General features: G+C 44.3%; 6 protein-coding genes and 1 pseudogene across 14 annotated transcripts; 2 read left to right on the plus strand and 5 right to left on the minus strand.

The window, feature by feature from the left end:
- Positions 1–843: 843 nt before the first annotated feature.
- Positions 844–72,834, minus strand: xylb (xylulokinase homolog (H. influenzae)). Of its 2 annotated transcripts, XM_029755535.1 has the most exons (19): positions 72,707–72,834; positions 72,194–72,276; positions 71,928–71,997; positions 70,934–71,014; positions 70,742–70,828; positions 69,740–69,868; positions 69,468–69,533; positions 69,099–69,171; positions 67,446–67,564; positions 65,129–65,210; positions 62,713–62,753; positions 59,466–59,581; positions 55,177–55,292; positions 54,920–54,993; positions 54,288–54,384; positions 42,423–42,481; positions 41,265–41,352; positions 30,169–30,263; positions 844–1,442 (listed from the first exon to the last, which is right to left on the minus strand). In XM_029755535.1, exons 1-19 carry the CDS (start codon positions 72,758–72,760, stop codon positions 1,374–1,376), a joined length of 1,599 nt encoding a protein of 532 aa, XP_029611395.1. In that variant the 5' UTR covers positions 72,761–72,834; the 3' UTR covers positions 844–1,373. The 2 variants fall into 2 exon arrangements, with proteins under 2 accessions (XP_029611395.1, XP_029611396.1); XM_029755536.1 differs by lacking the exon at positions 72,707–72,834 and having other exon boundaries at positions 71,938–71,997; positions 72,194–72,209.
- A 1,992-nt stretch (positions 72,835–74,826) lies between these two features.
- Positions 74,827–77,331, plus strand: LOC115195562 (uncharacterized). The gene is made up of 2 exons (XM_029755537.1): positions 74,827–75,335; positions 75,868–77,331. The coding sequence occupies exons 1-2, from the start codon at positions 75,110–75,112 to the stop codon at positions 76,371–76,373; spliced, it is 732 nt and encodes a 243-aa protein (XP_029611397.1). The 5' UTR covers positions 74,827–75,109; the 3' UTR covers positions 76,374–77,331.
- A 6,376-nt stretch (positions 77,332–83,707) lies between these two features.
- On the plus strand, positions 83,708–90,769 carry nub1 (negative regulator of ubiquitin-like proteins 1). 5 transcript variants are annotated; one of them, XM_029755539.1, is made up of 15 exons: positions 83,708–83,839; positions 84,759–84,886; positions 85,046–85,204; positions 85,286–85,350; positions 85,498–85,562; positions 85,648–85,815; positions 86,019–86,107; positions 86,306–86,412; positions 87,828–88,014; positions 88,146–88,214; positions 88,670–88,822; positions 89,088–89,234; positions 89,441–89,509; positions 89,616–89,769; positions 90,000–90,769. In XM_029755539.1, exons 1-15 carry the CDS (start codon positions 83,734–83,736, stop codon positions 90,167–90,169), a joined length of 1,836 nt encoding a protein of 611 aa, XP_029611399.1. In that variant the 5' UTR covers positions 83,708–83,733; the 3' UTR covers positions 90,170–90,769. The 5 variants fall into 5 exon arrangements, with proteins under 5 accessions (XP_029611399.1, XP_029611398.1, XP_029611400.1 ...); XM_029755538.1 differs by having other exon boundaries at positions 83,710–83,839; positions 88,146–88,253; XM_029755540.1 differs by lacking the exon at positions 83,708–83,839 and adding an exon at positions 84,093–84,176 and having other exon boundaries at positions 88,146–88,253.
- A 4,271-nt stretch (positions 90,770–95,040) lies between these two features.
- On the minus strand, positions 95,041–97,968 carry crygn2 (crystallin, gamma N2). The gene is made up of 4 exons (XM_029754991.1): positions 97,885–97,968; positions 96,219–96,467; positions 95,770–95,915; positions 95,041–95,282 (listed from the first exon to the last, which is right to left on the minus strand). Exons 1-4 carry the CDS (start codon positions 97,903–97,905, stop codon positions 95,147–95,149), a joined length of 552 nt encoding a protein of 183 aa, XP_029610851.1. The 5' UTR covers positions 97,906–97,968; the 3' UTR covers positions 95,041–95,146.
- Positions 97,969–106,448: 8,480 nt separating this feature from the next.
- rheb (Ras homolog, mTORC1 binding) lies at positions 106,449–144,844 on the minus strand. Of its 2 annotated transcripts, XM_029755544.1 has the most exons (8): positions 144,622–144,844; positions 132,242–132,313; positions 118,320–118,387; positions 117,886–117,968; positions 114,104–114,160; positions 113,954–114,001; positions 107,543–107,624; positions 106,449–107,044 (listed from the first exon to the last, which is right to left on the minus strand). In XM_029755544.1, exons 1-8 carry the CDS (start codon positions 144,671–144,673, stop codon positions 106,952–106,954), a joined length of 555 nt encoding a protein of 184 aa, XP_029611404.1. In that variant the 5' UTR covers positions 144,674–144,844; the 3' UTR covers positions 106,449–106,951. The 2 variants fall into 2 exon arrangements, with proteins under 2 accessions (XP_029611404.1, XP_029611405.1); XM_029755545.1 differs by lacking the exon at positions 132,242–132,313.
- Positions 144,845–146,503: 1,659 nt separating this feature from the next.
- On the minus strand, positions 146,504–456,564 carry LOC115195565 (receptor-type tyrosine-protein phosphatase mu). Of its 3 annotated transcripts, XM_029755546.1 has the most exons (35): positions 456,096–456,564; positions 399,429–399,551; positions 365,683–365,960; positions 361,041–361,119; positions 359,076–359,191; positions 350,218–350,392; positions 340,511–340,804; positions 290,229–290,537; positions 288,827–288,936; positions 281,991–282,192; positions 281,410–281,512; positions 260,359–260,632; positions 253,709–253,745; positions 251,627–251,701; positions 247,665–247,800; positions 245,004–245,033; positions 225,104–225,261; positions 221,716–221,790; positions 221,124–221,150; positions 218,315–218,326; positions 217,299–217,498; positions 207,852–207,939; positions 206,649–206,725; positions 199,609–199,645; positions 168,313–168,410; positions 163,882–163,998; positions 161,374–161,528; positions 160,802–160,937; positions 155,677–155,826; positions 155,299–155,472; positions 154,031–154,162; positions 153,309–153,434; positions 150,468–150,631; positions 148,014–148,149; positions 146,504–147,617 (listed from the first exon to the last, which is right to left on the minus strand). In XM_029755546.1, the coding sequence occupies exons 1-35, from the start codon at positions 456,166–456,168 to the stop codon at positions 147,564–147,566; spliced, it is 4,530 nt and encodes a 1,509-aa protein (XP_029611406.1). In that variant the 5' UTR covers positions 456,169–456,564; the 3' UTR covers positions 146,504–147,563. The 3 variants fall into 3 exon arrangements, with proteins under 3 accessions (XP_029611406.1, XP_029611407.1, XP_029611408.1); XM_029755547.1 differs by lacking the exons at positions 218,315–218,326; positions 245,004–245,033 and having other exon boundaries at positions 456,096–456,563; XM_029755548.1 differs by lacking the exons at positions 218,315–218,326; positions 221,124–221,150; positions 245,004–245,033; positions 251,627–251,701 and having other exon boundaries at positions 456,096–456,561.
- Positions 456,565–470,169: 13,605 nt separating this feature from the next.
- LOC115195275 (leucine-rich repeat-containing protein 30-like) lies at positions 470,170–471,014 on the minus strand (annotated as a pseudogene).
- Positions 471,015–479,953: the final 8,939 nt, after the last annotated feature.

The following is a 479,953-nucleotide window of genomic DNA, read 5'->3' on the forward strand; positions in this document are numbered from 1 at the left end:
ATTAAATGTATTCTTTCTTTTGTGGATGATCGCAGGCCCACAGACCACTAGCAAGGTTTTCCTTTGCGTTTGTGCCTCCCAACAATAAAGGAGAAATCTCTCGTCACTTGTCAACCCCCCCCCCCCGGTTACACCCAGCACAGTGTCACGTTCACCCTCAAATTCAGATCCTCTGGAGGTTGATCAAAAATGGAATGTTGTCACATGTTGACAGTGTAATGTGCCAAAAAGAAAGTGACAAGAGAACCATTCGCCTCAACATCCTATATGTTTGCCATCTAGAATAGGGGTGTCAAAGTCATTTTGCCCTGGGGGCCACATATCCATAGTTTTGGGAATTTTCGATGCTCTAGACTGTCTAGCTTTCATTTCTGTGATTATTATCCAGTTGGACACAGTAAAGAGATGGTATGAACGTAAGTCCATTCTCATTTCTACACAGTTTCCAGTTGGTTTTAGTCATTTTAAGGTATATTGAGTTCGTTCCCTCCCAAACACAATAAAAAATGTAATGTTTGACACCCCTGATCTAAAAGTATGTTTGTCAAAATACCGATGGTATTATAGCTTGTTGCCTAATAAACACAACTATGGAGATCACTTAAGCACACTGGAGGAGAATAATGAACAATTGATTGGGAGTGGCAATCGTGGGGCCTGTGTGTGTGTGTGTGTGTGTGTGTGTGTGTATGAGCCGCTAGGAATGCTGGGTATTAATAGACCAGTAGGACACAGCCCCAGTCAGAACATCAGCAAAGGAGAAACAGATACAAATATCTCATTGTAAGAAAAGACTGTCTCAGTCACCTTCACCAATGTGATTAATCACAGCAATGACATGGGTTGTCATGAAAAGTTCAATAGATTTTATTGTTTGAAGTAATTTGAGGCCATCAGCACAGTAGATCACTGAAGATTCAGAATACTCATAATACTGTAGGTCTTTCAGAATTCCCATGAGAACAAAATTATTCAGTTCATTTCTGAGTGAGAAGACAATTCCCTTATGGAACTTTCATACTTCCCAAAATACTTGTTTGACTATCTAAATGCCCATTGAAATGATCATGGCATGACAACAGAGATTGGTTGCTGAATACACCATTAGACAGAAGAAGCGAAGAATGCAAAGAAAATGAGGTATTCTTAGAGTAATCCCCACGAGTCATCACAACTAAAGAAATTGAAGAGGGTCGTGTCACTTGCAGATGCATTCATGAAAAATTACCTTAAATATCTTTTTTTTTAAGGTGTTTTACAAAGTCAAAATCAAGAGGTTGGAATCACGTGTAAGGCACAGGTTTGCAAGTCCTTCATATTTGCTCATCAGACCATGGAGAAATGTGCTGATTGAAATAATTGCCCGTGTTCAGTCACTGCTTTGATTCCTGGAGCACTCTCTCCTCCAGCTCAGCGTAACGCCTCAACAGGGGAGCGAACACCTGAAACAAAAAAGACAAAGAAATCCCAGTGAGAACCTAAATGTGCTATATAAACAAAAAACAATTGAAGAATATCCATTTTATTAGTGCTATGTGGTAAAGAGATCAGCGGACAATGCTGAATAACACTCCTCTACAGATACCCTTTTTGAACTACTGTTCTGAACCCGACCCAAACCGCCCCGTACGGTACGGTACTGGCTCAGATATTTGTTATTCACATTGTCATTTCCTTTTTGTGAAAAGAGTATATGGTGGATGTGTAACCAGATCAGATCAGTACGGCTCGTCTCAACTCAGTAGTGTGAAAAGTGGTATATGGTTGAATGTATAACCAGCCATCCAAGTATAAGTTAGCTCGGCTCAGAGGTATGAAAAGGCTACCAGACCTTAGAGTTTTTTTTAGGTCTGAAAAGTAGTCCAAATAAAGTGGTTTGCCAGCCCAGAGGCCAGAAAATTGGGTTATTTTCTCCCCTTGTGGTGGATGGACACGCATGGTTGAGTGGTTAAGAGCAGGGCATAGCAGCAGACACCGAGCCAGGATGGTCTTTCTTCTGAAAATACACTGTGGACAGCATCAGTCAATTTGCTTTGAAAAGTCACAGTCAGCCAGGACACTGTTTGTCAGCCCTTAGAACCCTGTGTGTGTGTGGGGGGGGGGGGGGGGTTGGTTTTACTATCCTTATGGGGACCAGAAGTCCTCACAAGGATAGTAAAACAAGGACAATACTGACATGTGGGGACAAAAAGGCTTTTTAAGGCTTAGAGGTTAGGTTTAGTGTTAGGGTTACAATTAGGGTTAGGGTTAGAATTAGGATTAGGGTTAGAATTACTGTTAGGATTAGGGGTTAGGTTTAGTGTTAGGGTTAGAATTAGGGTTAGGGTTAGAATTAGGATTAGGGTTAGAATTACTGTTAGGATTAGGGGTTAGGTTTAGTGTTAGGGTTACAATTAGGGTTAGGGTTAGAATTAGGATTAGGGTTAGAATTACTGTTAGGATTAGGGGTTAGGTTTAGTGTTAGGGTTACAATTAGGGTTAGGGCTAGAATTACTGTTAGGATTAGGGGTTAGGTTTAGTGTTAGGGTTACAATTAGGGTTAGGGCTAGAATTACTGTTAGGATTAGGGGTTAGGTTTAGTGTTAGGGTTACAATTAGGGTTAGGGCTAGAATTACTGTTAGGATTAGGGGTTAGGTTTAGTGTTAGGGTTACAATTAGGGTTAGGGCTAGAATTACTGTTAGGATTAGGGGTTAGGTTTAGTGTTAGGGTTACAATTAGGGTTAGGGTTAGAATTAGGATTAGGGTTAGAATTACTGTTAGGATTAGGGGTTAGGTTTAGTGTTAGGGTTAGAATTAGGGTTAGAATTAGGATTAGGGTTAGAATTACTGTTAGGATTAGGGGTTAGGTTTAGTGTTAGGGTTACAATTAGGGTTAGGGTTAGAATTAGGATTAGGGTTAGAATTACTGTTAGGATTAGGGGTTAGGTTTAGTGTTAGGGTTACAATTAGGGTTAGGGCTAGAATTACTGTTAGGATTAGGGGTTAGGTTTAGTGTTAGGGTTACAATTAGGGTTAGGGCTAGAATTACTGTTAGGATTAGGGGTTAGGTTTAGTGTTAGGGTTACAATTAGGGTTAGGGCTAGAATTACTGTTAGGATTAGGGGTTAGGTTTAGTGTTAGGGTTACAATTAGGGTTAGGGTTAGAATTAGGATTAGGGTTAGAATTACTGTTAGGATTAGGGGTTAGGTTTAGTGTTAGGGTTAGAATTAGGATTAGGGTTAGAATTACTGTTAGGATTAGGGGTTAGGTTTAGTGTTAGGGTTACAATTAGGGTTAGGGTTAGAATTAGGATTAGGGTTAGAATTACTGTTAGGATTAGGGGTTAGGTTTAGTGTTAGGGTTACAATTAGGGTTAGGGCTAGAATTACTGTTAGGATTAGGGGTTAGGTTTAGTGTTAGGGTTACAATTAGGGTTAGGGCTAGAATTACTGTTAGGATTAGGGGTTAGGTTTAGTGTTAGGGTTACAATTAGGGTTAGGGCTAGAATTACTGTTAGGATTAGGGGTTAGGTTTAGTGTTAGGGTTACAATTAGGGTTAGGGCTAGAATTACTGTTAGGATTAGGGGTTAGGTTTAGTGTTAGGGTTACAATTAGGGTTAGGGCTAGAATTACTGTTAGGATTAGGGGTTAGGTTTAGGGTTAGGAGAAGTTTATTTTTAGGGGTTAGGGTTTTGGGGTTAAGGTTAGGGTTGGGGTTAGAGAAAATAGGAATTTTAATGGGAATCAATTGTTTGGTCCCCACAAAGATAGTTAAACAAATGTGTGTGTGTGTGCGTGCGTGCGTGCGTACAGTGAGAAGAATATTGATTGAGTCTTCAACTCCAGTCTGAAACCTTTTTATTTCACATCCATTAGACTTGGTCATTGTATTAGGGCCATACAAAAATACTTGAGAATAACGTCAATCTTTGAATTTAGCTCAACTTTCACATGGTCCTAGCTTTAGACTGAGGTGACCTTGTTTACAAATGTTTGATTAGCATGTCAAACACAAAGAGAGGAAAGCAACATTGATTGCATCATTGTACAGAAAACATATCATAGTCTAGTCTAGTCTTGCACATCCTAGGAAATAACATGACAATCACCACATGAGTACTTATGGTGCAAAGCATGCTGGATTGATGGATAGATGGATGGATCACTGCCTGTCCATGGCTCTCTGTTCTCCTTCTGTTCTGCCTTTCACTCATTCTGCTTTTCACTCTGCCCTTCTTTCCGGTCTCTCTCCCCCATCCATCTATCCCCCTGACTCCATTCCCCTGGTCCTCTCTATCCCCCTGACGCCATTCTCCTGGTCCTCTCTATCCCCCTGACTCCATTCCCCTGGTCCTCTCTATCCCCCTGACTCCATTCCCCTGGTCCTCTCTATCCACCTGACTCCATTCCCCTGGTCCTCTCTATCCCCCTGACTCCATTCTCCTGGTCCTCTCTATCCACCTGACTCCATTCCCCTGGTCCTCTCTATCCCCCTGACTCCATTCCCCTGGTCCTCTCTATCCCCCTGACTCCATTCTCCTGGTCCTCTCTATCCCCCTGACTCTATTCCCCTGGTCCTCTGTATCCCCCTGACTCCATTTCTCTGGTCCTCTCTATCCACCTAACTCCATTCCCCTGGTCCTCTATATTCCCCTGACTCCATTCCCCTGGTCCTCTCTATCCCCCTGACTCCATTCCCCTGGTCCTCTCTATCCACCTGACTCCATTCCCCTGGTCCTCTCTATCCCCCTGACTCCATTCTCCTGGTCCTCTCTATCCACCTGACTCCATTCCCCTGGTCCTCTCTATCCCCCTGACTCCATTCCCCTGGTCCTCTCTATCCCCCTGACTCCATTCTCCTGGTCCTCTCTATCCCCCTGACTCTATTCCCCTGGTCCTCTGTATCCCCCTGACTCCATTTCTCTGGTCCTCTCTATCTACCTAACTCCATTCCCCTGGTCCTCTCTATCCCCCTGACTCCATTCTCCTGGTCCTCTCTATCCCCCTGACTCTATTCCCCTGGTCCTCTCTATCCCCCTGACTCCATTCCCCTGGTCCTCTCTATCCACCTGACTCCATTCCCCTGGTCCTCTCTATCCCCCTGACTCCATTCCCCTGGTCCTCTCTATCCCCCTGACTCCATTCTCCTGGTCCTCTCTATCCACCTGACTCCATTCCCCTGGTCCTCTCTATCCCCCTGACTCCATTCCCCTGGTCCTCTCTATCCACCTGACTCCATTCCCCTGTTCCTCTGTATCCCCCTGACTCCATTCCCCTGGTCCTCTGTATCCCCCTGACTCAATTTCTCTGGTCCTCTCTAGCCCCCTGACTCCATTCCCCTGGTCCTCTCTATCCCCCTGACTCCATTCCCCTGGTCCTCTCTATCCCCCTGACTCCATTCTCCTGGTCCTCTCTATCCACCTGACTCCATTCCCCTGGTCCTCTCTATCCCCCTGACTCCATTCTCCTGGTCCTCTCTATCCACCTGACTCCATTCCCCTGGTCCTCTCTATCCCCCTGACTCCATTCCCCTGGTCCTCTCTATCCACCTGACTCCATTCCCCTGTTCCTCTGTATCCCCCTGACTCCATTCCCCTGGTCCTCTGTATCCCCCTGACTCAATTTCTCTGGTCCTCTCTAGCCCCCTGACTCCATTCCCCTGGTCCTCTCTATCCACCTGACTCCATTCCCCTGGTCCTCTCTATCCACCTGACTCCATTTCTCTGGTCCTCTCTATCTGAACCCTGACTCCATTTCTCTGGTCCTCTGTATCCCCCTGACTCCATTTCTCTGGTCCTCTCTATCCCCCTGACTCAATTTCCCTGGTCCTCTCTATCCCCCTGACTCCATTCCCCTGGTCCTCTCTTTCTGAACCCTGACTCCATTTCTCTGGTCCTCTGTATCCACCTGACTCCATTTCTCTGGTCCTCTCTATCCCCCTGACTCCATTCCCCTGGTCCTCTCTTTCTGAACCCTGACTCCATTCCCCTGGTCCTCTGTATCCCCCTGACTCCATTTCCCTGGTCCTCTCTATCCACCTGACTCCATTTCCCTGGTCCTCTCTTTCTGAGCCCTGACTCCATTCCCCTGGTCCTCTCTATCTTCATCTGTTTCTGTTACTGTCTCCTTTCTCTTGCTTGCTGTCTGCCATACCCCTGCCCCCTTTCTCACTGCTCCAGCCCTCTACCTCCAATGCCCCTCCCCATCTCTACCCACCCCTCTCCCTTCCTCTGTGGAGTGTTGGCTCTAGGCCAGAGCTCCATGGTGCCACAGCGTATCATGCCAGAGCAGGGTGGCTAATCACACCAGTGTCAGCAGTTGGCCGGGGCCACCATGCACCAACGCTGTGCAATGCTCAGGAAATTAGATTGACATAACACTGCTGGAGGGAGTGTGTGGTCGCACACAAAATCTTCTCTCCGCCCCATGGTGAAATGTGTAGAATTGCAGCAAACTTGCTTTAAAACTGCAACATTTTCTCCACGCTTCATGGCGAAAGTTGTAGAATTGCAGGAAATAAACCTCTGACTGCATGTGTGTGTATGGATGTGGGTACACAGATTTGAGGCCCCCACCCCCATCAAAGTTGCCCATCCATGGACTAGGCTTTTAAACAAAAAAATGTAGGGGGTAGATCAGCTTTAATATTGCGGATAGATTGTAGCTTTCATCATTTCCAATACCCCACACATTTTGGGGTAAATATACAGTACCAGTCAAAAGTTTGGACACACCTGCTCATTAAAGGGTTTTTCTTTATCTTTACTATTTTCTACATTGCAGAATAATAGTGAAGACATCAAAACTATGGAATTGTCACAGGCATCGTACAGAACAGACCAAGGCGCAGCGTGTAGAGTGCTCATTCTTCATTTATTATAGGAGAACACTTAAACAGAAAAAATACAACGATCAACAGTTCCGTAAGGTACAAAGACTATAATGGAAAACAACCACCCACAAAACCCAAAGGAAAACAGGCTGCCTAAGTATGGCTTCCAATCAGAGACAACAAAAGACACCTGCCTCTGATTGGAAACCATACTCGGCCAAACCTGGAAAACGAAACATAGAAAATGAAAACTAGAACACATTCCCCTAGAAACCAACAAACCCCAAAACACACAAAACAACCCCCCTGCCACGTCCTGACCATTCTACTATGGCAAATGACCCTTTTACCTGGTCAGGACGTGACAGAAATAACACACATGGAATCATGTAGCAACCAAAAAAGTATTAAACAAATTAAAATATATTTTACATTTGAGATTCTACAAAGTAGCCACCCTTTGCCTTGATGACAGCTTTGCACACGCTTGGCACCAGCTTCATGAGGTAGTCACCTGGAATGCATTTCAATTAACAGGTGTGCCTTGTTAAAAGTTAATTTGTGCCATTTCTTTCCTTCTTAATGCGTGTGAGCCAATCAGTTGTGTTGTGACAAAGTAGGGGTGGTATACAAACCACCAAGACTCTTCCTAGAGCTGGCCGCCCCGCCAATCTGAGCAATGGTCACTCACTCTGACAGAGCTCTAGAGTTCCTCTGTGAAGATGGGAGAACCTTCCAGAAGGACAATTATCTCTGCAGCACTCCACCAATCAGGCCTTTATGGTAGAGTGGCCAGACGGAAGCCACTCTTACGGTTAAAAAAAAAGAAAAGATGGTGGCAGCATCATGCTGTGGGGATGTTTTTCAGCTGCAGGGACTGGGAGACTAGTCGGGACTTTCACTTTCCAACAGGACAACGACCCTAAGCACACAGCCAAGACAATGCAGGAGTGGCTTTGGGACAAGTTTCTGAATGTCCTTGAGTGGCCCAGCCAGAGCCCGGACTTGAACCATATTTAACATCTCTGGAGAGACCTGAAAATAGCTGTGCAGCGACACTCCCCATCCAACCTGACAGAGCTTGAGAGGATCTGCAGAGAAGAATGGGAGAAACTCCCCAAATACAGGTGTGCCAAGCTTGTAGCGTCATACCCAAGAAGACTCAAGACTGTCATCGCTGTCAAAGGTGCTTCAACAAAGTGCTGTGTAAAGGGTCTGAATACTTAGGTAATACTCCTATCTCGGAGCTCTACGAACAATTCCTTCGACCTCATGGCTTGGTTTTTGATCTGACACTATCAACTGTGGGACCTTATATAAACAGGTGTTTGCCTTTCCAAATCATGTCCAATCAATTGAATATACCACAGGTTCCCTTTGACATTATGGGGTATTGTGTGTAGATTTATGAAAAAAAAGTAATAATTTAATCAGTTTTCGAATAAGGCTGTAATGTAACAAAATGTGGAAAATGTAAAGGGGTCCGAATATGGATGGACGACCCAATAAGCAGCTTAGGTGAAAAATCAGATACATCTCACTCCACATTTCCTTCAGTGAATCTAATCCTCTTGCAATTTAAATCAAATCAAATTGTATTAGTCACATACGCCGAATACAACAGGTGTAGACCTTACTTACAATGCAGTTAAAAAATATATATTTTTGAAATACGGATAAGATTAAGAAATAAAAGTAACAAGTAATTAAAGAACAGCAGTAAAATAAAAATAGCGAGACTATATACAGGGGGTTACCGGTACAGAGTCAATGTGCGGGGGCACCGGTTAGTTGAGGTAATATGTACATGAGGTAGAGTTATTAAAGTTACTATGCATAGATGATAACAACAGAGTAGCAGTGGTGTAAAAGAGGGGGAGAGGGGCAATGCAAATAATCTGGGTAGCCATTTAATTAGATGTTCAGGAGTCTTATGGCTTGGGGGTAGAAGCTGTTTAGAAGCCTCTTGGACCTAGACTTGGCGCTCCGGTACCGCTTGCCGTGCAGTAGCAGAGAGAACAGTCTATGACTAGGGTGGCTGGTGTCTTTGACCATTTTTGAGGCCTTCCTTTGACACCGCCTGGTATAAAGGTACTGGATGGCAGGAAGCTTGGCCCCATTGATGTACTGGGCCGTTCGCACTACCCTCTGTAGTGATCTCGATGGTGCAGCTGTAGAATCTTTTCAGTCTCCTGAGGGGGAATAGGTTTTGTCATGGCCTCTTCACAACTGTCTTGGTGTGCTTGGACCATGTTAGTTTGTTGGTGATGTGGACACCAAGGAACTTGAGGCTATCATCCTGCTCCACTGCAGCCCCGTCGATGAGAATGGGGGCGTGCTCAGTCCTCTGTTTCCTGTAGTCCACAATCATCTCCTTTGTCTTGATCACGTTGAGGGAGAGGTTGTTGTCCTGGCACCACACAGCCAGGTCTCTGACCTCCTCCCTATAGGCTGTCTCATCATTGTCGTTGATCAGGCCTACCACTGTGTTGTCATCGGCAAACTTAATGGAGTCGTGCCTGGCCGTGCAGTCATGAGTGAACAGGGAGTACAGGAAGGGACTGAGCACGCACCCTGAGGGGCCCCTGCGGCCTTGTGGCTCCCGTGTGGCTCAGTTGGTAGATCATGGTGTTTGCAACGCCAGGGTTGTGGGTTCGATTCCCACAGGGGACCAGTACGGAGAAAAAAATGTATGAAATGTATGCATTCACTACTGTAAGTCGCTCTGGATAAGAGTGTCTGCTAAAATGACTAAAATTTAAAAATGTCTTACATTGGCTGCGGAGAGCGTGATCACACAGTCTTCCGGAACAGCTGGTGCTCTCATGCATGTTTCAGTGTTTTTGCCTCGAAGTGAGCATAGAAGTAGTTTAGCTCGTCTGGTAGGCTCATGTTACTGGGCAGCTCTTGGCTGTGCTTCCCTTTGTAGTCTGTAATGGTTTGCAAGCCCTGCCACATCCGACGAGCGTCGGTGTAGTACGATTCGATCTTAGTCCTGTATTGACACTTTGCCTGTTTGATGGTTCATCAGAGGGCATAGCGGGATCTCTTATAAGCTTCCAGGTTAGAGTCCTGCTCCTTGAAAGTGACAGCTCTAGCCTTTAGGACAGTGCGGATGTTGCCTGTAATCCATGGCTTCTGGTTGGGGTATGTACTTCACTGTGGGGACTATGTCATCAATGAACTTATTGATGAAGCCAATGAATGATGTGGTGTACTCCTCAATGCCATCGGAGAAATCCCAGAACATATTCCAGTCTGTGCTAGCAAAACAGTCCTGTAGCTTAGCATCTGCCTCATCTGACCACCTAATCGATCCTGTCACTGTTGTTTCCTGCTTGAATTTTTGCTTGTAAGCAGGAATCAAGAAGATAGAATTATGGTCAGAGTTGCCAAATGGAGGGCGAGGGAGAGCTTTGTATGCATCTCTGTGTGTGGAGTAAAGGTGGTCCAGAGTTTTTCCCCTTCTGGTTGCACATTTAACATGCTGAAATAAATTTGGTAAAATGGATTTAAGTTTCCCTGCATTAAAGTCCCCGGCTACTAGGAGTGTCGCCTCTGGGTGAGTGTTTTCTTGTTTGCTTATGACGGAATACAGCTCATTCAATGCTGTCTTTGTGCCAGACTCTGTGGTGAGAGTCTGTGGTGGTATGTAAACAGCTACGAAAAATACAGATGAAAACTCTAGGTAGACAGTGTGGTCTACAGCTTATCATGAGATACTCTACCTCAGGCGAGCAACATTTAAAAGTGTTAACCCTCGCAAGGCTGCCGGCCCAGACGGACCAGCTGGCTGGTGTGTTTACGGACATATTCAATTAATCCCCATCTCAATCTGCTATTCCCACATGCTTCAAGAGGGCCATCATTGTTCCTGTTCCCAAGAAAGCTAAGGTAACTGAGCTAAATGACTATCGCCCCATAGCACTGAGAGACTAGTCAAGGACCTTATCACCTCCACCCCACCTGACACCCTAGACCCACTCCAATAGCAATCACACTGCCCTAACCCATCTGGACAAGAGGAATACCTATGTAAGTAAGAATGCTGTTCATAGACTACAGCTCAGCATTTAACAGCATTGTACCCTCCAAACGCGACATTAAGCTCGAGACCCTGGGTCTCGACCCCGCCCTGTGCAACTGGGTCCTGGACTTCCTGACGGGCCGCCCCCAGGTGGTGAGGGTAGGAAACATCTCCACCCCGCTGAGGCCCCACAAGGGTGCGTACTCAGCCCTCTCCTGTACTCCCTGTTCACCCATGACTGCGTGGCCATGCACGCCTCCAACTCAATCATCAAGTTTGCAGACGACACTACAGTGGTAGGCTTGATTACCAACAACGACGAGACGGCCTACAGGGAGGAGGTGAGGGCCCTCGAAGTGTGGTGTCAGGAAAATAACTTCACAATCAATGTCAACAAAACAAAGGAGATGATCGTGGACTTCAGGAAACAAGTAGAGGGTGCAGCCCCCATCCACATCGACGGGACAGTAGTGGAGAAGGTGGAAAGTTTTAAGTTCCTCGGCGTACACATCACGGACAAACTGAAATGGTCCACCCACATAGACAGTGTGGTGAAGAAGGCGCAGCAGCGCCTCTTCAACCTCAGGAGGCTGAAGAAATTTGGCTTATCATCAAAAACACAAACTTTTACAGATGTTCCGCCCACAACCGTATGGCTCTCCAGAGGGTAGTGAGGTCTGCACAACGCATCACTGGGGGCAAACTACCTGCCCTCCAGGACACCTACACCACCCGATGTCACAGGAAGGCCAAAAAGATCATCAAGGACAACAACTACCCGAGCCACTGTCTGTTCACCCCGCTATCATCCAGAAGGCGAGGTCAGTACAGGTGCATCAAAGCTGGGACCGAGAGACTGAAAAACAGCTTCTATCTCAAGGCCATCAGACTGTTAAACAGCCATCACTAACATTGAGTGGCTGCTGCCAACATACTGACTCAAATCTCTAGCCACTTTAATAATTAAAAATTGGATGTAATAAATGTATCACTAGCCACTTTAAACAATGCCACTTTATATAATGTTTACATACCCTACATTACTCATCTCATATGTATATACTGTACTCTATACCATCTACTGCATCTTGCCTATGCCGTTTGGACATCGCTCATCCATATATTTTTATGTACATATTCTTATTCATTCATTCCTTTACACTTGTGTGTGTATAAGGTAGTTGTTGTGAAATTTTTAGATTACTTGTTAGATATTACTGCATGGTCGGAACTAGAAGCACAAGCATTTCGCTACACTCGCATTAACATCTGCTAACCATGTGTATGTGACAAATAAAATTTGATTAAGATATCGTGCACCAGCTGTTATTTACAAAAATACATAGTCTGCCACCAATGTTCTATCCTGCCGGTACAGCGTGTCGTCGTGATGGTGTCGTCGTTCAGCCACGACTCCGTGAAACATAAGATATTACAGTTTTGAATGTCCTGTTGGTAGTTTAATCTTCCGCGTAGATCATCAATTTTATTCTCCAAAGATTGCATGTTTGCTAGCAGAAGTGGGGGTTTATTCGATCGCCTACAAATTCTCAGAAGGCAGCCGCCCTCTGGCCCCTTTTTCTCTGCCCCCTCTTCACGCAAATCATAGGTATCTGGGCCTGTTCCCGAGAAAGCAGTATATTATTCGGGTCGGGCTCGTCACTCGTTAAAGGAAAAAAATAATTCTGACAGTCGTGGTGAGTAATTGCAGTCCTGATGTCCAAAAGTTATTTTCGGTCATAAGAGACGATAGCGGCAACATTATGTACAAAATAAGTTAGAAACGCAAATAAATGAACAAAAAAACAATCGGTTGGGGACACGTAAAACGCCAGCCTTCTCCGGCACCATAGTTACTTCTCCCGAGTCTATAGAGATTGCATTGCGGGAGAGTATATTTGGGGAAAAAAGGAGGGGTGAAAGATATTTTCCTCTGCCAGCCTGTGCCCCATCCCTAAGAAAATAGCTTTCTGCCCCCTTGACACCATCCATTAATGTTGTGCTCTGGCAATAGCAGTCTATCCCTGGGGGGCATACTAACAGAATTGTGTTGTATTGTACATGTCAACAGCACACTCAATTTGGAAAGTGTAATAGACATTTAGTACAACTAGTGTGTGCGTGGTGTGTGTGTTGGTTGGTTTTTCTATCCTTGTGGGGACCTAAAATCCACAAACGTCCCCACAAGGACAGTTAAACAAGGAAAATTCTCCCCCGTGGTGACATTTCCAATGACCCCATGAGCTTAGGGGTTAGGTTTAGGGTTATGGTTAGGGTAAGGGTAAGGGGTTAGTGGTTAGGTTTAGGGTAAGGGGTTAGGTTTAGGGTTATGGGTTAGGCTTAGGTTAAATAGGATTTTGAATGGAAATCAATTTTAGGTCCCCCGAGGATAGAAGAACAAAACGTGCGTGTAAGGTAAACACCAATTAAAGAACTCTCTGAATAGTGTGGTCCCTGCTGACCTCTGACAATCTCTATGAAGGGAGATAAAGACCCAGCGTTTCCACAGCAACAACACCCCGATGCCCCAGAGGACAGTGGGTAGTGTGGTACACTAACACTCCTCTCCTTTTGGCCGGGTAGTCCCTTCTATGGGCCACATCAATCAGGTCTCAGAGAGAAATCTCAGAGAGGCCTATGCACATCCATGATTTCTTATGTCGATAAAAAGGACCAACAGTATTAGGCTAAAAAAGGGATATTCACACACTGATTTATGCTCTCAATAAACTGTGAAGGTTTATTTCAAAAGCTGTGTTAGCTATCTGTTAGCCTACAAATCCCTGACCAGAACTGACATTGTACAACATCAGCATGCTAGCAGTTAACATTAAGAAGTACAAGGCTTTGCGATTCACTCAATTCTTTTTTATAGTTTAGTAAAACTGTCCAGGGTGGTGTATACTTAGTCTAAAACTTCTGCTTTTCCCAGCAACACCATGTAGCTAAGTAGCTGTCGTTAATATGGAGGGCGGATGTTCGACGGGTTTGCATAAAAGTGCAACAAACGGTAATCCGGCATGTCTGATTGCTGCCAGCTCCTTAATAGTTTGCCGCCGCCGCCCTGACAGCTAAACGTATTCCCGCCCAACAGGGGCTGACACGTGATCTGCAATGAATTCCCACTGGGGCCTAGCAAATATAGAGCATTCTAATATCACACAAACACACAGCGCTCCTCGGTCCCTCAGACCACATTCAAAGATACGCTGCCGAGAAGCTAGAACAAAAGGCACACTTCAGAGAAGCAGCGCCGTAGTTAATGTATTGTGAAACCGACTGAGACAACATCACCTTAAAGCTCAATAGGTAGGCTAAAGTGACGTGAAAGTGATTGAAAGGTCTATTAACAACACAAAGATAAGCTACTGTACATAAAGTACATCATGTACTCTCCATACAGTACATGAAGTTCCCTGGTTCTTTCAACAGCTGTAAGATGTAGGATCTTAATTTGATCCCCTGTTACAGGAGAGCTTTCCTGAAATGCAGAAAATGTAAAACTTGTAGTGTATTTGAGGTTTTAAAAGGCTTCTGAAGTTTGTCATTTCCACTTAAATATGTCTGATTTGATTTTCCCTTACGAAAAACTCCTACAAAAATGTCCAAATAGTAATTCACATTTCCTGTTGCTTCAGTATTATTTTTCCAGCTGAAGCAAAATGGCTCAAATTAAGACCCTACACCTGTACAGGTCCAGAGCTGATCTTCTGCAGACAATGAAAGAGATGACGGCAAAACAACTGTGTCTTTCATAACATTTCAAAGCAGTCATTTTCTATCTTTAGGAATACAAACAATACAGTGTGTGTGTCATGTTCCGTAGCCTCGGCCCATTGAGGGACGGAGAGGAGAAACAACATGTATGACTTTCAGCACATTCAGAACATATACTAGACTACTGTGTATAGGAATATAACAGACCAGGCAACAACACACTTTATATTTTGATTGGTAGCCAATTAATGGAAAAATAAAACACACATGATTTACATTGCTGTCTCATTACGAAGAACATCGTCATTCACTGGGTGTGAAATGGGTCCCACACGCTGTCTCGCAAAACAGTATAATAATCAAAGGCTTCTAAATTTATAGCGCTGCAGGAGGAAACCCTGTTCGATGTGCTACATCATGCATGTAATAAGCAGTTGTGAAATTTCTCATTGTTATTTATGAAGAATACTGAATTATTTAAAGGTACATCATGAGAAAAACCTGCAAAACATCTCCTCACTAATACTGGAATCATCTTAAGAAACCCAGACAGTTTGGTAGCTACATGTATCTTTTACGTTCCTCTTGTAAAATATTTAAAATACATGCATTTTTCATGTGATATAAATGCATTATAAAAAGTGTATTTACATCTCATATGGTATTGTCAGTTTGTAATGACAGAAAGGTACAAGTTTGATATCAATTTAGCCAATATTTCCCCATTCCCAAAAAATACCCTTCCAAATCAATGGCAGTCTAATTTCACTTACCACTGTTTGCCCCCCATACACACAAAAAATTAGGACTGATATCTATATGCATATACAGTGAGGGGAAAAAGTATTTGATCCCCTGGTGATTTTGTACGTTTGCCCACTGACAAAGAAATTATCAGTCTATAATTTTAATGGTAGGTTTATTTGAACAGTGAGAGACAGAATAACAACAAAAATAATCCAGAAAAACGCATGTCAAAAATGTTATAAATTGATTTGCATTTTAATGAGGGAAATAAGTATTTGACCCACTCTCAATCAGAAAGATTTCTGTCTCCCAGTGTCACTATCGTCTAAAGGATTGGACCAAGGCACAGCGTGTTGAGTGCTCATCTTCCTTTATTATGAGTGAACACTTAAACAAAATAAACAAATGACAGTTGCGTAAGGTACTACGACTATACTAAAAACAACCACCCACAACCCACAGGAAAAAACAGGCTGCCTAAGTATGGCTTCCAATCAGAGACAACGAAAGACACCTGCCTCTGATTGGAAACCATACTCGGCCACACATAGAAAATGAACATAGAAAATGAAAACTAGAACAAATCCCCATGAAACAAACCAACCAACCCCAAAACACACAAAAACAACACCCCCTGCCACGCCCTGACCATACTACAATGACAAATGACCCCTTTTACTGGTCAGGACGTGACACCCAGGTGTCTTTTATACAGGTAACGAGCTGAGATTAGGAGCACACTCTTAAAGGGAGTGCTCCTAATCTCAGTTTGTTACCTGTATAAAAAGACACCTGTCCACAGAAGCAATCAATCAATCAGATTCCAAACTCTCCACCATGGCCAAGACCAAAGAGCTCTCCAAGGATGTCAGGGACAAGATTGTAGACCTACACAAGGCTGGAATGGGCTACAAGACCATCACCAAGCAGCTTGGTGAGAAGGTGACAACAGTTGTTGCGATTATTTGCAAATGGAAGAAACACAAAAGAACTGTCAATCTCCCTCGGCCTGGGGCTCCATGCAAGATCTCACCTCGTGGAGTTGCAATGATCATGAGAACGGTGAGGAATCAGCCCAGAACTACACGGGAGGATCTTGTCAATGATCTCAAGGCAGCTGGAAACATAGTCACCAAGAAAACAATTGGTAACACACTACGCCGTGAAGGACTGAAATCCTGAGGCGCCCGCAAGGTCCCCCTGCTCAAGAAAGCACATATACATGCCTGTCTGAAGTTTGCCAATGAACATCTGAATGATTCAGAGGACAACTGGGTGAAAGTGTTGTGGTCAGATGAGACCAAAATGGAGCTCTTTGGCATCAACTCAACTCGCCGTGTTTGGAGGAGGAGGAATGCTGCCTATGACCCCAAGAACATCATCCCCACCGTCAAACATGGAGGTGGAAACATTATATGCTTTGGGGGTGTTTTTCTGCTAAGGGGAGAGGACAACTTCACCGCATCAAAGGGACGATTGACGGGGCCATGTACCGTCAAATCTTGGGTGAGAACCTCCTTCCTTCAGCCAGGGCATTGAAAATGGGTCGTGGATGGGTATTCCAGCATGACAATGACCCAAAACACACGGCCAAGGCAACAAAGGAGTGGCTCAAGAAGAAGCACATTAAGGTCCTGGAGTGGCCTAGCTTAATCCCATAGAAAATCTGTGGAGGGAGCTGAAGGTTCGAGTTGCCAAACGTCAGCCTCAAAACCTTAATGTCTTGGAGAAGATCTGCAAAGAGGAGTGGGACAAAATCCCTCCTGAGATGTGTGCAAACCTGGTGGCCAACTACAAGAAACGTCTGACCTCTGATTGCCAACAAGGGTTTCGCCACCAAGTACTAAGTCATGTTTTGCAGAGGGGTCAAATACTTATTTCCCTCATTAACATGCAAATCAATTTCTAACATTTTTGACATGCGTTTTTCTGGATTTTTGTTGTTGTTATTCTGTCTCTCACTGTTCAAATAAACCTACCATTAAAATTATAGACATCATTTCTTTGTCAGTGGGCAAACGTACAAAATCAGCAGGGGATCAAATACTTTTTTCCCTCACTGTATGTTGTTATTCATACCTTCGCTATTAGAATGACGAGCATCTCTTCTTGACTGGGTGATAACAGAGATATGCGACATGTCAGTGATTACAGAGAAATTCAACATGCCAAAGATATGAGAGATATTCGACATGTCAAACCGTCTCCCTTTTCCCGGGACCCCAAATCATACCAGTCGCCTTTGTTAATGTGCCTTTGTTGGGGTGGGTAATGTCTGATTTTAGGAGGGAGGTAGGCACTAAGCTTTTTCCTCCCAGAATCCTTCATAATGAGACAATTGTTGAACTGTGATGTTTCTGTCAAACTCCAAATTAAGAAACAGCAAGCGGCCCACTTCGTTACTGTCTCTCTTTCACACAGCCTACATAGATGACCTTGAGGGAAGGGAAGGGGGGAGAAGTGAGGGATTGCGGGAATAAAGACAAAAGCTAAAAAAATATCAAGATGTTTGCCATTAAGCTGTCATAGTCCTAGCTCATGAATATTTATCAAGGTTGAAGTTGAAGCCCACATTTGGAACATCTCTCTTTTAAAAGTGTTTTTTTCCCTTCTCCTCACCACTTGTTTCATTGTTGACATAATAGTACTGTCAATCTGTTGATGTGCTCTGAAGGACACACCTGCTAGGAGAGGGCTTTTATGCCAAAATATTTTTGAAGAACCACCAAATACGCTGCAAAAAACATAACTGAGAAGGAGCGTGACTCTTGACTAGGGTTGCAAAGGGTCGAAACTTTCTGACAAATTTCCAGAATTTTTCCGTCAATTTTCCATTGGAAGTTAAGCCCTGGAATTTGGGGAATTTTGCTTAAATTCATCAAAAAAGTTAGCTTTTAACAGTGAACCTTTTATGGGATACACTAGGCAATTCTAGGTATTGTGGTATATTTTGGTTAAACTATCCCCAATTCAATGGAATTGCAACCCTCTGTATGCACAGTGCATTCTTCCATCACATGTACAGCTGATTCTCAAGATCTTGCACACTAATGAGATTAGAGGTCGACCGATTATTCGGAATGGCCGATTAATTAGGGCCGATTTCAAGTTTTCATAACAATCGCAAATCGGTATTTTTGGACGCCGATTTGGCCGTTTTTTTGTTGTTGTTGTTTTTTTACCTTTATTTAACTAGGCAAGTCAGTTAAGAACACATTCTTATTTTCAATGATGGCCTAGGAACGGTGGGTTAACTGCCTTGTACCTTGTCAGCTCAGGGATTCAATCTTGCAACCTTACGGTTAACTAGTCCAACGCTCTAACCACCTGCTTTACATTGCACTCCACGAGGTTACGCGAATGCAGTAAGAAGCTAAGGTAAGTTGCTAGCTAGCATTAAACTTATCTTATAAAAAACAATCAATCAATCATAATCACTAGTTAACTACACATTGTTGATGATATTACTAGTTTATCTAGCCTGTCCTGCTTTGCATATAATCGCTTAGGTACACGTTGCTCCAACCATAAACATCAATGCCTTTCTTAAAATCAATACACAAGTATATATTTTTAAACCTGCATATTTAGTTAATATTGCCTGCTAACATGAATTTCTTTTAACTAGGGAAAATGTGTCACTTCTCTTGCAAACAGAGTCAGGGTATATGCAGCAGTTTGGGCCGCCTGGCTTGTTGCGAACTGTGAAGACTATTTCGTCCTAACAAATACAGCCGACTTCGCCAAACGGGGATGATTTAACAAAAGCGCATTTGCGAAAAAAGCACAATCGTTGCACGACTGTACCTAACCATAAACATCAATGCCTTTCTTAAAATCATTACACAGAAGCATATATTTTTAAACCTGCATATTTAGCTAAATGAAATCCAGGTTAGCAGGCAATATTAACCAGGTGAAATTGTGTCAGTTTGCGTTCATTGCTCGCAGTCAGGGTATATGCAACACTTTGGGTAATTTGTCAGAATTTTACGTAATTATGACATAAGGTTGTGCAATGTAACAGGAATAACGTTTTATTTTCGAGATGATAGTTTCCGGAATCAACCATATTAATGACCTAAGGCTCGTGTTTCTGTGTGTTATTATGTTATAATTAAGTCTATGATTTGATAGAGCAGTCTGACTGAGCGCTGGTAGGCAGCAGCAAGCTCGTAAGCATTCATTCAAAGTAGCACTTTCGTGCGTTTTGCCAGCAGCCCTTCGCAATGCATTGCGCTGTTTATGACTTCAAGCCTATCAACTCCCAAGATGAGGCTGGTGTAACCGATGTGAAATGGCTAGCTAGTTAGCGGGTGCACGCTAATAGCGTTTCAAACGTCACTCGCTCTGAGACTTACCTGGGAAAATTGAAGACTCATGTTAAAAGGAACCACCAGCTTTCATATGTTCTCATGTTCTGAGCAAGGAACTTAAACGTTAGCTTTCTTACATGGCACATATTGCACTTTTATGTTCTTCTCCAACACTTTGTTTATGCATTATTTAAATCAAATTGAACATGTTTCATTATTTATTTGAGGCTAAATTGATTTTATTGATGTATTATATTAAGTTAAAATAAGTGTTCATTCAGTATTGTTGTAATTGTCATTATTACAAATAAATACATTGGGGAAAAAATAATAATAATAAAAAAAAAGTAAAAAAAAAAAAAAGAAATCGGCAGATTAATCGGTATCGGCTTTTTTGGTCCTCCAACAAATCGGTATCGGCGTTGAAAAATCATAATCGGTCGACCTCTAAATGAGATGCTATTGATCCCACACTACTACACTGTCTGAGCCAAGGACTACATGCTTTCTGGTAAGTTTTGATTACAATACTGGGTGGGGGGAATATATTTTATATGACATACATTATTTTTTGTTAACTAGTAAATAGTAGCCTACAGCAAAGTGTGTTTATATCATTTCTAACAATTTCTGCTAGATAGTTATTGCTACCATGTGGATTTTAGCTTGCTTGAGCCTGATAACTGAGTGTTAATTCACCTGTTTCCATACGTTTCATTTTGAAACTTTTATCTTACCAAGGAGTTATTTAATCTAACTGCTTAACTATTTATCTGTACATGGAATTGTATTTGGGTTTTTTTGACAATTTTTTCCCTAATCTTTACAGGAAAATGCCACGGGCACTATCTGATGTGTGGAGACATTTCACTGCAGCTAATGTAGAAGGAAAAGCTGTGTACATTTGCAAATACTGTGCCAAACCATATGTGAAGAATGCAACAAAGATGCAGAATCATCTGGCCATGTGCATAAAGTTCCCTCAGCGCTCACAACAACCAACCTCTGACAAAAGTCCCTCTACTTCTATTTGAGGTGAAAATGATGAATCAGACACCTTATCAATAGCAACAGCTATTGGTCCTCCTGGAATCAGAAGTTTTTTTGACTCAATGGAGGAACGTAGTCAGAGAAATGCTGATGAATGTCTTGCTCGAGCTGTGTATGCAACTGGCAATGTGTATTGGAAGAGATTTCTGAATGTTCTTTGCCCAGCATACATCCCTCCAACAAGACATGCTTTATCTACTCATTTGCTGGATGCAGAGTTCAGAGTTCAAGTGAAGGTCAAGCAAATAATAGAGAAAGCAGACTGTATTGCAATCGTCGCTGATGGGTGGTCAAATGTTTGTGGGCAAGGAATAATTAACTACATCATCTCCACCCCTCAACCAGTATTCCACAAGAGCACAGATACAAGGGACAACAGGCACACCGGTCTCTACATTACAGATGAGCTGAAGGCAGTCATCAATGACCTTGGACCACAAAAGGTATTTGCACTGGTGACAGACAATGCTGCGAACATGAAGGCTGCTTGATCTAAAGTGGAGGAGTCCTACCCTCACATCACACCCATTGGCTGTGCTGCTCATGTATTGAATCAGCTCCTCAAGGTCATCATGTCACTGAAAACAATGGATACACTCTATAAGTGAGCTTAGGAAATGGTTAGGTATGTGAAGGGTCATCAAGTTATAGCAGCAATCTACGTCACCAAGCAAAGTGAGAAGAATAAGAGCTCCACATTGAAGCTGCCCAGCAACACCCGTTGGGGTAGTGTTGTCATCATGTTTGACAGTCTCCAGGAGGGGAAGGAGTCTCTCCAAGAAATAGCCATATCGATATGGACAGCCCCATCAAGAGGATCCTCCTGGATTATGTAATTTGTGAGAGAGTGGTAAGCAGCCTGAAACTCCTGAAACCTATAGCAGTAGACATTGCACGAATTGAGGGAGACAATGCCATCCTGTCTGATGTTCAGACTCTGCTTGCAGATGTAAGAGAAGAAGTCCGTACTGCCCTGCACACTTCCCTGTTGCTCAAAGCAGAGGAAACTGCAGTTCTGAAATACATCAAAAAGCATGAAGACTTCTGCCTGGAGCCCATACACGCTGCAGCGTACATGTTGGACCCCAAGTATGCTGGCAAGAGAATCCTGTCTGGTGCAGAGATCAACAAGTCCCTATGGAAGGGACTTTGTGGATCTGAGGCTCTTTCCCCTGTTGCCTCCATCATCCTCCAAATTCCACCAACATCAGCCGCCTCAGAGCTCAACACACACCAGAGCACGCAACAGGCTGACCAATACAAGGGTTGAAAAATGTACCCATCCGGGCAAATTTGAGGCTTTTTGAGCCTGACAATGAGCCATCCTCAACAAGGTTTGAAAGTGACAGTGAAGATGAGGCCTCAGAGTCTGATGTTCAAGAGGTGGACATTGAGGAGGTCCAGGGAGAAGACATGGAAGCCTGAGAGGAAGACAACCAAAGCTGTAGTTTGTAGACTAACATTTTACATGTTGAAAACGTTTTTGGGAGATGCGATGGATCATTGGGGATCATTCGATATTCCCTTTCTTTTGTTGTTCAGTGAAATCATCCCATGTGAAGAGTCAACTCATTTAATTAAAGTTAAATTCGTAACTAAATAGTTTTTTAAATTTCTATTGGTAGGACTTAATAATTTATAATTATGTCTACTTATGATAAGGTAAAAGGTTTATGTTTCTGTCTCCATATGATATAGTAAATATATCCAATGCAAAAAACATCTACATTTAAAAGGTATTTATATTAATTTGCATATATTTGCATTAATTACCATATATTCTGGTTAATTCCCATATATTCCCGTTAACTCCCACGGAAAGTTTCCATCTCTGAATATTCCCCAAAATGTGCAACCCTACTCTTGACACCAACTCCTTGTGACTCTGAAGAAGTCCAAATATGGACACCTACAACCCTGACTGTTGATGTTGCTTCTTAAAACCTGTTGAGGCCTCCGGTTAGCAATGAACCCTGAGACGGGATTGCTAGCAAGGCTGGAAATTCAAAACATCAAAAATTTAATAATTTCAATTTCTCAAACAATCAACTATTTTACACCATTTAAAAGATAAACATCTCCTTAATCTAACCACATTGTTCGATTTTCAAAGAGGCTTTACGGCAAAAGCATAAAGTTAGATTATGTTAGGACAGTACATAGCCACAAAAGTACAAACATCCATTTTCAATTCAAGGTCAGGCGTCACCAAAAGCAGAAACCAGCTAAAATTATGCACCAACCTTTGACAATCTCCATCAGATGACACTCCTAGGACATTATGTTATACAATACATGCATTTTTTGTTCCATCAAGTTCATATTTATATCCAAAAACCGCATTTTACAGTAGCGGTGAAATTCTGATTTTTTTCTTCTCTGAAATGCTTCCGGTGAACAACGTTACAATTTTCAAAATTACTATTCGAAAACATTGGTAAATTATAATATTGTCATTCAAATAATTATAGTTTAACATTTCGTAAATGATACTGTCTTGCCAGATTTCAAAATAACTTTACTGGGAAATCACAAGTTGCAATAAACCGGGTGCTGTGCTAAGAACAATAAGCTAGCCTAATTAGCTTAGCATCATCTTGTAACCATGTAATATCAATAATACTATTGTCAATAATCCATTACCTTTGATTATCTTCATCCATTGGCAGTTCCAGGAATTCCAGGTCCACAACAAATGTGGTTTCTTTTGACAAAGTTCATAATTGATGTCCAAATAACTCCAAGTTGTTCCATGTTGTTAGCGCTTCGGTGGCTACTAAAAAGTAGCGCGGGGGGGTGTGAAGTCACGGCGAAAAGTTAAAAAAGTTACAAAAATAATCTATTTACGTTTGTTCAAACATGTCAAACGTTGTTTAGCATCAATCTTTAGAGCCATTTTTAACGTGAAACATCAGTAATGTTTCAACCCGTGTGTCTAGAAAAACGATTTTTTAAAATGTCTCGTGTCTCATGATTGCGCAGGTGCAGGCCATAATGGAAGTGACGACATCCCAGGGACGTCAACTTCAATGCATTCTAATTTGCTCCCTGTTAATCATAGAAGCTTCAAACAACTTTATAAAGATCGCTGACATCTAGTGGAAGCCGTAGGAGTTGCGAACTGAATCCTTTCTCACTATGGTATCTAATAAACAATGACACTAAATAGTACAGCCACAAAATTCTCATTTTTTTAAAATCTATTTTTCTCAGGTTTTTGCCTGCAATATGAGTTTTGTTATACTTACAGACACCATTCAAACTGTTTTAGAAAATTCAGAGTGTTTTCTATCCGAATGTGTTAATAATATGCATATCCTAGCTTCTGAGTTGGTGTAGGAGGCAGTTAAAAATGGGCACATATTTTTTTCAAAATTCTCAATACTGCCCCCGTGGCCCGTAGAGGTTATTAACTTCTGGACTAAGGAGTACAAAACCAGTAAATTTCACAACATTGTGACAACTGTCAATCATCCCAGGATCCTCTTCTTTTAAGCTTAGACAATGTTAATTAACTAGACCTACAGTGCATGTCCCACATCCCTTATCCCATAATTAAGCCCTTACAGAGGCTAAAAGAGCACAACTTAACTTACTTCCACGTCAGAGGAACCTGTTCCCCTCGGCACATTGTGCTGTTGTGTAATGCTTTGTGAACTGTACACACACACACACACACACACACACACACACACACACACACACACACACACACACACACACACACACACACACACACACACACACACACACACACACACACACACACACACACACACACACACACACACGTCATCTATAGGTATGTGCGGTGTGTTTTCTAATGGGTACTGCCTGCTATATACCTTCACCTCATAGGAAGAACTTGTTCACCTCGGCACACTCCTGCTGTTAAGCGCTTCATGAATTGTAAGCACAGGCACTCAGGCACACACAGATACACACACAAGCACACACACACTAACTCTCTACAGTATGTGCGCATGTGTTCTCTCTTGGGCCTTATGGTTTTGTCCTAGACATATATAGGTTTCCATGCATATATGTTCATATGTCAAATAAACATGATGAACTCTTGTGCAATGTGAATAGTGAGTGAGCTGCTCTCAAAATGTAAAGCAGGATGATTTGTGAGTACATTTTCCTCGTATAGAAACTATGGTCTCAATAAGAGCATGAAAACACCATTGTGTCAATAATGGCCATTCCTACACGGGGAGATCAACCTATATACACCTCAGTTAACCCTCTTGAGTCAATTTCAGTGGCCCCATGGAACTCTAATTAGCATAATAAAAATATTCCCATCAAAATGTGTCAGTTTAAGATAGAGATCAGTTTTTTGCATGGGCTGCGCCTCAATCCACCGCATCTGCCAATTGCGACCTTATGCATCTGCATTGAAAGGTGGCCGAGATTCAGCGGTATTTGTCAGACCATGAGACATCCAGAAAATAGTTTTCTCACAAAAACGTCTGTAGTGTCTGGACTGTTTGGCCTACACACTAATATGACCCCTATATGGAAAGGTTTTGCTCTAGGATGCCCACAAGCCTCACATGACTCGCTGGTACAAGTAAAAAAAAAAAAAGGAATGGAAGTATATATGTAAGTAGTTTAGTACCTAAAAAAAGGGGGTAAAATATGTGTGAAAAAAATACAAATAGTTTCCTGATCTTTCTTATATCTCTAAAACTTACAGTTGAAGTCAGAAGTTTACATACACCTTAGCCAAATACATTTAAACTCAGTTTTTCACAACTCCTGACATTTAATCCTAGTAAAAATTCCCTGTCTTAGGTCAGTTAGGATCACTAATCTATTTAAGAATGTGAAATGTCAGAATAATTGCAGAAAATTATTTCAGCTTTTGTTTGACATTCCCATTGGGTCAGAAGTTTACATACACTCAATTAGTATTTGGTAGACTTGCCTTTAAATTGTTTAACTTGGGTCAAACGTGTCAGGTAGCCTTCCACAAGCATCCCACAATAAGTTGAGTGAAATTTGGCCCATTCCTCCTGACAGAGCTGGTGTAACTGAGTCATGAGTCAGGTTTGTAGGCCTCCTTGCTCGCACACGCTTTTTCAGTTCTGCCCACACATTTTCTATAGGATTGAGGTCAGGGCTTTGTGATGGCCACTCCAATACCTTGACTTTGTTGTACTTAAGCCATTTTGCCACAACTTTGGAAGTATGCTTGGGGTCATTGTCCATTTGGAAGACCCATTTGTGACCAAGCTTTAACTTCCTGACTGATGTCTTGAGATTTTGCTTCAATATATCCACATAATGTTATTTCCTCATGGTGCCATCTATTTTGTGAAGTGCACTAGTCCCTCCTGCAGCAAAGCACCCCACAACATGATGCCGCCACCCCTGTCCTTCACGGTTGGGATGGTGATCTTCGGCTTGCAAGCCTCCCTCTTTTTCCTCCAAACATAACAATGGTCATTATGGCCAAACAGTTCTATTTTTGTTTCATCAGACCAGAGGAAAAAGTACAATCTTTGTCCCTATGTTCAGTTGAAAACCGTAGTCTGGCTTTTATATGGTGGTTTTGGAGCAGTGGCTTCTTCCTTGCTGAGCGGCCTTTCAGGTTATGTCGATATAGGACTCGTTTTACTGTGGATATAGATACTTTTGTACCTGTTTCCTCCTGCATCGTCACAAGGTCCTTTGCTGTTGTTCTGGGATTGATTTGCACTTTTCGCACCAAAGTACGTTCATCTCTAGGAGACAGAATGCGTCTCCTTCCTGAGCAGTATGACGGCTGCGTGGTCCCATGGTGTTTATACTAGCGTAATCTTGTTTGTACAGATGGTCGTGGTACCTTCAGCCGTTTGAAAATTGCTCCCAAAGATGAACCAGACTTGAGGAGGTCAACAATTTTTTTCCTGAGGTCTTAGCTGATTTCTTTTGATTTTTCCATGATGTCAAGCAAAGAGGCACTGAGTTTGAAGGTAGGCCTTGAAATACATCCACAGGTACACCTCCAATTGACTCAAATGATGTCAATTAGCCTATCAGAAGCTTCTAAAGCCATGATACCATTTTCTGGAATTTGCTAAGCTTTTTAAAGGCACAGTCAACTTCTGACCAACTAGAATTTTGATACAGTGAATTATAAGTGAAATAATCTGTCTGTAAACAATTGTTGGAAAAATTACTTGTGTCATGCAAAGTAGATGTCCTAACTGACTTGCCAAAACTATAGTTTGTTAACAAGAAATTTGCGGAGTGGTTGAAAAACGAGTTTTAATGACTCCAACCAAAGTGTATGTAAACTTCCGACTTCAACTGTAACTATCTGTTTTTCTATGAATTAATCTGCTGTTCATTATTTTTCGGGGGATACCTAAAGGGGTCCTAAAAATCTAAATCAAATAGCTGAATGATCCTTGGTATGACCGTCATAAAACAAGTCCCCCCAGCTTAGACTGAAGAGGGTTAACTACATCGCTCAAGCCTCCATTTGCACATACTAGCAGCCCAGCAGTGGCCGTTCACAATGACGCAGAGTCGCCGACCCCGTACGCCAAACTCCAATTACCTCGCTGTGTTTTATCAAAGATGCCGCTTGATCAGTCCACTGTCGGCGGCCGCATTGGCTGCATCTCTTACAAATGCTCACAATGGCTGCCTCGCCCACTAATTCCCAGAAATGTCACTTCAATTTCACACAGCTCCTTATTGGCCTATTTGTGCTAAATAACATGTATTTTAACTAGAACTGAGCTTTTCCCTCATCCATTAATCTCCTTCTGTAAAAGTCTTTCTTTCTCTCTCTCACACACACACACACACACACACACACACACACACACACACACACACACACACACACACACACACACACACACACACACACACACACACACACACACACACACACACAAAGTCTCTGGCTCCATTTAGATAGCAAACCACCGTCTGTCCCTGCGTGACCCCCATGTATTTCTACCACCGGTCAGAGGGGATGGCATGTAATTCACTTTTACAATCACTTCACCAAAGGGGGATGAAGCATTTAATGAAGAAGCAGTGACTCATAAAAGTAGGCTATTCGGCAGCCGATAAGTCTGGAGACTGAGGAGAATCTGAGGGGAGAGTTCAGTGGCTAAAAAAGCGTCTTGTAGTCATAGCCGTCACTCACACAATCCCCATGTTCCCCCTGTGACGCTGCCACTGTTAAACATTAGAGCTCTGTGACATTTGAGGTAGGCCGGGATATGGCGAAGACACTGTGATTTCATTGGTCAGGTCATTACAACACAGTGATTTCCTTGGTCACTTCATTGGGACACTGTGATTTCATTGGTCACATTGCTAAGCACTTTGCCAATCCTGTCGGTGCTACTTAACAGTAATGTTTAGGCGGCATGTTACATCCAAGCTGTCTGCCCTGAGCCAACAGCGGAACATTAAAACCATTCAGAAAGATCAAAGAGGCGATCAAAGAAGTGTTGTACAGAAAATGTAGACCTGGAGCCATTGCCTTTGAGGCACAGACAGCTAGTTCCTTAGCATATGTATCCCTCATTCCCATGCCTTACCTTAAAATAGTATGTGATCCATTTGGAAAACTTATTGAAATTCCTTCACAAAGTATTACTCATACAGTGGCAAGAAAAAGTATGTGAACCCTTCGGAATTATCTGGATTTCTGCATGAATTGGTCATAAAACTAGATCTGATCTTCATCTAACAGACAAACACATTTACGTTATTTAGCAGACGCTCTTATCCAGAGCGACTTACAGTAGTGAAGGCATACATTTCTTAATTTTTTTTCTGTGCTGGCCCCCTGTGGGAATCGAACCCACAACCCTGATGTTGCAAACACCATGCTCTACCAACTGAGCTACAGGGAAGGCACAGTGTGCCTAAACTAATAAAGCACCAATTATTGTATTTTGTCTATATTGAATACATAATTTAAACATTCACAGTAAAGGTTGGAAAAAGTATGTGAACCCCTAGGCTAATGACTTCTCCAAAAGCTAATTGGAGTCAGAAGTCAGGTAACCTGGAGTACAATCATTGAGACAAGATTGGAGATGTTGGTTAGAGCTGCCCTGCCCTATAAAAAACACTCACAAAATTTTAGTTTGCTATTCACAAGAAGCATTGCCTGATGTGAACCATGCCTCAAACAAAAGAGATCTCAGAAGACCCAAGATTAAGAATTGTTGACTTGCATAAAGCTGGGAAGGGTTACAAAAGTAACTCTAAAAGCACTGATGTTCATCAGTCCACTAAGGCAAATTGTCGATAAATGGAGAAAGTTCAGCACTGTTGCTACTCTCCCTAGGAGTGGCCGTCCTGCAAAGATGACTGCAAGAGCACAGCGCAGAATGCTCAATGAGGTTAAGAAGAATCTTAGTGTCAGCTAAAGACTTAAAGAAATCTCTGGAACATGCTAACATCTCTGTTGACGAGTCTACGATACATAAAACACAAAACAAGAATGGTGTTCATGGGAGGACACCACGGAAGAAGCCACTGCTGTCTAAAAAAACATTGCTGCACATCTGAAGTTCGCAAAAGAGCATCTGGATGTTCCATAGCACTACTGGCAAAATATTCTGTGGACAAATTAAACTAAAGTTGAGTTGTTTGGAAGGAACACACAACAACATCAAAACCTCATCCCAACTGTAACGTATGGTGAAAGGAGCATCATGGTTTGGAGCTGCTTTGCTGCCTCAGGGCCTGGACAGCTTGCTATCATCGACGAAAAAATGAATTCCCAAGTTTATCAAGACATTTTGCAGGAGAATATAAGGCTATCTGTCCTCCACTTGAAGCTCAACAGAAGTTGGGTGATGCAACAGGACAACGACCCAAAACAGAGAAGTAAATCAACAACAGAATGGCTTCAACAGAAGAAAATATGCCTTCTGGAGTGGCCCAGTCAGAGTCCTGACCTCAACCCAATTGAGATGCTGTGGCATGGCGTCAAGAGAGTGGTTCACACCAGACATACCAAGAATATTGCTGAACTGAAATAGTTTTGTAAAGAGGAATGGTCCAAAATTTATCCTGACCATTGTGCAAGTCTGATCCGCAACTACAGAAAACGTTTAGTTGAGGTTATTGCTGCCAAAGTAGTTATTAAAACCAAGGGTTCACAAACCTTTCCCATCCTGCACTATGAATGTTTACACAGTGTGTTCAATAAAGACATGAAAAAGTACAATTGTTTGTGTGTTATTAGTTTAAGCAGACTGTGTTTGTCTATTGTTGTGACTTAGATCAGATCAAATTTTATGACTAATTATGCAGAAGTCCAGGTAATTCCAAAGGGTTCACATACTTTTTCTTGCCACTGTATATGCAAGAGGCCATATTTAGACACAGATTCACAATATGAATAAATGCTGATCACAACCAAGACGCGGTGTTGACCTAGCGAGAGGGAGGGGGAGCGGTAGAGAGAAAGAGAAGGAAAGAGAGAGAGAGCTGCTGAGCTGTATTGGGTTGTGCTACTGTACCTTGTCAGCTCCAGGAGTTGGGGTCACTGCTAGCTGGGGTTCTGGGGCTTTTCTCACTGTCTCAGCGAAGGACACTCCTGATTCAGCAACAAGTCCTGGCAAACAAAAAGTGGATTCCGTTTACCGAAAAACATCAAATACGACCGTGTAAAAAGTTAGTCAAATGGCAACCAATCCTTGAAAAGGGGTACGTCACAATATAATGTGTATCACCTAGGTAAAAAAAACCTATGGCAAAGAATTGCTGAAAATGGGTACATCATAGATACTGTATTTTTCCATTGGGTATTAAACATTTAATACTAATGTGGCAAAGAAGGGGGTCGAGGGATAAATGGCAGATATGAGAGCAGAACTAATAAACAGGCTCTGGCCTCTCACTAAAATGGCCACCCCGATCAGAACTACAGATCAAAATGGCCGACTGCCAAAACTACAATTCCCAGAAGCAAGGGGAACACTCAGAAGTTGGGGCCGACCCACAGATAAGGGGTCAAGACAAACCAGGAAGAGAGAGAGGAGGGGCTGGAAGGATCTGTGAACCATAGAGAAAGAGACGCAATATATCATCTGGATTTACCGTGTATGAGCTAGACTGTTTGGACTTACCTGTTGGCGTTTGGACCTGGACCTACCGAGAACCCGATTTGTGTACCGAACCCTGCTATCCTTGACCTCGCCTGCGGCCTGGGTGGACCAGGACGGAGAAACAAACACACAGGTACTGTCCTGTTCGAAAGTACTCTCATTCTTCTGTGGTCCCGTGTGGCTCAGTTGGTAGAGCATGGTGTTTGCAACGCCAGGGTTGTGGGTTTGATTGCAACGGGGGACCAGTATGGATAAAAAAAAATATGAAATGTATGCATTCACTACTGTAAGTCGCTCTGGATAAGAGCGTCTGCTAAATTACTAAAATGTAAATGTAATGTGATTTTGGTGACGTTTTCAGCTTAATTTGTGACAAATTCTCCTAATATTGAAGAGGTTTGTCACACATGGTGGAGAATGAGGGCATATGGACTAACCATACCGCTGGTTAGGTAGAGGGGAAAACATTTTCAGTTAGCACTCCAAAGCGGAGTCAGGTTTTTTTTGTGGCTTTGTTTGGTTAGGACAGATTGCTCGGGGTAAATTAGTATGGAGGGAGCCATACAGGCCCTGTTACAAGTGGTGGCCACCCAAAAAGAGGCAACTAGAGCTCAACAAATAGCTCATCAGGATGCACTGCGAATGTATCATCAGGACACATTACAGGTCCAGCACCACACCAACCAGCTGCTCAGAGAGGAGCAAGAGAGAAACACCCGGGAGTTAAGAAAAGGCCTAAAGGGAATAGCGGACCAAATTGGGGCTCAGTTACCAGCTGCAAATACCCAAAGGCGGGACGGCCTAAAACCAGGATCCAACCTTGCAGCAAGCCAGAGCAGATGTGCAGGTCATAGATGGTACTCCCATAAATGATGGGACGATGCCTAATAGTTTCCCCCACTTCATCATGAAAAAGGGTTTGGCGTACAGAGTGTCAAAAATAGGGGTTGATGTGGTGGAACAGTTGTTGGTCCCAACCCGGTACCAGAGGACAGTACAGGATCTAGCTCTGGATGGACAACTTGGTATCGATAAAATCCGAGACCGGATTGTAAGGAGGTTTTACTGGCCAGGAATTCAGGCTGAAGTGGCTCGGCATTGTGGAGAGTGCCCGGAGTGCCAGTTAACAGCTCCCCAACCAGCTGTTAGAAGCCCGCTAGTGCCATTCCCAATTATTGAAACGCCAATTGAGAGGATAGCGATGGATATAGTGGGCCCACTAGCCAAATCCGCCAGAAGGCACCAATACATTCTGGACATTCTAGATTATGCCACTCGCTACCCAAAAGCCATTCCCCTTCGGAATATGGCTTCCAAAAATATTACCATGGAATTAGTGCTCCTGTTCACCAGGGTAGGGGTTTCAAAGGAGATCCTTACTGACCAGGGAACCCCCTTTATGTCCCGCCTTATGGCGGACCTTTGTAAATTGTGGCAGGTGAAACAGTTGAGGACATCGGTTTACCATCCTCAGATGGACAGGCTAGTTGAGAGATTCAACTGCACCCTGAAGTCAATGCTCAGGAAGGTAATCGATAACGATGGGAAAAACTGGGATTGCATGTTGCCGTATCTGATGTTTGCCATTAGAGAGGTTCCCCAAGCCTCGCTGGGGTTTTCCCCCTTTGAGCTAGTATATGGGAGGCACCCCCGGGGAATCTTAGACATCGCCCGGGAAACCTGGGAGCACCAATCCACCCCGTATACTAGTGTTATAGAGCATGGCACGGCAATGCAAGACAGGATAGCAACAGTCATGCCAATCGTCAGAGAGCACATGAGACAAGCACAAGAGCACCAGCGGCACACTTATAACCGGCAGGCTACCCTGAGGGAATTTCAACCGGTAGAAAAGTTGTTAGTGCTGGTCCCCACGACAGAGTGAAAACTACTAGCCACACGGAAAGGACCATATGAAGTACTGGAGAGAATAGGAGAAGTTAATTATCGGATCTGACAGCCAGGTCGACGGCCCCCGGAACAGATCTATCACATAAACCTGTTAAAAGCATGGAAAGAGAGAGGAACACACACTCAAGAGACAGCAGAAGTAAATATTTCACCTACGTTCACTTAGGTTGGAGTCAATAAAACTCGTTTTTCAACCACTCCACAAATTTCTTGTTAACTATAGTTTTGGCAAGTTGGTTAGAACATCAACTTTGTGCATGACACAAGTAATTTTTCCAACAATTGTTTACAGACAGATTATTTCACTTATAATTCACTGTATCACAATTCCAGTGGGTCAGAAGTTTACATACAGTAAATTGACTGTGCCTTTAAACAGCTTCGAAAATTCCAGAAAATTATGTCATGGCTTTAGAAGCTTCTGATAGGCTAATTGACACCATTTGAGTCAAATGGAGGTGTACCTGTGGATGTACTTCAAGGGCTACCTTCAAACTCAGTGCCTCTTTGCGTGACATCATAGGAAAATCAAATGAAATCAGCCAAGACCTCAGAAAAATAATTGTAGACCTCCACAAGTCTGGTTCATCTTTGGGAGCAATTTCCAAATGCCTGAAGGTACCAGGCATTTGTTTGAGTACAAACAATAGTACTCAAGTATAAACACCATGGGACCACGCAGCCGCCATACCGCTCAGGAAGGAGACGCATTCTGTCTCCTAGAGATGAACGTACTTTGGTGCGAAAAGTGCAAATCAATCCCAGAACAACAGCAAAGGACCTTGTGAAGATGCTGGAGGAAACAAGTACAAAAGTATCTATATCCACAGTAAAACGAGTCCTATATCGACATAACCTGGAATGCCGCTCAGCAAGGAAGAAGCCACTGCTCCAAAACCGCCATATAAAAGCCAAACTACGGTTTGCAACTGCACATGGGGACAAAGATTGTACTTTTTGGAGAAATGTCCTCTGGTCTGATGAAACAAAAATATAACTGTTTGGCCATAATAACCATTGTTATGTTTAGAGGAAAAAGGGGGAGGCTTGCAAGCCGGTGCACTTCACAAAATAGATGGCATCATGAGGAAAGAAAGTTGTGGATATATTGAAGCAACATCTCAAGACATCAGTCAGGAAGTTAAAGCTTGGTTGCAAATGGGTCTTCCAATGGACAATGACCCCAAGTATACTTCCAAAGTTGTGGAAAAATGACTTGTGTCATGCAAAAAGTAGATGTCCTAACCGACTTGCCAAAACTATAGTTTGTTAACAAGAAATTTGTGGAGTGGTTGAAAAACTAGTTTTAATGACTCCAACCTAAGTATGCAAACTTCCGACTTCAACTGTATGTACAGTACCAGTCAAAAGTTTGGACACACCTACTCATTCAAGGGTTTTTCTTTATTTCTAAATATTCTACATTGTAGAATAATAGTGAAGAAATCAAAACTATGACATAACACATATGGAATCATGTAGTAACCAAAAAAGTGTAAACAAATCAAAATATATTTTATATTTGAGATTCTTAAAAGTAGCCACCCTTTGCCTTGACAACTTTGCACACTCTTGGCATTCTCTCAACCAGCTTCATGAGGTAGTCATCTGGAATGCATTTCAATTAACAGGTGTGCCTTGTTAATTTGTGGAATGTCTTTAATTAATGCGTTTGAGCCAACCAGTTGTGTTGTGACAAGGTAGGGGTGGTAAACAGAAGATAGCCCTATTTGGTAAAAGACCATATTATGGCAAGAACAGCTCAAAAAAGCAAAGAGAAATGACAGTCCATCATTACTTTAAGACATGAAGGTCAGTCAATCTGGAAAATGTCAAGAACTTTGAAAGTGCAGTCGCAAAAACCCTCATGCGCTATGATGAGCCTGGCTCTCATGAGGACCGCCACAGGAAAGGAAGACCCAGAGTTACCTCTGTTGCAGAGGATAAGTTCATTAGAGTTACCAGCCTCAGAAATTGCAGCCCAAATAAATGTTCCACAGAGTTCAAGTAACAGACACATCTCAACATCAACTGTTCTTGTAGCCCATTCCAGCCTTGTGTAGGTCTACAATCTTGTCCCTGACATCCTTGGAGAGCTCTTTGGTCTTGGCCATGGTGGAGAGTTTGGAATCTGATTGATTGATTGCTTCTGTGGACAGGTGTCTTTTATACAGGTAACAAACTGAGATTAGGAGCACTCCCTTTAAGAGTGTGCTCCTAATCTCAGCTCGTTACCTGTATAAAATATACCTGGGAGCCAGAAATCTTTCTGTTTGAGAGGGGGTCAAATACTTATTTCCCTCATTAAAATGCAAATCATTTTTGACATGCGTTTTTCTGGATTTTTTTGTTGTTATTCTGTCTCTCACTGTTCAAATAAACCTACCATTAAAATTATAGACTGATCATTTCTTTGTCAGTGGGCAAACGTACAAAATCAGCAGGGGATGAAATACTTTTTTCCCTCACTGTATGTATATTGTGTGTGCGTGTGTGTAATCGTATGTATGGAAACATTTATTCTAGGAGGTGGGATATATTGCTTCCCCATCCGAAAAATGAGAATTGCATTTCAAGTGCCAAAGAAAAAACAGTGTCACACCCTGATCAATTTCACCTGTCATCGTTATTGTCTCCACCCCCTCCAGGTGTCGCTTGTTTTCCCCATTGTATTTATCCCTGTGTTTCCTTTCTCTTTGTGCCAGTTCGTCTTGTATGTTAGTCAAGTCATCCAGCGTGTTTTTCCCATACTCCTTTTTCTATTCTCTTTTTGATAGTCCTCCTGGTTTTGACCCCTGCCTGACTCTGGACTACTTTCCCACCTGCCTGATCATCCTGCCTGGCCTGACCTTGATATTGCCAGCCCTTCGGTACCTATTGAACTCTGAACTGGTTTTGACCCTTTTGCCTGTCCACAACAAGTCTCTTGCCTTCCCCTATTGGACTCCAACCATCTGCATCTGGTTCTTGCCTTGTGTCATGATAGATAGCTTCGTATAAATGCTAAAACATCAATAGGGAATCATCAAGGAAAAGGTTAGGTCGCTTCAACCACATGTCATTTTATTAATATTTGTTACCTATATTTAAACGAGGCAAGTCAATTAAGAACAAATTATTATTTACAATGACGGCCTACCAAGAGGCAAAAGGCCTCCTGCGGGGACAGGGGCTTTTTATAAAAAATAAATTGAAAAAAGATCACGACACGAGAGACACTACATAAAGAGAGACCTAAGACGACAACACAGCATGGTAGAAACACAACAACACGGCAGTGACACTACATGACAGCAGCACAATATGGTAGCAGCACAAACATTGTTAAGCACAGACAACAGCACAAAGGGCAAGAAGGTAGAGACAACAATACTACATCAGGCGAAGCAGCCACAATTGTCATTAAGTGTCCATGATTGAGTCTTTGAATGTAGAGATGGAGATAAAACTGTCCAGTTTTAGTGCTTTGTGCAGCTCGTTCTAGTCGCTAGCAGCCGCGAACTGAAAAGAGGAGCGACCCAGGGATGTGTGTGCTTTGGGGACCTTTAACAGAATGTGACTGGCAGAACAGGTGTTGTATGTAGAGGATGAGGGCTGCAGTAGGGATCTCAGATAGGGGGGAGTGAGGCCTAAGAGGGTTTTATAAATAAGCATCAACCAGTGGGTCTTGCGCCGAGTATACAGCGATGACCAGTTTACAGAGGAGTATAGAGTGCAGTGATGTGTCCTATAAGGAGCATTGGTGGCAAATCTGATGGCCGAATGGTAAAGAACATCTAGCTCTTCGAGAGCACCCTTACCTACCGATCTATGAATTACGTCTCCTTAATCTAGCATGGGTAGGATGGTCATCTGAATCAGGGTTAGTTTGGCAGCTAGGGTGAAAGAGGAGAGATTGTTGGAGGAAACCAAGTCTAGATTTAACTTTAGTCTGCAGCTTGGATATGTGCTGAGAGAAGTACAGTGTACCATCTAGTCATACTCCCAGGTACTTGTATAAGGTGACTGACTACCTCAAGCTCTAAACCCTCAGAGGTAGTAATCACAACGGTGGGGAGAGGGGGGCATTCTTCTTACCGAACCACATTACCTTTATTTTGTAGGGCAGAGAAAGATTGTTGGACACTAAGAAAGCTTTGTTGTAGAGAGTTTAACACAAAATCCAGGGAGGGGCCAGCTGAGTATAAGACTATCATCTGCATATAAATGGATGAGAAAGCTTGTAATATGATTGCAAGCTCAGTGTTTCTGAACGACACTGTGTGAAGAGAAGCTGTAAAGTGTTTAAGCTCAGTGTTTCTGAAGGACACTGTGAAGAGAAGCTGTATAGTGTTTAAGCTCAGTGTTTCTGAACGACACTGTGTGAAGAGAAGCTGTATAGTGTTTAAGCTCAGTGTTTCTGAACGACACTGTGTGAAGAGAAGCTGTATAGTATTTAAGCTCAGTGTTTCTAAAGGACACTGTGTGAAGAGAAGCTGTAAAGTGTTTAAGCTCAGTGTTTCTGAAGGACACTGTGAAGAGAAGCTGTAAAGTATTTAAGCTCAGTGTTTCTGAAGGACACTGTGAAGAGAAGCTGTAAAGTGTTTAAGCTCAGTGTTTCTAAAGGACGCTGTGTGAAGAGAAGCTGTATAGTGTTTAAGCTCAGTGTTTCTGAAGGACACTGTGAAGAGAAGCTGTAAAGTGTTTAAGCTCAGTGTTTCTAAAGGACACTGTGAAGAGAAGCTGTAAAGTATTTAAGCTCAGTGTTTCTAAAGGACGCTGTGTGAAGAGAAGCTACATGGTGTTTATTTTTTTTAACCTTTATTTATCTAGGCAAGTCAGTTAAGAACAAATTCTTATTTACAATGACGGCCAACCCCGGCCAAACATTAACCCGGACGACGCTGGGCCAATTGTGCGCCGCCCTTTGGGATTCCCAATCACGGCCGGTTGTGATACAGCCTGGAATCGAACCAGGGTCTGTAGTGACGCCTCTAGCACTAAGATGCAGTGCCTTAGACCGCTGCGCTACTCGGGAGCCCAAGCTCAGTGTTTAAGCTCAGTGTTTCTGAAGGATACTGTGTGACGCGAAGGTGTATAGTGTTTAAGTTCAGTGTTTCTGAAGGACACTGTATGAAGAGAAGAAGCTCTATAGTTAGTGTTTAAGTTCAGTGAAGGTGTAAGGAAGAAAGGCTTCGGGTCTAAATTGGTCACGATGTCAGCGGTCGCTTGCGTAAGACATTACGGCACCGCTGACCTTTTCTGCAGGAGTCGAATAGCTTGTCTCTACGATATCTGTTGACTCTGAATGCTCTTGACATTTGACGCCAGGTTATTGGGTGCAGGGATATTATTTTAACGTATCATGGTCAGAGCTGTGTAGAACAATGCCACAATCACTGTGGCTTTCCAGACTCAATTTATTTTCGCTTCCATCATTGAAACTGACATTTTCAGCTCAGATCTGACAACGCAATCTCCAAATAATATGTCACTTATGAAAGTAAAAACATCAAATACGTACGTCAAATATGTTGACGTTTGTAGTTAAGGAAGGAAGGCAAAATGGAAGTATTGCTGTGGTGTATTTTATGGGCCATTATATGCATCATACATATATAGCATTATTCTACATCAGTTTACATGATTCAACATGGATGGCTAAGTGGGTCAATGAAAATTGGGGCGAATGCTTCGTTAAGTCAATATTTATGTTGCAAGTCACATGACATTTATGCAAGAATTATGAAGGCCTGCTGTGCTTAAGTGCTACTTATCCAAGCCCCAGACCCAGTTCACTCATAGGCTGGTAATCAAAAATCCATGTATTTACTTAGCTGTACCTAGTGAGCCATGGCTGAGAAACTGTGGCACGACATCCAACATTTGACTCAAGCAAAAACACGGCATAGAACAATTCCTTTCCCCGCTCGATCGGCTTAATTTGTGTGTGTGTGTGTGTGTGTGTGTGCGTGCACGCATGCACTCGCATGTGTTTCTGCCAAAAAAAGACAGAGTGCTTAATTTCAACCGTCCCGAAGACGAGGAGGCAATTGGTCTTGGCAGACTTATTGAATGAAGTCAGGTTCCATCCGGGCTACATTTTAGAGACGTATTTATTGGTTTGTTTCTAAGCCTCGGTCCCTGGCGAGGAATCTAAAATGAGGCCAAGAAGCCCGGCCTGTCAACAACATACAGGAACTGTTTCCCCCGTCACCCTAAAACATGGCAGAAATACTAATATTAATGAGATCACTCAGCATAGAAATTACACTGGAGAAGCACATTACCCCCCCCACCTGCTCGACCCAACCCCTCTCCCCCAGATTCAGCCCCCCCACCCCGCTTCCCGCCTCTGGAATATAATAAAGAATGACAAGCGATTCAAACTGAGCACTGCATTTAATGAAAATGGACTTTGGTTGTCGTCGGAGGACCTAGAACAGGGGCTCTGTCTCTGTTCCCCCCCAGACCATGTATTGCGTCGCGCAGGGACTGGTGTTTGCGAAGTGGGGGAGGGGAGGAAGCAGAGACACTTCATTCTTTATTGTTTAATTAACAGTGTAAAGGGATGAGCTCTCGTCAACATCATCTCCGCAGGCATTTTTCTTTATTAGCAACTTATGACAAGATCTAATGATTAGACTGGTGGTGAAGCAAAAGGCCTGATTAATCAAACACATGCCGTACATCTCTCTGGCTTTGTTATACTGTTTTGTCTCTCTGCCTCTAAGCTACTCATAAGTCATATATCTTCCTCCCTCATTCATAATCTTTATATAGATTATCGCTAATGAGGAGATTCAGGCCTTCAGTGTTGAATTGTTTCGTGTTTTGGTCATTGTAACACGAGCTAGATCTTTGAGCAGTGTTGTAATTGCCTCACACTGTGGATTGGTACATTTAAACCACACCTGGGTTCAGCTGGTATTCACTTTCTTTCGTACTTTAGCTGCGCTCGATTAAGCTTGCCTGGCATGACCGAACCAATGGAATCGTCTTAAAAATGCAAACCCTGCCCATCCGGCACTCTAGGCAGACAATCAATCAAAGACTCAAAGTATTGGGAAAAAAACATAATAATACAACCCATCCAAGTCTGGTTGAAACATTATTAGGTTTTCATTAAGTATAATTGATGATCTATGTGAATGCATGATTATACATGAACGTTCTGAGAAAAACACACTCGCACAATGGAAGAGAAAACAACCAAGCGGATGCATTCCACTTGCGAGTTTTGACTTCCATTAAAAGGTATTCGAGGCGCATAAGCAGTGTTTATGGAAACCGGGAAAACATTGGTGAAAGGTGAGACCGCAAAACAAGTATGCATAATAAAATAATAATTATAGCCTAATTTAAGAGTGCTAATCTCTAAAAAGCCATCGATTCAATACCATTTATTAAATGCTAAGACATGAAATTCCTCTCGCTGACATTTAAATGCTGTGACCAACTGATAAAGGATTACTAAGTGCTGACTGTCCTTTCTGCTGTACGTCAGATGATTCAGACATGGATTCAAATAGTACTTGTCTTTAATCTACGTTAAGTATTTGATTGAGCCTGCCTGTAGTGCCAGATGGTTCGGGGTTTGAACTTTTGGGAATATGCCATTGGGTCCATTTCCTCAGGCGAGCGCAATCAAGCGCAGCTAGTGTATTTGAAACAACAAATATTTTTTGAACCCAGGTCTGCTACTGTACATAGATTCAATTTGAGGGAGGAAATACCATTTCATCTTTATGATAATGGGTCTTTGAGAGCCAATCGATCCCATTGATCAAACTTCCAGATGACAAAATTCATGCCCAAAAATCCCCATGAATCAGACCAATCAATGGATTATTATGACAAAACATGTCAGCTGCACAAACAGAATATCAATCCAAATGTTCAATTAAATGCACACATTTGTCTTACTGTTTGAATGCAGCTTCTATGATATAGCTCTGCCTAGTGTTTGAAATGTCAAAAATCTTTATTTTACACTTAGAAGCAAAGACTTCTTCAGATTATTTGATGCTGCAAAAAAATCTGCTCTTAGAATTATCAACTGCTTGATCTTTTCTGTCTGCCGGTTCCATGCTGGCTTAAGCCTTTGAAGTGTCAAAGTTCAAGAGAATTCACTGAGGAAAATGTTTTAATTTGTCTTAATTTAGTACACTTCCAGATGAACATGTGAGTGAATTACTGGACATCCTTTTAATGGCGAAACCAGCATAAACAAATCCAACATGGGTGTCCTCTAAACTCCAGATGGAGGAATCGTCTGAACACAAAAGAACGCTAATACACCACAGGAACAAAGTAGGCAGGAAATGATATTGAATAACAGTATGAGTCACTCTGTATATGTATCTCCACAAGGGTTCCTATAACAGGGTTCTTCAACTCCGGTCCTGGAGAGATACTGCAAGCGCAGTCTTTTGTTCTAGCCCTGCAGTAACACCAGCTGAATCCGCTATTATGGTTCAGACCCAAGACCAAGATTAGTTGATGATTTAAAGCAGGGGTATTGGTGCTGGGCTGGAACAAAAATCTGCACACCCAGTATTGCAGCTCTCCGGGGCCAGCGTTGGAGAAACTCTGTTGTATACGTCAGTCTTACTCACCCTGCAGGGCCCTGTAGCCACAGCCTAGACAGGCAGAGTTGGCCACGTCAATGGTGTACACGGGAGCGTCGAACACGTCAGATAGCACCTGAGTATGGAGAGAAGAGGAATGGGACTGCATGTTATTGGAAATGTTACTGTCTGCAAATGTTACATTGTATGAGTCACTGTCCGTAATATAGAAAGCAATGTCTAATGACACATACCTGAACTGAATTCTATGAAGTCTATACTGTGGATTGTATCTGTATTTACACAGGTTAGTGGTGGCTTAAATAAGATCTCTAAACACTGCATAGAGGATAGAAGGCTAACATTTTCATCCATTTCACTCGAACAAGAAACGAAACAAAGGAACAAAAGAGCATACAGTTTCCTCATGGTTATTGATTCCATTGATTGATTCCATTTCCACTCACTTAGAGTGTAAAACATACACAATTTTGCAGCGCTCTAATTTCATTACCTTGCCACTCATCAGGGAATAACCTTGTTAAGGCGTGAAGCGATACAACATTATGTTTTGTAATAAAAAAAATAATTAGACGGCAAACAAAACATCTGTAGCGTCAAAATATTTCTAACATGTAACAACATCATCACAGAGAGAATATGAATACATAACAAATGTCTGTTCCGCAGGGGCTTGGCATGGCAACGCATTCTAATGGCTCCATTTCCAATACTGCATCATGTCAATATCATTGAAACTGAGCATGCCGCCCACAACACCCACACAAAAATAGTGAAGGGACTGCAGCCAAGTGTCTTGCTTGAGGGGGAGCACATTGTAAATGCATGGGGCGTGCTGGGCTGAGCACAACAAAGGGGCCATGAGAGCACACACAGGGCCTAATGTATGGAGAGAGGTCAGCCGGGGTCGGCGTACATTTATAGCGAATCACAAGGCCTCAAACACAGCTGTGTGGCCCTGCAGGAGACATGGCAGTCAGATGGTATTAGCTTCACGCCGCGACCTGAGGACAACACACATACTGTAATCAACTACTGTGTGTGTGTGTGTGTTTGCGCGTTTTGATCCAAACCACACAGTAGCGCCTTTGAAAAACAGGGGTTATAAATAAACCATTTGTAGGGGATAGAAAAAGCCAAAAAGAGAGTTTATAAAAACATGAGATGGTTATCAACACCACCAACCTGCAGAATGTCCTTGTTAGAAGAAGCCCCTCCGGTGGCCAGCACTCGGGTTCCTGGAACTGATGAGAGAATTCTGACATCAGTGACACCGCTGATGATACATTAATGACAGAAGTTTTGCTACTGCAGCAGTGAGTAATCATTGATGGTTGACTGCATGTTGAGTTTAGAGTCATTGAGAGAGGGAATGCGAGAGAAAGAGAGTTTATTGAACATAAGCACTTGAAATACTACTGCATGCATTTTGGTACTTTCTTATGTGACTTGAAATTGGCCTCTCAAAAGAGCTCTTCACAAGTGTCAAGAGAGAACTGAGAATACTGAAAAATATGAAACAATGTCCGCAACTGATATGCTCCCAACAGTGATTTATTTGTGAGATCAGAACATGGACAACATGGAGCGTATAATGGGCCAATGGACCCTTCGCTTAGCCCCGTCCCAGAATTTTGGCCAACCAATCGTAGAGCTCCAATGGATAGCATCTGTTGTCAAGTCCGACACCTCAGACAAGCTGAAGCTCATGTTTGAAACACATGAAAGCAGTGAGGGCAGTGGGAAAAACTGATCGTTTTCTTAATTATAATTATTTATTTTTTATGGCTAAATAATTGAACAGTGCATCAGGAGTACTTGCTACTGTGATTCCTAAAATGCAGAGCCTGTTGGGAGTATTTTTCGAATCTGAAATTATACATTTGTTACATAGTTTGCTAGCTCAGCCATTATCATTGACCACCAAACGTTGCTAAAGCTAGCTAGCTAGCCACTTAATATACGTTAGCTAGCTAAGTTAGCCATGATATTAATACAACTCCCATCTGCTGTCGTCATCAGAAAAGGATTTGAGAGCACTAGTTTACTCCAAAAGTGGTTGTAGCTAGCTTTGACTACATGCTGACACTGGCTAACACACTACAAACATCATTTTAGCAGGTTCCGTGAAGCAATTCCAATGACAGTCCACCACAACATATCCGAGAGTTTCCTGATTAGCTAGGGGTAGTCTGTGTTTGTGTATTAAAAACAGTTTGAGATCATTGTGAGTGGATTTTGCCAGTGGTTAGAAGGGGGACTTGTTCTCCGAGGTTGCAACAGTAACCAAAGGGGGCTTAGCGAAGGCTCAATTGGAAGATGAGGATGATACTTTTGAGGAGATGGGAAACTACGTTGCCCCTATATCATCAATGGGCTGCGCGGTGCATTCTGGGTACACTCCGACAAGGAGATCTCTCCAAGGAGTTAATTGGGCGCTAGCACAAAAACACAACATGAGAACGAATTACGTGAACAAGAAGCTCAACCTTACATTAAGTAAAATAGCAGGTTTACTTGTACTCCTAGCCTGCTACAAAAAATGTACTTCAGTATTGCACCGTGAAAAGAGTAATTTCCTTGTCTCATAACCTGAATTTTATAAAGTATTGCGTGACGATTAGCTTAGCACCCGTGCGACGCAGCATGACAACGTGATTTGTGGAAACTCTGCTGGGCAGAGCATTATACGTTTCTCCATACATTTCCCGCTGAGATTCTTATCTCCTCCGTTTCTAATATCTTTGCAGGAAGGTTCCATAGACGGGTTGGTTGTTTAGTGGCAAAACAGAAGGGGTTGGCTTAGATTGTTGACAACATGTAAAGTATATTTAGTCTCAATGTTTATTGAAAACATAACTGTGCACAATGAGCAATTGTTGTCTCTCAAATACATTGTTATGTTGCTGGTATCAAGCACTGGCTGAAACGAGCCACCTAAGATTCCCCACATGGCAGCTTTTTGTCATTGTTGTTAGTTATCTGACCGTTCAGAATCATAACATCACACGGCTTTCAGCCCCAACAATTCACGTTGTCAGCCAACCCATCGATGGGATCTGTATAGTTGACATTTCATCAATTGTTCCAGTCTATTGTTCCATAGTCTACAGTATTTCACTCGCGCATTGTGATCTTCTAATCTATACTAGATGAAAGAGAGAGTGCTAACTCAATACCAGTTCCAGCAAGATTCATCACAACAGGGTAGAAGGGTAGGTTCATTGCAATTGGAGTGACAGTCTACAGACCTCCAGAAACTGAGTAAGAGATCCTTACTGGAGCATACTCCTCTGTCCAACAACATATAAATACTTACTGGAGCATACTCCACTGTCCAACAACATATAAATACTTACTGGAGCATACTCCTCTGTCCAACAACATATAAATACTTACTGGAGTATACTCCACTGTCCAACAACATATAAATACTTACTGGCGCATACTCCACTGTCCAGCAACATATAAATACTTACTGGACCATACTCCTCTGTCCAGCAACATATAAATACTTACTGGAGCATACTCCTCTGTCCAACAACATATAAATACTTACTGGAGCATACTCCTCTGTCCAACAACATATAAATACTTACTGGAGCATACTCCTCTGTCCAGCAACATATAAATACTTACTGGAGCATACTCCTCTGTCCAACAACATATAAATACTTACTGGAGCATACTCCTCTGTCCAACAACATATAAATACTTACTGGAGCATACTCCTCTGTCCAACAACATATAAATACTTACTGGAGCATACTCCTCTGTCCAACAACATATAAATACTTACTGGAGCATACTCCTCTGTCCAACAACATATAAATACTTACTGGAGCATACTCCTCTGTCCAACAACATATAAATACTTACTGGAGCATACTCCTCTGTCCAACAACATATAAATACTTACTGGAGCATACTCCTCTGTCCAACAACATATAAATACTTACTGGAGCATACTCCACTGTCCAGCAACATATAAATACTTACTGGAGCATACTCCTCTGTCCAACAACATATAAATACTTACTGGAGTATACTCCACTGTCCAACAACATAAATACTTACTGGCGCATACTCCACTGTCCAGCAACATATAAATACTTACTGGAGCATACTCCACTGTCCAACAACATATAAATACTTACTGGAGCATACTCCTCTGTCCAACAACATATAAATACTTACTGGAGCATACTCCACTGTCCAGCAACATATAAATACTTACTGGAGCATACTCCACTGTCCAACAACATATAAAGGCTTAATAGAGCATACTCCACTGTCCAACAACATATAAAGGCTTAATAGAGCATACTCCACTGTCCAACAACATATATAAAGGCTTAATAGAGCATTCATAAAATCTTCATAAGCACTATAGATTATACTACACAAAGGGTGTTATTGTAACCGATGTGAAATGGCTAGTTAGTTAGCGGTGGTGCGCGCTAATAGCATTTCAATCAGTGACGTCACTCGCTCTGAGACTTGAAGTAGGGTTTCCCCTTGCGTTGCAAGGGCCGCGGCTTTTGTGGCGCGATGGGTAACGATGCTTCGTGGGGTGTCAGTTGTTGACGTGTGCAAGGGTCCCTGGTTCGAGCCCAGGTTGGGGCGAAGAGAGGGACGGAACCTACACTGTTACATTATGAAATATGTTCCTTGGTCAAATGTGGCACAAGTGTTTGCAACCCTTTGTATAGCATGACATTTACTTATGCATCATTTCTAAAACATCTAGAGGCCTTAGAAAGGCTTCATCATCTCGTATGTTCTGTTTATGATGGGACCATTTATACAGTAGCCTGTACTGCATGCCATCTTTCCCATCGTGGGTGTCGAAACTCATGCAAATACGCAATACATGACTACTATATATATATATATATATATATATATATATATATATATATATCCATAAGGCTCCACATGAAACGTGTTAACAGCGTGAAATTGAAATTTGTTCAGCAATCTTTGTTTCAGGTGGTTTTACTGGAGCATTATTATAATATATACTGTGGTGAGACGGAATTGGCTCTCCCGTGTACACTATTAAAAACAGTCACGCCGGCCGATGTTAGCCTTGGGGTGTCAATCTGAATGAAATGGATCCCCAGTATGCCTTCCCCAATTGATTTGTTGCTTTGTTTTGCCTCCCTCAATGACGAGACGTACTGAAGGTCGGATCTGTAGAAAATAAAGAAACTCAAAGTATGGAGAGAGGGGGAGAAGGAAAATAGGCTAAGCGCCAAAAAGCATCTAAAATGACAGTAGCAGCAGGGGTTTTGATGTAGTGATTTTCCCCCACTACATAAGAGAGAAAGCCTGGTTAAACCATACGGAATCCTGGGCAAAATCTGTTTTGATGTCAGGCTATAACGAAGATACATTTGCGTTTTTCTTCATGCGCATTTCTAATCTATGACAAGGGGTTGCTAGAAGCACCGTAACACTATGAGGAAAAGTGTAGTCTAAAATCTATAATGACATTTTCTACAATCATTCCTCACCAATGTCTTGGAACACCTGGGGCGTCATTGGGTAGAACATGTTGAATAGTGCATCTCTCAGTCAGGTAAAGTACAGCATAAACCAGAAAACACCCATGTCCTGTCAGTGAGGTATTGGCACATCCATTTCCTTACCATGTTACACTCTGCATCACTGCACCGGTCTTCTCACAGATCAATACACTGTTGCATAAACACAGACACACACAAACAGTCTCTCTCTCCCTCTCTCACACACACACACACACACACACACACACACACACACACACACACACACACACGACCTTGGCCCTTGTCATAGAGTGGGCGTTACTAAGTCTGGCATTTGCAGGGCACTGGGTTCCCCCACCTATATGCCTACTGCTCTCCTGCCTGTACGGTGACTGTATGTAAATAACACCCGCTCCACTCCTCTCTGCTCGCCACATAGGGATCTGATTAAGATCTACCTGTATAGATCTGCATACATCAAATATTCATGAAGGCCGCTTGCATTCCTTGTGCATGGACACTATATATACAAACGTATGTGGACACCCCTTCAAATGAGTGGATTTGGCTACTTCAGCCACACCCATTGCTGAAAGGTGTATAAACTCAAGCACACAGCCATGCAATCTCCATAGACAAATATTGGCAGTAGAATGGCCTTATTGACGAGCTCAGTGACTTTCAACGTGGCACCGTCATAGGATGCCACCTTTCCAACAAGTCAGTTCGTCAAATTTCTGCCCTGCTAGAGCTGCCCCGGTCAACTGTAAGTGCTGTTATTGTGAAGTGGAAATGTCTAGGAGCAACAACGGCTCAGCTGCGAAGTGGTAGGCCACACAAGCTCACAGAACGGGACCGCCGGGTGCTGAAGCGCATAAAGATTGTCTGTCCTCGGTTCCAACACTCACTACCGAGTTCCAAACTGACTCTGTAAGCAACTTCAGCACAAGAACTGTTCGCCGGGAGCTTCATGAAATGGGTTTTGATGGCCAAGCAGCCGCACGCAAGCCTAAGATCACCATGCACAATGCCAAGCGTCGGCTGGCGTGGTGTAAAGCTTGCCACCATTGGACTATGGAGCAGTGTAAACGTGTGATGAATTACGCTTCACTATCTGGCAGTCTGATGGACGAATCTGGGTTTGGCGGATGCCAGGAGAACGCTACCTGCCCGAATGCATAGTGCCAACTGTCAGGTTTGATGGTGGAGGAATAATGGTCTGGGGCTGTTTTTCATGGATCGGGCTAGGCCCCTTAGCTCCAGTGAAGTGAAATCTTAACGCTACAGCATGCAATGGCATTCTAAATGATTCTGTGCTTCCAACTTTGTGGCAACAGTTTGAGGAAGGCCCTTTCCTGTTCCAGCATGACAATGCCCCCATGCACAAATCGAGGTCCAGAAATGGTTTGTCGAGATCGGTGTGGAAGATCTTGACTGGCCTGCACAGAGCCCTGACCTCAACCCCATCGAACACCTTTGGGATGAATTGGAATGCCCGACTGCGAGCCAGGCCTAATCGCCCAACATCAGTGCCCGACCGCACTAATGTTCTTATGGCTGAATGGAAACAAGTCCACGCAGCAATGTTCCAACATCTAGTGGAAAGCCTTAACAGAAGAGTGGAGGCTGTTATAGCAGAAAAGGGGGGAGCAACTCCATATTAATGCCCATGATTTTGGAATGAGATGTTCAACTAGCAGGTTTTTTAATTGTTTTATTCAACTTTTATATAACTAGGCAAGTCAGTTAAGAACATTCTTATTTACAATGACGGCCTACCAAAAGGCAAAAGGCCTCCTGCGGGGATGGGAATAAAAATAAATATAGGACAACACACACCATGACAAGAGAGACAACACAACACTACATAAACAGAATGTGACTGGCAGAACGGGTGTTGTATGTGGAGGATGAGGGCTGCAGTAGATAGATATCTCAGGTAGGGGGAGTGAGGCCTAAGAGGGTTTTATAAATAATCAACAACCAGTGGGTCTTGTGAGGGGTATACAGAGATGACCAGTTTACAGAGTGCAGTGATGTGTCCTATAAGGAGCATTGGTGACAAATCTGATGGCTGAATGGTAAAGAAAATCTAGCCGCTCGAGAGCACCCTTACCTGCCGATCTATAAATTATGTCTCCGTAATCTAGCATGGGTAGGATGGTCATCTGAATCAGGGTTAGTTTGGCAGCTGGGGTGAAAGAGGAGTGATTACGATAGAGGAAACCAAGTCTAGATTTAACTTTAGCCTACAGCTTTGATATGTGCGGAGAGAAGGACAGTGTACCGTCTAGCCATACTCCAAAGTACTTGTATGAGGTGACTACCTCAAGCTCTAAACCCTCAGATGTAGTAATCACACCTGTGGGGAGAGGGGCATTCTTCTTACCAAACCACATGACCTTTGTTTTGGAGGTGTTCAGAACAAGGTTAAGGGTAGAGAAAGCTTGTTGGACACTAAGAAAGCTTTGTTGTAGAGCATTTAACACAAAATCTGAGTATAAGACTGTATCATCTGCATATAAATGGATGCGAGAGCTTCCTAATGCCTGAGCTATGTTGTTGATGTAAATTGAGAAGAGCGTGGGGCCTAGGATTGAGCATTGGGGTACTCCCTTGGTGACAGGCACTGGCTGAGCAGATTTTCTGACTTTATACACTGCACTTTTTGAGAGAGGTAGTAAACCAGGCAAAAGACCCCTCAGAGACACCAATACTCCACAAGAATGGAATGGTCTACCGTATCAAAAGCTTTGGCCAAGTCAATAAAAATAGCAGCACAACATTGCTTAGAATCAAGGGCAATGGTGACATCATTGAGGACCTTTAAGGTTGCAGTGACACATCCATAACCTGAGCGGAAACCAAATTGCATACCCGACAGAATACTATAGACATCAAGAAAGCCAGTCAGTTGATTATTGACACGTTTTCCAACACTTTGAGAAACAGGGCAAAATAGAAATAGACCTTTAACAGTTAGGATCAGCTTGATCTCCTCCTTTAAATAAAGGACGAACCGTGGCTGCCTTTCAAGAAATGGGAACCTCCCCAGAAAGGAGAGACAGGCTTGGTGATGATAGGGGCAGCAACCTTAAAGAAGAAAGGGTCTAAACCATCTGACCCAGATGTTTTTTTGGGGTCAAATTTAAGGAGCCCCTTATCACCTCGGACTCAGTGACTGCCTGCAGGGAGAAACTTTGTTGCGGGGCAGGGGAAAAAGAGGGAGAAGCATCAGGGATAGTCGCATTAGAAGGGGTGGGAGATGAGTAAATGTTGGACGGGCAAGGAGGCATGGCTGAGTCAAATAGGAATCCTGACTTCATGAAGTGGTGATTAAAGAGCTCAGCCATGTGCTTCTTGTCAGTAACAACCACATCATTAACGTTAAGGGACTTGTCAAGCTGTGAGGAGGGTTTATTCTCCAGGTCTTTAACCGTTTTCCAGAACTTCTTGGGGTTAGACGCACAGAGAGAGAACTGCTCTTTAAAGTAACTAACTTTTGGCCTTCCGGATAGCCTGAGTGCACTTATTTCTCATTTGCCTGAACAAGAGCCAGTCGGCCTGAGTATGCGTGTGCCGAGCCTTTCACCAAATGCAATTCTTGAGGTGTCCACATACTTTTGGTCATGTAATATATATATATATGACATAAAGGCACATACATCCTCAATTGCATACGTATGCGCGCGTGTGCCCACGCACTGACGCACACACACACACAAACGCATGCACTCAAAGACTAAAGACCCAACCCAGAGTAAAACGTTCTGTGGGGAAAAAAACAGCATATATAATTTCCAAATAGAGGTGCTAGATCGAACAATCACTTGAGTTACATGAGAATGGTACATTTGTCAGTAAGTACAGTGCAGAGCTGTAACACTACAACAGTAGCCTACATGGCGTTACAGATGATGACAGAATCCGTGTTTGTCTTGAAAGAAATGCTCCGGTGTATAAAAATAATAGCCACTATTCTTCATAAAATGAAGCTATGCTGTCAAAGCACTACACATCGTAACTTGTATAGCTATTCCTGATGGAGGACATCATCTTAAAGGAATGTGCCACAACAAAACATGAAGGCCATAATTGAATACCTTAAAAACACATCGTTCCTTCCTCCTTTCCTTGAAGTTATCACTGACTTACTGTAACACAAATAGATAGGTGTAAACAACAGTGCTCGGCTATGAAAAGCCAACTGACATTTACTCCTGATGTACTGACCTGCTGCACCATCTACAACCACTGTGATTATTATTTGACCCTGCTGGTCATCTATGAATGTTTGAACATGTTGAAGAACGATCTGGCCTTAACTGGTCATGTACTCTTATAATCTCCACCCGGCACAGCCAGAAGAGGACTGGCCACCCCTCAGAGCATGGTTCCACTCTAGGTTTCTTCCTAGGTTTGTGCCTTTCTAGGGAGTTTTTCCTAGCCATTGTGCTTCTACATCTGCATTGCTTGCTGTTTGGGGTTTAAGGCTGGTTCTGTATAAGCACTTTGTGACATCTGCTGATGTAAAATTTCATTGATTGATTGAGTTTTATCACATAGCTTTCACCAATCCAGCAATGCTAGATCGGGGATTTCTTCAGAAGGAAGGATGCATGTTGATAGTATCCATCCACTCTATCGATGTTTCCTCAGTGGCTTGTCTTCTTAAGTAGCCAATGCCTTCCTCCCCCTGGCGGGAACGTATCAAAGACAAGAAGCAGGGGGAGAAGAAAAGAGGGGGATACATGGTAGGAACAGGATGGCTGGATCGAAGGAGGAAGTAAATAATTCAAGGAGAACACCAGGTCTGGCTGGATAATCAATGTTCCTTAGTGGTCAGGGGGAATCATTTATAAAAGGCCCTTAAAGAGGCTGTATGAAGAAGATATGCCCTTGGCATAATTGATTAGATTTGATTGACATCATCATCACCATTCTATTCTAATATTATCATTACCACAATTATTATCATTACCACTGTCATCAAAAGCAGCAGCACCACCGCCACCATTATCATCGCTGCCACCATTATCATCACTGCCACCATTATCATCACTACCACCACTACCATTATAATCACTACCCCTGTCATCATCTTCACAATCATTTGCTTTATTTGAGGTCAGAAGTGACATTTAAGTCAGTCCTCTCCTCTCAATTTTCTGTGATTAATCCATATCGTTTAGAGAGAGAACTGGTCAGTGCTGAGCAGGACATAAATCTACAAGCTCACAAGATGACTAGTGGTCGGAGTGAAGTAGTCACTAGATTTAAAGAATAGATTCAAGAAGGAGAGGAGATAGAGAGAGAAGAGAGGAAGGGACATGAGAGGAGGAGAGAGAGAGAAAAGAGAGAGAGAAGAGAGGAAGGGACATGAGAGGGAGGATAGAGAGAAGAGAGGAAGGGACATGAGAGGGAGGATAGAGAGAAGAGAGGAAGGGACATGAGAGGGAGGATAGAGAGAAGAGAGGAAGGGACATGAGAGGGAGGATAGAGAGAGAAGAGAGGAAGTGACATGAGAGGAGGGGAGAGAGAGAGAGAGAAGAGAGGAAGGGACATGACAGGAGGAGAGAGAGAGAAGAGAGGAAGGGACATGACAGGAGGAGAGAGAGAGAAGAGAGGAAGGGACATGACAGGAGGAGAGAGAGAGAAGAGAGGAAGTGACATGAGAGGAGGGGAGAGAGAGAGAGAGAAGAGAGGAAGGGACATGACAGGAGGAGAGAGAGAGAAGAGAGGAAGGGATATGTCAGGAGTAGAGAGAGAAGAGAGGAAGGGACATGAGAGGGAGGATAGAGAGAAGAGAGGAAGGGACATGAGGGAGGATAGAGAGAAGAGAGGAAGGGACATGAGAGGGAGGATAGAGAGAAGAGAGGAAGGGACATGAGGGAGGATAGAGAGAAGAGAGGAAGGGACATGAGAGGGAGGATAGAGAGAAGAGAGGAAGGGACATGAGGGAGGATAGAGAGAAGAGAGGAAGGGACACGAGAGGGAGGATAGAGAGAAAGAAAGAGAGTGAAAGAGTACAGAGAGGGAAAGGGAGACATAAAGAGAGAAGAGGGGGGGACCAGAGAGAAAGAGAGAGAGCAGAACACAGTGCTCTTTAATAAACTTTAACCTGGGCGTCCCAGTCAACAGCAAATCACTTCTCCAGGATGCAAAGCAACAACATGCTCGTTCATAATATTCCATTTGAGGTGGATATAACATAACCTCTCTCTCTGTCACGCCTGCTCCCGGTCCTCCTCCCTGGAGCTCGAGGGCGCCAGGCTACCCGTCATTATACACTCCTGTTACCAACAATACACGCAGCTGCGCTCATTGGACTCACCTGGACTCCTTCACTTTGTTGATTACCCCCTGTATATAGACCTAGAGTGTCAATAAGAGGGTTTCCTTTTAATAAAGAGTGATCTGTCAGTATGTGAATACATTATTCATTACTATTGATGGCCAGTGAGGGTCTTATTTGAAGTTAAATTCTCTGGCAGAATGTTGACCTTCGGGTGACGAGTGAGTGAGATTTCAGCTTAGCCTTGGCAGTTCGGGCCAGACTACACACGCGCACACGCTCGCACGTACACGCTCGCACGTACACACACATAGGACCAGCCCCAAACGTCATAAGAGAAATCAGCATCAATCGGTGCACAAACCTGCCTGTCTACAGTATCGATCTAACCTGGTAGGATCCGGCTCCTGAAACTCTCTGGGAAAACGCTACATTTTGAGCATTTCATTTTGCAATGGTTTTGAATTGAAAGGATGCATTGAGAAATGGCAATGTGGCCCAGAGTGATTCCAATGATGACAGATGGACCAAACTTCTTGCTTTGTATGAAGGCAACAGACAAACAGATCCCTCATGGACTAATTTAAAATAGTCCGCCTTGGCAGTAGTCAATGTGCTTTAATTGAACTAGCATCATCTGCCAAGATCCATACAGTAGCAGTTAGTAGAAATATCCTAACGGATCACAATATTACTCTGTTCTTTTTCTCCTTCAGCAAATTTGACTGCAATAATGGACTTCTATTGCGGGGGAATAAAAAAAAACAATCTGCCGCTCGATACCAGGTCCTCAAGGCAAAATCACAGCCTTTGATTAATCACTAATATTCTGGACCAATATAGAGCCAAAATTGAGTCTGCCAAATAGCTGTGATAAGTGAGTGCACGGGGTAGCCTATTCAGTCCTCATGCTTCAATATCTTTGAGGCATTCTGTTCCCTTCCGGGGGTTTTTGAGTGAAACTGCATCCAGCCACTATGCTAAAAGACTACTGATACTGACCACAGTTGAGAGAGAGGGACAGAGATTGTGTGTGTGTGTGTGTGTGTGTGTGTGTGTGTGTGTGTGTGTGTGAGAGAGATGAAGAGAAGATAGATGAAGGAAATGCCAGGGGGAAAAAAAGAAAGAGCGAGTAGAAGATAAGAAAAGAGAGAGAGAAAGTCAATGTACAATAATGAGTTAGGAGGGAAGCAAAAAATTACTAGGAGAAAGAGAGAGGAGAAAGAAACGGCATCCACTCACTGATCTTATAACCCAGTTTTTCGGCGTGGACCCTCTTTGCCAGGAACTGTCCCTCAACCAGGGCTCGGATTTCCCCCTGGGCGGAGAAGCCGGCTACCTGAGCAGGACGAAAGGGAAGGGGAACACAAAGAGAGGCTTTGGGAACGCAGGCAAAGGAGCAAGGGAGTAGATGGGAGATTCCTGCCCTTACAGAACTTTCTTTGACTGGGGGAATGGAGAGCCTCATTCCCACCGGGCTAAGTCCCCACCCCTTCTGACCTCTCTCCTCACATCACCCTGTATGACGTCTCCTAATCCTCCGGCTTCACCGCCCCGTTGAAGGAGTTCACAAGGATAAGGAAAAGCGGGTGACAGCGATACTGTAGCCTCGCGTGACTTATCTTTGTGTGTCTCTGACAAGGGCTCCGGTTGCTGTTTTGAAACCATTCATTGGTCAATAAAACATTATAAAACATTGATCAATAAAAAAACTACATGCATTAATCTCTTACTTATGAATTACTTATGTGCTTGTACATCTTTTCATTTAGATGGAAACAGAGAACTACCGTTTCCAGTTTTTCATTTGAATTGCAAATAGAATCCCATCCATAATTTGACTTCCTTCAGTATACAGCAGTCTTTGCACTGACCTTCGTATTGTCTTTGTCAAATCTGTGAACTCCGACTGCAGACGGCGTGATTTCCATGGCATCAAAATAAATCCCTGGGAGAGAACGTTACATGCCAGCCCATTCAGAATCAGTCAGCATCACATCAAAAAAATCAAGCCGTTATCTGAAAACCATGTCATTATCTGAATAAATCTGGGGCCTACAGTCTCTAAATCAATCCAACTTGATGACTAAAACAAATCTACTGATAGATACAGCATGTTTGACATCATCACCTATGTTCCCGTCGTTCCCTATTGGTGTAGTCCTCAGGACCGAGGAGAAGACCTCCCATGACCCTCCAGCACACTTGTTTCTGATCCTCTCTCTGGTCAGGGAGCCATTCTTATAGCTGGCAGGAGGCACACGTACACACACACACACACACACACACACACACACACACACACACATAGAGATTTACCTGGGCTGACATACCATAATTTAGTATAATTTAATTCAAAGCAAGCCATCTACAGTAAATGCCTGAGCATCCTTCCCGATTTTAATCTCCTTTGTGTATCAGCTATTATGAGTAAAACCACTTAATTTATAATACTCTATTTTACCGTAGATTAAAACATTATGGAACAGGAGTCATACAGACAGATGATAATGATTAGTAAAAGATGTCAATGTCACTTGGTGTGTGTGTGTGTGTTTGTGCGTGTGTGTGTGTTTGTGCAAGGTTACCAGTGGCACAATGACAAGTGGCAAATTTGTGTAGGACTGTATGTGACAGAATTATAGTTCAACAAAGTCTCAAGGAATTCAATTAAATGTCAATGCCACATAACGATCGTAAGCATTAGGTACCAAGGTTATTGCAGTTGTGTTTTTATATTCGTTAGTTTTTATTTAGTTTAAGTTTTATAAAAACAGATATTTCATTTTTATATTATTTAGTTTCAGTTTTAATTTAATGTTAGGGACATAAAGGGCCTCCTGAGTGGCGCAGCGGTCTAAGGCACTGCATCGCAGTGTTGCGGTCTAAGGCACTGCATCGCAGTGTTGCGGTCTAAGGCACTGCATCGCAGTGTTGCGGTCTAAGGCACTGCATCGCAGTGTTACGGCGTCACTCCAGCCTGGGGTTGGATCCCAGGCTGTGTCACAACCGGCCCGACCAGGAGTCCCATATGGCGGTGCACAATTGGCCCAGTGTCGTCCGGGTTAGGGGAGGGTTTGGCCCAATGTCGTCCGGGTTAGGGGAGGGTTTGGCCAAGTGTCGTCCGGGTTAGGGGAGGGTTTGGCCGGGGGTGCTTTACTTGGCTCATCGTGCTCTAGTGCAGGCCGGGCGCCTGCAGGCTGACTTCTGGGTTAAGCGAGTGGGGGTTAAGTAAGGCATGGCGGGTCAAGTTTCGGAGGACGCATGACTCGACCTTCGCCTCTCCCCAGCCCGTTGGGGAGTTGCAGCGATGAGACAAGATCATAATCACAAAAAAGGGGGGTAAAAATTACAACAAAAATGTTTAAATGTAAATAAAGTAGCGTGGAAGGCTAGGAGACATGTATGTGTTTTTGGGATGTCACTTCTTGCCACTGTGGGTCAGTAAAGGTGATTGGTCAGATCATAGGTTAAGGTTAGTTTTAAAGACAGACTCAAAGAGATGACGTAGACGCACCAAGTAAACAGTAATAGTGGGTACATTTCCGCAACAACTAGGAGCGTTGAAGCGCGAAGCTAAATGTCTCTGCTGTTTTGTTCCCGTAGCTACAACTTTGTAGCAGAGTGAAGCGCACCCATGCACATGCGCAGACACTTTGTGTGACTGTGTGAGACCAAAGTCTTGCTTTCAAAGTGCGCCTACATGTTGACTGCATGAACTTTACAAAAATAATTTGATCAGAGATCATGAAATTTTGACTGTAGTCGACTGCAAGTTTCTGCAGACCACCTTCATCCATCACCTGCATTGTGAGGCTCGATTGTCAACCAATCATTAGGGTGTTTTCAGTTTGACCCACGTGAAAGTGGGTATGGAACCAATTTGCCGTGATTTATGTGTACAGTGGAAATATACAAATACATTTGATATTTGAGGATCTTTCTTACTAATTGATTGTACAATGTACACACATAATATTATAATTTCAGTTTGTGATGTGCCATGTTGATCTGAACCACATTAGTGTCCAACTTTCAGCTGTCGCAGACGCACCTCCCCCAACTTCACTCCTCGCCTTTTGTCTACAGTCGGTTGCTTTAGCCTTACCAGTCAAACATGTCGTCTCACTGAGTCTACCTTTAAATGATAAAGTCAATCTCAATCTGACCCACCAGATTCAGAAGCTTGAAAACCCCATGAGAACAAAAAACCCATTCGATTATGGCACGACAAAAACGTTAAACTGAACATAATTCATGACGGTTTTTGGTTTATTTTCGATAATAGTTTCAGTATAGTTTTAGTTTTTCAAATGGGTTTGTTAATTATTTCATTTCACATTTCACTACTAAACTGTTGTTTCATGATCCGTTTTCAATTTCATTTACGTTTTAGTTTACTATAATAACGTTGTTCACTACATTCAGTACATCTATGCCATTTACAACATGCTTTTATCACCAGGTCAGTTGTAGTACAGTGGAAATAATCTTTGTCATGTATCATGTACAGTGCATTCGGAAAGTATTCAGACCCCTTGACTTTTCCCCACATTTTGTTACGTTACAGCCTTATTCTAAAATTGATTAAATTATTATTTTTCCTCGTCAATCTACACACAATACCCCATAAACAAAGCAAAAAACGTATTAAAAATAAAAAACAAAAATACCTTATTTACATAAGTATTCAGACCCTTTGCTATGAGACTCGAAAATGAGCTCAGGTGCATCCTGTTTCCATTGATCATCCTTGAGATGTTTCTACAACTTGATTGAAGTCTACCTGTGGTAATTGATTGGACATGATTTGGAAAGGCACACACCTGTCTATATAAGGTCCCACAGTTGACAGTGCATGTCAGAGCAAAAATCAAGCTCTGAGGTCAAAGGAATTGTCTGTAGAGCCCCCGGGACAGGATTGTGTCGAGGCACAGATCTGGGGAAGGGTACCAGCACTGAAGGTCCCCAAGAACACAGTGGCCTCCATCATTCTTAAATGGAGACTCTTCCTAGCGCTGGCCTCCCAGCCAAACTGAGCAATCAGGGGAGAAGGGCTTTGGTCAGGGAGGTGACCAAGAACCTGATGGTCACTCTGACAGAGCTCCAGAGTTCCTCTGTGGAGATGGGAGAACCTTCCAGAAGGGCAACCATCTCTGCAGCACTCCACCAATCAGGACTTTATGGTAGAGTGGACAGATGGAAGCCACTCCTCAGTAAAAGGGTCAGCAGCCCACTTAGAGTTTGCCAAAATGCACCTAAAGTACTCTCAGACCATGAGAAACAAGATTATCTGGTCTGAATTCCAAGCGTCACGTCTGGAAGAACCCTGGCACCATCCCTATGGTGAAGCATGGTGGTGGCATTATCATGCTGTTGGGGTGTCTTTCAGCGGCAGGGACTGGGAGACTAGTCAGGATCGAGGAAAAGATGAACGGAGCAAAGTACAGAGAGATCTTTAATGAAAACCTGCCCCATAGCACTCAGGACCTCAGACTGGGGCGAAGGTTCACCTTCCAACAGGACAATGACCTTAAGCACACAGCCAAGACAACGCAGGAGTGGCTTCTGAATGTCCTTGAGTGGCCCAGCCAGAGCCTGGACTTGAACCCGATCGAACATCTCTGGAGAGACCTGAAAATAGCTGTGCAGCGACACTCCCCATCCAACCTGACAGAGCTTGAGGATCTGCAGAGAAGAATGTGAGAAACTCCCCAAATACAGGTGTGCAAAGCTTGTAGCATCATACCCAAGGAGACTCGAGGCTGTAATCACTGCCAAAGGTGCTTCAACAAACTACTGAGTAAAGGGTCTGAATACTTATGTGAATGTGATAGTTCAGTTTTTATTTGACATGCAAAAATGTCTAAAAACCTGTTTTTGCTTTGTCATGATGGGGTATTGTGTGTAGATTGATGAGGAAAAAAACGATTTAATACATTTTAGAATAAGGCTGTAACGTAACAAAATGTGAAAAAAGTCAAGGGGTCTGAATACTTTCCGAACGCACTGTACCTGAATGCCTCAGAGAAAGAGCTAAGTTGTTCAATAAATGATACTTCACTAAGAGAACTGAGTCTATAGGCTTAGTCTACATTTTTATTTTAGTCATTTGGCAGACGCTCTTATCCAGAGCGACTTACAGTAGTGAATGCATACATTTCATTTCGTGCATTTAAAAAAAAAAAAGTTGTACTGTGGCTAAACCCTACTCTATAGACCTACTGCACCTCCATGGTCTGTTTCTGCAAAGCCACACTGTTTCTGCTTATGTAAGTTCTCAGAGCGTATTGGCTCTAGATCTATTGTGACGGGATGTGGCGCTTCTTCACCATTTGTTAAATGTATACCATTCTAATGTGAACTGCGGGGGAACTACTTTGTTTCTGAAGACGTGGGGGTAGTGTGGGAGGTGTTTACCATATCAAAGCCATATAGGAAGGGCGGTCCACTGGGTTGCAGAAGATGTGTCCTTCCACTGTGGGCCTCGGCTCTTTGATCCACAGGAAGACTGTGTCGCTAGTACCAAGACTCACCTGGGAGTGAGGAAGATAGGAAGACGGAAGGAGAAACAACTTATATAACCACTTATATAACATATACCTGAGTGTACAAAACATTAGGAACACATGCTCTTTCCATGACAGACTGACCAGGTGAAACCAGGTGAAAGCTATGATCGATTTTTGATGTGACTTGTTAAATCCACTTCAATCGGTGTAGGTGAAGGAGGAGGAGACAGGTTAAAGAAGTATTTTTAACAGACACTACATCAAAGGGAAAATTCAAAATGTTGACACTCTCCCTGTACAATATTCGTTTTATGATTTGCTACATCGCCCTCCCAACTCAACACACCTCCTCTCACAGTTTGTCAAATACATAAAGGCCTCTACTAGTCATCTCATGGAGACCTGGGGTAAAGAGTAAAATAGAGATCTCAGATGATCTATGGGGAGAAGCACTGTCTAGAATTCACTCCTGTTCTGTCAATGCCAGATATCAATTGATACAATACATAGTCAGGCATAGACTTCGCTACTCCAAAACCAAAGACCCCACGTCTCCCCACTGTGTGACACTGTGTGAAAAATGTAAAGCCTCAGAGGGTTCATTAACTCATCTTTTTTGGCTCTGCCCCCTAACTTAATCATTTTTGGAGGAGCATCTTTGATTGGTATTCAAAAGGTATATGAGAGGGCCATTGACCCTGACGCAGAACTCACTCTCTTTGGCTGCTCAGAGTCTCTTCTAAGATTGTCCAATTAGGAACAACAGGCTCTGATGTTTGGAATGGTGGCGGCAAAAAAAAATGATCCTCACAGAATGGAAGTCACCCACCCAACCTCGCTTCCATAGATGGTTAGCAGAAATGATTAAGACCATTAACTTGTAAAATATGAGTTTTTTCAGGACTAACTCCTCCAACAGATTTCTCAAGGTTTGGGGTCTGTTTCTGGACCGTCTGGACAGAGACTGATTGTGAACATTGACTAGGAATGCTTACTGTTGTTGTAACTGTCAATGTTGCTCTATTCTTGTCCCATGTCTTGCTTAAGCAATACTTCATTTCATGTCTTGCAGCTGTGTTTTTTGGTTATTTTTTTGTGTGCTTTTGTTTTGTGCTAAATTGCAAAAGAAAATCCTTTCATTTTTAAGCCTTGAGACAATTGGGACATGTAGTGTTTATGTGTGCTATTCAGTGAATGTGTCAAGAACTGCAATTCTGCTGGGTTTTCACACTCAAGTTTCTCATGTGTATCAAGAATTGCACACCACACAAAGGACATCCAGCCAACTTGACACAACTGTGGGAAGAATTGGAATCAACCTTGTAGAGTCCAGGGCAAAAGGGATAGGGGGGATTTATGTTAAAAGTTGGGTAAACAAAATATGAAATTCCCTTATGCTGTTTATGACCACGAGAATATGTTTTTTTGGGGGGGGGGGGACATTTCTCCCTGCTCTCTTCATCCACTCATACAGGAGTATTAATGCTGCAATATGTAACTTTTTGGCAAACAAACCAAGTTCACATATTTTACTAGGCAGGTCAGTTAAGAACAAATTCTTATTTTCAGGGGCAGAACGACAGATTTGTACCTTGTCAGCTCGGGGATTTCAACTTGCAACCTTTCGGTTACTAGTCCAATGCTCTAACCACTAGGCTACTCTGCCACCCCAAATAATATGTGGGTTATAGATCTGTCATTCTCAATGAAAGCAAGTCTAAGAAGTCTAATCTGTTCTATGTGCACTATTTCTATGATTCCAGTGCTTAAGTTTTGTTTTTGCATCTTTTACTTTCGGTTTTGAACACTAAAATACAATATTTTGGGAAATAATTTTTCACAGAGGTTTAGATGGTACAATGATTCTCTACACTATACTTGCTTGTTTTGTCACATAAACTGAAATTAGGCGAACTATAAAACAATTTGCAACCAGCAAATGGCAGAGCGATTTCTGCATAAAGCATCTTTAAATGGCAAGTGCAATAATTTGGTAAAAAATAAATTACAATAATATTTCTTTTTTTTCCCATTGTGATTTATCAGGGGGTGCTGCAGCAACCTCAGCACCCCTACTTCCCGCGGCTATGACGTTGATTACTTTTTTCAAATCCAATCAGTTTTCCACATGGATTCAACGTCATCACATTACATTTTTTGGTTTAAATGATGTGGAAACAACGTTGATTCAACCAGTTTTTGCCCAGTGGGTTGCTTCTTAGCAAAGAGCTATTTCTCAAGCAAGAATTTTGCTAGGACTGTCTGGGAGTGATCTGAGTGGGGAGAGAAATGGAAAACTAGCTGTTATTGGCAGAGGATTGGAACTTTGGTTGAACTTTTCTTATTATCTATTAACTAATTTACCACCTGGTGATGTCACCTGACAGGCCAAAACTCCATCGCACTAAAAATGGCAGAAATTTCAGTTGGTCTTTTCAAACTGCTTTTACACTAAAATGGCATTATCATAATTTTCACAATTCTACAGTATTATTACAACCTCAGTGTGGAAATATATATAAAACACAGGAAATCACATTTTTGACTGCAATGAGCCTTTAAGTGAAGACATGCAAAACAAAATCTGATTAGAGTAAGTGAATTATATTTGGTTGTAGGTTTCTGAAGTGATTTCAAAGCCGGTAGTCAAAGCGCATCTCGAAAAATGTGTGATTCCCTCATTTAGGTGAAGTTCAAAGCGAGCGCTGTAATGCGTTTAATGCGTTCATTCTACCAAGTGTTCCGTTTGATGATGAAAACAGCTTGATATTGCTCCTCGTCGGACAATGGCGGACCTCTTGGCATGAATGATTTAATGCCATGAAACCTCCATGTGGTCCTTAACATGGCTTCCTTGCACCATACTACTCTACTGCTGCAGCTAAAGAGGCTGTATGGAAGTTTAGTTGTAAATTGTTCACCTCAATAATATTAATCAATTTCTTATCTCCTAAAACGACAACATCCTTGCTCATGGGTCTGGGGAGGTATGCCCTTGTGTCCAATGAGGTAATTTCTGAGTAGCCTCAGAAGCAAGAGTTCTGTACCTCTTTAAGCACTGAAATGCAACTTGATAGCATTTGAGCCCTATACCCTTTAATTGGATATGATATGATGTATTGTGCTTGAGCAGAAAGAAAGATGAAAGGTCTTACGGCTATGTCTCCTTCCTGTAACCTCATCCCAGCCAGGGACCCTGGAATAAGAAATGAAAACAGCATTCAGACTTGAAACACATTAATTGAAGATTGAAAGCCAGTAAGAAAGTCTAGTTCCCTTTAGCCCACGTTCCATTCATCTCTCTTGACTTTGTCCTTTAAAATGGGATGCGTCTGCACAACATAGACACAACATAGACACTCTCAGATCTACTTGAGTCACTGAACATGCAGTACCGTATTGAGACGTTTAATTTCAATTCCATCCGCAGACTGTGACCTAAGGTACACTCTTAGAAAAAAAAGGTGCAATCTGAAACCAAAAAGGGTTTATTGGCTGTCCCCATGGGAAAACCCTTAAGAACCCCTTTTGGTTCCATGTAAAACCCTTTTGGTTGCAGGTAGAACCTCTTTTGGGTTCCATGTAGAACCCTTTCGACAGAGGGTTCTACATGGAACCCAAAACAGTTCTACCTTGAACCAAAAAGGGTTATCCTATGGGGTGTATATACCGTATATTGTCATTGTTCTGTATGGACAACAAGGTTTACAGGTATGGCCCATAACGAGGTATACAGGTACGGCCTATAACGAGGTATACAGGTACGGCCCATAACGAGGTATACAGGTACGGCCCATAACGAGGTATACAGGTATGGCCCATAACGAGGTATACAGGTACGGCCCATAACGAGGTATACAGGTACGGCCCATAACGAGGTATACAGGTATGGCCCATAACGAGGTATACAGGTATGGCCCACAACGAGGTATACAGGTATGGCCCATAACAAGTCCCAAATTCTGCTGTTGAGTTGGGAGTTGCTGGGCAGATCTTTTACATGTTTTAATTTTGGGGGCTTCAGAGGGCGGACCTGGTGGAAAGATTTATTAATTCCAGTCTATTGGATTTCTTGGTGACCTTGCATAGAGTGTTAAATCAATCTTTCCCATGCTGTGACGCATACACACGCAGGCCCCTGAAAGGACGACAGTCCCAAGAAAAATGGCCCTCGGACTGGATTCTCATTTCAATTCTTCACCGGCGTTCAAGTCTGAAGCTTAGGAATAATTTTGAGAATTTCATATCTGTCATTGACCTTAAAAAATGGTTTGCTGCGATGATTTATTGGAATGTAGTAGTATAAATATATTGATAAGTCGACATCTTTATGTATTAGTGTGTAGAATAAATACAATCCATATACCTTCCTGAGCTACTAAATCATTCTCAAATCTGGATGAAAATATGAGGGCTTGTTTAGGCAAGACACAGCGGTCATGGACATGTAGTTTACCTCAATATTTCTGTCCCTTCATATCTCAGAAAATTCATTCAAGTGAGTTTTTTGCATACATGATAACTATTAATGATACTCTTATCTACATATCAATCAACAAACAATTTGAATTAAATTACTGAATGCACCATGGCTCTTCAAATCTTAGCATAAGCCCCTGCACTGATCAACTAGCCTAATCAATTATTACAATGATCAACTAGTATAAATACGATGACAGCCATCTCACTGTCTAGTCTAGGCATTCATAACAAACTCCTTATGTATCCTGCCTCCCCTTCATCTACTATATCACACCATTAATAATATTTCATTATATCCAGGCAATTTCAAAACGGTATCAATTAGCCCATTGGCTATTGTTTGGCTGCTCAAACCGAGCTGTGCTGAAAGAGCTAAATCTCAACCGACTGTGCCAGACTCCCTCACACGACCACCGTCTGGGCGTCGCCCGCCTTTTAATTGGTCGTAAAGCCCCTTTTATGCAGATGACTGCTGAGCGGACTAGCAGAGAGGAGAGTGGCCTAGGCTTGTTTCAGTGTTTACGCGGCATTTCATTGAAAAAGCAGAGTCACCACCTCTAGTCTACAGACACGGGCAGCACACGGCACAAGTCGCATGGCGATAGTCTTAAATGCATAGTTTGGGTTTTTGGCAATGAGCTGTACCCAAAAATGTTCAGTCATTGTGTTAAACTAGTTAGCATTGGCTCGCAAAACTCAAATTTCCTTCATACTGGACGCAGAGACATAAAAAAATTGTATCCACGAGTTCATCTGACTCTGGGGAAATATATAAAGAGCTTCATTGCCAAAATCCCAAACTATCCCTTTAAACCAGTGCCGCTTGCTTGGCGAGGGACCAGCTCTTCTCTCCGTTCATCAGGTTTATATCAAGCTGCCTGGGAGGAGGGCGAACATGTGACCACCGCCGCCAAACACTCATTAGAATCTGCACAACATCCATGTGTAGGATAGGAGGAGTGGAGGAGGATCACTGGAGCAGATCAATGCAGTCAGTACAGTGCTACTGCCACCCGGTGGCCAGATGACGGAAAATAGAAAACAGAGGCCCCTGACAAAGACAGCATCAGAGCATGATAAAGCTCTTACCTGGGTTATCCCCAGTGAATGCCACCACTTTGCAGTCCTCTGGGAAGCCATAACGAGTGACATGGTAAGGAGAGAGGAGGCCCTGTGGAGGGGAACCAGGTGAGGTTAGGGTTTATAGAAGAGGATGAGGAATAAAGAGATGTGAACAGTCCAATGTTAGCTTTAGCAGTTCAACAGTCATCAGCGTTTCCTATGGATATTGTGCAATGGAATCAGTCCTTGACTTTTCCTAAATAACTAGAATAGACATGAACCATGTAAGCTGGGCTAAAGGTCACACATTTATCTGCACGGTATAGATGCGGTAAGACAAGATTGGCACACATTCAAGAAGTCTGATCTAACAAAGTAGATATTCGTCAACTCCGTCATGATTTATGTATTGTAACAGGCCCAGAATGTGATTACTTAAGTCCGATTTTGATATATTTGGCTGTTTTCGCTGCATAACAACATGTAGAAGTTGTCCCTTTTCAAGTTTTGAAGAAGTGACTGCTAAATACTAACTCCCGCTCGCATAAACTGGTTAGCATAACTAGCATAAAGAAATCGCTGGTGGTAGTCACATTTGTTTTTAACTGTAATGCAGTTGATTGGCAACGATGACATGAACATGTGTTGGGGTTGACATCCATACAAGCATTATACTCCGATTTTTACCTCAACATGAAATACACATATAAACAATAGAGTTTTGATGGATGGCAATGAGGAGACTCGGGATCTTACCCCCACGGCCCTTTCCCCCACGCGTTTCCATGGCAACTCCATTGTTTTGGTCGAGTTCGATTTGATCACATCTATGTTTGTTAGCTAGCCAGCCACCAGTTTTAGAGCAATTATTCTGTTAATTTTTCAACTTAAATGCCAAAATGCCAACATTCCATTCAAACAATGCACTCAATCCACAGCCACACATTGGCTAAAATCAGTTGATGATAGGACTTACTGTAGACAAGTTGTAAAACGACTGATATTGTATCATATAATAGCACTAACTTTCCCAAACATTTATGGTCTGTTTACATATATTTTAAGGCTATATATACAGAAAGTGTATAAAACCATAAACTGTATTTATAATTATATGACAATATTTTAGGTTGACAATTATATTACACAATTTCTGATACATCACATGCCTTACTTGTATTTAACTGCATAAATAAAATCAGGATTATGTCTCTACTATGTCAGTACATCACTGGGGCCAAGCTTCCTGCCATCCAGGACCTATATACTAAAAAATTGTCAGACTCCAGTCACCCAAGTCATAGACTGTTTTCTCTGCTACCGCACGGCAAGCGATACCGGAGCGCCAAGTCTAGTACCAAAAGTCTCCTTAACAGCTTCTGCCCCCAAGCCATTAGACTGCTGAACAATTAATCAAATGGCCACCGGACTATTTACAGTGACAACCCCCCCCCCCCATTTGTTTTGTACACTGCTGCTACTCACTGTTTATTATCTATGCATAGTCACTTCACCCCTACCTCCATGTACAAATGATCTAGACTAACCTGTACCCCTTCTATATAGCCTTTGTTATTGTATTACTTTTTATTTGATTTTTTACTTTAGTTTGTAAGTAAGCATTTCACGGTAAGGCCGTTTCAGATAGATTGAGGTTTCCAAAACACGTAGCTTTGCCAAATAACTCTCAAAATTGGAGATTAGCTCTTGTTTTAAAAAAATATATATTTGTCTAAGAACAACCTCTGTTTCTGTGCCCTCCACACGTGAGCATGCAGTAGCAGATCGCCTACAGTAACATAAACTAAGGAAAATACTTTTGTTCATAGAATTTAAAAAAAATTGTATTCTAATGTTACCCAAGACCTTTATAAACACAACCAAAGGATACGTTTTCCGATAGTATATATGAAATTAATTTATTAGACTGTTAGAATGTTGCAGACAAAATGGCTGTTCATTGGCGTAGTACGGGGCTAGTGAGGCCCGGCAGTTCCAAAGACAAACAGGTGGAGCTGGGACGAAAGCCTTGATGGCCCCAGTTCTTTATCCAATTATTGCCGGAGCCCTCAGGCTGACCTACAACTATTTAAATACAAACATTTGAATATGAGGTGATACGATGGATATTATGTAGCCTACATGACCTGACCCAAGGACTTGCAACTGAAGAATTCACCAAAAACGTACTTATTTTACAATGAAAATGTAAAACAACCTTCCACAGCCCATTCAAAAGTCAAAAGTTGATTTGCATTCCTTATCAGTTGCCCAGCCAGGAGAATAGACAAAAAATATCAACACATGGTCAAGAACCATGATACTGCATATAGGGGTATCTCACCAAGACAGCTGAAGAATGCACAAGGGCTCCCAGCCTCTCCTCCAGGTGAGGAGCAGTAGCCTCAAGACAGGAGTCTGCCCACTGTTTGCTGAATATGTCCATCAAATTCATCCCTGAACCTTAATAAAGGAGAAGAATGAACATGTCACGAATCAGAACGACTGATCAAGCCTTTCCAAAGAACATAGAATATACAGTGCACCTCAATGGAAGTCAGTTTTATTAGAATGCGGATCACGGAACCGAGTGTAACAAATGTTTGGGTAACCCTTAATAATGACTTTCATTAAAAATCATGAATAAACTATTAATACACTTTCTATGCATAAGTATTTCATTATTTCTATACATTTATAAACATTGAAATTGTCTTATTATAAATGTTTTTATTAACTAAATCCAATCTCACTAATCTGAATTTATGTTATTCATAAACTGTAATGTATGTTATCACAGCACTGTGGTATACTTCTACGTATATGCCAGATATCGTTGTGCTGATAGACTAGAATGTCATGTGCAAATTGTCACAACTACTGTAATCTTCCTGTATGATAAACAAGACATTTCCCTCATATTGCCCTGTTGTATATTGTAACGAAATTCAGGTGAAAAACAGGCTACATGACTTGATTACAATGTCAACCTGGTTTCAGTGCTGCTGATAACAGATGGAGAAAAATCCCTTGGCGACCTTATTGCACAAACACAATGATGAATGTTATCCAGCAGACCTTAAAAGAATGGTTCTGCCAGGTAAAAACATTGTAATGAAGTAAGTGTCAGAGATAAGTTCGAGCCAACTTGGAGAGTTAACCCACTGTGTTCCCATAGTAGGTGATGTTTCAAGCATGCTGGGGTAAAGTAATATGGTCTGAAACAGCTAACTCTTTAAGGATTTGTTTATTTTTGTATTTAACCTTTATTTAACTAGGCAAGTCAGTTAAGAACAAATTGTTATTTACAATAACAGCCTACCAAAAGGCAAAAGGCCTCGTGCGGGGACAGGGGCTGGGATTTAAATAAAGAAGAAAATATATTTAAAAAATAGGACAAAGCACACATCACGACGAGAGACAACAGAATACTACATAAAGAGAGACCTAAGACAACAGCATAGCAAGGCAGCAACACATGACAACACAGCATGGCAGCAACACAACATGACAGCAGCACAACATGGTACAAACATTATTGGGCACAGACAACAGCACAAAGTGCAAGAAGGTAGTGACAGCAATACATCACGCAAAGCAGCCACAACTGTCAATAAGAGTGTCCATGATTGAGTCTTTGAAGGAAGAGATTGACATAAAACTGTTTAAGGATCTTCACTCCCAAGGTATTTGTTCCATAGTAGTTGTACTTAAATGTTATATTATAACATGTTATAATGCAGGATAACTTTATTTTAGGGTAATGTTTGCACTAGTATTTACAATGAAATGATGTGCTACCAATAGGTACATTCTTGTGCTAAGTGGTAACTAAACTGATAACAAATTGTACATGCAGTACTCATTTGTTTTAATAAATCCCAAAGAGAAACAAAAAAGTGAAACATAGCTTACTATTGTGTAGTAATTTCTGTACCATACAATAAAGTGCTACCGATAACAAAATCATCATTAACCATTATCATCAGTACCTTACCGTCACTGTAATCAATAGCTGCATAGCTGCCCAGGAAGAGAGAGGCAGCAAAGCTGCTGACCAATGAGATTCTCTAAAGTGAAGAGCAAAAAAAGAAGGGGGGAAATATTTCAGACAATTACAGAACTAGTGAAATTCTATCTAAAATTCTATTGATCTTTCCTACTAAATCAACACAGAATATGTTCCACAAAGAGAGCAGAATTATCTGGCATTTTTAGAGCCCTATTTACCTTAATTTATTGAATTCACACAGATATGCGACCTAGAGTAGTTTACCAATGGAGCATATAAATCATTGGATTTAACATAAGACAATGGGGAATGGTGATAGCAGGCAAGTAAAATGAGCACGGCATGTCACCTCACCTCTGTGTCCTCGTACTTCTCTGGTTGGGCCTTGTAAATCTTGGCGATCTGATTTCCAGTGAAACGCTGAAAGGTAATGTTATAGAATTGATAAAAAAGGTCAGCGCCTTTAGTAAATATTGGATCCCCCACATACGTGTACAGGTGTTACCTGTGTCCATATCACTTGGAGACATGTATGATTGAAGTTACTTGTAAACAATGAGTAAAGTAAGTGTCAATTAAGTCAATCCATCAAATCCATCCAGTCAAGGAAACTGAGTCTTCCTCACCTCATAGGCCCGGGAGCCTGTGATGTCTGCAACTCTCTGAGCGCCACCTACTGCTGTCTCCAGGTACTGACACTGCTCTGTAGTGCTGGAGTCCATCCACACTGGACTATCTGACACTGCAAAACCACCCTGTTGGCACAAGTACAGGCATAATGTATCAATATACAAACTGAGAAATCAGATGACAAGAAACTAGCTTATTTATTGCAATCCATGGAATCACTTAATAGAAGTGGAACATGCACAACTAAAATGTATTCAATAAACAAAGTGTTTGAATGAATCAAAACAACTACTAATCAACTAACTACTGTAATACTCTCAAAATATATATCAAGGCATTCAAAGACAAGAACAAATTTGGAAGAGAACCAGGTTTGAGACAAAATGTTCATAGAAACGCCTTCTCATGGTCCTTTTAGACTTGCAAACTCACTGATGTAAAAAGGAGGCCCTTCAGCTTAGTATTAACTGAATAATCCTCAGGGTTTGATTGTACTGTTGGATTAATGAACAAACATTGGGCTATAGGGTTGGCTGTGCCTGCAATGTATCAAAGGATGTGGCAAATGTGTTTTTTTCCTCCCCCACACAAGGAAGGTAATGTATTAACTTTTAACCAGGCGGACACCGCCTATTTGACATTTGCCAAAAACAGGGCACTGTATTTCAAATCAAGTGGTGCATGTAATTTGTGCTTGTTGCTGATACTGAACTGTATGTGAAAAATGAAATGCTTCTACACCTGCATTGCTTGCTGTTTGGGGTTTTTAGGCTGGGTTTCTGTACAGCACTTTGAGATATCAGCTGATGTAAGAAGGGCTTTATAAATAAATTTGATTTGATGGGACGATGAAGTTGACTATCAAAAATGGGAGATAATTGTTTTATCTGGCATGTCACTAGCAAACATGCACTCTACTCTGCTGTAGTAATAAACATAAAGGACAACCAGAGAGTATAGAATCTCTCCCTGCTACTGCCATGTATGGGACCACCTACCTTCAGAAGTTCATGCAAACTTTTTCCTGGATGGAGATCCCTGAGAACTTGGTTGGTCCCTTTCCTCCAATACACACTGCCATGTTGCTGTAAAAACCAAGGCAATGATGAAATACAATACATGTAATGCCTGACTGTATTCAAAATACACAATGGAGCACTATAATAGAGTACTAGTAATAGTCCACACACCTGGCCACTCCCAGATAGAGCTTTCACACGCGAGAAGTCAAATCCTGCATTCTTCATCTTGCCAAGGATCAGGTCAAGTGCCTGGGAAATCACCATGGAATTGCTCAGTTAAAAATCACAGGACTAAAACATGCTCAGCTCTGCCAATGGCATCCTTATTACGCATAGATTGCTCTTGAATCTGATCTTGGTGACTATTGATTCAAAGTGTTGTGTATTTCTGCTGAAGACCACCCTGCATCCTACTGCTGGCTTGCTTCTGAAGCTAAGCAGGGTTGGTCCTGGTCAGTCCTTGGATGGGAGACCAGATGCTGCTGAAAGTGGTGTTGGAGGGCCAGTAGGAGGCACTCTTTCCTCTGGTCTAAAAAAATATCCCAATGCCCCAGGGCAGTGATTGGGGACATTGCCCTGTGTAGGGTGCTGTCTTTCAGATGGGACATTAAACGGGTGTCCTGACTCTATGAGGTCATTAAAGATCCCATTGCACTTATTGTAAGAGTAGGGGTGTTAACCCTGGTGTCCTGGCCAAATTCCCAATCTGGCACTCATACCATCACAGCCACCTAATCATCCCCAGCTTACAATTGGCTCATTCATCCCCCTCTGAAACTATTCCCCAGGTTGTTGCTGTAAATGAGAATGTGTTCTCAGTCAACTTACCTGGTCAAATAATTTAAAAAAGATAACAGTGAGTAGTTACTTACAAAGAGAGATATCTTCCCAAAATTAGAATTAACTGCAGTTTAATAATATTAGTTTAATCAACCATGCAGTGTAATGCATTTGTTACAACACTTTGGGGAATTTTATTGCTGTAGGCCCTACCTTTGAACTCAACGGAATAACAGCTTAGATGGAAGTTAATTCAGTACTTCAGCTATGCAATGGTTTGAGAGTGAGCAGACCACTGAGCTACTAGTACTTTTACTGAGTACTAGTGAAGTATTCACTGTGCAGTGCACTAATAAGTAGTAAAGTATTCATGGTGGACTACCTTTACCCACATGAGCACAGGAGATGTGACAGTCAGACTGTCTGCATGGATATGGACCCCTCCCTGAGTCCTGGGGAGATATGAAAAGATAGAAGTCAGTTTCATGGACTAATTCCAAACTGTGTTGACTAGCCTACTATCAAGGGTGTAGGATTTGCCCGCCTTGGAATTGTGCTGCTATTGTCGGGAGGACATAGCTATTTATCAGTTGGCAGCACACATATCATCCTACACATTATGAAATGTATTTTTTTATTTTGTGTTACCCGAATTCTGGCAGTTCACTGTCAAACTGCACACTGTCCTGGTGGACAACACTGAGGTTCCCATCAACAGCAACCACCTTCAGCTGAACACATTGGGGAAATGGGTTGAGTAAGTTTAGGAGCTACAGTAGGATACAGGAACAGAAGTGCCTGCTTTGCAGCCAATGTAGTAGGAAGAATGGCAAAATGTTATGAAATAAGCAATTCAATGTTTGGCTAGGCTAAGTCCGAAGTCCAGTGGAATGAAAGGAGAAAACATGTCACGCGCATTTAATTTATTAATGAATGCCAGAACCACTAAATATTGCTTATGTAGCATGGTACACATGGGTTATTTGAAAGGCTATCTTCCCGTAGGCCTATGCTATGTCAAATGTTCCAGATGAGCCTTCATTTGTAGCCGCTGATTCATCGTTTTCTCTCTTCTTCCGTGTTACACAAAGTCTACGCGTCTGCGTATAGGCAATATTGCAAACAGAACGACGTAAAGCATGCATTATAATCTGAACCTACTTGTTGAGTGCTGAAATCAAACCCCAGGTAAAATGAGTCGGTGGACGTAGCCATTGTAGTCAACACATAGTTCTGCGTCCTAAAACTGGAAGTGCAACACTGTATCGCTGTTTCTGAACAGTGCACACAGGGTTCATGTTTAAAGGTGCAGCGCACTCCAAAAATGCAATATAGGCTGCAGTTAAAGACTCAAACTCTTCTAGCTATATCTTGCCTACGTTGCATTTTATTTAATCAGATACGCTCTGGTGAGTGGCTTTTTGAATACTTCATGACAAACGTCATAAACATTTACGACAAGCAAAAAATACTGTCTCTTTATATACTGAACAAAAATATAAACGAACATGTAAAGTGTTGGTCCCATGTTTCATGAGCTGAAATAAAAGAACACAGAATTTTTCTACATGCACAAAAAGTTTATTTCTCTCAAAGTATGTGCACAGATGTATTTAAATCCCTGTTACTGAACATTTCTCCTTTGCCAAGATAATCCATCCACTTGACAGGTGTGGCATATCAAGAAGCAGATTAAATAGCATGATCATTACACAGGTGCACCTTCTGCTGGGGACAATAAAAGGCCACTCTAAAATGTACAGTTTTGGTACACAACACAATGCCACAGATGTCTCAAGTTGAGGGAGCGTGCAATTGGCATGCTGACTGCAGAAATGTCCACCGAAGCTGTTGCCAGATTATTTAATGTTAATTTCTCTACCATAAGCAACCTCGTTTTAGAGAATTTGGCAGTATGTCCAACCGGCCTCACAACTGCAGAGCACGTGTAACCACGCCAGCCCAGGACCTCCACATCTGGCTTCTTTACCTGCAGGGTCGTCTGAGACCAGCCACACAGACAGCTGGTGAAACTGAGGAGTATTTCTGTCTGTAATAAAGCCCTTTTGTGGGGAAATACTCATTCTGATTGGCTGGGCCTGGCTCCCTGTGGGTGGGCCTGGCTCCCAAGTAGGTGGGCCTATGCCCTCCCAGGCCCACCAATGGCTGTGCCCCTGCCCAGTCAGATTAGGACCTAATGAATGAATTTATTTCAATTGACTGATTTCCTTATATGAACTGTAACTCAGTAAAATCTTTGAAATTTTTGCATGTTGCTTTTATATATATTTTGTTCAGTATATATATATATATATTCCTTATTGTCTATTAGGTCTGTTGCAAAAAGTAGGATAAATGCACCATAAACTTACTATTAAACTAACCACAAGCATTTCGCTACACCTGCTAAATATGTATGTGTGACCAATACAATTTGATTGCATTCAGTTAGCTTCAGATGCTCCACCCATAGCTTTTAGTATTTGGACATTTACAGACAGACCGACAGGAAGAGACAAGAGATCAATTTTATTTTATTTGCTGCATGAGTTATCAGCAGCTCATTGCTTACTTTTCAGAAACAGGAAATCCACAGGTCTCCACAAACAATTCATGGAAGTGGGACTGTTTTGCATAGAAAATCACTGTGGTAATGATATCTTTGAAACACAGGCCACCCTGCTTTAGTAAGGAGAACGTGTCAGGCAAAGGAGTGATGTGTGAGTATTTAACCTGTAACTTAAGTAACTTAAGAACAAATTCTTATTTACAATAATGGCCAACCCCGGCCAAACCCTGACGACGCTGGACCAATTGTGCGCCGCCCTATGGGACACCCAGTTACGTCCGGTTGTGATACAGCCTGGAATCAAACCAGGGTCTGTAGTGATGCCTCTAGCACTGAGATGCAGTGCCTTAGACCGCTGTGCCACTCAGGAGCCCTAAGCATTGGGCTCCCGAGTAGACTAAGCATTGAACTAAGGGCTAATTTTCAGAGTTTTTTTGCAGCGCAGGTACACCTGCTAGATGTGTCCCTACCACCACGTCATCCATTTAAGTCACCCCTCCAAAGCAGGACTCACCCACAACTTCAACAACACTGTGTCAATATACTATGTCAGTGCCAGCCCAAGTAACTGGGTCATTCAACACATTTTTCCAGAACATAATATATGAACATGAAAATCAATGTTGATTGATAGGCCTACAGATAAAAGACTACTGGATTTTATAGTATGAAGATGTAAGTAACTTGATGTTTGTGTAGCCTAGTTTACTTTAGCCTATCATAACCATAAGCAGTTTTCACCTTTCACCAAAACTACACATAAACCTACATTGTCTACTGTAAAAAAAAATAGGGCAACCTTCAATTGTCCTCAATTGTTTGCACATCACTCAAACTTTTGAACCACTTTAGACTAGCCTACACCTACTGAGATGTAGACAGTGCCGTATAGGCTATACTGCCGGCAGCAGGTGGATAACTACTTATCATTCTATCAGCTGTGCCTTCTTTGATTGGGGAAATAAAAATACAAATTGGTTATCAATGCAAACAGGATGTTGTCGTGCTGCTGTTCCAATTCGACGTGTTCCTGGGAACAGATAAGATCCCGGAGTCGTAGTGAAACAGACAACGGCGACGTGAATCATTTGGTCGAGGAAGCAGACCAAAGCGAAATTGTCGCGGACCTAACCAGGATGGATATTGCACTTTTGACGGAACAGTACAACTTGACTAAAGAGAAACAAAAGCGCCAGACGCTGGTGGTTTTATTCAGACAAGGTAGACATCGCTTTCGAAGAGTGCTGCGAGAGCTTGGCACGCACCCAACCGGGGGCGCGTTCAGCAGGACGCTTACATGCCTATCTGACCTGTAGAATAAAGAATCACATCGGCTTTATTCATGGAATTTCTATTTGCAACGTTCGAGAACGTTTGGTAACTTAACATGGCCCAGTTGTCTGAACATTTTGGTACTAGCAACAAGTTGTCAAATTGCAGACAATATTGTGCATCCTCAAGGTCATGTTGCAACAAAGTAGCAGTAATTGATTTATATGACATAAATTTGAGTCCTTGTGGACACATGTGGCAGCATTAGTCTTTGGTACTTTTGTTTCTTCATACAAAAGCTTTTCCCGCTAGCCTGCTTTGAGCAACAAAATACAGTTATACTGCAGTTAGGCTATACTGGAAATGTGGTCATTTGAACAAAAGTAATATTTTTGTTACAGTACTTTTCCATTGAGCTGGAAGGTTGATTGCAGATGACTGTGTAAACCTGTCTGTACATTTCCATTCTATTTCCTAACAGTATCAACTGATGCAGCAGAAATCAGTGGGCAAGCCCTGGTCAATGTAGTTCCAGTCAACCAGGAGATGAAGAGCAAACACGAGAGGAAGATGTCGGTCTCAGAGTCTGAGAATGACTTTGTTGGGGACTTGGAGAGAGCCTCATGGCGCAAACCCTTGGCTATCCACCGACAGAACAACATCATTATACCACCACATACAAACCCCACAATCACGGGCAGTAATTCAAGTTTTACTTCGCTGTCTGAAGACTTTCCTGAGACGTCCAGTGAGAAGGTCTTGGGGGATTCTATTTCTATCCATTCTGTAGAGTTGAGTACCAGTAACAGCAGTTCAGGCTCCCGGAAGTTCTCAGCCCCAGCCGTTTTGTCAAGACAACTGAGTTTTGGGGGGCAGCGGCCGCCTCTTCTCTCCTCTAGCCCCCATCACCATTACCCCTTCCCCCAAAGAAAAGGGCCCAAGAAGTCGGAAGCTGCTAGGAGACTTGGGATGTATGCATCATTCTGATCAGATTATAGGAGAGGGAAAGAGTCCGTTAGTCTATAGTGCAATAGAGAATGTTTTCTATGTTTCTGCAGCATTAAACTAATCTTGTTGTTGCTATAAAGGACATTTGGTATGCAGCCATGCAAATAATATCATGTAAGATGCTGTGCCTTGCCCTATATAGGATCACATGTTAACATTTGAGTTTCATCACAGCTGAGAAGGGTATCCATCTCCAACCATTGAGTGAAATACTCCTCAATGTCTTTAAACTTTATTTTCCCCAGAGAGCACACACAATTAGGCCTACAGACAATGGTGCGATGTTTTGTTTTTAATTACAGCATTTATCCCAGGAAAATATTCAAGAGACAATTTACAGACCATTGTTAGGGTAATAACAGGTGGAATAAAATATAACTAAACATTTAAATGTTTTAGTTACATTAACCCAATGAGTCCCACCATAACACAGGCATTTTTTGGACTTCTAACCCCTTTTAAAACAGTGTGTGTTTGAGCTACATGGGTTGTGCCATTGGATTTGTCTATTCTGTATCCGTACGTACCAACCCTTAGTCTGTGCGATTAACAGGGGTCTGAGCTAGAGTGGTGTTTGTGAGACAAAGGCGGATCCTGAAGGGGCCCGGGTCGTTTTACAAAAACATCTAGAGTCCGTATGGTTTGAGCTACACACTTAAAAGCCATCTATGAAAAACAGACACACAAACATGCACATGTTTTGCTCAAGAGTTGTTAGAAGGTAAGGGGTTCTTCTACAAATCCCATGACAGTGTCTATAATAAGCTCACAGTTTCTGTCCCAAACTCCACAGTTGTCACTGACTAGTTGGATATTAATTTCCCAGTGAGGAAACAATTTCTGTAGTTAAAACATTTACAGAAATTCATTTATTCAGGTTTTTGCTTTGGCTGACTTTTTGTTGTTGGACATTTGTCAATAAAACTCATGAATACAACTGTTTATGTCAAATTGACTTGTGTTCTACTTGTAGCCCTGGTTGTCCTGAAAGGAAAATCGTAAAACACTTAATTGTGAGGCTAAATAAGGGCTGGACATGCAGATAAATAAAAGTTAGATAAATGAAAAGCCAATTTTTACTGGTGTCTCGGGACTGATAGGGTTAAATTAAAAACACAGGAGGTTGGTGGCACCTTAATTGGGGAGAACGGGCTTGTAAAGGCTGGAGCGGAATATGTGGAATGGTAACAAATACAACACACATGTTCATGTGTTTGATGCCATTCCATTTGATTCTTTTCAGCCATTATTATGAGCCATCGTCCCCTCAGCAGCCTCCACTGGAAATAATAACAAGGACAGGCTGTTGCCACTGAACAAATGTGACTTGAAAATTACTGATTATTCTCTGGTGTGCATATTATTGTCATACAATAAGATGAATCCCAGCAATACAGATGGAATGTGAAGACATGATGCATTAATTAAATATGGTAGCCCATGTACAGTACTAAATGCATAATGAACATTTTAAAGTCATATCAAAACTGTTTGTATGAGTAATTTTAAAAAGGTAGGCCATGCTTTTGAAACGTCTGTAGAGTCCATATGGTTTGAGCTACACATTGTTAAAAGCCATCTATGAAAAACAGACTCTCATGAACAAGCACGTTTGGCTCAAGAGTCGTTCGAAGGTAAGGGGTTCTACATAGATCATAGGAAATCCCAGGACGTAATTTCTGTAATAAGCTCACAGTTTGTCACAAAACACAACGGTTGTCACTGACTAGTTGGATATTAATTTCCCAGTGAGCAAACGATTTCTGTACTTACACTACCGTTCAAAAGTTTGGGGTCACTTAGAAATGTCCTTTTTGAAATGTCCTTTTTGAAAGAAAGAGTTTTTTTGTCCATTAAAATAACATTAAATTGATCAGAAATACCAGTGTAGACATTGTTAATGTTGTAAATGACTATTGTAGCTGGAAACGGCTGAGTTTTAATGGAATATCTACATAGGCGTACAGAGGCGCATTATCAGCAACCATCACTCCTGTGTTCCAATGGCACGTTGTGTTAGCTAATCCAAGTTTATCATTTTAAAAAGGCCAATTGATCATTAGAAAACCCTTTTGCAATTATGTTAGCACAGCTGAAAACTGTTGTCCTCTAGTTTGATAAACAGACTCCTCACAGGTCCTCAACTAGCAGCTTCATTAAATAGTACACGCAAAACACCTGTCTCAACGTCCACAGTGACGGTATAGACTACAGTGATTTCTAGAGTAGTCAGTCACTAATTACCACGTCTAATATCCCACCTATTTCTACAATGTTTCTTAAAATCTGATTTTCTACCTAACACTAACCTTAAATTAAGAACAAAATGCAAAAAAAAAAAAAATTAAGAATTTGTACAATACCACAGCCACAAAGTCAAAATGTCTGTAACTAATGACAAGGACTTTCCAGAAATCTGAGAAAATGTATCGAGTGCAGCTGACCTTTTTTGGAGGACTCAGGAATGTTACAGCAGAGGCATTGCAAGGAATCCTGTTGATGAATGTTGCATCCACACAGGCAGATGAGCGGGGGGGGGGGGGGGGGGGGGGGGGGGGTTGTTAAGACAGGATATGACAGAACTTTCGGGAGGATTCAAATGTTGGGGTGGAGAGATAGTCAACCCCCCGGGGCCCATCCGGTTGCACTCAACTTATCGAAAGAGCATGGAGCTCACCCACCCTCTTCATGGAAGTAATAGCTACCAAGAAAAGCATCTTCATAGAGAGGTGTTTCAGGGAGGCAGACTCCAATGGTTTGAAAGGCGGCTTTGCCAAATCTGCCAAGACCACATCCCAGCTGGCCATTGAGCAGGTCCTAGCTGGACGCAGGCAACGAACCACCTTTATAAACCTGGAGACCAAGAAATGGCGACCCATTGGCCTTGTCCATCCACCCCACATGGCAGGCAGATAGTGCCCAAATACCCTCAGTGTAGAGGCTGCTAAGCCCTCATCCAAGCGAGACTGCAGGTATTGGAGGACATACTGCACCCCGCATGACTCGGGCACCACCTCAATACCAGTGCACCAAGAGCAGAACCGCCAGCACAACTGGTATGCCGCGGTTGTAGTCGGTGCCCTTGTGCTCTGCATGGTGTTCATTACACCCTCCTGTAGTCCTAACATGGACCAATGGTGCCATTCAGTGGCCAAACCCACAGACTGAGGTGGTGCAGCCTCAGATGCCAGAGTTCCCCTGGCCTGAAACAGCAGGTCCGGTTTCAGGGGAAGTTGCCAAGGTGTCCCAGACAACAGGGACAGGAGAAGGCTGAACCAGGGTCGTCTGGGCCAGTATGGGGCCACCAGAAGCAGACGATGCTCGACCATTGATAAGGGAATTATATAATAAAAGGTAAATGAATAAAGAATCCATCCCTGAAACATAACTGATTAGTAATTAATAGTTATGTAGCATGTGTAATGAATAATTAAAGTACTGAACCTAAGTCCCTTAAGGTCTAGTAGAAGACCCGGGAGGAAGGGAAATGTGTGTGTGTGTGTGTTAGACTAAGGGAACTGTAGACATGTGTTTGACCCGACCTGGAGAGACAGGAGAAAATAGGGAGTAACCTTCAAGGTCCCCCTAATCTCAGGGGAAAGGAACAGACAGCACTGGATAGTGATTAACAGTGATGAGAACTCCAGGGAGGGATACCTCCACACAAACAGTAGGTGAGTTGTATGTGCGTAAGTGGAGAGTTAGCATAAAATGAATGTCTTTGTGTAATGGACCTCAGAACGTTCTCTGAATAAACTGTACGAGCCTTTTGCAGAAAGCTGAGTCCTTGCCTAATTATTCTTAACCCAGTCTCTTACAAACCTTGGGGATTAGCCAAGGCTTATTGATTGTTAATTATTATCATTGGGATAGAAAAAAAATCCAGTGACGGCCATCCTGGTCCTGTCCAGCACAGCCTGGATCAGGGGAAAAGAGCCAATCGTGAGCCAGAACATCCAAGCCCAGAGTGGCTCTAACATGGAGTACCACAGGGGGCAGTGCGCATTGTCCAGGCAAGCAAACATGTACACCTGAACCCTTCCAAACTTGTCCCACAGGTGCTGCACCACCTGGGGATGTAGGCTCCAGTCAAGGTGGCAGGCCCTCGAGAGCATATCCACCGACACATTCAGGATGCCAGGTACGTGCACTGCGCGTAGAGATGCTAGACATCCCTGAGCCCAGAGAAGGAGCTCCCGTGCCATAAGATGGAGGCAGTGGTACCTTAGTCCACCCTGATGGTTGATGTAAGCCACCACTGTGGTGTTGTCCGTTCTCACCAGGACATGTCTTCCCTTCAGATGTGGAAGGAAAGACGGCAGGGCCAGCAGTACAGCTCAGAGCTCTAGTGTATTGATGTTCCTGCCGCGCCAAGGGGGGGTAGCCAACAGCCGTGTCTTTTTGGGACCACAAAATAAGTGGAGTAGAACCCACCTAGCCATTCTGGTGTCTCGATCCTGCGGATGGCACCCTTGTCCAGGAACGAGCTGATCTCCAAGGGGGGGGGGGGGAGCACCTATGGAGACTCCACACACTCCTCCCAATTTGCCCTTTGAGACCAGGAGAAGAGGCCGAGGTCGGGGAGCGGTGTGTCAGGGGTCCTGCCGGGGCCCGCCTCTCCTCTGGAGCCCCAAGCATGTCCCTACGGCAGTGACGGTAGACAGGTTGTTGCGCCACCGCACGCTGTGCCCCTCCCCGCTGTCGTTCGTAAGGAGATGGGGCAGGAGAGGGACCCCACCGTCGTTCAGGTGCAGGTGGGTGGCGACGGTCCATCTGCCTTGGACCCAGGGCCTGAGGAGGCGGCATGAACCGTCTTAGGGTCTCCCGGTCCCTACGAACCTTATCGGTCTGCTCCAGAATGTCATTAACATGGGGAGAGTGGCAAATGTGTTCTGGAGAGCAGCTGGCAGACAGGGTTGGGCCAGCCAGAGAGGGCGCCGGGAGGTAACCACCTGCGCCACATCCCTCTGGAGCAGGGAAAGCAGGCAAGACACCTCTCCATCGCTTCCCGGAGGAGCTCCTCTGTGTCCCCCTGCAGCCGGGGCAACAGAGGCTGCTGGTAGGCCTGCAGCAGCATGGCCACATTGGTAAGGCGGCCAAGAGCGCAGAGGGACCCTTATGTGGCTTTTAAGTCCGCGTCAAAGACTGTGGGGGGTCCCAGCTTCAGTCGTGGGTTCCGCCCTATAATCTCCCGGTCCGGGAGGACCATGGCAGCTATCATGGTGTCCATGGCCGGGTACTCCCGGAGGCCGAGTGACTCTGCGCCCACAACATAACTCCATGGTCCAGTCTCTGCTGTGAGTCAGCACAGCTCTCCTGCAAGGCCTTGCAGAACTCAGCAGAGATGAGGACAGATGGAGTCATCAATGTCCACCAGTTTGATGTCCAGTGCAGTGGCTACCCGGGTGAGTAGGCCCCTCATAGCCTCTGGAGCCGCTGGGGGCGATGAAGCCCCACTGCCGGCTTCTGATGGCCTGTCAGCCTGGTAGCCCTGCTCACGGCAGTGAACAACACCAGCATCGTCCCCAAGGAACAGCCCATCACTGGCCAACAGGGAACAGCTGTTGTTGCCATCGAAGCTACCAACCTTCTGACGCAGGACATGCGCCCTCCGGTCAAGGTGGTCCCAGCGGTCCGACTCCTACCCCCGTCCAGGACTGGCAGCAGATGGGCTCTGCCTGCGGTGGCTCCGGCCCAAGCAATGCATACACAAGGTATGTGGGTCTCCAGTAGAGGTCGACCGATTAATCGGAATGGCCGATTACAAGTTTTCATAACAATCAGTAATCATCATTTTTGGATGCCGATTATGACCGATTACATTGCACTCCACGAGAAGACTGCGTGTCAGGCTGACTACCTGTTACGTGAGTGCAGCAAGGAGCCAAGGTAAGTTGCTAGCTAGCGTCAACCTTATCTTATATATAAAAAAAAATCTTAACAATCACTAGTTAACTACACATGGTTGATGATATTACTCGTTTATCTAGCTTGTCCTGCGTTGCATATAATTGATGTGGTGACTTAATTTATCATCGAATCACAGCCTATTTCGCCAAACGGGTGATGATTTAGCAAATGGGTGATTTAACAAGCGCATCCGCAAAAAAACCCCACTGTCGTTTCACCAGTGTACCTAACCATAAACGTCAATGCCTTTAAAATCAATACACAAGTATATATTTTTAAACCTACATATTTAGTATTGTTGTGTTGTCTGCTAACATGAATTTCTTTTAACTATGGAAATTGTGTCACTTCTCTTGCGTTCTGTGCAAGCAGAGTATATGCAGCAGTTTGGGCCGCCTGGCTCGTTGAACTGTGTGAAGTCTATTTCTTCCTAACAAAGACCGTAATTAATTTGCCAGAATTTTACATAATTATGACATAACATTGAAGGCTGTGCAATGTAACAGCAATATTTAGACTTAAGGATGCCACCCGTTAGATAAAATACGGAACGGTTCTGTATTCCACTGAAAGAAATAACGTTTTGGAAATGATAGCTTCCAGATTTGACCATATTAATGACCTAAGGCTTGTATTTCTGTGTGTTTATAATTAAGTCTATGATTTGATTGAGCAGTCTGACTGAGCAGTGGTAGGCAGCAGCAGGCTCGTAAGCATTCATTCAAACAGCACTTTCCTGCATTTGCCAGCAGCTCTTCGCTGTGCTTCAAGCATTGCGCCGTTTATGACTTCAAGCCTATCAATTCCCGAGATTAGGCTGGCAATACTAAAGTGCCTATAAGAACATCCAATAGTCAAAGGTATATGAAATACAAATGGTATAGAGAGAAATAGTCCTATAATTCCAATAACTAACACCTAAAACTTCTTACATTTACATTTTAGTCATTTAGCAGACGCTCTTATCCAGAGCGACTTACAGTAGTGAATGCATACATTTCATACTTTTTTTTTGTACTTACCCGGGAATATTGAAGACTCATGTTGAAAGGAACCACCAGCTTTCATATATTCTCATGTTCTGAGCAAGGAACTTAAACATTTGCTTTTTTACATGGCACATATTGTACTTTTACTTTCTCTAACACTGTTTTTGCATTTAAAGAAAATGGAACACATTTCATTATGTATTTGAGACAGTTGATTTTATTTATGCATTATATTAAGTTAAAAAAAGTGTTCAATTCAGTATTGTTGTAACTGTCATCATACATACATACATACATACATACATACACACACACACACACACAAAAATTGGCATCGGCTTTTTCGGTCATAAAATCGGTTTACCTCTAGTCTCCAGGGGGATGCCACCATCACACCTGTCATAAAGGGAAGCCATAAGCTCAGCCAAGCCAGCAAGACAATGGAGCAGGGGTCCGACGCCCTGGGAGAGCTTACCCAGTACCTCTGCAAAAAACGGGGAAGACATACGTGGGGAAAAACAGGCAGACAACAAAAAACGCAACCAGGTAATGGTTTTGATTTGTGTATTATTTTTTTTATTTTTGTACACCAACCTAGCCGGTTTAATATCCAAGCAGAAAACAAAACAGCACCATATGATGGAGTAACTCCAAAAGTTAAAATGTCTCAAAGTAGTGGAAGCCCACCACAATACTCCTACATTCTGCAGGGGAAAGAACAAGAAAAATATCATGTAGGGCAATTAACAGAACGGCACGTTAAAGCAATTCACAACACACACAGAACAAGCCAGTCGGCAAGTTGTGTACGGAAGATACAGATCAACAGCGCGCAGCGTGTGGAGTTCTCAAGAGGGGCTATGTGGCCAGCTGCAAACAGCCTGTGAATATACTTCCACGCAAGATATTACACTTACCAGTGATTTACCAAGTGAACTTCAGAAAGTTTGTACCTCAATCCATACGGACGTCCGCCGAAAAAATTCAAGAGAAGTTTGTGTTGCGGTCATGGGGTCTATATATAGGGGCGGACAACAGCCGTGTACTGACACAGGTGTACACCGGAGTAAATCTGTCAATTCTCACCTCGAATGTATTTCTCCGCCGAGGAGTGATAGCAATATATTGGAGCGACCCAATATAGTGAAACGTAACCACTTTCCAGAAGTTCTCTGTGTTTTTAGAGCGAAGACAAATTGACCCACGTGACTTATCCTAGTGTGGAAGTGAAATGTTTCTATCAGAACAATACGGCGACAATGATAACAACACTTCAAACGTGAATCATTAATTTGTTATATCTTGAAAGAAACCGAAAACAACAATGACTGTAGCTAGCTAGTCGTTGGTGTAGTCTTCTGCGACTGCGTAACTAGCGCAACGAAATTTTGGCTCTACTCATTCTGTGGAATTCCCCTTTTGTTTGCTTGCTGTTCACTTTCACTTTTCCTTACATCTTTTTCAGCCGTTTCGAGAATGGCGGAGCTACATATTCAGGCAAAGCTGGTAAATCTTTTAAATCAAGATCATATTCAGCTCAGGAATCCACCTTACACAACAGAGGACAGTGAGGCAGGACAACAATCACTTCAGGTAAAGTTAGCTAGCTAGGTGACCAACAGTTATAGCCATTCAAAATGTATTGATGTTCATTGAGCTCGTTGGTCTGTAACCTGACTATGAGTCACCATTGTGAGAGAGGGATAATTTGTTACTCTGTCTGTTGTCTGTGTGTCACTGTTGTCATTGCAGGAGCTTGCAGTGAACTATGCCCCCATTGTGTGCATCTCTGTGTCTGAAGTGGCCAGTGCCTTGGAGAGCCTACGATCCCAGGCAGTAAAGAGTGGAATGGGGAACAAGACCTACAGAGAGACATGTGTGGAACTCTTTCTGCCTAAAGACTTGAAAAAGGTTTGTGGGTGGGTGGGTGTGTTTGTCCTGACACAGCCTACAGAAAATAAAGTAATTCCACATTTTTACCCATTACTTTAGTATACCAAGAAGAATTACTATTTGGAGACACAACTGGATGTCCTTGCTCAAGATATCATGGATAGGTAAGTGAAAACGGCCAATGCAATGTCAGTCTTTTATAATGTGATCTGTGAGTGAAGTGAAGATGCACTGTCACTTCAATCTCAGATTATTATGTCTACCAAAGTCACAAATTGATAAGGTGCTACTTTCTTTCTACTTTTGTATAGGATTACTGAACAATATGGACTTAAATACATCCAGTTAATTTTTAAAGGGAAGACACTGACTCCTGGTACGTTTCCATTTAGTTGTCACAACGCTCATCTAATCAATGTTTGGTCATTTCAACTTTGCATTGAAATGGTTTCTCTTTACAGAGAAGCGTCTGGATGAACAGAATGTGAAGAACAAAAGTAAGATGATGGTTCTGCGGGTGAGCGAGCCAGAGAGGAAGAAACAGATGTTGGAGGTGGAGGAGGAGAAGAAAACGCAGGACCAGAGTGTCCAGAGAACCCAGAAGGGCTTCCAGATCCTATCAGAGAGAGGTTAGTTAGACCCTCACTGCTTTTAAACACAATAACAATGTTATCACAATGCTACAGGAATATTATTTTATGGACGTTCTGTGACTTGGTTGTCATTTAAGGCTTCCAGATCCTTTCAGTTAGACCCTCGTACTGCGTTTAACCCCAATCACAACTCTAGAGGAGTGTTATTTTATGGTTCTGTGGTTTGGCTGTCATTTTAGATGGCACCGATGACCCAGCCACGACTCCATTCCTAGAGATTGCTGATCAGAAGGGGAACCCTCTGAAAATACCTGACAGTAAGAAAAAGGTAGTCTAGACAAAGGACTAATGAACATATTACCAATATTATATTCATAACTGTCATGGTAAGCAGTATGAGTGGGTGGCAAGCTCACACAACTTATGGCTTGAATGGTATCTATGGTTTTAGCCATGCCATGTGTCCTGTGTGAATTTAAACTCCACTGACTGACTATTTCTAATGCTGTGTGATTGTTGTCCTAAGGCTCTGATTTTAGCCATGGGGTTCCATGAGAAAGGCCGTGCTCTGATGAAGAGGAAACAGTATGAAACTGCTCTGGGCCACCTGTTGCAAGCTGACGACCAGTTTGCGTAAAAACAATTTTTCCTCTTAATCACATAAATAATTTGTTGAAACAGATCAAAACACCCAGTCCATTTCTGATTCAAAGATGATTGTATGATTGGCATGTTAAATCATTGTATTGTTGTATGATTATTGGATTGCATTTTGAATGTACAGTACTCTATGTTAAGAATTAGGCAATATGGGGAAAAAAATATTTTGGGGGGATTTTATTTATTTATTATCCAAGCATTTCGCTACACCTGCAATAACATCTGCTAAATATGTGTATGCGACCAATAAGATTTGATCTGCAATACTACTACTAGTGTGATGGTTGTAGCTATTAATTGTCCCATTAACAATCACCTATATTAGCAAACTTATTTCATTTCTGTAGTATAGGCTACTTATCATAATGAACAATATCATAAAAATGCCTGTGATAAGTGGTCTGTGTCGATCATTTTCCATTTATTGTCCCAGCTCTACTCAACGTTCCACCACGAAATCACCTTGCATCTCAAATAACAACTCACTTATGTGATCAAGATTAGTGATTCTGTGCCTCACATTGCTCAGTCTGAGCTCGTGTAATCATGGAAATCAAGAACTAAAGTCTTGCGTAATAGCTCCATAGAGTTCTGGGGGGAGATGTGTTAGAAAATATACTAGAATGAGGACCGGTACCACTATGGTACCATGTACACTCTCCTCTGTATGTATTTGGACAGCGAAGCAAAAATACAAACATTTGTTTCTAAACTCCAGCGTTTTGGATTTGAAATCAAATGTTTCATCTGTGGCGACAGTACAGAATGTCATCTTTTTATTTGAGGGTATTTTCAAACATATCCGTTTTACCTTTGAGAAAAGAAAGCAAGTAAAGTTGTAAAAAGTTGAGTATTTGGTCCCGTATTCCTAGCACGCAATGACCACATCAAGCTTGTGACACTACAGACTCATTGGATGCATTTGCAGCTTCAAAATACACTTCTTATTGGGCAAAACATAATCCGAAACACAACCAAAACAAGCTGTAAATGCATCCAACAAGTTTGTAAAGTCATAAGCTTGAAGCAGTCATTGCGTGCAAGGAATATGGGACCAAATACTAATATTTTGACTACTTTAATAGACTATTAGTGATTTTGTCCAAATACCTATGACATCTTCAAATGGTGGAACTAGATATAGAAAGTGCTTTAATTTTTAAACGGTAAAACAGATATGTATGAAAATACCCTCAAATAAAAGGTGACATTCTGTTCTGTCGCCTCAGATGAAACATTTGATCTCGAATCCAAAATGCTGGAGTATAGGGCCAACATTTTTAGCTTCGCTGTCCAAACACTCCCCTCTGTATGTATATGTTACGTGCTCCTGTCCACGAGGAATTAGATCCCGTCAAACACATTGATTATCTTTTGTGTCTCTACAGTAAGTGTGACTCCAAGCTCTTGAACACAGTGGACAACTATGCAGTACTGCAGCTGGACATTGTGTGGTGCTACCGAGCCTTGGAGGCCCTGTCCTACCTGGATGACGGCAAGCGAAGGCTGCAGATGGCCGAGGACTGCTTCCACAATTGCTACGGAGACCAGCAGCAGAGGCTCATGAAGATCAAGGTGGTCTATGGCACTGGTCTATGGCTCCGTTCACAAACAACCCTTAGCTCCGACGCACTAGGCACTAATGTAGATCTGAATTTCACAATCGTTTGAATATACTTAATTGAATGAATTGATTTTGTTTTTAGGGAAACACCAGAGGAGAGGAGGTGCTGTTCCTCAGGCTGTACCTCCTGCAGAGCATACTGGCGCACATGGTTGGTAAAGAGCGCCAGGCCACACAGAAGCTTAAGCAGGTGTAGTACATCATTATAGCCCTGTTTCCAGATCCTCTTGTCTCCAGACATCAATAACATTTCTGTAAGCAGGGAGGCACCTCACTGTAATAGATTGCTGATTCTACCTTTAACCCCTGCTGTGTTCTAGGTGGAGGATCTGTATGGACTTCTGTGTAAAGATGTAATATTAGTGATTCTACCTTTAACCCCTGCTGTGTTCTAGGTGGAGGATCTGTATGGACGTCTGTATAATGATGTAATATTACTGATTCTACCTTTAACCCCTGCTGTGTTCTAGGTGGATGATCTGTATTGACGCCTGTGTAATATTACTGATTCTACCTTTTAACCCCTGCTGTGTTCTAGGTGGAGGATCTGTATAGACGCCTGTGTAATATTACTGATTCTACCTTTTAACCCCTGCTGTGTTCTAGGCTGAGGATCTCTATGGGCGTCTGTGTCTGGACCCAGGGGATATAAAAGAACTGAAGGATCTGGGGTTCTCTGAGCAGGAAGCCCGTCTGGGTCTGAGGGCCTGCCATGGCAACGTAGCCGAGGCCGCGCTGCACATCACCCATAGGAGACAGGTGTGTCCCCATAGCAATAGAACGACACAAAGTTTACTTGAATGGGGATGTCCTATATTTCTATGAGTAAGTCCCATAATGGAAAAAAGGTGTCAAGTCACTTGATATAGGTGCTATTAGGACATGTTGCTTAAGTTATCAGAGCTGTTTTAGTCATAGAAATATAATTACTAAAACAAACATTCCCATTCAAGTCAGTGTCCCAAGATGGTTGGACCGGTGGCCACATTGAGTGTAATTCTATGGTTTTGTCTGTCCCTGTCAGGAGAGGGAGGAGATGAAACAGAAGGAGCGTGAGAAGAGGAGGATGTGTGTGGAGGGCCTGGCTACCCTCAGAGAGCTGGGTTACTCCAAGAAAGACGCTGCCTGGGCCCTCCTTCAGACAGACGGAGACATGGACGGAGCCTACAGGGTGAGAGACTGTCGTCGCCACTGCAAAAACAAAACATTGTTTCCCAACACACCATGAAGGAAGAAATGTCAACCATCAAAACATGTTACCAGAACCATGAAGCAACGTTACATTAGCTAGCAGAAGAGTGTAGGAGCTAGCTAGCATACTTTGCTAATATGTGTTTTTTTCCCTCCTCTTTATCCTTGTTTGCTTGTTTCCTCTAGATGCTTCTAGATTCTGCTGCTAGAACCAACAACACAGAGCTCCCCATAAATCAGTCAAAGGTTGAGCAGGTAACAAGCCTCTACCTCTTTCTCTCTCTAGTCCCTATGTCTATGTAAAATGTCTGCTTATCACAGTGGTGTATGTAGATAGTGCCTAATCCCTTCCTCGCCATAGCTGACATACCCGGGTTTTGAGCCGGAGGTGGCCCTGAGGCTGACGGGGGAAAACATTCAGGTGGCCAACCAGGTGGTCCTGCCCCCAGAACTGCTGTCCCCCTCTCCCGCCTCCTCACTGTCCGAGGAGCCCAGCACCACCTCCGAGTCCGCAGGTAGGACTCGTATGCACGCACGTATGTACACAGAGAAGCATATAGGCAAGCAGATGGACAGACGGATGCACACGCATATTACTCTGTTAATACAATTTAAGATGTGTATGTGAGAAAGAGGTATTCGGTGTCTATATGCTGCTGATACTTAAGGCTCCAGGATGCCTTTTCTACCCAAATCCAAGGAGAGCCCTAATTGAACATGACACTGTTGTCAATGGTGTTTCCAGGCTCTGGGAGCCAAGGGGAGGCCCCTATGGACGTCGACCTGGTGAATGAGGTGCTGGAGGACATCCCTCTACACGAAGAGGACTACCTGGACCTGACCCTGGAGGAGGAGAGCGAGGTCATAGACAAGATGAAGTCCTACCTCTACAAGAACTCTGCCTCCTCCAGCTAAAGTACTGTCCAGCCATTTTGAAAGCACTTCCACCACCTATTCCACGGGTGTTTGATTTTAGTCTTTTTAGGCCCCAAATTAGGTTAGTTTTTCTCTCCTCCACAAGCAATATGTTGAAAATTATATCTTCTGTTTTTGTACTAAAGTGTTATTAATTGAGTTTACATTTGAAGCTGGTTGACTAATTTGTGAAGAAGTAAACTGACATGGATTAAAGACAAGAAATTTAAGCAAATTAAGATTTTGTAGATAAACATTGTTATTGCTCTATGCTTAATAGCTACAGAGGACACAAGTTTGATTATTTGGAAGGTTCATGTTTGAGATTTCAACACAGAATTTAGAATGTGAGGCTCTGAGGCTTATAATTGTATGGTAAAGGGATTTTTGGTTGCTTGTGTAAAAGATGGTTCTATTTTTCTTCATGGCAAATACTTTTGTATATGCTCTGGTTTATGTTTGAGATCCCTTTTTGACGGAATTTGATTAAGTTACAATTATGTTTTTGATGTAATGTTTTTTATGGAGTTTGATTGCCAATATGACAATACATGACTGCACTTAGCCTATTAAAAACTAAATTACACATCTGTTAACATATATAAATCCAGTGAGCTTTTCTTGCAATTTATAGTCTGACATTTGAGATTTAGATATGATAATTTATCACTAAGTAGTGTGGAGGTAGTGAACTATTTTTTTCAAAGTAACTTTAGTTAAGTAAACTACGCTGAACAAAAATATAAAACTCAACATGTCAATTGTTGTTCCCATGTTTCATGAGCTGAAATAAAACATCCCAGAAATGTTCCATAAGCTTAAAAAGCTTATTTCTCTCTCTCAAAAGATACATTTGTTTACGTCCCTGTTAGTGAGCATTTCTCCTTTGCCAAGATAATCCATCCACCTGACAGGTGTGGCATATTGTGCTGGGGACAATAAATGGCCACTCTAAAATATACAGTTTTGTCACAAAACACAATGCCACAGATGTCTCAAAGTGTGCAATTGGCATGCTGACTGCAGGAATGTCTACCAGTTGTAGACAGATAAATGAATGTTAATTTCTCTACCATAAGCCACTTCCAACATTGTTTTAGAGAATTTGTCAGTACATCCACGCATAACCGTGCCAACCCAGGACCTCTACATCCGGCTGCTTCATCTGGGGGATCATCTGAGACCAACCGCCCGGACAGCTGCTGAAACTTTTTGCACAACCGAAGACTTTCTGCACAAACTGTCAGAAATCAGAAAGCTCATCATCCTCACCAGGGTCTTGACCTGCCTGCCACTGGCACTCTGGAGAAGTGTGCTCTTCAAGGATTAATCGCGGTTTCAACTTTACCGGGCAGATGGCAGACAGCATGGTGATGGGGGGGGTTATGGTATGGCCAGGCATAAGCTATGAACAACGAACACATTTGCATTTTACCATGATGCGATCCTGAGGCCCATTGTTGTGCCATTCATCCGGCACCATCACCTCATGTTTCAGCATGATAATGCACAGCACCATGTCACAAGGATCTGTACACAATTTCTGGAAGCTAAAAATGTCCCAGTTCTTCCATGGCCTGCACCAGACATGTCACCCATTGAGCCTGTTTGGGATGCTCTGGATAGACATGCACAACGCACTTAGATAATACATTTGATGATACAGTGGTAACAATACATGGTTATAACATCTACAGAAAAGATAGAAATGCCAAAGGGGTAGGTGTTTCCATTTTAAATTCAGAACCACATTCCTGTAAAGCTTAGAGAAGATCTTGTGTTGAATACTGTTGAAGTAATATAGCTACATGTTCATCTGCCTCACCTAAAGCCCATTCTGGTGGGATCCTGCTGTAGATCACCAAGTGCTAACAGTCAGTATCTGGATAACGTGTGAAATGCTTGATAATGTATGTGATATCAACAGAGGTATATTTTCATTGTGATTTAAATATTGACTGGCTTTCATCAAGCTGCCCATTCAAGAAAAAGCGTAACTGTTACCAGTGCCTGCAACCGGGTTCAGGTTATCAGTCAACCTACCAGGGTAGTTACAAACATCACAGGAATGAAATCCTCAACACGTATTGATCACATCTTTACTAATGCTTTAAAGCAGTATCAAAATCCATCGGATGTAGTGATCACAATATAGTAGCCATGTCTAGGAAAACCAAAGATACAAAGGCTGGGCCTAATATAGTGTATAAGAGTTTTGTGATTCCTATGTTGTTGATGTGTAAAGAATATTTGTTGGTCTGTGGTTGTGTCTAATGAGGAGCGACCAGACGCTGCACTACACATTTATGAAATTGCTTATTCCAATTACTAATAAGCATGCACCCATTAAAAAATTACTGTAAAAGCTGTTACATCCCTGTAGATTGATGAGGAATTGAAAAATGGTGTGTTTGAGAGGAATGAGGCAAATAAGTCTGGCTGCACAACCGATTGGCAAGCGTCCTGCAAATTGAGAAATCATGTGACTAAACTGAATAAAAAGAAGAAACTACACTATGAAACAAAGATATATGACAGGGTCTGACAACTTGGATGCACAATTACTGAGGATAATAGTGGACAATATTGCCACTCCTATTTGCCATATCTTCATATCTTCAATCTAAGGCTACTGGAAAGTGTGTGTACTCAGGCCTGGAGGGAAGCAAAAGTAATTCTGCTTCCCAAGAATAGTAAAGCCCCCGTTACTGGCTCAAATAACCGACCAATCAGCCTGTTACCAACCCTTAGTAAACTTTTGGAAAAAATGGTGTTTGACCAGAGACAATGCTATTTTACTGTCAACAAGTTGACAACAGACTCAGCATGCTTATAGGGAAGGACATTCAAGAAGCACAGCACATACACAAATTACTGATGATTGGCTGTGAGAAATTGATGATAAAAAGATTGTGGGTGCTGTTTTTTTAGACTTCCGTGCGGCTTTTGACATTATCGATCATAGTCTGCTGATGGAAAAACGTATGTGTTATGGCTTTACACCGCCTGCTATATTGTGGATGAAGAGTTACATGTCTATAAGAACACAGAGGGTGTTCTTTAATGGAAGCCTCCAACATAATCCAGGTAGAATCAGGAATTCCCCAGGGCAGCTGTCTAGGCCCCTTACTTTTTACTAGTGACATGTCACTGGCCTTGAGTAAGCCAGTGTGTCTATGTATGCGGATGACTCAACACGATACACGTCAGCTACTGCAGCTAGTGACATCAGTGCAACACGTAACAAAGAGCTACAGTTAGTTTCAGAATGGGTGGTAAGGAATAATATTTCAAAAACTAAAAGCCTTGTATTTGGGAGAAATCATTCACTAAACCCTAAACCTCAACTAAATCTTGTAATAAATCATGTGGAAATTGAGCAAGTTGAGGTGACTTAACTGTTTGGAGTAACACTGGATTGTAAACTGTCATGGTCAAAACATGTTAATGCAACAGTAGCTAAGATGGGGAGAAGTCTAGAAGAACACTATCAACAAGGCAGGTCCTATAGGCTCTAGATTTTCTTGCATCTGGACTACTGTTTAGTCGTGTGGTCAGGTGCCACAAAGAGAGACCTCAGAAAATTACAATTGGCTCAGAACAGGGCTGCACGGCTGGCCCTTAAATGTACATGGGGAGCTAACAATAATAGTATGCATGTAAATCTCTCATGGCTCAAAGTAGAGGAAAGTGACTTCATCACTACTTGTTTTTGTAAGAAGTGTTGACACACTGAATGCACCGAGGTGTCTGTTTAAACTACTAGCACACAGCTTGGACACCCATGCATACCCCACAAGACATGCCACCAGAGGTCTCTTCACAGTCCCCAAGTCAAGAACAGACTAAGTGATACAAGCAGTAGAATCAGATTTAAAAAATGGATACAAATACACCTTATGGAATAGCGGGGACTGTGAAGACACACACACACAGGCACAGACACACATACACATGATAAGACACACTACACATGTACACATGAAGTTGATAGTGGAGTAGTGGCCTGAGGGAACACTACATTTATTGGGTAAAATGTTAGGAAATGTAATGTCATGTAATATTTTAAATTGTATATAACTGCCTTAATGCTGCTGGACCCCAGGAAGAGTAGCCGCTGCCTTGGCAGAAAGTAATGGGGATCCTAATAAATACAAATACAAACAGGACAGTGTGTTCCAGTTCCCGCCAAAATCCCGCAAAGCCATTGAAGAGGAGTGGGACAACATTCCACAAGCCACAATCAACAGTCTGATCCACTCCTTGCGAAGGAGATGTGTTTTGCGCTGCATGAGGCAAATGGTGGTCACACCAGATACTGACTGGTTTTCTGATCCATGCTCCTACCTTTTTTTAAAGGTATGTGTGACCAACAGCTGCATATCTGTATTTCCAGTCATGTGAAATCATTAGGGCCTAATGAATTTATTTCAATTGACTGATTTCCTTATATAAACTGTAACTCAGTAAAAATTTTGAAATTGTTTCACGTTGGGTTTTTGTTCAGTGTATATTTGTCTTAAGAGCAACTTTAGTGTAGCTTAACTTCTTCCAGTGTGAAGTAATTGGTTGCTTGATAAACTATATTTTCAGAATTGCTTCCCCAACATTGGTTCACTGGTTCTATATATATAACCTTTTTTGGTCACTTTACCCCAGTCACGTTTTACTCTTACCCCCTCATGTGCAATCAATCATTAGGTCTATGTTCTTAACGAATCTTGACAAGCACCCCCCTGTGGATAGGTGGGGTACCCCCAGGGGTACTAGTACCCCAGGTTGAAAACCACTGCTCTGTATAGACCCTCATACACTTCATAGTAACTCACAGAAGCAGAACACGCCAAGTCTTTGATAAAAATAAATGTGTGTGATTTTTTTGGGGTGTCTTTTTTTATTGAACATTTCTAGAGCGGTAGTGGTAAAAGTCACAGTCCATGCCAGGGTCGAGGTCTGGGTTAAGATAGGAGAAGAGGTTTAGAAGTAGTTGACCACCCTACGGATGGACTGGATGTTGGGGTTCTGGGCCTGCCACTCGTTGTGACTGCAGTAGTCTCCTCTCTCCACGATGTACATGCGGCCGCGGAAGTTAGGCTCCTCATACATCACCCAGCTACAGAAGGAAACACACACGGGTTAGAAATGGTCACACACCTGCTCACTTCACACATTTAGAGCAGATGGAATAACAGTAATAAAGAAACATCTAACATCAAGTTGTAAAATCCTGAACTTCCCCTTTAATATTTAACTCCCTCCTGGAAAACAACTGTTGGGACCACAGGTGTGAATAGTGGTGTTAAAGTTATTTAGAAATTCAGCAGTGTCTATGATTTACAAGCTAGATCATTAGCATGTGTTCCAATTATGCGCCAACTTAATTAACACCATAACATATGCTAAAAGGTTGGATGTCTTGGCTCAACAAAAATAGATCCAAAAGTTGAATCACTATGAATTTATCTCTGCGTTTTGCCAATTGCTGTGTGTGTCTGTTTTTGTGCGCCCCTGCATGTGTGTGTTTGTCAGTGGCTGTGTGTTTGTCAGTGCGTGTGTGTGTGATTGCAGTCTGAAACTTAGGCTAGAGGTGTACTACTTACGCTCCGTCTCCATAGACCTTGATGGAGTTGATGCAGCTCTTGCTGAGGCCACGGCTCTGCAGGAAGGGGCAGTCGTCACAGATCTCCACACACTGGCCGGAGAAGTTACAGGCCTCGAACAGCTCCATTCTGTAGTGCTCACCGTGCTGCAGGACACAGGAGAGGATTGGAGTTAACACAAGTTTTTCAAGTCAAATATAGGAATACTGTTATAATGGAGAAGATGAGAGACAAGAAGAGAGGAGATTACATTTGAGGTACGTTTACAAATTGACAACACTACACCCAAACTGTGCTATGGTCATTCACCCAACTTATTGATCTAAAGTATCTTTGAGTTAAAGCAGAAAATGTCTCTATAACTTCAACCTCTCCTCATCCTCACTAGCTATCCTCTTAACCCCTAACCCCTATCCTTTCGATTCTTAACCCTTAGCCCCATCTCTCACCATCTTGATGGGCTTACAGGAGCCCATGTGGTCGTTGTGGCTGTTCCAACGCTGGAACTCTGGGTATTCGCCGTGCTCCAGGATGTACTGCTGTCCCTTGAAGTCGGGGTGGTCGAAGCAGCAGAAGGCACCGCTCTCCACACGGATGGAGTTGACGCGGTTCATAAAGCCACGGTCCTGGAAGTTATCGCAGTCGCCCCTGACCTCCAGCTGTCTGCCAGTGAAGCATTTTCCCTCGTAGAAGGTGATCTGTGATGGGTGGGTGGGTGGGTGGGTGGAGAGGAGGAGGTTATTAACACCATAATTCATTAGTTAGGGTGGGGAGTTGGAGGTAGGACAGTGTGGTATCCAACAGACCTGGGTTCAGATACTATTTGTCATCATTATAGATTCAGTGGGTTTGATTGAGCTTGCCTGTTGCAATGTAACCAATATAAATGTTGCAAAAGTGCAAACCCCACCCACCTGGCACTCCAGGCAGGTTAAAGCAAATGCTTAAAGTGTTTGAAAGATTTTAAATAATATTTGAACCTAAGTCCTGGTGGGATACAAACTCAATTACTCAATATAACTTTATTGCATCCAGTTCATGACTCAAAATGTAGTGAAATGGTCCAGAGCAAAGAGTTTTGGATCCCAGGCTAGAGGCTGGACGGACGGGTGGATACTTTGTCACTGGAGTGTAGGTGTGGATTTGTATGTGTTGGCATGGTGTAGTCAGTTCAGTATATAAATACATTTTGTCATGCAGCCTTGTGTCCATAGCACAGGAGTCTGGTGACACCTTAATTGGGGAGGATGGGTTCATGGTAATGACTGCAGCGGAATTAGTGGAATGGTATCAAATACATCAAACACATGGTTTCCATTTCATTTGCTCCGTTCCAGTCATTATTATGAGCCGTCCTCCCGTTAGCAGCCTCCACTGATCTGTATAGTATATATGCTGAAGCCAACTATGGATGAATAGAAGACTAGAATAGAAGATTAGAGTTGGCTTGCAGTTGGCTAGAAGTATGGATACAAGACTATGTTATGTCTACTCCTACTGGCCAGCCACCAACTAATTATCCCTACCTGCCATTGATAGTTTATTCAAAATAAAATAAATGAATACAATTTTCCTAGACCTTGCTTGCTCTTTTAGATATATCTATAACACAAGATTGACGGTAGAACTAGAAGCAGAATCAGAATGCACTCAAAACTTTCTCCAAATATTCACGATACAATATGACATTCATTCACTTTCAACTCCCGTAACAGATTTAACTGTATTTCTCCCAGCAAGACAAACTGAGTAATTGCTCTGATTAGAATAATCTCTAAATCTAAAAATGTTCACCAGGGATTGCCTCCATATTTTATTGACAGTGTTGAATTGAAAAACAAAAAAAACATCTATTTGTTGAATACCTAACCTCATGATGGTATGAGAAAAAGCACATTTTCCACTTCCAAACAAATGTTATCACACCTACACTAAATACCTGTAAAGGCATACACTCCCAAACATATGTGTTTATTGACTGGAGTTCTCTCTAACCAGGCAGTCCCATTGAGGTCGGAATAACTCTTTTTCAAGGGAGACCTGTCCAGTCAGTTATGTCCCAGTGTTAGCCTACCTGATGCTGTGTGAATGCAGGTTGACCCAGATGCTGCTTACCTTTCCAGAATACTGCGACATTTTCCACTGGATACTGTCCAACCTGGCCCACAAGTAAGAAAGTGTAACAGTAAAAAAGTTGGACACCCCAATATATACGGCGGGGCGCGTGCCCGGCAGTATCGCGAGGCTTGCCGCACAAAGGACACACAATGGGGGACTTAGGGCTTTCGCTGGGTGAGCACTTTCCCCTTCAACTCTTGGCACTGCTGATTCTGGGCTTTGGCTGCAGGGGGACTGAACAGGAGACAAACAAAGGAATTTGCTTGGCCGGGGCTTTGTGCACGCCGTTTTGCACATACTATGCTTCTCTTATGCTCAAGTTGAATGGGGCCTGGCATGCCCACACAGTGAGCGAGACAGAGAGAAGTGTATGTGTGCATGTAAGAGAGAGTGTATCAGAGTATGTGTGTGTGGTGGGAGGGTGGTTACCATGGCAACCAGGTGATGGAGAAGAGCGCGTGCAGAGCTACAACAAAGGCTTGGTATTCTCTTTCCCTCTTCACACACTACTACTAGAGTGTCACAGCCATATTTAGATGACCTCCGACCTCTGAAGTACTAGAACTGGCAGTGTCATTGTATGTGAAGTGTGGGGGACATTTGAATAGATTATCAGGAAATAGAATGCCGTTTCAAATCTTTTATGCCTTTTATGATTTTTATGACTTATATGGCTGTCATGCCAATAATGCATTGGGCATATAAATCTTGTTATCAAAAAGGTGCTAAAACTGTATGTTCGTGTCAAAACTATCTCTGCACATTCAAGTTAGAAATATAGAATTATACTGACTTTTTAATGTCATAAAATAATGCTTTTCACCTTTAAAAACACCCATTGGGATCTTGCAATATCCTGAAGAGCTTAAAGCCCTGTAAGATAGCAGAGAGAATGTAAAGAGATCTCCTGACATAAAATACACAGTGCATTATGGTATTGGATTACTACCCTTGAATCCTGAGGACTTCTATCGATCGACTACACATCCATTAGAGGATGTTAAGCCCTTTTTAGTCTCTCTCTTTCTCTCTCTCTCTCTCCCTCTCTCGCTCAGCGCCCCATTAATTACATGGGGAATATAATGTCTGGAATGAACATTATGATGCATTACCATGACTCTACTTTAGACTGTTGACATGTAGCTCAGGGAGAATTGGATAGGTATAACCAATAAGGTAGAATCTCCTCCTTGCCCTCTAATAAGCTAGGTTTTAAAAAGGTTGAAAGGTTATGCGTGATGACGTAGAACACATGAAAATAACTTTTGCGGATATATTCCCATGTACCGAATAAAAAATACAAGTTAAATGGGTTTCCATCGCATTTTCAACTCTACTGATGGTTTGGTCACAAAAAATGTTGCATTATATAGCGAATGTGCCCACTTTGTTCATGGCACATGCTCTCTAGCCAACAGCTCAGTGTGGGTATAGCCTACATGATGAGATCATATTTTTATTTGTCAAACTGCAGCCAAGCATCGATCGTCATGTCACCAGAATACGACTCTCGATATTTATTGGAAAGAAGCATTAAGCTCATCATCGTGTCGTGTATTGATGTGACTGATATGACGTCACCACCACCCATTGTCGTGCCATTCATCTGCCGCCATCACCTCATGTTTCAGCATGATAATGCACGATGTTGCAAGGATCTGTACACAATTCCTGGAAGCTGAAAATGTCCCAGTTCTCCCATGGCCTGCATACTCACCAGATATGTTACCCATTGAGCATGTTCGGGTTGCTCTGGATCGACATGTACGACAGCGTGTTCCAGTTCCCGCCAATTTCCAGCAACTTCGCAAAGGCATTGAAGAGGAGTCGGACAACATTCCACAGGCCACAATCAACAGCCTGGTCAACTCTATACAAAGGAGATGTGTCGCGCTGCACGAGGCAAATGGTGGTCACACCAGATACTGACTGGTTTTCTGATTCATGACCCTACTTTTTTTAAGGTATCTGTGACCAATCCATAGATGAATTTAATTAATATATTTTAAATGGTTGCATGTCACATTTATATTTTTGTTCAGTGTAGATGAGACCGCATGGGAAATGCTGAAAGCCAAGGAAATCAGGTGCCGTTCATCACAGACTGATAAAAAGCTATATCCATACTCATCATTCGAGCCAATACCAGTGAAAAGGGTTTTCACATGCCAAATAAAGATAGGCAAGCGCAGCACATACACTGAGTTCACTGTGATACAGTTGAAGTCGGAAGTTTACATACACTTAGGTTGGAGTAATTAAAACTCGTTTTTCAACCACTCCACAAACGTCCAACAATTGTTTAGACAGTTTATTTCACTTATTCCACTTACTTATCACAATTCCAGTGGGTCAGAAGTTTACATACACTAAGTTGACTGTGCCTTTAAACAGCTTGGAAAATTCCAGAAAATGATGCCATGACTTTAGAAGCTTCTGATAGGCTAATCGACATCATTTGAGTCAGTTGGAGGTATACCTGTGGATGTATTTCAAGGCCTACCTTTAAACTCAGTGCCTCTTTGCTTGACATCATGGGAAAATAAAAATAAATCAGCCAAGACCTCAGAAAAACAATTGTAGACCTCCACAAGTCTGGTTCATCCTTGGGAGCAATTTCCAAACGCCTGAAGGTACCACGTTCATCTGTACAAACAATAGTACGCATGTATAAACACCATGGGACCATCATACCATTCAGGAAGGAGACGCATTCTGTCTCCTAGAGATTAACATACTTTGGTGCGAAAAGTGCAAATCAATCCCAGAACAACAGCAAAGGACCTTGTGAAGATGCTGGAGAAAACAGGTACAAAATTATCTATATCCACAGTAAAACGAGTCCTATATCGACATAACCTGAAAGACCGCTCAGCAAGGAAGAAGCCACTGCTCCAAAACAGCCATAAAAAAGCCAGACTACGGTGTGCAACTGCACATGGGGACAAAGATCGTACTTTTTGGAAAATTTCGTCTGGTCTGATGAAACAAAAATAGAACTGTTTTGCCTTAATTGTCACGGGTGTCGTAGGGTGTAGACCAAAACGCAGCGGGAAAATGTATACACATCTTTTTATTGAGGACAAAGAAGGAAAACCAAAACAAACACGTATACAAAAACACAACGATGATTAACAGTCCTGTAAGGCATGAAGCTATACACGGAAACAATTCCCACAATTCCCAAAACAAACACACTCCTAAATATAGGCAACGATAGACAGCTGCCTCCAATTGAAGGCCCCAATCCCCATTACCAAAACATAGAAATACAAACGCCTAGACAGAACATAGAAATAAACTAACATAGAACAATAACCAAAACCCTGGACTAATAAATCAAATACCCCTCTACATACACAACCACCACGAACCATATAAACTAAATACCCCCTCTACATGAACACATACACAAACACACCCTAAACCACATAAAACAAATACCCCCTGCTACGTCCTGACCAAACTATAAGAACAAATAACCCCTTTACTGGTCAGGATGTGACAATAATGACCATTGTTATGTTTGGAGGAAAAAGGGGGAGGCTTGCAAGCCGAAGATCACCATCCCAACCGTGAAGCACGGGGTGGCAGCATCATGTTGTGGGGGTGCTTTGCTGCAGGAGGGACTGATGCACTTCACAAAATAGATGGCATCACGAGGAAGGGAAATTATGTGAATATATTGAAGCAACGTCTCAAGACATCAGTCAGGAAGTTAAAGCTTGGTCGCAAATGGGTCTTTCAAATGGACAATGACCCCAAGCATACTTCCAAAGTTGGGAAGATGGTATAAGGACAACAAAGTCAAGGTATTGGTGTGTTAATCACAAAGCCCTGACCTCAATCCTGTAGAAAATTTGTGGGCAGAACTGAAAAAGTGTGTGCGAGCAAGGAGGCCTACAAACCTGACTCAGTTACACCAGCTCTGTCAGGAGGAATGGGCCAAAATTCACCCAACTTATTGTGGGAAGCTTGTGGAAGGCTACCCGAAACGTTCACCCACGTTAAACAATTTAAAGGCAATGCTACCAAATACTAATTGAGTGTATGTAAACTTCTGACCCACTGGGAATGTCATGAAAGAAATAAAAGCTGAAATAAATCATTATCTCTACTATTATTCTGACATTTCACAATCTTAAAATAGAGGGGTGATCCTAACTGACCTAAGACAGGGAATGTTTACTAGGATTAAATGTCAGGAATTGTGAAAAACTGAGTTTAAATGTATTTGGCTAAGGTGTATGTAAACTTACGACTTCAGCTGTATGTGGACCTGGAGAGCCGTTGCTAGGGAAAGAGACTGCCATTAAATTGGGTGTGCTAAAAGTGGGTGTGGACATAGCAGCAGTGACAGATGTAAAAGTGCAGATAAAACAGCAGTAGCCCAAGTTGTTTGAAGGGGTGGGAAAGCTAAACACAAACCAGATCAACTTACATGTAGATGGAAACATGACAACAGTAGCACAGGCTCTTAGGCGTGTACCATTCCACCTGAGAGGAGCTGTGGAGAAAATGATAGAGGAACTACAAAACATGGACTTAACGGAGAGAGTAGATGTTGCCACACCGTGGATGAATCCGGTAGCGGTGGTGCCAAAACCGGACGGAGACATAAGACTGTGTCTGGACATGAGACAAGCAAACACAGCAATCATACGTGGCATGTACCTAATCGCCAGAGTAGATTCACTTTTGCAAGGAATGAATGGGTCTGTCATGTTCAGTAAACTGGATCTTAATGGGGCTAACACCAGAGTCAAGCGGCATAACAACGTTTGCAGTGCATAGTGAGATATACAGGTATAAAAGACTCATATTCAGTATCAACATGAAATAACAACACTGGCTGGCACAGATGGGGTGAAGAACATATTGGATGACATCATTGTCCACGCCACGGATCAGGAGACCCATGACCAGTGGCTACATGCTGTCCTCAACAGGCTGAAGAGCTGTGGACTGACTCTCAACTCAGGTGAACATGGACAAGTTGGTGTTTATAGGCATGCTACTCTCACAGAAGGGCATCGGTCCTACAGCTGAGGGTGAGAGCAGCGGTCGAGTCCAGGGAGCCATCGGTCCCACAGCTGAGGGTGAGAGCAGCGGTCGAGTCCAGGGAGCCATCGGTCCCACAGCTGAGGGTGAGAGCAGCGGTCGAATCCAGGGAGCCTACGGTCCCACAGCTGAGGGTGAGAGCAGCGGTCGAGTCCAGGGAGCCATCGGTCCCACAGCTGAGGGTGAGAGCAGCGGTCGAGTCCAGGGAACCATCGGTCCCACAGCTGAGGGTGAGAGCAGCGGTCGAGTCCAGGGAGCCTACGGTCCCACAGCTGAGGGTGAGAGCAGCGGTCGAGTCCAGGGAGCCATCGGTCCCACAGCTGAGGGTGAGAGCAGCGGTTGAGTCCAGGGAGGGTGAGGCTGCATGAAAGGTTCGTCCCTTTCTAGTCTTCGGTAGGTTCATTCCCGGCTCTCTACACTCTCAGAGCCTCTGCAGAAGTTGACCAAGAAGGACACAACATTCCACTTCGGACAGGAACAGAAGACGACGTTTCAGACATTAAAAGAGAAACCTGGGAGCTGTGCTTGTGCAAGAACAACACAGAGCAATGGTTCCAGTCTGTTATGTGAGCAGGAGTCTGACAGAGTGTGAACGCAGATATTCACAGATTGAGCGTGATTGCATTGGTTTGGACTTGTGAAATGCACCAGCCGTATGTATACGGCAGGGAATTTGATTTAGTGACTGATCACAAGGCGTTAGAAGCTATTTACAGTCTTCACTCAAAGCCATGCACTCGCATCGAACAGTGGGCGCTGAGGCTCCAACCTTATGACTTTTGTGTTGTCCACATACCAGGGAAAAGCAACATCGCTGACCCTCTGTCTTGTCTACTCTGAGTGACTGCAGTGAAAGACTCACACACACATGGAGCAGAGGAGTATGTGAGATTTGTGGCTGTGAACGCAACTCTAAGTGCAATGACCACAAGGGAAGTGGAAGTGGAGGAAGCATTGGCTACAGATGATGCGCTAAGAGGGGTGAGAAATGCTATTCAGACTGGGTGTTAGGAGACATGCCACGCATATGCACCTATAGCAAATTAACTGTGTGTAATTGGACAGTTAGTCCTAAGGGGAAAAAACATTGTTTTGCCCCATGTAGCCTTAACTCACGAGGGACATTAGGGCATTGTAGGTACAAAACTTCTCAGGAGTAAAGTAGGGAGGCTGGGCAGGGACAAGGCCGCAGAGAGACATGTCAAGTCATGTCATGGTTGCCAGATTGTAGCATGACCAGACGTGCCAGAACCCGTGAGACCCACAGCGTTACCTGACGGGCCGTGGCAGGACGTCGCCACTGACCTATTGGGTCCACTACCAACAGGACACAGGTTTCTGTACAGGTAAAGAATACGTTTTGTGTATGTCAGGTTGACTGAAGTTTTTATCAAATTACAATGGGTGGGTCTAATCCTGGACGCTGATTGGTTAAAACCAACAATATATCATCCAAACACCGGCTTCTCAGCATTATCACTGAAGTAAAGGGGGGTGTGTGTCGTGTATTGATGTGACGTACTGATATGACGTCACCACATCAGTAAACAATGCGGAGGTCTTGTTACACCGACAGTCTTGGAGTAAAGACATGTTGAAGTTTACCTCTGAGTCCGGTTGATCCAATTCAGAGTAATAACCTAATTTAGCACAAGTTGCAAGTGTAGGATTGGACACAGTGCACTTTCACCACCCTGTGCCGTTCATTAGGAAAAACGAGAATGTATGCAGCAACCTTAGAATAACTGCTCAAACTCCCAGTTTTACTTCTGTATGCGTTTGTTTAATGTCGAACGAACAAATGATCTGTAAGGCATTTATAAAACTGTACTGAATGTTTGTGTTTCCATCGCAGCTGTTGTGATTTGTTTTTATATATAGTATAACTTTAGAAAAAAAACAGTGGGCAGGATTTTTTGGCCATGTTAGATCCATTCCTTTTTGATCTCCCCAAGTACCTAGAGCAGGAATGGGAAACAACCTTTTGTAGGCCCGCGGACCAATAAAAAAAATATATACACTACTGTTCAAAAGTTTGGGGTCACTTAGAAATGTCCTTGTTTTTAAAAGAAAATCACATTTTTTGTCCATTGAATAACATCAAATTGATCAGAAATACAGTGTAGACATGGTTAATGTTGTAAATGACTATTGTAGCTGGAAACGGCTGATTCTTTAATGGAATATCCTGCCTACTGTCTGTAAGCTGTTAGTGTCTTAACGACCGTTCCACAGGTGCATGTCCATTGTTTATGGTTCATTGAACAAGCATGGGAAACAGTGTTTAAACCCTTTACAATGAAGATATGTGAAGTTATTTGTAATTTTTATGAATTATCTTTGAAAGACAGGGACCTGAAAAAGCAGCGTTTCTTTTTTTGCTGAGTTTATTTAATGAAGCTGCCAGTTGAGGACTTGTGAGGCATCCGTTTCTCAAACTAGACACTAATGTACTTGTCCTCTTGCTCAGTTGTGCACCGGGGCCTCCCAATCCTCTTTCTATTCCGGTTAGAGCCAGTTTGCGCTGTTCTGTGAAGGGAGTAGTACACAGCGTTGTACAAGATCTTCAGTTTCTTGGCAATTTCTCACATGGAATAGCCGTCATTTCTCAGAGCAAGAATAGACTGACGAGTTCAGAAGAAAGTTCTTTGTTTCTGGCCATTTTGAGCCTGTAATCGAATCCACAAATGCTGATGCTACAGATACACAACTAGTCTAAATAAGGCCAGTTTTATTGCTTCTTTAATCAGGACAACAGTTTTCAGCTGTGCTAACATAATTGCGAAAGGGTTTTCTAATGATCAATTAGCCTTTTAAAATGATAAACATGGATTCGCTAACACAACGTGCCATTGGAACACAGGAATGATGGTTGCTGATAATGTAGATGTTCCATTAAAAATCAGCCGTTTCCAGCTACAATAGTAATTTACAACATTAACAATGTCTACACTGTATTTCTGATCAATTTGATGTTATTCAATGGACAAAAAATGTGATTTTCTTTTAAAAACAAGGACATTTCTAAGTGACCCTGAACTTTTGAACGGTAGTGTATATATTTATTTTTTTGCGGGTGTTTGGGGTTGTTTCTAGACAAGCCTCTGTCTCCCACAATGAAAAACCATCTCCAACTGGCTAATAGAGTGGAATATAATGAGTAGTAGATCTCTCGTGGACACATTATTCCAACCCACCAGGTTTCCATTTCTCCTTGGTAACGTTAATTATCACCCCCCCTCTGAGAGCTGGCGTGAGTGAATGTGTGGAGCAGTGTGATGGCACATACTGTTTCCCTGACTGAGTGGCAATATCAGCCTTTTGACAGGTTCTGAGGTAGAGGAGCCAACTGGAAGTAGAATACTGACTCCCTTATCTCTGGTAAGGGAAAAGATACATTATATAATTCATATAGTATATGATATATCAAAACACTCATGTGTATTCTGATAATTTGTATAAAACAAAAAAGCACATTTTGAGAAATCAGAAAATCAAACTCTAGTGAAACAATATGCTGATTTAATGATTACAATCAAAAAACAGAATCAACATTCACTAGACTAGCAAATGAATGCTGGCCAACTGTAGTGGCCATAATAATAACATTTTAAGAAATACAATATACAAACTTTTCAAGGGGAAGGGAGGGGCAGGGAGATCAGGTAGAAAAGAGATTACAGGCTTTAAATGAGGAGTAGTAAGGCTAGATATTTCACCACGTTTGGTTTCTCAGAAAAAGGGGAAGTCGGGGAGAGCAAGACGGGTGTACCCTAAGCTGGGATCGATTGTTACTCTTAAATGTCGAAGTCTTCGTCTGTCCTTCTGGAATTGAAAAAATTAATTTAGAAAAGAAAAAGAAAAAAGACAAGATGTTTCTCGAGGGAGGAAAACAGGCAGTTAGCCACTTCAAGTAGAGGGATTTCCCAGTGTCCAGTGCTGTAGTTGGGGATGGGGTGGGGGGGACGGTGTTCGAGGGCCTGGGGGGGCCGGGGAAGGAGGGTTACATCAGGGAGCAGGATGTCCTGCCCTGGGGGGCTCCCCCCTCCATCTTCTCCGCCTCCAGGATGGTCCTCTTGAACACCTCCACCGCTGTCTGACTCACACAGGAAAAAGGAAGTCAGAGGGAGGAAATGTCATATCACAACAACAGGGCTGTGCAGATGGGTGTTTTGTCTGCTCTGTGCTTGCAAATGCTACAATCTAGTGTAAACCAAAGTGACAGATTAATTATTATTGCTAGGGTAGAAAGTAGGAAATCCAAACATTCTAGATGACGAGAGGAATATTTGATACAAACACTATTTTGATATCATCAACACAGTAGCATTGACCAATGGATCCAACATGCCTCGTGGTACAATAGGGAAATAGCAACAATTCTGTTGAATGATGCATTGATGCGTCCAGGCCATGTTGGCACCAAATGTTCCTTTAGATTACTCTTCCAATTTAAATTCAAACTAGACTGTAATTGCCTTGGAACATTCTGTGCCAAGATGGCACCCATTGCAATACTAGATGTCAAAACAGAGTTGGCCAAACTATATATCTATCTGGGAGTGGTTGGTGTCATCATCATCATCATCATCACCTGGTTCTCTTTAGCGGAGGACTCCATGAATGCTGCGTTCCATGAGTCAGCCAGCGCTTTGCCTTCTTCACAACTGATTACACTGAGGAGAGGAAAAAACATATCACATTGACTACAATTAGCTTGTAACAGCAGCACAGCCTATACCCACAGTTCCTGGTTGTACTGAGAGGAACCGAATATTACAGTGAACACCATTTATTGTAACACAACAGCCTATAACCACATGTGGGAGCATTAGCTATAGGAGGGTAAGGCGCTAATGGAGAAACTGATCTGTGGTCACTCTCCCTATACTGTCCCAGGCATTCACTACACCATCTCTCCCCCATGTTTTTTTACACTAGCCTGATCCAAGATCGGTTTGTCCTGTATAGTCAACTCCTATGGTTGCAGCCCAAACAGACCTGGGACCAGGTTAGATAGTATTGCGATGCTAAGATACCACCCCCCCCCCCCAACTGCATCGCATGAGTCTTTTTCAGCCGAGCCAAAATCTATAGGCTTTATAGCCTAGTGGTGTATCTGCTGACTGGTGTAACTGTACTACAGCACTCTGCATCCCTAACACTCACTCCTGGGATTTAATAGCCTGGAGTTATTGATTCATCCTAAGGTTCAGCCGGTTCCTCACTTCGCCCCGGCGCAAGCCTTTCCCAGCCCTTGTTTAATGAGATCTGTCGACACACATCTGTCTACACACACACACACACACACACACACACACAAATAAGATAATGCAGTTAGAAGAATAAGGGTGATATACTGTACTGTTTAGCCGTAAACAATACAATGTAAACAATACAATGTATATTACATTGTATATAGCTAGTCTCTAGTCTATTTCAGGGTGGGATGATAGTTTGGGAGGTATGCTTTACTATGGAGAAGTCATTAGGAGAGAGAGAAAGAGATACATTGAAAAAAAATTGAGAAAGAGAGCAAGAGAGAGAAAGAGAGAGAAAGAGAGAGAAAGAAAGGGGAAGTGATCAGTAATGCCTTGATTACTTTAGTTGGCTAATAGAATTCCAGCTGGCCCCAGGGCTACTATGCTCCTGTGTGTCTGTGTTTGTACTCACTCCACACTGAGAAGCATATGAATCCCTTCAACACTCCTTACAGCGTGCACATCATCATAATGGGGCCAGAGTGTGTGCATGCGTGGGTTGATGTGTGCATGTGTAAGTGTGTGTGTGGAAGGGATGTCAGAGTAGCTGTCACTACTTCCCACTATGAGCTGGCTGTGCTACATTTCCTGTTTATTCTGGGAATGATAGAGGAGGCAGGAGGAACGATGGATGAAAAAGAAGGAGGGAGGAGGAACGAGGGAGAGCTATGAGTGAGTGACCCATTTTCAGAAGTGTGTTGAGCAAGCAGAGTGCACTGTACAGGCCTGGTAAGAAATGACACACAGGGGAAGTGGATCATGTCAGTTAGCAAGCTAACAATGTGCATTATATATAACAAGCTGAAAAAAAACAACAATCGGGATTATTTTTTTTAACCTAAAAACTGACTTTCTCAAATCATCCTACAGAGGTTCATCCAGTTCAGAAATTTGATTTCTATACAAGGTCGGAAAGAGCAGATTGTAAGGTTTCTAAAGCAAACAAACTCAAAAAAATAAGGACATGGTCTCTGTTTAAAAATACCACTTTTTGAAGAATAACTGCGGTTCCACACATTCCTCGGACACTCAAATTGTTTGGGAAAAATATTTATATTTTATTCTGTTATATTCCATTCCATTCTTAGTATAACATATTTACATTTGTATTTTTTTTTATTTAACGAGGCAAGTCAATTAAGAACAAATTCTTATTTACAATGACGGCCTACCCCGGACAATGCTGGGCCAATTGTGCACTGCCCTATGGGACTCCCAATCACAGCCGGTTGTGATACAGCCTGGAATCGAACCAGAGTCTGTAGTGATATATTTGTGTTGAATGTGATCAGGGCAGGGGAATGTAAGTTTGTCTTGTCTGTTTAACCCCCTAGAGTCTATGTCCACACCCGCGCGGATCTCTAATTAACATAATCATAAAAAATAAAAAAAAATAAAAAAATTGCCAACAAAATCTGTCTGTTTACGCTATATATACTGCTCAAAACAATAAAGGGAACACTTAAACAACACAATGTAACTCCAAGTCAATCACACTTCAGTGAAATCAAACTGTCCACTTAGGAAGCAACACTGATTGACAATAAATTTCACATGCTGTTGTGCAAATGGAATAGACAACAGGTGGAAATTATAGGCAATAAGCAAGACACCCCCAATAAAGGAGTGGTTCTGCAGGTGGAGACCACAGACCACTTCTCAGTTCCTATGCTTCCTGGCTGAAGTTTTGGTCAATTTTGAATGCTGGCGGTGCTTTCACTCTAGTGGTAGCATGAGACGGAGTCTACAACCCACACAAGTGGCTCAGGTAGTTCAGCTCATCCAGGATGGCACATCAATGCGAGCTGTGGCAAGAAGGTTTGCTGTGTCTGTCAGCGTAGTGTCCAGAGCATGGAGGCGCTACCAGGAGACAGGCCAGCACATCAGGAGACGTGGAGGAGGCCGTAGGAGGGCAACAACCCAGCAGCAGGACCGCTACCTCCGCCTTTGTGCAAGGAGGAGCACTGCCAGAGCCCTGCAAAATGACCTCCAGCAGGCCACAAATGTGCATGTGTCTGCTCAAACGGTCAGAAACAGACTCCATGAGGGTGGTATGAGGGCCCGACGTCCACAGGTGGGGGTTGTGCTTACAGCCCAACACCGTGCAGGACGTTTGGCATTTGCCAGAGAACACCAAGATTGGCAAATTCGCCACTGGCGCCCTGTGCTCTTCACACATGAAAGCAGGTTCACACTGAGCACGTGACAGACATGACAGTCTGGAGACGCCGTGGAGAACGTTCTGCTGCCTGCAACATCCTCCAGCATGACCGGTTTGGCGGTGGGTCAGTCATGGTGTGGGGTGGCATTTCTTAGGGGGGCCGCACAGCCCTCCATGTGCTCGCCAGAGGTAGCCTGACTGCCATTAGGTACCGAGATGAGATCCTCAGACCCCTTGTGAGACCATATGCTGGTGCGGTTGGCCCTGGGTTCCTCCTAATGCAAGACAATGCTAGACCTCATGTGGCTGGAGTGTGTCAGCAGTTCCTGCAAGAGGAAGGCATTGATGCTATGGACTGGCCCGCCCGTTCCCCAGACCTGAATCCAATTGAGCACATCTGGGACATCATGTCTCGCTCCATCCACCAATGCCACATTGCACCACAGACTGTCCAGGAGTTGGCGGATGCTTTAGTCCAGGTCTGGGAGGAGATCCCTCAGGAGAACATCCGCCACCTCATCAGGAGCATGCCCAGGCGTTGTAGGGAGGTCATACAGGCACGTGGAGGCCACACACACTACTGAGCCTCATTTTGACTTGTTTTAAGGACATTACATCAAAGTTGGATCAGCCTGTAGTGTGGTTTTCCACTTTAATTTTGAGTGTGACTCCAAATCCAGACCTCCATGGGTTGATAAATTGGATTTCCATTGATTATTTTTGTGTGATTTTGTTGTCAGCACATTCAACTATGTAAAGAAAAAAGTATTTAATAAATTATTTCTTTCATTCAGATCTAGGATGTGTTGTTTAAGTGTTCCCTTTATTTTTTAAGCAGTATATATATATATATTTTTTTCTTTTCTTTTTTGCATGGGCTGTGTCTGCATCTGCGCTGGAAGGTGGCTGAGCTACAGCGGTGTTCGCCAGACTATGAGACGTCCTGAAAACCGGTCTTCTCACAAAAACATCTGTAGCGTCCGAACGGTTTGGCCTAGAAACTATGACCAATCTATGGAAAGATGAGACTCTAACGAACACGTACAGTACATGTCGGCTGTTGCTCTAGGACACCCACAAGCCTCACAAGACTGGTCTGAAGATAGTGGAAGTACATATGGATGTAGTTTAGTGCCCAACATGATTTTGTTTATATGGATAAAAAAAAAAAATAATAATTTCCTGATCTTTTTTATATCTCTCAGATTATATCTCTCAAACAAACTTCCTTTTGATTTCTTTTTAACCATCTGTTTTTCCATGTATAAATCTATTATTCAATGTGTTTCTATCGGCTAATAGCAGTAAGGCCAAATTCAATGTTTCATCAAATATTTGTTTACATTTTTGGGGGGTAACACTTTACTTGACGCCCAGTGTAATAACAAATAATGACACGGCCATTACCATGTCATAATGGCATAACAGCTTATATAACTTGTCATAGCCTGCCATAATATGGTCATAACACTCATGACCCATATTATTTACTACATATATTGACAGGAACGAACTGCAAGAATCACTGAAGCTGGAGACTCATATCTCCCTCACTAACTTTAAGCACCAGCTGTCAGAGCAGCTCACAGATCACTGCACCTGTACATAGCCCATCTGTAAATAGCCCATCCAACTACCTCATCCCCATACTGTTATTTATTTATTTTGTTCCTTTGCACCCCAGTATCTCTACTTGCACATTCATCTTCTGCACATCTATCACTCCAGTGATTAATTGCTAAATTGTAATTATTTCACCACTATGGCCTATTTATTGCCTTACCTCCCTTATCTTACCTCATTTGCACACACTGTATATAGACTTTTTTCTATTGTTATTATATGTTTGTTTATTCCATGTGTAACTCTGTGTTGTTGTTTGTGTCGCACTGCTTTGCTTTATCTTGGCCAGGTCGCAGTTGTAAATGAGAACTTGTTCTCAACTGGCCTACCTGGTTAAATAAAGGTGAAATTAAAAAAAAAAAAAAAAAATATTGCGTTATTTTATGTCTGGTTATGACACCTACATAACAGTGTCAAAACCCACATTTATTCAAATTCCTTTTTTCCCTGCCAAGTTTCCTTTCATTTGAAAGTTTGTTTCTTAAATCCGTTGTTGTTGTAATGAATTATTTACAGTCATGTTTTTTTCATCATATTTTAAATAACTCATGAAGCATTATGACCATCCTGTGTCACTTTATTTGGACAAGGAAAATACACTATGTCACTGTCAAGAAGTATTATGACCATCATAATCATATAAGCCACTTAGGCCTGTCACATACATGCCCTTATGTCAGTTATCAGTCACAAAGAGGGTGTCTTGTCCTGCTCCTGAAATCTGCTCCTGCATTCACCCCAGTCATCAGCAACAGAGCATTGAGGTATGTAGGTGCATGTCTGACATCGATCATTTACAATTATAATTTAATATGGTCAATAACATTTAAAAATATATAACATAAACATACTGTTGAGACGTAGGCTATGATGTAATGGAATGTTCTGCCTTGTGTGGTAGGTTATGACACCCTTATGTAGGTGTCATAACCAGCCATAAAATAACTACTGTGGTAGGTTTTGTGGATTTTTACACTCCTATGTAGGTGTCATAACCAGCTATACAATAACACAATATATGTCACAACAGGGTAAAATATAAGTGTCATGACAGTGTTGTGATCATATTATAACAGGTTCTGACAAGTTACGTCTGCTGTTATGACATGGTTATGACGCTAGGTGTCAAGTAAAGTGATACCTTTTATTTTAGATACCTAAAACGGTCCTAAAATTCCAAATCAAATAGTTAAATGATCCTTGGTATGACCATCTTAAAACAATTCCATATAGCTTAGTAGAACCCCCCCCCCCTATTGATTTAATTTGCATGGCGTATATTCAAAGGATAGAAATTTATAAAAAGACACCCAACCAAATCTGCACACCCCCACTCCCACCCGTCAGCAGTGCTGACTGCACAACTGGATGCAAGGCATACAGTATGCCGGTAAAAATGGGGTCATATAAACATTGCCCGATTAATTGTTTATTTTTTACAGATAACATACCGTAAATTCTGTCTGAAATAGGTATAACTAACGTCACTCTGACCCAAACACACAGCAGACCGACCTGACCCTGCATTCTTTAAAACAGAGCCAGAGCCAAAGACAGCTGAGAGCAGACTGGACCAGTTTCCCAGCCTCGCGTCAAGGTCTAAACAGGCCAGGAGTCTAAAAAAGAGACAGGACTACCAGGGAAATGGCATATACATTTTCCCTCCACGCCAAAGATGGCAAGATGTGGGGATTTTATGACAAGACCTATAAAACTCCAGCAGATCAAGTCCTAAAGGTTTATTCCAGCCCCCCACCCTCTGTTGGAGCAATATACTTTCTCTCTATTTGGTCCTGTCTGTGAACTAAATGTCTTTGAACAGGTCTCCACGGACTCATACAAACATAACGACAGACCGTAAGAACATTAAATCCCAGTTAAATCTAATTTAAAGCTGAAAATGGAATAAACTATCTGGTTCCTCTGAGAAGACCATCGGTGTGTGTGTGGCATACAGTACCGTTCCATGTGTAGATCTTTCTTGTTTCCGACCAACATGATGGGTACTCTGCAGAAGACAAAAGGAAGTCCTGTTAGTCAAATTAATCAGGAAGTGAAACACTAGATATTCAGATTGAAATGTTTACAGACAAGAGAAAAAGGTACTTACTGTACTTTACCAACCATATCCAATAATTTTTCGTGGATAACTTTTATTACTTCAAAACTGCAGGAAAAAAAAGGTAATTCAAACCTCTATTAACAGCCAAAGTAACAAGAAAGTGAAAACATTCAACAAAGTGCTAGTGTACTGTAGACAAGATAAGTATCAACACAACAATCAATTCTCAAAAAAAATCTTCCAAAGGTAAATACGTAGAAGACTTGAAGACTCTCACTTGTACTTAAATGCATCCTTTATGGGAGAAAAGCTTGACATTGTCTACGTCGAACCATGTTAAAAACCATGTCAATAATCCATGTCAAATGGCTGCATTCTCCTATCCCGGCCGCTCCGTGTGTGATGAATACATTAACGAACGTTGCCTAACAAAGACGGTTGCGGTCGACCCATTGCTTGAATCTGTATGAGATGGGCTACTAAGCATATCAAATCTTTCCCGAGAAAAACCATCAATGCTGCTGTACTTAATGTGCATTTTCCATTGCTTGTTAGTTGCCTTGCCGACATCCAGTTGAGAAAGGTCGTTTCATCTGTGCCATAGGTTGTAATATAGAGGCCTACTGTATATAATACAGACAGGCCTGATGCATGGTTTGAGACGCAATTTAAATAACGAATGTTGAGCCCCGGGCTGGTCAGTAGAAATGAATAAATCAATGGAGACATTAAGTCAACTTGACAGCATTAACTGGCCAGTGGAAAGTAAAGAGATGTAATGGGATGTGGTTAGGAACAGCTTTCTCCAGGGAAAGTCTCCCGAGGCCCGCTCCCATGGCAACTACCATAGGACCCAGGGGGATTTAGGATTAAACACACTCTCTAGCCTAGACTACAGTATGATGGTCTTACACAGGACAAAGAGTTTGACACAGTATGAATCCTGTTGTCATTTAAGATGTCTGAAGTGTGGAGGCATTACAGGAGAGAAAGTGCAGCTTTGATGCACTTCTATATTTAAAGGGGAATAACGGACATTTCGAAAGTGTCTATGTTCCTAAACAACTCTGATTCGTTCAGGGATAGCGAGGTCAAGCAAGAGCGAGAGCTGCGTCACAGGGTTATACAGCCCCCCCCCCCCCACTCACTGCACCGCGAGATAGAACTTTGTGGAATAACGTAAATCTACAAAAAAATATAAACATTCTGTCACAACTAAAATACAACAATCGGGAAGTCCAATCGATTGTGAGATATAGCATATACATTTTATGTGATAAATGTGGGTCGCGGGTTCACAACTGTACCTTTTCTGAGATCTCTGCCAAGCAAAGAATTTTGTAATATATTGTGCAATAAGCTATAAGGCTTTTGCAAGTTGGGAGTTCATCCTGGTTCAAGTCCCGTGCACGAAACGCATAACGAGCTGGAGAAATGTACAGTGCATTCGGAAAGTATTCAGCCCCCTTCCCTTTTTCCACATTCTGTTGCCTTACAGCCTTATTCTAAAATATATTTATATATATTTTCCAACAGGAGAACGACCCTAAGCACACAGCCAAGGCAACGCAGGAGTGGCTTCGGGACAAGTCTCTGAATGTCCTTAAGTGGCCCAGCCAGAGCCCGGACTTGAACCCGATCGAACATTTCTGGAGAGACTTGAAAATAGCTGTGCAGCGACGACCCCCATCCAACCTGACAGAGCTTGAGAGGATCTGCAGAGAAGAATGGAAGAAACTCCCCAAATACAGGTGTGCCAAGCTTGTAGTGTCATACCCAAGAAGACTCAAGGCTGTAATCGCTGCCAAAGGGGCTTCAACAAAGTACTGAGTAAAGGGTCTGAATACTTATGTAAATGTGGTATTTCCGTTTGTATTTTTAATACATTTGCAAAAATGTCTAGAAGCCTGATTTGCTTTGTCATTATGGGGTATTGTGTGTAAATTGATGAGGGGAAAAAAACAATGTAATCAATTTTAGAATGTCTGTAACGTAACAAAATGTGGAAAAGGTAAAGGGGTCTGAATACTTTCTGAATGTACTGTATACTGAAGCAAAGTTTCACCCACATTTCAGATAAGAAAATATCCGCCTACCTTTATCATGTCAACCATCCATCCAATTTAAATAATTCCATGTGTCCGCCTTTTGTCTTTATAAACTTTCACATAGTCTGTTCCATGGTATGGGGTAATCCAATGAGCAACACTGCAGCTGTTGATTGCAGCGATCATAATTCATCACGTATGCTATATATAATCAATACATGACTTTTTCAAGGAGTAGGGTATTTGATGCAAGAGTATTTGATGCAAACATAGGCTATAAGAATACTTTTCCATTTGATCAAATCTGCCTACATTATAACATTCTCTTGCATGCTCGAGGAAGGCAATTTGGCCCTGGCTTGAAAATGAAGTCCCCTGTATAATTTAGTAAATGATTGTCATTCTTCTACGGATTTGAACATGTAAATGTAGGTTAATAATACTTTGACAGTGAGCATATATCACATTTCAATAGACGCACGCATCAGTGTCTATTATATCTGCAACAGAAATTATTTCACAAGGATATGTTTGCTGTCAGCTGGCTATTGTAGGAAAGTTACAATCCAATTCTACATTTGCATAAATTTGCCTTATAACCCATATGTGTCATCCTATGAATTTCACATTATGTTGCACACTCACAAGTCTTTCCCTCTCATTTTAGTAGATACTGTATATTTTCCTGTAATGATCTGATCACACATGCAACGAGGGATGTAGCCTACAGTCAGAGAGGGAAGATGGACAATGTTGATTGGCAGGTGAAATTATGTCCAATGGGGTTGCAATGTAAAAGTGGGAGGCGGGATTAGGTTGGCTCCTTTCCTCCTTGCTTGGTTGAGATCTCAGAAACTGTCATATTGTGAACCCGCGACCCAAATTGATCACATATAATGTGTATGCCACATCTCACAATCGATTGGACTTCCCAAATGTAGTATTTTTGCTGTGACAGAACGTTGAGATTATTTGTAGATTTGAGTTATTCCACAAAGTTCTATTTAAAACTACAGTGAGTGGGGGTGGGGGGGCTGTATAACCCTGTGAAGTAGCTCTCGCTCTACCTCGCCCTCCCTAAGTGAGAAAGGTGCACACTTTGACAAGACAGCCCAGGGGTTAGGAACATAGACACATTTTCAAAATTTGCCGTTATTCCCCTTTAAATCTGACCAAATTTCTACTGCTGCGCCCAGGAGAACTTTTCCACTTTTTCATTCTCATATTAATATAGCGAGAGGGAACGAGTGAGAGAGGGAGAGAAAAGGAACAAGGGAATAATTGAGTGATGGATGGAGTGAGGCGAGAGAGTTGGATGGAGAGAAATGCCGGTGCGAGGAAGAGAGAATAAATGGTGTGGTTAAGAGAGAGGAGAGAGGAGGAGAGGAGAGAGGAGGAGAGAGAGAGAGGAGAGCGAGATAGATGGAGTCATTTTATTTAAATCTCCAGCTGATATGGAGGCAAGTTAGCACACACACGCCTGCATGCGCAAACACACACACTACATTTATTTTAGCTACGCATGAATACCTGTTCTGTACTACAACATACAGGAGCCCTGTTCTATAGAATAGCATAGACAGACAGACAGACATATAATGCACAGATCAATAATAGCATCAATGAAATTCATGCCTTTTACTAGAGAGAGAAATACTACATAGATTCAGAGAAACCTTGAGCGGCTAGATCTCTCAGGGATGAATCCACATGGGTTAATTTTGCAGTAACAATGCCTTAGCAGCAGTGTGAAGGAAGGAGAGGGCGAGCGGAGCTACCCACCTTTTATTCGAAGTGACAGAATACACCAAAATGTAGCCGTTGATGTCTATGGAGTACGTCTGTGGGAAAATGGAGTATTCATCCTGCCGAGAGTGGAACATCACAAAGATAAAGTAGATGTTCTATGAGAGTAAAAATCGAGGTAAAAAAAACAAGACAGTGTAATAATTCCATGTGGAAGCGTTCGAAAATAAACAAATTCATGGGACCAGCGCCGTTGATAACTACTAGCGCCGTTGCTAACTAGCAACCTCGTTGTCTTAACCTTGTAATCTTCAACCTAGGTAAAAATTAGGAAATTTAATCTACACCTGGTGTTAAAAATAGCTTTTCTGCCAATTACATTAGAGCTCACATAATGTAGTGGCCCACTGGCAGTCTGACCACAACATTCTGATATGCGAGTGATCTCTCTACTGGTACGAAGGACTCACCTGTCCGGCTGTGTCCACCAACTGCAGGAGGTACTCTTGACCATTCACTGTGATCATCTTTGTAAATGCTGAGGAAAGAGAAAGGTAGATAACTAAAATACTGCACTTGGGAGTTCCTAAGTCATTCTACCCATCTACAGTCCTGTCAAGAGATTGTGGAAAACATAGCCTAGAGCACAGTAGCTCATTCATTACCCTGATCTTACACACATTTACATTACAACTCGGTTGGGATATAGAATGACTCTTTGGTACTCATGCCAGACAACTATATATTAGGACGTCACTCATTTTTGAGACTGAGCTAGAATTAGCAGACAATTAGCAACAAAGAACACCTCCTTCATCACAATTAAAGAGGCCATTTCTCTACGTCGCTTTGAGTGAGCTCACCACAAGTCAGTTAGTGAAGCAGAGAGAGGGACAAGTGGGGCAACATTTCATGTGGCGCTGAGATGTCAGAACACAGGAAAGTGATGTATGTAATGGACTAGAATAGGCAGGACTGGGACTGAGACAGATTCTGATTGGGCTGTTACTCTGGGTGACAGTGGAGCTGTGTGTGTGTGGCAGGTGGGCTGGGACATCAAATGAACCGAGGGGGTTTGCTGCAGTTGCTTATTTAAGCACGACACACACACACACACACACACACACACACACACACACACACACACACACACACACACACACACACACACACACACACGCACACGCACACACGCACAGCAGGAAAGCCAGCCAAATCCACATCGCTATTGTAGTATAGTAGAATCATGTTTGTAGCACAATTTATTATGGTAATCGTTCTACGTTCCTGGGCTTAGAGAAGCAGCAGAGGCGGAACAAGCTTTTCATTCAGAAAAAAATAAGCCCTGGCCGGCTAAAAATAACTGAACGTTCCCTTCACCGGGGGCTGCATGGATGGAAGCTTCCCGTGCTTAGGCACTGTAGATACAGTATTCAGTTACACACACACACACACACACAAATGTAACCTAGGACTTTGTGAAGCTACTGTACCATACAATCAATTGTGTTCTCCATGCTAACAAAGGGAGCAATGCCATACCAAAAATGTGTATCATGATTAGGGCTGTGGCGGTCATAAAATGTTGTCAGCCGGTGATTGTCAAGCAAATAACTGTCGGTCTCACGGTAATTGACTGTTAATTAACATAAACACATTTAGCATCTTCTGGCTTCCACACAGACTTTTTTAAAATGGCTTATAGGCTAAGAAATTCTACACCTTCACAATAAATCCATTATTTATTTTAGACAGGTCTAAAGAAGGATGATATGAAGAAAATGTAGTCTATTTCAGAAGAACAGAATACTAAGTTATCCTTATGTTAGTGTCACGACTTCCGAAGTCGGTCCCTCTCCTTGTTCGGGCGGCGTTCGACGTCACCGGCCTTCTAGCCATCGCCGATCCACTTTTAATTTTCCATTTGTTTTGTCTTTGTCTTACACACCTGGTTACAATTCCCCAATTACGTGTTCATTATTTAACCCTCTGTTCCCCCATGTTTGTTTGTGAGTGATTGTTTGTTGTAATTACGGTCCGTATTGTGGGCTAGGTTTATTCGTCTTGTATATCTTGAGTAAAATGACATGTATTACTCATCTCTGCTGTCCTGTGCCTGACTCCTCTGCACCAGCTACACCCAGACTTATTACAGTTAGGTCCTGATGAGGCTATGCCAAATGGCTGTGGGCTACAATAGTTCAATTAACAGACAAGATTTGCTTATAATTCCGTGGCATTATTTTATAGTATGAAGAATACAATTGAACAAAGCTGAATAAAATATAAATATTTTCTCCAAACGATTTGAGGGAGTGCGCACATGCGGCTATTCTGTGTTGCGCGGTTAACAAAGAAATAGGTACTCCTATATGCTTAATTTAGAGTTATTAATGTAACTTTAGTTGTTCTACAAACGTTGGGCTATATGCTTGGATTTTTAATACATTGTAAGGCTGCATGATGCGTCTCTAATGATGATTTGTAAAAAGTTGATTGAAAGGCATGATCTCTGCTTTGTTTTTTGCGCAGGCTGTACACACTCCAATAGTCTCTCATTTACAATTTGACAAACACTTGATAATGCCTCGAATTTCATGGCGGCATCCCCTTTGTGGCCGTAATGCACCCTAAACAAATCCATGCCTTTTGCGTCCCGGAGTGCTGCGTTGTGCCCTTCTCCCTGAGCGTGCTGCGCAATCCGAAGTGTCTCTCACTCACACAGCTCTCCGTCACATGATCGTGATTGGGTTTTTCATCACAGGCTACAAGTGAAGACAGACACAGCAGGGACGCAACTGCGCGAGTACTTATCCAATTCCGAGGTGCATATTGAAGTTATTGGATGAACTGTCCACATTTACTTTTCGTCAGCCAACAAGATGAATAGGCCTCACAAACAGCAAAAGCACTAGCCTATGTAAATCTACTATCCCCCATAGTACAAAAGTTGACCTATTCTATGTGATAAATAAATATTCCAAACAGTCTGGGACAGTTGTGGGATGCGATAGATTAAAAATTAATACAACAAATAGCATCAAAAAACGTTTTTAAGCAATGTGGCTGACGCAACAGATCAGAACGTTAGGCTTAAAATGTTGATAAACTATTAAGATATTTCTTTACATTATAAGCGCAGCAATGCACAAATGGTAGTAGGCTATAAGCGCGAATGTTCCATTAGTGGAAAACACCATTATCAAAAGTGACCACAAATGTAATTATGCATGTAATCCTTTTATTATAAAAGGTGCATCTTTATGGTGAAAACATTCTCCCCCAAATTTGAAACTCACGCGGTGCGTATATATGCCAGTTAGGCTCTACACCCCTTGTAAAGCGGATTCATGTGCTAAATTTTAAGAAGTTATTTGGCCACTTTAGTTGTGATACAAACCTTATTAAAACATATAGGCCTATGGGCTAGTCTTCATGAGCTGTGCGACTATGTGTCACGTCCTGACCAGTGAAATGGGTCATTTTGCCATAGTAGTATGGTCAGGGCGTGGCAGGGGGGTTGTTTTGTGTGTTTTGGGGTTGGTTTGTTTCTAGGGGAATTTGTTCTAGTTTTCTGTTTCATTTTCCATGTGTGGCCGAGTATGGTTTCCAATCAGAGGCAGGTGTCTTTCGTTGTCTCTGATTGGAAGCCATACTTAGGCAGCCTGTTTTCCTTTGGGTTTTGTGGGTGTTTATTTTCCGTTTAGTTGTTGTACCTGACGGAACTGTTGAGCGTTTGTTATTTTGAAGTGCATTCATTAAAATCTAAGATGAGCACTATACACGCTGCGCTTTGGTCTCTTCAATACGACGCTTGTGACAGAACCACCCACCATAAGAAGACCAAGCAGCGTGGGAGGAGGTACGTCGAGTCATGGACCTGGGAGGAAATCCTGGATGGGGCAGGACCGTGGACAAGGCCGGGAGAGTATCGCCACCCGCCAGAGGAAACAGAGGCAGCGAAGGCGGAACGGCGTTACTGGGAGGAACGGCAAGAGGAGGCTGAGAGGCAGCCCCAAAACATTTTTTTGGGGGGGCATACGGGGCGTATAGGAGAGAGTCGTGGAGCAAACCGGAGCCAAGAAAGGAGTCAAGCGCTGAGTTTGATGCGAGATTCCGGGAAATGGTACTGGCGGAGAGGGCGTGCAGAGGGGCGAGAAATGCATTACGGAGTGATGCGCACTCTCGCCCATCCGCACGCACAGAACGGTGCGGTCGGTACGGGCTCCGCAGCGTTGCCAGGCGAGAGTTGGTCGGCAGCCAGGAAGAAGGGCGCCGGCTCAACGCATCTGGCCGCCTATGCGTCTCCTCGGCCCAGTTTATCCTGCGCCTGCTCTACGCACGGTAGCCCTCATTCCCCAGCACAGCCCAGTTCGCCCTGTGCCAGCGCTCCGCCCGTGCCTGGCTACAGTGACCATCCAGCCAGGACGGGGTGTGCCAGCCCTGAGCTCCAGACCTCCGGTGCGCCTCCACGGCGCAGTGTGCCCTGTGCCTGCTCTGCGCACCCAGTCTCCTGTGCGTCTCCCCAGTCTGGTGAGACCGGTTCCAGCTCCCCGTAGGAAGCCTCCAGCGACGCCCCTCGGCCCGGGGCCTCCAGCGACGCCCCTCGGCCCGGGGCCTCCAGCGACGCCCCTCGGCCCGGGGCCTCCAGCGACTACCCTCGGCCCGGGGCCTCCAGCGACTACCCTCGGCCCGGGGCCTCCAGCGACAACCCTCGGCCCGGGGCCTCCAGCGACGCCCCGGGCTGAGGGACGCCCCTCAGGCCCCTCACCCCTCAGGTGTCTTTCGTTGTCTCTGATTGGAAGCCATACTTAGGCAGCCTGTTTTCCTTTGGGTTTTATGGGTGGCTATTTTCCGTTTAGTTGTATTACCTGACGGAACTGTTGAGCGTTTGTTATTTTGAAGTGCATTCATTAAAATCTAAGATGAGCACTATACACGCTGCGCTTTGGTCTCTTCAATACGACACTTGTGACACTATGATTCGAACAAGTCGCAAAAAAGGCATTGTTTCTAATGCTGGGCATCATTCACAAGTGATAATATATAATTCAAGTGATAGGATAATATTGTCACCCATCAGACTATTCTTGATTTAATCTTGTCTTTACATATACAGTGGCTTGCGAAAGTATTCACCCCCTTGGCATTTTTCCCATTTTATTGCCTTACAACCTGGAATTAAAATAGATTTTTTGGGGGTTTGTATCATTTCATTTACACAACATCCATACCACTTTGAAGATGCAAAATATTTTTTATTGTGAAACAAACAAAAAATAAGACCAAAAAACTGAAAACTTGAGCATGCATAACTATTCACCCCCCCAAAGACAATACTATGTAGCGCCACCTTTTGCAGCAATTACAGCTGCAAGTCTCTTGGGGTATGTCTCTATAAGCTTGGCACATCTAGCCACTAGGATTTTTGCCCATTCTTCAAGGCAAAACCTCTCTAGCTCCATCAAGTTGGATGGGTTCTGCTGGTGTACAGCAATCTTTAAGTCATACCACAGATTCTCAATTGGACTGAGGTCTGGGCTTTGACTAGGCAATTCCAAGACATTTAAATGTTTCCCCTTAAACCACTCGAGTGTTGCTTTAGCAGTATGCTTAGGGTCATTGTCCTGCTGGAAGGTGAACCTCCGTCCCAGTCTCAAATCTCTGGGAAACTGAAACAGGTTTCCCTCAAGAATTTCCCTGTATTTAGCGGCATCCATCATTCCTTCAATTCTGACCAGTTTCCCAGTCCCTGCCGATGAAACACATCCCCACAGCATGATGCTGCCACCATGATGGTTTCTCTCGGGGTGATGAGAGGTGTTGGGTTTGACATAGCATTACCTTGATGGCCAAAAAGCTCAATTTTAGTCTCATCTGACCAGAGTACCTTCTTCCATATGTTTGGGGAGTCACCCACATGTCTTTTGACAAACACCAAACGTGTTTTCTTATTGTTTTCTTTAAGCAATGGCTTTTTTTCTGGCCACTCTTCCGTAAAGCCCAGCTCTGTGGAGTGTACGGCTTAAAGTGGTTCTATGGACAGATACTCCAATCTCCACTGTGGAGCTTTGCAGCTCCTTCAGGGTTATCTTTGGTCTCTTTGTTGCCTCTTTGATTAATGCCCTCCTTGCCTGGTCCGTGAGTTTTGGTGGGCGGCATTCTCTTGGCAGGTTTGTTGTGGTGCCATATTCTTTAAACATTTTTAGAATGGATTTAATAGTGTTCTGTGGGATGTTCTAAGCTTAAAATATTTTTTTTATAACCCAACCCTGATCTGTACTTCTCCACAATGTTGTCCCTGACCTGTTTGGAGAGCTCCTTGGTCTTCATGGTGCCGCTTGCTTGGTGGTAGCCCTTGCTTAGTGGTGTTGCAGACTCTGGGGCCTTTCAGAACAGGTGTATATATACACTGAGATCATGTGACAGATCATGTGACACTTAAATAAAGTCCATCTGTATGCAATCTAACTAATTATGTGACTTCTGAAGGTAATTGGTTGCACCAGATCTTATTTAGGGGCTTCAGAGCAAAGGGGGTGAATACATACGCAAAAACCACTTATGTTATAATTTTTTTGAAACAAGTAATTTTTTTCATTTCACTTCACCAATTTGGACTTTGTGTATGTCCATTACATGAAATCCAAATAAAAATCCATATAAAGTACAGGTTTTAATAATACAAAATAGGAAAAACGCCAAGGGGGATGAATACTTTTGCAAGGCACTGTACTAAATAATATATGTGACATTTGTTATGATTTAGAATGGACCATTATCATGCAACTGTATCAAAACAGGGGCACCGGGAAAAAAAAATACATGTCATCTATGCACTTAAATAGCAAATGGAGGACACTTTTCCCCGTAGTTTATTTTCATGCCAGCCAGGTAGGCTATACTCCTGATGCAAATATAAGCAATGTGCTTAATATTAGGAAAGTTGAGAAATAAATAAATAAATATAGTAGGCCTAGTCTATAGAAAGCTGATGGGATCCTCCTCTTTTTATTAGCAGCCATCACTCTGTTTTCTCCCTCAATTGCATAGCCTATTTTATAAAAAAAAAAAAATCTATATTTCACCTTTATTTAACCAGGTAAGGTAGTTGAGAACAAGTTTTCATTTACAACTGCGAAGCAGTGCGACAAACAACACAGAGTTACACATGGAATAAACAAGCGTACAGTCAATAACACAATAGAAAAAAAAAATATTAAAAAAATAGAGTCTATATACAATGTGTGCAAATGGCGTGAGGAGGTAAGGCAATAAATAGGCCACAGTAGCGAAGTAATTACAATTTCGCAAATTAACACTGGAGTGAAATAATGAGCAGATGATGATGATGCACAAGTAGAAATACTGGTGTGCAAAAGAGCAGAAAGTAAATAAAAGCAATATGGGGATGAGGTAGGTAGATTGGGTGGGCTATGTACAGCTGCAGTGATCAGTTAGCTGATGTTTAAAGTTAGTGAGGGAAATATAAATCTCCAGCTTCAGCGATTTTTACAATTCGTTCCAGTCATTGGCAGCAGAGAACTGGAAGGAAAGGCGGCCAAAAAGGTGTTGGCTTTGGGGATGACCAGTGAGATATACCTGCTGGAGCGCGTGCCATGGGTGGGTGTTGTTATCGTGACCAGTGAGCTGAGATAAGGCGGAGCTTTACCTAGCATAGACTTATAGATGACCTGGAGCCAGTGGGTCTGGCGACGAATATGTAGCGAGGGCCAGCCGACTAAAGCATACAGGTAGCAGTGGTGGGTGGTATAAGGGGCTTTGGTGACAAAATGGATGGCACTGTGATAGACTACATCCAATTTGCTGAGTAGAGTATTGGAAGCTATTTTGTAAATGACATCGCCGAAGTCGAGGATCAGTAGGATAGTCAGTCTTACGAGGGTATGTTTGGCGGCGTGAGTGAAGGAGGCTTTGTTGCGAAATAGGAAGCCGATTCTAGATTTAATTTTGGATTGGAGATGTTTAATATGAGTCTGGAAGGAGAGTTTACAGTCAAGCCAGACACCTAGGTATTTGTAGTTGTCTACATATTCTAAGTCAGAACCGTCCAGAGTAGTGATGCTAGTCGGGCGGGCGGGTGCGGGCAGCGAACGGTTGAAAAGCATGCATTTGGTTTTACTAGCGTTTAAGAGCAGTTGGAGGCCACGGATGGAGTGTTGTATGGCATTGAAACTCATTTGGAGGTTAGTTAACACAGTGTCCAAAGAAGGGCCAGAAGTATACAGAATGGTGTCATCTGCATAGAGGTGGATCAGGGAATCACCAGCAGCAAGAGCGACATCGTTGATATATACAGAGAAAAGAGTCGGCCTGAGAATTGAACCCTGTGGTACCCCATAGAGACTGCCAGAGATCCGGACAACAGGCCCTCCGATTTGACACACTGAACTCGGTCTGAGAAGAAGTAGTTGGTGAACCAGGCGAGGCAGTCACCCGAGAAACCAAGGCTGTTGAGCCTGCCGATAAGAATATGGTGATTGACAGAGTTGAAAGCCTTGGCCAGGTCAATGAAGATGGCTGCACAGTACAGTCTTTTATTGATGGCGATTATGATATCGTTTACTACCTTGAGCGTGGCTGAGGTGCACCCGTGACCAGCTCGGAAACCGGATTGCACAGCGGAGAAGGTACGGTGGGATTAGAAATGGTCAGTGATCTGTTTATTAACTTGGCTTTCGAAGACTTTAGAAAGGCAGGGCAGGATGGATATAGGTCTATAACAGTTTGGGTCTAGAGTGTCACCCCCTTTGAAGAGGGGGATGACTGCGGCAGCTTTTCAATCTTTAGGGATCTCGGACAATACGAAAGAGAGGTTGAACAGACTGGTAATAGGGGTAGCAACAATAGTGGCGGATAATTTTAGAAAGAGAGGGTCCAGATTGTCTAGCCAAGATGATTTGTACGGGTCCAGGTTTTGCAGCTCTTTCAGAACATCTGCTATCTGGATTTGGGTGAAGGAGAAGCTGGGGAGGCTTGGGCAAGTAGCTGCGGGGGGGGGGGGGGGGGGTGTTGGCCGGGAGTGGGGTAGCCAGGAGAGCATGGCCAGCTGTAGAGAAATGCTTATTCAAATTCTCGATTATCGTGGATTTATCGGTGGTGACAGTGTTACCTAGCCTCAGTGCAGTGGGCAGCTGGGAGGAGGTGCTCTTATTCTCCATGGACTTTATAGTGTCCCAAAACTTTTTTGGAGTTAAAGCTACAGGATGCAAATTTCTGTTTGAAAAAGCTAGTCTTTGCCTTCCTGACTGACTGCGGGTATTGGTTCCTGACTTCCCTGAACAGTTGCATATCGCGGGGACTATTCGATGCTAGTGCAGTCCGCCACAGGATGTTTTAGGGAATAGGGAATGTTGCACAACATGAGCTCACATGAAGTGTTTGATTCCATTTTCGAATACATTTGCATTGATGTCAGAGTGATTAGAGTACAACAGAGCGCTGAGTACCAGGCAGATAGCAAGTTTGGTAGGCTACTAATGACCAGCAGCAGCATTAGAGCTTGGAGAAGCCTAATTGCCATGACTAAACGGTCATGTGGAATTTGACTGCCTTCATGACTTGTGACCACTGGTGTGGCGGTAATATGGTCACTACAACAGCCCTAATCGTGAGTGTATGCCTGCGCATGCGTGCTCCTGTGTTGTTGGTGTGAGTGTGTCTACCTACAGTGCCTTCAGAAAATATTAAGACCCTTTGACTTTTTCCACATTCTGTTGTGTTATAGTCTGAATTTTAAATTGATTAAATTGAAATTGAGTCACTGGCCTACACACAATACTCCATAATATCAAAGTGGAATTATGTTTTTTGATTTTTTTTTAAAACAAATTAATAAAAAATTCAAAGCTGAAATGTCTTGAGTCAATAAGTATTTAACCCCTTTTTTATGGCAAGCCTAAATAAGTTCAGGAGCAAAAATGTGCTTAACAAGTCACATAATAAGTTACATGGAACTCTGTGTGCAATAATTGTATTTAACATTCTTTTTTTTTGTGACCCCATGTCTATACCCCACATATACAATTATCTGTAAGGTCCCTCAGTCGAGCAGTGAATTTCAAACACAGATTAAACCACAATGACCAGGGAGGTTTTCCAATGCCTCGCAAAGGACACCCATTGGTAGATGGGTAAAGAAATGGAATATCCCTTTGAGCATGGTGAAGTTATTAATTACACTTTGGATGATGTATCAATAAACCCCGTTACGACAAAGATACAGGCGTCCTTCCTAACTCAGTTGCCGGAGAGGAAGGAAACCGCTCAGGTATTTCGCCATGAGGCCAATGATGACTTTAAAACAGTTAGAGTTTAATGACTGATCTGAGAAAACTGAGGATGGGTCAAGAACATTGTAGTTACTCCACAATACTAACCTAATTGACAGAGTGAGAAGAAGGAAGTCTGTAAAGAATAAAAGACACTAAAGTAATACTGCAAAAAATGTGGCAAAGCAATTAACTTTTTGTCCTGAATACAAAAAGTCATGTTTGGGGCAAATCCAATACAACACAATACTGAGTACCACTCTCCATATTTTCAAGCATAGTGGTAGCTGCATGTTATGGGTATGCTTGCAATCGTTAAGGACTGGGGAGTTTTCAGGATAAAAAAGAAACAGAATGGAGCTAAGTACAGGCAAAATCCTGGAAGAAAATCATGGTCAGTCTGCTTTCCATCCAACACTGGGAGATGAATTCACCTTTCAGCAGGACAATAACCTAAAACACAAAGCCAAATCTACACTGGAATTGCTTACCAAGAAGACAGTGAATGATCCTGAGTGGCCGAGTTAACCGTTTTGACTTAAATCTGCTCAAAAATCTATGGCAAGACTTGAAAATGGTTGTCTAGCAATGATCAAAAACTAATTTGACAGAGCTTGAAGAATTTAGAAAATAAGCTTTTAGAGACTTACCCAGAAACACTCACAGCTGTAATCGAAAGGTTGCTAAATCGAATCCCCGAGCTGCCAAGGTAAAAATCTGTCGTTCTGTCCCTGAACAAGGCAGTTAACCCACTGTTCCTAGGCCGTCATTGTAAATAAGAATTTGTTCTTAACTGACTTGCCTAGTTAAATAAAAAGGTTAAATAAATACAAATATTTAAATAATGTATTCGCTGCCAAAGGTGATTCTAACATGTATTGACTCAGGTGTGTGAATACTTAAGTAAATAAGATATTTCTGTATTTCATTTGAAAAAAATCTTCACTTTGTCATTATAGGATATTGTGTGTACATTGGTGAGAAAGAGTCTGATTTCAAAATAGATTTAACACAACAAAGTGTGGAATAAGTCAAGGGGTATAAATACTTTATGAAGGCACTCTATGTATATGATAGACTGTAGCTATATGAGATTAAGTGGGTAAGGTAGAACACTAACATCTGAAAAGGTCCCCTGGCTCTTCATCCCTTTTGCTCTATGCAAATGACCTGCTGTGGTGTTGAGTCCACCTACACAACCAATTCATAAAAATGCTAAAGGTATCAGGAAGGGTCATTGACATGGCAGGTTTCAGCAGTGTGTGTGTGTGTGTGTGTGAGGATGTGAGGGGAGTGGAGCGAGGAGCGGAGCGTACGTAATTTGGCTGGAGCGTAGATCGGATTAAAAAAATGTTGGATCATAGGCCTTCTCTCCCTCCAATTTCGCTCTGGTACCGCTCAGCCACAAGCTCTGGACATGCTCTGCCAAGCATTTTTCATTTCCTTCACTGTTATTTTAATTAGGCCTATTCTGTTGTATTTATTTAACCTACCCCACCACTAATGCGCAGCGATGTTGATATAAGTCAACCAAGAAATAGGTCACAGCCTGTGTAATTGATAGCAAGATAACACATGAGCACATGCAGCAGCACTGGAGACATGTTGATTTATACACCGGAAAAAATATCAACGCAACATGCAACAGTTCGTATAAGGAAATCAGTCAATTGAAATAAATTCATTAGGCACTAATCTATGGATTTCACATGACTGGGAATACAGACATGCAGGGGCGTGGATGAGAAAGCCAGTCAGTATCTGGTGTGACCACCATTTGCCTCACGCGGCGTGACATCTCCTTCGCATAGAGTTGATTAGGATGTTAATTGTGGCCCGTGGAATGTTGTCCCACTACTCTTCAATGGCTGTGTGAAGTTTCTGGATATTGGCGGGAACAGGAACACGCTGTTGTACACATTGATCCAGAGCATCCCAAACATGCTCAATGGGTGACATGTCTGGTATGCAGGCCATGAAAGAACTGGGACATGTTTCAGCTTCCAGGAATTGTATACAGATCCTTGCGACATGGGGCCGTGCATTATCGTGCTGAAACATGAGATGACGGCGGCAGATGAATGGCACGACAATGGGCCTTAGGATTTCGCCACAATAAAATGCAATTGTGTTTGTTGTCCATAACTTATACCTGCCCATACCATAACCCCACTGGCACCATGGGGCACTCTGTTCATAACGTTGACATCAGCAAACCGCTCACCCACACAACGTCATACACCCTGTCTGCCATCTGCCCGGTACAGTTGAAAAAGGGATTAATCCATGAAGAGAACACTTTGAGACGTTTTTTTTACAGTTTGGGCAGAAATTCTTCGGTTGTGCAAACCCACAGTTTCATCAGCTGTCTGGGTGGCTGGTCTTAGACGATCCCGCAGGTAAAGAAGCCGGATGTGGAGGTTCTGGGCTGGCATGGTTACACATGGTCTGCGGTTGTGAGGCCGGTTGGATGTACTACCAAATTCTCTACAACAATTATCTGGCAACAGCTCTGGTGGACATTTCTGCAGTCAGCATGCCAATTGCACGCTCCTATTCAAAAGCTTGAAATATCTCGGCATTTTGTTGTGTGACAAAACTGCATATTTTAGAGTGGCCTTTTATTGTCCACAGCACAAGGTGCACCTGTGTAATGATCATACTATTTAAATCAGCTTCTTGATATACCACACCTATCAGGTGGATGGATTATCTTGACAATGGAGAAATGCTCACTAACAGGGATGTAAACAAAATGTGTGAACAAAATTAGAGAGACGTTCTTGTGCTTATGGAGAATTTCTGGGATCTTTGATTTCAGCTCATGAAACATGGGACCAACACTTTACACGCTTTATACAGTATTTATATTTTTATAGTTAAAAAAAGAGGAGTCTGTAACAGGCTAAAGTTGTCCATCTACTTTAAAAAAAATTGAGCGCAACAGAGCAAGTTACAACTGAAGTATCTGATATCAATAGATTAGAGAAAACACCAGTTGTTTAACACAGCGCCACATATCATCAGGTGGGTCCTGACGAAGCCTATGATATGTTGTTGAAATGTAGAATTTTTTATTTAACCTTTATTTACCTAGGCAAGTCAGTTAAGAACAAATTCTTATTTACAATGGCGGCCTACCCCGGCCAAACCCGAACGACGCTGGGCCAATGGTGCGCTGCTCTATGGGACTCCCAATCATGGGTGGTTGTGACACAGCCTGGAATCGAACCAGGGTCTATAGTGACGCCTCTAGTACGGAGATGCAGTGCCTTAGACCGCTGCACCACTTGGGAGCCCAAGCTTCTTACGATAGCCTACTTCCAAAATCAATCTGTACAGTCAAAGGCAGATGGGGTGTTAGTTAAATTATATTTCTTTATAAAAAAATGATGGAGCGAATTCAGAGGCAGTTTTTTTTCCTGTGAGCGCTGAGCAATTTTTAGCGGAGCTGGAGGAAATGGCGTTGAGCGCCGGAGCGCTATGTGAGCAATGAGAGGCTGTGTAAGGGCTATTTGACCAAAAATTTGAGTGATGGAGTGCTGCATCAGATGACCTGGCCTCCACAATCCCCCGATCTCAAACAAATTGAGATGGTTTGGGATGAGTTGGACCGCAGAGTGAAGGAAAAGCAACCAACAACTGCTCAGCATACGTGGGAACTCCTTCGTGACCGTTGGAAAACATTCCTCGTGAAGCTGGTTGAGAGAATGCCAAGAGTGTGCAAAGCTGTCATCAAGGCAAAGGGTGGCTACTTTGAAGAATCTCAAATATAAAATATATTTTGATTTGTTTAACACTTGTTCGGTTACTACATGATTCCATATGTGTTATTTCATAGTTTTGATGTCTTTACTATTATTCTACAATGTAGAAAATAGTAAAAATAAAGAAAAACCCTTGAATAAGTAGGTGTCCAAACTCTTGACTGGTACTGTATGGGTGTGTGTAGTGTGAGCTTCACCATGAATGAGGAGTGTAGATAAATGCACCTGGCTGTGGTCCAGCAGAACTCAGAGACCTGGGTGGGTGGCTAGTCCTGCCAACACAGGCCAGCAGCAGGGGAGAGGGAATGAGATCACACACACACACATACTTACTGTTTTCTATAGTTGGGTCATATGAGTCGACAAACTGGCCTTCCACAAACTGTATAGTCAAGGAAGATTTCCCTGTAAAGGAGATAGACACTTGTGAGCTTCAGTGTGTTTAATTAAGAATCCTTGCTGATCGATCACAATGAATTGTCCTTTGATTCACAAGTGGTATCATTCATCAGCGTCCTAGGAAAAAGCCAAATACTCTGCCTGCCTTGAGTGAATAGAGTGGATTTGTTCATATTTTGCTAAATGTCAAACACTGCCTTGTCTAGAACTGTAGAAAACACAATGCATGCCATTTCCAAATCACATTATGCTCCCTTCCAAAATGGGCAATATTCAAGAGACGGAGCATAGCTCAAATGCTGTTAAAATTGGTACGTGGTAAACTACTATTTCTGGCCTTTCACAAACAATTCCATGATATCAATGTACGTCAGAATAGCAGCTTACTAACATTAATGCATTTGAGCAATTCTCTTGGGTGGAAAAAAGCTAGCCTAGTGGCCTTTATTCAATAAAATGTAACTCTTCAAATAAATATCAAGACTAGGCTAGTCAATATAAGGGTTTCTTGCTGCATTCACAAGCCAGTGTTTAACCTCTAGTAGTAGCTTAACACACAGGCAGGATATGACTATGGTATACCATCATTAGCCTAGATGTCCCCACGACGTACTATTACTACAGATGCCTTTGTCTATCTAAACACTCCTATACAGTCCTCCAGCAGCCTGTTGCTATAACAACCGAGAGTGGAGCGTGGCCATCCACGGTTGGAGACGTGAAGCCTCTCGCTAGCTGGGAAAAACCCGGAGGACGAGAGAGCAGCTCGCTCCCATTTCCAATGCTCCACTAGTCTCTCATCAATTCTGAATGCTCACCTCCCAGTCCAAACCAACTCTCGTCTCCCTGGGTGGCGAAACTCCAGGGACAAACAAGGCGGTCAATTTTAGATCGATATAAATACCTGAATAAAAAGGCTACACGTGGAGTATGTTGGGGTCTTTTAGCAAAGGCTAGTCAGACAACAACATGTAGGAAATGCACACCATTCAAACCCGGTTTTAGATTAGGTTTGAGGAATATACATGTACAATGCACATCATTCCAAACCGGTTTTAGATTAGGTTTGAGGAATATACATGTACAATGCACATCATTCCAAACCGGTTTTAGATTAGGTTTGAGGAATATACATGTACAATGCACATCATTCCAAACCGGTTTTAGATTAGGTTTGAGGAATATACATGTACAATGCACATCATTCCAAACCGGTTTCAACCCTGTTTTTAGTTTGCTTTGTTGAAGAGGCATTGGAAGTGCAAGCTAATTGTAAATCCTTCTAACTCCAATTCATACCAGGTTACAGTTTGAGGTACACACTAGGCTTCAGCGGTATTCCGTATACTTTTGAAGTACCGACAGTACGATTTCCAATACCACCCCCCAAAAGAAAGAAAATATATTTTAAACAAATGTGTTCAGAAAAATTCTATGGGCGAGTCACATGGTATACTTGTTAATTAAAAGCATGTGGCGCAAACATGAAGATCCACTGTTGAGCAAGCAGCATAAGAGGTGAGTGATCAAGTTCCGCGTGAAATGTAAAAATAACTTGAAATAGTTATTACTGAAAACCATATATTAGTTTTAGTTTAATGTCGCGTGTAGTGAAATGTCAAGTACAGTGAAATGTCAAGTACAGTGAAATGCTTTTCTTGAAAGTAATACTATGTAATACTAAAAATAACATAAGGTAGAATAAAAACATGAGAAATGAAAATAAGAACATGACAAAGTAAGTAATCATACTACACTGAACAAAAATATAAAACACAACATGCAGCAATTTCACAACCGTTCACAACTTTGACATCAGCAAACTGCTCGCCCACATGACACCATACACGCTGCACTGTCTGCCATCTGCCCGGTACAGTTGAAACCAGGATTCATCTGTGAAGAGCATGTCTTACCTTGCTTCAAAGTAGCCGAGACAAAATCAGATGATATCCGTGGAGGCAATTATTTTAAGTCAACTTCTTTCATTGTCCAGTAGCCAAAGGCACAATCCTAGTCATATTAGCAAAAGGTAAAAATCTGTCGTTCTTGCCCTGAACAAGGCACTGTTCCTAGGCCGTCATTGAAAAAATAATTTGTTCTTAATTAACTGACTTGCCAGGTTAAATAAAAGGTAAAATAACACATTTTAAAAAACCACGCTAGTTGTTGCATATTAGATCTCCCCTCTTTCAACATTTCTAAGGGATATTTTCATCTCTGTCACATGAAACTGCTCACATGTGCATTGCGTTTTTGACAACAGTGTTTTCCCACTAATTGCATTATGGAACGAACATTTGCATGTACCGTAATTTCCGGAATATAAGCCGCACCCACTGAATTTAAAAAAATATATTATTTTGAACATAAATAAGCCACACATGTCTATAAGCCGTAGGTGCCTAACCGGTACATTAAAACAAATTAACTTTACACAGGCTTTAACGAAACACGGCTTGTAACAAAAATAAATAGGCTTTAACGAAACACGGCTTGTAACAAAAAATTCAAAATTAGCTGTAAGCTTTAGTTGTCTTTTTGCACTGAGTCAATTCTTCACGCTGCTGTTTCCAACGTCTTATCATCGACTCATTAAGACCAAGCTCCCGTGCAGCAGCTCTATTTCCTTTTCCAACAGCCAGATCAATCGCCTTCAACTTGAAAGCTGCATCATATGCATTTCTCCGTGTCTTTGCCATGATGAGGGTGACAAAATGACTACCGTAATCAGAATGATGGGAAGTTTGAGAGCGCTCGATTTAATCTAAACAGTAAACAAAAAAGTTGTTTGACCTTAACCCGTTCGGCAATTTCATTGGTCTAATGAAAGCTTCATGCCGCCAAAAAACTGAGCACGTCACAGAATGTGTTTTTCTGGAAAAAAAAAAATTGAAAGCGGGAAAAATCCATATATTAGCCGCGTCATTGTTTAAGCCGCGAGGTTCAAAGCTGGGAAAAAAGTTGCGGTTTATAGTCCGGAATTTACGCTTAGTAAATTTATTTTAACTTACTGCCGGAATTTATTTTAGCTTACTGCCTTGTGCATTGCTGCGCTTATAATGCTGAAGAAATAATACTTTATCAACATTTGAAGTTAAAAGGTTCTGATCTGTTGCATCAGACTCATTGTTTTTATTTTGTTAGAATTATGTAGCCTAGGCCTACTGGTTGTATGAATCTGGGATCTAGCGTCCCACACTGTCCCAAGGTCTGTTAGGAATGGGCTATTTCTTGTCGATAAGCAGACCAATACAATAGGTAAACTTTTCTTCTACAGGGGATAGTAAATAGTAGGCTAGTCATTTTGCTGTTCGGTACTCATCTTGTTGGCTGAGGAAAAGTAAATGTGGACAGTTATTCTAGCATCTTCAAAGTGTGCATCAGAATTCGGTAAGAAGGACTGCACATCGTTGCATCCTTGACATGTTCTGTTTATATGAATTACCATAATCCAAATGGGTGATTCTCATGAAACCAGTTTTAAAATGTCTGTAGCAAATTGAGTTACAAAACCATGATGCATCTGCAAAAATAAACTATCATTCTGAGGACTAAGATGTCTAGTTTTTCAAGAAAGTGTCTTATTTAAAATACATTTGCGCCTGGATTTTGTACATGTTCACCCCAAATTCTCATTACCGAAAAGTGTCCGGATTAAATTCTCGGGTCATTTTATAAAAAATAAAAAAAACGTTATTTGAATAAAACACAAAATATGTTGGTGTAGTTTGTCCATAAATCATAAAAATGGTATACTAGTTGAAGTTTACATTAAACTATAATATTTATTACGTGCAAGCACAGTGTCTGTGGACATAGTGTAAAACTTTTTCAAGTTCCTCTAAAAACTCCAATCTCTATTTAAATAAAGCTTTATTCCCCCTTTATACATCATCTAGAGCAGGCCTGGGCAATTCTTTTCCATGGAGGGCCACATTAGAATATATTTTTGCCATCGCGGGCCAGAATTATATTACAAGATTATACATCATGTGTATGACTGTGTTGACAGATATATCTACTGTAAATCACATCCAGATATGCTACTTACTTTACTTTTTAACACACACAGAAATAAACCACATCCATGTTCTCCTTTTGGTTGGTATTTTCATTATTAAACATGAACTACACAGAGGGAAAGTACACTGTGCATTCAGCACCATGGACAAAACTCTTGTTAACGGGTATGCACAAAAACAAACAATAAGAAAGAGAGAAAGCTCAACATTACATTTAAACTACTGAATCAGTGTGAGGAGTGAAGTCTCTGATGGGCATTGACTAGAGCAGTGAAGTCAGGTATAGTTTCTGACGTCGTTATGCACAGGATTGCTGAGAGGTGAGAGTCAGTAAGAGATGATCTGTGCCTTGACTTGTTATATTTCATCACTGAAAATGTCTGTTCACATACATAGGTTGACCAAAACAGTACAAACATCTTCTGAGCATGACTCCTAATCTTTGGAAAGTTTTGTTCATCGAGAGATGCATAGAACCTCGTCAGTGACGTTGTTTTAAATAGTTCTCCAATCACTGCATCAGACTGAAGATCGATAAGCTCAAGTTGCAGGTCAGTGGGAGCGTTATCCACATTGAAGGTGAAAGGAGAGGAAACCAACAGCATGTCATTTTCCAACACTTTGAAATCCTCAAAACGAGGAGAAAACGTACCGTTCAAAGCACGCAGCAGCGATGTATACTTCTCCCGCTGGTCATCTGATAGAGAACAGACTAGTAGTGTTGGAAGGTGGGTGAGATTGTTGTCATCTGATAGAGAACAGACTAGTAGTGTCGGAAGGTGGGTGAGATTGTTGTCATCTGATAGAGAACAGACTAGTAGTGTCGGAAGGTGGGTGAGATTGTTGTCATCTGATAGAGAACAGACTAGTAGTGTCGGAAGGTGGGTGAGATTGTTGTCATCTGATAGAGAACAGACTAGTAGTGTCGGAAGGTGGGTGAGATTGTTGTCATCTGATAGAGAACAGACTAGTAGTGTCGGAAGGTGGGTGAGATTGTTGTCATCTGATAGAGAACAGACTAGTAGTGTCGGAAGGTGGGTGAGATTGTTGTCATCTGATAGGGAACAGACTAGTAGTGTCGGAAGGTGGGTGAGATTGTTGTCATCTGATAGAGAACAGACTAGTAGTGTCGGAAGGTGGGTGAGATTGTTGTCATCTGATAGAGAACAGACTAGTAGTGTCGGAAGGTGGGTGAGATTGTTGTCATCTGATAGGGAACAGACTAGTAGTGTCGGAAGGTGGGTGAGATTGTTGTCATCTGATAGAGAACAGACTAGTGGTGTGGGAAGGTGGGTGAGATTGTTGTCATCTGATAGGGAACAGACTAGTAGTGTCGGAAGGTGGGTGAGATTGTTGTCATCTGATAGGGAACAGACTAGTAGTGTCGGAAGGTGGGTGAGATTGTTGTCATCTGATAGAGAACAGACTAGTAGTGTCGGAAGGTGGGTGAGATTGTTGTCATCTGATAGGGAACAGACTAGTAGTGTCGGAAGGTGGGTGGCCATTCCCTTGTAGTTTGGAATTCAGTTCATTCATGAGGGCCATGATGTCCACGGTGAAGGCAAAATAAGCCAATCATTCTTCATCTTGCAGTTGAGGGAAATCCACATATTTTCCTTTCATTTGAAAAAACTCATCAATCTCCGACTTCAGGTCCCACACCCTTTTAAGCACCTTCCCCAAACTCAGCCATGTCACATTTATGTGGTAGGGGAGATCTGCATGACCCGACTCTGTCTCTTCCAACAATGAGACAAACTGCTTGTGGTTTAAAGAGTTTGCTCTTATGAAGTTCACCCCTTTAGTGACTGTATCCACAACATGGCTCATTTTCAGAACACATTTTCAGAGCACCTCCTGATGAATAATACAATGCAGGAAAATCATTTTCTGATCTGAGTTCAGTTCAGCTACTTGATCTTGTATCCTTTTCAAACGGCCAACGTTTTTTCCTGTCAAGTTTGGGCACCCATCAGTGGTCACACCGGATAACTTTTCAAAACTCAGTCCCAGCTTTGCCCCACACTTACTAACCTCCTCCAATAAATCTTTCCCTGTGGTTGTGCTCTTCATTGACAGTACTGAAGCAAGCTCTTCTGTAAATTCAAAGTCTGGGGTTCATGGGGTTATGCCTCGTAAGAATATCAACAACTGCGTCATGTCACGTGCATCACTGCTCTCACCCAGGGCCAAGGAGAAATAGGTGAAATCCTTTACCTTGTCTTCCAACTGTTGTTCCATATTCTCTGTGATGTCCTCAACATCTTGACAGGGAAACATTTTCAAACAGCTCTTTCTTGTTGCGGCAAAGTATTGCTGCAGAGTCAATTAAACATTCTTTAATGAATTTGCCCTCAGCAAATGGCTTGCTATGTTCAGCAATTTTGTGGACAGTACATAGCTAGCTCTCACATTTCCGTCGTTTGCGGAATGCAGTTTTGTGAAAAGTCCTTGCTGCTTTTACAACTGAGAAAGCAACTCTTTCGATGCACTTGCCCTCTGCTCAGAAGACATATTTCTATATTTCTCTGCATGTTACGTCTAGAAGTATTGTGACAAGTTGTAGTGTTTCAACAGTGATGCTCTCTTTGCACACTAAGCTCACAGCTTCCCTGATACCTCAATAAATACATGTTTCGATGTCCACTCTCACTGGAACACCCTACATTCATTGTCTACTTTCCTTTTCTTTGAAATCTTTGAAAAACTCCTTTTTGTGCAATTTCTAGCTAGCTACTATTTGTAACTGTGACGTGTGTCAGCCTGTCAGTCACTGTCTGTCCTCGTGCAGTTATTTATACGTGCCTTCAAAATAAATGTCCCACAAGCGGTGGGAGTTAAATCATTACACAAAGGTGAGTGTTCATTGGGCTATTCATTTGAATAACAAATACGTTTTTCAAAACTTTTCTATTGAAAATTCTTTACGTGATCCGAGTATGATTCCACCGGCCGTATTGAATCAGGTTGCGGGCCGGATACGGCCCCCGAGCTGGCCCTTGCCCTGGCCTGATCTAGAGGACTAGTCCTTAGATGAGCGCAAACTCAGAATGAAGTTCTTATTCTCAAACACCCCCTTTTCCCCACTTGGCCTTGTCATTACCGAAACGGCTAAAGAGATTAAATTAGGAAAGAGTCAGATTAAAATGTTATAATATTTGTATAATTTCATTTGAAATATTTAGATTTTTTGTGATATGTTAAACTCAGGCCTTATCATTAGAAGAGCAATGTTAAAAAATATTTATTTGTTTATAACGCTTTTGGACTTCGTAAACTGCAGAGAATTAGGTGAAAAACATTTTAAAATACAATAATAATAATAATAATGAAATAGATAAATACAGATCCTAATCTCAGTGATTAAAGAGGAAATGTAATTATTATAAAAAAAATTGTTTACAGTTTCGTGAGAACGACCTAAATGGAATTGATGTAATTCTGAGCACCGTGGGTGGACACCCTAATCAGGTTACGCACCTAATGCATATGGGTCCTGTAAATCTCTAAAATGTCCGGTAAATTTAAAATGCTGCTGGTGAAATGTCCGACGCCACATTTTCCTAATGAAAACCCTGGGCGGTAGTCATTGTGTCATGAAGCCTGAGAGTTATTGGGAACAGGAATGATGGTGGTAATTTTAAAACGTGGGGATTATAGACTGTGACAAGGAGAGGTTGAACATTACAGTGAATATTCCTGCCAGCTGTTCTGGACATGCTTTGAGAATGCGCCCTGGAATTCCATCAGGCCTCTCAGCCTTGCGAGTGTTGACCTGATTAAAGACCTTCCTGATGTCGGGCTCGGAGAGGGAGATCACCCAGTCCTTTGGTGACGCCCCTCACACGATGTTATTGTTGAAGCGTGCATAAAATGCATTTACTTCGTCTGGTAGAGAGGCATCGTTTGGCGGATCACGTCCGTAATGGACTGTAGCCCCTGCCACATGAGGTGGGCATCGGAGCCTGTGTAATATGATTCCACCTTATTCCTATATTGTCCTTTTGCTTGTTTGATGACTCTGAGGAGGTCATAGAGGGACTTGTTCCCATCCTCAACCGTAGTCTCAGAGATGTCTGCGATAGTTTGGGTTGTCCTTTAGTTTAGCGCCAACCTCTGTGTTAATCCAGGGCTTTTGATTGTGGAAGCAGCAAACCTTCACTGTGGGGACAAAGTTGCTGATGCTTTTCCTAATGAAGCCAGTAACGGAGGTGGTCAGCTCATTGATGTTATCGGTGGAGTCAAAAAACATATTCCAATCAGCGCTAGCAAAGCAGTCCTGTAGCATAATCTGTGATTCTGGTGACCATTCTCAACGGAGCGAGTCACGGGTAGAGCTTCTGCTTGTAAACAGGAAGCAGGAGTACGGATCTCATGATCTGATTTGTCAAATGGCGGATGAGGGAGGGCCTTGCATAATTGTGTGTGGGTAAAATAATAGTGGTCTAGGACTTAATTGCCCCTAGTGGCGAAGGAGACATGTTGATGGAAGTTGGGCATCACTTGTCTTAATGACGCCGGCAACCAGAAAAGCAGCCTGTGGATGTATGTTTTCCTGATTGTTTATAGCCTTGTACAGTTTGTTAAGTGCCAGCCTGTTATTTTTCTCATCCTGAGTTGGAATGTAATCAACAGTCAAGAATACAGCTAAAATGCCCTAGGGAGGTAGAAGGGTCGGCATTTGACCATCAGGTATCCCAAGACGGGTAAACAATGGTACGACACTTCCGCCGTGCTCAAATCAGCACATCAGTTGTTGTTGATGAAGATGCAAACCACCCCCCCTCCTACTCTCGATTTCCCTGACTCCACAGCTATAATGCTAGGTGGCTAGCTTGCAATAACCAACTTCTTAGTTACAGCAAAGACAATCAATCCCATTATGGATCAAGTGCGAGTAGCCTTTTGAGATAGTTGTATAACTTGTCTTTTGGGTTGTCTGGTGGGTTGTCTGTCCTTGCATTTAGTTTAGGCTATGTTCGCTTGCGCTTGTTAGCATTAAGATGGCATCTGCTACGGGAATTCGCTAGTACCTTGTTAACATTTGGAAAGAAATAGCACCCCTTGTATACACTGCTGGTAATACCCCGGTATGGTACAGGAACGGAATGAAGGTATGGAAATCTGGATATACCACCCAACCCTAGTTTACACATTGAAAATGCATTGACCTGACCCAATGGGTGGAGAAACAGGAAGGAGTAGTGTATTTCATGGCACTGTGCACACTGGTTTCCTCCTCAATGCATTGGCTTTAATGAGGCACGAGCCAAAGCGCATGACCACAGGACATATTTAAAGATTTAGCACGACTCCATTACAAAGACTGGAGACATGCCAATTTACAGCTTTGCTATCTAGGAGTCCTCTGTAACGCACAGCAGGAGCCCTTTGGTCTCTTAGTATACAGTACAAAAAAAGATGCATATTATATAAGTATTATAGTAAGTAGCCTGACAAAACACACATATTTATTTTTATTAATAGCTTGAGTACAATATCTTACTAGGACTATAGGATGGCAAAAAAAGGTTTTATGAGGACATGAAGACAGAGAAATGGGGACATCTTCAATTGTTTTACGGCCTATCTGTTGAATTTATTTGAACACTGGAATTGACTAGTAGTAGGCTGTAGGCTACATTTAATCCATGTACTGTCGTAGTCTATTGTATTGATTTTCTTGCACTTGTCTTGTGAATGAACCAAACTTATGGAATGGCCTAGGCCAATAGTACCAACATTGTTTTTTTTTTCTCCCCAATTCCATGGTGTCCAATTGGTAGTTACAGTCTTGTCTCATCGCTGCAACTCCCATACTGACTCGGAAGAGACGAAGGTTGGGAGCCGTGCGTCCTCCGAAACACAACCCAACCAAGCCGCTCTGCTTCTTGACACAATGCCCATTTAACCCGGAAGCGAGCTGCACCAATGTGTCGGAGGAAACACTGTACACCTGGCGACCGTGTCAGCGTGCACTGCACCCGGCCCGCCACAGGAGTTTCTAGTGCGCGATGGGACAAGGACATCCCTGCCGGCCAAACCCTGCCCTAACCCGGATAACGCTGGGCCAATTGTGCGCCGCCCCATGGGTCTCCCGATTGCGGCCAGCTGGGACAGAGCCTGGACTCGAACCCAGAATCTCTAGTGGCACAGCTAGCACTGCAGTGCCTTAGACCACTGCGCCACTCGGGAGGCCCTGGTACCAACATTGTCTATTGTTTTTGTGAACCAAACTGCGAGGTTGTTTAAAAACTGGAGGCTGTGACATCTAGGTCCAATCCCTGACAGTAATATCCAAATGATGTGTAGCCTCAAAATCTCTTGCATGGAAAATATCCACAGCATATCCACTGCTCCTTGCGGACCAAGTTCTGAAGAAAGCTTGGAGACAATCATGTTAGGGGCTCAACTTCTGACATTGACTGCAATACCAAGGTGGCGTGTCTAAGCCTAGGCTAAATTCCACTCACATTGGGATTCAACTAACGTCTGGTGGTGGTGTGGAAAGCCAGGATGTCCAGTATGACTGCATGGAGGAGAACACAACAGCTTTCACGTTCCACAGTCCCAGCTCCCAAGAGTCCAATCGAGGCTAAGTCAAGTGTGATGTGATGTTCGCACGCCTGCCCCCAGCAACCTTTGCACACACTGTGTGTGTGTGTCATCCCAGTCCAAACACAATGGCTCATGACATACAAATAAGCCTGTCCATGTACGATATCAGTGTGTCCTTAGTAATATCAGCCATCTTCATTTTGGTTGAAATGACATTGAGACAACCGGAGTAGTGCGATTTTGAAACAAATAGCAAATACCGATCGGTCGAACCGAACGCATACTCCCTTAAACAACAAGAGAGCGGCAATAGTACCGTTTGTCCATTTTGAGACGCCGCAGCCAGTATACACTTCTTAAAAATAGTCCAAAAATAACTCAAGAAATCTGTCATTAATTTTGACGTTTTTGCCAAAGAGATATTAATCGCACAATTTACATCTAACTAAGATGTTTGATGCAGCATTTTTCAATGAAAAACTGTGCATGAAAACGAGTCGTCTCTAGTTGAATGACAACAAAGACTTTGTTGAAGAATCCCTACTGTGGACCAATTACCGACCGACGATGAGGCGTAGACTTCGGCTCAACTTCATCTTGCCTCCAGAAAAAATGTAGTGTGTCTGAACAGCCGAACAACGAACAAAAACATCACAAAATGTTGTCATAATATATATATATATTAGAACACTTCCAAACTGTTTCGGCTGGTAAGCATGCGGACGCCTTAAGGCCTACTGGGTCTGACCATTTTTTAGGTTCTTCCTTCAAATCTATGGCTTAGTATCTATAGAAATACAATTAATGTAAAACAAATCTCAGCAGAATTATGCTACTAAAGACTACATTTAAAACGAATTAGTTGCATCTAAAATAATCATGTCTTCAACTGCACACTCACAAGGCCATCATTTTCTTGTTTAGACACAGGCCTTTGAACAAGTCTCCTGGTAATTCCTACCTGCAGCACTGGCTTGTGAAGTGGCTAGGCTCTTAGTGGATGATCTTTCAATGTTAAAGTGTCCATTCACATCGCACAAAATAAGTAAATGAATTAGGCCAGCATGCAATTACTGGTTTAAAACTTACAGGGCTATCACTTCACTAGCATATGGAATGGAATTTGAGGTAACTGGACAAATTCTCCCTTAAAAAGCTGCCATATGGACATTAATGCTTCTACTTTCGTGAGTCGTGACGTATGAATTTACGTCCCAGCATCAGGACCGCTTGTGCTGTCCTCAACTGCAATGGCATCAACTGTGTCTTGCTAGTGGCTTCTGTAACCACTCTTTTTTTTAACAAACATTGACTTAACAAAATAAATTACTGTGTGCATAACACAATTAACTATAGACTGCCATTCAAGTTATTCAATTACAATTGATGAGGTTAATGCATCACGTGCCACTGACTGCATATTTAACGAAACGTGAAAATGTAGCTTCCGAATCGAGATTCTGTGGTTTTAGCAACACTGGTCCAGGGGTACATGCTGCTGTAGCTAGTAGTGCTACACAAAATCTCTAGAGTCGTGAGTTTCCAGTCGAGTGACATTCAGTTGACTGGCTGATTTAACAATCAATGACCGGGCAGCAGTAGCTATGTGCATGCCGTTTAGGCTACATATTTGCTAGTGGAATGTGTAGTCATCGTCAATGAACTTGCCTACACAGAAAGCGCACAAAATACCTCGCTATCACCGAAAACGACTAAATTGCGCCCACTTACCCACGGATCTGTATCCCAGGACGGCGATTTTTCGGGATTTCGGTTGAGGCATCTTTTAACGACACTACATCAATATCAACATACAGAAGCCTACACAACTGATCAAAAACTGGAACAGATGTCAAATGCTATGTCGAACACGATAAGGAGCAGAAATTACGCGTGGAATTAAAACAATTTAAATGGGGGGAAAGTAGTCAAGCATCTGTATCCTCCGCGTCACTCCCCAAAGCAATACTATCTGAATTATTAATGACTGCCCGCGGTTGGTTGGTTGCGCATTGGCAGAAAGGAGGGTCTCTGTCCTCTTCTTGGCCTGCGGTTGGATAAGGTATATTCACTGTTTTCACAAGCACGAAATTCATTGGCTGTCAAAGATGACGACTGGATAATTTACTATCAATTTCGTTATGACGGCACTCTGACAGCAATTTTGTCATGTAAAAATGATTCATGCTGAATAGAATGAAGGAATGTGAAGAAATGTAACTCGCACATGGTGTACAATGAGTGTCACACAAGTATATACATCTAGAGAGGTTTGCCTGTGTAAAGTTGAACATGTGCAGATACTTCTGTGGGTACACCTTCATATTGGCCAATTGTTTGTAGAAATATATGGGTACCATATTTGACATTCATTTGCATTCAAAACGAGGTGAGACGGTCTGAAAAAACAGCTCCAATCAGAAAGTCAGCAGCAGACAAGAGTCATTGGGTTCATTAAAACTCGGGCGCTGGTCTCTGCTGCCATCTTGTGGTGACTTGCAGTGTCTCCACTTAACATCAGCAGCATTCTCCTTACCTCACTAACACAGAGTCCTACGCCATGTTACATTTAGAGACTAAAGCCAACGGGGCCTTGTATTGTCCATCGTCACACTATCAAATAAGAAATGCATCGACATATAGTAGTTAATGTCGACAGACCTATAACACGATACACCTCTGCCCCTCTCAATGTCAACTCCTGTAGAATAATTATCAAGGTAACTCACAAGTTCATATATGCTAATAGGCACACTGGAACTGATGAAGTTACCCATTCAAATGTTGCGTACTCAGTATATGGATAGTGTCCACAACTGTCCAGTGTAGATGAAGGGGAGGAGACAGGTAAAAAGGAATTTTAAACCTAGAGACAACTGAGACATGGATTGTGTATGTGTGCCATTTAGAGGGTGAACGGACAAGACAAAACATTGAAGTGCATTTGAACGGGGTATGGTAGCAGGTGCCAGGTGCACCGGTTTGAGTGTGTCACGAACTGCAACGTTGCTGTGTTTTGTCACGCTCAACAGTTTCCTGTGTTTATCAAGCGTGGTCCACCACCCAAAGGACATCCAGCCAACTTGACACAACTGTGGGAAGCATTGGAGTCAACATGGGCCAGCATCCCTGTGGAACACTTTCGACACCTTGTAGAGTCCATGTCCCAATGAATTGAGGCTGTTCTGAGAGAAAAAGGAGGTGCAACTCAATATTAGGATGGATTCCTAATGTTTTGTACACTTAGTGTATTTCTGCCATTGAACAAAGAGTATGCTCTTCACTACTACTGGTATCCATGAAATGAATTCAATGCAACTTTATCATGATCATTAAATGTTTGTTTTTTTCAAAAAGTTGTGGCTAAAATTCAAATCAGACCAACTGCTAACATACAGTATCTCATGGCATGCCTATCTTAAAAAGCTCAACCTTAAAGTACAAGGTATTTTATAACAATGTTGGATTGTTCCTTACCCTGAAAGTATTCTATGAGCCAGGAGAAACTGTATTCCATGGCTCAGATTTCTATAAACAGACATTACAAACTTCAGCCAACTTTAGTCACTGTATAAGAAAATCATCTGCACAACACGCAAAAAACACACCTATATCAGTAGATATGTATGTATTTGTAAGTTTGAGTTGTTTTTTTCCATACAAGATAAATAAAAGGCTTACAATACATCTGGTCAACATTATGCAGAGTTCGAAAAAAGAAAACAAATATGACCCCCCCCAAAAAATCATGATTGTCACTCAATGTGCTTCACAAAAACTCTCGATGAATAAATAGTCTGTCCAACTTCATAATATTTACAATATTAACAATAATGACCACAATTAATTAAGCTTTGGATCTGCTGACGTGATGAAAAGCTTGAGTGTGGATGGTACCGGACAGCGTTTTTTCCCCTCCTCCTGCCAATACAACGATACTCATAGTGACCGAAGCAATGGCAACATAAACATTTACGATTTTGTTTTCTTTCATAATGCCGGTTCAACTTTAGCTATACATGTCAAACAGCTTCATAATATTAACAAACACTGTTCAAAAAAAATGATCAATGGAAATTAAAAACAAGGATAAAAAAACAACATATCATCAACATTACGCTTATATCGCATTCCCCACAAAAATGGAAATGACATTGATCATCCGATGAGGATTAAAAAGGCAATAAACAGGATTCACTGGCAAGAGGAGAGCTTTTTTGTTGAAAAAATAAACTTAAAAAAAGACTAGGGTTGGGGTGGGGGGGGTGACATATGGGCAGTAGAATACATCGGTGTGAACTCCTGTTCAGTGATCAGGCGCTGTTCTGAGGGACTGGGGAGGACGAGGGTAAATACTAACACAGTCTAATAGAAAGGAGAGAGGGGTTGGGGAGGAGGGGGGGTCAGGGATGAGACAGAGTCAAGTTAATCAAGTTCAGGGACATTTTATCGTAGAATTGGGGTGGGGGGAGGGCAGTGCAAAAGCGTCCGGTTCCAAACCACCTTCTTTCCTCCCCTCGGTCTAAATCCGTAGAGGTGCGATGGGATGACCCTGTTCAGCAGTTCAGTTCTATCCTCCAGTAACCAACATTCACTCAAGTTTAAGAGACTCAGTCCAGGTAAGCTGTGAGGGCTGTGGTGTGGGGGTTAGGAGGGGGTATCTTTCAGCCCAGCTAACCAGAATTCAAGTACTCCAGTGCCACCTCATAGCAGAACTTGTATTGATCCTGTGGATGAATGGGAAGAAGAGTACATCATCAATGACAATGACTGGACTAGACGTGGCTGCATTGACTTTGCCTTTAATGCATTATAATGTCTGAGTTATTCACAATCACAGTGCTATTTTCTCCTTATTGTAAACGTCAACAGAAATTTCAATCACTTAATAATTCTGGACTCAAGTTGAATAGACTTTGGCAACCCGACTTGTCCCAGAAGTACCCAACTGTAGACTTCGTAGTGAGGACCAGTAAACCACTAAGGGTTAGGGGGCCTGTATTCATAAAGGCTCTCAGAGTGGGCATAGCAGTGCCCCCCCCCCCACCCCCCACCGATCCATGTAATGCTATCCCTTATGATCTAAAAGAGAAAACTGATCCTAGATCAGGACCGGTTCTTACCAGTAAGTCGACCATGTTGGGTTTGTTGTTCCTCAGTGTTTTGACCGCGTGGAACACGTCAACCGAACGCTGATGGCGGAGCATCTCGCACACGATGCTGATTGCACAGAACGTCCCGCTGCGTCCTCCACCATTCCTGAGAGAGAGAGAGCGACAGAAAGAAAGAAAGGGATAGATAATAGACCAAGACATAATATTAATGATTATACATATATACATCTACATATATCACACAATAAAAAAAACTGTCAGAATTGCTAAGCGTTACCACCCCTGAATTAAAATGATCTTAACTTTTTTATTTCTTTGTAATTATACAAGTTAAAAAACGTTACACCTGCAGGCTTGATACTTCCAACTAATTGTAAGCTTTATGAATGAATAACATTATCAGTGATGTATGATGGTTGATTCATGACATGTTCTGCCCCTGAGCAAGGCACTTAACCCACTGTTCCCCAGGCGCCAAAGACGTGGATGTTGATTATGGCAGCCCCCCCACACCTCTCTGATTCATAGGGGTTGGGTTAAATGCGCAAGACACATTTCAGTTGAAGGCATTCAGTTGTACAACTGACTCGGTATCCCCCGTTTCCCTTTCCTTTTCCTTCATAGAGCTTAGCTAAACTTCCTGTGCTTGCTGTTCTTGATTTTGCCCACTAGATGGCGCCACACTACTGTCAATCCACCACTGCACAGTATTGGCTACCCACTGACACTAAAGTGTGGAACATAGCCTATTGCTGGAACTCTAAGTAGTTCGTAAACTCCTCATGAAAAGCTGCTTTTTCTCAGAATCGTTTCCAGATGTGCAACTTCACTGTCTTTACAGCACTGTCTTGAAAGTCAAAGAGCTTTTAAGAGTTGCAAGAGGAGAGCGTCACAAAGTGAGGAATCAATTTGAGTTCAGTGGTCGCATACTCAACTCCCTCAGCAGTTGACCTCTGCAATCTCCACATGTCTCTGGCCTTACGCATGTTTCAAGAATGTTCCGGTGAAACAGAGGCTGTGTCCAAAATGGCATACTATTGCCCATATAGAGCCCTGGTCAAAAGGAGTGCACTATATAGGGAAAAGGGTGTAGCTCAAGAGACATTGAGATGGTTGCGATGGCTGTCATAGCCCAGGTTGTTTGGACATAAGGATGCAGGGAGGGAGCTCTGTGATTGAGACTAAAACAGCAGTCTAAACATTTACTAGAGGGGGGGGGCAGTGTTGTCTTTCTGACGTTTGTTTAGCGGCAGACCCTGCTGGCTCCGTTCAGTGTGTGTATTGTGTGTGCTGATTGTCTCTAGTTATAGTGTGTGTGTGTGTGTGTGTGCTGCTCTGGGGCGATTGGAATCTCTTCGGAGACTCTAATGAGAGTCATGTATCTGGGTGATTCTTTTGGACTCTCTGGCTTACAGACCAGACCAGTAACCCTGTTAAACAGCACCAGCCACAGATTACATCAACAATGACCCTGTCGTCCACACAAACACTCCTCCGTTCCCATCATCCCTCCCTCCCTCCCTCCGTTTCCCGATTTGATTTCCCACCCAACTAGGGCCTCAGGAAACGAGGGAGACTCTCACAGCTTCCCCCTCTCCTCCCCTCCATCTATCCGGGTAAAGTGGGGCTGCTGGAGATAAGGAAGGGCAGATTGAGCTGAGACAGAGACCCACCCAGAGGCCTCTCCCACCGGAGCATTACGATCTAGATCTGGGCAGCATCGGGAACTACAAGCTCATTTGATTTGATTATCTCCCTCTGGTAAATTCAGCAGCCTCTCTCCTCTATTTCTCCTATTTAGTAAGTGGAGAGCACCTGGGTCGGATTGCACATTCAAATTCATACCGTGACATCACACTGATTTGTCCAGTTAAATAGTATACTTGGGCCAGATTAATGGGTCAAATATTGAGATTGCGATTGTCAACCATTTTTTTTTTTATTATTTTGAATGAATGATATAATCTTGAAGTATATGTCCAGCCCCATTCCTGAGATTTATAGCAAACCAAGTGGCAGGGCTGCTATGTTGTTGTTTTTTGAATTACGAAGTGGAACTTTAAATGGCTTTGTGCTTGAATGGTTAATTTTGATGACAGCCAGTGTTTGTACGAGCATTGAGTGCTTTCTGGTGGGCCATCAAAATGTCACAGTTTCCAGAAGGCTGTCAGAAGGCAGGATGGTGTGCTGTGAGGACTGCATCCCCATGGAAAGTGTATGTGATCACCATCAGAGGAGGACAGTGACATTTCTCACTGTCCCATCGGAGTGGTCCAGTGTCACTGTGACCCCGGTGGCATTTTGGGCGGCCATGTTGGATCGAATTAGAGGGGTGGTTTTGGGGGGTTACATCAAATACCTAAAAACCCCCTACTCTTTCCACCCATTTGGGAAGTCCAGAGCTAGTAAAGGTTTACTGTGCAGTACTAGGTGTAGGTTGAGACATGACCGCTAGGTACTTACAGACAGTGCACCACGGTGCGTCCCTCTCCTCCGTCATACTCCTCCTGCCACTTGTCCACCTGGCGGATGAGCTTGAGGAAGGAGCGCTTGGACACAGGTGTGTCCCGGTACATGGGCCAGCCCAGGAACTGGAACTGTTGCACCATGCGATACCCGTCCTGTGGCTGGAGAGAGAAATGGACGTGTTAACATTACCGTGTGTGTGTCTATGTCTGCTATAGTAGCTGTAGGAACAGGTGTGTGTGTCCCTCTCTGCTATAGTAGCTGTAGTAACAGGAGTATGTGTGTATGTCTGTTATAGTAGCTGTAGGAACAGGAGTGTGTGTGTGTGTGTGTGTGTGTCTGTCTGCTATAGTAGCTGTAGGAACAGGAGTGTGTGTGTGTGTGTGTATATGTGTGTGTGTGTGTGTGTATGTCTGTTATAGTAGCTGTAGGAACAGGAGTGTGTGTGTGTGTGTGTGTGTGTCTGCTATAGTAGCTGTAGGACCAGGAGTGTGTGTGTGTGTGTGTGTATGTCTGCTATAGTAGCTGTAGGAACAGGTGTGTGTGTGTGTGTGTGTGTCTGCTATAGTAGCTGTAGGAACAGGAGTGTGTGTGTGTGTGTATATGTCTGCTATAGTAGCTGTAGGAACAGGAGTGTGTGTGTGTGTGTATGTCTGCTATAGTAGCTGTAGGAACAGGTGTGTGTGTGTGTGTGTCTGCTATAGTAGCTGTAGGAACAGGAGTGTGTGTGTGTGTGTGTGTGTGTGTGTGTGTCTGCTATAGTAGCTGTAGGAACAGGAGTGTGTGTGTGTGTGCGTGCGTGCGTGCGTGTGTCTGTCTGCTATAGTAGCTGTAGGACCAGGAGAGTGTGTGTGTGTGTTTTATTTTTTTATTTTTATTTCACCTTTATTTAACCAGGTAGGCAAGTTGAGAACAAGTTCTCATTTACAATTGCGACCTGGCCAAGATAAAGCAAAGCAGTTCGACAACATACAAAAACACAGAGTTACACATGGAGTAAAACAACATACAATCAATGATGCAGTAGAAAAAAATAAGACTATATACAATGTGAGCAAATGATGTGAGATAATGGAGGTAAAGGCAAAAAAATGCCATGGTGGCAGAGTAAATAAAGTATGGCAAGAAAAACACTGGAAAGGTAGATTTGTAGTTTGAAGAAAGTTAAAAGTTAAAATATAAATAATATGGTGCAAAGGAGCAAAATAAATAAAATAAATAAATACAGTAGGGGAAAAGGTAGTAGTTTGGGCTCAATTAAAGATGGGCTATGTACAGGTGCAGAGATCTGTGAGCTGCTCTGACAGCTGGTGCTTAAAGCTAGTGAGGGAGATAAGTGTTTCCAGTTTTAGAGATTTTTGTAGTTCGTTCCAGTCATTGGCAGCTGAGAACTGGAAGGAGAGACGACCAAAGGAGGAGTTGGCTTTAGGGGTGACCAGAGAGATATACCTGCTGGAGCGCGTGCTGCAGGTGGGTGCTGCTATGGTGACCAGTGAGCGGAGATAAGGGGGGACTTTACCTAGCAGGGTCTTGTAGATGACCTGGAGCCAATGTGTTTGGCGACGATTATGAAGTGAAGGCCAGCCAACGAGAGCATACAGGTCGCAGTGGTGGGTTGTATATGGGGCTTTGGTGACAAAACGGATGGCACTGTGATAGACTGCATCCAGCTTGTTGAGTAGGGTATTGGAGGCTATTTTGTAAATGACATCGCCGAAGTCGAGGATTGGTAGGATGGTCAGTTTTACGAGGGTATGTTTGGCAGCATGAGTGAAGGATGCTTTGTTGCGAAATAGGAAGCCAATTCTAGATTTCACTTTGGATTGGAGATGATTGATGTGAGTCTGAAAGGAGAGTTTACAGTCTAACCAGACACCTAGGTATTTGTAGTTGTCCACAAATTCTAAGTTAGAACCGTCCAGAGAAGTTATGCTGGATGGGCGGGCAGGTGCAGGCAGCGATCCGTTGAAGAGCATGCATTTAGTTTTACTTGTGTTTAGGAGCAGTTGGAGACCACGGAAGGAGAGTTGAATGGCATTGAAGCTCGTCTGGAGGGTTGTTAACACAGTGTCCAAAGAAGGGCCAGAAGTATACAGAATGGTGTCGTCTGCGTAGAGGTGGATCAGAGATTCACCAGCAGCAAGAGCGACATCATTTATGTATACAGAGAAAAGAGTTGGCCCAAGAATTGTATTTAGTATTGTATTTAGTGTGTGTGTGTGTGTGTGTATGTCTGCTATAGTAGCTGTAGGAAAAGGTGTGTGTGTGTGTGTGTGTGTGTGTGTATGTCTGCTATAGTAGCTGTAGGAACAGGTGTGTGTGTGTGTGTGTCCCTGTCTGCTATAGTAGCTGTAGGAACAGGTGTGTGTGTGTGTGTCTGTCTGTCTTCTATAGTAGCTGTAGGAACAGGAGTGTGTGTGTGTGTATGTGTCTGTCTGCTATAGTAGCTGTAGGAACAGGAGTGTGTGTGTGTGTGTGTGTGTGTGTGTGTGTGTGTGTGTGTGTGTGTGTGTGTGTGTGTGTGTGTGTGTGTGTGTCTGTCTGCTATAGTAGCTGTAGGAACAGGAGTGTGTGTGTGTGTGTGTGTGTGTGTGTGTGTATGTCTGTTATAGTAGCTGTGGGAACAGGAGTGTGTGTGTGTGTGTCCCTGTCTGCTATAGTAGCTATAGGAACAGGAGTGTGTGTGTGTATGTCTGCTATAGTAGCTGTAGGAACAGGAGTGTGTGTGTGTGTGTGTCTGCTATAGTAGCTGTAGGAACAGGAGTGTGTGTGTGTGTGTGTGTGTCTGCTATAGTAGCTGTAGGAACAGGAGTGTGTGTGTGGTGTTCTGTCTCGTACCCGTGCAGCGTTGTAGACGCGGAATATCCTGCTGATGATGTCCTCCTCCAGGTCAGCTGACACAAACTCCACCTGGATGGGCCCGTGGCGGTGCACACCGTTCTCCGGCCAGTACTGGGGACACAGCTGCACACACACGTTTCAAATGAAACATTGAATGAGAGCCTGTTGATTGCGTTGGCATTCACATTCACCCTCTTTTGACAACTGCAATTATCTCATTGTCTTTCAAGGTGATGCCTTCAAACACACAAAATGATCTACAATTTAACAACCGTTCAGGACAGTGAAACACCGCCTGACTATCCTGTTCTATTGAGCTGCCTCCTCAACAGCAGATGAGAGAAAACAATGACATCAGCTAGGCCATTCCAACATATATATATATATATATATATGAGCTGTGGTACTTGTTGCCGGGCTACAGTCAGAATAGGGAATGAGAGGATAGTGTAGTCACCCAGCGGGGTGGTGTTGCTAGGAAATGCTGCCACCTGCTATTCTTTGAACATTTTGACAGACAGGACCCCAAGGCCATTTGAGGCAGACTCCTTCCCCTCCTCTTTCAAACCTACTGGTATCGATCTGTCTATGATCATGTACTAATGACTAGTCTATGACGGAGTCTGGAATGTCTGATAGTATGATAAAGGATTGCATGGCGTCACATGGTTTGAAGTGACTTGATTGGCCTCTCGTGTGTGTGTGTGTGTTAGTCTTACCTGTGCTGGGTCTACGTCGTTGAGCATCACTATAGAGGTGCAGTGGTAGTCCAGAACCAGCCTCCAGAAGTCTTTGACCGTGTTGGGCAAGGGGTGCTGCGTAACGATGAACGCAGACGGCTGCTTGTAGCTCTGTGGAGGAGGAAAACGAGGAGGAAGAGAAAGTCAGCAACTCCAAAATGAACAGAACGCCAGTATTTATGTCACTAAGATCAAGGACATGTCACCGGGCATTTAGTCATAACGCAGGGAGTTCTCACAATCAAGTTCAGGTTACTATGTGAGGTTGTATGTATCTGAGGTCTGCGGGCCACTTTGTTTTTGAGGAATCATGTACAGGGAACATATTTATTTCCAGATATTCATGACCGTTCTGAATGAATTCCACTGTCAACACTAAGACCACATACTATATCCTTATTGTATATACCAAATATGCATGAGTATAATTGGTGACACATTATTTCCATAAAACCAATCCAAACTGAGTCATACTGCTGCGTTCGACAAAAAGCACATTGCAATTATGAATGTTTTTGGTTATTTCCATGACGATGGGACAAATCCATCCAAAGCCATCTATTTTTTAATCATTTTCGATGAGGATGTAATTGTTGGTGGAAGCACAGAAAAAGCACTAGCCATTCATCAACATGATACACTGTCCCCCTACTGTTTAGGTTTGGCTGGGAAATGGCTGGCTAAGTAACGTGGGGTGATTATTATAGAGATGGATGGGCTATTTACACACCAGCTATTTAACCACAGGATGCCCCAGGACTGCTGAGTCGCCCGCTGTCCCTTGCGCGCTCTCTCTCGGTTTCCTTCTTCCCCTTTCCTTCTCCCTCTACGCTATTCCACAACTCCTCCCTCCTCCCTCCCCTTTGCTCCCTCTATGTCTGTCTCTCCCACTCCCTCCCCCTCTCCTTTCTCCGTAATAAAGAAGTCATGTCACAGCCAATATGCCACTAATCTACCACTAATAAAGTTTGCTCTTCATTCAAAGCGCCAAATCTGCCCTTTATGTAGATCGGTGATTGAACAGTGACCTATCCACATCATCATATTTCAGCACAATGATTAAAAAAGAACACTTCCACTATTGACTCAGCACTTTTCCAGCAGTACATTCACATCCAATGACCTGCACACGGACTGACACTGCAAGTCATTTAAAAAGGTTATGAGTGAGCGTGCCTAAGTTTGAGTGTGTGTGTGTGTGTGTGTGTGTGTGTGTGTGTGTGTGTGTGTGTGTGTGTGAGACGTACGTCCATGAGAGCGGCGTTGATGTAGTTGGAACTCTCTCCGTCGATGGTGATGAGGAAGGGCAGACAGCGGTCTGGTGGGAGGACGTCCATGCAGCGGTTCTTCTCGTGGTTCCTGGGGAGCAGGGCGATGCTGCAGTCCTCCACACGCAGCGTAGGAGTCACCATGTTCAGAGTCTGGAGGGAGGGATATGAGCCTGGTAGACACCTTCAATTGTGCCTTGTACACCAATATACAATATACGTATGCATGTATGATGAACAACGCATGCTCACACACACACACACACACACACACACACACACACACACACACACACACACACACACACACACACACACACACACACACACACACACACACACACACACACACCGTACCCTGAACTCCTCTTTGATCTGGCTGGAGTTAGTCTGGGGGTCCAGGCGGTTCATGTCATAGTAGACCGATCGCAGCTGGTTGGCTGGGATGGTGGTGTCCCCGCACAGACACGCCTCCAAGATGGCGTCGTGGATGAACACGTACTGCTCCTGAAGGACACAGAGTGGGCCACAGGATATCATGAGGGACAGAACGCCATGCTACACCTAGACACACACCAGGAAGAGCTCACACTGAGAACAAAGCACCAATAGTTACCTACACATTGAGGTAACACAGAAACATGATCAAACCAAAGTGATGATTGACTTAAGTCAAGTCATGACATGGTTCCAAAAGCCATTTTTGGTGAGAAATCAAATCAAATCCTAATCTAATCCTCGGTTTTCCAATTGGTCTTGAGAAATCCAGAATCCTGGATGGTAGACATCTGGGCTGGCTATTCTCTCATGTTGTTTAAACTGAGCCAACTGGTACCCTATGGACTTCCTTTCTCAAGGTAAGTAGTGCATTATATAAGGGAATAGGGTGCTATTTGGGAAACAACCTGTGTCACCTCCACAGTGACCATTCCCATTGACCTTTCCTCTGTCAATACTACCACTCTCTCTCTTTCCTCTGTCAATACTACCTCTCTCTCTCTCTCTCTTTCCTCTGTCAATACTACCACTCTCTCTCTCTCTCTCTCTTTCCTCTGTCAATACTACCACTTTCTCTCTCTCTCTTTCCTCTGTCAATACTACCACTCTCTCTCTCTCTTTCCTCTGTCAATACTACCACTCTCTCTCTCTTTCCTCTATCAATACTACCACTCTCTCTCTTTCCTCTGTCAATACTACCACTCTCTCTCTCTCTCTTTCCTCTGTCAATACTACCACTCTCTCTCTCTCTCTCTCTTTCCTCTGTCAATACTACCACCCTCTCTCTCTTTCCTCTGTCAATACTACCACTCTCTCTCTTTCCTCTGTCAATACTACCACTCTCTCTCTCTTTCCTGTCAATACTACCACCCTCTCTCTCTTTCCTCTGTCAATACTACCTCTCTCTCTCTTTCCTCTGTCAATACTACCACTCTCTCTCTTTCCTCTGTCAATACTACCACTCTCTCTCTCTCTCTCTTTCCTCTGTCAATACTACCACCCTCTCTCTCTTTCCTCTGTCAATACTACCACTCTCTCTCTCTCTCTCTCTCTCTTTCCTCTGTCAATACTACCACTCTCTCTCTCTCTCTCTTTCCTCTGTCAATACTACCTCTCTCTCTCTCTCTCTTTCATCTGTCAATACTACCACCCTCTCTCTCTTTCCTCTGTCAATACTACCACTCTCTCTCTCTCTCTCTCTCTCTTTCCTCTGTCAATACTACCACTTTCTCTCTCTCTCTTTCCTCTGTCAATACTACCACTCTCTCTCTCTCTCTCTCTCTCTTTCCTCTGTCAATACTACCACTTTCTCTCTCTCTTTCCTCTGTCAATACTACCACTCTCTCTCTCTCTCTTTCCTCTGTCAATACTACCACTCTCTCTCTCTCTCTCTCTTTCCTCTGTCAATACTACCACTCTCTCTCTCTCTCTTTCCTCTGTCAATACTACCACTCTCTCTCTCTTTCCTCTGTCAATACTACCACTTTCTCTCTCTCTCTTTCCTCTGTCAATACTACCACTCTCTCTCTCTCTCTTTCTTCTGTCAATACTACCACTTTCTCTCTCTCTCTTTCCTCTGTCAATACTACCACTTTCTCTCTCTCTCTTTCCTCTGTCAATACTACCACTCTCTCTCTCTCTCTCTCTCTTTCCTCTGTCAATACTACCACTTTCTCTCTCTCTCTCTTTCCTCTGTCAATACTACCACTCTCTCTCTCTCTCTTTCCTCTGTCAATACTACCACTATCTCTCTCTCTCTCTCTCTTTCCTCTGTCAATACTACCACTTTCTCTCTCTCTCTTTCCTCTGTCAATACTACCACTTTCTCTCTCTCTTTCCTCTGTCAATACTACCACTCTCTCTCTCTCTCTTTCCTCTGTCAATACTACCACTCTCTCTCTCTCTCTCTTTCCTCTGTCAATACTACCACTTTCTCTCTCTCTCTTTCCTCTATCAATACTACCACTATCTCGCTCTTTCCTCTGTCAATACTACCACTCTCTCTCTCTCTTTCCTCTGTCAATACTACCACTCTCTCTCTCTCTCTTTCCTCTGTCAATACTACCACTATCTCTCTCGTTCCTCTATCAATACTACCACTCTCTCTCTTTCCTCTGTCAATACTACCACTCTCTCTCTCTCTCTCTTTCCTAAGTCAATACTACCACCCTCTCTCTCTTTCCTCTGTCAATACTACCACTCTCTCTCTCTCTCTCTCTCTTTCCTCTGTCAATACTACCACTCTCTCTCTCTCTCTCCTCTGTCAATACTACCACTCTCTCTCTTTCCTCTGTCAATACTACCACTCTCTCTCTCTCTCTTTCCTCTGTCAATACTACCACTTTCTCTCTCTCTCTTTCCTCTGTCAATACTACCACTTTCTCTCTCTCTCTTTCCTCTGTCAATACTACCACTCTCTCTCTCTCTCTTTCCTCTGTCAATACTACCACTCTCTCTCTCTCTCTCTCTCTTTCCTCTGTCAATACTACCACTTTCTCTCTCTCTCTTTCCTCTATCAATACTACCACTATCTCTCTCTTTCCTCTGTCAATACTACCACTCTCTCTCTCTCTTTCCTCTGTCAATACTACCACTCTCTCTCTCTCTCTTTCCTCTGTCAATACTACCACTTTCTCTCTCTCTCTTTCCTCTGTCAATACTACCACTTTCTCTCTCTCTCTTTCCTCTGTCAATACTACCACTCTCTCTCTCTCTCTTTCCTCTGTCAATACTACCACTCTCTCTCTCTCTCTCTCTCTCTTTCCTCTGTCAATACTACCACTTTCTCTCTCTCTCTTTCCTCTATCAATACTACCACTATCTCTCTCTTTCCTCTGTCAATACTACCACTCTCTCTCTCTCTTTCCTCTGTCAATACTACCACTCTCTCTCTCTCTCTTTCCTCTGTCAATACTACCACTATCTCTCTCGTTCCTCTATCAATACTACCACTCTCTCTCTTTCCTCTGTCAATACTACCACTCTCTCTCTCTCTCTCTCTCTCTTTCCTCTGTCAATACTACCACCCTCTCTCTCTTTCCTCTGTCAATACTACCACTCTCTCTCTCTCTCTCTCTCTCTCTTTCCTCTGTCAATACTACCACTCTCTCTCTCTCTCTTTCCTCTGTCAATACTACCACTCTCTCTCTCTCTCTTTCCTCTGTCAATACTACCACTCTCTCTCTCTCTCTTTCCTCTGTCCATACTACCACTCTCTCTCTCTCTCTTTCCTCTGTCAATACTACCACTCTCTCTCTCTCTCTCTCTCTTTCCTCTGTCAATACTACCACTCTCTCTCTCTCTCTCTCTCTTTCCTCTGTCAATACTACCACTCTCTCTCTCTCTTTCCTCTGTCAATACTACCACTTTCTCTCTCTCTCTTTCCTCTGTCAATACTACCACTCTCTCTCTCTCTTTCCTCTGTCAATACTACCACTCTCTCTCTCTCTCTCTCTCTCTTTCCTCTGTCAATACTACCACTCTCTCTCTTTCCTCTGTCAATACTACCACTCTCTCTCTCTCTCTCTCTTTCCTCTGTCAATACTACCACTCTCTCTCTCTCTCTCTCTCTTTCCTCTGTCAATACTACCACTCTCTCTCTCTCTCTCTTTCCTCCGTCAATACTACCACTCTCTCTCTCTTTCCTCTGTCAATACTACCACTCTCTCTCTCTCTTTCCTCTGTCAATACTACCACTCTCTCTCTCTCTCTTTCCTCTGTCAATACTACCACTCTCTCTCTCTCTTTCCTCCGTCAATACTACCACTCTCTCTCTCTTTCATTCTCCCCCTCTTCCTCTACTTCTCTCAGGAAAAAGGCCCCGGGCTTGACGTAAATCATTTATGAAGTGACATTTCAGAAACGTCTCGACTTGTCACTTCTGACAAAATCCTTGGGAGCAGAGGGTCAGTGGTTTTCAGGTTAGGCTACTGTGATGTCAGACTCACGTCCTTGGATATGGAGTTGGAGGTGAAATGGATTCGCAGCATACCCGGTTGTCATCAAAATATTACGAAATATCACAACAAGACACAAACTGGCTTTTTTTTGTGGAACGGGGAGTAGAATGTCATTTATATGATACAGCATGTGCTCCAAGTAAACTTTGAATAGCTTTTGAGCTATGAATGTCAGTTCACATCAATTAAAAGTATATGTCATGGGAATCAAACAAAGTAAAGCTTGCATGCAGCCCGGCATTAGACACTTGTTTATTGTGCATTAATATAGTATGGTCAGGGAGTTAGGAGGTGGAACTTTAGCATGTTTCTATGCGTTCTAACTCATCAGCTATTAACTATCTTTAAAAGCAAACACTAGTCTGTTGCATTTTTACTCTGAGCTGAATAATATTTGCACAGGGCTAATGAGTTGGCTCATGTTCCTTGTCAAGTATCATTGTGTCACATTGTCTGTTTGGCCAGATGTTTGGGATTGGTTGTGCCAGTGGAATTTTAGATACAAAAGATGAATCCTGAAATTGTAGACACTACAAGTCTGTCACATTGTGTTGGGGAATACACACCCTGTCCTGGATGGTCCATGGTTTCATGTGTATCGTGTATTGACAGAATGAAATGTGCCTGTTTGGGGAACGTGTGTGTGTGTGTGTGTGTGTGTGTGTGTGAACGTGTTTAACTACACTTGTGGGTTTTAGGGTTAAGGTTAGAATTAGTGTTAGGGTTCGTTTTAGGGTTAGGTGCTAGGTGTAGGTGCTAGGTTTATGTTTCGGGTTAAGGTTAGGTTTAGGAAAAACAGGATTTTGAATGAGATTGAATTGTGTGTCCACACAAGGTTAGTTATACAAGACCGTGTATGAGCGAGTGCGTGTGGTGTGTTTGGGATTGTGTACAGTGGAAGCGAGTGGAGACACTTGGAGCAGGGTCGTGTAGTGGTGTGCGTGTGTGTTTGTGTATGTGTGTGCGTGTTTCTCTCTCTCTCTGTGTGCGTGTTTGGGTTCGAGCAGGGACAGAGTCATTCTTACCTCTGTCTGGACCATATTAACCCTTCGTGAGCGCAACTCTCTCACACAGTTGTAGATGTCGACCACACCCTCTCTCTCAGCCATGTCCAGCATGATGTCAATCACGATAAAACAGCCGGTCCTGCCCGCCCCCGCACTGATGACGCAAGCACGCGTGCGCACACACACACACACACACACACACACACACACACACACACACGCGCGCACATACAGCGTGAGAACCAGAGCACAACACACATTCTTCATAGAAAAGCACTGGTTGACACATTATCTGGGACTATTTGGATTGGAAACATCAGTACAGATTGTACATGACAGTCTAAACAGTTGTGGGTGTGGCTGACAATAGCAGATCCACTTTATTTAGTGTGGCTGATCTTGGGAGTGAGATGACTTTACTAATATCCATTAGGAACTTCTTTCTGAGTCATACTGGATGACGAGAGAGAGAGAGAAAATAGAGCGAGAGGGAGGAGAGAGAAAGAGATGGAAAGAGAGATTAGAGAAAAAAAAGAGAGAAAGGTAGAGATGTATACAGACAGCCAGCAGCCACAGTGAGTGTGTCTGACCTGCAGTGGACCACCATGGGCCCGGCGTTGGCAGGGGTCTTGGACTTGACCCTGCGTACGAAGCCCAGCAGGCCGGTGGCGTGGTAGGGCACCCCGTGGTCCGGCCAGCCCGTGAAGTGGAACTGACGGATCTCCCGGATCTCATGGGCTCCCCTCTAGAGAGAGAAGACCGAAAGATACACAGTTGATTACTTCATTTGGATTCACAAGTACCAAGGACACAAACATCAGAGGTCATACAGATGCCTGGACTTCTGACACACGCACATGTATTTGCACGCACCCACGCACGCCCACCCAAACAGACCCAGAGCTTTTTAACTTTGAGCAGCAGCTCTCTCCTCTCCTCTCCTCTGCCTCCCTGCCTCCCTCCCTATAAGCACTTTAAAGTTAGCTGTTTTCATGATCAAAGTTGTGTTTTGATCTTGGGGGGAGGGACTAAAGTAGATAAAGCAGGGATGACAAAGCCCATCTCTGGGGGGATGGAAGAGGAGAAAAACAGCTGGAGGAGAGTGGTGATTCACACACACAGCAAGCAGGCTGGATACAGACGGCAGGGCGGACACCCGTCTGAGCCTTGAGCACTCATGCACACATACACACACACACACACACACGGCAGGGGAAATATTCACAGCTTAAAAGCCCATGGGGATAGAAGAAGTGGAAAAGTGGAGAGGCCTGGTAACAGCTCTGAGTACAATAGGATGAGAAACAAAATGGCTACTATACAGACAGACAGGCATTCTGAAAGACAGATGGACCTATTATAAAGGAAGCATCTAAGAACCTTCATTAAAGTAGTGGTGAGTACATGAAGCTCTGTCCAGGGGTGGCATATAGTAGCTAGCATGTCTGAATAGAAAACAACCAGGAAACCCCTTCTCTGAAAGTGAGGTAGTATAGGAAAAACATGACGCTGATAAGTATGAATAGCGTTAAGGCAGTGATAGCCAATGCTTGGTGAGTGTTCTGGAGAAAAATGGCTTCCGTTTATTGCCTAGGTGGGAGTTACAGTTCATATAAGGAAATCAGTCAATTGAAATAAATTCATTAGGCCCTAATCTATTGATTTCACATGACTGGGAATACAGATATGCATCTGTTGGTTACAGATACCTTAAATAAATGTAGGGGTGTGGATCAGAAAGCCAGTCAGTATCTGGTGTGACCACCATTTGCCTCATGCAGTGCAACATCTCCTTCACATAGAGTGGATCAGACTGTTGATTGTGGCCTGTGGAATGTTGTCCCACTCCTCTTCAATGGCTGTGTGAAGTTGCTGGATATTGTCGGGAACTAGAACACGCTGTCGTACACATCGATCCAGAGCATTACAAACATGCTCAATGGGTGACATGTTTGGTGAGTATGCAGGTCATGGAAGAACTAGGCCATTTTCAGCTTCCAATTGTGTACAGATCCTTGCGACATGGGGCCCGTGCATTATCATGCTGAAACATGAGGTGATGGAGGCAGATGAATTGCACGACAATGGTCATCAGGATCTGGTCACGGTATCTCTATGCATTCAAATTACCACCGATAAAATGCAATGGTGTTCATTATCGATTGCTTATGCCTGCCCATAGCATAAACCCACCACCACGGGGCACTCTGTTCACAACGTTGATATCAGCAAACCGCTCGCCCACACGACGCCATACATCTGCCCAATACAACTGAAACCGGGATTCATCTGTGAAGCGCACACTTCTCCAGTGTGCTAGTGGCCATCAAAGGTGAGAATTTGACCACTGAAGTCGGTTACGACGCCAAACTGCAGTCGGGTCAATACCCTGGTGAGGACGAGGTGCACGCAGATGAGCTTCCCTGAGACGGTTTCTGACAGTATGTGCAGGAATTCTTCAGTTGTGCAGACACACAGTTTCATCAGCTGTCCGGGTTGCTGGTCTCAGATGATCCCGCAGGTGAAGAAGTCGGATGTGGAGGTCCTGGGCTGGCGTGGTTATATGTGGTCTGCGGTTGAGAGGCCGTTTGGACATACTACCAAATTCTCGAAAACAATGTTTATGGTAGAGAAATTAACATTCAATTATCTGGCAACAGCTCTGGTGGACATTCCTGCAGTCAGCATGTCAATTGCACGCTCCTTCAAAGCTTGAGACATCTGTGGCATTGTGTTGTGTGACAAAACTAACCTTTTCAGAGTGGTATTTTATTGTTCTCAGCACAAGATGCACCTGTGTAATGATCATGCTGTTTAATCAGCTTCTTGATATGCCACACCTTTCAGGTGGACGGATTACCTTGGCAAAGGAGAAATGCTCAGTAACAGGGATGTAAACAAATTTGTGCAGAAAATGCTAGAGAAATTAGCTTTTTATGCATATAGAACATTTCTGGGATCTTTTATTTCAGCTCATGAAACATGGGACCAACACTTTACATGTTGCTTTATATATAATACATACAATGGAAAACAATACACGACAATACAATGCAATTAATAACTTCCAATATCATGATCACTTGGAGTGTCCGTACCTTTTCCACGGCGAAGGTCCTGATGACGTACTCTGACAGCAGCTGGGTCTCGATGAGGGTCACCTTCATGTCCCTGTAGATCTCAGTGTCGTCAGGCCAGTACTTACAGCACTTCACCTGAGGGGACAGAGAGGACACAGGGTGTAATGGGATGACCTGACCGCAGTTTAGTTGCTTGTCAACAACCTCCGTCCACAGCACGCACGCACGCACGCACACACCTTGAAATATTTTTTCTGTTTGTTCAAGGTGAAAACCTGATAGACATTTTTGCCTAGTTTGGAACTTAATGTACTTACTTCTGTGTGGTGAGTTTGGAAGCGTTGGGATGAGAATGTGTGCATGTTACTGAAGGTAGTCTATTGTGTAAGGTGTTGTTTGACAACAGTTCATTTGTGAGTTAACTCAAAAGGTTTTTTTCCATTAAAGTTCCGTAAATATAATTCTGCTCTCTTAGTGAATTGTGATGAAAAAGCGTTGTTGCCACGAGGAGTAATGTTGACATTACAGGTTCACCTCAATCACAAAACACACAGACAGACCACTCCTTTAACATCACAACCACTACAGTCCAGTTTGACCACTATCATACACAACTTTACCATCACTAAAACTGGGCATCAACCATCCAACAGTGTGACGTATGAATCCCAATGGAGAAGACAAAAGGTCTGAGAAGGTCATGTCAGCTTGTGAAATTGTTGTGTCTGAAATGGCACACTATTTCCTGTATAGCGCACTACTTTGGCACCCTAAAGTGCCATTTGAGACGCAGCCAGTGAGTGACATCTTGGTGCTGTCCCATATAGCGACAGGCAGGTGGCCCTCCTCTTTGTTAGAGCAGATGCTCAATGTCCCAGCTCTAATTACCCATACTGCACCACTGGGCTCTTTCCTCATTAAGAGGTTGTGAACCCTGGGGTCACCAGAAGTCACACAGCGCAGATTCTATGATGATACCACCTCACTTATCTGGCCCCTTCCCCACAGTAAGAGGTGTAAAAGCATATAGGCCTGTTTCGTACACAGTGGAAGTTACTTCCCTAATTTGGCAATTGAACAATCAATGAAATTCAACAAAAGTTTGAGCCTCTTCTTCACAGTTTCTGTTTTAGTTTTTTCAGTCTTGGATTTTCTGACGGTATCCTCTCTCTCCCGCTCTCTCTCTGCTCCCTCCCTCCGTCCTCTTCTCTGTCACTCACACCAGCCTTATCTTCTCTCCGGGTCATCCTTATCTTCCTCTCAATTTCTCCATCTGTCTGTCCTCTTTTCCCTCCCTACCGCCCTCCTCTTCCTCCACCCTTCCTCTCCCCTCCCCTGCTGTCTCCTTTGTGATAGTGTAATTAGGGGGGGGGGGGAAATCTAATTGGTGATATAATTGTGTTTTAATGGCCACGTACATTATTCTCCCGCAGCTCCGCCTTAGTCACGCTAGCTGTCAGCACTGGAAGCAATTATAGTTGCTTCTCTGGAGAGGACCGGAAAACATTGTTTAACTGCGATAGGAATATCATTTAAGAAAACAGAGATTCCTATCTGTCTTCTGTGACAATGTTGATACTGGAGAGACCTTTATAGAATAATAATATGAGTGTTTCCAAGAGGTAGAGTTTCCCTGGTGGCTTCCTTGGTATAAACAAAGACACAGCTATACCTTATCAAAGTATTTAGTATTCAACTGGTCATAATGAGCAAATCGTCAATTAGTAGCAGCGGTCTGACTGTAACAGAAATAACTGGAAATGATTTGATATTGAGATAAAAACAGTTGCATTGGACCTTTCAGTAAGAATATAAAGAGATGTTAGAGAGACCCTACTTCCATTCACACATTAGTGAGTTACTCTTGCATGTAAACGGTATGATGGAAGAACCATTGTGACAAACCATTTCGTGGTTTGATTTGATAATCTGTCGAGCATTTTTTATTTCTATTGAACCTTTATTTAACTAGGCAAGTCAGTTAAGACCACATTTTTATTTACAATGACGGCCTACCCTGGCCAAACCCTATCCCGGATGACGCTGGGCCAATTGTGCGCCGTCCAATCACAGCCGGTTGTGATATAGCCTGGAATCGAACCAGGGTCTGTAGTGACGCCTCTAGCACTGAGATGCAGTGCCTTAGACCACTGCGCCACCCGGGAGCATGATCGATTGTAATACATGGTTTATGATGGTGTACTGTAATTCTGTATGTCTTTACAGTACAGGGCCACTCAGTTGCATGTAGTTGATACATTTCTACATTCAGATCTTGGAAGCCATTTTCTAAAGTAGGTTGCATGAATATGCTTCCTTATGCCCTCATCTCCTACTAGGCCCTGTTTCCTGATATAGCCTTTAAGAGGAGTCTCAATGTTGTTGGAGACGATTTTAAGATGATCCCATAAGGTTTCTATTCAAGGACTCATAACTAGTAGCCTAAAGAATTTCAGATCTTTGTGTCCATGTGCTTTCCTTCTTGTGGGAAGCCCAGACAAGAGCTTATTAACTTTTTGGGGCGACCCAACCAAATTCATATAGTAATTTCAGTTATTGATCTTTCATTGTCATTGAAAGCAAGTCTAAGAAGTTGTAAATATGTTCTACGTGCACTATTTCTATGCTTCATGTTCTTAAGTTTAGTTTTTGCATCTTTTACTTTCGGTTTTGTACACCAGCTTCAAACAGCTGAAAATACAATATTTTTGGTTATGAAAAATATATTTCACAGCGGTTTAGATGGCACAATAATTCTCTACATAATGACTGCTTGTTTTGTCACAAACTAAAATTAGGCGAACTATAAGAATTTTACCAAGCAGGAAATGGTAAAGCGATTTCTGCATTGTGGATCTTTAAAGAATGGCAATCTAGGAGAGCTATCTGGAACAACTAGTTTTCGTATATGTACCACCACAGAGACTTATACGGCTTTGTCAAACTAGTGCCACTTCCATTCTCTCTGGTGTTGTGTGCCACACTGGGTAAGCATGTAAGGACAGCAGGCGACGGTTCGAAGAGGAACCTGGATTAAGTACATGATCCGTGAAAGGAAGAGAGGTTTAACAATACAAAGCACTCCTACTGGTCACAGAGTGTAACAAAAATACACTCAGACAAAATAAAACATCGGGAGGATGATTTGCGCTAATACGATTAGCTATCTATCTGAATCTTACTAGGTACCTCAACACCATCTGACAGGATAAATAAAGTATACAGGGTGACTGTGGAGCTGACTGCAGCTTCAGCCCTGATCATCAGTGAAAGGAAGTTGGGTATCCAGTGACACTATCATAAACAGTATGGAGCTCAAGTCAAGACGCTCCAGATCCTCCTGCCTCTCAGATCCCCCTGATCCTTCAGCTAGCTTATCCCTGAAGAGCATCCTATAGATGACGTCTCGGCAGAAATATCCTATTAATCTCAACCGTGTCTGACAGCTACGATGAAGACGGTCAGCCAGCGATATGCTTTGGGTGGCTGCCTGCGTCTCTCACTAACACATTATCTGGGTTAGTGTTATTCTCCACGTCTAATTGTGCCTTGTGCTCCCTCCACCTGCGGTCCAGAAGGGAAGTAGAAACAGGAGAGAGGCTAGATTGAAAACAAACAAAACTGCTTGGCATGAACGCGAAAAGCGCCAGAAGCCTGGGAGAAGGGATTTCCCAGAGTTCATCAGTGGTGAAGCGGCCTAGCAGACAATGGCTGTGGAGTGAGTGGTTTTTATTATTATGGTGGAAAAGAATGCCGCTGTGCCTCCCTGCATGCCGACCCTGGCCTGCCTGCAGCCCACTGAAGGGGCCTGGAGAGTGGAGACTCAACAGGGGGCAAGATGGGACAGCCAGGGCTGAGTGGTTAAAACAATAGCACCAGGTGGTGGGAGGATTCACCCGCTTGGCTAGCGCTTTGTGGCCGTGCATCACTCGGTTCCCTTTTGTTGATTTGATATGGTGCCAGCGGGAGTTGGGGCCCTTCCTTAAATGAGCCACTGACAGGTTAGGCATGCCCTCTCTGTCGTTGTGTGTATGAGTGTGTGCGTGAGAGTGTGTATGATTGTGTGTGTGTGTGTGCGTGCGTGTGTATTGTTATGGGTTTGACCGCTTCAGAGAGCTTATTCGACTAACCGGTCAGATCACTCTCTGATCACACCTCTCAAGGCTTTAACCAATGGTTGATTGGCTTGAACGAGGTCTGTACCCACACGGGACATTACACCCCAGTAGATTGGCATTGTCTAGCGTTGCTTTCCAGAAAACACTCAAATGTTGGGCCCCTGGTTTCTGTATGCCAGGCCTGGAAAATGTCCACGTTTTAGTTTACTTTATTTATTTATTGGCTGAATCAATAAAATGTACCAGAATTGAGTTGGTCTTTAGTGTGTGTAGTGTGTGACTGTGTGTTTGTGAGTGTGTGTGTGTGTGTCCGGGGTCTCGTGGTACTCACCCTGCCCACCTCCACCAGGTTGGTCACCATGACGATGGTTGCCGTGTTCTCATGCCACACCATCCTCCAGAAATCGTAGACTGTCTCTTGCATGGGCCCTGGGGAGAGAGCGAGCGAGCGAGAGAGAGAGAGAGAGAGAAAGAGAGAGAGAGAAAGGGTGTGAGTGTGTGTATGCGAAGCTCTTTGTGACCATACGGACATCATGTTATGAATGACACCAACACATGATTTTCCACTATAAAAGTGTGTGTATTGTCCAAATATTGTCAGGTCCTCTACTCATACCAGGTTATTCTCATACTAACTCAATGCTCATCACATCCTTGTTAGCGTTTTTCACATTTGTCGATTACTTGCTTGTTTTCTGAGCAAAGAAAAGCGCACAGGTTCAGCTGGTTAACACCTTGTTTTTCCCAGTTGAACTTTATCAACACAGGACACTGGGGCTGTGTGCCTGTACATTCTGATCACTGTTGACAGGGCAATCAGCTAATGCCTGGATCTAAGTCAACACACACGCGGTGAATGACAAGAAGCTTTACGCCAGGCAGGGGGACAGAAATCTGTGCACACACTCTCAATTAACTCCTACACACTTTAATGTGGGCCGTGTTTAAGATTGCACCGAGCAATAAAGGATCCCTGGAAGGAATTAAGAATTACTAATTTAATTAATTCAAATTAGCATTGTTTTTTAATCAACTGGCAAATGCAAAAAAATACTTTGGACGAGCTAATTAGCTCATGCAAATCCATGTGTGTGTGTCCTCGAGAGCTGCGACGTGTGTACCGTCAGCCACAGCAAATTGCTTCCAACAGCTAAAACATACACATGCACGAGCACACACACACACGGGCGCGTACACACATGAAGCTCCCTGCAGATGTTCCATATTCATGCTCACACAAACAGCCGCATTACCAAACACTGGTGCCGCATTTTAAAATGCTTGAGAACTCGCCGGATGACATTTCCAGGTGCCTTTACCTCTAGTGCCAGCGAGTCGGTTTTCTCATTATCGATGCCAGGCCACATGCTCTCCTGGTATTCATAACCATCTCTCCATGGAACAAGAGCCTATACACTCCCTGTTCTCCCCTGGCCCCCTTCACTCCTCCTAACAGCAACCATCACCAGTCTAGGCTTTTCTTTCTAAATTAAAGGCAGATTCAGTTCAATCAGAACAGTGTGTGTCTCACAGTTACTCTTCCACCCAGGGATAGGAAGGATTTTTTCTCTGGAGGAAGTGATGGTGTTATGCAGATGATATGAAAAAAGGACTGCACTCGGGATGAATGGAGGTTTGATCTCCCAACTATTTCCTTCTAAGAGCTCTATACAAGTACCTCCCCCCCTTCCCTTCCTCCCTCCTTTCCCCTCCTTATGAACACACTTTGTGAACCTGTGAGACGTTTGCCAACTAAACCAGTCATCTGTGTTGACACAGTGTTAACAGTGGGTATGTACAACTGTGTAGAGAAAGAAAGTCTCGGTGGAGGAGAGGCGCGAAGCGCGGCTGGTGTCGTCGTCTGGGAGAAGAAAAAGTGACATGACGCATCATCGTTGAGCAGCTGCGGTAAATGGCCTAGCGCGGCAGAGGGTAAAGCCAAGTCATGCAACTCCAATTAGTTGTGGAGAAGAGATTCTCCCATGGCGCACTGGGGGAATAGGACAAGGAAGTAGGAGAAAAAAGATAAACAAAAGCTTCACAGACGGCTGGAGTGTACAGGCTGTCAAAGGAGAGGCTCTGTCGTCGTAATGCTTTTCATCCTGGCACCCCGCCAGCCACAGATACAGACACACAAATTGCTGGGATTCTTCAGGAGGGAAGGAGACTAGGCTATTTCTTTGCACCTTTTTCCCCCTAGAAAGAGAAACATGCCAGCCAGCCAGTGATTGTGTGAGGACCGAGTTAATAAAGAAAGGTTGTATGTATTTTAATAAATGATAGTGTATTAAAAAGGCTATACAGACCTTTAGCCTCTGGGGGTGCTCTTGAGACAAAACGGGTGAACGGACAAAATGCACCTCCCCACACCCATGAGTAAAAACATACACTGAGTGTACAAAACATTAGGAACCCCTTCCTAATATTGAGTTGCACCACCTTTTGCCCTCAAAAAAGCCTCAATTTGTAAGGGCATGGACTCTGTGTCGAAAGTGTCAATGTGTCAAAAGCGTTCCACAGGGATACTGGCCCATGTTGACTCCAGTGATTCTCACAGTTGTGTCAAGTTGGCTGAATGTCCTTTGGGTGGTGGACCATTCTTGATAGACACGGGAAACTGTTGAGCGTGAAAAACCCAGCAGCGTTGGAGTTCTTGACACATTCCCACCGGTGTGCCTGGCACCTACCAACATACCCTGTTCAAAGGCACTTCAATGCTTTGTCTTGCCCATTCACCCTCTCAATGGCCCTCCTACACAATCCATGTCTTAATTGTTTCAAGGCTTAAAAAGCCTTCTTTAACATGTCTCCTCTGCTTCATCTACACTGATTGAAGTGGATTTAACAAGGGATCAGATATTTCACCTGGATTCACCTGGTCAGTCTATGTCATGGAACGAGCCGGTGTTCTTAATGTTTTGTGCACTCAGTGTATATTGTTTGGGATCCCATGCTGAATGTCCGTGACTGACAAGCGCCCGATTGGCCTGAAGCACATCTGCCTTTGATCTCTGCAAGATCTCTGCTTGTTACAATTTTCCTCTCTCGCCACCCCCCCCCCCAAAAAAAATGGAATTCTCTTTGAAAGCTGCCCTCTAATTGCAAACGCCGGCATAACTTTGAAAAAAAACTAAACATGGAGAGTCCGCTGCCAATTCTGTCTGAGGCTGGTGTGCTCTATTATATTCTCTCCAAAACAATGTATAGTATGACTATGTATAGTAAATATTGTATAGTCTCTTCATAAAATAGGATAGAGGTCAACCCTCTCCTAGTCTCATTCACAGCCCGGCACTCTCTCTGTTGGTAGCAATTCGCCCAGACCCTCTAGACTGTCAACAAGGTCATTTTGCAGCTCCCAGACCACCAGACTGTCTACTAGGTCATTATGCAGATCCCAGACCCACTAGACCACTAGACTGTCTACTAGGTCATTATGCAGCTCCCAGACCACCAGACTGTCTACTAGGTCATTATGCAGCTCCCAGACCCACTAGACCACCAGACTGTCTACTAGGTCATTATGCAGCTCCCAGACCACAGACTGTCTACTAGGTCATTATGCAGCTCCCAGACCCACTAGACCACCAGACTGTCTACTAGGTCATTATGCAGCTCCCAGACCACCAGACTGTCTACTAGGTCATTATGCAGCTCCCAGACAACCAGACTGTCTACTAGGTCATTATGCAGCTCCCAGACCCACTAGACCACCAGACTGTCTACTAGGTCACCATTCAGCACCCAGACCACAGACTGTCTACTAGGTCATTATGCAGCTCCCAGACCCACTAGACTGTCAACTAGGTCATTATGCAGCTCCCAGACCACCAGATTGTCTACTAGGTCATTATGCAGCTACCAGACCCACTAGACCACAGACTGTCTACTAGGTCATTATGCAGCTCCCAGACCACCAGACTGTCTACTAGGTCATTATGCAGCTCCCAGACCACCAGATTGTCTACTAGGTCATTATGCAGCTCCCAGGCCCACTAGACCACCAGACTGTCTACTAGGTAATTATGTAGCTCCCAGACCACCAGAATGACTACTAGGTCATTATGCAGCTCCCAGACCACCAGACTGTCTACTAGGTCAATATGCAGCTCCCAGACCACTAGACCACCAGACTGTCTACTAGGTCATTACGCAGCTCTCAGGCCACCAGAATGTCTACTAGGTCATTATGCAGCTCCCAGACCACTAGACCACCAGACTGTCTACTAGGTCATTATGCAGCTCCCAGACCCACTAGACCACCAGACTGTCTACTAGGTCATTATGCAGCTCCCAGGCCCACTAGACCACTAGACTGTCTACTAGGTCATTATGCAGCTTCCAGACCACCAGACTGTCTTCTAGGTCATTATGCAGCTCCCAGACCACCAGACTGTCTACTAGGTCATTATGCAGCTCCCAGACCACCAGACTGTCTACTAGGTCATTATGAAGCTCCCAGACCCACTAGACCACCAGATTGTCCACTAGGTCATTATGGAGCTCCCAGACCCACTAGACCACCAGACTGTCTACTAGGTCATTATGCAGCTCCCAGACCCACTAGACCACCAGACTGTCTACTAGGTCATTATGCAGCTCCCAGACCGCCAGACTGTCCACTAGGTCATTATGCAGCTCCCAGACCCACTAGACCACCAGACTGTCTACTAGGTCATCATGCAGCTCCCAGACCCACTAGACCACCAGACTGTCTACTAGGTCATTATGCAGCTCCCAGACCACCAGACTGTCTACTTGGTCATTATGCAGCTCCCAGACCCAATAGACAACCAGATTGTCTACTAGGTCATTATGCAGCTCCCAGACCCACTAGACCACCAGATTGTCTACTAGGTCATTATGCCGCTCCCAGACCACCAGACTGTCTACTAGGTCATTATGCAGCTCCCAGACCCACTAGACCACCAGACTGTCTTCTAGGTCATTATGCAGCTCCCAGACACACTAGACCACCAGATTGTCTACTAGGTCATTATGCAGCTCCCAGACCACCAGACTGTCTACTAGGTCATTATGCAGCTCCCAGACCACCAGACTGTCTACTAGGTCATTATGCAGCTCCCAGACCCACTAGACCACAGACTGTCTACTAGGTCATTATGCAGCTCCCAGACCACCAGAATGTCTACTAGGTCATTATGCCGCTCCCAGACCACCAGACTGTCTACTAGGTCATTATGCAGCTCCCAGACCCACTAGACCACCAGACTGTCTACTAGGTCATTATGCAGCTCCCAGACCCACTAGACCACCAGACTGTCTACTAGGTCATTATGCAGCTCCCAGGCCCACTAGACCACTAGACTGTCTACTAGGTCACCATTCAGCTCCCAGACCACAGACTGTCTACTAGGTCATTATGCAGCTCCCAGACCCACTAGACTGTCAACTAGGTCATTATGCAGCTCCCAGACCACCAGATTGTCTACTAGGTCATTATGCAGCTACCAGACCCACTAGACCACAGACTGTCTACTAGGTCATTATGCAGCTCCCAGACCACCAGACTGTCTACTAGGTCATTATGCAGCTCCCAGACCACCAGATTGTCTACTAGGTCATTATGCAGCTCCCAGGCCCACTAGACCACCAGACTGTCTACTAGGTAATTATGTAGCTCCCAGACCACCAGAATGACTACTAGGTCATTATGCAGCTCCCAGACCACCAGACTGTCTACTAGGTCATTATGCAGCTCCCAGACCACTAGACCACCAGACTGTCTACTAGGTCATTACGCAGCTCTCAGGCCACCAGAATGTCTACTAGGTCATTATGCAGCTCCCAGACCACTAGACCACCAGACTGTCTACTAGGTCATTATGCAGCTCCCAGACCCACTAGACCACCAGACTGTCTACTAGGTCATTATGCAGCTCCCAGGCCCACTAGACCACTAGACTGTCTACTAGGTCATTATGCAGCTCCCAGACCACCAGACTGTCTTCTAGGTCATTATGCAGCTCCCAGACCACCAGACTGTCTACTAGGTCATTATGCAGCTCCCAGACCACCAGACTGTCTACTAGGTCATTATGAAGCTCCCAGACCCACTAGACCACCAGATTGTCCACTAGGTCATTATGGAGCTCCCAGACCCACTAGACCACCAGACTGTCTACTAGGTCATTATGCAGCTCCCAGACCCACTAGACCACCAGACTGTCTACTAGGTCATTATGCAGCTCCCAGACCGCCAGACTGTCCACTAGGTCATTATGCAGCTCCCAGACCCACTAGACCACCAGACTGTCTACTAGGTCATCATGCAGCTCCCAGACCCACTAGACCACCAGACTGTCTACTAGGTCATTATGCAGCTCCCAGACCACCAGACTGTCTACTTGGTCATTATGCAGCTCCCAGACCCACTAGACAACCAGATTGTCTACTAGGTCATTATGCAGCTCCCAGACCCACTAGACCACCAGATTGTCTACTAGGTCATTATGCCGCTCCCAGACCACCAGACTGTCTACTAGGTCATTATGCAGCTCCCAGACCCACTAGACCACCAGACTGTCTTCTAGGTCATTATGCAGCTCCCAGACACACTAGACCACCAGATTGTCTACTAGGTCATTATGCAGCTCCCAGACCACCAGACTGTCTACTAGGTCATTATGCAACTCCCAGACCACCAGACTGTCTACTAGGTCATTATGCAGCTCCCAGACCACCAGAATGTCTACTAGGTCATTATGCCGCTCCCAGACCACCAGACTGTCTACTAGGTCATTATGCAGCTCCCAGACCCACTAGACCACCAGACTGTCTACTAGGTCATTATGCAGCTCCCAGACCCACTAGACCACCAGACTGTCTACTAGGTCATTATGCAGCTCCCAGGCCCACTAGACCACTAGACTGTCTACTAGGTCATTATGCAGCTCCCAGACCACCAGACTGTCTTCTAGGTCATTATGCAGCTCCCAGACCACCAGACTGTTTACTAGGTCATTATGCAGCTCCCAGACCACCAGACTGTCTACTAGGTCATTATGAAGCTCCCAGACCCACTAGACCACCAGATTGTCCACTAGGTCATTATGGAGCTCCCAGACCCACTAGACCACCAGACTGTCTACTAGGTCATTATGCAGCTCCCAGACCCACTAGACCACCAGATTGTCTTCTAGGTCATTATGCAGCTCCCAGACCCACTAGACCACCAGACTGTCTACTAGGTCATTATGTAGCTCCCAGACCACCAGACTGTCTACTAGGTCATTATGCAGCTCCCAGACCACCAGACTGTCTACTAGGTCATTATGCAGCTCCCAGACCCACTAGACCACCAGACTGTCTACTAGGTCATTATGCAGCTCCCAGACCACCAGACTGTCTACTAGGTCATTATGCAGCTCCCAGACCCACTAGACAACTAGACTGTCTACTAGGTCCTTATGCAGCTCCCAGACCACCAGACTGTCTACTTGGTCATTATGCAGCACCCAGACCACCAGACTGTCTACTAGGTCATTATGCAGCTCCCAGACCACCAGACTGTCCACTAGGTCATTATGCAGCTCCCAGACCAACTAGACCACCAGACTGTCTACTAGGTCATTATGCAGCTCCCAGACCACCAGACTGTCTACTTGGTATTTATGCAGCTCCCAGACCACCAGACTGTCTACTAGGTCATTATGCAGCTCCCAGACCCACTAAACCACCAGACTGTCTACTAGGTCATTATGCAGCTCCCAGACCCACTAGACCACAGACTGTCTACTAGGTCATTATGCAGCTCCCAGACCACCAGACTGTCTACTAGGTCATTACGCAGCTCTCAGGCCACCAGAATGTCTACTAGGTCATTATGCAGCTCCCAGACCACTAGACCACCAGACTGTCTACTAGGTCATTATGCAGCTCCCAGACCCACTAGACCACCAGACTGTCTACTAGGTCATTATGAAGCTCCCAGACCCACTAGACCACTAGACTGTCTACTAGGTCATTATGCAGCTCCCAGACCACCAGACTGTCTTCTAGGTCATTATGCAGCTCCCAGACCACCAGACTGTCTACTAGGTCATTATGCAGCTCCCAGACCACCAGACTGTCTACTAGGTCATTATGCAGCTCCCAGACCCACTAGACCACCAGATTGTCCACTAGGTCATTATGGAGCTCCCAGACCCACTAGACCACCAGACTGTATACTAGGTCATTATGCAGCTCCCAGAACCACTAGACCACCAGATTGTCTTCTAGGTCATTATGCAGCTCCCAGACCCACTAGACCACCAGACTGTCTACTAGGTCATTATGTAGCTCCCAGACCACCAGACTGTCTACTAGGTCATTATGCAGCTCCCAGACCACCAGACTGTCTACTAGGTCATTATGCAGCTCCCAGACCACCAGACTGTCTACTAGGTCATTATGCAGCTCCCAGACCACCAGATTGTCTACTATGTCATTATGCAGCTCCCAGACCACCAGACTGTCTACTAGGTCATTATGCAGCTCCCAGACCACCAGAATGTCTACTAGGTCATTATGCAGCTCCCAGACCACCAGACTGTCTACTAGGTCATTATGCAGCTCCCAGGCCCACTAGACCACCAGACTGTCTACTAGGTAATTATGTAGCTCCCAGACCACCAGAATGTCTACTAGGTCATTATGCAGCTCCCAGACCACTAGACCACCAGACTGTCTACTAGGTCATTACGCAGCTCTCAGGCCACCAGAATGTCTACTAGGTCATTATGCAGCTCCCAGACCACTAGACTGTCTACTACGTCATTATGCAGCTCCCAGTCCCAATAGACCACCAGACTGTCTACTAGGTCTTTATGCAGCTCCCAGGCCCACTAGACCACTAGAATGTCTACTAGGTCATTATGCAGCTCCCAGACCACCAGACTGTCTACTAGGTCATTATGCAGCTCCCAGACCACCAGACTGTCTACTAGGTCATTATGCAGCTCCCAGACCACCAGACTGTCTACTAGGTCATTATGCAGCTCCCAGACCCACTAGACCACCAGACAGTCCACTAGGTCATTATGCAGCTCCCAGACCCACTAGACCACCAGACTGTCCACTAGGTCATTATGCCGCTCCCAGACCACCAGACTGTCTACTAGGTCATTATGCAGCTCCCAGACCCACTAGACCACCAGATTGTCTACTAGGTCATTATGCAGCTCCCAGACCACCAGACTGTCTACTAGGTCATTATGCAGCTCCCAGACCACCAGACTGTCTACTAGGTCATTATGCAGCTCCCAGACCCACTAGACCACCAGACTGTCTACTAGGTCAATATGCAGCTCCCAGACCACCAGACTGTCTACTTGGTCATTATGCAGCTCCCAGACCCACTAGAGCACCAGACTGTCTACTAGGTCATTATGTAGCTCCCAGACCACCAGACTGTCTACTAGGTCATTATGCAGCTCCCAGACCACCAGACTGTCTACTAGGTCATTATGCAGCTCCCAGACCACCAGACTGTCTACTAGGTCATTATGCAGCTCCCAGACCCACTAGACTGTCAACTAGGTCATTATGCAGCTCCCAGACCACCAGATTGTCTACTAGGTCATTATGCAGCTCCCAGACCCACTAGACCACCAGACTGTCTACTAGGTCATTATGCAGCTCCCAGACCACCAGACTGTCTACTAGGTCATTATGCAGCTCCCAGACCACCAGACTGTCTACTAGGTCATTACGCAGCTCCCAGGCCACCAGACTGTCTACTAGATCATTACGGAACTCCCAGACCCACTAGACCACCAGACTGTCTACTAGGTCATTATGCACCTCCCAGACCACCAGACTGTCTACTAGGTCATTATGCACCTCCCAGACCACCAGACTGTCTACAAGGTCATTATGCAGCTCCCAGGCCACCAGATTGTCTACTAGGTCATTATGCAGCTCCCAGAACCACTAGACTGTCTACTTGGTCATTATGCAGCTCCCAGACCACCAGACTGTCTACTAGGTCATTATGCAGCTCCCAGACTACCAGACTGTCCACTAGGTCATTATGCAGCTCCCAGACCCACTAGACCACCAGACTGTCTACTAGGTCATTATGCAGCTCCCAGACCACCAGACTGTCCACTAGGTCATTATGCAGCTCCCAGACCCACTAGACCACCAGACTGTCTACTAGGTCATTATGCAGCTCCCAGACCCACTAGACCACCAGATTGTCTACTAGGTCATTATGCAGCTCCCAGACCACCAGACTGTCTACTTGGTATTTATGCAGCTCCCAGACCACCAGACTGTCTACTAGGTCATTATGCAGCTCCCAGACCACCAGACTGTCTACTAGGTCATTATGCAGCTCCCAGACCACCAGACTGTCTACTAGGTCATTATGCAGCTCCCAGACCCACTAGACCATCAGACTGTCTACTAGGTCATTATGCAGCTCCCAGACCATCAGACTGTCTACTAGGTCATTATGCAGCTCCCAGACCCACTAGACCACCAGACTATCTACTAGGTCAATATGCAGCTCCCAGACCACCAGACTGTCTACTTGGTCATTATGCAGCTCCCAGACCCACTAGACCACCAGATTGTCTACTAGGTCATTATGCCGCTCCCAGACCACCAGACTGTCTACTAAGTCATTATGCAGCTCCTAGACCACCAGACTGTCTACTAGGTCATTATGCAGCTCCCAGACCCACTAGACCATCACTGTCTACTAGGTCATTATGCAGCTCCCAGACCACCAGACTGTCTACTAGGTCATTATGCAGCTCCCAGACCCACTAGACCACCAGACTGTCTATTAGGTCAATATGCAGCTCCCAGACCCACTAGACCACCAGACTGTCTACTAGGTCATTATGCAGCTCCCAGACCACCAGACTGTCTACTAGGTCATTATGCAGCTCCCAGACCACCAGACTGTCTACTAGGTCATTATGCAGCTCCCAGACCCACTAGACCACCAGACTGTCCACTAGGTCATTATGGAGCTCCCAGACCCACTAGACCACCAGACTGTCTACTAGGTCATTATGCAGCTCCCAGACCCACTAGACCACCAGACTGTCTACTAGGTCATTATGCAGCTCCCAGACCGACTAGACCACCAGATTGTCTACTAGCTCATTATGCAGCTCCAAGACCACCAGACTGTCTACTAGGTCATTATCCAGCTCCCAGACCCACTAGACCACCAGACTGTCTACTAGGTCATTATGCAGCTCCCAGACCCACTAGACCACCAGATTGTCTACTAGGTCATTATGCAGCTCCCAGACCACCAGACTGTCTACTTGGTATTTATGCAGCTCCCAGACCACCAGACTGTCTACTAGGTCATTATGCAGCTCCCAGACCACCAGACTGTCTACTAGGTCATTATGCAGCTCCCAGACCACCAGACTGTCTACTAGGTCATTATGCAGCTCCCAGACCCACTAGACCATCAGACTGTCTACTAGGTCATTATGCAGCTCCCAGACCATCAGACTGTCTACTAGGTCATTATGCAGCTCCCAGACCCACTAGACCACCAGACTATCTACTAGGTCAATATGCAGCTCCCAGACCACCAGACTGTCTACTTGGTCATTATGCAGCTCCCAGACCCACTAGACAACCAGATTGTCTACTAGGTCATTATGCCGCTCCCAGACCACCAGACTGTCTACTAAGTCATTATGCAGCTCCTAGACCACCAGACTGTCTACTAGGTCATTATGCAGCTCCCAGACCACCAGACTGTCTACTAGGTCATTATGCAGCTCCCAGACCCACTAGACCACCAGACTGTCCACTAGGTCATTATGGAGCTCCCAGACCCACTAGACCACCAGACTGTCTACTAGGTCATTATGCAGCTCCCAGACCCACTAGACCACCAGACTGTCTACTAGGTCATTATGCAGCTCCCAGACCGACTAGACCACCAGATTGTCTACTAGCTCATTATGCAGCTCCAAGACCACCAGACTGTCTACTAGGTCATTATCCAGCTCCCAGACCCACTAGACCACCAGACTGTCTACTAGGTCATTATGCAGCTCCCAGACCACCAGACTGTCTACTAGGTCATTATGCAGCTCCCAGACCCACTAGACCACGAGACAGTCCACTAGGTCATTATGCAGCTCCCAGACCCACTAGACCACCAGACTGTCCACTAGGTCATTATGCAGCTCCCAGGCCCACTAGACCACCAGACTGTCTACTAGGTCATTATGCAGCTCCCAGACCCACTAGACCACCAGACTGTCTACTAGGTCATTATGCAGCTCCCACACCCACTAGACCACCAGACTGTCTACTAGGTCATTATGCAGCTCCCAGGCCCACTAGACCACTAGACTGTCTACTAGGTCATTATGCAGCTCCCAGACCCACTAGACCACCAGACTGTCTACTAGGTCATTATGCAGCTCCCAGACCACCAGACTGTCTACTTGGTATTTATGCAGCTCCCAGACCACCAGACTGTCTACTAGGTCATTATGCAGCTCCCAGACCACCAGACTGTCTACTAGGTCATTACGCAGCTCCCAAACCACCAGACTGTCTACTTGGTCATAATGCAGTTCCCAGACCCACTAGACCACCAGATTGTCTACTAGGTCATTATGCAGCTCCCAGACCCACTAGACCACCAGATTGTCTACTAGGTCATTATGCCGCTCCCAGACCACCAGACTGTCTTCTAGGTCATTATGCAGCTCCCAGACCACCAGACTGTCTACTAGGTCATTATGCAGCTCCCAGACCCACTAGACCATCAGACTGTCTACTAGGTCATTATGCAGCTCCCAGACCATCAGACTGTCTACTAGGTCATTATGCAGCTCCCAGACCCACTAGACCACCAGACTGTCTACTAGGTCAATATGCAGCTCCCAGACCACCAGACTGTCTACTTGGTCATTATGCAGCTCCCAGACCCACTAGACCACCAGATTGTCTACTAGGTCATTATGCCGCTCCCAGACCACCAGACTGTCTACTAAGTCATTATGCAGCTCCCAGACCACCAGACTGTCTACTAGGTCATTATGCAGCTCCCAGACCCACTAGACCATCACTGTCTACTAGGTCATTATGCAGCTCCCAGACCACCAGACTGTCTACTAGGTCATTATGCAGCTCCCAGACCCACTAGACCACCAGACTGTCTACTAGGTCATTATGCAGCTCCCAGACCACCAGACTGTCTACTTGGTCATTATGCAGCTCCCAGACCCACTAGACCACCAGATTGTCTACTAGGTCATTATGCAGCTCCCAGACCCACTAGACCACCAGACTGTCTACTAGGTCATTATGCAGCTCCCAGACCACCAGACTGTCTACTAGGTCATTATGCAGCTCCCAGACCACCAGACTGTCTACTAGGTCATTATGCAGCTCCCAGACCCACTAGACCACCAGACTGTCCACTAGGTCATTATGGAGCTCCCAGACCCACTAGACCACCAGACTGTCTACTAGGTCATTATGCAGCTCCCAGACCCACTAGACCAACAGACTGTCTACTAGGTCATTATGCAGCTCCCAGACCACCAGACTGTCCACTAGGTCATTATGCAGCTCCCAGACCCACTAGACCACCAGACTGTCTACTAGGTCATCATGCAGCTCCCAGACCCACTAGACCACCAGACTGTCTACTAGGTCATTATGCAGCTCCAAGACCCACTAGACCACCAGACTGTCTACTAGGTCATTATGCAGCTCCCAGACCCACTAGACCACCAGATTGTCTACTAGCTCATTATGCAGCTCCCAGACCACCAGACTGTCTACTAGGTCATTATCCAGCTCCCAGACCCACTAGACCACCAGACTGTCTACTAGGTCATTATGCAGCTCCCAGACCACCAGACTGTCTACTAGGTCATTATGCAGCTCTCAGACCACCAGACTGTCTACTAGGTCATTATGCAGCTCCCAGACCCACTAGACCACGAGACAGTCCACTAGGTCATTATGTAGCTCCCAGACCCACTAGACCACCAGACTGTCCACTAGGTCATTATGCAGCTCCCAGGCCCACTAGACCACCAGACTGTCTACTAGGTCATTATGCAGCTCCCAGACCCACTAGACCACCAGACTGTCTACTAGGTCATTATGCAGCTCCCACACCCACTAGACCACCAGACTGTCTACTAGGTCATTATGCAGCTCCCAGGCCCACTAGACCACTAGACTGTCTACTAGGTCATTATGCAGCTCCCAGACCCACTAGACCACCAGACTGTCTACTAGGTCATTATGCAGCTCCCAGACCACCAGACTGTCTACTTGGTATTTATGCAGCTCCCAGACCACCAGACTGTCTACTAGGTCATTATGCAGCTCCCAGACCACCAGACTGTCTACTAGGTCATTATGCAGCTCCCAGACCACCAGACTGTCTACTAGGTCATTACGCAGCTCCCAAACCACCAGACTGTCTACTTGGTCATAATGCAGTTCCCAGACCCACTAGACCACCAGATTGTCTACTAGGTCATTATGCAGCTCCCAGACCCACTAGACCACCAGATTGTCTACTAGGTCATTATGCCGCTCCCAGACCACCAGACTGTCTACTAGGTCATTATGCAGCTCCCAGACCACCAGACTGTCTACTAGGTCATTATGCAGCTCCCAGACCCACTAGACCATCAGACTGTCTACTAGGTCATTATGCAGCTCCCAGACCATCAGACTGTCTACTAGGTCATTATGCAGCTCCCAGACCCACTAGACCACCAGACTGTCTACTAGGTCAATATGCAGCTCCCAGACCACCAGACTGTCTACTTGGTCATTATGCAGCTCCCAGACCCACTAGACCACCAGATTGTCTACTAGGTCATTATGCCGCTCCCAGACCACCAGACTGTCTACTAAGTCATTATGCAGCTCCCAGACCACCAGACTGTCTACTAGGTCATTATGCAGCTCCCAGACCCACTAGACCATCACTGTCTACTAGGTCATTATGCAGCTCCCAGACCACCAGACTGTCTACTTGGTCATCATGCAGCTCCCAGACCCACTAGACCACCAGACTGTCTACTAGGTCAATATGCAGCTCCCAGACCACCAGACTGTCTACTTGGTCATTATGCAGCTCCCAGACCCACTAGACCACCAGATTGTCTACTAGGTCATTATGCAGCTCCCAGACCCACTAGACCACCAGACTGTCTACTAGGTCATTATGCAGCTCCCAGACCACCAGACTGTCTACTAGGTCATTATGCAGCTCCCAGACCACCAGACTGTCTACTAGGTCATTATGCAGCTCCCAGACCCACTAGACCACCAGACTGTCCACTAGGTCATTATGGAGCTCCCAGACCCACTAGACCACCAGACTGTCTACTAGGTCATTATGCAGCTCCCAGACCCACTAGACCACCAGACTGTCTACTAGGTCATTATGCAGCTCCCAGACCACCAGACTGTCCACTAGGTCATTATGCAGCTCCCAGACCCACTAGACCACCAGACTGTCTACTAGGTCATTATGCAGCTCCCAGACCACCAGACTGTCTACTAGGTCATTATGCAGCTCCCAGACCACCAGACTGTCTACTAGGTCATTATGCAGCTCCCAGACCCACTAGACCACCAGACTGTCCACTAGGTCATTATGGAGCTCCCAGACCACCAGACTATCTACTAGGTCATTATGCAACTCCCAGACCCACTAGACCACCAGACTGTCTACTAGGTCATTATGCAGCTCCCAGACCACCAGACTGTCCACTAGGTCATTATGCAGCTCCAAGACCCACTAGACCACCAGACTGTCTACTAGGTCATCATGCAGCTCCCAGACCCACTAGACCACCAGACTGTCTACTAGGTCATTATGCAGCTCCCAGACCCACTAGACCACCAGATTGTCTACTAGGTCATTATGCAGCTCCCAGACCACCAGACTGTCTACTCGGTCATTATGCAGCTCCCAGACCACCAGACTGTCTACTAGGTCATTATGCAGCTCCCAGACCCACTAGACCACCAGACTGTCTACTAGGTCATTATGCAGCTCCCAGACCACCAGACTGTCTATTAGGTCATTATGCAGCTCCCAGACCACCAGACTGTCTACTAGGTCATTATGCAGCTCCCAGACCACCAGACTGTCTACTAGGTCATTATGCAGCTCCCAGACCCACTAGACCACCAGACTGTCCACTAGGTCATTATGCAGCTCCCAGACCCACTAGACCACCAGACTGTCTACTAGGTCATTATGCAGCTCCCAGACCCACTAGACCACCAGACTGTCTACTAGGTCATTATGCAGCTCCAAGACCACCAGACTGTCTACTAGGTCATTATGCAGCTCCCAGACCACAGACTGTCTACTAGGTCATTATGCAGCTCCCAGACCACCAGACTGTCTACTTGGTCATTATGCAGCTCCCAGACCCACTAAACCACCAGACTGTCTACTAGGTTATTATGCAGCTCCCAGACCCAATAGACCACCAGACTGTCTACTAGGTAATTATGCAGCTCCCAGACCCACTAGACCACCAGACAGTCTACTAGGTCATTACGCAGCTCCCAGGCCACCAGACTGTCTATTTGGTCATTATGCAGCTCACAGGCCACCAGACTGTCTACTAGGTCATTATGCAGCTCCCAGACCCACTAGACCACCAGACTGTCTACTTGGTCATTATGCAGCTCCCAGACCACCAGACTGTCTACTAGGTCATTATGCAGCTCCCATACCCACTAGACTACCAGACTGTCTACTTGGTCATTACGCAGCTCCCAGACCACCAGACTGTCTACTAGGTCATTATGCAGCTCCCAGACCACCAGACTGTCTACTAGGTCATTATGCAGCTCCCAGACCACCAGACTGTCTACTAGGTCATTATGCAGCTCCCAGGCCACCAGATTGTCTACTAGGTCATTATGCAGCTCCCAGGCCCACTAGACCACCAGACTGTCTACTAGGTCATTATGCAGCTCCCAGACCCACTAGACCACCAGACTTTCTACTAGGTCATTATGCAGCTCCCAGACCACCAGACTGTCTACTAGGTCATTATGCAGCTCTCAGACCCACTAGACCACCAGACTGTCTACTAGGTCATTATGCAGCTCCAAGACCACCAGACTGTCTACTAGGTCATTATGCAGCTCCCAGACCACAGACTGTCTACTAGGTCATTATGCAGCTCCCAGACCACCAGACTGTCTACTTGGTCATTATGCAGCTCCCAGACCCACTAGACCACCAGACTGTCTACTAGGTCATTATGCAGCTCCCAGACCCACTAAACCACCAGACTGTCTACTAGGTCATTATGCAGCTCCCAGACCCAATAGACCACCAGACTGTCTACTAGGTAATTATGCAGCTCCCAGACCCACTAAACCACCAGACTGTCTAGTAGGTCATTATGCAGCTCCCAGGCCACCAGACTGTCTACTAGGTCATTACGGAGCTCCCAGACCCACTAGACCACCAGACAGTCTACTTGGTCATTATGCAGCTCCCAGACCACCAGACAGTCTACTAGGTCATTACGCAGCTCCCAGGTCACCAGACTGTCTACTAGGTCATTACGCAGCTCCCAGGCCACCAGACTGTCTACTTGGTCATTATGCAGCTCCCAGGCCGCCAGACTGTCTACTAGGTCATTATGCAGCTCCCAGACCCACTAGACCACCAGACAGTCTACTAGGTCATTACGCAGCTCCCAGGCCACCAGACTGTCTACTAGGTCATTATGCAGCTCCCAGACCCACTAGACCACCAGACTGTCCACTAGGTCATTATGGAGCTCCCAGACCCACTAGACCACCAGACTGTCTACTAGGTCATTATGCAGCTCCCAGACCCACTAGACCACCAGACTGTCTACTAGGTCATTATGCAGCTCCCAGACCGACTAGACCACCAGATTGTCTACTAGCTCATTATGCAGCTCCAAGACCACCAGACTGTCTACTAGGTCATTATCCAGCTCCCAGACCCACTAGACCACCAGACTGTCTACTAGGTCATTATGCAGCTCCCAGACCCACTAGACCACCAGATTGTCTACTAGGTCATTATGCAGCTCCCAGACCACCAGACTGTCTACTTGGTATTTATGCAGGTCCCAGACCACCAGACTGTCTACTAGGTCATTATGCAGCTCCCAGACCACCAGACTGTCTACTAGGTCATTATGCAGCTCCCAGACCACCAGACTGTCTACTAGGTCATTATGCAGCTCCCAGACCCACTAGACCATCAGACTGTCTACTAGGTCATTATGCAGCTCCCAGACCATCAGACTGTCTACTAGGTCATTATGCAGCTCCCAGACCCACTAGACCACCAGACTATCTACTAGGTCAATATGCAGCTCCCAGACCACCAGACTGTCTACTTGGTCATTATGCAGCTCCCAGACCCACTAGACCACCAGATTGTCTACTAGGTCATTATGCCGCTCCCAGACCACCAGACTGTCTACTAAGTCATTATGCAGCTCCTAGACCACCAGACTGTCTACTAGGTCATTATGCAGCTCCCAGACCCACTAGACCATCACTGTCTACTAGGTCATTATGCAGCTCCCAGACCACCAGACTGTCTACTAGGTCATTATGCAGCTCCCAGACCCACTAGACCACCAGACTGTCTATTAGGTCAATATGCAGCTCCCAGACCCACTAGACCACCAGACTGTCTACTAGGTCATTATGCAGCTCCCAGACCACCAGACTGTCTACTAGGTCATTATGCAGCTCCCAGACCCACTAGACCACCAGACTGTCCACTAGGTCATTATGGAGCTCCCAGACCCACTAGACCACCAGACTGTCTACTAGGTCATTATGCAGCTCCCAGACCCACTAGACCACCAGACTGTCTACTAGGTCATTATGCAGCTCCCAGACCGACTAGACCACCAGATTGTCTACTAGCTCATTATGCAGCTCCAAGACCACCAGACTGTCTACTAGGTCATTATCCAGCTCCCAGACCCACTAGACCACCAGACTGTCTACTAGGTCATTATGCAGCTCCCAGACCACCAGACTGTCTACTAGGTCATTATGCAGCTCCCAGACCACCAGACTGTCTACTAGGTCATTATGCAGCTCCCAGACCCACTAGACCACGAGACAGTCCACTAGGTCATTATGCAGCTCCCAGACCCACTAGACCACCAGACTGTCCACTAGGTCATTATGCAGCTCCCAGGCCCACTAGACCACCAGACTGTCTACTAGGTCATTATGCAGCTCCCAGACCCACTAGACCACCAGACTGTCTACTAGGTCATTATGCAGCTCCCACACCCACTAGACCACCAGACTGTCTACTAGGTCATTATGCAGCTCCCAGGCCCACTAGACCACTAGACTGTCTACTAGGTCATTATGCAGCTCCCAGACCCACTAGACCACCAGACTGTCTACTAGGTCATTATGCAGCTCCCAGACCACCAGACTGTCTACTTGGTATTTATGCAGCTCCCAGACCACCAGACTGTCTACTAGGTCATTATGCAGCTCCCAGACCACCAGACTGTCTACTAGGTCATTACGCAGCTCCCAAACCACCAGACTGTCTACTTGGTCATAATGCAGTTCCCAGACCCACTAGACCACCAGATTGTCTACTAGGTCATTATGCAGCTCCCAGACCCACTAGACCACCAGATTGTCTACTAGGTCATTATGCCGCTCCCAGACCACCAGACTGTCTTCTAGGTCATTATGCAGCTCCCAGACCACCAGACTGTCTACTAGGTCATTATGCAGCTCCCAGACCCACTAGACCATCAGACTGTCTACTAGGTCATTATGCAGCTCCCAGACCATCAGACTGTCTACTAGGTCATTATGCAGCTCCCAGACCCACTAGACCACCAGACTGTCTACTAGGTCAATATGCAGCTCCCAGACCACCAGACTGTCTACTTGGTCATTATGCAGCTCCCAGACCCACTAGACCACCAGATTGTCTACTAGGTCATTATGCCGCTCCCAGACCACCAGACTGTCTACTAAGTCATTATGCAGCTCCCAGACCACCAGACTGTCTACTAGGTCATTATGCAGCTCCCAGACCCACTAGACCATCACTGTCTACTAGGTCATTATGCAGCTCCCAGACCACCAGACTGTCTACTAGGTCATTATGCAGCTCCCAGACCCACTAGACCACCAGACTGTCTATTAGGTCAATATGCAGCTCCCAGACCACCAGACTGTCTACTTGGTCATTATGCAGCTCCCAGACCCACTAGACCACCAGATTGTCTACTAGGTCATTATGCAGCTCCCAGACCCACTAGACCACCAGACTGTCTACTAGGTCATTATGCAGCTCCCAGACCACCAGACTGTCTACTAGGTCATTATGCAGCTCCCAGACCACCAGACTGTCTACTAGGTCATTATGCAGCTCCCAGACCCACTAGACCACCAGACTGTCCACTAGGTCATTATGGAGCTCCCAGACCCACTAGACCACCAGACTGTCTACTAGGTCATTATGCAGCTCCCAGACCCACTAGACCAACAGACTGTCTACTAGGTCATTATGCAGCTCCCAGACCACCAGACTGTCCACTAGGTCATTATGCAGCTCCCAGACCCACTAGACCACCAGACTGTCTACTAGGTCATCATGCAGCTCCCAGACCCACTAGACCACCAGACTGTCTACTAGGTCATTATGCAGCTCCAAGACCCACTAGACCACCAGACTGTCTACTAGGTCATTATGCAGCTCCCAGACCCACTAGACCACCAGATTGTCTACTAGCTCATTATGCAGCTCCCAGACCACCAGACTGTCTACTAGGTCATTATCCAGCTCCCAGACCCACTAGACCACCAGACTGTCTACTAGGTCATTATGCAGCTCCCAGACCACCAGACTGTCTACTAGGTCATTATGCAGCTCTCAGACCACCAGACTGTCTACTAGGTCATTATGCAGCTCCCAGACCCACTAGACCACGAGACAGTCCACTAGGTCATTATGTAGCTCCCAGACCCACTAGACCACCAGACTGTCCACTAGGTCATTATGCAGCTCCCAGGCCCACTAGACCACCAGACTGTCTACTAGGTCATTATGCAGCTCCCAGACCCACTAGACCACCAGACTGTCTACTAGGTCATTATGCAGCTCCCACACCCACTAGACCACCAGACTGTCTACTAGGTCATTATGCAGCTCCCAGGCCCACTAGACCACTAGACTGTCTACTAGGTCATTATGCAGCTCCCAGACCCACTAGACCACCAGACTGTCTACTAGGTCATTATGCAGCTCCCAGACCACCAGACTGTCTACTTGGTATTTATGCAGCTCCCAGACCACCAGACTGTCTACTAGGTCATTATGCAGCTCCCAGACCACCAGACTGTCTACTAGGTCATTATGCAGCTCCCAGACCACCAGACTGTCTACTAGGTCATTACGCAGCTCCCAAACCACCAGACTGTCTACTTGGTCATAATGCAGTTCCCAGACCCACTAGACCACCAGATTGTCTACTAGGTCATTATGCAGCTCCCAGACCCACTAGACCACCAGATTGTCTACTAGGTCATTATGCCGCTCCCAGACCACCAGACTGTCTACTAGGTCATTATGCAGCTCCCAGACCACCAGACTGTCTACTAGGTCATTATGCAGCTCCCAGACCCACTAGACCATCAGACTGTCTACTAGGTCATTATGCAGCTCCCAGACCATCAGACTGTCTACTAGGTCATTATGCAGCTCCCAGACCCACTAGACCACCAGACTGTCTACTAGGTCAATATGCAGCTCCCAGACCACCAGACTGTCTACTTGGTCATTATGCAGCTCCCAGACCCACTAGACCACCAGATTGTCTACTAGGTCATTATGCCGCTCCCAGACCACCAGACTGTCTACTAAGTCATTATGCAGCTCCCAGACCACCAGACTGTCTACTAGGTCATTATGCAGCTCCCAGACCCACTAGACCATCACTGTCTACTAGGTCATTATGCAGCTCCCAGACCACCAGACTGTCTACTAGGTCATTATGCAGCTCCCAGACCCACTAGACCACCAGACTGTCTATTAGGTCAATATGCAGCTCCCAGACCACCAGACTGTCTACTTGGTCATTATGCAGCTCCCAGACCCACTAGACCACCAGATTGTCTACTAGGTCATTATGCAGCTCCCAGACCCACTAGACCACCAGACTGTCTACTAGGTCATTATGCAGCTCCCAGACCACCAGACTGTCTACTAGGTCATTATGCAGCTCCCAGACCACCAGACTGTCTACTAGGTCATTATGCAGCTCCCAGACCCACTAGACCACCAGACTGTCCACTAGGTCATTATGGAGCTCCCAGACCCACTAGACCACCAGACTGTCTACTAGGTCATTATGCAGCTCCCAGACCCACTAGACCACCAGACTGTCTACTAGGTCATTATGCAGCTCCCAGACCACCAGACTGTCCACTAGGTCATTATGCAGCTCCCAGACCCACTAGACCACCAGACTGTCTACTAGGTCATTATGCAGCTCCCAGACCACCAGACTGTCTACTAGGTCATTATGCAGCTCCCAGACCACCAGACTGTCTACTAGGTCATTATGCAGCTCCCAGACCCACTAGACCACCAGACTGTCCACTAGGTCATTATGGAGCTCCCAGACCACCAGACTATCTACTAGGTCATTATGCAACTCCCAGACCCACTAGACCACCAGACTGTCTACTAGGTCATTATGCAGCTCCCAGACCACCAGACTGTCCACTAGGTCATTATGCAGCTCCAAGACCCACTAGACCACCAGACTGTCTACTAGGTCATCATGCAGCTCCCAGACCCACTAGACCACCAGACTGTCTACTAGGTCATTATGCAGCTCCCAGACCCACTAGACCACCAGATTGTCTACTAGGTCATTATGCAGCTCCCAGACCACCAGACTGTCTACTCGGTCATTATGCAGCTCCCAGACCACCAGACTGTCTACTAGGTCATTATGCAGCTCCCAGACCCACTAGACCACCAGACTGTCTACTAGGTCATTATGCAGCTCCCAGACCACCAGACTGTCTATTAGGTCATTATGCAGCTCCCAGACCACCAGACTGTCTACTAGGTCATTATGCAGCTCCCAGACCACCAGACTGTCTACTAGGTCATTATGCAGCTCCCAGACCCACTAGACCACCAGACTGTCCACTAGGTCATTATGCAGCTCCCAGACCCACTAGACCACCAGACTGTCTACTAGGTCATTATGCAGCTCCCAGACCCACTAGACCACCAGACTGTCTACTAGGTCATTATGCAGCTACCAGACCACCAGACTGTCCGCTAGGTCATTATGCAGCTCCCAGACCCACTAGACCACCAGACTGTCTACTAGGTCATTATGAAGCTCCCAGACCCACTAGAACACCAGATTGTCTACTAGGTCATTATGCAGCTCCCAGACCACCAGACTGTCTACTAGGTCATTATGCAGCTCCCAGACCACCAGACTGTCTACTAGGTCATTATGCAGCTCCCAGACCCACTAGACCACCAGACTGTCCACTGGGTCATTATGCAGCTCCCAGACCCACTAGACCACCAGACTGTCTACTAGGTCATTATGCAGCTCCCAGACCACCAGACTGTCCACTAGGTCATTATGCAGCTCCCAGACCCACTAGACCACCAGACTGTCTACTAGGTCATTATGCAGCTCCCAGACCACCAGACTGTCTACTAGGTCATTATGCAGCTCCCAGACCACCAGACTGTCTACTAGGTCATTATGCAGCTCCCAGACCCACTAAACCACCAGACTGTCTACTAGGTTATTATGCAGCTCCCAGACCCAATAGACCACCAGACTGTCTACTAGGTCAATATGCAGCTCCCAGACCACCAGACTGTCTACTAGGTCATTATGCAGCTCCCAGACCCACTAGACCACCAGACTGTCTACTAGGTCAATATGCAGCTCCCAGACCACCAGACTGTCTACTTGGTCATTATGCAGCTCCCAGACCCACTAGACCACCAGATTGTCTACTAGGTCATTATGCCGCTCCCAGACCACCAGACTGTCTACTAAGTCATTATGCAGCTCCCAGACCACCAGACTGTCTACTAGGTCATTATGCAGCTCCCAGACCCACTAGACCATCACTGTCTACTAGGTCATTATGCAGCTCCCAGACCACCAGACTGTCTACTAGGTCATTATGCAGCTCCCAGACCCACTAGACCACCAGACTGTCTATTAGGTCAATATGCAGCTCCCAGACCACCAGACTGTCTACTTGGTCATTATGCAGCTCCCAGACCCACTAGACCACCAGATTGTCTACTAGGTCATTATGCAGCTCCCAGACCCACTAGACCACCAGACTGTCTACTAGGTCATTATGCAGCTCCCAGACCACCAGACTGTCTACTAGGTCATTATGCAGCTCCCAGACCACCAGACTGTCTACTAGGTCATTATGCAGCTCCCAGACCCACTAGACCACCAGACTGTCCACTAGGTCATTATGGAGCTCCCAGACCCACTAGACCACCAGACTGTCTACTAGGTCATTATGCAGCTCCCAGACCCACTAGACCACCAGACTGTCTACTAGGTCATTATGCAGCTCCCAGACCACCAGACTGTCCACTAGGTCATTATGCAGCTCCCAGACCCACTAGACCACCAGACTGTCTACTAGGTCATTATGCAGCTCCCAGACCACCAGACTGTCTACTAGGTCATTATGCAGCTCCCAGACCACCAGACTGTCTACTAGGTCATTATGCAGCTCCCAGACCCACTAGACCACCAGACTGTCCACTAGGTCATTATGGAGCTCCCAGACCACCAGACTATCTACTAGGTCATTATGCAACTCCCAGACCCACTAGACCACCAGACTGTCTACTAGGTCATTATGCAGCTCCCAGACCACCAGACTGTCCACTAGGTCATTATGCAGCTCCAAGACCCACTAGACCACCAGACTGTCTACTAGGTCATCATGCAGCTCCCAGACCCACTAGACCACCAGACTGTCTACTAGGTCATTATGCAGCTCCCAGACCCACTAGACCACCAGATTGTCTACTAGGTCATTATGCAGCTCCCAGACCACCAGACTGTCTACTCGGTCATTATGCAGCTCCCAGACCACCAGACTGTCTACTAGGTCATTATGCAGCTCCCAGACCCACTAGACCACCAGACTGTCTACTAGGTCATTATGCAGCTCCCAGACCACCAGACTGTCTATTAGGTCATTATGCAGCTCCCAGACCACCAGACTGTCTACTAGGTCATTATGCAGCTCCCAGACCACCAGACTGTCTACTAGGTCATTATGCAGCTCCCAGACCCACTAGACCACCAGACTGTCCACTAGGTCATTATGCAGCTCCCAGACCCACTAGACCACCAGACTGTCTACTAGGTCATTATGCAGCTCCCAGACCCACTAGACCACCAGACTGTCTACTAGGTCATTATGCAGCTACCAGACCACCAGACTGTCCGCTAGGTCATTATGCAGCTCCCAGACCCACTAGACCACCAGACTGTCTACTAGGTCATTATGAAGCTCCCAGACCCACTAGAACACCAGATTGTCTACTAGGTCATTATGCAGCTCCCAGACCACCAGACTGTCTACTAGGTCATTATGCAGCTCCCAGACCACCAGACTGTCTACTAGGTCATTATGCAGCTCCCAGACCCACTAGACCACCAGACTGTCCACTGGGTCATTATGCAGCTCCCAGACCCACTAGACCACCAGACTGTCTACTAGGTCATTATGCAGCTCCCAGACCACCAGACTGTCCACTAGGTCATTATGCAGCTCCCAGACCCACTAGACCACCAGACTGTCTACTAGGTCATTATGCAGCTCCCAGACCACCAGACTGTCTACTAGGTCATTATGCAGCTCCCAGACCACCAGACTGTCTACTAGGTCATTATGCAGCTCCCAGACCCACTAAACCACCAGACTGTCTACTAGGTTATTATGCAGCTCCCAGACCCAATAGACCACCAGACTGTCTACTAGGTAATTATGCAGCTCCCAGACCCACTAGACCACCAGACAGTCTACTAGGTCATTACGCAGCTCCCAGGCCACCAGACTGTCTATTTGGTCATTATGCAGCTCACAGGCCACCAGACTGTCTACTAGGTCATTATGCAGCTCCCAGACCCACTAGACCACCAGACTGTCTACTAGGTCATTATGCAGCTCCCAGACCACCAGACTGTCTACTAGGTTATTATGCAGCTCCCATACCCACTAGACTACCAGACTGTCTACTTGGTCATTACGCAGCTCCCAGACCACCAGACTGTCTACTAGGTCATTATGCAGCTCCCAGACCACCAGACTGTCTACTAGGTCATTATGCAGCTCCCAGACCACCAGACTGTCTACTAGGTCATTATGCAGCTCCCAGGCCACCAGATTGTCTACTAGGTCATTATGCAGCTCCCAGGCCCACTACACCACCAGACTGTCTACTAGGTCATTATGCAGCTCCCAGACCCACTAGACCACCAGACTTTCTACTAGGTCATTATGCAGCTCCCAGACCACCAGACTGTCTACTAGGTCATTATGCAGCTCCCAGACCCACTAAACCACCAGACTGTCTACTAGGTTATTATGCAGCTCCCAGACCCAATAGACCACCAGACTGTCTACTAGGTAATTATGCAGCTCCCAGACCCACTAGACCACCAGACAGTCTACTAGGTCATTACGCAGCTCCCAGGCCACCAGACTGTCTATTTGGTCATTATGCAGCTCACAGGCCACCAGACTGTCTACTAGGTCATTATGCAGCTCCCAGACCACCAGACTGTCTACTAGGTCATTATGCAGCTCCCAGACCACCAGACTGTCTACTAGGTCATTATGCAGCTCCCAGACCCACTAGACCACCAGACTGTCCACTAGGTCATTATGGAGCTCCCAGACCACCAGACTATCTACTAGGTCATTATGCAACTCCCAGACCCACTAGACCACCAGACTGTCTACTAGGTCATTATGCAGCTCCCAGACCACCAGACTGTCCACTAGGTCATTATGCAGCTCCAAGACCCACTAGACCACCAGACTGTCTACTAGGTCATCATGCAGCTCCCAGACCCACTAGACCACCAGACTGTCTACTAGGTCATTATGCAGCTCCCAGACCCACTAGACCACCAGATTGTCTACTAGGTCATTATGCAGCTCCCAGACCACCAGACTGTCTACTCGGTCATTATGCAGCTCCCAGACCACCAGACTGTCTACTAGGTCATTATGCAGCTCCCAGACCCACTAGACCACCAGACTGTCTACTAGGTCATTATGCAGCTCCCAGACCACCAGACTGTCTATTAGGTCATTATGCAGCTCCCAGACCACCAGACTGTCTACTAGGTCATTATGCAGCTCCCAGACCACCAGACTGTCTACTAGGTCATTATGCAGCTCCCAGACCCACTAGACCACCAGACTGTCCACTAGGTCATTATGCAGCTCCCAGACCCACTAGACCACCAGACTGTCTACTAGGTCATTATGCAGCTCCCAGACCCACTAGACCACCAGACTGTCTACTAGGTCATTATGCAGCTACCAGACCACCAGACTGTCCGCTAGGTCATTATGCAGCTCCCAGACCCACTAGACCACCAGACTGTCTACTAGGTCATTATGAAGCTCCCAGACCCACTAGAACACCAGATTGTCTACTAGGTCATTATGCAGCTCCCAGACCACCAGACTGTCTACTAGGTCATTATGCAGCTCCCAGACCACCAGACTGTCTACTAGGTCATTATGCAGCTCCCAGACCCACTAGACCACCAGACTGTCCACTGGGTCATTATGCAGCTCCCAGACCCACTAGACCACCAGACTGTCTACTAGGTCATTATGCAGCTCCCAGACCACCAGACTGTCCACTAGGTCATTATGCAGCTCCCAGACCCACTAGACCACCAGACTGTCTACTAGGTCATTATGCAGCTCCCAGACCACCAGACTGTCTACTAGGTCATTATGCAGCTCCCAGACCACCAGACTGTCTACTAGGTCATTATGCAGCTCCCAGACCCACTAAACCACCAGACTGTCTACTAGGTTATTATGCAGCTCCCAGACCCAATAGACCACCAGACTGTCTACTAGGTAATTATGCAGCTCCCAGACCCACTAGACCACCAGACAGTCTACTAGGTCATTACGCAGCTCCCAGGCCACCAGACTGTCTATTTGGTCATTATGCAGCTCACAGGCCACCAGACTGTCTACTAGGTCATTATGCAGCTCCCAGACCCACTAGACCACCAGACTGTCTACTAGGTCATTATGCAGCTCCCAGACCACCAGACTGTCTACTAGGTTATTATGCAGCTCCCATACCCACTAGACTACCAGACTGTCTACTTGGTCATTACGCAGCTCCCAGACCACCAGACTGTCTACTAGGTCATTATGCAGCTCCCAGACCACCAGACTGTCTACTAGGTCATTATGCAGCTCCCAGACCACCAGACTGTCTACTAGGTCATTATGCAGCTCCCAGGCCACCAGATTGTCTACTAGGTCATTATGCAGCTCCCAGGCCCACTACACCACCAGACTGTCTACTAGGTCATTATGCAGCTCCCAGACCCACTAGACCACCAGACTTTCTACTAGGTCATTATGCAGCTCCCAGACCACCAGACTGTCTACTAGGTCATTATGCAGCTCTCAGACCCACTAGACCACCAGACTGTCTACTAGGTCATTATGCAGCTCCAAGACCACCAGACTGTCTACTAGGTCATTATGCAGCTCCCAGACCACAGACTGTCTACTAGGTCATTATGCAGCTCCCAGACCACCAGACTGTCTACTTGGTCATTATGCAGCTCCCAGACCCACTAAACCACCAGACTGTCTACTAGGTTATTATGCAGCTCCCAGACCCAATAGACCACCAGACTGTCTACTAGGTAATTATGCAGCTCCCAGACCCACTAGACCACCAGACAGTCTACTAGGTCATTACGCAGCTCCCAGGCCACCAGACTGTCTATTTGGTCATTATGCAGCTCACAGGCCACCAGACTGTCTACTAGGTCATTATGCAGCTCCCAGACCCACTAGACCACCAGACTGTCTACTTGGTCATTATGCAGCTCCCAGACCACCAGACTGTCTACTAGGTCATTATGCAGCTCCCATACCCACTAGACTACCAGACTGTCTACTTGGTCATTACGCAGCTCCCAGACCACCAGACTGTCTACTAGGTCATTATGCAGCTCCCAGACCACCAGACTGTCTACTAGGTCATTATGCAGCTCCCAGACCACCAGACTGTCTACTAGGTCATTATGCAGCTCCCAGGCCACCAGATTGTCTACTAGGTCATTATGCAGCTCCCAGGCCCACTAGACCACCAGACTGTCTACTAGGTCATTATGCAGCTCCCAGACCCACTAGACCACCAGACTTTCTACTAGGTCATTATGCAGCTCCCAGACCACCAGACTGTCTACTAGGTCATTATGCAGCTCTCAGACCCACTAGACCACCAGACTGTCTACTAGGTCATTATGCAGCTCCAAGACCACCAGACTGTCTACTAGGTCATTATGCAGCTCCCAGACCACAGACTGTCTACTAGGTCATTATGCAGCTCCCAGACCACCAGACTGTCTACTTGGTCATTATGCAGCTCCCAGACCCACTAGACCACCAGACTGTCTACTAGGTCATTATGCAGCTCCCAGACCCACTAAACCACCAGACTGTCTACTAGGTCATTATGCAGCTCCCAGACCCAATAGACCACCAGACTGTCTACTAGGTAATTATGCAGCTCCCAGACCCACTAAACCACCAGACTGTCTAGTAGGTCATTATGCAGCTCCCAGGCCACCAGACTGTCTACTAGGTCATTACGGAGCTCCCAGACCCACTAGACCACCAGACAGTCTACTTGGTCATTATGCAGCTCCCAGACCACCAGACAGTCTACTAGGTCATTACGCAGCTCCCAGGTCACCAGACTGTCTACTAGGTCATTACGCAGCTCCCAGGCCACCAGACTGTCTACTTGGTCATTATGCAGCTCCCAGGCCGCCAGACTGTCTACTAGGTCATTATGCAGCTCCCAGACCCACTAGACCACCAGACAGTCTACTAGGTCATTACGCAGCTCCCAGGCCACCAGACTGTCTACTAGGTCATTATGCAGCTCCCAGACCACCAGACTGTCTACTAGGTCATTATGCAGCTCCCAGGCCACAAGATTGTCTACTAGGTCATTTTGCAGCTCCCAGACCCACTAGACCACCAGACTGTCTACTAGGTCATTATGCAGCTCCAAGACCACCAGACTGTCTACTAGGTCATTATGCAGCTCCCAGACCCACTAGACCACCAGACTGTCTACTAGGTCATTATGCAGCTCCAAGACCACCAGACTGTCTACTAGGTCATTATGCAGCTCCCAGACCCACTAGACCACCAGACTGTCTACTAGGTCATTATGCAGCTCCCAGACCACCAGACTGTCTACTAGGTCATTATGCAGCTCCCAGGCCACCAGACTGTCTAATAGGTCATTATGCAGCTCCCAGACCCACTAGACCACCAGACTGTCTACTAGGTCACTATTCAGCTCCCAGACCACCAGACTGTCTACAAGGTCATTATGCAGCTCCCAGACCCACTAAACCACTAGACTGTCTACTTGGTCATTATGCAGCTCCCAGACCCACTAGACCACCAGACTGTCTACTTGGTCATTATGCAGCTCCCAGACCACCAGACTGTCTACTAGGTCATTATGCAGCTCCCAGACCACCAGACTGTCTACTTGGTCATTATGCAGCTCCCAGACCACCAGACTGTCTACTAGGTCATTATGCAGCTCCCAGACCACCAGACTGTCTACTAGGTCATTATGCAGCTCTCAGACCCACTCGACCACCAGATTGTCTACTAGGTCATTATGCAGCTCCCAGACCACAGACTGTCTACTAGGTCATTATGCAGCTCCCAGACCACCAGACTGTCCACTAGGTCTGACTGTGCTGGATTGGCTGCCTATACTCGGAGGGAGCGTGGAATGGAATTACCTTTGCGCGGTTGGCCGAGAAAACATTGCCTCCAAGAACTCAACAACAATTAATTATCAATCAGTGCTCACCTCCAGTGGGCTTGTGGGAAAAGCGTATGCCTGCCGGATTAATGCAGTAATACAACACACACGTTTAGACACGCATGTGCATGTACACACACCGCGCCAGTACACATGACCTTATCCACTTATTTATTACTGCAATTCTCACCCCTCCCCTTTTGCTCACACAACTGTTTAATTGTTCTAAGACGCTACTTCAGCACAACACGGCTTGGACAGGCTGGAGGGAATAAAGGAGGGGGGAGGTTTGTTAGAGAGCGAGAGAGAGGGGAGTCCCACAGCTTTTTACAGATCTCTTGTATATCTCTGTTGACAGCTCTGGTGAGGCTGTCATCCTGAACAGCAGACTGAAGACTTGCAGATCCAACAACAATACTGAGATATTCAGACAAGATCAAGTTTGTCGTGTGTTCCTGTTCTTACCTTGGGTAGCAATGTAGTGATTTGGCCTGTGGTAGCCCTGAAATCCGAAAGAGAGGGCGAGAAAGAGAAACAAATTAACATTTTCAGCACATAAAAGAATACAGTACAATGGGCATATTTGTTTACTTGAGTCAAGAAGCGAAACATGCTGCGGTGAAAACATATTTCAAAACATATTTTTTCTTAAATTACTAAATAATTCAAACCAAGTAGAAAGAAAAGGTTTATTTTGCTTCCGTTTGAAAATACGTGCAAAAGCTTGTCTTCTAAAATAATGACAACAACATGACAGCAACCACTCTAACATCCCGTCAACAGCACTTCTCTTTCTCGAAGAATTCCTGCGGTCGGTTCACTTAAAGTGCACTGACAGCATATTTTCGATGGATAATACAGTCTGTGGATTGTGAACACGCACACGGCTGCGTTATTCTTCTGCTGTGTGGCTCTTATCTTCGGAATAGGCTCAATCTCAGAGGGATTACTCTAATCCCCTCAAATTTCATTTGTCGAGCATCTTGTATCCTAGCGAGGCCTACTGTACACGGTGGGAAGCTAAATGTTGGCGTAAAGAGCCGTTCCCACCCGCCACAAAGTCTGACCTATTGTCTTCATCTTGTCCAGCTCTTATCCACGCCATATTCCCTTTACCTCAACTGTAATTAACATGGAATATAATTGGACTGAATCAAACAGGGACACCTCATCCCTCTACTCTGATATGCTGGGCTCTCTGTCTTACTGGGCTCTGATAGGCTGGGCTCCCTGAGACTTGTTTATCCTCTTGCTCTACATACTATCAAGGAGTTCCCACCGTGGGAGCACATGTGGCGATGAATATCAACTAAGGCTATAGAGTTAGTTAGCGAGAGGCTATTAGGAGAAGGGTTCATTGGCTGGTCACGTATTCTATGTGATCATCATGTTGGAAGAAAGGTTTAGACTTCTGTTCTGACCTTCTTCTGAAATTCCACTTAATTGGGACCTGTTAGGTCTGTGCCTGGGAGATGAGCAGCACTCACACAGATGCTGCAGAGTTCACTGACCGAATGCGCCACACACACACAGACAACTGCTATGGTCGTTGTCATGCCAATGACCAAAGGAGTTGATGAGACAGCACTACAGAAACAGGCTAGAGAAACACTGGGAGGGAGCAGAAACCCAGACAGACAGTCTGCAGGGAAAGGAGAGGGCAGGTGCAGCGGAGGGAGGTAGTGTACAGATGTCTTCATGTCCGTGTCACCACGAGTCCTCTGGGGTCAAGCTGTAATTAGCTACATTAGGTAACCTTGCAGAGCAGTAAGACGCGGAATGCTAATTCAACACATACGACTGGACACACGAGTGTGCTGCCAAACACGCGCGCACGTACACAAACACAGTCAAAATGTATTCATGGAATGTATTAATGAGTACTGTATTGTTGATGCTTATGATTCTCTGTGAGAGGAACATTGCATTATCAAAGGAGGCTGCTTGCGTCAAGATAACAATTCCTCGTTTTGTAACGCAAAACGTCTATTAAGTTAATGGGCAAATTCTCACCTCTCATATAATATCCTTCAGAATAACCTTGTTGCTATCAAGAACTATGCAAACAGTGAAACAAAGCCAGATTAAACCATATTCACTTAGAGTGCTGTCTAACGCGTACCAATTCCGGTCTTGACAACGAGAGCGGACGCTTTCATAATTATCTTTTTATCAGTCTCTGAGCACCTGAACACAATGTCTCTGACATGAAGACGCCATGTGGGCGTGTGGAAATTATTTACAGGCCCTTTAATTTCGAGAGATAGCGACTTGTTCCACCTACGCTGCAAATTTACACTAATTTACACAGGCCTTTGAAGAAGAGAGAGCTAAGTGTGCTAATGTGGCTAATGACATGTGAAAGCAAAGCTCGGCGTGGCGGTAGAGAGGGAGATGCGGAGTGAGATGAGGAGTGAGGCGAGGAGGAGACAAGGGAGGTAAGTATACGCAGGGGGCGGTTGGTTGGCGTGGGTGGCACCATGCCAGCTGGTTGATGGGACAGGAAAATAACTGGCTATTGCTGTCAACAGCAATAGCCAGAAGGGTAAACAAGGAGTGGGCTTCTAGTGGTGAACGGTCACCCGGGAAACTAATGGCAAACTAATGGCCCTACAGTATGTACTGGATGTGGACAGACTGTGTCCAGAACATAGAGTTGGACAGTGTTCTAGTTCTAATTCCATAGTCCGGACTGGATATACAGGACACATGGCGGTCAAAGGCAGCTCTGTTCACGCCACAGCATAGATGGACATTTGGCTCACATTTGTGATGAATGTGTGTGTGTGCATGTGATAGACAGTCGTGGAAATCTCCAGAGTGTGTCACTGACTATCTCTTCTTTCTTCTCTCGTTATCTCTGCTGTGTCTCTCACGTTCAACAAAAAAGATGACTCCATTTTGTTTTACTTCTACATAAATCAGAAGATGTAATTTTGATAAACGTTTCCCCCAAAGAACTTTGAAGGAAACACCTTTGGGTAGAATAGGATTGAAATCTATGTTGTACAATCAGCTTCCACACAACAGCCACTTGCATGGCCACCGCATAGTTCACAATCACAGTTTGTACAGAAGCTTATCGTTTTTGGACACAATGACAGATTCATTGAAGTATCACAAAGGCTTTTTCTCAATTTCACACACCCGGCGTGATAGCGGCAGGGGGACCGCTGACCTGTGGCACAAGCAGGGCTTGTGGTGTGTGTGTGTGTTTACCAGGACCCTGCTGTTTGTTTCTGTTTGACAGTCCATGACCCAAAGTGTGGACTCTTTACATCTGAGGCTCAAAACAAATAGAAGGCAAACTTGATGACGGGCCATTTGGATCAATGCCCCATCTCTCCCGCTCTCAAAAATATAAAACGCAACATGCAACAATTTCAAAGATTTTACTGAGTTACAGTTCATATATAAGGAAATCAGTCAAATTAAATAAATGCATTAGGCTCTAATCTCTGCACTTCACATGACTAGGAATACAGACATGCATCTGTTGGTCACAGATACCTTACAATAAAAGGTAGGGGCGTGGATCAGAAAACCAGTCAATATCTGGTGTGACCACCATTTGCTTCATGCAGTGCGACGCAACTCTTCGCATAGAGTTGATCAGGCTGTTGATTGTGGCCTGTTGAATCCCAGTCCTCTTCAATGGCTGTGCAAAGGTGCTGGATATTGTCATGAACTGGAACACGCTGTCTTACATGTCGATCCAGAGCATTCCTAACATGCTCAATGGGTGACATGTCTGTTGAGTATGCAGGCCATGGAAGAACTGGGACCTTTTCACCTTCCAGGAATTGTGTACAGATCCTTGCGACATCCTGAAACATGAGGTGATGGTGGAAGATGAATGGCACGACAATGCAATTGTGTTTGCAGTCTGTAGCGTATACCTGCCCATGCCATAACCCTACCACCACCATGGGGCACTCTGTTCACAACATTGGCATCAGCAAACCGCTTGCCCACACAACATAACACACGGTCTGCCACCTGCCCGGTACAGTTGAAACCAGCATTCATCCGTGAAGAGCGCACTTCTCCAGAGTGCCAGTGGCTATCGAAGGCGAGCATTTGCCCACTGAAGTCGGTTACGACGCTGAACTGCAGTCAAGTCAAGACCCTGGTGAGGAAAACGAGCACGCAGATGAGCTTACCTGAGACAGTTTGTGCAAAAATTATATGGCTGTGCAAACCCACAGTTTCATCAGCTGTCCATGTGGCTAGTCCAAAACGATTCCGCAGGTGAAGAAGCCGGATATGGAGGTCCTGGGCTGGCGTGGTTACACGTGGTCTGCGGTTGTGAGGCTGGTTGGACATACTGCCAAATTCTCCAAAAACTACGTTGAGTCGGCTTATGGTAGAGAAATGAACATTAAGTTATCTGGCAACACCTCCGGTGGACATTCCTGCAGTCAGAACGCCAATTTTACGCTCCCTCAAAACTTGAGACATCTGTGGCATTGTGTTGTGTGACAAACTGGCCCATTTTAGAGTGGCCTTTTATTGCCCCCAGCACCTGTCTAATGATTATGCTGTTTAATCCGCTTTTTGAAATGCAAAAGAGAAATGCTCACTTACAGTGATGTAAACAAAATTGAGCAGAAAATTTGAGAAATAAGCTTTTTGTGCGTATGGAACATTTCTGGGATCTTTTATTTTAGCTCATGAAATATGGGACCAACACTTTAGATGTTGCGTTTATAGTTTTTTTCAATGAAATTGGGGTCTGAAATTATTCAGACTCCTTGACTTTTCACTTATTTGTTACGGTACAGCCTTATTCTAAAATGGATTAAAGTTTTTTCATCATCAATCTACACACAATACCCCATAATGACAGAGCGAAAACAGGTTATTAGACATTTTTGCAAATGCCTAAAAATAAAAAAACAGAAATGCCTTATTTACATAAGTATTCAGACGCTTCGCTATGAGACTTCGAAATTTAACTCAGGAGCATCCTGTTTCCATTGATCATCCTTGAGATGGTTCTACAACTTGATTGGAATCCACCTGTGGTAAATTCAATTGATTGGACATGATTTGGAAAGGCACACACCTGTCTATATAAGGTCCCACAGTTGACAGTGTATGTCAGAGCAAAAACAAAGCCATGATTTCGAAGGAATTCTCCGAGGAGCTCAGAGACAGTATTGTGTAGAGGCACAGACCTGGGGAAGGTTACCAAACCATTTCTGCTGAATTGAAGGTCCCCAAGAACACAGTGGCCTAATTCATTCTTAAATGGAATAAGTGTGGAACCATCAACTCTTCGTAGAGCTGGCTGCCCGGCCAAACTGAGCAAATAGGGGAGAAGGGCCTTGGTCAGGGAGGTTACCAAGAACCCGATGGTCACTCTGACAAAGCTCCAGAATTCATCTGTGGAGATGGGAGAATCTTCCAGAAGGACAACCAACTCTGCAGCACTCCACCAAATCAGGCCTTTATGGTAGAGTGGCCAAACAGAAGCCACTCTTCAGTAAAAGGCACATAAAGGACTCTAACCATGAGAAACAAGAATGTCTGGTCTGATGAAACCAAGATTGAACTCTTTGGCCTGAATGCCAAGCATCACGTCTGGAGGAAACCTGGCACCATCCCTATGGTGAAGCATGGTGGTAGCAGCATCATGCTGTGGGGATGTTTTTCAGCAGCAGGGACTGGGAGACTAGTCAGAATTGAGGGAAAGATGAACAAAGCAGAGAGATCCTTGATGAAAACCGTCTCGAGAGGACTTCAGACTGGGGCGAAGGTTCACCTTCCAACAAGACAACGACCCTAAGCACACAGCCAAGACAATGCAGGAGTGGCTTCGGGACAAGTCTCAATGTCCTTAAGTGGCCCAGCCCGAGCCTGGACTTGAACCTGATCGAACATCTCTGGAGAGACCTGAAAATAGCTGTCCAGCGATGCTCCCATTCCAACCTGACAGAGCTTGAGAGGATCTGCAGAGAAGAATGGGAGAAACTCCCCAAATACAGTTGTGTCAAACTTGTAGCGTCATACCCAAGAAGACTCAAGGCTGTAATTGCTGCCATAGGTGCTTCAACAAAGTACTGAGTAAAGGTTCTGATTACTTATGTTAATGTATGAGTTTTTTTTTATACATTTGCTAAAAATTCTAAAAAACAGTTTTTGCTTTGTTATTATGGGGTATTGTGCGTAGATTGATGAGGGGAAAAAATTATATCATCCATTTTAGAACAAGGCTGTAACGTAACAAAATATGGAAAAAGTCAAGGGGTCTGAATAATTTCCCGAATGCACTCCATCACTTTCCTTCTTGGTCAAATAGCCCTTACACAGCCTGGGTCATTGTCCTGTTAAAAAACAAATGATAGTCCCACTTAGCGCAAACCAGATGAGATGGCGTATTGCTGCAGAATGTTGTGGTAGCCATGCTGGTTAAGTGTGCTTTGAATTCTAAATAAATCACCGACAGTGTCACCAGCAAAGAACCATCACACCGCCTCCTCCATGCTTCACGGTGGGAACCACACATGCGGAGATCATCCTTTCACCTGCTCTGCATCTCACAAAGATACGGCGGTTGGAACCAAAAAGCTCAAATTGGGACTCATCAGACCAAAGGACAGTTTTCCACCGGTCTAATGTCCTTTGCTCATGTTTCTTTGCACAAGCAAGTCTCTTCTTGTTATTGGTGTCCTTTAGTAGTGGTTTCTTTGCAACAATTCAACCATGAATGTCTGATTCACACAGTCTCCTCTGAACAGTTGATGTTGAGATGTGTCTGTTGAACTCTGTGAAGCATTTTTTTTGCATGTATCTGCAATTTCGGAGGCTGGTAACTCTAATGAACTTATCCTCTGCTGCAGAGGTAACTCTGGGTCTTCCTTTCCTGTGGCGATCCTCATGAGAGCCAGTTTCATCATAGCGCTTGATGGTTTTTGTGCACTTGAAGAAACTTTCAAAGTTCTCTTTGCTTACTTGAGCTGTTCTTGCCATAATACAGACTTGGTCTTTTACAAAATAGGGCTATCTTCTGTATACCACCCGTACCTTGTCCCAACACAACTGATTGGCTCAAACGCATTAAGGCACACAACTTTTAACAAGGCACACCTTGAATTGAATTGCATTCCAGGTGAAGCTGGTTGAGAGAATGCCAAGAGTGTTCAATGCTATAATCAAGGCAAAGGGTGGCTACTTTGAAGAATCTCAAATATAAAATATATTTTGATTTGTTTAACACTTCTTTGGTTACTACATGATTCCATATGTGTTATTTCATAGCTTTGATGTCTTCACTATTATTCTACAATGTAGAAAACAGTAAAAATAAAGAAAAATCCCAGAATGAATAGGTGTGTCTAAACTTCTGAATGGTGTGCGGGAAGAGGAGGAGAGCGGGGTAGGAGGATTGTGGGTTTAAGCAGGAGCCTGATCATCATCTCATTCCATCTGAGAGCTATGCGCGTGCACAGACACACGATGGCTGACCTTTATGTCTAAGCCCAGGCTGGTGTTGTACTTACATCCACGTAATTTGCATTAATGTAATCGGAGCTCTGCTCTCCCTCGATAGCCTGCAGCCGGACGCGGGAGTGATCATCTGGATAAAGATAGGACAGAGAGAAAGAAAAAACAAGAGAGAGGATGAGAAAACAAGGCCCCATTAGTAATATTGATGAGACAGAGAGGAAAACACTGGTCGGCTATCCCTGTGGAGGAGCGTGTCCACTGAGTTTAAGGTCATCAACTCCTGCACATACTGCAAAACTACCGAGCCACTGTGCTGGTGTCTAACATTTCCCCCTAGAACAAAGCCTTTCCTGGGTTAATAAGTTGATTTAGTCCCTATTCATTTGGATACCAGTCAACAAATGTGTAAGTGAACTATGCTGTTCATTTGTTCAGTTACAGCTTTCAGTTATGGTTTCATCTTAGTTGTTGTTGGGATTCAAAGTGATGGATCTGGGCACAGTAAGAGCCCGTATCACCAGTTAGGTGCAGAGAATGAGTTTGGGCAGTCAACTACTGTGATGGGTGACTCTACTTAATCAAATTCATCACATGACAGAGCTCTGTTATGAAACAAGTGTCTGTCCATTAGTCATAACGATTCATTATGACTGATAAAGAGGGAGATCAGAGAAGATCGTTCTCCTCTCTCCCATTGCACAGAGGAGATGCTAACGTACTCTGAATGATTTATTCACTAATTATTATAGCCGGCAGGAAACTGTCAGTCCCCCCCAATGTGCCCTGCAGCTCATTGGTTGTCGCGCCATGTGCAGCACTGCGATTGGTCGGTTGCTCATTTGCAGGGACAGGAAGTGTCAGGAATCTTATTTTCATGGAAATAACTGGGGCAGTCACCTCATCACTGATGGGGTGGGGTGTGTGTGTGTATCGGAGTAGGCCGATGGGGAAAAAAGCAATGTGTGAAATGGTTCTGTAGAGAAAGATGGAACCCTAGGCCATGTCAAGGCTCATTTTCATAATTGCCAAGTCAATTAGGAATGCCTGTGTTGTATCCACATGCACATTCAATGTCGTTTGGAACAAGGATCACAGCTTCAAAACACATTTCTCATATGATCCTAACTATATGTTGCTTTACAATAACAGACAATACATCAATGACATTTTTCACAATAATGTTCACAAATCCATATCTAACCATTAGGGGACTGAATGACAACAACAAATACTGGTGACATATCATTTGTACCCACATGCAATGATGTTTCCGTATCGGTTCTTCATCCTGTTCTCGTCTTTCTTGGCAGAGTCCCATGGTGCAGACTGTCCTTCAAAGAAGCTCTGTGGAGAGAAAAAAAGAGAGAGAGCGATTGTAAATACAACCTATATTTATGTTTATTTATTTTCCCTTTCCTACTTCAACTATTTGCACATCATTACAATACTGTATATAGACATATGACATTTGAAATGTCTTTATTTTTTTTTTACTTTAGTGAGTCTAATGTTTACTGTTCATTACAAAAAAAATCCCTTTTGTTTATTATCCATTTCACTTGCTTTGGCAATGTAAACATGTGTTTCCCATGCCAATAAAGCACCTTAAATTGAATTGAATTGAGAAAGAAAGAAAGAAAGAAAGGACATGAAAGATCCAAAAGGTTAGAAGGTCAGCTCTTTAAATGACAACCCAGCGGCAGATCCTGTCGGGTCAAAAGAGGAGACACATTATTAAAAATAGAGATATATATCCACATCATTATTAGACATGAAAGGAGGCAGGAAAACGGCCTTCTGGGAACCTTTTCAGAAAAGGTGCCCATTACGCTGGTGCTGTAAGCCAATCAGAATCTTCCTCACCGAGGTAGAACACCAGTCCAGTACAAACTGTACCAACATACTCCTCTAAAGGACTAGTTCCCCCGAAAAATAACATGAGATGAAATAGAATAAAAACAACCGCATACAGACACTGGGCTGATAAAACCCTACTCTGCCCGAGCAGAGCACCTCATGAAAAATGTATCATATTAGTTTTTTGCCATTCTGATCTCGCACCGGGACACGCAATTAGGACTAATTATGAAAATAAACTTCAGCACTGGAGTGGTGCTGGTGAGGCAGCTGCCTGCTGCCTCTTCCCCTGTAAGTTAATGTCTATTCCAGCTGCCTGCTGCCTCTTCCCCTGTAAGTTAATGTCTCCTCCACCTGCTGCCTCTTCCCCTGTAAGTTAATGTCTATTCCAGCTGCCTGCTGCCTCTTCCCCTGTAAGTTAATGTCTATTCCAGCTGCCTGCTGCCTCTTCCCCTGTAAGTTAATGTCTATTCCAGCTGCCTGCTGCCTCTTCCCCCTGTAAGTTAATGTCTATTCCAGCTGCCTGCTGCCTCTTCCCGTGTAAGTTAATGTCTCCTCCACCTGCCTCTTCCCCTGTAAGTTAATGTATATTCCAGCTGCCTGCTGCCTCTTCCCCCTGTAAGTTAATGTCTCCTCCACCTGCTCCCTCTTCCCCCTGTAAGTTAATGTCTCCTCCATCTGCTGCCTCTTCCCCTGTAAGTTAATGTCTCCTCCATCTGCTGCCTCTTCCCCCTGTAAGTTAATGTCTCCTCCATCTGCTGCCTCTTCCCCCTGTAAGTTAATGTCTCCTCCATCTGCTGCCTCTTCTCCTGTAAGTTAATGTCTCCTCCACCTGCTCCCTCTTCCCCTGTAAGTTAATGTCTCCTCCTTCTGCTCCCTCTTCCCCTGTAAGTTAATGTCTCATCCATCTGCTGCCTCTTCCCCCTGTAAGTTAATGTCTCCTCCACCTGCTCCCTCTTCCCCTGTAAGTTAATGTCTCCATCTGCTCCCTCTTCCCCTGTAAGTTAATGTCTCCTCCTTCTGCTCCCTCTTCCCCTGTAAGTTAATGTCTCCTCCTTCTGCTCCCTCTTCCCCTGTAAGTTAATGTCTCATCCATCTGCTGCCTCTTCCCCCTGTAAGTTAATGTCTCCTCCATCTGCTGCCTCTTCCCCCTGTAAGTTAATGTCTCATCCATCTGCTTCCTCTTCCCCCTGTAAGTTAATGTCTCCTCCACCTGCTCCCTCTTCCCCTGTAAGTTAATGTCTCCATCTGCTCCCTCTTCCCCTGTAAGTTAATGTCTCCTCCATCTGCTCCCTCTTCCCCTGTAAGTTAATGTCTCCTCCATCTGCTCCCTCTTCCCCTGTAAGTTAATGTCTCCTCCATCTCCTGCCTCTTCCCCCTGTAAGTTAATGTCTCCTCCACCTGCTGCCTCTTTCCCCTGTAAGTTAATGTCTCCTCCATCTGCTCCCTCTTCCCCTGTAAGTTAATGTCTCCTCCATCTGCTGCCTCTTCCCCTGTAAGTTAATGTCTCCTCCACCTGCTCCCTCTTCCCCTGTAAGTTAATGTCTCCATCTGCTCCCTCTTCCCCTGTAAGTTAATGTCTCCTCCATCTGCCTCTTCCCCTGTAAGTTAATGTCTCCTCCACCTGCCTCTTCCCCTGTAAGTTAATGTCTCCTCCATGTGCCTCTTCCCCTGTAAGTCAATGTCTCCTCCATCTCCTGCCTCTTCCCCTGTAAGTTAATGTCTCCTCCACCTGCCTCTTCCCCCTGTAAGTTAATGTCTCTTCCATCTGCTGCCTCTTCCCCTGTAAGTTAATGTCTCCTCCATCTGCTGCCTCTTCCCCCTGTAAGTTAATGTCTCTTCCATCTGCTGCCTCTTCCCCCTGTAAGTTAATGTCTCCTCCACCTGCTCCCTCTTCCCCTGTAAGTTAATGTCTCCTCCACCTGCCTCTTCCCCTGTAAGTGAATGTCTCCTCCAGCTGCCTGCTCCCTCTTCCCCTGTAAGTTAATGTCTCCTCCACCTGCCTCTTCCCCTGTAAGTTAATGTCTCCTCCACCTGCCTCTTCCCCTGTAAGTTAATGTCTCCTCCATCTGCCTCTTCCCCTGTAAGTTAATGTCTCCTCCATCTGCTGCCTCTTCCCCCTGTAAGTTAATGTCTACTCCACCTGCCTCTTCCCCTGTAAGTTAATGTCTCCTCCACCTGCCTCTTCCCCTGTAAGTTAATGTCTCCTCCACCTGCCTCTTCCCCTGTAAGTTAATGTCTCCTCCATCTGCTGCCTCTTCCCCTGTAAGTTAATGTCTCCTCCACCTGCCTCTTCCCCTGTAAGTTAATGTCTCCTCCATCTGCCTCTTCCCCTGTAAGTTAATGTCTCTTCCATCTGCTGCCTCTTCCCCCTGTAAGTTAATGTCTCCTCCACCTGCTCCCTCTTCCCCTGTAAGTTAATGTCTCCTCCACCTGCCTCTTCCCCTGTAAGTTAATGTCTCCTCCACCTGCCTCTTCCCCTGTAAGTGAATGTCTCCTCCAGCTGCCTGCTCCCTCTTCCCCTGTAAGTTAATGTCTCCTCCATCTGCCTCTTCCCCTGTAAGTGAATGTCTCCTCCATCTGCTGCCTCTTCCCCCTGTAAGTTAATTTCTCCTCCACCTGCCTCTTCCCCTGTAAGTTAATGTCTCCTCCATCTCCCTCTTCCCCTGTAAGTTAATGTCTCCTCCACCTGCTGCCTCTTCCCCTGTAAGTTAATGTCTCATCCACCTGCTGCCTCTTCCCCTGTAAGTTAATGTCTCCTCCACCTGCTGCCTCTTCCCCCTGTAAGTTAATGTCTCCTCCACCTGCCTCTTCCCCTGTAAGTTAATGTCTCCTCCACCTGCCTCTTCCCCCTGTAAGTTAATGTCTCCTCCACCTGCCTCTTCCCCTGTAAGTTAATGTCTCCTCCACCTGCCTCTTCCCCTGTAAGTTAATGTCTCTTCCACCTGCCTCTTCCCCTGTAAGTGAATGTCTCCTCCAGCTGCCTGCTGCCTCTTCCCCTGTAAGTTAATGTCTCCTCCAGCTGCCTCTTCCTCCTGTAAGTTAATGTCTCCTCCACCTGCCTCTTCCCCTGTAAGTTAATGTCTCCTCCACCTGCCTCTTCCCCTGTAAGTTAATGTCTCCTCCAGCTGCCTGCTGCCTCTTCCCCCTGTAAGTTAATGTATCCTCCAGCTGCCTGCTGCCTCGCCAACGAGTTTCAAGAATGTATAAATAGATCATAATGATGCATTGTTTTTTAGCCGTATCCATCCAACGTTCCTTCCGATACCTCTCTCTCAGCCCCATCAGACAACTGATCTGATTAGCTCTGATTGCCTGCAGTGGAGCCTCTTTTGGCCAAGGAAGCCGCTTGCTCCCCCCCATATCTCTCGCTCTCACGCTTGTTCCCCTCAATGATAAAATGACACAGAACTCGTTCAGAGGACAAGAAGCCTTGATCAGTGCTGCAAGTGGATAATGGCAAGCAGCCTGGTCCCCATGGCGAGGAGCCTCACTCTCACTGATGTCGTCGTCGTCCCCCTCCCTGCCCGCCCACACCACCGAGTGCCAGACGTAACGAGAGAAATGGCACTTCCACTCGATATCAAATAACACAATTTAAATTTGTGGTATTTTCTGTGACTGCCTAAGGTGGGAAAATATGCCATTTCTTAACAGTCATCAATGACAGAAATCAGTCTTTGGCAAGGCTTACATGGCTGTTTGAGTAAATGAGGAATGAGGGAGAAATCAGAGCGGAGGAATCAAGTTTTTATTTCCTGAAGACGTCTTTGAAAAAGGGAATCAGGTATACACACACTGTGACGTCACCTTGAAACGAGCTTAAAAGACTAGCATTATCACATGACCTTTTACCGGCCACATTGGGTACGGGGAGAAACGTGCCGTCGCAGGCCTTGTAAACCGCCACTACTACTGACACTTTGAAGGGCAGGCCGTATTTTAATGCAGATTGCTTTTTCTCTCTTCGAATGTCTCAGAATTGGATGCAGTAAAGAGACATTAAACACAGTTTAACACATATTGACAATGTTGAGGCACTTAGTCTTCTTCCTGTTTTCTCTCCATTTCTCCTCTCTAGATTTTGAGTTTCAAAGTGGCGCTGGTTTGTTATTCATCGCTGCCGTGTATCTTTCAAGACAGCTGTCTTTTCATGTGCAGGAAGTGACACAGAGCAGCCATGGCGAGCGAGGTAACCTGGGGAGGAGAGGAGTGATAGAATGACTGACGAGCACCTTTCTTTACGCTCAGCTTCCTCTCTCTCTCCCCCCCGGGGAGGAGAGGAGTGATAGAATGACTGACGAGCACCTTTCTTTACGCTCATCTCTCTCTCTCTCTCCCTCTCTCTCTCGCTCCCTCCCGCTCTTTCTCAACTGTGTTATAATGAGATCCGTGGTCCGACACTGGCCCGCGGTGGGGGGAGAGGCGGGAGAAGAACGTTGCCGCAAACTACTTTAGACACGCGTCAAACTTCAGGGGTGAGCGGTGTCAGAGGGAAAAAAAGAGCTTCAAGAATAAATCATTTCACATTGTCAAAATAGTTTGGGGAGAGTTAGAGAACACAAAAAATGATTAAGTGACGTGAAATGCTGGCAGGTGTTCAACTATTCATATTTGTACTTTATCATTTCTTCATGTTCAGGTGTAATATTGGATCTCTAGTTTAGAGAAATAATAGATTTTGCAACAATGTCTATTGTATTTGCAAGACTTCTATGCTAATGTACAGATCAAGGGAAAACCCAAAACTGGGTTTCAAGAAATGTTAAGAGTCTACAACATGCTTTTTCTGAGCCTAATAATCACCCAAACATTGGCTGCTAATGAAAAAAGGTCTAGTTAAATATAAAAGGTATAATATTGAATTATTAAGCAGCCTAGCAGCAAGATGTGGGGGAATTACAAGTCAAATAGTTAGGAGGCAGCCCCAGGCTTTATCTAACCCCATTGGCACTATCATACTAATTCTCCATTGGCCAGGTTTTCCCACCACCTGCCAGTAAGCCTTAACGTGATTGGTGGAAAACAAGTTATGAATTCAAAACCCTGCATACTTTTCCCTCTCAAACTTTTTCAAAGCATCACACAGGTGATTTTCATTGAAGTAGACCTACTGAGATGATATCTATGGTCCGCTCTCACGGGCCCGAATCCAAACAAAATTGCTCTCTTATCCCAAATCTTATCCAAAACAAGCGAGTGAACAAACAGTGTGGAAGCCATTGTTCCCGCGGCTCAAAGGAGCTTCTGAATGGCTGTTGATGTTCAGTCTCTCACTCAGGTGCGACATCAACCCCTTTTGATTCTAAAACCCCCTTGTGATTTCACCCTCAACGCTACTGACTACAGGGCCACAGAGACTCTGAAAACACTCCTCAGAGGCACCAAACGTGGTAGGGCCTTAGACAAAGCTTCAGCTACAAAACAGCTCCACTGCGTTTTTACCCCACACAACGCTTCTCAAGTGTTTAGCAGTAGGCAGCAAAATCTGGCATAAACAAAAAGGCACATTTCGGCAATTAACATAATGCTTGGAAGATGCTGCCCGTATGAAGCCAATCTGAGGAGAGAAACAGTGTGTTATGATGACATGAAAGGTAAACCGAGTTGAATGTTGAACAGTGTGTTACAGAGTAAGATGGTGTAGTGGTTAGGGAGGTGGATATGAGGGAGGAAAAGTAAGGGCCATTCATGAATAACGATCACAGTAAAAGCTGCATATTAATGGCTGATTTAGGTACAAAGTAGGTTGATCTCAGGAACTCAATTGGTTTCAACTAAATATGATCTGCAAGTCTTAATATTTGGTTTTTGAATGCAACATACCATACCAAGAGGGCAAGCTGGAGCAGTTACAGCCTTTCATGAGTAAACATTTCAAATGGCTTCTGACTGCATTATCATCAAAACAAATCAAATGTATTTTTTGCCTTTGAAGAAGAGGCAGGCCTGAACTGGAGCAGGCCCATTTACTGTGTGTCTGGGATGAATGCGGAGTGTGTTTTGTCTACAAACACTGCCATTAGATGGGACCTCAGCTACGTGCTGTTGTGTCGACTGAACGCCACTCATTTTACTGCTCTTTGATTCTCACTGGCCACAGGGGATTCATTTGGAGCAGAAAAAAAGTTTGTTTTTCTAGTATTTTATGGTTTGTAGGCCTTCTAAAATGCATGCTTTTGGACACAGACAATCAAATCAAATGTTATTTGTCACATGCGCCGAATACAACAGGTGTGGACCTTACCCTGAAATGCTTACTTACCCAACAATGCAGTTTTCAGAAAAATAAGAGTTAAGAAAAATATTTACTAAATAAACGAAATAAAAAATAAAAGAGTAACAATAAAATCCAAGTAGCGAAGCTGTATACAGGGGGTACCGGTACCGAGTCAATGTGTGGGGGAACAGGTTAGTCCAGGTAATTGAGGTAATATGTACATGTAGGTAGGGGTAAAGTGACTATACATTGATAATAGATAATAAACAGTGTAAAAAAAAAAGGGGGGATGGGGGGGGGTCAATGCAAATAGTCCGGGTAGCCATTGGAACAGCAGGTATTAAAGAAAGAATTATGAACAATATCATAGGAACCAACTCTACAAGATAGGAGCTATAGGTTGTATGCTAGCTGCATCTAGGGCTTCTACAATACTACGACAAAGCAACGATCTAAAAACATATTTCACAATCAAACCAAAAAGGGGACTCGCTTACCTTGTTTATCTTTCCCATAGACAAAGTTATGGAATAACAAGAAGCATGGAATCGGGGGAGAGATTAGAATTGATCAGTTTAGTTTGGTGCTCGGCTCGTCATGTCTAGACCATTTACACCTAAGACAGTGGTAGCAGGAAAAGAAAAGAGAACGACGTCTCTAACTTCTAGAGGCATTGCAAATAGAAAGATAGAAAATGTAAAAAAAACTGAAGTGAAGCACTTTCAGATGGAGGGGTAGAAAGGGGTGTCATAAATTATTCCACACTATTTTTTTCCCGACTGGCAATACTGTATTATTGCACTAGTAGCCTAAGCCTTCCATCCATATCCATAATGAATTGAGCCCTGAGGGTAGCACCAAACCACAGGGCCCGGGTATTGGAGCTTAAATTATTGATTTGATTCCTGTGTCGTTTATTGTGTAAGTAGTGGGTATAGCAAAGTAAAGGATAAGATGGGAGGGGGGTTGGTGGATAGTTCATTACAGGTAAATACCCTCCGTTGAAAAAGGTAGAAACTCCCTTGTGATGGGTTGGAAGGTGAGCGAGGTAGCTTGTGTATATTGTACGTACACACACAAACAAATACGTGCATTCAAGCACACTCCCACACACACACACACACACACACACACGTAACACCACAATCACACACTATGTGCTGGGTGGCGAGGGAATAAGACACTGCTGTGACATTCGTTAGGTTTGTCGTCAGCTTCTGGAGAGAAGCGCTGTTCACATCTAGTTCGTTCATTATACAGACTCTAGGCATTGCTGGCAGCTCGCAATGGTCTCAGCTGTAAACACAAAGTCACAGTCTCAGAAATCCCCCCTTAAGTGTGTGTGTGTGTTTATTGAATGTGTGTGTGTGTGCATGTGTGGTGTAGGATTTTCAAGATTTAGAAGGCAAATTTTCAAACCAGGGCGGTTTAGCGCTGCTAGACTAAATGGATGGTGTCCACGAGGCAGTAAGATCTAAGCAGTGTGGCATGCAGTCAACAAACTGCAGGAGCCCAAACACTAAGCCAGAGAAATTCAGTGGTGACACAAACATTGGAACGGGAGGAGTGTGTGGACACAGAACTAGTGTATTTTGTGCACTAATTGCTCATGACAAGTTCATTCACAAAGACCAAAAGTGCAACTCCATGCAGAAACGTCCAACAAACAAGGAGTCTAAACACTAAAGAAAAGAGAAGGAAAGCAACAAACCAGGAAAGAAGGCAAGCATTACAAGCAACAAACCAGGAAAGAAGGCAAGCATTACAAGCAACAAACCAGGAAAGAAGGCAAGCATTAAAAGCAACAAACCAGGAAAGAAGGCAAGCATTAAAAGCAACAAACCAGGAAAGAAGGCAAGCATTACAAGCAACAAACCAGGAAAGAAGGCAAGCATTAAAAGCAACAAACCAGGAAAGAAGGCAAGCATTACAAGCAACAAACCAGGAAAGAAGGCAAGCATTAAAAGCAACAAACCAGGAAAGAAGGCAAGCATTAAAAGCAACAAACCAGGAAAGAAGGCAAGCATTACAAGCAACAAACCAGGAAAGAAGGCAAGCATTACAAGCAACAAACCAGGAAAGAAGGCAAGCATTACAAGCAACAAACCAGGAAAGAAGGCAAGCATTACAAGCAACAAACCAGGAAAGAAGGCAAGCATTACAAGCAACAAACCAGGAAAGAAGGCAAGCATTACAAGCAACAAACCAGGAAAGAAGGCAAGCATTACAAGCAACAAACCAGGAAAGAAGGCAAGCATTACAAGCAACAAACCAGGAAAGAAGGCAAGCATTACAAGCAACAAACCAGGAAAGAAGGCAAGCATTACAAGCAACAAACCAGGAAAGAAGGCAAGCATTAAAAGCAACAAAGAAACACAAAGAAGAAGGAAAAACTAAATAAAATAAAGACAAACAGGGACCTGTGTGCTTGGTTTGCTTCAGAGTGAGGGAGTCTACAAAGAAAGACAGACTGGTGACGTGGAATACGTGTATACTGGACATGGTGGCTTGTGAGGACACTGTGGTATGTGGGAACACTGTGGTATGTGGGGACACTGTGTGCCATGTGAGAGAGGACAGGGGGGACACTACACTAGTCAGACAGGCAGGTAGTTGGGGCATTCACCTCATACTCCTCCTTAAAGCCGTAGCCCTCGGCACACTTCATCTGGGTGATGTGCTGGAGCAGGTCGGCCACGCGGATGGCCGGGTGGAGCTGACCGGTCTGGTAGGGAGGAACATCCGCCACCTCCCTCTTCTTCTTATAGGAGTGGCTGTGGGACTGGACCAGACTACTGGTGTCACTGGTCATGGTGTGGTTCTCATCTGGAAACACAGAGGAAGGACGAGGACAGACACACTGGTCAGGACTGGAGTGCTGCACAACCCCGTACAGACATAGGATAGGAAACACTGTTGACATTACAATGGATGAATACAAGGTCACAATATAAAGTTATTCAATGGCAAAACATGAAATGAAAAGGAGTTACTTATAAACTACGTCGTGCTCAACTAGTTAGTACAGTGCTGTAAAACGTGGTGAAGACAACATAATGGATCTTGTATTATAACACTATGTTTCAATAGATGATGGTGCCCAGTATCTCTATCTATTTTCTATGATGAGGGGAAAGAGCTGGCTTTATTTCTATTGACACTAGAATAGCCCTCAGTTCTGATAACGCTAGCTTGTGGCTAACTTCTCAATAAAAACTTTTCTATCCGCAGAATTTGACCAATGGCAAAATGAGGTTGCACAAATGATGGAATGGCGGCGGTGAATGGATGACGTGGGTGCACGATCAAATGAAGTGGCTACCTTGGTCGGTAACTACGTCTAATGGGAAATCGTAACAAAATGTCAGAGGCGTGAGACCCATTCAACAAAGGGGGGAGGGTTGTGGGAGGGGGTATGTCACATAGTCCACATACGCATGAGGCAACACTGTCCACGGGTGGAGTCAGACCGCCATGCTAGCTAATAGCTTCACAGGGGGAAGGGGGGCGTGAGATGCGCTAACACAAGTGCATGCGTGGCAACAAGATGGGAGAGCAGCCCCCAAGGCAAGCCCCTTTTCAATAGCATGATGCACACACACCTCCTCACCCCAGAGAAAACAGGGCAGACTGGCAACTTACCATTAATGGGCACTTTATTAGAGGACATAACAGGTTAAATGTGAAGAAGAAGAGAAGAGAAAGGAAACAGGGTATAAGCAACAATATAAAGTTTAGGCATGAGCACCTGCACAGTTTTAATTTTCTCTAGCTGTTTCTAGGCATCAACATTTTTTTGCCATTCCGGGAGTCCTGATCAAAGCAACTATTCAGTTCAATTGGACACCTCTCAGAAAGCTAGATTTGGGATACTTTAGTTGGGGTTGTGTTAATTTGGTTGAATCACCTAGAATTAGCCATTTCAATGTAATCAATGCTGATAATTATATGATAAAGAACCAAAACATTTTGTTTACTTAATAAATAACATTTTAATTTGACATTTGCCAAATCAGTTTAACTAACTTAACCTATATTGTCAAAGCAAGAATAATCCTGCAGCAACAGGATTTGAACCTTTAGTCCATAATGTTGCTTGATCAGTGGTTAGTCTATTAGCTGGCCAAAAGTAAGCTAAATGAAAAGTGCAATAATCTTAATATAACCGTTTGTTAGTGTGGGTTTTTAGTGAACTTATGCAAATTTATGAAAATTCTCAGCAACAAAAGATTGATCAAATTAAGATCCTACATCTGTGGTAAATAATCTCCTGATCACGTTTGAAAACCTCTCTAGAAAACAAGTGAAACCACTAGCTTGCCCTTTTCTGAGGTACTGTAAACGGTGAATGTGAACTATTGGGACTTGCCTGGGGAAACATCTAGAAAATCACTCATGCCATGCTTGCTTGAGACACTGTTGTGGTTTTTAGCTCTGTCTACTACCCTAAAGTGTGTAAATCTGGTTAAAAAAAATACATTTTACTGTATGTTGATATGTTAAATGTCTACAGGTGGTGTGTGTATGTTGTCTAATGTACCTGGCTGCACAACAAACAACCTACCAAGACAAAGTTATTGAAACTGCAAGTTTCTCTAAATGAAAGGGTTGGAACTGACAATTATTGTTCTGAAGGAGTTGACAAGGGTCGGCCAGGCAATAGTTACATTGGCAAAAGTGTATAATTCCTTAGCTTTGCCCGAGAGCTTTCCAATGTTTGCCACTTCTCTATATGGTCATTGCTATGGCGATGGGAACATCTTTCTGCTATGGCGATGGGAACTTCTTTCTGCTATGGCGATGGGAACATCTTTCTGCTATGGCAATGGGAACATCTTTCTGCTATGGCAATGGGAACATCTTTCTGCTATGGCAATGGGAACATCTTTCTGCTATGGCAATGGGAACATCTTTCTGCTATGGCAATGGGAACTTCTTTCTGCTATGGCAATGGGAACTTCTTTCTGCTATGGCAATGGGAACTTCTTTCTGCTATGGCAATGGGAACTTCTTTCTGCTATGGGAACTTCTTTCTGCTATGGGAACTTCTTTCTGCTATGGGAACTTCTTTCTGCTATGGGAACTTCTTTCTGCTATGGCAATGGGAACTTCTTTCTGCTATGGCAATGGGAACTTCTTTCTGCTATGGCAATGGGAACTTCTTTCTGCTATGGCAATGGGAACTTCTTTCTGCTATGGGAACTTCTTTCTGCTATGGGAACTTCTTTCTGCTATGGGAACTTCTTTCTGCTATGGGAACTTCTTTCTGCTATGGGAACTTCTTTCTGCTATGGTAACTTCTTTCTGCTATGGGAACTTCTTTCTGCTATGGGAACTTCTTTCTGCTATGGGAACTGCTTTCTGCTATGGGAACTGCTTTCTGCTATGGGAACTGCTTTCTGCTATGGGAACTGCTTTCTGCTATGGGAACTGCTTTCTGCTATGGGAACTGCTTTCTGCTATGGCGATGGGAACTGCTTTCTGCTATGGCGATGGGAACTTCTTTCTGCTATGGGAACTTCTTTCTGCTATGGGAACTACTTTCTGCTATGGGAACTTCTTTCTGCTATGGGAACTTCTTTCTGCTATGGGAACTTCTTTCTGCTATGGGAACTTCTTTCTGCTATGGGAACTTCTTTCTGCGATGGGAACTGCTTTCTGCTATGGCGATGGGAACTGCTTTCTGCTATGGCGATGGGAACTGCTTTCTGCTATGGCGATGGGAACTGCTTTCTGCTATGGCGATGGGAACTGCTTTCTGCTATGGCGATGGGAACTGCTTTCTGCTATGGCGATGGGAACTGCTTTCTGCTATGGTGATGGGAACTGCTTTCTGCTATGGCGATGGAAACTTCTTTCTGCTATGGCGATGGGAACTACTTTCTGCTATGGCAACTACTTTCTGCTATGGCGATTGGAACTACTTTGTGCTATGGCGATTGGAACTACTTTCTGCTATGGCGATTGGAACTACTTTCTGCTATGGCGATTGGAACTACTTTGTCTGTTTGTATGCATGTTTTCAGTTTGTTTGCTGTGCCACTCCCCCTCATCCAGTCCACATTGTCTGTCCATGCATATGAGAGGTCATAGACATACGTGACGTCACACGCACGACACGGAATGCGGATGGGATGGAGTGAATTAGCCAACCTCAGCTTGATTAGAAAGAAACAAAACCTTCTGGTCTGACATAAAGAAGAAAAGCAGGCAGGTATGAATGTGTGAAAGCCATTATCAGGAAGAAAAAATACAGTCCAAATTACTCTGACTCTCTCTCTCTCTCTCCCCTCTCTCTCTCTCTCTCTCTCTCTCCCCCCCCTCCCCTCTCTCCCCTCTCTCCTTCCCTCAAATGCACAGCACCTGGTCTATTTTAGAGTAGGCTGTCTCTTAGTTGGTCTGTAAGCATAAGAAATGTATTGTAGGAAATAAATAAAGAATGTTTTCTCACCCAAGATAGCGGTTGGCACAAAGGGATCTGCCCACACCCCAAAACCAGTGCAGAGTAGGGGGTTAACAAAGAAGAGAGAATATAGCAGTGAATAGGGTGACGTGCTCTCCCCTCAGGTGAGACAGCAACATTATAGCAGAGCAGTAAATTGTTATTACAGTCAACAAGAGAGGCAAAGAACCCCCCCATGGAAGAACAGCATAAATAGCTCATAAGTAACAATGAGAGATTATAATTAAATCAGTTTAATATAAATCATGTCCAACAAAATCCATCGAATTTCATTATCACTTCAAATCGATCTACCAATTTGGCTAAATATGGTTCTCCCAAGTAGGGTCCAGAAATAGTATGCTGAAGTGCAAACACTATAGAGCAATTAAAACTGCAGGCAAAAAGAGAACAGGCATCATTACAGTGTTTTGCAGGCCACTGTTAGATCAAGCAGAACATTTACCAAACAAAGGCGCCTGGATCGGCATTGGCCATTCATTAAAAGGTCAAAGTTGAAGGGGTCATCCGGAGATCAAGGGTCATAAGAGGTCAAAGAAGGTGGTATTAGTGTTAAAAGGAGTTTGAAGAGGTAGTTTACCTGGGTAGTAGGAGGTGGGTACAGACGTGCTGAGTGTGTTAGTCTTCATGGTGAATGACGAGGGCGAGGAGACAGCTTTTAGCAAGAGAGAGAGCAGTCAAACAGAATGGTCAATATAACCTTTAGTGAAGGAAGAAGTAATAGTATACAGTTGAAATCGGAAGTTTACATACACCTTAGCCAAATACATTTAAACTCAGTTTCACAATTCCTGACATTTAATCCTGGTAAAAATTCCCTGTCTTAGGTCAGTTAGGATCACCACTTTATTTTAAGAATGTGAAATGTCAGAATAACAGTAGAGAGAATGATTTATTTAAGCTCTTATTTCTTTCACCACATTCCCAGTGGGTAAGAAGATTACATACACTCAATTAGTATTTGGTAGCATTGCCTTTAAATTGTTTAACTTGGGTCAAATGTTTCGGGTAGCCTTCCACAAGCTTCCCACAATAAGTTGGGGGAATTTTGGCCCATTCCTCCTGACAGAGCAGGTGTAACTGAGTCAGGTTTGTAGGCCTCCTTGCTCGCACACGCCTTTTCAGTTCTGCCCACACATTTTCAGTAGGATTGAGGTCAGGGCTTTGTGATGGCCACACCAATACCTTGACTTTGCTGTCCTTATACCATCTTCCCAACTTTGGAAGTATGCTTGTGGTCATTGTCCATTTGGAAGACCCATTTGCGACCAAGCTTTAACTTCCTGACTGATGCCTTGAGATGTTGCTTCAATATATCCACATAATTTTCCTCCCTCATGATGCCATCTATTTTGCGAAGTGCACCAGTCCCTCCTGCAGCAAAGCACCCCCACAACATGATGCTGCCACCACCGTGCTTCACAGTTGGGATGGTAATCTTCGGCTTGCAAGCCTCCCCCTTTTTCCTCCAAACATAACGATGGTCATTATGGCCAAAGAGTTCTATTTTTGTTTCATCAGGCCAGAGGATATTTCTCCAAAAAGTATGATCTTTGTCCCCATCTGCAGTTGCAAACCGTAGTCTGGCTTTTGTATGGCGGTTTTGGAGCAGTGGCTTCTTCCTTGCTGAGTGGCCTTTCAGGTTATGTCGATATAGGACTCGTTTTACTGTGGATATAGATACTTTTGTACCGGTTTCCTCCAGCATCTTTACAAGGTCCTTTGCTGTTGTTCTGGGATTGATTTGCACTTTTCGCAGCAAAGTACGTTCATCTCTAGGAGACGCGTCTCCTTCCTGAGCGGTATGACGGCTATGTGGTCCCATGGTGTTTATACTTGCGTACTATTGTTTGTACAGATGAACGTGGTACCTTCAGGCGTTTGGAAATTGCTCCCAAGGATGAACCAGACTTGTGGAGGTCTGCAATTTCTTTTTCTGAGGTTGATTTCTTTAGATTTTCCCATGATGTTAAGCAAAGAGGCACTGAGTTTAAAGGTAGGCCTTGAAATACATCCACAGGTACACCTCCAATTGACTCAAATGATTTCAATTAGCCTATCAGAAGCTTCTAAAGCCATGACATAATTATCTGGAATTTTCCAAGCTGTTTAAAGGCACAGTTAACTTAGTGTATGTAAACTTCTGACCCACTGGAATTGTGATACAGTGAATTATAAGTGAAATAATCTGTCTGTAAACAATTGTTGGAAAAATTACTTGTGTCATGCACAAAGTAGATGTCCTAACCGACTTGCCAAAACTATAGTTTGTTAAGAAGAAATTTGTGGAGTGGTTGAAAAATGAGTTTTATTGACTCCAACCTAAGTGTATGTAAACTTCTGACTTCAAATGTATTTCTAGAAAATCTGTAGGATTCAAACAATGCAGCCTGTTCCCTGACAGAGTCAATTTAACAAGTGGACTAATGTCAAGAACCTGAGACTCTGGATAAGAACGTCTGCTAAATTACTAAAATGTAAATGTAAAATGTACTGTTCTGGTTAAGCGTATGGATACAAACACGCTAATGTTTTTTTAATGACAGTATTTTGGTTTGTGTGAGACAACAAGGCGCTGTGTTCATACAACATATTTCAGCCAAATCAGTAACGTTCAGCCGGTTCGTTGATAAAGCCGGCAGAGAATGCTGAGCTTTGGTCGCTGTGTTTGTCGGTCGCCATTCGACAGCTGCCTTGATAAGTTGGGTACAGTGACCTAGCTGTCAGTCAAGGATATTGTGATAGACAGCGGGATAAGGTCACGGATGAATGGCCCTGTCGTCCAATGAGAGCATGTTTATTTATTTATATCCAACATTTCCCGGGCCCCTCCACTCTGCCTGTCGACACGCCAGACGGCCCTTTCAGGCAGAAATGGCGTTTCACTCCTGCAATATTAAAAGCGCGCCAAACGATCAAAGACATGTTTGCAGTCGCATTCTTGCTCCTGTCCCCTTTTTCTTTGACAGACAGAGGAGAGGATCGCGTGGCAGTGAGGGGAGAGAAACATGGCTAGTGACCCTGGCACCTCCTAACCTTCAGAGTTTAAAGAAATACAGAAAACTCTATCTTCACGGTTTCTGACTTACTTAGCCTACAGTCTCCAGAAACAGAGATACAAGGTCTAAGAAATATCATCATAATAAGGGGTGCCTTAATGTCCTTATAGCTCTGAGGGATGGGGCATGTGGATGCGGAGGGGGGTAAAAGGGGAATATCATATGGTGATGAGACCTGCTGACCCAACATGCAGAGCTGTAGGTGCTGACTCTGCGGGGGGATTAGGGGATTGTATCCCAGCCAGGGCCAGCTGTCCCTGGGGTGAGAAGCAAGGCCTGGGGTAGATCTACTGACCCCATAGGGGTTAGTGCTGTTTGGGGTACACAGAGGACAGGACCTGTAGGACCTAGAGCCAGTGTCCATGTGTCAACACAGGATCCCCATAGAGGCAATAGGAGGGAAATAAAAGGCTAGAAAGAGATGGATCATTAAGTAAGCAGGGTTTAGGAAGGCTCAGGATCAGAAACAAATATTAAGAGCATTTGGACAGCTTTGGAAAATTAACGCATTAACATCTGAGACCGACAAGTCCTTATTTAAACGCTGTATCTGCAAATTGCAGTTGAGTTGCCTAATAAGTAAACAAAAACTGTATAAACCTTTTTGGTTTTTGCAAGAGCCTGTCACATGACTTGATCATTGACAAAAAACAAATTTGTTTGGAATTGAAAGAAATTGCTCTAATGTGCCAGTGTTATGGTCCCTATAGCCTCTCTACACTATTTCTGTGTTAGCTCTAATATGTTTTTGTTTTCCCATCGTCCTTTCCACTACAGTTCCTGCAGCTATGGGGAATGCTTAACAAGGCCAGCTCGGCTCGGCTGGGTTCAGCTCAGTAGTATGAAAAGCCCCCAGACTCCCCAGCCACCCACCAACCCACCCACAATGCCCTGGTGTTGGACACTCACTTCTCCCGTTGAGTGTGTGGCTGTGGGTGTCCATGAAGGAGATGGCCTCGTCACAGTTGGTGCCCTGCTCCGTGTAGCTCTTGTCCATGGAGTTCACCATCACGGTCATCTCCTGCCGCGTGCTGCTCATCGTCTCCTTGCGCTTCTTGGCCAGTTTCCTGGTTTCATAACAAACACAATAAAAAGAAGAGACGAGAAGGTCAGGTTACTGGAGTCGACCACAAAGGGAAAACACCGGAAGGTTATGGGCGACACAGTTAGCGATACACTCAGTACATACAGTAATCAGCCTCATATTGAAAAGTTCCACTTCTCACATCATTCATTTATTTATTTAGTTGTTTTTTTTTACCTTTATTTAACTAGGCAAGTCAGTTAAGAACAAATTCTTATTTCCAATGATGGCCTAGGAACAGTGGGTTAACTCCCTTGTTCGGGGGCAGAACGACAGATTTTTACCTTGTCAGCTCGGAGATTCGATCTTGCAACCTTTCGGTTACTAGTACAATGCTCTAACCACTAGGCTACCTGCCGCCCATACCTTCATACCCATTTACAACTAACATTTGTTTTACTTTAAATACTTTAATGGATTTGATTGAGCCTGCTATTTAAACTTAGGTCTGCTCTGGTCGTTCTTAACATTAGGCTAGCCATCCAGAAAAACTCCTCATGAAACCGAGATAGACCGCAAAGATAAAATCTAGTCTGCATACAAACAGTACGACACCTGCATAATGCCAAGTCAAGAAAACTCATTTTCTCATTCAAGACAGAGGCCACACTGCATATTTTGCTGTCATTTCCCATCTTGTCCACAACATGGACACAGGCTCCCAAGTAAACACAGGCCGAGATCTCAGTCCCAGGCGTTGATGTGGTGAACTGAGGGAGATTCTAGGAGACAAGGACGCCCTTAAATACCTGCTGGCCCGCTCCTTCACTCCCTGCTAATGCCATCTCCTGGGGCTCCATGTCAGCAGCAATGGCAACACACACACACACACACACACACACACACACACACACACACACACACACACACACACACACACACACACACACACACACACACACACACACACACACACACACACACACACACACACACACACGAGGGAATATGCTGATGAACCACCAGAAAATTTCCCAGGGATGACTTTTGCCTGCAGCGAACAGACGATTCCAGGGAGGCGCCCCAGAGAGTTGCCCGACTGTCTGCTGTATGCCTGGATGGGATACTTAAAGCCTGGCCAGTTCAGCTTCAGTCCTCCATTGCAGAGGGAGACTGTAGAGTAAACGTTAATTGCGGTAGTCAGAAAGGGGGGACTGTTGTGTTTTGTGAGAGTGGGGCTGGTTCATAGAAATACAATATGGCATCAGCCACTCTAGTACTATACGCAGCTCTATGGGGTGATGACTCACTGTTGAGAATCGCAAACTGGCCGATGAGGCAGATGACCAATAAGAACGTCTGCTTTTCCAGCGACCTTTCCCTTTCCTCTTGAGCTGAAAGCTTGCATTGACTTCATAGAAGTCTTAAGTAAAAACATTGGGTTACAAATGGGATCCATTTGCTACTTTGCTCTTTTTCCCCTAGAAGCTTAATCAGGCAAAAACATAGCGTTTCAGAGCTGTCTCTCTCCCTCACTAATGCTCCTTTTCTGCAGCGCTCCAGCTGTATGGGTCGACAAAGAGTGTGTGTGTGAACGATGCTTTGCGAGCGCCCAGCTGGCAGTAACAGAGAGACCTTGGTGAAGCCTTCACTAGGGGCTATCCACTCCCACCAGCGCCCATCAGTCCCCCTCTGTGTTATGATCACTGGGCTTTATGGGGGGCTGCGAGGGTGCAGCGTTTGCCATGCCAGGGTGATCAGTGGGGGTGCCAAGCATTTTGTCAGCCTTGAGATGGCGCTGTGATACCGGGGTCTGCGAGGCTGGCATTGGCCCCTGCGGTCTTTGGCGAAAGCTAACTTCCACCAAAACACAGAAGCAATACCAACCTTTCCTGACTATTCCTCACTAACAACTCCTGAGTGAAAATGCACCAGCCTCCTCACCAACTATCAGCAGCAGATAACAAAAATCTAAGGGGACGCTGCCCAGGGAACCTGTTACTGAGAATGAGAATTTCTCATTTGCAGGTGGGTAGTAATTGCCTCGGAATCCCATCAGCCTCTGTAGTTCCAGTAGCCTAGGTCCATTAGAAAGCCATCTGACTCCCCCTCTCTCCCCTTGAGGGTTTGGGAGGGGGGACAGAGGGGGCCAGGAGATGGCCTTCTCTAATGGAGACACCCCATGCCCCCCCCCCCCAGAGGCGTTAAGTGGTCTAAAACGAGGTCCGACCTGATTTTTCAGTCAGAGCATTAAACATAAATAAATGAAAGTCATCTCGTTCTCTCTCGGCCACCCATCTCTTTAGACACTCAAGGTCAGTCGATCCAGCTTTTATACGAATGGAAAAAAGAGAAAAGCTCTCTATTTTGCTCTCTCACTATTTCGCCGGAGGGCCTTTACCAATGCACACGGCACATGAGTACTGCAAATGTTCTTTCTCCAACTTTCAGGCTGCGCTAAACTTCTGAGAAGTATCAACAAGCAGCTCTATTTTGAATTGTCAAATGTACTTTAAGGCTCTCCCTTGGTATCTAAACTTCTAAAAACTCTTTGCCCCACAAGTACTGTATCCACCTTGGATACACGCCACCTTCCCTATATAGCACCTAGCTCTCTCCCTGCTTCAGGCTGAACTCTACAGCATTTCTCCCTGTCCAGTTGGATTTCATCAGCCTGCCATACAGTACTGCTGACTGGACTAGAGAGGCCGAGACAGGATGACACAGGCATTCTCTACAGGTGAAGACAGTCTACATGACTAGCACTGTACGTGGAGGAGGCTTTCAGCTCAATGCCTCCGAGTGGGAGCGTGTGAGTGCTGCTGACCTTGTCATTACCCATATACTGTAAGAGCTGACGATATGATAAGTGACACAAACACAATCTCAAGAGACAGGTATTCTAAATAAGGCTATTTCTATAATGAGTTTGTACAAATCTCCCCAGGCCCTCGTGCCTTCTCTTTGAGAGCTAATTCAACAGAGTTCAGATTTATAAACTCTGCTAGCGAGAAGTCCCTGCATCCACTTCATTGTCGTAAATTTCAAGAGATTTATTAGAAAAAATAAACCGATAGAGATAAATCCCACAATATCCAATTGGATGCAAATAGACTCGGTGGACAAGCCAATATTGGACCTGGTTGGAGTCTTAAACGAGCTGGTATTTCAAGTGAATGCAAATTTATATCCGTAATTAATACAAATCTGATTTACTACAAGGACATTTCTGATGGTAATAACACTGAAGAGTGCAATATCCCTCGCTTTAACCGCAGGAGCCTAAATCTTAGACGTTGTGGCACTTTGCAAATACCAGCTTTGGAATTTACTGCCCCTTGTCATCATCTAAATCAGTATTTGTCTCAATTGCGAGGCGAGCCTCCGAGGCAGAGATTTGTCACTGAGTGGTCGCTCTTCTCTCTCCCTCTCTGCACTTAAGGAACTAATTAAAGTGTCTGGGAAGAGCCTTTTGAAATTAGAGGGAGCCGGTAATCAGAGAGTCTAGTGAGCTCATTTAGCGTATTCATGTTGCCGAGCGGGAGACAACTCATACCCTGTTGCTTTTAAATTGGAGGCAAAACTCCAGCACACAAACACTTCATGATTCACCAGCTAGATACAAGATAAAAAAGGTTTCTGAAAAAGAAAAAAAACATCACAAAAGAGAGAAAACAATGGAAAATGGTCAGGCCATTTAATTTGTGAAGGGACAGACAATGTCGGCTTATTATATGGGCCCATCTTTGTCGTGGTAGGGAGGATTCCTTTGTGTTTGGTGAGGTGAAATGGGATTTTCTCAAGGCGGTTAATAGCTTGAGTGCTCAGCCTCCACTTAATGGTGTTCTACCTGCCTGGGGGGGACGGGCGGGGGGAGCGTGGAAGGGTATAATTGTCTCTCCCTTCATCTTACATACGGTAAACACCGCCGCTCAGAGCTAAGGCAGTTTGTGACCCCTAGAACTTGCCGGAGAGAAGAGCTAGTCGTTAATGGACAGCTAAGAGCTAATGAAGCACTCCCGCCGACGCCACTGAATCAATCTGCTTGGATTCAATTTCGCAGCCGGCTCGCTGGCGGTGCCTGACTCCCTGCTGTTACCAAACATCTATTTGAGTGGAAGGCCATCTACGGGAAGCTAATAGTTTTAACTGTTCCTCCAAATTTGTTTGCCATGAAAAGTGCAGTTAGCGTGTTTTCGTTTACTTCATTTGTCTCTTTTTTCTCATTCTCTTGCTTGGTTTTTAATAAAGAGAGTTAATTTGAGGTTGTCAAAGTTAATGATGTGGAAAAGAGCAATGAAAAGAGATGTTTCATTCAGTGGGGTGGGCTACCTCTCATTGCGTGGGCTGTTCCATAGGAAGTGCTGCAATGTAAGCCTCAATACAAACAAACTACAAATGATTTGACATTGGCTCAATATTAAAGCCTGGTAGGAATCACTAAACTACTATCTACCGGACAGCATACTTTGTAGCTTTAATTGCATCTCCTGACATAGTATAAAACCAACACAAAGTAGTAGGAGATATATTCAATGCATACATCTTTTCTTCCATTCTGTTGCTTTCCATGGTGTCAGCAGATTTGCTCAAGGCCTATTTAGAGGAGAAACTGTGCTATGGCAAACAAAACAGTGGGACAAACCTCATAACCTGCATACTGGAGAGTCCTCGGTGAGACAAGCACTCACAGCCCAAGGTTTCCCCATCAAATAGTTCCTGCATCTGCATGGAGTCAGGGGACTACAGTGTTACCGCGCCAACAACAGCAGCAGTGACAGATTGGACAAGAATAACAAAGTGCTTTCTTCACCTTGAGATAGAAAAGTTCACTGTGAAATGAAATAAACCGGTGCGTTTTATAGAGACATGCATAGTCATAAGGGCAATTCCATGGTAACGGAATTACGCTGAGATTTTTCACTTCAAAATGTATACCAAACAACAATTTCAAAGTTGAACAAACCAGACTACTACAAACAATTTCCACTGAACAATTTATAAAAACACATTTACAGGAAGAACTGTACATATACAAAGTTTGGTAACAGAATAAAGCTGAGGGAAATTTTACCATAATTATGTTACCAAATTTTTTTTTAATGTACTGTGTCAATTGTTCAAAGTAGTAATTGTGTATAGAGTTATATGGTTTGTTAAACTTTCAAATGAATGGTTTATGTTTGGCATACATTGTAAAGTGAAAAATATGAGACAGCGTAATTCCGTTACTTTGGAATTGCCCATAACTAGGCCTACTTCAAAGGCGGAGAGGCATACTGCTGCTTGTCGACATTGTTGATCATTCACTCACCACTCCCAGAGACTCAACATACACGAGGCATTGAGAATACATTCAAAAGAAAAAAAAGACTGTCTACCGGTATTATTTTTTTAAAGAGTTTAAAACTTGTAATGCAAAATGACATTTACTTTCACTGACACTTGTCTCTATGTTCAAATCCAATTCTTGCTTGGGGACTTCGGCAAAGAGGCTTCCATCTCCCTTTTCATTTGAGATGCTCGGAGCCTTTCTGAAAGTATCTGTGTTTCATGTACCCACCTGGGGGAGGGGGTAATTGAAACCCTTCCCCAAACAGCGGCGGGGATTTGACAAAGCGCGGTGGCACAGCCCATTTCCCTGCAAATGTCAGGACTCGATCTGTCTCGGGGAGCGGCGGTGGAGAGCGAGCACAAAGGAAATGGAAAATAAATGTGAAAGTGCTCCTCAGTCTCTCCAATCAGGGAAAAATGTCACGGAGGTAGAGGGAGGTAGAGGGACTGATGTCGCCGGAGGTGTTGGATCGATGGGTCTTCTTTGGCCAGAGGAGCACAGTGAAGAGGCAGGGTTGGAGGTCCGGAAATGCTTTGAGAGGTTCAGGTGAACATAGGAGGGGGCAGTATGATTTTGTGTCCAAAATTACAAGTAAACAGAGCTTTTATTGAATGGTCTCGCTTCAGAGTACCAAAAAGTTGCACCAAGTAAATTTCACAGGACTTTTTTGTTCTGCTAAGCGCTTGCAGGCAGAACCTTTCAGTCTCGACCCCAAAAAATGATCTGGTGGAAAATGTTCGACAAAAAATGAAAAAAAGAGTGCATGAAAGAAAGAATGGTAGCCATCTTGGCTCAGCGAGGCACCGCTGGGGTGGGGGATAACAAACGACAGATTGTCTCCACTTTGTGACAGTGTGGCGGCTGTCATCAATCCCGCAGAGGAAGCGGTGGTGTGCTGCGCTGCTGAAGGGGCCGGGGGATGAGTGACACCGGGGGAGGGAAACGTAGAGCTTCACATGAGAGATTCCCTTTGATGGGCGCGTTTGTTGGCAAAGTAGGCTGGCACACACACAGGCGGGTAGAGACCCTGCTGCGGTACAGTAAGGAAGTGGCAAAGGCAGAGGCAGCATCGCAAAAAGGCCTTGCCTAGCTAAATATTTTTGGCTGCTAGTGCACAGGCTACAAAAAAATTATGCATTGGGGACATTGGTGGAATAGTTGCATCATTTTGTTGTACTTTTTTTGGGGGGGAGGGGTGGAGGGGATTGGAGCATCCTGTTTTAAAACACACAAAATACTGAACAAATAAATAAACGCAACAATTTATACGATTTTACTGAGTCACAGTTCATATAAGGAAATCATTCAATTTAAATAAATTCTATGGATTTCACATGACTGGGAATACAGATAAGCGTCAATTGGTCACAGATACCTTTAAAAAAGGTAGGGGCGTGGATCAGAAAACCAGTCAGTATCTGGTGTGACCACCATTGCATCATGCAGTGTAAGTCGCTCTGGATAAGAGCGTCTGCTAAATGACTAAAATGTAAATGTAATGCAGTGTGACATCTCCTTCGCATAGAGTTGATCAGGCTGTTGATTGTGGCCTGTGGCATGTTGTCCCATTCCTCTTTAATGGCTGTGCGATGTTGCTGGATATTGGCGGGAACTAGAACACGCTGTCGAACATGTTGATCCAGAGCATCCCAAACATGCTCAATTGGTGACGTCTGGTAAGTATGCAGACTATGGCAGAACTGGGAAATTTTCAGCTTCCAGGAATGGTGTACAGATCTTTGCAACATGGGGCCGTGCATTATCATGTTGAAACATGAGGTGATGACGGCAAATTAATGGGCCTCAGGATCACGTCACGGTATCTCTGTGCATTCAAATTGCCATTGATAAAATGCAATTGTGTTCATTGTCTGTAGCTCATGCCTGCCCATACCATTAACCCCAACACAACCATGGGGCACTCTGTTCACAAGGTTGACATCAGCAAACCGCTTGCCCACACAACGCCATACACGTACGTGGTCTGCGTTTGTGAGGCCGGTTGGACGTACTGCCAAATTCTCTAAAACGACCAAAAAAATTACATTCAATTATCTGGCAACGGCACTGGGGAACATTCCTGCAGTCAGCATGCCAATTGCATGCTCCCTCAAAACTTGAGACATCTGTGACAAAACTGCACATTTTAGAGTGGCCTTTTATTGTCCCCAGCACAAGGTGCATCTGTGTAATGATCATGCTGTTTAATCAGCTTCTTGATATGCCACACCTGTCAGGTGGATGGATTATCTTGGCAAAGGATCAATTCTCAGTAACAGGGATGTAAACAAATGTGTGCACAACATTTGAGAGAAATACGCTTTCTGTGCACATAGAACATTTCTGGGATCTTTAATTTCACCTCATGAAACATGGACCAAAAATGTACATGTTACATGAGAGATACAGTGAGAGATACAGTCCGAGCTATGGTTGTTTACCCACTCCTTCCTTCCTTCCCTCCATCCCATCCCCCCCTTCTCCCTTCCCTCCCCACGCAAACAGAGCAGAAACGTGGAAACACGAGAGCTCACTACCATCCCTGCTGTACCCTCCCTGCTGTGCCCCCCTCCCCCCCAGCACATCATCCATCCATGGCCCCCATGCATACCTAATGCCTGGTCATAACACTCCCCAAGGACTGCTCCGATCGCTCCGTTTCTAACGCTACACTAGATCCTTTTTTTATTCCTTTCTATTCCGGTTCTTTGCATAAGCACAGGCATTTGGAGTTGTTTAAAGTTTAACCTGAAAAATAGCAAATGGAATCAGACGGCGAGAGAACGCAAATAAAAAAAAGAGGACAGGCTTTTAAAGAGAGAGAAGAAAAAGTTTCTCTTTGCGCACAAACATATAAATAAAAGCACAAAAGCTCTTGTGGTGTTGGCCCCTCTGATGGGGTGGGGGACTGATGGCCCCTAGGCCTCAGGAGAGTGAGAGAGGCAGAGGAGGAAGGTACCCTACCCTGGAGCGAGGCACTCGGTCCATGGCAGCAGGCAGAGACAGCACTGCATGAAACCCATTCTAGTTGTCTTTTTGCAGAGATAAATCTTGATGTTTGGCGGTGGGGGCTCTGGGACTCCAGCGGTGGGGCCCGCGGCGATGGCTGCGGACGGACACAGAGACAGAGGACTGCTGGAGCCTGTGATGTGATGTCTCTTCATTAGTAGAGATTGTCATAAAACCACGGACGGAGCTGTGTGTGACCTGCGAGGCTAACGTCCACTAAACGCTCTTACACTATATATACAAAAGTATGTGGACACACCTTCAAATCAGATATTTCAGCCACTCCCGTTGCTGACAGGTGTATAAAAACCGAGCACACAGCCATGCAATCTCCATCGACAAACATTGGCAGTATAATGGCCTTACTGAACAGCTCAGTGACTTTCAACATGGCACCGTCATAGGATGCCACCTTTCCAACAAGTCAGTTCGTCTTGTGATTGTGAAGTGGAAACGTCTAGGAGCAAGCAGCGAAGTGGTAGGCCACACAAGCTCACAGAACGGGACCGCCGAGTGTTGAAGCACGTAAAAACCGCCTGTCCTCGGATGCAACACTCACTACTCAATTAAGTTTCTTTGAGTTTCTTCTCAGTAGCATTGTTTTTAAAATCTAATATAGTATTGGTGTCATTATGTACCAAGTTTAAAATCACATCTCTTTTGATTAATTATAAATGTTTCTATTAGCTTGTGGAAGTATTTATTTCTGTTTTATGAGTGAAAAATAAGAGACGTTTAATTTTACATTAGTGAGACAACACACTCTGTTTATCATATATGCATAGTAACTTTAACTATACATTCATGTGCCACCTACCTCAATTGGGCCGACCAACCAGTGCTCCCGCACATTGGCTAACCGGGCTATCTGCATTGTGTCCCGCCACCCACCACCCCCTCTTTTACGCTACTGCTACTCTCTCTTCATCATATACGCATAGTCACTTTAACCATATCTACATGTACATACTACCTCAATCAGCCTGACTAACCGGTGTCTGTATGTGGCCTCGCTACTTTTATAGCCTCGCTACTGTACAGTCGTGGCCATAAGTTTTGAGAATGACACAAATATTAATTTTCACAAAGTCTGCTGCCTCAGTGTCTTTAGATATTTCTGTCAGATGTTACTATGGAATACTGAAGTATAATTACAAGCATTTCATAAGTGTCAAAGGCTTTTATTGACAATTACATGAAGTTGATGCAAAGAGTCAATATTTGCAGTGTTGACCCTTCTTTTTCAAGACCTCTGCAATCTGCCATGGCATGCTGTCAATTAACTTCTGGGCCACATCCTGACTGATGGCAGCCCATTCTTGCATAATCAATGCTTGGAATTTGTCAGAATTTGTGGGTTTTTGTTTGTCCACCCGTCTCTTGAGGATTGACCACAAGTTCTCAATGGGATTAAGGTCTGGGGAGTTGCATGGCCATTGACCCAAAATATTGATGTTTTGTTCCCCGAGCCACTTATCACTTTTGCCTTATGGCAAGGTGCTCCATCATGCTGGAAAAGGCATTGCTCGTCACCAAACTTTTCCTGGATGGTTGGGAGAAGTTGCTCTCGGAGGATGTGTTGGTACCATTCTTTATTCATGGCTGTGTTCTTAGGCAAAATTGTGAGTGAGCCCACTCCCTTGGCTGAGAAGCAACCTCACACATGAATGGTCTCAGGATGCTTTACTGTTGGCATGACACAGGACTGATGGTAGCGCTCACCCTGTCTTCTACGGACAAGCTTTTTTCCGGATGCCCCAAACAATCGGAAAGGGGATTCAGAGAAAATGACTTTACCCCAGTCCTCAGCAGTCCAATCCCTGCACTTTTTGCAGAATATCAGTCTGTCCCTGAAGTTTTTCCTGGAGAGAATTGGCTTCTTTGCTGCCCTTCTTGACACCAGGCCATCCTCCAAAAGTCTTTGCCTCACTGTGCGTGCAGATGCACTCACTCCTGCCTGCTGCCAATCCTGAGCAAGCTCTGTACTGGTGGTGCCCCGATCCCGTAGCTGAATCAACTTTAGGAGACAGTCCTGGCGCTTGCTGGACTTTCTTGGGCGCCCTGAAGCCTTCTTCACAACAATTGAACCGATCTCCTTGAAGTTCTTGATGATCCGATAAATGGTTGATTTAGCTGGAATCTTACTGGCAGCAATATCCTTGCCTGTGAAGCCTTTTTTGTGCAAAGCAATGATGACGGCACGTGTTTCCTTGCAGATAACCATGTTTGACAGAGGAAGAACAATGATTCCAAGCACCACCCTCATTTTGAAGCTTCCAGTCTGTTATTCGAACTCAATCAGCATGATAGAGTGATCTCCAGCCTTGTCCTCGTCAACACACACACCTGTATTAACGAGAGAATCATTGACATGATGTCAGCTGGTCCTTTTGTGGCAGGGCTGAAATGCAGTGGAAATGTTTTTGGGGGATTCAGTTCATTTGCATGGCAAAGAGGGACTTTGCAATTAATTGCAATTCATCTGATCACTCTTCATAACATTCTGGAATATATGCAAATTGCCATCATACAAACTGAGGCAGCAGACTTTGTGAAAATTCATATTTGTGTCATTCTCAAAACTTTTGGCCACAACTGTATATAGCCTGTCTTTTTACTGTTGTTTTATTTCTTTACTTACCTATTATTCACCTAATACCTTTTTTTGCACTATTGGTTAGAGCCTGTAAGTAAGCATTTCACTGTGAGGTCTACACCTGTTGTACCCGGCGCACGTGACAAATACACTTTGATTTGATTTGATTTAATATGAGCTGTCTGTAAAATAGAAACATATATATCTGTATGTCATCCTTCAAAGCAGACTTGATGGAACCAACCATGCTTTTTGGGATGTGTGTAAGCAGCTTGAAATATTAATGACCAACATCGGATGATTCTACATGAAGGAAAGGCAAAGAGTCTTCTGAGTCCCTGGTCAAACTTCATTAGGTTTAATGCTACTTTTATTTTTCAGTGACTTGTGACACAAGAGTGTACACAAATATGGTTGTTGATTAAGTTCTATTGAGCAGCCTGTTATTTACATTGTTTAGAGCTCTGGGGTGTCTACAGCTAATACCCACACCAGCCTGTCTGTTTATACAATGAACTCCACTAGCTGCCTCTTGTGTCTACAGTATGTACGATTTGTTTAGAATTGCTTGTCACGGTTTGACTCAATCTTCAAATGGTTTAATATCGAACCAAAGTGTAAAAAAAGAAGCCATCTCAATACTGTACATGATTTGTCACATTGGTGCAGGGAAACAATATGGCCGTCAATGAATTAGTCTTCACCGAGGTACAGTAGCTAGGTTACCCTCGTCTCGGTCCTCATCTGTGTGTGTGTGTGCCACTCCTCCTAGCATCACCTGCAACACTGTCAATAAACTGTCATAGTGAAATATCTTAAAGATGCACTCTCAAACGCTTGTATAATTTCAGCCAGTAGTTTTGAAAGTGATGCTCATGAGCCAAAAGTGGACCCCGTTTTTTGTGTATTATTATACGTCAACCAATTGTGTACTATGTCATCCATTTCATGTGATATGTTAGGAATTTTGCAATTTGTGTGATATGTTACGAATCCAACTCGTGCAATATGTTACAAAGTTGGATCCCGGAGTAAATCTGTAATATTTCCCCTCTCCCTCCAGCACTGTCCCTCCCCTAACGCACCAACAGACTTTTGTTATTTATTCATATATAAAGACATGAACATTTCCTCAGTCAAAGCCTTTAGAGGTCAAAGAAAGCTACACTGTATACCAGAGATGTGGACTCGAGTCACATTACTTGGACTCGAGTCACAAATATGATGACTAGCAACTCGACTTTGACTTTAACACCAATGACTCGTGACTTGACTTGGACTTGAGCCTTATGACTCGACCTTGAGCCTTATACCCTCCCCAAGCCCAAATATTAAAAATGATGCTATTAAAAAAGTGTGCAGCGCATCAACTCTTCATTTAACGGATTACAGTTTGAATCAGAAAGCAGCCAATCAAATTGTGCCAGCTGAGAAAAAGTTGTGCGTGGCAGTTCAGAGGAACGTCGGCGGGTGAATTCAGTTGGAGCCCATGGAAAGATGATACCCCAAATTATTATTTTTGGATATAAAGACGACGCAGTATCAACAAAAAACGGATTGCAACTTGCAAAACATGCGGGAAGAAAATTACAGACAGAGGCGCAACAAATTCCAACTTTGTTCGACATTTGAATCTGCACAAAGAACGGTAAGTCGTGGCTAATATAGCCGACAGCTATATATTTTATTACTTTACTAGTGTATCATGTAGGCTAACGTAACGTTAAATCAATGAGCCTCCACACAGTCAGTCAGTGCGGGAACGTGATCATTGCATCCAAGATTGAGCTCCACCTGGGGGGTCTTTCTCATGGCTACCCATGTATTTCCATGGAAATATAACATTTATTTGGAAAGTAATAAATATAGATATTTTTAAAAGCATTCATGATTTGAGGAAATGTAATATACTAACTATTACTCTTGTTAAAAACATGAAATGGTATTACATTTGGTAAAGAGCACATTATGACTTGTTTAGGACTGAAAACTCAAAGTTTAGGACTTGACTCGGGACTTGAGTGCTAAGACTTGAGACTTACTTGTGACTTGTAAAACAATGACTTGGTCCCACCTCTGCTATATACACAAAAGTATGTGGACACCCCTTCAAATGAATGGATTTGGCTATTTCAGCCACACGTTGCTGACAGGAGTATAAAATCAACAGACATGCAATCTCCGTAGACAAACATTGGCAGTCGAATGCCTTACTGAAGAGCTCAGTGACTTTCAACGTGCCACCATCATAGGATACCACCTTTCCAACAAGTCAGTTCATCAAATGGTAGGCCACACTAGCGCACACAGCGGGACCGTCGAGAGCTGTTCACGGTTGCAACACTCACTACTGAGTTCCAAACTGCCTCTGGAAGCAACATCAGCACAAGAACTGTTAGTCTGGAGTTTCATGAAATGGGTTTCCATGGCCGAGATGCCGCACACAAGCCTAAGATTACCATACGCAATGCCAAGCATCGGCTGGAGTGGTGTAAAGCTCGCCGCCATTGGACTCTGGAGCAGTGGAAATGCGTTCTCTGAAGTGATGAATCACGCTTCACAATCTGGCAGTAAAAATGACAAATATGGGTTTGGCGGATGCCATGAGAACGCTACCTGCCAACTATAAAGTTTGGTGGAGGAGGAATAATGGTCTGGGTCTGTTTTTCATGGTCTGCCCGACGAACATCTTATTACAAAATCATGGGCATTAATATGGAGTTGATCAACCCTTTGCTGCAATAACAGCCTCCACTCTTCTGGGAAGGCTTTCCACTAGATGTTGGAACATTGATGTGAGGACTTGCTTCCATTCAGCCACAAGAGCATTAGTGAGGTCGGGCACTGATGTGGGGCGATTAGGCCTTGCTTGCAGTCAGCGTTCCAATTCATCCCAAAGGTGTTCATTGGGGTTGAGGTCAGGGGTCTGTTCAGGTCAGTCAAGTTCTTTTCACATCAACAGTAGCTAAGATGGGGAGAAGTCTGTCCATAATAAAGAAGAGAGGGAGAGGGGAGAGAAAGAGGAGAAAAAAAACACTAAATTGAATGCACTTCTCACCCTGCGGAGGTCTAACACACAACGTTAATTGGAAACATAGTCGCTGAATAAAAGTCTGTGTTCGTGGTGGGAGCAGTAATTTCTTATTTGTACATGGATCTGCACTTTGACCCCAACGTACAATGGCGGCATCAGACAAGAGGCTGATCCAGTAACACTCTTGAACCTGTTGCAGACAAAAAGAAAATCTATTTTGGGCCAAATAAGCCAAATAAATCTAGTCTGAATTGACCCTGGAGACAGAGGTGAAATATACCGGGTGCTCTTAGAAATGGTATGATCTCCCACAACACCGCTTACCGGTGTTTAAACGCAGAGGGTCACCCGTGTTTGCAGTACATCCTTTATACCCAAGAGAAACAGCGGGTTTTCAGCACACCTTTCATTAGACCCGGAGCCGCCATAAAAAAGAATGCTCCAAATGACTCCTCACCCCTGACACAGTGGCATAGATACACTGGGTGTTGACAGTTGGGTGTAATAACTAGCTGCTGAAACCATCAAACTGGAAACAGTCTACATTCACCCAGTTCATTTAGACCGCTGGAAAACAGTCGCTCTTACAGGAAATCAACTGGAATATGTTTGATTGTGTCCCCGTTTTACATCTAATCGTGTAACTGGAGTTGCCCTTTGTTGTGTCAGTCAGTGGATCATATAGCGGTTCTATTGAGAACCTCTAGGGAATCCTGAACACAGTACAGTGTTAGTACAGTACAGATCCTATGCTATAATCACGTTACTCACTCTAATGGGCACCTTACCAGGTTTGGCAACACCACTTACTACGCAGTTCATGAGACACCTGCACTTTAGGGGTTATGTATGCTAATCGAATGAGAAGCGGATGAGTGCCATTAATGCTAATGCATCTCAGGGTGGCGCGCTAGGTGTGTGTGTCTGTGTGTGATTGCGTTCACGTCAGAGACACCTTTATAGGGCTGTGGCATATAAGTTCAGCCACCTCTCGTGTAACAAGGGTCTGGTAGGATGGCTGATTCCATTTAGCACGGCTGGTTGGGCGCTAACAGCTAAAGTTTGGCTAACGGCCTGTAAATTCCCCACGATGCGCTCTAGTGCGTTCCCTTTTAATTACGCCAACAAGTTTGTTTGACGCTCGGCAAAGCATACCAAGTGAACACTTCAATAGTAGCATTTCAGGGGAAAGTGTGGCATCTAATATCCAGCCCTGTAGCCAGAGTCATGTTCATTAGTGGACACAGCAGCAAAACATTGAGCAATGGAACACAACATTGAAAGTTTGTCCAGGTAGTTACTCCCTGTTTCAGTTTCTTTCTCCATTTGGTGTCTAATCAATACAACCCTCGTTTATCTCGTTGCAATGACACAGGAAGGGGGTCAGAGAAAACTGGAGTGTCGACTCAGAAGGTGGCCTGGGAATGACCTGTCACCTTACTGACAAAGGGAGTTAAAGGACAACCCTGTCGAGTCCCACGAGCAAAATGGTCTTCTTATCTCATCTTCCCTCTTTTACTGCCTCCTTCTCCAACTTCCCTGCTCTTCTTCGGAATGACGGTGCCTGTCAGCCAGACAAATGTGCATCCCCTTGTTGCAATTCATTTGATTCTTGTTCTGTGTGAGCCCTTCCTTGTAGGATTTAATTAAGGCTTTTTCAAGCGCCAGGCTGGGCCCTACTCAGCTGCTGAAAGGCCACAGTTAAATGTGCCTGTCTCTATGGGTTCTCTCTCTTTCTTTGTGTGTGTGTGTGTGTGTGTACACACGAAAGAAAGAGGGGGAAAAAGGATCGTCGGGGAGAGAAGATGGAGAGGAAGCGTCCAGCTCAGCTCATCCCTCATCCCAAGCAGTTATTCCGCTCTTGTTTTATCAAGATGTCTTATGCTGCCTTTTACCATTCTCACAGAAAAAGGCATCCAGGGAAATGATAGAGGCATCTTGGTGGTTCTGCATCTTTCACACAGACAGACTGCGTCCCAAATGGCACCCTATCCACTATTTAGCACACTGCATTTGACCAAAAGTAGTGCACTATATAAGGAATAGGGTGCCATTTGGGATGCATCCCCAGTGTATCTGCATAGGGAGGGAACAAGCCCAGTACCAGCCTCAGCATTTGGTTGAGGGCTGTATGAGACAGAAGTGCTCTTTACATTACAGCCCTGACTCAATATAATACAACACTTCTACTGTAAAGCATCGAGTCCATTTGAACACAGGATCATACACTGTACCATTTACTACCTGATCTCTTCCACTTCAATGTATCCCAATGGAGCAATGGTATCATTAGTAAATCAAATGTAAAAATCTGGACAGACCTCTCCCCAGAGACCTCTCTTCCTCTCTCCCCTGCCTCCACCTGTTCTGCTCTCTCTACTGTAGTGTGCGTCGGATCAAAGGCAAACTGCATTCAATATTTCATTAGAGCGACGGGCGCGCGTGACGGCTCAATCTGAGGCGAGTGGCAAGCGACGCGCTGTTAAACATGAGCTCACGGCTCGGCGGCCCTGACGTGAACTGAGAGGCATAATCTCACACCGTTTACCATATTACTCCTACTTAAACGGCCAAGAAGAGAGAGAGGGGGAGAAGGAGAAGAAGAGCATGAATGACAGAAGACTAGGGAAGCAGAAAGAGGGAGAGAAAGAGAGTAAGAGAGGGGGAGAGGAAGAGAGAGCGAAAAAGAGAGGGGGAGAGAAAGAAAGAGGGAGAGAAAGAGGGAGGGAGAGACAAAAGGAGAGGCAGGGGAATAGCATGAAGGAGAGAGAATATGAGGGAGAGAAAGGAGAGGGAGCGAGAGGGGAGAGAGAGCGAGAGAGAGAAAGGAGGAGAGCGAGCGAGAGAAAGGAGAGAGGGGAGAGAGAGAAAGGAGAGAGGGGAGAGAGAGAAAGGAGAGGGGGGAGAGAGAGAAAGGAGAGAGAGAGGGGAGAGAGAAAGGAGAGGAGAGGGAGGGAAGAGAGAAAAGGAGGAGGGAGAAAGAGAGAGAAAGGAGAGAGAGGAGAGAGAAAGGAAGGAGGGAAAGAGGAGAGAAAAGGAAGAGCGGGAGAGAGGGGAGAGAGAGAAAGAAGAGAAAGGAGGGGAGAGAGAGAAAGGAGAGGAGAGAGAAAAGAGAGAGAAAGGAGGGGAGAGAGAGAGGAGAAGAGGAGGAGGGGAGAGAGAAAGGGGAGAGAGAGAGAGAAAGGGGAGAGAGAGAGAGAAAGGGGAGAGAGAGAAAGGGAAGAGAGAGAAATGGGAGAGAGAGGAGAGAGAGAGAAATGGGAGAGAGAGGAGAGAGAAAGGAGAGAGGGGGGACAGCGAGAGAGAGAAAGGAGAGAGCGAGAAAGGAGAGAGGGGAGAGAGCGAGAAAGAGAGAGAATGAAGAGATAAATAGAGAGAGAGGGGAGAGAAAGAGAATGAAGAGAAAGAGAGAAATAGAGAGAGCGAGAGAAAGAGAGAAATAAAGAGAGAAAGCGGGAGAAAGAGGTCTAGATGGAGAAAGAGAAAAGCTGGACCGCATCTCCCACTTTAAAAATCCCTCTTCTTTCCATGGAACACTAAACTGGGTATACCAATCCAAAAGCATGTTTTGGAAGTCACTGAGAAGATTTACACAAGGAGCTCCCAATACAGAGAGGAAGGGGTATATAGCTAGAATATAAATAGATAAAATGTCTTCATATCTGGGATTTATCTGTTCTTCTGTTCTTCCCCCTATGGACATTCAGCAGAGTCTTATTCAAATCCTAGCCAGAGGGGTCTTCTCTGTGGCGCTTCTCTGAGCTGCTCACGCCCCTACTGAAAACAAGTTGGCACACACGGAAGCCAGCTCACATTCCTGCATGAATGCCATTGTCTCTGTCCCAAAAATAACCATTTATTTCTGGATATATGTACAGATGTTCTGATTGACTGCATATTTAACAAGTACCTGCAATTAATAATGAAATAACTGCCGTTTTTTTAATCAAAGCAAATTAACTGAACAATCGACAGACTTGGAAATCGCAAACCAAGGACACATTTAACCCAAGGAATCGCAGAAGCTATTCTTACTCTAGGACTCTGATATACAGTACCAGTCAAGTTTGGACACACCTAGTCATCTTTATTTGTACTATTTTCTACATTGTAGAATAATAGTCAAGACATCAAAACTATGAAATAACATATATGGAATCATGTAGTAACCAAAAAAGTGTTAAACATATCAGAATCTATTTTATATTTGAGACTCCACCCTTTGCCTCATGAGAGCCAGTTTCATCATAGCGTTTGATGGTTTCAGCGACAGCACTTATAGAAACTTTCAAAGTTCTTGACATTTTCCGGATTGACTGACCATGTCTTAAAGTAATGATGGACTGTCGTTTCGCTTTGCTTATTTGAGCTGTTCTTGTCATAATATGGACTTGGTCTTTTACCAAATGGGGCTATCTTATGTATACCCCCCACCTTGTCACAAGAAAATTGATTGGCTCAAACACATTAAGAAGGAAAGAAATTCCACAAATTAACTATTAACAAGGCACACTGGTTAATTGAAATGAATTCCAATTGACTACCTCATGAAGCTGGTTGAGAGAATGCCAAGCGTGTGAAACGCTTTCATCAAGGCAAAGTGTGACTTTGAAGAATCTCAAATATAAAATATGTTTAACAATTTTTTGGTTACTACATGATTCCATATGTGTGATTTCATAGTTTTGATGTCTTCACTATTCTACAATGTAGAAATTTGTAAAAATAAAGAAAAACCCTGGAATGAGTTGGTGTGTCCAAACGTTTCACTTGTACTGTATATTAGTAAAATAATCCATAGCTCTAATACACAATGCTGGCTACAATACTTCTTTGCTCATTTGCTACACTCAGAGTACATAGAATCAAATTCGGAGCTATCGTCAACATCACAGTAGACTTTTAGCACTATTGTACCTGGATACTGATGAGAATTTCACATGCTGTCAACAGAGCCATGCACAAACCACTGATCTAAAACATGGCGGAAAATAAACAAAACATTTAAAAGATGCGCTGAAATGAGAACGGACAGAGAGAATCATGGGAGTTGGCGGGTTTAGGTGGATCCTTGGACAGGGTTAGGCCGAGAGGCATCGGACACAAAACCGACCTCCTCTCGTTGTCTCATGCTCGCACAGCTATTCTGAAATGGGTTGGGCTGGGTTAGTTGGGCATTCCAATGGAGCAATGCTACTTTGGTTACAGAGAAGACAGTTTCCCTCTTAGTCAATAAAGCACAATATACTCTAGAAAGCACAATGCAAGGGGAAAACTGAGATGTGTATTTTTTTCTATGTGTATTTAGAAATATAGTATCTACGTCTATGGGTTTTCTAACTGGTTTAGAATAGTAGCGACTGATCCAGGTCCCTTTTCAAACTAAAGCATTGGCTGGAGTGTCGTCACAATTTAAAACAGAGCATTTTGTCTCATTTGAGCGTTAGAAGATAATTGATCTAAATCAATTGGAAAAACTATCTGTTATCCACTCTTGTAAACATGTTTGCAATAGCACTTTGCAATTGGACTTCAAATTGGACCTTGAGGTAAGCGTGTTAGCTGCTAAGCGCGTTAGCTGCTAAGAGCGTTAGCTGCTAAGAGTTAGCTGCTAAGCGTTAGCTGCTAAGAGCGTTAGCTGCTAAGAGCGTTAGCTGCTAAGCCAGTGTTAGACAGCTCACCTTGGCTGTCAGTTTGAAAGGAGAGGAAGGAAAATTACCAAGAGGTTTCATGCATGGTAAATCAAGGCGGTGGTCGCAGATAGAGAAAGCATGGCACTAAGCGTTTTCAGTCACAAAGTGGGTTACTTACAGGTAATAAGTGTAGGAGTGATAGGTTCTTCTGCCGAGTGGGGTGGTGGTAGGATATAAGCAGTGGTGGGGAGCGGAGGGGAAATGGAATGGAAGGAAAGGAAAGAAAAAGTAAAAATATTAATGTACTGGAGAAAAATATATAGAAATGAAACAAAAAAACACGATATGGCGGCATACAGTGACGGTTTACGGTACGACTGAGGCTAGGTGGTTGCTAGGTGGTTGCTGGGGACGACAACTCATGCGTGGGGTGTAGAGGGGATAGGTGGGACCTGCTGATTGGCAGGCTAGGTCAGGTGTGCAGGTGCTGCAGGAGAGAATTGTGGGTAGCGTAGTGTCTTAGTGAAGGTGATGGGCTGTCATTGAGAGGAGAGGATAGTGTTATTAAAGAGTGAGAGAGTGCAGGAAGAGGACAGAGGAAGCTCAATGGAGCCGTGTTAGAGAGCAAGTTAATCTGTAACTCTGGCTGGAATAACATGTTTTTACAACAGCAGTGACTAATTATTTTCACAATCGTATGACTCTACAATTTTTTTTACACATATACTGTTTGACAATCCCAGAAATTGCACTCATCCAAAACATTGGGAAGTAATGATACAGTGTGTGTATGCAACAACACACAATATTGACACTTAGAAACAAGCCTCAACTTTTTCTTACACATACACTATGTGACCCTCAGTGTTGTAAAATACTTAAGGAAAAATACTTTCAAGTACTACTTAAGTAGTTTTTTTGGTATCTGTTCCTTTACTTTAGCTCCATTACATTCCTAAATAAAATACATTTACTTTCTACTCAACACATTTTCCCTGACACCGAAAAGTCCTCGTTACATTTTGAATGCTTAGCAGGGCAGGAAAATGGTCCAATTCACACTCTTATCAAGAGAATTCTGGTCATCCTTACTGCCTCTGATCTGGCGGACTCACTAAACACAAATGCTTAATTTGTAAATTGTCAGCGTTGAAATGTGCCCCTGGCTATCCTTAAATAAAAAAAGTCAAATAAAATCGTGCAGTCTGATTTGCTTAGTATAAGGAATGTGAAATGGTTTATACTTTTATTTTTGATACAAGTATATTCTAGCAATTGCAGTTACTTTTGATATTTAAGTATATTTAAAACCAAATACTTTTAGACTTTTACTCAAGTAGTATTTTACTGGATGACTTTCACTTTTACTTGAGTCCTTTTCTATTAAGGTATCTTTACGTTTACTCAATTATGATAATTGGGTACTTTTTCCACCACTGGTGACTCTCAAAGACAACAAAAAATTGCTCATGTGGTTTGGTCCCTGGTTCACGATTAGAATCGTTGAAATAAAAAAAGATTTCAGGCTAGTAAAACATTCCTGAGGTCATCATGAATTCAGTGAATTGGATTGAAATACAGAACAATAGCTATACTGACAACCACACAGTATGTATCTATCCTCTAGATATGGGGCGGCAGCGTAGCCTAGTGGTTCGAGCGTTGGACTAGTAACCAAAAGGTTGCAATATCGAATCCCCGAGCTGACAAGGTACAAATCTGTCATTCTGCCCCTGAACAAGGCACTGTTCCTAGGCCGTCATTGAAAGAACTTGTTCTTAACTGACTTGCCTAGTAAAATAAAAATATTGAGTGCAGGGTGGAGATAGTCTAGCATCACTGGCACATACCCCCAGAGAAATCTGCTTAAATTCCCCATTGTGAGTTTCAGTGGAGGATGCTGAGGGGAGGATGGCTCATAATAATGGCTGGAACATGTATTTGATACCATTCCACTTATTCTGCTCCAACCAATACCCCAAGCCTGTCCTCCCCAATTAAGGTGCCACCAACCTCCTGTGGTGTGTGTGTGTGTGTGTGAGAGGAGGCAGTTTGGCTATTTGCTCAGCGCTAGTTCCTGGGGATGCTGTCTTTCCCTCTCTCCCTTTGGCATTGGACTAGGGCTAATGTAAACTAGCCTGCAGCAACACAGCCGCAGGCATCTCTGGCTCTTTGAAAAAAAATAATAATAATGAAGCGCTTTCATAAATTATTCCCTTTTATCTTTGCTAGTTTTTCCCTCCACAAGACAAGCTCCAAATATTTTCCTGGGGTCATTAATACAGTGACATTTGTTTGAGTGGAGGGCGGTATCGGCGTGGAGGGGGGAAGATGAATATTTCAATGCACACCATATACCAGTGCCATAAACAGTTTAATGGCGCTTATCAGTGTCATCAAATCAATTATTTAGCCTTGACGTTGACGATGCAGTGGGTTTTGAAGGTGAAAGGACAATCAGAGGGAATTAATTTGATTTGGCCTATCATGTAATTACACTAAGCACACAACTCCCCCAAAGCCACAGCTTAAAGGGATACATCATGATTTTGGCCCTTTATCTACTTCCCCAGAGTCAGATGAACTTGTGCTATGCTAGCTGTTTCCATAGATTTCCAGTCATTGCACTAACACTAGTTAGCAATTGAGCTAACACTTCAAACTGTACGCATACATAAAAATGGTATCCACAGGTTCATCTGACTGGGGAAGTAGATAAAGGGCCTCACTGAGCCTTAAATGCTAGACCTCAGGGGCCAGCTATGAGGGAACGGAAGCCTTCAAACGGTCATTCCATACAGTCAATGTATTTATTGAGTGGACCTTGATAGTCTCTTACCTTTTCTTCATGACCAGCACCACACCGAGGAAGATGATGACGAAGAGCAAGACACCGGCGATGACTCCAGCGATCTTTACCGTGTGATCCGTCTGCTTCTCCGGTTCCACCGCGTCAGGCTTCCTGGTCGCAGTGCCTGGTGGTCAAAGAGTATGGGCAACAACGGTTACCAGGTGGCCATTTTGGATCCATGTCATCATTATCATCATGGTTGTCATAACATTTACCACACACTTCATTCTCATCAAGTACTTAAGACCACACCCGTTGCCAGTGGAGCATTGCTATGTTAGATGTTAGACTACAGGGAAAGGCTTGAAACGAGAACAATTTGAATTCATACAACAACCCTTTTTCCAGATGACAAAAGAATGTGTGCACTACTGACGCCTTACTGTATTAGACTTCATAACATGCTGAGCTGGGCTCTTTCCATGTTAAATGTATTGCCATGTAACGTAGAAAGTGTTTTTAGAGTGACGACAGTGACATTTACCCACTCTCCTATTGCAGGGCCTGTATGTGGCTGCATCTTCTCTCAGGCTTCCACAGCTGCTCTACACTTTAGCCGTGCACTCCCTGTCTGTCCTCCAGCCTCCCTCCTGGGATGACCTGCGTACGCACTACCTTATTTCCCTCCACCCCCCCCTTCCATCGCTAAATGAAGCAGTAATTTGCCCTCGCCTCAGCTCCTGCACCTGAGAGTGCCTGATGAACTAATTAACAGTGCCTTTTTACACATCTATTGTCTTTGGGCGACACAATATGCACGTTGCCTCTCTTGCCTTTGGATATTGAAATTGGAGTCGTCTACTGTGGTACGGTGAGTGGCGGTGCACAGACAAGAAAAGGGAGAGGGGGACTACTTCCTAGGGAGAAATGTATTCCCAGAGTAGGAAGTGACGGGTGATCACACCGATGGCCAGGTCATTTAATATCTGCTCCAATCAGATAACCAGGCCTCTCGCAGCAGAGCCACTGTGTAATACAAGTATTGGGGCCTTCCCCTCCTCTAAGAGAGGGAGAGAGAGAAGGAGAGGAAGCAGAGAGAGAGAGAAAGAGAGAGAAGAGAGAGGGAGAGAGAGAGAGCTAGAGAGAGGAGAGTGAGGTGGGAGAGAAAGAGATGGAGGGAGACAGAAAGATAGAAGGAGCCTCCTGCTCTCCTGTTTACTGTATAATGTGATGGAACGTCAACCCGCGGCCCGATGAAATATCCATTTCCCCGCGCTAAATGAGTTCGGGATGAAAAATAGTCGGGACACGCCGTTCCAATTCGCCCCGGCCCCCGAATCTATTCCTCCCTGCCAGCGCCACTTTTTCAATCAAAGGGTGACAACATCCATCACTCGCAGCTCGTGCAGCTATCGTTGTTACCGCAGTGACGGATAGGGAGGCCGGCAAGCGGGGGTCTCATTCCGCAGTGACGGATAGGGAGGCCGGCAAGCGGGGGTCTCATTCCGCAGTGGGAATTTGTGTTTTACTCCAAAGGGTGAGTCTGGGTGAAGTGAGGAGAGAGAGGAGAGGGCGGCCTGGAGGACAGAGGGCCTAGGAGAGAGAGGAGAGGGCGGGCCTGGAGGACAGAGGGCCTAGGAGAGAGAGGAGAGGGCGGGCCTGGAGGACAGAGGGCCTAGGAGAGAGAGGAGAGGGTGGGCCTGGAGGACAGAGGGCCTAGGAGAGAGAGGAGAGGGCGGGCCTGGAGGACAGAGGGCCTAGGAGAGAGAGGAGAGGGCGGGCCTGGAGGACAGAGGGCCTAGGAGAGAGAGGAGAGGGCGGCCTGGAGGACAGAATGAGTTTGACACGTGGAATGAGTTTGACACGTGCTCTGGAGTCCTAAGGTTAGCTGCCCTCGAGGTTCTACACCTAGGTGACATACCAGGCAGCCAGTCTCTTAGAATGCAAATGTCTGCTACCAATTAATCCGTTATTCCATATACTGTCAATACCACTAGATAAAACCGAAGATGCCTTTTTAGCTGGATATCCAGAGATCTACTGAAGAATTTAGGTGGTGAGGGAAAAACCTTCAAGGAAAGCAATAAGGTGGACGTCTCAAGGCTTAAAAATCCTTATTTAACCTGTCTCCTCCTCTTCATCGACACTGATTGAAATGGATTTAACAAGTCACATCAATAAGGGATCATAGCTTTCACCTGGACTCATCTGGTCAGTCTGTCGTGTAAAGAGCAGGTGTTCTTAATGTTTTGTACACTCACTTTAAGGTAGACCTTGTGTGTGCAAAAAGATAGAAAACAGTCGTTTACATGAGAACAGAGGTTTTAAATAACTAAAAGACAGAACAGTCAAGGTCAGATTGACACCCTTGCATCTCCAGTTTGTGTTCGGGAAACGTAAAAACATCTCCAGCTGTGTTGGACTTTTCAACTATTAACTTTCACTCAAAACTTTTCTACTTCTTTCCCAAATTCTCTCCTTGACATCTGTTTATGGGTCATTAGAAAACGGAATGCCTAGAGAGGCAGAAAACACGGGTTCTTTTTAAGTTTAAAACTTTAAACGGCAGATATCTCCAGCTTTGAAGAAAGGAGCAGGGCTTTGGGGCTTTCAGTGTGGCCGTTTCATGTCAAACTCAAACTAAGCGAGGTGCTTTGGGGGATAGTGTGGTCTCGGTAGCTCTGTGTAGGAGGGAACGTCAACGTCAGTGCCTGAAACATTGCAACAGCTGGTTAACAACACACAGCGGCCTCCACTGCTTTCAGCTCAACAAGTCCCCAGGACACTGTAAATAAAACAAATTATAGTCAACGACCCCCGCCAGGTCACTGCTATCTAGAAACCAAACCGATGTTGTTGATTTTGCTGTCCATCCAGCCTGTACTGAAATGATCTGTATCTGACTCATGCTTTAATAAGTCATTATAAATACCATAGGGTTGTCACGATAACAGTATCGTCCTAGTGTTGGAAACGACCAGCCTTATATTGTCACCCAGAGCTATAGCACACCATTTATTTTTTTTACATACGGTAGGTTTTTAAAGGAGTTCAGTCTGCTTTGTGTTGACATTTTTGCCAGGGAAAACCAGGTATCGTAGTATTGCGATTCTGGCACCATGACAGCCCTAATTAATGTTAACTGCAGTTGTTGGTTGAGTGTCTGAACTTTTGGTGGAAACTGAAAATTGTAAGTGTCAAACGGTGTTGCATATTGTAACAATTTGTCTTTTCCATCAGTACTTTTGACATTGTGTCCTCCGAATATTCCCCTTTCTGCCCCTCAAAAGTCCTGTTCATTCCCTGTGATGCTTTACAAGCCAAAAACATCTAAATGGTTAAATATTTTACAGGAAACCATTTTGCATTTCACAGTGTCTGACTGTGTGACTGGGGAGAATCGTATGACTTCTTGTATAAACAGAAGGCGGAAAGTTTTCATCTTTCCTTTGATGCTGCAGCTGCCTGGTAAATATTGAAATGTAATTTTCTGACAGCAGGTTAAGCAGGACGGCTTTGTCGTGCCAGTGTGCAGCTTCTCTGCTTATTGCTCGCTTCCCAAGGCCCATATTGATATTTTTCCCCCCCGCACAACTCGTACATCACCATTGAATGAAAATGTAATTCTATGTTTTTGCAACACAACCAGATGTTCCAGGTACCAGCCTCCTTGTAACACTGTCTGTAGGATACGATGAATACTGGCCGAATGGCGGGTATGAATATTAAGTCAACTCTATGGTGGAAATCAAGATATCTGGTAACCTAGTTAACCATTGACGGTCTCTCAAACAACATGTCACTGCACATCCTGTTTTTTAACACTTAAACAGACACACGCTACACAATGTAACAAAAACAGATATAGCGGCTATAAAAAGTTATAAGGCACAAACAAAAGACACTATAAATCGAACACAAAAGGTAATGGCTCCTGACACACACACACACACACACACCACACACACACATGAGAGGAGAGAGCTGGGCAGTAGTAGTGGCGGTCTGACCTGTTAGTTGGTTGTCGCCAGCCGCGGGGGCGATGCGTATGTAGGGAGTGGTGAGCTGAGTCACGATTATGGCAGCTAAGGCAAAAGAAGAAGTTGTTCCAGGCCAACATGCAGGAAGAGAGAGAGAAGAAGAAGAGGGCAGGGCTGAAGCCAAGAGACTCCGAGAGAGAGAGAGACCTCTCACAGGGAGGAACAGAAAATGACATACTGTATCGTTCACAAACTTGGCATTTGTTAAGTAACGGTTATGTTTCTATACATTAGTAATCATCGCAGAAGCTTGGTTGATGACTTGTTTGTGTTGTGTGCTCGTGAACACCATGAGGGAACTAACACAGGCATTTCATACAAACCTGAGGGAGCTATGAGCCGCTAATCGCCTCAATATTTTGTTCACTGTCATGCTTATGGCCATCTGTACGGGCAGTTAGTCCCGCACCAAAAACCCCCTCGGGGGATCTGATTGGCTGCCACCACTATGACTGGCAGGTACCCCAAGAGTCAGAGAACCTATTAGCTGATGCTCCTCTTAAAGTGACAATGTTTAGGTCCAATAAAAACAAATTAACAGCCATAAACGATAGCAAACAACAACAAAAAGTATCAGAACAGTCTATGATGTGAAAAGGGGGGATTCGAAATTCAAACTTATTTAGCGTCCGCAGCTAAAAAGTGTTGGAAACAACACAGGAGACAGCGCTCATTAGCATATAGCATTATAGCCCAGTCTTGGCACCGTGAGAGAGAGATGGCATGTAGTAAGACAAATAGATTATCTACCATCTGTACACAATTACATTGCAGAGCAGCGGCGAACCAACGCCTGGCTAGTGCTAGAGAAGTGGATGGTGCGGCTTGCTAAGTAGCACCACTGGAATCTAATATGCTAATGTTTCTGGGGGGGGCAGAAAATAGGGGGGCAATGAGAACTCTGACCATCTGCCGCCAATATACACTACCGGTCAAAAGTTGTAGAAAATAGTCAAAATAAAGAAAAACCCTTGAAAGTGTAGGTGTTCTAAAACCTTTGACAGGTAGTGTAAATGTTTTCCCTTTCCTACGATTGGTAGACATCTCCCGTGTTGGGGAGGCGGTTTGGCTAGCACATGCTTTTTGGCTAGCAAAGCTCAGTCCTATGGCCTGGAGGCTAGTAGCACTAGACATGGTATAGCCAACAACCATACTAGTAGGTGTGCTACTGACTAATGGACAGGTTACAGTCTTTAGAGTGGAATAGTAACTTCATTTATTTTGGTGGGCATTTTTTGGTTCTGTTAGAAAACAAAAACGTATTTGACTGAATAATGCAAGGTCTAAGACAAAAAGTGACTTAAGTTATTACTTAAGACTTAATCTATTAATATTACTTAAGAACTTAATCTGCTACTGTTGTGTGCTTAATGTGACTTAAGCTTTTGCGTAGAGGACATTGTTAATAGGAAAATGCCCAATGCTTATGACTTAACACTGATAGGTTTGGATTTCTGAGCTTTAACCATTATTAAATCATTAGTTATATTATTAATCATTAGCTATATTATTAATCATTAGGTATAATAGAGACATGAGGGGTGCCATAAGGAAGCTTGGGAGGGGCTGAGTGCAGTACTGACAAGGGGAGGAACCGTTAAGGCCCATATCACTTAGGTCCCAGCCTAACAACAAGGATGCAATGTGTAGTGATAAGGAGGAGTGGGGTATGTATACTACCACGGATGAAACCCTGTCTTTGTTTAATGCAGCTGTATTGACCTTCTGGGAAGAATAAACTTTTGTTTGAGCTTTCATAGTGTCTGTTGAGTTTGTACTCTGAGAATTAGAACCTAACAACACTTTACACAAGTACACTATCAAATTGAGTGAGAGAGGAAGCAAGGTGAGTGACCAAACATAAGTCTCTGAAAAGCATGAATAGCCGATAAGAAGAAAAGCTGCGAACAGCATTATAGTCCTGTGGTCACGCCAAAACAAACAACGTTGGCAACGTTCAGGTGTGTGTGTGTGTGTGTGTGCGTGATAGATGGGAAACACATTTCAATCAACGGTGGGTAGATTACTTTCATGCAACGGGGCCAGTCCTACCTTTAGTGGCCACTCGTACACAATCGATTTTGGTCTCCTGCGAAGGGAGAAAAAAAAGAAAGAAAGAGAAGAGAGCGAAAGAGAGGGACAAAAATGGGAAAAGGCATCAGTTCTCAGCCACAACAAATTGCAACATATGTAGCTGTCAGGGCTGTGTAGGGCCTGCTGCCTCAGTCAGGCTGTGCTCGTTCCAATCTGCTGAGACAGACTGGGGTGTAAAACAAAGGGGAGAGAGAGAGGGAGAGAGAGGCTGTGGATCAGCACCTCCGCTTGGCATCTAGCAGCCAGCTGTCAGAGACTAGTCTGCAACTACACCATGTCTGTGTGTTCTCTACAGTTTATAGCCAGAGTCAAGCACGACCTTCAGGCTCCATACACACATGCTCACAAACAAGTGGGCACATACAGTATGTACACAGAGATATTCACAGGAACATATGCACATACAGTATACATTAGATGTGGGTGTGTGCACACCTCAAATGTCCATAGTGGTGCTAGCTGTACAGTAAATCACCCTGTGATGGTGGATTAGGGGGAGGCTGATGGTGGACAGAGTATGGCTGTGACCGGGAACCTAATAACTGCTGAAACACGCTCACCCGCCCCGCCTTTGCGTTCGCTCGTCTTACAAACGTGGAAGCAACAAACACAGAAAAGCAACGCCGCATGAATATTCAAGCGGTTGAGGAAAGTGACTTGGGGCTTATGCTTAAATCCCCCCGTGTTTTATGACAGCAAAATGCTCTTGTGTGGCTTGTTGCATTATTGAGGAGACGACAAATTAAACTGTGGAGTGTGCTGAATAATTAAAACAACCAGGAGGATGGTGTGAGTGTGGGACTCAGGTGGGGAGTGGAGAAAGCTCTGGAGCAACAAGGGGACGAAAAGAAGAGACTTGTCTACAAGCGCTGCATGACGACATTGGAGCCAGATTCTGCCATATGGCAAATGACACCAGCACTTAATGAGACACTAGCATGTAAATGGAATAGCTGGCTGTAATTTAGTTAGAATGATTCGGATCACTTAGAATCTAGGATTAGAATATCTGGCTTAAACTAACAAAATGTGAACATCTCCATTTTCAGTTAGGTCTTACAGCTAAATTCAGTATTAAATGCCGTTTTCCCTCCAATGTGCCAGTCTGCCTCTTGGAGGCTGGTGTCCTTTCTCTGATCTGAACTGAGGCCAGAGGGCTGAGGGGAACGGGAAATGTTGTTGTTTTCAGTCTCTCTCTCTCTCCTCAGAAGAGAGACCCAGGGACTACTGATCTCCTCTCTAGCCTCCCCAGCAATTTGTGGGGGAGGCTGTCTCCTGTTTAAAATGTCAGCACAGAGGATTCAACTGTAATGTGTGTGTATTATCAGAGACTCACACACACACACACAATTCAACTGTAATGTGTGTGTATTATCAGACACACACACACACACACACACACACACACACACACACACACACACACACACACACACACACACACACACACACTTCAACTGTAATGTGTGTGTAATATCAGACTCACACACACACACACACACACACACACACACACACACACTTCAACTGTAATGTGTGTGTATTATCAGAGACTCGCACACACACACACACACACAATTCAACTGTAATGTGTGTGTATTATCAGACTCACACACACACACACACACACACACACACACACACACACACACTTCAACTGTAATGTGTGTGTATTATCAGAGACTCACATCCACACACACACACACAATTCAACTGTAATGTGTGTGTATTATCAGAGACTCACATCCACACACACACACAATTCAACTGTAATGTGTGTGTATTATCAGACACACACACACACACACACACACACACACACTTCAACTGTAATGTGTGTGTATTATCAGACTCACATACACACACACACACACACACTTCAACTGTAATGTGTGTGTATTATCAGAGACTCACATCCACACACACACACACAATTCAACTGTAATGTGTGTGTATTATCAGAGACTCACATCCACACACACACACAATTCAACTGTAATGTGTGTGTATTATCAGACACACACACACACACACACACACACACACACACACACACACACTTCAACTGTAATGTGTGTGTATTATCAGACTCACACACACACACACACACACACACACACACACACACACACACACACTTCAACTGTAATGTGTGTGTATTATCAGAGACTCACATCCACACACAATTCAACTGTAATGTGTGTGTATTATCAGAGACTCACATCCACACACACACACAATTCAACTGTAATGTATGTGTATTATCAGAGACTCACATACACACACAGAGGATTCAACTGTAATGTGTGTGTGTTATCAGAGACCCACACACACACAGAGCTGTACCTCTAGCTGCTCCCCTACTGCCCCACAGCACCCTATTAGCAGTAGTAGGAGTCAGACGGCGTAACATCCCACTCCTCTCCCAGACCTCCATTAGGGGGTTAGTGTGTATCCCTGCTCCCCCCACCAGAAGGTGAGACCAGAGCACCGAGACGAGACAAGCCTAGTCTCAACCCCCCCACCCACCCACCCAACCAACCCCCCCTGGATAGTCTTTCTCCAATTAGAGGCAGTGAATTATCTAATGGCCTGAGCGGAGGAGGGGAAGAGAGCGGAGGAGGGGAAGAGAGCGGAGGAGGGGAAGAGAGCGGAGGAGGGGAAGAGAGCAGAGGAGAGCGGAGGAGGGGAAGAGAGAGGAGGAGAGCGGAGGAGGGGAAGAGAGCGGAGGAGGGGAAGAGAGCGGAGGAGGGGAAGAGAGAGGAGGAGGGGAAGAGAGAGGAGGAGAGCGGAGGAGAGGAAGAGAGCGGAGGAGGGGAAGAGAGCGGAGGAGAGGAAGAGAGCGGAGGAGGGGAAGAGAGCGGAGGAGAGGAAGAGAGCGGAGGAGGGGAAGAGAGCGGAGGAGGGGAAGAGAGAGGAGGAGAGGAAGAGAGAGGAGGAGAGGAAGAGAGCGGAGGAGGGGAAGAGAGAGGAGGAGGGGAAGAGAGAGGAGGAGGGGAAGAGAGAGGAGGAGAGCGGAGGAGGGGAAGAGAGAGGAGGAGAGCGGAGGAGGGGAAGAGAGCGGAGGAGGGGAAGAGAGAGGAAGAGAGCGGAGGAGAGGAAGAGAGCGGAGGAGAGGAAGAGAGCAGAGGAGGGGAAGAGAGCGGAGGAGGGGAAGAGAGCGGAGGAGGGGAAGAGGCGGAGGAGGGGAAGAGAGCGGAGGAGGGGAAGAGAGCGGAGGAGGGGAAGAGAGCGGAGGAGGGAAGAGAGCGGAGGAGAGGAAGAGAGCGGAGGAGAGGAAGAGAGCGGAGGAGGGGAAGAGAGCGGAGGAGGGGAAGAGAGCGGAGGAGGGGAAGAGAGCAGAGGAGGGGAAGAGAGCGGAGGAGGGGAAGAGAGCGGAGGAGGGGAAGAGAGAGGAAGAGAGCGGAGGAGAGGAAGAGAGCGGAGGAGAGGAAGAGAGCGGAGGAGGGGAAGAGAGCAGAGGAGCGGAAGAGAGAGGAGGAGAGCGGAGGAGGGGAAGAGAGCGGAGGAGGGGAAGAGAGCGGAGGAGGGGAAGAGAGCGGAGGAGGGGAAGAGAGCGGAGGAGGGGAAGAGAGCGGAGGAGGGGAAGAGAGCGGAGGAGGGGAAGAGAGAGGAAGAGAGCGGAGGAGAGGAAGAGAGCGGAGGAGAGGAAGAGAGCGGAGGAGCGGAAGAGAGCGGAGGAGCGGAAGAGAGAGGAGGAGAGCGGAGGAGGGGAAGAGAGCGGAGGAGGGGAAGAGAGCGGAGGAGGGGAAGAGAGCGGAGGAGGGGAAGAGAGCGGAGGAGGGGAAGAGAGCGGAGGAGGGGAGGGGAAGAGAGCGGAGGAGCGGAAGAGAGCGGAGGAGGGGAAGAGAGCGGAGGAGGGGAAGAGAGAGGAGGAGGGGAAGAGAGAGGAGGAGGGGAAGAGAGAGGAGGAGAGCGGAGGAGGGGAAGAGAGAGGAGGAGAGCGGAGGAGGGGAAGAGAGAGGAGGAGGGGAAGAGAGCGGAGGAGGGGAAGAGAGCGGAGGAGGGGAAGAGAGCGGAGGAGGGGAAGAGAGCGGAGGAGAGGAAGAGAGCGGAGGAGAGGAAGAGAGCGGAGGAGAGGAAGAGAGCGGAGGAGGGGAAGAGAGCGGAGGAGAGGAAGAGAGAGGAGAGGAAGAGAGCGGAGGAGGGGAAGAGAGGAGGAGGGGAAGAGAGAGGGGGAGAGGAAGAGAGCGGAGGAGGGGAAGAGAGCGGAGGAGGGGAAGAGAGCGGAGGAGGGAAGAGAGCGGAGGAGGGGAAGAGAGCGGAGGAGGGGAAGAGAGCGGAGGAGGGGAAGAGAGCGGAGGGGAAGAGAGCGGAGGAGGGGAAGAGAGCGGAGGAGGGGAAGAGAGCGGAGGAGGGGAGAGAGAGGAGGAGAGCGGAGGAGGGGAAGAGAGAGGAGGAGAGCGGAGGAGAGGAAGAGAGGGGAAGAGAGCGGAGGAGGGAAGAGAGAGGAAGAGAGCGGAGGAGGGGAAGAGAGCGGAGGAGAGGAAGAGAGCGGAGGAGAGGAAGAGAGCGGAGGAGAGGAAGAGAGCGGAGGAGAGGAAGAGAGCGGAGGAGGGGAAGAGAGCGGAGGAGAGGAAGAGAGCGGAGGAGGGGAAGAGAGGAGGAGGGGAAGAGAGAGGAGGAGAGGAAGAGAGCGGAGGAGGGGAAGAGAGCGGAGGAGGGGAAGAGAGCGGAGGAGGGGAAGAGAGCGGAGGAGGGGAAGAGAGCGGAGGAGGGGAAGAGAGCGGAGGAGGGAAGAGAGCGGAGGAGGGGAAGAGAGCGGAGGAGGGGAAGAGAGCGGAGGAGGGAAGAGAGCGGAGGAGGGAAGAGAGAGGAGGAGAGCGGAGGAGAGGAAGAGAGGGGAAGAGAGCGGAGGAGGGGAAGAGAGCGGAGGAGGGGAAGAGAGCGGAGGAGGGGAAGAGAGCGGAGGAGGGGAAGAGAGCGGAGGAGGGGAAGAGAGCGGAGGAGGGGAAGAGAGCGGAGGAGGGGAAGAGAGCGGAGGAGGGGAAGAGAGCGGAGGAGGGGAAGAGAGAGGAGGAGAGCGGAGGAGAGGAAGAGAGGGGAAGAGAGCGGAGGAGGGGAAGAGAGAGGAAGAGAGCGGAGGAGGGGAAGAGAGCGGAGGAGAGGAAGAGAGCGGAGGAGAGGAAGAGAGCGGAGGAGAGGAAGAGAGCGGAGGAGGGGAAGAGAGCGGAGGAGGGGAAGAGAGGAGGAGGGGAAGAGAGAGGAGGAGAGGAAGAGAGTGGAGGAGGGGAAGAGAGCAGAGGAGGGGAAGAGAGCAGAGGAGGGGAAGAGAGCGGAGGAGAGGAAGAGAGCGGAGGAGGGGAAGAGAGCGGAGGAGGGGAAGAGAGCGGAGGAGGGGAAGAGAGCGGAGGAGGGGAAGAGAGCGGAGGAGGGGAAGAGAGCGGAGGAGGGGAAGAGAGCGGAGGAGGGGAAGAGAGCGGAGGAGAGGAAGAGAGCGGAGGAGGGGAAGAGAGCGGAGGAGGGGAAGAGAGCGGAGGAGGGGAAGAGAGAGGAGGAGAGCGGAGGAAAGGAAGAGAGGGGAAGAGAGCGGAGGAGGGGAAGAGAGCGGAGGAGGGGAAGAGAGCGGAGGAGGGGAAGAGAGCGGAGGAGGGGAAGAGAGCGGAGGAGGGGAAGAGAGAGGAGGAGAGCGGAGGGGAAGAGAGAGGAGGAGAGCGGAGGAGAGGAAGAGAGCGGAGGAGGGGAAGAGAGAGGAGGAGAGGAAGAAAAAGGATGGGCTTTTCATTAGGACTAATTTATTAGCATTTAAAAGGGGATATGGCGGATAGTTACATTTTTTCCAATTAGGCCAAAGTGTCTAATGCATTTGTGAATGGCCGTACTTGAATTTTTTACTATCTGAGCAGCAGGTCATTGATAAAAGGGTTGTCTGGCCTCTGGCTGTGCTGGCCTGTACTCCCCCACTGACAGAGCACTATAGCGGTTGGGGGGGGTGTAATCGGGATGGTTGGAATACTGGGTTATTGACCATTATGATGCAGGATTGGTTATCAAATAGGCCTTGAAGGAGAGTCGTGTTGTGCCTGTTCATTGATCTTCATTTTCCGCACCCGTACAGTTTGCTGTCTGTTTCAGACCGGTGTTTTCACAGTGGCTGTGAATGGGGAAGTGATGGAACTTTAGTGGTGGGTTAGACTTTATGTAGGTTTTTGGTGGCAACGTTGTCTCCTAGTAGTAGTAGGTGACAGCAGATGAGAGTGGTCATGTAAACCCTGGCTGTGAGGGCGTGGGACAAAATGTAGATGACCAAGAAAGAACGCACTTAAAAATAGCAATCCATCAGACGGTTCCATAATGCCACAGTGACGTGAATGTCCTATTTCTACAGGTGCTTTTAAATAAGAGGCCATTTTCTTTTCAAAATGAGGACTATTTAGGTTAAGGGGTTCAATATCAGATATTAACAATAAGTGCAAATGAATTCAAAACGGGCTTTTGTAAAGCTGTTAAAACCATCAGTTAAAAGACATTGTATCAGTTTCACATCCAACCTTGTTGTAAGGCGTGAACGAGCTATGACTGACATGTCAAGCCAACCAATTGATAAGCAGTCTCTGGGACATATCCCAGCAGCCAATCCCCACCCCAACATCTCCCCAAGCACTCACCCCATTGGCTGTGCTGACAGCCTGGTAGTAGATGCTGTAGCTCTTGTGGGGGAGGAGGGGGGCGTTCCAGTAGCCGTTGTAGGTGCGGTTGTCTCCGATGCAGAAGGGTACGGGGGTTTTGATGTCACCCATGGGCAGCTCAGCCGTGAAGTAGTACTGGGAGTTGAGCACGGTGGCGTTCTGGAAATGGATGGGCACCGGGTAGCAGCGCAGGATCTCTGCCACCCTCCGTGCCCGCCGGGGGCGCTCTTCCTCCACAACCACCTGGTACTTACTGCCGGGGAAAGGGAGAAAAAGATCAATCAATTAAATGTACGTATTTAGCCCTTTTAACAACAACATTGAAGTGCTTCCCAGTAACCCCCCCCCCCAAAAAACCCATCAAAATAAGACTACATTTTAACAGGTAACATAACGTAGCAGGTGTAAAAGTATCGCCTGAAAATGATCTCCTACATACTGGTCTTGACGAGAAGGAAAAAATAATAATACTGTTGGGGGAGGTTCTCTTCTGCACTGTTCAACCAATCCAGTAAATGTGGAGGAGCAGTTAAGATGGAGTGTCGCCAGAGAAGAAGATAACTGGGCCCAAAACCTCTGAGTTTTTATGTTTATTTCGCTCACCAAGCAAGGAGTTTTTGTATGGAGGTCAATGAGTGTCGAATTTGGTTAATACATTTTTTGTATGGCTTATTTGCTATGTGTGGCTTATTTGATCGAATAGAAGTTTCGTAATGATTAGGTTGTTACGAGTGTACTAATACAAGTAGAACACATGACATCCTGGCAACTTTGAGAAAAAACACTATCGGAATTGTGCCTGGTCGTCACTAGTTACCCCAGCCACAAAGTCATAACTCCCACCTATTTCTACAATTTCTCTTCTTAAAATGTGATTTTAGACCTACACTGCTAACCGTATGCCTAACCTTAAATTAAGACCAAAAAGCAAAATGTTTGCTTTCATGAATTTTTACGAAATAGCCAATTTTGACTTTGTGGCTGTGGTAACTACCGTATCTGCCCTCATTGGCTAGAACGGTCCCACCTGTCCTTGCCTCCTCTCAACTGCCTTCCATTTTTGAAGCCATTTTTCATTGTTAGAGTGGAGTATCTGGTCAATATAATGGATAGTATGTGGTGTTGCCTTGTTAACGTCCAAGAGTGGAAGTCAGGCTCCCTTTCCATTTCCCTTGAAAAACAGAAGATTTGATTGTTGGGGACTCGGCAGAGGTCAATTTACAGGTAAATGCAAAGATAAAGGAAACGCCACATTAAGTGTCTTAATTGGGCGTTGGGCCACCACGAGCCAGAACAGCTCCAATGGACCTTGGCATAGATTCTACAAGTGTCTGGAAATATATTGGAGAGATGTGACACCATTCTTCCACAAAACATTACCTAATTTGGTGTTTTGTTGATGGTGGTTGAAAACGTCGTCTCAGGCACCGCTCCAGAATCTCCCATAAGTGTTCAATTGGGTTGAGATCTGGTGACTAAGACAGCCAAGGCATATGGTTTACATCGTTTTCATGCTCATCAAACCATTCAGTGACCAATCCTGCCCTGTGGATAGGGGTATTGTCATGCTATGGGGGCATAGCCATGGTAGACAAAATAATGGCCAGAATTTTTATAAATGACCGTAAGGGCTTAATTAACTCAGAAACCACACCTGTTTGGAAGCACTTGCTTTCAATATACTTTGTACCCCTCATTACTCAAGTGTTTTCCATTATTTTGGCAGTTACCTGAATTTTAACTCCACAGTTTAATTTGTGTTTTTATTTAGTTACTGGCCCATCATTATATACTGTATGTCAAGGCCACATCTTTTCAAACCTGAAAGGATCAAAGAAATCTCTGCCTGCTAGGTTTCGATTTTCCTTGGTTGTATCTTTAATCCATCATTGTGTATTAATGAAATTGCCAAACTGAACCAGATTGAGAAAAATACGGAACACGTTAATTAACGATGACAGAATCCCATTTCCACTAGTTCAAAGGGCATAGTCTACATGAGCTGCAGTTTGTGTTTCTCCACTGAAAACACTTTCACGAGCAACCTCAAGTCCTGCAGTCTACCCTTTTATTAGAAAACATATGCAAATGTTAAAAGTAAAACGACAAAGCATGACTGCTCAGTCACTTTCAACGTGGCACCGCCATAGCATGCCACATTTCCAACAAGTCAGTTCGCCAAATTTCTGCCCTGCTAGAGCTGCCCCAGTCAACTGTAAGTGCTGTTGTTGTGAAGTGGAAACGTCTAGGAGCAACAACAGCTCAGCTGCAAAGTGGTAGGCCACACAAGCTCACAGAACAGAACCGCTGAATGCTGAAGCGCGTAGCATATACATAATCGTCTGTCCACGGTTGCAACACTCACTACTGAGTTCTGAACAGTCTCTGGAAGCAACGTCAGCACAAGAACTGTTCGTCGAGAGCTTGATGAAATGGGATCACCATGCGCAATGCCACACGTCAGCTTGAGTGGTGTAAAGCTCGCCACCATTGGACTCTAGAGCAGTGGAAACGCATTCTCTGGAGTGATGAATCATGCCATCTGGCAGTCCGACGGAACAATCTGGGTTTGGCGGATACCAGGACAACGCTACCTGCTTGAATGCATACTGCCAATTGTAAAGTTTGGTGGAGGAGGAATAATGGTCTGGGGCTGTTTTTCATGGTTCGGGCTAGGCCCCTTAGTTCCAGTGAAGGGAAATCTTAACGCTACAGCATACAATGACATTCTAGACAATTCTGTGCTTCCAACCTTCTGGCAACAGTTTGGGGAAGGCCCTTTCCTGTTTCAGTATGACAAATCAAATCAAAGTTTATTTGTCAGGTGCACCGAATACAACAGATGTAGTAGACCTTACAGTGAAATGCTTACTTACAGGCTCTAACCAATAGTGCAAAAAATGTATTAGGTGAACAATAGGTAGGTAAAGAAATAAAACAGTAAAAAGACAGGCTATATACAGTAGCAAGGCTATAAAAGTAGCGAGGCTACATACAGACACCGGTTAGTCAGGCTGATTTGTGCCCCCGTGCACAAAGCAAGTTCCATACAGAAATAGTTTGTGGAGATTGGTGTGGAAGAATTTGACTGGCCTGCACAGAGCCCTGACCTCACCCCCATCGAACACTTTTGGGATGAATTGAAACGCCGACTGCGAGCCAGGCCTAATCGCCCAACATCAGTGCCCGACCTCACTAATGCTCTTGTAGCTGAATGGAAGCAAGTCCCTGCAGAAATGTTCCAACATCTAGTGGAAAGCCTTCCCAGAAAAGTGGAGGCTGTTATAGCATCAAAGGGGGGGACAAACTCCATATTAATGACCATGATTTTGGAATGAGATGTTCAACATGCAGGTGTCCACATACTTTTGATCATGTAGTGTTTAACCTTGCAATGAGCGCTTTTGTATTCTATACAAAACATGCTCCATAGGTTTCCATAATATACTGTACTGAATAGAAGCAAAAATCTGTTAGCATTGGGATGAGAGAGACTCTCGCACCTGGGGTTGGCGGAGGTGGTGACACGCTTTAGTATTGGCAAGGGGGTCTCTCTCCCTCTCTCTCTGACTTAGCGAACACAGCCCAGCTTTAATTAACTCAGTAAAGCCTGCAGCCTAGCAACCCAGAGAAATAGACCGCCATCTCATTTACAGGGCGCTATAGCGATAGCAGTCGGGCGGGCAATATCCCATCTATGTGGAGGGATTTAAATGGCATGAAATAAAAGGGGGAACTGTGCAAGCGTTCCCGGCTTGCTCTCTGCCAGGATATTTGACGACTGAACCCGACACTGGCTGGGGACGAGCGCTCGGCTGTAAGTGTGTACCAAATAATAATGATATGAAAAAGGTTCCTACTAGCGCACCAGCCCCCTATTCCGTGTCAGGCCTGGAATTAAGTTTATTATAAGAAGAGAGATCAGCATCCATGATCCAACCCTGAACCAGGCTTCCTGGTGAGAAATTAGAGCAGGGTAGAAAGCCGTGGGAAGCGGCAGAGACAATAGGCAATATTAATAGGAACTGGAAAAGGATTGGGTGGGAGACAAAGTACTTTTTCAGTATGCGGGTGACGGATCAAGTAAGCCCAAGTCCAAAGCCTTTTCCCAATGCAATAGATTGGGATATTGGCAGGGAGGTAGGGAAGGAACAAATGAACATGGAGGTGAAATGACAAGTAGGCCCAGGCAGGGAGGGAGCCAGGTGGGTCTCTATATTAGTCCAGTGTGTGTTAGTCCATGAACACAGTGGAGCGCAACACAACAGAACAGAAGCAGCTAAATAAGAGGGAACGATTCAGCCTCTCTTTTTCTCCCTCCTAAAGAGCAGCACCAAGACAAATGAGCTCCGAAAGTACCCTGGCCTCCACTATTTGTCCTTTAAATAATTCAAACACCTAAAAGGTCAAAACACTCTTCTCACTCACTTCTCCTTTATCAAAGTCTGGTTGTAGACAGAGTAGAGAGGGAGAGAGGAGTTTGCATTGCATTGAGGCAAATGGACCAGCGTCACTGGTAATGAGGTTGAGGTGTGTGAACAGATATACAATCGGTACTCTGATAATTCAAGAGCAGATACTACCTTTCATAATAAGTTAACATAAAATGAGTATGAACATTGAATATGAGCTTGAACACTGAATATGAACATTGAATATGAGTTTGAACACTGAATATGAGTTTGAACATTGAATATGAGTTTGAACATTGAATATGAACATTGAATATGAGTTTGAACACTGAATATGAGTTTGAACATTGAATATGAGTTTGAACATTGAATATGAACATTGAATAGGAGTTTGAATATTGCTGATTTGATCCCGGTCCTCTTTGTGACACTCCAACATTAGAACTATAATTGCTGTAATTAGCTCAAAATAATCCTTTATTTAATTGAGATGGTAATGCAACCCAAAAAGGTTCATGTGAAAAAAATTGCTAATTTAATCAAATGTTATGGCTAATCAGGATATCTGAAGCCATCAGCCCACAAATCATAATTAAAAGCAAATCAACAATCATAACAATCTCATTTGGTCAATCCTTATGACTAACATAATGGAATATATGTGCAGCTTGTACCGGGTTGCTCTAGTGTACAGCACAGCATCTGCTGTTTTCGTCACTTTTAGTTTTCGTCACTTTTAAATGGAGCATAACGTTAAGCTGACCTAACTTCAAGGCTGTTTATCGTGAGTGTTACTCATGCACAGTCAAGTGGAACTGAAGGGGGAGTGAGGTGCAAAGACAACGTACAACAAATTCAGCTGATCTCTGACCTTTCCAGGAAGTAACCATCTGCTTTCACCTGAGCAGAATCTCTAGAAAAAAATACTTTCAAACAAGAACCGAAAAAGCTCCAGAGTCCTGACTCCACTTGCCACAATCACAATTCCTGACGGCCCACACCTGTGTAAAGCCCCGAAACAACATGTTTGTCTTGGAAGTAACACAGTTTGTTGGGTTGAGTGCTCTTCAAACTGGAGGCTGCCTATTCCATATTCAATAATTACATTTCCCCCTGGCTTAGTCTACATCCATTGGTGATTAGATCGGTCATAAACTGCTTGAGAATATTGGGGCAGGTCCCCGTGAACATGCTAGTCGCCTCCGCTCTTTGAGCTGTATAGCTCATTACAGACAAGAAGAACTTCCCCAGCATCAATAAGTTCCCTTCTGACTTTCTCCGGAGCCCCCCGAACCCTCTTGGCGCAGCGCTATTTAACGATAAAATCTATGTAATAAAATATTAATTATGGTGAAGAGGCAGGCGAGAAATAAGAGGGCTAATTACAAACCCTGCACAAAACCAAAGGCAGGGCAGAGACGGAGGGAGGGAGGGAGGGAGGGAGGGAGGGAGGGAGGGAGGGAGGGAGGGAGGGAGGGAGGGAGGGAGGGAGGGAGGGAGGGAGGGGAAAAAAAGAGTAGAGAGAGTGGAGGATGAGTATGATGAAGAGGAAAAGAGAGAAGAGGAGGGCAGCTAGGTGGGAGATTGGGAGAAGAAGAGGAGCTGAGGAGAACATTAAGTCAAAGATTTAGGACCTCCTTAAAGGGCAGCCATTACTTTAAGAGGCTGTCACCGCAGTGATTTATCCCTCCCTACCTCCACCAGGTATCCCAGGTGACTGTGCCTCTGGGACAGATGCCTCCCATTGTTCTTACCCATTATAGTTCTAACCAAGAGATCCTTCTGTGAAGGTACAGAACATTATAGCCTGGCTAAACCAGACTGAACGCAATGCGGTGAGTGTTGCATTCAGTCTGGTTAAACCAGGCTAAAAGTATCGGAACTAATTGAGCCCTCCAGAAGAAAATCCAGACTAAGAAATAGCAACTGAAATGTTGTAATTTTGTATTATTATGCCAACAAGGGAAATAATGCCTATATGTCTGAATAGAACAAGCAGCATAAACTGATAAACAGCGGTTGCAGTAAAAGCCTATTTATGATAATGCTATGATAAAGCACTATTCTGTTTACCGCCAGACAACAGGTCAAAAGTTGATATTTTCTCTGCAAATTACCGGGGTGAAAAATGTGTCTGCTTTCTGGGCCCAGCCAGTAAAGAGAGAAAAACATAAGCTCGGGGGCTGGAACCGGAGAAGAACGATGCATCTTCAATAAATAATACAAAACCCAGCACAAATGGCTGCTCCAAGGCTACCTGCAACGTCTAGATATCATTTTGAGAAAAACAACTCCCACTTAATTAAATATTTTTCTCTCCCGGTGCCCCCAGGGCACTAGTAAATGTCCTGAGAATTGGAAGAAAATCAAGAGAAATGTGCATCAATACAGGACAAAATGGCTGCCACTCATCTATTCCTTCTTCCCAGCTAAAATATCAGAATTTATTGGACAACCATCAGGATTATCATAGTGAAAAATACATATTGGAGTGCTGCATCCTTAAAAGCAAGGCGTTGGCAGATTATGAGTATAATCATTTATTTTTCCTTCAGGAGAGTTGGAAAATGCTGATGGCAAAACTGTCTCCATGATCTCACTGCGGGCTTAATATCGGCAACAATCTCCTCTGGCCTTAGCTTCACCACGAGCGATGGAACTGCTGAGACACCAACTGAAAACGAAGCAAAAAAGTTTGTACAGATCACATCGTGGCCAGACTACGGTTGTTTTTTCTCTGACTTTTGTTGTTCTAGTACTATTTAGTGTTCAATTAACTCTCCTTCATTCAATCCACAACAATCAATGAGGATACTTAGAGAGAGAAAGAGAAGTGGGGCTATTAACTGGCCACTTCGTAGCTACCCAGGGAAAAGAGAGAAATCTTTTGAGAGGAATTCAAATGAGGTTGGGCTGGGAGACAATCTTTAGTGGCTGACACTGGTCCAGGAGAGGCAGGGAGGTTTGGGGGAGAGGTTGGGAGGATTGTTTCAGGGGCGGAAATCCCGGGGGGGACACGACCCCCCCCCCCCCCCCATCCTGGGAAAAATAGGATTTGTCCCCCCCAATATATCACTGAAACATAACTATGTAATTTAAATAATATTAATAATACGCAATGAAAGCAATTGTGCTGATTATAGACACTTAATAGCGCGTTTTTACGTTTCAAAAGATTGCGACCCCCCCACCCTTTGCCTCACAATGGTTTGATCCACTGCCAGTTCCTTAGTTGGCAAGGTAACAGAGGGGTCGTGTCTACTGTCTGAAAGGCACTCAATGAACGTAACTGACGTAAGGTTAATCCAGTCAATCGCGTACACACACTAGCTGAATATGCAGAGCTAGCGCGCAAATATTAACTATTAAGCTAGCTAGTACCTATTCCATTTATGTGGCGTCGTCAAAGATGGAATCTTTGCTATCGTCAATTTATTCCAAGATCAGCATGCAGATGATGTAAGTTAGTGCTTCAAAGTCCTTGTGATAAGGTTAGCGATAAACTGAAGTCCAAACTGAACAGAACTACACTCTCTTCTACCATTGTCTTAAATATATTTAATGGTCTTGTTGCAAAAGCTAAATTGTCGCAAGGGAACTTTTATTTATTTATTTTATTTCACCTTTATTTAAGCCGGGTAGCAAAGATTATAGCAAACACCACTGAAACTGAATTGGTGCTCGCTAGCTTTGCAAATTCAGCTATTGTTGGAAGCCAGCCAATATGAAACAAACTATTAAAATTACAAAAGGTTGCAGCATATGTTGTGTAAATGGTGAACTCATACAGCTGTCAACTCTTGTCATTTTAATCCGTTTCACATTTGCTAGCTACCTTTTAGATCGAAGCCCAAATAGAATGATAGAAGATGATAGAAGCCCATCTCCTACTGTAAATAACCTACACACTGTGTGTGTGTGTAGCCAGCCAGCCAGGTAGAAAAATGGCAGAAAAATAAAAGACGGACATCAGAGTATTTTTCAATACACCAAAACGCATAGTATGAACCCTAGTAGCCTAATATCTCAAAGACTAGTTGATAAAATGTTCATAAGAAAGAAATTAAATTCTAATGGAAATGTTTCACAATGATGTCATTAGGCAGAGCAGGCAACAGATGGCACACATACAGCAGAGTTGGGGACAGATATGCAGGGACAGACTGGCAGAGACAGGGAGTCTCAGGTAAGTTTGTGGAGTCTTTGTTAGGCAACATTATGAAAGGTTCTCAATTTTTTTGACTTGTAAAATAGGAACATAATTGGAAAATGCCATGGATACCCCCACTCTGAACTTAAACTGGTGACTGAACTAAGATTTGTTAAAGGCAATGGTATTGCTGTTGTGATTAGTTGTGTAGTTTTGTGTACCGCTAGTTAGGAGTACGGCAAACACCTTATTTCTTTGGTTCCTCAATATACATTTACCATATTACAATGTAGGCTATGTGTTACAGCACTACTTTTGGTGTCCCCCTCAGGAATTGCTCTTGAGAAAATTTCATGTAATTGTCCCCTCCAAAGTTGATATCAAATTTTCGCCCCTGGATTGTTTCCCCCAAGGTGGTGTAAATCACCCCCTCTACATGGCCTAGAGACCCAACAGTCATATATTGCAGTCAGCCAGGAGCAAACACCTATGAAGAACTAGTTCTACTTAGCCAGGAACCGATTGGAGCAGAACACAGCAGAGAGATAGCTAAGAGACTGTAAACATGGTCATAGTCATTATAAAAGCAGGGAGAGAAGTGGGACTGTGTGCTTTGAGAGAGACGAAAGGTGAGAAAACATTCCACAGCCAACGACTCAGACCAACCACCTGGTGAGTGAGTGAGTGACAGAGAGGAGGTAGCGAGAGAAAGAAAAAAAGGGAGGTAGACAGAAAGGGAGAGAAGGTAGAGAGAGAGAGAGAGAGAGGCAGAGGCAACAAAGCTAAACACTGTTTCAGTCGGGCAACCTCAGCTGACACCAATTAGGGCTCCTTGTGCCGCGCTGCCAACTCCGTTTCAGTGTGGCGCCCCACGTGACGCTAGACCAATTACACACAGCCTCCTCGTTGGCATGGACTCAATGGTGACCCGGGACTTTGAGAGGAGAGGATGAACAGAATAAAAAAAAGAATGAGGGGGTGAAAGGCAAGAAGTGAGGGAGGAGGCCAGTGAGGTCTAATTAACTTTGCATAATGTTTTCCCTTGCTAGTCTCAACTCAGCGATAACACCACTATTGATCCTCCCAAACTATCCTTTCAGTTACCTCAAACTCTCCCCTCAGGCAGTGGTCCAGTACTGCCCCCTCCACTCTGTGACTGATTTAGGGATAAAGGGACTGCATGGCCCCATCTCCTGAGGCCAGCATCGACAGCACTCCTCCCCCTGTAGCCTCCACCTGTCTCCCAGCTCCCTTATTTATCGCCTCCCCCATAAAGTAGGAGCAGGTCTACACAAATGAGGCCAAGCTGCACAGATTAAATGTCACTTAAATCTCAGGGAAACTTGCTGAGGAGGCTCCCACTGTGGATGGAGCCTGGACCCGGGAGGTATGACAGAGTTATAGGAAAGGGCAGGAAGAGAGGGTTGGAGATGAGCAGATAAGGGGAGATAGGCATATACGTTCCCTATCTAGTGATAGCCTGTGGCCACCTGACGCAAACACATTCAGCTCAGCAGGAACAGGAGCACTTAGGAGGGAGGATAGGGGAAGGGGGAGCCTCTGACCTGGGAGACTGAGCAACAAACTCTCCCTGGAACAACAGCCTTGTTTTCAGAGGGCTAGGCCCTTGAGGTCTCACCGGGGCCCAGCCCTCGTGTATCACTCTCCAGGGTTACACCGCACCAGTCATTATGCCTGATAGGCTGACACATAGAGAGTTCTGTGGGGACACAGGGGTGTGGAGGCCCCCCAGAGGCCCCTGCCTGCCATTGTCACAATGTAACCTCATCACAACGTTTCCTGTCCGCGTACACAGGAATCATGAGGAGAGTAGGAAACTTTCTTCGTCACAACACGGCGCCACACAAAACGCTAGGAGGACAATACCCTCTTCCTCTGTGAATGAATATAAAAAGGTGGTTACCCTCATGAGAGAGGACACGTGGTAATGTGATACCTCCCGTGGGGGGATTGATAAAACAGAAGACACGTGGTAATGTGATACCTTCCGTGGGGGGATGGATAAAACAGGAGACACGTGGTAATGTGATACCTCCTCTGGGGGGGATGGATAAAACAGAAGACACGTGGTAATGTGTTACCTCCTCTGGGGGGATGGATAAAACAGGACAGGTAGTAATGTGATACCTCCCCTGGGGGGATGGATAAAACAGAAGACACGTGGTAATGTGTTACCTCCTCTGGGGGGATGGATAAAACAGAAGACACGTGGTAATGTGTTACCTCCTCTGGGGGGATGGATAAAACAGAAGACACGTGGTAATGTGTTACCTCCTCTGGGGGGATGGATAAAACAGAAGACACGTGGTAATGTGTTACCTCCTCTGGGGGGATGGATAAAACAGAAGACACGTGGTAATGTGAAACCTCCCCTGGGGGGATGGATAAAACAGAAGACACGTGGTAATGTGTTACCTCCCCTGGGGGGGATGGATAAAACAGGAGACACGTGGTAATGTGAAACCTCCCCTGGGGGGATGGATAAAACAGGAGACACGTGGTAATGTGTTACCTCCTCTGGGGGGATGGATAAAACAGGACAGGTAGTAATGTGAAACCTCCCCTGGGGGGATGGATAAAACAGGACAGGTAGTAATGTGAAACCTCCCCTGGGGGGATGGATAAAACAGGACAGGTAGTAATGTGAAACCTCCCCTGGGGGGATGGATAAAACAGGACAGGTAGTAATGTGAAACCTCCCCTGGGGGGGATGGATAAAACAGGAGACACGTGGTAATGTGAAACCTCCCCTGGGGGGATGGATAAAACAGGACAGGTAGTAATGTGAAACCTCCCCTGGGGGGATGGATAAAACAGGACAGGTAGTAATGTAATACCTCCCCTGGGGGGATGGATAAAACAGGACAGGTAGTAATGTGAAACCTCCCCTGGGGGGATGGATAAAACAGGACAGGTAGTAATGTGAAACCTCCCCTGGGGGGATGGATAAAACAGGACAAGTGGTAATGTGAAACCTCCCCTGGGGGGATGGATAAAACAGGACAGGTAGTAATGTGATACCTCCTCTGGGGGGGATGGATAAAACAGAAGACACGTGATAATGTGAAACCTCCCCTGGGGGGATGGATAAAACAGAAGACACGTGATAATGTGAAACCTCCCCTGGGGGGATGGATAAAACAGGACAGGTAGTAATGTGAAACCTCCCCTGGGGGGATGGATAAAACAGAAGACACGTGATAATGTGAAATCTCCCCTCGGGGGATGGATAAAACAGGACAGGTAGTAATGTGAAACCTCCCCTGGGGGGATGGATAAAACAGGACACGTGGTAATGTGTTACCTCCCCTGGGGGATGGATAAAACAGGACAAGTGATAATGTGATAGAGCAGATCACAAAATTAGAGAAATAAGGGATCTTGTTCCCTCCCTCTCTCTTAAATTCAACAGGCTTTATTGGCATGGAAAGTGTAACCACATACATTGCCAAAGCAAACATATAGGAACATATTAAATCAATGACGACAGAAAGGGACTCTCTTTCCCTCTCCCTCCACATCCCTCTCACCCCCCCTTCTCTCAATTTAAGGGGCTTTATTGGCATGGGAAACATATGTTTACATTGCCACAGCAAGTGGAATAGATAAAAAAATGTACAGTAAACATTACACTCAAAAGTTCATTTCAAATGTCATATTATGTCTATATACAGTGTTGTAATGATGCGCAAATTGTTAAAGTACAAAAGGGAAAATAAATCAACATAAATATAGGTTGTATTTACAATGGTGTTTGTCCTTCACTGGTTGCCCTTTCACAGGTCACAAATCGTGCTGCTGTGATTGCACACTGTGGTATTTCCCCCCATTGTTAAGGGAGTTATTCAAAATTGTATTTGTTTTCAAATTCTTTGTGGGTCTGTGTAATCTGAGGGAAATATGTGTCTCTAATATGGTCATACATTGGGCAGGAGGTTAGGAAGTGTAGCTCAGTTTCCAACTCATTTTGTGGGCAGTGTGCACATAGCCCGTCTTCTCTTGAGAGCCATGTCTGTCTTCGTCGGCCTCTGTCAATAGCAAGGCTATGCTCATAGTCTGTACATAGTCAAACATTTCCTTAAGTTTGGGTCAGTCACAGTGGTCAGATATTCTGCCACTGTGTACTCTGTTTAGGGCCAAATAGCATTCTAGATCGCTCAGTTTTTGTGTAAATTATTTCCAATGTGTCAAGTAATTATCTTTATGTTTTCTCATGATTTGGTTGGGTCCAATTGTGTTGTTATCCTGGGGCTCTGTGGGGTCTGTTTGCGTTTGTGAACAGAGCCCCAGGACCAGCTTGCTTAGGGGACTCTTCTCAAGGTTCATTTCTCTGTAGGTGATGGCTTTATTATGGATTGTTTGGGAATCGCTTCCTTTTAGGGGCTTGTAGAATTTAACGTCTCTTTTCTGGATTTTGATCATTAACGGGTATCGGCCTAATTCTGCTCTGCATGCATTATTTCTTGTTTTACGTTGTACACAGAGGATATTTTGGCAGAATTCTGCAGGCAGAGTCTCAATTTGGTGTTTGTCCCATTTTGTGAATTTTTGGTTGTCCCATTTTATGATCTTAGCCAGATCCTAAATTGGTATGTCGAATTTTAATGTTCCTTTTGATGGCTTCTTGCCTTGTCTCAGATAGTTCACAGCTTTGTGGAAGTAACCTGTGGCGCTGATGTTTAGGCCGAGATATGTATAGTTTTTTGTGTGCTCTAGGGCAACAGTGTCTAGATGGAATTTGTATTCGTGGTCCTGGCAACTGGACCTTTTTAAGAACATCATTATTTTTGTCTTAATGAGATTTACTGTCAGGGCCCAGGTCTGACAGAATCTGTGCAGAAGATGTAGGTGCTGCTGTAGGCCCTCCTTGGTTGGGGACAGAAGCACCAGATCATCTGCAAACAGTAGACATTTGACTTCAGATTCTAGTAGGGTGAGGCCGGGTGCTGCAGACTGTTCTAGTGCCCTTGCCAATTCGTTGATATATATGTTGAAGAGGGTGGGGCTTAAGCTGCATCCCTGTCTCACCCCCCGGCCCTGTGGAAAGAAATGTTTTTTTTTTCAATTTTAACCGCACACTTGTTGTTTGTGTACATGGATTTTATAATGTCCTATGTTTTTCCCCCAACACCACTTTCCATCAATTTCTATAGCAGACCCTCATGTCAAATTGAGACTCAAGTTTTTCTGAAATCAACAAAGTATGAGAAGACTTTGCCTTTGTTCTGTTTTTTTGTTTGTCAATTAGGGTATGCAGGGTGAATATGTGGTCTGTCATACAGTAATTTGGTAAAAAAACAATTTGACATTTGCTCAGTACATTGTTTTCGCTGAGGAAATATACGAGTCTGCTTGCCCCACGGGCCTTTTTGGGTTGGAGGGTTTCTATTTTGTCCTGTAGTTCTTTCAATGGAATTGGAGAATCCAGTGGGTTATGGTAGTCTTTAATAGTTGATTCTAAGATTTGTATTTGATCATGTACATGTTTTTGCTGTTTGTTCTTTATTATAGTGCCAAAAAGATTGGAGAAGTGGTTTATCCATACATCTCTGTTTTGGATAGATAACTCTTGCTCTAGGGCAACAGTGTCTAGATGGAATTTGTATTCGTGGTCCTGGCAACTGGACCTTTTTAAGAACATCATTATTTTTGTCTTAATGAGATTTACTGTCAGGGCCCAGGTCTGACAGAATCTGTGCAGAAGATGTAGGTGCTGCTGTAGGCCCTCCTTGGTTGGGGACAGAAGCACCAGATCATCTGCAAACAGTAGACATTTGACTTCAGATTCTAGTAGGGTGAGGCCGGGTGCTGCAGACTGTTCTAGTGCCCTTGCCAATTCGTTGATATATATGTTGAAGAGGGTGGGGCTTAAGCTGCATCCCTGTCTCACCCCCCGGCCCTGTGGAAAGAAATGTTTTTTTTTTCAATTTTAACCGCACACTTGTTGTTTGTGTACATGGATTTTATAATGTCCTATGTTTTTCCCCCAACACCACTTTCCATCAATTTCTATAGCAGACCCTCATGTCAAATTGAGACTCAAGTTTTTCTGAAATCAACAAAGTATGAGAAGACTTTGCCTTTGTTCTGTTTTTTTGTTTGTCAATTAGGGTATGCAGGGTGAATATGTGGTCTGTCATACAGTAATTTGGTAAAAAAACAATTTGACATTTGCTCAGTACATTGTTTTCGCTGAGGAAATATACGAGTCTGCTTGCCCCACGGGCCTTTTTGGGTTGGAGGGTTTCTATTTTGTCCTGTAGTTCTTTCAATGGAATTGGAGAATCCAGTGGGTTATGGTAGTCTTTAATAGTTGATTCTAAGATTTGTATTTGATCATGTACATGTTTTTGCTGTTTGTTCTTTATTATAGTGCCAAAAAGATTGGAGAAGTGGTTTATCCATACATCTCTGTTTTGGATAGATAACTCTTCATGTTGTTTGTTTAGAGTTTTCCTATTCCCCAGAAGTGGTTTGATTCTATGGATTCCTCAAGTACATTGAGCTGATTTCTGACGTGCTGTTCCTTCTTTTTCCATAGTGTATTTCTGTATTGTTTTAGTGATTCACCATAGGTTCAGGTTTTCTGGGTCTCTATGTTTTGGTTGGATAGGTTCCTCAATTTCTTTCTTAGGTTTTTGGATTCTTCATCAAACCATTTGTCATTGTTGTTAATTTTCTTAGGTTGTCTGCTTGAAATGTTTTGATTTGATAGGGAAGCTGAGAGGTCAAATACTGTTTAGGTTTTTGACTGCCAAGTTTATACCTTCACTATTACAGTGAAACCTTTTGTCTAGGAAATTGTCTAGAAGGGATTGAATTTGTTGTTGCCTAAATGTTTTTTTGGTAGATTTCCACACTATTTTCCTTCCAGCTACAGCATTTCTTAATATTATTCAGTTCCTTTGGCTTTGATGCCTCATGATTGAGCATAGCTCTGTTCAAGTAGTGTGATTTTGCTGTGATCTGATAGAATGTTCACAGTCAGTCCACTGACACCCCTAAGAGACTCTGGGTTGAGGTCAGTGATAAAGTAGTCTACAGTACTACTGCCAAGAGATGAGCTATAGGTATACCTACCATAGGAGTGTCCTCGAAGTCTACCATTGACTATGTACATACCCAGCATACAACAGAGATGCAAGAGTTGTGACCCGTTTTTGTTGGTTATGTTGCGTAGTTGTGTCTAGGGGGGCATATGGGGGAGGGAATGCTGTCCTGTTTGTCCCCCTGTGTGCTGAGGGTGTCGGGTTCTTGTCCAATTCTGGCATTTAGTTTGCCACAGACTAGCACATGTCCCTGAGCCTGTAAATTGTTGATCTCCCCCTCTGGGATGGAGGAGCTGTCATCGTTAAAGTATGGGGATTCTATTGGGGGAATATAGGTAGCACACGAGGACATTTCTCTCTGTTGAGATCATTTCCTTATTAATTTCTAGCCAGATGTACAATGTTCCTGTTTTGACTAGGTCTGCTCTATACCAAATTAGCATACCCCGAGTCTCTTCCCTGTTTCACACCTGGTAGTTTGGTGGATGGCACTACCAGCTCTCTGTAAACTAGAGGGCAACCAGTGGGTCTGTCTCCTTTATACCATGTTTCTTGTCGGATGATAATGTCTGTATGCTCTTTAGGCCAAAGGCAGATCACCTCAGACCTTGTATATTCCAGAATGAGATAGTAAAAGCTTTGTGTTCCATAGTGTCTAGTGTTGTTTTTGTGTGGTTTAGGCCAGGAACATCAAAGTAGGTGTGAGCAGAGCATGTTGAGCATCTGATAAATACCTCTTAGGTCAAAGGATGGTGCTTGGGCAGATGTAATAGTGGGCTTGGGCCTGTTGCTCTGCTCACGGCCTGGGCATATGTCCTGCTGTCATGTTGAGGTCCTTGCCGCAGGGGTGGGGGGGCATGGGGTGGGCAGAAGGGACATAGGTCTGATATGGTGGGGCCTATATAGGGTGTGGCCAGGGTTTGCTTGGGGTGGTCTTAGCTGGTTGGGGTGTGGGTCCTCTTGGCGTGGGTTCTCTAGGTGCAGGTCCTTCGGGAGGGGGTCTTGCAGGTGTGGAAGGGTCTCTTGCTGGTCTGGGCAGGGTGTCCGTTGCTCTGTTGCTCCTGTGTGAGGGTCTGGGGCTACAGTTGAGGGTGACATCCTTCAGGGTTCTGGCAAAAGTTGGGATTGCTGCCTTGTAGAGGTGGACCTGGTCATCAAGGCTGTTCAAGTCCAGGGTGGAGTGGTGGGCCAGGTATACTTTAGGTTTTGAGGCACAGTCACGAGAAATGCTAGCAGTCACCAGCTGTATGGTGGCAGGGTGAGTCTTTTCATGGTAGCAGGGTGGAGATAACCACTTGTGCGTTGGGGAAAGTGGAAGAAGCTTTTTCAATCACTCCCTTGACTGCTGTGGCCACCCTTTCCTGGGCCCCCAGGTCATTTGTGCCCATGTGAATTGTGATGTGGCTGGGGACCCTAGTCTGTCCTCCAGGACATGCCTAGTGTTTGGGCACCAGAGTTTAGCCACTTTGTGTTAGGGAAAAGGTTTATCCTCTTGAATGTATTTGCCATTTGAGTTAATGAGGAGAACAATCTTTGGCTTTTGTGTGTCCTCAGTGGATGTGGGGGGGAGGGGGGGGCTATCGAGGGAACTGTCAGGAGGGATGTTAGGAGGGGGTGTGGTCTGTTGGGTTGGTGGGTCCTGTGTTGTCTGTGTCATTGTGGTGTTGAGGTTGTGGTGCGGTCTGAGGTGGGCTGTTCTCTCTCCCTCCCCCTCTCTCTCACTCCCCCTCTCTCGGGAGTGTTGCTGGCTGTCCTCGGAGAAACAGATGACAGAGAGAAAGTGGTTTGACTCCGTAGCTGGGGCGATGCTGGGTTTAGGAGGCGTCACAAATCTTTTTCCACAGCGCTGGGTAAACGCTTGTCTTGGCACAGGGGGTGAGGAGGTTTGTGTGTGTGTCTATATGTGTGTGTGTGCGCTCGTCTGAGCATGTGTGAGTGCGGGGTGGTGTGTGTCCTAGCAATGGTGCGGCAGATTCGACACATAGGCGCGAACGCGAACCTGACTGACAGTAATCCATTTAAAGGAGTAACTTGCCCCTGGTTAGGCTGCCATTGTAGCGCCACACATATGTAACGCTGCCAGACAGACTGCCCTTCAAATACCAGCCTGTCAATGATCCAGTCCCTCACAAGGCATTATGCCCCAAATGCGACATGACAGACAGAGGTATTTTTGTGTGCGTCCCGACTCTTTGCTTTTACCAAACGTTTACAATCATTTTGAAGGGTTGCAGTCTTAACGAAATGTATCACGGAAAAACATCTGGTATTTCACATTAAAATCTGTCTGGCTCAATCCCATCGGCAGGGAGGACTCTCATTATGGCGAATAAGTATGCATGTTCTTACACAGTATGTGGTGTATTCGTTTTGATCTCTTTGAGCCGTTGACAGGGTAACCAACATGTTATGAACAACATCAACTCCAATGCTACCGACTCCATGTTAAAACAAAGTGACAAAAATATCTCCAAAGAAGAGCGGTGTCATACGCTCTTCTTCAAAAGCTCACATGGTTTCTCTTAATTCACTCCACTTTGTAGCAACAGAGGATTACCTCTTCAGCCAGTCTGTGCCGTGACAGTCTGTGCCGTGACAGTCTGTGCCGTGACAGTCTGTGCCGTGACAGTCTGTGCCGTGACAGTCTGTGCCGTGACAGTCTGTGGTATGAATCTTTCTCTCCGTCGGACTCTCTCTCTCCCTCTGACTTTGAGACTCCGTGACTCCGTCTGACTCTTTCTGACTCTCCCTCTCCTTCTGACTAACTCTTTCTCTTGAGACCTACTGTGTAGTTCTCCACTGTCATTCCGTCATAATATGCTGGAGGGAGTAAAAGAGGAGACTCCTTCAAATCCTGTTTTTCATCAACATCCTCCTTTTTTATCTCCTGCCCTATATTTTCTCCTTGACTTTCAACTTAGTGTCTTGTCTCCTCAGCCCACCCGCCTCTTCTTTTGAAGGGATATGGAGCTCCTGACTAAGTGTGTTTGTCACCTTTCTTCTTGACAGACTGCTACATATGTAACAAGTGAGTAGCTGGCAAGCATGCACGCACAATTTCATTCAGAGTGCCGAGATCACCTTCCTACAAATCATGGCGGTAGCTGGAAACACAAAAGGTACACTTTGAAGGAGACCCTTCTTAATGTCATGGACCTTTGAAATACATGCATGTTAATGAGCATAATCGCCTATTGAATGGAAATGCACACTGCGTTGTCAAGCCAGAACACTGCTGTGACCAAGGCCTAGGAATCTCAAAGAAACGTCAAAGGCATAGAAATTGGGAATCATATTTAATCATTGTTCTTGTTATATGCAGTAGTACTACATATTATGTCACTTAATTGACAGTTGATAATGCTCTTCAATATACAATATCAGAATTTCTCAAATGTGCCACAAAATGACAAATAATTCCAAATTAATCATTTATCGCTCCAATTTACAGCCTTTGGTTTTCTTAATTTTCCTGGTGAGACATTGTGCTGGGATTATAAGGAGTTATACAAACCAGCGAACATTTTAGCCGGCAAATCCCCTCTTTAATCTTTTAGCGAATCCCTACCAGTCAACAAAAGACAGACTCAATGCGCTAATTAGCGAATCCTGTGATTTCATTAAGACCCGTTAACTGTAATTAAGATGGCAACAACGGGCCCATGTGACAGGAAGACAGTCGTCGAAAGGTCATCAGGGAGAGAAACAAAGTGTACCTGGTTTGGATTGGAGGATTGGAGCAGGGCTGACAGTTTTCTTCACATTTTTGTGTTAATCTTAATGTATAGTAGTGGGGGGGGGTTTGGGGGGGCGTTGTGACACCCATCATTGGTGACACTATTGTTAAATTGTTCAATTAAAAGGATCATGTTTGGCGGAGCGTGAATTCCAGTGTCCTACTTTTTATGGATACCTTGCGGTGTTTGGCTTAGTCTACCTTATCTAAATAATAACAATATGCCACTTAGAATACGCTTTTATACAAAGCAACTTCCAGTACACTCAGGGCATTCCTTTATAGAATGTGATCGGCAGGTGAAAAAAGCTAATATCACTACCGTCCATCTGTGTAACTTAGGCTCTATTCATGTGAGGTGGAGAGAGAGGCCTCTCTGTGTTTCTCTCAGTGTCTTTTGTCACTTTGCTCAAACGGCCATTAAAGTGGCTTCAGACAGGAGTGGACAGTAAATACTTCATGATGGGCCACCAGGTGCTAAGGCACATGCTCATTTATTTATACCGGCTGGTTTCTTCATACTAAAATACTTTTATCCTTCCTTTTGATAACAGAGACAGGTTGTCCTGTGTGTGTGTGTGTGTGTGTGTGTGTGTGTGTGTGTGTGTGTGTGTGTGTGGGCCCGTAGAGAAACTGATTATCTCCTCAGTCTGAAACATTAAAACATGTAATCACTCTAGCTGCTGGCCAGCCCCTGTGTGTGTGTCACCATCATGTCTGTGTGTGTCTGTGTGGGTCTATGAATGATTAAAAGAGCACAAAACTTGTGATAATGTTGTCTTAATGCAGTGCAAGGACTTCATGACTAAAGAGCAAACTACAGTAACGACGACAGTAGTAGGATATCCTGTCTGTGTGAAGGACAACCTCAGCCCAACCGGCTAGCATATCTGCAGTCTGTGCGCGCACACACACACACACACACACACACACACACACACACACACACACACACACACGTTTAATGCCAGACAAATTACAGCCGTAGGTTTTGTGGAGAACTCGTCGGCAGCACAAGCAGTAGTGGCCAATGAAGGAAGGATAACGTAGCTGGGGTGTGGGAACCTGCCAGCACTGTTATTGATTTCTCTCTCAACCAAGAGAAAAATAAAGGCCCAAACCACCGTTTATGCTCCCAGGCAAGCCTATTGCATATTTCTGTTTATTTTCAGCGGTGTGCAAATCATAGGAGAGACACCCTTGACCACAATCTTTGCTTCCAGAAGGAGGAAGAATCGAGAAGTAGAGAGAGAAAGAGGAGGAGATTGAGATTGCTCATCTTTGGAGTCTGAGAAAACAACTTTATTCTTATCTTTAAAAGGCAAAAAAAGTGCTGCTTGCTCAGATCAAATGCCCACATTAATACATGCTGATAATGTTAAAAAATGAAATATGTTGTTGTGGATAATATCACCAGCCTCCCAAGACGATTACAATCAATTAGAACGGAGGGCCGTCAGAGGGAGACGGCTGTGGTGGTTGGTGGCCGTTTGTGAGGGCCGTTTGTGAGGGCCGTTTGTGAGGGCCGTTTGTGAGGTGAAAGAAATTGTGGGAGCGAGAGGAGGAGAGGACGACAGTGGCTGGAGTGGGGGCAGGGTGTTTATCAATGTGTGTGTGACGTGCGTGTGTGTGTAGGGCTGTTTGATGTGTGAATGGGTCTACCTGACAGGGGCTCCTCTGCTCTGGGCAGGCTTAAGCAGGACAGTGACTGTGCTGTCTGTCTGGTTCAGGGGAGTCTCCTGGTCATAGCCTGGCATCAACGGAGCTGGGGGGGACACATGAGCACAGGAGACGGTGACTTGACTGACAAATAAAGACAGACGGAGACCCGGAGACAGACAGAGACAAGAGACAGGAGACAGAGACAGGAGACAGGGACAGGAGACAGAGACAAACAGGAGACAGAGACAAACAGGAGACAGAGACAAACAGGAGACAGAGACAAACAGGAGACAGAGACAAACAGGAGACAAACAGGAGACAGGAGACAGACAGGAGACAGACAGGAGACAGACAGGAGACAAGAGACAGGAGACAGGAGACAGAGACAGGAGACAGAGACAGACAGGAGACAGAGAGACAGGAGACAGAGAACAGCAAGTACACACAAACGCAGACAAAAGCTACACCCAGTAACAATAAACACAGCTATATATAACTGGGGATCTCCTGGAAGATTTAAGGCTCTACAGTAGGTTGTCCAGGATTATTGGTTAGTTGGTCCTGGTCATTGTTTCTCCTACCTGATATCTTGGTGGTGAACTGGGTGATGACGGGGGGTCCGAAGCCCTTGACGGTGCTGGCCCGGATGGTGAAGGAGTATGTGGAGCCGGGGTAGAGACCCACAAACATGTGGGACGTCTCATTGCTGAACTTAAACACCTTGCCGCTCTGGTTGGTCAGGTCAAACTCCGTGTCGAAGGAGCTCAAGGCCTTGTAGGATATCTGTGGATTGACACACAACCTAGATTAGATGATTAGATATGACAAGTTTATATCAAAGTTTCAAATCTAGCGTCAGGCTTGCTATGGTCATAGCTATGGTTAGTTTTGGTGTATGGTAAGGATAATGGCGTACATCTATAAAACTACAATGTACTACAATACTGAAAGTGTTAGCACACAAAATTAGAGTTTGCATCCAGAGCCCTTGATAGTGAAACTAGGCCTGAACTTTCCATAGAAGCTTCATTCAAGTCTGTCACAACATTGAAAGGGAGGAACTTGTGGGCAAAACTGCAGACAGATAACGCTCAGCTCCAATGTCATTTCCGTGATGGATTGAATGAGCGAGAGTTTGGGCGGGGGGGGGGGGGGGGGGGGGGGACACTGTTGTTTTATTCTAAAGCCCCCACCCCATCGAGCAGGAGATTGGAGGCCCCGGGAATTTCTTTCTGAAAGGGAGTGCAGCGGAGCGGCAAGTACACCCCTCCTCCTCCCTCCCCTCATTCATATAACTTTATCAGCTCTCCCTCTCTCTCAGTAAGCTTCATTTAAATAAATCATTCGGTCTCCCCTAATGGAAAGCTCCATTATTATTCCGTTCTGATTCCCAATTAAGAAGCACAATGGGGAGTGTTGGAGTGCGGTGGCGGCCATTTGTATCCATCAGGTGTGAAATGCTGTTGCTCAGGGCTCTGGTGGGACATTAGTCTTCATCAGGCAGGGCGGGAGGGAGGCAGGGAGAGAGGAACGCATCTGGATCATTTTAAAAGGCTAGATAGCTAGCATTGAGCAGTATTATCACACACAAGGCTGATTGGTGGGGTGAGGGATTTTCAGTTAGAAAAGGAGGATTGGATAGCGTTCAGTTCGGAGCAGGGGAAGTCGCCATGGTGACTGTGGTCATGTTTTGGTCAGTGACACACAAGGCAACACTGATGACACCTTCACTTTGGCAAACTTGAAGAATGCAATGACCAGACATAGAAACAATTTCCTAGGGAACAACTCCTATGTAGTACTACATGCAGAGCTCTTGAAGTACTTAATGACTTATGACAATTAATCAACACACAATAAAAGTTTGCTTGTAACACCAGTCATAGTAGAATAGCCCTGAATTCATCTCAACGCAAAGGGCCAGCTGTACATCTTCAAGGCAAAGCCCCAAAGAACGAGCCCATACTACAACTACCGAACTGAGACAAACACAGTAAAGATGTGCCAACCCTGAACAAAATGCTGTTTTGGAGTGAGAGATGCATGGCTCACAGTCAAATACTGAAGAGCATATGAGACAAGCTGAATGTCAGCCAATGATAATGGAGTTGACTGTTTCAGAGTCTTATGAGGCAGATAAAAACCTTTTGATTTGTCCAACTTGATCACAATAGCAGCTCAGAGTTACAGGGGTGGTGGTGACAGAATATCATTCCATTATGTGCATACCTGACAGCTTAATTGGAGAATTTCAGCATAAATTTAGTTCTGGTACAATTGCTCTTTTGAACTCACTAAAAAGCCTCGAACATCGCAGTGTGTGGAGAGCGGAAGTGCATGTCAAACGCAAGGCAAACGCTGCGATGGGAGAAACATGTAGTACTACAGTAGCCTATTCACATGAACAGTTCTTTACAATGATGTTTTATGTACAGATGTGGATTATAGGAAACCACACAGCTATAAGACTCAAACCGGTATTAAGTTGTGAAAGTTCTTTTGAGGTTGTGAAGGTTCTTTTGAGGTTGTGTAAATGTTGAAGAGGGCCAGATGTTTCCGCCTTGACGCCACAGTGTTGTTGAAGGGTATTTTAAAGGCTGCAATCTTTATAAATACTGGATGATGTCAGACAGATTAAGTGCAGCATGTGTTACCCTGTCTAAGGTATGCCCCACGCTCCTGTCAAATTAAAGTCCTATGACAACCAGTTTCTATTCCAGCAGTTTGAGGATTCACTTTTTTAACTACCTATTTTAACAGTGTTCGCTACAATAATACATGTTTGGTCCATTCAATCTTTGAAGATCACACTGTATATTCTCTGACTCACGATTGATTTACGAGGACATATCACAAGAGGAAGAGCTACTTCAGTAATTTTCAATAAAAGAGGTATCTACAGTCGTGGCCAAAAGTTTTGAGAATGACACAAATATGAATTTTCACAAAGTGTGCTGCCTCAGTTTGTATGATGGCAATTTGCATATACTCCAGAATGTTATGAAGAGTGATCAGATGAATTGCAAAGTCCCTCTTTGCCATGCAAATGAACTGAATCCCCCAAAAACATTTCCACTGCATTTCAGCCCTGCCACAAAAGGACCAGGGCTGAAGATCACTCTGTCATGCTGATTGAGTTCGAATAACAGACTGGAAGCTTCAAAATGAGGGTAGTGCTTGGAATCATTGTTCTTTCTCTGTCAAACATGGTTATCTGCAAGGAAACACGTGCCGTCATCATTGCTTTGCACAAAAAGGGCTTCACAAGCAAGGATATTGCTGCCAGTAAGATTGCACCTAAATCAACCATTTATCGGATCATCAAGAACTTCAAGGAGAGCGGTTCAATTGTTGTGAAGAAGGCTTCAGGGCGCCCAAGAAAGTCCAGCAAGCGCCAGGACTGTCTCTTAAAGTTGATTCAGCTGCAGGATCGGGGCACCACCAGTACAGAGCTTAATCAGGAATGGCAGCAGGTAAAGAGTTTTGGAGGATGGCCTGGTGTCAAGAAGGGCAGCAAAGAAGCCACTTCTCTCCAGGAAAAACATCAGGGACAGACTGATATTCTGCAAAAGGTACAGGGATTGGAGTGCTGAGGACTGGGGTAAAGTCATTTTCTCTGATGAATCCCCTTTCCGATTGTTTGGGGCATCCGGAAAAAAGCTTGTCTGGAAAAGACAAGGTGAGCTCTACCATCAGTCCTGTGTCATGCCAACAGTAAAGCATTCTGAGACCATTCATGTGTGAGGTTGCTTCTCATCCAAGGGAGTGGGCTCACTCACAATTTTGCCTAAGAACACAGCCATGAATAAAGAATGGTACCAACACATCCTCCGAGAGCAACTTCTCCTAACTATCCAGGAACAGTTTGGTGACGAACAATGCCTTTTCCAGCATGATGGAGCACTTTGCCATAAGGCAAAAGTGATAACTAAGTGGCTTGGGGAACAAAACATTGATATTTTGGGTCCATGACCAGGAAACTCCCCAGACCTTAATCCCATTGAGAACTTGTGGTCAATCTTCAAGAGGCAGGTGGACAAACAAAAACCCACACATTTTGACAAACTCCAAGCATTGATTATGCAAGAATGGGCTGCCATCAGTCAGGATGTGGCCCAGAAGTTAATTGACAGCATGCCAGGGCGGATTGCAGAGGTCTTGAAAAATAAGGGTCAACACTGCAAATATTAACTCTTTGCATCAACTTCATGTAATTGTCAAAAAAAGCCTTTGACACTTATGAAATGCTTGTAATTATACTTCAGTATTCCATAGTAATATCTGACAAAAATATCTAAAGACACTGAAGCAGCAGACTTTGTGAAAATGAATATTTGTGTCATTCTCAAAAGTTTTGGCTGTAGTTCTGCCACACCACTGACGCTGTACTGTTGAGGGCATCAATCCACATGTGCATACTCACAAACTCAGGGAAACAATTATACTTTTGACTTATCCCCAAAACTTGGGATACAGGGGTCTGATTGAACAAGGCCCCAAGTTGTAACTTTAATTTCCTCCCTGGTTGTTGGGGAAACTTGTTTAATTCCTTGTCAGTTGTATTAGGAGCTCCACTCTGGGGCACAGGGCTGGGCTGGTGTTGGGAGTGCTGTCGGAGGGGGTTCAGTGGGTAATAGATTGTGTTAACAAGCCTCAGTGCATGCAGGCCTTAAGGTTATTAGGTTGGATTTATTAGATAATTAAGGGCCGGAGTGAATGAAAGATGGAAGCCGCCCAGCTCCTGCCAGGCACAAGATGGATGTGCGTTAGAGAGAGAGCGGGAGACCGAGAAAGACAGAGAGCGAGAGAGACCGAGAGAAAAGGACAGAGAGAGAGAGACACAGAGGGACAGAGGGAGAGAAAGAGACAGAAAGAGAGAGCAGAAACCTACCAGAAAACAATTAGCTAACAACAAATTCCATCCCTCTTAGACAACTTCCTGGACAAAATGTTTCACTGCAAAAGTGAAGGGGTAAACTTGGCAGAAGAAAGCCTAAATAGTACATCTGACCTCTCAGCTTCCCCATCAAATCTAAACATTTCAACCAGACAACCTTAGAAAATTAACAACAATGACAAATGGTTTGATGAAGAATGGAAAAACCTAAGAAAGGAATTGAGGAACCGATCCAACCAAAAACACAGAGACAAACCTGAGCCTAAAACTTCATTATAAAGCCTCACAGTGGTGGTGTTATAATACCCATAAAACCTAGCGGTCAAACAGGGAAAAGGTTCCAATTATTTTTCCACCATTCATTTTTCCCATAGGGAATTTTGGAAACACTTAAAATAAGGGCTGTGTTTCGTGTAGGCTTACCTTGCATTACGTTTTGATAACCATGTAAATCTCTCTCGGACAAGCTGACTTTTATCAATATATTTGGCTCTATTTAGTCTCAGATTCAAAAATGCTAATTAGCATCAAAGTAGACATCAAGAAAATCTACAAATCGCTGCAAGCTTCTGCACGTCATCTCTAGCTGACACCTTTGCCAACAGGTATTGTCTTCTTTACAACTTGCACAATAGAGTTAACAGAATTGGGCATTTAAATATATTTAGCCAATGTATTTATTACATTATTTAGCTAACATTAGATAGTTAATCCAGAGATTCTTACCTTTGCCTCGATTCGGCAGTCTCATCCAGATCGTGGCCTTTGTAGTTCTTTATGATAGCCACATTAGCAGCTTATTGGCATTTCATTTTTTGGGGTGTAAATGCAGGCTAATATATTGATAAAAGTCACCCGGTTATCAATGCGTCATGCAAGGGTAAGCCTACACGAAACACAGTCCTTATTTTAACTGTTTCTAAAATCCCCTATGGGAAAAATGAATGGTGGGAAAAAAATTGGAACCATTCCCTTGTTTGACGCTAGGTTTTATGGGTATTATGACTCATACTGTGGTACTCTATGTTGAAAACACTAAAACAGTGCAAAGAATACACAAGGAACAGCACGTCAGAAATCAGCTTAATGTAATTGAAGAATCTATTGAATTGAACCAATTCTGGGAAAATTGGAACACACTAAAAACAACAAGAAGAGCCATCTATCCAAAATGGAGATGGATAAACCACTTCTCCAATATTTTTGGCCCTATAACAAAGAACAAACAGCAAAAACATATACATGATCAATTACACATTTTAGAGTCAGCTATTAAAAAGACTACCAGAACCCACTGGACTCTCCAATTACCTTGAATGAACTACAGGACAAAATACAAACCCTTCAATCCCCAAAAAAGGCCTGTGGTGTTGATGGTATCCTAAATTAAATGATCAAATATACAGACCACACATTTTAATTGGCTATACTTAAACATCATCCTCAGCTCAGCTTAAACATCATCCTCAGGCATCTTCCCCAATACTTGGAACCAAGGACTGATCACCCCAATCCACAAAAGTGGAGACAAAATTTGACCCCAATAACTACTGTAGGATATGAGTCTACAGCAACCTTGGGAAAATCCTCTGCATTATCATTAATAGCAGACTCCTACATTTCCTCAGTGAAAACAATGTCCTGAGCAAATGTCAAGCAACACAATTAGACCCAACCAAATCATGAGAAAACAAAAAGATAATTACTTGGCACATTGAGAAAAAAGAAATAAAAAGCAGAGCAAACTGGAATGCTATTTGGGCCTAAATAGAGAGAGTGCACCGTAGCACAATATCTGACCACAGTGACTTACTCAAATTTAAGAAAATCCTTGACTATGTTCAGAGTCAGTTAGCATTGCCTTGCTATTGAAAGAGGCTGCCCACAAAATGAGGTGGAAACCGAGCTGCACTTCCTAACCTGCCAAATGTATAACCATAATAGACACATATTTCCCTGAGATTACACAGACCACAAAGAATTTGAAAACAAACCCAATCTTGATAAACTCGAATATCTATTAGGTGAAATACCACAGTGTGCCACCACAGCAGCACGGTGTATGACCTGTTGCCACAAGAAAAGGACAAGCAGTGAAGTACAAGCACCATTATAACCTAGAATTAGATCTTTACTTTCCCTTTCATAGTTTTATTTGCACATTATTGCAACACTGTACATTGCCATAATATAACATTTGAAATGTCTCTATTCTTTTAAAACTTTTGTGAGTGTAATGTTTACTGTTAACTTCCCTTTTGCTTATTGTCTATTCCACTTGCTTTGGCAATGAAAACACATTTCCCATGCTAATAAAGCCTATTTGAATTGAATTGACAGAGAGCGAGAAACAGAGTCAGAGAGAGAGGGGAGGAAGAGAGAGAGAGGGGGAGGAAGAGAGAGAGAGGGGGAGGAAGAGCGAGAGAGGGGGAGGAAGAGAGAGAGAGGGGGGAGGAAGAGACAGAGAAGGAGAGCTGGGCCTTAGTGGGCAAATGGACTAGGGAGTTTCCCAGATCTTACCTCATACTGCTTAATGATACCGTAGGTCTGGACAGGCTCGCGCCATCGCAGGGCGATCTTCTCCTCGTACGTGCTCCCCTGGATGGACTCGAGTGGCACAGCGCCAGGCACTATGGAGGAGAGGGACGAGGGGGAAATAAATTCAGAGCAAATTAAATATCGACCATTTTCGATATTGAGCCACTTCAACATCCTAACACCATCATAAATCGACATCGTGATTCCCATAGATTGGGCGGTTGGTTGGCGGCGAACTTTCTCCAGACCAAGCTTGAACGATTTGGTGAAAAGGATCAACTGAGGTCTCATGGGGGCGCAGGTCGGTCATGGTTCTGCCGTTGTCTCTTTCAACTACTTCAATAAGGCACATTAGATGGAACCTCCTAAAAGCTGTTGTGAGCACAGCATGGTTTGTTTTATTTTATTGACTTGACAGCATTGCTGTAGGTACACTACAGTAAACTGATACAGAGGCTTGACAGCATGGCTGTAGGTACACTACAGTAAACTGATACAGAGCTCTGGGTCCTCACATTGTATATTGAATCGGAAGCAAAACAAACTAGCATTAGGGTCAAGGACAGCTAGAGAATGTACGGACTCACTGGCAAAAAAGTTAAATGAAAGGAAAGCAAACCATTCCATTTCCTTACTCATAACAGGGTCAAAGGTTTCTAGTTTCTACATTTCTTTTTGAAAAGCAGTGCAACTTAAATGCACCTCCTATACTCATTTGGAAAAGTTAAACTTATTATCATACAGATAATTCCATTAGAGGTCCTTTGAACGTTTGATATCAATTTGAATAACCTCCAAAGGGCTATTGAGGAGCAGAGTGAGATTGTAATTTTCAAATGGCCTTGAGCGCCAAAGGAGGAAAAAAACAAATGAAGCATCACAGAAGTAGATGTAGGTGTACGTATCAAAAGAAGGTCATGTAAGTGCTTTCAAATAACTATCTTTCCATTATTGAAACACAAGCCCTCATGCTTTTGTGCTCTCTTAGACCCCAATGATGACCTTGAAAGGCTGAATGTTGGAAGTGTTGGCAGGGCAGAATTTGGATCAACTCTATTTCAATTCTTAGAAGCTTTCTCTATTTTTCCCTTTCCCACTCTCTCCCCCCTCTCACCATCTCCTTCCCTCTCTGTTCTTCCCATTCTCTCTCCCCATCCCTCCCCCATCCTCTCTCGCACGCGCTCTCTCTCCCCACCCACCCACCCACCCACCCGCTTACTCACTCTCCCCACCCCCCACCCACCCGCTCGCTCCCCCCACCCCCACGCTCTCCCCACCCACCCACTCGCTCCCCCCACCCCCACGCTCTCCCCACCCACCCACTCGCTCCCCCCACCCACTCTCTTTTTCCCTCCACTCTGTCTCCCTCTTTCGGAGCACCCACCATCCTCATCGGTCAGCACGCCCACGTTCGTGCTCTGCTTGATGCCCTCTGGGTTCCTCAGCACCAGCTTGACACTGACGTTGGTGTAGGGCGACAGGTTCCGGATGGTGTGCTGCGGAGCCACACTCAGCGTGTCGTAGCACACCTCCTCCCGGGTCTCCTCCTTGCCGCCGGCCCGGTAGCGGTACTGAACAGTCAGGTTGTAGCTGTGGCAGCGGGTCACGTTGTAGCCGAAGGGCTCCCAGCGCACTGTGATCTGCTTGGACTTGATGTCCACCACCTCCAGTCTTCGGGGACCGTGCATGGGGTCTTTAGAGAAGGGCACAGGAGGAGAAAAAGTTAGTCAATCATAAAAATAACATCAACACTAATTTATCACAGCCTGTGTCAAACATGGAGATTATTTCTCATATTCAAAACATTTTTACTATTATTTCAATATAACTTTTTGTTATCTAAAGGCTAGGAATGTTGGCAAGCATCAAAAACAACATCAAAATCCTCCTAGCTACCCATCCTTTACCTGCTGTGGCACTGTAAACCCCTAGTCTCCCCGCTCTGACTGGGAATGGTAATGGTCCCACCACTTATCCTTGGGGTACCCCCACTCTGACTGGGAATAGGACATATTCCCAACACTTCTGTCCAGACAGCCACCCCAGGCCCTCTAGAACCCATCAGGTCTAATAAGAGAGCCATGGTTCCTGCTCTCTCGGAGCTCTACTCTCTCCCATGTGAGGCGAAGGCAGCCATACACAGCACTGTAATAGGATACATTTCCATCCTGGGTTCAATTGGCAGTCCATCTCTGTGGAATTTAGCGCTCTAACACTTAAGAGTTACATGAGCCATGCTGCTCTCGGACCACGGGAGCCACCAGATAGGCAATTTGGCAAGCCCGGGTGGACTCTGATAAGGAGACCAAGTTCCAATTGAAGCTGGATGGAAACCATGAGTGTGCAAAACCCATTCAATTGTACTTGTATAATCCTCTCCATGTTCACCGACTCTGTAACAAAGATTAGGTCAGAGACAAAACCTGTGAGGTTTAATGCCATGGCAACAAAGACAGAAAAGGAGATGCCCAGTGGTTTAACATTGTCCACTTCTCTTTCTGCTGACATTGAGAGGACATCTTGAAAAAACATGCAGCTCATGGACAGGACTCTATTTTGTCCTGGGTTTATATGAATATCCAAGTATCTAAGTATAGAGTCCATTTTTTAAATGTGTATTTCTATTCGGAGCACGAGGGAGCCGAGATTAAAATAAGGGGGCTGGGAGCACCTTTTAATCAGCAGTCTTGTAATAAAGCTCTCGGGGAAGGCGTTTTACAGTCAGAAATCAGATTCTGACAAGCCAGTCACTCGCACTCCTTAGATTTATGGCATTAATCACTAAAATCAGAACATTCCGCACTTCCAGAAAGGTCTCTGTGAAGTCATCAACTTTTAACTTCAGCTGAATCGAGAAGTGCAGCCAACTACATGCATCACAGAGATGATCAGACAAAAGAGATGGATGAAAGGATATCTAACAGCACTCTTACTCTATTTTTACACTTCCTTTTGCAGTTTTGCGCAACATTCCAAAGGAGTAAGACCTTTCTGATTACGACAGACTAATCCACTAATCTCCTATTGTCTGTCATATAGATTTTAATCAATCAAATATTGTCCAAGGCTTAGATTCCACCATAGTAATCCCACATTTGGCTGGATATTTTCATCTAACTTCAATCATGTGCCGTTTCTACTAAACAAAAGTAGGATATAGGGAAGATGAGGAGTATTTTCCAAAAACACAGACATAAGCTAGCAGATAACCTCTCTATCCAATTTCCTAAACACAGGATCAGAGCGCTGTGTTGTGGAAATGTGTGAAGGTGATATACCGTGAGAGGAAAGCAAGGTCACACTCACTGTTATGAGGAGAAAGACAACTATGGCTGACCTCCCACCTAGAGCCACTCCAACTGAGGAATGTCAAGAGAAGGGGAGAAACGCTATACCACAGGCTTAGTAGTGCACGTGTGTGAGGAGGACACGTGTGCAAGTCAGAATCAAACCCTGCGTTCATCTTTCGTGTTGTTCCGCATTAGCTTGTAGGCCAAAGCATGCTCATTACAACGCAATGCTAAGTGTAAGATTAAAGCACAAAACAATGCTTTATTGAAATGCCTCTTAATATCACTGAGTACGCTGCAAGGCTCGGACCTTTGTTCTAAGAAATCAAAGACGTAGATTTCAAGAGGACAGGGATGTCTTTGTATTCGAGAGTAGCATTGTGAGAGAAAAAAGGAGAAGGGGGGTGAAAATTGCCACACAAAAGACACATCCTCTCTTCTTTCCTAGACTGTTGATGCGATTGAGAGAGCTTGAGAGCTTCTGTGAGCTGAACTAAAAGCTTCTTTGGCTCGCGGCTGCATCTATCACACAACAAACTCCCCATGCTGAAAAAAATGGGGGACAGTTGTGGTGCAGGTGTGGGACTTGAAAATGCCAACAGTGTATTTTCTGTTCCCACTAGTCTTTGATGCATATCCAAAGGGCCTGTGAGTGGTCTCGGAAGAGCACGCTAGCATGTCTCTGGTGATGACAGTCGGGTTACATTGGTCTGTGGCTCTTTGGTTTAGGTAGTTGAGTACAGGCAGCCTGCCTGATAATGCAAGGACAGAGATGGACACTGTTGGCCATTCAGAACTCCCCTCAGTTGATCAGGAAGACAATTGTCCTCCAATATACTCAAAATATATATTTTGCCTATTCTGTTAATAGGAAGTGCTGGTGGAATTGTGCCAGATATCTCCATTTCACCTCATAAGCACAATAGTTTCAATGCACTTTTCAGTTGACATCACATGAGCATAGCTGATGACAAAGCATCTATCATCTGTGATTCCATGGTTTACTCACCTATACAGCATTCACTCACCTGACCCCACTTGGCTCTTAAAAGCTAGGATTGAGAATGGGTACCTCTCACTAAACCACAGTTTCCAAGTCTGCAGTGCACTTTCCCATTGTACTCGTACGACTGTGCAATCCAGAGCCCATTGTGTGTAACATTGTCACCGTTCTAAACGGTAATCACTGGCTTAACTGACAGGGAGCTCAGCTGGATAGTAGGCCTGAGAAGTCTTCCACTGCACATCTAGTCTTCTTCACTATTCAGGAGCTGCAGCCTAAGTGTCCGCCGATGCTGCGAGACATTCAAAGTAATCCAGAGGAGGGGAGAGCACAATGGCAATTGGGCCTCGCCGCAGAAGAGTGCTTACTGTTTCCTTTATGTGTTGATTGCGCATAGAAAAACACAACTTTGAATACTTGAAAGCATAATTGGAGCACTTCGGCATAATACTACTGAAAATGTCCCAATGGAAAGCAGGGGAGCAAAAACATTTTTGGGGTCAAAAGTTCCTTTTCAAAAGGATAATAATAATGAATAATGATGAATTAGATAAGAGTAAAACCGCTGGTGACAGAGGTGTAGGATGAAACCTAAATCAGACCAACAATTCCAATCAGGAAACAGAAGAGGAGACAAAAATGTTTCTCTCTCTCCACAACCCATGAAATGTTACCGCTGTGAATGAGGCATGAGTATGTGAGAGGCAGAGGGAAAGTATGTGGACACCTACTCATCGAACATCTCATTCCAAAATCATGGGCATTAACACAGAGATGGTCCCCTCTTTGCTGCTATAACAGCCACCACTCTTCTGGGAAGGCTTTCCACTAGATGTTGGAACATTGATGCGGGGACTTGCTTCCATTCAGCCACAAGAGCATTAGTGAGATCGGGCACTGATGTTGGGCGATTGGGCCTGGCTCACAGTCGGCGTTGTAATTCATCCCAAAGGTGTCCGATGGGGTTGAGGTTAGGGCTCTGTGCAGGCCAGTCAAGTTCTTCCACACCGATCTCGACAAACCATTTCTGTATGGACCTAATTTTGTGCATGGGGGCATTGTCATACTGAAACAGGAAAGGGGCTTCCCCAAACTGTTGCCACAAAGTTGGAAGCACAGAATTCTCTAGAATGCCATTGTATGCTGTAGCATTAATATACTCAGCAAAAAAAGAAAGATCCCTTTTCAGGACCCTGTCTTTCAAAGATAATTTGTGTAAATCCAAATAACTTCACAGATCTTCATTGTAAAGGGTTTAAACACTGTTTCCTATGCTTTTTCAATGAACCATAAACAATTAATGAACATGCACCTGTGGAACAGTCGTTAAGACACTAACAGCCTAATTGCCTACCTTCTGTAAGGTCACAGTTATGAAAAAACTTAAGAAACTAAAGAGGCCTTTCTACTGCCCAGGGTCCCTGCTCATCTGCGTGAACGTGCCTTAGGCATGCTGCAAGGAGGCATGAGGACTGCAGATGTGGCCAGGGCAATAAATTGCAATGTCCGTACTGTGAGACGCCTAAGACAGCGCAACAGGGAGACGGGACGGACAGCTGATCGTCCTCGCAGTGGCAGACCAGGTGTAACAACACCTGCACAGGAACGGTACAGCCGAACATCACACCTGCAGGACAGGTACAGGATGGCAACAACAACTGCCCGAGTAACACCAGGAATGCACAATCCCTCCATCAGTGCTCAGACTGTCCGCAATAGGCTGAGAGAGGCTGGACTGAGGGCTTGTAGGCCTGTTGTAAGGCAGGTCCTCACCAGACATCACCAGCAACAATGTCGCCTATGGGCACAAACCCACCGTCGCTGGACCAGACAGAACTGGGAAAAAGTGCTCATCACTGACGAGTAGCGGTTTTGTCTCACCAGGGTTGATGGTCGGATTCGCGTTTATTGTCAAAGGAATGAGCGTTACACCGAGGCCTGTACTCTGGAGCGGGATCGATTTGGAGGTGGAAGGTCCGTCATGGTCTGGGGCGGTGTGTCACAGCATCATCGAACTGAGCTTGTTGTCATTGCAGGCAATCTCAACGCTGTGCGTTACAGGGAAGAAATTCTCCTCCCTCATGTGATACCCTTCCTGCAGGCTCATCCTGACATGACCATCCAGCGTGACAATGCCACCAGCCAGACTGCTCATTCTGTGTGTGATTTCCATGGCTATCAAAGAGCCCGGATCTTAATCCCATTGAGCACGTCTGGGACCTGTTGGATCGGAGGGTGAGGGCTAGGGCCATTCCCCCCAGAAATATCCTGGAACTTACAGGTGCCTTGGTGGAAGAGTGGGGTAACATCTCACAGCAAGAACTGGCACATCTGGTGCAGTCCATGAGGAGGAAATGCACTGCAGTACTTAATGCAGCTGGTGGCCACACCAGATACTGACTGTTACTTTTGACCCCCCCTTTGTTCAGGGACACATTATTCCATTTCTGTTAGTCACATGTCTGTGGAACTTGTTCAGTTTATGTCTCTGTTGTTGAATCTTATGTTCATACAAATATTTACACATGTTAAGTTTGCTGAAAATAAACGCAGTTGACAGTGAGAGGACGTTTCTTTTTTTGCTGAGTTTATTCCCCTTCACTGGAACTAAGGGGTCTAGCCCAAACCATTATTCCTCCTCCACCAAACATTACAGTTCGCAAATTGGAGCAGGTAGTGTTCTCCTGGCATCCGTCAAACCCAGATTCGTTCGTCGGACTGCTAGATGATGAAGTGTGATTCATCACTCCAGAGAACACGTTTCCACTGCTCTCCAGTCCAATAGTGGCAAGCTTTATACCACTCCAGCCGACGCTTGGCATTGCGCATGGTGATCTTAGGCTTGTGTGCGGCTGCTTGGCCATCGAAACCCAGCTCCCGACAAACAGTTCTTGTGCTGACGTTGCTTCCAGAGGCAGTTTGGAACTTGGTAGTGAGTGTTGCAACTGAGGACAGGCGAGTTTTATGCGCAACGCACAACAGCGGTCCTGTTCTGTGAGCTTGTGTGGCCTACCACTTCACGGCTGAGCCATTATTGCTCCTAGACGTTTCCACTTCACAATAACAGCACTTACAGTTGACCGGGCAGCTCTAGCAGGGCAGAAATTTGACAAACTGACTTGTTGGAAAGGTGGAATCATATGAGGGTGCCACGTTGAAGGTAACTGAGCTCTTCATTAAGGCTATTCTACTGCCAATGTTTGTCTATGGAGATTGCATGACTGTGTGCTCAATTTTATAAACCAGTCATCAACGGGTGTGGCTGAAATAGCTGAATCCACTCATTTGAAGGGGTGTCCACATACACTATATATACAAAAGTATCTTCAACAGGAGTTAGGGAAGTCTGGGGCCTTTTCAAAAGAAAACACAGCCATCTAATCGGTGAGCAACCTTTTCAAAACCCTGGGGAGCGCTCCAAAACTGACGGCAGATCAAAGGGGGGAGTGTTTAGAAGAGCAGAGCAATTACTGGATGGCTCAACAGGAGCCCATTCACAGCTGATGTAGAAATACTGTACAGTCGTGGCCAAAAGTTTTGAGAATGACACAAATATGAATTTTCACAAAGTCTGCTGCCTCAGTTTGTATGATGGCAATTTGCATATATTCCAGAATGTTATGAAGAGTGATCAGATGAATTGCAATTAATTGCAAAGTCCCTCTTTGCCATGCAAATTAACTGAATCCCAAAAAAGTATTTCCACTGCATTTCAGCCCTGCCACAAAAGGACCAGCTGACATCATGTCAATGATTCTCTCGTTAACACAGGTGTGAGTGTTGACGAGGACAAGGCTGGAGATCACTCTGTCCTGCTGATTGAGTTCGAATAACAGACTGGAAGCTTCAAAATGAGGGTAGTGCTTGGAATCATTGTTCTTCCTCTGTCAAACATGGTTACCTGCAAGGAATCACGTTGCTTTGCTTTGCACAAAAAGGGCTTCACAGGCAAGGATATTGCTGCCAGTAAGATTGCACCTAAATCAACCATTTATCGGATCATCAAGAACTTCAAGGAGAGCGGTTCAATTGTTGTGAAGAAGGCTTCAGGGCGCCCAAGAAAGTCCAGCAAGCACCAGGACCGTCTCCTAAAGTTGATTCAGCTGCAGGATCGGGGCATCACCAGTACAGAGCTTGCTCAGGAATGGCAGCAGGCAGGTGTGAGTGCATCTGCACACACAGTGAGGCAAAGACTTTTGGAGGATGGCCTGGTGTCAAGAAGGGCAGCAAAGAAGCCACTTCTCTCCAGGAAAAACATCAGGGACAGACTGATATTCTGCAAAAGGTACAGGGATTGGACTGCTGAGGACTGGGTTAAAGTCATTTTCTCTGAATCCCCTTTCCGATTGTTTGGGGCATCCAGAAAAAAGCTTGTCCGTAGAAGACAGGGTGAGCGCTACCATCAGTCCTGTGTCATGCCAACAGTAAAGCATCCTGAGACCATTCATGTGTGAGGTTGCTTCTCAGCTAAGGGAGTGGGCTCACTCACAATTTTGCCTAAGAACACAGCCATGAATAAAGAATGGTACCAACACATCCTCCGAGAGCAACTTCTCCCAACCATCCAGGAACAGTTTGGTGACGAACAATGCCTTTTCCAGCATGATGGAGCACCTTGCCATAAGGCAAAATTGATAACTAAGTGGCTCGAGGAACAAAACATCAATATTTTGGGTCCATGGCCAGGAAACTCCCCAGACCTTAATCCCATTGAGAACCTGTGGTCAATCCTCAAGAGGCGGGTGGACAAACAAAAACCCACAAATTCTGACAAACTCCAAGCATTGATTATACAAGAATGGGCTGCCATCAGTGAGGAGGTTGCCCAGAAGTTAATTGACAGCATGCCAGGGCGGATTGCAGAGGTCTTGAAAAATAAGGATCAACACTGCACATATTGACTCTTTGCATCAACTTCATGTAATTGTCAATAAAAGCCTTTGACACTTATGAAATGCTTGTAATTATACTTCAGTATTCCATAGTAACATCTGACAAAAATATGTAAAGACACTGAGGCAGCAGACTTTGTGAAAATTAATATTTGTGTCATTCTCAAAACTTTTGGCCATGACTGTATATGCCGTACCATAACCGTACCACTGTATCTTACTCAAAGAGAGAGAGCAAGAAGGGAGAATGAGACAGAGAGACAGAGAGACAGAAGTGTAGGTAAGAGAGAGCGAGTTTGAGAGAAAAGAGAGCAGAGGAAGACAGAATTGAAAGAGCCAAGAGGACGAAAGAGTGAGAAAAAGAGAGTGATAGAAAGACAGATAAATATAGAGTTAGCCAAGAAAGAGAAAGAGAGAAAGATAGGCGAGCAAGGGAGTTGTGACAGTAAACAGCCCACAGGGCCTCTTACCCACTTCCACCCATAAATCAATAACTCCAGCATTCCAGATACCTGGGAATTCATTCCCAGTCAACGGGAGCGGTGTTGTGTACACTTCACTTATATCCTGACCACAGCAATAATTCCGCCCCTTTCCAATTCCCCGAGCATCGAACAGACAGCGGTAAAACAATAATTAATGAATGCCCTATAGGATGACTCCTGACCCCAGCATGGAGGAGGAAGAGAAAGAGAGTGTCTCTCTATTAAAACCCAGCAGAGAGGGGGTCTATAATTGGCCATTTAGAGTGAGGTCAACATCTCAACCACACAGGGGAGACACTGGCAGCTGCACACAGTAGCTCCTATCAGGCAGTGTACAAAGCAGTAGGGTCTGCATGGCCTAACTCAACTTGGATATGCTATCAGCGGAAAATGACTTCAAAACTAAGCATGTCACATCTTGCTATGACAAATATGAGGACAGAGACGACTGAATTAATATATACACCTCTATCTATTCTATTGGGACAACCCCCCCCCCACACACACACACACACACACGTCATCTCAGCCAGAAGGAGCACCTGCCACTGTGTGGGTGACAGCCCAAATCAGCTGACCTTCTGTTTACGATCCCTCTTTCCCTCCCTCCACCTCCTCCCCCATATCATTTCATCTTCAGAGTGTCCCTCTTCCCCCCCCCCCAAGGAGCCATTTGCCCTTCAGACTTCACAAACGCCTTCCTTTGCACAATGCACCCACCCGTCTGTCTGGCTGGATATCTGGAATACATTTTGAACACATTGATTTTCCCTCTTCCCACTACCTTGTAATTGATAGTGAGACAGTCAAAAGACTTAACAATCTTATCGATTAACCCGCGTTGCAGAAGAAAAAAACTCCCACCAGACAAATCACGGTTTATTTACGCAGGTAATCAGCTGCTGGAAGTAATGTGTGTGTGTGTGTGTGTGTGTGTGTGTGTAGAGGAGAAAGCAAAGAGACTATCAGGTCTAGGAGTGTATTGTGAGTTGCTGATAAAGCCGAGAGACAGTATAAAGTAGGGCTCATGCTGCTATGCGGTTGTTGGTGGGTAAACAAATAGCCCAGTGACCAGACTGCAGGCAGGGAGATAAGGACTAAAACTCCATGGCCACCAATCAAATACGGAGACTGAGATCAAAGTCAAACATACACACACAAACATGAGGACTCACACCTGTAGTCACAAACTTTTATGAAGGAAGACACACATTGACACGGACCAATACATGAAAGCATGTACTGGTCCGCACAGGCACCCCCACACACCGTCTGACCACTAGTAATAACTCTCTCTCGTCGTCTCTGTGTGTATTGAACTACAGACTCTTTTCTTCTTCAAGTCGCCTTTTATCGCAGTGAGAATGGTCCGGTTCAGTGTTATCAAGGCCAGACTTCAAATGATTGAAGTGAGGAACACGTGGCAGGGCCCACTGTAAATCCTCCAGATATGGCGTATGATAAAACCTGTGCTCGCTCAGGGAAACAGAAACTGATCAAAAGAAGTGAGAAATACATCCTTCCTGTGAATGAAAAGCTGGCGCAATTTCCACAAAACAAATGCTATCTTCGGTCCTTCAAAGATGCACCCCGTTAAAAGGAAACAAAACTCAGAAACGAGTCAAGAAAAATCTCACGTCACCTCCTTGTCAAACGACTTCCACACTTATCGCTCTCAGACAACAGGCCTAGGACCTCCCTACCACCCCTCCCTCCTCTCTCCCCCCTACCATCTCCTGCTCCCCGCTGTCTCCCCCCCCCCCTCTCTATTTATGGGGAGAACTATTGAGGTTGGGTTCGGTTGGTGAATACGTTTCTGGTCCGCTGAAAGCGGGTAGGAATTGCCGGCTGGCCAGGCAGAGAAATCAAATTAGCCGGTGACTTCGGGTAGTGACACGCGTTCGCTACATTGGAAATTCACACCAGCCGTGCTGGGGGGGGGGGGAAGAGGGGTCAGTTTCTCTGGCAGAGGGGAAATGTCATGACTGAAAGAGTGAGAGGAGAGAGAGTGAGATCGAGATTGTGAGAAATTAGGGTGAAATAGGGGAGGGGGAGAAGAGAGGGTCAGAGCGAGAATGGCTTGACATCTGTTGGGACATGGCAGTCTCCCTCTGGAGTAATAGAGACTGCTGGCAATGGCCGTAGAAGACGGGGATTCGAGTCTGCCTTAAACACGCAGACACACACCGCATCACACATGCACAATAGGTTTACACTAAGACAGGAGGTTATGGGAGAAAAACAAGTAGCAAGGAGGGGTGGTGGGAGAGTATCGAAGCGCAAACCACTCTCAATGGATATTAAGTTACAAAGTGTTTCTTGAACACACCAACTTTTCTCTAAAAAAATCAATAACTGTATGCTTGAGTATGGCAGATAGTATGCCTGTGTGTGAGCGCATGCACATGTCTGTGTGTCTGAATAGGATTGGAGGTTTAAAGAACATCCATCCATCTCTTTCCCAGAGGGTACGAAGGTCCCCTTAACCATCCTCTGCAATCACCAGAGAACCAATCCACACTCTCCTGCTCACGTAATAGCCAAATAGCTTGGAGAGGCCGAGCACGACGAGCCTTCTTTTACACACCTGTCATAGAATTATACAAAATGGCAGGTCAGGGGCCAAGGTTGCTCGTCGGCGGAGAAGATGGATGAAGCCTATTACCCCGGCCTTAAACCTCCAGGTAGGGACATCTCTGAATGGCAGAGGGAGGGATGGATGGGGAGAGGAATGAAGCTGCCAGAGAATTGATATTCATCGCATTTCAGGGTCGGTAGGGGTGGGATTTTCGGCCTTACCCCCCACTTGTACCAGTAAAATCAAATAATTTAAAAAGGTGCAATATGCAGAAATCACTCCGCCATTTCCTGGTTGCTAAAATTTTTGTAGTTCGCCTAATTTCAGTTTATATGACAAAACAGAGCAAGTATAATTGTACCATCTAAGCTGCTGCAAAATATATTTACCATAACCAAAAATATTAGTATTTTCAGCTGTTTGAAGCTGGTGTACAAAACCGAAAGCATCACAATTATTCAATTGAAAAACAATAGTAAGGAATGTATAAAGTGTGTAAGCCAGAGAAAAACGTCTGTAGCATAGCTGTAGCATAGCACAGAGTTAGCATGGTGTAGCTAGCATAGTGTAGCGTAGCGTGGTGCATCTTTCTACCTAAGCTCCCTTCTGCTGTGGGCAGTGTTACGGAGCAGCAGCAGGCCTCTTGTGATGCACTAAGTGCTCTGGGAGGGAGAATAAAGGTATTAGTCCCGGATGAGAGGAAACAAATTGGCCGTGTCTGTGGCAGCCACGCTCCTACCCCGACACAGGGGTGTGTGTGGCTTAGTGTGTGTGAGCGAGCAAGAAAGGAAGCCAGTTCATCCTGCATGCAGACTCCAAAGCCTTGCATTAAACGACAGCCTCAATTCTCAGGCTCATTCTGGATTTTGCAATAGAAGAACGATAGATAAAACGATAGAGTTGGGCCCACCTCCACTCTTCTGGGAAGGCTTTCCACTAGATGTTGGAACAGTGATGTGGGGACTTGCTTCCATTCAGCCACAAGAGCATTAGTGAGGTTGGGCACTGATGTTGGGCGATTAGGCCTGGCTCGCAGTCGGCGTTCCAATGAATCCCAAAGGTGTTCGATGGGGTTGAGGTCAGGGTGCTGTGCAGGCCAGTCAAATTCTTCCACACCAATTCGACACAATATTTCTGTATTGAACACGCTTTGTGCACGGGGGCATTGTCATGTTGAAACAGGAAAGGGCCTTCCCCAAACTGTTGCTACAAAGTTGGAAGCACAGAATCGTCTAGAATGTCATTGTATGTCACTTTACAGTTGGCACTATGCATTGGGGCAGGTAGCGTTCTCTTGGCATCCGCCAAACCCGGATTCGTCCGTCGGACGGCCAGATGGTGAAGCATGATTCATCACGCTAGAGAATGCGTTTCCACTGCTCCAGAGTTCTATGGCAGCGACCTTTACACGACTCCAGCCGACACTTGACATTGCGCATGGTGATCTTAGGCTGCTCGGCCATGGGAACCCTGCTCCCGACAAACAGTTATTGTGCTGACGTTGCTTCCAGAGGCAGTTTGGAACTTGGTAGTGAGTGTTCCATTGAAGAACAGGAGGGGTTTTTTTTAGGAGCAACTCGGCGGCCCCATTCTGTGAGCTTGTGTGGCCTACCACTTTGTGGCTGAGCAGTTGTTGCTTCCACTTCACAATAACACTTACAGTTGACCGGTCAGCTCTAGCAGGGCAGAAATTTGATGAACTGACTTGTTGGAAAGGTGGCATCCTATGACGGTGCCATGTTGAAAGTCACTGAGCTCTTCAGTAAGGCCATTCTACTGCCAATGCTTGTCTACGGAGATTGCATGGCTGTGTGCTCAATGTTATACACCTGTCAGCAATGGATGTGGCTGAAATAGCTGAATCCACTCATTTGATGGGGTGTCCACATACTTTTGTATATATAGTGTAGATCGATAGATAACTTGTAAACTTGCCTGGTTCTCCCCTTAGGAGGTCTTCATAGCTGTTCTGGTACAGCACAGGGGGAGATAACACTGTGTTTGATTGACAGCCGTCCTCTTTTTCACACCTGGCGAGATGTGTGATACGCTGTCAGACCCCTGCACAGCCTTGCAGCACAGATTCTCACGGGTGCGTTCGAGCGTTGCGGAGACTAAACTCCGGCGCAGGCGAGCGGAGAGGGAGATGGCGAGATGTCACTGATTCTTCCCAGGGATACCAGAGACACAGAGGAACAGCTGTTGTCACTGAGACCAGTTGTCTGTGTGTGGTTGTGTGTGTGTATGCGTGTGTACGGAGTGCTTTAAAAAAAATAAAAGGGGTTTAGTATAGATGACAACACAACAGGAAGAGTGTTGTTCCGCTTGGAAGTTTGTTTCATGTTGTTGTACCTCCGTCCTGACCTCACTGTCACTCATCTCTACTACTGTGCTATTCACTTCAGAGTAGCTCGGCACACACACACACACATTGTTTTTTGAAAACCCCTGTAAAAAGAGCGAGAGACAGAATGATTTCAACAGTATCAACACAGCCATCTGGGTAATGGCATCCGGCTTTCATCCTTATCAAAGCCCCGCTTCAGATCAGGTGGAAGCAGCCAATAATGACGGCTTTTTGACAACCGACAATCAAAACTCAATTACTCTCCGTGAGTGCTCTCCTGTATACCGCTATCCATCCCCTCTTCTCCTCTCCCCCTGATCTTCCCCTATTCATAACGGTAGGAGGACACAGAGGCACATCTGCTACTAAAACCACCAATCCCATTCTGTACGTACACCCCATGGTTTAGGGGTTCTATAACCGATATTGGTGGTCGTATTGAGGAGTGTGTGTGTGTGTGTGTGTGTGTGTGTGTGTGTGTGTGTGCCCGCACGTGCTCATGGCTCCTCATCCATTATAGGGAACGGCTTGAAAGCGTCACCTGCAGCTCGTTAAAAGATGCAGACTGGGAGCCGAGGGACGTTTACACATTACCAGATGAATATGTTGTGGAACCTCTTCTTCCATCGTCCCACTAGGGCCTGTCAGTGTAACTCCATTTATTATTCATGTTATTACATGACATATTAACAACACCTCAATTAAGGAGATGTCTCTCACCATCACACCGTGTCATCGCTAAAACAAGCTAAGACTTAAAAGGATTCATGCCGTGATATTGTTGAAATAAATGGCTTGTCCGAGTCTGTCAAATAAGGCAAAGCACACACCAGCTTCCAGACGTTTTCTGTCTTTCTGAATTAAGTGCCGCGACCACAGTGATGTGACGATGGACTGACCACACACATGTAGAGACTGACGGGATGGAAGGATGGATGAATAGATGGAGGGAGGAGAAGTGTCAGCTCCATTCATCCTCTCTCCCTCTCCACTCGCCCTGACACGGCTCTGCAGAGCGAGACGAGACATGTTTCAAATCTGTTCTCATCAGGAAGAGGCCATGTTTCCTCTAAAGGTCAGACCCCTGGACTGGCAGAGCTGTGTGTGCGTGTGTGTGTGTGTGTGTGTGTGTGTGTGTGTGTGTGTGTGTGTGTGTGTGTGTGTGTGTGTGTGTGTGTGTGTGTGTGTGTGTGTGTGTGTGTGTGTGTGCGCGCGCGTGCGTGTGTGTGTGTGTGTGCGTGCCTCCATGTGCAACAACCTCTCCCTCAACGTCAGCAAGACAAAGGAGCTGATCGTGGACTACAGGAAGCGGAGGCCCCCCATCCACATCGATGGGGCTGTAGGTCGAGAGCTTCAAGTTCCTCGGTGTCCACATCACTAAGGAATTATCATGGTCCAAACACGTGAAGAGGGCACGACAATGCCTCTTCCCCCTCAGGAGGCTGAAAAGATTTGGCATGGGTCCACAGATCCTCAAAAAGTTCTACAGCTGCACCATTGAGAGCATCTTGACTGGCTGTATTGCCGCTTGGTATGGCAACTGCTTGGCATCCGACCATAAGGTGCTTCAGAAAGTAGTGCGTACGGCCCAGTAAATCACTGGGGCCGAGCGACCTGCCATCCAGGACCATTAAACCAGGCGGTGTCAGAGTTAGGCCCTTAAAATTGTAAAATAAAATGAACTGCATTGTTGGGAACGGGTTCACTTGTTGTATTCGGCGCTTTAGACAAATAACATTTGATTTGATACTGTTACTGTTTATTATCTATTCCGTTGCTTAGTCACTTTATCCCTACTGTCGTGTCTTTGGGTACCATTAAACTGAAGATAGGTTTATCAATTAACTCCCTGTAATTATTATCACGCGATTAAACTGATTAATCGTTTAATTGTAATTAACTAGGAGATCGGGGCACCAAGAAAAATATTCAGATTACAAAGTTATAATTTTCCTAATATAACTTTCCTATATTATAATATAGGCCGATTATCTTCTGGTTTGAATGGTGTATTTTACCTCGCGTCCAGTCTCATTCCAAACGTCGTAAATTGTTGTATCTGCACGAACCCAGTCTTTACTAAAATCATCCATACATCAATTGTCTTAAAATCATTTATTTACTACACTAAGTAATTAACAGAAAACATACAAACAGTAATTATCATCACAAAGGATTGGTATAGTAATGTGCCCTAATGGCTAACAAGCATGGCTAGTCTGTTAGACAATGGGTCATAAACGGTCAGCTGAGAAGTTACACAGAGTTCATTAATATTAACAATTGACAATTGAAGGCTCACTCATTCGGGAACAATTGCAATCAATATATATTTACGCTCATGTGTCGTCGGGATCCCTTTTGAAGAGTTATGTTCTGATGGAGAGTTTTGTCCGCGTTCTCTCTCTCTCTCTCTCTCTCTCTCTCTCGGTTAGAATGGATCTTTCAGAGCGACATTCATTAATGTCGTCATAGAATGGGTGTTTCGTTGGTCTTCGCGTTCGATGATATAATTTACTTAGCTGCAGACTAATAATTAATATCAAAGACTTGTTCTTATTCTGTCGGTCTCGATAGTCTAAAAGTTAACCACGTGGTATAGTTCACTTTCAGTAGAGTACTTGGATGGTCAAACCTATGGGCCAACTCGCAATGGAGTGTAGGCCTGGTCTCAAGAAATGTAAATCAGGGGGTGTTTTATAGTGCCCATAGAACAGGCTTGTCAAATGACGCCTGGTCCTGTATGTGTCCCTGGGGGCGTGCCTATGACTGAGTTAGACTTGGTTACAGAAATACAATTCTATCACATTAACATCAGTACATAGCATCTCAATGTATTACAAATAGCTTTATCCTTATTAATACATTTTATACAACCATTATGATGCCAGTCTCATCGCTGAGGCTATTATATAAACAGTTTTATGGTAATATGGCTATAATGTCTCTTCTGAGTATCACAAAATTGTACCAAGCGGACCAGTTCGTAGCTGGAGTCTTCACCAATCTTCCATATCTTCTCCAGAACACACATGTCGCTCGGTTCTCCAATTCTATGACTTGGAAGAATTTCCTGTGTCTCTCTATGAAACATGTGGTAGTAGATTCTCCTCTTGGAATTTTTACAACCCTGGGTTGGGGGGGAAGGTAGGTTGGGTGATGGTACAAAGGGGAGGGGGTCAACTGTCCTTCCTGTACCCAATGAGGCCAACGTCATGACACTACCTATATGTACAGTATGTCACAAACATACTCACACACGTTGACACTACTCCTCCGTTTATTATAATCACTTCACCCCTACCTACATGTGCAGTTGAAGTCAGAATTTACATACACTTAGGTTGGAGTCATTGAAACTCATTTTTCAACCACTCCACAAATTTCTTGTTAACAAACTATATTTTTGGCAAGTTGGTTAGGACATCTACTTTGCATAACACAAGTAATTTTTTGGCAATGCTACCAAATACTAATTGATTGTATGTAAACTTCTGACCCACTGGGAATGTGATGAAAGAAAAGCTGAAATAAATCATTCTCTCTACTATTATTCTGACATTTCACATTCTTAAAATAAAGTGGTGACCCTAACTGACCTAAGACAGGGAATTTTTACTAGGATTAAATGTCAGGAATTGTGAAAAACTGAATTTAAATGTATTTGGCTAAGGTGTATGTAAACTTCCGACTTCAACTGGACATATCTACCTCAATTACCTCGTACCACTGCACATCAACTCTGTACTGGTACCCCGTGTATATCGCAACGTTATCGATACTAATTATGTATTTATTGCTCGTGTTATTATTTTTGTATGATTTTTTTTTTTAAACTGCATTTTTGGAAAGGGCCACGACTCCACCCCCCCCCCCCCCCCCCCCCCCCCCCCCCCCCCCTTATTCCTACCAATCCTCCAGGGCAGAAGAGACAGTTTTCACAATGGGCTGATTGTGATGTAATGGATGACGTGGCCAAGGACCACCATCAGGGTTACAGCTCTATTGTTAAACACAACTACTGTGTGGAGTCACACACAACTTAGTGTGTCTTCCTGCTGGCCAGTGATTAATGGTGGTGCCAAATAATGGGGAAATGGCTGTGTGTTAGGGGGAAGTAGGGGGCCTGCAGGGAAGGAGAAGGGGGCAGTAGGAAGGGTGGGGGGGCAGTAGAGAAGGAGAGGGGGACAGTAGGGAAGGAGAAGGGGGCAGTAGAGAAGGAGAAGGGGGCAGTAGAGAAGGAGAAGGGGGCAGTAGGGAAGGAGAATGGGGGCAGTAGGGAAGGAGAATGGGGGCAGTAGAGGGCCTGCAGGGAAGGAGAGGGGGACAGTAGGGAAGGAGAAGGGGGCAGTAGAGGGCCTGCAGGGAAGGAGAGGGGGGCAGTAGGGAAGGAGAAGGGGGCAGTAGAGGGCCTGCAGGGAAGGAGAGGGGGACAGTAGGGAAGGAGAAGGGGGCAGTAGAGGGCCTGCAGGGAAGTAGAGGTGGGCAGGGTCCCTGAGCCAAGGTCTTATCTGGTCCCTCTGTGGCTGGGAGCCAGAGAGCTCCTCAAAGACCTTAGCCCTGCTCTGGAGTCCCCTCGGGGAATCTTCACTTACACACACACACACACACACACACACACGCACAGATGCAGTCTCACGTGTGCACACAAGAATACAAATATTTAACTCTTTCCCAAGCACATATAAAATATTTCTCTCCTTCTCCCACACACGACGCAAACAAACACATTGAACAGACACCAAAGCCAAAGGAAAGAGTCCTACTGATGATAAGAATAGCTGCTGATGTATAACTGATTTGAGGGGTAATCAGTGACTGCACGCTCCTTATTGCCTTATTGTTTGAAGTCCAGTCTTTCCCAACGCATTACCTTTGCTTATCCAATTACACGAGAGGAGCATGTACACGAAATGCCAAGTATGAAACATCGGAACCTGTGAAAAGCTTACTTCTAAAACAAGCCCACTCTCTGCCTCAGACTTCACATTCAGCACACACCATAAAATTATCTGATTTAAAATCATTCAACAGGGTTTCTAGGATGTTTTATTTAACAAAGGCTTCTTTTGACAAACACGGTTTCTCTGAAGTGCAAGAAAAAACATCACTGAGTGAGAAATGTCCCATTCAAATAGAGGAAACGTCAAAGTATCCATTTGAAGTACTGTGTGGAAACAATATTCTATCATGTAATTTTTAAGGGTGGCAATAAACAGAGTCAATAAAGACCTCCCCATTATGTTAGAACCCAACTGGACTCAGACACTTAGAATTCACTCTAGAGGTTAGATGTTAATGCTTTTAGGGTAAGTAGTGTGAAATAACAGTCTATTTTCTAATGATCGCAGAGGAGGCTAAACACACCCTAATTTGAGAGAAGTGAGGAGCGTTCTCCACACCAATTACCTCGCTCTACTCTCGCAGTGGTTTGCCTGGGGCGATTAGGCTGTTTGCGGTGTGCATGTGCGTGTTGGGGTAATGGCCTCCTTCACCGATAAAAGGCAGGTTTGGTTAATTTACCGCCCCCGAAAACGATGAGACAGCCTACAGGGAGGAGGTCAGTGACCTGGCAGAGTGGTGCCAGGACAACAACCTCTCCCTCAACGTCAGTAAGACAAAGGAGTTGATCGTGGACTACAGGAAACGGAGGGTCAAGCACGCCCCCATTCACATTTACGAGGCTGTAGTGGAACCGGTTCGAGAGCTTCAAGTTCCTCTATGTCCACAACACTAAGGTACTATCATTGTCCACACACATCAACACAGTCGTGAAGAGGCCACGACAACGCTTCTTCCCCCTCAGGAGGCTGAAAAAAGTCAGCACGGGCCCTCAGAGATCCTCAAAAAGTTCTACAGTTGCACCATTGAGAGCATCTTGACTGGCTGCATCACCGCTTGTTATGGCAACTGTTTGGCATCCGACCGCAAGGCGCTACAGAGGGTTGTGCGTACTGCCCAGTACATCAATGGGGCCGAGATACCTGCCATACCAGGTGGTGTCAGAGAAAGGCCCTAAAAATTGTCAGACTCCAGCCACCCAAGTCAGACTGTTCTCTCTGTTACCGCACGGCAAACGGTACCGATGCCCCAAGACTGTGCAAAGCTGTCATCAAGGCAAAGGGTGGCTACTTAGAAGAATCTCAAATATAAACTATATTTTGATTTGTTATGGTGTGTCCAAACTTTTGAATGGACCTGTATGTACATTTCTACCTCAACTACCTCGTACCGGTGCACATCAACTTGGTACTGGTACCCTGTGTATACAGCCAAGTTAGCGCTACGCATCGTGTATTTATTCATCGCGTTATTATTTTCTTCTTACATTTTTTTCTACTATTTATCTTTTTTTTCTGCATTGTTGGGAAGGGCCAGTACGTAAGCATTTCACTGATAGTCTATACCTGTTGTTCACAAAGCATGCGATAAATACAATTCGATTTGAATTCATACTTAGTCTGAAAATGATCTTGTCAAGGTGTCGGTTAATATTGCCCCAGTCAACGGCCTTCCTTAGTATTAAAGAAGACAATGGATACATTAACAGTGAATAGGGACCAAATAGGGTTGGTGTGTAGATTCACCTGCTATGCAGCTAGAGTGCTATATGTGCTGTATACCAAAGGCTAAGTCATTACAGAGGTCCTTTAATTGAAGATGAGAGTGAAACAATATGGCCGTTCCCCCATCCTCCTCAGAGCTTTTCTGTCTTTCTCTTGATTCCATTTGGATGTAACTCGATAAACCAGGCAGACCGGATTAAACCAGCTTGGCTTGCGCCCTCCCACAGATGACCTGGAGTGGATGAATAATGCTCCACAGAGCGTTAGGGTGGGTTTTACCGTCACTGAGAGGTGAAGAACGAGGTTAAACAGTGACAAACCCTCTACAGAGATGTAGGCGGAACTGAAATGAGAGCGGCGGAGAAATGCCTGTGGGTCTGTTCCATTTTCCTTACTGTCTCTACTTAGACCTATCTGAGGCTTGTTTTGTCAAGACAGATAACAGCGTGACGTTCCTTGGGCAAAAGTTCAGAACAAGAGTTGGTCAGCATTCATTTGTGCGCCGAGTCTAACAGCCGTTGTCACACACATACGAGAGGAAGAGGGAGAGACAAGGGGAGAAAGAGTAGGAAATTGCATTGCCTGTTCAATAGGCCAATAAGAGTACAGAAAGAGAGAGAGAAATAAAGTGAGAGAGAATAACCATAGAAATTATGTTTCAAGCAGAAAACGACGGAGGTCTCGCTCAGAACCCAAACTCTGTGTTCAGGGCAGCTAAGAGAAAACTGCAGCGAAAAGAATAAAACCATATTTTCTTGTTCCATTAATGAAATGCATAGCTTAAAAAACCCATCTACTGTAGAGCTGTGTGGATCATTGCCGTTGGAGAAACTGGTTTCTCATTTTGCCACAGTAAAATGAGACACCGGTCCAGTTCCTGGTTCAGGTGAGTTATGATGGAACACATAATGACAGATACAGGTGGATTGTCATCACCCCCACGGGTATGATATAACAGGAGATGGTGTATTATAATTTTTGATTTCCTGTAACAGTCTCTGCCTACAGAATCTGGTGAGAACTCTCATATTTCCACACTGCTGCAACAGATACCATCAGTCCCCTATGGAGTCACACCTCTAACCATTAAAGTCCATGTCACACTAGTCACTGATTCCATTTGATATGAGAAAAGCAATCTTAGCAAGGCATTAACACATTCCAGATTGATTGGAGACAGTCTGTAAGGAGTACGTTTTTTCTCCTAGGTGGGCTAGAGCAGACTAATAAACAGTGGGAGGAAGCGCTAATAGCTAAGATGTAAACAGTTAGCTGACTTGTGGATATTGTGTCTGCCAAGGGGACACAATGAGTGGTGCGGCTGCCAATGTTATCAGTGGCCGGATTACTGTGTTTGCAGCAGAGTGGGGATGGGAGATCGGTTGGTACAGTAATAGAGATGTCACATTGCTTTATAATCCAATAATGGAGGGAGGCTCGCACTAACAACAATCTGTTTGGTCTGGGCTTATCTTGCAGAAGAATAAATAAAAAGGTGGCGGTACATGGGTGTGTGTTCCCGTGGACGTGTGTGGGATTCTTCCTTCACCATCAGCAAATAAACCTGTGCCTAAGGATCAATGTGTGTTGTTTTGTTGTCTTCTCATCTGAACAGGGCCGGGGAACGGCTGGAGACCAGCAGAATGCGATCTATACATCTTCCTCAACGAAGGGAAGCTACTTCCAGCAGTCTGATCCAATAGCCTGGGCCCCACTGTAATCTCAGGCTCCATACACAGGTATTAAATGAAATGGGGAGAGGCATAGGGAGGCCTGAGGTAGCAAGGGGACCAGTGTGTGCATTGCTGCATATATATGCGTGTGTGTTCTATAGGGTTGTGCGGTGAGTAGCAATTTGTCATGTGTCAGCCTGGTTGTGCTATCTGTCAGTGCTGGACTGGTTCCTCAGGTGGTGATTGGGGTCAGTGTAGCGTGGTGGGGAAGGATGTGCACTCTGCGACACCCACACCCACACGCACAAAGACACACACCTCTCTCTGTGCTCTTTCCTCCCACTGTCTCCGTCCCTTCAGCTGGCAGCTGTTCCGGTCCCGTAAAGAAGAAAAATAAATTCATTGAGAGAGACAATCTGTTTTTTCTCAGTGGGGGTAATGGGGGGAGGAGGGAAAAAATATGATGCGTGAAACCTCACCGAACCCATCGGAGGAAAATGTGACGGAGAGTGACAAGCAGGCCCCGGTTTGCCTTTCTTATCTTCTTCTCTTCCTGGTGCTTTCTTTCTCCGTTTGTCCTCTCCCCTCCCTCCATCCACCCCCTTCCTGTTCAAAGTAGCAATTGGGTAACAGTGCATGTGAAGGAGAGTGTAATTGCGCAATGTTGACTGTGTACGGAATGGCTGCTCTTCCCTGGTGGCTCGCCAGGTCTGACATGTAGCTTCTGATGAGCATTTGGCACTTTCCCCCCTTTTTGTCTGCTCTCCTCAGTGTGTGTGTGACAGGACAGTTGTGGGTGTCTGTCTTCAGGCTCTGATACATACATATGTAACAGTATAGCTTCTGTCCCTCTCCTCGCCCCTACCTGGGCTTGAACCAGGGAACCTCTGCACACATCTACAACTGCCTCCCACGAAGCATCGTTACCCATCACTCCACAAAAGCCGCGGCCCTTGCAGAGCAAGGGGAACAACTACTTTAAGGTCTCAGAGCGAGTGACGTCACCGATTGAAACGCCATTAGCTCGCACCCCGCTAACTAGCTAACCATTTCACACCGGTTACACACACACACACACACACACACACACACACACACACACTTTGTACATTTTGTTGTGTTACAGCCCGCATTTAAAATTGATTAAATTGAGATTGTCACTGGCTGACACACAATATCCCATAATGTTAAAGTGGGAGGTCTTTGTGTCTCCCATCTACCATCTATTGGTTTATGGGTTAAAAAAAAAGCTGAGATTGAATATCCCTTTGAGCATGGTGACGTTATTAATTACACTTTGGATGGTGTATCAATACACCCAGTCACTACAAAGATACAGGCGTCCTACCTAACTCAGTTGCCGGAGAGGAAAGAAACCGCTCAGGTCTTTCACTATGAGGCCAATGGTGATTTTTAAACAGTTACAGAGTTTAATAGCTGTGAAAGGAGAAAACTGAGGATGGATCAACAACATTGTAGTTACTCCACAGTATTAACCTAACTGACAGAGTGAAAAAAAGTAAGCACATACCGAATAAAAATATTCCAAAACATGCATCATGTTTGCAACAACGCACTAAAGCAATACTGCATCATGGTGGCTGCATCATGTTATGGGTAAGCTTGTAATCGTTAAGGACTGGGGAGTTTTTCAGGATAAAAATAAACAGAATGGAGCTATGCAAAATCCTAGAGGAAAACCTGGTTCAGTCTGCTTTCCACCAGACACTGGGAGATAAATTCCTCTTTCAGCAGGACAAAAACCTAAAACGCAAGGCCAAATCTACATTGGGGTTATTTACCAAAAAGACAGTTTCAGTGAAACTACCTGAGTGGCCGAGTTACAGTTTTAACTGAAATCTTCTCGAAAATCTATGGCAAGACTGGGAAATGGTTGTCTAGCAATGATCAACAACCAATTTGACAGAGCTTGAAGAACTTAAAAAATAATAAATGGGCAAATAAAGTACAATCTAGGTGTGCAAAGCTTTTAGAGACTTACCCAGAAAGACTCACAATGTAATCGCTGCCAAAGTGCTAAAATCATGTTTTCACTTTGTCATTATGGGGTATTCCAAATCAAATGTTATTTGTCACATACAAATGGTTATCAGATGTTAACGTGAGTGTAGCGAAAAGCTTGTGCTTCTGGTTCGGACAGTGCAGTAATATCTAACAAGTAATCAAAAAAACTCCCCAACAACTACCTAATACACACAAATCTAAAAAGGGGTGAATGAGAATATGTACATATAAATATGGATGAGCGATGGCCAAGCGTGTTAACCCTCGCTGGGTGACAAGCCAAATTTCTTCAGCCTCCTGAGGTTGAAGAGGTGCTGTTGCGCCTTCTTCACCACGCTGTCTGTGTGCGTGGACCATTTCAGTATGTTGGTGATATGTACACTGAAGAACTTAAAACTTTCCACCTTCTCCACTGCTGTCCCGTCGATGTGGATAGGGGGGTGCTCCTTCTGTGGTTCCTGAAGTCCACGATCATCTCCTTTGTTTTGTTAACGTTGAATGAGAGGTTGTTTTCCTGACATCACACTTCGAGTGCCCTCACCTCCACCTTGTAGGATGACTCGTCGTTGTTGGTAATCAAGCCCACTACTGTTGTGTCGTCTGCAAACTTGATGATTGAGTTGGAGGTGTGCATGGCCACTCAGTCATGGGTGAACAGGGAGTACAGGAGGGGGCTGAGCACACACCCTTGTGGGGCCCCTGCGTTGAGGTTCAGCGAGGTGGAGATGTTGTTTTTTACATTCACCACCTGGGGGCGGCCCGTCAGAAAGTCCAAGACCCAAATGCACAGGGTGGGGTTGAGGCCCAGGGCCTCCAGCTTGATGATGAGCTTGAAGGGTACTATGGTTTTGAATGCTGAGCTGTAGTCAATGAACAGCATTCTGACAAAGGTATTCCTTTTGTCCAGATGGGATAAGGCAGTGTAATGGTGATTGCATCGTCTGTGGACCTGTTAGGGCGGTATGCAAACTGAAGTGGGTCTAGGGTGGCCGGTAAGGTGGAGGTGATATGATCCTTGACTAGTCTCTCAAAGCACTTCATGATGACAGAAGTGAGTGCTACGGGGCGGTAGTCATTTAGTTCAGTCTTTGCATTCTTGGGTACAGGAACAATGGTGGCCATCTTGAAGCATGTGGGGACAGCAGACTGGGATAGGGAGCGATTGAATATGTCTGGAAGCGCGCATGCTCTGAGGATGCGGCTTGGGATCCCGTCTGGGCCAGCAGCCTTGCGAGGGTTAACACGTTTAAATGTTTTACTCCCGTCGGCCATGGAGGAGAGGGAGGGCGCAGTTCTTGTTAGCGGGCCGCGACGATTGCACTGTATTATCCTCAAAGCAGGCAAAGAAGGTGTTTAGTTTATCTGGAAGCGTGACGTCGGTGTCTGTGACTTGGCCGGTTCTCTTATTGTAGTCTGATTTCCTGTAGACCCTGCCACATACGTCTCGTGTCTGAGCCGTTGAATTGTGACTCCACTTTGTCCCTGTACCGGCATTTCGCTCGTTTGATTGCCTTGTGGAGGGAATAACTACACTGTTTATATTCAGCCATATTCCCAGACCTCTTTCCATGGTTAAATGCTGTGGTTCGCGCATTGTTTTGCGCAAACTCTGCCATCCATCCACGGTTTCTGGTTAGGATAGGTTTTAGACACAACATCTCCAATGCACTTCCTTATAAAGTCACTCACTGAGTCAGCGTATAGATCGATGTTGTTATCGGAGGCTGACCAGAACATATTCCAGTCCGCGTGATCAAAACCATCTTGAAGCGTGGATTCTGATTGGTCAGACCAGCGTTGAATGGTTCTAGTCACTGGTACATCCTGTTTGAGATTATGCCTATAAGACGGTAGGAGCAAGATGGTGTTGTGGTCGGATTTTCCAAAGGGAGGGGGGGGAGAGCTTTGTATGCATCACGGAAGTTAGAGTAGCAGTGGTCTAGTGTATTACCCCCGTGCGTAGTGCAATCAATATACTGATATAATTTATGTAGCCTTGTTCTCAAATTTGCTTTGTTAAAATCCCCAGCTACAATAAATCCAACCTCAGGATATATGGTTTCCAGTTTACATAGAGTCCAGTTAAGTTCCTTTAGGGCCATATTGGTGTCTGCTTGAGGGGGAATGTTCACAGCTGTGACGATATCTGATGAGAATTCTCTTGGAAGGTAATATGGCCGGCATTTGATCGTGAGGAATTCTAGGTCGGTTGAGCAGAAGGACTTGAGTTCCTGTATGTTGTTATGATTACACCATGAGTCGTTAACCATGAAGAATACACCCCCGCCATTCCACTTCCCATTGAGGTGTTTCTCTCTGTAGGCGCAATGCATGGAGAAGCCCAGTGGCTGAACCGATTCCGACAACATATCCCGAGAGCCATATTTCCGTGAATGTAACATTCTCTGGATATACAATCTCTGATGTCTCTCTGGAAGGCAACTCTTGCTCGAATTTAGTCTACCTTGTTGTCAAGAGACTGGACATTGGCAAGTCGTATGCTAGGGAGCAGTGGGCGATGTGCATGTGTAAAGAGCCTGACCAGGAGGCCGCTTCGTCTGCCCCTTCTGCGGCGCCGTTGTCTTGGGTCGGCTACTGGGATTAGATCCAATGTCCTGGGTGGTGGTCTAAACAGAGGATCCACTTCAGGAAAGTCGTATTCCTGGTCGTAATGTTGGTAAGTTGATGTCGCTCTTATATCCAATAGTTCTTCCCGGCTGTAATAAGACTTAATATTTCCTGGGGTAACAATGTAAGAAATAATACATTAAAAAAACAAAATACTGCATAGTTTCTTATTAAGGACCCAAAGCGAGGCGACCATCTTTGTCGGTGACATCTTTTTGTGTGTGTGTGTGTGTGTGTTGATGGGTGAGAAAAATAGAGTTAATCCATTTTGAATTCCGTCTAACAACAAAATGTGTAATAAGTCAAGGGGTATGAATACTTTATAAAGGCACTGTACACACACACTCACGTTTTCTAGTGTCCTCTTCTCAGCATCCTCACTGTAAACAGGTCTTAAAACTAGTACAGTGCACACATGCACGTGGGCACACACAACATCAACACCCAAAACGCATCTCAAAAACACATTCACCTATACTTTTAAACCTATTTTTTGGGGGCACTTCAGGTAAAGGCGCTTCCTTGGTACTGTAGATATCCATAGTGGAGGAACTGATAAGAGTGTGAGCTCTCGCGCAGTGGGGATTTAAAAGATGGAGGCGTGCGATACCTCCCCTCTGTATTTCTTTACTTTGATCATTTTTCTCCCAGGGAACAGATGTCATTGGTGAAGGTGACTTTCAAAAGCGTGTTTCTACCCCAGTCAGGGAGGCAGGCAGGGAAGAAGGCAGGGAGGCATATAAGAGATTTACTATTTCATTTCCAGCGGGATCATCATATTTAATTTGCCTACTGGGAGGAATGAAGTTCGGAGGAGAGAGAGGAGAGGAGGAAGAAAGGAGGAGAGGAGTGTGGTGCCTGAGGGGAGAGAGAGAGCGCCTTGCTGGGAGAGAGCTCAGAGGACGTCCTGGCTTTCAACTCTACTCTCTCCCCCCCACCAGTCATCACAACAGTGCCACCCTAAACCCTATACACACACAGGAGGGCCTGTACATACACACAAATAAACCATACACACATTTGCACCTACACACAGATAAACACACACACACACACACACACACACACACACACACACACACACACACACACACACACACACACACACACACACACACACACACTTAATAGCAGATACATAACATACATATTATCCATTACAGTAGTTTCATGGGCCAAAATGCAAGACCCTATATTGGAACGACGGTGGCATCTTGGCAAAAGTCAACCTCAGACAGACGAGTCCGAGCCAAAACTCATTCCCAACAAGCCCAGTAGTCTTTAAATGTAGCCCTGAGACATGCTTAAGTGTCGTCGTCTGACAAAAATAAAACAAAAAAAACAAAAACGACAGGAGAACATGCATTAAAAGCTGGCCAGCGCTCTTCTTTGAAATGTGTTTTTCATGTCCATGGGGCTTTCTAATACCCACTCATAAATGTACGCAATTGTATCTCCAATCCCTCGGCTGGCTCTCTCGCCATTTATTTATTTGGCATCACTCTTTCTCCAGTTCCTCCACCATTTCCTCTCTCTCTCTCTCTCTCTCTCTCTCTCTCTCTCTCCACTTGTGTCCTCTTCCCTTTCGCACATCAGATTTTCACGCTCTGGTCCCCTGAAACCATCTCACCCCCCCTTCCTCCCTCCCTCGGTTTGTTTCACTGTCCCCTCTCTGCTTTCTTCGGGGAAATAAAGTACATTTAAAACCATGGCCGAACTTCCCATTGGACCCTTCGTAGACCTCTACTCACACAGCATGGCCCAGTATTTTAAGACCTGCTGAAACTACATGAATCATTGTGTTACGTGTGTTGTACATTCCCACTGCTTCAAAGGCACCACTTCATTTTACAATGGGTTTTGTGTGTGTGTGTGTGTTCTCATTAGTTGCATCCTGCCCGGTGCAGACCCAGTTTGTGGTAGTAAATGGGAGTGTCAGTACTTGTCTGGTGCTAGGCAGCCAAGCTGTTTAGCAGTCAGAGAGCTAGGGCACACAGAAGGGTCCAATTGACTAGGATTAGGTGGAACAATGAGACTACAGCCTCTCTCCACGCAAACACACAGGCATGCACATATACACACACACACAGGTGCACAAACACACACACACACACACAGAGTAGGGTTGTGAAATGAGACTGAAAATTGCACCTTTGAAGCGGTCAGAAAATAGATGAAAAGAGCCATTAAGCCAGTGTATTATCTGAGCCAGTGATGTCCTAAAAGACACCCCACACTGAGCCCACGTCTCAATTTGTGTATGAGGGCCATTCGCATATCTATAATTCAACATGTTTCTGTGATAATAAAAAAAAAGACATAAGGCACATGATAAATAATTAATCGTACTAAATAAATAAATAAAAAAAGAGAACTGGAGGAGAAAAAAAAAACACTGGAAAAGTGTCATTGTGCGATTAAAAAAGATCCAATTTGCATGGTTGATGTTCTCTAGTTTGTCAGATTACACAGAGTAGTCCTGTTTCAAGAACGCCTAACAATCTTGTGGATTAAATGCAGAGACAGACTCGCAGCAAGTTAGAAAATATTTTAAATATATTAATCTCCTTTGGTTATTTTCTGTTTATCACATCGAAAACTTGTGCAAACACTAATACACACACATACAAAACCTTCCGAAGTTCTTTCACAAATGTATTTTTTTTGTGTCCTTGAAATATCACACAATAAGCTAATCTCCTTCCCAAGTTCTACACTATGGTAAACACCACTCTCCCCACTACCTCAAAACCTCCCCCATAACATTCCTCCAACCCAAACGGAATGCAATTTTACAACGGCTGACAGAGGGGGCTCAACGCAAAGAAGAAAACCTTGCTAATTCAATGAGCCATTAATATCCATTACAGTGCCTTCAGAAAGTATTCATACCCTTCGACCTATTCCTCATTTTGTTGTGTTACAGCCTGAATTCAAAATGGATTAAATACATTTAAAAAAAAATCTCCATCTACACACAATACCCCATAATGACAAAGTGAAAACATGTTGTTTTTTTTGTACATTTATTACAAATTAAATACAGAAATTTCTAATTTACATAAGTATTCACACCCCTGAGTCAATACATTGTCGAAGCACCATTGGCAGCGATTACAGATGTGAGTCTTTCTGGGTAAGTCTCTACGAGATTTCCACACCTGGATTGTGCAACATTTGCCCATTATTCTTTTCAAAATTCTTGCGTACAGTGTTTTCATAAAGTATTCATAACCTTTGATTTATTCCACATTGTTGTCACAACCGGAATTTAAAATGGATTAAAAAAAAATCCCCCTCACCCATCTACACACAATACCCCATAATGACAAATCTGTAAAAGCTTTGCACACCTAGATTGTACAATATTTGCCTATTATTTTCAAAATGTCAAATTGGTTGATCATTGCTAGACAACCATTTAAGTCTTGCCATTGATTTTCAAGTAGATTTAAGTCAAAACTAACTTGGACAATCATGAACATTCACTGTCTTCTTGGTAAGCAACTCAAGTGTAGATTTGGCCTTGTGTTTTAGGTTATTGTCCTGCTGAAAGGTGAATTCATCTCCCAGTGTCTGGTGGAAAGCAGACTGAACCAGGTTTTCCTCTAGGAATTTGCTCATGCTTAGTGCCATTCTGTTTATTTTTTATCCTGAAAAACTCCCAAATCCTTAACGATTGCAAGCATACCCATAACGTGATGCAGCCACCACCATGATTGAAAATATGAAGAGTGGTACTCTGTGATGTATTGTTGGATTTGCCCAAACATAACACTTTTTACTCAGGAAAGTTGATTTCTTTGCCACATTTGTGGCAGTTTTAGTTTAGTGCTTTATTGCAAACGGTATGCATGTTTTGGAATATGTTTATTCTGTACAGACCTTCTTTTCACTCTGTCATTTAGGTTAGTATTGTGGAGTAACTACAAATATTGTAGTCACAGCCATTAAACTCTGTAAATGTTTCAAAGTCACCATTGGCCTCATCCCTGAGCGGTTTCCTTCCTCTCCGGCAACTGAGTTAGGAAGGACGACTGTATATTTGTAGAGACTGGGTGTATTGATATATCATCAAAAGTGCAATTAATAACTTCATCCTGCTCAAAGGGATTTTTTTACCCATCTACCAATGGGTGCCCGTCTTTGTGAGGCATTGGAAAACCTCCTGGTCTTTGTGGTTGAATCTGTGTTTGAAATTCACTGCTCAAAGGAGAGACCTTACAGATAATTGCATGTGTGGGGTACAGAGATGAGGTAGTCTATTTATTGCTCACAGAGTGAGTCCATGCAACATATTATGTGACTTGTTAAGCAAATCTTTACTCCTGACCTTATTTAGGGTTGCCTCACAAAGGGGTTGAATACTTAAGCTGAAATGTCCTGAGTTTTTCATTTTTAATTTATAAAAATGTCCAAAAATATAATTCCACTTCAACTTTATGGGGTATTGTGTGTAGGCCAGTGACAAATCTCAATTTAATAAATGTTTAATTCAGGCTGTAAAACAACAAAATGTGGAAAAAGTAAAGGGGTGTGAATACTTTCTGAAGGTACTGCATGTTGCAGCATCAGGGGAAGCTGATGGAAAGCATTGGGTTCTACTGAGGAGCTAGTAGTTACCTGTCATTGGTGACAAAGGATATGGTACTTAGCCTAGAGTGCTACAAAGGCCTGTCAGGGTCATCACTCACACTGACTATAACAATAAACACGAAGCCATCTTGAGGGCTATTTCCCTTAGTGGTGATGTGAACCCCAAGCATCCACCTGTTTTTGACCTTGGATTGTCGGTAAAAAGCGTGTGGAAACAGTATGTGTGTGGGTGGTTTTGCGTATGTGTCAGTGAATTTTGGATCAAAGACAAAGTCCGTGTGGTATAGGGGGGCAGGTGCACATTGATGGCCAAGAGAGTGGTCTAAAATCAGCGGATCCCAACCTTTTCTGTTCCGGGGACCACGAAATCAAAGTCAAAAGCTCTTGAGGACCAGCATTTTGCAGTTGAATTTGATCTTGGTGGTCAAATTTGATAAACGTTTTCAGTGAATGTAAGAGATTAAAAGCTTATTATTATTATTATTATTATTATTAACAATTTGCATTCTGAATAGTAAAGTAATAATGTTATTATATTTGGAGAAATAAATCAATAAAAAACATCTAAATAATCAACCACAGGTTGACAACCACTGATCTAAATCTAAGCGGTAATCAACATGTCAAATGAGACCTGTTCGAGGAATCCTCTCCAGCATTTTACAACCAAAATAACCCTATTGAGGTTGTTTATTGGGTTTTACAGCACGTACAGTGCCTTCAGAAAGTACTTACACCTCTCGACTGTTTCAAAATGAATTTAAATTGATTCAATTTAGATTTTTTGGTCACTGGCCTACACACAATACACCATAACGTCAAAGTGGAATTATGGTTTTAGACATTTTTACAAATTAATAAAAAATAACAAGCTGAAATGCCTTGAGTCAATAAGTAATCCACCCCTTTGTTACAGCAAGCCTAAAATTCTGGAGTAAAAATTTGCTGAACAAGTCACATTCTAAGGTACATGGCCTCCATTTAGCAAATCTGACAATAACTCTATCCTCTTGATTCCTGCACACAATCTAAAACTCAAACAATATGGAAGTGGTCCAATGAACCTTCCCAAGTTCTCTCACGTCACCCCGCTCCTCCGCTCTCTCCACTGGCTTCCAGTTGAAGCTCGCATCCGCTACAAGACCATGGTGCTTGCCTACGGAGCCGTGAGGGGAACGGCACCTCCGTACCTTCAGGCTCTGATCAGTCCCTACACCCAAACGAGGTGTAGGGACTGGCCTGCTCGCCCCCCTACCTCTGAGGAAGCACAGTTCCCGCTCAGCCCAGTCAAAACTGTTCGCTGCTCTGGCACCCCTATGGTGGAACAAGCTCCCTCACGACGCCAGGACAGCGGAGTCAATCACCACCTTCCGGAGACCTGGGATAGGACAAAGTAATCCTTCTAACCCCCCCCCCCTAAAAGATTTAGATGTACTATTGTAAAGTGGTTGTTCCACTGGATATCATAAGGTGAATGCACCAATTTGTAAGTCGCTCTGGATAAGAGCGTGTGCTAAATGACTTAAATGTAAATGTAAGCTAGAGAGAAATAAATCAGGACTGTTTCACTAGCAAAGAATGGGATATGTTCTGGGATTCATCTGATAACATTAAGGAGTTTACCACATCAGTCACCGGCTTCATTAATAAGTGCATTGACAACATCGATGTGACATATCCCAACCAGAAGCCATGGATTACAGGCAACAACTGCACTGAGCTAAAGACTAGGGCTGCCGCTTCAAGGAGCAGGTCACTAATCCGGATGCTAATAAGAAATCCCACTATGCCCTACGACAAACCATCAAACAGGTAAGGCGTCAATAGAGAACTAAGATCGAATCCTGCTACACAGGCTTTAACCTGCCTAAGTGACTACCGCCCCATAGAACTCACACACCATGCTCACCAACTGAGCCACAGGCCGTCCCTGTGGCTCAGTTGGTAGAGCATGGTGTGTGCAACGCCAGGGTTGTGGGTTCGATTCCCACGGGGGGCCAGTACAAAAATGCCTGAAATGAAATGTATGAAATGTATGCATTCACTCCTGTAAGTCGCTCTGGATAAGAGCGTCTGCTAAATGACATAAATGTAAAATGTAAATGTATATCTGTAGCCATGAAATGCTTTAAAAGGCTGGTCATGGCTCACGTCAGCACCATCCCAGATACCCTGGACCCACTCCAATTCGCATATCGCCCCAACAGATCCACAGACGAATCAATCTCTATTGCAATCCACACTGCCCTTTCCCACCTGGACAAAAGGAACACCTACGTGAGAATGCTGTTAACTGACTAAAGCTCAGTGTTCAACATCATTGTGCCCTGGGACTAAACACCTTCCTCAGCAACTGGATCCTGGACTTCCTGATGGCCATCCCCAGGTGGTAACAACACATCTGCCATGCTGACTCTCAACACGGGGGCACCTCAGGGGTGTGTGCATAGTCCCCTTATGTACTCCCTGTTCACCCATGACTATGTGTGGCCAAGCATAACTACAAAACCATCATTAAGTAAGCAGACGACAAAACGGTGGTAGGCCTGATCACAACGATGAGACGGCCTATAGGGAGGAGGTCAGAGACCTGGCAACTTCAGCAAGAAAAAGGAGCTGATCATGGACTACAGGAAAAGGAGGGCCGAGCTCGCCTCCATTCACATCAATAGGGCTGTAATGGTTAAGTTCGAGAGCTTCAAGTTCCTTGGTGTAGACATCACTATGGACCCATCATGGTCCAAACACACCAACAGTTGTGAGTAGGGCACGACAACTCCTATACCCCCCCCCAGGAGGCTGAAAAGATTTGGCATGGGTCCTCAGATCCTTAAATAGTTCTACAGTTGCACCATTGAGAGCATCTTGACTGGCTGCATCACCGCTTGGTATGGCAACTGTTTGGCATCCGACCATAAGGCGCTACAGAGGATAGTGCGTACGGCCCAGTACATCACTGGGGCTGAGCTCCATGCCATCCAGGACCTCTATACCAGGCAGTGTCAGAGGAAGGCCCTAAAAAATTGTCAAATACTCCAGCCAACCAAGTCAGACTGTTCTCTCTGTTACCACGAAGGTGCTCCTGGAGGGCCAAGTATGGGACCAAGTCTCCATAACAGCTTCTACACCCAAAGACATAAGACTGCTGAACAATTAATCAAAATGACTACCCCCTTATTTTATTATTATTACTTGCATACTAACCACACACACAAACGCATATTGACGTCACAAACATACTCACACACGCTGACGCTACTCTCCGTTTATTATAATCACTTCACCCCTACCTACATATGCAGTTGATGTCAGAATTTACATACACTTAGGTTGGTGTCATTAAAACTCGTTTTTCAACCACTCCACAAATTTCTTGTTAACAAACTATAGTTTTGACAAGTCGGTTAGGACATCTACTTTGTGCATGACACAAGTAATTTTTCCAACAACTGTTTACAGACAGATTATTTCACTTATAATTCACTGTATCACAATTCCAGTGGGTCAGAAGTTTACATACACTAAGTTGACTGTACATTTAAACACCTCGGAAAATTCCAGAAAATGATGTCATGGCTTTAGAAGCTTCTGATAGGCACCATTGACATCATTTGAGTCAATTGGAGGTGTACCTGTGGATGTATTTCAAGGCCTACCTTCAAACTCAGTGCCTCTTTGCTTGACATCATGGGAAAACCAAAAGAAATCTGCCAAGACCTCAGAAAACAAATTGGAGACCTCCAAAAGTCTGGTTCATCCTTGGGAGCAATTTACAAACGCCTGAAGGTACCACGTTCATCTGTACAAACAATAGTACGCGAGTATAAACACCATGGGACCACGCAGCCGTCATACCGCTCAGGACGGAGACGTGTTCTGTCTCCTAGAGATGAACGTACTTTGGTGCGAAAAGTACAAATCAATCCCAGACCAACAGCAAAGGACCTTGTGAAGATGCTGGAGGAAACAAGTACAAAAGTATCTATAGCCACAGTAAAACGAGTCCTATATCGACATAACCATAAGGCCGCTCAGCAAGGAAGAAACCTCTGCTCCAAAACCGCCATAAAAAAGCCAGACTACGGTTTGCAACTGCACATGGGGACAAAGATTGTACTTTATGGAGAAATGTCCTCTGGTCTGATGAAACAAAAATAGAACTGTTTGGCCATAATGACCATCTTTATGTTTGGAGGGAAAAGGGGGAGGCTTGCAAGCCGAAGAACACCATCCCAACCGTGAAGTACAGGGGTGGCAGCATCATGTTGTGGGGGTGCTTTGCTGCAGGAGGGACTTCTGCACTTCACAAAATAGATACACACGCACACACACACACACACGTTTGGACACTATTCATTCACTACTCATTCAAAGGTTTTTCTACATTTTTACTATTTTCTACATTGTAGAATTATAGTTAAGACATAACTATGAAATAACAAAAGTATTTTTATTTAACTAGGCAAGTCAGTTAAGAACAAATTCTAATTTACAATGACGGCCTACACCGGCCAAATCCGGACAACGCTTTGCCAATTGTGCGCACCCCTATGGGACTCCCAATCACGGCCAGTCGTGATACAGCCTGGAATCATGTAGTAACCAAAAAAGTGGTTACACCTTTTAACGGGACAACAACTTAAAACACTAGGCCAAATATACACTGGAGTTTCTTACCAAGACGACATTGAATGGCCTATTTACAGTTCTGACTTAAATCTCTTTTGAAAATCTATGGCAATACTTAAAAATGGCTGTCTAGCAATGATCAACAACCCATTTGACAGAGGTTGAAGAATGTTAAAAATAATAATGTGAAAATATTGTACAATCCAGGTGTGTTTCTTACAGACTTACCTAGGAAGACTTACAGCTGTAATCACTGCCAAAGTTGATTCTAACATGTATTGACTCAGGGGTGTGAATACTTATGTAAATTAGGTATTTGTGTGTTAATAATTTTGCTAACATTTCTAAAAACATGTTTTCACTTTGTCATTATGGGGTATTGTGTGTAGATGGGTGAGATTTTTTTAAATTATTTAATCCATTTTGATATCAGGCTGTAACAACTAAATGTGTAATAAATCAAGGGGTATGAATAGTTACTGAAGGCACTGTATGTCAGAGGTTTGATGGTCAACAGAGGCAGTGGTAGCCAGAGGGGCTAGTCAGTGGCAGGTATTAGTGGTACAGTATGTGTGCTATGCGTGTTGGTTGAATGCACTGGGTCCGGATTCCGTAGCACTTCATACAGGGGGAGATGGCCTGGTTAGGTCCTGACAAAACTCTCCCCCAGCCCCCTGTCTTATCATTCACGTCACTGGGCGAAAAAGGTCCATATTTTACATAACACATTCTTGATATTCTAGAGAACACAGACCATTTCCAGTGCATATTTAGAGTTTTGTGGATTTGCACCATATCGTGACAAATTCTGAATCCAGACGTGTTTTCTAGACATATATGATATTGCGATTACTCTGAATAACACACATGGACATTTCCTATGGCCGGATATGAACTCATTCAATGTCCTGAGATAAGTGACATCTTTATTTCTCTTCATGATGACAAATACTGACTGTATACATTGCATATCTGTGTTCTCAGCAAATTTGAGGCATTAAGCTATATAGATTCCAGATACGCTTCTCTTGGCTGAGGTTCATATCCAGATCTTGATATGCCTTTTGATATGCTCAAAATAAGGATGATTTCTGATGCATTTCAGCACATGCTTAATCATTTGTCAAATATAAAATCCATATTTTTCTTTCATGCGCACATCATTTTTGGACTCATTAGATATCCTGAGGGGCCATATGTTGACATCTTTTTTTCCTCTATATGATGACAAATACTGACAGTAGGCCTACATAGTATATTTTATTTTTTTCTCAACACTTACAATGCATATGCTCTTGACTGTTGGTCCATATCAGGATGCTAAATAAGGACAATTTCTGATGCTTTCGAGGACATAATTTGACAAATATTAAATCCATATAATTCTTTCAGACACTAGCTTGTTGTATAACATCTACATAAAGGCACACACAAACTGCAAGCTAAAAGCACTGTAACTGGTAGCCTAGCAACAAGAATCACATATTTTCTGCTGTGGAGTTCCAAGTGTCATTTTTGAATTTGGGCGCCACAAATGAGTTTGTAAATAGTGTGTGGTCGAACTGACAACTGGAGAAACAAAGAAATGAGAAGTAAATACCTCAAAGAAGTTCATGCTAAAGTGAATAGCTAATTTTAGATGTTTTATTTTATCTTAGTAACTAGAATCAAAAAACCTTAGCTAATTTGTCCAGCAGCCAGTAGTAGGGCTAGCTAGCTAACAAATAACATTTCCTTCCCTTCAGTGATTTTTTTTACCCCCTTATCAAGCCTCAAGGTCACAACTAACGTTTTAAAACATTTGGGCATATTTTGTATTACCTGTTAATATAAGCTAGTTAGCTAGCTAGCTAACGTTAGCTAGTTAGTGTTAACTAGCAACTTGGCTAGCTAGCTTGTTCCAGTTATCCTCCTCCTCATGAATGAAGCAGGTAGAGTGGCTACCTTGTGGTATGCTTATGTGAAATGACAATATTTTCTTTCAATATCAACACAATTTTGATTTGTGATTTATGCATTGACAGTTGAGTGCATCACAGAAAAACACCACATTGGGTCTGGACTGCGAAAGACTGCCACTGACGACACAATCTCCACCCATTGTCCATAACAAACAGGGCAGGCAGGGGTATTGAGTGCATTTTTTATTTTCTGTTAAAAAATAAAATACATTTTTAGCAAAGATTGGCCTATGTTTGCATCTTTACAGAAAACGTGTTGTGATTGGAGGTCTGGATTTGCTATGCTGCATTCTTTAAATAGAAATAGCAGGGATGTGCTTTAGATTAAATATGACAAGGTTTGCTTTTACGTACCTTGTAGCCTACACCTGAATATAGTGCAAATGTATGCTCAGTTATGTCACCTTCATGTGAAGAAGCACAATGACTTTTTTGCTCCTGAACAGATAAGATAATTTGGGTGCTGGACATTGATCACAAATAGGATTTAGCCCATTTTCAATCAGACATGAGGATGAATATTATACATGTAAGAATATCTATTGAAATGCTGCATTTTTTGAGAAATATATATATATATATATATATGATCAGGTAATGATTACAGATATGATAAATTTATGAAAGTATGTGGATTCGTTCATGCCTAAATTTAGGCTGGACACATGAGATTTTTTAACAATGCTTTTTTTTCCTGATAAAAACTAGTTCATTGCATCCGCCGTGGAGCCTAGTTTCATAATATTACAATATGTCCCAGCTTCTTGCCGTAGTTTTGAAGTAATCATGAAAAAGCAGGCCTTATTTTAGGGGATTTTTCACCCTGTCAGCACCGTGGCACCAACTCGCCTTCCGAACGTTCTTTTTCCAGTTTATTGTTCTACGTCACAATGCCTGCTTTGCTATTGTAGGCAATGAGACCTGCCCACGTTGTTTGTAGTTAAAATGTAAACAAAAAGCTGGCTCATGGAACTCTGATGTCGTCCCATTGTTTACTAAAGGAAAACACAGGTATGTCTGTCTATTTTGCCAAATATCTCGCAATGTGTATAGTTAGACTTTTTCAAATTGGACACCATTTTAAACATGATAATCTCCTCTTTCTAATTATGTAAGGCTGGGAAGCGTACTCCGTTGCCCAGAAATGCGCTAGCCCATAAATACCTTTTGGCGAAATGGAATTCTAAGCGTCACTCAAGTCAAAACAGGCTCTGCGAACGTTCGATTCCAGTCATTTGCTATGGGCTCACGCTATTGTTCCAGCTTAGCCAATGTTATTTTGCAATTTTTCAGCCTTGGGTGAATTTTTACACGTTCTATTGTCCAGCCTACAAAGTATAAAGAATTAGATATGTCAGCATGTTGACACATAACCTTTCCGGAGTTATAATATTCTATAAATATGTAAGCGGGTGCACTCACATCAGGGGTGTATCTTGAAGGGATCTCACCACGATATCTCCCTGGACTCATACAGTAGCAGGGAGATTTCTGAAGTCCGGATTGGATGCATGTAGAAACTGTCCCATTACTGAGAATATCCTAGCTCAATATATGAAATTATGGACATGCGTATCTGGAGCACGTCTACTCCTTATATCCAATAAAATGTCAGAAATATATCACCAGATATTGACCCTTTTCGCCCAGTGGATCTTCTCCTTTAAAATAACTGTCCAATGAAAATGTCACTTTTAAAAGTTTATATTCTGTTAACTCATCACCACATAATGTTGTTGACTCATATTATACTCGCATTTTCTGACCAAAGCATCAATTGAAGAAAGAACAGCTAAAAAAAAAAAAAAACTCAAACTTGTATCTCAAACAGACCGTTTCAAAAATGCTTGCTATTTCCTCAGAGGATGATGTCATGCTCCTGAGGAGGATGAGCTGGCCAATCAGCGGTCTACTCGCATTACTATCTTTAGCAACCGGTATAAGCCTGTTGGGGTACGCCCATACCATTCCAACACAGAAAAGCTGCTTTTTAATATACTTAATTACAATTTTTTGGAAGGAAAACTATTTCACTCACATTGTAATTAATTATAAGTGATATTTCATAGAAATCTGGCAACACTGGACAGTTACTTTAAAAGAGCGCCACTTATCTGAAACACTTCAGTGAGCAGGCCTTTCTAATCGACCTGGCCCGGGTATCCTGGAAGGATATTGACCTCATCCCGTCAGTAGAGGATGCCTGTTTTTTTTTTTAAATGCCTTCCTCACCATCTTAAATAAGCATGCCCCATTCAAGAAATTTAGAACCAGGAACAGATATAGCCCTTGGTTCTCTCCAGACCTGACTGCCCTTAACCAACACAAAAACATCCCGTGGCGTTCTGCATTAGCATCGAACAGCCCCCGCGATATGCAACTTTTCAGGGAAGTTAGAAACCAATATACACAGGCAGTTAGAAAAGCCAAGGCTAGCTTTTTCAAGCAGAAATTTGCTTCCTGCAACTCAAAAAAGTTCTGGGACACTGTAAAGTCCATGGAGAATAAGAACACCTCCTCCCAGCTGCCCACTGCACTGAGGATAGGAAACTCTGTCACCACTGATAAATCCACTATAATTGAGAATTTCAATAAACATTTTTCTACGGCTGGTCATGCTTTCCACCTGGCTACCCCTACCGCGGTCAACAACACTGCACCTCCCACAGCTACTCGCCCAAGCCTTCCCCATTTCTCCTTCTCCCAAATCCTGTCAGCTGACGTTCTGAAAGAGCTACAAAATCTGGACCCCTATAATCAGCCGGGCAACACAATCTGGACCCTTTCTTTCTAAAATTATTTGCAGAAATTGTTGCAACCCCTATTACTAGCCTGTTCAACCTCTCTTTCGTGTCGTCTGAGATTCCCAAAGATTGGAAAGCAGCTGCGGTCATCCCCCTCTTCAACTCTTGACCCCAACTGCTACAGACCTATATCTATCCTACCCTGCCTTTCTAAGGTCTTCGAAAGCCAAGTCAACAAGCAGATTACCGACCATTTCGAATCCCACCGTACCTTCTCCGGTATGCAATCTGGTTTCAGAGCTGGTCATGGGTGCATCTCAGCCACGCTCAAGGTCCTAAACAATATCGTAACCGCCATCAATAAGAAACAATACTGTGCAGCCGTATTCATTGACCTGGCCAAGGCTTTCAACTCTGTCAATCACCACATCCTCATCGGCAGACTCAACAGCCTTGATTTCTCAAATGATGCCTCGCCTGGTTCACCAACGACTTCTCTGATAGAGTTCAATGTGTCAAATCGGATGGCCTGTTGTCCGGGCCTCTGGCAGTCTCTATGGGGGTGCCACAGGGTTCAATTCTTGGGCCAACTCTTTTCTCTGTATACATCAATCAGGTCGCTCTTGCTGCTGGTGAGTCTCTGATCCACCTCTATGCAGACGACACCATTCTGTATACTTCTGGCCCTTCTTTGGACACTGTGTTAACAACCCTCTAGACGAGCTTCAATGCCATACAACTCTCCTTCCGTGGCCTCCAACTGCTCTTAAATACAAGTAAAACTAAATGCATGCTCTTCAACCGATCCCTGCATGCACCTGTCCACCCGTCCAGCATCACTACTCTGGACGGTTCTGACTTAGAATATGTGGACAACTACAAATACCTAGGTGTCTGGTTAGACTGTAAACTCTCCTTCCAGACTTACATCAAACATCTCCAATCCAAAGTTAAATCTAGAATTGGCTTCCTATTTTGAAACAAAGCATCCTTCACTCATGCTGCCAAACATACCCTCGTAAAACTGACCATCCTACTGATCCTCGACTTCGGCGATGTCATTTACAAAATAGCCTCCAATACCCTACTCAATAAATTGAATGCAGTCTATCACAGTGCCATCCGTTTTGTCACCAAAGCCCCATATACTACCCACCACTGCGACCTGTACGCTCTCGTTGGCTGGCCCTCGCTTCATACTCGTCACCAAACCCACTGGCTCCAGGTCATCTACAAGACCCTGCTAGGGAAAGTCCCCCCTTATCTCAGCTCACTGGTCACCATAGCAGCACCCACCTGTAGCACGCGCTCCAGCAGGTATATCTCTCTGGTCACCCCTAAAGCCAATTCCTCCTTTGGCCGCCTCTCCTTCCAGTTCTCTGCTGCCAATGACTGGAACGAACTGCAAAAATCACTGAATCTGGAGACTCATATCTCCCTCACTAGCTTTAAGCACCAGCTGTCAGAGCAGCTCACAGATTACTGCATCTGTACATAGCCCATCTATAATTTAGCCCAAACAACTACCGCTTCCCCTACTGTATTTATTTATTTTGCTCCTTTGCACCCCATTATTTCCATTTCTACTTTACACTTTCTTCCACTGCAAATCTACCATTCCAGTGTTTTACTTGCTATATTGTACCATGCCCTTTTTTGCCTTTACCTTCCTTATCTCACCTCATTTGCTCACATTGTATATAGACTTATTTTTCTACTGTATTATTGACTGTATGTTTGTTTTACTGCATGTGTAACTCTGTGTTGTTGTATGTGTCGAACTGCTTTGCTTTATCTTGGCCAGGTCGCAGTTGCAAATGAGAACTTGTTCTCAACTTGCCTACCTGGTTAAATAAAGGTGAAATAAATAAATAAATAAAAATCTTCCCTCACTCACCTCACATACCTCAGTCACCCTCACTTCCCCCACACACTTCCCTCTTTCCATCCCAAGTTCTCCTCCTTTGTCCCCACATCTAGCTTATCTTCTCCCCGTTCTACATCCTATTGAAGTTTAACTCCCTTGCTCGCTCTCCTTCTCCCCCATTTGAGATTGAATCACTCCTAACTGTCCATAAAGATGAAATTACTAAAGCACAGTAGATCGTTAAGGTCATATTCATGTTAGGATGGTTCGGCTTTTCCTGTCTGTCTTGTAGCTCCCAGCACTAAGAGATCTCCTCTTTGCTAACGACTAACTGGACAAAACACAAGCTGCCTTTCTGTGATTGATTCACTTCTGAGGAGGTTGTTGACAAACAACCCCTCCCAAACAAACCCCCTCATGCCTGTCTTTTCTAGTATTCTATCACTGAGGTGGGGGCTGGGCTCCTATAGGAGAGAAGTTGAATAAATAATGAAATGCTGATTTACGTAAATACAATTGAGCAATTCTACTCTCATGAGTACTTGCGGCTACATAGCCTCTCTAGCCCATAGGCTGTAGAGAGTAGAGCGTCAAATCAAATACAATTTTATTGGTCACATACACATATTTAGCAGATGTTATTGCAGGTGTAGCGAAATGCTTGTGTTCCTAGCTCCAACAGTGCAGCAATATCTAACAATTCACAACAATACACACAAATCTAAATGTAAAACAACGGAATTAAGATATATTAAGACGAGCAATGTCGGAGTGGCATTGACTAAAATACAGTCGAATAGAATACAGTATATGCATATGAAATTAGTAAAGCAGTATGTAAACATTATTAAAGTGAGTAGTGTTCCATTATTAAAGTGACCAGTGATTCCATGTCTATGTATATAGGGAAGTCGCCGTACCAGGCGGTGATACAACCCGACAGGAAGCTCTCAATTGTGCATCTGTAAAATTCTGTGAGGGTCTTAGGGGCAAGGGCAAATTTCTTCAGCCTCCTGAGGTTGAATAGGCGCTATTGTGTGGGTGGACCATTTCAGATCGTCAGTGATGTGTACGCCGAGGAACTTGAAGCTTTCCACCTTCTCCACTGTGGTCCCGTCAATGTGGATAGGGGTGTGCTCCCTCTGCACAGCGCACTAATGAATTTAGCATTAGCCACCTAATGAGCTAGCAGCTAATGTAGCAGCACCTCCAGTTAAAAGCAGTTAGCTGTGAGACTCCTCAGAAAACACCAGAGAAGTGCATCTACCTTAGATGCTAATTATTAATTAGAGCTGTGTTTGACTGGAATTGAATAACAATAAATAGTAGTGCTGAGTGATTAACCAATTGAATTGACCGATATCAGTTCAATTACTTGAATTCCATTTACAGTACCAGTCAAAAGTTTGGACACACCTACTCACTCAAGAGTTTTTCTTCATTTTTATTATTTTCTACATTGTAGAATAATAGTGAAGACATCAAAACTATGAAATAACACATATGGAATCATGTAGTAATCAACAAAGTGTTGAACAAATCTAAATATATTCTATATTTGAGATTCTTCAAAGTAGCCACCCTTTGCCTTGATGACAGCTTTGCACTCTTGGCATCCTCTCAACCAGCTTCATGAGGTAGTCACCTGGAATACATTTCAATTAACAGGTGTGCCTTGTTAAAAGTTCATTTGTGGAATGTCTTTCCTTCTTAATGTGTTTGAGCCAATCAGTTGTGTTGTGACAAGGTAGGGGTGGTATACAGAAGATAGCCCTATTTGGTAAAAGACCAAGTCCATATTATGGCAAGAACAGCTCAAATAAGCAAAGAGAAACGACAGTCCATAATTACTTTAAGACATGGTCAGTCAATCCGGAAAATGTCAAGAATTTGAAAGTTTCTTCCATTGCAGTCGCAAATAGCATCAAGCCCTATGATGAAACTGGCTCTCATGAGAACCGCCACAGGAAAGGAAGACCCAGAGTTACCTCTGCTGCAGCCCAAATAAATGCTTCACAAGTTCAAGTAAGACATCTCAGCATCAACTGTTCAGAGGAGACTGCGTGAAATCAGGCCTTCATGGTTGAATTGCTGCAAAGAAACCACTACTAAACGACACCAATAAGAAGAAAAAACTTGCTTGGGCCAAGAAACACGAGCAATGGACATTAGACCAGTGGAAATCTGTCCTTTGGTCTGATGAGTCCAAATTTGAGATTTTAGGTTCCAACTGCAGTGTCTTTGTGAGATGCAGAGTAGGTGAACGGATGATCTCCGCATGTGTGGTTCCCACCGTGAAGCATGGAGGTGGTGGTGTGATGGTGTGGGGGTGCTTTGCTGGTGATACTGTCAATGATTTATTTAGAATTCAAGGCACACTTAACCAGCATGACTACCACAGCATTCCGAGGCGATACGCCATCCCATCTGGTTTGCGCTTAGTGGGACTATAATTTGTTTTTCAACAGGACAATGAACCAACACACCTCCAGGCTGTGTAAGGGCTATTTGACCAAGAAGGAGAGTGATGGAGTGATGCATCTGTCATGACTGTCCTGATCAGGTCAGGGTACAGGAGACCACCACCCTACAGATTATCTCCCAAACCCCCAACAGAGGAGGAGAGATCTAGGGGTCTGAAGATGTGGGGGTTTTATGACACCTCATGCCCATAATAAAACTTAGGCCACAGAGAAATTCCTTTGTCCTAACAATGGAGAACTGGCCTCAGAACATTAAACATGCAATAAAGGGACTTTGGAACAATGGTTTCCGTCAGCCACAATGGTGGTTATGACGAAAAGTGGAATATTAAAATGTATGTAACTTTTGTATTTGTTTTTAAAGGTTAAGAGATGACGTTATTATGAAAACATTGTACCTTTAAGAGTTTTCCCCGTATGTGCCTGATGTTTATACATTGTACGTTGAGTGGAAAATATCCAAATCAAACAGAATGTTTTGGTAAAGATGAAATGTGAAGTTAGTGTCTAAAATCGGATTTTTAGCCAAATCTAAGCCTTGCCCCCTTTACTTGGTCCGCCCAGAGAATTGCCCTAAAGGCGGTTACACCCACTTCTGACCCGAGGGTATAAGACAGGAGAGTGAAGAATTAACATAGGAGACTATTGACCCCAAGCTGCAGCTAAGGTCTAACAAAGTCGACGAACCCCAAAACGAAACACAAGGTTGAAGACAAAGAAATATTTTTCTACACGAGCTACGGACGAGTAGCTGTGTCTAAGCGGGTGAATTCAAGCCGAACCACCCAGCCTCCACTCTCCATTGAATCGTGGTATCGACCCCGTTCGGGCCGAAGCTGTGAGCTCTGAGCTACAGAGCTGTCTGTCCTCAGAAGACCCCTTTCAGATCAAGGGCGAGGGATCAGACCATTTAGCCAAGAAGGACACTGACATCGTGAGGACAACCAGAGAGTTGCGCCGGAGAAGTGCGTCATTTAGAAGCCTAAACGACCCACGCGGAGCTTCCCACCTGAGACCTCCAACACGTAATTACATCATTATATTCTGACCCATAAGAGCGGCAGTTCGGGGCGAGGCTAGTTAAATAAGCATGTCTGACAAATGAACCCAAATGTATATTTCTCTCGTGTACTTCCTTTATTTCTCTCTCTTTAAAATCCCCATTTTGGGTAACAAGCGCCATAGTGTGTTGGCCCGTTATACTAAGTCCTAATCAATAGCTAGACTGTGTTTTGTGTATGTGTATTTTTATCATCATTTTAGCTTGCTAGTAAATAAATAATCAACTAAGATTGGTGTGGTAAATTCAGTGGTAAAGCCCGGGTCCGTGCAGATTCCCGGATTGTACGACGTTCAGATTATGAGACTGTAGAGGAAATTGATTAATTTAGCGACTGTTGTAATCGATATTCTGATATCCTTTGAGTTAATTTGGGAAATAGAAACTCAATCAAAACAATGTTCCCATGGTGCCCCAGGTTAATGAGTTAATAATTGCTTGATTCATTGCTTAATTCATTTAATCACGCAATTATAAACCGTTAATCATTCGATGATCAGCAGTCGTCACATTGACTAATACAACGTCACGACACATCAGATGACGTGGCCTCCACAAATCACCTGACCTCAACCCAATTGAGATGGTTTGGAATGCGTTGGACCGCAGAGTGAAGGAAAAGCAGCCAAAAAGTGCTCAGCATATATTGTAACTCCTTCAAGACTGTTGGAAAAGCATTCCAGGTGAAGCTAGTTGAGAGAATTGTCCCAGAGTTGACCGGGTTAGGGGAGGGTTTGGCCGGGGTAGGCCATCATTGTAAAATAAGAATTTATTCTTAATCAACTTGCCTAGTTAAATAAAGGGTAAATAAAATTAAGGAATGCCAAGAGTGTGCAAAGATGTCATCAAGGCAAAGGGTGGCTACTTTGAAGAATCTAAAATCTATGTTGATTTGTTTAACACTTTTTTGGTTACTACATGATTCCATTTGTGTTATTTCATAGTTTTGATATCTTCACTATTAATCTACAACATAGGAAATAGTAAAAATGAAGAAAAACCTTTGAATGAGTAGGTGTGTAACTTGACTGGTAGTGTAGTCCGGGGGAGACATGCGAGCCCAACGGGCTGTTTCTCTAGAGAGAAATAAAATAATTTGTATATTTCTGTTTTTTTGTATGTGTTGTGTTCATAAGAAAGAATTATGGAACGCTGGGCTGAACGGAGTAGTAGTTTTCTTTGAGCAAATATTCAACATAGTCCAGCATGAAAATATGGTAATTAACAACAATGACCATAATCCATTGCACCTGTTCTTTTCTGGCTTGGATACAGGACATGTTTGTCCTCTACAAATAGAAGACAAATTGTGCAAGCTACTTTTATGTCTGTTATAGATTATGGGGATATTATTTACATGCATGCTACGGCATCAACACTTCTATCGCTGGATGCTTCTTATCCTTGTGTACTTAGGTTTATTACGGGTGCTAGCTACAGAACTCACCACTGTGTTTTATATCAAAATGTGGGTTGGACTTCGCTGTCCGTGAGACGAGAACAACATGCTTTCGTGTTTGTCTATAAAGCACTTCTGAATAAGCTACCTTCTTATTTATCATCCCTCATCAATATTAGAATTAGAATTCCTAAAACCAGGTCGAAAGCATGGATTACACTTGAGGCCCATGCGATTTCCACAGAGTTGGGTATGGCTGCCTTTTCCTGTTACACTCCTTGCCTATGGAATAGCCTGCAGACTAAACTTAAACTTGAGACTCTTGTCCCTCTTGCTCATCTTAAATATTTATTGGAGCATTTTTATTTTTGTATTGCTTGTAACTGTTTGGGGTAATGCAAGTTCTTGTGCTGTTAGGGGAATAACCTGTGTAAATGTAATCTGTTGCAGAATTTTTTTGTGTTATCTGTGATCGTTTTGTTTGTCTTGTTTAGTTTTAATCATTGTACCTAAACTGTATGTGTAAACATGTATACGCAGGGCCCAGCTGTAAAAGAGACCTTGGTCTAAGTCTGTGTTCCTTGTTGAAATAAAGTTATAAAAAAATACACTTTTAAGCATTATACGTTAGGTTAGATAAACACAGACCACATACGCTGCCGCATGAGAGAGGAATGCAGAAAACACTGACAAGAAAGAGGGATAGAGAGTTCATGAAAGTATGCTACTACTTTGAAGAACTGGTAAAATGATTGTCAGACAGCTCTGAAGCACACTTAGGCAGGCTAACCTAGCTTAATAGGATGACTAAAGACAGTACTGTATGGGGAGAACATAGATAACGTTAGATGGTTGTCTGGCTGGCTGATACTGCCTGAGCAGAGATGAGATGATGACTTTAAGGAATGAAAAATTATAAAGTCATAAAACTAAGTAATATACACAACTGAAATATTTTATTATTTATTGAAATTTCCTATTTCTATGTGTGGACCTGACAGAAACAACTGAATTGGCAATTGAATGTTCAGTATGTTTGGCTTTGGCATTTCCATTAAAAAGCCCTAATAATTTGAATGTAATTATTTCATAATGCATTTAATATATATATTTTTTTAAATATCGAAACCGAAATCCGTAATATTTTTTTTTATAGTTGAACTGAAACCGAACCAACCTCAAAAAGCACTAATTGCTCAGCTCTACTAAATAGGACTACCATTTGTGGTAGGATTTTGGGTAGGACACTATCTGAAACTCTGAATGGGAGGCTGATCTAATTGTTTTTGTATGGAAATCTATAATTAATCTTGATATGCCTAATGGGTATTGGTCAGGGGGTGTGGAGTGAGAAGAATCAATTCATAATTCCTCTAATGAAATGTGTAATTGATTAAAATTTGATTTGATTTAAATTGAACGGCTTTGTGAGAGCGACTTTGTCTCAATTAAAAACTGTTGAACTGCTCTGAAAATAGTGGTTATATGGGGGGGTAAGAGCAAGGGAACAACCCTCCTCTGAAACCTTTAGCAGCTCAGAGACAGTCAGGGAAATCAGATATAAAAACGTTTCATCCTCCACAGAGAGGAAGCGCTTTTAAGACGAGACATGTAGGGCCATCCATCACACTTGTGTCACTCCTGGGTCAGTCAGCCTCCCCTCTGCAACCACCTCCATCACAAAAGAGAGGAAGCAATATATCCTCTTCCCAATCCCAAAAGAGCTGTGGATGGTCCGTTCTCCCGCCTGATACTGAAAACGTGATGTCTTGTCAAACTGTCACCAAACCACAGAGAGATAACACGTCTTCATTCACGTATACTACCGAGCCTCACATACCAAGCCCTGATCCTATCCAGCACCACACTCATGTTCATGGTAGTCCAGAATTATAATACACAATCTAATGTATGCTTGCATATCATGCTGATAGATGTTGCACATCCCTTTGGGATGGAATGTTAAACACTTGACTTAAGCCAGAAGGTATGCTTTACTGTGATGGAGGCACAGAGATTCCGCTCTTCTCCTGCAGTCAGACGCTCTCACATTCCTCACATCCCATCAGCCCCTGTGGTCACCTAGACAGACCCAGACCCAAGGGGAAATGAAGCTGTGTGTGTGGGTGGCTGATCCGATCCTGTAGGTTCATGCTCTACAACATTCGCAGAGTACGACCCTGCCTCACAAAGGAAGCGGCGCAGGTCCTAATCCAGGCACTTGTCATCTCCCGTCTGGATTACTGCAACTCGCTGTTGGCGGGGCTCCCTGCCTGTGCCATTAAACCCCTACAACTCATCCAGAACGCCGCAGCCCGTCTGGTGTTCAACCTTCCCAAGTTCTCTCACGTCACCCCGCTCCTTCGCACACTCCACTGGCTTCCAGTTGAAGCTCGCATCTGCTACAAGACCATGGTGCTTGCCTACGGAGCTGTGAGGGGAACGGCACCTCCGTACCTTCAGGCTCTGATCAGTCCCTACACCCAAAGAAGGGCACTGCGTTCATCCACCTCTGGCCTGCTGGCCCCCCTACCTCTGCGGAAGTACAGTTCCCGCTCAGCCCAGTCAAAACTGTTCGCTGCTCTGGCACCCCAATGGTGGAACAAGCTCCCTCACGACGCCAGGACAGCGGAGTCAATCACCACCTTCCGGAGACACCTGAAACCCCACCTCTTTAAGGAATACCTGGGATAGGATTAAGTAATCCTTCTAACCCTCCCCCCAAAATAAAAAAATAAATAGATATAGATGTACTATTGTAAAGTGGTTGTTCCACTGGATATCATAAGGTGAATGCACCAATTTGTAAGTCGCTCTGGATAAGAGCGTCTGCTAAATGACGTAAATGTAATGTAAATGGGTGGAGGGTGAACGGCCAGACACTGCAAGCCCCTAAGGCCTGAACCTGAGATCCATCCATGACAATTTAACACACATTCCCATGGTTCACGTAAAGTATTGACGTCTGCCCCATGAAACAGGTAGTTTAGAATGTTGAGTATGAGTGCATGGTCTTTGCCAGTAAGTGTACTGAATTTGTAGAATGTGAGTATCTAAAGTATTCTTCAGATGTGTAATTGCATAACAAGTTAAGTATATAGTACCCGGGCTATTCATTTCATGACGGTGTCACTTTATCAAAGGGCCCCACTGCAACTGACTGTACATTGCGTGTAGCTAAAGTGGTGTATGTATTGCCCCACTTACCACTCCCATTCAAGTAAATGTCAATGAACAGCCGTAAGTAAGCACCACTGTATAGCGACAGGGTCCAACTGTATAATGTATGATTGTGCTGAAAATAGTGTGGCATTACACCAAGTACTGTATAACTGCTAGTATGTAACTGTACACCATAATGTATTACACAGAGAAAGGGCCTTCTCCTACTCTAATGGTGTGTGTGTGTGTGTGTGTGTGTGTCTTTGCATTGGACTCACCAGCACACTTGGTCTTGGCCGTCAGGGGGGGTCCGGGGGCCCCAGTTCCTCCGTCCAGGGGCCGGGTGAGCAGCACGCTGATCTCGTACTCCGTGTCGGGGTCCAGGTGGCCGATTTTGTGCGTGGTCTTGTCCACGGGCTGGTTGTCGATGAGGCTTCCCGCCACCGTGCGGTACTCGACCTCTCGCTCCACAATGGGCCCGTCACCATTGATGGAGTTGGCGTTGAGCTGGATCCACAGGTAAGTTGCACCCACGGCGGTGAGCTGGGGCGGAGCGATGGGCACCGGGGGCTCTGGGGGTCAAAGAGGAAGAGATTAGGGTTAGATGAGGAGTCTTAAATGGTCATTTCAATTGGTAGATAACTGCTATGTTTATCTACCAAGGTTAAAGTAACTGTCCAGTGAAAATCTCACTTTTAAAGGTTTATATTCTGTTAACTCATACCCAAATGACGTAGTTGACTGATCCTATACTCGTATGTGGCAAAGCATAAATAGGAGGAGAAAGAAAACCCCTCAAAAAACCCACCTCAAACTTGTATCTCAAACAGACTGTTTCAAAAATGCTTGCTACTTCCTTATAGAGGATATCTCATGGAAGAAAAACTATTTTACTCATATTGCCATTAATTACAGGTAATATTTAATAGAAAATTGGTAAAAACAGGCCAATTATTTTAATACTTTATAATATATGAATTATTTTATCCCCAGAGAGACTATATACACTGCTCAAAAAAATAAAGGGAACACTAAAATAACACATCCTAGATCTGAATTAATGAAATAATCTTCTTAAATATTTTTTTCTTTACATAGTTGAATATGCTGACAACAAAATCACACAAAAATAATCAATGGAAATCCAATTTATCAACCCATGGAGGTCTGGATTTGGAGTCACACTCAAAATTAAAGTGGAAAACCACACTACAGGCTGATCCAACTTTGATGTAATGTCCTTAAAACAAGTCAAAATGAGGCTCAGTAGTGTGTGTGGCCTCCACATGCCTGTATGACCTCCCTACAACGCCTGGGCATGCTCCTGATGAGGTGGCGGATGGTCTCCTGAGGGGTCTCCTCCCAGACCTGGACTAAAGCATCCGCCAACTCCTGGACAGTCTGTGGTGCAACGTGGCGTTGGTGGATGGAGCGAGACATGATGTCCCAGATGTGCTCAATTGGATTCAGGTCTGGGGAACGGGCGGCCAGTCCATAGCATCAATGCCTTCCTCTTGCAGGAACTGCTGACACACTCCAGCCACATGAGGTCTAGCATTGTCTTGCATTAGGAGGAACCCAGGGCCAACCGCACCAGCATATGGTCTCACAAGGGGTCTGAGGATCTCATCTCGGAACATAATGGCAGTCAGGCTACCTCTGGCGAGCACATGGAGGGCTGTGCGGCCCCCCAAAGAAATTCCACCCCACACCATGACTGACCCACCGCCAAACCGGTCATGCTGGAGGATGTTGCAGGCAGCAGAACGTTCTCCACGGCATCTCCAGACTCTGTCACGTCTGTCACATGTGCTCAGTGTGAACCTGCTTTCATCTGTGAAGAGCACAGGGCGCCAGTGGCGAATTTGCCAATCTTGGTGTTCTTTGGCAAATGCCAAACGTCCTGCACGGTGTTGGGCTGGACGTCGGGCCCTCATACCACCCTCATGGAGTCTGTTTCTGACCGTTTGAGCATTTGTGGCCTGCTGGAGGTCATTTTGCAGGGCTCTGGCAGTGCTCCTCCTGCTCCTCCTTGCATAAAGGCGGAGGTAGCGGTCCTGCTGCTGGGTTGTTGCCCTCCTACGGCCTCCTCCACGTCTCCTGATGTACTGGCCTGTCTCCTGGTAGCGCCTCCATGCTCTGGACACTACGCTGACAGACACAGCAAACCTTCTTGCCACAGCTCGCATTGATGTGCCATCCTGGATGAGCTGCACTACCTGAGCCACTTGTGTGGGTTGTAGACTCCGTCTCATGCTACCACTAGAGTGAAAGCACCGCCAGCATTCAAAAGTGACCAAAACATCAGCCAGGAAGCATAGGAACTGAGAAGTGGTCTGTGGTCACCACCTGCAGAACCACTCCTTTATTGGGGGTGTCTTGCTAATTGCCTATAATTTCCACCTGTTGTCTATTCCATTTGCACAACAGCATGTGAAATGTATTGTCAATCAGTGTTGCTTCCTAAGTGGACAGTTTGATTTTACAGAAGTGTGATTGACTTGGAGTTAGATTGTGTTGTTTAAGTGTTCCCTTTATTTTTTTGAGCAGTGTATATTTACTCTCTAGGGGCTTTCATTCATATGGTTCCAGGAACTGATATTACATTGCAAAATGTGTTCTGTTTCTTGATGATTCACCTTGACTCTGCCATACAAGGGAGATGGCAAATAGCACCCTGCGCTAAACCTGCAGTGAGCGTAGATAAACACACTAAAACTATGCAAATACCACCGTTTTTTCTCTGCAAAAAGAACAGAATAGAGAGCAACATTCTCAATTACATCCAACTTGAGTCTGTAGAGAAATAGAAAACATGTTAGCATGATATCGGAAGCTTAAATCTTAAGTAAGAGCAATTAAGTGATTGTAGTGGCGGTGCCTCACACAAAGCCGGGAGTAACGGGCTGAAGCGGAGAGCACGGTGAAACGGAGAGAGATCAAAAGCGAGGTAATGAGTTAAACCAATTAATTTCCTGACCTTCGCCGATAGAACAGCCAACCTGAATCCCATTACTCATCACTCCCAACGGTCCTGCTCCATTTCTCCCGTGACCCATTTCAATAATCTCCCTCTCCTCTCCTCCACCCATCTCTCTTTTCTCTTTGTCTCCCCGAAGAGACCTCTGAGAAGGATTCATTTTGCCAAAGCCAGTCTATCGTGTTCAATCGTCGACGATAAGACAATGAGACAATTCCTGTCCATTGTGAGGGTGAATGTTTTTTCACCGTTTTTTTTGGTCTGTTCTATGACTAAGGGCCAGGGGTTTTTTCTTTGTCTGGTCTAGGGAGTGACAGGCTAGACTTCCATGGACGTGTGACGCTGTCCTACAGCTATGACTAGTAAGTACATGTCAGCATCATCATGTTGGGTCTAAACACAGCCCAGTGTTGGCCTTTGAAGTTTTATATGGCCCCTCTCCTCTCCCTCTGTTCTTGCGTGATGTGTGTCTCACACGAATGGGACTATCAATCCTTCTGTCACACACATACACAGCTAGTGACTTGCCCTGTAATTAGTCTTTGCCCTGATGATAGCCTGTCTGACAGGCCAGTCAGGTGTCCTGGTGACTGTATGACTAAGTCTGAAAACTCCGGTGCATTTATTAGCCCTAACGTAACTAAATAGATAAGACTTGGATATCAGTCTGAGTGACTCACGTCCCTGTGAGGATTTTATCTTAGAAAAGTCCAGTTGAGTTCTCCAGGTTCTTTCCAATGACAGTTTTTTTTATACAGAAGGTGCATATGAGGACATTCCCTAAATATAGTATATTCAATTACAGATGTAGGATATTAATTTGACCTATATTGTCACAGCAAAATAATCCTACAGCAACAGGATTTGAACAGTGAGTCCATAATGTTGCTTGATAGCTGGCCAAAAGTAGGCTACATGAAAAGTGCAATACTGTTGATTTAACTTTGTGTGAGTGTGGGTTTTCAGTGAATTTATGTAAATCGCAAAGCTCATCTGCATTTCCTGTGGTGTAGGAAAATTGTCAGCAACAAAAGAGTGATCAAATTAAGATCCTACACCTGTATTTAACAGTCATCTTATTCCCATACAATATTGAGCCATCAAGACTAAAAAAACAGGACCTCAGAGTATTTCGTCGCCGCTGGAGGTGTGTGTAGTTCACACAGACACACCATGTCCAGGGCCGCTGATATCGATTGGAACCAGGGAGAACCCCAATTACTGGTGAAGTAATGGCTCATCCGTCTTCCTGGCAGACTGGCTGGGGCAGGTGCAAGCCTGGCCTCATAACGTGTCACCTTTCTATGAGATGGAAAGGACAGAATGTCTGTCTTTGTCTGCCCAGGGGCCGTATGTCTCACAGTAGCAGTGCTGATCTAGGACCATTTGTGACTTTTAGATTACAATGAATGAGATGGACAGGTAGGACCTGATCCTAGATCAGCACTCACTTTGTGAATTACAGCTCCAGACCGCTGTCTGTAATGTGTCCACAGGGGGGTGAAGCCTGACTCAATTGTGATTTACACTCATCAGGATATTGTACATCCTGGAGTCAATGAAAGTCTCACACCCACCCACCCACGGGTCGCTCGTCTTTTCAGTTCGCTGCAGCTAGCGACTGGACTCAAACTGAACAGTTTTATCTCGATCTCTTCAAAACCTCAATCACGGACACTCTTACTGACAGTTGTGGCTGCTTTGCGTGATGTATTATTGTCTCTTCTTGCCATTTGTGCTGCTGTCTATGCCAAATAATGTTTGTACCATGTTTTGTGATGCTGCCATGTTGTGTTGCTACCATCCTGTGTTGTCATGTGTTGCTGCCTTAGGTCTCTCTTTATGTAGTGTTGTCTCTCTTGTCGTGGTGTGCGTTTTGTCCTATATATATATATATATTTATTTATTTATTTATCCCAGCCCCCGTCCCTGCAGGAGACCTTTTGCCTTTTGGTAGGCCGTCATTGTAAATAAGAATTTGTTCTTAACAGGCTTGCCTAGTTAAATAAATGTAAAAAAAATGTTTATATCTCTCACACACACACACACACACACACACACACACACACAATGGCTGCCCACCTGTTGACCTTCCCTGCATATCACACCTCTTCCTCTGTCCCGTTCACACCACTCCATACATATCAGACCTGGGTTTACACTGAGTGCGAATGCCAGCAGGGTTTGCACGTTTAGGTACTATTCTATTGGCCGCGTTGCACCTGACAAGTTTAGACTCAATTCTATTCATTCCATTTCTATGGTAGAGCCAGCCGTCGTGCTCATAGTCGAGCCAGCCGTCGTGCTCATAGTCGAGGCAGAGTCGTGCTCTTAAATCGAGCCAGCCGTCGTGCTCTTAATCGAGCCAGCCGTCGTGCTCATAATCGAGCCAGCCGTCGTGCTCATAGTCGAGCCAGCCGTCGTGCTCATAGTCGAGCCAGCCGTCGTGCTCATTGTCGAGCCAGCCGTCGTGCTCATTGTCGAGCCAGCCGTCGTGCTCATTGTCGAGCCAGCCGTCGTGCTCATTGTCGAGCCAGCCGTCGTGCTCATAGTCGAGCCAGCCGTCGTGCTCATAGTCGAGCCAGCCGTCGTGCTCTTAGTCGAGCCAGCCGTCGTGCTCATAGTCGAGCCAGCCGTCGTGCTCATAGTCGAGCCAGCCGTCGTGCTCATAGTCGAGCCAGCCGTCGTGCTCATAGTCGAGCCAGCCGTCGTGCTCATAGTCGAGCCAGAGTCGTGCTCATAGTCGAGCCAGCCGTCGTGCTCATAGTCGAGCCAGCCGTCGTGCTCATAGTCGAGCCAGCCGTCGTGCTCATAGTCGAGCCAGAGTCGTGCTCATAGTCGAGCCAGAGTCGTGCTCATAGTCGAGCCAGCCGTCGTGCTCATAGTCGAGCCAGAGTCGTGCTCATAGTCGAGCCAGCCGTCGTGCTCATAGTCGAGCCAGCCGTCGTGCTCATAGTCGAGCCAGCCGCCGTACTCATAGTCGAGCCAGAGTCGTGCTCATAGTCGAGCCAGCCGTCGTGCTCATAGTCGAGCCAGCCGTCGTGCTCATAGTCGAGCCAGCCGTCGTGCTCATAGTCGAGCCAGAGTCGTGCTCATAGTCGAGCCAGAGTCGTGCTCATAGTCGAGCCAGAGTCGTGCTCATTGTCGAGCCAGCCGTCGTGCTCATAGTCGAGCCAGCCGTCCTGATCCCTGGGGTACTGACTGATCTATTCTCAGACAGCAAACAGGTGTAGATGCTCACACACCCAATTAGTAAACGTTTATTGTCTCCAGAAGCAGCGAGAGAGAGACAAAGGAAAAAGTGAGAGAGCGAAATAGAGAATGAGAGACAGCGAGAAATAGAGGGCGAGAGAGAGAGTGATGCTGCCTCAGATTTACTTTCAGATGGTGACAGTTCAATCTGGCTGTGGGGCGGATTTAGACAGCATGGCTTGTAAGGTGTTCTAGCGGGTGCTCGGGTGGCGAGACGAGTCAACATCTCCGGTCAGTCGATACCACATTTGTCATTTTGTTTGGGTTGGGGGGGTGAAAGAAAAAGAAATAAGGCATCAGCTCCTTCAGCGTCGGGAGGGCCCGGCAATCGATCCACCACGGCCACTGACGCGTAGCAGAATGGGAAAACAAAAGGTTGGAGCCACATCGCACTGATGGGTACCTTGTGATACCCTGTGATGTGTCAGGCCTCACTCCCTGTCCACTCTACGTGGGTATCGACCATCAGTAATAACTAAACAGCATCAAAGTGCTGGGGCTGGAGTGGGTAACATTACAGGCGTCAACAATCTGTATGGTAAGAGTGCTTGTTTTCTTTCAAACACCGAGCACTTGATAGAGTCTGCCGAAAGTGCCAGAGGGGCATAATTTGCATTTTTGGGACTATCCTGCTGGTTCCAGGAAAGTGGAATCAATTCCACCTGGAGTATAAACAAAACAAAAAGGATGAGTCCAAAGAGCCCTCCTTCATATTTACAGTTGAACTACAAGTCCCACTTTACAGCTGAACTAAAAGTCCCACTTTTACAACAACCCAGAGATCATAGAAGAGTGCCCTTGTTCAAAGAGTCAGCTTGTGGCAGCCAGCGACCATGTGGCTCGGAGACTATAAACTAAACACTGCTGTGCCTCTAGCTAGCACCTGCTGCCAGCCACACCCCCCCAGTGGCCACAAGGCCCTACCCTAAACAGGTTATATATAGAGTGTTACTGGCTGGTCGGTCGCCGTGCAACCTAACCCCTTAGCCCGCATGGTTCCCCAGATGACTTTGAACTGGTCCCTGTCCAATGGGATTTGTACGCTCATGTAAACTCCCCTTCTGGGTCCCATTATGGTGAAGTGATTATGGTTCAATATTTGGAGAGTTGTTGTTGCTAGTGTGCCAGTGCTAGCCATCCACAATTCAGAGGGAGTGAATGAGTAGGGAGGAGGACAGGGTAAACTAAGCCTGTGGCTAGCCTAGGTAAGGACTTGAAGACACTATTACTGTGTGATTCACATGCAGTAGTTATAAAATAAACCCAGGCAGTGATGGTGCAAATGGATGGTGCAATTTGGAGGTCAGGTCTGTTCAGAAAGAGAGCTTTTGTTAATTCTAGGGGTGCCGTGAATGCCTAGGCTACTGATCCATACCGAAGCCTAATATATTGACCTTCATGACTTAAAGTAATGATGGACTATCGTTTCGCTTTGCTTATTTGAGCTGTTCTTGCCATAATATGGACTTGGTCTTTTACCAAATAGTACTATCTTCAGTATACCACCCCTATCTTGTCACACCACAACTGATTGGCTCAAATGCATTAAGGACAGAAATTCCACAAATTAACAAGGCACACCTGTTCATTGAAATGCATTCCTGGTCACTACTTCATGAATCTAGTTGAGAGAATGCCAAGACTGTGCAAAGCTGCCATCAAGGCAAAGGGTGGCTACTTTGAGGAATCTCAAATAAAATATATTTTGATTTGTTTAACACTTTTTTGGTTACTACATGATTCCATGTGTTATTTCATAGTTTATGTCTTCAATATTATTCTACAATGTAGAAAAATGAGTAGGTGTGTCCAAAGTTTTGACTGGCACTGTATGTAAATACAGTTTCAATTACCCTTCATATATGTACATATATTATACATGAGTTTTCCGTATGTGATTAGGGTATGGTTAAGGAACTGTTCTGAGCTGGATGCTAAGCCAATCCCTCCCTTGTGACCTGGCCACACTCTGACCAAGCGGTCCACCTGAAGAGGCTGCAGTCAACATCATGAACTACAACCAAAGTCTCATCCCCATGAACTACAACCAAAGTCTCAACCCCATGAACTACAACCAACGTCTCAACCCCATGAACTACAACCAACGTCTCAACCCCATGAACTACAACCAAAGTCTCAACCCCATGAACTACAACCAAAGTCTCAACCCCATGAACTACAACCAAAGTCTCAACCCCATGAACTACAACCAAAGTCTCAACCCCATGAACTACAACCAAAGTCTCAACCCCATGAACTACAACCAAAGTCTCAAACCCATGAACTACAACCAAAGTCTCAACCCCATGAACTACAACCAAAGTCTCAAACCCATGAACTACAACCAAAGTCGGAGACAAACGTGACATTCACTGCAAACTAAACAAAAATAATCAATGTATCAACATCCAAAACCAAAGGTGCAGATCTAAACCAGTATCTAAAGGGTTAACATATACCTGTGCAGTAGGTATGATAACAGGTGGATCATATAGCCTGTCAGATCATATACTGGCTCATTCATCCCCCTTCTCTCCCCTGTAACTATTCCCAAGGTCGTTGCTGCAAATAAGAATGTGTTCTCAGTCAACTTACCTGGTAAAATAAAATTAATACAATGGCCTCTAACTGGCAGTAGTGGTAGAGTAATGGCTCCCCCTGGGACCTGGAAGGCCCCAGTACAATGTTAATGATTTACAAGCCCAGCCCTCCACAGGCCCAAGGTCAGCCTTGTTAACCCGCAGGCTCAGTCCTGTAATCCCAGAGCAGGGTTAAAGACTGTTCCTGGGTCCTCGGCTAGATCAGGGCCCGTATTCAAGAAGCGTCTCAGAGTAGTAGGGCTGATCTAGGATCAGGCCCTCCTCTCCATATAATCTGATTCATTATGATCTAAAAAACTGATCCGAGATCAGCACTCTTACTCTGAGACTGTGTGAATACGGGCCCATGGCGGTAAGGTCACTAACTCCAACGCCGAGATAGAGCAGAGCTGGGTAGCGCTCCCCTGACACAGCCACCACAAGTCTTCGCTAGACAAAACACCAGTAATTGGATGAAAAAAAACAGGTGGGGAAAAAAGGACCCTGGAGCGAGTCAGCGATGGCAAATGCATAAAAATGTACTATTTCACTGATCTAATATTTCATTTAGGAGAGGGGACAAACTGCTGGGTTGAAAAATGTCGACGACTCAATTTAAACTAATAAAGGGAATAAGAGGGAATTGGTTGTAGCTGCTCTAATACATCCCAATTAGGTAAGAAGGATGGGCGTCTTTGGTAATGACGTTTAAATGATGATGCATAATTTGACACGGTGAAGGAGGCAGCCATCATGCATCGTTCCTCCACACAACCTAGTGGAGGGAGATTTACTATGGCACACTCCAACACGCCAGGCCTCATTTGCATTGACAGGTCTGATATATAACCATTGTACAGTAGTACAGGTATATGCACACATACACAGGCAAGTACACACACACTGCTGTGAGCTATACACGTCTCCTCTGAGACCGTCAGTGAGGCTGCCGCCGGAGTCTGCTGCCGTGGCAACATGTGCTGGCGGACAAACACGGGCTATTTGAGAGTGATTGACAGGTCTCCATCTAGCCGGTCAGGATTAGAGCAAATCATCAGAGAGAGAGGGAAGAGAGAGAAATTTCATATAACTCTTTGGCTGTCATCTTAAATTGGGGTGAATTTTGAGGAAACATAACCAGTCTTTTGCGAGGTACAAACAGAACGTGACTTACGTTTGACCGTCAGGTCGGCGTAACTGGACACGCCCACGCCCTTGTCTGAGTGGACAATGCAGCGGTAGCGGCCCGAGTCTCCCTTGGTGGTGTTCTCCACGTCGAACGTCGCGATATATCGGCGGGAGTTCACCGGCTTGGTCTCTCTCATCGGGGCCTGTCTCCCTCCGATACCCTGGTAGGAAAATATACAGCAAACAAACCGGCCATGTAAATGTACATTACTAGTATTGTGACACCCCCGCATCCAAACTGGTTCCCCTCTGTGACAAATTATGTGTCTCTCTGCAATGCCCTGGTTGGGAAATATACAGCGACACACGTTCATGTAAATATACATTAGGAATGATGTGTCAAAAACATCACCCATCCAAAATGGTTCCCCTCATTTGACGGATGACAAAATGTGTCTTCTGCAGTCTCGTCAAACTTTGTTTATGAACTCAACACTGCCAGCATGGTGTCGACTAGAGTACAACAGATTGTACTGATTTCAAATCTCCACACACGGCATACTGTAAACACTAGTGCTGAGGCCGAGTGAAGAGCGCCTGCGGGCTACGGGATCTAACACCACCGCTGCCATTCTCCCTGTGCTAACCAGCAGGTTTCCATTCAGCTGGTGTGTTTATGTATGGGAGAGGTGTACGAGGCTGCCTGGCAGGCAACGCTAGTCTAGTCCTACTGGGAAAAGGGGAACACATCGTTGCAGACGGTCAGAGAGGTCAAACTGAACTGTTAACGGTCAAAGAATTCAGATGGGAGAGGAACACCGACAAAACAGAGCACTGGGTCTTCATGTGAAGAGGAGATATCCTCCTATTGTTTTCATGTGACGCATGAAACTGGAAGGGGGGGAGGGTCAAACACAGCTTAGGGTAATGCCACAAGTGGTGTGTGTGTGTGTGTGTGTGTGTGTGTGTGTGTGTCTCCTGGTCTGTTTGGAGAGAGAGGGACAGAGGATCCTGTCAGCGAGAGCTGATCTGTTTGTTCTTCTCTCTGCACACACACAGCCCCGGCTCCCCCACAGCTGTCACCACACACACACACGGACCGCACACACGCACACACGCACACACACACACACGCCAGATTGGGGCCATTTGTTTTCAGGAATATTTCTTCATTACTGTCACCCGGGGGATTTCACTCAATGCTAGTGTTTCATCTCCTCCATTAACGAGGATTAAAGGCGTTCGGTAAGAGGAACGACTAACTCGCACACAGTCAACCTCTGTACAACACACTGATATGCAGATGACAGGGATGTGTTCGACAAGGAGTCCGGTAACGGCAGTTCCATGTAGCCTTCATGTGACTGCAACATGGTGACACTTAGGATCTAAAAGGACCACAACTGGACTGTTTAACACTAGAACCTCCAAGACGGTCATTCTGACCGTTTTCATCTCAATAAAAACATTTACATTTACATTTAAGTCATTTAGCAGACGCTCTTATCCAGAGCGACTTACAAATTGGTGCATTCACCTTATGATATCCAGTGGAACAACCACTTTACAATAGTGCATCTAAATCTTTTAAGGGGGGGGGGGGGTTAGAAGGATTACTTTATCCTATCCCAGGTATTCCTTAAAGAGGTGGGGTTTCAGGTGTCTCCGGAAGGTGGTGATTGACTCCGCTGTCCTGGCGTCGTGAGGGAGCTTGTTCCACCATTGGGGTGCCAGAGCAGCGAACAGTTTGGACTGGGCTGAGCGGGAACCGTGCTTCCTCAGAGGTAGGGGGGCCAGCAGGCCAGAGGTGGATGAACGCAGTGCCCTTCTTTGGGTGTAGGGCCTGATCAGAGCCTGAAGGTATGGAGGTGCCGTTCCCCTCACAGCTCCGTAGGCAAGCACCATGGTCTTGTAGCGGATGCGAGCTTCAACTGGAAGCCAGTGGAGAGAGCGGAGGAGCGGGGTGACGTGAGAGAACTTGGGAAGGTTGAACACCAGACGGGCTGCGGCGTTCTGGATGAGTTGTAGGGGTTTAATGGCACAGGCAGGGAGCCCCGCCAACAGCGAGTTGCAGTAATCCAGACGGGAGATGACAAGTGCCTGGATTAGGACCTGCGTCGCTTCCTGTGTGAGGCAGGGTCGTACTCTGCGAATGTTGTAGAGCATGAACCTACAGGATCGGGTCACCGCCTTGAAAAACCTTGACCCAACCTGTGCCTGACTTTTTCTAAATACTGTACGTGTATTTTAGCAGTACTTTGAGATAATTATTACATGACAAACACGTTCTGAGCATTTCATCCTCAAAGTTCCATGACAGTCAAAATGACCATATGCATATTTAACAGTAGACTAGCCGGGCCTCAAGGATTACAAATAACCACCAGTCCAATAAATCAATTTAAGCCTGGCCTCGTTGGACACTCCTTCATGCCCATGTCATTTGGTTGTGTTTATGAAGGTAAGATTAGAATACAAAAAGTAAATATTTGAACATAACATTTTCATACGTTTATTTTACTATAGGCTTTAGCCCTATGTAAAAACTAAAAACCACTAAAACACAGAATTTCAAGTGTAAAATACATTTTATTTGTGGAGTGCCTTTGTTAAAACTATGAAACAAAAACCATGTGCGTTGGAACGCAGTAAAAGCTTATTTTTATAAAGACAAAACAAATCAAAATTATCCAAACCAACAAGACGCGCCGGTCAATGAAGAAAATATCAGTAGCCTAAACATCATTATAAACTGGGTGGTTCAAGCCCTGAATTCTGATTGGCTGAAAGCCATGGTATATCAAAACATTTAATTTTCCAGTTTTCCAGTATTTACATTGGTAACCAGTTTACAATAGCAATAAGGTTTGTGATATATGGCCAATATACCACGGCTAAGGGCTGTGTCCAGGCCGTGTTCAATCGTGCCTAAGAACAGCCCTTAGCAGTGGTATATTGGCCATATACCAATATGGTGTGCGACTTCACGCAACAGTTGGAACCAATTTAGCAGTTATACCTTGTCCTAACAGTCACCAAAAATATTTGTCACCTTCACTTGCTTTCAACACTATGCACAAACAAGTCGCTTGCAGCTGAAACAGTCGTTGTAGGTTTTGTTGCAAGTGCATCTGCCCACCTGGCAGTTTCTCCTTGCCGGGAGCTGTGCACAATTTGGCTCGAGAGGAACCTTTGCTGCGGCCTTGGCACTCATGTTTCTCACGTAGCCGGTGTGCCAGACTCATTATGAAGTCTGTCCTGCTCATGGTGTTGTTCATACACTGCTTGAACAACATGTGTATGTTGATAGCAGCCAAGTCAAGCATGTTGTAGAACACAGCAACAGGCCAGCGGAGAGTTCCTCCTTTCACCGAGTACAGCCGTGCCATCCACACCGACCTATGGAATAGAACAGGTTAGGATTATATTCCCATAGGAAAAACAAACGTGTGATACAGAAGAGCATAATGCATTGCATAAGTTTATCTACGGCGATACATAGTATGTAATGTTGACATACCTTTGTCCAGTTGTAGTATGTAATAGTCGCCGGTTTTCTCTTTGTTGTGTCCCAGTTGATGCAGCATTTCTCCCCTTGCCAATGTAAGGTTCCACAAGCCTCATCACTACATTATCCAAGTATCGCTCACCTGCTGCCCGATACGGATCCTTTCCCAGATATGGAAAGTCGATCAGCATGAACCAGAATAATAATCAGAGATGTCATGATCCATTTTTTCGCTGTCATCTGAGTCGCTTTCACTCAGATCTTGTAGGAACGCAATGCAGCATGTTCATCCATTCGTCTTGCCCTTGCCATTGTAAATTATGCACGCTCACACTACTCCAAGTAGGCCTAGAGTAGACTAATAAGACTGCTTGGATTCAATTTTGAGATTATAATTAGAATAGATGAATACAATAGAAAGGTCCGCCCTGTTCTTCATTCACAATTGGTGATTACATATACTGAACAAAAATATAAAAACGCAACGTGCAACAATTTCATCAAGTTTGCAGACGACACCTCTCCCTTGACGTCAACAAAACAAAAGGAGCTGATCATGGACTTCAGAAAAGGGCAGAGGGAGCACGCCCCTATCCACATTGACGGGACCGCAGCGGAGACGGTGAAAAGCTTAAAGTTCCTCGGCGTACACATCACTAACAATCTGAAATGGTCCACCGATACAGACAGTGTGGTGAAGAAGGCGCAACAGCGCCTCTTCAACCTCGGGAGGCTGAAGAAATTTGGCTTGGCCCCAAGACCCTCAGAAGCTTTTACAGATGCACAATTGAGAGCATCCTGTCGGGGGGTATCACCGCCTGGTACGGCAACTGCACCGCCCGCAACCACAGGGCTCTCCAGAGGGTGGTGCGGTCTGCCCAACGCAGGCCTGCCCTCCCGGACACCTACAGCATCCGATGTCACAGGAAGGCCAAAAATATCAAAGACATCAACCCCCGAGCCACGGCCTGTTCATCCCGCTATCATCCAGAAGGCGAGGTCAGTACAGGTGCATCAAAGCTGGGACCGAGAGACTGAAAAACAGCTTTTATCTCAAGGCCTTTACTGTTAAATAGCCATCACTAGCCAGCTACCACCCGGTTACTCAACCTTGCACCTTAGAGGCTGCTGCCCTATATACAGAGACATGGAATCACTGGCCACTAATAATGGAAAAGTCACATTATTCATGTTTGCATACTGCTTTAGTCATTTCATATGTATATACTGTATTCTATTCTACTCTACTATATTTTAGTCTATGCCACTTGTTCCATTCTTTTCCTTTTAGATTTGCGTATTGTTAGATACTACTGCACTGTTGAAGCTAGGAACATAAGCATTTTGCTACACCCACAATAACATCTGCTAAATATGTGACCAATAAATGTTATTTGAATGAAGCCAGATGTGGAGGTCCTGCGCTGGTGTGGTTATGCGTGATCTGCGGTTGCGAGGCCGGTTGGACATACTGCCAAATTCTCTAAAACGACATTGTAGAGAAATTATAGTAGAGAAATTAACATTAAATTATCTTGCAACAGCTCTTGTGGACATTCCTGCAGTTATGACAATTGCAGGCTCCCTCAAAACTTGAGACATCTGTGGCATTGTGTTGTGTGACAAAACCGCACTTTTCAGAGTGGCCTTTTATTGTCCCCAGCACAAGGTACACATGTGTAATGAAAATGCTGTTTAATCAGCTTCTTGATTTCCCACACTTGTCTGGTGGATGAATTACCTTGACAAAGGCTAAATGCTCACTAACATGGATGTAAAATGTGTGCACAACATTTGAGATAAATACGTTTTTTGCACGTATGGAACATTTCTGTGATGTTTTATTTCAGCTCATGAAACATGGGTTCAACACTTTACATGTTGCGTTCATATTTTGGTTCAGTGTAATTATGCATTGTTCACTTCCCCTCGCTCATCAACTCACCCATTCTCCCCATCATACTATACTTAATTTATTTCATCTGTTATATGTGTGAAATTAATGTTGATATAGTTTAGGTTCAGTTTCGAGGCAATTATCAGGGTGACTATCAACTGGGCACGGCACCTAACTATCGGGAGAATGAGCGGAGCAGGCCCTACTGTCGGGAGGAGGGGTAATGGGGAAAACCATTAAAAAAACAGCTCTCTCCATGACATAGACTGACCAGGTGAATCCAGGTGAAAGCTATTGATGTCACTGTCGATGAAGTGGAGGAGACAGGTTAAAGAATGATTAAGCCTTGAGACATCTTTTTTTTATTTAACCTTTATTTAACTAGGCAAGTCAGTTAAGAACAAACTCTTATTAACAATGACGACCTACCCCGGCAAAACCTGGACGACGCTGGGCCAATTGTGCGCCACCCTATGGGACTCCCAATCATGGCCGGATGTGATACAGCCTGGATTCGAACCAGGGACTGTAGTGACCCCTCTTGCACTGAGATGCAGTGCCTTAGACCGATGCGCCACTCGGGAGCAACATGAATTGTGTTTGTGTGCCACTCAGAGGGTGAATGGTCATGACAAAATATTTAAGTGCCTTTGGTAGAGTCCATGCACCAACAAATTGAGGCTGTTCTGAGGGCAAGGGAGGGGGGGGGGGGGGGGGTGCAACTCAATATCAGGAAGGTGTTCCTAATGTTTGGTATACTCAGCGTATAGACTTTAGGAAAAGTCAAGGACAGGGGGACATTTCTTTAAAATTGCAGCGTTTTTTTTGTCACCATGCCTTCTAGTGTTAATTTACAAAATCACAAAGATATCAATTCATATTTTGTTTAGGAAGATCATAAAAGACATGATTAAATACAATTTATTTCAAAAGAACATAATAGCCTGTTTTGAGTTTTATTTATCTGTGCTTAGTAGCCAAGGCTATCTATGGCTGGGCCATGCCAATCTATGACTCCGCCATGCAGTCACATCACAGGCCCTGCCCTACCACAGTCAACACACATATTATACAGTAAGAATATAACAGAAGAAAATAAAGGATATTTTCTCCAAATGGCTATTGCTGATTGTCACCAGTAGCCTACTCACACGAGGAAAGTGCACCGAGCCACGGATGTTCTAGGAAAAAGTTGTATTTTGAAACAAAGACCATTCACGCAATTTGTAGAGTTGGTTGGAAATAATAGCTTCATTAGAAACCTTGGAATCTGCTCTTTCTGGTAGGGTATAGCACATTGACGTCACCAGCTTTCGCCTAAAATCATTTTACTTTTGGTAACGTCAGCTCAATTGGCTAGCTATTTGTAATTAAAACAAAGTTGGACTGCGGAGTTACATTTTTTTCCAATTTATAAAAAGATTTACATACGGAATTTCTTCTTGAGAAAGAGGGCGAGAGATACAGCTCAGCAAACACAGAGACAGTCGTTGTATTTGCAGGAATAAGTTCATGGATTTTGTGTGTGTGTTTACACCACAATTATTTAGCATCTAGCTACATAGATGGATTGGCTGACGTGCGCACTTCCACGGGGCAGAAGTCAACCTGTTGTGATTCTGGATGGCCAGATTGCCAGCAAGAATGACACTGCCATGGGGAATCGGAAGTGGCTTGTTTCAGCATGTGTTGTTTTGAGGTGTTTTGACTGATTTCATGTCAATGCAAATACGGCTAAAATTTGCTAGCTAGCGCGCGGGCGCGTGTATATTGCTTCTGTGTGTCTTTGTCTGTTCAGAATATTTCATATTGCTACGGTACTGATATTATAGCTTCTCTGTAATAATATAGGAGATCCAGGAAAGCAGAAATTCAGACAGTAAGGGAGAGATGGGAGCAAGAGAGGAGCAGACAGGACAGAACACAGGAGAACATAGAGAGTGGGACGGCCCACACAAGAAAAACATGGCATATTCCTGCTAAACATTACCTCTTAAAAAAAGGAAAGACACCACTTCTGACATGTCCTGTGTGTATAAACTGTTAGACCCTGATATGTTCCTATCACTGAAGGCAATCAAATCATACAGGCAGCGCTGACCATCCCAGTTAGCAGCTGTGAGAGATCTTTCCACTAGTGCATTAAGATGTCTACACACCTGGCTTAGGAGCCCAATGACCCAAGATAGAATGCATCATGACAATTGACAAAGATGTACATACGAACACTCTAGGGAAAGAGAAGTCAGACAGGTTTGCACCTACAGTTTTATTTTGTTTCATTTCTAATCATTATGGATGGACTAACATCCTAGTACTGTGTAATATAACTCCCAAACACTGTGAATATTTAGTTAGAGAAAGGACTGTATGCTGGTCTGTACATGTGTGTAACATTGTGAAGTGTTGTTACTACAGGGATGTTGGAGCGGGTGTATTTGTTTTGGTGTAATTAATTAGGCAGAAAGATGGTCCTGTAGCTAATTGACCTTGGAATCTGTGATTTATTACCACAAATATTATGAAATCATGATTTTCAAGCGTGTTTGATGTCAGCGTTAGTACATATTTTCTGCAAAAGTTGTCCCCCCCACTCTAGAGTTATAATACAAGCCTACTACTGCGAGTTTACGCAGTTCCAACATAATCCAAAAGGATGGTAGCCTAAAATCCCAATCCTGCTATATTGCACCTAACTATAACATTATTTCATGTAAAACATTCATTTGTGGTTTAGGCTGCCACCATTAGGATTATTTTGGATCTGCACAGTACGTGCAGTATAACTAGCTCACATTAGATAGCAGTAACGTGACCGACATCAACATGAGGAATTTTTTTATATATTGGCAAACAAATATTGGACATGGTTAATGAAAACATTGCAACAAAATTATACAAATACTTTTCAACAATTTGTCTCAATGGAAAAGTACGATATAGTTGCACAGTAATTTGTACGTGCCGCCCCCCCCTGGCCTGCCTGGATCTCTTTAGAATATGGAAAAAGTGCCATTTGGTAAACTCCATTCCTTTGTCAATGCACCCTGCTCTGTTCTTCAGTCTCTTCATTCTCTATTACATAATATTGTCACCCATCAGACCATTGTCAATTTAATCTAGTCTTTAGGCCACATCTATTATTATCATTATATGTGTGAAATTAGTTTCAATATAGTTTAGGTGTAGTTTGTATGAGCCAGCTGAGCAGGCAACTGTTGTCTAATAGTCAGGAAATACACTGTCGTCTTATTTTAATATTAACCCTCTATGCACTTCTGGACCAATCAATACCTCTCTGATTGATTACAATTTGCATTTGAAATCCTGAGGTTTCTTATTACCTATTTTAACATAATAAATTAATTCATTTAGCAATGTATTACTTATTATGGACTATGTACACAATTGAAATATCAACTGTAAGAATGACTGTCATGGCCATTCTAGTAGTTATGGAATTCCGGCGTTCCGAGTGTTTAGGTCAAAATGGACTCACCTGTAACCAGAGGTTATGGCTGTCTTGCGGTCGACCGTTAACTGTGCACTGGAACGTGGCAGTCTGCCTGGCGTTGACCTCCACACCTTTGATATGGAGAAAGTGGGGGGTGCTCACTAAAAGAGAGGAAGAGAGAGAGATGTATACAATAACCAAAACCATATTAAGCATGCTAAATACAGTGCTTGCATGTATTGTAGTCTCATCCACTTTCAGTTTAATTTCCTTTGAGTCTAACGGTTTTATTCTTATTGAGATTAATGGGAATTTGTGGTGGTTGTTTTTCTCCCGAATTCCCCTTTTCTCAATTTCTCCAGTAAGCTGAGCACGTATATGGAACCTGCCTCAACTCATACTAATACGGCCAATTATCTTTCAATCCTACCAAAAACAAATCACATTTATTCTCCATTGGCGTTGGCCTAACCTTGGTCTGATCTCTTGAGCCACGCGGGGGAGAAATCTGCCGAGATTCAATCACAAAATGGATCCTTACACTTTTTATTTTTACCTTCTTCCCAGGAGGAGAGTCAGGGACAGCGTTTTCAATTAGGATATTACAGAGGTGAAAGGTCAGGAGGCAAGCTGTGGTGAAAATATTTTAGCCGGGGAAAGTATAAACCTTTCGACTCTCCAGAGTTCAAGGATATTAGAAGAAAGTTTTCACCAGCGCAGCAATAACAGGGATAAAGCAAAAAGGGGAGGAGGGGAGGAAAAGGGGTTAGGGGTCAGGTTGCAAATCAAAATGGAGCCATAAACTATTTTTTCTGGCCCCTGTTCAGGGTTCAGGGCTCCCTGCATTTTGGTCACTATCAAAAACACACACTTCTATGTAAACTTGTTGATATGGTGCGTGCGTAGGGTGGGTTGTCTCCTTACTCCTTAATAGTTTGCCAGTTGAGCTAACAACAAATCTGACTTGGCTGGGGAATCTGGGTCAATCTGAATACATAATGGTAGGTGGGATCACTACCTCACTAACGCACGGATGAAAGTCCATGCCAATGAAATTATGGAAATACGTTTTTAATTAGTTCCCCCTTGTCTCTGTGTTGGAGGCACGCAGGCCGTGGTGGGCGACGACCTTGATTCTGATATCTGAGACGAGGTACACTAGAGTGCGCGCCACGGAACTCTGCGGTAGGCAATTAATACAACTCTTGTGAAGTAACGCGGTGGCCCTGATATCTCCCAGCTCAGCACTCCACCAGTCTTTGGAGTTGAGGGCTAATGGTATTGCCTTGCTTCACCTGGAAAAGAAACGTGGACCGAGGCCAAACTTTGAAGAGCCTAAGTCCCCCTCTTTGTTGACACTTAATCTGTCGAGAGCCGTTGGAAAGTCACACACGAGTCTAGGCTAGTGACGTTGTTCGTAAAACGACTAAACAGAACTGAAATGTGACGAAGAAAAATGTGAGTGGTTCATGCGTGTTTATACCTTTAGTCAACATAATGTGTGTGCTGTACTACGCACTTGCAATCATGCCACATTCTTTGTGTAGTGGTGTTCCTCTGTGCCTGGCTACATGGCGAAGCAAATTTGGCCATTCTATCCGAGGCAATTAGTCTAGCTTCCTCACATGGAATTTCACACATCTGGGGGAGGATTGTGGAACCGGAGTCTTTCCTGGAGAGGAGGGCAATGGCACAACAAGCTCGCCGCCATCCAGTCCTTTTGCCTTTGATTCAAAGGACATATTTAATATGACGGCTTGTGTAGTATATTCTAGCTTCGTTCGTGTCACAGGACTGTGAATATGTTGCCCAGGAATATACTGTATATTGAGTTGGCTATATAGCACAGACATGGGTCGGTAGGTGACAGCAATAACATGTGAGAAGAGGGAGATGGGGGGGCCTGAAGAGTGACAACCCTGTGGTAGTGGGTGACTTATGAGACACGCAAGGGACAGGTGCTACATAGCACATTCATTGTGTGTGTGGGGGGGGGGGGGGGAGACTTACTACACTGGTGGCCTTGCAGTGTGACGTCCTTGATGGCTAGTAGACCTCTTTGTCCTGTGCTCACCGACTCAAAGACAATCTGCAGAGGGGAGGAAAGGAGAGAAAGAGAGGGGGGTAAGAGGTTGGCAGTTGGCACAAACATAAACAGCAACCTCCGTGCACTTCCTGTCATCCTATTCAAGAATGTGTCCCAACGCTCTGTGTCCGCACCCCTCCTCTATTTCTATGGGAACAAGCACTGTTCATGACAAACTGTTCACACCACTCTTGTTGGTGGAGAGAATATTTAACAGGTTTACAGCTTATTTCCTGCAATTCTACACATTTTGCCATGGGATGCAGAGAAAATGTTGCAGTTTTAAAGCACATATTCTTGCAATTCTACACATTTTGCCATGTCGCATTTGTAGTCATCTGATATTTTAATGACTCAAACATTACAACAAAATCTATGGTCTTAAAAACCTAGCTAAAAAGTTATAAATAGCTCTAAGGTGTGCAATGACTGACATGACAAGAGGAAAACTAATGATGCACTAGCCAATTTTGAAATTGTATACCTTACGCATCCTACTATTACATCTTTAAAGTGTGCACTTCTCTTGAACACTCATGGATTTAAAACCATCAAATTGGTGTAAGCATCGGTTGGAGGGAGTTTTCACCATTGCTAATAAATCCATGTCAGGGAATGTGCTAGCGCACTTCAGGAGAAGAGTAGAGAATGGGAACGCAGGCATAGACAACGCTCCTGTGCTCCATTCATTGTACGTCTAGTTAGAGGAGGGAGAAGCTGGCAGCTGCTACAGTTTAAGGGGCCCGGGCCCACGCGTTCAGGCTTCAAACATGGGGCATGAGGCAGGGAGGCGGACGGGGGAAAAGGATTGGGTTACTGTTACATGGACCCTTTCCATTTCAAACAATGGGGCCTGGGTCTATGATGAATGGGTTCATTTATATCCCTGAATCATCATGGCTTCCAGAGAGCATGCTTTAGCTAGGAGACATGTGATATGGGTTGGATCCCCAGCCCACTTCCCCCTCTTCATCAGTGCTGTTACAGTCCGTGAGTGGAATTCAGCCGAGAAAACTGTTTGAGGGTACACACCTCGTAAAGATCGACCTAATCATTTAAATGTTTTTAAAAAAATATGTTGTTTTCTTGTACAGAGTCTCATCCTCCATTTCCCACGGGGAGGAGGGAGGGGAACGGTAGAGAGTCTGTCTGGACTCTGGAGTCATGGTTTCTATGACAGGGTGTCTGTATCATGGGTTCTTTTTTTAACGGCTGCACCTGCGAGGGACGCTCTGTTGCGTTACCACAGTGACGAATAGAGCGGCCCGAATCAGGTTCTCACACTTCTGACCTCGCGGTCCACTTCAGAGGAGTGGCCCCACAGAGACCACATTCCATGGCCCTTATCGCTCAGGAAACAACTGGTTAAAGACGCAAGGGCTGCCTTCCTGTTCACGCAGAGTTTCTGGCAGCACACCCAACAAACTTGGTTTACATCAGAGCTTTTCTATGGGCCAGAAAACGGGCCAATGGGACCTCGCTTTCTGGAGATCCTCCCTCGTTCCCAGTCATTTCATTCCATAAAGTTGTTCCCTATGCACTAGTCCCCTTGTCCTTGTTCACTCACCTTCATGGATTTGGGACAACTGGGCAGCTGTAAACAATGCTGAGACTTAGTTGCCACCATATTCAGTGATCAGTGATGGGAGCAAGGGCAGAAGGGAAGGGAACAACGTTCTGGTATGAAACACACGCCCTCTGTAATGGTTGTGAGTGAACCCTGAATATCTCACTTGACTCGGTAACGGATGACAGAAACGGTCCGTTGGCGGTCGAGGGCAAGAGGACAGATACGATCAAGAACAAAAAGTGCAGCGTTCAAAGTTTCTGAACAACAAAAACAAACACTTAAGATAATAGAACTATGTGGGGCCCAGATATCAGGTTTGTAGAAGCAAAAATAGCAAACCAAAACAAATGTCCGGGGAGACTACAATATCCAAATGTCAGACTACAATATCCAAACACTATGCGCTACGCATTACTTCCTGTAAGAAAACACTGCTACAATTCTAGCCATGATTCTGTTCAAACTCCTTCAATACAGCAGATCCTATGAATGGTAGGTATCATCCCAAATGGCACCCTATTCCCTATATAGGACCTTGGTCAAAAGTAGTGCACTATATAGGGAATAGGGTGCCATTTGGGACACAGCCCTAGGCCTCAGATGTGCGCCTCATACCAAGCTGACGTATGGAGCCCAGAATTATTTGTATTTATTTTTTTATTTAAACTTTATTTAATTAGGCAAGTCAGTTAAGAAGAAATTATTATTTACAATGACGGCCTAGGAACAGTGGGTCAACTGCCTTGTTCAGGGGCAGAACGACAGATTTTTACCTTGTCAGCACATAGATTCGATCTTGCAACTCCAATGCTCTAACCACTAGGCTACCTGCCGCCCCAATTATTAATGGATCTACTGTCTATTCTCGTGGCTCCCCTCATCATGCTTACCACATCAGCTGCTGTAGGATGTATTGTTGTGGGACCATACCTACTACAATGGAACCTATTTAAATATGGCCTTTGTGTGTTACAAGGGAGGGCCAACCGCACCAGTCCCAATGCCCAGTGAACAAATAGGATGAAAATGAGTCATTAGCCATGAAATAACATTGCTGAGCTGAGGCCAAACGAGATGCCTTTAATAAAACCATTCAGATGGGTTTTAATAGATTTGTGTCCCTCTCCTCCCCTCTCTCTTGCTTTTGAGCGACGGCAGAAGCCTCGGCCGCTAATTACGCCTTTAACGAGGGCCTAATTTGCAAAAAGGAAATAAAAACGCGAACGCCAGCGTGCAAAATGTCACAACGTGCCGCCCGGGGTGATTAAAACCAAGGTTGTTAATGTTTGTCGCCGTGGTGATGCTAAGCAACCCGCTCGACCCCGGCGGACACCCAAACCCCCCTCCTCCATGTGTTTTATCTTCTTTAGCTGCACCTGGTGAATGAGCTCAATTAGCCATGATAACGTTCATGTGGCTTGTGGGGGCTAGAGAAGTAGGCTTGATTTGAATGCATAAGCGAATGCGAGTAGTGCTCCTCCGACGCGTGTGTGTTTGTGGGTATTGCTTTACTTCAAGGCGTCCTTAGTGCAACTTCAGGTTCACCACATCTTTTACAAAAAGTATTGTCAGTAAGTTGTTGAAACTTCCTAAGAACAAAAGGCTGACCTCTTATTCATACATAATAGCAGACAGGGAAAAAAGGACCCTTCCTCCCTCTCACACTGTTCATTAAATACTGATGTGATGTCACCCCAATGTTCCTTTACAGATCACCTGGTAATTGTGATTGTGTCTAAAAATGAAATAACAGAGCAGGTGGAGATGAACAACGCAAAATGCCAGGATCAAGATCAGAGTGTGCCGGGCTGGGGAAGACAATAATCACGCCGTGCATTTCAAATATGGTTAATTAAAAGTTTCTCAAAATGCGGCCCAACCATTGCAATGTAATTAGACCTGCGCTGATAGACTTGCATTGTAAACTGAGGGGAGTGAAAACCATACGCTGTAATTACAAAATAAAAGACAAAGTAATTTCTGAATACCAGGTGGTTTTCATTTTGACAAACACTTAAAGATACTGTGCAATTACAGAAACCCCATAATTACTTGCTACATTGCTAATTGGGTATAGAGCTTTGAAGATGGCGCCTTTCCATTGTTAATCTGAAAGAGTAATAGGAAGTCACAGAGAGATGCTCCTTCTGCACGGTGCCTCTGTCAAACAACAGATGGCGGTGATTTCTCTTGGGAAACGTGGAGATGTATTTATCACTCTTTACCGTCGGTCTCGCTAGGGAAAACCTCACAGGCACGTGTGTGAAAAAAACGTGTCTAACAGCCAACACTGTGTGTTAGTGGGAGGAGGAGGGCTCGATGGTGTGACCCACCAACTCCCTCCACACACACACCATCGGCCTTCAATCTGAGGGTCATCCGTGGGGCAGATGACATATTGACGGGCTTACATGCCGGGTCACTCAGTACACACTGACCCTGTGAGCGAGTGTGTGTGTGTGTGTTTGACCTCATGTGGGAGGAAACCAAACATTTGGCATGAGCGGTAATTGCCTCGGCTGGAAATTCACAGCGCTGCTGCCTGACGGCACGATGCTGCACACAAAATGAGTTTAATTTTCAGAGAGGAGAAATATTGGGGAGGTGATAATAGAAAGTGGTTTGACCTCCAGAGACCTTGGAGAATGTGTTTACTGTACTGCCATGGACCCACACTGAGAAAACATGGACTCTGTCAGAGTTCAATATTATTCCCTGCTAATAGGCAGTGTTTAAAGATGGCTCTGCTGCTGGGAAGATGTCCCGATCTGATGGGTTCTTATCTCCACCAACATTACCACTTCATCAGTCGACGTACAGCCCACAGAGGATAATAACACAATGTCTACCATTTCCTAACTGCCCACAGTACAACAGGACTTTGACTTGGACAAAACCTTACATTTTAACAGTAGGGCCCTCACTGACAACCCTACCCCTGGTTCTATGTGCCCCTTTTATAGACACAGCCCATCACCATCTTTATCCCATCTCACCTGGTAGAAGTTGGGCCAGAAGGTGCTGACAGCCAGTTCCACCTGGCGCCAGGTGGGGTAGGCGGGCCCTGTGGCGTTCCACACAGGGATGCCCAGCGGACTGTTGTTCTCCTTGACATAGACGTTGAGCTGGCCCGGGTTGGCACCCTCGCGCTGTCCCGCTACGTAGTACTGGAAGATGAGGCAGTGGGTGTCGTTCTCCTTGAGCTGGGGCATGAGCAACTGGGCCTTCTGGCCCGAGAAACGTCCGCTGGTGTTGACCATCATGAAGGCAGAGTCTGGGGGGGGGGGGGGGGGGGGGGGCGGCGAGAGAAGAGCAGGGTTAGTCATGAGATGGCCACAGCGTGACCTCTACTGAAATTACTAATATCTACAAATGGCATGAATAAACTTGACTAGAAATCGCATATACTTAAAGCAGGAATCAGCAGTTGAAACAACAACGCTTTCTCCCATGCCCTTGCTTCGGTAAAAAGCTGAAGGATGGGGCTGGAGAAATGTAACCACTCAAGATTCAAGGACCGACTACCCATGATATCAAAATGATAGTTTTAATCATGTTTTGAGGCGATAGTGTTTGTTTACATTTACTTTGTTTACAAACTCGCTATTCATGTTTTGAGGCGATAGTGTTTGTTTACATTTACTTTGTTTACAAACTCGCTATTCGAGTGGCCACTCCTGGATAACGTCTCTGTCCCGAAGCAAGAACCAATTAGCCTGGAGCTAGCCTTGCTAGGCCCATCTGCTAGGCACATCTCCCGGCTAGCCAAAGAGGTCCATCAGCCTCTCCTTGGGCTACAATACCTATTTTGCCAACTGGCCTGGACCCCCTCCGACCCATCACGACTGGACCACCAATGTGATTTTCTCAACTGGCTCCGCCGTCGCGTTGTCCCCTGAATGCCCATCAGCTAGCCTGCTAGCCGCGGCCCGCTAGCTGTCCAGAGCACATCGGACTGTTAGCTTAAGAGGAAATTATTTTGCCACTATACCTATTTTGCCATTTGGCCTGGTTTACCACACGGAGCCCTGTTGATCCGTCTGCCGAAGTAATAGCACAAGCGGACCACAACAGACTTTCTTCCGTTGCGACGTCCCTCCAAGGCCCTTCTGCTAGCTTGCTAGCCCCAGCCCGCTAGCTGCCTGAAGGCACTCACTGGACTCCTATGATCACTCGGCTACGCATGCCTCTCGCTAACGTCAATATGCCTTGTCCATTGCTGTTTTGATTAGTAATTATTGCCTTATTTCACTGTAGAGCCTCTAGCCCTGCTCAATACTCCTTATTTAACACTTTAGTTCCACCTACCAAACATGCGGTGACATCACCTGGTTTAAATGATATTTCTAAAGACAATATCTCTTTCATTGTCACTCTATGCACAGGTTTACCTCCACTGTATTCAGATCCTACCATACCTTTGTCTGTACATTATGCCATGAATCTATTCTACCATGCCCAGAAATCTGATCCTTTTACTCTCTGTTCTGAACGTACTAGACAACCAGTTATTTTAGCCTTTAGCCGTACCCTTATCCTACTCCTCTGTTCCTCTGGTGAAGTGGAGGTTAACCCAGGCCCTGCAGTGCCTAGCTCCCCTCCCATTCCACAGGCGCTATCATTTGTTGACTTCTGTAACCATAAAAGCCTTGGTTTTATGCATGTTAACATTAGAAGCCTCCTCCCAAAGTTTGTTTTATTCACTGCCCTAGCACACTCTGCCAACCCGGATGTCCTAGCTGTGTCTGAATCCTGGCTCAGGAAGACCACCAAAAACCCTGAAATTTCCATCCCTAACTATAACATTTTCCGACAAGATAGAACTGCAAAAGGGGGCGGTGTTGCAATCTACTGCAGAGATAGAACTCTGCAGGCTGTCTTACTATCCAGGTCTGTACCCAAACAATTTGAGCTTCTACTTTTAAAAATCCACTTTTCCAGAAACAAGTCTCTCACCTTTGCCGCTTGCTATAGACCACCCTCTGCCCCCAGCTGTGCCCTGGACACCATATGTGAACTGACTGCCCCCCATCTATCTTCAGAGCTCGTGCTGCTAGGTGACCTAAACTGGGACATGCTTAACACACCGGCCATCCTACAATCTAAGCTTGATGCCCTCAATCTCACACAAATTATCAATGAACCCACCAGGTACAACCCCAAATCCGTAAACACGGGCACCCTCATAGATATCATCCTAACCAAATTGCCCTGCAAATATATCTCTGCTGTTTTCAACCAAGATCTCAGCGATCACTACCTCATTAACTGCATCCGTAATGGGTCTGCGGTCAAACGACCACCCCTCATCACTGTCAAACGCTCCTAAAAACACTTCAGCGAGCAGATCTTTCTAATAGACCTGGCCCGGGTATCCTGGAAGGATATTGACCTCAGCCCGTCAGTAGATGATGCCTGGTCATTCTTTAAAAGTGCCTTCCTCACCATCTTAAATAAGCATCCCCCTTTCAATAAATGTAGAACCAAGAGCAGATATAGCCCTTGTTTCTCTCCAGACCTGACTGCCCTTGACCAGCACAAAAACATCATGTGGCGTTCTGCATTAGCATCGTATAGCCCCCGTGATATGCAACTTTTCAGGGAAGTTAGGAACCAATATACACAGGCAGTTAGGAAAGCTAAGGTTAGCTTTTTCAAGCAGAAATTTGCATTCTGTAGCACAAACTCAAAAGTTCTGGGACACTGTAAAGTCCATGGAGAATAAGAGCACCTCCTCCCAGCTGCCCACTGCACTGAGGCTAGGAAACACTGTCACCACCGATAAATCCACTATAATTGAGAATTTCAATAAGCATTTTTCTACAGCTTTCCACCTGGCTACCCCTACCCACAGCCCTGCATTCCCCACAGCAACTCGCCCAAGCCTCCCACATTTCTTCTTCACCCAAATTCAGATAGCTTATGTTCTGAAAGAGCGGCAAAATCTGGACCCCTACAAATCAGCCGGGCTAGACAATGTGGACCCTCTCTTTTTAAAATGATCTGCCGAAATTGTTGCAACTCCTATTACTAGCCTGTTCAACCTCTCTTTCGTATCGTCTGAGATTCCCAAAGATTGGAAAGCTGCCGCGGTCATCCCCCACTCTAGACCCTCACTGCTACAGACCTATATCTATTCTACCCTGCCTTTCTAAAGTCTTCGAAAGCCAAGTTAACAGACAGATTACGGACCATTTCGAATCACACCGTACCTTCTCCGCTATGCAATCTGGTTTCAGAGCTGGTCATGGATCTCAGCCACTCAGCCACGCTCAAGGTTCTAAACGATATCATAACCGCCATCGATAAGAGACAGTACTGTGCAGCCGTCTTCATCGACCTGGCCAAGGCTTTCAACTCTGTCAATCACCACATTCTTATTGGCAGACTCAACAGCCTTGGTTTCTCTGGTGACTGCCTCGCCTGGTTCACCAACTACTTCTCTGATAGAGTTCAGTGAGTCAAATCGGAGGGCCTGTTGTCCGGACCTCTGGCAGTCTCTATGGGGGTGCCACAGGGTTCAATTTCTCTTCTCTGTATTCATCAATGATGTCGCTCTTGCTGCTGGTGATTCTCTGATCCACCTCTACGCAGACGACACCATTCTGTATACTTCTGGCCCTTCTTTGGACACTGTTAACTAACCTCCAGACGAGCTTCAATGCCATACAACTCTCCTTCCGTGGTCTCCAACTGCTCTTAAATGCAAGTAATCCAGCATCACTACTCTGGACGGTTCTGACTTAGAATATGTGGACAACTACAAATACCTAGATGTCTGGCTAGACTGTAAACTCTCCTTCCAGACTCACACTAAGCATCTCCAATCCAAAGTTAAATCTAGAATCGGCTTCTTATTTCGCAACAAAGCATCCTTCACTCATGCTGCCAAACATACCCTCGTAAAACTGACCATCCTACCAATCCTCGACTTCGGCGATGTCATTTATAAAATAGCCTCCAACACTCTACTCAACAAATTGGATGCAGTCTATCACAGTGCCATCCGTTTTGTCACCAAAGCCCCATATACTACCCACCACTGCAACCTGTACGCTCTCGTTGGCTGGCCCTCGCTTCATACTCGTCGCCAAACCCACTGGCTCCAGGTCATCTACAAGTCTTTGCTAGGTAAAGCCCCACCTTATCTCAGCTCACTGGTGACCATAGCAGCACCCACCCGTAGCACGCGCTCCAGCAGGTATATCTCACTGGTCATCCCTAAAGCCAATTCCTCATTGGCCGCCTTTCCTTCCAGTTCTCTGCTGCCAATGACTGAAACTAACTGCAAAAATCACTGAAGCTGGAGACTCATATCTCCCTCACTAGCTTTAAGCACCAGCTGTCAGAGCAGCTCACAGATCACTGCACCTGTACATAGCCCATCTGTAAACACCCCATCCAACTACCTCATCCCCATACTGTATTTATTTATTTATTTATTTAATCTTGCTCCTTTGCACCCCAGTATCTCGCACATTCATCTTCTGCACATCTACCATTCCAGTGTTTAATTGCTATATTGTAATTACTTCGTCACCATGGCCTATTTATTGCCTTCCCTCCCTTATCTTAACACATTTGCACTCATTGTATATAGACTTTTCTTTTCCCTACTGTATTATTGACTGTATGTTTGTTTATTCCATGTGTAACTCTTGTTGTGTGTGTCGAACTGTTGTGCTTTATCTTGGCCAGGTCGCAGTTGTAAATGAGAACTTGTTCTCAACTAGCCTACCTGGTTAAATAAAGGTGAAATAAAATAAAGGAAGCTTATCTCTTGGGTTCTGATAGGGCACGACAGTTGAACAAAGCTCATGAGGAAGTTATATTCTTCAAGAATCAAATGGGTACATATCATTAATTTATTAGTCCAAAAATGAATGCAGCAACTTCAGATTGCCCCTTTAAGATAAGAGAGTCACGTTTTCAATGAGCATAAGTTACACTCACACGTTCAATTATGACAGTTTATTTTTGAAATATTAATTAGACAGGGCAAGTCATTAGGTGAGGTCATCCAATACCCACAGTTTCTGAATGGGCATGTCATGAACAAAACACATATTTGACAGCCGGTGGTAGGTACAGAACAATTGGTGCTGCTTTCAACGTGGCATAATCAGCAGGCTACGTGTTTGTAGAAGATAACTTCACCTGCTGGATTCAGAAACAGGAAACAGCGAACACGGCACATACTGTATTTTTATAACCGTATCCAAGTCTACCACTTAAGTTGATGACAAAGGACAGCTTGGCATTATGACAAGACTAAATCATGGCTAATAAGTGAATACAGTTTGAATCCAAGAGCACAAAGGTTTGAACTGTTTACTCCAGACAGTCTTTATTACAAGACCACAACACAAAAGGAAACAGGCGTGAAGAGAGGATGTCTGCCTCAGTCAGTAGAACAGTTAATGAATAACCCTGATGTGACATTAAGAGAACCTCGCCCATCCTGGCAACCCATCCTGACTATTGACTCTGGGTCCTCTGTGGACAGAGCCTTGAAAGGGCCCGGCGCACTCTCAGCTCATTTAAAAAGGGCCTTTTCAACACTTTTTTTTTTAATGGGCAAAAAGTGGCGCGTGGAGTTTGTTTTACTGCAAAAAGCCCTTGGCCGTTGTTCTGGCTCGTGTACGAGGTGTTCATTATCTACACAGACTGGTATTCTGGAGCCGAGGCACAAGTCTATATTTCGCTCTAAAGTACTGTACTACATGTATGCCTGTAGCGTTTTTCTAAAATAAGAGTGACATAAAAAAAACTAATATTTACACAGGGGCATACATAGTGTGGAATGTACGGCCCGCCAACAATGAATTAGAATTCTCAAATAAGTTATCCTTACTAAGTGCAGTATGCCCAAACAGCACTGTGGAAAATCTAAAAAAGTCTCAAGTGTCACTAATGTATACAGCTCCATTTTTAGCTTTTTCAGAAACCCTGCTTTTCCCTACTGAGGGCTCAATCTCTAACGTCCCCCGTCATGCACTAAAAGCCTAGATGATGGGGATAGTGAAGGATGGAGGGGGGGGACCCTGAGTGGAGAAGAGAACGGGGAAGAGGTCACTTCGTCCCTGGCCTTCAATCCCCACTTCCATTAAAACCTGGAGAATGCGCTGTGCCATGGCAACGTTGAAGTGCTCAGCCCATGGGGCTGCAGTGTCTCATCGGCAACCCTCTCATTAGTACATCTGTGCTCAGGCGTTGGCCTTCCAGGCCTAGAGTGCAGAGCGGGAGGAGGAGTGGGAGGAATCGATACAGTCTGGAGGTAGTCTAGGGTACACAGGGGACAAATCCAGTAGGGACCAATGGGCGCCCTTGACACACACCGCTTTTTGGGTTGAGGACCGTTATTGAAAAAGCTCTTCAATTTTCTCATTTTAATTACCAAGGCAGTAGCTTAGACAGTGAAAGGGTTGGCAAACCGGGAAGAGTTTGCATTGAATGGATCTCTGACGTTATTCAAGGCCGGTCGTGTTTTCTCGATGATTGGGGTACTACGTTGGGAAAAACACCCTCATTTAGGTATATTTAGTTCACTGTAAACAGTGCTGTGGCTTTAAACATGAAACCTCTCCCTACTGTTTGCAATACTCTGAAGAATCCGAGGCCTTCAACCTAGAAGGTAAAATTATTTTCAACAAGAGCCATCTATTCAGGTGGTGAACAAAAGAGATGTTCACAAGCTCTATACATGCAACCAGAGTTAGTGCTAACAAGCAGATGTACTGCTGTCCACAATTTGTACTGCAGTTGTAGCTCCAACTTGTAGTACAGGAGGAATAATCAGTCATCCTAGGTGAGTCAGTCCCTAGCGCCAGTGTCATCAGTACTGTAGGTTGGCACATGCACGGACTCACTTCCTCTATATAATTAGACAGAAAACTACAATCCAATGATTTAACCTCTCCGCCCCTGGCTGTAGTATTAAGACAGAGGCTCCCCTCCAGTGACATGTCCAGTCTTGTGCATTAAAGTGTGCCTTTTCCCACTTAATTCAGATTAAAACGTAGAGCAGGGTGTGGAATTACCACCCAGCCCTCTCATTTCCCAGGCAACTCCATTGTTGATCGCCTCTGGCCTGCGGCACCGAGGGCTGTCATTTGATCACTCATAATAATAATAATAATGGCATTGTGTCAAGGAGCCCATAGAGCCTCCGGGATTGTGTTTAAGGTTGATAGGAACTTTAGTCTGGTGCGGTAATCCTTTTTAGAATTGGTGGTTCCCCCACTCTGTTTAAGAGTCTTTAAAACCACTGGGCTCATAGTTGGTATCGACAGCTGGTTATTCATTTCATGGGTACAAGTCCTCAGTGCTCACCAAAATACCATTGTAAAACAGTTCAGCTGACAGTTCCTCCTCCTCTCAAGGTGGCTCATATCTTCCATGTTGCTTTTACTTGACACAGAGAAGTGTGATATCTTCTGATGACAGACACACCCAGAACACAACCAAATCTGTTCCCAACCTCATGTTATACTATCGACCTCCAAAGCTCAGATGACCTCTCTCTGTCCCTACAGACACCAGTACATCTGGCGATGATCACGACCAAGCTCCAGACAGAGCACAGGTTCCCACAGCCACCAAGTCACCGACGTCAGCAATTTCTCTCAATTCATTTCATATTCCAAAATTTGAGAGAAATAATCTCTGTGCATATTTTTCTGGCATCTTTTATTTCAGCTCATGAAACATGGGACCAACACTTTACATGTTGCGTTAATATTTTTGTTCAGTATAGAAACAGTCTAGGAGACAGTGGTGCAGAGCACTATTTTCTTGGGCAGCCTTATCAGAAAAATGCTGCTTTCACAAGGGAGTATGTCTTTCATGATTCATTAGTTAACTTCTAACTCCATCCTTGACATGATATCTAAACTAGGCCTTTTAATAGAGTCATCTCTAATGTGCCTTCAGAGCATAGTGTTTAGCTGCACATTGGCATCTAGACAACAGGTATATAATGCCTGTCACTAGAATAACTCATTCTGCCGTGATCAGAAGAACACTTACGTTTCTTTACAACTCACTATGTACAGTTGAGAGACAGGGACACCTTTTATAAGTGGAGACCTACTCTCTACTTGCATTGAAACGACTACTAGAAACACCAGAGCACTTTCAAGGGATTCTTCACCTCTTATTTTCAGAGCTGTCATATTCCAGGAGGAAAAGATACAGACGAGACAAGGAGGCACTGTTACGGCATTTTAATTTCAGACAGTTTGTGTGTGTATATAAAAAAAATATACATACATGCACACACACACACACACACACACACACACACACATATATATATATATGCATTATGAAATAATGACAATAGTGAACATTCAATTGCCAAAACATTGAACATATTAAATTGTCTCCGTCAGGTCTACAAATGGGTAAAAAAAAAAAAAGGAAATCGCTATGTATATATATATATATATATATATATATATATATATATATATTCAGCTGTGTATATTACGTAGTTTTTATTTGCTGACTTTATTATTTGTAATTCGTTAAAGTCAGCATCTCATCATCTCTGCTTAGGCAGTAGCAGCCAGCCAGCCAAACCATCTAACAATACCTCTGAGCTCTGTCATCCTATTTAGCTAGCCTAGCCTGCACCTAAGTATGCTGCAGAGCTGTTAGACAAAATACATTTTCCTAGTTCTTCAAAGTAGATATATTTTCACAAACTCTCCATCACTCTAGTTGTGTATATTCCTCTCTCATGCTGTCTATGTGATCTGTGTGCATCTAACCTAACTAGCAAATGCAGGTCTCTGTCCGAGATGGAAAGAACCGGTCATTGTAGTTAATTACCATGTTTCTGCGCTGAACTAGGTTGAATATTTGCTTAGTGAAAACTAAAACTCCCTTAAGCCCAGCATCCAACATAGTTCTTGATTTGATTTCTCTCATGAATGATTTGATTTCTCTATAGAGAAACACCACGTTGGGCTCAAAACAACAACAACACTCAATGGAATAGAAGTAATTGAACCAATGGTGAATTTGATTAATCGCTCAGCAATAATATGAAGTGACACTGGAATATAAAATGTTCTGGATTACTCCGTCCCTGTGTTTCTTAAGACTATTTCACCGACAGAACACTACATTGTTATATAAACTATTTTGTAAATTATAATATATAATATTTTTTTTTACTGTTAATGTTTAAGTATTTTGTAATGATCCATTATGCATCCTCTTTATCTCAAGGGGGCATGTGTAAACTGACTGTACACGCATCTTCTGCTGTTATTTCGACACAACAGTATTGATGTGTAAAAGTTGCATGAGAACAAGGTATTGCACTACCGACTTCGCATTTGTGTCACTTATAATGCACAATCCATTCATGATTGTAATGTTAAAACCTTGTTTTTGTGCTGTGTGTTACAGTGGTTCGTCCTTTAAAAGTTGCAGCGTACTGCGGCGCAGCTTGCATGGTGCCGCAGAATTCTATGGCACGTTATTTAAGTGCCAACCACTGGTACCATTAACGCCAGAGGGCATCTTTGAGAAGCATGTGATAGCCTTCAATAGTGGCTGTAATAGAGAATTGAAAATCTTTTTTTTGTACGAACATTTATATGGGAGTGATTAAGATATTTTGCTTAATTAATATTATGGTGTTTCTATTCCAAGAAAAATGAAAAACCCTCTGGGTTTCCGTCAGGATGGAATGGAAAATATGGCGCTGTACAGCGTGACGGTCGGAAGTAGGCTACAGTACTGGGCTATTTAGCTAAAGAATCCCTGTGTCGTGTGGGCACGCAGGAGACCGGGGTTCAATTCCCGATGGGGAGGAAGGAGTAGGTTGTTCTTGTAAATAAGCATTTGTTCTTAACTGACTTGCCTAGTTAAATAAAGGTTACACTAACAGCATAACATTTCTACACCCTAATTGTAGTCTAACCAATACCCAAACAGAGATTGTCAAAATAAAAATCTCATTGATTTATCAAGACCAATACTTCTCTCAGAGTAGCGTGAAACGGTGCTAAAATAGTTGTAGGCTATTGCTTCAAATTCTATTGTTTCTAACTTCAATATGCTCTTTAAATAAATAAGACCTACACCACTTTTAACAGCCCATTACTCAACAATAGTGAGATTCATGTCACCTACGGTAGGCCTACAGTATATCGAAAGACATGACTCTGCCAATAATTACATATAGAGGATTGGAGGACTCTAAATTAAAACCAAAAGCCACCTCATGGGTCTCCCGGTGGCGGCCGGTACGGGTATCTGTAGCAACGCATTTTGCATTGCAAAATAGTGTCCTGTTAATAGCCCGTAATGGGCTATTATACTGTACATGGTGTCCAGGTCAGTATAACCAAAACATTTCTTTATTAAAAGACGAGCAGAAAGAATGTTGGTACTTATTTATTTTGATCAAAAGCCATGAATGAGTGAGTCACTCAGCTTTATGTAGGTGCTGGCTATTTGACTGTCATCAACTTGATAATATATACTGCTCAAAAAAATAAAGGGAACACTTAAACAACACATCCTAGATCTGAATGAAAGAAATAATCTTATTAAATACTTTTTTCTTTATATAGTTGAATGTGCTGACAACAAAAATCACACAAAAATAAATCAATGGAAATCCAATTTATCAACCCATGGAGGTCTGGATTTGGAGTCACACTCAAAATTAAAGTGGAAAACCACACTACAGGCTGATCCAACTTTGATGTAATGTCGGGCCAGTCCATAGCATCAATGCCTTCCTCTTGCAGGAACTGCTGACACACTCCAGCCACATGAGGTCTAGCATTGTCTTGCATTAGGAGGAACCCAGGGCCAACCGCACCAGCATATGGTCTCACAACGGGTCTGAGGATCTCATCTCGGTACCTAATGGCAGTCAGGCTACCTCTGGCGAGCACATGGAGGGCTGTGCGGCCCCCCAAAGAAATGCCACCCCACACCATGACTGACCCACCGCCAAACCGGTCATGCTGGAGGATGTTGCAGGCAGCAGAACGTTCTCCAAGGCGTCTCCAGACTCTGTCACGTCTGTCACATGTGCTCAGTGTGAACCTGCTTTCATCTGTGAAGAGCACAGGGCGCCAGTGACGAATTTGCCAATCTTGGTGTTCTCTGGCAAATGCCAAACGTCCTGCACGGTGTTGGGCTGTAAGCACAACCCCCACCTGTGGACGTTGGGCCCTCATACCACCCTCATGGAGTCTGTTTCTGACCGTTTGAGCAGACACATGCACATTTGTGGCCTGCTGGAGGTTATTTTGCAGGGCTCTGGCAGTGCTCCTCCTTGCACAAAGGCGGAGGTAGCGGTCCTGCTGCTGGGTTGTTGCCCTCCTACGGCCTCCTCCACGGCTCCTGATGTACTGGCCTGTCTCCTGGTAGCGCCTCCATGCTCTGGACACTACGCTGACAGACACAGCAAACCTTCTTGCCACAGCTTGCATTGATGTGCCATCCTGGATGAGCTGCACTACCTGAGCCACTTGTGTGGGTTGTAGACTCCGTCTCATGCTACCACTAAAGTGAAAGCACCGCCAGCATTCAAAAGTGACCAAAACATCAGCCAGGAAGCATAGGAACTGAGAAGTGGTCTGTGGTCCCCACCTGCAGAACCACTCCTTTATTGGGGGTGTCTTGCTAATTGCCTATAATTTCCACCTGTTGTCTATTTTATTTGCACAACAGCATGTGAAATGTATTGTCAATCAGTGTTGCTTCCTAAGTGGACAGCTTGATTTCACAGAAGTGTGATTGACTTGGAGTTACATTGTGTTGTTTAAGTGTTCCCTTTATTTTTTTGAGCAGCGTATAATGATATTTTGGAAGTTATTTCATTTAAAAAAATTTAAAAAAAACCCAAAAGAGTGATTTGTAATCTGAATAAAGGCCAAAATGATATTTGTAAATGCCAAAACATTTCTGTTTTTAGAGGGACAGAAACGCTGGGCCAATTGTGCGCTGCTCTATGGGACTCCCAATCATGGTTCGATGTGATACATAACAATAATAACTTTTTGTTGTATTATTGGTTTTGTCTTTTCTGGTGGATTAAACTGAAATTGCAACCAATCACGGCCGTTTGTGATACAGCCAACCTAACTAAGAAATACAATTGACGATAGAATTCTCCCCCTACCCTCCTTCTAGGCAAGTCTATTGTCCAGCTACCTGCTAATAGCCATAATGGTGCTGTACAACGTCACCGTGTGTGTTTGAAAGAATATTTTCCAGTAAGCAACAATTTGTTTACCTTCATTAGACAATTTTGTTTCAATATTTCTGTAATTCAGTGATATTTATTCCCATAGTAATTCGATATGGATCCATAACTAAATAAACAAACATCGGCATTTTGAAAGAGTATTTTTATTATTATTTTATTTAGGAAAGCATAAAGATGCCATTATTAGTTACATTGTTTTAGTTTGAACATGCAGACTGGCACTACGACCAGCGGTAAAAGTTTCCCTAGTCAGCGCCATTATTAATGCAATGCCCCTTACTTAAAGTGTTGCTCTGTGCTACCCAGTGTGCCGGGGTGGGGGTCCACCCCTTCCTCCCCCCCCCCTCCCCATGGGCTAGGTCCTTCTTCTGTGTGCGGCTCTGTGGCCCATCCTGTGCCCCTTGCCCTCGTGCCGTGAACCTCGTGCACTTTCAGTGGATACAGCTGGAGAACTGCAAGGCAATCCCATTGTGCGCCACTCGGGAGCCATGAACAATATGACCAATATATATTGTCCTGCTAATAACAGAGCTAATAATATATCTGTGAGAATATCTAACGGGCTTTTATATAATTCTAAATTAATAATAATCGCTTCGTTTAAAAAATTGTATTTTGAAGATGATTTTGTTTTCAAATAACGTAAAATGAGCGAGAAAAAGGACATTTTTGAACATGGAGTGAGACATTGTCACACATTTTTAAATAAAGCCAGTTATTTATTTAGAATGATTTATTTGTGTTTTTAGAAACATAGAAACCAAAAACCTACAGTCATCTCATGGGTCTCCCAGTCGAGGCCGGCACGGGTATTGAACCAGCATATGTAGCAAGACAGCTTGTACTGCTATGCAGTGTCTTAGACCGTTGCACCACTCAGGCGCTGTACAATGTGACTGGTCGGGAGTGGCCTACAGTACTACAGTAAGAGCAAAATAATAAAAACTTAGTGTAACAACAGTTTTGGTAAGTAATACTGAAGTTGTGCATAATTATCAGTTTCTATTTAGGTTTATGTCGCTCATTGATTGTCAGTTCGAGACACAGTAGGACCCAAAAGCATAATCAGTGCTCTAACTCCCCCTTGTGCTGGTCTGGAGCAATGAAGTGGTGACGCAGGGTACCATACTAAACCACAAATTACCTCTAAGTCCCGCAGGATAATCGCAAAACTTTTAGTGGAGCAACCACTGTAGTTATGATAGCAGGTATCAGCCTCCTCTAGTGCAAGGTGGTCTGGACGTGAATCCAGTTGCTAAGCTCTCCGATACACTTGAGAGCCTTTAGTGGCGCCAAACATGTAAGAAATGTGAAAAAAACCTTGGCTTTTTGAAAAGGCAATTACGCTTGCATTCTAACTAATGGACTTGGCATGGGAAGAACATTACACACCTGGCATGTGCTGTTCCTGTCCCCCCCATTAGACCAACAAAACATTTTTTTTACCCTTGAAAATAAAGGAGGCAATCTGTTGTCGATTTGTCTGCTACAAGTATTCTGTCACCAAATCAGCACCTCTGCTGGCATCATTTGTGGTGTTGCACTCGAGGATGACACTCGCTAACCGACGCAGCTGAGTTTACCCTTGGTGCTCAAGGGCTGCCGGAGAGACGGGTCTTATTTATCATGAGATACACCGCAGCAGGTAGAGACCTTGGGATCTTGGCTTCTGAGTGTTCGCCAAGGGTGAAATCACCAGCATGGTAAGAGAGGGAGGAATCTCTTGTAGGTGCACTACTTGAACACCTGTCATTACATTATATCGGTATCCTCGCCATCTTACCTGACAGAAAAACGAGCGTATTATTTACACTAAGGTCAAGAGGATCAAACTGAACCAGTTTAGTTGGGAACCTAAGAGTCAAAAGCCAAGACCACACGTTTCAGTTTCTTCTGAGTTTTGAAAACATGACATGATATAAATACAAAAAAGCATTAACTAATGCAGGAATTCACACAGCGAGTCTCACTTTGAATATAAATACACCTCACACAGCTGTGAGACACATGACCCTTGCAACTCATACCAGTGGTGAAAAACCCCATCAGCTAGCCTAGATTTTCTCCGTCTCCATAGCTAAGCAGTTATTTAACGTATCCCTCTCCACCTTTTACTTAATGTGACCACACAATGAAGGCTCTGCGTACACTGCGTAATTTGCTAACTATATTAGAGGCACATTAGGGTCAGAAAGTTTCTATGGATTGAGAGAAACAGAGGAGAGGAAGGAGAGAGAGGAGAGGAAGGAGAGAGAGAGGAGAGGAAGGAGAGAGGAGAGACCGGAGAGGAGAGCGTGCAATAAAAAAAATGAATAAAAACGTTTGCCATTTCCAGCTCCCATTATGAACGGATATCGACCTTGTCAGTTGATGATGTTCATGTACTCTATTTTTCCTCATTGAGCTTTTGACATGGGTGAGAGAAGAATGACTCATGCATTTTAAAATGGTCAAACACAGATTGCCCGAATCCAATTTTTCCTAGGCCCACAAATGATCATGCATCAATCATTTTCTGGTGGGATGACATGCAACAAAAGGAGAGAACAACTTTTTCCCTCCCTCCTTCCCTCCCTCCCTCCCTCCCTCCCTCTTTGAGGGATAAATTCTCAACAATGAATTTCTCTGCTGAATTGATTTTGGGCTAAGTGCAGTGGGGCCTTCTCGGTGGAAAGAACGCATAGGAACAAGTGGAATAGTGGCCTTCATTTCTGGTTAAATGGAACAACCACTGTTCCAGCGCATGTTTAAAAAAAGAGAGCGCCGTTAGCCATCAAGCCACATTCACCCGAGCACTTAAATATTTCAGCACAATTTAAGAGATGAAACGTGAGAGGGAGTGAATCAGTGCAAAAGGGGGGGGGGGGTCTAAGGCAGCGGGAGAGAGGTGCGAGGAGACAATATTGTCAGTGCAATTGTCTTGTTGGTTCCACTCCAGCAGAATTGTTAAGGCATGTAAACAGCTCCCCGCGAGCCAGCAAGACTGGTAATGAGATTTTTCTACATGGGAGGAAACATCATTTCTCACTTAGAGCATGGATCAATGCCCTTCGACTGGGAAAAGGATTAGAAAATGTGTATTTTAATCATTAGCGTTTGGCCGTGCGCTGTTATTGGAGGCGCCATGCAACTGCATAAAAAAGTGGGGCGAGGACTGGGAGTAGAGTTTATTCTAATACAGAGAGGGATCTTGGGACAGAATGTGACAGCTAAACAACTGTCTCAACTGTAGGAGCTGAGGGAGAGCAAACTTTCTACGGCATTTTTCTTTTTTCCCAATCAACATTTAAAGCATGATCCAGAGTACGCTGGAAAATACATCTAGATGAGCACCTAGAAAATAAACTTCACTGAAAGGATTAAAAACCTCATTTCGAATCAACTCTAGCGTCACGACTTGACAAAGCATGAGTCGTATGTCTGCCGTGATGACTTGCCGAAACAAATCTAAGCATACCAGCCTCCCTTCAGCCAGATGTCTAGGTATGAAAGGCCCACGTCCTACAAGGCAGACTGATTCAAGGTCTACATTATGTATTATAACACACAACTTTACTTTCTACTCTTCACTGACTTTTAGAAGTACACAAATCAATAACAATTCATGATTTCAAATGATACTCTGCCATGGCAAACCAACGCTGCTATAGCCTTGCATGCACTCATGCACGCCTGCGCACACACACACACACAGTTCATTCCCCATGGGATTCCGTTGATGAGCATATTTGTTTAGAATCAGATAAGTTGTTCTCTTTTGCAGTGCAGACTAATGAATGATTGAGGCTGGGGCTAAGCAGCAGAAGCAGGTGCTGCTCTTGTAACAAGGATGTGCTGTCTCTCCACTTATTGATTAACCTTCACATGCAAAGTACTTTGTAAATTGAAGTTGGGCTTATTGGAAATGGGATATGTGTAAGACCCGGTGATGAATAGTCAGAGAGTGTGGCGGAGGGGGGGTTGAAATGGCTCCTCAAATGGTTGGTTTTGAAATGGCTCCTCATTTCAATACGAACCCCAGTGTAAATACTTTCAAGGAACGCGGACATTTCCCATTGAAAGGCCCTCATGAGGAAAAGTTGACTTGAACTTCACGATCCTAATGACCTTTACCAGGAGGTCACCGGAATAGGGAGCAACAATGATGCATGTAGAAACTTAGTATGGAATCATCCTGTTCATGAGCTATTCATGCTGAACGAAGGATAGACACAAAACTGTCCAACCATTCTTGAATGTAATAACCGTTCCAGCACAACATGCATTTTAAAAATGCAATTAGGAACAGGGCAATAACATTATTTGCCTTGCTCTTAAATGGGTTCAATGCAGGCAATGTATAACAAGGGCCTTTCTACAATTGTTACGGTAATTGGAGACACACTCAACAGCAATACAAAATGAGCATGCGAAACTACCTGCTTAAGTTCATGAAGTAACCAACACGGTGAAAAGGAGACCCAGCAGCTCCAAGCCAGATGATTAGCCAGCATCCTCCCTTCTCTCACTCTCTCTCTCTCTCCCTCTTAAGAGAGAGGCCCTGTGGAACTCTAGGAAGGTTGGCTCCCCAGACCGGCAGGTGTCCATGACTTCAGGGCCGCACCTGTGGCGCTGGCCAGGTAGGAAGCCTGCCAATGGCACCACCAACCATCCAACCTCACAGGTGCCAACCTCTCCCTTACTGTGCCAGGTCTACAGCCGCTATCCTTTACAGCCAGGGTTAGGTTATTTGTGACATAGAAAGTCATCCACCTGCTATTTTCCGTAACTAAACACTTTGTAAACGTATCTTTCTGTTCTTCCTGAAACACCATTTACATAACGAGCATGGGCAGCTCCTTTGGACTACATTAGCAGTTTTAATAGGGAAGAGGACCTTGAGATGGCTAGTGAGTGACTCCGCTGACTATGTGAGCCTACAACCCCCTCTAATGAACACAATCGCACAGTGACTAAGGACAGCGAAGCCTTTTGAAAAGACGCTTTGGTCGACAGAAGGAAGTATGATTGAGAGCGCTGCATTGATCGTACACAATCGCTTCCTGATGTCTCAGATTTCCTTCATGTGTCTGCTGTAAAGGAAAAGGAGGTTGTTTTCAATGGGGCCCTGATAACACAAGACTATGGTAAAAGGGGGATTTAAACAGTCATGTAAAATGCCAGTGGCACAAGGACATTGTCTCAGTGCAGTCGTGGATCCTTCTAGGTGCAACTACTTATACTCTCTGAAACCTAACTTGCATAACAATCAAAGAAGATTCAGTGTCTCACAGCAGAAGGAGACACGAATCAATGTGGTACAGACTGTGTTGCTTTCATGAACGATTGATTATTCGGCTCATTTATGGATCTGGAGCCTCTCGGTGCATTAGAGCAAACATATTTCAGATGATATTTTTGTGAAATGTATCTTAAAGTGCTATGTATTACCTATCCTGTTGCCTAGTAACTTTATCCCTACCTACAGTGCGTTCGGAAAGTATTCAGACCCCTTGACATTTCCACATTTTGTTAGTCTTTTTAAAAAAAAAAAATCCTCATCAACCTACACACAATTTAATCTATTTTAGAATAAGGCTGTAACGTAACTAAATGTGGAAAAAGTTAAGGGGTCTGAATACTTTCCGAATGCACTGTAAATGTACATATATACCTCAATTACCTCGTACCCCTGCACATAACTCAGTACTGGTATCCCGTGTATATCAAAGTTAGTTACTCATTATGTATTCATTCCTTGTGTTATTATTTTCTATTGTTTTCTCTGCATTGTTGGGAAGGACCTATAAATAAGCATTTCCCTGTTGGTCTACACCTGTTGTTTCTGAGCATGTGACAAATACATTTGATTTAAACTATCTTTGTGTAGTACAGGGAGGATGTTTAAAGACGTCCTTTTTCCCCCCCAAACACTTCCAGCTTGATAGAAAATAGGCCTCAACCTTGAGGCTTTGAGGATGTGTAAGGGAGTAATAGCATTATCACATTTTATCCCACAAATTAGAGGAGCCAAATCTAATCCATTCACTTAGACGACGGTATCGTTTCTAATCACGCAGTCAAAGTATGGAAGACTGTCCATAACTTTCCTTTTACATATTTCATAATCACCAGCCCGACCGGCCCAAATGTCTCCATTTCCTGCTGGAAGCCTTTACCTTTTCACCATGTCTCAATGACTTCATCTATTCCACTAAATAGTGCATTAAAAAGAGCTCTCATCTCGCCGGTATCAACTCATTTAGCTCACAGGGAGTCTAGAGTGAGTGCTAATCAAAAGACCAGTGGTTGGAGGTATTATATCTTTTTTCAATTAGCTTTTTTCAGTAAACGATGGAGGGGCCGGTCGCCCAGCGCGGCATGCTGGATGTAATTTGCCGTAATGACTGTGGCGCTCATTATGGCCGAACGCTGTCAGGTCCTAAACTTGTAGATCATTACTGTGGTTCGATTTCATCCGGAGAGAACCACTCTTCACACCTCCTGTTCCCCCTCCACACAGCCCTCCCAAACCCTCCTGTCCTACGTCCACCTCGAGCACTCACCGCCGTCCGCTAATATGATTCACTCAGAGGTCGCTCAGAGTGGGGCAAACAAACAACGTTTTCCAAATGGGCGATGTGGAGGCCGTGGAGGCCGTGGCGGCGAGCTCTCTCGCCACTCCAGGATTTGTGCCTCTAATCCCGTCCACATTTTAACGAGGAGGAGTTTCAGCAGGTGCTGTGCACCTTGAGTTTAGCAAGAGTCTTAGCTGAGAACCCACTCCCAGAGAGTCTGTGCTGAGCATGCACTTTCGAGCCACAATGTCAAATCAACCCCGTCGGAAAACAAAGAAAAAAAAGAAGAAAAAAAAGAGTCAAAAAGTGGAGACTTGACAGAAAAGCCTAAATCCTTAACAAGATCCCACTGATTGCTGTGTATTATCAAAACATAGCAAGACTTTTCTGAATCCCCATCTCAAGTCTGTATGTTGGCTATGGTCTCTAAGGATTCAGCCTTTGACACAAAAGTAATCAGTCACCACGAACACCCAACGTGCCTACAACTTAAGTTGCAGCAGAAACAACGTGGCACCTGCACTGCCAAGTCAGTGACTAAGTCAAGGTGACAAATGACACAAATTAGCTCCGTTGTCCAGTAGTTGTTAATCAGAGTCCATTGTGTACAGGTCGTTTCGTCTCAAGTTGGTCAAGGCTGGTCTTTTAATGTTGTGCGTCTCTTTAACCAGGTCTCCAGTAACCCTGGCCGGTGGTTGTCTCGCACACATTAGAAACTAATAAAGTCTCACAACACGTCAACAGCTTTCGTGGATTGTGTGAACGCTCCCCCTCCAATGTTTCTGCCATGTTTACCATCTGTTTCCTTAGAAACCAACAGATACTGTAGTTCTAGTCAAAATAACAAGGGGGGCATAGGGGTTTGGAAGATTGACACAGAAAAGTCAATTGTGTTCTGATCAGATATGCATTTGCAATAATGTGTGTCGTAAGTTCTCTATTGCGTGGGCCTCGATGTTCACCCCTTCCCTCCTCTGCCATGGTACAGAGGGGATATTTGCAGATATGTGGGAGGTCTTTGTGATCGTAAAGAGCCTGTATCTTCGATCTATAAGAGGTATGCAGCCTTCGCTTCAGGGAACAACCGTATCAAGTCAAACCAATCGACTATTTATGGCTTATTTCCGAAGCGAAGAAACGAGAAGAGTAGTAGTAGTACTACTAGTAGTACTAGTAGTAGTAGTAGTAGTAGTAGTAGTAGTAGTAGTAGTAGTGTCTTTCCTCTGGCACCTCAGAGTTTCATGGCTTGAGGCTGTGTGTTTGAAACTTGCAGCTGATGGCGTGAATTCTATAGTTGTCAAAGTTTGATTGTGTTATACATAGGTAGAATCAATAGTTCTACATCACATTGTTCTTGCGGGTCGTGGTTTTATGATGCAGATTATCAGTAGGTGTATAATGCATGAAGGTTGTGCCCTTTTTATTGATAGGGCTTCAGGTAAAAGCCCACTGATTATGGAAATTATTATAAAGTTGACTTTGTCCAACATGGCACCCAAAGCAATTTCCTTTCCTCTTTCATGGTGTGAAAGGTTGTCTTTCTCACCTCTTGCCGCTCTCAGCTAGCACAGAGCTAAAACACACACTGGGCTCAGTACCACATTCCCAAATTCACTACGCTTATTCCACCCTTCCCCTGGTTGATTCCGGAAGTCTTTTCTGTATGGCCAGTCCTCATCTCTCGTATCCTATCCAACTACTATGACAGGGTAAGTGGATCACTCCTGTGGTCGTCTTCCTGAGCTTCAGAGAAGCTTGATTGGACACATTCCTCCTCCTGCCCCCTAGCCTCTCCAACAAACAAACATGCACACACACAGGCACACACACACCTGAACCTGATGCCTAAGCATCCAGGTGGGAGGGATGGAGTGGTGGTGGGGGGGGTTTAAGAGTTGAAGATAAATGGAAGCCCTGTTTCTTTCATCATTTGGGAATTCTTTGATTTGATCAATTTAGCCAGGAAATAATGAGCTGTTTTTCCACGGCTGCGGGACAGTCACAGAACGGTCCCTCCTTTTGACAAAAGAAAAGAGCTGAAGTACTCCCCCCTCTCTCTCAGTACTCGCTTTCAAGTGCCCGTCTTCGATCAGTCATTGCCTTATTAAATTGCTAAACTGAAGATAATGGCTGATAATTGTAGCCCGGTACCTGGGACTCTCCATCTGTGATTCCCGGAGGCGAGGCGGAGTGCAGGAGACGTCTGAGGCTGCGTCTCATTACCGTAGTGCTGCGATGAAAGGGACTACTTTCACTGAGTACACTTATTACCATTAAAACAAAATCACTTCACTCACTCGAGCTCTCCTCCTCAGAACCCCGTCAGGTAGACTTTCCTGGTAGACCCCAGGAAATGGGGTCATTTTTAATTTTCGCATTCATATTGGTGACTTTTCACAGCAGGTTAGGAGAATTAGATTATGGTTAGGAAGGTTAGGGTAGCTGAAATGCTCTCCTAACCTGCTACGAAAAGTATTTTCAGGGAGTCCCTTCATATTGTGCTACAGTCTACCAGTACCAATACTCATAGACACAAGCTGATGCAGACGTGCATACTAACACAGATAGACACAGTCTCAAAACACACACTCTCCTATTAAAGGAGCCAAGGCTGTGATGTGCAGAAGGCTCCGAGGAGGGGGTAAAAAGTAGAGTGATTTACTGGGACTTTTTCAATTTGTAAAACACTAACCTCGGGCTGCGGCTGTAGCTAGTTCCTTCTCTGTCGCTAGACACTGTTGCTGACTGTGACTGTGGGGAGCACCAGTTTATGGGACGTGACCCTGCAACAAATCATGTTCCAAAGCAGAGGCAGTGGCGGGCGGCACACCCTTGTGCCACCGCGAAGCGCCTCGCTCCTTTACCCCCCCATCACCGGCCCATCCAATTTAAGGAGGCGCCATCTCAAGCAGAGATGCCCATTTGGAAATTACGCCTGCCCAAAAATGAGACTCGCTCCGCAAGCTACTGGGCTGGTGTGGCTCTGGTTATGAAGCCAAGGTGACAGAGATAGCGGGGAAATAAGCCATAAATTGATACAGGGCATACATTTATATTTTAATTAATACAGAGAGGAGATAGTCCAGCATCACCTGATTCAGAGAGTTTCATTCTCCTCCGGTACTCATTATTTCAGGCCATAATTGTCTTTGCGGCAGGGCCAGCCAGCGAAATTGAACAGCCCTACTGCTAGCAAGCTCCATTTAACCAGCCGACAGTGGCTCGACTGGAGTCACAAACTGGAAAATCAGACAAATATAATGCTGCTCACAATCCCCAATAACAAGACAGGGTACATGGAGGGACAATCCCCAATAACAAGACAGGGTACATGGAGGGACAATCCCCAATAACAAGACAGGGTACATGGAGGGACAATCCCCAATAACAAGACAGGGTACATGGAGGGACAATCCCCAATAACAAGACAGGGTACATGGAGGGACAATCCCCAATAACAAGACAGGGTACATGGAGGGACAATCCCCAATAACAAGACAGGGTACATGGAGGGACAAGCTGAAGTAGACTGGTTTAGACTGGTTTATTTAATTACCAGGTTTTGTTTCAGACTGAACATTTTTTTTATTTTACAGGTGACAGAATAAAAAATAAATAAAAAATTAAGACACAAAAACAAAAAAAACGCTCTTCCACATGAGAAGAATGACATTATTTTTGGAAAGTGGGCCAGAAATATGCAAAGCCACTGACTTTCTACAAACAGATTCTGTTTAAAAGGTGTGTGGGTAAAAACACTGTCTGAATCGGGCCAGAAATCTTTATTAAGATAGATTCCATTACAATTGTGCCTTATCAACATCCTACGAAGTGGATCTTCACATCGTTTAAAGGTGACACTGCCTGTCAATCTCAGACAGGAGCAGAATGAGAGATAGCAGGTCTGGATCAGTAGGGTAAACAGACATGGGAGAAAGGTGTAAGGTAAGGGAAAGGACGGCCTCTTCCTCTCTGCCAGCCAGACCACAGACTCATTACCATGCTTTGTGGAGTTAGGATGGGAGTCAGGATTGCGCTAGCACTGTTCTAGTCGGTCAATGATAGAATGTTCTCCATTGGAATTTCCCTTTTGAAAAATACTGAATCCTAAAAAGAAGAACACCTCTTCCTTTCCATGGTGTGACAGAAATGAATCACCATATTCACATACCAATCTCACAAGTGGCCAGAATAAAATAATTCATCAGGCCATGTGGGGCATGGCAAGGGTTACAGAACGTGAACATCTACCCCTAGCCCACTGCCGCTCATGCTTCTCTTGCACTCCGTGCCCACTCCTATTTTCCCCTGACAGAGCCCAACCCCAAGGTCCAGATCAAATCAAGAGAGACCCCCCCCCCCCCCACCCCAATCCCACATTACAGGACCTATGCTGACAGAGAGAGGTTTCCTGTCGGGGTGGGGGCCTGGGCTGGGACCAGCAGCTGATGGGACATTGGATGCTCAGTGCAGTTGTGTAGAAGAGGGCTCTGTAGTTTATTCGTGAGGGAAGGGTTGGGGTGGTGGTGGTGTGTGTGTAGGATTTGTCTAAAGCGTTGACATAGAGGTCTAGTCTGAGAGCCTGTCGTACAACACAAACTCAAAAAGCCTTTGGAAAGTACACAAAAAAAGTGGAAGGACAATAATGTGTGTGTGAGTGAAAGAGACTTCCTGACTTTGACAAAAATGTGTCCGCCACAGCGGCACAGTTTGCAACTGGCAGCCAAGAGAGAAAGAGTGTGTCATAATGAACTTATACACGATAGGCAGTGATGCGCGACAAGGGGAGGGCAGGGAGGGGGGAGAGATGGTCCCGGTTGGGTCCTCGTAGGCATTATCTGTGTTTGTTTGCGTGGAATTAGTGGGCTAGGTTTTAATTACGGCCATGTGTGCACTGATAGGTGGCTTTGTAATCACAGTCGGTCCCCATGGCAGCAGTGTGAAATAAGCTAGACACACACCCCCACCCCCACCCCCCAGTGACTGACTGACTGGCGGAGGGATCGTGTTCAAAGGCCTGACATGATTGGCTGCTCTCACTCATGTGGCCAACACCGATAAGCCTCTAACACAGAAATGAACCCGCCGGTTCAGAAGCATCCAGTGTAGCGATGCTCCGTTTTTATATAAATGATACTCGGTTGTTCAGCTGCCAAACGAGATGCCTGGTTCCAGAAACTGACAGATGCTCATCAAAGAAACCTCAGACGGATGGTCTGGCAGCGCGTCTTCAAAGGAAACTTTCAAAACCTGGCCGTCCTCAGTCTGTTCAAAAAGACCGATCATCGCTTCTGCAAACGAGCTCACCGATTCCTTAATTTAGTTAATCAATCTCTTCTCCCTTCAATTAAACAATCCAATTTAGTTGAGTGAACGGATGAGCCACGTTGTTGACCAGTCCCAAGACCCATCTTCAGATGAATTTTGGGATGAGTTCTTTGATGACTACATGGATGAAGGCCATGATGACCCATGAGATGATCTGAGCCTGGTTGGCTGGATATCTAAATCATGCCTCGGTAGGTACGGCAGCCTGTGGTGATGACATCACCAAAAAGGGGGCCTTGCTCTGGATCCAGCTTTTCCATGCAGGGGGGCACTGGAGCATGTGCCCATCATGCACCGCAGCCCGGCTCCAACCGATCACCGCAATGAGCCGAGGGTAGCAATCAGAACCAGACCATAGGGATGAACAAGGGCAATTCGTAACCTTGCTATGCTAACCTCCACATAACAATTAAGCACAAAGCTTTTAAACAAACATGTCTCTATATACATGTGTAAACAATGGCATTGGTTAGGTAACAGTTCCTCTCCCAATGGTATTAGATTGTGGTATACCAGTTTAAGCCATCAAACTAGCCTACCCTATTTAAACCATGCTGGAACTAAAGTTTGAGCTAAAACTATGAAGGAACTTGCTGAAGTCAAGTCACGTACTCTAATTCCACTGTGGCTTCTTGTAACAGCACCCACTGTATGAAGTACTCAGCTTCAGGTACTAATTGATGAGACAGATGGGAAACAAATAGAATCCGTCGCCTCTGTGTTGGATCAAAATAACAAGGTCATTAGAATTCAACTGGTTATACTAGGCCTGACCAGAACAAAACAAGGGGGGAGGGGGGGGTGTAATGGGGGACAGTATGTTTTCCTGCCATAGCCACAGTCTCCCATACCCCCCAAATTAGAGTGATAATGGGGACATAAGCATGACAGCTGCCTGAAATCTGTTTTGAGCCATCGGCGTGGCGATCAGTGTTAATCACAGAGACGGGCAGGTAAACCGATAAACAACCCAGTGTGCGTGTGTGTGTGTACACGGGGCGTGAGCAGGCAGCTCTATCTGAACGCCGAGCAAGGGCTGTGCTGTGTGCCTTGACCCATCTGTAATGTAATAAAGTTGTCTTTATTCACTCGCTGGTCCCAATTACTCCCCCTCGCCCCCACCATGGGGATCATGTCACCTCCCCAGGGGATGCGCCGGTCCCCCTCTACCCCCTCTCCTCCCACTGCTCTGCATAATGCAGCACTGAAACCTTGCCAAGGGACACGATACCCGTCGTCTCTGCAAACATTGTCTGAGCAATTAGCCGCCGTTCCCGGTGCGTCAGGGGGTTAGCGAGACTGCTGGGAATTCATTTGGGCTGACAGAGAGGGCAGTAACTGGTAACAAGGCTTTTAGAACAGTCAGACAGATCACTGTGATGGAGTTCAGAGGTCAGGCTAACCGTGACACACAGCAGCAGGTAGTGAAGTCATGCTGTAGCCCACAGTTGTGGATCGTTCAACCGTCTGAACAAACTTCAGACAAACCTGAAAAGCAGGAGTGACGTATACAGTACCATGATTGGATATCCAAGGCCTTTAAATGCAGTAATGCACTGGTTTAATTTCAGCCCTGTAGCAAAAGACTTGGTGCAATATGTTGCATCTACACTGGTGAGTAGCTGTCCAATGAATGATCCCACAGACAGATTGCAGCTCCAAAACATTGGCGGTCATCACTGACATGAAGGAGGCTGGGGTCCAGCGTTTCCTTCCAAAGACGGACTTTGTTTATTAGACACCATTTGATTCAAATCCTAACATCCAGGGTGGTGGATACAAACAAGGGCTCTAGTTTCAGTTTCAGAGCAAAGAGGCGGCAGACGCTTCAGACTGTCTTACTGAGTCTGGGCCTTGCATATACAGCACAGAGGAGAGATTGTGCAAGCAACAGAACCAGCCACAGAACCAGCCATTCTCAGGAGGTAGGCAGCCATATTATTTCAGTCACCGCTTTTGAAGGTGTACTGCTGTGTCTGATATACGCAATACTGCATGGAAGGAATGTGGTTGTGAGGTCGCTTTGACGCGTAACGACTTGAATTGTCGATCACATGAAAGCAGGTCTCTGTGCATAGATGAACTGGGAGCAGCTGTGTCTGCCCTGATAACAAACAAGCCATATTTAAAATATCAATAACAGGAGCACCACGCAGACTCTGGTCGCCCCCTCGAATAATAACGATTCATAAATCATGTCTACTGGCCAGGCAGTGTGCATTTAAAACGGTCTGTCTCACCGTCGCCTTTCACCCTCTACTGTAATTAAGGGACAGTTCTGGTTGGAGCCAATCAATCTGTGGTGCGAGCCAGGATACTCTGTCGTGGTCGCCTTGGCAGCTCCCATTTCTGCAGCGAGTGTGACTGATAAGGGTCGTATCCCGCAGGCCTCGGATGGTGGAACCCAAAGCAGATCATTGTGTATTCAGCAGTAAACACATTTTCATATTTATTCTCTGTCCCTCTTTACATGTATTGATGCCAGTGTGATGCACAGTTGAGTGCAGCGAATGCTATTTATATGGGTTAACATTGAAGGTCGAACCATTACAGTGGTGAGAGGAAAAGGACTAATCTGAATATGTTAAACTAAATCCATGTAAGGCCATGTGTGGTATTAAAATAGAGTTAACCGAGATTACCGTGGAAAATCATTATTAAGAGACTGTGTCTGTTTTAGCACTAAGTGAAAATACTCAAGCCACATCAGAAAAGTACAGTACTTGTTTTTGATGTGACTATAAGCTTAAGAGCATCAACCGAAAAAATAATAACACAAAAAGCCTGGAAAGAATGGCAAATATTCTTTTCCACATTTAATTTGAGGTAGTGTGTTTATTGACAGTCCGCCCACAGTCAGAGCCAGTAATACCCTGCCAAAGCCCAGGCCTCTTTTCTGCTGAAAGGAGTGGTTCTTTTCTCTGTCGCAGCGCAGGAAAAAGGTATTAAACACAGATTATTGTTTTTCATGGGCTTAGCCGGGGAAACATGCTCCTTGCAATTAAATTGTCGTAGTAGCAGAATTGGGGAGTTGTGTAGCGAGGGGGAAAAAACAAAAACAAACAATAGCTTCTTAGCTCTGTCACTGCCAACCAATCACAGAGCGAGTCTCGACAGACTCAGATTGGATATTTGCTGACCTGGACAGTTCATATCAGGTCATGAACATGGAGAGAAGAGAGGCAGGATTGGGTCTAGAATGAGAAACATTAAAACATTTATCAATCGAAACCTTGCCCAGGTCCATATACATCTGGATTTGAGATATATATATATATATATATATTATAAAGTCCTGTTGGAGCTGGCTGCAATAACAACGGTTCAAATAGGCCTAAATACCATACAGCCTAGGTAAAAGCAGTACATTTCAAAACAAAAAAGGGGAGTTGTTTAGAAATACACTGAACAAAAATAAAACGCAACATGCAACAATTTCAAAGAATTTACTGAGTTACAGTTCATAAAGGAAATCAGTCAGTTGAAATAAATGAATTTGACTGGGAATACAGATATGCACCCGTTGGTCACAGATACCTTTAAAAAAAAGGTAGGGGAGTGGATCAGAACCAGAATAGGGGAGTGGATCAGAACCAGGCATTGGGTGTTTCTCAATATGCATACTACCATGCTCCACATTCATGCTCCAAGTGCATTCTCCGAGGACGTTCTCTTGAGCACATTCTTGTGAGGACGAGAGTGTGGAGAACGCATAAAACATATTTGAGAAGCAGTCGCACTCCCCCTACTGAATTACCTCACGCTGCATCTCCCCATTCACTGACCCTTCTTCCAGCCAGGACAATGACAATAGAGACAAAACAATATATACACAAAAGAAAACATTTTACTTCACAATTATCAGCTAGATATGTGTGATGATAATTATTCATGGATAGCTAGCTAGCCAGCCAGTTAAGCCTATTGACTTACTATCTACTTACCCATTCACTGAACCTTCCTTCTTCTAGCCAGGACAATGACAATAGATGAAACAAGATACACACAAAGCAAACATTTATGTTAATAGTAATAACGTAGCTAACCAGATAGTATAACAGGCAACAATGACCTAAAATCAATGTTATCCACGGTAGATGTCAATTCTTCGTAGGTAGCTAACTAACATTTCTTTGTGGCCAAGTTTAGCTAACCAGTTCATTAACACAACATGCATTTATTAAAAGGTATCAAAGTAAAATATTGTAGTCAGGCAACATATGAGATGTGAATAGGCAACATTTAATTCCGAAGTCGGAGTGTATTTTCTCTCGCTTCAGTCTTTGACTTCAAGAAAATGTGAGTCATTTTTTATGTGGTTACATCATGATCCTTTGAATACTTTCCATTGAAGCTTGCATCGACGCGTGCTTCAAAATAAATTATGTACACAAACGGAGTACGCATTCAAGTGCCCTCCCTGCGCCGTGTCGCATACTTTGAGTTGGACTCATACGCCGACCCTGCCGTGCTCCAATTTGCGTGCTCAGCGCACGGTAGTATCCAGTTTGTGAAACACCCAGTATCAGGTGTGACCACCATTTGCCTCATGCAGCACGACATCTCCTTCATATTGAGTTGATCAGGCTGTTGATTGTGGCCAGTGGAATGTTTTCTCACACCTCATCAATTGCTGTGCAAAGTTGCTGGGTATTGGCAGGAACTGGAACACGCGTTTGTACTTTGATTCAGAGCATCCCAAACATGCTCAATGGGTGACATGTCTGGTGAGTATGCAGGCCATGAAAGAACTAGGACATTTTCAGCTTCCAGGAATTGTGTACAGATACTTGCGACATGGGCAGTGCATTATCATGCTGAAACATGAGGGGATGGTGGCGGACGAATAGCACGGCAATGGGCCTCAGGATCTCATTACGGTAACTCTGTGCATTCAAATTGCCATCGATAAAATGCAATTGTATTTGTTGTCCGTAGCTTATGCCTGCCCATACCTTAACCCCACAATGGGGCACTCTGTTCGCAATGTTGACATCAGCAAACGCTCACCCACACAACACCATACACGCTGTCTGCCATCTGCCCGGTACAGTTGAAAACGGGATTAATCCGTGAAGAGCACACTTCTCCAGCATGCCAGCGGCCATCGAAGGTGAGCATTTGTGAGGATGACAAGCATGCCGATGAGTTTCCCTGGGATGTTTTTTTGGACCGTTTGTGCAAACCCCCAGTTTCAGCAACTGTCCGGGTTGCTGGTCTCAGAAGATCCTGCAGGTGAAGAAGCCGGGTGTGGAGGTCCCAGTCTGACGTGCTTACATGTGGTCTGCGGTTGTGAGGCCAGTTGGACGTACTGTCAAATTATTATTTTTTTTTTTTAAATGTCAGGTGGCTTATGGTAGAGAAATGAACATTAAATTCTCAGGCAACAGCTCTGGTGGACATTCCTGCATTTCCACATGCCAACTGCACAAACCCTCAAAATTTGACATCTGTGGCTTGAGCTGCACCTGTGTAATGATCATGCTGTTTAATCAGCTTCTTGATATGCAACACCTGTCAGGTGGACAGATTATCTTGGCAAAGGAGAAATTCTCACTCACAGGGATGTAAACAAATGTGTACACAACATTTTTGAGAAAGAAGCTGTTTGTGCATATGGACATCTTTCACTTTACATGTTGCGTTTATATTTTTGTTCAGTATATATAGTATACAGTATATATAAACACAATATTATTGACATTCATCTCAGAACCAAAAAGTTAACAGTACTTGAGGTGTGCGAGGAAAGAGAGAGTGCAAATTGCACACAGCACTGAGGCAATTACCTTATTTGTGCAAACTATGAACATTATCTGGGTTTCGAAAGGGGGGAGGGAGAGAGCAAGAGTAGAGCGAAAGAAAAAAAAAAAAACATCAACATCACATGCTCCCCGCTCCCACACACACTGAAGGAAGAAGTAACTCAGTAAACCCAGATCTGATAGGCCAGCTAGGTCAGCAGTTACATGGGTCATTCACTTTTAACCTTCTTTCCACGGTGGCGCTCGCATTACACAAAGCTGGAATAACACGCTAGTCACAGCAGTAAAATAGGATTCTTTCATTAGAGCAGAACAGCACGGTCATCTGACTTAGCCCTACTGCGCTCTCACAGGTTAACGTTTCCACAGTACAGCCAACTTTACTGGGGGTTTGGATACACCGGGAGTCTGTTTGCTGACAGTGAGATCTCTCTGCGTTCGACTGTCGATGGATGAGGAGAGTAGTGGCGTGCGATAATCCCATTTCAGAATGAGTTCCCTCCGTCACGCTGCAAAGCGATACTTGTTGGTGTAATGCATGATGGGACTGTTACGGAAGGGATGTGTGAACGTCTGTGTTTTGCCCACTCACGGTTTGCCTCTCACCCAGACAGAGAGCCTATTATTCACCAGCTTATGTTTCCCTAGATATGGGGGGCTGTACCTGAATATGGGTCCATCATTTACACGTCATCTAAAAAGGCGCGCCAGCAAATGCAGAGGTGGTTTGTCCATTAGTGAAGCCACTTTCCTCCCCTTCGGTCTTAAATATATATATTTTTTACTAAGGCTGGTTCTTTTCGTGGACACCAAGGAACATTTGATTTGATTTTACAGACGTGTTTACAACGTGGCCATCAGAAGGTTAAATGAGGAGAAAACTTCTCACCACTTCTGTTGTCCATCTGAAACAAACAGTAACGTTTTGCCGAAGATGAATTGCCAACAGAAACGTAATGGGTTCAGAATTGCGTTATCTACGCGGGAGACAGTCGGACACTTTCCGGGGCTACTTGACCACATTACAACCTTGTATTGAAGAGCTCCGAGTCAATTCCATCTCCATCCTTTTGTTAATGGAGGAAGTCCGAAGTCGAGTATTTGGATTTACCACGCCATTAGCGCTGGTTGGATCTCAGAGAGACGCAGCAGGATAGATAAACCCTAAAAGCAACAAAGTGGGACTGTTCAAAGGCTGGACTGGTGGCTGTTCACCTGTTATGGCAGTAGGTGGGAAATGATTTCAAGCCTCAGAAAGACAGCAGGTCTGGTAACCAGATATAGCCAACAGACTGGGAGATCGGGAGGTCCAGTCAGTGAGTTCTGAGACTGACTCTGACGGCCAGCCTCATCCAAGGAGCCGTGCTGTGTTGATGGGTTTGAGCTCTTGTTGGGCACTCTTCAAACGCCTCAGAGCCATAGGTCAGGATGATTGAGATACTAACATGACACGTATAACCTCTGTTCTATTGTGTCCAGTCAGTGTGTCCCTCTGACATGTTATAAGACACCCTAGGGTGTAGCTACACCCACTTACAACCCTTTCCCTACATCTCAGCCGGTGGCTATATTGGGCCATCAGGGTCAGAGGTCATTCTGACCTAGGTTTCATGTCAGGCCAGTGGCCATTGTGTCCTTCTTGCCCTCAAGTGCCTTTCCCGAGACCTCGCCGTGCTTGGCCCACTTCCTCAAACAGGGGTCATAAGACTTCTTATGGCTCTTAATTAGCACTCTAACTCCCAGAGCAGAGAACACAGCCACCCCCCTGTCCTCTCCTGGATGGAAGGCAGACAGGATATAAATAGAATTGCTTCTATGAGCAAGACATAACGTAATGTGGCCTGGTGGAAACATTTGGATATAGAACTTCTCTCGTAAGATGAGAGGGAGAATATATAGTCGTACTATTACGACAGGCCACTCCTTAATCATTCACGGATATGTAATACTGACTGGCACAGGCCCAACTGACGTAACCTGTTATACATAGAGAGAGATGTATATAAACAGTTGTCAGTTGCGCTCAAATTAGCTTTGAGCATTTACCATACCAAAAAACATTCACACGTTCGCATGACATCGCCCTAACAGGCCGCCAACAACAATGCAGCGTGAGGTGAGAACCATTTTTTTTTTTTTAAAGGTAGAAGCTTGATTTATTGCTCTCCGCAGCACCTACATACTCCGGTGTATAAATCACAGCAAAGGATATTGAGAGAAGGCAATAACGGGGGGGGATGCTCCTGAGGGAAAACAATATGATGCTAATGCGGCGGCCTCTGGACCGCCACAACCAGAGTTCCGTCGCCGTAGCGGGCGTCAATTAAAAAGGTCCTGGAGCCAGGGCCTGACTGTGTATGTCACAGCCCTCCGCCGAGCCACGCTTTAAACTTCCGCCGCCTCCCCATTGTAGCCACATAAATCACCTTTCCAATGGCAAAGTAAACACCTCCCTGTCTTCCCTGGCTCTGTCAGGTCATTTCTCAGACAGAGAGGGCATTGGACGATGGACGTGGAGTAGGTGGGAAAGAGATGAAATTAGCAAATGTCCAGGTAATTCATTCTAGCCTGGCTGTCAGTTGGCAAGCTGGATGAGAGCAGAGAAAGTGAGAGCGAAGAGATGCGGCTTTCATGCGAATTGGGCCTCTGATTTATCAGATTTAAGAGGGAAAACAGGGGTCCATTTGTCCAAAGACGTCACCTTTGTTATCGAGTGACTGAGTGGCCTCCTCTTCATCCTCAGTCAATTATCAAAGGGTGCTAATCGATTCCCTTTGTGGCAATTACTCTTCCGTTTGAAATTGAGGAAGCGATCAATGCTGTGCCGGGGGAGCTCATTGTACAGCAAATGAAAGAGGCATTGAACATTTCTTAAATGCATTTCAATGTCATTGTGGAGGAGATTCAATTCATGTGAAATAATTAAGAGTATCTGACAAGCGGTTCTTGTTTTTTTTTTCTTTCAGAAATGGCAACTAAAACATGATGTATGAAAGAGCATTTTAATTCTATTTTATCTACTAAATAGGCTCTGACAATAGCCCTACAAAATCAAACATTAAATTGTTGGAGATTTCAAGCCACAGCTACATACGGACAAACTGCACAACTAAAACTGTGTTCAGGAAATTCATCAGATTAAAAAGGAAGCCGTTTGTTAACCCTGTATATGAAAAAATATATATAATAATTACCCTGGACATCATTAATCTCTAGTGTAGCTAAATCTTCCTCTGACAACTATTGGGCTAGATTTTAATCAATAACCAGCACTAACCGGCCTGCAGAGGCATTGTAAACACATCATTCCTCCATGAATACCATAGATGAATCCACACTGGCTGTGCCGTCGGAGACTATTGACCGTTTCATCCTGTGCTCATTCTATCCACAGAAACCTCTGCTCACACAGAAGAGCCACTGTCTTGTAGACCTCATTAGAAAGGTCAAAGCGGGTGCCATCACTAAGCGATTTCTCAACGTTGGCACAACATTTCACTGCGACTATTGCTGCCCCATTGGAGTGAGGTGATGAGGTGCGGGCCCAACGAAGGGAGACTAATGACATTGAATACAGCCCAGTGCTGAGCAGAGCGTAAATCTGCCACGTTTTGTTTAAGAGAGTAAACATTCAAAAGGAACCGCCTTATCTGTAGAAGAGATCACAGTCATACCCAGTGGGGGGGGATTTTCTCTTTGGGAGACGTTCCCTTGATAATACAATAAGAGCAAATGCTTAGTGCTGAGTGAGTGGGTCATTGGGTTGAATGGGTTCTCTGTTTTTCAGGGGCTTTCTGTTTGGATGGGGAGGGGGAGGGGTGAGAAAGAAGAAGAGGATGAAGACGGACCTGTGGGCATCCAGGGGTTGGGCGACGGCCTCTCCATGGTGTTAGCCTGCTCCCATTCAAAGTCATCGTCCTTACCCTGGCTGTAGCCGCATGCAGTGTAGGGCCCCTCAAAGTTACAGTCACCTGAGGAATACAACAAAATAGGATTTAGAACCAGTGCTGGAGTAACACAACACATTCAATAAGGCATACTGTGTAGTTCATGTAAGAGTGGGAGAGAAAAAGAAAAATTCAACACTGGCAGAAAGAGAGAGAAAATACAAGGAAGCAAATTATAGAATAGAACTCCTGTAGCTTTGTCTGCAGTAATACATACACTATACATCTAAATGTATGTGGACACCCCTTCAAATTAGCGGATTCGACTATTTCAGACATTGGCATTAGAATGGTCTTAGTGAAGAGCTCAGTGACTTTCAACGTGGCACCGTCATAGGATGCCACCTTTCCAACAAGTCAGTTCATCAAATTTCTGCCGTGCTAGAGCTTCCCTGGTCAAATGTAAGTGCTGTTAGTGTGAAGTGGAAACGTCTAGGAGCAACAACGGCTCAGCTGTGAAGTGGTAGGCAACAGAAGCTCACAGAATTGGACTGCCGAGTGCGGAGCGTGTAAAAATAGTCCTCGGTTGCAACACTCACTACAGAGTTCCAAACTGCCTTTGGAAGCAACGTCAGCACAATAACTGTTAAAAAAAAATTGTAAAAAAATTATAATAAAAAAAAATATATTTTTTTTAAATATAAAAAATAAAAAAAATCGGGAGCTTCGTGAAATGGGTTTTCATGGTCGAGCAGCCACACACAAGCCTAAGATCACCACGCGCAATGCCAAGCGTCGGCTGTAGTGGTGTAAAGCTCCCTGCCATAGAACTCTGGAGCAGTGGAAACGCGTTCTCTGGAGTGATGAATCACGCTTCACAATCTGGCAGTCTGATGGACTAATCTGGGTTTGGCGAATGCCAGGAGAACGCTACCTGCCCGAATGCATAGTGCCAAGTTTGGTGGAGGAGGAATAATGGTCTGGGGCTGTTTTCATGGTTTGGCCTAGACTCCTTAGTTCCAGTGAAGGGAAATCTTAACGCTACAGCATACAATGGACATTCTAGATGATTCTGTGCTTCCAACTTTGTGGCAACAGTTTGGGCAAGGACCTTTCCTGTTTCAGCATGACAATGCCCCTGTACACAAAGCTAGTTCCATACAGAACCCTGTGTGGAAGAACTTGACTGGCCTGCATAGAGCCCTGACCTCAACCCCATCAAACAACTTTGGGATGAATTGGAACACCGACTGTGAGCCAGACCTAATTGCCCAACATCAGTGCCTGACCTCACTAATGCTCTTGTAGCTGAATCGAAGCAAGTCCCCGCAGCAATGTTCCAACATCTAGGCCTCCCGAGTGGCGCAGTGGTCTATCGCAGTGTTAGCTGTGCCACTAGAGATTCTGGGTTAGAGTCCAGGCTCTGTCGCAGCCGGCCGCGCAATTGGCCCAGCTTCGTCCAGGTTAAAGGAGGGTTTGGCCGGCAGGGATGTCCTTATCCCATCGCGCACTAGGGACCCCTGTGGTGGGCCGGGTGCAGTGCACGCTGACACGGTCGCCAGGTGTACGGTGTTTCCTCCCACACATTGGTGCGGCTGGCTTCCGGGTTAAGCGAGCATTGTGTCAAGAAGCAGTGCGGCTTGGCAGGGTCGTGATTCGGAGGACGCACGGTTCTCGACCTTCGCCTCTCCCGAGTCCAGGAGTTGTAGCGATGGGACAAGACTAACTATCAATTTGGATATCACGAAATTGAGGAGATAAATGGGTAATAAAAAAAGCTATTACATTTTTATTTTTTTTATCTAGCGGAAAGCCTTCCCAGAAGATTGGAGGCTGTTATAGCAGCAAAGGGGGGGACCAACTCCATATTAAATGGCCAAGATTTTGGAATGAGATGTTCGACGAGCAGGTGTCCACATACTTTTGGTTATCTAGTGTTGTACAGTAGCATAGGCTTTCCAATGTCATCACAGCCACTACAGGTCATGCTACCATCGGAACTCTACCACTATGAGGCTGTCAAAAAGCTCACCACACACCCACACCTGATAGTAACAGGCAAACCAGACATTATGACAACCACAGACAGAGGAACACCACCACTTCAGCTTCTACCGCAACTTGACAACCGTCCTGAGAACACTTTCAGATTTTCCTGTCACAACTGCTTCTAACCGATTATCTGTCTACCTGGCAGTGGCCATGGTGGGAAGCCGGCTTTGATTGGATTCAACTTCCACTTACATGAATATAACAGGTCAGGTAGAATATAAATACGCTGCTATGTGCAATGTCCTCTGTGTATAAACAAGTTCTGAGGTGTTTGAACAAAGGCCTGCCTTTGTAATAAAATAAAAAGTACAGCTGAGAGCGTCGCTCACATATTATTCAGAACCCAGTGTGACATTTGGTGAATTGACAGAGGATTTGCAAAAAAAAAAAAAAAAAAAAAAAAAAAAAAAAAAAAATCAACCACATATCGTGGAAGAAGGAAATAAAGCAAGGCAAAAAGCTCAGTATTGCCATATTCAAAGAGGAAATGAGTAAATCCCCGCCTTTCCATGTGCTTACCCTTAAGCAGTGTTTCTTTGGCTGCACGGGTGTGATTCAATTCCTTGAAAAGACGGCGGATAAATATATTTTAGCGACACCATGGGCTTTGACATCTTGTCAAGGTTTAGATGTAATGACTCTGAGATGCATGTAATTTAAGCGTTCGTTGTGTACTGTGCGGGGGGAAAACTGATCGCCTACAAGCCAGCAACAAGACCGACAAAAAACATTCTGAGCTGCTTTGCTCTGATTTTGACAGAAGGGTGTATTATCTTTGCTTTCTGATGCCATTTCGTTTCTATATGAACAACTAGTCATTTGGGCTTTCAGAGACAGGATGAAGTGATAAGCTTGTTGTCTTTGGTGCTGAGAGAAAGTTATTGTCATGTCTACTGTACACAACATATCCTAGAGCAGAGATTCAAAGGGTAACATCAGAGACTATCAAAGAGTGGAAACTATAGGGGGGGGGATTTCCAACAGGATCATAAGCCTCAATTTAAACACGGTCAACAATTAGGTGCCTTGTAGCACACTGCAACTAGGTCAAAGACCAAGCAGGCAATGCTAATCAGTTAGTGTACCATGTCACACCTACATGTTGGTAATATGAAATAACACTGAGAACATTCAACTGATGGCACACGAAACACAGATCGGTAGTCAGGAAGAGAGATGCTTAGGCCTATTCTGCTGTTTACACTGCTGCATCTGCAGCGCACACACACAAAAAAAACACACACACACACAAAAAAACACATACACAGCTCCATATCAAAGGGAGAGAAAAAAAAATAGCCAGTGAATGTGAGGTTGTGTTCTCTATTGAAATGACTGGAAGCAGCGTGGTGCTAGTGCAGTCAGCGAGCGGGGAGAGTGACTTGCCGGCGATAGCTCTTTCATTCATCGCCACTGGTGGCCCGCCACTGTGTCCTTACCCCACGATGGTAGAATCAATTTACTTGGACCCGCGTCGAGCCATTAAATCCACACGCACAGAATGTAGAGAGAGGTGGAAACATTCAGCAACAATGATATTTAGCCCATTCTATTCACCCCTCTGAAAAAAGCTGCTCTTCCCTTCCCCATGGGGAAACTGGATAGTGCCATTTTAAAAATGACTCAGCGGTGAGGAGCAACAGTTTTTAAAATCTCGCTCCTCCCGTTATCGGCAGACGCAGACGGCGGGTCGCAGGGCCTTATCCCCCGGAACACGCTGTTTCGGGGGTTAAGATTACAACGCTGTGATTATATTTTGACGAGGGGGAGGTAAACACACATTTACTATTTGGCGGTGTGGGCAGTTCACCGGTTTAATAATGACCCGCTGATATGAGGCGGACAGAGAGACTACAAACTGAAAGGTAATGTTCTCGCAGCTGCTTAAGTTTGATATCCTACCTGTGGCAGGGTAGTTAGTCTCTATTGATGATGAGATATTTTAAGGGTCATTTTGCGCTACTGTGTTTTTAAACCTTTTCTATTCAATGCTGTCTGCTATTGATACTGGTCATGTAATGTAATTCAATAGGGCCATGCGCTCTGGTCACTCTTCTGGCAACAACTCAGGTCTGCTCTAATGTAAGAGGGATGGTACTGCATGTGTCCGAGGCCCTGCTTTGAATGGCCTGGACAAAGACCAGACATCCCTGGTGGATTGTTCTTGGGTTCCTGCAATTTGCTTTGACACCATGACATTAAAATGATGCCAAGAGGCATACCATTTTTTATTTGAAGGCGACCAATGCATTATGTCACACCCACCAAACACAACAATACCGTGAATTGCTTACTTACAAGCCCTTAACCAACAATGCAGTTCAAGAAAATATTTTCTAAATAAACTAAAGTAAAAAAAATTATAAAAACAATAAGATTATATAACAATAACGAGGCTAAATACAGGGGTTATCGATACCGAGTCAATGTGCGGGGGTACAGGTTAGTTGAGGTCATTTGTACATGTACGTAGGTTGTAAAGTGACTATGTTCAGAAGTCTTATGGCTTGGGGGTAGAAGCTGTTAAGGAGCCTTTTGGACATAGACTTGGCGCTCCGGTAGCACTTGCCATGCGATAGCAGAGAGAACAGTCTATGACTTGGGTGACTGGAATCGGACAATTTTTGGGGTCTTCCTCTAACACCGCCTAGTATATAGGTCCTGGATGGCAGGAAGCTTGGCCCCAATGATGTATTGGGCCATACGCACTACCCTCTGTAGCGCCTTATGGTCGGATGCCAAACAGTTACCATACCAGGCGGTGATGCAACCGGTCAGGATGCTCTCGATGGTGCAGCTGTTGAACTACTTGAGGATCTGGGGACACATGCCAAATCTTTTCAGTCTCCTGAGAAGGAAAAGGAGTTGTCGTGCCCTCTTCATGACTGTCTTGGTGTGTTTTCACAATGATAGTTTGTTGGTGATGTGGACATCAAGGAACTTGAAACTCTCGACCCCGCTCCACTACAGCCCTGTCGATGTAATGAGGGTGTGTTAAGCCCTCCTTTTCCTGTAGTCCACGACCATCTCCTTTGTCTTGCTCACATTGAGGGAGAGGTTGTTGTCCTAACACCACACTGCCAGGTCACTGACCTCCCAATAGACTGTCTCGTTGGTGATCAGGCCTTCCACTGTTGTCGTCAGCAAACTTAATGATGGTGTTGGAGTCGTGCTTGGCCACGCAGTCGTGGGTGAACAGGAAGTCCAGGATCCAGTTGCAGAGGGAGGTGTTTAGTCCCAGACTGTTGGTCTTGGCATTGTACTGCGAATAGCAATTTAACTCAACTTCACTCCATCACCTCCCATTTTGTTTGGTGTAGCAAGACACAGATGACAACACAACAACAGATCTTTAGAACACAGCGTCTTCAGAAAGTATTCACACACACCTTGACTTTTTCCACATTTTGTTGCATTACAAGGTGAGATTCAAGTCAAAACTGTAACTAGGCCATTCAGGAACATTCAATGTCTTGGTAAGCTCCTCGTGTATATTTGGCCTTGTGTTTTAGCTTATCGTCCTGCTGAAAGGTGAATGTGTCTCCCAGTGTCTGTTGGAAAGCAGACAACCACGTCTTTCTCTAGGATTTTGTTTAGCTCTATTCTGTTTACTTTTATCCGACAAAACTGCCTAGTCCTTGCAGATGACAAGCATGACATGATGCAGCCACCACTATGCTTGAAAATATGAAGAACGGTACTCCGTGATGGGTTGGTTTTGCCCCAAACATAAAACTTTGTATTCAGAACAAAAATTGAATTGCTTTGCCACATTTTGCAGTTTTACTTTGGTGCCTTGTTGCAAACTGGATGCATGTTGACATTTTTAATCTGAACAGGCTTCCTTCTTTTAACTCTGTCAATTAGGTTAGTATTGTGGCGTAACTACAATGTTGTTGATACATCCTCGGCTTCCTCCTATCACAGCCATTTAACTCTGTAAATGTGTTTAAGTCACCATTTGCATGGTGGTGAAATCCCTAAATGGTTTTCTTCCTCTCTGGCAACTGAGTTAGGAAGGAAGCTTGTATCTTTGTAGTGACTCTATTGCTACACCATCCAAAGTGTAATTAATAACTTCACCATGCTCAAAGGGATATTCAATGTCTTCTTTTTTAAAATGTTCAATCTGCCAATAGGTGCCCTGCTTAGCGAGGCATTGGAAAACCTCCCTGGTCTTTGCGGTTGAACCTGTGTTTGAAATTCACTTACAGATAATTGTAGGTGTTGAGTACAGAAGTAGTCATTCAAAAATCATGCTAAACACAATTATTGCACACAGATTGAGTCCATGCAACTTATTATGTGACTTGCTAAGCAAATGTTTACTCCTGAACGTATTTAAGCTTGCCAAAACAAAGGGGTTATATGCTTATTGACTCAAGACATTGCAGCTTTTAACTTTTAATTAATTTATAAAAAATAAAAATCGAAAAACAATTCCACTTTGACATGATGGGGATTGTGTGTAGGCCAGTGACAACATTTTAATTTAAACCATTTTAAATTCAGTCTGTAACACAACAAAATTGGAAAAAGTCAAATTGTGTGAATACTTCCTGAAGGCACTGTATGTATGCGTACGCACATGCACACAGAAGGCAGAGGGATGCACAGACAACCCCTCTGCTCTCCCCTTCAGTGGCTCTCTAGTAGGCTTGGGCAGTATACCATATATGGAGGTATTTGCAAATAGCCACGGGATGATTTTTCAATACCGATTACAATACAGACAGAGTGTAGACATGCTGCTCCAGACCCAGTACTGTTCTTCCTTCAGATAAGGATGTGTCAAAACTTTCTTAATTTATTATTTACTTGGGTCATCCCGCTCTAGTGACTCCTTGTGGCGGGCCGGGCGCCTGCAGGCTGACTTCGGTCGTCCATTGAACAGTGTTTCCTCCGACATATTGGTGCAGCTGGCTTCCGGGTTAAGTGGGCGGGTGTTAAGAAACACGGTTTGGCGGGTCATGTTTTGGAGGACGCATGACTCGACCATCGCCTCTCCCGAGCCAGTTGGGGAGTTTCAGAGTTGAGACAAGATCGTAATTCGATCGAATTTGGGGAGAAAAAGGGAGTCAAATAAAGGGAGTCAAAAAAATTAACATTTAAAATAAAAATCTTAATTTGCACAATGACTCTCGTTCACATTCACTTGGAAATGTCTAAACTCACCAAAAATGACATTTGCTAGCTCCTACCTATATATGTATAACTTCATGAGCTGGATTGCCGGTCTTTGCAAGTTGTTGATTTTCATTTGCACTTGATGGCATATTTAGCTAGCAGCCTCCATTCACTATTACTTGTGCAAATTATATTAGCACTATGGGCTTTTTAGCGTTTTGTTTGGGCGCCCCTTGTGTACTAAACCAGTAATACCATAAATCCCGGGATGAGAGAAGGATAGTATGACTATATGAACATCTGGATCCCGCCCAACCCTACTCTCCAGAGCCAGTCTGGCAAAACAGTAAATGTAAACAGTGTGGACAGCCAGTTGAATTGATCCCTCTGCAAATGAGTGAGCAATACTTTAGCGAGACATTGGGGTGTACATGAAAGGGTCTGACGGGGCCTCAAAGGACCCCATCTCCCTCCATCCTCCTCGATCGATAATGCTTCTTCCCGGTCATCTTCTCTGCCTTTCAAGAAAAAAGAAAACAAGCAAACAGACCAAAGCTACACTAAAGCCGGTACAAGATTTATGTGGTAAATATTTCAGATTTCTGTGTGAGAGGCGCTCCATTGGCCTTTATAGTCTGATATGCTGTGCATTTTTAAAACTCCATCAGTCTTTTCATGGCAATGAGCCACCGGCCACAATCAATAATCCTCCTCCTCATGATGGAACCCATTCCTCCCCAAAGTTTTTCCTTAAAAGGGCTTTTATTGTTGGACCCGGTGTACCACTACAGTAGGTATTCTTAAACAGAGGATATGTGGTTCACTTTGTTCTTTTTTATAATTCTGGAAAGTTTGTGCATTTGTCTGACTAAAACTGCCACTTTTGTTGCCTGATAAATCTATGACACACCAACAGTATTGAGAAAAACTTCCAAAACAAGCAAACTATACATGTGATGCCCATCACCACAACAACAAAAAAAGTGCAATGGCAGTTCTTGATAAGGAGTCATACCCATAAGCCTACCTGCTTGTGTCCTGATAAATTGAACAATGCAAGGCCTGAGCAGATGTGGTTCGTACCCATCCCCTATCCTAGCAGCGCCTGTTTCACCAGTAACAGCTTCCTATAACAGGTAATTCCACACAGAGATGGTAGAAATAATACCATCCTCCTACCCCATCCCAGCTGGGCAATTACATGGCCTCTAACACCCGGTCCACTCAGGTGAGGGGAAACCCCAGAGTGTGCATTTGGGCTTGGTGGTCCCTTGTGGCCTGTTCCTGGCTTTATGAGCATCTTGTCTTCCCCTCAGCCCCCAGAGGACACCAGGCACAAAAGCAATCTCAGGTAATTTAAAACCTGATGCCTGCTATCTCTCCACTCTCTCTCCCCGGCTGTGCCACCGATACGAGCCTGAGCCCTGAGAATCCTGCTGCTAAACCCGTTTGGGACTGATGGGCCCATTGCGGCCTTATTTATCTGAGGGAGCTAGCCAGGTGTCGAGGACCCTTCTTAGCTCTGTCAGAATGGGCTGTCTGAAGAGAATGACGCTTAGTTTGGGAGGCCTTTAGAAAGGCTTTTAAAAATGCGGTCAATTTACATGTCATCATCAGTTGCAGAATACTATTCTCTCGCTTTCTCCCAATGTCATCTCTCCTTCTAGAGGAAAACCAATAAGGAGGCAGGGAGATTTCCCTGATTAACGTCTTCCATTGGGGAGGAGAGATGCTGGTCAGGCCGTGTATTGCCCCAGCTTGCTCCAGATCCAGATAGCAGCCTGGTGCCAGAAATAAAAAAAATAAACAGTCGGGGGGAATTAAATGCATCAATCTCTGCATCGATGCGTTTATGACTCCTGAGCAACCGCGATAAACTGTCTCTCGCGCGTCGCCGCAGCAACTCAGCCTAACACAAAGTTATAACTCTCTGGGAAGACTAGACAAAAACAAGACAAGAGCTTTATACCCTGTGCTTCTCACCACACGTTTTCTGGAATCAGAGCATTACAAACGGTATACGGGCCCCTGGGGCACTGAATTGCACTGGGCCCTGTGGTACAGCCAGGCTGTGAGCTAAGGTCCAAAATATTTGCAGCGGCTCTGTTCAAAGAGGAAATCACAGATCAACAACAGGGGCATGTCACATGCTGCAATCTACAGTACCTTCATCAGCAGAGAGCGCTCAAACAGCCAGAACGGTAGGCCCTCAGTTTCGAGCCTCAACTCAAGTACAACAGACCACCTCCAGGTCAGGGAGATTAGGATAATCCCAAAATAATTTGGGAGAACAACAAGGGAGCGGGATCCCAGGGGGATAAAGGAATGGCTCCGAGTCAACCTCATATTCCACTGGCCATACAGGCAGTGGTGTAAAGTACTTAAGTAAAAATACTTTAAAGTACTACTTAGTAAAGTACAGATAGGTAATTAAAAAAAAAAAAATCTATTTTTATTTGACAACTTTTACTTCACTACATTCCTAAAGAAAATTTACATTTACCCTGTCACCCACTTACCCTGTAACCCATTTACCCTGTAACCCATTTAACCTGTCACCTAGCAAGACATTTACTCAAGTATGACAATTGGGTACTTTTTCCACCACTGCATACAGGACCCTACGAGGTCAAATCTGTCGTTCTGCCCTTGAGCAAGGCAGTTAACCCACTGTTTCCCGGACGCCGAAGACGTGGATGTCGATTAAGGCAGCCCCCGCACCTCTGATTCAGAAGGGTTGGGTTAAATACGGAAGACATTTCAGTTGAAGGCATTCAGTTGTACAACTGACTCGGTATCCCCTTTCCTCTCATGTCCATCTCAGTAGATGAAGACCGTTCTCTTCATTACAATTTGAGGGGGAAAGTCTGTCAGCTGCATCAACCCCTCTTTAAATGTGTTTCATTAGAGAACATTGTAATAGTTGTGCATTTCTCAAGTTATGGCACGCTCAGTCATTTTCAATGTCATCAACCGACTGGCTATTTTGAAAGGTGTCATTTTATACTTAATGATACCATCTGACATGGTTCACGTCGGGGTTGTTCTAATGTATTAAGAGCTAACAGCTTTTAAGAGTTTAGTTCCATACGGAATCAGTTTCACTGGACTTCTTGTAAAAAATCTGAAATTGTATCAATGTTTTTACTCTTGAAATGTAGAGACTGGGAACTACCCATCGCTGTTCCACTACACTGCAGTTGTGGAATTTCTAAATCTATTCTACCATAAGTTTCCGCATCATCTGCCAGCCATTTTCTGTAAACCTTGGGAGACTACCTCTCAGACCATATAATCGTTGAAACGTTGACGGGAGCGTTTGGCTTTTCATTACTTCATTATTTCTCTATCAATAAGGGTGAGAATCTAAAATGCATTAGGCTGAGTGGTGACCCACGGTTTAAACGCTGGCCCATTGACCCGAACAGCAGAAGTAATTAATCATATTATGCTCACATCGAGCTTCTCACAAACTCTGGCAGCCCATTGCCAACCATTCACTTTATGCACCAGGAGGCCACTCGCTCGATACTCTCCCCCTCCACCCCACCTCCCAGCTGGGAGATATACTTGATCAGCCGAGCGGACATCCTACTAATGGAAACGTAGCAGCAGTGTACACGACCCAGCAGAGATGGGACAGAGTCCGAGGAACGGGGAGAAGAAGAATCCCATTTCTACACAATGGGATAGGAGACATTGCAAATAGCAGTCTGGTTTTAGCAGCCTCAGCACGCCGTCAATGGCTTTACCCTCTTCCAATGCCTTTTTTGGCCATCCCCAGCCACCGTCCATCCATCCACAGGGAGGGAGAAAACCAATTTAGCAGGCTCCATCTTACCATCATTTCGGCAGTCCCCTGTGATTACCTGGGTCCTCTCGGATCAAAGTGGCCATATAATTCATTAGCCAGGTTCAAAAGGGGCTAAATCACTTGTCGCTACTTTCCTCCAAGGCCATGGGGCAAAACGCAGAAATGTGGAAATCTAGATGGGCCATGTACCCCGGGAGGGCCAAAAGAGTACTGGCTTAAATACAATGAACCAATCACCATAGGACTAGCAATAGAGGAAGCTAAGTGTTTGACATATAGACTGTACCATTTGCTGCAACATGTGTAGAAGCAGTCATTAAAACAGATTCAAGAGGGGGTGAAACCAGGCGTCCCTGTTGTTACAGAGCAACTTCCTCTTTGTCTCAACGAAGCTATAAAACAACACAGCGGCCGTGTGATAGCAGAAGGAAGACGTGAATAGCGTAGCACCAGGTAAGGGGGATGTGAAATCAGATGGAACGGCCTCCTGAGCGGGCCGCTAAGAAGACGTGAGGGATGGCAGGCAGTCTCCGTCCTCTCACTGCCGCCAAATGATGATGGATGAGACGTCCGAGCGACGGGGAGATTCACCACTACAAGATACGCCGCTTCCTCGTTCACTGTGTCTTCCAAGCTCTTTCATAAACTAACTCACTTCCACGCCATAATTATACTACATCCGTCTGTCTTTACGGCCACAACGGCGCTCAATTAGGATGCGTCTAGACTAGTAAGTCTCACTGAGACAACGATGATTGCAGACAGTGAGACGAGGGAGGTGGTATTGCGAGTATGTACTGTAGCACTGTGACAGAGTAACTAATTTTGTCACATAACACAGCTGTGCACTGCTGGCCAAGCGTACTGACAGTGAGTGATTGATCTATGTAGTGAAACGTATTCTAAGCATGTTGTAAATTGGGGGAGCTTGGCGCGGAGGTGCTGTATACCATGTGACGGCAAGCAGCTGTGATCAGGCTTTGCACGGACAAGGGACAATATATCCAAGGTACCGTTGCACTAAACATTCCTATGACAAACCAATTGTGAGACTGATCATTCCTGATGCATGCATGCTAGTAGACAATGACCATGATCCTGCTTTTACATTTCGCACTGTGCTGCAAAACTGTGCGTTCAACATCTGTTTAAGGAATCGACCCTACACCTCCTGTCAATAGATGCAACACACCAAGTAACTTATTTGTGAGCTGACAAAAATAAGGGATGCCAGTCAGTCAGTCAGTCACTTCCCTTTACATTGGGGGTAATTAGAGCTTGTGATTTTACTAGTGTGGTGGTACAGCAGAGAGAGGGGAGGGCGGCTACTAGCCTACATTTATAGCCTGGCCTGTGGAACTTCAGAGAGTGAATGAAAACCCTCTGGAGCCTCCGTTTGAGCCGTAAAAACCATGCCAAGAGCCAAATGTGACCTTTTGCACTCACTGCACTACATGTGCAGTGTTCCATGCAAGAGTGAGTGAGTGAATGAGTACAAGAGAGATCGACGTAGATATTTTGACAATGCAGTTTGTCTGTGTAGGTGACGAACAGCTGAAGGAGGTTCAGGGAAGCTAGACCCTACATCTGTTTAACTGAATAGGGGAGAAAACGTGATACTTTTCAAAGTTCCAGTATGACACAGGACCTCCACCCTCTGTATTTCAGAGTACTAGACAGAGAAGTCCAAGTCTTTACTAGTTATGTTGGAGAGTCAGAATGTTTGGTTTCCGCATAGCAACTCGTAGGTCAAACGGGGACCACTTGGATGCAGCCCAGTGAGATAGGGCTCACACGCCTTACTTGGTGCGTGTTGGCGAGGCCCTGCGTAGCTCTGCAGATAGAAATACTCAGAGGGGGCAGGCTCCATAGAACTGTTGTTATGCTCGGCTGCTGGCATAAAAAGAGAGCGTAGGAAACAAGACAAAAATATACAATTCTATCAAACACAGACTTGTGATGTGAAAGTATCTCTTGAAAAGGGTGTTTCGGTCTGACTCACATGGAAAAGGAGACTAATTATCAGATTTTAAAAAATATGAAAACAATAAATCCTGTTCCTAGCCATGGCTCATTCATCCCAGACTTCCTCTGTAATCAGAGCCTGCAGATAAAAAAGTGGACTTTCTCTCTCAGCTCCCCCCTCACATTCTGCCAAACCAACGCAAGTGATGCCAGTTCAACGACCTCTGGAAATTGACAGATTCCTCAGCACAAGAGCGCAGTGTGCTGAACTTGAGTTCTCTACTTGCTGAACCCCTCAGTATTTGTACGGAGACTCGAAGGGGAGAGAAGCACAAATCCCACATGGTTCGCTTTACTCGACGTCACCCAAAAGAAAAGGAATGCACAGCAAACAACATCTCTGCATTCCTGACAGATGCACTGTACAGAGCAATCATAAAAATGCTCAGATGCATATTTTCAAGATAACAAGGGGATTTGATCATTCTGTGCAAATGAACGCCAAAGAGGAAATTAGATAAAGTAGCTTTCATGCGTTTTGTCTCCATTTGGGCCCGAACACGTTTCCCAATTATACTGTCCGATGGCAGGTAGCCTAGCGGTTAAGAGTGTTGAGGTAGTAACCAAAAGGTTGCTGGTTCGAATCCCTAAGGTAGTAAAATCTGCCGTTCTGCCCTTGAACAAAGGCAAGAACAACTGCTCTCTGGGTGCCGATGACATGCATGTCGATTAAGGCGTTGGGTTAAAACGCACTAGACACATTTCAGTTGAATGCATTCAGTTGTGCAACTGACTGGGTATCCCATTTCCCTTTGCATTGTTTTCCGTGGGTTGCTATGGTTTCAGGACTTTTTCTCCAAAGAATTGAACGACTTAGTAATAGTATGCCAAATAAGATATTTTCAGGACAAGATTTTACTGTAAAAAGTAAACAAAAAAATAAAAATAAAAATTGATTTCGAAGTTTAATAAAACCATACAACTAAGCACAAATCACAAGTTTTACAATTTCCACTGAACATTTTTCAAGAAGAACTGAGGGAGATTTTATCGTAAATCTTTAACCAAACATTGCATCTGCACAGTTTTTCCAGTAAAATGTACTTTTTGGGGGGTGTAAATTGATCAAAGTAGTCATTGAGCATAGAGTTGTATGGTTAGTTTGGTCAATGTTTTTTCTTTTGGCATACATTTTAAAGGGAAAAATCTGAGTCTCAGTGTAATTTTATTACTGTGGAATTGCACTTCACCAAACCGTGGGGGTCAAAGCAATTAGGTTCCTGAAGCAACTCCATTCACTTGGAGCATTAAAGTTATTTTTCTATTAAAGAACATTTAAGATAGGGTTTCATTCTGACCATTCCTTAACCCATAGCCTTCAAATAAAATAACTGTCTTTTTCAAAGAAAGACCTATAATTTACATTCTAAGCATATTCAAAAAGGGACATATGTAGGCTACAAAAATCTATAAAAAATAAAACCATTTATGTCAAACCTACAGGGTAGAGTTTTGAATTGGATACATATTGGCACAATACAGGTTTCATTATTGATTTGATTCAGCTGCTGCAAAGCAAAATATATTTCCACAAATTAATCATTCTAGCAGAGCGCACAGAAAACGTGGGCTGAGTCAACTTGCCTTTTGTCCACGATTTTACTAAAAAGGTACTACTGTAGGCTGCGTTTATAGACCCAGCCGAGGCCTCTAATAAAAACCCAACAACAAAAGGGGAAAACAGCAAATCAGCAGCAGACCCACGACTACAAAACCGCAGGCTGAACAAGACCTTGGCAGATGCATCCACTGCACAGTTGTGTTCCAGATGCTTTGTCTGTTGTACTTATCCGAGGTCCAGGGGCCCTTTCAAACTCTCGCTCCCTCTCGTTGTTTCTCGGCCACAAACGGGGCACAAACAAATCAACACGTACCACCAACGCTGCCCTGCTTCCCCATAGCTCTGACAGCGAGAGACATGATGGATGTTTATTTTTGTCTCAACTGATTCACTACGCCACCACGGCTCAATATCGCAGAGGCTTGAAAGATGATTTATTCCTAGACCCGTTACCATTCGATTAGCCTGCGGGCGGCCAGCCAGGGTCACACCGTTCTGAATGAAAGGAGAGCCTCTCTGTGTGATGCAGATGAAGGGGTGGGGGGGGTTGGGACAGCACCTCACTGACTCCGCTCTTCAGCTTCCGGTTTTACAGAAAACTCCGGAGCTGGCGAGAGGCCAAACAAGGCTTTTTTTAGTCAACAACCTAGTATCAAGCAAACCAGAGAGAGAGCGAGGGCCTCTCACTGAAGCCGCATTAAGACATCTCCCCATCTGCCTCGCCGCAGGTTCCAGAGGCCTAATTTGTCCAAACCTGGAGGTTATCGTGCCAACAATTACTCCCAGGAATATGCCTCTCCAGAAGGGAAGAATTGTGTTTGATCTCCCAATCAGGGACGTAAACAACATTAAAAAGGGGTTTGTTGTTGGGTTTGGAGAGAAAACATTTTATGTAAGAGACTGAGAATACTTCAAGGTTGAGTACATATGGAGACCTGCTGTTGAGCAAGATACAGAGGGAAAAAAAGTATTTGATCCCCTGCTGATTTTGTACGTTTGCCCACTGACAAATAAATGATCAGTCTATAATTTTAATGGTAGGTTTATTTGAACAGTGAGAGACAGAATAACAAAACAATCCAGAAAAACGCATGTCAAAAATGTTATAAAATGATTTGCATTTTAATGAGGGAAATAAGTATTTGACCCCTCTGTAAAACATGACTTAGTACTTGGTGGCAAAACCCTTGTTGGCAATCACAGAGGTCAGACGTTTCTTGTAGTGTGCCACCAGGTTTGCACACATCTCAGGAGGGATTTTGTCCCACTCCTCTTTGCAGATCTTCTCCAAGTCATTAAGGTTTCGAGGCTGACGTTTGGCAACTCGAACCTTCAGCTCCCTCCACAGATTTTCTATGGGATTAAGGTCTGGAGACTGGCTAGGCCACTCCGGGACCTTAATGTGCTTCTTCTTGAGCCACTCCTTTGTTGCCTTGGCCGTGTGTTTTGGGTCATTGTCATGCTGGAATACCCATCCACGACCCATTTTCAATGCCCTGGCTGAGGGAAGGAGGTTCTCACCCAAGATTTCACGGTACATGGCCCCGTCCATCGTCCCTTTGATGCGGTGAAGTTGTCCTGTCCCCTTAGCAGAAAAACACCCCCAAAGCATAATGTTTCCACCTCCATGTTTGACGGTGGGGATGGTGTTTTTTGGGTCATAGGCAGCATTCCTCCTCCTCCAAACACAGTGAGTTGAGTTGACACCAAAGAGCTCCATTTTGGTCTCATCTGACCACAACACTTTCACCCAGTTGTCCTCTGAATCATTCAGATGTTCATTGGCAAACTTCAGACGGGCATGTATATGTATTCTTGAGCAGGGGGACCTTGCGGGCGCTGCAGGATTTCAGTCCTTCACGGCATAGTGTGTTACCAATTGTTTTCTTGGTGACTATGGTCCCAGCTGCCTTGAGATCATTGACAAGATCCTCCCGTGTAGTTCTGGCATGATTCCTCACCGTTCTCATGATCATTGCAACTCCACGTGGTGAGATCTTGCATGGAGCCCCAGGCCGAGGGAGATTGACAGTTCTTTTGTGTTTCTTCCATTTGCGAATAATCACACCAACTGTTGTCACCTTCTCACCAAGCTGCTTGGTGATGGTCTTGTAGCCCATTCCAGCCTTGTGTAGGTCTACAATCTTGTCGCTGACATCCTTGGAGAGCTCTTTGGTCTTGGCCATGGTGGAGAGTTTGGAATCTGATTGATTGCTTCTGTGGACAGGTGTCTTTTATACACAGTTAACAAACTGAGATTAGGAGCACTCCCTTTAAGAGTGTGCTCCTAATCTCAGCTCGTTACCTGTATAAAAGACACCTGGGAGCCAGAAATCTTTCTGATTGAGAGGGGTCAAATACTTATTTCCCTCATTAAAATGCAAATCAATTTATAACATTTTTGATATGCGTTTTTCTGGATATTTGTATTGTTATTCTGTCTCTCACTGTTCAAATAAAACTACCATTAAAATTATAGACTGATCATTTCTTTGTCAGTGGGCAAATGTACAAAATCAGCAGGGGATCAAATACTTTTTCCCTTCACTGTAGTACTTTGGGCCAATTTTACTACTGTCATAACATCCTGCAAATGGAAAAAACCTGGGTTCAGTTTGACACAGCACATTTTCGCATTGAATATTGAAAAAAGTCCAAAGACAGGAATGTACTCAACATTTTCTTAGGAGGCCTCTGAGATTTCACTGGTGGTCTTTCACACAGTCAGATTTAGAATGTAAAAATAAATAAAAAAATTATTGACAAAAAAAAAATTCTGTCAATACTAAGACGAACCCTGGAATCACTCCATGTAGTGAGACCAATAGTATAGAGAAGCCTGATATGAATGGCCAGAGGCATTTTGGCCATACCACACACACTAACCTCTATTTTCTACCAATGTTTTCACAAGGCAACCTTCAAAGGCCTAATTCATATTCACCAAGTCAAAAATAGAGGGGAGATGAAGAGATACTTTTCGTTGGATGCATGGACAGCTGTGGTCAGAGAGTGTCGGAGGTGAAATATTTCTGGGGTTCTCGTCAGATCGGAGCGCGACGGCCAAAACAGCTTCTCTTGGTCAGGGTCCATGAGGCTTGGCTAGGCCTGGACCTATCCTCTGTGTGTAGAGATCTGCATGCAGTCCTGGCCCTGTAGCTGCCTTCCAAACATGGACTCCATTAAAGCGCTGGCAGATCGCCTGGGTGTGGTCAGGCTTTTTCTCTCCCTCCCTTCCCCTCTCCATTCACATGAGTGAGCAGGAAAGCAATGCACACAAAAAGGAAAAAGCAACCCATACATACAGTACATAAAGTTTCTGGGGTTTAGCGACATCAGCTGTAGCAGTAAATAGTGGAAATCCCTCATATCCGTCATAATCCTAGCTGTGTGTTGAATTGGCAATAACTGTCACCTAGGCAGCCCGCTCTGCAGCTTGAGGAATCTGTCAAACCTGAGCTCGAGTTATCGATGGCATTAATTAATTGCCATGTAGGAAGTTTGGAAGAAAAACAGTGTGGGGGGGGGGGAGAATTCATACGCTGCACATCCACATAGCACGGATGACATAATGCAAGCAGAACAGCGCATCTGCTCGCCAATTTACACCTCAAGACTCATTTAGCTTGTAAAGCTGTTGCTAGGAGTGCTGTGTTCTGCTCTTAAGCCAATTTAAATAGGAATTGCTTGTTATCTGGGAGATGGCTAACTCCTTCAGAGACGACCCATTTTCCTCTGATGAGACTGAGTGATGTGCTAACAAACCGTCCTTTATTCTTAATAGACAACGGTGAGTAGCAGTCTAGTTTTACCTACTTCTGCATGTTAATAGATTCTCCCTGCGCTCAGAGAGCTAAAGCTCAGGGCAACATCTTGTCTATCCAGGGGGATTATATAGACGGATTTATGAAGGGAAAAGCAGCTTTCAGTAGAAATATCATTATGGCTTCGAGAGCCGTCTTGTAAATTGATAGATTGGTGAAGTTAAATGTCAGTCAGGCCGAGACAGTAGTAGCGTTTTTTATCCCGACGAAAATACCACCACAACTCATTCTTGTGAGTAATCCTTTTTAGGAGAGTCATGTTGGTCTTACATATAGTATATTTTACACAGATTGGTTTAATGTACACCGCATCGTTTTCTTACTGGTCTCATACGCAGATTCATCTTAATTAAAACATTAGAAAGCGCCAAATAGAATACACGAGGCTTTGCCAATGTTTATTATAATCATCATCACAGCTGTTATTAATGGGATTTGTATAATACTGACCTTACGGTAATACAGGTTTATTATATGAATAAAGTAATAGGAGCAATTTTGTGGCTTTGCAAGATGGTTTCATCAAATCAAATTTTATTAGTCACATGCGCCGAATACGACAGGTTCACCGTACAGTGAAATGCTTACTTACGAGCCCCTAACCAACAATGCAGTTTAAAAAAAATACAGATGAGAATAAGAAAGTAACAAGTAATTAAAGAGCAGCAGTAAAATAACAATAGCGAGACTATACAGGGGGGTACCAGTACAGAGTCAATGTGCAGGGGCACCGGTTAGTTGAGGTAATATGTACATGTAGGTAGAGTTAGGCCTCTTGGACCTAGACTTGGTAGCAGAGAGAACAGTCTATGACTGGGGTGGCTGGAGTCTTCGACAATTTTTTGGGCCTTCCTCTGACACCGCCTGGTATAGAGGTCCTGGATGGGAGGACGCTCGGCCCCAGTACTGGGCCGTTCACACTCTGTAGTGACTTGCGGTCGGAGGCCTAACAGTTGCCATACCAGGCAGTGATGCAACCAGTCAGGAAGCTCTCGATGGTGCAGCTGTAGAAGTTTTTGAGGATCTGAGGACCCATGCCAAATCTTGTCAGTCTCCTGAGGGGGAATAGGTATTGTTGTACCCTCTTCACGACTGTCTTGGTGTGCTTGGACCATGTTAGTTTATTTGTGATGTGGACACCAAGGAACTTGAAGCTCTCAACCTGCTCCACTGCAGCCTCGTCGATGAAAATGGGGTGTGCTCGGTCCTCTTTTTCCTGTAGTCCACAATCATCTTAGTCTTTATAAGGAATAACTCATGTATTCTGTAGGGTTGAAGTTTAACACTTGTGTTGGGATCGGACTGGGGGTCAGGGTTACAAGTAGGGTTGCACAGCGGGGTGGAGGTAACGCACAGTTTATGTCTGCTATCCGAGCCATGAGGGAAGGACGCCAGAACATTCCGGAGTTATTCTACAAGGCACACATGCACACACACAGTAACTATAAACATTTACACAAAACTTAACACGGGCTAATGTTGCATTATGACCATGTATTTGGGATACAGCTCTAAGGACAGTAGGTTGAGTAACTTGAAGAACGATCAGTCTTGACTCTGCTGTGCTGCTTCACAACTTAAAGAATAGGCCTGTTTTCTACATCAAGACATCCATTAATATAACATTCTTCTCTTTGTTCATAACCAGAGACTGAATAACCATTTTAATACCATCAAATAATCTAACATTAGCATAAGCTATGCAATCATTTATATGTGCAGAGGGCCAGAGGCCCATTAAAACAGTCTCCCACTGTCTCAGAGCAGTCTCTTCAATCAGCCTTTCTTTGTTCTTCCAATCTCTCTGAAGTCACTCCAGCTGTTACACACCCCCTTCCCCCCGGTGCCCTTCTGTGCCCTAACCCCTCTAGGGGTCACCAGGCAAGGGTCCTAAAGTCCTAAAGCCAGTCTACAGTTGGTCTGACGTACACTGTCCAACCCCAACAGACACCCCAGTCCCCCTTCCCGAATGTCCCGGCTCCAATTGTAGCCTACCTCCCAGTGAGGGCCTGGGGATTCCCAAGGGTTATCCAGCCATGTGGGAGTTCGGCCCCTACAAATGCTGGCCCCATAAATCGTGCCAGGGTAGGGGCCCCTGGTGGGAGGCTGCCTTTGGGCTTTTGGCAATGGCATGCCTGGGTGATTACTGGAAGGGCTGGGGGGGGAGACGCTGCACGGCAGGCTGTCTGTCCGGGTGGGAAGCATCACTTTCCCTCCATTTCCCCAGTCCCCTGGCCAAACTAATGACAGCTTCTGCCATATTGTCTCTTAACACTCGTCAATTAACAGCTAGCTCATGAACCAAAGTCACCATTCAGACCTGGGTGTTACGATCCAGCAACCTTCCGGTTACAGGCCCAACGCTCTAACCACTGGGCTACCTGCCGATGATGACGGACAACACTATTTAAAAAAAATTATTTAACCAGGTAGGCTAGTTGAGAACAAGTTCTCATTTACAACAACTGCGACTTGGCCAAGAAAAAGCAAAGCAGTGCGACAAACAACAACAGAGTTACACATGGAATAAACAAGCATACAGTCAATAGAGAAAAAGTCTATATACAGTGTGTGCAAATGAGGTAAGGGAGGTAGGCAATAAATAGGCCATAGAGGCGAAATAATTACAATTTAGCAATTAAACACTGGAGTGATATATGTGCAAAAGATGAATGTGGAAGTAGAGATACTGGGGTGCAAAGGAGCAGAAAAATAAATAACAGTATGGGGATGAGGTAGTTGGATGGGCTATTTACAGATGGGCTATGTACATGTGCAGTGATCTGTGAGCTGCTCTGACAGCTGGTGCTTAAAGTTAGTGAGGGAGATACGGGTCTCCAGCTTCAGTGATTTTCGCAATTCGTTCCAGTCATTGGCAGCAGAAAACTGGAAGGAAAGGCGGCCAAATGAGGAATTGGCTTTGGTGGTGACCAGTGAAATATACCTTCTGGAGCGCGTGCTACGGGTGGGTGCTGCTATGGTGACCAGTGAGCTGAGAAGGTGGGGCTTTACCTAGCAAAGACTTATAGATGACCTGGAGCCAGTGGGTTTGGCGACGAATATGAAGTGAGGGCCAGCCAACGAGAGCGTACAGGTCACAGTGGTGGGTAGTATATGGAGCATTGGTGACAAAACGAATGGCACTGTGATAGACTGCATCCAATTTGCTGAGTAGAGTGTTGGAGGCTATTTTGTAAGTGACATCGCCGAAGTCAAGGATCGGCAGGATAGTCAGTTTTACGAGGGTATGTTTGGCTGCATGAGTGAAGCATGCTTTGTTGCGAAATAGGAAGCCGATTCTAGATTTAATTTTACAGTCTAACCAGACGCCTAGGTATTTGTAGTTGTCCACATATTCTAAGTCAGAACATTCCAGAGTAGTGATGCTGGATGGGCGGGCAGGTGCGGGCAGCGATCGGTTGAAGAGCATGAATTTTGTTTTACAGAATGCATGCTCTTCAAAAGGAAGGGCCAGAAGTATACAGAATGGTGTCGTCTGCATAGAGATGTATCAGAAAATCACCAGCAGCAAGAGCAACATCATTGATGTATACAGAGAAAAGAGTCGGCCCGAGAATTGAACCCCGTGGCACCCACATAGAGCCCACATAGAGACTGAGGTCCAGACAACAGGCCCTCCGATTTCACACACTGAACTCTATCAGAGAAGTAGTTGGTGAACCAGGCGAGGCAGTCATTTGAGAAACCAAGGCTGTTGAGTCTGCCGATTAAGAATGTGGTGATTGACAGAGTCGAAAGCCGTGGCCAGTTCGATGAATACAGCTGCACAGTATTGTCTCTTATCGATATCGTTTAGGACCTTGAGCGTGGTTGAGGTGCACCCACGACCAGCTCGGAAACCAGATTGCATAGCGGAGAATGTACGGTGGGATTCGAAATGGTCGGTGATCTGTTTGTTAACTTGGCTTTCGAAGAACTTAGAAAAGGCAGGGTAGAATAGATATAGGTCTGTAACAGTTAGGGTCTAGAGTGTCTCCCCCTTTGAAGAGGGGGATGATCGCGGCAGCTTTCCAATCTTTGGGGATCTCAGACGATACGAAAGAGGAGGTTGAACAGGCTAGTAATAGGGGTTGCAACAATTTCGGCTGATCATTTTAGAAAGAGGGTCCAGATTGTCTAGCCCTGCTGATTTGTAGGGGTCCAGATTTTGCAGCTCTTTCAGAACATCAGCTATCTGGATTTGGGTGAAGGAGAAATGGGGAGGCTTGGGCAAGTTGCTGTGGGGAGTGCAGGGGTGTTGACCAGGGTAGGGGTGGCCAAGTGGAAAGCAAGGCCAGCCATAGAAAAATGCTATTGAAAATCTCAATTATTGTGGATTTATTGGTGGTGACAGTGTTTCCTAGCCTCAGTGCAGTGGGCAGCTGGGAGGAGGTGCTCTTATTCTCCATGGACTTTACAGTGTCCCAGAACTTTTGAGTTTGTGCTACAGGATGCAAATTTCTGTTTGAAAAAGCTAGCCTTAGTCTTCCTTAGTTAGGAGAGCTATGTAACAAAACCCTATAGATAACATTACGGACTCGCTAAAACCTTGATGGAATTGCTGAATCAAATGATAAAGCGGTCTTCGTGTCACGATAGACCTGCTGCTTAACCAGTGAAAGAAACAGCAGTCCCCAGATATACAAGGATTCAAGCCCTGCACATTCAACTGTGTCAATAACATGAAAAGGAAGAAAATCTAAATAGAGGGACTCTTTTAAATGTCAACGGACAAAAGGTTCTTTGTTGCGTTACCATGCACTTTATTCTCCTCTTGTTCCCTCGGATGCGCTGAAGATGCTGCATTGTTTTCATTTAAGGCATCTAGGAGGTAGGATCTGTAAAGATGCTTAGCAATAAATAAATGTAAAGTGTCGGGCCACACAAAGGAGCCACTGTTCTGTTGAGTCATCCAGGCCTGCATCACCATGGCTTTCTGAGATAAAAGGAGACACGCACAAAGGGAGAGAACATCTCTATGTAGATTTCCATAAAGATCTTCAAATACTCTGGATGAGAAAACATGGTCTCATCATAAGCATGGTGCATCAAGGCCATCCAATTCAGTTGTTTTCTCTGGTTTCAGATTGATGAAGTGTGTACACACCCATTGGAGCAGGGGAGGGATACGAAGTGTGTTTCTGTTTCGTGTCTCCTACAGCTGGTTAAGCACTGATAGATTGGGGCTATGCAGCTAGAGGAACATCGAGATCTCTACCCACACTCCCACAAATGTCTCAACCCAACCACACCCGCCCTCCTCCTCTGGTTCTGGGCTGCTACAAGTGTCAGGAGGAAAAGATTTCTCCCTTGGATTTCACACAAGCTGACACATACACTTACTGATAACTATTACACAACTAGGGCTGTAAAATGCCAGAAATGTACCCAACAATTTTTCATAAATCCCAGTTGGAGGATTGGTGGATTCTCTACCCCTGGTGGATTTCCTCCCCCTGAAAAAACCTGGGAACTTTGTAAAAGTTTCTGAAATTTGAAACCCTTCAGAGAACTCTTCACACACACTAGTATACACATGCTATTGGGTTCTAGAGTCTCCTATTCACACAGACATCATTAAGGCATCCCAGAGTCAACTGAACACCGCAGAGGCCTCTCACTGTGCAGATAACCAGATGGGGCCCTGTTGCAGCGTAACACTAGCTTCCTTGAACCGCTTTCCTCAGATCGCCTCCCCAAACATGCATGCTAGTCATTAGGTCATTTCTGGTCTTTATTCCTGATGTTCCCTTAGGGACTGAAACCTCCCCTCCTTCTGCATCCCTCCTTTCCATGCCTGCTTCCTGTTTCATGGTGATACTGGGCTGGGGAAGAGCGGGAATGAAGGGAGAGAGGAAAAGGAGGAGCTGAAATCTGTGAGCTTCACAAAAAGGGGCCACGTCAGGAGTGTTTATCCACCAAACCAGACAGGGAGGGAGCCAGCAAAAGTCCAACACTTAACACAAAATAAAACAGTTTCATAATAAAATACTGATGAGTCAAGCTGGGTTGGGGCTAAGGATTTGTACAATGTCATTCTATAATTTATGAAGCATTAACAACCCCAATAAAAACGAATATTGAATTACAAAACAAAAATAAAAAAAACACTGATGGGTCACTAAATCATACACTACTGCTGGGAAGCAAGAAAACATAAGGTCAATAAAACCTACAGACAAATTATGAAGATGTGATATCAACTGTAAATCATTGTAAACTGGACAAAGAGCCACTGCTATTACTTGAGGAATCCAAAAGTGCATTCCCAGACAGTAGACCTGGGTAGCCTATGAAGCGGAGATAATAAATTGAAGATATTCACAGCGGGGAGCGCCGGGGACACTTAAAAACATCCGACAAGGAAGCAAGCCAGGAGATGAATATGTACGAGGCATGTTTCCTGATTAAACGAGGCTCCGGCAGAAGTCATCGACTCAGGATTAAATGTACCCTAATCCCGATGATCTTTAAGGAAAAGCATCAATTTGACTTGAAGATTTGTGTTTTCATTTGTGGGCCCATCTGTGGCGCCAGCCTGTTTAGAGGCACGGCAAGTCGCTCTGTAAAAAAGCCATTTATTTGCAACCCATAAACTATAAGTCTGGGTATTTACTTCAAATCTTCATTATTACGATATTCCCTTTACAAGACAATCTCTTCGTCGCAGGTCGTCTAGACCCTGGAGGCACAACAAGCAACGGAAGGAAAACAGTGTTTCCTGAAGCAAACCAAAACAGGCATACACAGATGTACACACACACACACACACGGCACAGACTCACTCCACAACAGGGTCATTACGTGCTAGCTCAACCTTGATATCTTCTCTCCCTTGCCTATTTATTCCCTCTCTTGATTTGTTGACACTCCAAGTGTATTGCTACACAGTGACCAATTACAGTGGACCGCTCCAATCACTATTAGCTCATTTCTACGGCATGAGATCACCCGCCTCATGTCAGATAGCATTCTTTCCAGCGGAGGAGCGGCTCATGAGCCCAAGAGGGTGCTTACCACCTCCACTAACTCATCTCCATAAGCATGGCACCAGTGAGACATAATTGCATTATTTCTGGAGGAGCGGGCATCAACAACAAGGGGCCCTTTTTGTAATTAGCCGAGGTCGTGTAGGCGCGGCGCTAACCGAGTGTCGACCAGCGCTGACAGCTGATTGACTTTGACACGGCAATGGCCCCGTGACACGCGTCCCCACCGGCAGTGAGCGGGTCCTGGGGGAGTTGGCTGCGAGGCGAGAGAGAGCGAGAGAGGGAGAGAGAGGGAGAGAGAAAGAGAGCAGGAGGGAGGGAGAGCTACAGGAAGCGGAGAGAGTGGATTGGAAGTGACAGTGAACGAGGGGGCAGAAGTGACGGACAGCCACATGCTCTTACAGTCACTTTCAGAAGGAGATGGACAGACAGTCAGACGTTTGCCAAGCCTTCAGACTTTTCCCTGGCATTTAGCTGGTGTCTGTCAGAAAGCCTCACTGACAATGAGTGGAGGTAAGAGAGAGGAGGGAAGACAGAAAAGTCAAATTCACTTAGTGGAAATGCCTCAGTCCCTGACCTACAGCCCCATGCTTTGAGAAAGGAGGAGGCTCTGCATTGAAAGCAGCAGACACACATCAGTATTGACTGACAGGGCCAGTCTCCAGAGCCATAGTATGCCTCAGCCCTGCTTCTCAGCCCTCCTCTCTTCCCCCAATGTGACAGTCCGTCAGCTGGTCACTCTCTCCCTCTCCTGTCCCCCCTCTAGCTTCCTCTTCCCCTCCTGCCCCCCCCCCCCCCTCTTTCTCCCTCATGTCCTCTCGCTCCCTCTTCCCCCCTGCACAAAGCCACACTCTGTACCCCAGTCACACAATCAGTCAGGAAGTCAAGACGAGTGAGACTTGGCTGCCACTCTCAGTTTCTCTTCAGGCCAGTGGATGCATTCGCTATTTTTCAGCACAAAAAGGCGTTATCAATAGGGAGTGAAATGGTAGTAGGGGAGGGTGAGTTATTCAAACCATTTCATGCACCGCTTTTTATAATCCCGTCTGTGTATTGTGACACACATAAGACTGCCCACATACCCAACTCTCTCTCCGCCCTTTAATTTTTTTCTCCACAGCTTTCACCAGACTCGTGTCCCTGCCAGCCGACACAGCTGAGAGGTAGAGTATGCAGGCAGGGGGTTCATGTTTCACTGTGTAATGAATGTGGACTGAACACTAGTCTGATCCACTCCCACTACTGGAAGTTGGAACAGCCCTCCCCCACCCACTCCTCTCTCCTTGCCCACGGCCCAGCCACCCTCCACATTGATTTCTAGAAATGGAACATTGATTGTGGACGAGGTTCAGGAAATAGGGCCAGAACTCCACCCAGCCCAACTCACAAACACACACAGGAACAGATACTCTATCCCCCCAATCCGAGTCTCAACACAGCTTGCTGTGTGTGTGTGTGTGTGTGTGTGTGTGTGTGTGTGTGTGTGTGTGTGTCACCATCTTTCCACACCCTACCTGTAGTCTGAACTCTCAAAATGAGCCACTTCAACAGCGGTCCAGAGTCTGTGCACTACAGTATAAGTGAGGAGGTGGGGGTTGCATCTGTGTGTGTGTGCGTTACTGGTGACCCCCAGATTGCCAGGCCACTGCCCCTGGGACAGCCCATCCAGGTCCACTAAACCTGGGCCCAGGTCAGCAGACAGTGTGAGTCTTCCTGGATTGATAGGAGTCCTCAACCCCCATTCTCTCCTAGCTCCCCTCCACCACACAGACTAGGCTCCTATTTACCAAGGAATGATCACAGCTTTAGAAATAAAGAGAGGAAAGTCTCAGATAGGCCTGATGAAGACTTCAATCAAATACACACAGGGAAGACATGCTATGATAGAGAGCAACACCCCCAACACACACACACCATTTCCAACCAACCCCCTTCCTCCATCTCTCTGATCCCTTTTGCTTTCAAGGGCAAGAGAGAAGAGACAAGACAAAGTTCACTTGGCAGTTTCTTTTTCCCCTCCTTTGGTATGAATTGAAGGGGAGAAACATGATCACCATAAATACACACTAATTGGTGGCTAATTTTGTTAGTTCTTGCCTGGCTGATTCACTGCCTCCGGGCAACTATGAATAATGTATTACAGTGGCATGCAACTGGATGTGGCAACTGGGGAGAAAGAGCTAGCTAGCTACCAGGAACTGGATTCATTCTGCTCTCATGCCAACCCAGTCATTTCTGACTGGTATTAGAATAATATGCAAATGACCTATTTTGCCCAAACTCCATGTCCCTTCTCTTCTTCCTCCCCTTTTCTCCATTTTCCTTTGGGTTTGGCAGGCGCTCCCCTGCTCTAGTTGGCAAGGATGAGACGGGACAGGGAGATGGGAGGGAGGGATGAAAGGAGTAAAGGAGGACAGGAGGCCTCAGAAGGCCGGTTGACATTTCACTGATACTTGTGTGAAGGAGATTAGGGAGGGAGTGCTCAGTGGAGCTGGTGTCTGGATGGTGGCTGGCTGGCTCAGACAGACTGTGGTCTCCCTCACAGGAGGGATTCACAGTGTGTTCTGTGCCATTGAGGAGACCCTCAGTGTAGAGCACGGAGATTCAGAGTATACGTCCTGCCATGGGCCACAATTTAGACTTGGCTACAGCACCCAAAGACTAATTCATACTACAAAACTTAGTAAGAGTTGAGCATGTCTTACGGTGCTTTTTAAAATAATGACAGTGATTTCAGAAAGTATTCAGACCCCTTGACTTTTTCCACAGTTACATTACAGCCTTATTCTAAAATGGATTGAATTGCCCCCCCCCAACAAAAAAAAATCTACACACAATACCCCATAATGACAAAGCAATAACAGGTTTATATTTTTTGATAAAACAAAATTAAACTGAAATATCACATTTACATAAGTATTCAGACCCTTTACTCGGTACTTTGTTGAAGCACCTTCGGCAGCAAATACAGCCTAGATTCTTCTTAGGTATGATGCTACAAGCTTGGCACACCTGTATTTGGGGAGTTTCTCCCATTCTTAGCTGCAGATCCACTCAAGCTCTGTCAGGTTGGATGGAGAGCAACGCTGCACAGCTTTTTTCAGGTCTCTCCAGAGATGTTCGATCGGGTTCAAGTCGGGGCTTGAGCTGGGCCACTCAAGGACATTGAGAGACTTATCGCGAAGCCACTCCTGCGTGGTCTTGGCAGTGTGCTTAGGGTCGTTGTCCTGTTGGAAGGTGAACCCTCACCACAGTCTGAGGTCCTGAGCAGGTTTTCATCAAGGATCTCTCGAAACTTTGCTCTGTTAATCTTTCCCTCGATCCTGACTAATCTCCCAGTCGCTGAAAAACATCCCCATAGCATGATGCAGCCACCACCAAGCTTCACCGTAGGGATGGTGCCAGAGAATCTTGTTTCTCATGGTCAGAGTCCTTTAGATGCCTTTTGGCAAACTCCAAGGGGGCTATCATGTGCCTTTTACTGAAGAGTGGCTTCCATCTGGCCACTACCAAAAAGGCCTAATTGGTGGAGTGCTGCAGAGATGGTTGTCGTTCTGGAAGGTTCTCCCATCTCCACAGAGGAACTCTGGAGCTCTGTCAGAGTTCTTGGTCCCTTATCCCCCCCGATTGCTCTGTTTGGCCGGGAGGCCAGCTCTAGAGTCTTGGTGGTTCCAAACTTCTTCCATTTAAGGATGGAGGCCACGGACAATTCCTTCGACATCATGGCTTGGTTTTTGCTCTGACACGCACTGTCAACTGTGGGACCTTCTATAGACAGGTGTGTGCCTTTCCAAATCCATGTCCAATCAATTGAATTTACCACAGGTGGATTCCAATCAAGTTGTAGAAACATCTCAAGGATGATTTATGAAAACAGGATGCACCCGAGCTCAATTTCAAGTCTCATAGCAAAGGGTCTGAATACTTATGTAAATAAGGTATTTTTTTAATAATTTTTTTTATAAATTGGCAAACATTTCTAAAAACCTGTTTTTCGCTTTGTCATTATGTAGTGTTGTATGTAGATTGGTGAGGAAAATAAATATTTAATCAATTTTAGAATAAGGCTGTAACGTAACAAAACGGAAAAAGTCAAGGGGTCTGAATACTTCCCGAATGCACTGTAGGTCTGACGTAGAATTTATTTCTTCAAGCATTTAAGAAAAAAATTATAATGTGTCACTAACAAAGTCAGCCTGTAAACATGACCTGTGAACAGTTTGATATGTTGAATATTACATGAACACAAATGGAAAAAAAGTGAACGCTCAGCTTAAAGGCCCAATGCAGTCAAGAACATGAGTTACCTGTGTTTTCTATATACAGTGCCTTCAAAAAGTATTCCTGGGTAAGTGTCTAAGAGCTTTCCACACTTGGATTGTGCAACATGTGCCCATTATTATTTCTTTTTTTTTTCACTCTTCAAACTCTAAAATTGGTTGTTTATCATTGCTAGATGATGATTTCTCAGGTTTTGCCATATATTTTCAAGCATATTTAAAACTAACTTGGCTACTCAGGAACAGTCCGTCTTCTTGGTAAGCAATTCCAGTGTAGATTTGGCCTTGTGTTTTAGGTTATTGTCATGCTAAAAGATGAATTCCTCTCCCAGTGTCTGTTGAAAAGCAGACTGAACCAGGTTTCCTCTAGGATTTTTTTTCCAGTGCTTTGCACCATTCAGTTTCTTTTTTATCCTGAAAAACTCCCCAGTCCTTAACGATTACAAGCATACCCATAACATTATGCAGCCACCACTATAGTTGAAAATATAGAGTGGTATTCAGTAATGTGTTTTATTGGATTTGCCCCAACCTAACACTTTGTATTCAGGACAAAAAGGGAATTGCTTTGCCACATTTTTTGCAGTATTACTTTAGTGCCTTGTTGCAAACAGGTGGACTGTGACTAGGTGTTTCAGGTGGCTGACTGGGTGTACACGATCCAAAGTGTAATTAATAACTTCCCTATGCTCAAAGGGATATTCAGGTGCCCTTCTTTACGAGGCATTGGAAAACCTCCCTGGTCTTTGTGGTTGAATCTGTGTTTGAAATTCAGTGTTCGACTGAATGACCTTACAGAAAATGATGTGTGGGGTACAAAGATAGGGTAGTCATTCAAAAATCATGTTAAACACCATCATTGCACACAGAGTGAGTCCATGCAACTTATGTGACTTATTAAGCACATTTTTACTCCTGATCTTATTTAGGCATGCCATAAGAAATGGGATGAATACTTATTGACTCAGGACATTTCTGCTTTTCATTTTTAATTCATTTGTAAAAATGTCAAAAGACATAATTCCACTGACATTATTGGGTATTGTGTGTAGGCCAGTGACAAGTAATCTCAGTTTAATCAAATTTTAAATTCAGGCTGTAACAACAAAATGTGGTAAAAGTCAAAGGGTGTGAATACTTTCTGATGGCACTGTATTTCCACACTGAGGTTGGAATAATAGTGAAATAGTGGAAATTATAATGCACTTTTAATGTAAAATAATGATTGGTGGGATAGAGTTTTGGCCTGCCTGGTGACATCACTAGACGGTGAATTAGTTAGACCAATAGAGTTCCAAATCTCTCTGCCAATAACAACTCATTATTCAGTTTTCCCCTCCCCACTCAGATAGTCCTAGCAAAATTCTTGCTTGAGAAGATGTTCTTCGCGGAGAAGCTATTTGTTTCATTTTTATTTAAAACTATCACAGTAAGGTGCCTAATTGTTACCCAGAAATTATTTGATATAGAGACAAAAACAGCTACATTGGACCTTTAATATCTTAGGAGCATATGGCACAGCCAGACGGAATATGTTTATGTATGCCATGTTTGTCCTTAGCCATTTATTAGAGCAGAAAATGGGTGGTTTTGAGTTTGGGCAGTTAAGTGGTGCTCGCTGCGGTTTGGTACCAACACGGCCGTCATGATGAAAACTGGCCGCAGACCGGTCCTACCTCCCATCATGTACCCTGTCAGGAGGACCTGAGCGAATGAGGGACAGCGGGAGAGAAAGAGCAAGGGATGAGGAGGCCGTTAAAAGGCGGGAGAATGCAGTTAAATGGCAGTGAGCACCGCCCCGGTCGAGGTGTTTCTGCCGCCGTGTGGCGCTTGTCTCTCTTGATCGGTCAGTGTGGGCCGAGACGTGGCACCTTCGGGAGGACACCAGCAGCGTGGTTGCTGGTCCTCCTCACCCCCGCATTAGGCAACAGGCCCCTGGGCCACACGGTCTGTCCTCACCCATCAGCTCCGCTCCTCCACACACACTCACTCCTCTGTTGCGCTTATCGCACAGTATCGCTGAAAGAACAGGAGAAGGAGGGAGGGAGAGAGGAAGGGTGGATTGGTGGCCTTATGCCTACCCTACCCTGACGGTTGCCTGGAGACAGAACCATCACAGAGAAACAGAATCCCTCCATCTGACAGGCCCCAGCCTGATTTGGGCTGTTTTGGGTCATCACAGTCCCATATCGTTTTTTCCTTAACTGGGGCCTTTTTGTGTTTGACGTTTTAGAAGCAACACCAGTGGTGCTGACGCAGAAAGGTGTTGAGAAGATGCCAGGGTAGATGCTACATCTGTTTATTAGAAGGATTTGTTTAAATTGCCTGTCTTGACAAGGAAAATGTTTTGCCAGAATGTGTGCAATTAGGATGAATCAATTAGTGTGTGTACGTCTGTTTTAACACACACAAGTTTGTCACTTAGAAATGTCCTTATTTTTTAAAGAAAAGCTACATCAAATTGATCAGAAATACAGTGTAGACATTGTTAATGTTGTAAATGCCTATTGTAGCTGGAAACTGCTGACTTTTAATGGAATATCTACATAGGCCGAGTATCAGCAACCATCACTCCTGTGTTCCAATGGCATGTTGTGTTAGCTAATCCAAGTTTATCATTTTAAAAAGGTTAATTGACAATTAGAAAACCCTTTTGCAATTATGTTAGCACAGCTGAAAACTGTTGTCCTAATTAAAGAAGCAATAAAACTGGCCTTCTTTAGACTAGTTGAGTATCTGGAGCATCAGTATTTGTGGGTTTGATTACAGGCTCAAAATAGCCAGAAACAAAGACCTTTCTTCTGAAACTCGTCAGTCTATTCTTGTTCTAAGAAATGAAGGCTTTTCCATGCGAGAAATTGCCAAGAAACTGAAGACCTCGTAGAACGCTGTGTACTACTCCCTTCACAGAACAGCGCAAACTGGCCGTAACCAGAATAGAAAGAGGAGTGGGAGGCCCCGGTGCACAACTGAGCAAGAGGACAAGTACATTAGAGTGTCTAGTTTGAGAAACAAATGCCGCACAAGTCCTCAACTGGCAGCTTCATTAAATAGTACCCGCAAAACATCAGTCTCAACGTCAAGAGTAGAGGCAACCCGGGATGCTGACCTTCTAGGCAGAGTTGCAAAGAAAAAGCCATACCTCTGACTGATCAATAAAAATAAAAGATTAAGATGGGCAAAAGAACAGACATCGGACAGAGATATGGCTTTTTCTTTGCAGTCATCGTGGCACATCTCCTCCACTATAATATATATTTTTAAGCTATAGAAATGCATGTATTAATGTCTACATTCGTTTTTTTGTCAAGTATATTCTATTAGACACTTTAATGCAGGTAATAAAAAAAATACGTAAAAATAAAAAGTATATGTTTTTAAAGAGTACAAATGTAACTGTCCCCACAACAACAAATAAATGCTTAAATACATGTAATTCGGTCCTTGAAACCATTTACTGAAATACTGTAGAATTCCATATGGAGGCCTGCTCCTTCTGGGGAGTATCAAAATGGCGGCACGTGGCTTCAAAGCCTCTCATTGGCCATTACATAGCAATACAGGGTTGAAATGGACACAGTTGAAGTCGGAAGTTTACATACACCTTAGCCAAATACATTTAAACTCAGGTTTCACAATTCCTGACATTTAATCCTAGTAAAAATTCCCTGTCTTAGGTCAGTTAGGATCACCAATTTATATTAAGAATGTGAAATGTCAGAATAATAGTAGAGAGAATGATTTATTTCAGCTTGTATTTCTTTCATCCCATTCCCAGTGGGTCAGAAGTTTACATACACTCAATTAGTATTTGGTAGCATTGCCTTTAAATTGTTTAACTTGGGTCAAACGTTTTGGGCAGCCTTCCACAAGCTTCCCACAATAAGTTGGGTGAATTTTGGCCCATTCCTCCTGACAGAGCTGGTGTAACTGAGTCATGTTTGTAGGCCTCCTTGCTCGCACACGCTTTTTCAGTTCTGCACACAAATGTTCTGTAGGCTTGAGGTTAGGGCTTTGTGATGGCCCCTCCAATACCTTGACTTTGTTGTCCTTAAGTCATTTTGCAACAACTTTGGAAGTATGCTTGGGGGTCATTGTCCATTTGGAAGACCCATTTGCAACCAAGCTTTAACTTCCTGACTGATGTCTTGAGATGTTGCTTCAATATAGCCACATAATTTTCCTCCATCATGATGCCATCTATTTTGTGAAGTGCACCAGTCCCTCCTGCAGCAAAGCACCCCCACAACATGATGCTGCCACCCCGTGCTTCACGGTTGGGATGGTATTCTTTGGCTTGCAAGCCTCCCCCTTTTTCCTCCAAACATAATGGTCATTATGGCCAAACAGTTCTATTTTTGTTTCATAAGACCAGAGGACATTTCTTACAAAAAGTACAATCTTTGTCCCCATGTGCAGTTGCAAACCATAGTCTGGCTTTTTTATGGCGGTTTTGGAGCAGTGGCTTCTTCCTTGCTGAGCGGCCTTTCAGGTTATGTCGATATAGGACTCGTTTTACTGTGGATATAGATACTTTTGTACCCGTTTCCTCCAGCATCTTCCCAAGGTCCTTTGCTGTTGTTCTGGGATTGATTTGCACTTTTCGCACCAAAGTACGTTCATCTCTAGGAGACAAAATGCGTCTCCTTCCTGAGCGGTATGACGGCTGCGTGGTCCCATGGTGTTTATACTTGCGTTTGTACAGATGAACGTGGTACCTTCAGGCATTTGGAAATTGCTCCCAAGGATGAATCAGACCTGTGGAGGTCTACAAAAAAAAATTCTGAGGTCTTCGCTGATTTCTTTTGATTTTCCAATGATGTCAAGCAAAGAGGCACTGAGTTTGAAGGTAGGCCTTGAAATACATCCACAGGTACACCTCCAATTGACTCAAATTATTTCAATTAGCCTATCAGAGGCTTCTAAAGCCATGATATCATTTTCTGGAATTTTCCAAGCTGTTTATAGGCACAGTCAACTTAGTGTATGTAAACTTCTGACCCACTGGAATTGTGATAAGTGGAATAAGTGAAATAATCTGTCTAAACAATTGTTGGAAAAATTACTTGTGTCATGCACAAAGTAGATGTCCTAACCAATTTGCCAAAACTATAGTTTGTTAATTAACAAGAAATTTGTGGAGTAGTTGAAAAACGAGTTTTAATGATTCCAACCATTATAGTGTATGTAAACTTCTGACTTCAACTGTATCATTGGTTTTTTACTCTTCACAACTGCAAATAAAAAAATTCACAACATGCTAAAAGTAAACCCAAGAACTCACTGACAAAATGCCAAATTAAAGCAAACACCAACAAAGTGTATTAATAGGGCATGGGCCACCACCAGCCAGAACAGCTTCAATGCACCTTGGCAGAGATTCTATAAGTGTTTGGAGCTCTATTGGAGGGATGTGACACCGTTCGACATAAATTACAGGACTGGGGAGGTAGAATTATAGTTAGAGTGTAATGTCAGCTCTTTCCTATAAGAGGATCAGGCCGTGTGGCGGGCTATTGTTGCGGGACTCCTCTGAGCCTGTCTTAAAGGGAGATAAGGAGGTGAGGGGCCTCCCATGTGTTTTTCACTTAATCTCTCCAAACGAAAGGTGGACAACCCCTTTAAGAATATTTATGATAAACTTTAAATCTGGCCCGGGCTTCTTAAGAATTTCGAGATTAAGAGAGTTTCTGAAAATTGCTTCCCCCCCCATCTCTGTTGATAGGAGATAATACTTGGGCGAAGCAGACTAAATCTAGAGGGTTTAATCCTGACCTGCTTTGTGAATGGGCTTTATGCTACACACCCAGAAGGATCAAAGGAAAATAGCTTCTCATGAATAGCGAACAATATTAAAAAATATTTTAAATACACACCCTTTCCCCGGGGGGGGGGGGGGGGGGGATTCTTAATCTTGACGTTTCCAAAGATTTGGGAAGACATGACGGCATGCAAATGTTAGTAACGAGAAAGATACAAAAAAAAACGAATTATATTACAGCTGGCCAGTCAACCTAGTGACGGATGTGATTGTTTTTCCTTCCCCATACCACACACACACACACACACACACACACACACACACACCTCTCGTTGGATAAGGGTGGGTGGATTAAAAAGCACTATTCAGTTTATAGGGAGCAGTTTGCTGGGACCATCTGACTCATTGGCCTACTTTGTCATAAACGCCTGGAGAACCTCCTCCCACGGGGAGATGTTAACACCCCCTCCCTACGCGTACCAAGCACTAGGTCCCTGCAGCTTCAAGTACACTAGCGGCCCGGCGAAGGTTAATCAATACAGCAAACAAATGAAGCCGAAGCTCCATAATTGACTCCATTGCGTTCATTCATTATTTAAAGCCTTTTGTGAAAGAAAATAAACTAAATTAAAACAACTGAGCCTTGGACAGCGTTAAGCCCCTTTTTGTTTAATGGTCTGCAGCAAATCTTGCAGTGGGATGGAGGGAGGCTGTGGTTTCAAAAGGGATTTTCAGGACTACGTTCATACAAGCTGGAATAGTCATGCTCTCTCCCTCTTGAAATAGTGTTGTTTCTCTAAATGTTTCCTCCGCACATTCTTCACTGGTCAAACTGCACTCTTTGCCATTCAGCCATCTTGCTACCGAACATGGACACTTTTTTTCTATGCTCAGGGGTTGCTAGAGCACTGGGGGGGAGGGGGGGAGAGAATAAGAGAGAACGAGGAGAAGAACTTGAGCGAGAAAGACAAAACAAGAGACAGGAAGAGACTCTCTCTCCTGGCTCCTCTAAAGTCTTGAACTGCAGCAGCACAGCGCTAAATCATCATAAATCCCGGATTTTACCAGCTGAGGACTACAGCAGGTCCTAATCGATATGAAATAAGATTCAGTGGGACTTGGGTGTCATGTTTTAGTGCCTCACTAGATTGTCACTAAATCTCCCCACAGCCTTTCCTTTAAAGCTTTTTCCCCTTCTGTCTCTCGCTCTCTTTTTCTCAAGTTCAGCAGTGCTTCACCGAATTAAGGTCACAAAGCAGAAAAATGTACAGTCACATAAAACAAGAGGTTTCAATATTTCTGATGTAAGCCTAATTGGAGGTATTGCACATATAAAATATCAAACTCCCAGCAGGCATTGCACAGTGGCGACCGACAGTAGCGACGGACACCAATAAAACCTTAAAAGTTGAACTCGTCTTAAACAGTTTAAATTCTACTGCGCCTCTATGAATAGTCAATGTTGTCATTCTATCAAATGGAATAGCAGATAAAACAATAGGGAAATGTTTACGTCTGGGAGTAGAATCAGAACACCAAATGTGATTGTTAACCCCTCTGCTCTCCCACCCGGTGAGCTCATCGGCCGATGTGATCTCCGTTGCAGTTTGCTCTGACTTTGTTTCCTTTGGCCCGGCTTCCTGTGTCTCTCCCTGCCCTGGCCATGCCCTCAACCAGATCACACTTACCTCACCAGGGAACGCAGGATGGGCCAATCAGCGGGCGCACCTGCCCTCTCTCCCTGCTACTCCCTGTGTGGCTGGAAACTATGACAAGAGCAGCCAGAGATGTCACAGGCACTGTCTCACACGAACACACACATATCCCCCCTCCCGCAGGAGGAAAGTCTTTTAGCCTAGCCATGCAGCAGCAGCGACTGCTGTAAAATGGGTCTAACAAGCTGTGCTTCAATAGCCATGTACATATTCACACCACTCAACAGGGGAATGTTGGCTGACAATGTGTCACTCAGCGTGGCGCGTCAATACATATCCACTGTGACGCCAGATGATGGATCTGAATGCCCCCGCTCTAAAGATCAAAAGGTGTGTGTGTGTGTGTGTGTGTGTGTGTGTGTGTGTGTGTGTGTGTGTGTGTGTGTGTGTGTGTGTAGGGCATCTGACCCTGCCAGGCACACACCAGGTGGGAAAGCATTAGGTAAGTGCACACACACACACACACACACACACACACCAGAAAAGGTCATGGCTGACACCTCTGACTCCCCTGATGAAGACCGGGGTGCGGTGTGGAGTCTACAATCTCCCGCTTTGTTTGGAGGGGGAGAAAGCAGTGATATTCCCCTGCTGTAGCAGCTAGGAGAAGGTCATCACTAGCCTCCAGCAGGCAGAGGGAATGGGGGGGGAACAGACGCACTAAAGACCTCTACCCTGGCAGCACCGCAGCCCAAAGGTCTCCTCCCCCGTGGATCCACTGAGAACACGCCTGGTATCGTGAATATCGTTGGAACGGGGTTGGCCGGGGGTAAACAATGTGGTCGGACGACGGAGGCCCGTGTTGTGACAACCTCTGGGTCTTACGGGAGGTAAAGAGACAGGGGGAAAGGAAAGAGACAGAGGGGTAAAGGTCGGTAGTCTTTGTGCCAGGGAAGAAAGGTTAAAGATCTATAGAAGGAACGAGCGCGGGAGGAGTGGTTGTGAAGTCGGAGTCGCTGACTGACATGAAGGCTCAGGGAGATAAAGAGAACGGAGGCCTCTGATTGGGGAGTTGAGTCAGACAGAAGCAGTCGAGAAGCCAGGAGAGGAGAATGTGCTCTGAGATTACCGATCTCCGTTTCTCAGAGTCAGATCACTATTACCCCCAAATACAATTTTTTGTTGTTGGCATTTACGTCATTTAGCAGGCGCTCTTATCCAGACTGACTTACAGTAGTGACTGCATACATTGTCGTACTAGGAAACGAACCAACAATCCTGGCGTTGTAAATGCTGTGCCCTACCAACTGAGCCCCCCCCCACACACACACACAAATTAGGCTTCTCAGTGAGTGAATGCTCTCTGTAGCATAGCACTCCAAACACAGGCCAATATGTTGAGAGCTTGTACTCGGCGGGGATAAATCATTACAAGGCACGCTAATCAACAGGTATGTAGAGAGAGTATTGACTCGGGGGAAGGGGGCACCTGTATGACCGCACTTGCTCAAGCAGATTGGTGCTGTTCTGTTCTACCCATTTCCGGCCTCAATAGTTCTCATAATCTTCTAGTGTTGCAGCACTTCATACTGCGACAGGAATAACAGACCTGTCCATTATTATATTCCCACAAACGGAAGGGCAAAATTAACTCTCAAAACACTGCTCTTCTCTTTCTGAGCCCTTTCTTCTGTGTGCAGCGGGCAGCATAAGTGCCATACTGTCATTCTCTCGATGCCACGGGCAATTTATGTGTCAGGAAGACATGGTGGCCTGCGAAAATGTCTTCCACTGTGACTCAGGGATGGAGAGGGCGGGGCAGGGGGTGCGGGCGACAGCGGGCACAGGCCCCGTGAAAAAGCGGGGCCTGTGCCCTTAGGCAGCCTCTCGTCGACCTGCCCCTGCCATCCCACACAGAGCTCCATAAAGGAGGACAATTAGAGATGACGGGGTGTGGGGACTCAGGAAGTGGCAGTGCCATTGTCTGCTGCCACTCTATGTGGCATGGTGACAGCCTCTCCCAGGGTACCCGCCGGCCCCCTAGCAGCAATTAGTCGTGGCACAGTTTCATTAAGGCGTCAGCGTATTCTCCCTGAAGACTCGTGCATCTGTTTTAAAAGCTACAGTCCGTGTAGTATATAATAGGAAAGCTATCTGTGGTTGGGAGATCTGAGTGGGAGAAGGTGTGTTCAGCTGCCTGCATCTAGACAGACATGGAGGAAAAGTTAAGGAAACTAACCAAAGTGATTGCATTTTCTGAGACGCAGACAGCATATCAGTGGCTTTTCAAGAGGTTATTTCAGGATACACAGATTCCGGGACGACATGATTACCAATTGCTCACCGTCTACTTGTATGCCCAACAAGCTTATAAAATCATATATAATGTCTGTCTACCACCATAAACATTTATTATATAATCCTTCAAATTCTCTGAAGTTGTATTTCAAGGATTATTTTCCCCTCATACTCAACATTCCACAAAGGTGTCAGGAGAGTGGGATGGTTACTACGTTTACACTGGAAAAGTGAGACATCAAGAAACATCCATAGTCCTAATGCCACTGGGATCACATCAAGCCTAAGGTCTGTAGGAAAACACGCCCATCTCCCTGTGAGAAGGTGGTGGTGGTGGTGGTGGTGGGGGGGGGGGGGGGGTTTAAGGTCTCATGACATTCAGGTGAAAGGGAGAGCAGGCCGCCTGGGCTTTTTTTTCTACCACCCGGGAGCTTAAGAGCAGGATTTAGATGGAGGGGAAATGAAAGGCAAAAGGAGAAGAAAAAGAGGATTTTGATTCCTCCTCTCCTTTACTAGAGCGGGAAGAAAGGGCCAGGTGGCGAGAGGAGAGCCTATCAGTGTCTAGGTCTTTGCACCTTGCTAAGAGCTTTAAAGCTGAAATACTGGATGTAACTTTTTGAGCAACCCGACCAAATGCACAGAAAAGTGTAAGCAAGTGGACGAAGTAATAGTTACATTCTATGTGTGCTATTCTACGTTTTGCAGCATTTTGTTTTCAGTTTTGTCCACCAGCTTCAAACAGCTGAAAATACAATACTTTTGCTTATTGAAAATATATTTCACAGTGGTTCAGATGGTACAATGATTCTCTACACTCGTTCGCTTGTTTTGTCAAAAACTGAAATTAGCCGAACTATTCTAATTTTAGCAACCAGGGCCCGGTTTCCCAATAGAATTTAGTCTTACAAGTGTTTTAACAATGGATCTTTCCTACAACGACCAAAGATGTAACATGCGTTTCCCAAAACATTACGCAAAAAGAACAGTTGCCAAGTGTATCGTTGGAGCATGTGTCGATACTGATAGGATCGAAAGAAAGGGAGTGCTGCTCTCAAATCAGCTTTCTCAACAGCCTTCCTTTACATTAGAAATATTTTACAATACTGATGACGGATCAGCTCTTAGAGAGATTAATAGCACCTACGGCGGCAAATATTGAGGGGCTTATTCTAATGCTTACCCAATAAAAATACACTAAATCACAGATTTGCACACGTTAGGCTACACATGAAAGATAGAGACAAATTACAGACAGTAACCTACAAGTAGCAAAACAGAACTCGATTGAACATGACTCATTCCAATATGATTGAAATAGGCCTATGGCCTACCGTTTATATTGTAATGCAGTCATCTCGGTTTTCATTTGAAGCATATTTTTAATACATTGGCAATTTTGTATTTGTCGTCAACTTTGTTCTCAAGTTGGGCCTCCTGAGTGGCGCAGCGATCAAAGGCACTGCATTGCAGTGTGGCAGGCCGGGCGCATTGCACGGTCGACAGGTGTACGGCGTTTCCTCCAACACATTGGTGCGGCTGGGTTGAGCGAGCAATGTGTCAAGAAGCAGTGCGGCTTGGCAGGGTTGTTTCGGAGGACGCACGGCTCTCGACCTTCGCCTCTCCCGAGTCGGTACGGGAGTTGCAGCGATGAGATAAGACTAACTACCAATTGGATATCACGAAAAAAGGGGTAAAAAAAAAAAAAAAAGGACGATTAGTTATCGGCGGTCACAGAGAGACAGAATACCACACACACACACACACACACACACACACACACACACACACACACACACACACACACACACACACACACACAATTCCACTGGAGGTAGCGGGCCTGCAGGTGGATGGAGGGGCACACAGGGTTATAGGTCCCAGGGAGATGTGGGGGGGTGGGGGTTGAGCTGGGTGGAATGTGTTGTACTGCTGTATCCTGGTGAGAGAGGGGTGGGGGTGAGAATGAGGGGTGGGGGTGGAGCAGAGGGTGGTTGAAATGTTTGTCACATTCCGCCAGAGGCCCCTAAATAATTTATGGGGCAGATTGTGTTTGAGTGTGCAGTGCATCGATATGTGCCTGCGTGTGTTTATTATAAGTGTTAATATGTACCGGTTTGTCTGTTGGCGCATTTCCATTCAGGATTTACCTCAGTGTTTCACCCAAAAAGATCTAACTTTTCTGTTTCTATTGGGGCGGCAGGTAGCCTAGTGGTTAGAGCGTTGGGTCAGTAACCGAAAGGTTGCTAGATCGAATCTCGCATTCTACCCCTGAACAAGGCAGTTAACCCACTGTTCCTAGGCCATCATTGTAAATAAGAATTTGTTCTTAACTGATGTGCCTAGTTAAATAAACGGTTAAATAAAATAAAAGTATGCAGGCTGGCACCCGTTTCTCGCCGGGCCATGGCTCTAGCGAACCTACTCTCACTTGGGGCCAAAGCCAGGCCACTGGTACTTTTCAGCTGGCATTTACATAACAATGGCTAACTTTGAACTTTAACACCTTCTCACAAAGCAACTTTTGATTATGCAGAGGTTGTTGACTCTGCTCTTCACAAGCGGGGCAGTGGCTGTCATGAAATTTTGTCAGCCGGTAAATGTCATGCAAATAACTGCTGGTCTCACGGTAATTGACTTAATTAACATACACGTTTAGCATCTCCGGGCTTCCACGCATAGCCTACAAGCCACTGATACCTTTGAAACATCTATACTTTAAAATGTCTAATAAAGCCATTAACTTTAGCCTACACCATCACAATAAATCCATCATTTATTTTCGGCAGGTCTAAAGAAACTTTATGATATTAAGAAAATGTAGACTATTTCAGAAGAACAGAAAAGCATATTCAGAGTCATCCTTATGTTAGAATGTATGTGTTGCCACCCTAGGGTCATGCACTACTCATAAAGCACATTTACAACTTGTTATTCAAAACATAAAATACCGTAAAGAAATGGAGAAAAAAAATGGTGATATGATACTGAGGCCATATCGCCCAGCATTAGCTACTCTTAGAGTTATTTGGCCACTTCAGTTGTGATGCAAACCTTTTCAAAGCATATAGGCCTATGGGCTTGGCTACAGTACATGATGTATGATGTACATGATGTATACATGATGTATGCCACTAGGATTTGAAAAAGTTGCATGCACCGTTTCTTGCCTTAGACTGCACACGCTGGGCATCATTCACAAGTGATAATATTCTCACTCAGACGATTCTCAATTTAATCTTGTCCTTACATATACTAAATAATGTGTGTGAAATTTGTTTTGGAGTTAGATTGGGCCATTAACATGCACCTGAGGGGCAGGGGGAAAAGACATCCGTTTGCACTTGAATAGCGAATGGAGGACGCTTTTCCCACGGTTCATTGTCATGCCAGCCAGGTAGACTACTCCGGTTGTAAAGCAATGTCTTTAATATTAACTAATCAATATAGTACTCCTAGCCTATTGAAAGCTGATAGGATTCTCTTTTTAATAGAGGCCATCAAAACACTGTTCTCTCACGCAATTGCATAGCCTATAGAAATGTTCCACAACATGGGCTTATAGCAACACTTATTTCATTCAATGAATCAACCAGCTATGAGCAGCTGGCTCTCCACCGTAACAGCCCTATTCACAAGTCCTCACTGCCAGCCCTCGCTATGGAAACAATGTCCCTAGTATAACATAAGGGTTGTATACACGAGTGTAACACCGGTGTTCCAGTTGAAAAGTAGCATGTGTGTGCAATGCTTGGTGGAGCCCGGGAGCTTATACAGTACGAGGCGATTCCTGCTGTTTGATGTTGCCTCTCCTCTGGTGACTAAAGAGGGCTATAATGGCTGCCGGGGCAGGGGGGGACGAAAACTCAGTCTCTGGACTATTAGGCATGAAAGACCCCCCTATTCAGGCCCGGAACACTAAAAATCCTCCGCGGGGGCCGAGGGGGGGCTTCATACTTGAAGGCAACTTAAGAAATCTGACAACAAGCGCTCCGTTCGCACTAATCCATCTCCCTGGGTGAAGGGAATTATAGGTAAACACATGCCTTCATTACTTGCCTTGCTGCATCTCAACACTCGGCAGCACTCACTTCCACACACAATATTCCCCCATGCTAAAGGATTACGCCCAATCACCTCTGGATTGCTGCGCACTTAGCTCCGTAAAATGGTTAGAGAGGAGTCGTGGGGAAGAGAGGAGAGAGAGGGCTTATTAGGTCGCAGTGGCTTTAGTGAGTTAGCAAAAGCGAGCAACAACAAATCCTCAGTCTGTCCCCCTCATGCCCCCCCCATCTGGAAAGGCTGGGTTGGGAGCTGTCTGGGTTTAGATGGGCATCGGGTGAGGATGAGAGAGTTCGCTGCCTGCTGGGTTCTCTTTGGGGGCTGCAGTGTCAACACTTCAGACAAGGGGATGGTGGGGTGGGTGGGGTCAATGACCCAGTTGATGCACTTTATTACCAAGCCAGTGAAACATACCTACCCCTGGAGTAGAGACAAGACATTGTCTCTGATACAGAATGTTGTTAATGCAGCACTCTGTGCTGGCTCAAAACGCTGGACAGATTTAGCTGTTGACACGCCAGGTTGTGAATCAGACCACTAGACCAACGCAACCCCCCCCCCCCCCGATGACAAATACACTGAAAGGTGAAACGACACCTGTGAAAGCACAGTACCACATCTCTACCAAGACATCCATGAGGGAGGCTCCATGCTGGAGAGCTCTCCCCAGATGAGTTGACGTGTCGCAGACTTGGCAGGGCTGGGTGTGAGGGGGTTAGTCCTGAAGGAGCAGTAGTAGTTCTGAGATGGAACCCACCCCCCTCCCAGCTCTGTCCCTGTTAATGCAGTGCCTCTGGAAAGGCCCGGGGCTCTGTGGCTCTGCCTCCTGCCACCAGCCCTGCCTGCCTGTCTCTGCCTCCTACCCTATTCCCCTCGCTGACTGTCTATTGGCCTGCCTGCCTCCCCATCTGCCAATCTCAATCGCAAAGCAGTCCATGTAACCATCTAAGACCCCTCTGTCTCCCTGTCTGTCTTTCTGCATACAAGGCTGTGCTACCCCGCCAGCCAGCCTCCAATCTCCCAGTTTGGCAGTAAAGAGTCAACCTACAATATGAACAGTTGTCTGTCTTAGTGAATCATCAGAGAGCATCCATCTCCTCTGATATTACTGCACAAAAGGCCGGAGAAAAAAACTTTCACAAGCTGTGTTTTTTCTGTCTGGGTATAGACGATTTGTTTTTCTGTTTAGTGTGAGGATTAGGGGGATTAGAAAGCAAAACTTGAGGAAGATTAAGAAAACAAAACAAGACTTTGGTATATCAGCCGAGCAATGCCACACAGTGTGTTTTTAGACCGATCTGAAAACCAAGCAGCAAGGATTTGGCCAAATTGGATTCAACTGGATTTTGGCCATTTGAGATTTGCCTCGTTTATCTTCTTTTGAGGGGGCTTATTTTGTGCTTCCGAGCTTTCTCAGTGAACCTCATGGAGCTACCAGTGAGGTAATGCACTGGTGGCGGAGCTGGGTTGGTTATCATGGAGGCATAAACTTCTATTGGGGAAATCTGCTGGAAGAACAATGCTTTGTTGGGACTAGGTTACCATCAAATTGTTGGGTCTAAGAAGGGAAAATCCAGAATCTTAATGTAAAACCCTTCCACTTCCCCACAGGAGCCTAGCTGTCCAGAATCTAGCAGTGCTGCTACTAGTGGGATACTTTGTGTATCCCAATATAAGTTCTCCTATCCATCATTCTTTGTTTTCCTTGAGGGTGTACAGTTGGAACACATATGGATATTTGGAAAAGCATTTTCATGCTAAAGTCTGCATTTATAGCACTGCTCCAATCCTGATTAGTAAGTGAAGTGTCTAAAAACACTAAAGCAAAAGTAAAGATCCTTTTTCAGGAAGATTGCCCATAGTGTCCATCAATCAATAGGAAGTTATAGCCTACCTTCCCATTTGCAACAGAAAGCACATGCCATCTCTTCAAGAAACCTGGTCTGCTTTGGTTTTGCCCTTTGCCCAACTTCATAACTAGTTTAGCCCCTATAAGGCTCACACTGCTCTAATTTTAAGCGTTCTGTTAACCTCACTTAACATTGAACAACCCACTGGGGGCTTGTCGGACTCGGATGTTTCTTGAAAAATGTGCCCCTCACTTTCTCCCCCATCTAAACGGATGACATACATATAGAACCTCATCAATCAGAGCCTGGATGAAATATGGGAGGTAAAGGAGCTGCTGCCGCCACCCCGGGGTAACCACTTCATTATTTCCAGAAATACTTACAGCTACACATGGAGGACAGGAGCAGGGCAGACACTGACCCAAAAACTCACCACACTCATAAACAGGCTCAGAAATGACTCCAACAACACCAACACCAAATCTCGACCGCATGTAAATAAATACACGCAGGGAGATAGGCCCCAAACCCAGTCACAAGATCGATGTCACTTTTAAAGTGACTTCATTTCATACTCCATTTCCTTAAAAGTTAATGTTAGATATGTGTTGAGTCTAACTCCACATTTTACGTATTACCCACTTATGAATATTTACAGTTGCAATATAGGTTAAGTACCTTTCCCGGGGATAAAGAGAGCAGTTCTGTCCCCTTCGGGCAGCGTGCTGCTGTTCACATATCCAATTCCCTAACCACTTCTCCCCATTAATGCCTGTGGTGTTTAATGGCTTTCTGTTTCATCTCCCTCACTTTAACTCACACAGATATTATAATAAAGCACAGTAGCACTCGTGGACAAGCTCCAAGGACAGCTGTTATGATAATTATGATAAAGATGGAATTATAATACCCCAATAAAATATTTACATTCCACTCCTTTGAAAACATATTTCAAGATTTTAGAAAATTTCCAGAGGCCTTCCTACACTGTGTGGAATCCACTCAACTTGGAGTGAGGAAAGTACAAACCGCTGAGGAATCTAATATGTGATATGTGCATATTTCAGTGTGTTCCAGTAAATGTTAAATCTGCATCTTAAAAGCAATGCTAATTCATCACAATCATTCGGTGAGGAGGCTACAGCTGAAGAGTTTTTGTTGGAGCCCCCCCCCCTTCTTTGCGAGATTATAATTTAGATGACCCCTTAATTCCTCTGAACTGTGGAGAGAGGTCTGTCTGATTGCCGGGTGTATTCTTAAGCCATATCATTTTCCCTTGGCTTAAGGTTTGTGCTGGCCTGGATTTAATATTGGCCTGTTTTAATATCTGTCCACCATGTGTTGAGACAGGGCTGGCGGCTATGGGATTAGGACGGTTTGTGTGCGACTGAAAGACAACATTATTTAATACAGCGAGCCGGTGACCCTCATATCGATTAATCCCTCTAAGATTGTACTTGCACATTCAGCAAGCTCGTACCTCAATGTTCCCCTTGTGGCGTCTGTTCGCAGAACGCCTCTCCCCTATCGTGCTAGGGTTTTTAAGCCTCCTCTAAATCTGATTTGTAGAAGTTCTCCGACCACTTGAAGACATGCGGGCCCCTCCAGTGGCTTGGTGCGACTTTAAGATCAACCGTAAAATGCATCACAACTAGTAGCAGAGCTTTGACTGCTTTTCATAGGAGCCGTTTCTTCTTTAAATCCTTTCATTATCTATATTTGGGGAAGATTTTTCTGCTGTCGCAGGGTTGGTGGAAAAAATAATTAGGGTGACGGCTAAGACCGAGAACAGAGAGCGTCTGGTCCTGGATTCCAATAAACTGTGTTTAACAACGCCTCGTGTTAATATAGTCGGAGGTCTGGCACAGTTGCATGCTCAATAAAAAAAAGGTTATTCGCTGGTGGTGGTGGTGGTGGGGGGGGGGGTTGACATACACGCATTAAAGCTGGTTATTTAAATTGCTAAAACCTCAAGTAAAGACCTAACAGACTAACGCGACTTCAACAAGCTTCTACTACAAGAGATGTTTTTGCCTGGTTTTGGTTTCATAGCTGTTTTTTCTCTCCCCCGTTGGTGTTTCCAGTGGGCCCCTGAGAGCTGACAGTTTCAATGTGACCACATGCTGATGGGACCATTAATACCATTAAATGTTCCTCCTTGAGCCAGGCTCACCCTGCTCAGGGCCGTGGCACTCAGCCCAACACAGCGTAAACCTAAATTGGCTTAAGACGAAGGCCTTGAGAACAGGCTCTGAGCTATTAAAGTCATATGATTTGGGTTTGACACTAGGACAGAGGTCAAACACTTCAAAAATGCTGCTCTGTGGCAAAAAGGCATGGAGATTTTCAAACTTAATATGGAGCAGCATTTTTTTTGTATTTTCAAAAAAAATTATGAGAGAAAAAAAGCTGGGAGATCTAGGGTAAACCATAAAGGCCACACACAGCTTGGCTATTTAGTTCCATCTTGTAATTTTCCATCAGTCTCACTCTAATCGGTGTCTCTTTACCATTGACAAGATGGCTGATTAAGTCTTTCAGACATGGAGAGAACCCAGGACAAAATGGGATGATGAATGTGACAAACTTCTGCTAATGGGGTGGAATTCAGTTTGAAAAGCAACGCTAAGCCGCAAATTTCAGCAGTCAACATCCAAACAGTTCATCACGCTGCAGAGCTAAAGACCAGCCGGTACGCAATGCTGCCCCTTTTAACGTCCCCAATTAAAATGACTAACAAAGATTAATTATTTTTTTTTAAATCCCTTCTGCTTGCTTTGCAATAAATACCAGCGGAATAAGTGAAAAGTAAGGGAAATAATTAAAACATCATAAAAAATAAAATGTATAAATTGTCACTACATGGTCCTTGCGTTCTGAGCAAATATTTATACCTTCCCCATTTAGCGGAAACAGAAATAAATGATGGGGATTAGTGCTGGGCATCAGGGTTTGGCAACTATTAAAAATAACACAATACAGGGGAATAAAAATCACTCATCCAAGAAACAAGTTGGAGAAGAACATGACTGAAAAGAACACCGTGGCCCAAAACTGTTAATGACCCATAATGACGACTCCACAGAGTGCCACAGATGCAGCATGACAGTAATGGAGAGATTTGCCTGTGGTCATATTCTCATATATGCAAGGCAGGGACACAGAGAAGAGGAGCTGCAGCAGTGTACTAACCTGCCACCCTTCCTGTAACCTGGTTCCTCTTCCAGAAAAACAACATACAGGGAAGCAGGGGAAAAAAACAAACCACAAAAACACACTCCTGAGGACAGCCTATACCCAGCCTACAGTACGTAACAACATCCTAGTAGTAGTAGTAGAAGTCCTATGCTATTGGCTTGGAAGTGGGGCAGGGGTAGTCCTTGGTGAATTAATTAGTTGTTTTCCTGAGCGCTTAGACTGACACAGTCACCTAGAAAGGCCTCTAGCGAGATTCGGTAAACACCTTTATCCATCGGAATAATGAATATGTAATCATACGAGAGCTTCTTTTAGTCTCAGCGGTTCGTTAAACCTGACAGTGGTGTGCAGCGCAAGTCGCTGACTGGGCCACCTGGTCTCCCTATTGCCCTCACTGTATGGCGGTGCTGGCTGATTCAGGAGTTATCCAGCCTTTCCCTGTGTCCCCCCTCTCTCTGCCTCCAGAAGAGCTGAGTTTAATTAGAGGGGGTCCTGTTTGCTCAGCATCTCTTCTAACAGGTAATTATACTGTCTATACCTGTGCACTTTAAACTATAACACTGGCTGGTCCAGGTAGTGTTCATTTGTCACAAAAATTGAAGAAAACAGAGTTAAATGAGAAAGCTCTAGCTGAACTTAACCAAAACAAGCATGTTTTTATTGCTTGGACAACCAGATTATATATTTCAGTTGTCCGAAGTAAAAAAATTTAAAAAAAGACACAAATCACGATATCAAAGCAGGGCAGTGCATAGTGGACATTGAGTAAATTGTCTATATTCCTATTTGATATAGCATATTTTAGGGTCCCCCCAACTGGCTGCTCGCGGGTGGTTTTATTTGGCCCCCCAAGTTTTCTGAGCAAAATTAAATTGTTATCTAACATTTTCATTGTGGACATAAAAGAGCCTGTAAAAACACCAGGAAATCAGCGCCAAGTCATTTTCATTTGTGAAATCTGTTCCCAAGTATCCTCACGCATAATAGAGACACGTCATCATATACAAACGTAAGCAATGTTTGAAATTATTATGTTTTAGCCAAATATTATATCCGTTTGGGCTTCTTTCAGTCAATTTGAAGTCTACAAATTATTTGTAATTATGTTCCGGCCCCCTGACCATCTGCTCAAGCAAAAAATATAAATGTTTTAAATAAATAAAAATGGCCCGTGGCTGAATCTAGTTGATGACCCCTGGCCTATTACTATAATACACACACACACACACACACACACACACACACAGCAAAATAACAATGTAGACAGAGCTAAGAGTCTAACAAAATATCTGGTCAGAATAGTATTATTATTTTTTTCCCTTCTCTCTCGCAAATGATCTGGGCCTATAGCCAAAGTCTACTTTTATAGCAGACACTCCTATTAAGCCACTTTCAGGTTAATTTATGCTAGAGTTGTCCTAATGCACTATTTCATGATCAAAAGCTTAAGATGTTTTTGAATAAAAAACAAAAACATGGGAGGCTTAAGGTAAAAAATAAGAGCGATAGAAAAAAACAATAGCAAAATATAAAAATCTATTGCGAAATTTGAAGAAAAAAAAAGCGTACAGTTGAGCAAAGCATTATAAGTGAAATGATACATGCATGCGAGGCTGATTTTTTTAAATGAATAATACATCCTTGCAAACCAAACAACCAAAAAGCCTAATCCTACTGATTGAAATATCATAAAAGCATTAGACAAATTAAGAGCATTTTCCAAACGATAAAAAAAAAAAGAAGTTATTAAATGTCCAAACGTTGAAGCTTTCAAAATGGGAATAATTATGAAATTCGGAGTCTATGCTATTCTCAATCACAGATTTATTTTGAATGACAAGAAGTGAAATTGAGCAAACTATACCAAGATGGAAAAATCTAATGTCAAACCTATATATTTTTTACATTTAGGAGACACATGAGGAAATGTTATGAAAAGATCCATAGTTCACATAGGCCTATTTTAATCTAGCAATGTGCAACCTACAGTTGAAGTTGGAAGTTTACATACACTCAATTAGTATTTGGTAGCATTGCCTTTAAATTGTTTAACCTGGGTCAAACGTTTTGGGCAGCCTTCCACAAGCTTCCCACAATAAGTTGGGTGAATTTTGGCCCATTCCTCCTGACAGAGCTGGTGTAACTGAGTCAGGCTTGTAGGCCACCTTGAACGCACATGCTTTTTCAGTTCTGCACACTCCAATACCTTGATTTTGTTGTCCTTAAGCCATTTCGCCACAACTTTGGAAGTATGCTTGAGGTCATTTTCCATTTGGAAGACCCATTTGCGACCAAGCTTTAACTGTCTTGAGATGTTGCTTCAATATTTCCACATAATTTTCCCACCTCATGATGCGATCTATTTTGAGAAGTGCACCAGTCCCTCCTGCAGCAAAGCACCCCCACAACATGATGCTGCCACCCCGTGCTTCACGGTTGGGATGGTGTTCTTCGGCTTGCAAGCATCCCCCTTTTTCCTCCAAACATAACGATGGTCATTATGGCCTAACAGTTCTATTTTTGTTTCATCAGACCAGAGGACATTTCTATTATCTTTGTCCCCATGTGCAGTGGCAAACCGTAGTCTGGCTTTTTATGATGGTTCTGGAGCAGAGGCTTCTTCCTTGCTGAGCGGCCTTTCAGGTTATGGCGATATAGGACTCGTTTTACTGTGGATATTGATACTTTTGTTCCCGTTTCTTCCAGCATCTTCCCAAGCTCCTTTGCTGTTGTTCTGGGATTGATTTGCACTTTTTGCACTAAAGTACGTTCATCTCTAGGAGACAGAAAGCGTCTCCTTCCTGAGCGGTATGACGGCTGCGTGGTCCCATGGTGTTTATACTTGCGTACTATTGTTTGTACAGATGAACATGGTACCTTCAGGTGTTTGGAAATTGCTCTCAAGGATGAACCAGACTTGTGGAGGTCTACAATTGTTTTTCTGAGGTCTTCACTGATTTCTTTTCATTTTTCCATGATGTCAAGCAAAGAGGCACTGAGTTTGAAGGTAGGCCTTGAAATACATCCACAGGTACACCTCCAATTGACTCAAATTATGTCAATTAGCCTATCAGAAGCTTCTAAAGCCATGACATTTTCTGGAATTTTCCGAGCTGTTTAAAAGGCACAGTCAATTTAGTGTATGTAAACTTCTGACCCACTGGAATTGTGATAGTGAGTTATAAGTGAAATAATCTGTAAACAACTGTTGGAAAAATTACTTGTGTCATGCACAAAGTAGATGTTCTAACCGACTTGCCAAAACTATAGTTTGTTAACTTCACTAGGATAGGCGGCAGCATTCGGAATTTTGAATGAAAAGCGTGCCCAAATGAAACTGCCTGCTACTCAGGCCCAGAAGCTAGGATATGCATATAATTGGTAGATTTGGATGCAAAACACTAAAGTTTCCAAAACTGTTAAAATAATGTCTATGAGTATTACAGAACTCATATGGCAGGCAAAAACCTGCCAATATCCTGTGTCTGTGGGGTCAGATTGCACTTCCTAAGGTTTCCCGTAGATGTCAGTCTTTCGAAGTTGTTTCAGGTTTGTATTGTGAAAGGGGATCGAATAAGAGCTGTTTCAACAAGTGGTCAAGCTGAAAGACATTAGTTTAGTCTCGCGCATGGCCGTGAGCGCCACGCTCATTCTCTTTCCTTTCTAATGACAACGGAATTGTCCGGTTGGAATATTATTAAAGATTTATGATAAAAACATCCTAAAGATTGATTATATACATCATTTGACATGTTTCTAATAACTTTAAATTTAACTTTTTTGACTTTGTCTGGACTTTGTACATTTGGATTACTGGACTAACTGCGCGAACAAAAAGGAGGTATTTGGAAATAAAGATGAACTTTATTGAACTAAACAAACATTTAATTGTCTAACATGGAGACCTGGGAGTGCCATCAGATGATCATCAAAGGTAAGTGACTAATTTTAACGCTAATTCTGACTTTTGTGACACCTCTCCTTGGTTGGAAAATGGCTGTATGGTTTTCTGTGGCTAGGTGCTGACCTAACATAATCGCATGGTGTGCTTTCGCCATAAAGCCTTTTTGAAATCGGACACAGCGGCTGGATTAACAAGAAGTTTATCTTTAATCCTATGTATAACACTTGTATCTTTCATCAATGTTTATGATGAGTATTTCTGTAATTTGATGTGGCTCTCTGCAATTTCACCGGATGTTTGTTTGAGACAATGCATTTCTGAGCATAACGCGCCAATTTCAAATGAGGTTTTTGGACATAAAGATTAACTTTATCGAACAAAATACACATTTATTGTCTAACATGGAGTCCTGGGAGTGCCATCAGATGAAGATCAAAGGTTTGTGATTAATTTTAACGCCATTTCTGACTTGTGACACCTCTCCTTCTTTGGAAAATGGCTGTATGGTTTTCTGTGGCTAGGCGCTGACCTAACATAATCGCATGGTGTGCTTTCGCCGTAAAACCTTTTCGAAATCCAACACTGTGGCTGGATTAACAAGAAGTTTCTCTTTCAAATGGTGTATAATACTTGTATGTTTGAGGAATTTTAATTATGAGATTTCACTGGCTGTTGGCGAGGTGGGACGCTCACGTCCCGAACGATCCCAGAGGTTTTAACAAGAAATTTGTGGAGTGGTTGAAAAACAACTTTTAATGACTCCAACCTAGGTGTATGTAAACTTCCGACTTCAACTGTACCTACAACACATAGTAGCCTAGCCCTAATAAGAGAGGAGGATGAGACAAACTTGCCAATCAGTTTATAATTATCCAGTTGAGGACAGCAGAGTTGCTCTGCAGCACATGATGATTTACTACCCATCACAAGACATGAGGCTTGTTGACTGGCACTCTCTCCCTGCGTGCTTCAGCACACACAGACAGTGTAGTAGCCTAGGTCTGTCTTTCGTGCTACAGCTCCACCAGAGTGGAATAGGCCATTCAAAAATATGTGGCTCCACTAAACATATTTTGTCATGTCATGATTCTTCTCATCCCTCCCATAGCATGTGAGCGAAATTACAGTCTATGGGCAAGAACAGAAAATCAGTCACCCTTTTGGAATATGGTTTTACAGACCTTTTTTGTTGTTTGGATAAGTGATTTCAGCTTTTGAGAAGTAAAAAAAAAAAATATATACTTAATTTTTTTTTAAATCAGAAGGACAAGTGACTAAAAAGGTTCATGTCAAGCCCTGACCCTGCTATCAGGATTATCAGCACAGCTAGTTCCGAGTGGGTGGTGGACTGTGGAGAAAAAAAACTGAGCACGCAGAGTCGGAGAATGCTGGAAATGTTTGCCGTGCACAGCCACAACAAATACAGCGAGGCAGACTGGAATTCATCACTAGGCCTTCAGCAAGTATCAGAAAGATGCTAAAAAAAAAATGCACAAAAGCTGAATAGCTTGAAGGCAAAATGGTTTGGGGTGGAGGGGGGGGTTGCAATTTCATGGAAGACTTTCTTTGTGTCAGGTTACCTAGGTGTGTATGACTGAAACGCAATAGTGGACATTAATAATCCCAGTTAATTATTGACGGTGTGTTATCATTATTAGGGCAACTCTTCCATCTTGGGATGAGGGTGGAGATTTTAATTTCATTCTCCACTGGTGCAGATACCCCAGCAAAACTCCATCAGTCTGGGTTGCATGTGGCGACATGAAGAACCAGTAACTCTACCGTTTCTATAGCAAGCTATTTGACTACTTTGTGTGCTGGGAGTCAGTCTTCAAAGACAAGGCAAATCATTTGAAAGTGGATTGTTAAGAGGCACAGCAACAGTCCACAGAAAGGCTGTGTGGCCGAGTCCAAGCAAGAAGAACAATGAGCATTATGCAGCATGTACCAAAGGTCTGCAGCTCGACAAAAATATATTTATAGCAGTGAATGGACGGAAGAAACAGCGCAGGGGTATCCATCCATCTGGGAGAGCCAGCGGATATCCTGGGTAAAATGGTCACACAAGACAATGTCCATTACAGACACTTACTCCAGCCAGGCAAAGCTCAGCCAAGGGCACAAACTATCATATTAATCTAACAATTTAGCCCTACTGCAAAGCAAGAGAAAAACCATTCAGGCTTCACTTCAAGAAACATATTTTGATGATATAGTGTTTGCCTTGACAGCTCGAACTGACTGCCAAACTGAACATTGAACCATCTGTGTCTACTGTGTATCACTCAGTGCATGTCTATGGGCTTTTCCGTGTGGTATGTCTAACTTTTCATGGATAACTAACTGATGCAAGCAGGGAATGCAACCGCCTTAAATTCATCTCTCCTTGCATGGTTGCCACCAATAACAGTGCTAGGATCAGGAATAAACGTGGGGAATGTGATTGTAATTACTGAACGTTTTGGGAGAACAACTACTACGTACATTAAATTAAAAAAGGCTCACTTAATTTGCATTTGTAATTCCACCGCTGGTTTTGTACTCCCTGATTGGCAAGTAAACAAAATGGTTATTTACATTCCATTATAAAATCATTCTTTGTTTAACAAATATTTGACTGTTTGTGCTTTTTAATATGGATGGCGGTGGAAAAAGTTATTTGATGAGGTTGCGGACCAAATCCTGAATCTCAAGAGAGCCATTTGTGGCGGTATGTACAATGCTGCCACCACCAGGCATTACACGTAAAGGCATTGAGAGGCAGTGAGTGTTATGCGATCCCAGATCTAATCAAGAAGCTAGTAGGAAGGCTACTTACATGCATAACATCAGAAAATGCTCTGATTACTGATGTAGTTAAATAGCATGGACGCACTGTCTAATAGTGGATTTATTCATTTGTATTATATGGAATTCAAAATATTGTGCCAGGCAAATGGAAACCTTTACAAAAAGGTTAGTTAGTTTGGCCAGTTAGTTTGCCTACCACATTAGGGCAAAAACCAAACATACCTTTCATTACATTGAACAAAACAACCATCATCCTCCCATGCATAACTAAAAACAACATACCAATGGCATTAAGCCTAATTATTACATCTACTGTAAGAAAAGCATGGCCAACTGTAGCGTGACTAAGGAAAAACAGATGTGTTTGCTTGCCTACTGTATGCATGGCTCCTATGAAGCTCAGATGAGCCACAGTTCAAACGTGTGAAATGCAGCTCTCTTCCATTCAAAACACAGGCAATCTAGATAATGTCAAAGCACCTGTATAACAATCCGTGTGTAGATGTAGCGCTCCACTCACAATTGCCCAGCCCTTCACTTTGGAATGTTGCCAATATGCAATGACACTTTTGACACTACATTGATATAGGTATTATATGCTAAATGAATTAGTCTATTTCAAGAAGCAGGAATAGGAAGTTAGATTATTAGACGTCCCTTGCTTATTAGACGTCCCTTGCTTAAAATAGATTAGCATCTATAAAAAGTAACGGCTTGCTTTGATAAGCTTAGGCTTTCAAAGGATCTCAAAACTTTTCAGACAAGTCTGTGTCAGACTGACAGTCACCCTTGGTGTAGATTAGACAATGTTCCATTCAATAAATATATGGTATACCAACTATACCAAACGGACGTGAAATGAATAGCATCAGGAGCATTGGACAAAATGAATAACCAAGTAGCGCACAGAACATTTCTCTCTCCAAAACAAGCTGCCAAGGGGTACCTAACAGCTATTCAACAACTATTGTGGTTATGAATTATGTAAATATTTGCCATTTTGCCAGCGTACAGCCATAATCCAAAATGGAAGAAAAATTCGACATTCTGCTACAGGGTATTTGGTGAAATAGCGTACCACAGCGCTGACTACATTAGAAAAGTTTCCAATGCGCTGGGATGGGGCTCGTCGGTCTGTTTACACTAGAGCTAGTTACTGATCAAAGGGACATCAAACAACCCTATACGAACTAGCAATAAACGAATTTCTCTGTCAAACAATAAATGCGTAGGAACAAACATTATAACGTTACAGGCTTTTCGCCAGAAAACTTGGATGCAGTACTGCTAGACACTGGACTGCCCTCAAGACAACGAACTTCGGAATGCGTTCTTCGACGGAGAGCGCCACAGACCCGTTATCATAGGCTACTTCAAATTCCTGGGCTTTTTGCAATACAAAACAAACAAAATACACTACACAATAAATTATGAGTCTTACCTTTGAATACTTCTCCTCGAACTGTAAGCAATACGCTGCCCGCAGCAATTAGACAAGTTAAAAGTCTATCCATTGCGGTAGAGTATCGCGAACGTTACCCCCAGCTCCGGGGTAAGATCAATTCTACTCTGCCGCTGTGACAGAGAAAAATATTCCGTTTTACAGTTAACGTGCCCGGTACCTACTGGGTGTGTTCCCCTGTCTGTCTTTTCCTACTGGGTTACTTGTGTATCTTTCAAGTGCCTCCACTCGGATAGTGACTTCGCTAGCTGCCAGGAGGTAACTGACGTCACTAAGCTCGGAGAAAAGCTCGAGACAGCGCGCGCTCCAATAGAAGCGTCATTATGAGCTCCATTTCAGTATCCAGATGGAGTGATTGGTTCTTTCGTACTTTCCCCCAATTTGCTAGAATTCTTGCGGGAAATACTTACCCACCGACAGATTCTATTTTAGCCTAGCCTACACGTTTTTAAACTGTGGAGTCAAAGTTTCACTTTCAAATACTGTAAACCTGGTTTCAAGCACAGCTGTTGTTGATATGTTGTAACGAGGGAGGGGCGCGCCATTTCACACCAATGAAGATTCCTTAGGATCCTAATAGGAGAATCCTTGCATCTTGTATATCTTATTGCTTCGAATTTATTTGAGTACCATATGATATAAAACTACGTCGTAATTAGCATGACTTTAAGTCTAATTTTGATTAGGTTTGTATGGGGTAGTTTGATAATGTTGTCAATGTTAAGCAAGCTAGCTAACTTAGTGAAGAATTGTACCGACCAAAAAGCACATTAATTAAACGAAGTCCTATTTCCGACATCATAGCTAGGAAATAGAAGCTTCGATGAGTACGTGAAGGCAAGACAGAACATAATTTTTTGGCTCTATGCAAATAAACAAACTAAACTAAAATATCTCGGAACACCCTATTATTATGTTATAATTGTAGGCTATGGCACATTTTACCTCCTTTGTCCAATTGTATGACATCAGAGGGGAGTCATGCCACTTTCAAGACAACTCGGAAACTGAGACATTTCCGACTTGGAAATAGAAAGATGAGTTCTGAGTGGTCTGTCTTGAACGTGGCATCAGTCACTGCTCTCCTCACTGCTACGTTGACCGTGGCTCAGTTGTAGAGCAATGTTAACCATGACGCCACACATGGTCAAATCAGCATCATAATAAATGGAGAACAGCAACAACAACAAAAAGACACAAAAAAGATATAAGAAAAAATTTATGGAGTAAAGCAAGACCCCCCCCCCCCCCATCTACAGCACCACTTATTATTTCAAACCATGCACCGCTTGACTGACTGAACTTGAGCCTTATTTTCCAGTTGGAGAGAATGTCTGCTCCTCCCTTTTTTGGTTCAAGCTGCACATAATTTGTCCTAAAATTATGCAAGATTTACGAAGCAGAAGGAAATGTGTCAAAACCGACAGATTTTAATGGGGAGTCACTATCTGTGAGAATTTTACATTTGGATCTATAGCTTTTCAAATGATTGAGGGTAAAGGCCTTTTAGACTGTCTCTAGATGGCAGAATGTTAGCCTTCTTGTTAGTTGTGTGTCATCACATTCATCAGAAAATGACAGAGCATACTATATGTCACACAATTAAGAAATTGGATTGCTAATCAAGTGTGTGTGATTTATACTGTACTGAGAATTCATTTGCAAACTTCGCTGTGTAGGATGGCCTATAATATGTCAAACAAAGACCTAAGAATGGTCCAGTCGGCTTTTAAAGATGCCCATCTGGCATAAAAAGTTACATCCCACACAGTGTTGGGGAGTAGTGAACTGCATGTAGTTCAACTAGTAATTTAACTACATTTTGTAGTAGCTTGGTGGTGGTTGAACTAAATTCAAATCTTGGTAGTGTTTTCAGTAGTTAATTACTTTTTTGACATGTAGCAGTAGAACTACACACAGCTTTTCTTAGCTAAAATAAAATATGGGTAAAGTAGGCAATCATTTCCTTTGTTGTTCAGCATCAGACCTGCCTAATTCTCACTTGAAACATATTTGTTGTGTTTAATAGGCTAAATTACACATTCTGTTAACATCTGAACAGAGTGATCTGTTCTTGCAATTTCTGGTCTGTAACACTTCAGATTTACATATGATAATTTTTTACTTCGTTTGAATGTAGTGAACAAATTTTTCAAAGTAACTTTAGTTAATTAAAGTATATATTTTTAAATGTTTTGCCCAAAAAAACGATTTACCATGATTTCTGTGTTAATATGGAGGAATGATAAATAATCTCCCTTTTGTATTCTAGTGGTGCGGCGCTAAGATGAAAATGTTGACCCAATAGTGCACTTTGTGATAAAAGCACCACATTTGGAACAGAGGTATGTACAGCTGTATGTACCTTGGACATATATAGATATGGAGCCACCCCAGATTTGGCCCCCAGGGAGGCGTGGTAGCTACTATAAGAAAATAAAGTAGAAAAGATGCACATACAAATTTAGCTTCCAGTCAATGTCTCTATACCATGTTGAGAATTATTGTTAAGATGCAATTGGAACTGAATTTATAGCCAATAGTGTTCCGAAGTTAGAGCTAAATGTCTCATGGCATCGTTCATATCGGTTACCATTTTAGGTCTTACCAGTATGTCACATTAGCTCAATCGCCAATTTCTCAGCCTCTGACAATCACAGAAATACAACACTTTGAATAAATAACAGAAAAATTTCAACTTATTGCCACTCAACTCCGTTATATTGTGGAGTTGAGAGTTTTCAGCAAGGCCATGTGCAGGTAATGCTTGCAAAATGCATGTGCCATAGGCCTTTACAGACTACCAGTTTTTAATTTGAGCCGGATCCTGCCGGCACCTATTTGCCTGGATCCAGTACTTCTCGCGGCATGATTTATTAATTGTTTCACTGTTCGCATTTTGGACATTCTAATAAAAGCGATCAGCATTAAATCAAGTTGCCTCCTCGTTATTTCTCCCGCACCCCAGATAGACCACCATGTAAAAGCACAGTGATCCTGTTGTGTAATCATCCTATCCTGCCACACTGATTCCAGACCTGCTCTCTTATTTGTACATAGAGGTTATGGGGAGGGCCGGTGGGATAAGTAACTGATCTTGACACAGGTCTTGGTAGTGGTGGTCAGCTACTGAAGAGGTCCCTACGTAATCAAATCAAATCACATTTTATTTGTCACATGCACCAAATACAAAAGGTGTAGACCTTACAGTGAAATGCTTATTTACAAGCCCTTAACCAACAATGCAGTTTTGAGAAAATACCTAAAATAGTCTGGGTAGCCATTTGATTAGATGTTCAGGAGTCTTATGGCTTGGGGGTAGAAGCTGTTTAAATCAAATCAAATCAAATCAAATTTATTTATATAGCCCTTCGTACATCAGCTGAAATCTCAAAGTGCTGTACAGAAACCCAGCCTAAAACCCCAAACAGCAAGCAATGCATGTGAAAGAAGCACGGTGGCTGGGAAAAACTCCCTAGGAAAAACTCCTGAGAAAGGCCAAAAACCTAGGAAGAAACCTAGAGAGGAACCAGGCTATGAGGGGTGGCCAGTCCTCTTCTGGCTGTGCCGGGTGGATATTATAACAGAACATAGTCAAGATGTTAAAATGTTCGTAAATGACCAGCATGGTCAAATAATAATAATCATAGTAATTGTCGAGGGTGCAACAAGCACGTCCGGTGAACAGGTCAGGGTTCCGTAGCCGCAGGCAGAACAGTTGAAACTGGAGCAGCAGCATGGCCAGGTGGACTGGGGACAGCAAGGAGTCATCATGCCAGGTAGTCCTAGGGCTCAGGTCCTCCGAGAGAAAGAAAGAAAGAAAGAAAGAGAGAATTAGAGAGAGCATATTTACATTCACACAGGACACCGGATAAGACAAGAGAATACTCCAGATGTAACAGACTGACCCTAGCCCCCCGACACATAAACTACTGCAGCATAAATACTGGAGGCTGAGACAGGAGGGATCAGAAGACACTGTGGCCCCATCCGATGATACCCCCGGACAGGGCCAAACAGGCAGGATATAACCCCACCCACTTTGCCAAAGCACAGCCCCCCACACCACTAGAGGGATATCTACAACCACCAACTTACCGTCCGAAGACAAGGCCGAGTATAGCCCACAAAGATGTCCGCCACGGCACAACCCAAGGGGGGGGCGCCAACCCAGACAGGAAGACCACGTCAGTGGCTCAACCTACTCAAGTGACGCACCCCTCCCATGGACGGCATGGAAGAACACCAGTAAGTCAGTGACTCAGCCCCTGTAAAAGGGTTAGAGGCAGAGAATCCCAGTGGGAAGAGGGGAACCGACAAGGCAGAGACAGCAAGGGCGGTTCGTTGCTCCAGCCTTTCCGTTCACCTTCACACTCCTGGGCCAGACTATACTTAATCATAGGACCTACTGAAGAGATAAGTCTTCAGTAAAGACTTAAAGGTTGAGACTGAGTCTGCGTCTCTCACATGGGTAGGCAGACCATTCCATAAAAATGGAGCTCTATAGGAGAAAGCCCTATAGAAGCCTCTTGGACCTAGACTTGGCGCTCCGGTAATGCTTCCCGTGCGGTAGCAGAGAGAACAGTCTATGACTAAGGTGGCTGGAGTCTTTGACAATTTTTTGGGCCTTCCTCTTACACCGACTTGTATAGAGGTCCTGGATGGCAGGAAGCTTGGCCCCGGTGATGTACTGGGCCGTACACACTACCCTCTTTAGTGACTTCCGGTCAGAGGCCGAGCAGCTGCCATACCAGGCAGTGATGCACCCTGTCAGGATGTTCTCAATGGTGCAGCTGTAAAACCTTTTGAGAATCTGAGGACCCATGCCAAATCTTTTCAGTCTCCTGAGGGGGAATAGGTTTTGTTGTGCCCTCTTCACGACTGTCTTGGTGTGCTTGGACCATGTTAGTTTGTTCGTGATGTGGACGCCAAGGAACTTGAAGCTCTCAACCTGCTCTATTACAGCCCCGTCGATGAGAATGGGGGCTTGCTCGGTCCTCCTTTTCCTGTAGTCCACAATCATCTCCTTTGTCTTGATCACGTTGAGGGAGAGGTTGTTGTTCTTGCACCACACGGTCAGGTCTCTGACCTTCTCCCTATAGGCTGTCTCATCGTTGTCGGTAATCAGGCCTACCACTGTTGTATCGTTGGCAAACTTAATGATGGTGTTGGAGTCGTGCCTGGCCATGCAGTCATGAGTGAACAGGGAGTGCAGGAGGGGACTGAGCACGCACCCCTGAGGGGCCCCCGTGGTGAGGATCAGCGTGGCGGATGAGTTGTTACCTACCCATACCACCTGGGGTTGGCTCGTCAGGAAGTCCAGGATCCAGTTGCAGAGGGAGGTGTTTAGTCCCAGGGTCCTTAGCTTAGTGATGAGCTTTGAGGGCACTATGGTGTTGAACGCTGAGCTGTAGTCAATGAATAGCATTCTCACATAGGTGCTCCTTTTGTCCAGGTGTGAAAGGGCAGTGTGGAGTGCAATAAAGATTGCATCATCTGTGGATCTGTTGGGGCGGTATACAAATTGGAGTGGGTCTAGGGTTTCTGGGATAATGGTGTTGATGTGAGCCATGACCAGCCTTTCAAGGCATTTCATGGCTACCAATGTGAGTGCTACGGGTTGGTAGTCATTTAGGCAGGTTAGCAACACTGCTAATCCCATCAGTTCAGCATGACCACCGGCACCTCCACTAGCTAGTAGGCCTACTGGCGAGTCAGACAGCGGGAGAGGGAGATGGGGACCTGGAGTGGAGCGTTGCAGTGCACCCACCGACAAAGTGCTTGGAGCAAGTGCAATTTGCCGTTCAAGAACAAGCAAACGTATAACCCCTGGCTTGTCATGCAGATTTAAAAGTTTGGCTGTACAACATGCAAAAAGGTAGGGAGCTTGGGTCTAGAAACGATTGGAGGGATTCAACTGGCAATAGAGTGGGTGGGATGTACAGTCAATTAACATCCTATGACTCAGACATAAAAAACAACAACAACAAGAAAAAAAAACTCAGAAAAAAGGTTTTTGAACATGCCCGAACCAAGGCGCATTTGGTGGCAGCAAGCCTTGTCGACAAGGCTAAAGAGGACACCCAGGTTATAGTTAACACACAAAATGAAAAAATAGACACTACAGCCAGAGTCTTCATAACAGCCTTAGAAAGAAGCTAAATGTCAATGCCACAGGCCCGCTCATGGCTTTGAGCAAGAAGTTGACTCTCAGGAGTTAAATGGACTTGACATGGGGAGAGTCATTGTGGGAGGTTTTGAAACTAAGTTAGGGCACTTTTCTTCCTTTACAAACTTGTTTGGTACTGTGAAGGTAATCTGAATATGTGCTTCATATTATCACATAGGCAGGAAGCCTATATATTGTCATATGTGTGTTCTGCTGTAGCCTACATTGATTTATTTTATTTTAAGTTATATTGCTACATTGATGTCTTGAAAATTAAATTACATTATGCAAGTAATAAAGTTATCTACTTTTCTAAACAATTCAAAAGTAAGCCACAACACAGGAGCCATGTGACCAAATAGTTATAAGAGCAGGCTACTAGGAAGTGTGATGTAAAAATAGATGCTCAACTGTGCCAGTGAATTGTTGTAATAGCTTTGCCAGGAGATTCCTTGAGACCATTGTTGCACTTTTATTTAGCTCTCCAAGCAAAGGGCAGTCAGATTTACGTGTCCCATAAAATCACAGCACCTAGACACATAATATGGAAAATAAGCATAGGCTTGGCTCAAGCACATCCTAGGATTGAAAAAATGCATGCTCTACAGAATGCCCAAAGTGCTCCATTCAGCTCAGGCTGCTTGCTCCCTGGACCCACTGCATGTTTGTGGTGGTTTTGGGTATTGCATCTTACTCCTTCAGAAGGACCCCAACCCTATACAGTATATCTGTATCTGTCATCCGCAGAGTTGTAGAGTAATGCAAAATGAACAGATTTTCTTGTATAGCTAATAAATCCACTGATTTGGAGAGATACCATTTCTTTGTACATGACGTACTATGTGAACTCATAAGGCCAGGGACTGTATGCTACAGAAGGAGCAGAGACAGACTAAACTGACACCATCTCAAACAAGGACCCAAAAAAAGACAACTCTGACTTTGTTTTATGGAGGCCCACATTTTTATGAGAGCTGTTGACTCAGGCTGATGTGTAGTTAGACATCATACAGAGATAGGCTCTCAGTCATAAAATCACTACTGTGAATGGCAGCTTGTTGACATTCTGCTGGGGAATTGATGCACTAGGGGGAATATTCAGGCTGAATGAGTCAGGAATTGTTCATGCTACAGAGTCCTGGGGCCCCCCCGGGTGCACATTTTGGTTTTTGCCCTAGCACTACACAGCTGATTCAAAGGACCAACTCATCATCAAGCAGGACCGATTTTGGGAAGCCCTGCTATAGAGCACGGGTCAAAGTCATTCCACGGAGGGCCAAGTTTCTGCGGGTTTTCGCTTCACCCTTGTACTTGATTGAAGAATTAAGGTCACTAATTATACTGAACAAAAATATAAACGCAACTATTTCAAACATTTTACTGTTACTGTTCATATAAGGATATCAGTCCATTTAATTAAATTCACTAGGCCCTAATCTATGGATTTCACATGACTGGGCAGGGGGGCAGCCACCTGGGAGTCAGGCCCAACCACTGGGGAGCCAGGCCCAGCCAATCAGAATGAGTTTTTTCCCACAAAAGGGCTTTATTACAGACAGAAATACTCCTCAGTTGCATCAGCAGTCCGGGTGGCTTGTCTCAGACGATCCCACAGGTAAGAAGCCGGATGGGGAGGTCCTGGGCTGGTCTGCAGTTGTGAGGCAAGTTGGGCGTACTACCAAATTCTGTAGAACAACGTTGGAGGCGGCTTATGGTAGAGAAATGAACATTACAGTTCTGGTGGACATTCCTGCCAATTGCACGCTCCCTCAAAACTTGAGACATCTGTGGCATTGTGTTGTGTGACAGAACGGCACATTTTAGAGTGGCCTGTTATTGTCCCCAGCACAAGGTGCACCTGTGTAATGACCATGCTGTTTAATCAGCTTCTCGATAGGCCAAAACCTGTCAGGTGGATGGATTATCTTGGCAAAGGAGAAATGCTCACTAACAGGGATATAAACAAATTTGTGCACAAAATTTGAGACAAATAAGCTTTTTAGTGCGGATGGAACATTTCTACGATCTTTTATTTCAGCTCATGAAACATGGGACCAACACTTTACATATTGCGTTTATATTTTTGTTCAGTATAGTAAGGAACTCCTCTCACCTGATTGTCTAGGTCTTAATAGAAAGGAAAAACCAAAAACCTGCAGACACATTTCAGTGGAATGAGTTTGACACCCCTGCTATAGAGCAAGTGAAGAACCCTGTTTGAATCCCTTCTAAATGCATCCTTCTTAGATCAGGAAAAAACAGGGTTTTCCACCCCATTGCTTTCCCCTATCTTACAGTGTCAGATCAGAGATCTCTTCATTGAATGAAGGAACGGTGCATTTGAAAGGGATTAGAACAGGGCCACGGTCTCATCCTATACATTTTTAACTGCTCAGTGATGCAGTTTTGTCCTTTAGTTCGTTTTCTGGCCAGGCAGGCAGGAAGGAAGGCAGAGACTGATTAGCAGACTTGCTCATCCTCACCTTATCTCAGCTTAAACCCTAGTCATCCCAGTCGCCTGCTTCACAATTGTTCAGGGGCATAATGCCGTGACATTTTCATATGTAATTACATACTCTGGATGAGGAAATCAATACTAAAATGTCCTCCTGATAAAAGTGAGGGATAACGAGATTGAGCTCAGGACATACACAACATGCAATTGTTAATGACAATAACGAGCAAAAAGGTGAGACAATTTTCAGACAATTTCATCACTATGGATTCCTACACTGATATCTGTAAAATGTATGGATACAGTGGATAACTAACCGTCAAGGTACAATATCTGAATGTCAAGGTGACATAACAGTGCTTCCTTATCATGTAAAACCGCAGTGAGACAAATGATGTTGTTCATGGTGATAATCTCAGGACCTATACAGTGTTGTTAGCCCTCCAGAGTCTTTGAGGGACATTTTATTTAAAACTGAGTGAAAAGGGGAGTTATCACCTGATTTTGCCCAATAAGAACACAGATTTAAAATAATTTTGCTAAACATTTTGCTGCTGTGTGCGATACTGAACACGACCCTGGATCGTCTTCATTAGGGCATGCAACATAACATGTTTTTAAACATTTTGCCAGAGAACATTAAGATTAACATTTCTTATTGGACAAATGCAGGTAGGTAGTCCCTCCCTCTAGTTTCAGTCCGTTTTCTTCCATTTGGTGCTTAAAGAACCCAATGTTAGTGCTGATGTTGGTGCTGTCACCTGACTGTCCTGTGAAATCCTCAGCCCCTGCCACTGACATTTTCTTGCTCTCTTTTGTATCCCACCATCATCTGACTATCTACCACATGGGATTCACAGCTCATCTTGTGCGACCAAAACCAAATAAGCTATGAATTTCCTGGTAAGTGAATTGCCCACAGTGGCATAGTTTTGCCCAGACATGTTATACATTGACCAAATAAAATGTCAGGGTGTCCAGCCAGCTGAATGTGAGTTCCAGAAAACACTGATCCAATTCCTGAAAGAGATATCATCCCACTAGGATTAGTGTCTGTTTTGCTTATACTCTTTCCTTGCAAGTTAGTGTGTAACTTTTTTTTTGCCTTATTTTACCAGGTAAGTTTTCCTGAGAACACATTCTCATTTACAGCAACAACCTGGGGAATAGTTACAGGAGAGATGAACGAGCCAAATGTAAGCTGGGGATGATTAGATGGCCATGATGGTACAGTATAAAGACCAGACTGGGAATTTAGCCAGGACACCAGGATTAACACCCCTACTCTTACAATAAGTGCCATGGGATCTTTAGTGACCACAGAGAGTCAGGACACTTGTTTAACATCCCATCCAAAAGGCAGCACCCTACACAGGGCAATGTATCCAAACACTGCCCAGGGGAATTGGGATATTTTTTGGAGACCAGAGGAAAGGGTGCTTCCTACTGTCCCTCAAACACCACTTCCAGCAGCATCTGGTCTCCCATCCAGAGACTTACCAGGACCAACCCTGCTTAGCTTGCCAGCAGTGGGTTGCAGACATATGCAGACAAGACAAAATAAATAAATGAGACTCTCGCCATAGCAGAAAGATTACAACATGTCTTGATGATTGAAAACTTCTGAAAGGAGATACTGTACATGGATAGGATTAAGTTGTTATTGACACATCGACACGTGTCTGTGTGAACTGATAATGGCTCCAATCTTTCAGGGGATGGACAAGGGTGCTGATTTGTTAGGGCAATGTTTGAAATGTTCTGGGTTCTCCATGGCAACCTAATTGAGTGAATTTTGTCCATATGAAACTCTACCACAAGGGTGCATAGTTCTCACGTTTTGTGTCACAGTCTGCTGTGATGGGATTCATTTACATGCAAGACACATAGCCAGCTGAAGTAAAGGATGAGAGGGATACCCTTTAATGAGATATCTTGACAATAAAAGATGCTTCCAATGATTTGGAATTGTCTCCAGCAAATTAAAAACTTGCTGAGATGCCGTATCCAGGAAAACGTGGATAAATAAATTAAGGACTACCTCACAAAATTCAATTAACACTGAGTGTTGAAGCGTTTATGTTATGTCGTTTTGATTACCCAAACCAGACATTAAACCAACTCAAGCATGCAGTCTCTTTACTGCATAGTAACGTTAGACTTCTAATAGTCCTAAATCTAATAACAAATGGGTGCTGGCATGGCATTAGAACTGGACCCAAAGCATGGAATGAGCCGGAAGAAAGAGAGAGTGAAAGAAGGACGAGAGGAGAGGTTACCTCAACGCTAAACAGGTCTGCTCCTTCAGGACAACGGAACACAGGGTGACCAAGATAAAGTGGTTTAATCAGCGGCCTTAGAGAACAGGAGAAAGGGAACAAGGAAGCGAGATGGACGAAAGATAGCGAGCCAGGAGCATCTTTCTCTCTTCACCCAGGGAGAGAACACAGATAACTGCCCCCCTGCCCCCCTGCCCCCCCCCCTCTCTCACCCCTCAACCCCACCCCTCTTCCTGGAAACAACATGAGCCACATCCCAGGGGAAAAGCTAGGACACAGATGCAGGCTACCAAGGAGGGAGCAGGACAAAGCGTGCTGCCCTACAAGAAGGACTTGAGCGTGCTGCAATCACCCGGGCTGGGATGGGACTGTCCATTTAACCTTGCGAAAAGCCCCTAGATAAGAGCCGGAACACAATGGAACCCATTCATTATTCGCTCAGAGGCTGGATGACACAAGGCCTGAGGAGGCGGAGAGGAGGAGACAGAGAGGAATGTGCATTTGTCAGAGCTTGTACCACACACTGTCTAATTCACACTTTGCTTTTCTTTAGAGAGCAGAGAGGGTGTCGGAAAGGTGTCTGGAGGTTGTGAGAGTTTTCATCCAACACATCCCATGGCATGAAGATCATCCAGTGCAGTACACTAGCGGATGTGTTTGGACTTGTCTCCAATGTTTGATACTGTAGCTGTATGTGTAACAGTGGCAACAGGGGTGGTGAGGGCCACAGATTGTCCAGCAAGATATTATTGACTAAAGACAGAGGGGATTATGGGGAAAAAATGGTTTAGGAGGAAAGTTTCAGGGACTAATATCTAACACTGATGAAGTTGTCTTTCCAGCAAGAAAACAACACAGACACAATACCTGCTAACACACAAACACACGCACGCGCACGCACACACACACATGTATTTCTTTCTGCTGCTGGACCATTCATCCATAGTTACCAGTGAAAGGTATTTCTGTCATTTGGCGGCCAAACCCTGCATGTGGGTGTCTATATTTGTTTTCAATGTTGTGTGTGTGCGCATGTGTCTGAGAGGGATAGCGAGAGAGTCTGCCAGGTCTAGTCTGCTGTAAAAGTGTGTCTGAGAGGGATAGCGAGAGAGTCTGCCAGGTCTAGTCTGCTGTAAAAGTATCTGTGCGTGTTTTTAGTACCAGAAAAACCACACAGGTCGAGCCCATTCCAACAGCAGACCACACTCCTGTAGGTCTTGGCAAAACACAGTGCTCATCAATCACTCATTACCTCAACCTGAACACTTCCCTGGTTTTGGCAGAAGCGTGTGTATATGGTAATTGAGAGGTTTGGGTCTCGTTTGCAGCGGACGCAACAGGCTTTGGTTAGCCAAGTCTGATTTACTAGCCAAATGGAACACTAGAACTCAGCGTTTCAGTGAAGGTGGATAGCATTAAAACTTTGACAAACTTTTCTTTCTATCTGTGTGCAATTGACATGAATGGCCACTGCTCGATGAAGATTAGCTTTTAATGTTTGATAAGTGTTGTAGAGGTGTCATTCGGGTTGACAGAAAATCCTTACTCGTGTCCAAATCTAAATTGCATTCAAAACAAACAACCGCACCAGACGAGCCATGTCAGCAGAGGTCCCAGTAACTCAATGTACCACCCTGCAGCAACAGTGGCTCACCTCAATGCCCAAGCCACATAGTCATTTTGAATAGTACATCTCAGGGAAAGGACTTTTACAAGCTTTCCTATGACATTCTTTATATGTATCAGAATGTTAATGTGTATATCACACAAGTTACAATTTACTGCAAGTGACAAATACACTGTGATGTCTTTATATGGATTGTCTGAGATGCAGTCACGAATAGTACATGTTGAATGTCTATGATGTTGATACAAAGTTTCTAAAACACACATTCACTTTTACATAAACCATTTTGTGTTGTGTGAGATTTCTGAGTTCACATAAATATTTGAGGCAAAGTGTTTTGGAGAATAAATATCTAGTGTTTATTTACACCTCAGTTTATATAAGAACAGGTAGATAAAATAGTCATTTGCCGCTCAAACCACACTAAAAGACAATCCTACGCAATAAGACTACATTTTAAAATAGCTTACTTTACAGTCAGGCAGCAAATAACACATCATTGGGTTGGTTTTGGAAATGCTACCTTCAGGTGCAATGAGGTGCTACATTAAAAAACGTAAATGCTACTCCAACCCAAATGTCAATCCAATAGCCACGATAAGACTGTAGGTCCATTGACTGTGTGCAGTATAGCATGTGATCCTTCAAGCTGGCTGGGGTTGGAGCCTGGCAACAGCATTTTGCTTGTAGCTCTTAAACGAAGCGGGCGGTAACTACAGCAGCAAACACGGCTGGGCTCAAGGCTGACCTTTTTGTTGATGTAATGGAAGCATCCCAATCTTGATCCTGGAAGGATAGTTTAGATAGCTAAACGAGAGGCTGGGGGAGTGGAGGTCAACCGGGATCAGCAAGTTATATGCAGCAGGTCAGAGAAATGCCCAGGCTCGCTCCCCCAACAGCAAGACAAAACAAATGAGGGAGAAATACAATGCTAGTTAAGAACAAACAGCCCCTGGCTTTGTTAGTTGTTCTCACTCGGGACCTGAAACATGACCTCTTCCCGTCTCTGGACTCCTCTGGTAGAGAGTGTGAAGAATCTGACGTCAGAGCTCCGCTACACGTTAATCTATTTCCTCTAACCCGGCCTCCCAACAGTCCAAGTCTATTTCAATTCAATGTGTTTAGCCCCACTGAGCCTTTCACTCACTTGTAAGTTGCTTTAAGGAGTTTATAAGGATAACATGTCCCAATTTATGCAAATAGAGTTACTAGGTAGAACTCTACATAAGCACCCTTAGAATCAGGACGACAGTCATTTAATTAATAGCCTAATCATTTTAGCATAATCACAGTTGCAGAGTCTTTTGCATCGTCTTGTTATATACAGAAAGTTAAAATACAGCAATCGAAGCTTTTTCTCATCCTTTTCTCATGCATGTTGAGGGTCACTCCAAAATCTTATTCTACTCATGAGCAACAACAATGAAAGTACATTAGTCCCCTTATGGAGACCAAAAGTGGGTCCCCAGATGAAATGCACACGGATCAAGACCAGGAATTTTCCCTCCTTCTGTGGAACAGTCTCAATTAGATTTGAGATAATTAAACAGGGCGGTGAGTCCTCCTTCCAGCACTTCTTTGAGTTTTGCATGATGTGGAGCCCCTTATCCAAGGGGTGGCAGGCCAGCTTCTCCAGCCTGCTGAGCTGGTGCATCTCCTGGGGCACGTTCTGGATGTCGTTGAAGTCCACGTTGAGAAGCTCCAGGCGCGTCAGGCAGCAGATCATCTTGGGGAGTGAGTGGATCTCCACGATGAGGATCTTGAGCTCCACCAGCGCCGCGATGCTCTCGGCGATGCTCTCCAGCCTGTTGCAGGCCAGGTGGAGGAACACCAGACTCCTCATGGTGTAGATGCAGCCGGTGATGTGAACAATGTTGTTGTAGCTGAGGTTGAGCTTGCGTAAGCAGGTCAGGCTGGCGAAGGAAGCGGGGAGGCCAGATATCTGGTTGTTGGTCAGGCTGAGGACCTCCAGCCTAGTGCAGTTTCCCAGCTCCTCTGGGACCTCGGTCAGCCGGTTGCGGTAGCAGAACAGGACACGGAGGTGCCTGAGTTGGCCGATCTCCGGGGGCAGGCTGGTCAGCTGGTTCCCCCACAGGTTGAGGTCCACCAGGTTGCTGAGGATGCTAAGGGCAGGGGGCAGAGCCCATAGGCAGTTCAATGACAGATTGACCTTCTCAAGCTCCATCACATCCCACAGTTCCTCTGGGGGTTCCTTGAGGCCGCGGCGGGCCAGGCTCAGCATGCTGTAGCCCCACTGTTTGTATGTGTGGTTGCGGATCCGCTCCGCTGATGTCAAGCTGTCCTCACGTCCGGCACTCTTCCTCACCTGCCTCTTCATCTCCTCCTCCTTGGACTGCTTGGCTCCCATTGATGCTTCCTCAGCAGGACTCCCAATGTCTAGACAACAAGATGTCCAAGAGCATTCATTACCCGGAAGCCTTAGCTACAGAACCACCTAGACCAGTAGGTTTGGCAGCTAAGTAGCTTTGGGCAGAGCTGGGACAGTCAGCAGAGACTGTGGACATTCTCACTTTTGGATAATAAATGTCGCTGGATATCCTCTCTGTAAGTGCTGGCCAAGTATAGTGGAGTGTAGCAGAGCAGTAATAATGTGTGTATATGTCCAGGGGACAGCTCTGAGGATCTGAGGAGGAGTGTGCTGACATGAGGAGAAGGAGCAGGTGGCTGAAACCAACCGCTAGCCCACACTGACTGGGCAGCACCACCACCACAGCCACACTTACGAAGTTTCACCCCTAGCCTCCCACCCCGCGCCCCCATATCATCCACCCCCTTTAGCTGCCTCTGTCATTTCAGCACTCCGGCCCGGGCGATAACTAACCTTAATTGCGCTGAGGGTGTGAGGATGCCATTTTCATTGAGGATGTCATTTGATTTACACAGCTAACCATCCCTGTAACTGTCGCTTCTGCAGCGAGATCTTTTTCCAAACTAAAACTAAAAAAGATGTACCTAAGAAGCATTAGGCTCTCAGTCTGATGTGTACTTTTGAACACCTGAGTAAGGTCCACCCATTGCACTGGCGCCGTCGTAGCCTTGACCACAGCATTTGTTCACCGATATGCCCTTAATTTCAATCAGTTCAATTAGCCTATTTTTTTCCAAGGCCCGAGGCACTTTGATCAGTCACATTTTTGAATCCCAAGAAACAAATACTTAGCTTCCTAGTATATGGAAATTAAAAAGGTTTATAAATGACTTTTTGGAGAGTGACTGTCAAAATTATTTAGAAAATAAAAAATGTATAGAGATCGATGTCAGACAGGCGCATTGGCCCCCAGAGCTCGTGCGCCCCCCAACTTGCAGGGACTGCGGGGGTGTCCGGTACCCCAATAGGGTTGGAGACAGTAGGGGACTTTCTTTGTAGACATTCATTTTCTTTTAAAGATTTTGGGAATGTATCAATAGTGGACTAATAAAATAAAATACCAAAAATACCAATACCAATTTCCTTTGGCTCCCGAGTGCACAGCGGTCAAAGGCACAGAGGCGTCACTACAGTCCCTGGTTCAAATCCAGGCTGTATCACATCCGGCCGTGATTGGGAGTCCCATAGGGCAGCGCACAATTGGCCCAGCATTGTCCGGGTTTGGCCCGGGGTTGGCCGTCATTTTAAATAAGAATTTGTTAGTTGGGATAGTTGGGGTTAGTTTGTCCTTCAACCCTTCAACCCTAGGAGTAGGTCATTATCAAAGTAAAAAGTCACCCTCTTTGCAGGAGGTATGGAGAGACATGCACTGAGTTACAAACTGGGCTCTGGTATTTGGCTCAGAACCAAGAGCATTAGTCTAAATCTCAGACTGTGTCCTGCTGTCATTGAAGTTATCTCAAATGCCATTGGAGACCTGTAAGACACTTGAAACCGCTTTACTGTACTATTCAGCGTTCTATTGGCCTACACAATGCATGTTTAAATTAAACTTTGGTTTTGGTTATTTTCATTCACTAACTGTGTGTGTCAAAGCTCAAAGGACCCCGGGTACCGGCGTTAGTGGAATTCCTCGGGAAATGCAACTCACTTGACAATTTGACCCACAAACTGAGTGCCTCATTCAGCCTTAAATATACCCCTTAGCCCCACACTCCCACCTCCTCCCCCTCAAACCAAAACAGAGAAGTAAAAATAAACATATTTTACTTGAAGAGGTTTTAACGCTGCAGTTGAACAAGGCAGTTCACTGTCTGTATATGCCATCTGAACCAATAAAGCAGGGTGTCAAGGCTAAGGTGACTACAATTGAAGTCGGAAGTTTACATACACTTAGGATGGTGTCATTAAAACTCGTTTTTCAACCACTCCACAAATTTCTTGTTAACAAACTATAGTTTTGGCAAGTTGGTTAGGACATCTACTTTGTGCTTGACACAAGTCATTTTTCCAACAATTGTTTACAGACAGATTATTTCACTTATAATTCACTGTATCACAATTCCAGTGGGTCAGAAGTTTACATACACTAAGTTGACTGTGCCTTTAAACAGCTTGGAAAATTCCAGAAAATGATGTCATGGCTTTAGAAACTTCTGATAGGCTAATTGAAATCATTTGAGTCAATTGGAGGTGTACCTGTGGATGTATTTCAAGGCCTACCTTTAAACTCAGTGCCTGACATCATGGGGAAATCAAAAGAAATCAGCAAAGACCTCAGAAAATAAATTGTAGACCTCTACAAGTCTGGTTCATCTTTGAGAGCAATTTCCAAATGCCTGAAGGTACCACGTTCATCTGTACAAACAATAGTACGCAAGTATAAACACCATGGGACCACGCAGCCATCATACCACTCAGGAAGGAGACGCGTTCTGTCTCCTAGAGATGAACGTGCTTTGGTGCGAAAAGTGCAAATCAATCCCAGAACAACAGCAAAGGACCTTGTGAAGATGCTGGAGGAAACGGGTACAAAAGTATCAATATCCACAGTAAAACGAGTCCTATATCAACATAACCTGAAAGGCCGCTCAGCAAGGAAGAAGCCTCTGCTCCAAAACCACCATAAAAAAGCCAGACTACGGTTTGCAACTGCACATGGGGACAAAGATTGTACTTTTTGGAGAAATGTCTTCTGGTCTGATGAAACAAAAATGGAACTGTTTGGCCATAATGACCCCATCGTTATGTTTGGAGGAAAAAGGGGGAGGCTTGCAAGCCGAAGAACACCATCCCAACCGTGAAGCACCTGGGTGCCAGCATACTTACAGAGTTGTGGCAAAATGGCTTAAGGGCAACAATGTCAAGGTATTGGAGTGGCCATCACAACACCCTGACCTCAATCCTATAGAAACTGTGTGGGCAGAACTGAAAAAGCGTGTGTGAGCAAGGAGGCCTACATACCTGATTCAGTTACATCAGCTCTGTCCTGAGGAATGGGCCAAAATTCACCCAACTTATTGTGGGAAGCTTGTGGAAGGCTACCTGAAACGTTTGACCCAAGTTAAACAATTCAAAGGCAATGCTACCAAATACTAATTGATTGTATGTAAACTTCTGACCCACTGGGAATGTGATGAAAGAAATAAAATGTGAAATAAATCATTCTCCCTACTATTTTTTCTGACATTTCACATTCTTACAATAAAGTGGTGATCCTCACTGACCTAAAACAGGGAATTTGTACTAGGATTAAATGTCAGGGATTGTGAAAAACTGAGTTTAAATGTATTTGGCTAAGGTGTATGTAAACTTCTGACTTCAACTGTATATATGGACTACAAACATTACTATATAGGTCATGTTCATCAATTAATATCTAATCCAGTGAGCACAGTTTTGAGAAACAGAAAATTATCAAAATAATTGCATCTCTACTGTTGTTATTCCTGGGTGAGAAGACAGTGGATACCTGTTCCAGATTTAATTTCCCCATCCTCACTTTTTCAATCATTTATCAGTCATGAGATCAACATAAAAAGATTGCACTGCGCTGTAAAAACAACATTACTGGTGCACATTGTATATCCAAAGATCTGTCTTTCTGGTTTATGCCATATACTGGAAGCACTAGCAGTCTGCAGGTAGGGTGCTGGTATTGATGCAGAATGACAGTTAGAGACAGGAACATTATCACACAGGCCTTTCGGCTATCATTGAGCATGGTGCCACTGATAAGCCCAGGATGCCCCCTCTCCGACGGAAAAAAAGCAGGAAGGATTATTCCTGGCCCTGGGGAATCCCGGAATCCCATAATCAGAGCCAGATCATTGTTTTCCCTAGGGGAAGATTTTGGAAGAAGCAGCACCCAATTCCCTGGCTACTGTCTCTGATTGGATGGACTGAAATAAACTTACTGTCTCTGATTGGATGGACTGAAATAAACTAAGAGTCAGCAGACGAGAGATGGGTCTCTTTGAAAGTATTGTTCATGCATGGTTTGTGTTGGTGTCGTACTTGCTGGGTTCAGATTAGCTATCACCACCGACGGCTGATCACAAACCACCTCGTTCCGCCGTGTTTATCCCGGGAAATAGATTCAAGACAAGGAAGAGTGTCTGGTAGCGGATTATGTGCTACCAGTTAGTTATTCTGGTGTTGTCGGAAATTATGAATGCCAATTATCCACGTGCAGTGTCTTGACTGAGGACCTCATTTGCATAGCTTTCCTTGCCAAGTTTTGGGGAAAGTTTGATGGGGATTTGTGTTTGTGTTTGTGTTTGTATTTGTGTTTGTGTTTGTTGGGATTTGGAGATTGGTCACGCATTCACAAGCAGTCAGAGTTGGCTACTGATAAGCTCTATGTTTGTACCCTATGGCTTGCCTTCTGATGAAACAAAGACCTGATGAGGAACACAAATGAGTCCGAAGAAGACATCAGGAGGAGAGTGGGTGTGTCCCTCTGTCCAAGCGTTGCTGATTTTACGTATCAGCTAACCACATCACACTCTGTACAATCAATGCTGACGCTGCTGGACACAAGCACAAATCATCCTGTGAGTTTCATTAGCACATAGTTATTCAATCAATGTATTAAGTTTTAATCAATATTCTTATTTCTGGCCAACGAAGGCGCGCCATGAGAAAAGGGGAACAGGTACCAGCGGCTACGGGCAACCTTGCCATAAACATACTCACAATCCATTGTCATCACTTTGCTGTAGTGATGTTACGTTTGATACCGGAGCTCTGAGGCATGTGTCGAAATTTGGCTGAACAGTTTACTTCAAAGCAGTGTGCCAATGCCTGTATCACCTTATCAGAAGCACGTGATCAATGACGTCTAAAGTGTCGCGTCATCGAACAACCACCTTGAGGTTGAAGAGGCGCTGTTGCGCACCTTCTTCACCACACTGTCTGTGTGGCTGGACCATTTCAGGTTGTCAGTGATGTGCACACAGAGGAAGCTTTTCACCCTCTCCACTGCAGCCCGTTGATGAGGATGGGGGCGTGCTCTCTTTGATGTCTCCTGAAGTCCACGAACAGTTCCTTTGTTTTCTTGACGTTGAGGTTATTTTCCAGGCACCATGCCACCAGGGCTCTCACCTCCTCCCTGTAGGCTGTCTCGTCTTTGTTGGTAATCAGGCCTACCACTCTTGTGTCATCTGCAAACTTGATGATGGTGTTGGAGTCGGGCTTGGCCATGTAGTCATGGGTTGACAGGGAGTACAGGAGAGGGATAAGCACACACCTTGGTGGGGCCCCCGTTTTCAGGATCAGCATGGCGGAGATGTTGTTGCCCGACCTGGCTGTCAGGAAGTCCAGGACCCAGTTCCACAGGGCGGGGTTCAGACACAGGGCCCCGAGCTTAGTGATGAGCTTTAATGTCAGTATGATATTGAAGGCTGAGCTGTGGTCGATGAACAGCATTCTTACATAGGTATTCCTCTTGTCCAGATGGGATAGGGTAGTGTGAAGTGCGATGGCGATTGCGTCATCCGTGGAACTGTTGGGGCGGTATGCAAATTGTAGTGGGTAAGGTGGAGGTGATATGATCCTTAACTAGCCTCTCAAAACACTTCATGATGACAGAAGTGAGTGCTACAGGGCGATAGTTCAATTACTTCGCTTTCTTGGATACACGAAGAATGGTGGACATCTTGAAGCAAGGGGGGACAACAGACTGGTATAGGGAGAGAGTGAATATGTCCGTAAACACTCTAGTCAGCTGGTCTGCACATACTCTGAGGACCATCAAAAGCTGGGACCGAGAGACTGAAAAAAAGGAACAGAATCTCCAGGCCATCAGACTGTTAAATAGTCACCACTAACCGGCCTCCGCCCAGTATCCTACCCTGAACTTAGTCACTGTTACTAGCTGGTACTCCACCCTGCACCTTAGAGACTGCTGCCCTATTTACAAAGTCATTGAACATTTTAATAATGTTTAAATACTGTTTTACCCACTTCATATGTGTATATACTGTATTCCAGTCATGGCTCATCCTATATAACTACTGCTGTACACACCTTTCCTAGTCATATACTGTCCATACTGTCTATACACACCATTTTACACAAACGTATATATATATTCCAGACTCTGACATTGCTCATTCTGATATTTTTTCATTTGTGTGTATTGTTTTGTATTGTTAGGTATACTGCTCTGTTGGAGCTAGAAGCATAAGCATAACATTGGCAAAATATGTGTACGTGACCAAGAAGGCTACACTGCACACGTACTAGGGCGTGTGGGACCTGATCTAGAATAATTTGGCTGCTCTAAATTATTTTGAAGATCAGGTTGATCATAGCCTCGAGTAATTAACCTATTTTCGACACAATTGGCTGGAAAGCCCAATGCTTTGGGAAGCTTCGTTTCCCCATCACTACTTTGGTTTAGGCCACGGTCCCCACACCCATTCTCCCAAGGCACGCCAGCCTGCACAGTAAGGGGATCCCCTGAATGGATGAAACAGACAAGCATCTATACCTTAGGCCACAGTTGTGCCAATTTCTCTTAGTTCCTGTAATGGTTCAGAGTCTCCCGGTGCACTGATTCTATTAGCTATGAAATATTTTCAATTTCCCACATTCTCCCACGACTTAAACCATATTTTCCATTTTTATTCATTCCTATATCCAACAGGGGACTATTTCATATCTGAAATGTAATTTCTTAATCTAGCTCTGCAGCCATAACAAGAGGCAAATAGAATAAAAAGAATGTGCAGATAGAGTGGTATGATGAATAGAAAAGAGGATATCAGCCCCACAGGCTATTACACAACATAAAGATGCCATTTGTAATGCTCCCTGAGAGGTGGTGGGGGAAAGTGACGTATGACCACAGTATACGGTTAATGCAGTTACAAAGTACCCAAATCGGGTTTGGCCTGTTGAAACAGCATCTGAGGATAAAAACCAATTGTTCTTCTGACAGGTGCTCGCCATGATGATGAAGTACTGCTGTGCAGCCTAACTAGGCCCTACCTGGGGAGACACACACATTACAAACACAGTCAAGCATGGAGCCTCACCGGAGAGGGAAGGTAGATAGATATGCTGTGTTTTACCTCTGTTCATTATATTAATCTGTCACTCTGTCTGTCTGCCGGACTTCACATGACTTCAACCATCTTAATGGCATCACCTGACAGACACTAGTATTCTCAGATGAGTCAATGAGCCAGCTCCCGGAGTTCCACTTCAGCGTCTGATTGATGTGATTGAGGTACCTGGGCTCTTTCTGCATACACACATGTCCTGCCCTGGTGCCATTAGTAGTGGAGGACCAGCTGGAAAAAGCGGCCACTACCCATGGGCACCCAAATTGGTAGAGCTGCCGGTCGGTGCCAGTGCCAGGCAGGACTTGCAGAGCGGGATAATGGTGCCAACGGTGAGGATCTGCAAATGGGCTTCAGCTGCTGCTTCCATGGCTAATGAAGAGCAGCCTCCAAGCCTCAGCCTGACTCATTATGAATCTCTGATTCCCCCTAGACAGAGAAAGACGTAGAGTAGGGACAGATGTGATTACACTTCATTGAAAAAGACAAGAGAGAGAGAGAGAGATGGAGAAAAAGGAGGAAAGAGGTAGAGACAGCACTTGACACAGGTCAAGTTTGAGTATTTTTACAGTCTAGGAATGAAATCATGTTAGATGACTGAAGTACTACTGATGATGACAGTGAATGTATACGACTAATCCCAAATCACCACAAGATGGCGCAGCAGATCAGAGTGCAGATTGCTCTTGTCCAGTATGGTGGACTGCTCCAACTTCTCCCTCAAACCAAGACATTTCTCCTCTAACCTAGAAATGAGGTGTCACCATGCCCTAGCCCTGTCCAACACAGTCCTAATCTGCAAAGGAAGGCATAGTGACACCTCAGCGGTTATGACCACTGTGTGACTCCTTGAGAGTATCATGGCACAAGGCGAGACCCAGATGCAGACACAGGAGGCAGATGGTTGGAGTCTTACAATGTTTAATAATCCAAAGGGACAGGCAAAAGGTCAAAACCAGATCAGAGTCCAGGAGGTACAGAATGGTCAAGGCAGGCAGAATGGTCAGGCAGGCAGGTACAGAGTCCAGAAACAGGCAAGGTTCAAAACCGGGAGGACTAGAAAAAGGAGAATAGCAAAAGGAGACTGGGGAAAAACATGCTGGTTGACTTGACTAAACATACAAGACGAACTGGCACAGAGAGACAGGAAACACAGGGATAAATACACTGGGGAAAATAAGCAACACCTGGAGGGGGTGAAGATAATCACAGGAACAGGTGAAACAGATCAGGGCGTGACAGAAAGGGCTAACGTCACCTAAGCAGTAACAGGAGATGGGAGAGGCAGGACTTGCAGCGCAATCTGCGTCAGAACTAGAACTGACTTCTATTTTAGCCCTTGGCAACGCAGACGCTCGTTGGCGCGTGCCAGCAGTGTGGGTGTAATAATTGAATAATATAGATTTCTAAATGTATTTTGCAACTCTCGCGTCGGTGTAGTCAGCCTGTAATGGTCTCTCCTTCTCAGTTACTTATTTCTGAAGATCTGACTCTGGTCATTCCTGAAACAGTAGATGAGTCCAGGGAACATGGCCAGGAGGGAGACAAGGCCACATATAAAGTACACCAACAAGTTGCCCTGGAAACTGTGTAATAATAGTAAGTGTGCCAGTTCTGGACCACACTGTTGAGTATTGTATGTCTCAGTCATATTTTGAGTTGTTATGTATTAAAAAATGTTCCATAGTCGATAAGAGTTCATTGTAGTTTCATTAGGCTTGTCTATTGGGTTTGAAAGGATTTATTTGTATTTTAGGCCTGCCCCACACCCTCTTCAGAAGACAACTTTATTACTATTATTTATCTAGTTTAAATAACATTTTAAATGTTTGGAATTATTATTTTTAT

This window comes from Salmo trutta, chromosome 6, assembly GCF_901001165.1.
Source record: "Salmo trutta chromosome 6, fSalTru1.1, whole genome shotgun sequence".
Taxonomy (NCBI): domain Eukaryota; kingdom Metazoa; phylum Chordata; class Actinopteri; order Salmoniformes; family Salmonidae; genus Salmo; species Salmo trutta.

Bases quoted from the DNA above. Each gene is read 5' to 3' on its own strand.
- xylb (XM_029755535.1), bottom strand. From the start codon at position 72,760: ATGGCTACGTCCACCGACTCATTTTACCTGGGGTTTGATTTCAGCACT. The intron at 62,754-65,128 runs GTAAGAGCTTTA...TTCTTATTCCAG, and splicing joins ATTCACTGGGGATAACCCAG to GGTCCCTGGCTGGGATGAGG. The intron at 41,353-42,422 runs GTTGGTGGTGTT...CTCCATACTCAG, and splicing joins CTAACAAGGACATTCTGCAG to GTGCTATCTGACGTGTTCGA.
- LOC115195562 (XM_029755537.1), top strand. From the start codon at position 75,110: ATGTTGTCGTGCTGCTGTTCCAATTCGACGTGTTCCTGGGAACAGATA. The intron at 75,336-75,867 runs GTAGACATCGCT...ATTTCCTAACAG, and splicing joins GGTGGTTTTATTCAGACAAG to TATCAACTGATGCAGCAGAA.
- nub1 (XM_029755538.1), top strand. From the start codon at position 83,734: ATGGAGCAGGGGTCCGACGCCCTGGGAGAGCTTACCCAGTACCTCTGC. The intron at 89,235-89,440 runs GTGAGAGACTGT...TGTTTCCTCTAG, and splicing joins ACATGGACGGAGCCTACAGG to ATGCTTCTAGATTCTGCTGC. The intron at 89,510-89,615 runs GTAACAAGCCTC...TCCTCGCCATAG, and splicing joins ATCAGTCAAAGGTTGAGCAG to CTGACATACCCGGGTTTTGA.
- crygn2 (XM_029754991.1), bottom strand. From the start codon at position 97,905: ATGTCGCAGTATTCTGGAAAG. The intron at 96,468-97,884 runs GTAAGCAGCATC...CACCCATCACAG, and splicing joins TGTCGCAGTATTCTGGAAAG to ATCACCTTCTACGAGGGAAA. The intron at 95,283-95,769 runs GTAAGTAGTACA...TTCCTTCTGTAG, and splicing joins AAGGTCTATGGAGACGGAGC to CTGGGTGATGTATGAGGAGC.
- rheb (XM_029755544.1), bottom strand. From the start codon at position 144,673: ATGCCTCAACCGAAATCCCGAAAAATCGCCGTCCTGGGATACAGATCC. The intron at 117,969-118,319 runs GTGAGTCCTTCG...CACTCTCGGCAG, and splicing joins TGGTGGACACAGCCGGACAG to GATGAATACTCCATTTTCCC. The intron at 107,625-113,953 runs GTACTGTATGCC...TCCTCTCCTCAG, and splicing joins AAAGATCTACACATGGAACG to TGTAATCAGTTGTGAAGAAG.
- LOC115195565 (XM_029755546.1), bottom strand. From the start codon at position 456,168: ATGGATAGACTTTTAACTTGTCTAATTGCTGCGGGCAGCGTATTGCTT. The intron at 245,034-247,664 runs GTAAGAGACTAT...CCCACTCGGCAG, and splicing joins GTGCTGGTCATGAAGAAAAG to AAGAACCTATCACTCCTACA. The intron at 225,262-245,003 runs GTAAGTAACCCA...TTATGAAACCAG, and splicing joins CACTCCTACACTTATTACCT to GAAACTGGCCAAGAAGCGCA.